At 42.7% G+C, this 430631-nt stretch overlaps 1 protein-coding gene and 1 non-coding gene across 2 annotated transcripts; both read left to right on the forward strand.

Annotated features, from left to right (window-relative positions):
- The first annotated feature begins 19096 nt into the window (after window positions 1–19096).
- On the forward strand, window positions 19097–290356 carry SPON1 (spondin 1). The gene is made up of 16 exons (XM_033151839.1): window positions 19097–19434; window positions 28609–28715; window positions 78155–78288; window positions 107055–107128; window positions 110111–110233; window positions 126002–126150; window positions 240536–240600; window positions 268729–268930; window positions 276632–276772; window positions 279692–279770; window positions 282263–282445; window positions 282555–282725; window positions 282838–283005; window positions 286867–287031; window positions 289009–289272; window positions 290090–290356. Exons 1-16 carry the CDS (start codon window positions 19185–19187, stop codon window positions 290251–290253), a joined length of 2439 nt encoding a protein of 812 aa, XP_033007730.1. The 5' UTR covers window positions 19097–19184; the 3' UTR covers window positions 290254–290356.
- Window positions 290357–388561: 98205 nt separating this feature from the next.
- On the forward strand, window positions 388562–388636 carry TRNAI-GAU. Its single transcript has one exon. It is a non-coding gene; the product is annotated as a tRNA-Ile (tRNA).
- The last annotated feature ends 41995 nt before the right edge of the window (window positions 388637–430631 follow it).

Consider the following 430631-nt stretch of genomic DNA (forward strand, 5'->3'; position numbering starts at 1 on the left):
ATGTTGTTGCTCAGCAACGAGACTACAACAAAGCACAGGTGAGGCCCCTCTTTCTGACTTCCTATCCCAGCACTTTCTGTTTCCTGTCTAGAGCACAAGTTTCTTCATTTAGTTCTGTCATTGTGGTCCTTATCCTACAATGTAATGGGGAAAGCTACTCCTTTTTTGTGTATATTTCTATGAAACTCTTAAGATTTAAAGGTACAAGAGCCCTTGGAGGCTGTCATGTTTGTATCTAGTATCCTTCATTGGTCTGTGTGGATTTGTGCAAAATGTCCTTGTGAAGCTCTATAACTCTCTATTTTTGTTGTTGTTGTTGTTGTTGTTCCTAGAGACCATGAAGCAGATTTTAAATGGTCTACAACTCCCTTTGTGACTGGGAAAATGAGAGTGTCTGGTACGGCCATTTTCCTGCTTCATGTTTATGTGGCTGCACAGGGACAGTAAACATGTCGTTGATTCAAGTCGTTAGACTACAGGAAGCTCCCTTGCGCTGTCTAAAAGTCAATTAAACCTTGAGTGCAAATTACCTTAGGCTTCTGTAACTGAATCTTTTCCTTGGGTTACAGCATTTTGATTTCAGGACAGTTCTGAGCAAAAACAAGCATTTGTGGCATGAATTCAACCTTAGGAACAATAATGTCTCTAGTTCACAGGCCAACAGGAGCAAGAAAAACTTGGCTTGGGGAAATCACATCTGTTTTTAATTTGTTGCTTCTGCTGGATTTGAGTTCTATTTGCAAATAATTATCCACCAATGCTTAGGAACAACAATGGCTGTGCAGACCAGCTCTCCTGGGTGGATTTTCTATCCTAAGAGTCCAATACAAGAGATGCAGGCAAAAGGCTGATTTGCGTTTTCCCAGTATCCTGATGTGCTATCTTGTAGTCCTGGAGGGGGACTTTCTGCCTGAACAGGAAATATTCCTAAATCTGAAGTGGTATTTGCATATAAATGCACTCCTTGATAAATTCTTGTTCTAACATTTATTTCATGGGATAGATAATTTAAGGGGTTTTTAATATTGTTACACACTGTGGAGTTTTAGGATACATGGTTTATTTACACATATATACAACCTGGGCCTTTGGTGGAGGGGCTCACAGCATTAACACCCCAACCAATCTTGCTTCTCCATTAGTCACACAGGTTTGGATCCAGTCTAATCAAGAGTATCTCTTGTCTTTCTGCTCCTCTACCTGCATCCTGCTTTCTCGCTGCTCAACTCGCACACAACTACCCTGGCTGCAGTCCTTCTAACTACTAGCCAGGTGAAGGCAAATAGGGGGAGACCACACACTTGCCTTCTAGCACAGAGCAATTTATTTGGTCATACAGTGGTACCTTGGTTCTCAAATGTAATCCATTCCGGAAGACCGTTCGAGTTCCGAAATGTTCGAAAACCGAGGCGCAAAGGGCCTGTCTGCAAATTCAATTGAGAAAATTGAAAAACATGCAGCGTGTCCGACTCTTTGTGACCCCATGGACCATTTTAATGGCACTACCTATTGCTCAACATCCAAAAACCGAAAGTGTTGCACCAACAAGCACAAAACAATCCCTCTGCAGTGCCACAAATCCAACTCAATGGTGCAACATTGGAAAGTGTTGATGACCTCTCCTACCTGGGCTGTTACCTTTCCACAAGGGCCAGCACTGATGGCAAAATCCACCAAAATCCAGCATCGCCTGAGCTCTGCAGAGTGTTTGAGGACCGGGACATTCACAGGGAAACCAAAATGCTTGTTTACAAAGCTATTATACTATTATACTACTAACCTTACCGTACGCTTTTGAAACATGGACCACTTATAAACGCCATCTCCAACTCCTCAAAAGAGAGAGAGAGAGAGAGAGAGAGAGAGAGAAATAAGTTGAAATAAAACAGGAAAGCTACTTATTTTGTGCAGACATGTCCATTTTAGATACAAACTGCTGATTGCAGATTTTGTTTTGTTGTTTTTCAGTAGCTCAGCTTTTTGAAACAGAATGAATGCAACAATCCTTATATCTTTAGGGAGACAAGAATGTTTATCATTGGAATATAATTACAAAATTGCAAGTTGCAAAGGCTTTTTAGAACTCATGGAAAGCATATTTGAAAAATATTTATAAACCATTGCCTGCAATCCTGGCACTCAAAGATGTATGATAAAGCTGGTCTCCTGTTGAGAGCTAGTGTTGTGTAGTGGTTAGAGTTTCAGACTAGGACCCGGGAGACTAGGGTTCAAATCCCCACTTTGCCATGAAGCTCATAGGGTGACCTTGAGCCTGTCTAACCTACCTCACAGAGCTGTTGTGAGGATTAAATGAGAGGAAAGAGAGGAAAGGCTTTAACAGCTTCAGTTTTTACATAATTTGAATACATTTTTTTTTAGTTACTTGGTCCAGTTTTCTTTAAATACTAAATCATATTTATGTACTTTATTGTGCATTATTTATGAAGATTAAATATCTTAAGAGTATGAAATTCGACCTATATTTGTATGACATATTTCCAATGCGAGTAACTGTTTTGTATAAATTATGCGATTTATGCCCCTTTTAAATTATATTTAATGTTTGTTCTTCTAAGCTAATTTTGGACATGGCTTTCCCCATCCCCCCTGCAACTTGCTATTTTGAATACAATATTTATTTGCTACATTTATATCTCCATTAACTTAGCCCTCTGGTGATAATTGTTATCTTGGGTCAGACTAGGCCAGACAAGTGAATTCAATGTTGCCTCGGTTCTCTTTGTGAATCTGTGTTCCAGAAGGACACAGTCCAAATTTATTGTGACTTATAACCCTCTTCCACCTCCCCAGAGGTAGAGAGGTGCCAATGAAAATGCTATCAGTCCCTAACCATAGGATTGCTGCTTCCAGGAGCCATTGAAATATCTATCTTTTGCAGGACTTCCGGCGGCGACGCCATCGCCGGGTGGTCGAAGGCTGCTTCGGGTCTGAAGCGCCTTGTCCATCCCGGGGGTTAGGAGCCGCGCTACCGCAGCGCGCGGCTCCGGTTGGGGTGCGGGAAGAGCGTCCCGCACCCTGGGCTCCCCGGCTGCGCCCGCGGAGGCTCCGAACCCTTCCCCTGCCCCCCTGTAAAGGGGGAGTGGGGGTGAAGGGACAACGGAGCCGGGCTTACGGGGATATGCCCCAACCGGGATGCAAATGCGGCGGCAAAGCCCGCGGTGAGCGTCTAAGTTCTACCTGTGAAGAATGGAGCTAAAGGAACCCGGTGGTCGTGAGTAAATAATCTTGGCAGAAATCGTGTTTTTGGAACGATCCGGGGGGAAGGAGAAAGGCAGCCTGCCTCCCTCCCTTCGAGCCTAAGAATTTAACCAATTTGAGGGATTGCTGCCACAGAACTGGTTATAAAGTATCTAAAAACGATACATGAGACTGGCAAACTTTTTTCTTGGGAAGCTAACTAGCGGAAAATATCTCTATTTAAAGTTGCGGTGTTTGCGCTCCAGCTTAGGAAAATGGCGACGAACAAAGAGACAGGGGAAGAAATATGATACCCACTTCCTCCTCCTCTGCCAGTATGCTGGGTTTCGTCCTTGAACTGGTATTGAACTCTGGACTAACAGATGAACAAAGGCTCACTGCCTTGAAGGTGGAACTACTCTACAGAAAAGTTAAAGTCTTGTGTGGGGGTCTGAAATGGAACCAACTGCCCACAGAGGAGGCTAACAAAACTTTTGACACTTTGGAAGAAAATCTTGTCAAAGAGCTGAGAGGATGGATGGAAAGATGGGAAGAAATGAATGAGCTACTTCGGAGAAGAAATTCGCTTGTTGGGGGTGGCAGCCCCAAGGCGATGTCAAGATTTGCTATATCCAGTCCCCGAGGTGTGAGCTCGGGGGCCAGGGACAGAGAATTAAGGTATATACAAGAAGAAAAGGAATGCTACAAAGAACCGGAGAAGCTGAGAGAGGGAGAGTTGGATACCTCGGAGCTCGTGGCAAGGAGAGCTTTGGACTGTGCCTGGATCTGTGGACGTTGGGAGAGGGAAGTTGCATGGAAGTTCAGTGCTGATGCCATCAGGAGAAGAAGAATGGACAGAGGGGGTGTGGGGTGAAGTATTAAGTAAAATCTAAAGCAATCTGTTATGGTATTTTGAAATCGGAGGGTGAACACTGTCAACAATAGTTTGTTTTATTATTTGTTTGAACATGAAAAGAGATATTTCAAGTTTCTATGTTATTAGCAGCAGTTCAAAGGATAGAAGAGATAGATTTGCTGAGGACGATTTGTGAGGATTTATGAGGATGTAGTATAAATAAAGTCAATTTAAGTGGTTTAAGTTTATAGATTAAGACGATTAAGATTAAGATGAAGATTAAGATGAATGTTTTATTTTATATATATAATTAAGTTTAATTTTTTAAATGAAGAGGTTAAAAAGTAGATTATGGATATAAACTCGAAGGTGAAAAGGCAGGGGAAGTCAACTGTCAAGATTGGAAAAAGAAATTTTTTTTTGAGATGTCTAATTAAGAAGAAAAATCATGGCAATTTTTGTATTAGATGTGTAATTGTACTTGTTTTGTATGTGTATAAATGTAGGTGTGGTTAAGGTTGTGTGTTGTTATAAGTAAAAATGTCAATAAATTCTTATAAAAAAAAAAAAAATGAAATATCTATCTTTTGCAGTCAGTTTGTTCAAAGGGTCATTCATACATGGAACAATGAGATCTAAGCCAGGCAAGGGGGTAATTTCTGGAAAGCAAAAAACAATTTTCCAAGAAGTAGTAGAAAAGTGATGTGCATGAATGCAGATCAAAATATAGGAGCCTCTGTATAAGCATGAAGGCTGAAACCTCCCCACAAGGAGATTGTAGGGAATCTATTTCAGACCCATTGGCTCAGGAAACATCCTTGTTCAGGAGATGCATAAATACATTCGCCAATGGTGTCAGCCTGTCTCTTTAATTTACATCTTATATCCTCTCATTTCTTGACTCTTTGCTGTTGAAAGCCACACAGATGGCTGAACCATTCATTTCTTCCTATTTTCCCCACTGAATTCTTGAATATTCAATTTTTAATGACTAAGATGTAATCTTGTGTTGCCCTTTTAGTTCCGTGGGAGTGTTGACTAAGTGAAGTTGTTTTCTTCAGGATTGATATGCACTACACCCTTATGTCATGCTTCTTTTTGGTGTTCTGATCCTTCATTATTTCAAGTGCGTGGGGTGGAAAGAGAAACAAAGAGTGGCATACATGGCCAAAGGTAGCAGTCTCTTCCCGTGTCTTGCACAACCATGTCTGGAACATTTGGGTAAAACACCTTGGGGGCAATCTGGGGAGGGATCACGTGCAAGCAGTGGATGAGGACAAAGCCAAAATGGTCATTTCTCCCCACCCTGACTCTCATTGTCCTGGCTCTGCCCCTCTGATGAGGAACTGGAACTCCTTCTTCTGGTTTTTCCAAAGGCTTCTAATCTTCAGATTAGGAACATAGGAAGTGGCCCTATATACCAAGCCAGACCTTTGGTCCATCTAGCTCAGTATTGTCTACACTGACTGGCAGCAGCTCTCCAAGGTTTCAGGTAGGAGTCGCTCCCAACCCAAACTGGAGATGCTGGGGATTAAACCTGGGACCTTCTGCTTGCAAAGGCTCTTTTCACAGGTTGTAAGCATTGGCGGTTCCAAGCGGGATCAGAAGCATAACTAAGCAGGAGTTAAGATGTTGAGCCAACAAGTACGTGCCCCTGTATCTTCCTATCAAAGAGCAGGGCAGGCATGGCATTTAGTGTGACAAGCAGCTGGAGCACTCGGATTGGGCAAACAAATGGGCACCCCTTCTAGAAGGCTGGCTAGGTGGTGTTTGTACAAGTTAGCAATGATGTCTGTGTTTCCAAGGGATACCAGCTTGGCATCAGATTTACTCCCAGCTGCCTCCCCTGTGTAACACAGAAAGGTGTAAGAGGTGGCTCCTCAGCTGCAGAAGCTGGGGGGGGGGCAGATGGGTGGGCAGGTCTGGAAGGAAAGTATCGGGAGGCATTGCTGACAATCTGCCTGAGTCTCCTTTGGGGGGGCAGATCCCCATCCCCTAATCCACTGGGACCCTCCCCAGGAACAGAGGTCTCTTGGGGTTTGGAATTTGCTACCTCCACCCATCAGGGACCCACCCACCAGGGACCCTTCAGATCTGAATTTCCAAGCTCCTTTGACTCTTCAGTGTCCGACCACCCCTTCCCACTCCTTTTCTTTCCCTCTCATCTTTGCCCAGAGGACAGGTCACTGAAAAATATCAGTTTGGATTTCTGGGTTCTGAAATCGGGCTGAAAGACCTGAGTCACCCTGCAGAGGAATGAGGAAGCAATTTTTGCCAAGTCCACCTTCCCTCTTCAGCCTCCTCACAAAAAGCCTCCTGAAATGTTACCCAAGAGAACTGGGAGACCCTCCAGAACAAGGTGAGAGGCTGGATCAGGTGGTTCTGGTGGGAAGGGGGGTTTGCAAAAATGGCCTTGTCCCCTGCCTCCCTCCAATGAGAGCCTCTGCTGAAATAGAACCTTTTCTGTGAACTGATGTAGCCCTTCCATTCACAAAAGGGACATTGGACCAGCTGGTGACCTTCAGAGGTTGTCATCAGCTTCTGCCAGCACCAGGATGGGGAAGGGTGATCTACTGCAATTGTGTTAATGGTTGCCAAGCCATTTTACTGAAATACATGGAGATTAGATTATGAGGATTAAAAAATACTTGTAATTTGAATCTGAGAGGCTGGTTTCTGGCCTTGGCCACAAGTTGCAGCCTGACAACCTATGAAATGTGAACTAGTTTTGCAGTGGAAGATTTGCAAACTTAAAAGCCCTAGGGAGCAGATCAGTTTTGCAAAAGAAAACAATACACTTTTCCTTTAGAGGTAGATGTTTTTTCATGATTCCTTAGATATACTCCTTTCAGTTTGACAAACTGACATATTTTCCAACTACACCACAGCTAGGAGCAAGCAAGCTGAAGATTATATTCCACTTTGTGCATCAGCAACAGAATTGTTTGTTAAATTTCCTCCAGCTGCACCTGCGATAAATCACTGAAAACAATGGGGTTGCATGGGATGTAATTGGAAGACAATGGGATTTCACAGGGAGCCGTCCTGCAAACTTCATTACTGATAGTGATGTGGAAAAGGAAGAAAGCCTTTGCTTATTCTTTTAGCCTGTGTTTGGAGGTCTGGGGTGTACAAGGTGGCAGTTTGCTTGTAAATTCAGGATATTTGGTCCAGGAGCCACTGAGATACAATCTATATAGAAGACCGCAGAGTTATTTCTTTTAATGAAATAATGTTGCTGAATAGAGTTGCCGTCTGATAGAATTTAGCCATAATCCAACTGTTAAATTGAGGGAAATTATTTTATATGTATTCACCAGTGAAAGCCTTTCAGAATCTGAAATCATGTAATTCAGTTCTCCTTTATTTCCTTGTAACTATCCATCAGATCCAGGGGGAATCACTGTCCTTATTTTGTATTCTGGGGTGATTTTTGAAACTTTTGTTGCATATATTGTGTTTTCCATCTGTGCCCCCACTCAGGAGAAGAGAACTCATGTGTGCATGCAGGAAAGCAAATGCAGACTGATAAGATGATACCAGAGCATTTTTGTCTTCCCTCTCCATTTCCCACCCCAATAACTGCCAATCCAGATAGTCAATGGTGCTTTTCTATAATAAATGCAAGACCACCCATTGTGTTAGATCAGTGGTTCCCAAAATTTCTCAGGCCACCACCCCATTGTTTCCACAAACCTTTCCCTGGTGCCCCCTACCCTATAACAGTCTGCATGACCAACTAAGGAAAATAATGCCATAAATTTCAAAACAGTAACAATTAATTGCACGTTTACTCTAAACCCAATTAAAACTATTTGGTTTGATTAATTCGACAAAATTGCCTCTTGGTGCCCCCTAGGTAATCCCACTCCCCCCCCCCCGCGGGGCAGTACCCTTTGGGAACCACTATATTTGATTAAAACATAGAAAGCTGCCTTATAGCAGATCAGATCCATTGGCCCATCTAGTTCAGTACTGTGTAGAGGATAGGCAGTGGCTTTCCAAATGATCTCTCTCAGCGCAACCTGGAAGTATTGAGCCTGGAACCACATGCATGCAAAGCAAATTAATGCTGAGCCATGGTCCTTTCCCAACAGCATTCAGTTAATGCATTTTGTGATTTGGCACTGCTGGAAAAGGACCATGTTACATTGTCAGGAAAATCTTTCTGACTCTCCTTCCTTCTCCTTTCAATCTGAAATTCCTGCATTGCAGGGGTTGGACTAGATGACTCTTGGGGTCCCCTTCCAACTCTGATTCTATGATTCTATGGACAAATCTGCTTCCAAAGAGCCTTCAGAAATGTTTATTGGTTGGTCTTTTGTTCGGATAAGGACAGTGCCCAGGAAATGACCCTCACTGGGGCTGAGAAGAGGAGTTTCAAAGCCTTCCTGCTTCCATTTTCAAAATGCTGGGGGGAAACTTAGTACAGAAAGAGGGAGAGACTTTTTCAAAACAATTGGTGAAGTGCTTGTTAACTACTCCAAGAGTCGTCTTCAGAAGTGCGAAGCTTTCCAAAACCAAAAGACACTAGAAGGCAAAATTCTGCCACAGCTTAATCTCTAAAAAGCCATTCAGAAATAGCTAGTAACTTAATCTCTTTGTACCATGTGTTGCCAAGGGTCGCAGAGACCACAGTCGTCTTGTTTCCTTTCTGCTATCTCAGAGTAGCAGTGAGTGCCGCGAGGTACCAGACTCGCTTCTCCCCAAGCTATACCCAGATGGTAGGCAGGCAGGCACAATTCCCTTCTTTCCCCATGCTCTTCAAGTCCCCCAGACACTTTCCACTGTGTCACAGATCAAATACTCAATAAAACACATAGGGATGGAGGAAGATTTCACTTGGCCTGTATTTTTAAGCAAAACCAACCAAGCCATACCTCTCCAATGCATGAGAAAGGATGGAACTATCCTATGGCCTTTGTTTTGTATTTTGTGGCAGTTCGCTGCTCAAAATGTCCTAAACTTCCAATATTTTAGGATAAAATAAGTTTAGGAAAGCATACATTGAGGTAATTAAATACAAATTTTGTGATTAAACATACTTGCATACAAATGATTGTACAGATTGTTTTGTTTAAAAATAACCGCACATTAATGTGGAAATGGGATAGGAAGGACTTGTGTATGAAAAAATGTAAAACTGACATGGGCTGGAAGTAGACTAATCTGTCCATCCCAAACTATATGCTACAAGCTCAGATCCAGTTTATTACAAGCACACATACCAGCTATCCATTGGAGGGGGATTTGAAATGGTTGCAACTCCTTCCTGAGCTCTTTACATATTGTCCCTGCACTAGTTTTACAGCAGCATAAGGGCTGCCATTCTCGAATCCGAACATTGTGGAACAGTTTCACAACGCTTTCTTCAGCTTGCTTGATAACAGAAGCTTTTGAAATAAATGGGCTTTAAATTAGCTGCTAGCGAGAGGAAAGAAGTATCTACCAGACAGCATAATAATATGTATCGAGAAACAAGAGATTCGTTGGATCAGCAAGGTCATAACTAGCAGAATTGCCATTCAGCACACATCCACAACAACTACTTTTTCAACCAAGCTGGTAAACAATATGGTTGGAGTAGACCCATTAAAATGAATGATCCAAATCAGTCTTTTATGTTAACCTTAATGGGTCTAAGCTGAGTATGACCAGCACTGAATACCACCCAATTTGAATTGACCTTAAACAGTGGTCCTTGTTGTCCACTCTTTCTAGTGCGAAAGAAACTCAACGGTGATAACTAGTGTCCTTTTTTTCAATCTCTCAAGCAATGTCAGATCCAGTGCTGGATTTACGTATAAGCTAAACAAGCTGTAGCTTAGGGCCCCACTCTCTTGGGGGGCCCCCAAAAAAATTAAAGAAAAAACCCCTGGATGTACATTTCAAAAATGTAAGATAAAAAACAAATAAAATAAAACCTACATACAGCAACAGTGTTTTGTAGGCTCCTATGATGTAAGTAATGAGCCCCACCTGCTCCCTAAAATATCACTGGTTTGCTCATTTCTATATATAGGGTTCCTACATTCTGCATAGACTGGTTGCATGGCAACATGTGCAAATCGCTTTAGATACCTACTAAGTCGATAAATTACCATATAGCATATATTCAACACAAAAAACAGCGAGAATTTGTTGTTGACATAGGACAGCTGGACAGAGAAACCTAAATCTGGCCCTGGTCAGATCCATGGTGGAATTCTCAACTTTTCACTAGCTTTTCTTCTGTGTCTTAAACAGAAGTCTGACATACAGAAATGTAACAGATGGGTATGACATAGCTTTATATCTGTGCCAGGATAAGCTGCACCTGGTACATTTCTGTGTGACAGACTGGTATTATTATTATTATTATTATTAATGGATCCAGACAAGAAAAATGGTTTGCAATCTAAACCCACATAATTGCACTTGCCCCTTACCTATTTACCCATACATCATGAGATCCTATACATCATTGCCATACCTAATGGGTGACACATTAAGCCTTACTGAGACTTAGGCGACAGAAAAGAACCAGAAAGATGCTCAGCTTTCTGGGCTGAATCCAGCCATCCGTGGTAAATGTATCAGTTTGCATGTGTCTTAGACTGATGCATCACACCAGACATTTTAGGCAAACAGACTCTAATTGGTAGAACAAATAGAAACCCCTAAGGATGCCTATGCTTAATGACATTGCTGGTATTCTATAATGTCTCTACTACAGAAATTACTCATTTCATGGCTGCAGGCAATGCAAGTTAATTTATTTGTATCAATTGCTAAGTTAAAGTGTGCACTTCTAACAAGATATACTGTACTTTGCCTATCTAGGAATGTTTCTGGCAGCTCGGTTTTTAAACAAGGGAGAGCAATACAGTGAAAGGAGCAGATAAAGGGCAATGGAAATATGAAAAGCGAAATTAACAGATGCAAGTTCACAAGCCTTGCATCTAAGTAAACATGGTTAAGATTGTGCTGCATAACTGTCATTGCCTGAGGCTTTTTATCCAAATCTCAAGTTATCCACTGCAACTGTTGGGTCCCCAGATAGCTTCTTGGCACTGTAATCTGACATGAATAAAAAAATCTTGGGTTCTGATTATCAGAATTCTTTAGATATCCCTCAAGCCTTTCAAATATCTCAGATTGTACTTTATATTCCACCTACTAATATATGCCTGATGAGATACAAGATGCTGGTGAATGAATTCATGTTTAATTAGTTATATTTTGGTCCTTTTGTTAAAAGCAAAGTAGACATTCAGAGATAGGGAAATGTTACAGTTACAAATATTTGTTAAGTAGAACACAAAGTTCTTTCCATGGGTGACGCAACTGTGAAGTAATGGGTCAAATGGCTGATTGGTCTTAAAGACTCATTATTAGTGCAGCTTCCAACTTTGAAGTAAAAGAAGGGAAAATAAAATAGGACATTGTCTTCCAAAGTCTTGTCAGGTTATTCTGTCTTTTCCATAAACAATTGTGTGTAATTAGTTTGCTTTAGATATCAACATGGCCCATTCAAATATGAAAATAGTATTAAGTAATGAAAACATGCTAGTCCCTCTGGATCAGACAAAAGCTCAGTCCAGTTCAGCATTTCTGCTTCCAACAATGAGAAGTTAGATATATAGAGGGAGGAGGATTCCATCTAAAACAGATGTATACATGGAATTTGGCAGCTATGAGCCGAACAGATTTTGCTAACGTTGGGTCACCTTTTTCATCAAGCACCTGCTTATCTCTGAGCCACTGGTGCATTGCCAGGGGTGCTTGAAATAAGGGGGGGGGGAACCTGTCTGGCTAAATATATGCAGAATTATATGTAACAAACAAACAAACAAACAAACAAGTGTGTAATGGGCAGTATTCAAATAACAGTTGTTGATAGGCCATTAATATCTCATATTCTTTTTGAAAGCCATCTAAGTTAGTGACTATCACCACATCTCTCCTCCCCCCCCCCCGTTAAACAATGGGATTCCATAAGCTAATCAAGGATTTACGCAATACTATTTTATTTTACCTGTCCTGATTTTATTGGGTGGCCCCGAGTACAGTTATTATGTATATACTGTGATAAGTGTGCTTGGTTGCAGGCTCCTGCTAAGAGCAGTTCAATTTTGCCTTTTCCTCTTTTGCTGCTATTTTAAGCGTTATTGTTAAGTCTCTTGAGAAGACCTGTTGAGTGAATTGCTTAGGGTGGATGTAATACTGATATGGCTGGCACTGGATGTTGTTAACTGACCTATTGGTACATTTGATGACCATTTGAACTTCAGTTTTGCTTTAAATGGATCTTAATGGCTGAAATGTCAATGATATATGGCAGTGTATCAATCTTGTATTGGTCAGGGCAACTATGCTGTTCCATTTCCATTGTCTGTTCTGTGAATCACTTTGAGCACAATGTATTTGTGGAAAACGTGTTACATAAATAAACCGACTGGGTTGTATCCAGTGCAAGCAGAAAGGGTCACCTTCCTCTCACCCCCTGCAGCCTTCTGCATGCCCTCTAGGTCTTCTCCAGAGGGTTGGGGGACTCAGTGGAGCAGATTTGGGAGGGGGAGGTTGGTACAGGGTCTGCTGTCCCATTGTGAGTGCCCAAGTCCATTCATGTACAGTTACACTCTGCTCTGTGGCTATAGAGTGTATCTTTCTGTTCTTCAGTCCCATTAATAATTTTATGTCCCCCTTTTTTTATAAATTATAAAAGTACATGGAGCACTATCTTGATCAACAGAACCAGGCAAAATTCCAGAGCGTATTAACAAATCATCAGTCTGCGAGAATATAGAAACGGAATGCATTGGTGGCTAGGACCAAGCATGAGTTTATTGAGAATAAATCTTGTGAGACAGATTTAACTCCTTTTTTTTAATAGAGTTAATAGCTTGGTAGGTCATGTGAGAATGCTGTAGACATAGTATACTTTGATTTCATTCTTGTTGATAAGCTCATAAAATGTGGGCTGGATGAGACTGCTGTTAGGTGGTCCACTATCAGTTGAGCAGTTGTATCCTATGAGAGCCTATGCATCAACCTGGGAAAAGGTCTTGAGATATGTACCCCAGGGCTCTGTCCTTGGTGCTGTGATGTTCAGCATTCTTATAAATGATTTAGATGAGTCCACAGGTGAGATGCTTATCAGATTTGTAGATGACGAAAAGTGGAAAGGGTTAGCTAGCCCCATAGAAGATACAATCAAGGTTCAAAGCAATATTGATAGACCGAAACCTGAAATTCGACAGAGACAAATGTAAACACCAGCATTTTGACTCAAATGCATAAATAAAAATAACATAAAAGGAAAGGTTGCAAGAAAAGCATGGGGGAGACCTGGCTTTGCATGTGACCACACACAGAACATGAGCTGGGAATGCGATTCAGAAACTTAAAAGCTATACAGTTGTAAGCTGCCTTAATAAATGTAATAGTTCAGCTGTGTTCTGTACTGATGAGACCACATCTGTGTGTGTGTGGGGGGGGGGGGAATTGTGGTTTTATGCACCAAAACTGCATTGCAAGATCCAGAGAAGTGGGAGTTGCATTCTGATTTACGAGCAAGTCTGGGTGTGTCGGATTCAGTAGATCTGCTGCAAAAAGCAGACTGAACAAATTCTTCCTTCATCCCCAATTTCATTACACTTATGATGGTGATGATATGATTCAACTGTGACAGGTGGAAGGCCCCAAATTGGATAAAGTTTTGTCACTAATACATGGTGATACACTGGGCTGATTACTCTGATCACAGCATATCATAGTGATTCAAGTCCCTGCTATGTTTTTTCTTGGTGGCAGGGGACATTGGATAAAGGAACACTTGATTTCCACGATTTCCTATAGGGTAGTATAAGAAATATAGCATGTATGGGTAGAATAGGTGAGTGATACATTCTGGGTCCTTTATTCATGATAATTGCTAGTGAACTGACTTAACTGTAGAGGCTAATTGTTCAAACATTAACACCAATGAAAGCCAAAACAGTTTGGAGTCTATAGCTCAGTCAAGTTTCATACACTTCTGTCCAATAGAACTTATTGATATAGACTGCCTAGGACCCACTCCTTCCAGGCAAAGGGTTTCCAAAATTTGCTTATTCCCTTGACCCTGGATACAATGGGGAACAGTTGCATCTTAATATCCATTTTGCTTTCCCTGGAATAAAAACTATGAGCCATTGATCTAAAGGCAAAAACAAAACTAGTTATCTAAGTCTTCCCAGAAAATAGGAATTGACTAATTAAGGGTCAATTCAGAAATGTCGCAACTAAGTTGGGGGGGGGGGACTAATTACAGGCAGGAGCCATTTTAAAAGGGCCCAGGAGGAAGCTATTAATTAAAGGCACTGTGGATGCGAAAACTCTTGGTAATAGCTTCCTACTGGACAAGCTGGTGCTGCAGTTGCATTTTAATACTTCTTGTGTGTGCTACAAATCAGGCTTTAATAAAGACAGGAGGATAGATGGAAAACACTGGAAGGCAATGCTGGGCAGCAACATTGTCTGGATTCTTCATAATAATGGAGTGAAAAATTAGGTCTGTTCCAGAGATAACAGCTAGTGTGCAAGCAACATATATTTAGGTCTAGCTCCTGAATGGTAAAAAAAGGGGGGAGATTCTGGCTTTTTGCATGATGGTAGCATATTAGCAGGGACAGATGAAGGTGGCAAAACTCAATTATTTAAAGTGCAGGAGGTTTCCTGGAATCAGTCATTTTAGGCGTTAGCTTATACACCCATGTTCATTCCTGCACACTCTTCTTCCTAATCTACAGGCACAGAATTAAGAAATTTGACCTCAGTAACCTTTCAAATGAATCTTTTCCCTTATCTGACAAGTGAACTCTTGAGTTTTTGCAAAACTCACGATGACTGCTCTTGATCAATGTACTACTAAACTCCTTAAAGCCATCATTCAGCTTGCAACAGCATGCCAGAGCTATCTCTGCCCTGACTCAATCAATCTTTAGGCAGCCTGGTTTACCAGAACCAGACCTTTAGTATGTGGGTACCCATACCATTCGTTGATAATTTTTTATTTGTATGCTGCTTTTCCACAAACAGAATCATGCTCAAAGCAGCTTACAAGAAAGGAAACATGAAAGCATTTCAGAAACGAACAGCACAAAACAGTTTCATAGTAACAAAATAATACAACAGCAAATATAGCAACATACCAAAAAAATAAGAATCGGTACTACAAGATTACATTAACAACATTCAACAGCTTCATCTTGATCCTAGAAACAGCTCTCCCGTGATGTGGCTCACAGTCCCTCTCCTGCAGTCACTTGCAAGGCCTGCCCCCCCCCCCAAAAAAAAACATCATAAGCCTAATAAAAGGTTTTGCATTTTATGCACCAACCTGAGATCCAACATAACGACCCTATTAGTCTTGATAAATATTTTAAAGCATTTTTTAATATGGGCTTGTTGCTCATTTAAAGCACACAAGCACACCCATCCAAAAACAATCCTGGGAACTTTATTCTGTTACGGGTGTTGGGAATTGTTAATCTGTGAGAGTTAAACTAGTTTCCAGGACTCTTGGGGAGGGGCTGTGTGCAGGGTGTATATGCAGCCGGTAGCATGAACTGGAACAATGTGAAATAGAATCATGCTTTTCTACTTATTTAATCACCCATTTTGTGTGCAGAAACTAGGATGAAAGTGCATGATGATGATGATGGTGATTGTATATTTTCTACAGAGTGGAACACTATGTCACACTGTATAACATAGGGCCATAGACTAGAGTACTTTCAAGGAACCTTTCGACATTGAAAAGGAATCTGTGCCATTCCAGCCGCACGAACCTTTCACCTTCAAGAGAAGACTCATTTCATTTAGGCTTACTATGACAATATTACTACAGCACAGCCAATACATTGTGGAAAAGGTCACCCATATTGGTTGTTCACCATGACTGATCTTCTCATTGAGGAATCAGGTGGTCTATTGGGACTCAAAGCTATTGTTGTAGATATGGATCCACTCTCTTTTACCCTCTCAATTCATTCATCTGGCTTCGTTAACCCCTCCTGAATTAACACTTGAAATGGAAGGATAAAATAACCCCTGCATGATTCTTTAAAAATGTACGACAGGGTGTTTCTTAGGTATGAGGAGATAAGGCATTCACTTTAAGGGAAAACGATGAGGGTACAATGAGCAGTCCTTTTCCTTAATCATGTTATCTTCCCTAGTAGCTGCTGTGTATTGACCAGTCCTGTGCTTTTCCTGTAGAGAGGGAGGAAAAAATGCCAGAGATGCATGCCTTGGTGATGATGGCCTGCGAATTGGAAATAGCTAAATGATGCGTCCTGCCTGGTGCCGGTTGATAGTTATCTCTGGCTCTCTCAGGGGTTCAGTATGTCTTGAGTTGGCAGGGGTGCCAACTTCAATAAAATATTGGGAGGACAAGTAAACCCCACCCTAGATAATTGGTCGCAAAATATGGTACACACACACAATTTGAATGGTAATGCCTATCAACTTTGAGGGCCTGCCCCCTCAAATATTTTATTGGGGGGCAGAGGAACCTCAGTCCCTAGGAGTTGGCTTCTAGGGTTGGCAATGTGGACCACCAGCAGCAGCAGTTGGCCACAAATGTGCAAAGTAAGTTAGACTGAAGATGTGAGAGAGCAGAAACTCCAAGAGTCCCTTTTACAGCTTCCTTTACTTATTTCTTTCAAGGGGCTCCTGCTCAGTCCTGACTGACAGTTTTGCAACAGACCAAAAGCATTCTGCAAAGTGAACCCAATTACAAAGGCTTTTGAGCCACTGAAAATATTGCTGCTGGCATGCCTGTTGCTTTTCGTCCCATTTGTGGTGGACCTCAGGCCTGGTGACTGGGCATCTCCCTGGGGAATTGCTCCTTTGCAGGCCACAGCTCTTTCTGGCCTTGCTCTCTTGCTTCCACAAGTGCTTTTTTCCCTGGCTTGTTGTTTTCCTCATAATGTCTCTTGCGGAGCTGAGGGCAGAGAAAGATGTAGATAGGTGTATAGATGCCTTTGACTTCTGTGTGGCTGAAACATAGGGCTTCCCACAGATTGACGTTTGTTCCAATTTAGTAGTAAACAGCGGCTTTTCCTGAGAAAAGTGTTAGGGAAAAAACACAAATCAGACTAGAAATCATGGCACAAACAGAAGAGTGGATAGGTAAGAGTCACAACTGTTGCTTCACCTCCTTTGGCTTCTGTCCCCACCTAATTTTGTTTCTGGTCCTGCCCACCCATGTGGCCCTCGGAAGGTTCCTGACAAGGGAATGTGGCCCTTGGGCTGAAATAGTTTCTCCACTCTGGACCTAGCAGTTGTTCGCTCCAGTCCAGACCTGCCATCAGGTATTTTACCTTTCTGGTCAATATTCTTGCCTTGGATCCATCACCAGGTGTTTTAGTGTAGGAAACATGCTTTGTGCCTGAGGGAGTTGCAGGTTGTTTCCTGTACTCTAATTGGCCAGGTCCCCTGCTGGTAGACCCAGGGCCATGCAAAACACTACTAAAGCCAAGGCTTCAAACCTCCCCGCCACAACTGCACTATCCACCAAAACTAGCAGCTCTCCTGCCTCCAAAGACTCCATCCAGTGGTGCAGTTTGGTAGTTGAAGACTCTGGAATTAATGATATTGTGGAGACCACCTTGAGCTGGCAATGTCCATTATTTGGCTTGCATCAACATGTGGCAAGGCAACTTGTCAAGGAAATAAACAACTATCTGACATTCAGAAGACATCTGAAGGCAGCCCTGTTTAGGGAAGTTTATGTTTGTTGTTTTATTGTGTTTTTAATCTTCTGTTGGGAGCCCCCGAGAGTGGCTGGGGAAACCTAGCCAGATGGGCGGGGTAGAAGTAATAAATATTATTTATTTATTTATTTATTTATTATTATTATTATTATTATTATTACCCTCCTGCCAGCTCCACTTGAGTGGGGTCCCAAGGGCACCACTGACTCCATCCACCAGACAGTCACAAACCACCTGCCTTATTCTATAACAACATCTTTATTTCCAAGTAAGTGTTACTGAATGTATTTATTTAGTCTTACATTATTTATTAAATTTCTATACTTCCCTTCACCCTCGGATAACCAGGCAATTTGTCAGTGGTGTTTTCTTCCAAGTAACCACACATAGGATCGGGCTGCTGTGCCTTATTATTATTATTATTATTATTATTATTATTATTATTGCTTTGGGGGCATCTCTTTCGCTTTGTGCAGCTTTGTAAACCACCTTGCGGTCTTCGAATGAAGGGCGGTCTAGAAATTTAATAAATAAATAATGATAAATAATTAAAATAACAAATGATACTCCCTTCTTCGTGATGCTGCCAAAGTTTGCCCTTTGGAAACTTCAAGCCTTGTGGGAGGCTGGGAGGCAGGGGCAGCTTTGACACGTGTCCGTCTACCTCAGGGGTCCTCTACCCCGGAGTGGCTTTTTAAGCAGGGCATTCCGCCTCGGTGTCCTTTCTTCTCCCGCGGAGTTCCTACAGAGTCGGGCACGGATTTCGGTGATCGGTTCCCCAAAGCCCTCCCGTTCGATCCGCCCAGTGGGGAACACTCCCCACCACACACACACGCACACACGCGCAACACACACGTGTCTTGGCGCCGGCGCCGCGCAGCCACCCACGCACCCTTGCTCCGCTATTTCGCCGACCCCTGCGAAGAGAGCTCGGCTGCCTAAGTAAACATCGCCGAGCTGCTAATCACAAGGTCTGAAACAAAACAGCACTTCACTTCGGATCTGGGCAAGATCAGTCCTCCTCCTCCTCGCATCGGCTAAGGTGGTCCTTGAGATCGAGCCGGTTCCCTCCCTTCTCTCGCTTTCCCCCCGCGCACCGGGGGAGCAGCCGGGGGGTCGGGCACCCATCGCGGGCTGCAGCCGAGCGCAGGCTGCGTTGCTTAGTTCCTGGCTTCGCTTTCTCCGGAGACAAGAAGAGGGGAAGAGAGCGCGGGGAGGGGGGGTGTCTTTTCCCCTTGCCCTCGCTTCCAAGCTGCCCATGCTGCGATTTTTACTTCTCTTTCACCGCCCCAGCCAGACATAACCATTGCCCGTTTGTCGAGTCTGCCCCCCTCCCGGCCACCTCCCGCAAAGTTGCTGTCGTCGTCGGGGTTTTAAAGCGCCCCAGGATGGGGCTTGATCCTGCAGCGCCTCGCCAGTCTCCCGGGTACTGGCGAGCCTTGCCGCTGCTGGCGTGCGCTTTCCCCTTGGTGACATTCGCTTCCTTCCTGGACGAGACCTTAGAGAGAACCCCCAAATCCGAAGGCTACTGCAGCCGGATCCTGCGAGCCCAAGGCACGAGGCGAGAGGGATATAATGAATTTAGCCTCCGCGTGGAAGGAGATCCGGATTTCTACAAGCCCGCAAACAGTTACAGAGGTAAGTGGGGCTGGCCGCTTCCAAAGGGCGCAGCAAGTGTCGGGCAACTAACCGGCATGGCGGGGGGGGGGGGGGGAGGTCTTCCTCTCTGGACGGAGGCAACTTGCTGCGATGCACGACGCTGGCTAGGGGGGTAGGGGGTGGGTTGCTTTGCTACGCAAACAGGGAGCAACACTTGTTCGGTTTTTAAAATCGAGATTGTGTGCGTTGCTATCTCTCCCTCCCCACCCCCTTAATACATGCTAACTTGGGGGGGGGAGGGTAAAAGGAAGCCCTGTTCTACGACGCAGCACCCAGACTTACTCTTTTTACCTTAATTGCCCCTTGCACTTTTCCAGCGTTGCGACTGGAAATTATTTCACTTGGCAGAAGATACTCAATAGGCTGCTAGTGGTCTTGCTGTGAGACAGGAAAAGGAATAGGACTAGAAAACAGATGGGCCAAGAAAAGGCACCAGCTTTCCTCACAGTTTCCACTTAGGTCCCAGGGTAACTAACTACTTGGCCTTTAGGCTACTTGTAATTCCTGCCCTGAGAAAGGCACTCTGCATGCCCTCAGGAGCACTCAGGATGAGCCCTGGCGCTGAAAACAATAGTCCAAGGAGTTTAAAAAAAAAGGCAAGTTGATGGAGGAAAAAGAGTCTCACCTACTCCTGGCAGCAAGAGTCCTGAGGGCGAATCCTCTACAAAATGTTGCTCAGGGGTTTCCTATAGTTTTCTCAGAATCAGAGTGTCTCCTTATAATAGGGGAAATATCTACAAATCACTTTTTTCAGCTTGAACAGCAGATCATTGTTAAGATAATAATATCTAGCTTCCCTAGCAGGGCACTTCATCTCCCCCCCCCCATGATTATTACTTTAAAATATTTTGGGAAAATATTTAAGCCCACCTTGAATGCGCCCTTGAGCAAAAGTGTCAGATCTCATTAACATTGCAAACTCATTAACCTAGTTATCTTAAGGTAGCCCCAACTTTTGGGATAAGCATCTTCCCCCACCCCCACAACCTTTAGCTAAAGTAAGTGAAAGAGCACCCTACTTCTCCCATGAGGCAAACCCAGACAGGATTGTATTCTTAGGAAAGGGAATGTTATCCACTTGTAAATATTTGGGGCTTTTCTTACATTTGGAAGGAAAATGGGTTGAATAAAAGAAATAAAGCTGAATCTACATGTAAAGCAACCACCATACCCTAAATTATTCTCCATTAACATGTGACCAGCTAAACTTTGAGTTTGCAACTCTTTTCCATGCAAATAGTATCTGCCTATTCGGTTTCTTAATGGCCTGTAAATATTCTTGCAAAGGTTTGAAAATTACTCCCAGTGAAAAGTTCTACAGAGCATTGTTTTTAGTTGCCAAGAAGGGTTTTTTGTTTCTTGGATCTGGAGGGGAAAATAGACTTTCAAATAAACTTCCAGGACAAACTTGGGGGAAATATGAAGTTTTTGCCAGCAGAATGCAATCAAGTAATCATTTACACACACGTTTACGAGTGGCAAAAGTTTTCGGATTCTGATCTCTGGCTCATTAGAGGATGTGACACTGGAGATTTAGCACACATTACTTGTAGTTTTCAAAGCTAAATTATTCCAGATCCTCCTAAAACTTAGCCAGATGGGAGGAGCATGAGAAAATGTTGTGAGTATAACTTTCTTTCCTACAGCAGTTTAATGTTGTCACTTAGCTTTATTTTTATTAACTGTCACAAGAATTTAACAAGTCTCTCTCATGCAACATGAAATGACATCACACAGTCTGGGAAAAAATCCTTCCTAGGCTCAGTTTTATATATATATATATATAAAAAATGTAATAACAGTGATCTTAGAAAATATCTGTCTTATCTGAACAAAATCAGTGTAAGAGGCAAAGCTGATTAATTAAGGACAAACTGAGGCTTTGCTGCCTATAAATTACCAGGAAGCTAGAAATTCTGTGCAGAAGATGCTGAGAAAGACAGCTGAGTTAAAGGCAAAGGTTCAGCAAATGATGTTAACAGGGACTGGGAGCATTAGTGGGGGAGAGGGAGAACCTCCTGGTGCCAAATCCTTAATCTATTTCTTATGTGTTTTTGTCACTGTGTGGGGTTTCTAGTAGAAGGGTTTGCCACCTGGAGCTGCTCTTCAAACAGAAAAAGCAAGCATGGTTTTCCTGTTCACAACTGCTACTTCTCTTTGGATGAGCACAGGGTGTGAGGTGGTTTTTAACCATGGGAAGAAGATTCACACTTTTGCAGAGAGAGGAATCAACACATGGCAGAGATGGCAGAGGGAGGTGGCCACTTCAGGCAGATGACTTGTTGGTTATTTAAATGATTATTGTTGGATATGTGCTGCCAGGGAGATGAAGAGGTGCTTGTGGGATTTTGTGCCTCGGGTCCATCTTGTCTTGGCAAAATATCAGGCAGCAAAATATCACGGGATGGCCTGGAACTTACTTGGGACAAGTTGTTTTCCCGCCCAGCAGATGGTTCACACAACTGATTTCCCCTTTGGCCAATAGTTCAATCTCCACGTGGCAGGATGTGTCTGGAAAATGTTCCTGTGGAAGTGTTCACCACACATTTCTCTCTTTACTAGCATATGTTCAGGACATGTTGATAATCTGTGCTGCCTTGTTTGCATTCATGGGCTCAAAAGAGATTCTGTCACATGGAGGGTAGGGAAAATGGCCACATGTGGAAAGATGCAACTTGTAAAACAACTGTCAGTGTTCTGTGGTGCCTTTCGTCCTTTCTGAGGAGGGTGGCCACATGTCCTACTTTACAGAAGACACTCCTTGATTTGAAGGACTTAAAGATAAAGAACCATTAAAGGGGGGGGGGACGACAGACAGACAGGGCCTAGGAATTGCCCATCAATTATGTACATGTAACTGGGAGTGGGTACAATTGAACACAGTGGGACTTATGCTCAAGCAAATTAAATTTGCATATGATTGTGCTGTGAAGTCTGCATTTGGGTCCCTGTTATCCTCTTGCCTGCTGTATCCAAGGTAGCTCTCTCAATTCTTTCAGTTAAGTGGCAGAGGAAGTTGTTGCCAGCTCTTTTGATTTCCCTTTTAGCATCATGAGTGTAGGTGTTTTCCTAACACTCTGCCTGCTAAAACTTTGACACTCTTAGCAATAGTTTAGAAACGCATTTTTCATTTTATGATTGCAGGTAAAAAGCGTTAAAATATGGCTGCAGATTGAACCCTGCCGTCCTGAAACTAGAAGATACATAAGTACCTGTAATAAACCATTCCTGATCTTTGCTTTTTTACATGCTTACAATTTCTGTTCCAGTCCTGTCTCACAGAGCTGCAAAGTTGGCATATACAGTGGTACCTTGGTTCTCGAATGTAATCCGTTCCGGAAGTCCGTTCGACTCCTGAAACCGTTCGAAAACCAAGGCACAGCTTCCGATTGGCTGCAGGAGCTTCCTGCACTCAAACAGAAGCCACTTCGGATGTTCGGCTTCCGGAAAAATGTTTGAAAACCGGAACATTTACTTCCAGGTTTTCGGCATATGGGAGCCAATTTGTTTGTCAGCTAAGCCGTATGAGAACCAAGGTTTGACTGTAAAGACAGTAACAAAGAATAATCCCACAGGATCAGAGCAAAGGCCTATCTAGTCCAGCATCATGTCACCCACAGTGGCCAAAAAGATTATTCTGGGAAATCCATAAGCAAAAGCTCTCTCTTGTTCATGATCTGGTATTCAGTGACATACTGCCTCTGATGCTGGAGATTATATATAGCCCTTATGACTTGTAGCCATTGATAACCTTGTTTTCCATGGATTTATCTACTCCTATCAGCCCCAGCCAGCATGGCTATTGAACAGGGACTGATGGGAATTGGAGTCCAACAACTTCTGGAGAGCCATAGTTTCTGCGCCCCTGGTACCATCCCTTCAGTGTTGGGGCAAAGGATAGGAAAGTAGCATTACACTGTTATGTGTGGCACCCACCATATTATGCTCTTCCTACTGAGATTAAGATGGCTCCAAAGATGGGTGTTTCCATCAAGTGAAAACCCAATGTTTCCTGATGCCCAGTGTCCTAGTTACTGTGCTGTGTTTGAGTCATCAGTTTTAATGGATTTTATATTATTTTAATATATTGAAAACTACTTTGGCATTTTGCTACAAATGAAAATAGGTACATAATTTTTTAAAAATTAAATAACTGTGGGAGTTTTGATTTTCTAGATCTGTGAGCAGCAATTCTGGAACCGAAGCAGAGAGAGGGTCACTAATAGTTTATCCTGACTCCCACCCCTTTAATAGACATGGGACTGTGCCTGAGGGCCCTTTCATATGCAGCAACAATCGTGTGGGGGCCTCCTTCCTATGGTGTGATCTAATGCAGCTGTGGGTTAAAAGGTAAAGGTAAAGGGATGCCTAACCATTAGGTCCAGTCGTGGATGACTCTGGGGTTGCGGCACTCATCTCACTTTATTGGCCAAGGGAGCCAGCGTACAGCTTCCGGGTCATGTGGGCAGCATGACTAAGCCGCTTCTGGCGAAACCAGAGCAGCACACGGAAATGCCGTTTACCTTCCCGCTGGAGTGGTACCTATTTATCTACTTGCACTTTGACGAGCTTTCGAACTGCTAGGTTGGCAGGAGCTGGGACCGAGCAACGGGTTCAAACCGCCGACCTTCCGATCGGCAAGCCCTAGGCTCTGTGATTTGGACCACAGTGCCACCCGCTTCCCATAATGCAGCTAAGGGTTACAATGGGGTTAATTGATCTACATTGGTGGGCTGAATGGCATAGGTCTCTCTGCAAATAGAGGCATCTTGGAAGGGAGAGTGTTGACTGCACAGGAAAAAAATCATTGTGATTTGCTGGGTCCACATGGTTACATGGCGTCATTAGCACATAGCCCCACCTTTAGGTATGTGAGATAGCATCACAGAAAAGCAGCCAGATAACAGTGGCTGTGTAAGAAGGCACAACATTTTGAGCAACCATCCACAACTGTCCATGTCACTATCAAAGGTGGGTAGGGAGCTTTAGTGGAAAGGATCATGTATGAAAATCTCTTTGGCTCAGCAGCTTTATGTTCAGAAACCATTGGATACATCCATATGTCTGAAAGTACTCTCAATTTCAGATTTTAAAAACTCCGTGCATAGATAAGCTGGGACTTTGGCGGGGTCAAAAGTATCTTAGCATGAAAATAGCCCTGCTGGATCCTTGCCACTACCAAGAAGGTCCTCTGCCTAGTTCTGTGTAACTTTGCTTCTCGCAGTGACAGAACCAGCATAAGACCATTGGAGGAGGACTTCAGTATCTGGGCTGAGCCATGGGGGTGGAGACATTCTGTCAGGTATACAGGAATGTCCAGCCTGACAAAGAGTTGTGTACATATCACATGAAGAACGTTGCATTTTGAAAGCATGCTGGTCCTAACAAAAGGGGTCACTTGCCTGTCTTTGTGATTGGATTTTGTTTTGCTTGGATTTGTTTCACAACCTGGTTTGGATCATCAGATATAAATTTGGTCCCAGTCCTACACATTGCTTACCTTTTCTGAAACAAGCAGGTGGGGTCTGATTATTACCTGCATGGGAGATCAGAGAATTGGGTTTCTCATGATAGCCTTTCTCTAAAAGAAGAGCAAGAAATGAATACAGTAAATAAAATACATGATCTGGAAGGTTTGACACATTTTACTTTACATGCATAAATATGTAAGTCACCAAGACAGACACAGAAAATTAATTTAGATTTGCAGTTCACAAGGGGCATGATAAACCTACCTAAGTGTGTGTGTGTGGAGGGGACGGACCAGGAGAGTTGCCTTGCCGAGCACTGGTCAAGCCATCATGCAGGGCTGGTGGGTTATGTACGGCTTAGGCTGCAATCCTATGCATACTTGGCTGGGAGTAAGTTCCACTGAAATGATTAAGATGGGACCTATCCTAGGGGAAAGCACCAATTGGCCTAATTGCCTCAAGTTATAATGTGGGGTTGGGGGTCGTGAGATACAGGCTATTGTAGAAACCCTACTAGAAATAATAGTTGGCAAACTTTTCCCAATTTGGGTGCTGTATCAGTTGCAATGCACTTTTCTCTTGATTACATACTGGCATGATATTATACAAGAGTACATGGATGGAAATAATAATTGCTAGTTTGTAACTGTGAGTCAGCCGTTTAAAAAGAACACAGCATTACTATCAAATGCAGAAACTTTAAAGTATGAATTCACTGTGAGTATTTGTTTGATTTTAGTATTCATGTATTCAGATGTTGCCCTATAACCAGGAGAAGTGGGGAAATGGGACGAGGGGCTAATAACTAGGAGACTCATGTAGTCAAATGACTCTGGAAGGCTGTAGCACTGGCTTCCACAATATGATAAAATTAGGAGGCTTGCCATATAAATCATGAGCACTAGATGCTCACCTACTCATGAAAGAGAATACTAAAATGAGAACACATAAAATTATTCCCATAAGCAGAAAAAAATAGATCGTACTGAAGACTCCCTTTTATTGGTTTATATTAAACTGGAGTAATGCACTAGTTCCATCAGAGTGTTGAACACTGGTTTGAATTCTCCACTGTATACATTCTTTTTAATAGAATAAACTGTGATCTGCAACCAGTTTAGTTAAGCATTATGCAATCAGTGTGCAGGGAATTCCCAAGTAATTTTGTCCATAGAAAATGTTTTAGTTTTATTTCAAAGTGGGTCCTCCCTTGCCTAAAAAGTAGCCAACTCCCCTTTGACAATTTGATGTGACATTTTGGTTTATTGTGGCCTCTTCTGAAAAAGCAATATGAAAACTGAAGTACATTGTTTAGTACAGAGTAGACAAAAAAATATGGGGAGAGCGATCCATTCCCTTCAGCAATGCACTTTTGACATTTTGCCTAGCTTTGCATTAGTCAGTGCTACTGTGGCTTTGTTGTATAAAGGAAGGGAATTAAGCATTTATCTGTGTAGCTGTGATCCCATCACATTTCTCTGTAGGAGGAACAAATGTGAATCCTACTAAGAAGGGATTTATACAAGAAGGGGTGGAAATGGATATTGACCTAATGAACCACTGCCATAACTTACTAATTCTGTTTGCTGAGTTTAACTTCTACTGAGATTGTACTTGTTTTCAGGGGTGATATTCCACTAAGATTTGCTCAAAATAGACCTATTGAAATTAATAGGCATAACTTAGTCAAGCTCATTGATTTTAATGGGTCTACTCTACATTACTTTTATGTGGTGATTCCCCCCCCCACATGCTTTTTCCAACCATCCTGTCAATGAGAAAAGGAACTGCATGTGTAAATTATCAAAGGAGAAAGAAAATTTCAGTGATTTTTTCATAGATGAGGGGTAGGTTTTTTTTTTATTGAGCTTGCCTCTGTTTCAAGGTGACCATGGGGTGTTTGTGAGTGTCCTTTCTTTCATGTCCTCCATGGTCTGCACTTCCTGGGTGACTACCCTTTCTGAAAGCCCCATGACGTCCTCAGCTGGGCTTATTTGTAAGCATGAGGAAGTGTGGAGGCTTCCACTATATGTTATTTTGTTCTAAAGTGAAGTCTTTTTATACCTTTAATGAAATGAAAAGGAAATAAATCCCCCTAAAAACAAAATCACCTGTAGTTTCTGAAGTGGCTGAAACTAAGGAAAGAGGTCAAAGTAGACAGCTGTCTGGAAATATTGATTCTGATCTCTTGTAGTAACGAAAAGAAAATTTAATGGAAGGAATCATTTGGAAAGGAATCAAAACCAGAACTATCAATACAAGTACATACATTTATTGAGAATCCACTTATTTGGAAATTCTCACTGCCTGATAAGACTGCATAGAAATAATGCAGGATTCTGCACAAAGTGTTACTAAAAATAATAAGAACAATTTGACCAAAAGTCAAGTTTGGTAGAAAAGGGCTCTTCGTTCTTCCATGGGAAACTGTGGCATCTCACAAGCAAACTATGTATAACATTGAATACAAATGCATCTTCGCATTTAACATGAATTGTTTGTTTTAATGAAAATAGCAAAATGTTTGCGGAAGGCTGAGGCTAATAATTAATAGGATCAGAGCATGCGCAGAGAGAGCACTTGAACTATAGAATTGTAGAGACCACAAGGACCATCTAGTCCCATCCCCAGCAATGCAAGAATCCTTCACCCAATGTGGGTCTCGAACCCACAAGCCTGAGGTTATGAGTCTCATGCTCTACCAACTGAGCTATCTGCTTTCATCTCCTCCTGAGGTCCTAAATAAAACCCTTCTCATGAAACTGGCATTTGTGGGGGAGGGGAGAGAGAAACCCATTGGCACCAACTGGATACTTAATTCCAAATACATATTTTAAATAAAATGCTCTTGGTGTTGTACAACAGCTCAAGTTCAGCAGTTTGTGTTGCTGGGCTAGTTAAAAGAACAGGGATAAAACTGCAAGTTAAGCATACTTTTTAGAATGTGAAGCCTTGTTCACGAACAGTAGATTCACTCCTTAGTATGCTTGCTTTGCAGGAATGTACATTAGGATTGTTACAAGGAGCAAGAGAGCTGCATTAACTGCTGTATGGAACCACAGTTTTAATTCCACTTCCAGCTCACGGTCAGCCCCAGCACCAACCAGGAAGTTAGCACTTTAAACGTTGCTAGAGTGGCCTTTGGAAAGCCATTCTCAGTTGCCACAGCCCCTATCTGAATTATAGGGATAATAGCGTTGATTGACTTTATGATGTTCTTGTAAAGCTTCCAAGAAAATAATGTACATAAAGTATTTTGAACACTGTAAGGTATATAATATGCATGTATAAAATCATTATGAGGAAGTGGTGGCTGGTCTTCTAACATTAGTAAAAAGTTAGCCCAGTGTTCGCCAAGATCAAGGCTGGCTCCAGGAGGTGGTAGATGTGGACATTTTCCAGGGCCCCAAGTCCAGCAGAGGGGCCTCAAACAGCCCTACCATTTCCACTTTCCACAGAATATCCAAGAAGATCATAAGCAGTCTAAGAGAATTCACTGTTTGCATGCCCTGTTTCCTCCAGGTGAAAGGAACCCACTGGCAGTGCCATGACTGAAGCCTGCCACCACCCACTGCAAAAAAATAAATGGATCCAGAACCAGATGTCTAAATTATCTTGTTAAAAAGCTCTGTAGAAACAAACTCGTTTTAAAAGTCTTATTTTCCTTCCTTTTCGCCCCCAGTAACACTTTCCGCTGCCACTCCAGCTTATTTTCGTGGATTCACACTGATTGCTTTGAAAGAGGGCAAAGAGGGAGAGAAAGAAGAAGACCACGCGGGGACTTTTCAGGTGAGTAGCTGGCTCTTGAACTTCACCTTCAGAGAGTCCGTCTGGATGGTTATTTCACAGCAGGATGGATACTGTACAAAACAACATAATCTATTTGTGTTGATATTAATATCTCTGTAGTTGCAGGCATGGGGATAAGCTTTGCAACTCCAGCTAAAGATCAGATTTCTACAGGAAAAGATTTCAGCATGTGCTGTTAAGTTGGCTGCAGAGTTCAGTGGATTTATACACTTACAGTTCAATCTTAGGCATGTTTACTTGGAAGTAAGCCCCACTGAAGTCAATGGAACCTACTTCCAAGTTAAGTATGCATAGGATTGCAATCTTAAATACTTTGACAGACAAGGTGCAAGAAATCGGAGGTTGACACTGGTATGCAGCTATTCATAACAAATATATAGTCAGCTCCAAATATTTTTGCAATGTTTATTTTGTCCAGCACTTGGTCTCTTTTTGTCCACATTCCTTTTTCCAGACTAGCAGCTATTATTTTAACATGGTGGTATTTTGATAGCTATGTTGTTTAAATCTAGTCATCATTACTTGGAAGTAGGTCCCACTTAGTTCACTGGGGTTTACGCCTAAATAATTATGCATGGGGTGGCAGTTTTGTCTTACTGAAATGTGCTTTAGCGAACTGCAGTCTAGCCTGCTTTGTCCTGGAGCCCTTGAGTTTTCCAAGAAATCATTAATCACATGACTTTCATGTTCCCTAATGGTTCATGAACTGAAAAGCAAATAAAAACAGCAAGTTCAAGTTAGGAGGGAATATTGTTTTTGCATCTGTACTGCTAGAAAGATTATATTTATCAATTACACTGACTTAGTGAGACCACTGTTGCTCTTGTTGACCTCCTCTGAAGGGAGTTTTCTACCTGTAGGAATTTCCTCAGCCAGAGCCGTCTCATCCATAGAGGCCGGTGGCGCGGCGCGCCAGGGCGCTGGGCACCCCAGGGGCGCCCCCGCGAGCCCGCCGGCATACCGGGCTCCCCCTCCCCAACCCGCCCCCGCCTCCACTCCAGCTGGGGCTCTGGGAGGCGAGGGCGGCTGGCTTGCAGCCCGCCGGTGCGCGAGCGCCCGCCCGCCCGCCCCTCATCCTCCGCCCACCGGCGCGTGAGCGCCTGCTCCAACGCCACGCCCCTCACCCCCCGCTCGCCCACCCCCCCTCCCGAGGGGCGGCCAGCGCGGGAGGGAGGCGGGCGGAGAGGCGGCAGGCTGGGGGCGCCGAGGGATCGCTGCGCCAGGGCGGCTGATCCTTCTAAGACGGGCCTGTCCTCAGCACTTCATTCAATTGGTCAACAGCTTCCAGTTTAGACTGCATGAACATATATGTGAAATTAGGATTTATGTGCCCCAACTTTACACTTTCTTACACTGAACTGTATTTGACATTTTACTGCCCATTCACCTAGTTTGGAGAAATCCTTTCAGAGCAACTTGCAATCCCTTTTTGTTTTAACCACCTTGAACAACTGACATCACCAGCAGACTTTACTGCCTCTCTACCTACTCCTAACTCTAAATCATGAATGAAGAAGTTAAAAAAACACAGGTTCCTTGTGGGCTTCACTTTCTACATCTGTACATTGGGGAAACTGTCCATTTATTCCTACCTTCTGCTTCATGTTCCTTAACCAGTTATGCAAGAGCTTACAGAAGTTTTCTTGCAATGTATCATTGATTTGTGCTTCAGAATATCAATACGGAAAATACAGTGGATAAATCCAGTGGGCCATACAAAAGTCTTGGGAATGACCTTGTGTAACCTGTTACACAGTTTGGCTGGCTCAAATTGAGAAACTCTTCTGAATTTGGGATAACTTTTCTCATGCAATGCTCTTTGAAAGGTGGAAGCAGCATTTCTGGGAAGGTAAGAGGCTTTCTGCTAATGGAAGGGTGCCCTTAGGTCCACCCTGGTATCCAGCAAGCACATGGTCCTGCAGGTTCCCTCACTTCCTCCCTGATCATAGCACACCATATTGTCATATTGCTGAATTCTCCACCTCGCCCCCTCCATGACCCCGACTAATAAGTGAAGTGTCAAGGCTCAACTCTATCATTTTAGAGAATGTATGGGGCAACATAAATTCCTCTTTGTCCATTTTCATCTTAATTGTTTGCTCATTGAATAGTTTATAACTTGTGCAATCAATCCAGCAGTTGTGATCCTATAAAATACATAACCTTAACTTTTATTGCTCCTGGGATGGTGTTTTTTTTTTAAAAAAACCCAGATCATTTTCGTACTTCACAGACATCTGTACCGAATCATGCAGCTTATTTTTTGCTGAAACTTTTTCAGCTGAGGATGTTTAAGCAGAAAAATAAGCACTCTCTGCTTGATCGCAATATTATCCACTGTTAATAATATGGAGTTTGCCAAACTAGAATAGGATTATTATTCTTGCAGATTTAGTATTCTTACAGGTTTACCATTCTGTGACATGGGCTTAAGCATTTTAGAAAAACATATCAAACACTTTCTGGAGAGCCACTAGGAAACTGGCAGTGAAAATAAACTCATTGTCCCCTGTTTGTAAGCTCCTTTTCTGCTAATACAGAATTTAGAAACACATGGGGTGCATTGAACATGCTGGTGTTCCTGCCTTCATCTATTTGGTTTTTCATATCTGCAGCCTATATATGTATGTAAGATTAGAACTGCACATAAAAACATATGGGCCTGACCTGACACATGAAAGGGCAGTCCTATGTCACACCCGCCCCTCCCTCTCTGTAACATGTCACCCAACCTACCTTATGTTCTGCCCAGTCTAATGACACCAAGAAGGGAAATAAACTGTAATTCACATTGTGTAGTACAGTGGTACCTCTACTTACGAATGTGATCTGTTTTGGGGTGCCATTCGTACCCCAAAAAGTCCGTAAGTAGAGCGCTGCTACTGTGCCTGAGCAAAGTGCGCAGATCGCTTCTGTGTGTACATGCATGGCAAAACCCAGAAGTAAACACTTTCAGGTTTGCCGCATTCACAACCCGAAAATCCGCAACATAAAGCGAACGCAACCAGAGGTATGACTGTATATGAGAGGAAACTTGATGTGGGGGTGCAGATTCTGGTTTCTAATACCTTCTTAGTCTGCCCTTATTAAGTGCAGCAGCAGAAGGGCTGACACTCTAGAGGGGGCAGATTTGCATCTGGGTGCCAGGCCACCTCCCTGCCTCTCACCTGCTTGCTCACAGTAGCGACACCTCCTTCTCTCTTTGGGGCAGTTTCTTCAGGAAAACAGGAATGTTTTCCATCTCCCCAAACCCTGAGATAGTGCAGCTGCCTTGCAAATCAAAGGTCCCAGGTTCAATCCTTGTCATCTCCAGGTAGGGCTGGAAATGAATGAATGAATCTTTATTTGTGTCAGCCATCGGCCATAGGAATAAAACAACAATATGATATACAAGGACTAGAAATAAAAAAGTCAATTATATAAAATACTTTTTAGGGTGTTGAATCAATAGTCAGTGGATCTTATTCTGATTGCCCCAGCTAAAAACCTTGCAACCTTTGCTGTCACCTCATCTTGATCTGCCCAAGAGAAAGGACACTGTGGCAGTGGTTGGGCAACCCGGAATGGACAATAAAAGAGGGGTGATAATCTCATTCTTCAAGCCTTTATAAAGAGTACAAGCCAGAAGAGCATGTGCCACCAATTCAGTACTGAGGTAGGGCTGGAAAATATTAGGAAATATGGTCCAGCTTGTTCAGCAATACCATTTTTAATATACTGAGGGATTTAGGTCTAACGAGTGGCAAAAGACAAGGAACAACATGGAAATTGTATGAAACAGCAATATTCAAAATTCAAATTGTGAATTTAACAGGCCAGTTTAGGAAGACTAGAAAAAGTTTTGAAGTAGGTCATCACACAAATGTTAGCAAGTACAAATTAGTGTGGATCATTTCCTGTAACTCAATTATAATTTCTCCTTTACAAAAAAGGGGGGTTATTTTCTTCTTTCCACAGTTGGGCGCATTCCCACCATTAATGTCCTATTGTAGCTAATTTCCAATTAACTTTTCAGCACTGACAAGAAAAAGAGATTTTTACAAGGGTCTGGACTCCAGGCCTAACTTTTTCAGCATCAGACCAGCAAGTTAAAAAAAAAAAAAACAACCAGCAAAAACATCCCTTCACTTTGCAGAAGTAGGCAAGAATTTTGAACTTTTGATGAGAGTTGGCAGAAAATTGAATTTTCTAAATATCAGCAAACGCCTCATGGATCTCAGCAGAGGGATAATTATTAAGCTATTTAATTAGTTTTATTATACCGCTTAGAAGCTGAAATCAGCATTTTAATTGGCAGATGAATATTTCAAAAGTTTTTGAATAGCTAAATTCATATTTTTTTGGCATGAAAGAGAACCCATTGTCCTTCCACCTGCAAACACTCTATTAAGTGCTCTTTATAGAGCTAACACCTGCCTGTAATGCCTGCGTTCATTAAAGATTCAAGTATCAGCTTCACTAATGTGTAGCTTTGCATTATAGTTGCCCTGTGTGCCACTAGCTTGTTGAAAAACGAGCGTTCATAAATGCTGCATTAGGATTATGCCAGGCCTCTAGTCATGAGGTGATGCCACTGTTCTGCAAGCGGCTTTTGTACAGGTTTTTTTTAAAACAAAAACAAAAAAAAACTTCCAAGCTGCCCAACTCCCATGGGCAGGTTTTGCTGCAGCAGTGCAAGCAAAGGTTTGTGCCACTGCTGTTGAACTGGCATGCTGAGTGCCTTAAGTCTGACACAGCCATGCAGAGCTGAGGCGGCACCTCATAGGATCAGCTATTCCAGCACTGGTGCAAAGCGCAACTCATTCCTTGCATAGTACCATACAGTGGTGTTTTCGGGGAATGTTGCTTTAAATACAGATTCAAACTAAAGTTTGATATATATTTTTAATGCAGAATGTTTTGAAACTTTGAAATGTCGACTAAAGTCATTGTTGTTATACAGTGCTACCTCTGGTTATGAACTTAATTCGTTCCGGAGGTCCGTTCTTAACCTGAAACCGTTCTTAACCTGAGGTACCACTTCAGCTAATGGGGCCTCCCGCTGCCACCACCGTGTGATTTCTGTCCTCATCCTGAGGTAAAGTTCTTAGCCCGAGGTACTACTTCCGAGTTAGCAGAGTCTGTAACCCGAAGTGTTTGTAACCCGAGGTACCACTGTATAGGGCAATGTTGCATTTATCCAGCATTTCACTCTACTCTCCTAACCAACTTTCATACATTTGTAAAAAGAGCATTCGGAAGGCAAGTGTGCCTACTGAATGTAGAAGCGGGAGAAAGCGAAGTATCTGGTATCTGGATCCTTATGTGAAGGGGGAACATGAGTTGCACTCGCCTCATGAAAGTGAGGTTCTAAAATTGTACCAATGAGTGAGAAGGTGCTGACCAGGGAGGTGTCTAGAGGTGAATATCTGTTTAGAATCACTCACAATTCTCCCAGTAGAGGGCGGGAGGTATGTGAGATCTGGAGCAAGACATGGATGGGGAAGGTGTCATCCAGCAATAGCCTCTTTAACTATCACTTGCAAGGCCGCTCAGGGCCGACTTGAGACATTTTGCTCCCTGAGGCAAAGGGCAAACTTGCACCCTACACTCCACATGCAGGTGCTGACTAGACTGCCGGTTGAAGTTATTAAACACTGGCGATGGGATAGTGTCATGTGTCAAGCTCATGTGAGGGCTGCAGGGTGAAGGATAGGCTGCATGGCGTGCACACAACAGAGGAGAATGCTGACCCTCAGCACCTGCCTCTTGAGGCAGTTGCCTCACACTACCTACTGGCAGGACCAACCCTGCAGCCAGTTCTATTGGAACTTTTTGTGCTGCTGGTGTTGATGTGCAATGTGTATTTGCATGCAAAGGCCCGGGCTGCTCTTTTGAGCCTTCTGAGTGGCTGTGGCATCATCTGATTGCTTTAATGACAGATTCAAGCTTGAACTATTTTGAAATGTAGAACATTTCAAAATTAAAAGCTGTCACTTAATGTTGATTATGTTAGAGATTTCAAAGTGCCTACGTGCAGAAAGTCAGCTATCTACCTTTTGGCAATTAACTGTTGGCTGAAAGCCAAGATCTGCTCTCTCTTCAGACCCTTAGCAACAACTTGTGATTGGTTAAGGAGTTCCTAAAGAATGAGCTCTGTGAGAGAGCTGGGTGTGGTGTGTGTAGTTTTGGTTAATGAAGGTTGAGAGAGAGACAGGAGAGGTTTTACTTTTGTTTCTTTTATTTCCAAAGTCTGTACATAGTAACTTATGGATACTAGTTGCTTCAATAAATACTGTATATAGTTATCCAAGTGAGTTCCTGTGTTGTGCTGTCCAGTCAATGCTCTACAGCAGTGTTTTTCAACCACTGTTCTGCGGCACACTAGTGTGCCGCGAGATGTTGCCTGGTGTGCCGTGGGAAAAATTGAAAAATTACTTTATATATAGTCAATATAGGCACAGAGTTAAATTTTTTTTTAACATTTTCTAATGGTGGTGTGCCTCGTGATTTTTTTCATGAAACAAGTGTGCCTTTGCTCAAAAAAGGTTGAAAAACACTGCTCTACAGCCAGCAGCTTCCAGAAAACCTGTGTTCACTCTGCTGTGTCCAGGACTATGTTATTTCCTGACACTAAATCTTAAGATATTATTATTATTATTATTATTATTATTATTAATTTATTCAATGCTGCAATTGTACAGCATTTCCTCTTAAGCAGTTTTCATACATGCATACACATAGAAGTGGGAGAGAGCGAAGGCCTTGCATCTTGATTTTTATATGAAGGCGATTCATGAGGTGAGCATACCTATGGAGAATATCACCACCAAACTACATCCTCATCACAAGGCTAAATAAGACTGAAAGCATGCTTCCTATCGTCTTTGCCTCATTTCGCAGCCTTCCCATCTAATCAGTGAAATGGGTTGTGTATTTCATGGAGGGAAAGTCTTTCATATAATGTTCCTTAATTTCAGCTCAGGTCTATTTCCAGTGGAGTTTAAGAATCGTTGTTGACTTTATTGACTTACAAGTTGGAGGATCATCAGAATGAAAACATTTTCTTTGTTTTAAAATAGCAAGGTATTGATGCCAGAAAAACACAAGAGCTGCTGAAACAATTGATTAAAAATATTAATTCTATAAAAGATACCAGTGCTTTCTTTTGAAATGCCACACAACCAAAGTGTATCCATGAAACTGATTAAAATAATCTGTATGCTAGCAGTGTAAGAGACCTACAGGAAAAAATGACAAGGGGAAGATCAGAAAATATCCTATTTGTTTTAATTTATGATTCTTTGTACGTGATTACAAATCCTCAAAGATAGAACTCAAATTAATGTTTCCACCTTATTTTTAATGCATAAATAGGTTAATATGATGAGAAAGCCTGCAAATCTAGCAATTTTTCAAGTGTTCTGATCATTTTATATCATCAAGTTGGAGTCTTAGCACTTCGGTATTAGATGACTGGCTTGGGTCTGGTCTATGGGAGTCCATTTGAGCCTCCAAAGGCTTTTTCTTGCTGATTTGGTTTTACATGTTCAGTAACTCAGCAGATCTGGTCAGCCATCATTAATCATAAATCAAGGAGGTCTTGATCTTTTAAATAGCCCAGCTGTTCAAGCATCTGTGTAGACTATGCAGAGGCTGAAAAAAAGAAGTTTACTTCTTCGTTAGCTTTCTCCTTTCTACCAGTGCCATCGTTGTCACAGGATTAAAGGCTCTTTGCTTAAGATAAAGCTCAAAGAGAATTGGAAAGATGAAGCTGCATCCAATGCGGCGGTTGCATTCGCACAACAGACATAAACGCGTGCAATATAAATTCCCTTTCCTCTCCTGCCATGCCTCTTGCAGCCCCCAACCACCACTTCTCAACATCTGCTCCAGAGCACTGGGGGATCTCCAAAGCAGATTGATGGGGGTATTTGGGGTGGGGGGGGGGAAGCTTCACTGCATGAGTGGAAATCTAATATTTTGTCTCCTTGTGAAAAGAAGTGCCATCATTTCAATGAGTTTGAAATTGGATCACTATAAAATAAGAAGGCTTGTAACCATGATCCTGTACCAACGTAGGTCAGATTGGTTCAAGCCAGAGACCCAGTCTAATAATCTTTCCTGGAGGCATAACAGCAGTAGTTTTGCTTTAGGGATTTTTAATCCAGAATCTTTCAAATAATAATAATAATAAATCCTTCCTTTTTGAGCTCCTCTCTTCCCTGAAGATCTCTCAACCCTCTTGATAAACCTCAAGCCACAGGTCCTGCATTTCCCCGAATGCAGCAGCCAACCTCATCACACAGCTGCTTCAGCAGCTCACCTGAGCTGCAATGTATTTATTTTTACAGCACTGTAACAAACTCCTAGGCAAGGCTCTGGATAAGTTACTGAATAACAACCATCCTATTTAGGATTAAGAAGGATTTTCTCTCTGTCTGTTATTTTCCCCAGCTGTGGGCATTGCAGATGGGCACCATTAGAAATCAGCAATGAGAAAACATTCTCTTTGGGAGGCAAAATGGAAAGATTTTGCAGGCATGCTCAGAGATCCCAGTGGCATCTCAGATTGAATTAGATGATTGGTTACTTATCTGACCCTCTGGGAAATGCGACTGAGTTATAGTCAAGTGATTATATTACTGGTTTATGGTCACTCTGTAATCCTCTATGACCTGTGTATTATGCTCTCTCTGTGATCTCAGCTGTTAAGTGATAATGTTTTGTTTGTGCTTAAAAGTGTCTCTGTGTATATACACAAAATAGTCATATTACGATTGCATTTGATTCTGTTCCTGTTTGGAGGGACCATGAAGTTACTCAGTTTGTCCTGCAAAATGTCCTAATCCTTGCATGTGTTAACAAAGTCTCCTATCTTGATGTAATCTGTAGATTTTATCAGCTTGCTCCTATTTCACTCCTCAGTGTCTCTAATGAAATATTGATCAGCACGTCCTACGACTCAACTTTGAGGAGCTGTATTGGCTACTCTTTCCAGTTTGAAAGTTTGCTTTTTAACAGAATGCTTTGGTGTTCTTCCCTTTGACCAGTTCCTTTCCCATTGTATAAATCTGTGCTATGGTTCCAATCCCCCCCCCAATTTTATGAACATTCCAAGCTGAGTTGTATAGAGTCAGCAATAAGATCAATGTAACTGAGTGAGTTGGTTCCAGACTTAGTCATGCTTAGAGTAAACCCATTGAAATAAATGGGAATCAAGTTACTCATTGCTAGCTTAGAATCATAGAATCATAGAGTTGGAAGAGACCACAAGGGCCATCCAGTCCAACCCCCTGCCAAGCAGGAAACACCATCAAAGCATTCCTGACAGATGGCTGTCAAGCCTCCGCTTAAAGACCTCCAAAGAAGGAGACTCCACCACACTCCTTGGCAGCAAATTCCACTGTCGGACAGCTCTTACTGTCAGGAAGTTCTTCCTAATGTTTAGGTGGAATCTTCTTTCTTGTAGTTTGAATCCATTGCCCCGTGTCCGCTTCTCTGGAGCAGCAGAAAACAACCTTTCACCCTCCTCTATATGACACCCTTTGATATATTTGAACATGGCTATCATATCACCCCTTAACCTTCTCTTCTCCAGGCTAAACATACCCAGCTCCCTAAGCCGTTCCTTAATTTCTCTTGATTTCGTGCGGTCTACTCTATGACTAAATCCAGTGCTTTTTCTGGGGGTATGCATAACATTTTGTGAATCTAAGTTTGGCTTCATTGAGGGGCAGTATTTCAATATGAGTAGAAAATGGAGTAGAAAATTGTGGCGTTCATCTTGCTTTACTGGCCAAGGGAGCCGGCGTTTGTCTGCAGATAGCTTTTCCAGGTCATGTGGCCAGCATGACTAAGCCACTTCTGGCACAACGGGACACTGTGACAGAAGCCAGAGCGCAAGGGAATGCCATTTACCTTCTCGCCTGAAAGCAAGATTAGCACCACACCCCCTAGTCAAATTCAACTGGATTTATAACTGTCCAGCAGTCCTTTACCTTTTAATCTTTTTTATCTGCCACCCAATAACTCCCCTACAGTGCACCCAAATTACTAAAATATGTGACATCTAGTGCTAGTCATAAAGTAGAAACGTCAAAACAAATAGACTACATGAAGATGCCAGTGGGAATATCACCCAGCCACTGTTGTGAAGTTAAACGTAGAATCACAACAATATGTTAAACCCATTGGTAGCCAAAATGATGTCCTTCAGTTATTGTAGACTATAGGATAAATTCAAGGTGGCAATAAGGGGATCGCTGTGTCAGCACAAGCCTGACAGAATGATATCCCCTCCACACTGTTCTGGGGCTTCTCCTGTCTCCACTGAGGCAATTTGGAGGGTGGGGTGCGTGGGAGGAGAAAGCCCTGTTGCACTAGGGAAAGTCCTTGTGCAGGTTTTTTCCACTAGTGACCTTTGGCCATGCTATGTACATCATTTCACAAGGTGCGACCATTTCCATTTTGTGGGCTGTGCCTTTCCCTCCACAGGTTGGTTTCAAACAGCACACAGGCCATTGTGACATCAGGTGACTGAAAAGTGGGCAGCCCCATCCGCCTGTCATACTTGGCTTGTGGAGAATGTGAAAGATAAGGATCATAGCGCACCAGTTCCCCATCTCTGATATATATCATTAAGGCTAGTAGTTAAGGCCTTATTGTGATACAAAGGATAGCCACAGGCACCTGCCTCCCTTTATTAGCTTAGAGCACCATGCTCCACAGCCTTCTAGCACATAATAGGGAGGTTGTTCCCACTCTCATGCAGATAGATAAATCTATCTGATTTGCAATGTTTAGCAACACCATGCAAATCACTTTTTCACAAAAGCTAAGTAATTTGATGGCAATTTACACCTGAACTCAACAATCAGGTGCTGATTGACAGTAATTAGCATTAGAACAGTCACTCCACAGGCCAGGGGTTCTGCCTGTTTAAGCAAAGCTCATGGGGCTTTAGCAAACTGATGCATTTAGTTGGTGAATTAATGCTCATTTGTTTCAAGGTAAATGTCCAGTTAAACGCATGTCATTTAACACATCGGGTTCTGAAGTCTTTCAAGTGCGCAACACATTATCATATAAGACAAATGAGCTTATCCATATGTCGGATGCAATGAGGAGAGTGAAGTACATTTTAGAAGAATAGAGTTAAGGTATTTTAAAGCAATTTTGTGGTGTTTGCACACTAGATTTTAGGCAGTTTTTCCATAATTCATTTTGAATCAGACCACAGGCTGAGCTATGGTGACTGTGACTATGATTGTTTATTTAGCCACTTTAGCAAAAAAAAGAAAGAAAAAAAAGACTTGAAGTGATTTAGAAACACAATTGTTGTTGTTCAGTTGTTCAGTCGTGTCCGACTCTTCGTGACCCCATGGACCAGAGCACGCCAGGCACGCCTATCCTTCACTGCCTCTCGCAGTTTGGCCAAACTCATGTTAGTAGCTTCGAGAACACTGTCCAACCATCTCATCCTCTGTCGAAATGCTAAAATCAATCATAATGATCATAGTCAATAAAAAATCTATTTAAAAAGACAACAAACACCAGAGCAGATTTAGATACTCTGGCTTTAACAACCAGATACTAGGGGTACACAGAAGTTTCCCAAAGATTCCCCTGTGCACTTTTGATCCTTTCTGATCATTTTGTGCGTCACTCTTTGCATGCTCCACTTCAGTCTGTAATTCTCAGTCCCTGAGATACTTTGGGTGAAAAGAAGCACTGTGCTCCCCCATTCACTCTAATGGGGCATCTACAATTGGCAATAACTTTTATCCCTTTTAGCCAAAGTGAGTGAAATGTACCGGGGATAGAAGCTGCTCCTGTCAGGATTACGCCTGCCAAATTGCAGACAAATAGGTCCATAATCCTCTGAAGTAGAGTGGGAGGTTATCTTTTGCTGGGTGGGAAGTGCAGAACTTTGACTCGTGTCCTTTTTTTTTTACCTTAAAATAATAAAGAGATGATTGAGCAGTGTGTATTTTTGCTTGCAGATGTTTAAAAGCTTTGCAGCTTCTCACCAGCCTCAATTTCCAGTGCTTTCTGATAGGATTTACAGACTTCGTCCATGTTCTCCAAGTGACTAGAGGCCTCCAAACATAGGCTTTATAACATGGCACTTTCTAGAACACCGGCTGAAGAGCTATGGGATAGGGATTAAAGCAGAGTGATGCAGGATTCTTTTAAAAAGCTCAAATGAAACTTTCATTTTTAAGAAAACCCTCTGTTGCTTTAATGAAATAAACAAATCCCAAGCTCTTCGCTGCTCGGCAGGCATGTTTTAGACAGCCTAACTCCTTGCACAGCCCAGAATTGGAGGGGTTGCCATAGAATCCATGCCACAAAAGACAGAATCAGGATTCAAGATGACCTTGACGGATTGGAAAACTGGGCCCCAACTAGTAAAATGAATTTCAATAGGGGCAAATGTAACATTCTGCACTTAGGAAGAACCGGCTGTACACATATAAGATGAGGGGCATGCGGCTTGCCAGTAGTCCAATTGAATTCAGTTGAATTTACCCACAGGTAAGGGATTAGGACAGCAGTCTTGCTAGCCTTATCCTCCCTTGTTTCCTTCACTGAGGCATCAAAGTAGGACAGTTTAGCGCCTCAGTCATATTTTGCTCTTTGTGTCCTGGACTGCAGGAATTCCTTTGAGACGATCAAACATTTTACAAGGATTCTAATGCCAGGGCCATGCCAGTTATATAAGCCCTTTTTGCAATGCAACTATTTATTTCATAACTGCACCTTTTTATATGCAGGAAATGGTCATGTGTATGCATCTGCTGAAATATGTCTAACAATCCAGCTAACTTACGTTTTATGTGTTTGTAGTAAACATGGGCTGTTGTTGTTGTTTTTGACAGCTGGAAATCCTCAGACTTTAGCTGAGGAGCACAGATTTATTTATACTTTCTAGAAGTGTATCTGTCTTCCCACACTCTGGCATTATGTGTTTGTGATTGCTTAACCACAGCAGCAAAAACAGCGTTGTGTATCACATCCACATTACTATATACAACTGAAGTGCATCATATATTCAGCTTAAATGTGCATCATATTGCCCATTCAAACATACAGGCATCTCTAAGTGATGTGGTGCAGGTTTGAATAATTGCTGCAGACTACAACCACAACTGATTTAGTTGTGCTATAGATGTTGCCTCTGGACACCATTCCCCTCTCTCTGGTTCAGTGTTTAATTTTAATTGAGTTTCCTTTTTGACTCACTTGCCACCCTCCTCCCAGTATCTACACAGTTCGGATATTATAAGGAGAGTATCATAGCATTTCAAACCAGTGTCCATATGGTTGCCACCTCTCTAACTTTTATGTGCATTCATCACAAGGGAAAGAAGGCACACAATTTTGAAGGTGGTCTTCAAAGAGAGGCAGATGCTCTGCGAATTCAAAGAGAGTTACAGTGTATCCAGATCAGAGCGACAGGGATTTTTATTTAGCTAATTCCCAATCAGCAGTTTCCACCAGCAGCAGGATATAAATCAATCTAAGCTGATTGTCTATAGCTATTAAATCCAGGATCCTACCATTATAATTAGTGAAGTGCGTTTGAGATAAAAAGGTTGAAATGTCATGTATGTTGTGGGGTTCTTTGGCAGTTGTGAAATTATTTGAATGAAGCACCTGCTACCACACTGAGTTTAATCTGAAATATATATTGGGTTTTTGTATCACTCCAGAAGTGTGTGCAAGGAGAAAATGGATAGTTAAAGGTGAAAGCCAGTGTAGTGTAATGGTTAAGAGTGGTAGACTTGTAATCTGATGAACCAGGTTCGTGTCTCCGCTCCTCCACTTGCAGCTGCTGGGTGACCTTGGGCTAGTCACACTTCTTTGAAGTCTCTCAGCCCCACTCACCTCACAGAGTGTTTGTTGTGGGGAAGGAAGGGAAAGGAGAATGTTAGCCGCTTTGAGACTCCTTCGGGTAGTGATAAAGCGGGATATCAAATCCAAACTCCTCCTCTTCTTCTAAAAATGTTTAGTCGGAAGTAAAACTCACTGGCCTTCCAGGATTATTTCCTGGTAAATATTCCACACCAAGGGGGAAATGAATAGCACTTTTCATTTTGCAGTGTGGTCCAACTCAGGGCTGATTCATGCATAACATTGAATTCATGCGGATCTTCATTCACATACATGGATATTTAGCTTGTAATGTGAGGACAGCTGAAGTAGTAAACCCGTCCTTACACTGCAGAAATACATACAGGATCATAGGAAGTTGCTGTATACTGAGTCAGACTGTTGCTCCATCAAGATCAGTGTAGGCGCTACATTGATCGGCAATGACTGCATGCTTTTCACCAGAAGTCTTCCATTTGTACCTGGAGATGCCCGATGAAAAAAAAGCGGGGTTTTGTTTCATTTTTTGTATGCAAGTTATACCACAGATCTATGCCACAGATCTGTAGTCCTTCCTGTTTGTCCTATGTGGACAAAATGTCTTGTGGAAATCAGCTCTTAGCTTCTGACAAACATGTCTGGCTTAATTTTGTTACCTAATGTGTTTAGGATAATGAAAACATTTCTGTTCAAATTTATGAGAGAAGACATTTGCATCACCAAAGCAGTGTAACTTTGGACTGTAGACACTATATCACACACCCCTGTCCACCAGTAATGTTACAGAAGCCCTGAGGGCAGCCAAATTGCTTAAAGCCTAACAGGAAGGCCTAGCTGTGCCTTTTTCACTGGCAAAAATCCAATGTTTGCACACTTCATACCACTCAGGTGCCCAATGGCCCCATTGTCACTCACCCATACTGCTGTTGCTGCTGAAGTAGAGTCCTTGCAGCCTCTCAGGTCCTGTACAGGGATGCCCCAAATCAAAAGTGGAGGTGGTCCTGCTGCCATCACTCTCTGCACTCTAAATAAATGGGGGGTGGGAGCACAATACTCAAGCTTCATTGAAAACAATAGGACCCATGTCCTGCACTGCCCATTCATTTCAATGGGGCTTTCACAGATAAATCTCCCAGTGGATCATGTTCCTACTCAGCTTATTGGAATTTATTGGAGCTTAAAAGTATGCCCTCTTGTAGGACTGTTCATCTATATCAAAGGATGGTCTCTGGGCACTGTTTTCAAAGGCCATTCATCATTATTACAGAAGAGAAGAATGCTCTGTATCCTGTTTTCACAATATTGGCTGGATAATAACGTGGCTTAAAAACATGGTGTACCAGATTAATCATAAAGATTTCAGCAGTTGTTCCAAAAGGCTTTAAACTAACTTAATGGCTTTGTGAAGAGATGACTATATGAAAGATGACACATTCCTTATCAGGAACACAAGACAGAATTCAACACAGTAGTTTTTCAAAAAGTCTGTAGAATTTGTCTAACAGGTGCTATATACTACATGAATGGAGAGCCCACTACACATTTATGTGGGAAGAAATCTCACTCAATTCTGTTACTTACTTCCCTCCAAACATGTACAAGATTATTAGACTCAGCAATATTCTGATGTGACCATGACTAATGACCAATCCCAGTATATAACCATTGCATAAGAATCCTAATGTTAATCCAGCCTGTGATCTAGATTGGATATAAGGTCCATAATAAATTGGTTCCACGCTAGAATGGTCATGGAGGTAATGAAATCTTGAACTGCAGCTGACAAGAAGGCCTTAGAATGATGGCTGTTGGAGTTCAACAACATCTGGGGAGCATCATGTTTGCTACCCCTGACTTAGATAATTGGAAGCAAGATTTCCTCTGACGGTTTTCAAGTGGAATAGCCTCAACCCAGGACAGAAGTCCCACAGTTTGAGCATTTTGTAAATTTTTGGGTGGGTGATTCAGTTCTCCATGTTTAGCGTGTGTTAATCAGACAAAAAAAATCAATCTTAATTATGAGGACTCCACATGATGGATAGACGCAATGAAGTCATGGGGCTGTAGGAAGTAATTAAGTGGGTCAGCAAACACAGCCACCTTCATGGGGGAGGAATTTCCTCATATTATTAAATAAACCAAGACTGCTGCTGATTCAGCCATTCATTAAGCCCCCACTTCCTGAGATCCCACAGGTTCAACACACTGAGCATCAATACTTGCAAATATGAAAATAATTCTGATGCTAATAAATATGGAATTGTTTTATTGGAACGCTAAACCGATTTCTGTGCATTGGCTACATGTGGACATCATCACAAACTAAGGCTTATCAGTGGTCCCAACCCACACCAATGCTGCCACAAGGAGATCAGAAGCATTTACATTGGTATTTGACTGATTTCCACCTATTTGTAGCACCAATTTGCAACTTCAGTGTAAACAAATGTGTTCAAAACTCATTTTTAATCTGTGTTAAATTTCAGAGTTAGGGAGGCAATTGGCTTGGGTGGTGAAATCTGTGCTGCCATATTCCAAAAGATTTTTGCCTTTATGCTAGAGCTACATATACATATACGTACACATATACATATACATAGATAAAGGTAAGATAAAAAGATAAAGGTATACATATACAGAGATTGAGAGAGGGAAAGTCTTTTTTGCAATGTTCACATTTCTATTGTAGTTATGTTCATTAATTTCAGTGGGTCTTCTCTGAGTAAATCTTAGTTGAATGCCACCCCATAATACAACAATAATAATCAATATAACAATTTAAGCAACATTTTTTTAAAAAATAGAGGGAGTGCTGGTATTTTATCGATGTGATGGTAGAGCACACTCTCCTAAAATTCAGAAATAGAATATAAGAATAAGATGAGGATAAGCATCTATGGAAACCCAGAGTTCCCTAGAGTGTTTGAAAACCATTCTATAGTAGAGCATTGTACAGATAACACAAATAGAGCATTAGTCTACTTAGCTCAATACTGTGTCCTCCAGCCTTCCACAACCTGGTGCCCTCCAGATACTTTGGACTACCATGCCCATCAGTCTTGGGCAGTGATGGCTGGCACTGATAGGAGTCATAGTTCAAAACATATTGAGAACACCAGATTAGGTTCAGCTAGTTTACTCTGCCTGACAGCATCTTTTTTACATCTTTAAATGCCAGAGACGGAAGCAAGGACTTTATGCAGGCTATATCTTAAAAGTCCTTCCTGGGTGTGTAAGATCAGAATAATCTGGCAAATCTGTGTTTTTTATTGGAACAAAAGGAGTGTATATTCTCTTGCTGCCTTGCTAATTGATATTATTAACAGAATGTCATAAATATATAATCATATGATTTTTTTCAAAAAACAGCATTTTGAGGGTTTGTTACGTCCCCTTCCCTCATAGCTTTGACTGTTGCATACCTTGGATTCTTTTGAAGCAATGTGGCTTAAAATAATAAGAGAACAGCTGCTTTTCCTTCATTCTAACAGTTCATCAGCACCAAAAGAGAAAAGCCTGCCTTTAAATAAATGCTTTAGGTCTATATCTTTTCATACCATTAGGTGTTTATTTGAAGTTAATTTAGATTGTTAGTTACATGCACACATTGCTCAAATGAAGGGTTATGCAATGGTAAATTGTAAAATGTAAACTTAGCGCAATTATTTTAGACATATTTAAATATAGACAATTCTGCCTGAGAGAAGGGAATTCATACCCCTTAACTGCGCAACTGTTTTATAACATTGTGGTTTTAGTTGTGTATACCTGAAGGTAAGCTGTGCATGTTTTGGGCATATATTGAAAGTAATAAATTCAGCTTACTTTTGGAAGACATAATTAGGTCTCTAGGTGATGTATCATATCCATCTTCTCCATTTGCTTAAGAATGCAAAGGGACGGGCCCATGCATGTCTCACCTGTCCCATTTTCAGCTTGTCTTCCTGGATGTCACTGCAAACTGTCTCCCAAATCTAAAGCTACAGCATAAGGGTGAAGGCAACCCAAAATTCATTCTTGTTTAAGGTATCCTTTATATGCTATAGCAGCAATTGAGGGGGTGGAGATTATCTGTGGCTTTGTCCATTAGTTGTGGCCAGTTCTCACCATCACTGCCTCAGATACCAGCTTTGTGAGGATTATGTGAGAAGGACCTGTGCAATTTGCCCTGCCCATGTGCCACTGGACTTTTACATGTTCTGGGTGCATGGTGGAAAAACCCACAGAAGATCAGATCTCACTGCCTTGCTGTTGTACTATAGAGAGAGCACTCCTACCTTGTCTTTTTCCTGGCTACTGTTAGCAACAGAAACATAGTGTCCTGGGTTTCGGGGTGTCATCCAGCATCCCTAGGATCTCATTCAGCACCTTTGCAGTAGTGCAGAAAGATGCTGTGATGTTGGAATCAGTCCCAAATCTCTATGGCGCCGTCTGGTAGTTTTGGTGGTACGTGGTTGGGCTGTCCTTGGTGCATGGAATGCTGGGATTGTTTTCCTCTCTGTGAATCAGGGAGTGATCTCCACAGACAATGAGAATCCTCCACTGTATATGTTCCAGCACAGAACAAGAGAAGACATTCTTGTGCAGATCGTTGTGTGCATTGGGATCCTGCAGAGCTTTTGGTTGTGTTTCAGCTCTTTCAGTAACCAACTGCCCAAGACACATCTATTCATCTCTCTAGGTTTTGCACTTAGCTGGTTGATATTACTGTTACAATTTTTTCCCCATCTGCTCCAGAATTTGCCTACTAGCAGTGGCAGACTCTCATGCTCCTTTCTTACAACAACAACAACAACAATTTATTATATGTACCCCGCCTATCCCCCAAAACAGTACTTCTGTCTTGTCAGGATTCAACCTCAATCTGTTAGCCGCCATCCATCCTCCAACCGCCTCCAGGCACTCACACAGTACCTTCACCGCCTTCACTGGTTCTGATTTGAAAGAGAGGTAGAGCTGGGTTGATGTTGTGTCCCCTGCAGTGGGAGCCCAGTGTGGCTGAACCAGTTGCTTTATCCTAAAACCTACTGGAAGAAACTGACTTAGTTTCCAAACTGACCAGAATGTCACAGTTCGACAGTTTGGTTTGGGAACCTGCGTTTCAACCTCCAGAGAAGGGCTGGTGAGACCTTTCCCTAGTATGTAACTAAACTGACAGGCACATCCATGCATCATCCTTGTAGGAGGTATAACATAATTTTCTTGTTAGCAAATTCAGTAGCTGTAAGGTAATATTAGCAATGTCCAGAATTGCTATATGAATGGAATCCTTTAGCACAATCACAGCATATTTATGTTATGCAGCACGATATAAGAAGAACCAGATGTTCCCTCAAGCACTGTGAACTCTAGTATTTTCCCACTTATCCAGGCCTAATTTCTGTTTGCTATCATTAAAATTTCATCTACGGGGATTATTATTCTCCGTCTTTTCCTCTTTCTGCCTGAAATTATCCAAGTCATTATCTCCTTGAAGAGCTTGATTGACAGCACTCATAGGTGAAGCTAACATTCAATTCAGACGCCAAGCCTCTCAGCAGTGGTGCTGTTTTGCTGCAATATTCCTGAATGTGTGCTTGACAGCAGCATTTTATATCATTGCAGGATAAACAGATCACTTGACACAAATGGCGAAGTATATACTAATATTCTTTTGCATTGTCTAAAACATCTACCAGTAATGGAAAAGCCTAAAGGCTGTTAGCACTTCATATGATACTTTAACGTCTATCAATGTTCAAAAGCTTTCCATAATAATTGGGTGTGCATTATGAGAGGAACCACACTTAAACAACCAGTTTTGTAATAATCTGTTAGGCCTGCATATGAGCTTTAGTAGCAGGAGGAGGGAGCAAAGGTCATCCAAGGATTTACAATGACATGCATGCAACCTTGTGCATGTTTCCTTATAAGTAAGTTTGGAGCACAAGAAAGTGTGCATAGGATTACAACTTTTAAAGATGGTTATGCTCCGCCAGCTTTAATTATTTTTTGCATGGGAGTAAAATTCCTAATTTGAAAACCAATGCAGCCTTACAATATAACAGGGAAGGTGATGTCTTCTGTAAGATGTGCTCTGGCTAATTCTGTTTAGCCTGAAGCTTTCCTTATTTTTTAATTCCGGTTCACGTGTTTCTGTTGCTTAGTATAGAACTAAATAACAGCCCCTTGTCAGCTTGTACCAGCACACTCTGGTACCAGTCAGTGGTGTCGTGTGGGGGGAGGGGGCCCAGCCCCATTTTTTTGAGGGGGCATATCCAGGCATCTCCACAACAGGCTCCCTCATTGAGGCCAGAGCTGTGGGGATGGAAGCTGCACCTGGGTCAGGCCTTCAGGGCTGGAGTGGCGGCAGTGCCTCCTCCTTGTGGCTAGTGAAGGGATGCCCTCATGCACCCCGTCCCTGGGCCAGCCAAATGAGAGGGAGAGGCAGCTGCCGAGGAAGGAGGTTGAGGGCATGACCCAGGGACAGAAGTGGTAGAGAGGCAGTGGCCGCATCGCTGCCGCTCTCCTCTGCTGGGCTTCAGCATGTGAGTGAGCCCTTTGCACCGCTTTGTGAAGCTGGGATCTGACAATCCAATCCCAGCCTCGCAAAGCTTCCAGGGTGGTTTGAGTGCATCCTTCAAATCGGTCTGATCCGGAAGAGAAAGAGTAGGGGGCATGGAAGTGCGCAATGTAACAAGCTTAGGACACAGCATAAGGTGTGCTAGAAGTGTTGCAAACATGCAACTCCTGGGCACCATTGGGGTTGTGAAAGGTTGTTAAATATCCCCTCCAACATATACATATATGATTAGGGAAGCTTTTAATGTTTGATGGATTACTGTATTTTAATATTTTGTTGGAAGCCGCCCATAGTGGCTGGGGTATGTATGTATGTATGTATGTATGAATGAATGAATGAATGAATGAATAAATAAAATAATTATTATTATACAATGCACGAGAGAATGTTTGCTCTTTCTGCTCAGTTGCTGTTCTAACTTTCTGAGCTTGTCCTGCATTGAGCATGCCTACTTAAAGAAACCTACATTGAATTGGTTACCAAGATCGGATTCTCATCCTCCCTTCAGTACAAAGAGACTTTCTCTGTGAGTGAGCATGGTGGTGGCTGATGTGTCTTTTTCCCCACTGATGCAATTGCTGATGGGAAACATGTCTGCACCATTTTGTGGTCTTGTCTCTTTTTCTGCTCTGTTTAATGCCACACACTCCACAACAGCCATTTTTGTGACAGGCACCCGCAACGCTTTCTCAATGTTATAAATGTGAAGGGAAGCTAAATCCTTCCCATGCCCACCATGTACTTCCCTACAGCCTCACCCCAGCTGCAAACTGTGGTGAGGTTTGCTAGGGGTAGGAGAGGGAATTTGTACTATCCACTTGCATGCCTCTTTGTTCTAAAAACCAGACGGCACGCCTCCATTTTCATGTGTGATTAGGCATTTTTGTTGTTGTTTAGTCAATTTAGTCGTGTTCGACTCTCTGTGACCCCATGAACTAGAGCATGCCTTGGAAACTCTCACTTTCTTCTCAAAGCTTCTCCTTTTTTATGTCCATGGAGTTTTCTTGGCAAAATACTGGAGTGGTTTGTCAGTTCCTTCTCCAGGTGGATCACATTTAGTCTAAACTCTTGGCTATGACCTGCCTGTCTTGGGTGGCCCTGCACAGCATAGCTCATAGCTTCTTGGAGTTACTCAAGCCCTTCGTCACGACAAGGCAGTGATCCATGAAGGGATTTTCCTAGAAAAAGAGGTGCCAGAATTCGCCAAGAACCCTCGTTCTCTTAGAATGGCAATGGTGCCCACCTGAGAGGTGCAGGAACTGAGTTCTAGTGAGTTCTGGCTGACAAAAAGCCCTGGGCATACCTGGCTATAAAGAAATGAGGTTGGCCCATCACAACACGTTTGGCACCCCCTGCATAAGAAATCTCATCTTCCAGCATTTCATGCAATGAGAATGTTACACTCTTTCATATGGTTACTGTTACAAACTGAGTTTTACAATCAAGTGTACTTGACAACAGCAATATCCGGTCTTGACTGTGCAATGACTATATTGATACCATGCATGTGTTTCCAAACATGTGTATGTCTCATTCACAATTCACATTTTTAAAATGTACCGGTACATCTCAATCAGCCTTTCCCGATTTGGTGTCCTCCAGATGTTTTGGATTGCAACCATGCTGGGTGTTGCTGTTCAAAACATGTGGAGAGACCAAGTTGGAGAGATCAAAATCTTACTTGAAAAATCTAAAAACTTGGAAGGTATGAACTGCCCTGAGTGAGCCACATGCAGGACAATTCCAACAGGAAGGAGAAACTGTTGCCTGACCCAGTGACCCACCATATGTTGCCTGAATCCAGGAGAGATGATATAGGCATTGTCTCCCACCACCCTTGTAATGTTTCCAGGCCTGTGTGTGCTGCAGTTATTCCCACAAGGAAAAGAGAGTGGGCAGAAAATAATGCCTGGCAGTGGTGGTGGGGGACTGCAAATTCCCTGGGAAGGGACTGCAGCCAGCCCACAGGCCTTATGTTGTGCAGCCCTGGCCCAATGAAAGAAGCAATTCAGTCTTCATATTGCCATCTGTCAAAGCCCAGGCAGCAGATTGTCATGATAACGGATTCAGATGAAAAGTTGTTTAAGATTTTATTACACAATCTCTTGGAAAGTATGTTTGTAGTGGAGTGCTTCCAGAAGAACTCAGCTTTAGCAGATGTGAGATTATACAGAGAATCCCGCTATCAGAGATCACTCAATGTGAGCATTTAACTTATCTTTAAGGAGTGCGGTATGAGTCTCATGGTACTGGGTACTGCATTAAGCCTTGGAACAGAATTATCCTGTTCCCAGGCAGCTTTATTAGCTACCCCCTGCATTAAGACACCAGATTCTATTATAAGAAGAAGGAACAAGCCTGAAGGAATAACTATGTTTTAACCACTAGCATTGCATAAAAAGCATGAGCTGGGTTTTGTTTCATGCTCAGAATTGGAAAATAGTTTCCTTCTGGGCCAGTACAAGTACCAGTTTTTAAGTTTGGGTTTTTTGTTTGGGGTTTGTTTTTTAGGTGCGAGCTATTTTCCCCTGCAACATTGATAGTAGCAATTCATATTCAGTTCTAAATCTGAGCTTTGGGGATGCTATGAATCTCCATGATTTCCACTTCCAGTGCAAAGGCAGCCAGCATGCCCTACTTGATGCATACAAAAGCACCAGGTTTGAAAATACAATTGTCAGAAGGAATTACTTTTTAAGGATGGGAGTGGCACACTGGCATTTATGTTAATACAGATGAGCTCCCGTTGCTATGTCCCAGCTTCTGCCAACCTAGCAGTTCGAAAGCACACCAGTGCAAGTAGATAAATAGGTACTGTTGCAGAGGGAAGGTGAACAGCATTTCTGTGTTCTCTGGTTTCCGTCAAGGTGTTCCGTTGCGCCAGAAGCAGTTTAGTCCTGCTTGCCACATGACCTGGAAAGATGTCTGTGGACAAATGCCGGCTCCCTCGGCCTGAAGCAAGATGAGTGCCGCACCCCATAGCTGCCTTTGACTCAACTTTACCATCCAGTGGTCCTTTACCTTTACCTTTCAATACAGGTATATGAGTTTAAAAATCTGCCTTTCTCTGAAATTGTCTCTGTTCCCAGTGTTGATGTGTTTTGAGATCATGCATTATCTGATGAGGTTCTAGCCTTGAGTTTCATTCTCACAGAGAGACCGCTCCTCATTTTGGGAATAATAGAACAGGACAATCCTAAGCCACGCAAATGGAAAAAGTGGAACACTCAGTAGGGTCTTAAAATCACATATGAAATGGAATGTTAATTGGAACTGCCATGAAAACTGTTTTGGTGCTTAGATCGCTTTGTAGCGGATTAAAAGCAATGGAAACCTCTCTCTTCCTTGCTTTCACTATTTGGTGCTGTTTCTATCTGCTAGGGAAGATTTTGGGATCCAAGAGATTCTCTGCAGCTGTGACAGTTGGGTGACTTGCATTCCCCAGGAATTCCTGTAGCTGTTGTGGAAGGAGTCTTCCCCAGAATTCCAACAAGGAAACCCACATGTCCATTTGTTCAGTTACGGCTGCCAAGCAGCTTATGCCAGTGTGCCGAAAGGGAAATAAAGGGGCGGATTTCACACATTCCAAACTGGAACCCTCCATTCACACAGGACTAACCAGCGAGGTGTATGTTTTCTGTGGATGATCTGTGCTTGTGTCATACCATAATCTTGATCATGTAGGTTAATATATATCAAACAGGGATGGGAAAATCTTCAGATGTTCTTGGACTCCAGTTCCCACTGACCCCAAACAACATGGCCAATGGTCAGGGATGATGGGAATTGGAGTCTAACAACACACAGAGGGCCAGATGTTCTCCAGCCATGATGGAAAAGTCTAATTTGTGGAGGATCTTGGGTTGATGAGCTGTATGCATGTCTTCTGAGCTCATTCCAGTCCTGACATTCTCTTACTTCCTCTTAATCCATAAGACTTTGCTAGGCCAAGGTGTCTAACTGAGTATGGTTTCTTATAGCAACTGCTTACCATGATTTTCCATTTCCACCCCCACCCCCATGTTCTTATTCCTATAATTTCTTGGGCTCTGCTTTCATTGCTAACTTGGCAGCCAACGCTGATGCAAGCTGTAATGCTGAAGATTTGTGAGATCCTCTCAAGAGATAAATGAATGTTTTTTTCAGTTCAACAAAACAAAGTCTGTAATTCAAGTTCAACAGTATTTCTTTCCCAAGGGTGATTTTAGCCATGGATTAATTGTTTCTCTTTTTGTAAACAGTCAACAGAAGTCAAAGGGATCTGCTTGTGCCAGTGGGATGTGAATTTTCTAAACTAAGCCTTTGATGAGAAAGATAAATGTTACATGGGTTATTTATTTATTTATTTATTGCTACTTTTACATCAAAGCTTTTGCCACCAAGCAGGATGGTGATATCATTAAAATAAAATTTAAAAATCCAGTGTTTGTAATCCAGAGCACAATTTTCAGTATTAAAGAAAAAAAGAACATAGAAAATTCAAAAGTAGCTTACAATAGTCACACATAAAACCATACAGTAAAAAAAAAACCCAACAACATTGGGTGGGGGCAGAGATCAGCTTACTGTTATGGAAAGAGTAGAATAGGTTCTAGGAGACATTCAAAGGTTGCAACCAGGGCTGACCATAGATATTTTGATGCCTGAGGCAAATCATAGAATGGTGCTCCTCTTAGGAATTTTAGTTTGTTGAGTGAATACCATGGAATACCAGGCTCAGGGACCAAATGCAGCCCCCCAGGTCTCTCTGTCTGGGATCAGGCTATCCCCTCTCCTGTCCTGTTTTGCACCCTCCTGGAGTGATTTTGACTGGCTGAAATGTATGGAGAAAATGTACTGGGGATGGTGGAAGAGAACTTATCTCACCCCCTTCCTTATTCCCTCTACACGCCCCCCCCCCCCGCCAAAGCCTCCTCTTTCCATTCCACCAAGCAACCTCTCCCACGCCTTTGAGTCATGGCTAACTGGAGATGGAAGACGCTCTCTTGCAAAGCGGGGAGACTGCCTGCCAGGAGGCAGCTAGACATGTGGCATGCTACTTGAGCGAGATTCTGTGGCTTAGTGGTTTGATAGTGGCACAGAGAGGAAGCAAAATGGAGAAGGGGAAAAAATGGGGAGTGGAGATGCCTCCTCTTGCCCGGGGCAGTTCCTTCGTATTTGCACAGCCATTCAGTTAAGTGCTCATTTTCCCGGTTCCCAGAATGCACTCCTACAAGAGGCAGGAATGGCCATCAATGTGGGTGGCTTAAAAAAGAGAGAGGATTGGACAAATTCAGGGAAGGCTACCAGTGCCTGCTAACACTGATGACAATGTTCTATCTCTGCTGGAAATTACAGGAAGGGAGAGTGCTGTTGTGTCTGGGTTCTGCTTGCTGGTTTCCCACAGGTATCTGGTTGGCCACTGTGAGAACAGGGTGCTGATGTTTTCTTTTAGGAGTGGATCAAAGTTTGGCTAGTATATGCCCTCTCCTCTTCATCATAATCATAAATGTTCCTCTTACAAGTCATTTCATTTCCATGCCATTTTATAAGAGAGATCTCAAAGCGTTTTACAACACAGTAAAACATCAAATAAAACAACCCCAGGATAAAACATTACTGAAGAAAGTAAAATGTAAAGCATACATTCAAAGCAACATAATTAAGATTGTTATTTCAGTTTCCTATTAAAGATTTCAAAATAAAACATTGCACAGATCAACTACAGAGCGCACATTTAGTGCAGCCAAGTTAACAAAAAAACACACGTTTTAATAGTTCTAAAGAAAACATCACTAAATGAAGTCAAATATAAAATGCACATTTAAAACAGCATAATTAGCATGAGAATAAAATATTATAATATCTGTGGCTGTTGCTGCCAGTCCAGCTAGTTCATGACTGGCGGCAGCTGAGAAAGCTCCAGCTCGATCACCTGGGTCTGCACTAAGAGTCAACCTTTGTCACTAGAGTCAGTCGTTCTGCCCTCCTAGGCCAGGTAGGAAAAGGCCTGCACAGGACTCATAGCCAAGATTGTCACCATTGAGGTCACAACGGAATGCATTCACCCACTCTATTCTTAAAGTTAAGCTAAAAAGCAAGATAAAATATAAATATTCTAATAAATCCATGTTTAACACTGAACAATAGATTTAAATCTTTATTATTCTGCTGCGCTTGCTCCTAATGGTAAAGTTTATCTTAAGTTTCAAAGAAGTTGAAGTCCTCCAAGGAGCTCCACTTTAATCTAGTAACCCACGGTGCACTGCAAGAATTGTTTTAAATGAGACTTGGCAGCTAATTAAAGATGTTTTAGTTGATTAACCTTCTGCCTTTTAACTGATTAATTGATTAATCAATGAAAATGTTATTTAATTAGTCTACTTATCAAATGCAAAGGGTTTCGTGCCTGCCCATGTACATTTACTTGAAAGTAAGTCCTGCTGAACACAGCTTGCGACTCCAGTTCTGCTTAGAGGAATTGCTTGGCTTTAACATAGCAAACTCCGTTCTTGCCAAATTCCTCTGCTTGCCAAACTGCAAGCGAAGGGGAAACTGCTTGGATCAGAGATCACAGAACCATAGAACTGTAGAGTTGGAAGAGACCACAAGGATCATCTAGTCCAACCCCCTGCAATGCAGGAATCTTTTTGATGAGGTCTTAGATTGCAGAGTGGGCGGCAGCAGGGATAGGACAGACCAGCATTGTAATCAAGTAAGATTTGGTAGGCAAGCAGGCTGACCCACCTCACAGTCAGCTGAGCAAATACAACAGCACAATGTGTTGCTCTTTTGATGGCTTCTCTGTGTTCTGTTGTCACCAGTCTTTCTTGTGGCACAAGCGAAACTCAGCTAACAGGCTCCATACCATGGGAAGTGTATAATTTAACCAGCGGGAATAGAAGGTTCATGGACAAATAGCAGGTTTAAGTGTAGGGTCCCCCCTTCCAATTGCACAGTAATTACAGAGGGGCAGTCTGATACTGAAACTGTTCTGTTGGATGCTAGGCAGGCATTTAGCTAAGCACTATGGGAATTCTCTTGTGAGTACCGATTTGGTTCAGTTCGTATGTGAAGGCAAACTTACTGCCCTAAACAATATGGGGGGGGGAACAATGCCATACTTTGAATTTGCACTTCTCTGAATTTGGAAATGCAGCTCTCCAGCCAAGCAGTGTGTACATAACTACATATGCTGAGGCAAAGTGTGCATTAAAATCCATAAATTAGTGACAATAACATACAAAATGTGTCATTTTAGACAAAATTAATTCGCAAAAAATGTGCATATTAAGCACAACTGCATACCAACAAATGCATACTAGGAAAAATTCACATTGAAATGCTGAATTTTCGTTAGGTTTTTTAAAAAAATATATATAATCTCAAACTTATTTGGAAATGCGGAGAACTGAATTTAAGACTGGAAAAAATGAGGAACTGAAAGAAATGAAAATGGACAGATTTGCCCATCCTTAGTTGTGAGTGAGACAGTTTACGAGTTTGAAAATGACTTTGTCACCCTTCCACAGAATTCACATTTCTGTTTTCTGGTTAAGATAACAGATTCCCTGTGCACTTAATTCTGTGGCCATCAGCTGCAGTCTTGGGCTAATTTTAGGGCTTACTGTTACAGCTATGCAGCCATGGGCTGAGAGGAAGGTTAGAACCAGACTGTGTGAATAGGCTGCAAGCCTCAATCACATGCCTGGGACTTGGCAACAACACTGCAGTTTTTGCATTACTCAGGTTCCCTCCCCCTTAGAACCCCAAACAGGCCACCCGGAATTATTGTAACTGAGAACCACAGGAAATGCACCCACCTGGGCACTAGATGTGCCTGGAATGCTAGAAATAATCACATAAACGCCACAAAAGCAAAGAAAGAAAACCAGGAGAGGAGCCTTCAATGCAAACAGGGATCAAAGACGGCTGCTCTTTGTATGAATCTACAGGGGTTCATTCACTACACTTCAAGTCTTTTATGGGCTGCTCAAAAGATATCGATTATATACAAATGTGGGCACTGAGCAGAACGAATGATTTGCTGTAGTGAGAAATTAATTGAACAAGCCCATTTCAGACGATGGGATTAAGCTCTCAGCAGCAGCCTATTACCAACACCACCAGAACTACCCAGCTGCAATTAAGTTGCGGCGCCTGCCACTCCATCGCATGTTCTGTCACACTTCAACCCAGCAATTAAGGGGGGGGGGGTTGGCCATAGCTTGGTGCGAGTGGTGCATTCCAGAGCCAAGATTGTCCCATAAAGACATTCAGAAATGGAACGGACAGTGGATTTTATTTTGAAAATGTCAAAGCAGTATTGCTATGGCTGTGATAGCAGCACATTTAATTTTCGAAAGGGTTGGGAAAGTGATTTTTTAAAAAAGTATCATAAAATGCCACAATATAAATCAGTGGTGTGACCACACAAAGATTATTGTATATTGACCCCTTAAAAAAAGAGAGAGAGAGAGAGAGAGAGAGGATAGAAATGAACTGGAAAAAGGACAAAATGCGCTTGGGAATGGAGGAGAAGTATTGGGGGCATTTTAGTTTACAAAACGATGACTAATGTAGTTTTCTAGATGCATGAACAATGTAGAGAGAAAGACTCCCCTCCCTCTTTCATAATACCTGGCCCATAGGACACTCAATTAATTCAGGCACTTTTTCACAGTGAAGAATTAATGACATACGGAATTAATGACGTGTGGAATTCACTGCAGTAGGATTTGGTGAGAACTACTAGCTTAGACCATTGGGATGAGAGAAATTCAAAGGGCCCATCAAAGGCCTCTTGTGTGCTTTCAGTGTGAAGCTAGATGTGGGGCTGCACTGAGAAGGGCCTGGTAGTCACATGAAATAAAGGTGATTGACAGTGACAGTCAGATGAAACCTCCATGTACAGGGGCAGTCTACCTCTGAAGAAAAGATACTGGGGATGAACATTAGATTGACTAGCACTTTCATACATTGCTTGTGAGTAGTGGCTCTTGCTGGAAATAGAATGCTAGACTATGTAGACTTTGGTGTGATCCAACAAGATAATTCTTATGTGAACAAAACAAAAGGGTGGGGGAGAAGTATATCTCAGATGTTGGAAAAAGGATAAAGGGGATGGTAATTTGATGATGATCCCTGTTTGGTTTCTTTCTTTCTTTCTTTCCCACAAAGCGAAGACATCCGAGTCTGTTGGCAAGTATATCATTTTGGAGTTTGCTGCAGTTTCCTTAGGAGCTTTGACCTGCAAGGTATCTGAATGTTGACCTGCAGGGATGGCGGGAGGGGCCTGCCTTGCCAGTCTGTTACTTGCCAGGAACATGCTGGTGAAGTAGCACAAAGCTGGATTGAACCCTCCTCTCATTGGCTGATGAATCCTCAATCCTGCTTTATCGGATTGCTTTATCGGGGTGTTACCCTGCTCCCCATCTATCAGCTAATGTCACCCAGTGACATCAGTTGAAGGACTAGTAGGCATGTTTTGGCAGAAATGGCCTTGTGTGCCAACTTGGACCCCCTGGCAAACCAAGATTGACCCATGGATGGGAGGTTTTCCACCCGTGTGCTGTAAGAAATTACAGATTTTAGCCATGAGCATTTTACACGGATGAAAATATGTTCACAGTGGAGGTTCTGTTGAAATAAACTATTGTATTTGGAAACTTTTTACATTAAAAAAAACCTGTGGCTTAGCAAGTGTTATTCTTTTTACAGTAAGCTGAAATATGTAGGGCTAACATAATCATAAGCATTTATCGTTTACAGCGTCTCTTCCTGTAATTGTTTTTACATGCAAACATAACCTGCTGAGTCAAAAATCCAAGTTCCTCCTGCATGTGGGAAATGGCCTTATAAATGTAGATGAGCACTAAGGATCCCTGGCGCGAGTGATTCTGTGTACACGGCAGCTCTTGGTCTCATTCTTTGCTCTTAATATTCACCTCCATTGGCGCTTCTTATTTCATTTTATTTTTCTTTAGCAAATTGACTTTATTTGTCAATTGATTTTACTACCCATTACACTTTAGTTTGCTTTTATTTCCCAAGAGCCATTAGCTTGTGGTATTAAAACCCAGGGAGCGTGGGTAAAGCGGAGGAACAAAAGAAGTTAGAGGAGCTGGATTTGTTTTGCCTAAGGGTTGTGTCAAGAGTTATGGCTCTGGGATGGTGAGGTAATACAGTGCCTCTTTGGATAAATAGGTCTTATCTCCCACAATATGTCACTTGAGTTCCCTGGTGATTTATAAAGCCGGCAACAGTATTATGTTACCGAAGGAACAAATATCAATCACATACAGCATGCAGTTAAAGCAACAGCGCTCATTCAGATTTGTTTTCTTACATCCACACAGCAGTGTATATTCTTGTCGTAATGTTCATTCATAGAGTATGACAGTGTTTCTTTTGTTATGATCTATTAAGCACAATTGCAAGACATTGCTAGAAGAAACGGTGGTGTCTTGAAATTCTGAAAAGAAAAGGATGGCCTAAAATTAATGAAAGGGATATTTCCCTATTCTGTGAATGTACCGGTAGGTTCTACCCCGGAGAAATAACATTCACACAACAGAAATGCAACTATGACATTCTAATGGATGTTTGAGTGAAAGTACTGATAAATCATTGGAGCGAATAAATTTTAGACCCCTGTGCAAGCCCACATTAATTATGGGTCCTTGTCCCACTGCCCTGTTGTAACCAACCTGTTGCTTTAGTTGATGCTATCCTGTCTTGGCCAAACTGCGAGAGGCAGTGAAGGATAGGCGTGCCTGGCGTGCTCTGGTCCATGGGGTCACGAAGAGTCGGACACGACTGAACAACAACAACATCCTGTCTAAACTCCAACATTTTAGGGTTAATGTAGAGTAAGCTTTCCTTTAAATATGAGGTGAAAAAGGGTTTTGCTGCCTCGTCCACCATTGCCACTTCTCCTGCTCCTTTCCTCACCCACCATGCTTCCTTCACAATCAATTTTAACTCATTTTAAAAGGTGATTTTCTAGCTGCCTTTGGCAAAATGGCACAATTCCGAACACAATTCAAAGTGACCTTTAAAGCCCTAAACGGCCTCGGCCCAGTACACCTGAAGCAGCGCCTCCATCCCCATCATTCACCCCAGACACCGAGGACCTCCTCCAAGGGTCTTCTGCTGGTTCTGTCACTGCGAGAAACGAAGTTACAGGGAAACAGGGAGAGGGCCTTCTCAGTAGTGGTGCCCGCCCTGTGGAACCCCCTCCCATCAGATGTCAAGGAAATAAACAGCTATCTGACTTTTAGAAGACACCTGAAGGCAGCCCTGTTTAGGGAAGTTATTAATGTTTGATGTTTTATCATGTTTTTAATATTCTGTTGGGATACGCCCAGAGTGGCTGGGAAAAACCAGCCAGATGGGTGGGGTATAAATATATTATTATTATTATTATTATTATTATTATTATTATTATTAATGTGGGCCACCTTACTCAGGATGCCTTACTCTAAAGAAGGACCGCCTTTCTCAGAGTGAGGGGCAGTGCAGGCTTTTAAGTTCTGTTTTGTGATGTGCATCTACACACGCCTTCCCTGTGCCCCCTGCCTCCTCTCCAGGATGAACAAACTGTTGTCCCCACTGCATACTCAACAGTATAGGCAAACTCAGCTCCACAGGACTATCTGTAATGTGATGTCTACAAAGCCAGCAGGCAAAGTAAGGCTTCATATGTGTCTTATTGCAGGGCTTTTCAGGGACAGGCTTGCTGGTGTTGGAAGAAAAGAAAAAAAGATGAAGAACTGCAGGAAAGCTTCGTATTGAAACCTTGGCCTGGTTGAAAAGAGGAGTTTATTCACTTTTGCATAGCAGGGTAGCTCCAGAAGGAGATAGGGTCAACTGGGGCTAGTTCCCTGATCTGTGCAATGGGAAAAGAGCTGAGCATGTTTTCAGTTTCTTTATCTTTACTATGATAAAAATAAAATAACTACACGATAAGAAGTACTAGCAACAATTTTCTTGGTCAGCTCTCTAATCTTTAACTGGAAATATTTATTTCCAAATAGGAATAAATGTTCATTTCTAGCATAGATTAGTTGTTAGCCCAAAACACCTACAAGGCTTCAGCCCTAAACATACTTACCAGGAAATAAGCCCCACTGATTGTTGAGGGACTCACTTCTCTGACAAAGCATGAATGGGGCTGAACTGCCTTTGTAGTTAAGTGTCAGAACAATCCAAATGCCTTTGCGTTGGTCTGGGTTGTTTTTAGTTTTTTGACACACCTTGCAGAGTCACTTTGTTGGTGCAAACCTCCCCTTTCCATCCACCAAATATGTGGTTGGGAAGAAGTGCTGCTGGCAGGATCTCTGCCAGTGGGAGTCAACGGAAAGACCCGATTCCTGGGGCTGAGGCAGGGCTAAGCCACAACAGGATCCATGCCCCCCCTTGCACCTCCTGTCCTAGCTGCCGTGTGTGGCAGAGGTACGGAAGCAGCAGTGGGCCTTTTGTGCTATAAAGCCCCACTGGGCTGGGCTTAAATTTCATCCTTAAACTATATGTTTACCTGACAAAATTACGAAAGGAATGCATGACAGTGTGAAGCTGTTTAATGGAAATAGAAAGGCTGCAGTCCTACCCACACTTGAAAACAGAGGGATTTACTTCTGCGTAGAGAGGCGTAGGGATCTAAATGAAGTCCACATTGCTACAACCTGTGTAAGCAGCCCGGACACTGAGATCCAGCGCTGAGGGCCTTCTGGCGGTTCCCTCACTGCGACAAGCAAAGCTTCAGGGAACCAGGCAGAGGGCCTTCTCGGTAGTGGCGCCAGCCCTGTGGAACTCCCTCCCTTCAGATGTCAAAGAGATAGACAACTACCAGACATTTAGAGGACATCTGAAGGCAGCCCTGTTTAGGGAAGCTTTTAATGTGTGATATTTTAATGTATTTGATTTTTGTTGGAAGCCGCCCAGAGTGGCTGGGGAAATCCAGCCAGATGGGCGGGGTACAAATAATAATAATAATAATTATTATTATCATTAAATTGGGCTGTAAAGAGCTGTGGGGCAGCATAATGTTTGTGACTGAAAAGTCGCCAAACCTGGGAGCTAGCATTGCCTCGCAATCCATTTTGGTAAACCACAAATAACTGTAGTAGAATCTTGAGATTTGGGGCGATATGGTGAACCCCACTAGTTAACACTTTGCCTCTTCAGCAGACATTTGCCAACACCATTGGGGAATGAAGTGACTGAATGGAGAGAAATGTGTAACAGAAGAAGTGGTGAGAAAGGGAGACATTATGAGAACCTTTGCAACACAACTTGACCGCTCTGGAAAGAACCTATTACCTTAATACGGGGAAAGATGCTAATAGTTGCCTGAGAGCTTGAGAGAGGAAGAATTTAAATTTTCTCCAGCTTTTTCTTCTCTCCTCTTTTTATAACTCTGCCTTGCATAACGTGCAGTACTGCACGATCACAAAAAGAAAGGCTTCAGGACTATGTATTTACTGTTACTTCTTTATTTAAATATGCCTATGCCTTGCCCTTAAGAGGTAATACTTTCCGGCAGTTAACAATAAAACCAATTAAAGCAATCAACATTAATTAAAACAGTAGAAGTAAAAAGACAGCATTTTAAAAGCATTTCATCAGCAGATCTAAATCAAAATCAAAATTATGTTTTCCAAAGCCTGGAGAAAGTAAAATATTTTTCCCCCAGCACAAGATTGACGTACGGGTAGATAAGGGTGAAACTCCCTGAGATGAGTATTCCTTAGGGAGGGGTATTGGTACCCAAAGTATCTCTCGCTGCTTGTAACCTGCCAAAGAGCACTTTGTCCTTGCTTAGGGTGCCATAGTCTACTCCTGTACCCCCTTGGCTTTCCAGTGTGTTGTAGTGGTTAAGAGCGGTAGACTCGTAATCTGGGGAACCGGGTTTGTGTCTCCGCTCCTCCACATGCAGCTGCTGGGTGACCTTGGGCTAGTCACACTTCTTTGAAGTCTCTCAGCCCCACTCACCTCACAGAGTGTTTGTTGTGGGGGAGGAAGGGAAAGGAGAATGTTAGCCACTTTGAGACTCTTTCGGGTAGTGAAAAGCGGGATATCAAATCCAAACTCCTCCTCCTCCTCCTCCTCCTCCTCCTCCTCCTCTTCTTCTTCTTCCTTTTGAAGAGCCATGGAAGTGGCAATGGAATTGGGCAAGCAAGCAGACACTCTTGAGGATCACATAACAGTGGAGGAATGTTCCCCCATCAGCAACCCCCTGCCCATCACTGGAGGGAAAAGGCAACCTACATCAGCCACCACCATGGTTGCTTACAGAGAGTAGCTCTTTGCCCCTCTTTTCTGTGCAGAATGGAAAGGAGGGTGGGTGTCCAATCCCAGCATCAATTGAAAATTGGGCATGTTTAAGAGAGTGTGTCCAATGTAGGATAGGCCGTTCCTTGGAAGTCTAATGGAATCCACTCTGGAAGTCCGTTCGACTTCCAAAATGTTCGGAAACCCAAGCGCAGCTTCTGCAGCCAACCGGAAGCTGCGGAAGCCCCGTCGGATGTTCCAAAAATAGTTCACAAACCGGAACACTCACTTCTGGGTTTGCGACGTTTGGGAGCCAAAACGTTTGAGAACTAAACCATTTGAAAACCAAGGTACAACTGTTTTGGAAATAGGAATTGAGCAGGAAGAAAGAACATCCTCTCATGCCTTATGGATTCTTGGGAAGATATTTATTGAGGGCTTTTGTGGATGCCATCATAGGCATACTACAAAGCAACCTTGCACCTGCATATGCCATGCTGGTAATCCCTAGTTTAATGAGCAGGCTCAAGTTTCAATTGATTTAAGTCAACAAGTATCATTTCAATGGAGAGGAAGAACCTTCAGAGTGTGTGTGTGTGTGTGTGTGTGTATGTGTAAAGGGACCCCTGACCATTAGGTCCAGTCACGGATGACTCTGGGGTTGCGGTGCTCATCTCGCTTTATTGGCCGAGGGAGCCGGTGTACAGCTTCTGGGGTCATGTGGCCAGCATGAGTAAGCCGCTTCTGGTGAACCAGAGCAGTGCACGGAAACACCGTTTACCTTCCCGCCAAAGCGGTACCTATTTATCTACTTGTACTTTGACGTGCTTTCGAACTGCTAGGTTGGCAGGAGCAGGGACCGAGCAACGGGAACTCACCCCGGGGCAGGGATTCAAATCGCCGACCTTCTGATCAGCAAGCCCTGGGGTCTGCGGTTTAACCCACAGCGCCACCCGCATCATATATATGTATATGTACACACACACACACACACACACACCCTTACAAGAAGTCATGTGCCTAATAAAAGTTGTATCACTTGACAATTCTTTGATCAGGCGTTATAATTACATGAGTTCTGAGTTTGAGTACTTCTCATGATGTCCCATGATGATCCAGAACATTGCTCTGGCCAGTTTCTTCATGCTTGCAGCTTAAACCATTTGTTTGTAACTGCTGCATAAAAGCTACAAGTAAGCGTGAAAGTTTAGATCGGAGCCAAGGGGAATCAGCATAAATCTTGTAGATGGGTATTTCCTGCTGCAATCTGCAAAACTAAACACTCTAGGCAAGCCGATTATACTAAAAGAAAAATGAAAAACCATATCAAAATTTTATGTTCAGCAGTGCAGGATTCTGACTAAATTGTGTGTTTATGGTCTTGTTAAATATCTCTTCCCAGCTTACTCCATTCCCAAGGTTGTTTAAATCATTATTTCAACCCCCTAAGAAACTCATACATATACTCTATTTGTGTCTGCACTTTTAAATCTTTATTTTTGTATTCCCATTCCATTGTCCATCTGTAACTTTGATTTTTTTAAAAATGTTGTGAGCAGTCCTTTTGAAAGAGGGTGGTGGTATTTTATATGCTTGTTTATATAGTGCAATGGTCATGACTGGCACCCTCAGACCCACCCACCCTGGCACCTGCTAAGCTCCCCTCCCCATTTTTATTCTTATTTTAGAAATTGAGTGTTTGCCTTTTGTGGTGGTTGGTTGCATGTCGAGGTTACCGTCCCAGCTCCCCCCAGTAATTCAGACATGACACATTAATTTTGGTTTGGGTTTTTGGCATAATTTTGGCCACAACTTTATTTAAATACAGCCAATGTGAGTGGTTGCTTAGGCATTGGAACCGACTACTGTCCCCCCAGCCATGGGACAGCTGACATTCGCTTTTGAGGGCGAAGTCAGAAAAGGGTGAACACCTAAGGCAGAAGCGGAGTCGGGCAACGACCCAGGCCTCTCCCCCAAATGCTCCCTAGGACTCCGCTTGGCCCAAGCCTCCCACCACTGGGTATGGACAAAAGCAGAAAGAGTCCCTGGATTCTTTTAACAGAATACCCTTATTTTCAGGGGTAGGCCCAACCAATTTCCTACCCCTGCCCCGCGCATTCAGAGGTAGGCCCAGCCTATCCATACCTCTGAAGCAGCGTTACTAGGGGCAGGCCCAGCCTATCCTGACCCCTAGTGCAAGCAAATTTATACCAATGCCTAACCGCCAACCTTACAAGTTGTGACGATTTGCTACGTAGTAGGCAAAACCAGTGACAAAAGCCAATCAGCCACCGGATAAATTCCTACCAGGCTCCCGCTTCAAAGCAGACAACCCCATGACAGGCATAGCAAGGTCAAGCAGCAAAAGCGCCGTTCCCAAATTAGGGAGGGCGGGCGGGAGATCCGTTGCACACCGCAAAAGTGAAACCAAAGTTTCACAAACTTAGGTTATAAAGGCAAGAACTGTCAATCAACCAACTAGCAACATGCTAAACTCCCCAGCAACTTGCCTTAACCAATCCTAGCTGTGGCCAGCCCAAAACCCCCTCCCATTAACTTGGAGCTGCTCCTTTAACCCTTCTGCAACCCGTGCTCTCTTCGATGGGAGAACACGCTTTGCATGTCGAGGTTACCGTCCCAGCTCCCCCCAGTAATTCAGACATGACACATTAATTTTGGTTTGGGTTTTTGGCATAATTTTGGCCACAACTTTATTTAAATACAGCCAATGTGAGTGGTTGCTTAGGCATTGGAACCGACTACTGTCCCCCCAGCCATGGGACAGCTGACATTCGCTTTTGAGGGCGAAGTCAGAAAAGGGTGAACACCTAAGGCAGAAGCGGAGTCGGGCAACGACCCAGGCCTCTCCCCCAAATGCTCCCTAGGACTCCGCTTGGCCCAAGCCTCCCACCACTGGGTATGGACAAAAGCAGAAAGAGTCCCTGGATTCTTTTAACAGAATACCCTTATTTTCAGGGGTAGGCCCAACCAATTTCCTACCCCTGCCCCGCGCATTCAGAGGTAGGCCCAGCCTATCCATACCTCTGAAGCAGTGTTACTAGGGGCAGGCCCAGCCTATCCTGACCCCTAGTGCAAGCAAATTTATACCAATGCCTAACCGCCACACGAGCTGCCCCAAGCTCGCCGCCAACCGCTCACCATCCCAATCCAACCTTTCAACCCTCCGCAATATCCTCCAGCAAGATATCACTCCAACGGGAAGAAAGGTGGACTCCATCAGCCCGATAAAGCTGAACTGCCCTGGCAGAAATCCTCAGGTGCCTAATAATGGATCCACCCAGCTCCAGGACTTTAGAGGAAGCAACCAATTAATGCATTTCCTGGAATTTCGGTACCCGCCGGGCGGAGGCTGCCTTGCCATTCCCGCCTCTGCCACCAATGCGATCAGAAAAGCTTAGACCCATGCACCAGCGACATTAATTCCCCCAGATCCCTCTGAATTGTGGAACGTAATGGAAGACAGTCCATGATCGGCAAATCATTTCCCCCCAAGTGCACCACTATTGCCTCAGGCCGACCATCCCAACTCCAGCGGTGCCGAATCAACGGTAAAAGTTCGCCCCACTGCAATCCATGCCTGGCTAACCATGACACCTGCACGTGATGGGGAAAGCCGAGCCCGGCACCAAGCCCAGACTCCAAAGCTCGGGCGCCATCCCAATGGACAATGCTGTGTCCCACAATCCAGATCCGGGTAGCCGCTACACCTGAGGGGTCAAACAGAAAAATATAAGTACCACAATAACGCTTCCTCACATAGCCCTTATAGGCGTCAGAGTTCCACTGCCCCATGTTCCTGATTCTGTCAATCCCCAATGAGCGGCTGTAGATGCCGCCCCAATACGGAAAGATCGGGGGGGCAAAATGGACGCCACGACCCCACAGGCTGTGATCGCCGTACGCATCACCCAGGAAAACAGCTGCCGCGTCAAGGGGAGCCCATTGGCATGGATCAACAAAGGGCTATCGCCTGCAGGTTTAACTGCCAAAAATTTTAGACATGTCCCACGCTGGACGCGGCCCCACTAGCCCGATGGCCGGCAGGGAGACGGCCGTCCCCCTCCTCAGCTGGCCTGTTGCAGAGCTCCACATGGCCAGGGTAACCTCTGAAACAGATAAGTCGACGGCCTGATAAAACAAGCCCCTGGTAAGCCCGGCCTCCGAGGTTTCCAAACCACCTCGCCAATCCGCAGTGCGCCAATGCAACAGGAAAGGCCGCTGAAAAAAGTCTGGCCTCGAAACGTGACCAACAATGGAATGCAACCTAGAACACAGGTTGGTCAGCAGCTCAAAGGAAATGAGCCACCTAGCAGCTGCTTGGGGAGTGCGGAGCCTACCCCAACCTTCCAAAGCCTTGCGAATCGACAGATTCTGCGCAGGATCTGTGTCGAAAAGGGGCCTTACAGAAAAGGAAATGGTGGCCAACTGCAGCTTAAGTGGTCTTGGCAGCCCTCCCCCATTGGAAAAGGTGCGCAAGGTACCGCAGCACCTGGGACAATGGGGATGTAGTTCCACCCCCACAGCCACAGACTCCCGGTGAACTGCCAGGAAGTCTCTCCAGGCTTTATCATAAGACCTAAGGGTGTCCAGCGAAACAGCCACCGCTACTCCCTGCCCAAGTACATGCTGCCAATATTCCACCGGTGCACTGGAAAGGGGTTCCGGGAGAGGCTGAGCGTTCTGGGTAAGACCTGAATTGCTCGATCTGAAAATGGGAAAGGGCGACAGCCACCTCGTTAGTAACCCCCGGCCCAAAGCGAGCCGAAACCAATGTTGAAATGCAAACCGTGGAGCACAAATGGCTGAAGCAGGGCTGATACCCGAGGCGAGCGGGAGGACTGTGTGACCAGAATGGGCACCACCGCCTGGTTGACCGCCCAGAAACACAGACGGCGGTCCTTGAAGTCCTCGACCCAAATATAGACTGCTATAGGGAAAAAACTCCAGAAAATTAATCCTGTGTGCCGGCCTCCCTTTGCTAGGTGTGCGGCCAATGTCGTGCCACCAAAGCCCATTTCAATAGAGGCCGAAGCTTAGCGACCCCGCTGCGTCCGAATGAACTAAAGGCCGATGTGCAGGTTCCCTACGACCTGCCACCATAACCACCAATTGAAATCCTCCAGAAATTGCACCCAAACCTGCAGGTTTGCCTTCCCTCTCTAGGCAGCCGTTGCCCATGGTGCGTGTGCAATGGGAGGAGGTCCTGCATAACCTTCTGCAAGGCAACTAATTTATCTTCAGGCGAACGAGACGTTTGCGATACCATAACCCATTGGATACCCCAGTGAGTTAGCTAGGTGGAAGGGCCCTCCATCTTCCCGCAGCCAGGGAAACGCTCAATTCCTCCGACAGGGCCGTGAAGGCCCACATCAAGGTCAAACAGTCGCCTGTATCGTCTGATGAGACCAGCAGGAAGTCAACGAGATAATGGGTGACCCCCCCATAAGGCCAGTGTAAAAGTGGAGGGCCCAATCAAGGAATGTGCTGAAGCACTCAAAGGCTGCCCAAGCAACCGAGCAGCCCATAGGCATTGCCTTGTCAAAATAATATGGCCCATCAAAGCGGAACCCCAGGAGCCAGAAGTCCTGGGGATGAATGGGCAACAGCCGAAATGCTGACTCAATGTCGCATTTGGCTAACAAAGCCCCCGGGCCAAATCTCCTGATTAATTTTATGGCGTAATCTAAATCGGACGAAGCAGCACTTGCTTCAGAGTAAGTATTACAAGTTAACTTCCTTCAGGCAGACAGCATCTGCATAGGCAAGCGGTATATTTGGGCAACGATATCCATCTGGATCCCTAAATACGTTAAAAGGGAAATAATATGGCCCTCCGACTAATCCGCTGCCACAAGGACGCCCAGCTCCTCAGTGAGGGAATATTTGACATTTGATAAGCTTAATCACCTGAATCCAGGGACTCCTATGTCATGAAATAAAATGCGGGATAGCCTCTGAGTTGCAATTAATTATGTATCATACAGAAATCACATGGGGCTTCCTTAGGGACAATCCCCCATGGAGATAACTGCAAGTCAGGAATAAAGGGGGAATCAAAAGGAGTCCCGCCATAAGTCTCAATGCAAACTCCTACCATCACCCTTTTTACTGGCTACCACAGGTAGCACTCTAACCGACTTTTGAATTGCTGTATTCCGGGCCACCAGCTGGCTGTGGGCCCCCTTCACCACCACAAGATGGGAGGGTGTCTGCCTATACCACAAGCAGCACAAAAAAAAGTGCATCCATTTGCAGGAGGATGGAATTAACGATCAAGAATGGACAAGCAGGGAGGGAGCCTGAGAGTCGTATTGGGCAAACTACCATGAAATGCAACAGTTGGTTCACCATCCCATTAGAACCACGCCAGAGCCTGCTTAGCACTGCAAGCTTGCAAGCATTTTTTTTCTTTTTCTTTTTGCTGCATCACCAAGAGGTGCTCCCATCCTGGCAAACCGCCCCCTGGACACCTCGAGGTACCTGTGAGAGGCCGTTGATGAAGAAGAATCATCGCCTTGACTCCTTATGGTCTACTTTTGGAACGTCTCTTGTGGCAACGCTTTCCGCCTGAAGACGTTCTTGCTGGAACTGACAGGCTGACCTCCACAGAGGACTCAGGCGCAGGATCCTGCCGCAAAGCACCTGGGAGAGGCTGAGGAAAGGAATAGGTGAGATACCAACCCCAGAAGAAAGCCTGTGTAAGAACTGAGAATACCTCCTGGAACGGGAAGGGGCCTTTTGCTGCCCCCTGCTGCTAGCTGCCCGCTGAGCTGATGCTCCCACCACTCGTACTGGGGCCTGTGGAAAGAAAGGAACTGGACTCCGTGAAAATTGGGAATCAGCAATTAAAAACCCCCGATTCCGGGAGCTCCTCCCCTTCCTCGCTGGATGCCGACGTAGCAGGAGATGAAGCCCCAATTGGGGGTGGTGGCCCTGCTTGTGCACTGGTTTGACGGGCGGAGCGTTGAAGGGGACCATCCAACCCGGATGCAAAGCAGGCCAACACTTCTGGATCACCATCCAAACTTGCATGAAGGATTTAAATACGGCCCCCAGCACAACTAGGATTGGGCGAACGAAGTGACTGGGATGGCTCCTTAATAGCCCTCTTTGCTGGGATAGAGGAAACAGGCTGCGCAGAAGCCTTCTTTGGAGCCATTCTAGCTGCATACAGATAAAAGGAATCAGGCAAAACTATCACAGACCAAGCTGCTGAACCATTAAACCCCTGGCAATCAGATCCTGTGTGAAATTGCCTTGTATATTCAAATTTATTTATGGAACAATAAGCCTCTCCCCCAACCACTAAGGCTGTGGTGGTTAAACAGCCCAGTTGATTGCTGTATTCCACTGGACCACTAGGCCTATTAAGGCAAAGCCCTTTTCCAGTGAAATAACAGACGAGAGGTGACCTGCCGCCTGTCTAGGTACCCCTGCATGCCCTTCTTAGAGAGAGGCACCCCCTCGGAACCCATAGTTCTTTCTTTTGGGGGGTGGGGTATCAATAATATCACAAATGGGCTTCCCTCAGGCAGGGGATATAGAAACATGAATAAGCTGCACCAACAGGGTAAAGAACAATTTCTACCCGTGGGCTGAGGGGCTGCTGAATGAAAGACAGCAACATTGCAGCTGACATTAAGGGTTGGAGGTAATATGACAGCACACAGAGTGTGACAGTGACTGGGAGATTGGGGGGAGCAGGGCTCACTCAATCTCACTGTAAACATGTGGTACAGTGACAATAAGTATGTCTATTTCTATTCCACCTACCCCATAATAGAATAGCCCCAGTAAGGAATACCAAGAAAAAATAGACATCTAAAATCGTGAGCGTCACTATCAGGGCAAAACATAACTGAAGGCAATAAACTTGCTCAGAAACAGGATAGCTCAAGAGCATACACAGAATGCTCATAGACATATGAGGCACAGAGTCACTGGCTCCACTCTGTCTGCCTCAGCAATGCATTAGCAACAAGCTACTGAGCCTGCAAACAGATACATTTCTATAGAGGAAATGAGTCACATGTCACAGAGACTCAGCCACATCTGCTAACAGTGGAAGGCTTAGGCTTGATGCAGGCCGAGTAGGCCTCACTGATTCCACTCTAAGGATCTTTGTCATAATGAGGCCCACACAAAATAAAAAAGAAGCAGCCCAAAACAGTGGTAACATCAAAACGCTAGGAAAGCACCCTTGCAATAGCAACAGCTGCAGTATTAAAAGAACCTCACCACAATGTTCCTGCCCAAGGCTAGATAAAATACAGCCAACAGCGCTGCACACCCCCAAATAAAGGCAGCCATCAGGGATACTAATGAAAGTGATTCCAGCCAAATAGGAATAGCCCTGACCAAACCCCACCATTATAAAATGTGGGAAAGGGGGGAAAACATTTTGTGTGAAGGAAAGTCCCAAATGGGGGCTCTCACTATTGGGAAGGATTACGCATGGGCAGCACTCCCAGGGACAGGGAGAATCTTCCAAAGGTGCAGGGGTAAGGGCCCAAACAGGCTCCTAGTGTGGCAAAGCCCCTGCCAGGGGTGGGGTGGGAAATCAAACAGGAAAAAAGGGGGAATTAAAGTAATTAAGGGATTGGGGAGGAGTGGAAGGAAGGGGAAATGAAGAAATTTAACCAGACAATGAGAAGATCACTCCACTGTCCTCCAGGTGGTCCGAGTGTTCTAGGAGATCCGTTGCACACCGCAAAAGTGAAACCAAAGTTTCACAAACTTAGGTTATAAAGGCAAGAACTGTCAATCAACCAACTAGCAACATGCTAAACTCCCCAGCAACTTGCCTTAACCAATCCTAGCTGTGGCCAGCCCAAAACCCCCTCCCATTAACTTGGAGCTGCTCCTTTAACCCTTCTGCAACCCGTGCTCTCTTCGATGGGAGAACACGCTTTGTAGGGTGGTTGGTTGACAGGGAGTGGCCACCGGGAACATATAACACCATTCTAAAGGATCTACACTGCCTCTGTATACCTGAAGGAGCGTCTTCACCCCCATTGTCCAGCTTGGACTCTAAGCTGCAGCTCCGAGGGCCTTCTGGCGGTTTCCTCACTGCGAGAAGTGGGGAACCAGGATGCCCTCACATCAGATGTCAAGGAGGTAAAGAACTACACTACTTTTAGAAGTCATCTGACGGCAGCCCTATATAGGGAAGTTTTAAATGTTTGACATTTTATTATGTTTTCATATGTTTTGTTAGCCGCCCAGGGTGGCTGGGACAACCCAGCCAGATGGACAAAGCATAAATAATAAAACTGTTGTTGTTGTTGCTGCTGCACTTTTTATTTTTTTGAGGGAGCTGGACTCTTTTTAGTCCATGTTTCATTTGTTTGCAGGGAGCACATACAGGTTTTTTGCTTGGCATTTGGGAGGTCCTGACCAATTTCTCTTCTGTAAAATAAGTATTTTGTGGTGCCCATAACAATTCCTTTAGACCAGGGGTCAGCAAACGTTTTCAGCAGGGGGCCGGTCCATTGTCCCTCAGATCTTGTGGGGGGTCTGGACTATATTTTGAAAAAAAAAAATATGAACAGATTCCTATGCCCCACAAATAACCCAGAGATGCATTTTAAATAAAAGGACACATTCTACTCATGTAAAAACACGCTGATTCCCAGACCGTCCGCGGGCCGCGTTTAGAAAGCGATTGGGCCGCATCCGGCCCCCGGGTCTTAGTTTGGGGACCCCTGCTTTACACCTCCAGCATTGCAGGTTGGGGACCCTGATCTATTTTTTTTAACAACAACAACAAATTGTTGTTGTTGTTGTTGTTGTTGTTATACCACCCTTTATCCAAAGATCTCAGGATGTTTCACAGCATAAAAATACAAGATTAAAACACAAAAGACATCTAATTAGTAGGCTGAATCTGGAGAAATGTGCACAAATGACAGCAACAGAAGTTGACTTTCCTGCTTCCTCCTCTCCCTGGCAACCCCAGCAGCCCATGGAAAAGGCTCCTCTCAGGTTTGGAGGACTCTCCTGAATGGGGTGGGCTGTGAGGGAAAGGGGGCTCCCCCAAAATCAGGTGAGCAACCTTTCCCTTACTGACTTAGCCTTTGTGCGTTAAACATACATTGTCTCGGGATGTTCAAATTACTGTACCACATTGCAATAGCTCAGGCTGAGAAAAGTAACTCTAATGGCAAAATGATGAAATAATTCCTTGTATATAAAATTACCCCTTGAATATACAATTAATAACATTTTCCACAATGCTTTGGCAATCAGATGCTCTGTTAAATAAGAATGCTGGATACATTTATGTGTAGTTACAAAGGAAATAGACAGTGATTATGGGTAATCAAAATCTGAATTACCATTCTTTACATAATGAGACTATGTATTAAATAAGTATGGGCATCTAAAGCAGATACAGAACTGCCACAGAATTCAGAAAACTGTACTTTAGGTGCATAATAATTTGAAATGCTTATAGTGTTACCTTGCCTGAATATGTGTTTCTTTGGCATGAAATACTGCATAGAGGGTGTGTGTGTGTGTGTGTGTGTGTGTGTGTGTGTGTATCTAATCTTCATCGATATCTGAATTTTTAAAGTCAGTACAAGTTGTGAACTTTTTTGCAATCTAAAGTCACAGCTCTGTAAGTGGACTTTTGTCATTCACAAATCCCCTTTCAGCAAGAGGGAGAAAAAGCAAAACAAATAATTTTTTTTTTTGTAAGAATCAGTATGGAATCTCAACCTTCTTCGAAGCACTCTAAAATAAATTCTGAGTGGACAAGCACCTGTCCATTAAGCAAAACATTGACTCTGTTTCAGACTTTCATAACCCAGCATTGCATCTTAAAATAACTTGAGAAAATGCATAAAGGAAACAAATCCCCCCCCCCCCTCTGGGAGGCAGTGAGCACTGAGAGGCAGGAACTCATCACCCCAGAACGCAAAGGGCAAAAGAAAATGGGATGAAGCTACCAGGAATGTATTTCCTTTCAGTCAAGTGATATTTAAGAGGCATAAAGTTAGTGTATGAGACTGCACAGGAGCCTTTTAAAAAATGTTCTGGGGGTCATTCCATTAATTTGAACATGTGGCCTTTTTGTTCCTGCAAGCACTTCAGTGTAAACCACGAGTTTTTCCAAAAGAAATTTGCCATGCAGAGACTGAGTATGTGTTTCTACATCAGCCAAAATAGATGGTTTATTGGTCTCTTGGGCTGTCTTATTCTTCCTGAAGAGTAAATCTGTGAAGCTCAAAACTACATCTGTGCCCATCAACATAAAGAAAAAGTATCCATTTTATTTGCAATCCAAGGCAGCTGTTCTGTACAGATACACACACACACACACACACACACACACACACACCAGGGCTGTTGTTGGCAGTGGGAAATGCAATAATATTTCCCATTTTATCTCATAAATAAAGCTTCTTCATGCTATGGAAGCATTGCTTTTCTTCAATTAGGTGAAAGTGAAATAATTAAAATGAAGATTCCACATAGCACGTTACGTGGCACCAGAAATGGTCAGGGGATGGGGTGGGGTAGGGGCTTACCTGAATACCTGTTGCCAGAGTCTCTGCAGGTTAGTGGGAGGGGTGACAGCAGTGAGATTGGTGCACTGCAAAAACACTGGTTGGAGTGCCAGATGGGCTTCCCCACTGCATTTGCTCCATGTCAGTCTCCTCCTTGTACCCCACACTCAAGGGCATCAGCTTGGATGGAACTACACTCCTAAAATTATGAGCAATAAGTGCCAGGAGTCAAGAACAGTCTAGCAACACGCCCCCCTTCCCCCCAAAATACCCACATCCATTTCCCAAGTTTGTTTTTTAATGTTTGCTTTGTTTGCTTCAATACTGTACAGTGGTACCTCGGTTTACGAACTTAATCCGTTCCAGAAGTTGTTCTTAAACTGAAACCATTCTTAAACCGAGGTGCGCTTTCCCTAATGAGGCCTCCCGCCGCCGGTGCCCTTCCACTGTTTGGATTCCATTCTTAGACTGAGGTAAAGTTTGCAACCCGGGACACTACTTCCGGTTTTGAGGAGTTCGTAAACCGAATCATTCGTAAACAGGACTGTTCTTAAACCAAGGTACCACTGTATAATGGACGTGAACAATTGGGAGTGGAAATCTTTGATTGCAGAATTCAATCGCAACCAAGGAACAGAACCAAAGGTTCCGCTCCATATGTCGGAAGTGACTTCCATTCATGGAATGGCTGTTGATATAAATTTATATACCACTTAATTTTTTTTAAAAAACCTCATAAAACAAAACAAAAAAATGCAGCCAAGCCCACTTCCTGATGATGAGTTATACAGGTAAATCACAACTTATGCCCATTTAAATGTTGTGTATTCAGCCTTACACGCTTGGCAAAATGTTTTTAAAAATACAAAGGGGGGCAGCATCCAAGAAAAAAATCCCTTTGGCAATCCCATCCACCACTGTACCCAGGATGTTTTAACTTAATGCGATTTTGGCTTTACACACTATCCCAAGAAGGTAACCCTCATGTTAAGTTGAGAGTCATCTATGGTTGTAAACCTATCTTCAGAGTTTCTAGAAGTCTTGCTTCTTGCATACAGTTATTATCCTCAGCATGAGGGATGGTGAAAGACCCTTGTTGCCAAACTCTGGAACTAATTTCACTTTTGTAACACAACCTGTAACACAGCTAGCTCCAAATGGCCTGAGATGGGCTTACCTGAAGGATGACCTTTTGCAGCATGGTCTTGACTGGCAGTCGGTTCCCCAAGTTGCCCCATCGTCAGAGATTAGGGAGAGGAAGGGCCTTCTCAGAGGTGGCATCCAAATTATGGTCCTCCATCCCTAAGCACAAGGGTGCCATAGATTTGACACCTCCATTGCTATATTTTAGGTGATGTGCAGGATCCATCCTGTTCTCTTGGGCTGTTCTGCAGTGTTTCCTTTTCATTTTTTCAGGATGTATGCTGGGCTCTTTTGTTTCTATCTTTGCACTTGCTCATCTGATTTTCATTGCTTTTAAGTTGCTGCTTGCGGTATTATTATTGCTGTCTTTATTGTAAAATAAACATAAAATGGTTTGATTGATGTTGATTGTTAGTCACCTTGAAACCCATGTCCAACAGTGGGATATAAATATTAGAACCAATAGGCAAATAAAGATAAGTGCATTTCAGACAGCACAGGTGTATTGAAGAAACGTATAGAAATACTTTCTATAGTCCCAGAGTTTCAGAAGCTGAAAATCAAGCTCTCTGTTAGATCTTGTATTCATGGTGAATGTAAGCTGACCTGTTCCTTTGGCTCAAGGTGAGCTAGCCTGGCATTTTTTTTCTTCACTTCTTCCTCTTGTTCCCCCCCCCCCCCCATTCAGCCTTAAGAATGAAGGAGGATTTATATATCTTGACCCAGACACTGATATCTGGAAGACAAGGGTGCCAAGATGGATGATAATATGATTTATCTCTTATTGGTGCTATTATAAGACCTTGAATTTAGTAGAATTTTATGGTGCAGTTTGATGAAATATTACTCCTTTACCATGCTACTATTCTTGCCACATAATAACAGAAGCAATATATATTTTATTATTTTCTTCCTGTAATTATCAAGGTGAACTTAGCCTTAAATCAATGGCACATTAAAGACCAGCTTTTCTGTACCTACCGGTACAATTTATATAGGTGGTGATTGTTTCCCCCCCCCCTTCTCCATACTTGGTTTTATTTTCTCTTCTTTCGCCTAGCACAACTGATATTTGAAAATCACCTGTGATGTAAACAAAACAACTACCCTGTCTAAATCAATATATAGGAGAAAATAAACCTAGTTCTATCTATTATTTGTGTTTCACATAAATGTATACTTGCATAAGTGTAGAAAACCATTTTTTGTCCTATCTTCCCCCAAAATTGCCGTAGATTTTAGGTTTCTTCCACTGGAGTATCAAGGGGAGTAGGTCACTTTGATATGATTCTTTCTCAGTTGGGATGGGGAGTTACCCAAAAGCTGGCCATGGATCAGAAAGAGCACATCATTCTAAAATCCTGGGAGCTCCCCAAAGTCAGGCACTATATGCTGGGCTCAGGAGGTGGAATGCTACTTGTGCCTTTGTGTTCACAGAACAGATTTCATTCCAGTGAACATGCCCACTGATAGCATGTTGGAGTGGTATGCCTCTAAAATACAAGTTTCTGGAAATTTCAGGTGGGGGGACTGCTGCAGCCCTTCAGGTCTGTTTGTGGGCTTCCCATGGACATTTGGTTGGCCAGTGTGAGAGCAAGATGCTGAAATAGATGTGACTTTGCCATGATCCAGTGGGCTCTTCTTAGGTTCTTAAGAGGAAAGCAAAGTTTTTTTCTGATTTCTCTGCTCCTTTCAGGTCCCACTTTTTGTCTTCTTCTATCAGCAGATGTGGTCACTGCATCAAAGCCATCATGTGAGCACAGTGGCATCACTTGGATTCCACCCAGGGTTAACATAGCTCATTTAACTTATGTCAAGGCCTAGAGTCTTTGCAGAGTTTCACAACCCACATGCTGGATTTTCTGTGGCCCTCCTGATTTTAAAAGAAAACCAACTCCTGGAATTTCAAGGGATGAGGTTATACCAAGAATTTTTTAGTGGCTAATATGGCCCATTTCTAATCATTGTATCATATATACATATGGTATAATTTTGTAGAGCATCCAGTCTTTTCCGACACTATGATATGGATGATTGTAATGAAATACATTTTTGTTATGCTTCTTTAGATTATAGATGAAGAAGAGACACAGTTCATGAGTAATTGTCCTGTGGCTGTTACTGAGAGTACACCGAGGAGAAGGACCCGCATTCAGGTCTTTTGGACGGCGCCTCCTTTGGGCACAGGCTGTGTGATTTTGAAGTAAGTAAGTTTGTGGATTAAACATTTAGTTGAAACCTTGCTGAATATAGCGTACTTTATTAAGTTGTGGTGCTTTTTCATGTCTCATGCATATGAGTCAACAGCATGGCAGTGTGTGCAAAGGTGTGTGTATGTGTATAAAATCAGATTTGTCTTTTATTTCTTAAATTATGTATTTTTGGTCATTGCCACTCAAGGTAGCTGACACACCATAAAAACACAGTACAGATTCAAATGACCAAGATTTTTAAACCCGCTGAAGAGTTTGCAGCATTGATGAAATTGCTTGTTCTTGGTGCAACCACAGGAAAGATCTTGGCAGCATGTATTCCAGTTGTTACCAAACAGCTGGGGCTAAATAACAGAAGCCTCTCTGAGCCATAGTCAGTTATTGGGCAGAATTGCAGCATGGGATACCTACTACCAGCTCTCTTGTCTCTGCCATGCACTCCCATAACATAACTAGGCTAAATGTTACACCCATCACAGGGATCAGCACCCACAGGGAGAGTTTTCAATTACCATCAGCCCCAAACATATCACTTAGTTGAACTAAGTGAGTTGGAGACATAACATATTTGACTTTCCTGTCTACCCTTCACACCATTGACAGTTGTCCACAGAAACAGAGAGACTCACTTCATGATGGCCCTGTCTCTTGCAAGGGGTTCTAGGTATGAGGAAATTACCACAGGAAGGTCAGTCACTAGGGTGAGGGTATCGTTGAACCAGGCCTGCTCACGGTACAATTCATCTTTAGGAAAGTCTCTTCCCTTTACTTCCCTTGGCAACTGGACAGCATAATCAGAGACAGAACACACCAGACTAACAATTGTGAGCAGATCTTCAATGATGGACAAGAGGTGGTTCACAAAGCATTTATAAGTGGGGACAGGGGAATGGACAACCACAGATAATATCAGCTATTTACTGTGTAATTAGTTACCTTACATATTGTGAGCTATAGCTCTTCCTTGGGAGCAGAATAAAATTTAGGAAGGGGGAGACAGTCCCAAAACTGACATTGTGTTCCCTGTTCCAGGCAGAGGGATGTTTTCTCACTAAGAATAGTCAACACTGGTGGCATTCACCCACATAACATCTCAGGTGGATGCCATCCATGATCAGTGATTTATCAATTAATGTTGTTCTTGCCTTGGTAGATGATACTTGCCTTGGTAGAAGAACTTCACCACAATCCCATGTTCAGATGATACACTAAGCCAAACCTAGTCTTAGTTGTCATGGAGCCCTGATCTAAAAGCACTGGGTTGGCGGGCGGAGCAAAGTGAGTGAAAGCTGCTTTCTGGGAACCAGCACACTCGTGTTGTCTTGGTAAGCTATAGTTTGGGTTACCGTAACATGAAAATCAGATCAGTGTCTCTGGCTCCCCCTCCCTATCCTCTGTAATTTTCAATGGTTATGTGAAAGGCCCTAAAACTGCTCAACTGATTTGCAGCAGGGTTTCCACAAAGTGTCATTTTAAAGGCAATTGCCTGGAGGCAATATATTGTTTCCTTTATTTTATTTATTATTTATATCCTGCCCTTCACCACTTTGATAATCCCAGGGTGGGTAACAACAATTTTAAAAGCTATTAACAAAATTAAAACAATCTGCAATAAAAGCCCAGTATAAAACAGCAGCCAACAGCTCTGATCAAAGGCTTATACTATCAAAATGCAGCAGCAATTTTCAAAACCTCCACCAACAAATAGCAGCAGCATCGTGTGCTTATAGGAAGCTGCATGTGCTTTATATTCTGGACATAGACATGGGTTATCAATTGCTTTTAAGGGAGAAGACAGAAGGGCCACAGTCTGTAATACCACTGGTGTGTGTGTGTGGGGGGGGGGTCTTAGTTTGGTCTCCGTTATGTTGGTCACCAATGCCTGAGGCGGTGCCTCTTTGTTTTCACAGTCCTCTGTATTTCCACCCTACATTTTTGGATATCCACAGGAAGACCACAGAATGACTGACATAGCCTGCTTTTCCAATCAATTTCCACACATGTAAAATGGATGAGCATTGCATCGTATTGAGAAACCAGCGCTTGCATGCCAACATTTCAGCTGCACAAGATTGCTGGCTGTTTGCACCACTTTTAACATTTTCAGCACTAATTGTGCATTATTTTTTTCCTGGTGTGATGATCAGGAAATATATATATATTGGATGTGCAAATAATTGGAGGCACAAGCTGGGAGAATTTCATTCACTGCAGAGATGGAAACCCTTTTTACGTACATAGTGCAAGGGCTTCTCCAGACTTCCTACAGAGGGGGGGAAATTCATAGAATCAAAGAATTGTAGAGTTGGGGAAGTACCTCATTGCCCTGGACTTCAGCTGATAATTTTATGTTTAATTTTGATTGCTGTTTTACAGGTTATTCTGGTCTCATGCTAATATTTTGATGTATGATTTGGTTGTGAAATGTTTTCTGTTTTATAACTTTTTTTTAATAGTTGGCCACTTTGAATTTCTTCCAAATAAATGAATTGCACATGAAACCACTTCCTCTGAAGAAATCTCAAATTTATTTATTTCTTCTTTCCTTTTTTGCTTCCCTCAAAGTCCCCCAGGCCCAGTTTAGACATGCTGCAAAACAATCAAAAAGGCATTATGCATCTGCTGTTACACATGCATAGCTTCCCTTTTAAATTAGGTCCACTCTGACTATGGATCCCTGTTGTTCTAACCTATGAAGCAACTCAGTTTCAGTTAGATATGCTGGGTGCATATCTAACTGCACAAATACGTAGCTCAGTAGTCTGTGGCATCTCCAGGCAGGCTGGGAAGGACCCTTGCCTGGAATTCTGGAGTTGACAATCCTGAAATAGATGGACTGATGGTCTGACTTGGTGTAAGGCACTTACTTAAATTCCTCATATTGCTCTTGCAGAAGCCTAGTGGCACATTAAAATTGGCCAGTCACCTGAAGAAAAGCCTGCAGATTTGCTTTGAAATTCAATTCACGCAAATTTTCCAAGACAATTGTTGATGGTTTCTTCTCATCAGTTGTCTACAGAGTTTCACAGAAGCTAGGATCACAATACTGGGAGGAGTTTCTTACAGTGGAGCAGGCTGACAACGCCGTAATCTTTCAACATCTTGTGTAATACAAATGTGAAGAAACATAAAGCTGCCCCATAACATTTAAAAATTTGAGTCAGAAGAGAACCGGATGAGCTTTCTTGAGTATAAGTCAAAATACTGAAGCCTGTTGAACGGAAGCAGCTTCCTTCATTGTGACTTGTTAGTGAGAATGATTAGCAGCATAATACAGTGCTAAACTGTTGTGCGGGGGCAGCGCAGTACATAGCAATTATCATTTTTGCTTTTGGCACAAACTTAACACCCTGTACATTTTTTCCCCTACCAGGATGTAAAGCTTTGTGCACATCTAAATTATAGGGTTTACAGTAAGCCCTCCCTCCCCCCCCCGCTCTCCTGTTGCCTCCTCCCACCCACATAAATGCATACAAATGTTGGACACCATTTTCTCAGCTATTGTCACATCTGTGAAAGCTACAATGCTACCATAAAAAACCCGAAGCGCTCAAAACGCCCCACCCACAATCCTGCTATGAAAGCAGTTGTTTCTGAAAGGCGTAGAGAGGAATTCTGCTACCTTAAGCACTCAACAAGCATTGACACCATTAGCTGTTTTTATTGCGGAGGTCTTGCATATTGCAGAAAGTACATGACCATTCAGGTCAGGGTATATGTCCTGTTCAAAGGACACATTGCTGTTGGGAACTTGTTCATTCTCCATCCCCTTTTTGGGAGACAGTCCTCCTTACAGGTAGGGAAGCTGAAAGCAATGATAGGCCAGAAAAGGTAAGAACGTAGGAATCTGCCTTATGCCAAGTCACAATATTCATCTATTGAGCTCAGTACCATCTATATGGACTAGCAGCACCCGTCCAAGGCTTTCCCAGTCCTACCTCCAGATGCCAGGAACTGAACCTGGGATCTTCTGCATGCAAAGGAGATGTTGTATCCTCAACTATGGAAGCAACTCACATCAACCCTGATTGCTCCTATCCCCACTGAAACTCTTCTACTGAAGCTTAGAAGTTATTTGAAAACTGAATGTTAGCTTCAGGCTGAAAGAAAGGCATGATTATGCAAGCATTACAATAATCCAAATTTGCAGAATGGTTGGAAACTTTGCAACAGTTCACTTTCCTTCTCCTATTTGCATCTATTGAGTCCTGACTGTCCATGAAATATGTGACCTGGGTTGCATTTGTTGTTTGGCTAGCAGCGACTTGTTTTCTGTTGAAACTGTCAAATAACTTCATCACAATATGATTTTTGTGTGTGGACGGGGGTAGCTTCTTGTGGTAGAAACTGTGTTCAAGCAGAACTGGCAAGGGAAATGTTTTATTCTTTTTAAGACAAAGCGTGGAATTTGTTATTTTTAAGCATAAATCATTCCCCTTATGGTTTATTCATATGGTTCTTTTTCGATGTGAGCAGCCACCAGAGGGTTTGAGCAACTTGAAAAGGACATAAAGTGTGCCAAATTAGAGATTTGGCAGATTTAGAACATAATTTACATGTTGTTGTTGTTGTTGTTTTTAAAAAAACCATTCGTTTGGAAAATTGTACAGCTGGAAAACTGGCTTTGGTGTTAGCAGAACAGAATCCAGACATCAGGAGTTAGTACCTTGAAGATTTTTGGAGCCCCCTATTTTGTGAGTTTGACATGTGGACCCCAAAGATTATACTTCATTTTGAAGCTTCCTTTTACCTGAAGAGTCTATGGATGTGAAAAGTACATCTTCTGGAGTTGTAAGGATCTCTGGCATTTTAAATGTAAGAGATTCTATATATTCCTTTGTTTTGATTTGGGCTAGTTTACATCTCACTAGCTATCACATTTTGAAAATAACTTTATCCAGCATCCCCCCCAATAGAATCTATGCAGTAGTTTACATAGATACTGTAATCTCTTCATATGGAGATTTTAACCAAAGCACTGTCAGTTTGCATTTCTTAGTGCAGAAAATATTGATCTGATGTGTGTAGAAATCTTTCCTTTTCTAATTAATTCAACAGGGTTCTGGAAGCTTCTCTGTGTGAAAGAAACAAGCAGAAGGTTCATGATGTTTGGGTTATTCATTCAGAGAAGCTGAGTAAAGCTGACTTAAACTGGTTCTGTTATCTCTTTCAGTCAAGGTCATGCTGACTATAAAAGTAGGGCCAGAAGGAGCCTAGGTTTCACTTTATCTTTCTTTCTCTTCTCTTTCTCGTGTGGTGTTCTGTACATAGTATGCTATAGTGTTAAGGTTTAGACTTATTGTAAGTTATTGTGTGTTTAAGCTAAGTCTGCTGCAACTGGATTTCTTATGGACAGTGCCAATCCTGAATGTATTTGATTTGTGACCATTATGCTCGTTTGCCTTCAGCAGCAGTCTTCTTCTTTTCTTTGGCAATCACTCGTAGCCAAGTAAGACTGTCTTCCATAAACACGGTTTTAACAATGAGTCCGTAAGTGACTGTGGAGGCCAATTCTGTATCCACATGTCCTTCCACAGTGGGGACTGGTTTCCGGGCGGGAGTTGATCACTCTGTGGATTTGCCAAGCGTGCCTTCCTCTTAGCACGTTTCTCCCTTGCGTTCTAAGTTCGAGTGTCTTCAAAGCCCATGACACCTTTGGTAAAGGCTGTTCTCCAACTGGAGCACTCACAGGCCAGTGTTTCCCAGTTGTCAGTGTTTATGCTACATTTTTTAAGATTTGCCTTGAGACAGTCTTTAAACCCCTTTTGTTGACCACCAACATTAAGCTTTCCATTTTTAAGTTCAGAATAGCAGTAAAGCACTGCTGGATAAAATTTAATTGCCTCTGGTCTATTTTTGGGGAATCCTGCAACGTGTTTAAGTTTTTACTCTAACTATACATTGGAATCTACTCTGGATCAATATTGAGTTGAATTCCATGACAAGCACTTCACAGGTGCAGCATTCCATAACCCAGAACTGATAGGTATGATGCTGAAGGTAGGGCTGGCCTGCCAATTAACCTTGCTGAAGCTGTCCCCTCAGATGGCAGCACAGCTGGAAGGGGCAACAGAACTGGAAAGAAAGGGGAATCCTCATGCACCTTTGCCACTCCTCCTCTGGCTGAGAATAGGAGCCGCTGCTGCTGCCATCCCAGTCGCCCCTTGGGGGGGGGTCCCCCTCCCACTGCCTTTTCCTCTCCAGCCTCCTTGTTTCTCTCACACCATTTCAGCTTGCTGGGGCTTCACCTCCAGTCATCTCAGGTGGCATCAGTGGCAGCACCATTTTCTGTTTTGCCTCAAGTGGCAAAATGTTTTGGGCCGGCCCTGTTGAGGGGATAGAAAGTAAACTGATGCAATTAGGTTCCCCACCCCTGATCTAATGATTTTGCAGATATCCTTTATGCTCCTTAATAATCCTGTTAAAAAAACTTCTGGTATCCGTGTTCTACTCTCTGATATATTGTGTGCATTTCAGCCACTTCTGAAACATGGCAGCCATACATAGAATTATAGACGTGTTTGAGTTGAAAGAGACCCTGAGGGTCATCTAGTCCAACCCCCTGCAATGCAGGAATCTCAGCCAAAGCATCCATGACAGATGGCCATCCAACCACTGCTTTTAAAATCTCCAAGGAAGGAGAATCCACCACCTCCTGAGTGTGTCCATTAATCACAATTCTGTCGTCTGTGGCATTAGCTACCCCGCTCAGTTTGGGGTCATCTGCAAATTGGATGGGCATCCAAGTTGTTTATAAAGACACGGAACAATAATGGGCCCAGGACAGATCCTTGCGGCATTCCAATTGTCACTTTATTCCAGGATGATGAAGAACCATTTGTGAACACTCTTTGGGTTCGGTCAGTGAAATCCACCTAAGAGTTGCCTCGTCGAACCCACATTTTACCAGCTTCTCTGCAAGAAGGTTATGGGGGACTTTGTCTAAAGCCTTACTGAATCATGAGTGTCAGTCACATAAATATGTCCCAAGATGGACCTCCTTCTATCTCTAAATCCTGTGCTTCATTATAGTGACATCTGTGTAATTATGATTTCACATGCAAGTTGCTGTAATTTTGGAACACAGCTGTTCAGAATCTCTGCACCAAAAAAATAAACCTAGCTGCCAACAACACTAAGAGTCATCTCATTCAAATTCTTGCTGTTTATACTACTGTTCCCACTGATAAATTACCATAAATTATGTGTGTGGAAGAGAAGACAATTACTGTATGATAAAATACACACATCAAGTATATTGAAATCAGTGACAGGGGTTGTTCATCTCTGGAGGAAAGTTACTAATGATTTAAGTTGGAAAATGTTATTTCAAGGAACTGGGATGTTAAAGTTTTTATGACATCTGTTTCCAGTTTTGCAACATACATAATATGATTCAGTTGTTTATATTATACAGATTATGTACAGTATTATACAGCTTTAATTAGATACATTTAAAACACCAACATATTCATGTATGTTGAGGGAGAATAACCTGAGAAATTTATCACAAACAGTGGGATGCCACCCTACTTTTCTTTCATTTGTGGTTTATTGTTACATGTTTGCGGTTTCCCCCCAGAGTTAATTTAACAGATTTTAACTGTTTAGACAGGGATGATATGAGTCTAGTTGATTGAATTAGTGCTGTGGGAAAACCTGTCTCCAATTTGTGAACAGTTTGCTTCCATTTTTCTGCCTCATTTCAAAGCACTTTAGAATTTCTTTAGACGTTCAGTGGGGTTCAGGTTTGAGCTTACGTATCACTATATGTTGACCGAGGGTGGTGTGTGTTTCTTTCCATCATTATTTTTTCTCCAGCCCTCTGAAGCCTCCTCAGTTGCCTGTGCTTCCCGATAGGAAAAAGCCCCATGGAGGAGTCAGCTCATGACGTCTCTCCCTGGCCTTTAAGTGAAATGCTAGAGGACGTTGGGTACTGAGCGCCTGAGATTGGCACGCTCGCTGATTTTGTTTTGAAGAGAAGTTCCTCTGTTTACCCTTCTTTTAAAGGAAAAACAAAATCTACAATTTGGGCATCCACCTAAGGATTTTCAAAGGTGAAAATACTTTGCTTTTTAAAAAATATCAAGCAACAGCTATCCGGCCCATTGTAGGCAGCCTCCCCACATTTCTGTGCATTTATAGGAAAGCCCAGCCCAAGACATGGTGGGGTTTTCAGGTAGCACAGTGACCCAGGAGGCCTGAAGCATGCAAACCACCAAGTACAGGATCTGAGAGCCAGTGTGGTGTAGTGGTTAAGAGCGGCAGACTCGTAATCTGGTGAACCGGGTTTGCGTCTCCGCTCCTCCACATGCAGCTGCTGGGTGACCTTGGGCTAGTCACACCTCTTTGAAGTCTCTCAGCCTCACTCACCTCACAGAGTGTTGTGGGGGAGGAAGGGAAAGGAGACTGTTAGCCGCTTTGAGACTCCTTTGGGTAGTGATAAAGCGGGATATCAAATCCAAATTCTTCTTCTTCTTCTTCTTCTTCTTCTTCTTCTTCTTCTTCTTCTTCTTCTTCTTCTTCTTTAGAATGAAAGAAAAGATGCTCACAAACAGTGCTTTTTTCTGGGGAACACTCAAGGAGACGCAGTCCCGCCACCTTTTTTCCTAGAAGAAAAGCACTGGTTAAAAGTGTGGCTCTTACTGTAACAACTTCATGATGAGTATCAGCTCCTTTTTTTCTAGAAGGAAAGCGCTGCTCACAAACGCCCCCCCCATCCCCCGAGCTAGCTTGAAAGTAAGGTAAGCACAACAAGAAAGAAAAAGGCCTTTCATTAATTAATATTTTACCAAAAATTCCCCCTGCCCTTCAGCAATTTTCAAATTTGCAATTTATTTCCCATTAACTGAGGGGAGAATGGTTGGGGGGAAATGAAGAAGAAATATTTGGCATGGCACTAGGCTGCATACCCATGAATTGTAAGAGTTTGCTGCAGAGTAACCCTTTCAATGTATTAACCAAAGTGTTAATACAGAACTGTAACTTGTTTCTCATCCCGGGGCATATCATTGAATAGAATGAATCACAAGAGTTGTGAGTTTCTTTACTTCCAATAAGGCCATCATTGGCATGGATTGGGAACAAGGGTACAAGCAACATGCTGTTCAGAAGTCACATGGTGAGTTCTACTACATGATGTGGCTGGCTGAGGGTATGTGTGCATGCAAAACTCACCCCAGAGATGCCAAGCCCCATGGATTGGCTTATAAACCAGCTGTTAGGGGGATACCGGTCCCCTTGTTGAGTGTAACTTAAACGGACTCCCTTTATGAGTCTTTTTAATGACAGTAGAAGTTTGAATATTGGAAGCAGCTAAAAGGAGTTTGCTCATGTCCAATACATTTGTAACTTGGACCCTTTAAAATAGGTTGTGAATTATTTCTTTATTAATGGTTGCAGCATAGCATTTTGTGAAAGACTCTTTCAAAATTTCCCTGCGCAAACTTCATTGAAATCAACCAAAGTTGGTCAAAGGCATCACTGTGCTCCTACAAAACTCCTACTCATCTCAGTGGGTGCAGTGGCTCTTATACATTGTCCCCCCCCCCAAAAAAAGATGAAATGCATTACACCCTATAAGTGGGGCTTACACAGATCTTCCATCTATATCGAACTCTTACGTTTGGAAAGCTACGAGGAGCTGTGTTGTATAAGCTACTGCCTAGATAATCTTTTCACACCTAAAAGTAGAAACACATTCTTTCCTGGTGCTTTATTTTTCTTCAACAAATTGACAGATTATTATGATTATTATTATTTTATAAAGAGAAAATGTAAATATGCCAAGAGTTGGACAATTATACTTGCCTCGGTCTTGAAATATACAGAAGAAGGAAAATAACAGGGAGTCAATGTGAAAGAAGAAGATAATTTCCCTGATTTATCAAATACTAAGATCTGATTTATAAACTGAATCCCACGGAAGGGTGTCTTAAGTTGATTTTAATGGAAAAGGCTTTGGCCTTTAAAGATCTGTCCTTTCTGATCCATTATCAAATGAATCCTTCACTCCTCTGCATTGCAAGCAGTGAAAAGGCAAAGGCTGAGAGGGCTCCATCATTTCCTAGTTATTTGCTGTTTGTAAATGAAAATCACCGTTAATTTAGGAGCCTGACAGCTGTGGAACATTTGCCATTCCACCACAGCTGGCAGTGGCATTGTGATTTGTTTTACAAACAGATGTTTAATTCGACTTCAGTGTGGTTGTCAGGGTTTCCCTGCTTCCTTCGCCTTTATTTAAAGGGAAATAATGAGAGGAAGGAGAAAGTGAAATAAAGGGGATGTTCATTGGTTTGTGTCTTTCCAAAGCATAAATCTGGGCAATTAATAATGACATCAGAAATATTTTTGGCTGCAGAAGGATTGAACCTAATAGTTTTTTTTTTGGGGGGGGGACCCACAGTCACAAGTTGAATCCAACCTGACTCATTATTGCAAAATGGATGTTTACTAAATGTTTTCTGGTTATGCAGACAGCTGAAGGGAAAGCACAGAAGGAATATTTTTTCCAACACATGCAAAATCTAAATAAATGTTAACAATATTTGGATTTTGTGTGGAGGGATCAATATTACTTACGAATCTTAAACACCAATAACCTTGTAACCCATGAGGCAATTGCCTAACAAGTAACAACTTAATATGGAGCATTTTTTAAAGCTAATAATAATGAAGATTAGTTATCATAGCACTTATAGTACTTTTCAGTGTGCAGAATGACTTGCAGATCATACTCCATTACAACAAGTGATGTATGTGGTGGAAATGCTTGTGTATTTCAAGGGCTCCTGGTGGATGGGAGTGCATCTTTCTGTCCTGTGCACAAATACCAGGGATATTGGAAAATTCCAACAAAAAAGGAAAAGGAGGCAGAAATTTCTGCAGTTCGTGTATTTGTCTATGATCAGGATCATGTGGGATCTCTGTCACTGCGAGCTGCAGAATGTCAAGGTGGAGGACAACTTTGCCTCCTCAGAGAAATGAGGCCTCTTTTGAATAATAATTAAAAAAATTCCTACTTGTTAAGCCAAAAAGCGACCATATTTATGCCCAAAATGGGGACTTAATGATTAAAATGAAATCAAAGACAAACAATCCTATTTTCCTGTCTCATCAAAGTCAGAAAGTTGTGTAAACATGGATTAAGAGTCTATAGTCTTGGTCCTGTCCTCCCAGGCCTAACAAAACTGAGGTAAAAAAATTAACTGTAACTGGCACCATACCTGCCAATTACTTCTAAGCTAGGGACTTAATTTTACAACTGAACAAGCAACTGAAGAAGAACAGAGAAACAAAAAAGAATTATGTTTGGAACCATGGGCATACCACAGGGCACTGACTGTGTGATACATAGGTCGCTTATTTAAGAATAAGTGTTCCACCTAGCTTTGGGATGTGGCTCAGGTTGCTCCTAGTCCTTTCTATGACCAGCATTTCAACCTTTATGCCATTCCCTGCATAGGCTGCTTGTGGTAGTAAGCTGACATTGTAACAGTGGCCTCTGCCATTGTATTAGCTCCTACCTGAACCCTTCACCATCACTGGAATGCTGGGAACTGGCTTTTAGATACAGTTACCATGGATGTATCTCTGAGCATAGAACTTCCAATATTCATTCTCTCACACAAAAATTGTGAGGTACATTCTTGTAACTCTCATTTCCTTTTGGAGAGCTGAGGATAGTGACATGCATGAAGGCCACCCGAGTGTACCAGTAGCCTTGCTGGGACTATATTCTGCTTCTCTAAACTGCAAGCATGTTGATGTAAGTATTATATCAGCATGCAGATAATGCCTTGTGTACCATCCAGAGGATTGGATTAGAAAGGGTTAAAATAAATCCTTCTTGGACTCCCAAATCTTGAAGCAAGTGTTGTTGTATATGGAAAATTAAACAGATGAAAAAAGTAAAAGCAAATAAAAGCAAGTAATTTATCTTCATTTCAAAACACTATAGAAGTGATACATAGAAAACACAGAACCATTTTTCAATTCTATTTTGCTTGCAATTCCATTGGCTGAGTTGATCTACACAGCTCCATCTAAGTTCACATCTCACTGTACTCAGTTACCAAAAGTGATCAAACCTATACCAAGAAACAGAAAGATCTGCAAGCACCACCACTTTCCTAAAAGCCTCTGTTTCTCAAGAGCAAAGCAGCTGATGATAGATGTTTTCTGCTCAGTATCCAACTCTTTCCAAAGCTATAACTATTTGAATTTGGCTACTTGAAGCTGCCCACAATGTGAGCAACTTGATGAAGAAAAGAAATGAGTGTGTATTTCCATGTGTGTCTCAGCCACATTTCTCAATAAAACCACGTAGACAGGAATTAAAGTATTACTACTGTCTAATCCATTGCCGCTGTAAAAGCTTGACCACATTTTTGATACACAGAGTTCAGTCCAGAACTGAAAGGACTAGGAGCAACCTGAGCCACATCCCAGATCTATCTGAAATGCAGTTATAGACCAGGGAACTGGTATAGTTGAACCAACATCCTTCTCACATATCCATCTCAGCTCTGGGTTGACTCATCCACCATACACAAGCATAGAAGAATAAAGCTGATTGATTTTCACATTGGTACTTTGTGGTGGCCATCACATTGAGTGACATCCAACAGTGTCATCACAACTGCACAACAGGGTTTCTACTAGCTCTCATTCCCCCTGCAACTCCTCATGTGCCTATAAAATCTGCTCCATTAAGTTGAAGAACCTCTGGCGTAGATTTTGGTGGTGTGCAAGTATTTCAAGGGGAAGTAGGGGAAGACCCATTGCACCCACTGGTATCATAGAATCATAGAGTTGGAAGAGACCACAAGGGCCATCCAGTCCAACCCCCGGCCAAGCATGTATGACATAAGACATCATACATTTCACATTATTAGATCATTTGTATGATGGAAATATACCTAATTAGTTTGATTGCATAAAAACAAAAACAATAGGAAAGGAAAATGTATTCTATAATTTGACAACAAGAAAACACAAAATATAAACAGCAATCAGATCAAAAGCCAAAACTTCAGCTTTCAAGTGCTTTGTGGAACAGTAAGGATTCACTTGTCTCTGAAAAGAGGTAAGAGAAACCAACATTCTTAGAGGGAAGGGAAATCATGATTCAGGGACCAGTACAGAAAAAGCCCTACTCATAATTGACTACAATCTTATATCTGTAAATGAAATACTTGGGTGGCATTTTAACTGGGTGACCACAAAGCTTCATCGTAGCCAGGCATTCCCTGAGATGGTCAGGACTCAGACTGCAGAGGAACAGGTCAAAACCAGCACATTGAATTATACCTAGAAAGCAAGCCGTAGCCAATGATGTTGTTTCAAGATAAAAAAAAAAAAAAAGTTGTGTATGTTATCAGGTGCCCGTGTGACTTGTTGTATGTGGGATATACACTTAGACCTATAAAAATTAGAATTTCTGAGCATAGATCTAGAATAAGAAACTGTGTGATGGATGCTCCTCTTGCTGCACACTTTTTAGAAGCATCACACACGGATGAAGATCTTTCCTTTTTTGTTATTTGGACTTATTCTGGCCCGTTAGAATTAGCAAAGACAAGATTATTGCAGAAAGAAGCCAGGTTTATTTTCTTGCTTAATACACTACATCCTGCTGGTCTTAATACAGATATAGATTATAACTGTTTCTTATAATCCAGATCTTGTCTTTCTTCTCCCTCATCATTTTGTGAATCTGATACTTGTTCTATATACACTTCTGGTCTTTAGTTTTGAAATACTTTACATTTGCAACTTAATTAAAACATTTTTTGTGTGTTTGTCCCTTTAAGGGCCTTCCAGAACAATCCGAATTAGTAACACCTGTATCTCTTGGTTGTATACCTATATATAGTCAGCTCTACTTAGTATGTTTGTTCCACCCTCTATACTCTTGTTGTTCTATGTTTGCGCATCTATTTCAAGTGGTATGTATAACAGCATTCATTTGGCGGGTTGATAACATACATTTTGGTTTAAGATACTGATTTTGTATCTCCTTTATATCATATCATACAGCGTATTTGGTGCTGAAGAAATCTATTTTATTCCTGTTGTTCTGTGTTTACGTATTCACTTCGAGTGGTATGTATAACAATGTATTTTATGCGTTGATAGCAGACTTTTGTTGTTGTTGTTTTTTTAAAACTGATTCTGTACTTTTGTATACAGCGTTGTTGCTGATGAAGCCTAATTTAGGCGAAACAAGGCTTAAAACCCGGGTAACCTTGTCCATCCTATTTTGGAGTGGCAATACAGCAAAGTTATTTTTTGTTCAACTTTATCTTCGTGGCAACTTCATCTGCATCTTTTGAATGGCATAACTACAGAACCATCGCTAACCAACACAACCTGCATTATATCCCTCTTGGGACCTTGATCTATAATATGTGTATCCCATGATACTTATGGATACATGTTGAAGGCATATATCTACAGTTGCGTGATTGTACCCATCTATTACTATGTCTAAGATTTATATTATATTTGTTTATATATGCAATTGTTAAGAGTTGAGAATATTTTTCAGCCGGTCACGATTTTTGTGTATTTGTTGTTTCAAGATAGGCAACACATGCCATTGACAAACGGGCAGCTGCATTCTTGAGCCAATTGCCCTACATAAAGCATATTGCAACAATTCATCCTGGTAGTCATCAAGGCATGAATAACAGAAGCTAGAAATCTATATTCCAAAAGTGGGTACATCTGGCACACCAGCTGACGTAGTTAAAAAAGCCATCTCTTGGATATCCAGGATCAATGCTGGTTGAAGGCTCAAAACAGCAAACCTCATCCTTAATTGGCATATGACCCCCTCCTCAGCCAGAACACATATTTATCAAGCTAGCCAATCCTCCGAGTCTCTCAGTGTTATAATCTCTATTTCCCCACAATCCATTGTGAAGCATCCTGCTCATGCAAATTGATTGCTCAAGCAGCATCAAGGTAAAACTCGCTTCATGCAAAATGTTGCAAAAGGAATTGAATTTGTCTGGAGTGAAAATAACGATGAACTCTAGAAGACAAGTTAAGTACAGTATACTGACAAGGAGCAGTGGCTATTGCAGCAACAAACCTTTAACAGTCTGACTCCTTGTTTACCAAAATGTCTGTCTGTCTTGCACTTGAATGAAAAGTGTGTGAATTTGTGTAGATGTGAAAGAGGAGGCTAGCAACAGTTTCACACAAGCTGTCTGCTGAATAAAGCAGATTTCATCTGCAACAAGTGACAAAAACACCTGCAATGCCAGTATATCTGTAAGAATGCCATTAATACCAGAGAACTGTTTGGAAAATTCCCACAGGAGCTTCAATAGAGCCTGACAGACTGGTGTTTGGGACTAGTGATGGGTCCAATATGGGCCAATAATTGAAGCTGAATCCTCATAAGACAGAGGTGTTCAAGAGGGAGACAGATGCTCAGTGGAGGCTCAGGTGGCCTCAGTGGTTTGGAGTGCCTCTTTCTAGCTTAAGCTAGTTCACCAGCTCCAGCCTCTATTGGACAGAGATAAGTTGGTCATTTTACTCATTGCTCTAGTTAACTTCTGGACTGCGGCGTTGCAACACGGTGAAGGTGGATTATGGATAAGTTGGAAGTTTGTTCTGGTTCAGGAAAGCCAGGAGCTATGGCAGGAAGAGAGTCAAGCTGAACTCTCACAGGACTGGAATGAAGCAGTGAGCAGCAGCAAAAGTGAGTTATGTGTCCAGAGATGAAATTTCAGCAGTATCAGAATTTTGGGGAAGAGCCATAGCTCCATGGTTGAACATCAGCTTTGCCTACAGATGGTCCCAGGTTCAATCCTTGGCCTCTCCAGGTAAGGTTGGAAGAGACCACAGCCTGAAACCATGGGGAGTTGCTTCCAGTCAGTGTAGACAATACTGACCTCAATGGAACAATATTTTGACTCAGTGTAAGGCAGCTTCCTATGTTCCTGTGGAGGCTTGGAGCTGAAGAATGGCCCAGGGTGTTTCTCGTTTTCTTGGATATATGCTATCCTTATCTCTCTCTGATGATCAAATGGGAACGTCTGAAAGGGGGGAAGTGCATGTCATCTTTCCTCAGAGAGAGCTGAATAACCTATCCCCATACACAGTGAAGAGAAGCCAATAAAAATCTTTTATGTAAGCAACACTCTCTCCTCTGCTGCCAAGCATTTTAAAAAATATATATTTTGAAATAAAGGGATGTTCGCTGCTTTTCTATCTGCCACAAGCACTTCATAGGAAAGGATATAAATAATATGTGATAAGGAGATGGGGAAAAATCCATACAAGTTTGAACAGTATCTCATAGCAATTGATTTGCTGTTATAAAAGTGGACTGATTTAAGGTTATTGGTGCAATCATACTACCTCTCATATTGGCAACAAATAGGTGAAACATAAATCATTGCACCTTACATAAGCAGAAGAGACTGTATTGTTTTGAGCTACTGATCCTATTGAAGTATACTGCAGAAAGAATTACCTACTTTTCAAATGCACCCACCTTGAGCCTTTATGTTACTTGGAATTCACATACAGTACAACGCAAACCTGCAGCATTTGCTCAACAGTGGTCATTTTGATATATTTTTTTTAATTATCAAGAGCTGGCTTCATCCTAACTTTGGCCGAATGGTTTTTAGGAGATGAAATAGAATAGTCATACAGGGAAAGGAGATGGAAATCAGTATGCCTCTTTAGACCTTCTTAAGTTTACATGGGGCAAGCGGGAAGTGAGCTGCGTCATGGCCCCACCACAAGTAGAACAAATGTCTGGAATAGGGTCTTGATACATGAACAAATCTGTGCATAGGTGATGCATGGAATTGGGATGCCTGTGCAGATCTTCCTGTTCAATGTGGAAAGTACCGGTATGTGGGTGGAGGTAGCATGCATGCAGATGCTGGGGTGGAGTTGGCAAACGTGTGAGTTGTTTCAGTGCAGCTAGGCTATGCTACTGAACGTGACTGTGAATGTGCTAACTGTACATAGCTAACAGATAAGTGATGATTTAGTAGGGTGGGTTACCAGGGAAGCTTGCAGCCATCTGGGGGACGGATTCTATAAGTGGATTAAAAATGTAACTGCTCGGACTTAAGGACATAGGAAGCCCTGCTGGATGGAGCCAAAGCTTCATCTGGTACATCACCCTGTGCTCACAGTGGCTGACCAGGTGCCATGGGTAGCATATGAGCACAACCTGTGCCCAGAGATGGATTTAGGGGAGTGTGACTGGTTTGCCCACACTGGGCGCCGAGCCAAGAGGGTGCCATAGGGGGTGCCACAACAATGACGAACAGTGGAAGGTGAGAGTCTGGGGGCGATTTTTGATGTCACCCAGGGGGCCACGGAAAAGTCCAGAGTATGCCACTGCCATAGTCCTGCATAGCTTCTGTTGCTGGGCCTTCCTTTCCTTTCCTTACAGGGTACATTTGCGTATCAAGGACCCAGGGTTGGAATTAAACCAACATCAAGCTGATAGCATAACAATACGATACTCATGAAAATATAAAAATGAATACTAAAAAGCACACAGCTGGAAGCATGCAATGCAGCTATTTGAAGCCAACCCAAGCAAGTTTTGTCCAGGGGGGGTGGTGAATGTTCTCTGCTGAGAGGACCTGTTGTGACATTTGGATTGGTTTATGCGATGGATTGCACAGTCCGGAGAGTGTGCAGACCCCAAGCCTTTTTGGGCATTGTTGGTGTAGCTTGTGCAGCCTGTTTCTAAGAGACATGCCTGGTCTGCAATAGAAACTATTCTTTCTAGGTGTGGTTCCCTTCAGTGGGAACTAGTTGTGTAGCAAGACCTAGTGGCTGTGCTGAGCTGAGCTGTTGATCTGTTGTTCACCAATAAATATAAATATTGAATTTATCCTGACTCCCACTGCTTCTGGGTATGGCAGCAGACCCCGGCAAGGTTCCTTTCTGCAGTGAATGCCCTTCCCAAACCCACAGGATACAACAGTGATAAAAAAGCGTCATGTATGGTGCATGTGAAGTAATAGAGTGATACGGGAGCACAAGTATAATATGTTTTCATCAGCCTTCTCTGTCAGGAATGTGTAATTAAGGGCAAACCACATAACAAATGAGGTACTTTGTATAGCAGATTAAGCATCTTTTATAGTGTGAGCCCCCTTCATGGATCACTGCCTTGTCGTGGCGAAGGGGCTTGAATTACTCAGGGAAGCTATGGACAGGTCAAGATGGACAGGTCATAGCGGAGAGTTTGGACCAAACGTGATCCACCTGGAGAAGGAACTGGCAAGCCGCTCCAGTATCCCTGCCAAGAAAACTCCATGGACAAAGACAACAGGCATATAAAAGATATGACGCTGGAAGATGAGCCCCTCAGGTCGGAAGGCGTCCAACTTGCTACTGGGGAAGAGCGGAGGACAAGTACAAGTAGATCCAGAGTTGATGAAGCGGCTGGGCCAAAGCCGAAAGGACGCTCAGTTGCGGATATGCCTGGAAGCGAAAGGAAAGTCCAATGCTGTAAAGAAAAGTATTGCATAGGAACCTGGAATGTAAGAACCATGAACCTTGGTAAGCTGGATGTGGTAAAAAATGAGATGGCAAGAATAAACATTGACATCCTAGGCATCAGTGAACTAAAATGGACAGGAATGGGCGAATTCAGTTCGGATGACTATCATATCTACTACTGTGGGCAGGAACCCCGTAAAAAAAAATGGAGTGGCCCTCATAGTCAACCAAAGAGTGGCGAAAGCTGTACTGGGATGCAATTTCAAAAATGATAGAATGATCTCGATACGAATCCAAGGCAGTCCTTTTAACATCACAGTAATCCAAGTTTATGCACCAACTACCAGTGCTGAAGAAACCGAAATTGACCAATTCAATGAAGACTTACAACACCTTATAGAAATGACACCAAAGAAGGATGTTCTTCTCATTATAGGGGATTGGAATGCTAAAGTAGGGAGTCAAGAGATAAAAGGAACAACTGGCAAGTTTGGCCTTGGAGATCAAAATGAAGCAGGGCAAAGGCTAATAGAGTTCTGTCAAGAGAACAAGCTGGTCATCACAAACACTCTTTTCCAACAACACAAGAGACGACTCTACACATGGACATCACCAGATGGGCAACATCGAAACCAGATTGATTATATTCTCTGCAGCCAAAGATGGAGAAGCTCTATACACTCAGCAAAAACAAGACCTGGAGCTGACTGTGGCTCAGATCATCAGCTTCTTATAGCAAAATTCCAGCTTAAACTGAAGAAAGTAGGAAAAACCACTGGGCCAGTAAGATTCAATCTAAATCAAATTCCTTATGAATACACGGTTGAAGTGAAGAACAGGTTCAAGGGTTTAGATTTGGTGGATAGAGTACCTGACGAACTGTGGATGGAGGCTCGTAACATTATACAGGAGACAGCAACGAAAACCATCCCAATGAAAAAGAAATGCAAGAAAGCAAAGTGGCTGTCCAATGAGGCCTTACAAATAGCGGGGGAGAGAAGACAAGCAAAATGCGAAGGAGATCGTGAAAGATACAGGAAATTGAATGCAGATTTCCAAAGAATAGCAAGGAGAGACAAGAGGGCCTTTCTAAATGAGCAATGCAAAGAAATAGAGGAAAATAACAGAATGGGAAAAACCAGAGATTTATTCAAGAAAATTGGAGATATGAAAGGAACATTTCGTACAAAGATTACCACAATTAAGGACAAAAGTGGAAAGGACCTAACAGAAGCAGAAGACATCAAGAAGAGGTGGCAAGAATACACAGGAATTATACCAGAAAGATATGGAGGTCTCATACACCCCAGGTAATGTGGTTGCTGACCTTGAGCCAGACATCCTGGAGAGTGAAGTCAAATGGGCCTTAGAAAGCCTTGCTAACAACAAGGCCAGTGGAAGTGATGATATTCCAGCTGAACTATTTAAAATTTTAAAAGAGGATGCTGTTAAGGTGCTGCACTCAATATGCCAGCAAGTTTGGAAAACTCAGCAGTGGCCAGAGGATTGGAGAAGATCAGTCTACATCCCAATCCCAAAGAAGGGCAGTGCCAAAGAATGCTCCAACTACCGCACAATTGCACTCATTTCACACGCTAGCAAGGTTATGCTTAAAATTCTACAAGGCAGGCTTAAGCAGTATGTGGACCGAGAACTCCCAGAAGTGCAAGCTGGATTTCGAAGGGGCAGAGGAACCAGAGACCAAATTGCAAACATGCGCTGGATTATGGAGAAAGCCAGAGAGTTCCAGAAAAACATCTACTTCTGCTTCATTGATTATGCAAAAGCATTTGACTGTGTCGACCACAGCAAACTATGGCAAGTTCTTAAAGAAATGGGAGTGCCGGATCACCTCATTTGCCTCCTGAGAAATCTCTATGTGGGACAAGAAGCTACAGTTAGAACTGGATATGGAACAACTGATTGGTTCAAAATTGGGAAAGGAGTACGACAAGGCTGTATATTGTCTCCCTGCTTATTTAACTTATATGCAGAATTCATCATGCGAAAGGCTGGACTGAATGAATCCCCAACCGGAATTAAGATTGCCGGAAAAAATATCAACAACCTCAGATATGCTGATGATACTACCTTGATGGCAGAAAGTGAGGAAGAATTAAAGAACCTTTTAATGAGGGTGAAAGAGGAGAGCGCAAAATATGGTCTGAAGCTCAACATCAAAAAAACTAAGATCATGGCCACTGGTCCCATCACCTCCTGGCAAATAGAAGGGGAAGAAATGGAGGCAGTGAGAGATTTCACTTTCTTGGGTTCCATGATCACTGCAGATGGTGACAGCAGTCACGAAATTAGAAGACGCCTGCTTCTTGGGAGAAAAGCAATGACAAACCTAGACAGCATCTTAAAAAGCAAAGACATCACCTTGCCGACAAAGGTCCGTATAGTTAAAGCTATGGTTTTCCCAGTAGTAATGTACGGAAGTGAGAGCTGGACTATAAAGAAGGCTGATCGCCGTAGAATTGATGCTTTTGAATTATGGTGCTGGAGGAGACTCTTGAGAGTCCCATGGACTGCAAGAAGATCAAACCTATCCATTCTCAAAGAAATCAGCCCTGAGTACTCACTAGAAGGACAGATCCTGAAGTTGAGGCTCCAGTACTTTGGCCACCTCATGAGAAGAGAAGACTCCCTAGAAAAGACCCTGATGCTGGGAAAGATGGAGGGCACAAGAAGAAGGGGACGACAGAGGATGAGATGGTTGGACAGTGTTCTCGAAGCTACTAACATGAGTTTGGCCAAACTGCGAGAGGCAGTGAAGGATAGGCGTGCCTGGCGTGCTCTGGTCCATGGGGTCACGAAGAGTCGGACACGACTGAACGACTGAACAACAACAACAACAACAACAACATAGTGTGAGCACAGTGGAAAGAAACTCAGTCAATGCTGGCATGGAGTTGCGATAGTGTGGGAGCTGCTGAGAGCCAGGGGCGTAGGAAGGGGGACAGTGGGGGTATACTGCCCCGTGTGCTCTCACTGAGGGGGGTGACATTCAGCGCACTGGCCAGCCGCGACTTCTAAGCCTACCCCAAGCCATTGGGGTAAGGGGGGAGCTGTGCGCCTTCCCCCTTTCTTTTGACAACTTGGAGGAGGCTTGGGAGTGCATGGTCTGCTGAATGTCCGCCATGGGCAGCTCGCTCTGCCCCCATGGGCAGCTTGCTCCAGCCCCAGCTGCAGGGCACACACACCGCTCTGGGCACCCGAGTTGCTATCCCATGCCTGGGATATCCCGCATATGCTCCACCGATGCTGAGAGCAACACTGCACTTTCCTAGTGTGGGAAGCAGTGCATTGGTGCTATGTTGCCTGACCCATGACAGAAGAAGAAGAAGAAGAAGAGGAGGAGGAGGAGGAGGAGTTTGGATGTGACCCCTAAAGCAAGGGAGAAATGTGTTTGTCAAGCTTTTCCTTCTTCAGCAGGATCCACATCAGCTGCTGTGGTCCCACTACTGGCAAGCCTGTTGCTTCTCAGTAAGCAGCTGGGGGCGGGGTGTTAGGGACAAGTGACTCATGCTTCCTTTCCACAAGTCTGTGCGGGTCCATCGCTTGTCTCTCCATAATTTTTAAATTCCTGCGCAATTCTCCTGAAATGTCTTCTGTGGGTGGCAGAATACTGGTAATAAATGGACCAGTCTCACTGTCCAGGTTTCCAGCACCGATGCTCTCCTTGGTTTTCTCTTTTAGGAACGCGGCAGACTGATTGATTTAAAATTAATATTTATCCTCGTGAACCATCAGATAGAGAACAGAGAGATTTTTTGAGCACAGTACAAATGCAGACACATATTTAATTAGATGTTTTCGAGAAGCTTCTTTGTTTCATTATATATGATGGTCAAGATCCTGCTTTGAAGTGAGTGGAATCACATCTATGACCCATAGCAGAAACCAAACTGGGGCTGATATTCTATGCTGCCCCCCCCCGCTTCCATCTAAAGTTTGCTTGTGCTATTATGGATTATTCAAACTGCCGTGGAGCTTGAGTTCACATCAGGTGCCACAGAATAGGGTTTGGAATGAGACCTCACCAAATGTTTGCATTGTCTCAGCTATACCCAGAAGAGAGTTCTGAAAGACATTCACTCAAATAGTTACTGAAATATTTCCTTCAGCAGTTGACTGAAGCAAGAACCTTTGTCCTGGCCTTTATCACTCATAGCTTTTCTCAAGCAATGTTTGCAAGAATTATGCATTTGCCCAGAGGAATGGTCTGAAACGAGCCTCAACCCTCCCTGACAATGATGCCATGATTTCAGAAAGGAACCATAGTCTGGAATTTTATATAAATAGGATATCATATATATATTGAGCTGGGATAGCTCAGTTGGTAGAGCATGAGACAATCTCAGGGTCGTGGGTTCGAGCCCCATGTTGGGCAAAAGAGTCCTGCATTGCAGGGGGTGGACTAGATGACTCCTGTGGTCTCTTTCAACTCTACAATTCTATGATTCTATGAAACACACTGTGACTACGCTGAAAAAGTTGCACCACCTTAAAGAGTTTCTAATACAACTGAATAAAGCAAGACTTTGTAAGTACAAAATCTTGCTAGGAGAAAGAGAATAGAAATATTGCCATTATTCAACCCCTAATTGCCTCTCCTTGTTTTTTAGATGTCTTAATTGTATTATTTTAGTATTGGCATGGTTGCTGCCTTGGGCTCCTGTGGAGGAAGATGCAACATTATAAATTTAACAAATAAATACAGAAATAAAGCAATCAGTTTCGAGAAATGTAGTGTGGGGAGAGTGTGCCAATTTTGATAAGCAGCTGAAGAAGTTCAATATATTACAAATTTTGCAAAAGTGATCGTGCTTAATGGACATATAACATTTAACTACGTCAGTTGGTATAACTGTTTGCAGTGTTTCTCATCTATTAATTCTTACAACTATTATTATTATTATTATTATTATTATTATTATTATTATTATTATTATTATCAGCAGCACCATATTCGTCCCATAAATATCACAAAATCATTGTAATTGTTGTTTTGTTTTTAGCTGTTGTTAAGGTTGCATTCTAAATCATTGTGGCTTGCCCTGGGACCTTAGTAAATCAAAATGAAAATAACAACACATGAGGCAGCAGGTCGGTGATTGGTAACAGATTGACTTGCCTGAGGGGGTTCATGGCAGAGGTGACATTTGAACTTCAGGTCTTATGGCCCATTGTCTTTAGTACTATGCTATGCTGGCCAGATATTCACAGAATACAAAGCTGAATTTTCACCTCCGGTACCTTCCTTGTATCCAGTGAACTGTAGTCAACAACAGGATTTCTTTTGCAAACATGCTGTGGGATCCCAATCCCCAACAAGGTCGGCATTCAAAATTCCATTGCCTTCACCCTTGACCTCTTCTGCTGACAGCATCTGATTAATTCTAGGTTATTTCTGTAATTACCAACTCCTGACCTTTTCTGCCCATTAAACATTTAAAGTGTAAAGCAGCATCTTTGGGTTTGATGCTTTTCATCAGGAAAGCCTGCTCCTTGCTATGTCATTCTTTCGCACCCATTTCCCCCACAGATCTCTGTCCATGCCTTCGAGATGTAAAACCTAGTCACCTCTTTGTAGCGTGCAGTAAACTCACAGGATGTCAGCAGTGGAGACTAACTCTGTGTATGAAAACAAAATGTGACAAATAAAGTGGTCCTCAGATACATAGCAAAGGGGATACAAACTGAAAGGTTAAAAGCCTGCATCATCTTCTGCCGCAGCTGCCTGAAACGTTAGGAGGAAGACAGTGAAACGTTTAGAGGAGTGGCATTTAGTTTAGTTTAGTTTTTTTAAAAAAAAATAAGCAAGGAAAAGTACATATACTGTCTCCACTTTTAATTCATACAATCTTTTTTGAACAGTTTACTTTCCATATGAGACACTATTGCCATAGACTTTGGGGAGGGGGAGAGAGAAAGGGAGGGAGAGGGTTGGGGGTGGTGATCTTTTAATTCTATTGCATAGTGTTTGTGCAGGATTTTTCTGTCCACGTCTCATGTGTAGGTCCTGTATTTATATAGTTATTTGTTTTTATTGGTGTCGTGAGAGATTGGAGGATCCAGGGTTTGGTTGGATGTGTTTGATTGGTTGCAGTATGGTTTGTTGTATGTCTGGGGTGGGGGGCTGTTGTGTCAGGTTAGCTATATAGTTGCTCTCATTTATTTATTTATTTATTTATTTGTTGCTTTCATGTCTCCAAGGAGCTCAAGATGGTATACATGGTTTCCCCCATCTGAATTAATCCCCACAACAACCCTATTAGGTGGTGGTTGTTGTTCTTGGCTATCTGTCTGTCTCAGGTGACAGTGGAAGAGCACAACTTCAGGGTGAAGTCAAACAGCAGGAGACTTGCAGCACCTGCTGTGGCTGTAGAGATTGGTACAGGAGAGACATGTTTTATTCCAGGTGGGGCATATGAAGGCATCCAGTTTTGCTGCTACAGGTGCGCCATGGCGTTTCTTCTCTCTGCGCTGCTCCCAGTGGTCATTTCTCCTCTGTTCACTGCTGTGGATACACGACCTGACTGTCTGTCTCCAGGCACTGTGATCATCTGCAAGGGATTCCCTTACGCCGGGGTTAAAGTTGCCAGCCTTCATGCCACATTTGTAGACATGATTGTAATGCCATGTTGGTCTGCCAACAAGCCTAATGTCTGAATCCTGCTGCCTTCAGGTCATTGGGGATCCTGCCATCTTCTGTTTTGTGCACATGACCAAACCAGTGTAGATGTCACTAACACAGGAGTGTGAACATGCTGGGAATGTGGGCTTGGGACAGCACATCTGTCTGGCCATGTGATGTCCAAAATCTTTCTGATACAGCACAGACATTGAGGTGTCCCTCCTGGCAGGTGTAAGTTGTTCACGACTCACTTACATAAAGCATCATGCTCAACATGCAAACCTGGTCGACTTTCATCTAGGTATTGGTCATTAGCATCACATTCTCCCAAACCCATTTTGGAGAGGTGAGCCATTGCAATAGCTGCCTTGCCAATATGCTTTTGTCTGATTTCTGTCTGCTGCCTTGCCTACTAAATCCACCAGGTGGCCCCATGTTTAAAAGGGACCTCCTTTCCATAGAAGAGGAGAATGAAGAATCACCAACCCACCACAATCTTGGAATAAAATATACTGGCCACAATCCAATAAAACATTTCATGAATGTGTACAAGCAGATATGTATATAAATACCTTACTTATTTTTAAAATAGTAGCTGCTTCTACTTCCTGGGCTTTCTAACTCCCTTTTTAATTTGCAGGACTTTAAAGAACAGCTTGCAAAGTAATGCCTCTGTGGATTTACCAGCACATTTCTGTGCATTGGGGGCATCGCTATAACCCTGGTACACTTATTTATAACTACATCTCACTGAAGTATCCATATGAGAAACAAACACTGCTTAGGATTGCACCGATTACTTTATGCTTCAAATATTTCATTTCTCTCTCTCTCTCTTGATAATTTGAAGATTAATGGTAATGGTAGAAACAGGCAGCAAAAAGCCAAATGAGAACAGCCCAAGATTGAGTAAGTAAGAGAGAAACAATAACCCCGTAAGCTTCCATGCTGTTATCTGAAAAACATACTTGGCTCTTGTGTGGCCACAGCTATTAAGATTCAGGTCACATTCAGATGATCTTCTTACTGGGCATTCATCCTGATTTGTTTGAACGGAGGTTAGACAACACTAGCTATTTATTGAGCATTCATTCTTCTTTGTTTGCACGACACAGCACCAAGCAAGTATTAACCCACATTTTCCATTTCATTTTCGTATCGTTTTCCTTATTGTACACACACACACACACACACACACACACACAATCTTTGGGGAAAATGGGCTTGTAGCACAAGGCCTTCAAATCAACTTTAATTGTGCAACCTGAATTTGCCAGTATGTGATTGAAAATAGCAACAGTCTCAAAGCACCCTTAGAGCAATATTTCCATGTTGTCTTCACCTGCGGAAACCTTGCTAGTGCAGCAAAAAGGGAAAACCAGGGGTGCCAGAGGAATTGCATGCTGTGGCTTATTTTAATTCTCTCGTGTGCTGCTATGGATTGGGGTGGAGGAATGCAAAATGTACAGATTTCATTTGAATTAGGAAAAAATGAACATTGTACAAGAAGAAAATTACAGCTGCTACATTTTAACAAGTCAACTAACTGTTAGTCAGGAACATTTTAACATTACACTTTTTAAAAAATGAAACATTAGAAGGAAGTCTCACCTGATTTGTTCTAGAGATTTCGTTTTTAGAAGTCCTTCTGTGACCATGTGGTCCTGGCCAGCGTTGGATCAAAACAGCAACTTTGGCATTTGCAATAGAGTACAAAGAGCACTGGTGTCAATGAAATTTTGAAGACCAAGGAGTGACAGGCAGTGCACTTTTGAATCTTTCCTTGCACTTACTTCTTCTGTTCCATTTTTGTGCCTTCTGTATTCTTCAGCTTCAGTGAACTTTGCAAAATGAGTGTCTGATCTTTCTGAGATGCTAGATTCACCAGTTTAAGGCAGCCCAAAGTTAGAGGCAAACACAAAATATAAGAATTCCTTCCAGTAGCACCTTAGAGACCAACCAAGTTTATTATTGCTATGAGCTTTCGTGTGCATGCACACAGCATGCATACGAAAGCTCATACCAATAACAAACTTAGTTGGTCTCTAAGGTGCTACTGGAAGGAATATTTTATTTTGTTTCGACTACGGCAGACCAACATGGCTACCTACCTGTAAACAAAATATAAGCAGTATCTTTTGGCAGATTTTTCTTTCAAAGTTACATAATCCAGGTTTGCAGAACCCCTTTCCTTTCTCTTTTGGGTTCCTTGTTGTCGCTGGTGGTTTTGTTTCATGAACTCCAGCAAGGGCCAGGTAACTTCAGTACCACATAGGGTTTCCAAGTTGGGAACCTGGAAAACTGGTTTTATCTTTCATCATCCCATGTGAGTAGGTGATGTACTCAGTGTGGTTGGATAAGAACTGGTGCTGCTGAGAGGCACTGAGAGTAAAAGGGGCTTTTTAATAGTAGTAGGCAATGAACAGCTGAAGTCAACATAGAACTCCTAAAAAAATCAAATGCGTAAATAATCTCCTCCTTAGAGTTGGGGAGCAGAGGAAGAGTGGCTTTCCTAAGGTCCCCTAGCATGACTTGGGATGAGACCAAGGTACTTTTACTGATTCATTGCTGAACCTCTTACCGAATAGCTAATGCTGTACCAGCTGTGGTTAGACTTTTGTTATCATGATGGATAGGTAGGGCATGAAAAAGTATCTTACAGATTTAGTTGGATTCTGACAGAGGAGGAAGAAGATGAAAAACTGACATCTTGTCTTAGAAATTGCAATCTTAGTATGTTCCAACTGATATTTCCCACTTTTGATATATCTGATGGACTAATTAAATGTATGTTCCTGTGTTTTTTGCTTACTCTAAGCCAGGGGTCGGCAAGGTTTACCGGCCATGGGCCGGATCACTTTCACAGAGATCATCCGTGGGCCAGACTGGTACAGTACGACGCTGGAAATCGTGTCTGCACATGTCCGCGGTGCCGGAAATTGCTTCTGCGCATGTGCAGACACAATTTCCAGTGCCGCTTGGCGAATCCCCATACCGCACTGTGCTGGTTTAGTGCAGCACGTGGGTGACTCGCCAAGCAGGTGTCTCGGTTCCAGGGCAGCTCGTGGGCCAGTAAAATGGTCTTTGTGGGCCACATCCAGCCCATGGGCCGCACATTGCTGACCCCTTCTCTAAGACATGTCATCCCTCAAGAACTTCAACGTGGTGACCTCCAGAAGTTTTTGGACTCCAGTTCTCATCAGCCCCAGCCAACATGGTCAATAGCCAGAGATTATGAGAGCTGAACTCCAACAGTATCTGGAAGGCAGCACATTGTCTCCTTCTGTTCAAGACCATCCAGTGCCTTCATACCAACTGGTGGATTGAGCTATCTCTGACAGTCTCAACCAATAGCATGGCTCATTGAGGGTGGGGGATGCCAGCTCATGAACCTTGTCTCCAGATAAACTTGGTGAGGATCAGAGGTGACTTACTATTATTAATAGGGCTGCCGTACGTCCTGATTATCAGGATTTTTGTTTAAAAAAGCTCAACTACTTTCGGGGTGTCCTGGTTTTTACTTTTTGAAATATGGTAATCCTAGTATTGTGGGAAAATATGTTATCTGCTGTGTCTGCACATTTTATACACACATTGCTTCTGTCTCTCAAACAGGGCAAGCATCGTACAAAAACGAATTATTTATTTTCAAGATGAGGGATCGCTTACCAAGAGGCTGTGTGAACAAGGTATGAGACACATTCATTTGCTTCTCATTTGCTGATTTGATCTTCCAGAGTAACTAATCAAAAACACAAGTCTGGCATATGTTGGCTACCTCTATCTGTTGGTTAGGGTGGGCACAGGTTAGTTGAAATTAAGCTGCTTTAAGTCCTATTGATTTGGAGACTCTCTTTTTGTAATCAGCAAGTAGGCCTCACTTCTCACCTGTGTAGGTTTGGTCTTCCTGGCTATTCATGTGAAAGGTTTACTGAATGCTCACTGAGACAATTTCAAGGTTGTAAACCTAGTCACACTTCCAAATCGTTCATCCACACAATTCAGAACTGAACAGCAAAGACATCCATGCCCACACAAACAAGCACTGTGCTTCACTCAGTCAGTGGGTGCAAATATGTTGGGTTCAAGGTCTGTTAGGCTTAGAACAAAATTCATTTCTAGGATGCCAGCAAAGGAAAACAGGCTAACTTAACAAGACCAGAAGATGGCCCTGAGGCTGAAATTAATTTATAAAGAAAAATGGGACCTGCTTCGGAGTAAACATAATTAAGTTTCGGCTTGAGCAGGCTGATCCTACACGAGTGCCAATGTGGTGCTGGAATAATGTAGTCACATGCATCTCAGCAGAAAAGCAGAGAGCAAAACAAATACCAGTAGAAGTTAGAAATAACATAGAAAAATAAAATAACAGAAACCCCCATCGCACTTGCTGTCACCACCAATCAGTAGCATCATGCATAGACATTATCCCCACATTATCCATGCATGGAAGCCAGCAACATATGACAACCACAGCGATACCATGATAAATGTCCCTAAATGTATTCCTTCTCATACACCGTGGGGCCTTTTGAGCTGATTTTCCACTTTTGCACCTGTCCAGCCAACATTGTTGGCAAGGCCTGAAAGCCATTTGCACCAAATGAAATTGTGTAAAGAAAAGAAAAATATACCAGTAAGTGGTCAAAATACAGGCTGCAATTTTCCATCTAATTATGACATAAATAGCCTGAAGACTGGGCATTCCTGAACTGTTCATCTGCTTATTTTACATGTAGGGAGCTGCTTGATAGTCACATAATACATGCTGCATGCCAGGAAACGGACCAGGCTTTAGCTGCTTCTGGCACCGGCCACCAAGCTGCCGAAGCTTAAGCAGTTTTAAAGGGGCTGTGTAGCCCGACTTTGATCTATGTAGATCCTAAGCATATTCTTGGAAGGAAGACCTGTTGCATTCAGGGTAACCTGCAAATTCAGCGAGCTTAGGATCATTGGCGAATTCACACCAACAGCTTCAACAGAACCCTATCCAACTGCCTCTGGGTACAAGTATCAATTGCAGAATTGTATTATATGGGCTAGTGTCCCACACTAATTTCCAAGATCACACATGAACTCCATGGAGCTGCTACGGTCTCAGACGTTACACAGGAAGCACATGCACGGAATTCCCATTAATGTAATGCCCGTCACCATGTCATCTTTATACACAGGGGTGTATGTGAACCAGTTCAAAGTGGTGCCTGGTGGTATTATCATGCCGGCAATCACCACCTTCTGACATCTATATGTTTGGTGTGCTGTATGTACGGTCGCCATGCAGAATTTCTAAGAAAAGTGTACAGGGGGATATTGGCAGGAAATCTTCCCTTCTTGTCCAAGGATGTACTTTAACAGAAAGTAATGATTTCATCAAACCCTCTTTCATGATGTTTTCAGCTGAGAAGACACCGTGCTTAGAAGTGCTGCAAAATGCTGATCCTTTTGGAGCATAACTTTTTTTAAAAATTACATCCTAGTTGCATAAATTTTATGCAGAAGTCTTCCAGAGAATGATTCCCAGACCTCCTTGGAAAGGAATGGTAATTTCTTGGTGCAGCATTGCAAAGATAACGGCTAGAAGATGATCTTACTCCTGCCCCTTTCATCCCGCCAATTTGGAAGCACCACCACATTTAAGAGAATGCCAAGAGGGCCTGGCCTTCATCTTTTTCCCTAGGACCAAGGATTAGGATAATCTGGCCTTGACTTTGATAGGCTTTTTAAAATTCAAAACAATATACGCTGAAGTATGTGCTGTAAGATGCTTAATTGAATTTTATAAATATGGCATATTTGACACTGGCCAGGCTTTTCACTTTTTTAGTCCATTTAGAAATGCAGATTGCATTCAATTTCAAACAGCTCTTTATGCTGTGAATGGTGAATGCGTTCAATGAAGTCACTGGAGCAGGTTACGTAAATGAAATTGAGACATCTGTTTCGTGTTCTTGAATACAGAAAAATCGAAAAGAGCGTTAAAAGCAAAAAGGGCATGTCAAGAATTTAAAGTACATTCCGGTTGTTTCTGGAATAGAGAAGCTGTTTGCATTTAAACAGGTTGCAGTACTCCTCTTTTACAGCAGTGTTATTAAATATTAGTATATACGCCAAGGCATTTGTTCTATCATTCATTTGTAATACAAGAAAAAGTTGGCAAGTCAATGGGGGTGTTCACACATTACGTTCAGCAGCTGTACCATCTGTACACCTGTGTACAGAGTCTGCACAAATGAACAGGTGTACATTCTTTCACACTTGTATGTCTTTAGAGACAGCTTTTACTTGAGTTAATTGGAACACGTGAACAAACATTCACAGGTTCCAATGAGGGTGCAATGTAACTATTTGATTCAAACAAACGGAAATTATAGCTTCTGTATGTGTTTGGAAATAGTGTGTGAATATTGCACTATCAAGGTACATGATTTTGTATTCCTAGAAATTATGAAATTATGAAAAAACCAAGAAGGCATTATTCAGCAAATGTGACTTTAACTGAAGCTCAAGGTACAGTGCTAACTTTAAGTGCAAAATTCTGGATCTAAAATTCCCAGCCCATTTGCATCTTGTGTTTTGATTTATTTGTAATTTTAATAAAACATATTCAAATGTTGCACCTTCAGAATCTTCCATACAGTAAAATAATCGCCTCTCTTGCTTCCTTTTAGATTCAGCCATGAATGGTGTCACCGATAAACCAATCTTAGACTGTTGTGCCTGTGGAACTGCTAAATATAGGCTTACCTTTTATGGTAACTGGTCGGAGAAGTCGCATCCAAAAGATTACCCACGTGAGTGTGTTGTGTTGTGTTGTGTTGTATTGTATTGTATTGTATTATTTTTCTTACTGTACACCAACCTTCCCCAACCCTCCAAGTATTTTGAGTTGCAACTTTCATCAGCCCCAGCCAAATGGCCAATGGTGAAGCATGATGATATTAGTAGTCAAAAACATATAGAAAGTAACAGGTGGGGGAGGTTTTTGTGGGCCATCCCCTGCTGTCTCTTAGAGGGCTTTCTTTACGTTCAGATATTGCACATGCACAGAGGGCCAGTCTGCAGCGAACATCCCATCCAACATACTAGATTCTTCAACTTTTTCAGTAGATACTGGATCATGATATTTTAGCCATCCTCATCAGTAGTGAAAGTTGTTGTTGGCATCTGTCTGTCTCAAGAGACAATGAAATGCACCTCTGGGGTTGAAGTCAAACCACTGGATTTAGCAGCACTGAAGTGACCTTCCCAAGGCGCAAGCCTAGCCAGTGTGTATGGAGGTCCTGGGCTGTCCAGACGACAAGACCCCCCTTTTGGCCTTGCTGACGTGGTCCAAAGGAAAGCAGAGCAATACATTTGGCACCAGCTTGGCTGCAGCAGTTGCTGGAAGGAGGCAGACAAGGTGCCACCCAAGCATCTTAAAGACTCCAGATTTGTGAAGGGTTTACTCCTTAGGCTTTGCTTCTCTTCAAGGCAGCAGAGGTTTAGGATCAGAGTTTTCCTTCTCCTCGATGGGCTACTTTCCCAGGTTGACGGGCCCCATGTGCCCCACACTTCTCTCAATACCACATGCAGTGGCTGCCTTATTGATCATTGGACCCACTCTTGGTCTTGTCTGTTCAATCCTCCTGAGTGTGGTTTTGCATGCAGGGGAAAGACAAGTCTCTATTTCACCGGTTTGAGACCCATCGGCTACCCTCCCCTCAACTAGCTGGGCAGTCAAAGCCATTTCCCAGAGTGTGGCCATTGTGGCAGGCTGATAGTTGAGAGCGGGGCGCAAGGTGGGGACTAAAGATAGACAAACTAACCCAGAAGGAACATGACATGTCCCCAACCAGTGGTGCTACATATCCCCTAACACCCCATAGGGCAACCCCATAGGAAAAACAGTAAGATTAAATATAGACTCAAACCATGTTGCAAAAAGTTTTGAATTCCTGAATCAGTGCACAAAGTGGATCAAACCCTGATTTGCAGTGATCCAAAATCACCTGGACCTTTGAAGCACCTCTGGATCTCAGCACTGTTCTTTTCAATGCTCATAAATTTCCCACAGATACATTTAACATACACCTGATTCCTGATATTTGGAGAAAAATGGTCAGGTAGTGTTTGCAGTAGGTGGTGGCAGTGGTGGGCAGAGCTGAACTGCTGTTGTGGCTTCCCAGTGATGTGTGTTGCTGCTGGTTACAAGAGGGTGAGGGATAAGGCAGAAGGGAGCTTGGTGTGGTGAGATACAACATCATGGACATTGAATTGGCTCTGCTGCTGCACCCACACTGCACCCAGCTCCCCACTGCCTTGCCCCTCCCTCTCTTGGTAACTGGCAGTGATGTGTGGCATAGGGGAGCCAGGTCAGCAATGCAGCCCTGTTGCCCTCCCCCCTCTGGTTGCTTCTGGCTGTTGCCTGCAGTTCTCTATCTTGGAGTCCCCAGATGCACAGCTGAGTTCTTGGATCCAGGTGAAACCCAGAGCATATCTGAACAAATGCATGTAGATACCAGATTCCTTCCATTTTATAGTTCTTTGCTCAATATATTTGGACTTTCCTTTCAGATCTCACGTTTGATCTTTAAATATTGGCTTCACATCGATGACAATGAAGCCAAGCAAATGACCTGGAAGTTTGAGTCACATTTATTTTCTCTTTAATAAAGATCACACAATGGCCAACATATTACCAAAGTTTAAGGGCTTTGTGTATAATTTTATTTTCTAATATTGCCGTGTCCCTGTGCAGCTAGCTGGCATTGATGCAGCCAGAACTTTGTCAACATATCAATTGTTATTTGATATAGTCTACACTCTACATAGATTTTTGTCTCAACTTTATTAAGTTGAATGCTGCCTAGTTCAGATATAGAACTGTGCACGTTAATAAAGGAGTTTATATTGACATATTAAAATTTGTGGCTTGAATTTGTGGCTGTGAAGCTGAGATTGTGGAACAAATTAAAACGGTTGGCAAGTTTCACAGCTGAGATTCTATAGGATTGTAGACGTAGAAGACATCTGAGACATGGCATTTATCAAGTTTATGGGTCTTTTGGCCTTTGTCAAAGAATTGTATACGTAGATGAAGTTATTTTGCTACTTCATTGGCACTGAGTTCCTTGCTTTGTTTACTCGGTTCTAAGGATAATGAATAAATATGAGTTGTTCTTAAGCATAAAACAGACTAGGCTAGTGTTACAATTGATATTTCAATCTGGCCACCTAACAATCCCTTGGGTAGTGGGTTAAAAGAATGACAGTGAAGTAAAATGCTTGTAATGATGTAATGCATTAAAAATTAAGCAGCTATTAAGCAGCTATTAAAATTGCTTGATGTGAGGACATGTGGTATGCAAGTAGTATTTTTGTTTAATTATGCTTGCCAAGCTACATATTCAAATGAGCATCTCGGACTCTGATCACGTCTTAGTTTCTGGCAGTGCCATTTTTCTTGAAAAAGAACTCACCACGAACACCTTCCCTATTCTCTTAGAACAGCAATGGTGCCCACCTGTGGTGCTGGAACTGAGTTCTGGTGAGTTCCAGCTTGAAAAAAAAGCCCTGATTTCTAGAGAGAAATATATACCAATGAGACTCCACCAACACTTATCCAACGTAGCTGAAAGAAAGTAAATCACCCACATTTTCTTCTTCCTGCAGCCAGCCAATTTGAAAAGTAATTTTCAGTCAGGTGGTCCAGAAGATACAACAAGGTACAAGGTACATCACATTGTGTGTGTGTGCTTTTTAAATTTAGTGAGATATATAGGAAGGCATAGATGAACTGATTGTGAGGCACCGAGAGCTTGAGGGTTGTCATGTCCCAGGAATCAGACTTGATTTGGGGGTGATGGAGGGTACTGGCCCTAGGGGACAATGTCAGCACCCCTGGGTGCCAGAGCCAACAATTTTGGCAAAGGGCGTACATGGGCCCAAGCTTCAAACTGAACTTAAAAAAAAAATTAAGTAGATGTCGTAAATGAAACTTACTTCTAAGTATGGGTACTCATGATCACAACTCAACACCTTGGTCGAAAGGAATTCAATTCAATTGACATGGCCAGAGCTAATGAACTTAGATGTGCGCTTAAATCATAGAATCATAGAATCCTAGAGTTGGAAGAGACCACAAGGGCCATCCAGTCCAACCCCCTGCCAAGCAGGAAACACCATCAAAGCATTCCTGACAGATGGCTGTCAAGCCTCTGCTTAAAGACCTCCAAAGAAGGAGACTCCACCACACTCCTTGGTAGCAAATTCCACTGCCGAACAGCTCTCACTGTCAGGAAGTTCTTCCTAATGTTTAGGTCAGTGATGGCGAACCCGTGGCACGCGTGCCACAGCTGGCACGCAGAGCTCTCTCTGCTGGCACGCCAGGGGCGGGGAAATGGCGCCGCCGCACTGCTCTGCTCATGCGTCCTGCCAGCGCAGGCGCAGCAGCAGACAGCAGCAATTTCCCTCCTTGGCGCCTGTCCCAGTGGTGTTTGGCTGCTGCTGCTGCTGGGGAGGATTCGACGCGAGGCGACGAGGTAACAGCAGCGGGGGCTGGGCCAGGGGCGGCGGGTGAGGGGGAAGCCCTCCTTTTGAGCGCTGCGAGGGGGGGGAGCCGCACGGCCCCTCCGGCAAAGCCATCCCTAAGTAAAACGGCAGTGCTATGCATGTTCGGGTGGAAGGAAGGATAGAAGGAGGCAAATGTGGAGCTCTTTACTCAAACATGTGCACACAGGGTTGGTGCATTGGAGGAGTAGGCGGCCACCTCCGCTTCCATCCGAGCGGTGTTTGGGATGGCGCGAAGAAAAGTCTCGCTAAGACCCAAACCGCCAAGGGGCGCGCGTCCCCGCGCAGGGGTAGGCGGAGCTGTGCAGGAGCTGAGCGGCGTTTGCTTCCCGCCTCGCACTGCCGCGTGGGCTTTTCTTCCCAACCGCCTTCACAGTCCGGGAGGCGCCGTTGCTGTGGTGGTGGCTCTTGCACGTCTTTAGCTACCTACTCCGACTGCCCGAGCGCTCTCCGGTAAGGAGGAAGTCAAACTTCTCGAAGAAAGGGCAGGAGCTGCATTTGGGAAGGTTTGGGATGCAACCGCTATGGTTCCTCCCTTTGCCCAGTTTTTGCAAAACAAAAACAAAACCCCCACACATAAATAATAATAAAAAAACAACAGGTACTACCGGCGGGCGCTACAGATCAGCTGTTCGCCGGATTCTATAACAACAAAAGGCTCTGCGGGGAGCGCAGACTGGCCGGTGTAACAGGGCTCGGGGCGCCCGCAGGAACAGCCTCCCCGCCATCTACCTCACTCCGCCGCCATGGGCGTACCGAGGGGGGGCAGCTGCCCCCCCTAGAAGCCAGCTGCCCCCCCCAGCAAAAATGATTGGCGTCATGCTGAGGAAGAAGCGGGGCGGGAGAGAGGAGCGGAGAAGAAGTGGAGGCGGAGGAGGTTGCTGTCCCCGCCGCCCAAGTTCCTCCCTTTGCCCCCCCCTTGCCCAAGGCAGCTCCTGTCCCAGAGGCGAAGGAGAAGCGCCTGTCGCGCGCTCACAGCAGCGGGCTGCAGTGGAGACGCCGCTGCTCACTGTGCTGCTGCCTGTCAGGCTTCGCTCTTCCCTCTCGCGCCTCCCTGCCTCCCTCCCTCCATCCGCACCCGGCCGTCTCTCTCTCTCTCTGTTGCCCCTCCCTCGGGCACCTTCGCCCCTTCTCGCCCTTTTTCTCTCCCCTCGCTCCTCATATTCCCTTCCTTTTGCGCTGCTGGTCTCCTTCAGCCTCCTCCTGATTCTCGTTCGCTTTCTGTCCCTTTCCCTTCCTCCTTTCCTGCTCCTCTTTGCGTCCTTTCCATTTCTTCCACTCCAGCCCCAGATATATTTCCTTCAGCCTTCTCCACTCCACTTTTTTCTTTTCTTTTCTCCCCTCCGCATTGCATATTCTCCTGATGGGATGTGGGTTTGCATTGTAAAAACATCTCTTCTTGCTGGGGGCAAAAGGGATATTTATGAAGGACACAGCAGGCATGGAGAGGCAATTTAACCATTTCCTCCCATGCTGCAGCCCTAAGGACTGTTGCTCTTCTGAGGTCAATTCCTAATTTGCTTTGGAGAGAGCCTCCCGTGTTAACATTTGGATTTCCTACCAATGCAAATAGCAATTTCAAAGGACCACAACAGGTGTGGAAAGGGTTGAACTCTCCATCTGCTGTGGCCCTGATTATTATCAACTGCCCCAATTGATGCTATTTGCATTTAAAACAATAACAGCAAGCCAGCACACTGGATGCAAAGACACATTTAACATCACATCTTGCTTGCCCCTAGAAATGCTTGTAAGGAAAAAGAAAAAGAAAACCTTTTGGAGCAGCACTATAATCTCTATCTGTTACTGCTATTCAGAGACTGTGCATAAGATGAGTTATTTCCACTATGCTAACACATATATCTGCCTGACCAGCAGCTTAATTTTAGCACATATTCTGTTAAAGTGATCCATTTATTTATTTGATATAAAAATTCTGTCAATGTTCTAACTAAAAACCTCGATATTCAGGTTTAATTGCAGTGTTGGCACTTTGAAATAAAAAAGTTGGTTTTCCGCTGCAGTTTGGGCACTCGGGCTCAAAAAGGTTCGCCATCACTGGTTTAGGTGGAATCTTCTTTCTTGTAGTTTGAATCCATTGCCCTTTCACCCTCCTCTATATGACATCCTTTTTATATATTTGAACATGGCTATCATATCACCCCTTAACCTTCTCTGTAAGAGGGGGCAGCCCAGAGTTCTCCAGCTAGCCTAGATATCACTATCTCACAGCCCACCCTATCCTATAGGATGCTGTGTGGACAGATTGCATAGAATTATATGTCATTTTGTACACTTCGATGCTCTATTGACATGTTAGACCAGTGATGGTGAACCTTTTTGAGCCCGAGTGCCCAAACTGCAGTGGAAAACCAACTTTTTTATTTCAAAGTGCCAACACTGCAATTAAATGGCCTTAAGTTCACTTATTTCACTGGGATTGCTCTGAGGAAATAATATACATACCAGTACAACCCTTCATTTGTTCTTTGAATCTTTCTCAACCTATTATTCATAGCCAGATCGATAGAAGGTTATGGGCAGCAGGTTCAAAGAGTTATTTTATTTTGGGTACACTGAATAAAATTTCGCCCACGACTGTGCTGGTGTGTGTAAATACATAAGCAATCAATCCGCGGAATGTGATACAGGCAAAGCTGCCTTGATGCATGTAATTTACCTTTAAGGAAGTAGAGGGGGGGGGAGGAAGGGAAGAGAAGAGAGAGAAAGACTTTTGAGAGTTAGTTCTCCCTGCATGAACTCCGGTGTTATTCGCTGCCCTCCTCTCCGCATCTGCATACAACTTTGCAGAGGGAGGAGACAGACCGTTCCCAGAAAACGGAACGCAGGAAAGGGCCAGTGGGTTTTTTATTTATTATGTGTGGGGGTTTTGTTTTTGTTTTGCAAAAACTGGGCAAAGGGAGGAACCATAGCGGTTGCATCCCAAACCTTCCCAAATGCAGCTCCTGCCCTTTCTTCGAGGTTTGACTTCCTCCTTACCGGAGAGCGCTCGGGCAGTCGGAGGAGGTAGCTAAAGACATGTGAGAGCGGCCACCACAGCAACGGCGCCTCCCGGACTGTGAAGGCGGTTGGGAAGAAAAGCCCACCCGGCAGTGCGAGGTGGGAAGCAAACGCCGCTCAGCTCCTGCACAGCTCCGCCTACCCCTGCGCGGGGGCGCGCGCCCCTTGGCGGCTTGGGTCTTAGCGAGACTTTTCTTCGCGCCATCCCAAACACCGCTCGGATGGAAGGGGAGGTGGCCGCCTACTCCTCCAATGCACCAACCCTGTGTGCACATGTTTAAGTAAAGAGCTCCACATTTGCCTCCTTCCATCCTTCCTTCCACCCGAACATACATAGCACTGCCGTTTTACTTAGGGATGGCATCGCCGGCGGGGCCGCGCGGCTCCCCCCACCCCCGCTCGCAGCGCTCAAAAGGAGGGCTTCCCCCTCACCCGCCGCCCCTGGCCCAGCCCGCCGCTGCTGTTACCTCGCCGTCGTCGTTGCCTCGCGTCGAATCCTCCGCAGCAGCAGCAGCCAAACACCACAGGCGCCAAGGAGGGAAATTGCTGCTGTCCGCTGCTGCGCCTGCGCTGGCAGGACGCATGAGCAGAGCAGCGCGGCGGCGCCATTTCCCCGCCCCTGGCGTGCCAGCAGAGAGAGCTCTGCGTGCCAGCTGTGGCACGCGTGCCACGGGTTCGCCATCACTGTGTTAGACAATAATTGAAATCAATGTGGCTTACTGTGAAATAAGCATGTGTATAAGCTGGCTGAAAGTCAGCCGAGAGCCTGGCTTTCTGATGGTACAAACATCTGGAATCCTGTGGAGAACAAGGAATAGTTTTTTGGATTCATTTATGGGGAACATGGGTTCCCAAGTATTACCAGCCAGGATGTCCCATTATCATCTGGAATCCTCCCCTTTTGAAAATTGAGTGGTATACAAGCGGCCTACCTCACAGGATAAACAAGCTATCCATTTCCTAGCACTTTGTACACTTAAGAGCAGTCCAGTGATAAATAAGAATGTAGTGATCACGATAATTTTTGCTCAGCTGTCAGGTAATAAGTTAAGGATTAAATATTGTTAAGCTTTATGATAGTGATATAAAACACACCAGAAAGAGCATTCGTTCTTCTTTACTTGCCTGCATTCCTATGCGGCCTCACCTCATAAATATGAACATTTTAAAGTCCTGGTACTTTAGCAGCAAGAATTATTCTCTTTGCTTTATTGTCATCCAGAAATGTGATATTAGCAGCTGATTTTGACACTAATGGAGACAGCACTAACCCCTGCAGAACAACCAACAGCAAATTGTAACTATAAATTCCTGGGAGGCCAGAAAGCTTTTCCACCCACCTACATACCCGGGATTTTAAAAATGAAAAGTACCTGTCAAAATTGCTGTTTATTACGCAGAGGCTCTGAAACTATTAAATGAAACAAAACCTTATTCAATCTGGACTGTGGAGAACTGTAGAGTGTTTGCCATTATGATACGGCAGAAATGTCCATAAATATGTTCCTTGCTGGACAGTTCCTATAAATCTATTAAATTTTAGAATTGTTTATCAAGTTATATTTCACTTGTTATGTTAATTTTAGAGGATTTCTCATACTGAGCATCTGGTAGAACTGTTGGTTAAAAATACTTAATGCTGTCATTTATTAATTTCCAGTCACTCCTTGAAAAGATGGAAGTTGTTAAATCCTTACCATGTAGTTCTGGAGTTTCTAAGGAACAATCTTTTATGCCTATTGAAAATAAGCTTTGACTAAAAGTGCTGGCTTTATTAGATTTCTATGGAAATAAAAAGCTTTAAAGAGAGCTCAGCTTTCCCTTTGCCCTGAGAGCATTAATATTACTAGCTTATAAATAAGATACCAGCACTTAAGCTTGCTGATGATGTCTCCCTCTGAGTTACTTGCAAACTTTTATTTACTAGTTTGTCATCCAAAGTGCACTTTAATCCAGATCTAATTTTTTAAGGTCTGTTCTTGGCAGTATCCAAAACACACTTCTAAACCAAACGCCTGAAAACACTTGAGACTTGAAATAACAAAACACAGCTTTGAGTGCAGCTGAATCATTTATTAGAAGGCATAGATGGCAGCCTGGGGGTGTAGCTTCAGCTCTGGAAAATCTTCCTAATACTGTAGTGTGTTTTGTTTCAGTTGCATTGGTGTTTAGCGGCAAAGCGTTTTAGTACACTATATAAGATTAATATACACTATAAGCTTTAATATACTATATACTGGTCTGGAAATAAGGACTCATGCACACTTCCACGTCCCACCACTTTCCCCTGGGGAAACCCCCTTTTTATCTGCTGTTTACTGCCGAATCATAACAAACATCAACCCGTTTTTCTGCAGATGGATATTTGTTCTGATTCAACTGTAAACAAATGAAAAACAGCTCAGCCCAGTGTTTGCTGGGCATGGGGCAAGTGGAAGTTTGGGAGAGCCCCAAGTCTGATTACATCAATGGGATGTAATAACAAGCAGAAAACAAAGGATTGTGTCTGACTCCTAAGTGTATTTGGTAGAGAGTAGAATCTATTGAACTCAATGGTATTCACTCCAAATGGGTAAACATGCCGTATTCCGTCTGTGTCCGGGAAATTCCAGATGTATGGCAGCCCTAGACTCTTAAGAGAGATTCAAACTAGGCTTTTGTTACTGTTTCTTTATTTCTGTGAGGGAATATTTTGGTTGCTGCATACCTTTTAAAATGCAAATAACATAGTTGGTGTAGAATATTAGTAAAGAGCATGAGTTATGAGCTTGACAGTCATTGCCTTGCATTGATCATATGTGCTCCCAGACAGTGTGAAAAATGGTTGTATTTCAAATATTTCCCCCTTACGTAATATTGCAGTGAAGATATTGGCCTATTTCAGTTGCCTACTGAATGAGCTTCAGTCCAAAGAACTGAGCTGCAAACAGTACAGGTGCATTGAAATGCTACGCCAGTCCTGAATTCATAAAATTTGGTTATTATGTGTGAAACCTGATCTTAAACCGAATACGGCAGTCACAAACAGTGTCGGGGTGGAAATCGCTTTAATTTCATTAAAAACAGCTAAGAAACTAAAAAAAGAAGAAGTTCAACAACAACTTTTGTGTCCGGATTTTCACTTTTTGAAATATGGCAACCCCATAGTCCTATCCATCAGACAACATGAAATATGTTTGTTGTACAACAATGTGTTTTCTTCAGCCACCCTTTGGGCACTTGATAATTGTAACTTACCAGGGTATTGCAGGGCAGGGTGGGGCAAGATCAGGGAAGCCAACTGGTCACTCTCACCTAATATAGCCATCACAGTCATACATCCACTCCTGCTATTCAGCTCCAGAAGGAATCAGGGGTGCTTTGTAGTCATTTTAACAAAGCAGGAGACAAAAAGGCAGGGATGAAAATCTTGAAGTGCTTGGATAATGAAGCCTTTTTGCTTAACAAAGCTTCATTTGCATTTTAGGAGCTGCTTTTTGGGGAGGGCGGCAGGTAGTCTATGCCTACCTTTGTCACTGTCAAATCAACTTGGCTTGGGGTGGCTGAATGTAAACAAGCTTAGCATTCTAATTGTCATGTCTAGCATCTTCTGTGGATTTATGCTAACTGGGCCTATAATTATTAAAATAAACCTCAAATTCTCCTTTTGATGTTTAAAACCTGAACCAACCATAATGCCTATTCAATTTTGCCAAGATTTTACACCTCTAACATTCCATGTGAATTTCATGCCAATATCTCAAAAAAAAAAAAAAAGCTGGTGCCAGGGCAGCAAAGACATTTTTAAATGCTCACAATCCCAAAGTGCCTAGCATACCCCTTGACCCATTTCTCTGAAATTCTCTAGGCTTCATTTTCACAGAAGGAGCTATTTGCAAATTGCATCCAGTTCTGTTAAAAATGTAAATGTTTCAGTTCCACTGTGATATGTCCACTTAAATCTGTAGGGAATGATAGCAAAGCTTCGTTTAAGAAATGAAGTGGGAATGAAATGAAACAACAAGAGGAAACAATTCCCATAGCAAAGCACCAGTTACGAACTTATTCAGCTTACATATGAATATTATGCAACTAAGTTACACTCAAAATAGACCTACACTGGATATCACAGATGTGCTTGTTTGTTAAGTCATGCATCATAGGGGAGGGGTGGCAATCATTTTATTTGCTTGCTATGTATTTTCCAGTAGTTTTTCCTAATGAAGCTTAAAATTGGATCTTCATTTCTTTTCCGATCTATTGGGGCATGTTTTTCTCCTATTTTGCCTCCGTACTGTTGTTCACCTTCAGCTGTTTCAGTTTGCATGCCCTTCATTTGTTCTGCATAAGCATTTCTGTTTTTCTTCTCCATTGTTTCACCCAACGAAGTTATTCTAGTCTGCACAATTTCCACACACCTTCTCCTCCCATAACTCTTTCTGGTTCCTCATTCCAATAGTGAAGGAAACATATTCTGTTCTCTCCATTTATTTCAGATATCCATTTCTCATTTGCCTTCTTCATGCTGAAACTTTTTGGCCCAGTTTTTGAGCGGGTGGAACATTTGTTTCTGGCGCCAGGCCTGCAGGGACCGTAAAACAGCTGCTAAACACTAATAGCACTATGTTGCTTTGTAGCTGCTGCTCCAAGCGGAAGGAGTGAGCAGCTCAGCAACATAAGGCTTACTCCCCAGCCACCTCCAAGCTACTGTGCACAGTCTAGTGACAGGCAAGCAAGGAGGCAGCAAGATGACCTGCAGGGCATCCAAATTCTGAGGGCAAGTTTGTCTAGTCTTATGTTTTCTGGCAAACCATGTACCATATTAGCTTCCCCAAGGCTGGTCCCACGTGTGACCCACAATGCCAAGCACGGTTTTCTAGCTGTGACAGAAGGTAGGGCCTTTTACCTCATAAATTATCATGGATATTCCTTCAGTCAGAACATCAGAAGTCAGTTGCAGAATGTAGAATAGATATTCCGCCACAGCCGCAACCCAAATTTCTCTGCATACAGAACTTCCAGTGAGCTTGAATATACATCAGGTGGTAACCCAAGATAGGACCTTCTGAGAGGGGGCATCCAGATTCTGCCATTCCCTCCCCCTGGAAGTACAGTATCACTGGTGCCAATGCTCTTCTTATGCTGACATTAGACAAAGATTGCTTGTTCATTAATGGGACATGAGGCTCCATGAGTGCTTGTATGGCTGATGAATTTTGTTTATATCCTCTCCTAATTGCTGTTTTATAGGGACGCGGGTGGCGCTGTGGGTTAAACCACAGAGCCTAGGGCTTGCCGATCAGAAGGTCGCCGGTTCGAATCTCCACGACAGGGTGAGCTCCCGTTGCTCGGTCCCTGCTCCTGCCAACCTAGCAGTTCGATAGCACACCAGTGCAAGTAGATAAATAGGTACTGCTCCGGCGGGAAGGTAAACAGCATTTCCATGCGCTGCTCTAGTTCGCCAGAAGCGGCTTAGTCATGCTGGCCACGTGACCCAGAAGCTGTATGCTGGCTCCCTTGGCCAGTAAAGCAAGATGAGCGCCACAACCCCAGAGTCATCCACAACTGGACCTAATAGTCAGGGGTCTCTTTAAAGGTAAAGGTAAAGGGACCCCTGACCATTAGGCCAGTCGTGTCCAACTCTGGGGTTGCGGCGCTCATCTCGCATTACTGGCCGAGGAAGCCGGAGTACAGCTTCCAGATCATGTGGCCGGCATGACTAAGCTGCTTCTGGCGAACCAGAGCAGCGCACAGAAACGCCGTTTACCTTCCCACTGGAGTGGTACCTATTTATCTACTTGTACTTTTGACGTGCTTTCGAACTGCTAGGCGGGCAGGAGCTGGGACTGAGCAACGGGAGCTCACCCCATCGTTGGGGAACCACCAACCTTCTGATCAGCAAGCCCTAGGCCCTGTGGTTTAACCCACAGCGCCACCCGCGTCCCTATAAAGGTCTCGTTACCTTTACCTAATTCCTGTTTTGTTTTTCACACCACAATGTGACCTGCCCTGGTATCATCTAAGAAAGGGGAAACGTTTTAGTATAGATGTATAGATATATATCTTTTAGTATAGATGTAATAAAGAAAGAAAGAATAACCTCTATGCCTGCATCTGAATTAGTTTGGTCTTCTAAAGGCCACCTAATGTTACTTTCATTTTATTTGCATTGATTGTGTTTCACGTTAGTTATTGACAAATTAATTTTAATCTTTGTTTTAGTTTTACCTCATCTTTGTTTTTACATTAATTTCAATGAAGAGCCAGGGCTGCCTGTAACACTGGTGCTTTCCATCCAAATGGCATGCATTTTTTTGCCTTAATTATCATATCTACCATATTTCATATAGATTGGTGAAAGGGTACCCATCTTATAGGCAGTTAAAAAGACACACATCCCATAAGCTTCTCATTGATTTAAGTGGGAGACCCAGTGAAATTTCTCCCGCTTGTAACTATTTCAGTTCAGATGGTGGGAAATTTGTAGGCAATCTGTTACCATCTCTGTGCAACAGGCCTGCCAAACTGTGGACAGATTAGACAAAAGCCTCCCTATTTGATTATTGGAGACTTCTTGCAGACATTGAACCGTCGTTTCTTTGCTTCAGAAGAGACACTTGACATGCTATGTCAGTTTCGCAAGTCTTTCAACTTTATACAGAGAAATGCATCAGTATACAATACACAGCAGTGCCTCTTTTCAACTTTAGGAATGTATCCATTTGTAAAACTGTGCCTCGTAAGTAAAACAAATGCAGGAAACTAAAATGAAGGTGAGAAACTAAAGCAAAGGGACTTGCATTAGTTTCTTACATTGAAACTAATGTGAAACTAGTTACAGGTAGGTAGCCGTGTTGGTCTGCCATAGTAAATAAAAAATAAAAAAAAATAAAAAAAAAATCCTTCCAGTAGCACCTTAGAGACCAACTAAGTTTGTTCTTGGTATGAGCTTTTGGTATCTGAAGAAGTGTGCATGCACACGAAAGCTGATATCAAGAACAAACTTAGTTGGTCTCTAAGGTGCTACTGGAAGGAATTTTTTAATGTAAAAATAATATGAGAACTATATACTAACAGACAATGACAGTTCTCTTTCTCAAGCTCTGGGAGGAAGACCTTTCGTCGCCTACAGACAGCCACCCAATCTTAAACAACTCCACACCCACAATAATACAACAACAGGACTCAACATGGACACTGGTACCAGAGCCTGCAATAAACCCAGATGCCAACTTTGCTGCCACATAAACCCAGACAACACCATTACTGGCCCCAACAACATCAAACATACCATCTCAGGACTATTGAATTGCTCATCTTCTAACATTGTGTATGCAATCAAATGCCAACAGTGCCCTTCAGCTCTTTATATTGGACAAGCAGGCCAAACCCTACACCAAAGGATAAATGGACATAAATCTGATATCAGGAATCACAAGACAGAGAAACCAGTAGGAGAACACTTCCATCTCCCATGACATTCTATACAAGATCTCAAAGTAGCTGTCTTACTACAAAGGAATTTCAAAAATAGACTGGAAAGAGAAGTTGCTGAATTGCAACTCATTACCAAACTCAAAACCAAGGGAGAGACCTGGTCTGAACAAAGACATTGGATTCTTATCTCATTATACATGACAAAGCTATCTTTAGCCATCTCACCCCTTTCTTTTTCCTTTAGGTCTAATTGCAGTTGTTAACAGTCATCAACAGGTTTCCCATACCCATCAGCCAATCACCCATTCCCACCACCCTTCTGAGTAATACCCCTCCTCACTCTCTCACTATATATAAGGGTCTGGTGACTTCTATTTCAGTGTATCTGAAGAAGCATGCATGCACACTTAGTTGGTATCTAAGGTGTTACTGGAAGGATTTTTTTTAATTATTTTTTTTTTTTTTTACTGTGGCAGACCAACACGACTACCTACCTGTATATATTAACAGTAAACTCATTCTCCAAAATGACACAATTGTCATGCAGGGAAGAGGTATCAGCAGACTTGGAGGAATGATGTAGTGTGTAGAAGTAGGGAAAATGCAGTGTTGTGAGTTTAGAGGGGTAATCTGGGTGATATTCTTGGATCCCTTCCCTCTCCATGACTCCTTATCCAGGGGGGATTAGGATGTAGTAGAAGACACTGCTGAACTGGTCACACAAGTTTCCTTGTAAGAAAAATGGCATTACCTGACCACTTGTCTTCTCATCAGCTTATCAAAAAGTGAGCTAAGTTGCAATAGCTACAACTAGGTGATGGTGCTCTCCAGGAAGTTGGGGAGACATTTTCCCACTCCTCTCACCTAGCTGGATGATAATACAGCATCCTAGGACGAAGAACAATAGGCCAAAGGAAGCTGGATATGGGAGAGTTGTGTGAGACAGTTGTACTGATGCTAGAAGTTGGAGGGACAGAGACACGTCTGCTCTGTGCTGGATCCAAAGCTGGATTTGGGGTTCTCCTGGTAAGCAAATGGGGAAGCAAGTTTTGTTGGAGTACTAACACTAGGAGCCCCTCCATGTGATACTCAGTTTGTATATATGTGTAAATAAAACCATATATCCTCCAGACCCAACAGTCTCTGTTGACCTTCATTCCAAGGAAACTGAACCCTGGGTAATGAACTAGAATCTCTTACTGAGATTGAGATAGTGGATTTGAGGGCAGGGGGAGTCCACCAAGGACAGCCCAATGATGACACAACTTGCTTGGTTGGCATGGAATACTAACATACTGTGAGGGAGAAATGGAAAGTTGCGAGGAAGAAGAGAAATGTATTGGAGTATCCTGGAAAGGGCCTGCCTATCTGTCTGGAATACTGAACGCTATAGCTTCAGAAGAGAGCCTTCAGAATGGAGTCCTGTAAATGGAAACGAGACAATAGAAGATAATATTATATGCTTTCTGTGGCTACATCTCACTTTAGCTCCTACAGAAGGCAAGTGGCATTTCATTGTAGGACAATCTTCTCTAAAGCTACTTACTGTATTATTTTATCTTCTTTGGTTAAAGGGCGAGCTAACCACTGGTCTGCAATCATTGGTGGGTCTCATTCAAAGAACTACGTACTTTGGGAATATGGAGGATATGCAAGTGAAGGAGTTAAGCAAGTTGCAGAACTTGGCTCACCAGTAAAAATGGAAGAAGAAATTCGGCAGCAGGTAATTGTCATTTAATTTATTAAAACAAAGAAAATCATTTTAAAATGTATAGTTGCCAGGAGCTGAAAATGTGAATCAGGTTGGAAAGATCTTGCTACTGTTAGGCCTCACTGTTTTAGCAAACCTTAACAAAGTCAATTAGAGTTTTCCTGGCTAATGGTTTTAAGATTTAGCCTTGTGACTGAATATTCAGTAAAGAGTGTCTTCTGATTCACTCTTTTCTTAATGAAAACATTGAACTATTGACTTTACTTATAGCTTTGACTTAGGACTGTTCTGTACATGTGTGCATTTTTCGCAGATCAATGTGCAAATGATCTGCAGCATCTGCATAACATACACAGAGAGAAATAAGTATGGCATGTGAATTACCGGTACTGCACTTTACACTAAGATTACCAGATTTTTTTCAATGAATCTGAGGACACTTCCCAACTTCCTACTAAATAGATGGATTTTCTCAGGGGACTGATTTGTGAATCTGGGGACTGTCCCTGGGAAATAGGGACATCTGGTAACCTTACTTTACACCATCCCAGATTGAAAAAAAAAAAAGGGTCAATTTTCTGGGTGAAAATGAAAAGTGTGGTAGTAGATGGTGTCTGACTTCTGGGAATAGGTGTCAAATAAAGCTAGGCTTATAGAAACTACTGGTAAGGTTTGAAAAATCAGTGGTGCAATCCTGAACTCTAACTTGCCATTTTTGTATAAGTAACAAGTAAAATATTAAGTACAGAAGAGTGGCTGTAATTAAAGACAGCTTATTTGCTAATTGATCTTCTGGGGCCTGTGCATTTAGAAGGGAAATTAGATCCCACCCTTACTGGGATCAGTGTCTCTGCTTGTATTTGTTCCCTTTCCTGAAACTTAACCAGTGACTCTGTTATCTACTGCAAATGTACAGAAAACAGCAGCATGAATGAAGGGACTATGGGACTTGCAGTTGTTTTTTAAGAGAGCACGGTTTGTATCCAGTGCTCCACATGTGTAGTTCCAGTGGCACAACGGGGCTTCTATTTCCTCCCCCCCCCCCCCACATCTGCTCTGCAGGTGTCTCCCAGACAGCAGGAGGGGTGGACTGAAGGGGACAGGGAAGGAAGAAAAAGCACATGGAAGTCCATTGTGGCAATAGAGCTACAGTTTAGGATTTGGCCTCTTATCTCAGTCCCTCAAATATGAAGTCCTAAAGTTTTAATAGAGAAATATTGATGTCACATATAAAGTCCCATGGAGTGGCTGTATCAGGGAAAACACTGGGAAAGGCATTTTTCTTTTTTGAAACTTTTAACACACTGTGCATGTCCTGCTTTTAAAAAATGTTAAATCATGAATATAAGATAGTATAATATAGATTATTGTGATTCTGGAAGTCTCTGCTCTAGTGCCTAATGCATCATTTGAAATGAACCTGGTAAGTTTTTGCTGGCTAAATAGCTTGATATTCATTTTTGCTTCGATATTGGATTGCTGCCTATAATTTCATGGAATTATTGCGAAATAATTAAAATAGGAGTTATGCTCACTCTCATATGAACCTTGATATAGCTAACTTCTCACTTAGAAACCCACTGCACTTGGTCCCTCTAACCTCTTACTGGAGTGTTTTCTAAAAAAGTATCTGGCAACACCGTTAGATATTTGTTCACCTGTTTTATTCCTATCTCCAAAAAATAAAGATTTTTGAAAGAGGCTTAAGAGAAAAGGGTTTTGATTAAGCTAATAGTATTAATATACCTAGCTAACATGATACGATGAACATGTAGCAAAGTTAAGTTTGGAGCCTTAGAGCACTTATATTGGAAGTCACAGGTGGAAAACTCAAGTCTGACCTAAAATCAAGTGACTTATTTATAGAAATTCATTGTTGAGGAAATGCTGACATGTAGGTGATGCATGTCCAAACACTGTAATGTGATAAACTTCCTTTTTCTGAGTTCTTCATTCCAGACGAATGTGTTCAGGCTTAATGGAAGTTACTTGATTTCCCCACTCTCTGTCACAGTTGTGGAAGCCATATTTTTGTGATTTTTCTCACCCTAAAAAGAGTGGAATATAACTTATTTATATAGACCATTTATAGCAGGGGTAGGCAACCTAAGGCCCATGGGCCACAAGCGGCCCACGGGGGGGCATTTAACCAGCCACGAGCCACCCCCAAACTGAGCCACCCGCTCAGTGATTCCCCACGTGCTGCGCTAAACCAGTGCAGCGTGACACAGGGACTCACTTCCATGGCGCTGGAAATCGCGTCTGCGCAGACACAGAGGCCAGAAATCGTGGGCATGCACGCTCATGTGCACGCGCAGACCAGCCCACAGAGGGATCTACGCTGGGGTGAACCGGCCCAGGCGAGGTAAACTTTGCCAAACCCTGATCTATAGCATGCCCTTCATCCAAGGATTTTGGGGTGGGTAACAGCAAAATTCAGCTAAAATACCACATCCATCCATAAGATCATAAAAACCCAAGCCTCCCTAGGGGTTTCCCACATGAATGTGGCTGTCCACTTTGGGAAGAGGATAATGGTCTGGATGGGCCTTTGGTCTGATTCAGCAGGGCTCTTATTCTGTTTTTGTGCTTTTGAAGACAAAATTTCTGACATGGGGTGCCCATGTGTCCTGCTTAAGAGAGGAATAGAATCACAGAATTGTCGAGTTGGAAGGGACCCAAAAGGTCATCTAGTCCAAACTCCTGAAATGCAGGAAACATAGATAAAACATCCTATTTTAAGACATTCTTTATTTTAGGGGTTGCTAATCTTTGGCCTGCCAAATGTTGCTAGACTACATAACTCCCTGGCTCTTCACCATGCTAGCTGGGCCTGATAGGTATTTGAGTCCAACAATATATGGAGGGCCATAGCTTTGCCACTCTTGCTCTGTTTGAAGGACTGCCTTGCGATTCTTCCAAGTCCAGTTCAAAGGCAGAGTTAAAGAACCAAAAGAAGGAAAAACTGGGACCTTGAAGTTTCCCATCAATCTGGATAGCAGACTGAAGAGGCACACAGACCAGACTGAGGGGCTCTTCCCCACTTCAGTGAGATGTATATTTCAGCTTAAATTATACAAATCCTTTATAAATTTATCTCTGTATCTATAATTAGCATATGCAACTTCTGGCAAATCAGCCGTACTCTTCTGTCATTTTTATTTGGTGATTCTTTTTGACAATGTGTTTGTAAGTGGCCATCCCAGAGATCACATGTCAAGCTGGGTTTTGTACCGTGCAATGGCCCCTCAATTACAAAACATGAAGATTTCCCCATCTATAAAGTAACCCACCTTCAGAATGACTTTATTCTCCATTTTATGACATGGGTAAAAGAAGATATCAAGAAAATTATTTGCTGGGCTGCACATAAATAAATAAATAAATAAATAAATAAATAAATAAATAAATAAATAAAGGCTCAGGAATCTGCATCATGGAATGGCGGAATAAGGAGCTACATATGGCAATTGAAGGCAGTGGCTGACCCTCAGGGCTAAATTCGAGTATTTGATATGCATAGGTGGCTCTTGTTATCTTCAAGGAGAGCTCCTGTCTGTGATTCAAGCAGGAGAAATTTGTACCCAGGAGTCTTCCCTCAGGCTATAGTAAGGTTTTGTTCTAAATGCGTCCTGAGCTAATACTTCCAGGCTTGAATTTAAATGGGGACTCGTTTTCAATATATCAAATGTGAAATGAATGAATAATTGAATTCCCCTGGTCTCACCCAGGTCTGCTTAGCTAAGCAAGAAAAGTGTGTATGCCCATAAGGTAAAGCTTGGCCATTAGAGTGAAATACTGTGCTTCTAATGTGACTTATTTCATTTCCCATAGGTGCATAATGGGTGCTGCTTAGGGGATAACTAGAAAATGCAGAGGATGTGTGTCTGCACTCAAAATAGCAGCCTTTGTGTTTTCCCTCTTCTCTCCTTTTGCTCCCAGTGATGTCTAATAATGCACAGTTTGTGATGTGACAGTATCAGTTGCAGAGCTTTTCCTGCTTTTGCTTCACTTCATTGGTCATCTCTTTGGGGATGAAGAAAACAGAGCATGGGTGTTTGGGTATAAATCCGCATGCTTCGTATTTCTAGATATTTTTGAGAGACAGCAATGCATTCATGACTACTAGTGAGAATATCATAGGCAGGATGCCTCTTAATGCTGATTACTGGGGAACAAAAGTGTGAGACTGTATATTTCTTTCCAGGTTTTAGTTTAGTTTTTAAGAACCACCTACAATTGTGACTATATAGGCTGTTTCAGATGGGGGTTATTTCTAGCCTCCCATCTGGAGATGCCAGGGATTGAACCCGAGACCTTCTACATGCAAGGCAGATGTTCTAGCTCTGAATATCCATTCAATGCAGCAGAAGGTACAATATTAAATTTAGGACTTGTGCATTAAGGTATTTTGTTTTTGTTTTTTTCTGCAACACTTTACCCAAAGTTTGAAGAAGTTACAAATACATCAATATATCTTCAGAAAAATCCTAAGAGGTCAAAGTTAAGTGCAAGATTATTTTTTGCTTTCTTTCTTTCTTTTTAAATGTTACCACATGTACAGCGTGACATTTGGACAAGGTTGCTGGTGCAGGTGATGTTTTTATATGCCAGGCATCATGTTTAACTAGGTTGTGTTAATACATGCCAAGGGTACATGACTGGATTAGATGAAGACCCCTCCATGAACTGTATGGCTGAGCTGTGATTTAAAGGATTACCTGCACCCCAGACCTAGCATGTTTATGAACCCCTACTAATTATGCAACAAAGGAGAAGAAAAGCAGTTTTCTGAATGCTGAAATGTGTTAAGTTTCCTCAGAGTCAGTGCATAGGGTTGGGTATAGAAATTGATTAGTGTGGTGCTGGGGAGAGGAGTCTGGCAAGAGCTAGTGAATGACATTGTATGGTACTCTGCAAGAGAGTGTGGAAGACTGGGTGTTAGTGTCATTTGGAGGCCTTGGGCAAGAAGTTTTGCAATGCTTCTGGATCTGACCCGTAATGTGTTGTTATCCTTACATGAGGCGACAATGAGGTCATGTGATATGCTTGACAGCCACTATATACTAAAGTGTTATATGTTGCTTGCATTCAGAAGTACAGATTACTATTATTATATTAAACTATGCAAATTTCCATCCGTTTGATAAACATTAAAATGTTCTTTATGTAAGTGCCACTGAATACTGCAGGTGTGCTTGGTTTTTTGTTTTGTTTTGTTTTGTTTTGTTTTGCATATGCATATGCATATGCATGTAAATAGCCGATGTAGAATTGGCTCATCTGTATTGGGACGTTATAATTTTACCTTCTTGGGTGAAAAATCGCCACCTGACTGCTTGTTGTTGGTTAAAGTTAAATGCCTTGTAAGATAAATTCAATAACTCAAGGTTGCTTTACCCTTTGATTGCAACAACTATTGATTGCTATATGAGCTTTGTTTGCACTTGGTCCAATAAGCGAACTGAGGAAGTCAGCTTCTAGGAATTAATAGTCTGCATGTTGCATAGCCAGTAAATAACTATTACAGGAACCTGTTTTGTGTAATGGACTTTTCCTTGAAAACTCTGGGACAGTAACAGATTATGACTGTTTTTTAAACACCTGCTGCAAGATCCCAATTAGCACCTATGGAAGTTTTCTCTCCCTCCTGCCATGCATCTGTATTGTTGAATAACCACACCTTTCCAGTATAATTAATGTTAAAAGTCTACACAGAGTAGATGAGCAGGTTTCAGGGTTGCAGAATGAATTTTGTGTTTTTTGCACATGATTTTCCTACTCTCTCTCTCTCTCTCTCTCTCTCTTTACATTGTGCTCATTTTTAGCCCAGAAAGTTGTTTTCAGCACCAGAACAGAGGTCATAGTCATTTCGTATGTAAAACTCCTCCTGGTTTTCCCCCAAACGGACTTTTTTCCAGCAGCCTAATTTAGAAGAGAAGGAAGACTTTTTTTGTTGTTTTTCCTAAATGTGAGTTTATAAACTGCAAATTACTCTTGTTAGTCTATTGTGAATTATCCAGTGATCTTCCAGTAGATCCCAATCTAATCTTCTGCCTGCCCTGACCAGCCCATACTTTATGGTACTGCACCAGGTTGTTTTATCAAGGTCTGGACCTACACATCACTAGCATAGACCCCATCTGCACCATAGATTGAGAGCAGTATCATACAACTTTATAAACAGTCATGGCTTTCCCCAGAGAATCCTGGCATGTGTAGTTTGCAAAGGGTGCTGAGCGTTGTTAGGAGACCCATCTGCCCCTTCCACTGAGAAGAGTGATTGAGTGTGAAACTAACTCTGAGAAGGGCTATGATGAGGTGAATCTAATGGTGGCTTGGCTTTGCTGGAAAATGTTTCCTCTTGTGCTTGGTGGGGCATCCAGTTTTTGCTAATTTGTTGTTGTTCAGTCGTTCAGTCGTGTCCGACTCTTCGTGACCCCATGGACCAGAGCACGCCAGGCACGCCTATCCTTCAGTGCCTCTCGCAGTTTGGCCAAACTCATGTTAGTAGCTTCGAGAACACTGTCCAACCATCTCATCCTCTGTCGTCCCCTTCTCCTTGTGCCCTCCATCTTTCCCAACATCAGGGTCTTTTCTAGAGAGTCTTCTCTTCTCATGAGGTGGCCAAAGTACTGGAGCCTCAACTTTTGCTAATTACCCCTCTCCTTACTGCAGCCCTCCATGATATACTGTTTTAGAGGGTCCTTCTCCCTTCTACGGACATAAGGAGCAGGTTTCATAGAGAGCAGTGGGCTGCAGTTGGTGGGATGAATCAGCAAATACCACAACCCTTGCAGAAAGCAAAGTCACAACTGGTTTTCATCCAGAGTAGAGTGGAGCATAATTCTTCCCCAAATGTGCCAACACATTTTTAGGTGGTAAACTGGAGGGTGTTTAGCATGTTTTCAGGACTCCTCTCAGCAGCCATAATAGTAGTAGTAGTAATAATAATAATAATAATAATAATAATAATAATAATAATAATAATAATTGGGCGGCTTCCAAAAAATATTAAAATACAATAGACCATCAAACATTAAAAGCTTCCCTAAACAGGGCTTCCTTCAGATGTCTCCTAAAACTCTGGTAGTTGTTTTTTCCTTTGACATCTGGTGGGAGGGTGTTCCACAGGGTGGGTGCCACTACTGAGAAGGCCCTCTGCCTGGTTCCCTGTAACTTCACTTCTTGCAGGGAGGGAACCGCCAGAAGGTCCTCGGTGCTTGAACTCAGTGTCTGGGCAGAACGATGGGGTTGGAGACGCTCCTTCAGGTATACTGGGCCGAGGCCATTTAGGGCTTTAAAGGTCAGCACCAACACTTTGAATTGTACTCGGAAACGTACCGGGAGCCAATGTAGGTCTTTCAAGACTGGTGTTAAGTGATCTCGGTGGCCGCTCCCAGTCACCAGTCTAGCTGCCGCATTCTGGATTAGTTGCAGTTTCCGGGTCATCTTCACGTAGAGCGCATTGTAGTAGTTCAAGCAGGAGATAACTAGAGCATGCACTAATCTGGTGAGACAGTTCGCGGGCAGGTAGGGTTTCAGCCTGCGTACCAGATGGAGCTGGTAAACAGCTGCCCTGGACACAGAATTGACCTGCGCCTCCATGGACAGCTGAGAGTCCAAAATGACTCCCAGGCTGTGCACTTGGTCCTTCAGGGGCACAGTTACGCCAATCAGGACCAGGGACCATAACTGTGTGTGTGTGTTGGCTGCTGTCCCCCCCAATGCCAAGAACAATACATTGTCTGGAGAAAGTGGTTGCTTGTAACTGGTGGTGATGGAGAATAGCTCTGTTTTTTAAAAAAAACAAAAAAACAAAAACCCACCACTCCTATCTTGAGTTGACAGTTCTCATTTGAGAGCTCTCAGATTAGCTTTAGTGGTCACCGTGCATGTGATCTGTGTCCTCTTTCTCCCTACTTTAACTCCCTAATTTATGTGAAAGCAATCCAGAATGCTTGAAAGGGCCCTAAGCTGCAAGTTTTAGGCATCTAAAATGCATCGTATTGTAGAAAAGCTCAAGTGTCAGAACAGAAGGTAGAGATGTTGCAGTTCAAAATGCTCTCTCGCATTGAAAAATCTGTATTCTATGGAGCTGCTCCTTCTATTTTTGGATAGCATTCTCAGAGTAACAGGTGCAACAGTGACATTTAGGAGAACTCTCATTGGTTTGCCTTGTGGAACTGTTGATTACGGCATGGACTATATTTACGAAATATAGCACAGCACTGCTGCAAAGAATTTGCAGAGATTTAAATCCATCTGTAGCTGGATGGTGGCCAGATGTTTCGAAATTAGAAACTCTTTGCATGTATAGATCTACATTTGCCCAAGTACTTTCTGAGCTATTTCTGGCCAATTAAGGTAAATGGTTAACTCTCAGTAATACTTACTTATTAGTGTCTGTATTTAGCTTCCATAAATTACCAGTTTTAACAAAAAATGAAGTTTATTTTAGGAATGTATAGCAGCAATACTTTAAATTATTACTATTGGGAAGAAATCACTTCAGATTTATACAATTTAAATGAAAATCCCGGTTTGTCCTAAGATTACATTCCTCAATTAACCACCTTAGACACTCTTCTTGACACTTTAGAACAGGAGTCAGCAAAGTTTTTGTGGCTTGGGCCGGTTCACGGTCACGCAGACGCAGTGGGCTGGAGTGCATGCATGCACACGCATGCGCAAACACTATTTCTGGTGCTCCTTCCAGCACGGAGGAGGCGTGTGTAGCTTCCCATTGGCTGCAGGAGCTTCCTGCAGCCAATGGGAAGCTGGCCAGCATTGCGGAAGGTGGTCCCCGCTCTGCTCCACGCCGATTTAGTGCAGTGCACGGGGGCTGCTTGTGGCCCATGGGCCTTAGGTTGCCGACCCCTGCTTTAGAGGTTCCCCAACACCTCCCAAATATATATACCAGTGTGTGTGTGTGTGTGTGTGTGTGTATATATATACACACACACACACCGGTATATATATATATAGAGAGAGAGAGAGATTTTGAATTGAAGGGTTGCCTTAAGAACAGGTGTATAAATTATAAAATGGCTTGCCAATGCTGAAAAAGCCTCATTCTGTTTAGTGTGTTTACTCCCAAGTAAGTGGGTAAAGAATTGCAGCCCCAGGCTGAAATTTAGAGTATTTTTCTTTCTTTTTATAATCTTAAAATCAGTGTGTAAGTGTGTTTTGACATGAAGCAAGTACAGTGGTGCCCCGCTAGACGAAAATAATTCGTTCTGCGAAAATTTTCGTCTAGCGGGTTTTTCTTCTTGCGGAGCGGCAATGACAGCCGCACTCCGCAAAACGAAAAAAAAAAGATGAAAATTTTTCGTCTTGCGAGGCAGCCCCATAGACTTTTTCGTCTAGCGGGGCAGCCTTTCGCTAGACGAATGCCTTCGTCTAGTGAGTTTTTCGTCTAGCGAGGCATTCGTCTAGCGGGGCACCACTGTAATTCATAGGCGGTTGTCCGAGTCAGGTGCCTGGGCTTAGGCTTGTGGAAATTGTATGTGTGTCTGCCTTTGTATTCACTTAGGTGTGCTAGCAGCATGTTCTTTTAAGTGATCAGCAAAGTTGTGTCCCTTCTGTAAATTTGCCCCCCTTCTTCCCTCCCCAAAGAGGCCACTTTTGTTGTATTCTCATTTTGGGGTGTGTGGAGAAACCCAGTTTCATATACTAAGCTGGCTCCATACATATTACAACTGCGACACTTCTGCAAACCAAATTGCATCTCATATTTTGAGGACAGGTCTTCTGTAAGTGTGACAGCTGCTATTCTTGTTTTTAATTAGCTGTAAATCAGTGTGTGAGAGGCTGAGGTGAGGGGTTCATGGTTATGTTTTGACTAAAGTCCCATGGGATCTGAAATGCAGCAAACTGAAATGCTGATCACTAACTTTTCTCATTGACAATTTGGCACATGAGAGTTTTTTCACACTGTCATTCCACCCTCCCTCCCCATCAGTCCTGTGCACTGTGAGCTGGGCTCCATGCAGCGTGGTTTTATTCAGGAGGAGTCAAAAGTCTCAAGTCTCATTTCTCATTAAACTTTTCCTGGCACCTCTAGCTGGAGGCCACAGCACTAAGAAAGTTCAGTTAAGCAAACCTTTAGATTTATGATACCTCATATTAGGTTAATTAATGTGCTCCAGCTCTGTGGTTATAACTTATAAATAAGCAAAAGCTTGAAAGCAAGTATATCTTGACACTTCCCATCCCCAGAACCTCTTCATTTGTTTTACCTTTTGTTTTCAGGCAAGTCTGAATTATTTAAAATTAATTGGAAGCAAAATCGATTTGGCAGAAAGCAGCTGCGAAATTTGAGATGGAATATTTTGTGCATAATTTATAATCATGCCATAAGAATGGGAGGTGATGTGGATTTAAAATACCTTCACATCTGCATTTTAAAATGTGACATGTTCCTAAAGTGATCTCGTTTTCACACCTGAGACCTTTAATAATGGAGCTTGTGCCTTCTGATTTAGAGAGAAGATGTGTTGATTGCTAATGTTTGCCTTATTTTTTTGCCCACAATGTAAGGGGCCATTTGGAAAAGGTCTACCAAGTGTGGGCAAATACCCAATTATTATGAGGGGTAGAAAGCTGGCAATGCTGGACAAGGTGGATGGTGTGAAATGGACAGACAAAGGCATCCAGCTGAGAAACTGCTTTATACCAGCTATTCCAGCAGGCAGCAGTTCTTCTCTGCCTTACAACTCCTCTTGTTCAGAAATTCAACTCTATTCTTAGCTGTACAGAAACTATGTAATCCCACTTGCTTATGGCTCTTCTTATAAAGAACCAAATCGAGAAACCCTAGTGTGGCTATGGAGTGGTTGAACCTAAGGAGAAAGGGACATCGTCTACCAGGCTAATGGAGAAAACAAAATATATTGTTTTGACCTCACCGGAGCACATAGAGACTCCCTCTTGCTGAGTGGGAGCTCTATATTCTAATGAGACTGGCTGCTGAAGTGATTGATTTCTCCCACTGCCTCCACACTTTCCCATTTGCAATAATTAATTAAATAATGCCCTTTTCTTTTCAACTCACATAGGATACAGCCACTGTAGGAAAATATTAGGAAATTCAGAAGGGCACTATATTCCAGGAGCAGGAATTGATCTCGGCTTTCAGCTTCATACTGTACCCCTCCAGACCTCTGGCCTGCTAGGTCAGCGGACTCATTTCACAGCAGACAGGAGGCTGCTTTCTGTTTCCCATTTTTTGTAACTCCAGTGCCAGATTTAGGGTGGTGCAGATGGCTCTGCTACACAGAGCACCAAGCCAAGGGGTCACAGAATCGAGAAGATCCATAATTGAGAAGATCCATTTGGGGTCACCAAATTTTGGGCTTGCACTGGGTGCCATATTATTAAAGATTACCAAAGTCTGCCCCTAGTAACTCTCGCTGGCCGTAGTATGGAAGGGAGGGAATGAATAGGAATGATTTAACTTGTTAGTAGTGCAAGAGTAAAGCCTAGTAATTGGTGCACTTGTGAGGAAGCTGGCCAGGAATGACATTATGGTAAAGCCAGTGTTTTTGTGTCACTGCTAAATCAACAAACACACATACAGTGCACAGCTCTGCAAGAAAAGCTGCAATGTTGTTCATCTTTGCTGGACCATCTGACAAGTGCCACACAATTTTATTTCATTTATTCTCATGGCAACATGAATTAGAGAAGCCCACTCTCCCTTGATTACATGATGCACCTTTCAGGTGAGTGAAAATGGCTTGGTTGAGACCATTTACAAAATAGCTGCCATATTCAATTCATCATGACCTGGTATTCTTCATGACTGTCTCTACATGGCAAACCATTCATGCGTATTGTGGCTGACTCTGTGCCTAAGGGAATTTTCTCAATATAAGTTTCCACATGTAAATTGCTACTTGAGAACTGTTGAGGAACCCAAATGGCAGCAATTTCAAATGTACCAGCTCTCAATCCCTGGTTGATAACTGCTACTATGAATCCTAAATTCCAGTGAAGTGGAAGTCCTTGTCTTGTTTTCACATCTGGGGCTTAAATTGGATTGTTCTTACATCAGTCTGTTATGTGATTAATTTTCTTCGGTGGTCTATTTGCACATAGTACAAATAATGAAATAGTGTGATAGAAGCTCAAAGGCGTATTTTAGCATCTTGTGCTGAAGTAGCCTTAGTTGCAGACTTCTTTAGACAGGTGTATCTGTGACTATTTTTACTGGTTCTATCTAATTCAGCTGTTGTACAATGGGACCTACCTGCATCTCACCTCCTACAAGACTCCCAGGCATCCTGGGAGTCTTGTAGGAGGTGCTACAGACTCTGCTACAGACAGTTGAGGGTCCCTCTGGAGCATGTTTTATGGGCACATGGGGGAATATGAGAAAGCAGAAGTCCCATTGCATAAGTGGAAGTCAACTTGCACCATTAAGTACAACTCACTGATTCCCAGTAAGTCCCCCCCCCCTTGTATGCTTTTTCTAACACTCTTTTTCAAATCTGCTTTCTCTTCCACTTCCTGCTATCCTTCCCTCCCTTATTGTTCATTGCCACGTTCTGTGGTTTCCTCTTCCTGATTACATTCTAAAATATTAGTACAGTGGAACCTTGGGTTGCGGATGTAATCCGTGACGGAGGCATGTCCGCAACCTTTAGTGTTCACATCTTGAAGTGCCGCGTCTGTGCAGGTGCTGGCGCGATTTAGCACTTCTGCGCATACACAAGTGGCGAAACCCGGAAGTAACCCGTTCCGGTACTTCCGGGTTTTCCGCAACCCGAAAACACGTAACCTGAAGCATCCGTAACATGAGGTATGACTGCACAGAGATTAAACTTACAAGATAAACACTGTTTGGAGCACTGGATATACTTTCAGTTTCTTAGGGAAGTACTGTGGCAAGTAAAATGGAAACCCAGCATTCATTTTGAATAAAAGTTTTCTTCTGAAACAAAAATAAATAAAATAAAATCCTTCATTGCAATAACATCTGGCATTTCCTCTTGTGTACCATTTTATCTGATACCTTTTCTGCAAAGGGTAAAACTCTCTTCTTTATTTATTAATCTAGTGCCAGTAAGAGAGAGCATAAAATTGTGTTCCGGGCAAACCCTGTTCTTATATGAATAAGGAAAAACAAAAGAGATTAACCTTTGTGTTCTGTGTCAAGCAGAGCAATTGCATATTCCAATCAATGAACTAAAATTGGTTCAATGGTTACTGCAGTCTTTCCAATTAGGTATGTCTGAATAAATTCCCCATGTTTGTGAAACTGGGGAGAGTCTGTGTTCTGGCTGGGAAAACAGCTAATCATTTGGAATCCCGCCTTGTGAAAGTCTGGATGTTTTGCATTGTTATTGCAAATGAAAGGATGGTGGATAAAGGCTAGCGCTGACATTTGACATAGGAAATGCTGTTCCTTTTTTTTTTGCCAAGAGATAAGGTTTGTTAGGCTAAATGTATCTTCTTGATATGTTCAAATCCCAGCAGCTGAAAAACAAAAACTTCTGTCAAAACCAACGGTAGTTAATGTCACTATATATTATTAAAAACTTGGATAATTTTTTTACCATATATGGTGCAAGCCATATCACAGAAAAGCTATAGATGAGATTCATAGATTCATAGCTGAAAGGAATCATAACAAGGAACAGAGAGAATTAAGGAGGCAGGTGGCGTCTTCACATCAGTGGGAGGAATTGTTTTAGCAAGATGTGAGAAGGAGAGAACTGTAAGAAGGGAAGTCCACAAGGAGTTGATTAACAAGGATTAGGTAGGGTTTAGAGAAAACTGGGAGCCTTGTACACAGGTATATCAATGAAGTCACTTGTATTTTAGTTGTTGTAGTTGGCTATCTTACACTGCACAGGAAAGCGTATGCACACACGTTCCACATTTGTTCAACTGCAAATACAAAGTCATATATTCTCAATCGGTCATCAAAGAGTTTATATGTTGAGCCTTCGTAATATAGGGACCTTGACCTTGCATTCTCAATCCACCACTTCAAGAGATTAATGAAACATAGAGTTTCTGAAAAGTGGCCCCGGCCACTGGACTGCATGTGAGAGTGTGTCTATGTGTGACTCCACAAACACACAGACCGTGAACCTTTTGAGAAGAGATATAAGCTGTGCTTCTCCTAGAGAAACTGCTCTTAATATATCGCCATTCTAACACATATTTTTGGGCGCTCAAGCAAAATTTTACCTTTTAGTTGTATTAATTTTATCTCGGTTGCATTTGGCAACACTACTGAGATGTTATTTCCAGAAAACATAGAGAAGTCTAGACTCCCTGGAAGTACTGCCTGAGCTTGTCAAAATATTTGTAAACCTTAATAAGCACTTGGCCCACACAGGTCTTCTGGATGTACAACAAAAATGAAGTCAATTTCTTTCAAGCAGTGAGTACATTGCTTTCATTTGTTACTCTGCCCAAAAGTGTGCCAAGCAGGCATTTGTCACATTGTTGAGCATCTTAGGAACATCTTTGATGAAATGCATAATGAGTTTCTGCACATAAGGGATGTTAGGGGGTGTATCAAATTATGTAGCACTCTATTGAGTATACTTTTGCTGTGTTGGGCTGGTTTTAAATAAGACAGCACTGAATAGTCAGGGCTAACAATTCTAGGGATGAACAAGGGGCTTTTGGTCCCCCCCACCCAGTGTTCCCAAAGTGTGTGTGTGTGTGTGTGTGTGTGTGTGTGTGTTACCGGTTACCTACTGTTCACTGCTCCAGTTTGCTGCATCTTTGGAACGTAGTGTGTCACATGCTTTGAGCCTAGTGTCAGTTTATTCATCTCATAGCCCTCTGACGCACATCTGGATGCAGATGTAGTCCAGCAATGCAGCATTTAATGGGTGTGCATTTGGATTTGGTGAGAATGAAGCTGCTTGTGAAACTTTGAATCTGCAGAAATAAATACAGTCTTGGTTCATTACGCCCACTCAAAGGTTTTGATCTGGGGAACTGGTACTGTTGACAGTTGCCACATAATACCCATTCCAGATTTATAAGAAATGGATACTTTAGTGTGGCAGTGCCTACACTTCGAAACTCCCTGTCTGTCGATAGCAGGCAGGTGTGTTTGCTTTCCCATGCCTGCTTAAAACAGTTTTGTTTAAGCAAGCCTATCTAAGATATCTAGAGGTAAAAGCAGTTTTATCTCCTTTTTTAAAGCTAGTGTTGATCTTAATCATCCTTTGAATGGTTTTTAATATTTTTAACTGTTTTTTTCTGAAAATGTTAATGTTTTATATCATTGTAAAGCATGTAGAGGTTTTTTCCTGCAATCAAGTGATATATAGGTAAAGATAAAGGAACCCCTGACCATTAGGTCCAGTCGCGAACGACACTGGGGTTGAGGCGCTCATCTCGCTTTACTGGCCGAGGGAGCTGGCATACAGCTTCCGGGTCATGTGGCCAGCATGACTAAGCCACTTCTGGTGAGCCATTTACCTTCCCGCTGGAGCGGTACCTACCTTTATTTACCTGCTTGCACTTTGACGTGCTTTCAAACTGCTAGGTTGGCAGGAGCAGGGACTGAGCAACGGGAGCTAACCCCGCCGCGGGGATTCGAACTGCCAACCTTCTGACCGGCAAGCCCTAGGCTCGGTGGTTTAGACCACAGCGCCACCCACGTCCCAAGTGATATATACATTTTGTTAAATAAAGAAATCATTAACTAACAGAGCCACTAGCAGTGAAGTAGGCATTTTGGATAGATTTGGGAAGAGAAGTAAATTTTACTTCGATTTCATTAAAAAAAAAATCAAAAGTTTGCCTCTAAATGAGAAAAGGCTGTGCATCTTGGAATTTAAACAGATTAGCATGTGACCGTATGATTAGCAATTGCAGATGAGGGACTAAATGTGTTTGTTCATCCCTCCATATGCAAAGCACCCTGCACTAAGGAAATAAGGAATATTGGATGCAATGTTCCCCAGCTAGCCTGCAGGACAGTCTATTGATCCTATAATTGATATAAAGTACAAACCATATTCATTTCATGCAAATAGCTTCAGGTACATGGCCAGTTGAGACGACTTTTTATGGCTAACCCAACACAATTCATGATTGCCACTCACCATATCTTGGATATGTGATCCTTGGGTGAAGGGTGGTATATAAATTTAATAAATAAAAATATACTTGCAAATTTCCACCAAAGGGGGTAAGGGCTAGGAAATAAGGCATTAGGATTTTGCACCAGCAAATTTTCTGCCAAGCCTAAAGTGTCACATTATGGTGCTATTGCCACATTTAAGTGCCTAATGAAGGATGGCTGTGTTCCCTTTTGATCATTTGTTCTTTGCAGCAGCCTGAAATTCCCTGATAGTCTGTGTTCAGATGTAAAATAGAGTTTTATTATTATTAATCAATGTATGTAAAACATTTCTATCCTGCTTTTCACTTCACAAAATCTTCTAAGTCGACTTGCATATTAAGAATACTAACGACAAGCAATATAAAAAATGAAATCTACCAAATCTTTATTTACAAGGCCCAGCCAGAAAAATAAAGACCTAATTGCTAAATAACAGATAAGTATGTATAGAACTGCAGTTCCTTATCTAGGAGCAAGTCACATTACATTTATTGGACATGCACAGGATTGCACTGTGCGAAATGAGCCTTCCTGGGGGAGCATTCCGTAAAGGGACCCCACAACTCAAATGTCCCTTTCATGGGTTGCTCCACCTCTTCTGATCTTTAACGGCGCAACCAGGAAGCAGGTGCCTTGCTTGCAGAGAAAGTTTGGCAAAGTTCTACAAAAGATATAAATTCTCCTGTTTTGAAGATCCCATTCAAAATGACAGTCTTCTTAACACAAATACACTAGAGACATGTTAATTACAACATAGTCATTTGTCTTTATTTTGCAAACAAGCTTATTTGGACAGCAGCACGCCATAACAGTACCATGAGCCATGAACACAATAATCAATTTTTATCAAGACCACATGAATAGAGTACTAACACTCCTTTACTAATGGAAATATTTCTCTTTTTATTATCGCCTTGCTTCATCATTTCCTGCTGTTGGGTTTCATCACATAACTGCCATTTTTCAATAGACTCCCACAGTGGGAGAGATCTGGCCACAGTAATTGCTAAAATACTAGTGTTTTTCCCATCTGATAATACTTCAGAATTGAACTTTTAAAATGTGTGTGGGTCGTTTTGAGCAGCTATGATTGAAGCATGGATTCCACGAGTGATGATAGCTCTTTAAGCTGTATCCTCTGGTATGACATTTTGTCACAGAAGTAAATTGGTGGATTTAGAGAGAATCTGTAGTTTTCAGCATCACTGCTGTAATTTGCAAGGGTCAATACATACATTAGCAAATTTCACTTCCTTATTCATTTGGCAAGACAGGAGCCAAGGAGGAATTTTGGGGCTGTTCTTCTATTGGTCTGGAGAACAAGTTATTTGCTTATTCTATACTGTGCAATGGTTGGGAATGGGAGGAACCTTGATTTGGTTCTCTCACCCCCGAAACAGAGTATGTTGGGGAGGGTATTGTTCCCTTAGGTAAGCAGAAATGTTTGCACTTACAGAATGATTGTCATAGTGTTACAGTGAATTCCTCCTTGGCTCCTGTCTTGCCAATTGCAAGGTGGTTCTTTTAAAATGAGATTCAGAAGTAATACAAAACACAAGTGAGTGAGAAGATTAAAGACTTTATTCTAAACAGAAAACAATATATACATACCAAGCAAGCACCTCAAACTACCACATGAAAGCCCTCAAGAAGTGGCGAAGTGACCCCCCCCCGGTAGCCTCAGTTTGCACGGCCCCGTGGACATCAGTCCGTGCACGAGCTTCTCTCGAACACTCTGCCCACAAACATCCGATTTATAGATAGCTAACCTGTGTGGCTTGCCTGACTAGCTACATGCGGCCATACATTACTGGCTAGTGCAAATTATTCATTCGTCACCCTCTCCCAATCTCTCACATTCTCCAATGTCCAGCATCAAAGAAGATACTCTTCACTGTTGCTTCCTTCCAACAGATTAGGACATTAAAGGCTGTTCTCAGCCTTCAAAGAGCTTGACAAGAGATAGGCAAAAGGAAGGAACAGGGGGCAGGAAAGATAACCATGTTAGACCACTAATTCCTCAAAATACAAATATCTTCCTAATAGATTGCCCATACAGTTCCCATCTACAGTAACTGGTGAGACCCATGTCAATGCTGGCTTCACATTACCCCATGTCAATGCTGCAGTGTGCTCATATCTTGCATTGCTTTACTCCTTTGAGGAAGATGGGCAAACCTGCCCCTGCTCAAACATGGAGGAGCAAGAATGGGGCACGCCTGCAGCGTGGATGGGATTTCCAGCAATAAGGGTGATGGATGACTGAGGAAAGCTTCAGGCAACTTGAATGAGGATTCAGGATGCAAATTGTTTAGGAGTCTCATCCTTTTGTACCTGGGACAAAGAAGGGGGAAGTTCTGCTAAATCGCAGGACTCCTGGAATACAGTGTGCACAGCTCAGTCAAAGAATTTCTCCTTGAATATACCTGTTTTGTAATTTGAAGGAATATCAGGAGGCTGTCAGATGCGTAATATTCTGCCTAAGCCTTCCAACATCCTTATGCAACGTCTTCTAAATCCCCTTCAATCTAGGCTTTGTATATTGTGCGTAATGAATCCATTGGCACATATTCTAATACTGTTTGGGGAGAGTATTCATCATTGTTTAATTTCATTTTTAATTTAATTTTCCAGGAGTGCTTTTCCAGTCTTTAATGGGAAAGGCTATAATGTGACATTGGTGGAACATAATCAGGATTATTTCATTTGAAATGTTTTTTTGTGTTTTTTTTTTACTCTTGTTGAATAAAGATCATTTCTGAAAAGAGTATTGCGCTTGCAGGTTTCATGCTTTTTTTATAAAATTCACCACTCCGCCACTGAAATAAAATAAGGTGTGAATGAGTTTGGGAGAAGTTATTTGCCTGAAGGATTAAAACAGATATAGAAATGAATACAGGATATTGTAATGTAAATGGATGAAGCATTTTCATTAACTTCTGAATGTAATCTTATTGGATTTCCTTTGAAATGTATTAAAGGCTGTTCTATCTGTAGGCTATCTTGTTCACACCTGGATGGTTTTATTCCAGAACTTCTGGTTTCAGCTTCTAGGATCACTGAGGCTGCAACTCACAAACTACTTAAATTGAGTGCGAATCTATGGGATTAAGCAATTTCTGGATTGCACTGACAGCAAAGGTTATTACAATAAGGGTTTTGCTTTCAGAATTCCATATACCATAACTGACGGGAGACTAATAGCTTCTGAAACATGCAATGTTGCAAGAAATGGAATAGTCTGAAAAACTTCTGTGCCTCCCTTTTAGGTTAGATTTGAGGATTTGGGCCATTTTTGTTGCCCAGGTTTGATAGACTGTAGCGGCTGCCCTCATAAGTAAGACGTAAATTTACCTCTGAGCATCACCTGTGCCATTTATACAAAGGTGTGATAACTGTATAATGCAGAAGAGAGGAAAATACAAATGAACATTGCCAACACACAATGGAAGAAGCTTGAGGGACAAGAGTAAGGGCGGAAAGGTCACATTTATTCAAATAGGGCAATAGACTAACCAAACAAGAACCAAATTTTGTAAGTATGGGCAGGTGGGTTTGAATTGACACATATGGCTCCCCAGACAGGGATTGGGAGAACATTCTCCTTCCCTGCGAAATGAACCTTGGGTATGTGAACCAAACATGTGTACCCAGGCTCCTCTGTCACTTGTTCATCAAGGTGTGCATATAAAGTTTCAATGGTAGCACCAAAGGCATTCCCTCCCAAGCCATAGGCTGTGGTAGATGACACAAGACTGCCTTTAAACCCTTAATGCCTCGGGGTGCCTGTCAATTGAGTTACTAAGCCCCCTTACCAGCCTGTACTGAATGTTACAAGAGGTGAACAGGTTCTGCTAGTTTGCCTCCACCCAAACACATATAAGAGCTCACCTAGCAATGCCTCATTGGAAGGGCACTAGCTCATCGTATCCAGAGGCAGAGCTAGCTGCTCTGGTACCCGGAGCAGCGCACATGTGCCAGCATCCCACAGGGTGGGGTGGTGAGCACTGGGGCGGTGCCACCCACAGCGAGCATCCCATGGGGCAGCGCCGCCTGCGGTGAGTTTCCCAGGGGGTGCCGTGATGAGTGGTGAGTGTCCCAAAGGTGTGCCATGGCGATGTCACCCCCCTCAGGGATGACACGCAGTCGGACCTCACACACACACACACACACACACACACCGCAGCCCCTTCCTCTGCCAGTAATCGTATCACATCATTATTGGTAGTATTTATTAAATTTCTATACTGCTCTTTATCCAAAGATCACAGGGTGGTTTACAATATAAAAGCACAAAAATCATGTCCTTCCACAGAGACATTGTGGTGGGAGGAAGGGGCGGCCCTGGAGCAGCAAAAACAAAAGCTCTAAGGGGTGGGAATTAAAAGGCAGAATGATGCCTCTGCTATCCTGAATCTTTTCTTTTGCCGTTATACCCTTGAAACTGGCGGGAAGTCCTTCCCCACTTTTGCAGCAAGAAAATAGGATTGTGAAGTGACGGCCTTTCAGCCCCACTCTCGTTTTTACATTTGCGCGTCACAAACCAATCAAAGAAAGGGAAACCTTAAGCCTCAAAAATACACTCTGCATATTTTTGAGAATTTCATGACTAGCATTTCTTAAAACCAGGTGCAATGACCAACAAGCAGACTTTATTCTGATATGTTATGCTGAAAGTGTGTTAAGGAAGCCTATCATTTCCTAACCCCCCAGAGTACAAAACTGCAGAGTGAATGATAATATATTCTAATGGTTTTTTAATATATATATATATATATATATATATATATATATATATATATATATAGGAATTCTTTTTTCACAAATTACTTTACAAATTGGCCTGATGTTGCCTCTAAGGCTGATATGATCATCAAAACATGGCTACCCATTTTTCACTTCTCCAGATATTGAGAAGTCAGCTTTGTCAGTTAATGCATCAAAATACACATTTAAATATGTATTTTGAGAGAAAATAACTTTGTAACATTTGGGTTTTTATAGAAAATAACACATTTAAATAGTCTTTTGATAGGATTAAAAAAGTCATGCAGATTAATGCAGAAATGGAATGTAATGGAATCATGAATAAAAACATGCCTTTCGCATGATGTATTCTGCATATAAGTTAAATAAGCAGGGAGACAATATACAGCCTTGTCGTACTCCTTTCCCAATTTTGAACCAATCAGTTGTTCCATATCCAGTTCTAACTGTAGCTTCTTGTCCCACATAGAGATTTCTCAGGAGGCAAATGAGGTGATCCGGCACTCCCATTTCTTTAAGAACTTGCCATAGTTTGCTGTGGTCGACACAGTCAAATGCTTTTGCATAATCAATGAAGCAGAAGTAGATGTTTTTCTGGAACTCTCTGGCTTTCTCCATAATCCAGCGCATGTTTGCAATTTGGTCTCTGGTTCCTCTGCCCCTTCGAAATCCAGCTTGCACTTCTGGGAGTTCTCGGTCCACATACTGCTTAAGCCTGCCTTGTAGAATTTTAAGCATAACCTTGCTAGCGTGTGAAATGAGTGCAATTGTGCGGTAGTTGGAGCATTCTTTGGCACTGCCCTTCTTTGGGATTGGGATGTAGACTGATCTTCTCCAATCCTCTGGCCACTGCTGAGTTTTCCAAACTTGCTGGCATATTGAGTGCAGCACCTTAACAGCATCCTCTTTTAAAATTTTAAATAGTTCAGCTGGAATATCATCACTTCCACTGGCCTTGTTGTTGGCAAGGCTTTCTAAGGCCCATTTGACTTCACTCTCCAGGATGTCTGGCTCAAGGTCAGCAACCACATTTCCTGGGGTGTATGAGACCTCCATATCTTTCTAGTATAATTCCTCTGTGTATTCTTGCCACCTCTTCTTGATGTCTTCTGCTTCTGTTAGGTCCTTTCCACTTTTGTCCTTAATTATGGTAATCTTTGTACGAAATGTTCCTTTCATATCTCCAATTTTCTTGAATAAAACTCTGGTTTTTCCCATTCTGTTATTTTCCTCTATTTCTTTGCATTGCTCGTTTAGAAAGGCCCTCTTGTCTCTCCTTGCTATTCTTTGGAAATCTGCATTCAATTTCCCGTATCTTTCACGATCTCCTTCGCATTTTGCTTGTCTTCTCTCCCCCGCTATTTGTAAGGCCTCATTGGTCAGCCACTTTGCTTTCTTGCATTTCTTTTTCATTGGGATGGTTTTCGTTGCTGTCTCCTGTATAATGTTACGAGCCTCCATCCACAGTTCTTCAGGTACTCTATCCACCAAATCTAAATCCTTGAACCTGTTCTTCACTTCAACTGTGTATTCATAAGGAATTTGATTTAGATTGAATCTTACTGGCCCAGTGGTTTTTCCTACTTTCTTCAGTTTAAGCTGGAATTTTGCTATAAGAAGCTGATGATCTGAGCCACAGTCAGCTCCAGGTCTTGTTTTTGCTGAGTGTATAGAGCTTCTCCATCTTTGGCTGCAGAGAATATAATCAATCTGATTTCGATGTTGCCCATCTGGTGATATCCATGTGTAGAGTCGTCTCTTGTGTTGTTGGAAAAGAGTGTTTGTGATGACCAGCTTGTTCTCTTGACAGAACTCTATTAGCCTTTGCCCTGCTTCATTTTGATCTCCAAGGCCAAACTTGCCAGTTGTTCCTTTTATCTCTTGACTTCCTACTTTAGCATTCCAATCCCCTATAATGAGAAGAACATCCTTCTTTGGTGTCATTTCTATAAGGTGTTGTAAGTCTTCATAGAATTGATCAATTTCGGTTTCTTCAGCACTGGTAGTTGGTGCATAAACTTGGATTACTGTGATGTTAAAAGGACTGCCTTGGATTCGTATCGAGATCATTCTATCATTTTTGAAGTTGCATCCCAGTACAGCTTTCGCCACTCTTTTGTTGACTATGAGGGCCACTCCATTTCTTTTACGGGATTCCTGCCCACAGTAGTAGATATGATAGTCATCCGAACTGAATTCGCCCATTCCTGTCCATTTTAGTTCACTGATGCCTAGGATGTCAATGTTTATTCTTGCCATCTCATTTTTTACCACTTCCAGCTTACCAAGGTTCATGGTTCTTACATTCCAGGTTCCTATGCAATACTTTTCTTTACAGCATTGGACTTTCCTTTCGCTTCCAGGCATATCCGCAACTGAGCGTCCTTTCGGCTTTGGCCCAGCCGCTTCATCAGCTCTGGATCTACTTGTACTTGTCCTCCGCTCTTCCCCAGTAGCAAGTTGGACGCCTTCCGACCTGAGGGGCTCATCTTCCAGCATCATATCTTTTATATGCCTGTTGTCTTTGCCCATGGAGTTTTCTTGGCAGGGATACTGGAGCGGCTTGCCAGTTCCTTCTCCAGGTGGATCACGTTTGGTCCAAACTCTCCGCTATGACCTGTCCATCTTGACCTGTCCATAGCTTGCCTGAGTAATTCAAGCCCCTTCGCCACGACAAGGCAGTGATCCATGAAGGGGAACAACAACGTACCTGGGCTTAAAAATAAAAATAAAAAAAAAATCTTGCACATTCTCCATTTATGGAAACAGCAATACCTTCCTTTCAGGACAAAGGCCAGTTCCTTGAAAGACAACCTTTCCGAGAAACCTTGAAATGTCACTGATGAAACTCCTTTGACTCCTCTGGGCATTCTATTGCTGTAACTGGGCCTTAGGATCGCAAGGTGCCTCTGGTCACCACTGCGCTTATTTCCAGGCTCTTTAAGTTGATGATTAGGACTGGATACCTAAAAGACTGCATGCCTCCATATGTTCAACATAGCCTCTTCTTCAGCTATTCCCACCCTCTGAAGTGTGGCGGGTGGTGGCTACAAGATAAAGTGCCTCCTCAGTGGTGGTACCTTTACCATGGAACATTGTTTCCAGGGAAACTTGCCATCCCTTAATGTCATTGTATCACAAGGCAAAGACGTCCCCCCCCTCACTTTTTACTGCTTGTTACATTGGCTTTCATGTTGCATAATAATATTTTTTTGTAAAAATAAATAAATCTGCTCACTGCTTTTATATTGTTCTTTTATATTGTGGTGGTTCAATGTCCTTGTTTTAATATTCTCGATTTAATCGGTTTTATTATGGTTTTAACTTTCTCCCCAAGTGATCTTGGGATCCTGTTGAATAGCAGGGTATAACTACAAATACAAACATAATTATGATTTTATGAAAGCTTTCAGATTCATTTTAAGCACCACCCTCTTTCACAATTCTCCTCTTCTTGGATATAGTGGCCCATATATCAATCCAACATTCCACAGGGAATGAAAAGGAGAAGGGGAGTGAAGAAAGCCTTTGTTCAGTATTAGGTCCATGCTTCAAGCATTCCCTGGCATAGATAAATGATAAGTACACCTCTCTATCTCAAATATGCTTATTATTCCATTTATCATTCTTGCGCTGTTCTGAGTTTCAAATGATCATCCTGCGCAGGGAGAAGGAGGAGGAGGAGGAGAAATGAGAAAGAAAGGAGACAAAGTGCCATCATTCTGTTTGTCTTTCATTCAGTAAGAAGAGCATTCTTCTTAAGCCATTCTTGAGAGCCTTTTCAGCTGAAAAGCAGGGTAAACAAATGCTCTAAATACCCCTACCCCGCAATCACAAATCGGGCAAACCAATACAGTATTAATTGAATGTCACCAGAGAGCCTTGACCTTTCTCCTTCTGAGGGGTAAAAATGTGTTAGTTCCTCATAAAGATTTAGGACATGACTTAAAGCTGCACACACACACACACACGGATTTAGGATACGACTTAAAGCCATAGTCACCAGGGCTGTCTTAAGCATATCCGGCGCCGTGGTTCAAAGATCCCTCCAGTGCCCCCCCTTCCCAGAGTTGTCAACCTTTCCCCAAGCCTCAGCAGGAATCACTCTCCTCCCGCGGAGGCTTGGGAAGGAAGCTGCACGTCCACCAGCCATATAGTTGGCAGGGTGCAGCTTCCATCCTAAGCCTCTATGGGGATCGCTCCCCTCCCGCAGAGGCTTGGGAAGGAAGTTGCATGCCTGCCAGCCATATAGTGGCGGGTGTGCAGGGAAAGGGGAGGCCGCCGGCAAAGCCGCGTAGCTCCCCCACTTGCTGGGGCACCCCTGAGAGGCCAGTGCCCTGGTGCAATGCACCACTAAGCCCTATGGGAAAGATGGCTCTGATAGTCACATATGCCCAGACTTAAGATATGAGTTAAAGTGATACACACAGGAACATAAGACACAATTTAAACCATGCATAAACAGGCTTTTCCTACCCAATTCTTGTAGATGACAGTGCTCCATAAATGCAGAAGCATTCCCCTGTTCTATTTCCTTGCTTATAGCAGGCAGCAATGAATGCTTATGTTTAATTGACTCTTTTAGCCATTCCTTTTATTCAGCTCTTTCTAGTTGTCCTTGTTTGCCTGTGGTTTTTTTGGGTGGAGGGGTGGGAGTGGGGAATGTTTGTTTTCATCATATTTTTAAAACTAGTTCATCTTACCTTGCACCCAGCCCTATTGAAAGGTGGGCTGCAAATCTTTTAAACAGAAATAAATCAATAAAACATCGTTCTCTGATCACACACCCAATATTCAATCTCCCCAAGCAACTTAATATATGGACGGCCTGGGGGGGTGTTCTTTATTGTTTTCAAGGTAGAAACATTTTATTTGAGGGTTATTTTTTTTTAAAAAGAAAAAATGCCAACAGCAGCCAGCTATTCATAGGAGAGAAAAATTACTGGCAGGCTTTTTGCCGACTGCCAGTCTGGCTGCTCTTCATACAAAAGAATCATAGAGTGCTTAAAACAAGAATAGTTTATTCATGAGAGAACAAAGGTCTTACATGAAACTTTTCCTGAGGAAGCAATAAAATTGTATGAATAATCTCCAACAATATGTCATTAGTATCCTTCAATCCAAAAATTTAACCTAGGCAATTACATAGCACAATACATCAAAATCGTATTAGCATTTCCCATCTACTATCGTATAATAGCATTATAATATCTGAGTCATGTTTGCTAACTGGGTCTTTAGGCATGCCAGTCACAATGAAATACTTATACAGTTGCAGCCGGTATTAACACTCTTGTACAAATACTTTGGATCAGATTTGAAAAGATGATTAAGACTGAGCACAATGGAAGGTAATGCAATGGGAACGGAACTACTCAGGAAAGGCACCTAAGACCGCCAAGTAAGGAGAAAATGAGAATGCGCTGGTCTGCAGTACTGTTTGAAAGCAGTTCGCAAAGCAAAATTATTAAGTAGAAATATAATAATAATAATAATAATAATAATAATAATAATAATAATAATACAGTGGTAGCTCGGTTCTTGAACCTAATCCATTCCAGAAGGCCCTTCGAGTTCCAAAATGTTCGAAAACCAAGGTGCCAAAGGCTGCCTGCAAATTCAATTGAGAAAATTGCAAAACACGCAGCAGAAGCCGTTTGACTTCCGAGGCGCGTTCAAAAATGGAAGCATTTACTTCCGGGTTTTCAGCCTTCAGGTCCCGAAACGTTTGTCAACGGAGATATTTGAGAACCGAGGCACCACTGTAATATTGTTTTAAATTATATCCCTCCCATCTTGCTGGGTTTCCCCAGTCACTCTGGGCAGCTTACAGCATAATATGGCCTCTCCTATGTATGGAAGTGCTCTGATGCATACACAGAACACGTGAGAAAAGTGTGTGTGTGTGTGAACAGAACATTTCCAAACACTGAATTGAATGAAGAACCTCTTCTTACATAAGTTATTTATTTAAGTCTCTGGCTCGTATAAAAGACTACATGATTTGGTTGCTTTATTGAGGCAAGGTTGGGACTGGTGTTGCTGCCTTATCATCACAGCATCAGAATCAGTGGTGGGCCAGTTGTGGGCACCAACAGTGCTTTTTTGGGCGGGCGTACTCAAAGGTATGCAGTACTGGCACCCTTTTTTTTCCTAGAAGAAAAGCACTGAGCACCAGTCTTAGGTAAGCCAGGAACCAGGAGCTGTGGGACAAGCCTGCAGTTAGGATTAGTTAAAATCAATTAGAAACAAAGGAGAGAAGCAGGAGGTGAGACTGAAGACAAAACTGACACCAGAACTAAAGAATAACCAAGGGTGCTGGCTCTCATTAAAACTGTGTTGCTTGAGCAAGGCTCAGCTGGGGCAGGAACGCTTTTGTACACCTACCTGCCCAGAAGGATACAAAGCCCAGCCTGAGTAGGAACAGTCAGGGTCTAACACAGGGTTTCCCAAACTTGGGTCTCCAGATGTTTTTGGACTACAGTTCCCATCATCCTTGATCATCCTCCTAGCTAGGGGTGATGGGAGTTGTAGTCCAACAACAGCTGGAGACCCAAGTTAGGGACACCCTGATCTAACAAGTCCCATCAGTGCAAGGTTGACGACTTGTGCAGTAGGACTTTCCATCCCTCTCCTTCTCTCTGGAGGAGATATTTAGGAGTTCGGGAATCAGACTTCCAGGAGAAGAGCAGCTTGAGTGAAATGGCCCACCACCACCACTTTAGTGAGCAGGAACATTCTGTGAGTGAAACTATACTCCTGAGATATCTGGCTAAGGTCTGAGAAACCCCAGAACAGATTTACGGTAGATTTATATGAAACTAGATTTACGAGAAAACAAAAACTCATAGCAGATCAAATATGTTTCTGTGCTCAGAATCTAAGAGGCAAGCAGGCAGGAGCTGTCCAGCTCCTGTTTGCTGGCCTATTTTTAACATGAACTGTTTAATCTCATGACACTTCCACCCCTAGGAAACTAACAATGGTATCGCTATTATAGCATTTCTATCTGTAGTGCTTTTGAAAACAATAATTTTCAATCTCAATACTGTAGCAATTATGTATGAAAAGGTAGCTGAGAAAAATTGATATCACTGAACAAAACCTCATGAAAACCCCATTATGTTCTTTAGCTGTGCATCAGCTTTAAACGTGTCCCTTTGAAAAGTTAATGATGTGATTGGTACATTACTTTAAAGATGAAGTGAGAATATGTATAATGACAAGTTTCTAATGCAGTGACCTTTTTTAAAGAAAAAAAAGCTCTTTTTAAACTTTCCCTTTGGCTATTGGATGCTTATTGAGCTTGTCACATAGAGTAGATTACTGATCTTTTTAAATACTTTCCTTGCTTTCAGTAATTGATGTAGTACCATTTCCCCACAGGATATTTTCTTGTAAAATACATTCATCTTTTCTCTATTAAGATTAAACAGAATGGTCATTATATCAAAAAGAAATAATATTCACTTCTCTACTTACTGCAAAAAAAATGCAGCTATTATCTGTCAAATACACAGATTAACGTTGCCTTCAGGTAGGATTTTAATGGCCCTTTAAATATAGTGCAGATTTCTGCAACATGCAATAACACAGGAGAGGTTTTCTTCATTAGGGGAAATTATATCTTAATTATATGTGAACCCTAAGGGTTTTGTTGTTGTTCGATTCATGCTTTCAGCAAAGAAATATTTATATATTCATCCCACTACAAATTTATGATGTCGTTCACAATGTAGGCTAAAAGTTCAGGCTAAAAGTCTGTATAGACTCTTTCCTTTTAAAAATTTGGATATAAAGTTTCTAGTAGTGTTTAGAATGACAGCAAATAAGTTTATATTTTGAAATTATACTCATATGAACTAACAAGGAAGAGTCTTGCCGAGGCCAAAAATAACACGGAGTGGTTTGATTTATAAGTAAAAACTGAATTTGAATAAAACTTGTAGTCAGCTTGCCCTAATACATCTAGATAGTTGTTATAACAGCTGTAGCATTATTCATTGCTGAAGAGGAAAGCCTCTTTTAAATAGAACAGAGGCTTGTCTCCTTGCTAGAAGAAAGATGGGGCAGAAATTAAGTAAATAAATAAAATGGTCAAGCATAGGTCTGTATCAAGACCTGTGCTAATACTGCCATATGCAAGTTGCTGTGCCTGCATGTTGCTAATCTGTCTCCATAATAACTTATATTTCTTGTAATTAAAAATGTACTAAAGATCATTTGCCTATTTTTATTTTCATCTTCATAATCTTTACGTTCTCTGCGCTGAGAACTTATTGTGCCATTTCCAATAAATTTTGTCCAGACAAGCCAAGATCTGTTGAAAGACAAATGACATTTTATAGAGTTGCTAAATAAAAGCCTATTCACATAATTTTTTTCCTTAAACTATCTTGTCTGTTAAGACACAAACTAAATTACCTCTCCAATCTTCTGCCCCAAAGTCTTAAAGATTTTGAATGATGTGTGTAAACACTAGTCAATTTAATTCAGTGTTCGTTTGTTCTTATATGCCCCCAGGGCCTTCCCATTTCCTGAATTTTAGATGCCTTGCTTTTTGTAGAAGTCATTAAAATGCCTTGTGTAAAAACTTCATTCAAAGGCAAGCATGGTGGATTCTATAGGCCCAATGCTGGTTGGGCTGTTTACATGCATAAAGAAGCACTAGACCAACCATTTTCTTAATTGTTGCTGTCAAAGAAAGGACCTGAAATAACATTTTGACCTATACGTTAGTTATGTTGTGTATCTGGCAACTTGGTGCTTTCCTTGATGCTCTGCCACTCTGCCAGGCTAGAACCACTCTCTGCAGGTGTCAACAATCTGTTCCATTGAATATTTTATGGCTCCTTCGAAAAGAGAACTTGTCACTTAAAACAGGGATGTGAAACATGTGGGTCTTTGGATGTTGCTTGACTCCAGCTCCCATCAGCCCCAGACAGTATGGCCAGGGAGTTGTAGGCCAATAACATCAGGTAGCCCACAGTTTCCCCATCCTGGACTTTAGAAGATGACCAGAAGTCAGAAGTGTGCACATTCCTTGCTTCTGCTCTGTGTGTTTGGTAAGACATCTCAGGCATTTTTGCTTTGACTTTATATTTGCACACTGGTGTAATAACAAGTTTAAATTGTTTTATCATTCCTGTCATTCGATAATAGAACTTTCAGATATATCAGAATCATTCACAGATGGATCCTGAGCATTTGGTAGCTGTTTTAAGATTAATGTACAAATGTATGGCATGACAAGCACTTGGAATACTGGGTACTGTTCACATTCCTATACCTCCAATTATCAGAGGGCTAGGACAACTGCCCAGTGGCAAAAGTCTTCAGTATTTGGGGCTTTTTAGTTTAGAAAAAGGCGAGTAAGGAGGGAACATGATAGAGCTGTATAAGATTATGCTAAAGTGGTTAGAGAGAAGTCCCACTGTAATACTAGAAATTGGAGTAATCCATTGAAGCTGTATATTGGAAGATTCAGGAATTACTTCTTCACAGAGCACATAGTTAAACTGTGGAATTTGCTACCGCTAGATCTGGTAATCATCACAAACATGGATGGCTTTAAAGGGAGATGAGACTAATTCATGGAGGATAAGGCTATCAGGAGCTACTTGCCACAACAGCTATGTTCTACCTCCACTATCAAAGGCAGTGGAATCACAGGTGGGGAGAACACTCCTAGCTCAAGTCCTGCTTGCAGGCTCCCCATAGACATCTGGTTGGCCACTGTGAGAAAAGGACATTGGATTAGATGGGCCTTTGGTCTCATCCAGCAGGGCTCTTACATTCTTCTCTTGTATGAATGAATGGTGCAGCAGCAGTCTTCTCTTCTCATTGTTCTGTTATAAACTGGAATAATTTGTATCTTGAACAAGGTCCCTGCACAGATTCAGGAATACATACTGTCAGAAGAGACTGTAATAAAGTATCAATCTATCTTCTCAAGAAAATATGCAAACGTTTGAACTGACCACTCTTGACTACCAAAATGTAATGCCAATTAGTACAGTATGCAGAAGGGATGATTCTAATGGGGCTGATTTTGATCAGAGAAGCGGTAAAGGTGGAAGGAATCACTATTTCCCATATTTGTAAATTGAAACAAGGAAAAACACCAAGGAGTTAAGCAGAATGGCTTTCACTGGTTTATTCTTCAAGGACTCTGGCAGGAGCAATGCTGGCTCGATCTTTGTGAGAGCTCAAAAACAGCTGATGATAGTGATAATGTCTTTTATTTCTCTGAGTTTTGTGAGGCGTGAGAAAATAAGATGGGTTCTAAGCAATAGGACAATTCTGTTTTCCTCTCAGTACATGGGAAGATAAGGCTGCCATGTGTTGATGAGATCAGCTCTTTAATAGCAGTAATTTATCTGACTGCACTCTGGAGGTAAACATAACATTCCGGTTTAAAGTTAAAAGCATAATGTAGTTTAGGTGTTTCCTTAATTCTGTTATCATAATGAGATTGTTGATCTATTGGCATATTTTAAATAAAAATGTCTGACTCTTCTCTGAACAGTATGCAGTAACACTTACTTCACTATTGCTTTTACTATTTAACATTAAATTTAGCAGCAGCTGCCTGCTAGGTATGCACTGTACAGAACAAAGCTTGTGGCCAAAGTTAGTCCTACTAAGAGTAGACCCATTGAAATTAATAGAAATGGCTATCTCACAGCTATTAATTTCAGTGGTTCTATTCTGAGTAAAAGTTAGTTGGCTATAACCCATAGAAGTGGAGGTGTTCCTGCCCAAGGAAGCTTATCAGGAAAGGGAATAGAAACTGATAATGTGCAGGTGGACATGGGGTAAAATCGAGGTGCTCCATATTTTGTTGAGAGCACATTTCAAAGCAAAGGAACTGGAAATTGACCTCATGTAATACTGACCTATTGGTGTTTATTTGCCAAAGCGAGACTAAATGCATTTCATTTGGAAGTGCTAAATGGTAGACTGAGAGGCATCCCTTATCAGAATAGGCTTTGTTTATGTTCCCAGGACGTCAATTGCATGAAGCATATCTTACTGCATTGTGGGCAGTACGAGCAAGCAAGGGACCAACTGGTCAAACCCCTACTGGCAAATCTGCTGGGAAAATCTGAAGCCTCCCATATTAAATACCTTTCGGATGACAGGTCTAATGATATTACACTGACATGGAAAAGTTTCTTTCGGAAGTCAAAAGAAACAAAGATCATCGAGCTCGAGACAAAACAAAATGGCCACCTCGGTTCCTCTCTCTTTTGTGGTTGGCTGTCTTAACTGTATTTTGTTCTGAAATTGTTCTATGGGTCTTTGGACCGCAATAAAGTTTTATTATTACTGACATCAGAATGCAGTTATTCTTCAGTTTTCATACGTCAAGGAATTTTTACGATTTGTTGTTTTTCAGTCGTTCAGTCGTGTCCGACTCTTCGTGACCCCATGGACCAGAGCACGCCAAGCACGCCTATCCTTCACTGCCTCTCGCAATTTGGCCAAATGCATGTTAGTAGCTTCGAGAACACTGTCCAACCATCTCATCCTCTGTCGTCCCCTTCTCCTTGTGCCCTCCATCTTTCCCAGCATCAGGGTCTTTTCCAGGGAGTCTTCTCTTCTCATGAGGTGGCCAAAGTACTGGAGCCTCAACTTCAGGATCTGTCCTTCTAGTGAGCACTCAGGGCTGATTTCTTTGAGAATGGATAGGTTTGATCTTCTTGCAGTCCATGGGACTCTCAAGAGTCTCCTCCAGCACCATAGTTCAAAAGCATCAATTCTTAGGCGATCAGCCTTCTTTATGGTCCAGCTCTCACTTCCGTACATTACTACTGGGAAAACCATAGCTTTAACTATATGGACCTTTGTCGGCAAGGTAATGTCTTTGCTTTTAAGATGCTGTCTATTTTTACGATACAGTTCTTAAATTAGAAAAAAAGCAAAATGCATATAAAATGCAGGCTGTGTCATAAAATGTGTACATAAGCAATGCGAGTTTTTATGCATAAAAATATGCAGACTGAGGCAGAAAATAGATGAAAGTGACTAATGAAGGAACAAATGCAACGTGTTATGGACAGGCATACTATAAATAGGAGCCATCCATCCAAAGAATGAAAACAGGAATGGAAACTTAGGCAGTAGATAACATGGGTCAGCACTGGCTTTGTCAAAGAGGTTGATCTGAAGGCTGAGAGGGAAGATATTGGATAGAATCAAGTAGGGAAGCTGTTTTAGGAATAGGGAGGCCTATGGTTAAATGAATGCAGTTGGGAACAGAAGGAGATGGCGTTGGAAAGACTGGATCAGTTTGAAAGAAAGAGCAGTAAGAACTGGGGAGATTTTAAAACAAGGACGGGAAACTTGAAATAAAACAAGAAGGCAAATGTGAACAAAATGGCTCCCATTATATGTGGTTGCATCATTTAATAAAATAGTCTGCATGGTCTTCAGTAGATGAGGCAAGCAACACACTGCAGAGGTGAGGCATTGGTGACCTAGTGGAGATGGGAGATTCTGAACCATCACGACATTCATCTTATTGCTTGGCTTTCCTTTTATTCTCAACTCTTAAGATGATATGTTCCTTCCATATGCCAGAGCACTGCCTATCTTTCTTCTCAATTTCAAAACCAAGAAAGCACCACAGACAGGAAAGAAGAAATCACATTGGGGGGGGGGGAGATTTCTTTCAGGCCCGACGCTTTTCGGAATAATCCTTTTGTCTGGTGTACTATAAATACAAGAAATGACTATGCGCCTAGGAAATGGGATAGCAAAAGTTTGTGGGTCAGAAGGTTATAGTGAGGTATAATACAATCCCAATAAAAAGAAGACCAATGTATCAAATTATATACTATAACCCCCCCCCCCCCGAAAGAACAACCCTATAAAATATATAGACATGCATGACAGGAACAAAAGAATACCTAGACAAACCAAGTTAACAACAGAACAATTGTCTAACAGTAAAACAACTCCTATAACAAGAACAAACAAATTTAATATGGCTCAAGATGCAGCCTAAACAGATTTCTTTCATTCTATTCTCCAATTACTCAGTAGGAAATTATTATACAGTACACTACTTGCCATATATGCACATTTCTTATATTTATAGTTCTCCCAAAGGGGAAAAAAAATATGCTGGGCCTGAAAAGAATCTTTCTTCTAACACCTGGAGCTCCTTCCTCTCTTTTAAAAAATTCTTTTTCATTGGCCTTAGCTTACAGTTTTCACATAGATGCACAAATGGTGGGGATCCTCTCCAAATATAGGAGATCTATATTTTCTTCTTATTGCAGTTCTCGGATGCTTTCTAAATCCCAAAATGTAATGCCAGTTGGGGGCATTCTTATGTTCCTAAACTAGCTATTAAATTCATTCTTAACACACTTTCCTTAAAAGCACACACACAAAAATGATGGGAACAGTGGGTTTGGTTTATTTTCTCGATTTACTTTTAATAGGTGTTCTGTTGGCAAATCGGGTTCTACCCTGAGTAAGAGCACGTGTTGCGGTCGGGGCCTGGCAAGACACTAAATTGACCTGTAGGGAGTGGCTGGACGCTGGCCTTAGTCAGGATTGGTCAGGCAGAGTTACTGGGCAAAGTGAGATGTAGCAATTTGTGATGGACAGGTCAGCGTCCTTTATAATCCTCTGCACGCAGGGTGATCCCTCTCTTGGCTTCGAGCTTCGGATCAGATCACCAGGCTGTGAACACGGTTGTATTAACCTTATTTATCCCTTATTTATCCCTTGAACCTTTGGCCTTGTACCTTTTGTTCTTAATTTACCTTGGTTAACTTTAAGACCCACCACCCTCGTTTTAAGAATTCCCTTGTGATAATGCCCCATTTTTGCAGGCCCATGCCGCTTCCTCACGAGGAGGCCCCCTGATTGCCTTTCCACGCACACATCTCCCGCCATTTGGGTGGCCTGTCGGGGTCCTTTTGTACAGTAGTTGGATAAATTACATTTATTTCTGGCATAGGGCATCTTTATTGCCAGCTATTCTGTGTCCACGCAGCCTAAGAGGGTGGCAAATCATTCTGTAGCCCCAGGGCTTTGGTGTGTATTTCTCAAATATTTGATAATAATAATAGCAGATACCAGTAATAATAATAACAGCAGGGGGTTGCTTTTTCCTGTTTGATTTCCCACCCCACCCCTGGCGGGGGCTTTGCCACACCAGAGGCCTGTTTGGGCTCTTCCCCCTGCTCTTTGGGAAGATTCTCCCTGTGCCCATGAGCTCTGCCCATGCATAATCCTCCTGGCTTGCTTTTCCTAATAGTGAGAGCCCCCATTAGGGGCTTTCCTCACACAAAAGGTTTTCCCCCATTTCTCCCTTTTATAATAGTGGGGTTAGTCAGGGCCGTTCCTAGATTGAGGAATCACTTTCATTAGTATTCCTGCAGGCTGCCTTTAATTTGGGGGTGTGCAGCACTGTTGGCTGTTTTTTAATCTAGCCATGGGCAGGAGCACTATTGTGAGGTTCTTTTAATTCTGCAGCTGTTGCTATTGTGAGCGTGCTTTCCTAGCTGTTGATGTGAGCACTGTTTTGGGCTGCTTCTTTTTTTTTTTTTTTTTTTTCATTTTGTGTGGGCCTCATCATGACAAAGATCCCTAAGAGCAGAATCATTGAGGCCTATACGGCCTGCTCAAACCATTGAAGCCTAAGCCTCCTACTGTTAACAGAAAATGGCTGAGTCTGTGACATGTGACTCTTTCTCCCTATACAATTGTATCAGTCTCCTTGCAGGCTTAGCAGCTCTGTGTGGGTGTGACTGCCTGAATGTCTGTACTGTTATTGCTGATGCATCTCTGAGGCAGACAGGGTGGAGCCGGTTGCTCCTGGGGTCTCTAATACTGGGGCACTCTGTGTATGCTCTTTAGCTTTGCTGTTTCCTGAATAAGCCTATTTTTCTTCAAGTATATTCTGCCCTGTTAGTCTCTCCCAGGTACCTTGCTGCAGGATCCTGCGCCTGAGTCCTCTGCTGAGGTCAGCCTGCCAGTGCCATTACAAGTATCTTCGGGCGGATGTGCCGCCACAAAGACATTCCAGAAAGCCGGCAATATAGGAGACGGGGAGTCTCTCCTTTTGTCAACGACCTCTTCCAGGTACCTCGGCCCAAGGGGCGATTCGCCATGATGGAAGCACCTCTTGGCGGGGCAGCAACATAGGTGCTGGCATGCTTGCAATGCTAAGCAGGCCCTTACGCGGTTTAAATTGGTTGGGATTCACCTGTTGCGATCCATGGAAGTTGGCCAATATGACCCTTAGGGCCACACTCACTTTGTCAGTTACTTGATTCCACGACACCTCTCGCTATTGGGTGCACAACTTTTCGCTACTTGCTGCCAGACAGTCGCACCCCCCTGTTGGGGGGGAAGGGGCTCAGCAGCAGCTCATCAGGTCCACTGCCAAGTGGGAATGGGTTCGACAAGCAATAAAACCTTACCATTTGCACTTACTCCTGTAAGTTTATCTCTATCAAAATCTGGCAATAGGTTTTTACGGTTTAATTAGCTTCTTCGTACTTGTGGGAAGGGTCTCCCCACTATTTCTAGGATTCCTAGGGCTTTCAGCCTTGGGTCAGTAACACAGCAATTTAAATTTGGTAGCAAGCTACCTGCAGTAGCCTGGGGGAGGGGCGAGCTAGGACACTGCACTGAGTTGCACGGCGGGTCCCATTCCGATTCTCCTTGTGTACCTGACTTGCATTCACCCACATTGGGGTTTCGTCCTTAAGCAAGTCTCATGTGATTTCTGTCTGATCCATATCCTGGCATCTACATGCTCCCAGTGAACGACGCTATCCCGTCGGTACCTTATTCCAGTGTTTTTCAACCTTTTTTGGGCAAAGGCACACTTGTTTCATGAGGAAAAAATAATAATAATAATAATAATCACGCGGCACACCACCATTAGAAAATGTTTAAAAAAAAAAAAAAAAAACTGTGCCTATATTGACTATAATATAAAGTAATTCTCTTGAATAGGAATCAAATAAACAATTTTTCCCACGGCACACTAGGCAACATCTCGCGGCACACTAGTGTGCCGCGGGACTGTGGTTGAAAAACACTGCCTTATTCCATATAATACGTGTCTTGGATCAGGCAGTTAAGTTTATCAAAGCTTACCAACAACCAATTAAGCAAACGGGCAAAATGGCCCTTGTGGTCAAAATCCGCCTTAAGGTTATTGCCAGTTCGCCCGCAACTTTTAAGGAATATTAATGTTGTTAATTAATAATAATAATCATTATTGTTTATACTCTGCCCATCTGGCTGAGTCTCCCGGCCATTGTGGGCGCTTCCGTCAGCACTTTAAGATCCAATAACCCTTTCATCACAGAAGTAGTTGGGCTCTCTTGCGGAAGGAGCCTATCTTATTGATAAGGAGTCGCCTTGGACCGCAAATAGCCTGTGCAGCATTCGAGACCTTTAGTACCTTCTTTGATTGGTCTTGGAGAGGGAGTCTGGTTAACCTTGTGCACCCGGGTAACCTGTTAATATGATTATTATTCTTGCGGGATCATGGGACAACACGGCTTAGTTATTGGGCACCTTTATTCCTTCATTGAGGAGCCGTGTGTCCTGTTGACGGGTCATCTAATTACTTTTGCAGGCAAAGCAGTTGCATAGGTGTTTCCCCGTCTCGCTTCCAAGTAAGCCGCAGACGGAGCTTAGTCGGAGGTTACAACCTCCAGGCGACTGCATGAGTGTTCAACATGGCAGGATTCATGAACCTGCACATTGTCTCAGGCGCATTCTGACGCTACCGGAATTGCTTAGGGTTTTAATTCAGGGGCGGTAGCTGTTCAATGCCATGGCCCCGAGTCCAGTAGCTAGGCTTGGTATGGCGACCAGGCAGTGGGGACCCTTGGCAAATGGCCCTCACATTCCAGTAGAGTTTTGCCCACCTTTTTACACATTGTCAGCTGCACTGCTTAAGGTTTAAATGGTGTTTGCTGTTCATGTTCTCACGGGTTCATCTGAGGTGTCGATGTTGCCCTCTCCCATATTTCAGATGGGGACCTTCAGGTCCCGGGCTCTGGTTGCCTAGTTGGAGCCAGAATTTTCTGGAACTCTTGAGGGAATTTAGCGGCAACTATTTATTATGAGAAGTAGCTCCCATTCCCTCTGCCACTTTGGGCTTTGAGCAGGTCCAGAGTGACTTCTTAACCTTTTGCTGGCAGTTTTGCCTAGTTGGAGGGACTTGCAGCTATCCTCCGAGCGGGCGTTGCAGTCCTTGGATCGCCTGCTCCGGTTCGGACAGGCCCTAATATCATCCAGACTCAGTCCACTGCAATTCCCATTATAGTTCCAGGCCCTATCGTCTGGTGCGTTGAGGGTAGGTGAAGTTGTCTCGGAAGCCACACCAGCTGGTCATAGGGGTTTGGCACTGCTTGACGTATCTCTTTCGCCAACCGAGGTAGTCATTTCCATCAGATATTCTATGACTGACCAGCTGCATAGGGGGGACCCTCGTTCGCTTGCCTGCAATGGGGGCACCCAGGCCCCTGCCCAGTCTGTGATACGTGTAAGTACCTGGCGTTTCGGCCGTTGGGGGATGGCCCATTCTTGGTGCATGCCAATTCCCTTCCTCTCACCAGACATCAGTTCGCTGGGGTCATGCGCAAGGCCGTTGCTGCCTGCGGCGTCCCGGCCAACAATTACACCCCTCATTCGTTTTGAATTGGTGCAACGACCACGGCAGCTCATTGGGGTTTGTCGGCAGACAGAATTAAAGAAATCGGAAGGTGGAGGTCCGCAGCCTTTAAGGGGTATGCGAGACCTCGGCCCTGATGTTGAATTGATACTGCTTGTATTCTGTTTCCAGGTCCCGTTCCCATCCGTGTCTGGATTGTTGGATGCAGCATCGTGCACTGGGCCAGCACAAGGGCATGGGAGTCGGGGCTTTTTCATCATCTTGGACTCTCTCCCCAGGTCCGGGTAACTTGGTTGGGCAAGCGGGGTATGCTATGGAATGAGCTCATTCCCCTGGTTGAGAATAGGGTGTTTTGGTTGGGTCCCCCCGATGTTCTGCTCTTGCAATTGGGAGGGAATGATTTGCCCAGGATGGATTGCCGCACCTTGCGCTGGCTCATCCACAACAACTTGTGGACCCTGGGGGCTTGCCTGCCCGACACTATTTTGGTGTGGTCGCACCTTTTGCAACGTTTTTTCTGGCGGGGAGCTCGATCCCCGGCAGCGGTTGAGAGGGCACGCAAGCGGGTCAATGGTTTAGCGGTCCAAATGGTCCGTGCCCTGGGAAGTTGGGACATTCTGCACCCTGGTATCACCATTCAGTCTGCCTCCCTGTTTCGGAGGGATGGCGTCCACCTTTCCCCTGAGGGGAACGATTTGTGTTGGCGGCAATAGTTGAGGGCCTTAAGGTTGGGCTTGGTTTGTGAGTGGTTTTGGCGGGAGCCGGTGGCTCTGTGGCGGTTAGGCATTGGTTATGTTTTGGATTGCTCGGATGGTGAGGCCCCACCTCCACAATCATGTTTATGTTGGTACAGGGAATTCCGTTAAAGGAATCCGGCGGCTCTTTTGCTTTGTCCGAACCCCAGGTCTGGGGCTAGGGCCATAGGCAGAGCCCCCGGGACCGCTGGTGAGGGGGAGGTTTCGTCCCCAGCCTCCTTAACTCTCCCCAGCTGCATTCTCCCGACGCTGACTGAAGTCAGCAGCTGTCCCGTTTGGACAGATAGTCTGAACCAATGCCTACGCAACCACTCACCAAATTTGTATTTTAATAAAGTTGTGGCCCTAAATTATTTGCCAAAAACCCAAACAAAAATTATGTCTCTGTGTTTAATTCTTGGGGGGTGGCTTGAGGACCTCGACGCGCAAATCGGGTTCTACCCTGAGTAAGAGCACGTGTTGCGGTCGGGGCCTGGCAAGACACTAAATTGACCTGTAGGGAGTGGCTGGACGCTGGCCTTAGTCAGGATTGGTCAGGCAGAGTTACTGGGCAAAGTGAGATGTAGCAATTTGTGATGGACAGGTCAGCGTCCTTTATAATCCTCTGCACGCAGGGTGATCCCTCTCTTGGCTTCGAGCTTCGGATCACCCACCCGCCCCCCCATTGTTTTCTTAGGCCTCTGCTTTGACCTTGCAACTGCCTGTCATGGGGTCGTCTGCTTTGTAGCAGGGGCCCAGTAGGAATTTTCCATCTGGCTGATTAGTGGTTGCCTTATGGTTTTTGCCTACTGCAGTAGCAACTTGTCACAACTTGTAAGGTTGGCGGTTAGGCATTGGTTATGTTTTGGATTGCTCGGATGGTGAGGCCCCACCTCCACAATCATGTTTATGTTGGTACAGGGAATTCCGTTAAAGGAATCCGGCGGCTCTTTTGCTTTGTCCGAACCCCAGGTCTGGGGCTAGGGCCATAGGCAGAGCCCCCGGGACCGCTGGTGAGGGGGAGGTTTCGTCCCCAGCCTCCTTAACTCTCCCCAGCTGCATTCTCCCGACGCTGACTGAAGTCAGCAGCTGTCCCGTTTGGACAGATAGTCTGAACCAATGCCTACGCAACCACTCACCAAATTTGTATTTTAATAAAGTTGTGGCCCTAAATTATTTGCCAAAAACCCAAACAAAAATTATGTCTCTGTGTTTAATTCTTGGGGGGTGGCTTGAGGACCTCGACGCGCAATGTTTACTGAGTATTGTATCCATAAAATGTTTAACTTTTTTAAAAGTTACTGTTAAATAGATAAAATTCTCTCTTTGGCATAATAACCTCATTAATTATAGGGGGGCGTCTATAAATTTTGACATTTATTTGAGATGAAATACTGAGTGCAATAATGGTCAAGAAGGCAGTGCCGAGGTGAGGCTGGGGGAGTATAAGCCAGCTTTGAGGAGAGATGTATTGATTTAATTAAATTTCTGTCATCTGCCTGGGGCGAAAAATGGCAAATTGGAGTCCACTATATTGGTCAGATACTTCAGATTTGACACAAATGAGGTCTTTATTAATTCTTTGCCTGAGCCCATCACTTGTAGTCACTGCGTTACACAGTTATTTTTGAGATGTGTTGCATTTTGCACCCAGTATAAGAAATTGCCTGCTGGTGCAAGAACGTTTGTCTGTAATGACAGATCAGCCAAGGTGTTCCTACCCAACAGGTATCTGAAATATTGTAGGTAAAATGGCACTGCTTAAATAAATGATATTCTCTGTCTTCAATGCATGGAATGAACAAATTTGATGAAAGAGATATAAACGGGACAAACTTCATAAATTTGATGGAGGTGTAGTACCAAAAGCATGGACCAAACCTAAAAAAGCACAATCTCCCACAATGATCTGCCTTTACCTTGAGGTCTAGGGCAATACCCAGTGAAGTAGACTCACTAATGCAAAGACTTTTGGCTTTCCTCTCCTGCTCCTCTGCCCATGCATACACCCATACCCTGAGATACTCTCAAATCAGTGCTGGAAGGCTGGAGGAATCCACCAAACAGATTTTAAGGATGCTGCAAGCACACCAAGGGGTGGGGAGCTCAAAACTCCTTGCACTAGTGGATCTACTTAGTTGGCTACTGCCCCTACATTAGAAATGGCTCTTCTCCATATATCCCCACCAGTTAAAGGATTGGTGGGTTGCGAATGGGCAAAGAGCCTTTTCAGTAGTGGTGCCCCCGTTATGGGCGCCCAGGCAGCTCACCTGGAGCCAAGCTTGATGAACTTTAAGAAGCCTTTATTTCCCCAGCCATTCAATTGATTTTAGATGTTGCTTTATTTCCCCATTGTTCCTGCTGTCTGTTTTTACTCACTGTTCATTCTGCATCGCTTTCGTCTGCTTCGACTGTCGTCTTCACTGCTGCATAGTTTTTGTAAGCCACTTTGAGAAATCTTGGTTTGAAAATGGCTTAGCAGTAATCTCAATAAATAATGTAAGATAAATCAATGTTAACCATAGCCTACCCATGGAGGCATTGAGGGAGAGAATGTGAGAAGAGTGCTCTGTTTTTGAAATAGATGCTGAACTCTGGCCCTTGCAGCTGTACACACTCAGGGTTTACTTGGAAGACGCCGAGTTGACGTGCCCAACAATTTATTTCTCCTCTTCACAGAGAACTCATTTTCAGACTTGATAGCTGGGAGTCCCCCAAGCAAGCCTTTGGAATTACAGTGGATCATACTCTTTCAGGGTATTAGCTTTCTCCCAATCAAAGCTAATGGAATACCATTTTTCTTTCTCCGTGTGCAGCTTTCTTTTTTCTTTCTTTCTTTCTCGTGGCCAATATGTCCACTCGAAATCACAAGTTTCATACCCAGGAGAAAACAGTGCAAAATGAATTTCATAAAAACCACAGAACCCAAGTTACTCCTAACAAACCTCGACTAGTTCGGGTCAAGCTGAATAGCTTTCCCAGTGCCATTCTCTATTTTAAATTAAGGCAGCAGGAACCATCAATATCTCCTTTTGTTTGAGCCACGAACGGCGGAGATTCTCAGCCCAATTGCCCTTGCCAATTTCGAACCTGCTAGGCTTGTACAATAGAAAAGCGGTTTGATTTCCCCTATTGCTATTGCATTGCTGCACTGAGCTTCGGTGCTATGCAAGATCTTCTGCTCCTCTTTCATCAAATGTCAACACTTCCTTCAGCTTGCATATAGGGAGCTTTCTGATGTTTCTAGCCTTTGGAAGGAGACATTTGGAAACAAAGAGGGATAGCAACTGTGAAGTTCATAGCTGGCATGGATGAGCTTATACTATGACACGTCAAGTAACCCTTAATGATGCTGTCTCAAAACAACTGTGAACAGGGGTAGGACTTGTCCTGTGTCACTTTCTTGAAACGAAGACCATGTGAAGTCATGAAGAATGGCAATTCCCAGACAGTAGCTGTGGTCCTGAGTAAATTGGAACTTTTGGCAAGCACTTTAGGGAATGTAAGAATGCATGTATACTTGTACTAGAGGTGAATGAGTTATCTGTAGCAAGCTCTGGATTAAGTCAGAAAGATCTGAGAACATCTGTAACTAACTGGAGGCTGAAAAATGGAAGAGTTCGGGGGGGCGGGGCGCTCTCCCCTTCCCATCTTATTTTCCTTCAAGTTGTGTTAGGGATCCCAGAAGAACTCCCCTCCCCGCCATTGCCCCAATGGCCCATCATGCTGCCTGACAGCATTCTGCCATGCTTGAGACATTTAGAGCACATGGCTTTCCTGAAAGGATCATGGGGACTGTGGTTTACCCATAATAGAGCTGTAATTCCCAGCACACTTAATGAGTGACAGTTCCTAATATTCTTTGAGGAAAGCCATGTGATTTAAATGTGCTTCAGTTGCATGGTGTGGGTGTGACTGAGGAGACATGTAACACTTCCAAGAACCTCTGTAATAGTTTCTGAGGCTAGGCTAGCCAGCATCCCCAATAGGAGAAATACTTTTGTTAGATAGAGTAAAATGGCAGCAGTTCTATGGGTGGGTCAGTAGTGGAGTCAGTCTAGAAAGACAGGGGAGACTGTAAAAAGGTAAAGGTAAAGGAACCCCTGACAGTTAAGTCCAGTTGCGAACGATTCTGGGGTTGCGGCACTCATCTCACTTTACTGGCCGAGGGAGCCAGCGTTTGTCCGCAGACAGTTTCTGGGTCATGTGGCCAGCATGACTAAGCCGCTTCTGACGAACCAGAGCAGTGCACAGAAATGCCGTTTGCCTTCCCGCCGGAGCAGTACCTATTTATCTACTTGCACTGTGTGCTTTTGAACTGCTAGGTTGGCAGGAGCTGGGACAAAGCAACGGGAGCTCACCCCATCGCGGGGAATCGAACTGCCCACCTTCTAATTGGCAAGTCCAAGCGGCACAGTGGTTTAAACCACAGCACCACCCGCGTCCCAAGGGGAGACTGTACTAGCTGTTTATTCAGGGCAAATATGCCATCATTGTAAGTGCAGGTTTTTCAACTTTTCAAAGTGAAGGAAGTCTGTGGAGTTTCACTTGCTTGTTCCAAGGCCATATTTATCCTTCAATTTCTTCACTCTTTGTGGGAAATTAGACCTTTGATGGTGTTTTAATGCACTTTAAATGGTTTAATTTCTTTGGATCTGGCACTATGAAAAGATGTTGATTTCAAATCCAATATCATGTCAATAGAGTGGAAACATTTAATAGGCTTAAATAGCTCATTGGAGTTAAATTAGTTTGTTGAAACCGGCTCAGGCATTAAGGTGGTTGTTTTGAATGCATATCAACAAGAGTACAAATTTAGTAATATTGAGTGAGGAATATATCATTTTTACAGGCATCAGTTCACAAGCTAATTTATGCATCTCCTGTTTGCATCCTTTGTTTCTACCACACCAACAGCGCTGATGTGCAGTATAAAAATGAAGCTGTAAAAATGTAATCTGACAAAGACATTTGCATCTTTATGCATTTCTTGTTACTATGAAACAACAGAATTCTCGGAACTAGCAAGACATCATTGTATCTAGAAACACAGAATTTTTTTAAAAAATTAAGTCTCTCTCTCTCTCTCTCTCTCTCTCTCTCTCACACACACACACACACACACACAATGTATATCTACCTATCTATCTGTCTATCATCTATATCTCTATCATCCGTCGATCTATCTAAATTCAAATTCAAACTTTATTTGCGTAGCCGACTGGCCATAGCATCTAAAAGACAAACACCAACAAAAATACAACAAATATGGCTACCAATAAAACCTTATAACCTATTAAAACTCAGGATAATAGCTCCTTGGACCTTAACATAAATAGTAAAATAATACTAATAATGATAATAATAAAATCCTATGCTGGGATGTACACGAGATGCACACAGAAGTCTGTGGTCCAAAGCAGTGCATCAAAAACTACTCACATGTGGCCTCCAAGCACAACACCTACTTAAAATGGGTCTTCCCAAGGCAAAAATCCTTATTGACCAGCGCCTGAAGGATATTGAACTGCAGAATAATCTGGCCTCTATCAAGAAATTTAGTGCTTGGTACGCTTATCTGCCCCCCTCCCACTTCGAATCTCGGGCACCATACTTGTCCAACCTAACCATCCCAAAATTTAGGCGGGCCTTTACACTGGCCAGGCTAAATATGTTACCCTCAGCTGTTCTTGAAGGTAGATACCAAAAAATTCCAATCGAGATCCGGCTATGCCCCTGTGGATCCGGCTATGTAGAGACTGTGTCGTCGATCTATCTATCATCTGTCAATCTATCTATCTATCTATCTATCATCATCATCTGGTACTTCAAAAAGTATTCATTTTCTGTTGTGCTGACACTTCCCATATAAAATTTGAATACTGCCCTTCACCTGCAAATCTCAGGGCAGTTCACAACATAAAATTACAACATAAAAGCACAAAATACATGATATAAACAAGAACAACCCCCCCCCCCAGCAAACCAGTAACTCCACTACCCACCACCCTCTCCCACTAATATGGTGAAGTTGTTCACTGCTGCTTCTTTTTCTTTTCTTTTCTTTTCTTTTCTTTCTTTTTTTTACAAAGGTTTAGATAAATCATAGAAAACAGAAAAAGAAATGAATATCACTTTCCCCTATTTTTGCTGAATATATCATGGATACTCATGAGATACAAGTATCTCATCTTCTCAAAGCTTTAGAACAGGTATAGGCAAACTCCGGCCCTCCAGATGTTTGGGGGTACAATTCCCATCATCCCTGACCACTGGTCCTGTTAGCTAGGGATGATGGGAATTTTAGTCCCAAACATCTGGAGGGCCGGAGTTTGCCTATGCCTGCTTTAGAATGCTGGGAGTTGTGGGGAAGTTATATAGTGGATATCTTCCTGTATCCTTCTGAACTGTGAGCATGCTGTTGTAACCCTTAAGGTGATTGTTGCCAGGGGTCCAATCTGTTATCTCACCCTCCACCACAATTAAAGCTGACTCAGATCCTCTGCTGGAGGTAGCTGACTCCACTTGCCCAATGGTAGGGCTACCTGTGCCTACCCACTCACATAAGCAGTGACTACACTCAACTACACCTTCTGCTACAGCCTGGCTGTCTTTGTTACCTGCAGAATTATGCGGTTGAGGCTGACTTTCTCATGAGCCAGCCCTTCATTCAGAGCACTCATCTTGGATAACAAGGCTCTCAGCACAGCATCTTCTGATTTCGTCTTGTGTATGGAGAGCTCAGGGTTAGCATTGGTGGCTTTAACCTGAGGAAGAAATTGAGATACTGAATTTCACCTCCTACTCCAGGCTGCTTCCCCTTCAAGGTGTAGCAATGGTGCCTCAGATGAGAAGCTCTGCTTTAGTGAACAGAGATCCATAAACTCTTGCCTAATTAACTTTATGGGGGAATCCAGATTTAATGATAGATAGGCAGTCTTTTTTGTGGAAGAAATGGGTCACTTGTTGAATTTATATATCAAATCAGCTGGACAGCATTTTTGTTGTCACCTTCTATATTGCTGTTTAAATGTCATTTACTGAGTGCTGAATGGCAGCATCTTCAATTACATCGGTTGGTGTCTATTTGTGAACTGTGTGCTTTGGGTGCTCCTAAATTGTTAGATCGGATTATTGGATCTTCCCAGAAAGCTAAATCCAGGAATGCTGCTTATAAATGCACCTCAGTCTATGCATGGTTTATGCTCTCATATCCCACTCAATGTTGTGGACACAATTTAATGTGCTGCTCTAAAAGACTGATCTTCAATACACCATGGGTTACATACAAGGCTAGTTTAGGACCTACTGAAGTCAAATCGACTTAAGTAATGAACAACATGTCCAGCTGACTTCAGGGGGAACTAAGTTCAACCAACTGAGCTTGGCTTTAACCAGAAATGTTTGCATTTGTGAAGCTTCAAAGCAGGCGTGGACCACCCACCCACGAGGCAAGGTGGGACAATTACCTCATGCAGCAGGATTCATGGGGCAGCAGATCTGGCCTGCAAGGTATGCATTGTCTGCCGCCACAATGCCAGTGATGACTGCAACATGCTGGATCTGCCACCTGCACAGCTGCCCCCCCAATGCTTCCTCTGTAGTGGCTTCTTGGTGTTTGGGGGGTGCTTTTCCTCCCCCTCCCCCGGCCGCTGCTGCAATGGCCTTTGATTCCCACTTCAATCATTGGGTAAGGTTGATTTGATTCCCCACCTCTCCTGTTCCTGATATAGATCTTCACTTCTTCCCTTTTTCCTGATGTAGATCTTCACTCACCCCTTCTTCCCTGGCTGGAGAAGGAACCATTTTTGTGGTTTGCCTCAGGTGTCAAAATGTCATGGGCCAGCCCTGCTGCAGAGCTGAGTAAGAAATACCAAGCCACAGGTTTAAAATGTGATGAAAATGCTTGTCAAGAATTTCTGCAGAACCCTTTTGAATCAAACGTATCAAAAGTACAAGCTCTGGCTCTCAGGATACAAATCTTCCCCCTGAGCCTGCTGATAATGGTTTTTAAGCCGCTTGCCCGGTAGCTTCACTGCATTCGTACTCCTAACACCGTTCTAAGAAATGTTTATGGACTAAACATTTAAATCCAGCATTAAAGAAGCTGTTTTGCCTTCTTTCAGAAGCACTTTCCCAACTGCTTGCATCATTACTGCTGGCCTTCCTGGTGTGGCTAGAATTAAGTTTAGGCAGCTTTCCCCATCATTAACCTCTCTTTTCAAGAGGTTATAAACATGGTCATTAACGTTTACTATGAATCAAAACTTGGTGTGTACAGTTTCAACCCAGGAGTTTATGCTTTTTACTATGTAAAAATATTGAGTATAACTCTGAAACTTTGAGATTAACTGCTGTCAAGTTTCTGCTGAAATATGAATAAAACATGGGGTTAAAATTGGGGAGCAAATCCCAAATGTGGTTTGTACACACAATATAATTGCATTATTTTTCTGTATACTATGTACAGTTAGCTTTAAGAACTGAAAAATAATTATTGGGTGTTTCCTAATTAAAGCCTGTTAGTCGAGGTGAGGCATTGCTCTTTCACAATGAGCCAGAGGCGGAATTGCACCTGTGATTCTGCATTATATCTAATAAGATGCTTCATTTTCATTGCAATCTCAGTATACTCCCATCTGCACAGAAGAGGGGGGGGGGAATAGGATGGCTCTTTAATGAAGTTCCACCAGCCTGCCCACTTGCTTCTTTCGAGGCTGGGGAACCTATTTCTCCTCCAGATGATGGATTCAAACTCTCATTATGGAATTGGCCCAGCTAGCATGACCAGTGGCCAGAGATGATGGGAGCTGATGTCTAGCAACACCTGGAGGACCACAACTTGCTCACCTCTGCTTCAATTGCTTGTTTCCGTAGCATGTCTTTTAAAACTGTTTATACATAGTTTTAAAAGACATGCTACGGAAACAAGCAATTGTTTGTGCCTACATTTGTACCTAGCCCCCTCTCCCTTTTCCAATGTTGGCAGGAGGTCACCAGCTCCTCCTTCAACCCCCACTCACCCACTTTCCTTCCCAAAGTTGGAGCGGGAAAAATGTACGGTGTTGTGTTTGGGGGCTTGGGAAGATAAATGTCCTTCATCCAAAGTTGTCAAATACACACGTGCTTGGAAGAAATATGAAAAGAGTGCTTGGCTGCTGACTTACGCAGGGAGCGGGTCAGATTGTTTCCGTTTTGGCCTTTGTTTGAAATTATGATCAGCCAGGCTCAGAGTGTGAAGAGACTTGTTTTTTTTTTTTAAAACAGAATTTATTAACATTTTCAAAATATAACACAAACCCAACCCCACACCTACAGATACAAAAACAAATACAAATACACATAATGTCAGGATTCTTCTTCTTATTTATATACCTTACAAAAAAAAATTTCTAGTTCTAAATCTTGACGTTTGACTTCCCCCGCCTATTCACCTTCGGTTTTAAATCAATATACTATTTCCTTAACAACTTTTCTCTATAAAAAAATTTAACTTTACTTAAAAAAAAGATAACATACTTATCTTAATCTTTGCATTATAACCTAAGTCATAACCAAATATTCTTATAGCTAAACTTATTTCTTCTATCCTTTATCATGCTGCTTTTAACTTAAAATTCAATATCTCCTTACTTATTTAAAATAAACTTGTAGTTAACAGACTTCACACTCCAATTTCAGATACCATGGCAGACCATTTGGATTATACATTTAGTACTTCAACCCACTCCCCCTCTGTCCATTGTCTTTTTCTGTCTTTCACCGGAACCAAATCTCCAATTGTCTTCCTGTCCACAGGTCCAGGCAACATCCACAACAAACCCCGCATCAAGCCTCAGGGTCTTCATCACTTCCATGGGCTCCTCCGTTTCTTTTTCTTCTTCTTCTTGTAGAAATCTCAATTCTATGTCCCTTGCCCCTGAGCTGCCACCTCGGAGTCTGGATATTGTAAATTTTCCCGTTCCGGGACTGCCACCCCCAGAAATCGGCTCCTCCTCCTTTCGGAGTTGCCCAACCATTTCAAACCATCCTTCCAGCGCCCCTCCCAGCTCTTTGCCAAGGTTTGATTCCATTGTGTAGAACTTTTGAAAAGCCTCCTCTGTGGAAAATAAGTCCTTTTTATTTATAATTCCACTCAAAACTTGTAGTTTTCGATTAAGCAGTTCCAGCTGCAAGACAGTGAGCCTTTCCTCATCCTTTAAGCTAGAGTTCGATACCAATACGAGCACAAAGTCCAGCATTTTAGGAGAGAGGGTGAGTATCAGATTTCAGTTCCTGTCTCTTCCTTCCTTTGTTTCAGTTTTTTCCCACGACAAGCCAAGTCGTCGCCATTTCTCCGAAGCCGGAGTATAAAGACCAAAACTTCAAATGGAGATATTTTTTCCCCAGTTAACCCCCGAGGGGAAATCTCAACAGTCTCAGTTTTCAGATTCCAAATACTTTCTATCGATTGTTGTAGCAGCAGTCACTTAAAGAGTTAATTTCTTTCACCACCCGAAGGGAGGGAGGCGGGCTGCCTTTCTTCTTTCCCCCAGATCGTTCCAGGAATTACAAAGAGTCAATCAATTACTCACAGCCTCTGGGTTCTTATCAGCTCCTTAAAGACAGGTAGAACTTAGACGCTCATCACAGGCTTTGTCGCCGCATTTACATCCCGGTTGGGGCATGTCCCCTATAGCCCGGCTCCGTCGTCCCTTCACCCCCACTCCCCCTTTACAGGGGGAGCGGGGGAAGGGTTCGGAGCCACAACGGGCACAGCCGGGGAGCCCAGGGTGCGGGACGCTCTTCCCGCACCCCAACCGGAGCCCCGCTATGCGGCTGCAGGGCTCCTAACCCCCGGGATGAACTGGGTGCTTCGCAGCCGAAGCATCCCACGACCACCCGTAATGGCGTCAGCCGCCGGAAGTCAGAGTGTGAAGAGACTTGTGTCCTCCAGTTCCTCCCCCTGCCCTTGGCACCTACACAGCACAGATCCAGGGTTCTGACTGACTGATGGGCTCCTCACTGTCCTCCTTCCTGTGGTTTTCATAAATTTATTTACCCCCATTTCCTCATTTTCCCCACCGCCCCCCCCATTTTTTGCAATGAAACAGGAGGGATGCCAGATGGACAGCTATCCCCTTTCTACTTTATGACGTCCATTGCAATCATCCATCCAAAATGTCCTGTCCCCCCAACACACATGTCCTCTGCACCCTGAACCAGCCATGGGAGCTCCTGCAAGCAGAGAGTATGCTGGGGTGGGGAGGCTCAGCTGATCTTCAGAGCCGGGGAGTCAGTGACGTCTATTCAGCCCCATTCTTTCAGCCTGTCTGGATTGTCACTTTCTGAAAACATTTTGGAATGGCACTTGGCAGTAACTGGAAAGAATAATGGAAAAGGCAAGCTTAGGAAGAAAGTAAAGAGGAACACACATCAAAGCCACTCCACTAAAAAAAAGATGGAAGAGCAGCACTGAGTGGTGCTTTCCCTTCCTTTCAGAAAGGGCAAATTTTCTGAGTCCCCTCCCCACCCGCCAAAATTGAAGCATCATAGAGATAACACAGAGTGAGGATTATACACTGAAGATGCTCCATAAATAACAAGTGAACAAAAGCATGGCTTTTCCAGAGTAATCACCTTGTCCAAAAGTGCCCATTATTATTATTATTTTCCTGCTTAGAATCTACTTTTAAACAAGTCCCCACATCCATCTCCTAATATTGCACATTTCAAACAGTCATAAAATTCACATTCATATACTATTTCTAAGGAACTGTTAACACACTATTGTGCCGCTACTCAAGTATTTGTGTGCTTAAAAACTTAATAGAGAGGAAATTGACATAAAGCCAAGGAAATGACAAGAAGCAGCATTAAAACAGTGTTAAAGTAGGTGATAAAATCTAACACTCAAAAAATGAATGCTACTTATTGAACTCATTATGATTAGTGATGGGTGAACTCTCCTCAGCTCAATTCAGAATTAGTGTGGTATGTATGAGCTTCCTCTCCAAAACAAGTTGACTGTTTTTCTTAGCTTTCTCTTCTGGCTCATAAGGTCTGTATGGAGCACAGCTCATACATTTTGAAAAGTATTATTATAGCCTACCTAAAATTCTAAAGCACCCCATCTGAATGCAACAGTGCTGAGAACAAGAGAACTTAATGGTAGGGACAGCAATCATGTAAAATATTTGCACAGAAAAATCTAGAAAACCATCACCAAAACACACACACACACACACACAAACAAAGGCTCCTTGGTTGCCTCCCAGGTTACATTGTCTGCTCCTCCTCCAAAGTAGACATTATCACCTCTGCTACTCCTTCCATATTATCTCCTTGCCTCTAAACTGGTAACTGGGTTAGTCACTAAGGGGCTAAATTTGGGATCAGTTGGTGATCCCTAGTCTAGATAGACCCTTGGTTTTATTCATCAATGCATTCTAGTGATGCTACAAAACTGGAATTGTCATAAGAGTTTCATAGTTTGCTGCCAACCGTCTGTAGGCTGAAATGTGTGAGTTCAGGGATTATTCCTGTAACGGTAAGAAAATCTGGCATGAACCTGGTTTTGCACTCTAATATAAATTCTGCAAGGTAGTTAAGTTCACTTCGGGATACAAAAATTTGAATCATTTTAGATCATCCAGAAACTAAGGGTGAGAAACTGTTGGAATCAGTGTTATTGAAAATGCAAATACTCCTTCTCAAACAAAAGTGGCCCCAATTTGAGAGAGCACAACCAGCACCCAAGCCAACCCTCTTGAACAGGGACTTGCACGCACCTCTTCCACTGCCTGATCTATCTGTCTGTCCCCTCATACCCCATCAGTGGAATCTGATGCATGATGTGTTTTCCTGTTGGGAATCCTGAAGCTTGTTTACAAGCCCCAGAAACCCCAAAAGGAGATGATACTCTATATGTCACTTGCTTTCAAAACGATGCCCAGGACATCATTTCCTGCCAGAGATTCCTTGGGTTGTAGTAAAACATCAGAATCCTTGATGGAAAACAACAGCCTTTGTTTCAGTTTCCGCTGTTGAGAGTGCCCTCTACCATTGCTGTATCTTGCTACCTCCTTCCCCTTTCTTCAAGGTAAAGAAGAATAGCAAGGGACTGAGACCAACAGCTAAATGAAGATTTTTAAGAAATGTTCCAGTAGGACCCTTGGATATCTATGGTTCATTTTCAGAACAAGCCAAAGGAGAATCACTCATCCCTGCCCATAATTATCAGGGTTTGGGCTTTCTTCTCTTTCTGCTTCTTGCACTCCAATTCAAAGAGTTGTAGCTCAGCTGCAGAGTATGTGTATGCATGCACAAATCTTACCATTCCTAGAGTAGAAGTGGATTCAGGAGCACCCTCAAGTTTTGAATGAGCTCCTTCAAAAGGAACATAAGCAATGTCCAAGCACTCTGAACACCAACACCTGGATCAACCTCAATATCAACCACAAAGTTCTTCCATCTTGTCTCGATTAAAAGCTGATTCAGATTTACTTGCAACCATCACGTGATTACCACATTGTGTGCAAAAGCCAACACAATCTATCGTGGACAGACTACACGCAATTGCTGATCTTTCTTAAACTAAGAACTCGATAACCACCACGAAAAGTGATTGTGTGAATTTTCTGGATTTCTTGTCCTTTCCTTTCTCCTCCTGCTTCCCATCAGCTCCCATTTTCAAGCCCATCTGTACTTGTTGGGGCTCTCTCTCTGTTTTTCGGATCATTCCATTGCCACTAAATTAATGTTAAATAGTAGTAGGGCATTTGCTGCATCACTGACTTTATCCCTAGTTTTCAGGTATCTATCACAAAGGACTCGTTTTCCAAATTAACGTAGTCACACTACCAGCAATCACCTCTAATCTCTCTCTGTAGTCATGTCTCCACATTGCCCAGATGTTCACCATAAGTTTGCTTAATTACCCAGGCATCTCAGCTACCAAGTCACAGCCACAAATGCCTTGCTACCTCCCCGTTAACGCTGGAACCAGCCATCAGATTCTTTTTTATGACTCAAATTAAACTCAGTTTAAATAACTTTGTTGACATTTCTTGCAGCTGCTTTGCTCAATTCTGTCTGCTTTATGCCATTATCGTTTTAGGCTTTATCTGTCATAATTCAAAGCAAACAAATAAAGCACTTTGCCAAAATCTTTACCAATCATCTGCCCCATCTGCTGTTCAGTCCCAACCTAATCTCTCTCTCTCTCTTCATCACTGTGTTGCCAAGAAAAGCATATCTACAAAATGTTTAATTATTGTTGAGGGATTATTATTATTATTGGCTCAGTTCAGTACTGTGAATATCCTCCTGTTTCTGTTACAAACTGCTGATATTACAGAAAACATTTGCAGTTCTGAACTAGAGCTTTGGCCCATGTCATTAACCACACAGGGCCTGATTCCCTTGTGTTGCCTCCAGTCCATCACTTAGGTCCTTCCAGGTTGCTGAAGATGTTGCCAAGCGATAGCAGCCAGAAATGACAGTACCTTGGTTTTCGAACAGCTTAGTTCTCAAACATTTTGGCTCCCGAATGTCGCAAACCCAGAAGTGACAGTTCCGGTTTGTGAACTATTTTTGGAAGCCAAACATCCAACAGGGTTTCTGCGGCTTCTGATTGGCTGCAGGAGCTTCCGTGCTTTGGTTTTTGAACATTTTGGAAGTCAAACAGACTTCTGGAATGGATTCCGTTCAACTTCCAAGGTATATGGGGAAAGGGGAAGAGCCACTAATTCTGGTTTCATTACCTCACACTGGGTTGCATCTTAGCAGCGACAGTAGCACACATCACGACACACCCCTCTCCAGTTTAAGACAACTGCTGTAGACTTTGTTAATGATGGTTAGGTCTCCCTAGGAAGCATCCCACCAAAACTCAATAGATTCAATGTGTTTGATATTTTAAAAGAGTGCTTTTAGACCAATGTCCATTGAAATATATGCAAGAAAGAGCAATGGGTGGGCTCACCCCATCAGAAATCCATAATTTAGCTTGCCAAGTTACGAATGCCACATTACAAGTTTGGGTGAAAGTTCTCTGTTAATTTCAGATCTTGTACTATATACAGTACATTAATGTTTGATATTTTATCGTGTTTTTAATATTCTGATGGGAGTCGCCCAGAGTGGCTGGGGAAACCCAGCAAGATGGGTAGGGTTTAAATTAGGGTCCATCAGCAAGAACAACTTGGGAAAGCACTGTTTACAGTATGGCATCACAATATCACAATATGCATTCCTGTGTGACATCATTGCTTTCCTTTCTCTGCTTCATTGTTTTCTACAGTGGGTTTGACAGGCACCGAGTTGCACCCTACCCCTGGTAGGGGGGCTGCCGCCATCCACATGATGCACAGCACATGCACATGATGTCACTCCACCCTCGATGTGACATTTTCCTGCCAGGCTGTACTGGTCCGTGCAGCATCACCCAAAGCTGTGTGGGCTGGGGTGACTTCTCTCCAAGCAGCAAAGTGTTGGGAGATGCTGCATGGCATGGGGCGACATTCCCTATGCAGCATGGTGTGACATCTGCCTCCTCTGTCCCTTCAAGATTGGGGGGGGGGGGGCTGAGCCCTGTCCCAGTGTACACTGGGGGGGTTGTAGAGGCCTTAGCCCCATAGCATTGGTGTTGCTTAAGTCTGAAGGAGTAGAATGGGCAAGCTGAAAGAGCTGAATGGGCAGCAATAGCCAGCAGCAAGATGTCTAGCAGGAATCACACAACCCCTCCTCTAGGTGGGATTGGTTGTTGAAGGACTTCAGATCCAAACTTTGCAACAGATTGGATTGGTAAAGGGTAACTGAAGGGTTAAAGTAAAATCCTGCCATGAGAAAGCGGATTAATCAATGTTTGAATCATTCGAAATTTCATGTTTAGGGTTGGAATCCTGTGCCTAGCTGCATACAATTGTGCTTAGTATGCATACAATCCGTTGAAGTCCATGTTATCTAACTGTAAGACTGTGTTTCCGAATGAACGCAATCAAATAGGATTTTACTGTTGGCTGCATTAGCATAAGTAATCCAAGCTAAATACTTATCTTTACATAACAATTGATTTCTTAAAACAGGCTATTTTTAATTTCTTTGTTCAAATTAGCTTTCATATTCAATTCTCCTTGATATAGTTATTCCTTTACGATATTCCTTCTTTTTAATTGACAAACAAAATAATGATGGTAAACATCTTTGCTTTAGATCACAATTGCACCAGCCTTATTTTCCTGTTTAATGGCTGCTGTCTGTGCAGAGATTATAAAATACTCCATTACTACCATAGCCACCGTTTTACAAGCGATAACCATTTTGGACAGTCGTTTCATAGGTCAGTAATCCCCAGGAAGTCTATAATAGTCTCTGTCACCAGACTGTTCAATAAAAATACCTTACACTATTTTTCTTGAGTGTGTTTTTCAAAGTCATTTATTTTCAGATCCCTTCCCCCAAATAATATCAATAGACCTCCACTTTTGAGTGTGCATTCTTTACTGATATTGTTTGAAAAAATGTATTATATCTACTTAGATTTCGGTTAAATTAAGTTCGTTTCACAAACTTTCATAAGAAGGCCTTCTTCTTATCACAAAGTCAGATTACCTGCATGACCATACCAAATGGGAGCATTCATTAACACACCCTGGTGTGACTGGCAGCTGGCAAGAACATGGGCAGAACTCTGTACTAATCAGATTTTGGCATATTGAGGCTCACACACTGAATTTTGCAGGAAACTAACCCATACAGAGTTTTAAACATATGATCGGCAGCCAAAGGCCCCACCACCACTACTCAGCACCTAGATGAGAGCAGGGCTGGGAAGCAATCAATTGAGCAGCCGAAACAAATAATTTATCATTATTTTGGGTGGGATTGCACTGCCCCTGAAGCAGCAAGTAGAGATGAGGAGAAATTCAATGTAGTTCACATTTAAGGGGGGGGGGCTGTCTTAATTTACACGCTGAGAAGCAAAACATAGCCATGCTTTGAAATAGGCATTTCTCTACATTATGCAGTGCTATTCTCCAGCCAAGTAATGTATATAAGTAAAAAATATGTGCATGTATTGGGATATAATTGGATAGCTATTCTGTTTGGAGGCAGAGCAGTAGCCATCATGACTCTTAGTGGCCTAATGCAACTGCAAAGGCCCTTTCCCTGGTCCTTTCTCACATCATTCAGTGACGGGTGCCTGGAGCAGGCAGGGCCTCCACAGAGGACCTTGAGAAATGTGAGAAAGCATTTTTCTGTTTAAAAGGTTAAAACTAGCACTTCAGACTGGCCTAGAAAACAGTGCAGCTAACAAAGCACAAGAATTTTTTTTTTTACCTGCCCCATTCTGGTTAATGCAGTTTCACATACCTTCCAAGTGTCCCTGTTTTTCAGGGATAGTCTCCAAATTATGAAAGCCATCCCAGCTTCTGATTTGATACTGGAATGTCCCATATTTCCCCCCACCAGTGCTGCCACTGCCGAGCTTGGGGAGTAGGATGAGCCAGTGGTTTTCCCAAGCAGCTGCTGAGGAGGTCGTGGCTGTGAGGAGGCATCCTGTTGCCTCTCCATGGTAACCAGTGCCAGCCTCCTCCCTTGGGCAGCTTGTAGCAGCTGCTGGAGAGCAGATGAGGAGGAGGATAGGCTGCAGGCACTGAGGCCCAGCTCCACATGATGTGCTGGCTTTAAGGGGGCAGGCAGAGGGCAGGGCCACCCTCGGTGGGAAGAAAGTGGGAGCGGAACACAAGGAGTCTTGGTTTTTTTTATTATTATTTTTAAAAAATGCTTTGTGCATCCACATCTAATCTTGCCCCTTTCTAAAATTTATTTATTGGGGTGTGTTTTTCTTTTTGTAAATTTACTAAAGATTAAAATAAAAATAAAATCAGGATTAAGGGGGTTAGTCAGGACTGTGGAGGATGTGTGCGCTGTGTCCTGCCTGTGTGGTAGTGGTGGCACACCCCCTTCTTCTGATAGGAAATGCTCTGTGGGTGGGTGGGGACAAAAAAAATGGGGGATTGAGGAGGGTCAGTTGTAGGGGAGTAAGAAATGTCCCTATTATCACCTGGGAAATGTTGGAGGGCATGGCTTCATCCTTCAAAAGTCTGGTAAGTTTTTGAGGTGAACCTGTGGGTGGGGTCCTTACATAAGTAGCTTTCAGAGGTGTGGGGGTCTGCAATTGATGGGGGAGCAGTTGCCACATTTCCCACAGGAACTCCTACAACAGGATCTTTATATCCAAGCACACACGTGTGTGTGTGTGTGTGTGTGTGTGTGTGTGTGTGTGTGTGTGATTTACAGTGGTAGGGAACCCAATCTGTTAATGTCTTATTACATTAAACTTGGAGCACCTCAGGAATTGCTATATAAAATTCAATCAAATATCTCCCTGGCCATGGTGTGCCTCAACTTTGATATCATTGCTAAGCAGTAAGCAAGGAATCAATGCAAGTTTATTGAATGTGGCAGGAGATGTGTTTGAAAGTGTGGGCATTGATTTTTCTGTATTATAAACAAACAAATATTGATAAAACTTTGCACATGGAAAATATATCTTGCCTTTACTGTAATGAACAACAGAAATTTTAACAGGAAAAGCTGCTCAGAGCTGCACCTGTAATAGCTTATGAAGTAGATGTTTTATTATGCTAATATCGGTGACATTAAATTAATATATTTTGGGCCTCCAGCAGAAATTGCTAAGGTACCATTTCCATTTATTTCAATATTGAATTTAATAGCTGTATACTTAATGAAGAATTTAATGAAAAGAGATAATGGAAATTTGATGTATGGAAAATGCAAAGAAGATGTGCATGTAGGGGTCTGGTGTTCTGGTCTACTTCACTTTCTTGTGGTTATTAAGCTTTGCAATGCAAAACACACACACACACACACACACACACACACACACACACACCAAGAGAGAGGGGGGGAGGGAGGGAGAGGGGTAAATTCCTTCATCTGCAGTAATGTTTTGGAAGTCCTAGATTCATCCAAGTAATCAATCTTTTGTTTCTCGGAGGCCAAGAAATGCATCACATATTGAATACTTACGATTGAATCTATCTATTTGAAAAGCAGTGCAGGGCTGGATTTGCCCTTGCAGGACACTAGTATGTGGCTAATAGAGATATATAGGGGACATCTTTTTCACTACCAGGAAAAAGAAGCATAGAGCGTGAATTTGGGCAGAAGGTAGCACAAATGGGAATGGTATGGAGCAAGTGGACAGAGAATAGTTTTTCTTGCTCTCTCTAAACACTAGAACTCAAGGACATCCAGGGAAGCTTGCTGCTGGAAGAGTCGGCAGATGAAGCAAAGCATTTCTTCACACTGCACCTAGTTAATCAATTGAACTTGGTCCCACAAGAGGCAGTGATGGCCACTAACTTGAATGGATTGAAAAGCTAATTAGACAAATTCATGGAGGACAAGGCTATCAGTGGCTACCAACCGTGATGGCTACTTTCCACCTCCACTGTCTGAAGCAGTATGCTTCTTAATACCAGTTGTTGGGAATTGCAAGTGGACAGAGTGCAGTTGTGCCCAGGTGAGCTTCCCATAGACATCTGGTTTGCTGCTGTGAGAACAGGATACCAAACTAGATTGGCCACTGGCCTGTTCCAGCACACTCTTCCTGTGTTAAGAAAGGGAGGTATAAATAACCCTGCACCAGTCCTCTGCTCCTGATTTCAGTCTCCTGTGGCTGCTGTCTGGGGGAAGGAAGGATCACAGAGCTGCCCATCACATGTATTTGGGCCACGAGTCCCTGGATTTCCCAGTACAGTGGAACCCCGGGTTACGCATTCCAAGTTGCCGTGCATGATGCAGGCATGTGTAACTCGAACGCACGTAAAAAAAACCACCCGAAAACCCATAAGTCGCACGATTTGAGCGCTTCTGCACATGCGCAAAGTGCACAGAAGCATTCTGTGCATCCGGTGCTCGCGCACGCTCCGGAACACACTTCCGGGGCGGAAGTGTGTATCCCAAACATATGCAACACGGAGCGTATGCAACATGAGGTATGACTGTAACTTATATTTTTAAGTCACAATGGATTCGGTCAACCAGAAGCATGCTGTAACTGCTTAGTTCTGACCCTACTTCCATAGAATGAATTCAGCATTGAATGCAGCAAGTATCACTTCTGGGTAAACATGCCTATTAGGGAATGCAACATCAAGGTTTTGCAATGGGAAGGGAGCTATTTTGGGGGCTCTGTTTTGGTGGAGGAATAATGAAAACTGAAATGGGAAACGTCAAAACCTACAGCCCATGAAAACCTGCCCTCTTTGGCCCTTTGTAGTGGTTGAAGCACCACTGGGGAGAAGGAAAGAGCAGCATTAGTATCTTAAACTGTGTATACATACAGAAGCCTGGCAAAACTAATTAAAGTGTGTTAAATGTATGTTTAAAAAATAGTTCCTCTCCATCTTCATTTGAAAGCGGAAGCTGAAAGTATCAAACAATATAAGCAGAGGCAGTCGCAAGCCTGTGCGAGGAGGGGAATAAGTATCCCCATTGATTTGGCACAATGGCTTCTTGATGCATTAGGTATAATTACAGGCTCCAAACCCCCGCTCACCTGGAGTTGCTGCCCTTTGAAATGGGCACATGCTTTTGTATTCATCTCGAGCTTCATGTACCACTCTGTGGGTTTTACCTGTAACTGCACCAGCGGGGTGTTTTCTCACGACAAAGATGAATGCAGCTTTTTGTCCCATCCCAGCATGATTTGTCCTATTTTCTCATGCCATTATCAAGAAAGGGTAGCATGCATCTATTATAAATATTTGAAACTCGAGCCTACTGTGACAGGTGCTTGCTTGAGCGGGGAAGAAGCTTGAGCTTACGCAAGGATACCTTAGGAAGCAAGGGCATTCAGGGAACTCTTAAAAGCCATCAGAGCAGATAAAAGTTTGAGTCCCCCCACACTTTCATTCTTTCCCCCCTTCTTCTCTGAGTTTTTTTTAACTCTTTGCAAAACAGCCAGATGCCAATGTTGCCAGAATCAGCACCGCTATCGTATAGGATTAGAAGTCTCTCACAGTTGCATAGCACTGTTAGAGGGGAAAGAACTCTATGGTCAACCACACCAAACATACTTTCTTAATATTTTTCCTGGCCCTAACACCATTAGAAGAATCTTCTAAATATAACTATTTTTTTTTTATTTAGCAAGATTTATATATGCTAAATATATATGGTGTAGTGGTTAAGAGCAGTAGACTCGTAATCTGGTGAACCGGGTTCGCGTCTCCGCTCCTCCACATGCAGCTGCTGGGTGACCTTGGGCTAGTCACACTTCTTTGAAGTCTCTCGGCCCCACTCACCTCACAGAGTGTTTGTTGTGGGGGAGGAAGGGAAAGGAGAATGTTAGCCGCTTTGAGACTCCTTCAGGTAGTGATAAAGTGGGATATCAAATCGAAACTCCTCCTCCTCCTCCTCCTCCTCCTCCTCCTCTTCCTCCTCACACACCCAAAATATGTAATCACTTTACATAAAATAGCCTATTTTACTAACTAGGTAAAGAATGCTATAAAAATGAGTGGCCAGTCCATGCCAGCCTGTGCAAGGAGGGGTGGCATGTCAGAATATTGAGGGGTGGGGTGGAAATAGCAGGAGGAGAGAAACAGGGATGGTAGAAGGCATCGCTTTCCACTCTGCCCTGTATTTGTTGCGTGAGCACCATTTCCATTCTTGTTGTTCAGTCATGTCCGACTCTTTGTGACCCCATGGACCAGAGCACGCCAGGCACTCCTGTCTTCCACTGCCTCCCACAGTTTGGTCAGACTCATGTTGGTCACATTGAGGACACTGTCTAACCATCTCATCCTCTGTCGTCCCCTTCTCCTTGTGCCCTCCATCTTTCCCAACATCAGGGTCTTTTCTAGGGAGTCTTCTCTTCTCATGAGGTGGCCAAAGTAACATTCTACTGCCACATTATTTGTCAATGTCTGAAATTGCATAACTTATGCCATTAATTATGTAAATTATATAAATTACATGTTACATTGCATTACATTATTTCACCCCATTGATTTCAGAGCACACAGTGCAAAACAGGGCAGGGGGTGGGTAATCAATAGTGTATTCTTTGTGGACTGAAAGCAACAACAACCGTGAGTATTGATTGTATTCCCTGAATTGATTTCCATTCTGAACATGGGGTAAATAAGCAAACTCCAGCAATTTCTTCTCATGTTTCGGTTTTCACTGGAATTCTCCGACATCTATATGGAGAGATAAATGTCAGCTGGGAAGAAACTTTCTGAATAATGAACCAAATGCCATAAAATTTCCCCAGGTAGCGGTTTCAAGTTATAAAGCATTTTGCAACTATAACTAGAATAGTTAGACTGGTCTGCATTGAACTGGGTGGAGTACAATCAAAGATGGGTTGGTCAATAGCTACTGGCCATGGTGAGTTGAGTCTCCATGTGGAGAGGCACTGTACAACTGGAGCCCAAGTGCTGGCAGTGGGGGTGGGGCATTGGCAGAAGGAAAAGTGAGCTCATTCCTTTGCAGAAGCTAGTTAGGCAGTGCTGGACTCAGATTGCCAGGCTGGATGTTAGCTCTGCCCAAAGCACAGTATTTCTGATGCTCTTAGCAAAGAGGGTGAGGAAGAAGAAAAGAGACCTTGTGCAGAAGCCATCAAAGGCAAAGGGCAAGAAGTTAATGCAATGCGGCGCTAGTGGTCTCACAGAAGTGCTTGTGTGTATGTGTGTCCCTCATAAGAAGGAGAGGGAGGAGATAGCAATCAGATCATAGTTGTTGGTTTATTTACCGTTAGGCGGCACATTTTCCTCCTTAGAAGAGGACTTGTTGACAGAACCATGTGTTTTCTAGCAAAGGGGTGGAAAAGGAGAGGAGAAGAAACCACACATCAAAATGCAGCCAGCCAGAAGCAGGGGAGGAGTTTCCAAAGCGAAACTGGGCATGATCAAAGCCAGGAATTTCTGGGTACAATATTTATTGTTTCCTCCTCCACCACCACCACCCCTTTTACACATATACTGAGAAAGAGGCCCTCACCCATCAGAACAATTGGAGATAAACAAAGTCCTAAAGGGGTGCAAGCCCAAATGTTGAAATCAAAATCTTCCTAGAGAATCAGTGCCCTCCTCCTCATACAAACTTCGTTTTCCAGATCTCTCTCTCTCTCTCTCTCTCTCTCTCTCTCTCTCTCTCTCTCTCCCTCCCTCCCTCCCTCCCTCCCTCCATCCTGCCCCTCTGAAGGGACTGCCGCTTACCAGCTCCCAGATCAGAAGGGAAGGAAAGCACACTTTCAGACACCCCCCTCCCTGCTTCTGCTCCAAACCTCTGCAGACCACGCTGAATTGTAAAAATAAGAGAGGCTTTCAAGTTTGTCCTTCCAGGGGCACGTCTTCCCTTGGGTTTCATGCAGGTATTTTGTTGCCTTGCTGAATGGTAGCAACTTCACAAGATACACAAGGGGAAGTGGTAACTGTTGAATAAACTCACAATAAGAAGACAAACTTATGAAAAAGGGAAAAATGTGTTGAAATTTACATAAACTTTACCTCTTTTTAGGGGTCTGAATATCTGTAACAAATTATTCAGCTGCACAATAACCAGTCAATTTCACAGTACACATTTTCTGCTACTTTCTAGCAAAGTTTTCAGTTAGGAAAGTTTGTAGTATGTTGACTGGGGAGTTGCTTTCAGTAAATAAGATCTCTGGGGAATACGGGAGGGAAAACAGAGATTTATAGTGTTGGTTGTTTAGCAGACAAACTTTCAGCCACAGATAGACAGTGGAAATTGGAACAGAGTTTGAGAATTAATTTTCCCCACAATGCCCATATACCTTTGTTGAATTGTGTTCAGTGTGCTCGGGATCAAGATGGGAGCATAATCACCTTTTCACTTACAGTTAAACCCTTTCTTACTCTCTATGGCACTTTTGAGCCTTGAATTTGAACACATAGGAGTCTCAGGATTCTGAGAAATCAGGCCCAGAAATCAGGTACAAGGTGCCATTGGCATCTGCTTTCAACTTCCTGTGGCCACACATGTCATTACACCAATTGGCCTATTGCACACTGGGTCTTTGTGCAGGAAAACACATTTCAACACAGATATGCACCCACATCCTAGGTACGTGGAAGGTTCCATGGACAGATCACAAGCAGTCTGAATGTAGCAACATGACTGGAGGGTAGGGATGCTGGTTGGGTGCTGAGAAAACAGAGTTTCCAGTGCACCTACAGAGTCTCAGCCCAACAGATGGAAACAGATTACGGTACCCTTTTGCTGCTCACAATCTTAAGGAAATCAAGGGAAGTTGTCTACTCTCTTTTTTTAGAGTTGACAGTAGCAGTAGTGCATCATATTTCTTTTTCTCTAAGGCGTGTATTTTATTTGTTTGTTTGTTTGTGTGTGTGTGTGTGTGTGTGTGTGTGTGTGTTTGTGTATCTGTGTCATGGCAGCAGAGATAACAGTGTTGGTAGCCTGACCATCATCTCACAAACCCCACAATGCCCTGGGCCTAGCATTGTTCCAGGGCATTGTGGGACGGAAGTGGTGATTGCCATAAAAACAGTGGAAAACTTTCAGAGAAAATTCTGCAGAGTGGTTCTTTTTCTTGGGGGGGGGGAGAAAATCTCAGCTATAGTATTAGAAAGAATTGTTTGCTTTTGACTTCCTTTCTTGAGTACTGTGGTGTTTAATGTATTTTCTTTCTATAGTTTCTTTTACATATATGACACAATTGTGGTGTTTAAACCACAGGATGTGTGAAATTATGCATTTCTATAATATTTGAGCTTTCACTCTCACACACACTTTATTTATTTTTATTTTTTGTCAGAAACGGCCATTTCTTCTGTCAATACTATCTTGGTAATAAACTGTATAATACAGGAAAGGACACTGCTGCTATACAGATAATAATTCTGGTTCAGACTTGTCCTCCATCACCAAGCATGTCTCATACAAAATCTTATACACCTCAAAAATATTTCTCGCTAATACTTAGGTATGATGGACAAGGATATTAAAGCAAAAGATAGGCTTATAATTATGTACGTGACCGTTTCAGCAAGGTTATTAATAGCTAAAAATTGGAAATCGCAAAGGGTACCAGACAAAGAGGATTGGCATTTTAAAATGTTGACATATTACAATTTGGCATCTAAATATGAGGAGTTAAAAGGGATAAGCGAGGTAGAGAGAGAGGAGAATTGGAAATCATTTAAAGAATATATGAAATTGTATGTTGAGAAGGCCGACCTCTTGGTAGAATGTTAAAGACCCAAATAATTGACGTAAAGGAATACGACAGATATAAGGAACAAAAGAGCATGTAGATAGACTAAAGATAGATACTAATGCAGTAATGGGAAGGTTGAGAAGTAACAGGGGGAAGGGGGGAGGGAAATCAGGGAGGGTGGGGTAAGGGCAGGGAATGTAATTGTGATATAGGATTTATGTTTTGTTTAAGTTATGTTCGTTTATGTAATTTTTATGTATTTTCTTTGAAAATGTAAATGTGGAATTTAAATAAAGTTTATTTAAAATAAAAAAAATTCTCGCTAATAAACTAACTCTTCGGTGGAAGGAAGGGAACTGACAGTCAAGGGCTTATGATGTTACTCCTTACCTTTAGGTAGCAAGATCCATGATTTTCCCAAGGGCTCTCCATCTATTTCAGTTTCTGAATCTCATGCCCGAGGCTGAAGCTTACAAACATAGATCTCTTCTGACCCACCTACCTTTGGCAGCCGAGCATTCATAACTTTATCTGCGCTCACTGAGGAAGTAAACTTTAACTGCATTTCAAAATCTCCCCAAAGATTTCAATAAAGTCTGGCCAATCCTTGACATTCTGCACTGATAGAAGTTTCATTGGAATAAATGTGGAACTGATTGCTTTGAGTCCCAAAGCTGCAATATTGATCTTCAGCGAACTGTCTTCTATTGCTGAGGTTCTTAACAACAGCTATTATATCAGCTTTGTTGTTATGCTGCTCTTTTATACATTTAAGACTAAAGAAGAAGAAAAATGCTGGAAAGGGGGGAAATGCAGTACGCAGCTCCTGCACAAGCTAGTTGGCCTGTTTTCCTTTTTCCTATGATGTTGGTGGCCTCAGGGTCATCTATAATACTGGTTTCTTAGACTATCAAAGCATGCATGGACATGGTGATGTTTTCTTTATGGGCATTCTTTTTCCATTTCTAGACTCAATCTTTTAGTTGTACTGGTGTTTTTTTACTGCATTAGTTTGTTTTTCAGATGTAAGGTCACTTCACTCAGATTTTTAAATGTGTATGAATGTGTGGGTGTGGAAAAAAAAAAACACGCTTCATGAGAAAACCGCAATTGCCTTCAGTTCTTTTACATCTACACTTAGGGACAAATATCTATCTCTTGCTCTGCAGTGTGTGAAATAGCCCTCTTTTATCTATCTTCAGTCCAAGGTGATGCAACATGATAAAGTGACTTAGAACATCTTATAAAATAGTAGTTAAAAATCTGGTTTTAGTCCCAACAAACCATGATCTGTAGGCATGGTTTACATCCAAAAGGATCTTGTCACTTCTGCCTAATAAGCCTGATTGTAAGAAGAGGGCAGGTCAGTCAATAGCATTAGAAGATACAAGGTAGACACAGAGGTCAACATCTGAAGAGGACATGCTGCTTTCGACAATAATGCAGTTAAGGGTGATACCAAGCTATGTCATACTCAGAGTAGTCCCATGGAAATCAGAGAACTTAAGTTGTTTAAGTCCCTTTATTTCAACAAGTCTCCCCTGACTGTGACTAAAAAAGGATACCTCCTGATGAGTTTGTCTTTCATTGTTATATTACAGTCCACCTCCCAAATTTTGCTGTGCTCCTTCTTACCTAATTCTCATAGTCAGCTGTCACTGAAAATAACTGGTTTTCTGTTAAAACAAAATAAAAATTTCTTTCCAGTAGCACGTTAGAGACCAACAAAGTTTGTTCATGGTATGAGCTTTCGTGTGCATGCACACTTCTTCAGATACACTGAAACAGAAGTGTTTTCTGTTTTCTGTGTATAAAATCGCTTGGCTCTTAAAAACAAAGTTTCTCTAAGACACAAAATATAAAGTATGTGAATAAATTTTTGCAATAGCAGGAGAAAAAATGTGATATATATATATTTCCTTCTCTCTCTCTATATATATACATACATACACACAAGAGGTATTGTCTTGCTAAATTGTGAATATAATTTTGTAATATGATGTTCTTTTGTTTCAAGATGACATGTCTAGTAATTTGATGAGAAAATTACCATGGCAAATATGTTTTCTTTGAACAACAAAATAAATAGCTACATAAAATTCATGCTGCCTAGTGACTAGTTAATGTTACTCAAGGGCTGTAGTAATTCATATCACTCCTTCGTGAAGAGTTCCTAAGTTTGTTTATTTTCTTTCCTTTGTTTAATTTTATGTGTGTGAGAATGAGCTGCATCTCTTCTCCAAATGTTTCCTGAACCTAGACACTTCAAGTCCCTGGAGCAAGCATGTGTGGCTAATTTATAACAATATCGGATAGAGTTTGGCAGCTATATTTGTTGCTGAGGCACACTGGGAAATTAAAGATAATCAGAAAGATGTGGCAAAAAGTCAAAGTGTGGACTCACATATTTTTTCTCTCACCTCACAAGCAGTGTATTGACCAAAGACTTTGTCTTTATTAGTGCTTTGTTTTGAGCAATAACTGGAGAAGGCTAGAATTGATGCTTTTGAATTATGGTGCTGGAGGAGACTCTTGATCAAACCTGGCCATTCTGAAGGAAATCAGCCCCGAGTGCTCACTGGAAGGACAGATCCTGAAGCTGAGGCTCCAATACTTTGGCCACCACATGATAAGAGAAGACTCCCTGGAAAAGACCATGATGTTGAGAAAGATTGAGGGCACAAGGAGAAGGGGACGACAGAGGATGAGATGGTTGGACAGTGTCCTTGAAGCTACCAACATGAGTCTGACCAAACTGCGGGAGGCAGTGGAAGACAGGAGTGCCTGGCGTGCTATGGTCCATGGGGTCAAGAAGAGTTGGAAATGGTTGTTGTTTAGTCGTTTCGTCGTTCAGTCATTTCCAACCTTTCAAATTTGAATTTGAAATTTGAAAGGTTGGAAATGACTGAACGACTAAACGACTAAACAACAACCATGATATAAACTATTCCCTAGAAATTCTTACCAAAAATTCTATTCATGGCAGCTGCTGTACTCAGTGTGGTGGTTAGGCATTGGTTTTGGGAAATGTGGGGAGGGGAGGTGCGCCCTCACCTGCCTCTCCAATTGATAGGGTATCCCATTAAAGGAATCCGTGGTGTCTGGATTTCGTCCAAAGCCCGGGGAGGGGCTAGGGCCAAGCCAGGAACCCCAGGGGTGAGCACCAGTCTATAACCATTGATGGAGCTCCCCCTGCTGGTTGTTTACCCTTCGGAGGCTCCCTGCAGCATAGGCAGGAGCCAGATATAGTCTTGATACCAATGCCAAACCAATAGCAGTCACACTTGTGTAATCATTAAAGTTGTGGCCTAAATTTTCCCAATAACCTTTAAACTTAATTCTGTCTCCACTGTGTCTTTATTTCCATGGGGTGGGTTTTGGGGATGGACGCGCAATCACAGGTCTATATACTAGAGCCTAATTAGTTCCCAGAACGTCTAGCACAAGAAATGCATGTAGAAACCCTTATTTAGCATTAATTAACTTAAAAAAAATTATTTGGCATTAATTAACTCTTAAAAGTAGGGACGCAGGTGGCGCTGTGGTTTAAACCACAGAGCCTAGGGCTTGCCAATCAGAAGATCAGTGGTTTGAATCCCCATGACGAGGTGAGCTCCCATTGCTCAGTCCCTGCTCCTGCCCACCTAGCAGTTCGAAACCACGTCAAAGTGCAAGTAGATAAATAGGTACCGCTCCGGCGGGAAGGTAAACGGCATTTCTGTGCGCTGCTCTGGTTTGCCAGAAGTGGCTTAGTCATGCTGGCCACATGACCCGGAAGCTGTTTTCTGGCTCCCTCGGCCAGTAAAGCGAGATGAGCGCCATAACCCCAGAGTCGTTCGCGACTGGACCTAATGGTCAGGGGTCCCTTTACCTTTACTAACTCTAAAAAGTAATGAATGCAAGTACCAACAACCCCTTGCTCCATAATTGCCTTGTCTAAATTTACATTTCTAGGAAACCTCACCACCTTTCCCATCAAAATACAGTGGTACCTCGACTTACGAATTACTCGACATACGAATTTTTCGACTTACGAATGAAAAAAGTGCCAAACTCTTTGACTGCGTCTGTCACCCTTATTGACTGGCTCTGGGACTGGCATCATCATGTTTTGATTGGTGGGCCTCAGTAATTTTCAGGGCATCTCAGGTGGGCCCTGGAGATAGAAAATCTGAGAATCCCTGCTCTGATAAGTACTATTAGATGCACTGTGGGATTAAGGATAAACTTTAATGCAGTGTTCACTAACACAAGCTGCTTCAGAAACCTTTGCATGCTAGGCTATTGAACAACATGTATGAAAACCGTCCTTGATGTGAGAGGCATGGTGCTGCAAACACACAAAAGCTTCCACTCTTTTCCTCTTCTTCTTTTTCATCTGCAAAAAGTTGGGAGGGTATGGGTTCTGACAACACAAAACTTCATTTTTCTGTATTGGCATTCAAATGCAGATTCTTGTCTTTGTAGCCAAAATGCTAGAGAGCTTTGAAGAAATGCTAATAGAAAATCCCTGTGATAAGGCACCATTCCTTAGACTTACCTTCCTTTCTTGTAGAACAGTTCTTTGAAATCTAGGCTGAAAAGAAATAAATAAACCATTTCCCTCTTATCAGTATTGCTTTAATGTGCTCAGAAGAGTGAATCCTTATAATGCCAGGAAACCTGATGGGTGATAACAAGCTTTTCATTTACTGTACTGATTGTCTGTTGCTTTTCTGTTTCCTGAACACAGAAGGAGGATTCCAAGAGAAAAGGCATTTTGTTGCTCATTTCTTTCCCTTTGTGACTTAGCGCTTCACAGTGCAATTTTAACTGAAATGACATACCACTTTAGGCATGTGATTTAGGCACATTGATGAAGCCTATTTCGTGTGTGTATGTGTCTGCGTGCAGTCTAACTTCTAACTACTGAAAATTGCAGCACCTTTTATGGTTAAATAAAAAACACTACCTTGAGAGAAAGGGCTAGCAAAGTAGCTTGGATTCCTTTTGGAAGAATTATTTTGCGACCTTTTATTCTCTGCAAAGCATAGGTTTGGTTTTTTTTTATAGAGATCTTAAGGACACTAACAGGTTCTATGCAGTTTATGGCAATTCATTACAATATCTAACAATACAAATGAATGAAAGAAAGAATGAAAGAAAATTTCACAAATAAAGCTAGTCCCAAGATTCTGGGACATCTCTGATGATGATGATGATTTATTGAAATTATATACCGCCCTATACCCAGAGGTCTCAGAGTCTTTCCAATATTTTAAATAGCTTTAAGGTAAAGCCAATTCTTTAATAACTTTATTATTGTCACTTAGAAGCAATTAAAGTTAAACTGCTTTTACCTGCATTTGGTGTCAGTTTTTCTTATGGGCCCATTAGAGTAAAATTAGAGGTATTTGTGTAAGATAGCTCAGTCATTCGAAATTACTTTCCTGTCTCATGTTCAAGCTTTTGATAGCGTACTTTGCGTTTGAATTCAATTTTGGAGAGACACTAGGCATGCTAATTAGATTCTCTTTGTGTTCTTTGTAGGCTAAGAGGAAGAAAAAGGGAATTGATATTTTTAACACTTACTGCAGGACTTAGGCTCTATGTGCAGATATTTAGAGCAATGTACTGGTAGTAAATGTGAATTTGTAGTTAAACATTTGGTCTTACGTACATTGATCTATTAAAAATATAATTAGGGCTTTTATTATTTTGGAATCTTACTGATTGTTGATATATTTCTAGGCCTTTAAAGAGATGGAAACTTAGCAGTTCTAATTTAGCAAGGTCAAAATGTTTTAATTTCTGTACGTCTGGTCAACGTGAATGGGCATCACACCAGGATGTAAGGCACACCAAGATTAGCGTTTCAGTTTTTATATGTGCCCTGTTGAACTGACTAGGATCACATTTGCACTGTATGTTTTAGCACAATAATGCCACTTTAAACTGCCATGGCTCCCCCCCAAAGAATTCTGGGAAATGTAGCTTGTTAAGGGTGCTCATAATTGTTAGGAGATTCCTATTCCATTTACAGAACTACAAGTCCCGAGGTTAATTTAAACCACTAATTCACAAAGAAAATATCACAGAGATTCTCAAAACTGTACCTAAAACTATACAGTAAAAGCCATATAACAACTTAAAATCAGAATCAGATAAGTTCTATTGAAAGATGTATTCTTAATTGCCTGCATAAGACTGATAGAATAGAAAAGTCTTCAACAAGTGTGTAAAAATGGAAACAGAAGGCACCTGCTGAATCGCTATTGTCTTAGACCGAGGTAAAGTTCGCAACCCGGGACACTACTTCCGGTTTTGCGGAGTTCGTAAACCGAATCCTTTGTAAACAGGGCTGTTCTTAAACCGAGGTACCACTGTACTGAGCTGATGACACTAAAGGCTCAGTTCCTTGTTGTCAGATGAACCTCATCAACTTGGGAAATGACCAATGATTTCTGGGCAAGGCTGGATTAAGGCCCTTAGTGGCCCCAAGTCCTTAAAAGATTTTGGTGCCTCCATATATATCTAATTAAAAATATAAACAATAATAATCCACAAAATAAAATAAAAAACATTTTTTTAAATGAAACAAAACCTACAGCAAGATGGGAAAGAATGATTATTTTTCTATACTTCCACTTTATTTATATTTGAAAAGAAAATATCCTACTTTTTCCAATTGCAAAGTCTTTGATCAGATCCTCAAAACTAATCTTACATAACACATCCGTTTCTATACTTAGTAGAGATAAAGCATCGTTCCTGCCTTGTTGCCTAGTTGTTCTATTGGATTTTTAATATATTGCAACTGAGAAAATGAATGCTCAGCTGAGCAATTTGTGACCATTAATGTTAACAATCTGTAAATGGAACATTTCTGTGGTGCCCCTCTTCCCTTGATGCCCTAAGCAAGTGCTTACCGGTAATTTGCTTTGTGGTTAATCCAGCCCTCTGTTCGGCCAGATTATCTTAGTGATCAAGATGGAATATAAGGGCTCAGGCAGTCCCTTCAGGCAGTTCAGGGATTTGTAAATTAATACAAGAACATTGAACCTAAAGTTCCCCTAGGAAGAGGGGTTGATTGTTAAACTACTCTGGGAAATGTAGATCAGGGGGGAGAAAGGGGGTCTCCAAACAAGTTGGAGACACGAAAGCTCATACCAGGAACAAACTCAGTTGGTCTCTAAGGTGCTACTGGAAAGAATTTTTGATTTTGTTTTGACTATGGCAGACCAACACGGCTACCCACCTGTAACTGGCACTAAGTTAAAGTCACTTAGTGGTATACTTGTTCCACTGGTGGAATGTTTTGTGGGTATTGCTGGTATTTCTGTTGCATCAATAGATTGCACCATCCGTTGTGCAACAATTTTCCACTAGCACAACGTTTGTGTTGGCTTCCTCTGTCGGGCAACATTAAAACTCACTTATCTGTTAGTGCAAGAGCTAGCAGACGGAGAACATTGCATACAGCCCAGAACAAACACCCCTAAAAACAATAAAACCATTTTACAATCACACAATTAAAACTCCATAAAGTATCTGGGTCATGCTTCAGGGAAAGCCTTTTCAAACGAAAAGTAGCCACCTAATCCGTAATTGGCTACTTGAGCATACTCAGGATGAGATGGAGGAATAATCCAAGGCTCCCAGGACCATGACTTGTAGATACAACTGTCCTACTTTTCTACAGGGAAAAAGTATTCATTTCTGTGATGGTGCAGTTTTGTTTTTCAGAGTTAATGATCGGTGTGAAATGGAGCATACATCTGAATCTTTCTGTGGTTATTCATAATACTGTATCTCAAAGAGTAAAATTCAGCAGCTTTGAACAACAAAAGCATCCTTTGGATAGAATGAGTCAGAGATCCTATACTAGTACACTAGCAGTAGAGAGAATATAGACACACACACACCAAGCTTTTCTTGCAGGAAATATTTTGTGTGTGTCAAAAGCTCATTGGTTGTTTAACAATTATGGCAGCTCCAAATTCAGAGTGCCAGACAGAATGCACAATAACAAAGAAAAGTGGGGTGATCTCTTTAATAAGAACTGTGGCTGGAGACAATAGAAGAGAGAGAGAGACGTGTGGCAACATTAACATTCATTTTCTTTAAAAAAAATTGCTGTAGTTGATAGGACTACAGGACTCGTGTCAGCCTTATGTCGGTGATCACACTACATACCATTATAGTCTGCAATAATGAAACTGTAGATCAAAATGATGCACAACATACAGTGATACTGGGAATATTCTCTGTGGCGTAGTGAGAACAGCAGCATTCTGCCTCTGGATAATCATTGAGTTCATACATAACATGCTCATCATTCCATCATTCATCCAGAAGAGCAAGTGTAACTTGCGTGTTTTAAACAACAAAAGAGATTAAACCTGGCAGAGCTTTCATATCACCTGAACACCTCAAATAGGAACACTGGTGATAGATACTTCAGCTGCAATTCATAGAGGCTGAAATGATGAACTATTGAGTCCGAGTTTCAGCTTCTCGGTCAGCAATTATTGCACAGGAAGTTCTTAATTTGCACCAGAAAGGAAGATAGTTAACTTGTCACTGAAAGGAAAGGAACAGATTTGGTAGTTAAGGCAAGACTAAGCAGTAGTGACACATAGAAAAATGCAACCTTACATAAGGGACAGAAATGAGGTTAATGAAAACCAGATGGGTATTACATGCAGGAGAGAGGAATGAAATGATTTCAGGACCTTAAAAGCAAGGATAAATGGTGATAGAAGGAGGGGCACTTTAATATTTAAAGAGTGCTGGAATGAAAAGTGAAGTATGGAAAGAGTGATGGAACAGACTTTTTCAAAAAAAACTGTAAGAAAGCAAGATGCGAAAGGCATTATTACTACTACTACTACTATTACTATTCCGCCCACCTGACTGGGTTGCCCCAGCCACTCTGGGTGGCTTCCAACAAATTAAAACACGGTAAGACATCAAACTTTAATTACTTCCCTATACACTTCTTCATATTTAGGAAACAATTGTTCTTAAGATGTAATAGAACTCATTGCCCATGACTTCTTAGTTCTTTCATTTTAAGAAGGATTCAAAATCTACATTAAGAAGATGTTCTGAACACCATTTTGAACAAATCAAAATGACCATGGCACATTCGTAACTAATTTGGAGAGTAACTGCAACTTTAAAGAACAGTACGGAGAAGGAGTGAATATTTTAGCAGCTGTTGCATAATGGTCTGTGCAGCAAAGAACACAGTGTGCCTTCTTGGAGACAGAGATTGTGCCTTCACAATATTAGACATGCTTTAAATAAAGGGGCGGGGGGAGAGACAGTATTTTAGGAGTTTTTGTGACTGGGAAAGTCACCAACTGCTATTTCATCTGAGCGTTGTCTTGGATAAATTCAGCTTTATATTCATTTTAAACAAATGCAATAGGTAGCTTCTAGAAATCTGCATTGCACATTGGGATGATAGCTTTTAACAGAGAAATGAGCAACCTTTGCCCCCTTGAGAGTCACATATGCTGGTGGGTGGGCAATAAGCAGCTGTATGCCCCTCTGGATGTGGCTAGAGTCAGTAGTTGATGGGTAGTGGATGGAGATATGTAGATAAATGCACATATTCATTCTCATATACACAGAACTCTTTGATGAGCCCAAGCGAGTTGGGGAGGACAGCAGATGGGGTTGGAGGAGATATCGGAGAGGAAATAAAATTTGATGGGAGGGACAGCTAGAGGACCTGATAGGGATCACATGCAGTTCATAGGCCATGAGTTTCTTGCATGCGCTTTTGCAAACTTCTCATACTATTCACAGAATTCTGCAGTTTATATTTAGAGCTACTTCACACCTTACAGTGCAGTGAGCTCAGGTTTTTCACAAAGCAACCATTCCCAGATTTGTATGATACAAACTTAGTCAAATGACTTCTTTCACAAGCCTGCAATAAAAAACAACCGTTATCTAAACTTGAATTTGTTTGTACAAAATTAAAAATGGATATCCTCCTAATCTGATTCATTCATATTCTAAAAATCTGAATGTGTTTGAATTTCTGGGGCTTAAGAAAAAGAAAAAAGGTATAAACGGATTACATTTGTCAACTTTACCTAATGTTAATATAGCTTAGTTTAGCTGGAATAACAGCACCGAAAAGGAGAGAATAAGAATGAAAAGAGAGAAAGAAGTAATTGTCTTCAACAAAGGTGTTGGGTGGAGAAGGGGGGAAAATCTATGAAAGGGCAGCTTCATTCTTGTTATGTGTGATAAGATTTAACATGAAGGTAGAATGTATTTGCTATTTTAAAAAAGAAAGAAAGAAAGCATGGTCTGTCTTACTTCAATTGCAATTTTTTAATGGGAAATGAACCCAGTTATGCCCTGAAATATCAAGTTGCAAATAGCAGGGCACTTCCTATCAGGATTGAATTGTACGAGTTCATTGTCATACATGACAGGCAGAGAGGGTGGAATTGAGTTCTTTTATTAAATGGAGATTCAATTTCCTGATTGTTTGGGGACATGAAGAGGATTTTGTGTCATGTCACAATATTTCAAATCAATTTGATATTGCTGACTAAAAAGTCGGGGGTTTGAAGTATGCCCTAAAAAGGGTTGGGTCGTTCTTTATCGAGCAGCCCATCAGTCATTTTCTATGGCAATAGTTGTATAATATTTTTTAGCTGTTTGGGTTATGTTTTATCCATCATCTTGGGACATATGTGAAAGGTGAATGATGATTATGATGACGATGACACATAGTCATGTGCATGTTGACTCAGAAGTAAATTGTATTATATTTCATGGGGATTATTTCCAATTATATGTGGATAGGAGTGAAGTCTTAGTTTTAACGGGTTTCCTTACTGACTTTGGAATACTTATTTAACTGCCTAGAACAAAGCTCTCCAGGCTCTCTTTGACATCAGAATATCTAACCCAATAGCAGCTAGAAAGATGGCTCCATCTCTGCCTGCCTGTTCTGTCCCACTTTCATGCCAGAGTTAACCACCAGTGGGACTTAGCAAGCAGGAGAAGGTAATGAGATTAATATTGAAAATGACTGCAAGAGGGAAGAGATTGAAGGTCAAAAGTACATGACTGTTGGGAAAGGTACCATATGTGCTCATGCATGTCTCTGCATGGTATTGTATTATATAATGGCCATTTATTATCTCTGCTTACAAAAAAAAATACAGACAACAATCACAGTTGTGTACTGCTGTAATGATGGTTGTGGGACAGTGAAGGAAATTTCCAAAGTTGCACAACCCAAAAATGAGTAAGCCATAACAGGGCATTCGTCTAAATGTGGAGGATGAAATGGCAGATTTATAAATGCAGATCCACCTTTAATCGTAGGTGATGGAGGGAGACCTTGAGTACCACAATCCAGGGACCAAGATCCAGTTAAACACCTGTGTGTAATAGGAGGAGAAAGTGTTTCATGCTGCACTAGTATGAACCTCTTCTGCATACAAGGCTCTGGGTTGCAGCACTGGATATATTTTCAGTGGCTTTGGGGGAAATAAAATAAAACCTCTCTGTCAACATCAAAGAAGGGGGGGAAAGGCAAACTCCACTTTCTGTTAAATCAATTCCTGTAGAAAAGGCGACCACCTGAGGAAATTATTTACATATGGAGCAAGTATTTGCACAAGTCTCAATATTCAAATTAATCACAGCCCAAGCATATATTACTAATTCCTTTTTTTCTTTTTTGGTTTTAAAATGGCCACTGTTATGTTGGTTGTTGGCAAATAGCAGGAAAATTTATTCTTTCCCAGGAAAGGTACAAGGCTAAGGCAGGTGGGAAAGATCGCTCATCTCTATTCGTGGCTAGAGATACAGGGCATATGTCAAGATGACTTTGTTTTAGGGGCTTAAATGTGCTCTTGCAGAACCAGTGGGTGGGCCGAACTGTCCGTCTGTGATTAAAAGAGATTAACATGGTGGAGCGTCTAACTGAAATCATCAGCTTCAGAAAATGTAGGATTAAAAGACCAACATTGTGCCCTTTGAAACAAAACTATAGCTGGAATTCAATGGCTGAGTCAGGACTTGCCCATCACCTGCTATCGGGATGGTTTCCAGTTATGGTTCTTTTGCCTTCTATACCTAACAAAGCACATTTTAGCTATATATTTATAGAACTAGTCCAGGGGTAAGTGATTAAGCCAAAGTTGCACTATAAACAGAAACAAACACAGTATGGCCAAATGTGGCCCTCCAGGGATCTCTATCTGACTCTTGGGACTTTGCCCAGCCCTCCCCCTCTACCAGCTGCACCCCTCATGGGGCCTGTGTTGCATCTTCCTTGAGTGTTTTTGTCCACTGGGATTCCCATCCAATCTGACTTGTGGGATTCCTCCCAACCATATGTATGTTAATGAATTAAAACCTGGATTTGAAACACCAAGGTTCCCCATGACAAAATGAGTAGTATTCAGTTATGTTTTACTTAGAGTAGACTCACTGAAATTGATGAGCATGGTTAAAATTAGGTCCCCACAATGTTATTGCGGCACAATCCTAGTGTTCGCCATTCCTCCACACTGCATTTCCCCATGAAGCGAGAAATCATGGGACAAGGAAACATGACTAGGATTCCTTTGGATGAGAAAAAACCCCACTACAGATTAAAATGCCCACACAATAATATACATACCCCACTAAAAGGTGAGCACCAGAAGAGGCCAGTTTAGTTACCAAAGGTCTCAGTGAATATAAAGGTCTTAGCCTGGTGCCTAAAAACAGATGATGATGGAGTCAGGGGTCTTCCCCTTAAGATGTGGGGGTGGGAGACACCACTGAAAAGATCCATTCTCATGTGGTAGGAAGACCAGGCCTGCCTGTATGTCAGAGAGTGCTAAGGAGATAATGCAGTGGGGATTTAAATTTCATATACTGATTTTATCAAACCAGCTAGTCGTTTTGCTGCAGGGCCCAAGTCTATGTAACCACATTTGCTATTCAAATTTATATTCTATGAATTACTGAACTGTGCCTGACACTTAGCAGCCCCTACTAAGTAGCCCCACTTGCCTTTATACTGCTGTACACACCATTGCTTTACAACAACCAAATAATTTGGAAAATAGGTACCCCACTTATACAGTATAAACAATTTTGGCCAGATTGCCAATTTCCAACATTATTTTTCAAACTGATGTTCAGATGCAGCCAAGACATGGCCACAGACAAGGGGCTCTGCAACATCCAAATAGGCAGATGTGAGTCTAAGGCATGTCTAATGCGCCAGCTTCAGAGACTTTGGCCAGTTGTGTGTGTCAAGTTCATGTCTGACTATTAGGCAGTGTGTGTCCCTGTTTGTTTGTTTTCCTTCCCACCTGCTCCCCACATGCTTTGCAAGTGCTTGACTAGATTCACATAAATAAAAGAGCACCACATAACTAAAGTTTGGGGGAAGAAGTTTCTGCAGTACTTCCATTTGAGAGAACCATTTTGCCGATACCAGAAAAGAACAGTTTGTGAAGTAGCAGTAAAAGTGACTTGCCCTCAGTTTTTGCCAGATATTCTATTTCCCCTCAAATCCAAACATGTTCTGCTCAAGTAACTCTTGGAACAGCAGAAAGTTTTGCATAAATACATGATGGCTGAGGCAGATGTTGCTCTGATAGCTTCTCAGTGGAAACAGATTCTTCATTTGGCTCCCTGTCTCTGCCCGTTTGATAATAATCACAGTAAAAGTGACACCCTATTAAGTTTTATACTACTGCACATGGGGGCACTTAATATCCTGACACTTTAAAAAAAAAAGCACAACTTTAAAAAGCCATAAACGGAGTACAAAAACAGAAACAGACCTGCTTTGAAACGCGTGGAGAAACAGAGTAGGCCTTTTTGCATAATTCCCAATTAGTCGAATAGGTCATAAAGAAAAATGACACTTTACTGTATGACTAATTCCTTTAAAAAGAACTGATGTGGCACACCGCAATACATTTCTGAGTTGCTTAACCAGAGATAGCTAAATCATATTCATGAGGAAATCTGACAGTTTCTCCTTCAGTGGTACAAATGCTCACAGGGCCAACTTTAGGCAGATTTGTGGCCAAGGTGAAAATTTTAAACCCACAGGGTAGACAACATGTTTCCTCAACCAGATGTTGTGGACTACAACTCCTATAATTCCTGACCATTGGACCATACTGACAGGGGTTGATGTGAATTGTGGTCCAAAACATTGGCTACTTCTACTCAAGATCCTGGACCTGGAAGACTGTCTCCATCTAGCCATCCTGTCATGTACAGGTGAACCCCCCCTTATTTTAGTCTCACAACTGCTATGAGGTAGGTTAGGGTGAAGGACCTGAGATCACCCAGCAATGCTGTGGCAGAGGAGGGATTTGAATCCAGGTTCCTGCTTCTAAACACAACACTCTACTCCCTACATCAAACTTACTCTCATGCTCCCCAGAACTCACTCTGTTACGGGAGTTTCAGTTTGCATTTCTTAGTGCAGAAAGTATTGATTTGATGTGTAGAGATCTTTCCTATTCTAATTAATTCAAGATGGTTCTGGAAGCTTCTCTGTGTGAAAGAAACAAGCAGAAGGTTCATGATGTTTGGGTTATTCCTTCAGAGAAGCTGAGTACAGCTGGCTTAAACTGGTTCTGTTATCTCTTCACTCAAGGTCATGCTGACTATAATAAGAGGCCAGAAGGAGCCTGGTTTTCTCTTTCTCTTTCTCTTTCTCTTTCTGTCTCTCTTTTCCTTCTGGTGTGGTGTTCTGTACATAGTATGCTTAGTGTTAGGTTTAGACTTATTAGAAGTTATTGTAAGTTTAAGTCTGCTGCAACTGGATTTCTTATGGACAGTGCCAATCCTGAATGTATTGGATTTGTAACCATTATGCTCATTTGCTTTCAGTAGTGGTAAAGCTCTGCTGGATGAAATATTAATTGATTCTGGTCTATTTTTTTGGGAATCCTGCAACGTTGTTACTCTGCTAACTATACATTGAGTAGAATTCCATGACAGGGAGTCCCTGACTTTTCACCTTGTTGCATCACAGGACCCTCTGATCTCTGAGACCCAATGCACTATTGGCACGTGCCAATCTATATCACACATCCAAATTTTCCCACTGCTGCTGTTCTCCTTCTCACCCAGAGACACCTTGATTATGTCAACTCCAACCTGGAGAGAGGCAAAGAAAGATGTATCTGCTTCCAGAAGGATCTCCAGCCGTTTAGTTTCTGTAGCAATGCATCACCTGTGCATGGCCATCTTTTATGCAAAAGCCAATCTGTCAATTAAGCTTGCCCACCCAGTTTTATACCTTTCTGTAACTGTAGCCACTGGGGTGGGAGGCCCCCCCCAAAAAAAATCCATTTAGTCCAACCCTAATCTCATAACAATATCAAAGGAAGATGTTTGACTTGCACCCTCAGAGGCTTTGCTTCAGCTCAGCATCTAATAGGGTCTGGATTTAAGGCAGTAAGATCTGCACTGCTGGGGAAGGCGGGGGCTTTCAGGGAAGGCTTTGGGGGCTACCGGATGGGCCCACTGCCATAGACGGTGTGGGATGCTTTGGAGCTATCCTTAGTCTGGCAGTAGCAGGACTAGACAATGATCTGCTGGGTCTTAAGCTGGCCCATTTGCTGAAGAGAAGCCTGATCTAGGCCCCTATTTTGCACCAACCTTGGCATGGTGCAACAAAAAAAAAAGAAGAAAAAGAAAAAAGGAACAGAAAGTAGTAGTAAAAAACCACCCACCCACACCTTTAGCATTGACCAGCAGGAGCCAGCAAAATTTCAGATGCAACAGTGGCTCCACCTTTTTGAGCCGGGCAAGGCAGAGTGAGGATTTGTCTGCCGTTTCTCATCTACCGTTCTTACTGGAGGTGAACCAGAAATCCAGGCATGCTTTGGGATGGGTTTCTGAAACACTGACTTTCTCCTAAACCCATGATCGTGTACTATAGAGCTCTTTTCTCACAATCATATGCCTCAAAGAACATACTTTGCCCCTAAGAGGCAAATTGCAGACCTTGCACCTCAAGTCTCTGGGAAGCACTGAATCAGTGTAGTCTTCTATTCCAGCAGATCTGTCAAAACAGCAAATCTCAGCACCAGGTGGGGAATTGTGTGCTACTTTATTTTACATTGTAAGGTAACTAGGCCTAAAGAGGCTCTTATCTATTGAAACTGCAAAATATTCCATTAGAGGAGACAGTATTGTGCTCCAAAATAAAGAAGAAGAAACAACAACAGAAGCATACAGAATATGGAATTTCTCAGCCGGTGGAATAGATTTTAGAAGCAAAATACATAGTGGAGTAATTTTTTTACATTTTTTTAATACTGATGGAAAGAGAAAGAAAATTAAGTTCTAAAACATCTCTGGACTGCAAAGTGGGAATCTCTGTGTGGAATTTTAACAAGGGAATTTTCATGTCAGACAAGACTTCTGGGGATTCAAAATACATTTATTGCAGAGCACTGGGAGATATTAATGCTTGCCTGTGTTTGATCAGTTTGTTTAGCATTACGCTGCAAGCAAATTAAAGGATAGGCAGCAGAAATTGCCTGTGTCTTGTAGAGATTTGTTCTGTCATTTCGTTTTTGTAATTTAAAGTTGTATAGGATTAGTTTTCTGAATTACACACCATCAAAATTCAATATCAAAAGTCTTGGTGGAAGTTTGAGGGGTAGATTTGCTTAATCGATTAGGCAGTGGCCTGGAAGACAATTCGAGAAGGAACAAACAAGGGCTGGGTGGCCTCTCACTTACCACCTCCTTTGCTGCTGCTTCAGCAGTGAATTGAAAGTGCTGTGGTGTCGTGGCACAACTGAGCCAGTGCTTGCCACTAAACAACCTTCATTTTACCCTTAGCACCAAAGATCCGATGCACACCATTGGGCCCATGTAAGAGATCAAATGTCTCTTGGGTGTTGTGCATAAGAGCAGCAGAAAAGCCCTACAGGATCAGGTTAAAGGCCCATCTTGTCCAGCATCCTGTTCTCACAGCAGCCAACTGGATGCTCAAAAACAGGGCATCAGTGCAACAGAACTCTGCTCCCTTGTCATTCCCAGAAACTTGTGTTCTGCCTCCAGCAGTGGAGGTAGAACATAAGCATCATGGATAGACCTTACACTCCATGACTTTGCCAAATCCTCTTCCAAAGCCATCCAAGTTGGCCAAGTCCCACCTTCAGTGGGAGCAAATTCCATAGCTTTACTAGGCACTGTGTGGAGAAGTACTTATTTTTGGTCAGTCTTCCAACATGCAGCTTCATAGGATGGCCCCGAGTCCTACTATTATCAGATCAGGAGAAAAACATTTCTCTGTCCACTTCCTCCACACCATGCATAAATTTATATACCTCTATCATGTCCTCCTTTACTCACCTTTTTTAATATACAGTCGTGCCTTCGACATCGAATGGAATCCATTCCAGAAGTCTGGTTGACTTCCAAACATTCGGAAACCAAAGCGCGGCTTCTGATTGGCTGCAGGAGCTTCCTGCAATCGGAAACCATGGAAGCCCCATTGGACGTTCGGCTTCCAAAAATAGTTCACAAACCAGAACTGTCACTTCTGGGTTGGTGACATTTGGGAGCCACAATCTTTGGGATCTAAGCTGTTCGACTTCCAAGGTACGACTGTACTAAAGCATACCACATGTTGTAACCTTTCCTCATAGGAGAGTGGCTCCAATTCCTTGGTCATTTTGGTTGTCCTTTTCTACACCTTCTCTAGCTCCACAATAGCTCTATAATATTCTGGTTCCACCTTCCTCTCTACCCCAACTCGCCCCTGACTCAGAAAAGTGCATTTGTACAGCAGCCCTTGTTTGCCCTGCTTGTGGTGTAATGTCAATGGGTAATATACAGGGAGCCCATTCAGTGTGATCTCCTCACCTGTCCATTATGACTACATCATCATCTGCCATTGCTGCACTTCCATTCATTCACATTCATTCAAGAGACCAAGACAACAGCAAAGAGGATGTATGCTGGACAGGAACTAATAAAGTGTCAATTCCATGCTTTGCTGATAAGGATCTGCACAAGATGCTTTCTAAGGGCAGTGGGCCTCAATTTAGCATCTCAGGGAAATCTGAATATGATTGGATTTCTCTTGAAGGTTGAAACAGAGCTCAGAGGTCAGAATCAAAGTCAGATCTTAGGAAGATTTGTGGAAATTTAAAAGAGAGTGGCAAGGTGTGTAGTCAAGGGCTGGCATGTGGTCCAGTGTGATTAAACAATCAAGAAGAAAGGAGGCATCAGAATACAGAGGCAGGCAGAGTCAAAGGAATCAGAATCTGAGGATGGAGCAGCTTCAGGGGAAAACAGCTTCAAATAAAACTGTATAGCGGCTCGAAGAAGAAAGAGAAAGAACATGCAACATCGTCCCAGCAAATGCCAGCTGCCACTTAATAATATTTTAAAGGTGGAGTTATATGAGAGGAAATTATGGTACTGGTTGGTAGCTACTATGCTCTTTAGTGGTGCTTCCAAACTTATTTTCCCACCCCAGATTCTGGATCTCCAAACTATCTTATTTCTGACGTGGAGCTGGTGAATTCAGAAATTTTCTTTTTGCATTTCCACCCCTCTGCACCCTATCTCTCAGCTCCCCCTTCTGTTTCTTCAGTCTCTCTATTTTTTATTTCAGTTTCTCAACGCATACAGATGCTGCCCACCCCCATCCCTCCTCACTGAATTTGGTGGCAAACCTTTCATTTACCCAGTAATTCATACCTGGGAAGGAGATTCAGCCACAGGTTGGCCACGCAGCACAACTGACTGGTTGCAACAAGCTGAAAAAGCTGGGCCCACCTCCACCACACGACTTTGGGAAATGGAGGTGGAGCTGAGAGTGTGCCTCCACTTCAGACAAAGACCATACCAAAGTGAGCCACTTCAGAGTTATTTGGACCTTCTCCAAAACCGGATCTAAAGTTACCGGGGCCATTTCAACTCAAAGCTTTGGAGCTTCACAGGAAATAAAGGCATCTGTTAAAACTCTGATACATGCCTGCAGAGGTGTCCCTGCTCACACAGCTGAAAATGCAGGCATTGATGCTTGGGCAGCTGCCCTGATAATACACTCCTTCAGAGCACGGTCTCCATTGACTTTTATCTTGGAGAGACTTACAAAGCCTTGGAAAAGCAAAGCAAAGGAAGTCTTCCTCAAAGTTGGCCAGAAGCAGCCCCCTAGCCACAGTGGGTTCCAAAGGGATTCTAACACCCCCTGTAGACGTGCCTTCAAGTGAGATATTATCCCATCCTATCTCACCTTGAATGAGCTTGGGTGGGCGTTAGCTGTTCCTACAGACATTTGGGAAAGGGCAATAAATTGTCTTAAGATAATTAACTGCACAATTAACAGAATGGGTCCATAGGCTCACAAAGTTGTAAACACTATATTTGGAGTTTTGAAATGTGTATCATTCCCCCCCCCCCGCCGCCCCCATCTTCTGCCTGCTTTTCTGCTTTTCTGCTTGGAGCTTTGTCCTATATCAATTCTATGAGTAAAGCTAGGATGCACAGATGGACCATGCATGCTGTGTAGTGTTCAGTTGACTGGTGTACCAATCTCCCCAAGGCCTTAATAAAAAATACATTAAATTGCTCTTTTTGCAGATAGTTTATATTGTTTTTTAATCAAAGATATGAGAATCCCCTCTGGCCTGGTCTGAGGATTTATGACTATCAGAATACATTTGGGGTTTGCTGGATAAAAGCCAAGGTCTAAATGCCCATTTTACAAGCCTTCATTAAGTTTTCGTTATCAGCTTTTAGCCATTTTATAAGCTTTTAGTTGAAGTAGCCCATGAATACCAGCTCCAGAGATTTTGTTTTAAACAGCAATAATCTAAAGTATGCTGATTCCCCTTTCATAAATTATGACGATATTAAATATTGAAACTTCATACCGATGAAGCAAGTTTATCACTTTTAAGCTCTAAGAGGAATACAATGAGGAAAAACTTGCAGATAGCTAGTGTTCCAAATGTGGCAGCTTCACCTGCTAGCAATGTGAGCTGATTAAATGAGGAATTAACATACTTGGGTATGGTGGCATATTTGCATATATAAGAGACACTTTTTTTGCTCGATAAAACCTATTATGCAATGAACCACAGAAGATTATGCATGCAGTACAGCAGATTTTCATGGGAAACCTTTTGTGCTCATTGAAAAGAGGACTAAGTTTTCCTTTAAAAAAAACCCAAACAGAACCAAAACACTGAATCCAGAGATAATCAGGTGAAACAAGTTGTTGGCCATTGCTAATGACATGTGTGGGGAAACAGCTCACAGTGGCATTATTTACAATATGTGGGTGCATATTTCTGTACCCAATGAGACACCTGAAAACAGTAACCAGACAATTGCTTTTATATTTTTGATATTTTTATACCTTGAATTTAAGCAATCTTCATAACCAATAACACAATCATATCAATTTAATTTATCCATCTGCAATAACATCCAGTCAATCTATACTGCATCGTAAGGTGAAGTTGCTCCTTTAAAAAAACAAGCAAACAAAAACTACCCTGGAACCGGTGGTATGTGGTAACTACCAGTCATTTACACTACTATGGGATGGTAGTGGTGGGGAATATCGTGTGGCAGAGCAGCTGCAAGTGTGTTCCTGAACAACCCTGATTATCTAGATCCACTTCAATCTGGGTTCAGGACTAAATCAGCCTTGGTCACCCTGATGGATGAACCTTATCAAGAGAGGGATGGGGATTGTGATTGTTTGGGATGGGTATTGAAGATACTGTATTACAATGGTTTCATTCCTAACTACAGTTGAGCCCAGAGAGTAACATTGGGAGAATGTTCTTCAGCCCCTGTGCACTATTTTTGCCCCAGTGCTATTTCACTTCTACATTAAACCATTGGCAGTGGTCATTCAGGGACCAGAGCAGTGTCATCCATACACTGATGACACACTGCTCTATTTTTTCCATAACACCTGAATCAGAAAAGGCCATGCAAACCCTGGACAAGTGCCTAAATGCTGTGGTGGACTGAATTAGGGCCAATAAGCTGAATTTTAATATTGGGAAGATGGAGGCTTTGCGGGTAGGGGGTTCCTGTGTCCAGAAGATAGGCCCTTTCAGGACTAGGTTGCTCTCACTCTGAAGGAAAAGGTATGTAGCTTGGGGGCACTCCTGGATGCATCTTTGTAACCAAGTGACCTCTGTGGCTAGGGATCACTTTTACAAAATTTGCGGGGTACACCAGCTCTGGCTGTATCTGGATCAGGAAAGCCTGGCTGCTGTAGTGGGTTTCCCTTAGGCTTTCTAGTGCAGAATGGAGTTGCTAGGTTGTCAATGGTGCCAGTTGGCTGATGGCATGCAGCACCTCTGCTAAACATCTGCACTGGCTGTTCGTATGCTACTGATCAGGTTCAAGTTTATCTTATTAATCTACAAAGCCTTGAACAACTTGGGTCCAGTATACATTAAAGACCTTCTGAGTCCTTATTCTGAATTGCTTTTAGGGTGTTTTATGCTTGCAAATTTTTATAGGAGAGGCAGTCCATAAATGAATGAGTGAATGAATGAATGAATGAATGTCATCCTCCCTCAGCCTGGTACCAAAACAACTGGAGGGCACTAAGTTATGGATGGTTGTCCTGTATACACAGAATGACATGGAACAGTTATTTCACATGGTCAAACAGGTTATGAGTCTGTAGTGTTTCTTTCTAACTGAAAATAAATAGTTTCAGGACGCTGAGATTCATTCACTTCCCATTTTATATTTAAAATGTTTTAATTAAAAAAGATTAAGGGAGCAAATGGAGGCAGAATCCATTCAACTCACATGTTCCATAGAAATGTGAAGGCAGTTGCCTGTGTGTTCACTCAGGATAATTAATTGAGGTATTTACATACTAATATTACCTAATTAGCACATTGACAGGATAATTAAATTACAGTCTACATTTGGCCAAGAACCACAGAATACACAAATATTGCCAGTGGCTTTCACTTAGCTATGTCTTTCCTGTCACACAGAATCCAAGCAGCTGCTGTCCTTAAGAATTCTTTGAGAAGGACCTAGTCACTTTGGAAAGGCTACGTTATATTCCTTCCTTTGAAGGAATGGCAGGAAGGAAGGTACAGGACAGGCCCCCCACAAAAATGATAATCAGTATGTGGCAAGCTGTTCTTATCCAGAGAATGCTTTGTACAAGACATTTAGTCTGGTAAATTATCCATCAGAAGTGGCCACAGAGAGTTCGTGGCAGATGTTCAATTCAAAATTCATGCTCTTTTTAAAATATGCAAGACGGCAGAATTACCCCGTCTGATGTTTGTATGCGAGAGTCTCTTTTGTATAAAGAAGAGAAAATACATTTTTAAAAAATTAATCAGGTGGGTTTGGTTTGACTGAGAAATTTTAGATCAATTATACTGGACTTCTATATCGGCAAAGAAATGGGCAGAGTCAGGCACTAGCCTTTTGTAGCAATACCATGAATTGTACTGTGCTTCTGGTTACATCCCTTCGACGGCCATGAGGAAAAGCCTAACCACTGAGCAAATCTGAACTTGTTTGGATCCGTCCACTGAATTTGAAGGGATCTGTTTCTGGGGCCACATTTTGGCGTTAGCCTGAAAAGACTTTCAGCCTTGCTGCACCACTTCCGTTCCATGCCATACATTGCTTGTGGCTTTGCTACCCGAGATGGCTCTGTGAAAGTGGTGGTGGTGAGAACAGCAGGGATGTTGTATTGTGCACTGGGGGAGATTCAGCAAAGCTTGGATGGGTCTAAGCCAGCCCAGATGCAATCCTGATAACATAACAGGCCTCACAGCAGGCTATGGCCCTCCTAGAAACCTCTATGCTACCTCAGTACACTTTTAATAACTTACTGGTACATATGTGACTGCTTTTGAATTATGTGAGTGCTTATGTGAGTGCTTTGGAATTGATGCTTTTGAATTATGGTCCTGAAGGAGACTCTTGAGAGTCCCATGGACTGCAAAAAGATCAAACTTATCCATCCTTAAAGAAATCAGTCCTGAGTGCTCACTGGAAGGACAGATACTGAAGTTGAGGCTCCAGTACTTTGGCCACCTCATGAGAAGAGAAGACTTCCTGGAAAAGACCCTGATGTTGGGAAAGATGGAGGGCACAAGGAGAAGGGGACGACAGAGGATGAGATGGTTGGACAGTGTTCTCGAAGCAACTAGCATGAGTTTGGCCAAACTGCGGGAGGCAGTGAAAGATAGGCGTGCCTGGTGTGCTCTGGTCCATGGGGTCACGAAGAGTCGGACACAACTGAACGACTGAACAACAACAACATATGTGAGTATGGCAGAGGGGTTCCCATTGCAGCCAGGAGGCAGGACATAAGCTAAGAAAAGCTTTGAGGATTATCGGATTTATTTCCTATGATAGATTTGTATGTAGCACTTGCTACATAGGATATCCATGATTCCTTTTGGAATTCTGTGTGAATATTAAACATTTTGTTGGATGAAGTTTTTAATTATCATAGAATCATCAAGGTGGACAGCAGTCCCTTATGGGGATCAAATCTATGGATTTTTTTTAATGAATGTCTTAAACATAAAGCACAATTAAAAACAATACAGATAATAATTAAAGTGAATGCTAAACTAAAAATTAAACAGCTACGAGGGCTTGTCGGCAAAACAGTCCTCAAGAGACAAAAGATATTGATGAGAATGTTCTTGTTTATTAACAAATAATGAATTTGGTGTGGTTGTTTTTGAAATGTTGTTTGATTAACCAGGGGCATCTTTTTAGTTGATTGAAAGCTTTTTAATTAATCAATCTAAGCAATTAATTAACCAATTAACTCAAAGTTGCAGCCCTGTTTATAAGATATCTGAGTAAATTGTGGTAACATAGAAGACTAATCAACTGTTATCAGAATGATATAAGGGGTACCTGAAACCTTATCTCAATCATTACCAAAGTAATGACAGGCAATTATGTATAAATTTCAGAATAAAACCAGTTAAGTTATATTCAAATAATCTACCAAGCAATATTGTGCAGTACCATCAAAGATGCATAGTCACATAGAGCGCAGCCCTTTGTATATCTACTTGAAAGTAAGCCCCACTGACTTCAGTGGGAGTTACACCTAGGTAAGTCTTCATAGGAGTAAATTCCATTGAATTCAATAGGATTTACTTCTGGTTATAATGCATGGAATTGCACTACTAGACACAATTCAGCAAAAAATGTAATGTTATTAAAATGCATGGTATCAGAAAATGTCCCCAAATCCTTGAACTCAGTCATGTTAAGATTTTTAGTCTCAAAGATGTGCAGAGAGAAGAAGAAACAAAACTGAGTTATGAGGCAACTTACGGGCATGCTCCCCACTGGGATCGCTAGTCATCTAACTTGAGGAAAATAGAATAGAAATAGAATATCACCAAGATCTCCCCAAGGGAATTTGTCTGAGTGCCGTTTCTCTCTAGCCAAGATCCAGTCTCTAGCTGTGATGTCCTTTAGATCCCAAAGGAAATGGTAAGAACATTACCACAAGACCATAAGGGAAACCTCTCAGGTACTTCAGAGTAGGAGGCAGGGAAATTAACTCAGCTGAGGGAAAGCTGTTTCTCTTTCTGACAATGCATAGCCTATAGTGAGCTGCATTTTCATTGGGCTTCTTTGGAAGGGAGGGAGGGATATAAATGTAATAATTAACTTAACTAATTAACTTCTTTCTGGCACCCGTCCCAATCTTACTTGACGGTGGCACTTGCCGCTGTGAGACTTTGCTTCACAGATTCCAAAATGTGCTTCAGGCATGCTGTTTTTTCAGCCCGCTGTTTTGAAAGTTTGCCTCGGCACTTCAAATCACAAATTTGTATTGCAAAGTTTCCTCAGCACATTCAGGGAAATCCTAACTAGAGGCTGAGAACTGACCCAAGATGAGAGCTGACCCTTTGTCTCTGTCAGTATCACACCCTCCCACCACCCTCAAGTACTAGAAAACTTCCCTTTGGTTTGTTTGTTTGTTTACTTATTTATCACCTTGATTGACATTTACATGCCAAAAGTGCAAATACTCAGTCATCTGGGGTTCTTCTTTTTCTCGGCTTTTGTTGGGATTTTTAACAATATAAATAGATATCCAGAACTGATAAACTGACATAACGATACTTGGGATTTGCTTTCAATTCTTCCGCTGGTGCTGGTGCATGCAGAGTGACTAACAGTGCCTGACAGTTTCAGTTTTACTGTAGTTATTGCTTTGACACCTCTTGACTTCCTGCCAACGCAGCTGGCATAAGGCCTGTATCCCTTTTGCCCCATTGGCTGTCTAGAGACCATAGTGAGTTTTTTCATGTTATCCTTGCTGTTTTCCAAACTGCAGCTCTTCCCCCCGCCCCTCAGATATTTCAAAGGTTTCTGCCATCCATTGCTCTTTGTCCATCCTCTAGGCCCTGGTACAGGATATATATATATTTTCCCCTAGAGAAGAGGAGAGTTGTTTGCTCTGTGTGTGTGCTGAATTAAAATCACTCAGATTCTGAGGAATAAACCAGAAGAGAACTGCACATAATCAACCTTTCTTCCCCCCCACCCGAAGGTTTGCATTGTTTCTTCCCTTTTTATAAGGATTCTCTCCTTTGCTTTGTTTCATGGTTTCAGTGTGTTGCATTCAGAATCAAACCTCTTGTACCTGGAAAAATCACTGCCCCTATTTTGATCTATGGGAGATGCCTTGGTAAAACATTGTTAATGGGAGTGTGCAGAATCATAGCACTGGAAGGTGTCGCAGTGGTCATGTGGTCTACCCCTGCTATGAGCATAGGCGGGATTTTTGCTAGGAGGCAGGCTTTTGGGGGCCCAGAACCTCATATTTGTATTGATTTGTATTAATTTAGGGGGGCAGCTGCCCCCCTGGCTACACCCACAACCCCCCTGATGCAGGGGAACTGTCATTCTTTAGAGTTCAATTCTCTTCTCAGGTTCTCTTGAAGTTCCACCTCTTGGTGGAGAATTTTCGTGAACGCACATGTAGCTCACAAAGGCAAAAGGCAGTGGTACAACCTGCCATTTCACATGTACTGCAGTTGCCGTGGTATGCCTTGAATGGATGTATGTTGTAGGGCAATTATATTTTTCAAGCATATTTTAACTAAAAGAAGAACCCTCCTCTTAGTGTTTAACAGACTGTTGCAGAATAAGTATATACAAGCACATGATGGGTCTTAAATAATGTGTGCTAATGGAGGGGGTTGGCTTAATGAAGAGATCCTTGGGTATTCCAGCTTGCCCCTGTTTTAATTTTGGATAATTTTGCTGGCACATAGAAGACCCAAACTATCAACACATTTTTAGTAAACCCAACAAGAGAAAAAGACCGAGGGAACATGGGAAGTAAAATAAATTCTAAGTTCAGTCTAAATTTAGCAAAAAGTGGAAGAGTTCAGAATCCCTCTTGTTACATCCTATCAATGTGATGGGTAAGTGACTGGAAACTGTTCTGAGCCTATGCTGAATGTACTGTTGAGGGTGGGGCTTCACATTCGCCCTGCTCTCCAAACAACCCAAGAACAAACTTAGTTGGTCTCTAAGGTGCTACTGGAAGGAATTTTTTATTTTATTTTGTTTTGACTATGGCAGACCAACACGGCTACCTACCTGTAACTGAATCCTTCTTCCAGGCATCCTTTAATAATAATGCACAAGATATTTGCACATGGGCCTTTCTCTTACTCCTGAACTCTTCATCACGGCACACAGGAAAAGTACCACCAGATAGCTGAGAAGGGGTGGGAAACTGGTAGTTGTGTTTGAGCTCTTGAATGGAAAAAAGGTCTCAAAATGCTTCATTCCTCCAGGAGTGCTGTTATAAAAACAAATCCTCAGTGAAGGACAGTTGTGACTGACACCCTCATCTGTTAAACCAATCCAGTCTCTCTTCTCTGTGCAAAGCTGATTAAATACAGTTAATAAAACAGCAATAGAGATCCTAACATCTCAGAAGCACAGCTATACAGTGATACCTCAGGTTATGTACTTAATTGGTTCCGGGTCGCTGTACGTAACCTGAAACGTACGTAATCTGAAAAATGCACTTTGTGCATGCACAAAGCGCGCAGAACGCTTATGCACATGCACAGACCATGCAGAATGCTTCTGTGCATGCATGGATTGTGCGCACGGCGGGTCACACTTCCGGGTTATGGGAATTCGTAACCCGAAAAGTACGCAACCCGAAGCATGCATAACCCGAGGTACAACTGTAGGGTAATAAGATATACCTGTAGGCTGCAACCCTAAGCATGTAAGTCCTATTGGACACAGTGGGACGTACATCTAAGTAAACATACATACATAGGTTTGCACTACACATCTGAAGAACACATAGAGAGTATTAGAAAACTGGATGATTAGTATAGACAATCATTTGTATGCAACATTCTTCAATAGGACTTCTCCATCCATTATTGTTTATCTATGGTGCATTGTAAAAGATGTGAGTGAGTACTATAATTTCCAACCATGCATTAACTGCCTGGGGAGTATCTATCAGCAGGAGCAACATTCCCTGCAGTTTAAACCCTTTTCAGCACCTCTTTTCATATGCTAAAATATTGTGCTTTAGATATTATCTACCTGCAGTGAATGAAATATTAGCATTGTTAATGAACCTGGTAGATAAGTAAACTGGGTTTTAATGTGCTGTAATTCCTTTGAACTTTTTTATTATTATTTCTGCATGGAAGGAATAAGAACTGCTACAACACTTGCTCAGCAGGACAATTTGCACAAATGTCACACCCACAGCAACCTCAATTTGAGAACTGTTTTGCTTGCTCAATGAAATATATCAAATGTGAATGCACACCCTTTATCCAAGAACATACTTACTCTCAATGTTCTTTGCCACAGGGACTGAATCATAGAATTGTAGAGTTGGGGCGGACCATGAGGGTCGCCCTATCCAACTCCCTGCAATGCAGGAATCTTTTGCCCAATGTGGGGCTCAACCTCATGACCCTGAGATCAAGAGCCTCATGCTGTACTGACTGAGGCTGTGCACTGGATTAGGCCAAGCCCTGAATCAAACTTGATCTATTTGGATAAATTTGCACATCAGTCAATTCAGGTTGAGACAGCCAGGGATTGCTCCATTTTGGGTTTGGTGGCCTAGAGAGATCCAGGGCTTTCAGGGGGCAGGAAAGAGAGGCAGACATCAGGCAGAAAGAAACCCTACCCTACCCCAGTGCCACCAGCCTCTTCTTTCTGCCCTGCCTTACAGGATCAGTGACTCCACACAACAGTGATCCTGAGAATATAGATGATGCTTACCTTATTCAACATTAGTGTCACCCTAGGGCTAGTTCAGAAATGGATCCCTGGGTTGACTCGGGGTGAGTCAGTCTGACTGGAGACCCCAGGATCAGAGTCACACAGCAGGTTGGGGACGCTGTGCACAGCTCTGTTGTTTTCTGTTGTTGCCAACAGGGCTGCTTCTATTCAAGTGGGTGTGTCTGGGATTCTGCACCAACATACATGGTACCCTAGGTACTTAAAGGTAAAGGTAAAGGGACCCCTGAACATTAGGTCCAGTCACGGACGACTCTGGGGTTGCGGCGCTCATCTCGCTCTATAGGCCAAGGGAGCTGGCGTATAGCTTCCAAGTCATGTGGCCAACATGACTAAGCCACTTTTGGCGAATAAAAGCAGTGCACGGAAATGCCATTTACCTTCCCGCCGGAGAGATACCTATTTATCTACTTGCACTTTGACATGCTTTCGAACGACTAGGTTGGCAGGAGCAGGGACTGAACAATGGGAGATCACCCCGTCACGGGGATTCGAACCACCGACCTTCTGATCAGCAAGCCCTAGGCTCTGTGGTTTAGACCACAGCGCTACCCGCATCCCTAGGTACTTACTTGGTGTCTATTTTTCCTCAATCCTGCAGATTAATTGGCTTGGCAGCTGGGGCAGAAGGAGCATTTACAAGCTCCAAAAATACAGCAGCTTCTTTCTAGCTTTAGTGGAGAGCATGTGGCCACAGCTGTTTCATTTTCATGGGTATACATTGTATACTATATTTTCCATACTGTTGCCCCTGTATATTGCTTCAGGACTCCTTCAGGCAGTGTGAAGCAGTGCATAAATGGAATACATGGAACTGAATTGAATTAAGGGGAAGAAGAAGGTGAAAGAGGTAAGGGCTGAAGCCGCTGAAGGGCAACTGTAGGTAATATGATCAAGTCAACCTGCAATGTCAACAGTGCAAACATTTTGCAGGAATGTATTGGTCTTCCCCCAGGCAAAGGCTTGTGTACAGAGCAATTGTGTGTTTAAATGGTTAAAGATTGATGCATCACAAAAAAGAAGCAAAATGTCTGATGGTTTTAGTGGTGATATTGAGAATGCCACTCAAGCTATTTGAGTAGTCGGCAACTCTTTCAATATTGTGCTGACCTTGTCTCAGCTAAAATTCCCTATTGGCAGTTAGGTTAGTGGCTGTATAAACACAATTGTGCCATCCATTTGATTTTTTTTTCTGGGATTCATTTACAGACCTAAATGCAGAATATTGAATAATTTCATGGTAAAAAAAACCTGCTGATCCCACTCACATTTTTAAAATTCTTAAAATATCCCTTGAGGACTTAAAATGAAAATAACACTCTTGGAATATATATGAGTACAGAAAAGAGTCCATGAAAATAATCCACCCCCTCCTACAAAAAAACGGCCATGGCATGATGCTGCAGAAAACAAAACTTTTAGAAAGGCAACCAACTATTAGATAATACTCACAGGGGGGAAATGTTAAGATTTTATGAGGAAGTAGAATCATAGAATTGTAGAGTTGGAAGGGACCCTGAGCGTCATCTAGTCCAACCCCTGGCAATGCAGGAATCTCAGTTAAAGCATCCATGACAGATGGCCATCCAACCTCTGCTTATAAACCTCCAAGAAAGGACTGTCCACAACCTCCTAAGGGAGACTGTTCCACTGTCAAACAGCTCTTACTGTCAGAAGAACTAAGGAATTACAGTAGTTCTTCACACAGTGGTGTAGGAAGGGGGAAAAGGGGGCGGTGTGACCCAGGTTCCAGGCTGGAGGGGTGACACTCTGGGTGCCCCCCCCGGCACGACACCCAAGCCGAGCCCTGCGGACGCCAGAAAAAAGCCACGCTCGACGGCACTGCAGGGCTCGCAAATCTGCTTTGCTATTTCCGGCTCAGGCGCCCCTGGGTGGCGAAGTGGCTTCCTCCGCCCCTGTCTTCACAGATGCCCATAATGTTGTGGGTCCAATTATATTTATATTATCTTAAAAGATACATTTCTTTCTATGGTGATTTGTTTTAAAAAATGCTGCCATCATAACAAAGCGAAAAGAAAACAGCTGACCTAATGTGCTAGGCACCCTCAGTCCAGGAAGGCACACGTCCAATAGTTCATTATTTATTGAAGAAAACAGGCACTTACAGAAACTCCCACAGTGCCCTGGATGCACACCTACAAATGCTTCTAGCCTCTAGGCAGCTGTGCCCTGCAGTTCCCATGCCCCCCTCCCCCAGCTTATGTAGTCTCATCTGATGGGGTGTGCACACACAACCTGTGGCTTCTCCTACATGGAAGCGGTGTGCATACCCTTCAACTGCCTGGGGACATCACATTTTGGAGGGCAATGCTCTCACACGAGAGCATGGCACCCAAACACATGTGAGGTCCTGGAAAATGGGTGTCCTGGTTTTCTGCTGCAACATGTTGGAGGGTGTGTGTGTGTGCATTTAAAGAACCTTGTTAAAGCAAGGGATCCAAATCTTGTTCAACTCAGTTTCAGCTGCTTTTCTGGAAGCTCAAATAGAATCATAAGAATTTGCAGGAATCACTAGGCTCAACCAATCTTCTAATCATAGTTAACATTCATGGAAGATAAGGCTACCAGTGGCTACCTTCACTGTCAGAGGCACAATTCTTCTGAGAAGTACAGGGTGGGAGAGTGCTGTGGGGTTCAGGTTCCAATTGTGGGTTTCCAATGGACATCTGTTTGGTCACTGTGAGAACAGGATGCTGGGCAAGGTGGAGCAGCAGGTCTTTTCTTATATTATTAGGTTCTTAGTAAGTAGATCCACAGGTCTGAAGGATCATGGCTGGACTCATTCACGCAGTTCTTATTTCAGCAGCGAAGAGTTTTATTTCAGAGCATTCTAGATAAATGAAGTTCTTCAGCCTCTGCTCCTTCTCCCACCCGGTCCTGTCGCCTTGCCTTAGCGCAAACCGCTGATAAGTATCACTGATGGTCTGATGCAGGATAACCAGATGTAGGCATGTCCATAAGGTACTGCTTTTTCTCCAAGATATTTCCAGTAATGTGGTCATATACTGTACCACACTGCCAGACCCAGCATGCCATTTAGAAGGCACCATCTGGATGAGGATTCGGTACCACTAGAGACTCAGCAAGCTCTCAGCACACATTACTGTGGGTAGAAGGAACTTTCACTGTTGCATACAGGGTTCAATAGATTGACACAGCCATCAGCAAATTAACTGTGGTTAACTTGGCTTTAATTGAGTTCCTACAGATTTTTAATGAGATCAACATCTTGATCACAGAGGTCTATCTTTTTCCTCATAATGTTTCTTTTGTTTTCATAGGAAGCTCATTTATTTTTGCCCTTCCATAAATGGATTTTAACATTTCCTGTTTATCTGGGGAGAGATAATACTTCTAAAATATCCATGAATCTCAACCAACTTCTCTTTTAGAGTGAGATATTTTCCCCTCCCCTGTTCATTTGCATTTTTCTTGCACACTCTCAACTGATTCCAATCCCCCCCCCCCTCATTGATATTGGCAAATCTGATTTATTATGTAGTGTTGTGATGCCATCCCATATATTATGTGACTACTGAAAGCCTGGAATCAAACATATAACTGATAAAGGAATTATTCCTTTCACTCTGAATTGATTTTGTTCACTTTCAGTGAACATCTTGCAGCCAAATTTAACTGGCTACGGTCTGAGGTATCAATGTCCCTACTTTGAGGGGGGAAGTCAGAGTGAAAGAGATGGAAAGACAGTGTTCTGTGAATCACAAGTTTCCAAGTTTTGCCTTGCCAATTTCTGGCAAGGCAAACGTGGAAATTTGTGATACACAGAATAGTCAAGTCCCACATTGCCTGGAGAAGCTACTCCTTGATTTCTATCAGAACACAGGTTGTCTTCCCATTTGAGGACATAACTACACAGCCTTCTTGCAAGAACCAAATCAATATGGAGGTTTACTAGAAGAGAACAGCAAAGGGAGTAAGGAAGGTGGAAAGAGAAAGCCTATTATTTGTAACAAATCATTTGTCTCAGTGCTCTCAGCTCTGTATAAATTTGTACTTAGCAGGTTGTTTGCTGCTGTTTAGGTCACTTATGGCCATATAAAATGGCAGCATGGCTGCATGCCCATCCTGAAGTCTTTGTGCTTCTAGCAATACATTACATTACAATGAAATCAGAGCATACTTTAGTGTGAATTAGAAAACCTGTCTGAAGTCTAAAGCAAGAAATCAGGCTTCATTCTGGATCTCAGCACATTTTCCAAAGTGAAGGGCCTTTGCTATGGCTTCTCTAAATGAGACATTGGGAATCAATGCAGTGTAATTTGAGAAAGACTCACTTTTCAGGTACAGAAACAATTATAGTTGTGATAACCACTACATTTTCCCTGCCTCTCAAGCCTCCCAGGTCATATCCACTTCTATCAGAACACCAGCATTTCTATTTTTCTTTGATCAGTGCCAGGGAGAATTTCCCGCAGCTGAAAATTGCTGTTTTTACTTTGCACCAGAATAATAACAGGTGCATTTTGTTAATATTCGTCAGCCAGATAAGCCTTATACATTTGAAGTATTTGTTTCTCTTTCTAAGTTTATGGGCCAATTTAGCTTTGCATTCCAAATGTAGAACAAAGTTATTTTGTTCTTGGTGAATTGATTGCTGAAGTGTTTACCAAGGAAGCTCTTATACAAAGTGATGTGAATGTAGATCGACACAAACCTGTCCTCTTTGTGGAGCAGCTCACTGACCATTTGATCATGAGAAGAACGTCAACTTTAACTGTTTCATCCTACATCCTGACATCCTACATAAAAACTTCAATATAGGCTCAGGGATGTAGGAAGGGGGGCAGAGGGGGGTGGAGCGCCCCGGGTGCCACTCTGGGAGGGGCGACAAGATGGCCTCTGCCTCCCCCCAGATGTAGAGCAGCCGAGGGTGGCGCGTCTGCTGCTCGTGCGCATATGCGGCATCCCATACGGTTGCCAGAAAACCCACATTTCCCCCTCAGAGCTACAGTTTTAGAGTGGTTTAACCATCAATTCCTCTCTACAGGAAACTCTGGAAATTGTAGATCTGTGAGGCAAATGGGGGTTAACCCTTAACAAACTACAGCTCCCAGAATTCTTTGGGGGAAACTATGACAATTTAAAGTGGTATCATAGTGCTTTAAATATGTGGTGTGAGTGTGGTCCATATGCATCTGATTCAACCTTTAAAGAAAGATGCTTCTCCAATCTTTTAACAAAAATAGCCGTTTTTCTTTAGCTCCTCCCCTTGATTTTAGAGAAATCTATTTCCCACCCCACCCCCGGATTCTAACTAAATGTTCCTTTCTGTGTTTGCCACTGCTGCTTTTTATCTTGTCATCAGTGGACATAGTGAGTCGCTCTTGTCCCTCTTTTTTAGTTACATTTAAATATTTGAAAAGTGACAACACTGTCCCACGCTCACACTCTAATCTCCCTTTCTTTTAGCTAAACAGACCAATTTCATTCATTCTGTCAAAATGGAATTCAATATGATTTATCATCTTCCTAGGTCTTTGTGGAAGCTTTTGCAGCTTGTCAACATCTTTATATAACTGTGATAGAAGACAAAGTTTCAAAGGAGGCATTGCTAGTACTAAGCAGAACCCCAGTGCTAAGCCTGGGAACTAATATTTCTGTTAATACAACTGCCCTTTCTTTGTTGCCTCAATCTATCCTGGACAATAACTCAAGAAGAATATAGGTTTACTGTCAAAGCAAAATCCTGTGTTTTCTTTATGTGTTTTGTGTAACGAAAGCAGGGAACCTGTGACATGCTAAATGTTGTTGGGCTCGAAGTCCCACCCATCCCAGCCAACATGGCCATTGGTCAGCGATGGTGGAAGTTTCAGGTCAAAAGCAACTGCTGCACTACAGGTTCCACATCCCTGCTTTAAACATTAGTCAATTGAATGACTTTCAGGTTGCTCTAATATATACCCCTAGTGATGTTTAGAGCTAAAGTACAGCAGACTGGTGTTTGAACTGGCATGGCAGGAAGTATGCCTCTGTAGAAGTAAAGCATATTGACTGACTTATAAACAGAGATGTTAGATAGTAGTAAAATATGGCCAAATTGTGTTCAAATCATGTTCACTATCTACAACAACCTCTAAATCAAACTTAGAAAGCAACAGGGGTGGAGGGATCCACAGCAGAGCATCTATGGCCCTGCTGGCTCACAGAAGTCAGGGCAGGAGTTGGAGGACGGATTTTTTTGCTTGCCTTTCCCTCTCCCCATGGGGAAACCAATAGGAGGGACGTTAACTATGTCAGCTTCAGGCTGGTGTAGTTAAGGGGTGCTGCTGGGCCACCTCTGAGATGCCTCTAGCACACCTCACTGGCAGCATTCCCATGCCAGGAGGCATTCCAAAGGTACGCTGGAGGTTTTCAGGGTGCCTTACTGTTGAAGAGGCACAAACATCTCAACCAGCCTTCAGCAGTGATTAAGATTGCTCTCTTTGACACTCCGGTTTTTTTTTAATCCTTCCTTTAGATCAAGGGTAGCCAACATGCTGCCCTGCAGGTATTGATGGACTCCAACTCCCATCAACCCCAGCCATCATAGCAAAAGACCAGGAATGATGGAAGTTGTAGTCCAGCAGCATCAGGAGGTCACCATGCTGACTCTTCCTGGTTTAGTTACAGGTCATTCTTCCACCATTGTTCCAAAGTGAACCAACCTTGCATTTGCTAAAATTGTTGCCTTCCCCCCCCTTTGGTTATTAGAACTTTTCTGCTTACAGTAACTCCCAGTATAACCGCAATTGGTCTTCCTCATTGTTTACACACAATTTCAGTTTTTTCCAATTCTTAAATCTTATTAACAAGATTTAATATTATCACTAGGAGTTGATTATGGAAACGCTGAGTAAGATATGGGCTAATAATTAGTCCCTTCAGGACCCTGCTAGAAACATTTGTTTGTACTGATGTCTCAACATGAGCAATTACACTTTGAGGTGTTTAGTTAAGTCAAGTTGACAGTCCACCCAAAATGTGAGCCCTGCTTTTTTATTTTAACAAAGGTTTGGTTAGAAACAGTGCAATATAGCGCTGAGTCACATTTCTTCATATAACCAAGCCATGATTGCTTTTCTCAAACCAATAGTTAGTTTATTTGACATGCCCTCTTTTGTAAGAAAAAAGTGCAGGCTGGTGTAAATTCACGCATAATAGAGTTCTGTGAATATAGTCATACCTTGGATCCTGAACGCCTTGTGAATCGAATGGTTTGGCTCCTGAAGACCACAAACCCAGAAGTGAGTGTTTTGGTTTACGAACGTTCTTTGGAACCCAAACGTCTGACAGGGCTTCCACGGATTCCGATTGGCTGTAGGAGCTTCCTGCATTGGAAGCCATGCCTTGGTTCCCGAACATTTTGGAAGTCAAACAGACTTCTGGAACGGATTCTGTTTGACATCCAAGGTACCACTGTACAGTGCAAAGCAGACCAGCTTGGCAGTGTGATGGCACCCTCTTGTTTGTCCTTGGTGCTGAGTCATGTGAAGTGGTTTTCTGCTTCCAGTTGGAGTATCAGCAGAAATAAGTTGGTGGAGTTACAATTTGCTAGTCTGATAGGGATCAGCGGGTGTCGGGGTTAGCAAGAAGTAGGGGCAGGGACTGTATGACTGTAAGGGAGCAGGTTTCACAACTGGCTCTGGACTACCAGGCATGCTGTGGAGCAACGTCACATCAAAGCCGTCAGAGAGTCAAACATCTGTTTTGCAACATGTAGAGTAACTTTTGGAAACAAGTTATATCAGATAAAAAGAACTTCTTGAAAAAATAACATGCTCCTAACTTTAAATAATTGCTTTTATTCTGTATGATCATCTGATTGTGAACAGTGAAAGGAAATACAAAGGGGTTTATGAATTATTTTAAATTGGTTAGTACTCATCAGAACAAACCAAGATTCTGAATGGCCTTCATTGTAGTAAAATTCTTTTTAAAAATGTTGCCACAGGTATCATAATTGCAGCAGGTCTTTACAGTAAAAAGTAATGTTTAAAATGTTATTTAAAAGTAAAATTATGAATATATTTGGAACACAAAATTATTACATATGTCTATTTCATTGAAATAACTTTTGCCTTCAGAGTGTGACAGCAAGTTAAGATTTAAATTAGCTTTAAACTAAAGCAGCTTTTATATATTGAGTATTATTCTTCAAATGAAGCAGAAATCTATATAATTGTCATTTATAGAACTCTTCATTTTTATTATCTATTATCTTCTAGACTTTAGTTGCACATTCAGAAATTAAAATGTCATTACCGGATAGAGGTTGTGGAGATTTTTTAATGGTGTGGGAGGAGAAATTCTGTCATTTTAGATTTAAACAATGCAAAAATTATTCCGAGGAAAAATTGTTATAGACTCTATAAGACATTGTTTCAAGTTACTGAAGTAGATTTGAGCAGAGCTGCCAATGATTGTCCGAAGATCTTATCAGGGACCCTAGCGTAGCCTGCAGCTCCTGTGTCACACATATTGCTGAATTATCTCTGTTCTTCATGGCTAAGAGAAGCATATGGTGCATAAATATATCTGCTATCCATGATGGAGCTCACCTTTTCAATTATTGCCCTTTTGTGTATTTTTACTTCTTGTGTTGTGCTTCTGAAGCAGTTGTAGCTTGGATTGTATTAGCCTGAAGACTGCAAGGCATTCCAAGGTTCAATGGCCCATGGAGGCATCTCAGACAGATAATATGTGTTATTAAATATTTGAAATTTCTCATTTCTCGGTGAACAATAGGATTTAGGTCCACTGATGTAGTATTAAACACCCTGAATTGGCAATTATGGGTTTGCTGGCAAACCACGAGCTAAGCTACATTTCCCATGTTCCATCGTTCATCCAGTCACTCCATTCCTCATGTTGTTTTGGTACAGTCTGAACACAGGGATTTCTGTCCAGTGTATAAATTGAATAACTGTGAGGCCTCCCTTAATACCCAGCCAGGATTCATCTCCAGAAGTCAAAGTGTCTGCCCACATCTAAAGTGCAGAACATCATGTTCTTGCTAAGTGTTATTTAGCAATGTAACATCCAATAACCTGAATGGCATCCAAAATTACTTTTTTGAAAGGAAAGCCCGGACTCCTATGTGCAATCTTGGCAGCAAGTGTTCTCTTTGGGGCTTAACTTTATATTAGATTCCTAAAGAGTGAGCATAGGTGTGATATCCATCTACTAAAATGTTGTCTGGATCTTCATTTGAGAATATAAAGCTTTTGCAAGCAGGAGTCCACAGTCATAAGGAAAAGTTTTGAGGGAGACTTTTAGAAATTGTCAATTAACTGAAATTGTCAAGTTTTCTCCTTAAATGCTGAGATTTCATTTATTTGGAAACTGCCTTTAACTTGGTCATTAACAAAACAATAGGGCTCCCCCTACAAAATAAAATAATTTAAACTAAATAACTGCTGACACTGAAGTGTATTTAAAATTAGCTGCAGTCAATAAGGCTGTATGGTTTCATTTCAGCAAACTTAAGGCATAGAGCCACATGGGGCCAATGAGGTTGGCTGATTTATAAGGGGAAGGAGAAAAATGTGCAGGACAAATCAGCAAAAATAAAAGAATGGGAATTATGTCACTGAAGGCCTAATGGGGAGTAAAACACCACAAAAATACTGAAAGATTTGAAAGCTTCCTCTGAGCCATGGGAACCAGTGACAAAAGTTCAAATCTTCTCTTAAAAGTACTGGTCCAGCTTGATTAGGTTAAGGTAAAAGGTAAAGGACCCCTGGACAGTTAAATCCAGTCAAATTCAACTACCATATGGGGTACAGTGCTAATCTCCACTGTTAGCTTTCCAGCATGACTAAACCGCTTCTGGCGCAACAGAGCAGCGTAATGGAAGCCAGAGTGCATGGAAACGCCATTTACCTTTCTACCACAGTAGTACCTATTTATCTACTTGTGCTGGTATGCTTTCGAACTGCTAGGTTGGCAGGAGCTTGAACAATGCAACAGGAGCTCACCCCGGCGTGCAGATTTGAACTGCTGACCTTGCGATCAGCAAGCTCAAGATGCTCAGTAGTTTAGACCACAGCACCATCCGTGTCCCTTCAGCTTGATTAGGTACCCTATCAGTTTGATTAGGTACCCTATCAAGATGCAAAAATCCTGCCCCACAAAATACTTGATCTGTAGCTGATTGTAGCAAGTAGAAAATGTATACACTTAAGCCATATAGGATGAACTAAGGTCTGAGTGAAGAATCCTTGTCTAAAGAGAATTAAACAGATTCATAGAGGATGTGACTATCCATGGCTACTAGCCATGATGGCTAATACAACCCCCAGGCTTGGAGGTAGTACCTTTCTGAATACCACTTAAGGGGAATCTTAAGTGGGGAGAGTGTTGTCGCACCTAGGTCTTGTTTTCAGGTGTCCCATGCACATCTGGTTGACCACTGTGAGAATATGATGCTGGGCTAGATAGGCCTTCGGCTTGACCCACCAGAGTTCTTCTGTTCTTTTGATGAAGAGCAGTGGAATGAGTTTGGCTCAGATAGTCTTCCAAGGTTATCTGTTAAATATTGTCCAGGTTTTCATGTGCTCTGCAGTTTGAAGGACTTTTATGTCTCTGAAAGCCAGCCCACATCTCTGTGTGTCAACATCTGGATTAGCCGTAAAACAAATCAGTACACTGCACAAATTGGGCACCAGTTACAACACATATTTTGGGGAGGTTGTGGAGGCAATGAACCACTCACTAGTAGCTGGAAACTGCAGGAGCAGAGAGTGCTGTTGCACAAAGTCCTCTGCACAGGTTTCCTACAGGTATCTGGTTGGCCATTGTGAGAACAGGATTCTGGACTAGATGGGCCACTGGCCTGATCCAGCAGGCTCTTTTTATATTCTTAACATCAGTTGTTGCCTTTGGATGTTGCCATTTTTAGCTTAAGGACTAGGTTTAAATTATTATTATTCGCAAGTAGAAAATTGCAACTGTACATGTGGCAAGCTGATTCTTGGGAGCAGGATGTTCAAATCATTTGAGGGGTAGGAAATCCACCAATCCCTTATAGCTCCAATCAGTACACATATTCTACACTTTCTCCTAGGTTTCTGTAAGGTGTACACATTATGAAATAAATCAAAACTGGGGGGAAAACGAATTAGGCTTAAAATACTGAATCTGAGGGAATGCAAGTGTATGAAAGTATTTTTAAAGTATGTGAATACAAATGAAACAGTGATTCATAAGATAGTGTCATCTTCCACAGTACATATGATTTTGTTTTGCACTTCCTTCACTGCCCTGAGGTAGGAGTGTCACAAACAGAATTTCAACCTTTTAATGAAAAAAAATTCTTCAGCCATGGAGACAGTCACATATGCAATCTCTCATCTGACATCTAAGCTCAAAGCTTGGATGCCCTTATATTCCTATATTATTAAGCAAAGTGGTTAGCATTAGAGAGAAAAAGAGAGACCCCCCCCCCTCCTAGATGTAAAGGCATAAAAATGAAACTGCCTAAAGTTAATATATACACATCCTGATCTAGGGAACTGTGAGCAAAGGAGAGGTCTCAACGTGTTTCTAAAGGAAAACAATTAGGGAAAGGAGCCAAATAAACACTGCAAGAATTCTGGCAGCATTAGTAGAGAGAGGGACTGGGTATGGAAGCCGAGCCCCTGTTCCTACATTCACAAGGGCTGTAGCTCAGTGGTGGAGGATCAGAAGGTCCCCAATTCAACCCCTGGCATCTCCAGGTAGTGTTGAAAGAGGCCTTGGAGAGCCTCTGCCTATCACTGTAGACATTATTGAACTAGACAGACCAATCAACTGACTGAATACAAGGCAGCTCAACATAAAGCTTCAAGAGACCGAATAGTATGCCGGAGGAAAAAGACAAGTCCATTCACACCTACTGTGCAAGTAACCTTTGTGAGAGTCTCAGCATGAGCATTCAGTCTCACAGAGAAACTGCCTATTGGATGGGTCACCAGTTCTCCAGTCTCTCATGATTCTTCACCATTAGCCATGTTGGCTGAGGGTTATGGGGGCTGGGGTAAAAAAACATTTGAAGTGCAGCAGGTTGGACAAGGCCAGTTTATCAGATCAAAAATGGGGAAATAAGTCAAATAAGTGGGGTCTCCAAGCAATTGCCTATTTTTATGAGGAACCCAGAGAATGGGGGTGGGGTGGGTGGGCTGCTCCTCTACTATGGTATGATACCTTCTGTATTGATCTTTCTCATTTCACAGGTGGACAGCACAAACCACCTGCTGATTGATACAAGTGATGGCATTACCAGCCTCCTAACAAAGTGGGTCTCACTTACCAAGAAGGGAGGGGCAAGCACAGGCAGCTTGGCCTGGTTCAGTGCTCCACACACCTTCCTCTCCTCTCTCCCTCTCAGTAAGCGCTAGCAACTTGCTGTGTCAGGAAGCAAGAGAGAAGCAATATCCTCTGGATATTGCCGATACACAGGTGCTGTGGGAACACTGTGCATGCATCTCAGGCACAGAAGTGCAGGGTTCTCCTCTTCCTCGGCCATCAGAGGCTGTTAGTTATGTTGAGCAGCCCTGTTTTGGTGCCTGCCCTGTGGAAAACCCTCCCATCAGATGTCAAGGAAATAAGCAACTATCTGACTTTTAGAAGATATCTGAAGGCAGCCCTGTTTAGGGAAGTTTTTAATGTTTGATGTTTTATCGTGTTTTTAATATTCTGTTGGGAGCCACCCAGAGCGGCTGGGGAAACCCAGCCAGATGGACGGGGTATAAATAAATTATTATTATTATTATTATTATTATTATTATTATTATTATTATTACAATATGTTGCTTTCAGCTTCAAGTGTTTTGCTGAGCAGCAATAGCAGAAGATGGCTGTTTTGTTCTGCTTTTGGGCCTCCCAAGTGGCAGCTGGTTGGCCATTTGGAGAAATGGGAAGCTGGATTAGATAGAGCTTTGATCGGATCCAGCAGGACTCTTCTTCTTAGAGGTATTCTGCATGCACAGCAGAGCTCAACCAAATGTGGAAATCTTTTCCCATATATTAACGCCTGCACAACTTATGATTTGCAAAACTGAATACAGCCTGGCGGCCATGTGTAACAGGTTACCAGGGGCTTGATAAAGCTTTTGGTGCACTTTGGGATTGCAAAAAAATTGGAAGCTAAGTGATGAAGTACCTGACAGATGATAGTAACATGACTGATGGGATTTAATAAAATAAAAATCTGGTGAAACAGAAGTTGTGCACTGGTTATGCAGATCAGTTTTTTTTTCCAGACTCAACATCATCTGAAGTCTCTTTGACTTTGACACGTTTGACGAGATGTGTTAAATGTTACAATCTGTTTACTTGACAGCTCTTTGTTGTTCTTGTTCCATGCTGTCATTAAAAGTATTGATTAAATCACGCAGGTATAAACGCAGACTAAAAGGCTGTGCGTGCCCCTGCAAAATTTACTGATCAGAAAGAACAATATAATATATGCAGAACAAGCAGCCTTCCTTTCCACATGGTATATGCCAGGAAAACCACTTTTTCTTGTTCCTGTAAGTAGCCACAACTGGGAAATAAAGTACATGTCAAAACTTATTGCAAACGTTTTATGGTGCTCCTGGAATGAATAATGGTGGTGAACTCATTTCAGTGTAGTAGAATAAATGCTTCCCTTTACAGTGTAACACTACTACATGTATCTTCAAATTCAGATCCCTCATGAAATAATGAAATAAATGCTGTGCTCAGCAATTGTGTCCTGTCACTCCGTTCCCCCTTCTTCCCACTTTTGGGGAAATGTTTAGGGTATTGTTGACAGATGCTATTGAAAAGCACAAAAGGTTGCGTTAAAATGAGATCTTGGATTATTAGCACCATGGAGTGGTGAACATTACAAAAGACATTTTCAGCCACTAATAGCTTCATCTTAAAGCCAGCTTCTAATAGTCATTTTTGACTATTAGAACTTTTCTCCCCCTCCCATACTATCCTCAGATTTGTTCCATGAGGTTGAGGGAACCCCCAGAAGGGGTACACTCCCATTGTGCACACTCCCATTGTGCAATGAGAAATCCTTGCACTGCTGGAAGCAGTGACTTAATGCTATGTCAAATACAACCCCCAATAGCCATCTTCAAATATTTAAAGAAATGTCTCACAGAAGATGGAATGGACTTGTTCTCTGAAAATTGCAGAAAGGCAGATTTCGGGTGTACATTAAGAGAAATGTCTTAATGACATGAGCTGTCCAACAGTGGAAAATAGTGCCTCTGGAGGTGGTGGGCTCTGAAGGTATTTAAGGAGAGGATGTGCAGCTGTCTGTCAGGGATAATGTATTCTGCATTACATATGCTGCAACAAGGAGGGGCTGGGGCTGGGGCTGGATGGTGTTCAGAGACCCTTCCCATTCTTTATGTCTTACATAATGAAATATTTGCAGGGTAAACTATTTCTCTTTGCAGAAGAAATTGTGTGGTTTGTGGAGACTAGAATGCTAACAAGTTTACAATGAATTGCATTATAATAGCTGAATATTTTGTGTGTGTGTGTGTGTGTGTGTGTGTTTAAAAAACCATGCTCCTTTGGGAAATTTACTTAATAGTTCAGATTGTTCTTATTTAGTTCTTTAATTTTTGTCAATGGATGTTCCGTGGAGTTTTGTCTAGTTGAAATTTTAAAGCATGGTGCTTATGGTTCAGAGAATTGAAATAGTTGCAATTACCTGTGCACAGCAGCTGATGCCCATTTAGAATATTTATGCTGTAAATGCCAGTTTGAAAATAACACTGTTAAGCTGATTTGTCACAAAAGCTTTGAAAGCCTGGAGAATGGCCACCTGCTCACAGAATGTAGAACAGTAAAGTGGTATTAATTAAAGTGGTTGGATTTAAATGCAGTTAGTGTTTCCACCAGTAGCAGGGCTTCCAATGTTGTGGCTCCTTTAAGGCCACTTGAGATAAGATGGTTCCCCAACAATCTACTCTTTCAGAAGCATGCGTCAGACATTTTTATCTACCCAAACCTGTTCTGAATTCCCAGCAACTGCATTCAGAGTTAGGGAAGTAACAAGGCACCATTTTCTGTTCTGCCCTATATTAATCACACGTAGCACTGCTTCTGTTCTGCTGCAGTTCGTCTTCTGCCACATAGTACGTTATTTGCCTCACTTTCCACTGTAGCAAAATTACATAACTTACATATTTTACATAATTAATTACATAAATGACATTATCACTACATTATTCTACTTCATTCATTTCAGTGCTGAGGAGATGCAATACAAGTGAGGAGGGAGGGGAAAGTAATCAATTAGCTTAGCACTTCAGCTGTGTTTCTTTGAAGGTTGTATACACGTTGGACATTTTGCATTCCTATAGTGTGCTTTTTCCCATTGTTCGTGTTAGACAGTTGCAAATGCCATTAACCCCAGAGGTAATATACGCTGTGGTTTAAACCACTGAGCCTCTTGGGCTTGCTGATCAGAAGGTCGGCGGTTCAAATCCCCGCAACGGGGTGAGTTCCTGTTGCTCAATCCTAGCTCCTGCCAACCTAGCAGTTCGAAAGCACACCAGTGCAAGTAGATAAATAGGTACCGCTCCAGTGGGAAGGTAAACGCTGTTTCCATGCACTGCTCTGGTTTCGGTGTTCCATTGCACCAGAAGCGGCTTAGTCATGCTGGCCACATGAACCGGAAAAACTGTCTGCGGGCAAACGCCGACTCCCTCGGCCTGTAAAGTGAGATGAGTGCTGCAACCCCAGAGTCGTCTGTGACTGGACTTAACTGTCAGGGATCCTTTACCTTTACTTTTTTTAACTTTTTTATAATAACATCTCACAGAGCTACAATTCCCAGTGTTCCCTCAGAAGAGGGATTTATTATTAAACCCCTCTGGTTTCGCAATTCCCAGAGTGATTTAACAATCAATCCCTTCTCCCAGGGAGCTCAACCAGTGAGCTTGAGATCAATACCAGAAAAGGTTCTAGAACATATTATTAAACAGTTGGTCTGTGAGCACTTAGAATAGGATGCTGCGATTGCTAAGACCCAGCATGGGTTTTTCAAAAGTCATGCCAGACAAATCTCTCTCTTTTTTTTTTTTTTTTGAGTTACAAGATTGCTGAATCAGGGGGCTACAACCGTGGAACAGACTCCCACAAGAGGTGGTGGACTCTCCTTCCTTGGAGGTTTTAAGGAGAGGTTGGATGGCCATCTGTCATATATGATCTACTGCAGCTGAGATTCCTGCATTGCAGGGTGTTGATGGTACTCAGAATACCTTCCAACTCTAGAATTCTAGGATTCTGGAAACTGTAGCTCTGTGCGAGGACTAGGCGTCTCCTAACCAATCTCAGAACCCTTAACAAACTACAAGTCATGCTTTAAATGTATGCTGTGGATATGGCCTAAATGCTTCTTTAAAAATACTAATCAGATATTAATCCCCACTGCCACATGCACACACACACCTTCTTTGTGTTCCTGAATCAAAGGAGTTCTTATACTTGTCATACAGGCATTAGGACACTGTTTACCGAGTCCACACATCTTTAAAAAGGCAGAAATAGATTTAAGGGGCTTTGGTATCTTCGGTGAAATGAAAAAGTAGTTTATGTAGTGTCTGTCAAGGGGAAATTGATTCCCTATTTATAGGGGAAAGAAATGCAAAAACTTGTACGTTCGAAATGATTGAGTTGCTGAGGAGGTAATTCCATCTCTGTCCATAGACGTCACTATATAACTATTGATTTCACTCCAAGCACATCTATAATCTTCATTTATGATGAAGGGTGGTTTTTCAAGTGCCACCATTTTCCAAATGTCAGGTTATAAGAGCATCCCCATTCTGCCTGAGGAAATCATTGTCATATAAATGAAGTTGTATGGAGAGTCAAATGGGCAAAAACCAGCCTATGTAAACTTTCCAATAGAAACGTACTTGCAGCTGTTTACTCTGTGGAAGATTGGAATTAGGCCAGTGTCACATGCATAGAGGGCAAGATTGCAATCCACACCCCATCTGAGCTAAACAACAACAATAACAACAACAACAACAAGCAGAAGGCCCACATGATGTGTCTCTGCATGATTTCAGATTTCAGGTGGGGGATTGAAATCATGTCAAGACCAGTGGCAGAGGAAGGGGGACGGTCCACCCCGGGTGCCATCTCTGAGGGGGATAAGAAGAAGGCATCCCACTGCCGCAAGCGGAGAACTGCGCCACCACCGCTGCAGCTGCGAACGGAGGATCTCGCTGCCATCCATATGGCGCTCGAGCAGTATCAGTATTGTCAGTATTGGCACTACATGTGTGCCGTATGTAACGGCACCATGTATGCGCCGCCGAGTGGTTTGCCCCGCCCTTCGACACCCCACACCAGGTGCCAGAGAGCCTTCCTTTGCCCCTGGTCAAGGTCTCACATAAAATGCTCCCTAGAGCATGTTAGGTGAAAAACTAGCCTACAGTCTGCTTCCTGATGTGCTGATTTTGTAGCTGATCAGATCTTTGTGTATTCACTCCATGCTGTCTGGAATGGTACAGCGCAGGAACAGGGTCCTCACGTGTGGTTTCAGTTGAAATCAAATATTTGCAATGAAACTAAGGGAACTAGGCATCATCTAGTTCAGTGCATGGTAATGTTCATACAGCAGTAGTCAAAATTCACATTATTTATTTTTAAACACCATAAGACAAAGAGCAGAATAAACCATTCAAAGTTTTGTTGAGAAACCTTAGGGCAGGAGAAGCGAAAGACAAGCAACAAAACACACACACCCCACTAGGGACTAGGGGAGAAATTAGATTCACTTCTTCATTAAAGGTGAATTTGCAGTTTATGAAACTATATGCAAACCAAAACACAGCCACCCTTCAAAATTCACATTTCTCTGCTTTCAGGTCTACTGCAAATACTGGGGTAAAGGTGCATATGTTGTAGGTAATAACATACAGAAATGTAAAGTGCTCTACAAAAATGTATATATTAGGCAAAATTGCACACAAACACATGCATATTAGGAGAAATTTGGACTATAAGAAATATTCACAGACTGATGCGGAAATGTGGAGAACTGAACTTGGAAGACAGAGCAATTGAGAGAACCCAAAATGCACTGATCCATCCATCCCTAACCTCCACACACACCCCTCCTCTTCCTTAGCTGACTGAACACTAGTGGCTAGACAAGTGGCAACACAGTTGGAAATGAGTTTTTTGCCCTTTCCACCCAACTTCTGCCTTGGCACACTGGTGTGCTGAAACACAGTGTGTCCACACACTCAGGCCTGGTGATTATTGGAAATGGAGTCCTTCTGAGGTCTACAGCAGTGGCATTGCATGAGTCACTTGGTCCATTGTGCACACAGACAGGCTTAAGCCCAGGATGCCAGGTAAGATGCTCAAGAGCATTCCTCTCTCTAGGCCTGCCATTGCTGCTCCACACCTCCCTGCCAGACTTGTGAGGAAGATGGATAAAGAGGCGACTGGCAGCCTTACAGGGGAGTTGGGGAAGGCATTTGGGGAGTCATTGATTGGCATGGAGGGTGCTTTGAAAAATGCAGGCTGCTGCGCATGCTTTTGGTTGGGAATTAAAAGATCATATTTTGTTTGAGTTGGATCCTCTGAGCGTCACACAGAAGACGAACCTCTCCAGCATCCCTACTGCTTGATCACTGATGATGTAGGGCCACAATCAGAAGAAATTTTTTCCACATATTTACCAGCTCGTGGGGCCTTCTGTGCCATTTTCTGCACCTAGTCTTTTGCTTTGATGTGAAAGGAGGCTTTGTCTGGTGCCAAAAGAAAAAGGGCTCAGTGCACAGAAACAGGGGACTGGGCTGGCTTGTCACATATGAGCTGCCATCTATTGTTTTCACCATCATGTAATGCTTACTAAACAACACTGTACCTGCTATACCTTTTATATATGTTGGAAGCCGCCCAGAAAGGCTGGGGCAACCTAGTCAGATGGGTGGAGTACAAATAAATTATTATTATTATTATTATTAACTTGCTTTGCATATGTGAACTGATCACTTGATCAGGCAAAAGCCTTTCTGAAGCAACTACCTGAAAACTATATTCTCTCGTTGATATAATTAGCACCGTCTTCTGAATCTACAGAGCCAGATTTTCAACAGAATAGGATAGAATGCTGTATCATCATTGATTCTGGATGCCCCGATTCCCCCCCTCCCCCCATCTCTTCATTTTAACTCTCCTCAGCTGGGAACTTGTTTAGCTTGCCTTAATGAAAGCAGCATATTAACTCGGCATCAAAAATTAATTATTTCAAGCTGGCGTTTTAGGATGAGTAGAGCAAATCCCAAACACCAGGAGGAGCCAGAGAAGTTTCACAAGCTTTTAGCGCCACACGTTTGCTTTCCCCCCCTTCTTGGCGAGGGAGCGAGAGAGAGGAAAGTAATGACAATAGCAAAAGCGGCCTGTGCAAAATTGATTTCCCTAAACTGGGGCATATGTGGATTAGAGCTAGCCTGAGGTAGCAGAGTCATTTCTGTCAAGCAGGGGATGGCAAGATTATCACTAACCTGAAAGGACAGCTCAGTAGGAGCTGCCAATTACACGCAATGTATGGTGTGTGGGTTTTTCCTTTAATTGGGGAATCGCTTAAAAAAAAAAAGACAACAGAGAAATCATAGGAATGAGTAGTGAACATCATATCCCCTTCAACAATCTATGGGAGAGAGTCCTGCAGGAGACTGTGGGTAGGGACAGGAACTTGAAAGATATTTCTTTGTACACCAAAGCCTCATTAAAACTGATCCTCTGGTTTTGTTTTGAGCTTTATTACACAACACACAATTTCAGAATTGCTGTATCAGGAATTCTTATAAGCTTCAAGGAAGTGGGGGAGGAGGGGCACCTTTATTCACTCCTCAGCCCCACACAGGTGCGATATATTCTCATTGCTTTTATGAGATTGAGTCAGCTGACAAGGAATGAGGATAAAATCGCTCTCTTTTCTTCTATTTAAGAGAAGCAGCAATGTGTCTTTTATTGATTATGTTTTCATAGAAATGGTCCCTTGGAATTTAGAAAGAATCCTTCATGCCGTTTCCAGTTCTGTTGGCAAAAATAATAATATTGGCATATAAGTTTGAAATCCCTGAAACTAATCATTGTGTAGAATTCCCCTGTGCTCGCTCGCTTGCTCTCTCACACACACTTCCACAATATAGCTTTATTGTCTAATGCCCCTGACTAGTTGGTGTGCACAGAGCAATATCTTTTGTTAATCAAAGGTAACAGTTACTCCAACATTTGGGCTCTAAAGGTATAGGGCATGGGAGACCCAGGTTGAAACCTCCACTTAGCTATCAAGCTCACTGGAGTCACTACCTCAGCCTCACCTACCTCACAGGGTTGTTGTGAGGATGACGAATGGGGGGAAACCATATATACAATTTTCAGGTCACATATAAATAAACACGAATGTGTTCATCTATGCAAATATACTCTATACAACAGACCACATGGCATTTTCCCTATTTACCAAACTGATTTACTGTTATATAGTGTGGCAGATCCCCTAAAGAGACGTGTGGCAGGAGCCAAAACGGTGGACAGGCTTTTAAAATACTTGCAAAATTGTACCTTGTTTGTACAGCACCACTTTGCACACTTCTGGTTACATGGTAAACCAATGGGACAGGAAAACAGAGAGAGCAGAGCAGTAGTTCCTTTTTGTGAATGCCATCATTTTACATGAGGCTGGTTTATTTGCGAAGAAAAGAATTCTTGTTTAGAGAAGGGTAACATTAGCCTACATCATCATCATTATTAAATCATGTAAAATGGTCCAGTTTTTTCCATTCTTGAAACAGGTACCTGAGTTTCCCTATCATGCACATCCACAACCCTCTGATAGCTTCATATTTTTTTACTTTTTTTTTAAGACATGAGGAACAGGCAACAGAGCAATGACAATGGCTGCCCTGCAGCCTTTATATCCTGTGTTGATTGTACTCTGTTCTGGGTTATCCTTCGGAGCTCATGGGCTAAGATGGGGAACCTGTGGCCCACCAGGACTCCAACTCTCATCAGTCCCAGCCAGCATGACCAATGATTAAGGATGAAGGGAATTAAAATCCAGCAACATCTGAAGGGCCTCAGGTTTCCCGTCCCTCACGTAAGCTTTTAAACAATGTCAGCACCACCTACATGTAGAAAACGCAATAATGTGGAAGAAGAAAAAAACTTCCTCTTCAGTTGCACCCTTGAACAGAACCCAGCAAGAAGTCTGGAACCTGCTCATGGGAAGACCATCCTTGGGGAAAGCTGTAAAGTTACATGGAGTGCCAATGCTAATGTAATTTTCCCATGAGTATGTGCCTACCGCAGGATCCATTCAAAAAGTTACCCTCGCATGTAATGAACATTAGAATCATCCCTCTGTGTCACACAAAGGAGGAAATGCACTTCCAGAATAGGAAATGCAATGATGAGCTATAGCTGCCTTCGCAGGAATTATGAGGAGCAATTTGAATTCAAGTGCCTTTTCCGCCGGTTACAAATCACTGCAGAGTGTTATTCACCATAATGCTGTCCAAACATCATTTTATTTATTGATGTTTATTGCTTCTCTTTTGCAGAGTGATGAGGTTTTGACTGTCATCAAAGCAAAAGCACAATGGCCTGCCTGGCAACCGCTAAACATGTAAGTAGGCAGAGAATTAAACCTCCCAAAAGATTTCCTTCTCCGCTGTCCTCTGAGTGAATGCTCTGAATGCCTTGCCTTCCACCAAAGTTTATCACTTTCAAAGAGCAACAGAAAAAAATCCAGTTGATTAATGAGTTTCTTTTTTATGCCATTATGTCTCTTTCCATTTATCTCTCTAACAAGGGGTGTGTTTGTTTGTTTGTTTGTTTGTTTGTGTGTGTGTGTGTGTGTGTGTTTGGAGGAGGTGAGTACTAGATTAGGAGTTTGTTTTACTTACAAGGCACTATGGACAGATCTTTGAATCCTCTTGTGCTCTCCCTTTTCTGAGCAGTGAGGATATATCTGCACTATAGACTAATACCCCGGTCTTATGCAGGCTTACTTTGAAGGAAGTCCAAATGAGTTCAATGGAACATGTCCCCATATGAATGTGTAGAGAATTGCAGCCATAAAATAGGTTAACAAAGGCAGCCTTTGTCTATTTTAAAACAAAAAAAGCAAAAAACATAGGCAGCCTTGGGAAATCCAAATCTGTGAAGATTGTGGAATCTCTAACAGGAAATTTCTAGTTTCCTTAAAAAGCTAAAATTCCCAGTTTTGGGCGTAGGGGGGAGTCCAGGTTAATTTGTGACATAACAAATGCAAGCTTGTGTTTTAGAATATGACCTATTCTGGAGGAATAATAATAATAGACTCTGACAACATCACAAAAAGTGATAGAGCAACAAACATCTGCCAATTGCCCCATCAGCTCTCCACATCAAAGATTTCCCTGGCTCCTTTGATTCTGTGCCTACTTTTGGATCTAACTCTCTGAAGCTTCCTTGGTGGTTGAGTGGGTGGAAAACTACTCTTTAGGATATGGAAGGCAACGTTGGTCAATTCAAACATGAACACAGCTTTAATTAATGAACATATGAAATAGTCATACTGTTAGTGTGCAACCCTCTCTTCTTTTCCCCCTAGTCTTCGTTTCCTGTAAAAGCCATCTCCCTTTCAAATACCAAACACACTTTCCAGAGTATAACCCTAGAAAGGACACTACAGGGTTAGGCCCCATGCTTACATGACTGGATCATTTCCTAATGTTCTTATCTTCTAGCCCATTTTCATCTCCTTCCTTCGTCACGAAATATGTTGCTTTATTCCACAGTCTTCCTCTAGTCTCAAGAGATTCTGTTTGGCTGTGTCTTTTGTGCAGTTTTCTTGTCCAAACTGGCACATTTCTAATGCCTTTTCATCAACACACTTATGCTTGATTTCGTCAGCTCTGGGGGCTGTGTACTTTGGCATTTCATGCTCCCAAGACTTTTCCTTAACTGTACAGCATCCCCCCCCCACCTTAAATTGTTCTGTGGACCAGTGGAAAATTGCCTTTTCTAAGGTTGTCATTCCAATGTTTTTCTAAAACAGCATTTAAAATAATAATAATAATAATAATAATAATAATAATAATAATAATAATAATAATAATGTAAAATCCAATCACAACCCCTCTGGTCTTATTTACTAGGATGTTTTAGAAGTGAATAATTTTAAAAGAATGCATCTCTAACCTTTTACTCACACACTTATTTAAACATTTCCTAAGTGTATTAGCTAATTCTTATGCTTTTGACACCCTCGATGTTTATAGAATTACTTACTTCAATTGCCATGTAATTACATTTCCTATCAGTGCAAACAATGTCCAACAAGAAATGATCCAAATTTTAGTCATTTAAAACTTTATACCAAGTTTTACTCGCTACAGTCAGGACATATCTGCATATTGCTCATTTTGGGAATTGGATGCGCTCACAAAGCAGATCTTATCTCTGACACTCCTCACACACAGAGGGCCTTCAGAACCGCAATTGCAAATCCACCTGGGCTCAACCTGCTTTGAGTACAACCAGCTTTCTCTTTTGGCAAAATTTAAGTGCCCATCTCATGACAGTAGTACCCTGTAGTACCCAAGTGGCTATATGTTGTGTCTGGAAAGTGTCCTATTCCTCCCCCTTGTTTATGTCTAGATTAGATAGTCCCTTTCAAAATGTCTGCTCAGGACTAAATTTCCAAATGTGGTTGTTGAGAATGGGAAAGGGAAAGGTTGCTGGAGGAGAATTTCAAAGGCTGCACAAAATGTATGTGTGTTAATCCTTCTTAAATCTACAAAACTCTGGGTAATCTTTCTGTATGTAGGCTACCCACTGGCCCTGATCCAGACACTTACACAGGAACAGCAAGCGGTTGTAGATCTGCTGCTGTAGTTGTGGGTAAACACAGCTTAGTGCACAAGGCTGACTTAGGAGATTCCATATAGGGCAAGGCATGGAGTTACTAGGGTTGTTGAAAGCACCTCCAATTTGGTTCAGGGCCCAATTTGGTGATCTTGGCCAGGTCTCAATCTGACCAGCACTAAACCAAAAACTCTTGCCTGCATTGACTCCCCCCCCCCTCCATCCAATGCATGTTTATGTCATGGAATTGTACTCAAAAATGATCCAGAGCAGATTCCAGTGTATAGTTAACAGAGTAAAAACTCAAACACATTGCAAGATTCCCAAAAAATAGACCAGAGGCAATTAATATTTCATCCAGCAGAGCTTTACTGCTACTGAAGGCAAATAAGCATAATGGTTACAAATCCCATACATTCAGGATTGGCACTGTCCATAAGAAATCCAGTTGCAGAAGACTTAACTTAAACTTACAATAACTTATAATAAGTCTAAACCTAACACTAAGAATACTATTTACAGAACACCACACCAGAAGGAAAGAGATAGAAAGTGAAACCCAGGCTCCTTCTGGCCTCTTATTATAGTCAGCATGATCTTGAAGAAGAGATAACAGTACAGTACCAGTTTAATCCAGTTGTACTCAGCTTCTCTGAAGGAATAACCCAAACATCATGAACCTTCTGCTTGTTTCTTTCACACAGAGAAGCTTCCAGAACCCTCTTGAATTAATTAGAATAGGAAAGATCTCTGCACATCAGATCAATAGGCTACTTTCTGCACTAAGAAATGCAAACTGACAGTTTAATCCAGGTCTAAACTTGTGGTTGGCAGCAAGAAGAGGGTGGAAGAAGGAGACATGCAGGCAGAGACTTTCACCAGCATCTTCTTCTTCTTCTTTTTCTTCTCCCCTTCTCTCTTTGCCTCCTGACCACATCCCTTTTTGACAGCCACAGACCTCCCTAATCTAGACAGACCCAACCAAGAATGATCTAGGGCTGCCTTGACCTAGTCTGGACAAATCCCAGATCTACTCAGATCAGTTTGGAATGCAGGATTTGTCTTGACCAGATGTGCAGACCTATTAATTAACCTATTTCCATGTCTGGTCTTGTTTCCCCACTCCTGTACAATAGGCTTCTACACACCTGTCTCAGGAGATCCATCTGCTTGTAGAAATCTCAGCACACCACCCACCATCCCATCTTGTAAAAAACCCAGTCAAAACTCATTACAAGAAACAAATCAGGCCACAACTTTCATTGATTACAGATGGAAGAGGTTTGGCACATGCATTGGGTATAACCATTGACTTTCCAGAAGTACCAGTAATCCATTTTAGGGTCAACATGGAAGCAGGGGAGGCCTATGACATACATCAAATAGGTCGGAGGCAGGCCATCTTATATTCCCCAGGAGTGGACCCAAGTGAAGCCCACAGGCTCAGTTGGGCGCCTCCCCCACAGGCCAGCCCCTCAGCCTCCCCGCAGTTGGCCAATTTGCAGTCAGGCTTGTATCCACAGCCCTGGTTCGTGGTAGGCAAGGCGATGCCAGCTCGCAATGTCACCACACCAAAGATGGTAAGCAGACATCTGCAAACTTTGCTAGGAAAAATTGTTGTATTTCAATATATGCAGCTGTGCTTCCAGCTGTCTAAAAAACAGGGAACTTTACAAACAATTATAATTTCTACAGTCAACTTTTCCATTTTGCCTTAGATGATTTAGCAATGATTGAAATGTTGCCTCTGGATAAAATAAAATTAGTCCATTATTATGCATTACATAACAAACTAGTTGTGGCAATATGTGTTGCTAATTTTCCACTGACTAATATGTATGGATAATGTTCTTAAGAATAATCACTAAGCCTGCACCAGGAAACAAATTTGCCAACGCATGGTTTTGCACAATATATAACTATGTCAAAATGGATCACTATACGTTCAGCAAGATATTACTGCCTGGGAATTATGCTGGATTGTGATGCATAAAATATTTTCACCCACTGTTTGTAGTCTCCAGTGATCATAAAGTTACACTACAGTTGTCAAAAGAAATTGCTGCCCTAATGTTTCAGTTTTTAAGATATCACTGTTCAGAATAAGGAAACATTTTCTCCTGTGATGAAATATGACTAATAATTGTTCCAGTAGCTATCATTGAAGTGTCAGTGTTTGCCTGAAGTTAAACTTGTCACTGGTGTCTGGAAAACTGTGAATGCATTGCTGGATTATTATTATTTTTATACGTTGCTTAAAGATTAAGCATCATCTGTTGTTATACATATGTCATCATTCTAAAAAGGTTATTACGCTTGTCACTCCTAACATTAAAATAATAATAATAATAATGCAGCAGTGGTGTCAATCTGTTTTTAACTAATCTGACATATGGGAACAAATATGGCTGATTAATAACCCATTTTTATTTTGCACAAGTTGAACTGAACTGAAAGACAAAAAGCACAAATCCTGATGATCACATACAGCACAGTCATCTACTGTTGCTATATATCATAAACAGAAAGAGGTTGCTATCCAGAGGGTCTTCAACATTAAAAAAGTTGCATTTCTCTGTTCAAAGATTGCAAGCCTTGCACAAGGAATTGTCCAGTTTGAGATGTAGTGCCTCTTATTTAAACTCTTCTGGCTTCCTTTGACACTCCAGTCATTTCATCCGAGGAGAAACTTTCAGGTTTGCTTTAGGCAAAAACTCTGGATGACCTAGGGTTGTAACTTGTGAAGAACACCATGGGAAATTTAACTAGTTTTACTGAAGCTTTCTTTGACATCTCTAAGAATTCATTGGACATTTTGCCTGAGGGGTGGGGGGAATCAAATCCACTTCTGATTTCATGTTAGGTGAAATTTCTGTGAGATGCATAGGAGGATAATTAACTGTGCAAAACAGCTGCAGTTTGCAAAACGAAGTATGTGTAAGTTGAATGAACTCTGGAATAGGGCTTTGCCAATCAGAGGACACATCGTTATTTGTCTTACTTATATGCCAGTGCCTTATAACTGAAAATTTATAAGGCGGCTTCACTGTGTAAGCAACTTCTCTATGTTATGGACATAGGTTGTTACTATAACATAGTCAAACTGTGACAGGTATTAATGAGTTTAAATGGTAGGCATGGTTCTCATGTAACTTTTTAATGTGGTAAAGTCACCATGAGGTGATTTAACTATGTAGAATTAACATGCTGAATCTTTTATTTTAATGCAGCCTTAAATAGTGTGAGAGAAATGCTATTTGCCTAGTCCAGTATACCGTAGATTTTTCTCAGTTTGGAAATAATAGTTTCTCACTATATGAGAATGTCCTGTGCTCTTGAGTAGGGTCCCCAGATTTTGTTCGACTACAGCTTAGCCAGCGGTGAGGGATGGTGGGACCCAAGGTGAAGAGCACTTCTCTAATTTATTCAAAATCACTAAAGATGTGTGTGGTACAATCACATCAGGTTACCATACTATGTCAAGAAGTAATGTGGGTCTTAGACTGAATGTCCGATTGCTTCACCTAATGCTTTGCTTGAACAAGAATGCCGGTGTTCATCATCATCATCATCATAATGTGGAAGGATGCCACCCATTGAGACATGTCTCTACTTACCAAGTAACTGATGTAGCAGTTTACTTTAGCAAAAAACTATGGGCCATTATAGGGAAAATGGGAGGGGGAGCCAATGGCACAGAGGAACTTGCATCCGTTATAGAGAGATCTTAGGAACTGACTTATAGTGCAGTAAATGAGTATGAAATTCATAAGGCACAGAAATATGGTCTGCACTTTTCTTATTTTCACAGCTGCATACGGCCTGCCTTTGGGGCCTTTATACTTGGATAAAAGGGTTATCATTTGATTCGTTACATCTTTGATGCAACATCATGTTCTTAGCTACAGAATTGTTCATATATATATATATATATAGTCAATCTGGAATCTTTTTGCAAAACTGACCAAAGATAAGCAAGGCGTATCCTTCTAAAAGATAACCCTCAGCTGTCTCAAAAGATATGTATGCCCTGAGAGCATCTTAACAGATGGTCACTAATATGTGCCGATGTAGGGCGGTCTGCTTGTTCTTTTTTCAGAAGTACACCAGGCAACTATTCTGAATGGCACTCTGCTTTAAGACTTGCAGTCCTGTTCCTATAACCTTAGATACCGTAGAAATTATCACGACTGAACAATGTATAAAAAGAGGAGACTTGCCGAACGGCTATATACTTACGGTAGATGATACACATGGTGGGCATTCGACATACCAAATAGGTTAGAAATCCTGTGATTTAGCTTGGGTATCTGAATATGGCATTAGTCCCACGTGGGTCCCCATCTCAATATAATCTTCCAAAAGCATTACTTAATTGTCTCCTCCATCAGTGCACACAGAGTTTGTCCACCCAAACCTGGATTCCAACTAATTTTGATGGAGTTGATGGCCACATTTTCATGGGGTGCAAGAATCGATTCTCTCAAATGAAATTAGTTGGAGCATGTGAGGTGTATGATCAGGGCACAGATTGACAGGCATTCAGCTAAACCTTCAGTTGTGGTTACCCACAACAAAATTTAAAAATTCCTTGAGCCATTCAGATAAATAAGAGTTAATTGATGCATTTCATATTTTATCTTTACAGCATTGTCGCTTCTAATAACAAAGGATCCCCCCCCTTCCATGTTGATAGACAAAGTACTTCCCATGTTAGAATTAGTAGCACCAATGGAGGGAGGACTCTAACATAGGCAAAATTGCATGGGTGCAGCCTTATCATATAGAGAGGGGGGTGAAATTTTGGGGGAAGTATTTTTATTATTATTATTTATTACTTATACCCCATCCATCTGGCCGGGTCTCCCCAGCCACTCTGGGCGGCTCCCAGCAGAATATTAAAAACATGATAAAACATCAAACATTAAAAACTCCCCTAAACAGGGCTGCCTTCAGGTGTCTTCTAAAAGTCAGATAGTTGTTTCTTTCCTTGACGTCTGATGGGAGGGCGTTCCACAGGGCGCGTGCCACTACCGAGAAGCCCCCCTGCCTGGTTCCCTGTAATCTCACTTCTCGCAGCGAGGGAATTGCCAGAAGGCCCTCAGCGCTGGATCTCAGTGTCTGGGCTGAACGATGGGGGTGGAGACGCTCCTTCAGGTATACAGGACCAAGGCTGTTTAGGACTTTAAAGTTCAGCACCAACACTGAATTGTGCTCAGAAATGTACTGGGAGTAACATGAAAGTAACATTAATTTTGCAAACGTAGCATCAATCAAGTCAAGTTTTGTAGTGTACTCCATAAAGCAACCTATTTCCTTCTGAAAAAAGTTAGAGGAAACCTATAGTCATTTCATTGATGAACGTATTTATTGTGCTTAATAGTCATTTAAAGGATTTTTAAAATAAAAACAACAACAACAAACAACAACAACCACAGTTTTGCTTTTAAGCTGACCATACTGTTCTTCTGCTGTGTGAACAATGAAAAGAACCGAGAGCAGGATTACTTTGCATTTCTGAACAATATAGTTTTTGGAATGGTTACATGCCTCACAGTGTTGATGTTTAATCTGTCGTTTTAGTGAGGGACACCTGAATGTATGTGAATATTTTTAAAGACCGAATGGAGCAGTGGTTGAATTTTTCTTTACTGTTTCAGAAACAACACTCGCGGAACATCTGAGCCAATGTGGCTGGCAGCGTTATTCAACTTTGCTGCTGTCCTTCACAAAAACTCTGAGTGAAATAAATTGACACCTCAATTCCCTGCCCTGTTCACTGTTGTTAATAACAGTGATGACCCTAACCTGTAGCAGCTGTTTTCATATTCCAGGCTATACAACCCACCTATGGCCATTCCTAAGGGACTCCCACAGGGAAGCAGCCAGGCTTAATAACAGAACAGCTTGACAGCCAGAGCACAAAAATGAGGAGCACTTTGAAAAGTGTCCTTAATTAATCAACACATGTCCAGCTGAGGTAATTAACAATACCCTCCATGTTGTTCCTGTTACATCTCACACTTAGGCTCAGCGTGAAGCTTTATTTGCCAAGTGTAATTTTTGTTGAGATTGTAACTCTCCAGAATCCTGGGGCATACATAGTTTCCAAATGAAGCTACAAATCCATCCAGGGCAACTCATAATACCTAAACCACTTGGTCAGGAGGGATCAAGGCCATTGTGATACAAGAAGAAGATGAAGAAGAGTTTGGATTTGATATCCTGCTTTATCACTACACGAAGGAGTCTCAAAGCAGCTCACATTCTACTTTTCCTTCCTCCCCACAACAAACACTCTGTGAGGTGGCTGGGGCTGAGAGACTTCAAAGAAGTATGACTAGCCCAAGGTCACCCAGCAGCTGCATTTGGAGGAGCGGAGACGCGAACCCGGTTCACCAGATTATGAGTCTACCGCTCTTAACCACTACACCACACTGGCTTCTTTCGGGTGATCTCATGCCATGCCGCACCAGTAACAGTGGCCACAGGGCCACAGTAAAGCTCCCAAATGGTCAATACTTTTCAGACACAGAATTCAATCATGTACAGTCATACCTTGGATCCCAAGCGCCTTGCGAGTCGAACATTTTGGCTCCCAAACACTGCAAACCCGGAAGTGAGTGTTACGATTTGTGAATGTTCTTTGGAACCTGAAGGACCAACGTGACTCCTGTGGCTTCCAATTGGCTACAGGAGCTTCCTGCAGCCATTCGGAAGCCATGCCTTGGTTTCCAAACGTTTTGGAAGTACCAGAACGAGTTACTTCTGCGTTCGACGCTTCACACATGTGCAGAAGCGCCGAATCGCAACCCGCGCATGCGCAGAAGCGGCACTGCGGGTTGCGAACATGCCTCCTGCACGGATCACATTTGCAACCCGAGCGTCCACTGTATAGTTATTTATCTCCTTGGCTTGGGGATGTGTCACATAACTCCATACCCTCCAACATTCCTCCGATGAAAATAGGGATGTCCTAAGGAAAAGTGGGACATTCCAGGATGAAATAAGAAACTGGGACAGCTTCTGTAAATCAGGGAGTTTCCCTGGAAAATAGGGACACTTGGAGTGTCTGGTCTGAGTGAATGACAGAACAGAAGGAAAAGAAATGAGAGTTGCAGGTGGTGTAAAAAGCAATGAAATGTGAGCAAGTACAGCTGCAACTACCATTGTCCTTGAAGATGAGGATCGGAAGGTTAGGCAAGGGTTTCATGGAGAAAGGATGCTTTGAAGTTTTTAAATAGTCACCTGAATAAGAGGGTCTTGTATTTCTTCAGGAGTATACTCTGACTCTGGCTTAGCTGGATCTCTGGGGTAGGGAGAACTCCAGAAACAGGGGAAGGAGCATGGAGAAGGCCTCTTTCCATGTCTCTGTGGTGTGAACTTGCCACAAAATGGGCATTGCCAAGCTATGTTGTCCCTTGATGGTTGCAATCACAATGGGGGCAAAGAGAAGAAGGTGGCCTCTCCTACTATTTCTGCTCCCTGCCCACTCATGGGTATCTGTGGGGTGTTTTCAGCATCTTTTCCTACTTAAAGCGCAACTGTTGGCAAAGATGTTGCTCTTCTTGGCTGCTTTCCCACTCACTTCTCTTCTCTGGAGGCAACTCCAGCGGCTACAGCGAGAGTGGGAGACGTCGTGCAGATGGATGGGCCAGGAGTCTTCAAAGAGGTTCTGCCAGCTGCTTTTTATCAGCTCTCTTGCAGCAGAAAGAATTCCCCATCGTCTAGTTGGAGAATTAGCCTCTTTCTCTAAACCGTTGGCCCTTTTCCCACCCACCCACCTTGTGTGTTCCATGCTGCTTCTTCCTATGGCCCACACAAGTCAAGAGAAAGGGGAGGTTTCTTCTGCAGAACTGCTCCCGGTGACCAAGCTGACAACTTGTTTTTTGTGCTCCCTGATCCCAGTAAATAAAATAAACGCCAGGAAAGCACCTTAATGCTGGAAGCCAAGTCAGGCATGCACTTGCTCAGTGAATCTGAGCGCATTAGGTACTGCTCTGTAGCCGTCTGAATAGTCTTTTTTGTTGTTGTTATAAAATAGATGCTTAGGCATAAATGCAGTTTGATCAACATCAAAAGGGAAAGAAAACAAACATTGTGGACCATGCCTCCTTCTCTCTCCTTCTCTTTCTCTATTTGAATGATGTTAGACTGTAAATTATATGAAGAAAGCTGGCTTTTTTTGTGCAGCAGGACCTGTGGGGAAAATAGAATTAACAGGAAAGTAAATGAGCCATTTCTGAGTAAAGGGACTGCCTCTCAATGCATCCCCTGTGCTGTTCTGCAGGCGACTCTGAATGCTATTGGTCCAGAAATAACATCGCCACCTCTTGTAATTTTAACACACAGTTTGCCATGGCTGATGCTGTGATTCTTAACTCCCAAGTTGCTGGAGTTTATAATAACTTCCAGGGTTTACTGGCTTCATTAAATAGTTTAATGTGTGTATTTGTAACTTGCAACAGTTATAAAAGGAAAACAGGACCCAAGCTAGCTCTGGGGACTGAGGTTATATAAAGACAGGTCATAAGAATCAAACTGTTACATAGCTTTTAATTACCACATGATAGCAAAGCCAGTCTCACTATAGGGAAAGAAAGGGTACTTGAGTCCTGATATTTTGATGTTCCACTGCTATTTTGTGCAGTGTGGGGATAACCAGCTTCTGGGATAACCAGTAATCCTGGAGAGCCTGCTCCCACTGGTTATGATGGGTCCGCTGGTTATGAGGTTATCCTGAAGGTCGTGAGAAGTTTTCAGGAGTTCTGGAGGTTGTTACGAAGGTTTCCGAAGAGGAAAGGATAGGCAGCGAAAAGAATAGCAAAAGGTGCGACTGAAAGCAGGAAAGCGGCCAAATAAAAATAAGAAATAAGAGACTGCAGTCAATTGTTGGGGTGCGCTCTCCCAACTACTCTCTGTGCGTGTTCATTCTTTGGTTTCTCTTTCATTTCTCTCTGTGCTTGTCTCACGTTCTCTCTCTTGTGTTTCTCTGCGCACTCTGCACACCGCTACAGAGAGCAGGGGCCATTTATTAACAAACTGAACAGTGTCATAACATTAGCATAAACCAATCAGAGCATTACAATAACCAGTGTTTCCGGGCGGGAAACAAGTTGTGACCGTTACTGAGAAGCTTCCTGGCGCACTTTCTTGCAAGCGCGGAGTGATCCAGGCAGCAATCACTAGCCGGATCTCATTTCTTCCGTGCATTAGCGCGGAAGGTTTTTGTGAAGCGGCAAAGCGCGGGAAGTCCCAAAAACGTATTCCCACAGTGCAGTCCTGAAAATAATGATTAATAATTCCAAGGCAATGATAATCTGTGGCTTGAGCTTTGAGCAGGAGAGGAGTGGCCGAACTGTGGTCCTGCAGATGTTGCTGATCTACAACTCCCATTATCCCTGGTCATTGACCATAATAGGTAGGGATTATGGGAGTTGTAGTTCATCAATATCTGAACAGTCACAGGTTAACCACCCCTAATATAGAACAGTGGACAGAGGGGATCAGTAGACCATGTTGCATGATATATTGACTTCAGAAAAGAAGATGAATTATTTCGTGTTATTTATGTTGTTGGGCTTATTTTCTGAGCAAATCCAACATGAGCCAGAGAAGTGGCAATGAATGTAATGAACTCAAGTTTAAAATGCATGGCGCAAGCTTTTGAGTCTCCCTATTCTCTTCATGCTCACAGGATAAACAGAAAGCCCTCAATGTTTATCTGTTTTCTCCATGCCTGTAGAATAGAAGATGAGTTGGGGCAGACATTAAATGAGATTACCATTAGGCCATGCAGTTAAGTGTTCAAGTTACTCAAAGTCCCCACCAGGGACAGAGCAGTAAATGAAAAGCTTGGGAACACATAAGTATCCAGATAATTCACTGACAACCTTAAATTCTACTGTGTTTGCTGACTGCGATTCTCTACTAGATCTATACTAAACCTGCATTAATCAGCACTGACAAAGGAAGATTCAAATCAATGAGCTTCACTGTTTTGATAAATGAAAGGATTTAGATAAATATTAATGAAATCCCCAAAGCATCAACCCCAGGGATCTAGCAACAAGTCTAAGTCAGTATTGTCAATTAGTCTTCCAAGAACATCCTTATTAACAATGCATCAAGACATTTTCTAGTAATACATTGAGTTCCCAATGCATACAAAGTTGAATTAACACAAGAGTATCTAAGCTGTTTAATTTTATAAGAAAAATAACCTCTAGTTTCACCTGTTTGCATTGTAATTTATTATTTCTCCTTCTTAAAATATCAGGAATAAGAGGATATTTGTTAGCATCCTCCTCTTAAGATATAAAAAGCCATGCTTGTTTTTTTCTAAACTGTAACCCTAGTAGGACATAAAGTGGGAAGTTTTATGTTTAGACTTAGATGCTCTGTTAATTGGACTGCTCAGCTCACCTTTTCTATTACAACATAGGGATTAGGGATGTCTTGGTGTTCAGTCATCAATATTTTGCACTTCACAGTACCAATTTCTGAAAATGTAAATCATGACTGAACAAATTGGCATTGGAATTATTGTTTTGCTCAATTAATCATGTTCTTCATCTATCCAGCTGAGAAGTACAATTAGGGAAAATATGTATTTTGAATACACAAATATGAAAACTTCAAAGAGTATGCTCTGAATGTGGCTAATAACTAGAGTTTTGAATTGTAAGATTCAGACTTATTTTGAACTCTAATTAATACTTATGTTCCTGTTTTAATTTTTATTTGTTATCTCCTTTAAAATAGAAATGAAAGCTGGTATATTATAGTTATTTAATGAAGTATCCACTGTATATAATTAGCATTTTATTATACTAATTTCTTTTTTAAAGTATTCCCTTTCATAATTTGAAAATGAAATCATGCATACCTAATTTCACCTATGGTCAACATGCATCAGCCAAAAGTTACATAATAATGCAACAAATCTCTCCCCCAGAGAGCTGCCACTGGCCTTGTTGCTCAGAAATATATTTTAGCTTTTCCACTAATAAGAAACCCAGTGCTATTTTTCTAGAAAAAGAGGTGCCATAACTCACCATCAACACCTCCCTTGTTCTCTTATAATGGCAATGGCACCCACCTGAGAGGTGCCATAACTGAGTTCTGGCAAGTCCCAGCTGAAAAAATGCCTCCAAGAAACCCACTATTCACATCTGCTTCACCTAGGTCAGCTGGTCCCTATAGATTTTCCACATGAAGAGAGGAGGGGAGCTGCCACCACAAGACCCACTGCCCCCCATTATCATGTAGCATTACTTTTGAGTAATGCTCAGCCAGCGACGCAAGTCAGTTGTACATGAATTCAAATAGTGACCACACGCTGGAGGTGGTAGACAATTTTGTCCACCAGGGTTTCACCATAACCTGCAATCTCTCCATCAATGCTGAGCTAGATAAGTGTATTGGCAAGGCAGCTATGGCAATGGCTCACCTCTCCAAAAGAGTATGAGAGAATGTGATGCTAACAACGAATACCAAGTTGAAGGTCTACCAAGCTTGTGTGTTGAAGATGCTGCTTTATGGAAATGAGTCGTGGGCAACCAACAACAATCAGGAGCGGTGCCTCAATGCCTTCCATATGTGCTACGTCAGGAAGATTTTGGGCATCACATGGTAGGACAACATTCCAAACAAAGACGTGCTCTCCCAAGCCCACATTCCCAGCATGCTCGAATTCCTGTCTCACCGACATCTATGCTGGTTGGTCATGTCACAGAATGGAAGTTGGCAGGATCTCAGAGGACATGCTGTATGGGAGCTGGCTTCAGGCACAGGGCCAATTGCCAGACCAACTCTGCGTTACGAAGATATCTGCAAATATGGCACGAAAGTTGGCGACAACAGCCATGCCATGTGGAAATCCCTTGCAGACAACCACAGAGCCTGGGGACGATCTGTCAGGTTGTGTGTCCACAGCAGTGACCAGAGGAGGAATGGCCACTGGGAGGAGCACAGAAAGAAGAAATGCCATGGTGCATCTGCAGCAGCACAACGGGATGACTTCCTCTGCTCCAGCTGGAACAAAACATGTCTCTCCCGCATTGGTCTCCACAGCCACAGCAAGCACTGCAGCCGTCCAACAGCTTGACCTCACTCCTCCACTGTCTCCCAAGACAGATAGATAGCAACAACTTCATTGTAGGCAGCAACAACAACAGCCAAGCACTCTGATCAGCACTTTTGGGAGCTGAGGGTGCCCCTTGCTCCACCACACACCACAATTCATGAAGCCTGCTGGGCTGCCCAATTCCTGCAGCCCAGGCACAAGGAAGGGAAAAATATCAAGGAAGTGGAGCAATATGTAGCAATGTGGTGGGGAAGAGACGATGCCTGGCATTGGGGAGTGGCAGGGACCTTACACTGGGCTGCATTGGAAAAGGACAATACAGTTGTACCTTGGAAGTCGAACAGCCTAGTTCTCGAACGTTTTGGCTCCCAAATGATCGAAACCCAGAAGTGAGTGTTTTCAAACGTTCTTTTGGAAGCTGAAAGTCCACCGGGGCTTCCAATTGGCTGCAGGAGGTTCCTGCAGCCAATCGGAAGCCGTGCTTTGGTTTTCAAAGGTTTTGGGAGTCAAATAGGCTTCCGGAACGACTTCCGTTCAGCTTCCAAGGTACGACTGTATTTAGGACAAAATGTATTTTTAAAAGCCATTTCTGAAATGCCATGGTCATGACTCAGATGCCCCCACCCCAACCCACGGCTGCTACTTGCTTTTTAAAAATCCCAAACCAAGCAATGCCTAATAGCGTGTATGCTAGTTATGGGTGATCACGTTAAAAGGAAAAAAGCTTGTAGTGCTGGGCTTGTTGCTGGCTACTAGCTAGGATGGCCCTGCCTCCACAGTCAGAAGCAGCAATGCTTCTGAATACCAGTTGCTGGAAGCCACAGGAGGGGAGAGAGCTCTTGTGCTCAACTTCTGTTCACAGGTTTTCTACAAGCATCTGGTTGGCCACTGTGAGAAGAGGATGCTAGACTAGGTGGGCCATTGGCCTGATCCAGCAGGTTCTTCTTAGCTTCTTGTCCATGGAGTTGATTTTGCTGCTGGGCTTCTGCTGCATTCATTGTATCTGTTGTGTTACATTTTGGCTGTGCTGGCTTCGAGCAGAGTTTTATTATGTTTTGAAATGTTTAACTATTTTTTGCTGATAGCATTATGGTTTTTATAATTATTGCACACTGTTTTGGATGCTACTGCTGTGCAAGAGAACATAGCATTTTGTTTAGGTTTTCTAAAAAAGAAATGAATGCAATAAAAATCCATCCTTTTTATCTATGTCCCCCCCCCTCCAATTTTTACTATGGATACTGTAGTTCTTTGTTAAGAGCCCAGTGCTGTCAAACTAGTCTGAATGCACTAACATTTTACCCCCAGAAAATAAAATAAATAAAATAAAATAAAATAAACTAAGGGGGAAAGTACATGGCATGGCAGTAAAGAAATATTTTCTCAATTTGGGAATTATAGAAAAGAAAGAAGACAAGACAGCCCCTTGTCTCTATGGCAACAGGCTAGTGTGCCTAGCTCAGCTGTTTTTCTCCTTTTAAAAAATCATTTTATAACCAGTGTACATCTAGCACGGAAGCATTTCTTTAATGTCAAGAATGGAAGAGTGTGAAACAGTGACACATAATGAAAAACACATCTAAAGAATTAAAAGGGAGAGAAAGGAAAACTTATGTACTGTAACTTGCAACTACAAAAGCCAACTTTGTGAACCCTGTGTTTGACTAAGAAGGTGGTTGTTGAATTATATGGTTGCCCACTTAAGCTAGGTATGAACGGATTTCCCCAGTTCTATTTCATTATTCTTTGGCAGGTTGACTCTCTTCATTTTGCTCTGTCTGTCTTCCAGCTTTAATTAATTTCAGAATTGGCACATGAGCAGTTTGCCTCCATTTGTTCATGTTAATAGATTGTTGCATTAGAGTGCCATGTCGAATCGTAGTATTGGGGTTGGATGGACAAGCTGTGGACGACTCTGGCTGTGTCCACCTGGGCTTTTGATATATCATTATTGAACACAGGCTCAGGGGTCGAGGAGAAGGAAGTGCCCCGTGGAAAGTTGGCTTAGCCAGGAGAACTGGATAGAGGGACGCGTCTAAACAAACCAAAAGCTGTAAACCAAGAACAAACCTGGAGTGAGACAAACCATGAGCCAGGGTAAAGATGACAAGCTAAACCAAACCATACATTAGCTCAGAGAAGCATAGCAGCATCAGCACTGGAAAAGAAGGCAATCAGCCACAATATCCTCTCCAGGAGTATGCATGCTTGCACATTCATGCTAATATATGATTTGTCTTAGCATTATATACAAACTGTGTTGGGAGTTTATGAGGTTTTATATTATATATCTCCACCTGGCCCCAAATGATGGGCCGGTTAGAAATATGATATCTCCCAGAGAGGAGACTTGCTCATTCAGGGTGCTTAATGTTGTAATTGGGATGTGGGTGGTGCTGTGGTCTAAACCACTGAGCCTCTTAGGCTTGCTGATCAGAAGGTCGGCAGTTCGAATCCCCGCAACGGGGTGAGCTCCCCTTGCTTGGTCACAGCTCCTGCTCACCTAGCAGTTCGAAAGCACATCAAAGTGCAAGTAGATAAATAGGTACCACTCCAGTGGGAAGGTAAATGGCGTTTCCATGCGCTGCTGTGGTTGGCCAGAAGTGGCTTAGTCATGCTGGCCACATGACCCAGAAGCTGTATGCCGGCTCCCTCGGCCAGTAATGCGAGATGAGCGCCGCAACCCCAGAGTCAGCCACGACTAGACCTAATGGTCAGGGGCCACTTTACTTTTTAATGTTGTAATTGGGTCATTGGCCAGATTTAAAACAAACAAACAAACAAATTTATTGGATTCCCACTAGAAAAGGTAAATCTGGATTATATGCAGGGAAACTATGGGTTGGCATTTAAATGCCAATTGTGTGTGGAAGCTGTGAAAGTTATTGTTTTAAGAACCATGAATAATGCTCAGAAATTAAATTCATGGGCAGCAGTATGAATCTGTTTTGTTCTTTATTTGTTCAGATGGTGCATCCATCAACAGTAAAATAAATAAAAAGGAGATTCCATCACACAAAAGATTAAGGAAGATTGTGTTACATGCCAAGGGGAAAAGGGGGGGGGGATCCTATCTGTTATAAGTTTCCACAGCAAAGATGAAGTTGGCTTCATGTGATTAAATTTCTATTTAAAATGCAATGTCAATAAGGAGGAAAAATGATCACAATTACACACTGAAGGCTATATTAGATTTCTCACTTAAATGTTTAAATCCCCACCATGCCAACATCCTGCACCATATGAACTTGATTCAATTGACTATTGAAAGCAATGGCCAGCTGATTGTAAAACAAAGTTTTAATTGTACCAACCTGTCTTTATTTTCTTTCCTCCTCTGTCACATTTATGGCTGCAGTTTTGAGGTTGTTTTCAGACCATCTGTTACCCATCCTTTGGCCAAAACATCCTTCAGTCTGGTTCCTACTAATGTGTGCACTTTCTCCATCTGATTTCTTTACAAATCTGTTTGCGATTCTGTCAGCACTTATGTAAATGCTTGTAAAGCAAGTAGTGCAAAATGTAATGGAACTTGCTAAAATTTAAATTAGTTTTCTGTTCTACATCCAGCTCTCAGCCAGGTAAAAACCCATGCATGTTAGAAGTTATGAAAGGCTCAGAAAAAGTGCTTGATGCTGAAAGAGGTGAGGTGTTTTAAGTCTTAATAAAGGCGCCATGATGTCTGACATCTTTTGAGATTACACAGGGAGTGAAAATACAATTGCAGGCTTGTCGCTGCTTATAAAATAGATTGTCCTTCAGATGGAAGGATGCTATATTGTTCTGGCAAAAGCTTCAGGGCTGGCTTCTGCTATCTCTTACTTTTCAGATATTATAGCCAGTTGCACAGCTCTAAAGAAAATGAAGTTAGGGCACACTGTTTAAGTGTTTTTAGTTAAGAAATTGAGATGTGTGGGCTGGTTCACCTCGGGGTGGAGCTACCTGCCCCAGCACCTGAAGCGGCATGAGAGGGGGGTAGCTGGCCAACAGGGGCGGGGCTAGCCACCCACATGGCAAGCGGGGATGCCGCTAACCGCCTGTGGAAGCATCGTCCCTAGCAGCCTGTCACCCACGCAGCGAGCATGGGGTGGGGTTGGGGTGGCACGCCGATGTCACCCGCCCTCATGGCTGACACCCGGTGTGCACCGCACCCCCCGCACCCGCCTTTCTCTGCCAGTGGTTCACCTGTATCCGTATAATATTCATAATCCCATGGACAGTGTGGTCCACCTTGCTCTCAGTCTCTTTTTGTTGGTTGAGCTGACTATGATCAAGTGTCGACATGTAGTGTAAAATAGTATGTGACCCCTTTTCTGCTACTGCTGTCCTAAATGACTTCTTGAGCTCCCTCTCTTAATATGCTTTATGATATGTTCCGGCAGCAACAAGATTTTAGAACACTTAGACTTTGAATTCAGTTTTGGGGCCCCTTTGCTTTCTCTTTTTTCCCATTGAATATCAGGGGGGACTTCTGCCCCTGAGATTTAGCGAATAAACTGTTGGGTGGGGGGGCAGAGGGGTGGGCACTGTAAAACTTGACAAATCAAGATTACTGTGCAAGATCTACTTCAGTTCCCAGAACAGCCCTTATAATAGCAATAAATGAATAAATAAAACCAGCACACTAGTCTATTAGCACAGAATGGCTCTTTTGCTTAATTAGCATGGCTGCAATTAGTCATGCACTTGGCTAAGTAGCATTCGCTCCAGGTGAGTGACGGTCCCTCCTGACAACCACTACAACCTTGGAGCACTACTGTGCGGGTACGTATGGTGTGTGGGTAAAGAGCCTAAGCTGGAAGGAGTGTCACAGTGCTCTGGGAAGTGCAGATAGCAGCACTTGAGGGCACACCAAGCCCTCTCTGTTCAGCAGACGCCTTTATGATAGCACTGGAGTATACTTTTCCAGGCACCTGGGGGGGGGGGTAAGATAAACAGAAAACAGAAGAAACTGCAAACAGTGAATGGAAGTGGAATTAGTTGTAAATGCGTGTGTGTGTGTGTGTGTGTGTGTGTGTGTGTGTTATTAGCTTCATTGTGATGCATGCAATAGAGTCAAGTAGACAGATGTCACACTGGGTATATTGCCTTCAAATTTCTCCCGAGTCAAGCTCAGAAAAGAATGTTTAGGGCTTGTAAAAGTCAACTTCAAATGAAAACCCCTTCAATCAAAGCCGGAGAAACAGGAGCAACTGGCATGGTGAAGTAGTCCTGCACCGCTACCCTCCTGACAGCAGTGCCATTGACGTTCATGGGGACTGTGTTGAAGTGGCAGCAAGGTTGGGATTTCAGAGGTGCATTAACAGAGCCAATCCAACACTCGCACTAGTGCACCTGCACAGCCCTGATCTTGAAGCCGTCATCTCCTGCCCCAGACCACCCGGGTATATGTCATTGACACTGCTGTTGGGAGGGCGGCAGCGCAGCGCTATTCCACTGTGCTTGGGAGAAGCCTACGCATTCACTTAGGAAGAAAAGAATCAACACTACATGTTGTGCCTGAGCACATCATGTGATCCATGACTTATGGGCACTGGCTGCTAAATGGTGCAAACTTCACTGTGAATCCAGAGCCCTTATGATTACAGCTCACTTTACCTTTGATGTCTGGATTACTATCAGGAAAATCAAATGGTCCCTGAGACTTTGGTTCGCCTTGCTATAAAGTGTATCAAACAAGCCCAGCAAATGCTTGTGAAGTGCACTATTTTTTTTGCTTTACCAGTTAGCCTTGAATGCAGCCAAGGGTGGGCCTGTGAATCCCTCCCACTCAGCGTGATTGAAATCTGAAATGGCATCCCAGGATGTCTGGCACTGTGTTTTCCTTTGTGCATTATAAATTATGTGGGGGAATGAGCTCTGTTCATGCCGGCAGAAGAATTCCACCACTTTAACTCTTTCCTTGACCTCTGCCTTACAGCGAGAAAGGAAAGATGGACGAAGAAAAATTATTTATTGCTACAGCTCCCGAGCCTTACATTTCTATTGTTGGAGAGGTGCAGCGGGCCAGGAGAGAGTCACATGCTAATAGACTTTTCACATATCCCTAGGATTAGCTCAGGGGAAATTGCCTGACCTGTCTGTACCTCCATAAAATAGAGAGCCTTAGCTAAAAGGCACTATATTTTTGTTGACTGAATGTGAGGTTGGAAGACCTCTATATATAATACTGGCATTCAGTATGATTACTTTGAGTGCAAAATATAAGCCCTTTCTTGTATTTTGTGGTCATCACATTCAATACTCCTCATCCCAAACTCCATTTTCCTTCACATTCTCTGTCAAATGTAAAGCGAGCAATTGCTCCCGGTCTGTGGATCTGCAGTGCTGTCTTACAAGGCTTTGATTCTACCACAGACTTTTCTATTTTCCTTCCCCCAGGTTCAGAGGACCCAAAGTCATCAATGTGCAGGGATTTTTTTAAATATGAAATGGAAACATGGGAGAAATGCCCACACACATTCTCATAGAAGAGCCTGGGAAAGTCCCATAAGCATGTGGTTCTAGATGACTCCCCCCCTCTCATATTTATAATTTATAAAATTGGTGCAGCAAAAATGTTGTGCTTTAAATAACCTCACAGGGTTGTGAGAATTAAATGAGGGAGGGGGAGAACCAACCCAGTCAGATGGGTGTGGTATAAATAATGGAATTATTATTATTATTATTATTATTATTATTATTATTATTATTACAATGTATGCCACCTTGAGCTCCTAGTGAAAAAGGCATTATATAAATGCAATAAATAAATAAACCATTGACCAACTGTGGTCTGCAAGCTTCATCCAGGTGGTCCACAGTGTCTCTGTGGACTTATGGTTGAAGATGGGAAAATGAACACCCATTAAAGATTCATATTGATTTTTATTTGTATTGCTTCTTTCATATTGTATGTTATTGTTCAAAATCTATGGAATTCAAATCATAGTACAATAAAATACAACATATAAAAAAATAAAATAAACAACAAAACATACATCATATAAGTCAGCTCATCACAGTTGCTAGAACAGGCAGAAAACAACCATTTAGTAGTCCACTAAGACACACAGCTTTTTTTCAAGTCTCCTGAGCATGAGGCATTTGGGGACCACTGTTGTTTTATTTTGTTCTGTTAATACTGTGTATACAAATTCAGTACACTGATGAATACTTGGGAGCCCCTTTGTTGAAAGAGGTAGCTCATGCTTGTTGTCAGCCTGTTCCCAACCTCTAAAATAGGGATAATAATCTCACAGCTTTTTGTGTGACCATAAGACAAGGAATTAAATAGATGCTGCCTTGTTTTGGCATGGTGGTCAAAGATGTATCCCATCCTTCTTGCAGCACCACTGTTCCAGCATTAAGGGAAATGCTTGTGTAAGAGCCCTGTGGAAAATAAGGGGGGGGGTATTAAAGAAGTGAAGTCTGTAGGAAGTCTGTCAAAACAGGCACATAATCCCATTGGCCAAGTAAAAATGTTCAGTAAGAATGCTCAGAGTCTGAGGTTCTGTTTATTTTTTAATGGCAAGTGAGGTAGAGTTCTGCGATTCAACCTTACTTGTTTAGCCTAAGATGCCCTAGGCTTGGCTTCCCTGAGGTAGTTCAGCATACTCTCTGTTGTGCTAAAGAGCCAGAATATTTAATCGATGTTAGCAGCAGCCGTATGTACAGTCATCTATATATCTAACTGATGACACCACAGAGGTTGGCCATCTGGCCGAGGGCGTCTTCTTCAGTCCCAAAATATTGTAAGATGAAATTTTAAACTGTACAAGTCTCTTCTTGTACAACAGATATGGCATGAGCATAAGATCAGGCAACCAACTGCTATATAGATGATGAGCAAAATAAATATAATTAATGTTAGCGGCATATTGCTACATAGTTAAAACTCCCTGAGGGAGCCACATTTTATGACGTGCAACTTCATTTCCTTGAAACAACTTAAAGTGGTTGGTTTCTCTTCTTCTTTTTATTCAACAAGACACACATCAGCCTGAAATGTGTAATTCTGTCCCCATTTTCCTTCCATCTGCCACTTTCAGAATACATAATTAATGGAAGGGTTTTTTTAGTGTTAAAACCATGGCAGCTTGATTATTCTTACTGTGAAACAGTACATTTAAATTATATTACAGGATGTGATAAGACCTTGTCTTGATGATTTTATCTTCCATCTAAAAATAACAGTGCCATACTCGTGAAACGCAATGACATGGAGTTAGCTGATGTGAAGTGAGTTATTGCCTGGTTCTTTATATTTCTGGAGAGAAATGCACATCCGGTTGTATTAATAAATTGAATAATTTTTATCATTGAAACTGAGACGGAGTATATTTTCTCACATTGTTATGGTTTTATTACTGGCACCAGCATAATGCAGAGAAGTGACGAGGCCAGCCTTGTAGAATAAATTGATTATGATTAGTTGGTATGAAGTCCATTACTATGTTCCCTGTGGCAAGTGCCCTTTGCTGTTTCGTGATGCCAGCCCTGAATCTGTATACAGCCAGATACGCTTTTTAATGTGGCACAGATTTTATGGGATTGCGATACATTAAAAAAACTATGGGAGAGTGGAGAGCAATGCCCCCATACCTTCATAGTGTCATTTTGTCTTTTTGCTTCAGGTGCAAATAAGACACCTCTCCCCATTAATGTATTAATGTGACAATTGTGACATAAAGAACCAGTGTATCTGAAGAAGTGTGCATGCACACGAAAGCTCATACCAGGAACAAACTCAGTTGGTCTCTAAGGTGCTACTAGAAAGAATTTTCGATTTTGTTTTGACTATGGCAGACCAACACGGCTACCCACCTGTAACTGTATAAAGAACCAGTGTTTGCATATCATGTATCTTGACTATACCATGAAACTGTGTCAAAAAAAGTCGTGCTGCTATTCTTTTATATTATTGAATTTTAATATATGTTATTATTTTTTGTTTGTGAGCTGCCAGGATAGCACTGTTGTTGGATGTCCTAAATACTGTAAATGCTAAAATAAAAATAAAATAAGTGTTTTAAATAAAAATGAAGGCTCAGGGTAGGGAACTGCCACATCTCCAGAAACTGCTGACAGAAATGGCTGCTTAATGTCGCTTCTTGGCAAAGCTGGTGCTGGGAAAAATTCTTGAGGTGTATGCATGTCCAAAAACAGAAAAAGTAAATAATAATACTACTGCTGAAAACTTGTCTCTATTAGTGATTTTTCTTTAATAGGAATAAGCATGATGATGATGATGATGATGATGATGATTTAGAGGGAGGCGTTTTAAATAAAAGCCTTGATAAAAGGTTGTGGTGGAGTAGCTGAGAAGGAAATCCCTGTCAAATACTCATCCACTTGACATTCCTAGCGTTGTATTTCCCCACCCCCACCCCATACTGGACCCAGCCACTACCCATTTATTTCAGAAGACTATTCCAGAAAAAGCAACATGCAAACTGCAGTGCTGTGAAGATCCTAGTGCAAACGCTATTGATTTCAGCAGAGTTTGCTCCATCACAACAATTCTAAAAACCAATCTGTGCAGCCGAAAATCCCGAACCTGCTACATCATTCGAAAATCTTTGTATTCAGTTCAATTGGTACTCTTCCATCCATCAAAGTGAAGAGACATGTTTGTTCACGGGAAGCAACAACTGAACGCTAATGGCTTGAGACATTAGAATTAAAGTGGCTGAAACACTTCAAAGAAAAGAGCAATCTTATCATAGCTGCCAGGTGATGGATGAGATGACATCAGAAGTCTTTTCATCTGTAGCAGGTATGGTGACCTATCCATCTTGCAAGTCTTGCTGCCCGGTATTGGTCACATTTTCTCCTTGGAGGCCTCTAATGAAGACACAAACAGAATTTGAACTAAGGCTATACTAGCATGCTTGACAGGGACAAAATCCAAGTTCTGTGAAGTTTTCTTCAAAAAGCTTACAGTACATATTTCTCAAAAAGCGAAAATATACTTGTTTGTTGCAGAGAAGCATGTGGTCAGAATTTTTATTACCTTCCTTGTTCTTTTTACCATTTTTTTTAAAAAAATTAAGGGTGTAATCCAAGCTGAAGAACCAAAAGAAATAGTATAAGTATCACTACAAATGATGGAAATGGAGGCATATTGACAAGATGACACTTGTCACAAGTTTGACAGAAAGCTCCATCATGGTAGTAGATGTCAAATCTGTGAGATTCTGCTGGTGTAGCAGGGGAAAGCAGTGTGTGGCGAGGGCAGGTGTCAATAGTGGATACACCATAGCGAAAGCATATTTCTTTCCTCAACTTGCCCACCAAAATGGTGTGACCCTGTGCCAGCCCTGAGGCGGGCGTTAGTTTCGGATGAAAGAAGATAGAAGAAAAGACCACTCCCATCTCCTGCCCCAAACACAATGAAAAGGCAGCTCAATGGATGTATTGGTTGATCAGCCAGTGGATCTCTGAGAGAGAGAATGTAAACGTATAGTAAGATTTACCTGTTCGGTTCCCAATACAATGTTAAAAATGGACACAAAGAGTTTTATTATTTACAAAAGCTAGAAAAACTTTGAAAACTCTTAACTGTCCAGTGAGACCATTCCACTGCAGAACAGAAGTATGTCTGAGTGTATGGTATGTCCATACATTAGACTGCTAACATTATCATAAATTCTTCTTTTCTTAAAACTGATTTTTTTAAAAAAAAATAAAATATTTCAGTGATATTATTATTATTATTATTATTATTATTATTATTATTATTATTATTAAATACACCACTTATATGCCAAAATCACTTCTACTATATTTTAGGACTAAATGTCTCTTTTTCAGTGATGGCGAACTTTATTAACAATGGCCTCAAATTCTACTATTAATCTCAAGCTGGCCTACTCAAAAATGTTGCATGAATGCTGAATGTTTTGTTATTCCGTGAACTGAATTATGATCTACAGGTAAATGTGAATGTCTTACTGTAAGTTTCCTTAGTGCAGCAGTTAGTTGAACAATATACTCAATAAATATTTTAAGTAATATATATATTAGACCACTCAAACATTTGCACACCTGTTGTCAAAATCTATTCTCCAATTTCTTAACTTTTCTTCCTCTGTGAAAGAGACTTCCATATTTCTGCCTCATTTGAAGGGCACTTGAGAATTCCTCTAGACTTTTGAACTTACCTAATCATTGTGAGGTAGTCAAGGGTAGTGCCTATGTTGCTGGTTTCCCCCCAGTAAGCATTTTTCCAGCACTCTGCAAAATCACTGACTGACCACACTTTCTGAAATGAAAAAAACCATGGTGGTGGACCTACCTATTCGGGGCCCTGAAGCTTGACCTGTTCTGGCGGTCCCTTCGCAACCAGCTGTGAGGTCTGGGTAACCACTGTTATCTTCTTCAATGGGGTTGTTCCATGACAGATCACCACATGTTTCCAACATCTGTCCTACTGACTCTCAAACTTCGGGATTGTTGAAATATATACAACAACAAAAATAATCAGTCTGTGTCGTGCCACTCAAGTTGGCTCTAGTAGACCCAAGATTTTGAAGCAATCTGGACTAAAGTCACTTCTGGGGCCCTTCCAGGTTTAGGGGCCCTGAAGCTTAAACTTCATTAGTTCCATTGTAGATCTGCCCCGATTCCATGCAGAGTGCAGACCATTAGTGAAATGTTTGAGAGAATGAAAGAAAGGACACTCGCAAACATCCCTCGGCAAGGTTGCATTGAATGTAGGACTAAGGAGAGCACTCTCTTAGCAGAAGTATTTCTGCTTGCCCAATGAACCAATCTCCCCTCCCCTCCCCTCTTGTTCTGGGCGTTTCCCTGACCCTCCAGATCAGATTTGGGCAGGGTGCAGCAGAGCACGGGATGGGGGAAGGAATCACTTTGCCGACTTTCACTGATGCAGTAATTTAGTTGAATATGCCCCTAAGGTAGGTGCAATAAAAAGCTGCACCCCACATATGAGCATATCACTGAAATTTCACTCTCCCCTTTAATAACTTTTGAGAAATTGTCAGCCCAGCACTGGTTCATATCTTATAATATGTATTGTATTCATGGGAGGTTTTGTAATAAAGTAGAGATTTAGCTACGAGATTTCTTTTTATTTTCTCGTGGCTTTCTAGGAATAAAGGATGCTGGATTAGAAAAGCCTTTGGTGTGATCTGTAGGGACTCTTCTCAGGCTTTGCGGAGAGCAACAGAGTTGCTGCTTTGTTCCAGGTGTCTTTCAAACTTGGAAACATATGGCAGTTCCTGTACTCCAACATCAATAGGAGAAGTGCTGAGGAGGCAACAGAGCTCCACTCCGCTGTCCTCTCTTTATTTCACGGCTGCCAAGAATTTCTACCAAGAAATGGGAAATTGGCCTAGCATCTTAGGTCAATGGTGGGCCCTCTGCAAGGTTCTAGGCCTCAGTGGATGCCCTAGCATGCCAACTCTTTATGTCTGCCCAATCTGTCTCCAACACCATATGGTAGAACACTTGCCACATGTCGAGAGATGGTTGCAAAAGGGTAGGAAGATATCTGATGGCATAGCTATACTCCTTCCTTGAACCCTTTTGGGCTTAGTGGTTCTTGTGAGGCTGGCACAATCCTGCGTTGGCTTCAGATAACAGCACATTTTGCCTGACAGATAAGGCAGATGCCAGTTGTCACTGTTATGTTTGGCAAGAAAAGGATTATACAGCAGCACAAACCCCGTGGGATCAGACACTGCTTATGCACATGTTAATATGGAGAAATAGTTGTAATAGTTTTGTGCCTAGCAAGGATAGTTCATATACTGCAGGGGTCAGCAAACTTACCGTGCCTCGGGCCGGTGTCTCCAGCGCCAATCATGCGGCGGGCCGGAGGGCAGGGGAGTGTGCGCCCATACACGTGCGCATACACTATTTTCAGTGCACACTGGAAATAATGTTTGCTCATGTGCACAAGCTATTTCCGGTGCTCCTCCAACCTGGAAGTGGGCAGCGCAGCGCCGGTAAGAGCGGGCAGCGGCAGCAGGCGGCAGGGGTCGCTGCAGCCCGGATAAACAAGTCCCTCAGGCCTTATCCAGCCCGCGGCCCTTAGTTTGGGGACCCCTGATCTACTGGATAGTTGAACTGCCAATCACTGAAGACCTTTGGATGTTGTTACTGAAACAACCTGATTGATTCCATATGCAACATATCCTCTACTTAAGGGAATCCTTGGCAAGACCTCAAGAATTCAGGTGTGCTGCTTATCACTATGAATGTACTTTGGCAGAAACTTGCACAATTCTTGGCTACAACATTTACAAGCTAATGCTATAAATCTCACACAGGCTTGAGCATTAAAATCTAACTATTTACTTTTGAAAATGTTGCCAGTCTGAATGCTTTTGTTAAATCCCAGCTAAAACTGTGGTGAGAATATATGTCTTTAGAAACTACCTGCAGTTTAAACCAACATTTTGCCGCAATTAAAATAAGCCATCCCTTTGTCTCCTTTGCAAGTGACTTAAAGCACCCATAAAAGAATTCCTGGAATGAAATAAAAGCCATTTCATTAAATGCATGCAGTTGTTTTGCTGTTGAAAAGGATATAGTATACAAAACAACAGCATTATCAAGCAGTTTGCCTTATCAATCTTTTATTGCTAGTTTTCAGGTACAGTAAGGAATTCTGCTACCTGTCACTGATCCTAAAAGCACTTTGTGGGAAGTGCTGTGTCAACTTTGGTCTGACTCTTCTCCTGGAAATGTTTTATGGCTTACAGCGCAACTCTCTCTTGCTATACTCTCACTCCATTTGGCATGCAAGCTGATGTCGTCTCAAGCAGCAATGTTTAGTTGAGCCATTTCCCTCTTTTTCATTTGCAGAAGAGCTGCTCCCTCTGCTGAATTTTCTGTGGACAGAACACGTCATCTGATGTCTTTCCTTACCATGCTAGGCCCCAGTCCTGACTGGAATGTAGGGCTTTCAGCTGAAGATCTCTGCACCAAAGACTGTGGATGGGTCCAGAGAGTAATTCAAGATCTGATACCATGGGATGCTGGCACTGACAGTGGTGTTACCTATGAGGTATCATAAATATTGATGCTACTCGCTTAGAATGTGCACTGTTTAATAGAATAGAAACATGCAGGGGCTTGTGAGAGATGTCTGCTCTAAAGGACATGGTACAAATATCTAAGATAAATCAATTAAATGTGCATGCTCGCTGTTTCTGGTCAAGTGTTGCAGCACCAGTTAGAAGCAGGGAAAGGTGGAGTGGCAGCTTCTTCTTTTCTTTTGAAAGGGGGCCTCTAGAAAAGATTAATGTGGGTTGTTATGTAATGTGTTGCCATGTCACCCGTCAGTCAAAAGTGCTAGATATCCTTGTAGGAGACTAATCAAGAAAGTATCTTGCTGTGGGCAACATTGATGAGCCCTGATATTAGAATTTCATCTCAAAGCAAATGCTGAATACCCTCCAACATTGGCTGCTGATGAATAACTGCTACTCTTACTACAGTGGTACCTCGGGTTACATATGCTTCAGGTGACAGACTCCGCTAACCCAGAAATAACGCTTCAGGTTAAGAACTTTGCTTCAGGATAAGAACAGAAATCGTGCTTTGGTGGCGCAGTGGCAGCGGGAGGTCCCATTAGCTAAAGTGGTGCTTCAGGTTAAGAACAGTTTCAGTTTAAGAACGGACCTCCGGAACGAATTAAGTACGTAATCAGAGGTACCACTGTATTTCTGTTTTCCACATGCAGAAATAAGTTTTGCATGGAAATTAATTGTTTCTAAGATGGGTTCCTAGACCAGAACTTCAAATAGTTGTATAACTCATGGTATTGTTCCTGTGAAGTTCTGCCATTCTGAAATGTTTGTTTATTACACTTTATCCTGTCCTTCTTCCACGCAGTTCAGGGTGACCTCTGTGGTCTTCCTGTTAACATCACAGCAGCCCTGAGAGGTAGGGTCAGTCCAGTCCAGATAGGTCAATCCAAGGCTGTTTTGTTCCTATGGATTAACTTTGGCAGTCATGGTTTTCCCACAGAACCCCCTTTCCCAATGATTGCTTGCATCAGCTTCCATAGGTCCTCCATCTCTCAAGTGCCTATCAGGAACCAGAAGGCACTCTGTGTCCTCACACACCATGCTTTTTCTGGATTGACCTAACCACCACTTGTACACTGCCGCTCGGAAACAGTAATGATAGTATGCAGCTGCTGGTTGCATCCCCTCCAGTGCCGGCTGTGAATGTACAGTCCTTATGCCAGAGTATTTGAGTGTGGGGAAATTTAAATGCAGGACTTTAACAGAAGCAGTGTTTTAGCATAACATAAGGCAAAGAGTATCCCCTGAGTAGTGCAGGTATAATAGCTTCTGTGTAAGTAAATACATTGTAATTAAACATTGGGCAGGCTCTTGTGGAGAGAGGGAGAAAGTAGGGTCTCAAATCAATACCCTGAAATTTTAGGTGAAGAATTTCTTATTCATTAGATCAGCCTTGAGAGAATAAACATCCTATGTCCTTATCACTAAAGGAAAAGATTCCTCCTTAATTTCCTTCTTTAGGGGGGAAATGGACAATATGCTTGGTCTATTGGATGCTTGGATGCTTCCTGGTGTGTTTATTAAGTATCATTATTCTTATCCAATATGGGTACATGCTGACTCTCTGCTGTGCATACAGAAGAGTGGAAGCAGGGCATCTCATTCTTTACAATGTAGGGGGAATCTTCCATGTATAAAAATGCCACAAAAATTGTTGTACATATATATTGATCCTCAAAAAGATATTCTGTTTCCTATAACTTTTCCAGCTACACAAATTAGAAACCAGGGGTCTTTTTTAATTTTAACACAAAGAATATGTTCAAAGAGCAGTAAGGGACTCTAATATTCCATTGACAGAATCAAGCGATTTTGAATGCAGTCTGTTGAGAATGCACTGAAAATAATTTGTTCCAATTTATGTACATCCTTGCTGAGATAACTAGTGCCATGTGCTGTTTTCTACCCAAGGCTTCTCCAGAACAGTGTAGACTTTATTTCCATGACTCACCACAGGAACTCTGCTATCTTACTGTTCTGTCATTGTATTGCTCTGTGTGGTCTTATCAAACTTCCTGCCTACTATCATTTTGTGCTGTTTAGTGGAATTATTGTTTTTCAAGCATGCTATTGCCTTCCCACTGAATGTTGTTGTTCAAGATTCCACCCACCCACCCCTTCTTCCCTGCACGTTTTTCTCATTTTATGGTTTACTATCCTGCCTCCTTTCTGAGTCCATTTACTACCACAGGTCAACAACTCCCAATTTACAATCACCTGAATTACATAAGGCATTGTTTACTTTCTTTCACGGTCATTAATGAAGATGTCAGTAGAAACCAGAACCAGCACACTTGTGAACTAGCATAACAGTTTGTCATTACCCTTTAAAACAGGCTCTTGGGTCAAAAATAATGAGGATGGGCCAATCTGGAAATTCATCAAAAAATAAATAAATACAGTCGTACCTTGGTTCTCGAATGAAATCCATTCCAGAAGTCTATTCGACATCCGAAAACGTTCAAAAGCCAAGGTGTGGCTTCTGATTGGCTGCAGGAGCTTCCTGCACTCAATTGGAAGCTGTGTCAGATGTTCAGCTTCCCAAAAACGTTTGCAAACCGGAACACTTACTTCTGGGTTTGCGGCGTTCAGGAGCCAAAACATTCGAGTCACAAGGCGTTCGAGAACCAAGGTACGACTGTAGATGCATTTTCCTATCTTAACATATCTTACATTGATGCTGGAAGCCTATTGCTCTCTAACTAATTGACTTGTTTGTATTGACTTTTGACACTGAAACAAAGTTATCATTACACAAATTGTTGAGTTGGGTTTGCTGGCCGAGTCCTATGGATTGGTTGTATTTGCAGCAGGGGACCACATCCAGAGAGATACATCTGTATTTGTTATCACTCTACTTAACCAATCTCTGTTAGTTCTGATTGATGAGCATTTGCCAGGGTGGGGTAGCGGAAGTGTCAATCAGATTGAATTTGCTTAAAGAGGTATGTGTGTTGTGGGGGGGGGGGGAATGCAACCGTATTTTATTTTATCTTTAATCAAGTAGAATGCTTCCAGGAATCAATTTGGGCTTCATATAGGAGATAAATTTTAGAAATAAGAAGTTGATACAGTGGAATTTGCTGCCAAGAAGTGTGGTGGAGTCTCCTTCTTTGGAGGTCTTTAAGCAGAGGCTTGACAGCCATCTGTCAGGAATACTTTGATGGTGTTTCCTGCTTGGCAGGGGGTTGGACTGAATGGCCCTTGTGGTCTCGTCCAACTCTATGATTCTATGATACAGAACCCATTTTATTATTAACAGACCATGGTGGCTGAAGGCTCTTTTTCCACTTCAGACTTTTAAACACCCCACTTGCAATCACGTGAGACTCTCCTTACTGGGAATTGAAGAATCTGACCATTTCTATCTGTTTTTAATTTTTCCGATCTTAAATTTTTGCAACAATTTCCTAAGAAGAAACCTATGGAAATTCTTCAACATTTTTGTGTGACTTTTTCCTGTTTAATGCATTTTTGTATGCAGTTTTCACTAATGAGCACATTTTTAAAGTTGATTTCTCCCAGTATAGTGCATTTGTGTGTGTTACTTTCACTACTATATTCATTTTCATGCACTTTTGCCTCTAATATATGCATTCCTGTGACATTGTTTGGTGGAAGAACGGCATCACAAAATTCAGAAAAGTGTGGATTTCAAAGGAGGGCTGTGTTTCTATTATCATATTGTTAAGGAAATTCAGGGTGTTCCCCCACCCCACCCCACAACCCTAATATGGAAAGTGGGGATTAAATGGGAACTGAATCAAATTTCTTCCCCTTCCCTACTTCAAATACAGACTTCAAGTCTCACATCACTTTCCAGAATGTCCATGTATGTGGCCACATGACACAATGGGCATTCTAGGAAGTGCTGTCAGGATGGAAGATTTTGCAAAAAGAGTTCTGCCCTCCTGCAAGTGCAAGCGACGGTCTTTGAGGTATTACCTAATGAGTTAAGAGCAACCACCCTGCCCCACAAAATTTCACAAAAATTATCCCATTCTCCATGAAAGGGGCCAGGGTTGGGATACCTCTTCTGTAAGGAGCAAAGAGTTTCATGAGAATAACAGGTGCAGTTCAGCACAGTTTTAGTCTAGAGCTGGTTATTGCCTATATAATGCTGAAATACAGTACTGATATTCTTCTGTTGTTCTTTTTTATTCCACAATGTAAATCAGTCCACTTGCTTATCCTCCCAGTTTCTTAAAATAAAATCCAGCTGTATATTGCTTGTCTTCTAACAATTCTGTGGAGTGGGGTGTTTTCTTTTGTTTTCTTTTGTTTTTTAAAAAAGCAACTGACTGCTGAACTAATAAAAACAGTAAAAATTATCTGTCATAGAAACAAAAAGCCCAATGCAGGTTCCTAATGGATGAGTCTGAGCTGATCGTGGCAGCAAAGCCTTTAGCAAGATATTTCTCATAGTTTCCTAAACAAAGCAAAGGGTCCCTGTTCTTTATGTGCTTCTCCTGCCACCTGCCTGCATGCTATGGTCATGCTCCAAAAGAGGCTTTTTAAAAAAAGCTTGCAATGCCAAACATCTGGTGTTATAGAATGAGCAGAAGCTAACTGATAAAAGTCAATTTATAGTATATATTCGGGTGGATCTCCCCACCCCCCATTGTGCTTTAAAGTTGTGTTTTTTTGTTTTTTTAATGGCTATGGTTTTTAAGCAGGGGTGGGAAATTGTGGCACACACAGCTTCTCTGTTCAGTTTTCTGCCCTCTGTTCTCAAACCTCACTCCCATTAGCTTTGCCTCCACGGTACCATTTCCTGTGGCCGTTACCTTCTCCCCCCCCCCCCAGCCTCACCAACGCTGGAAACTGGAGCATGGCAAAAATAAGGGGGCCCGTGAGACACCCAAAAGGGAAGAATTGCACTGGAATTTCTTCAAACACCAAGGCTCCTTTTAAAGACAATGCTAATGCTATTATACGGGGGGATCTGGGATGGTTCTTTTTTGGAGGGGGAGGAATGGAGAATGAGGAAGAGAATGAATGGATGAATACTGTATGTGTCTGCATGTGTACAGGTGGGTGGGTGGGTGTATTAGCATGAATGAAGTATGTATGTGGCTTTGGCCCCACCTACTTCTGGTTTGGCCACTACTGGCACAGAGGCTTGAGAAAGTTTCCAAGGGGATGTAGCTCTTTAGCCAACAAAAATGTTTCCCTAGACTACCTGCACATTTCATCCACTTCTGTTGAAAGGGAGGGGGATATAACCATTATTTTATTTCCCAGTACTGAAGGCAGGGGTAGTGAATGGAGCAGACTCAGATGAACCCCGATCTGAATCAGGCAGCCTATGAAGCACAAAGACCAAGGAAGGTTGTTCTTGCTGAAGAGCTAAGTTGGGGTTTGAAATGAATCTTGTGGTCAGTGCACGCCCCTACTATTTGGACCACGGATCTGGCTCAGTATAAGCAGCTTCCTACATTATTTCTAATTCAGAAAACACTGAATAGACAACAATATCACCTAGAGTCTTTGCTTAAATGAAGAAGAAATGAGTGAACAAATCTGGGTGGGAGAGAGGTTGAATCTGGGTGGGAGACAGGTTGTTGAGTATCTGATATATGAGTGGTGGGTTGCACTCAGCTTGAGCTGTACTAAAAGACGAGCAATAATCTGTTTGCTGTGGATCAGAATTTAAAAGATACACATGTTGTGGCGTTTGCTTATTATTTTGTTTAAAATTGCACCCTGACTGTGAAAGCTATTACCAGGGAGGGGATCCTGGTTGGTGGCAGCGAAGCACCGTGGTGGCACAGGGATCAATAGTCCGTTAAACGACTGGGGACCCTGTGTGATCGCCACAAATGTGAACAAGGAACACCTAGGTTTGGATTGACAGACTCCTCCCCAAATCTGGATGCTTTATGGGCAAAAAGTCCAAGCTATTCAAGAATCCAATTTAGTCTAGTTGGTTATCATTTTTACAGGAGTTTGTATGGGTGTCCTGATCTTACGAGTGTGCCTTAGAATAAAAAGTAGGGTTCCTGCCTAATATTATGTTTATTCAGCCAATAACATACAGTTGAAACACCTTCTCTGTTGTATTTTCAGTGTTGTGTTTATTTAGGATGGTGTATTTAAAACTTTAGGGACGCGGGTGGCGCTGTGGGTTAAACCACTGAGCCTAGGGCTTGCTGATCAGAAGGTCGGCGGTTCGAATCCCCATGGCGGGGTGAGCTCCCGTTGCTCGGTCCCTGCTCCTGCCCACCTAGCAGTTCGAAAGCAGGTCAAAGTGCAAGTAGATAAATAGGTACCGCTCCAGCGGGAAGGTTAATGGCGTTTCCGTGCACTGCTCTGGTTCGCCAGAAGCAGCTTAGTCATGCTGGCTACATGACCCGGAAGCTGTACACCGGCTCCCTCAGCCAGTAACGCGAGATGAGCGCCGCAACCCCACCCAGAGTCGGACACGACTGGATCTAATGGTCAGGGGTCATTTAAAACTTTAGGACATCCATACTAAGTTTTCATTGCTGACTTTTCCAGGAGCCACAAAGGAAGGGCAAAAGTCTCAAGAGGGATAGGTGGGAGAACTGAAATTGGGATGGCAAATGAAAGCTCTTTCTCTGTTTGAACTTTGCCTTTTATGTCAAAGTGGAAGCTAGAACAAGCAAGCAAGATTATTATTTTTTTAAGTACAGTGCAACAACTTGCTTTAGTCTGTAGATCAGTCAACCCGAAGTCATTGTGTAAACTGGAAATGATTTATGAGTACTGGCAGACAGAGTTCATGGACACTCGCTAGGAGTCAACACAACGTTTTATGTGATATTCAATTTTTATATTAAATATTTACCTTCCTGAATATGTATGAGAGCAGTTAATGAGAAATGTGCAAGTGTAGACAAAGTTAGGATTTGAATAGACTGCCCTGTTTATTTTCTGGCTATATTGATTTTTTATTTTCAGTTAAGGTGCTAGGGTCGCACAACCTTTCGTGCAGTTGATGTCTTGAAATAGTTGAGCGCAGCAATATTTGTTAGGGAATACGGACATCCAATATGTATTTATGCTCAAATTTTGAAGTGTGTTTTGATTTTTACAGAAATGTGGAAAAGGAAGATGGGGTGGGTTTGTAGAAGTCAACCATGTTTTCTAATTGAATTCGTAGGTTTTATAAGACAATGCCTATTACAATTCTGGTGGTTTTTCTGTTTTAAATTTTTTGTTCTGGTATTGCTGCTGTCAAATTAGTTCATATTGTAATTTGATTTGATTCCATTTTTTTATAGAGTATTTGCTGTGAGTGACTCTTACTTTAGGGCTGAAGAGAACAAAATGTATAAATTAATGTGCTCCCAGTTTGTCTTCATTTTAGCTTCAGGCCGTTGTTTTTAATTTATTAATTGTCTTTTATACAGTTTTCAAGAGACAATGTACAAGAAAAACTGCCAGAAAACCCAGTTTTTAAGAAGCAGCACGGGCATTTTAAAAAAAAGAAACCTAAAACCATAAAAAATAGACAGTCATGGCAAATATATACTCATGATAAAGAGTTCAGAATCTGAGGTCAGTTGTAATGGAAGTAGTGTACAACTGAAAACTTTTCAGAGTACTTCTTGATTCTAGTGCTATGATATTTTGTGCTGAGTGCCCACTATTCACTGTGACATTTTTTTTTCTGTGACATTTTCTTCTATATCTTTATCTTTCTGCTGCAGTCACCCAACAAACCAACAGTACCTCAAGAGAAGATAAGGCCTCTCACCAGCCTCGACCACCCCCAGAGTCCCTTTTATGACCCAGAAGGAGGATCCATTAAGTCAGTAGCCAGAGTTGTCATTGAGAGGATTGCACGGAAGGTACCAGTATGGCATTCCTGACAGCAATACAAATTGAAGGGGGGGAATCTAATAATAAAGCTGGAACATAGAGCTAATTTGTTCATTACTAGAAGCATCAAAAAGAAGCTATGAATTGATCTTTCTGTCTATGTTGGGTCAGTGGAGACATGAGGGTCCCAATCTCTTAATCATGGTTAAGTGACTGAGAGGGAGCTACGAGTTCATGCAGTGCCTCTCCAGAGTGCCCAGCTGAGCAAATTCACTACCTTTCACTTTAATCACAGTTAAGGGATGCACTGGCCCCAATCGGTTTGCTTGAGAGGATGACCACTTCGTGCCAATACATAAGAGTACTAATGGAACCCCTCGTAGAGGCTCATTTTTTTTCAAGGACCCACCTAAGGTTAGCAGCACTGGGTATAAGAAAACCAGAGAATTGGATTACTCTTTATTTCCTATGCAGATGATTTCAGGGTGTGCATAACTGCTTACGACTGTGATCTGTAGTCAACTAACTCATTGAGCTAGCAGAAGCCAGCACAGGGATTCCTGCAAGCACAAAATGACTTCCCCCCCTCCCCCTGCACCCTCTCCAAATCTGCCCCAGAGCATTTGGAGAACCCTCAGAACAGCATAGGGAGATGAGAGGGGAGATCATTCCATCAGGCAAACAGAAAGGCAAGTACAACCCCATAATTCCCCACATGCACTCCCAATAACATCTAGCATTATGACTAATGAGATCATCATGTTGGAGATTTTCCCACCTTGCCGGCGTTTTAAACCACACTTTCCTTTTACAAAATTCTCGTTTGCATCTTAGCTTGCCATTTCTGACTCCTATTTGAAAACTTCTCCAGAGAGAAGTTTCAGCAGTTCTCATTCTTCAGAAGAGAGGCCTGAGTACCCTTGAGGCTTTAGCTTCCTGGGCTATTTCACAAGACTTAAATTTTATTTTATTTTTAAAATTATTTTTATTAAACAAATTTAACAGAACAAATTACCACTCAATATATCCAATTACATTTGCCTCCCCTTTCCCCCCCTCCCATACCTCCCTCTCCCACTCTCCAAAGACTTCCCTCAGCTCCCCTTTCTGGTTTGCTTATACATATTATTCTCTGCATGTTATAAAGTTGTATATATCATTGTCTTATCTATCATATGTCCTATTTCTAAATTTGTGGATGTTTATTCAAAACCTGCCAAGGAGTCCAAATCCCTTTGTTGTCTTTTTAATAGTTTGTAAAAAGTTCCCATTCTTCCTTAAATTCATGGTTGTCCTTCTCACGTAATTTATGTGTTGACTTTGCCATCTCCGCATAGCTCATCAGTCTTTCTTGCGATTGTTCTTTTGTTGCGGTTTCCTCATTCTTCCATCCTTGTGCTAACAAGACTTGCCACTGTTGTAACATACACGAATAAGTTCTTTGTTTTCCTTGGCAGGTCTTTTCCTAAAATCCCTAACAAGAAAGCTTCTGGCTTGTTTTGTTTTTTTACAAATGTCATTTTGAACATTTTTTTTCAATTCATTATATATCATCTCCCAATTTTTTTTAACTTCTCTACATTCCCACCACATACGATACAAAGTACCTTCTTTTTCTTTACATTTCCAACATGTATTTAACCCAGTTTTGTACATTTTAGCCATTTTTACTGGTGTAATATACCATCTGTACATCATTTTCATATTCGTTGTTGTTCAGTCGTTCAGTCGTGTCCGACTCTTCGTGACCCCATGGACCAGAGCATGCCAGGCACGACTATCCTTCACTGCCTCTCGCAGTTTGGCCAAACTCATGTTAGTAGCTTCGAGAACACTGTCCAACCATCTCATCCTCTGTCGTCTCCTTCTCCTTGTGCCCTCCATCTTTCCCAACATCAGGGTCTTTTCCAGGGAGTCTTCCCTTCTCATGAAGTGGCCAAAGTATTGGAGCCTCAACTTCAGGATCTGTCCTTCTAGTGAGCACTCAGGGCTGATTTCTTTGAGAATGGATAGGTTTGATCTTCTTGCAGTCCATGGGACTCTCAAGAGTCTCCTCCAGCACCATAATTCAAAAGCATCAACTCTTCGGCGATCAGCCTTCTTTATGGTCCAGCTCTCACTTTCATACATTACTACTGGGAAAACCATAGCTTTGACTATACGGACCTTTGTCAGCAAGGTGATGTCTTTGCTTTTTAAGATGCTGTCTAGGTTTGTCATTGCTTTTCTCCCAAGAAGCAGGCGTCTTCTAATTTCGTGACTGCTGTCACCATCTGCAGTGATCATGGAACCCAAGAAAGTGAAATCTCTCACTGCCTCTATTTCTTCCCCTTCTATTTGCCAGGAGGTGATGGGACCAGTAGCCATGATCTTAGTTTTTTTGATGTTGAGCTTCAGACCATATTTTGCGCTTTCCTCTTTCACCCTCATTAAAAGGTTCTTTAATTCCTCCTCACTTTCTGCCATCAAGGTTGTGTCATCAGCATATCTGAGGTTGTTGATATTTTTTCTGGCAATCTTAATTCTGGAATTAATTTTCATATAGTTTTAATTTTCATATAGTTTTCCTTTAATTTTCATATGATTTTCCTTTAGAAGAGAGCAGTCTGTAAATTTCAAATCTGCCTTCCACAGTTTCCCCCAGTCCTCAAATTGTATATTATGTCCTATATCTTGGTCCCATTTAATCATAACTGATTTGACCTCCTCGTCTTTCATTTCCCATTCTAGCAGAATGCTATATGCTTTCTTCAATAGCTTCATGTCTTCTTCTATACAAGACTTAAATTTTAAAAAGGACCTCATGACTTCACTAGGCCTTCACTAGGTTATACTCCAGGAACACAGATCTTGTTTGTGTATATTCAGGCAGCTGATTTTCCATCCCAGCGCCTGCAACTGCATGGTTTCCTCTGCTAATTTAAACACTTGGAAATGTTTCTTTGCAGGGAGAGCAGTGCAATATTGTCCCCGATAACGTTGATGACATTGTTGCAGATCTTGCCGCAGAAGCTCCGGAAGATGAAGGTACTTTTTAATTATGTTCTATTTGCACAAGTTTGTGTTTTGCTTCATCCTCCAGTGCTGCTACTCTATATTTCACGCCTACTGCATTATTATTAGGACAGTATTAAAAACAGGAAGGGGGAAAAACAATTTGCTTACCCATTTGGGGTTGGAGCCAGCATCATTACTTAATAAACACCCACAGTGATGGTGTCAGCAGGCAGAATTTTTTGGAATTGAAAGCAGCACTATACTAATTTAGAAGAAGCCTAATCCCACTGACTTCATTATCCTGCGCTGGGTTGGTCTTCGTCAGGCTCTACTATTTTCCTCATCTAACTGCTCTTCTTTATTAATGATTGTGTTTGTCTGTGAGGGCAGGCTGCCCTTGTAAGCCTATAATATGTGTAGAATTCAAATGAGAGCAGGAATGATTCAGCCATATGCACTAGTATCTTAAATTGAGTATCGTAGAGATTATGGAGTTTGTTTTCAAAAGTAAAAAAGGGTGTTATCTCTTAAATTCAAAAGTTAATTGCCTCATTGTCATTTGCGCCTTTTTTCTCCTTTTGTCTAGGATGCAGGGAATTTCTGTGGGTTCTTGTCCTTTGAAAACTCATTAGAATTGCACATTTACAAGCCTATATTTCAGGATTGCTTGTAGAGCAGGTTGCCTTTAAAAAAGAATTAAATATCTGAATGACTTTGGCCATCGTCTGACTGTGTGACTTCTCAGTACTGCCCTTTATATCTGGTCCAGAAGCTTCAACTAGTGCAAAATGTAGTGACCAGACTGCTTAGAGGAGCAGGTTGCTGGCAACATGTTATTCCAGTGCTGAGAGAATTGCACTAGTTGCCAATTTGATACTAGGCCAGGTAGGACGCGGGTGGCGCTGTGGTCTAAACCTCCGAGCCTCTTGGGCTTGCCAATTAGAAGGTTGGCAGTTCGAATCCCCATGACGGGGTGAGCTCTTATTGCTCTGTCCCAGCTCCTGCCAACCTAGCAGTTCAAAAGCATGCCTGTGCAAGTAGATAAATAGGTACCACTGCGGCAGGAAGGTAAATGGCATTTCCATGCACTCTGGCTTCCATCAAGGTGTTCCATTGTGCCAGAAGTGGTTTAGTCATGCTGGCCCCATGGCCTGGAAAGCTGTCTTTGGACAAAAACCGGCTCCGTTGGCCTGAAAGCGAGATGAGCACCACTACCCCATAGTCACCTTTGACTGGACTTAACAGTCCAGGGGTTCTTTACCTTTACTAAGCAAGGTTCCAAGTTTTAGTGTTAATCCACGAAGCCCTAAACAACTTGAACCCAAAATGTCTTAAGGACCATCTGACCCCTACCTTGATCACTGAGATCTTCTGCTGGGGCACTTCTGGTGGTTCCTCACACACTACTGAAGTTCAGTTGGCTTTTCCTATGGGATTGAGTTTGTAGTGTGGCAGCCCCTGTGCTACAGAACTCGTTGCCATGTAGAAGCTGCAGCAGGAATCATCTCGACCATTTTTCAGACAACATCTGAAAACTGTATTGTAAAGACTAGCCTTGGGAATCTGATTTTCTTTCTCAATCAACTGATGTTCCTAATCATATTTTCACTGGTGCTTTTACTGAATTTATTATAATCTTGCACACTGCCTTGTTATACTTTTTGTGAAAGTGTGGATTATAAACACTTCAATCAATAATGAAATGAAATTCTGGCCCTCCCATCTTCTTTAGCACCATGCTTCAACTGCTAACTTGTCCTGTACTGTTTGGAGTATGGAGCAGCATAGCAGGAAATAGCAGCTGAAAGGCAGACTAAACAGGAAGATTTTTCATTAAATTCTACTGGAAAATGTTCCGGCTTATCCATTACTGTGGAATAGCCACTTAATATGCCTCTGCATGCAATCTTCTAGATATCTTCAAAGCTGTGAACTGACACTCAGAATAAGTGAGCAACATGTCACACCAGGCAACTCAAAAACTGGTAGAAAAGAGCATGGCTGTCATTCCATATGGAAGGATGCTTTGTAGAGATGCACCTCATGTTCTTCCTGCAGAAAGTACCAGCTTCAATCCCTGGCATACCCAGTGAAATATTATCACACTAGGAGGCATGTAGAAGAGTTTTGGTTTTGGTTTTGGTTTTAAAACCCCTTGACCTATTTGAGCAGGATAGTTTGATTGGCTGGCAATGTTACACTGAAAACATGTGTGTGTTTGCGTGCAAAATAATTTGAGCGGCTAGTCTAAGATGCTCTGTGAGCACCTGTGTACATAGCTGACAATGCCAGATAGCCTATGGCAAGAAGTGTTCATAAATGAACGAGATGTGAGAAGATGAAGAAAACAGAAAGCACAATAGATAAACGGGGGCATCTGTGAAATTCATCCCTAGGCTTCATCCTTTGGAAATTCATCCTTTGGAAAGTCTGTCTTAATATCCTGTGGCAGTGAGTTCCATAGGGTAATTATTAGGCACCATGTGAATAACTGTTCCTTTTTGCTTTTTGCTTTTCTTCAGACGACACTCCAGAAACCTGCATCTATTCCAACTGGTCCCCATGGTCAGCCTGTAGCTCTTCCACGTGTGAAAAGGGCAAGCGGATGAGGCAGAGGATGCTCAAAGCTCAACTTGACCTCAGTGTGCCTTGCCCAGAAACTCAAGACTTTCAGCCATGCATGGGCCCAGGCTGCAGTGATGAAGGTAGGAAAGAGAAGAAGGGCAATTTAGATAAAGGTATACTTCTCTTCCCTCCCACCCCACATCCAGGTGAGACTTAGAAAAGAAATGGCAATTGTATTCTATATTTTAGATGGCTCCACATGTATGATGTCCGAGTGGATAACGTGGTCCCCGTGCAGCGTCTCCTGTGGCATTGGAATGCGGTCGAGAGAAAGATATGTGAAGCAGTTCCCCGACGATGGCTCTATATGCAAAGTACCCACAGAAGAGACAGAGAAGTGCATTGTGAATGAGGAGTGCTGTAAGTATTTGATTTAGCCTACCTCGCTGAATCAGCATAAGAGCTGCCTGTGATCCCGCTATTAAACGAGTGCCAGTAGACTGATCTTCTTTCTGCCTATTGTTATCCATAGCTCCTAGTACCTGCCTGGTGACGGAATGGGGGGAGTGGGACGAATGCAGTGCCAGCTGTGGAATGGGAATGAAGAAACGGCACCGGATGATCAAGATGACCCCAGCAGACGGATCCATGTGCAAGGCAGAAACCACAGAAGCCGAGAAATGCATGATGCCCGAATGCCGTAAGTCTCCGAGATTCACCCAACAATCCCTGTGTGGGAAAGTGGCATGTCTCTCCCCCACCCCCACCCCCTTGAGATGTGGCTCAATCACAGCTTGTTATACTCAGAGACAAGCAAATTTGCAGGTGGAAGAAAGAATGCACCCTCACTGGGCAGGCAACTGAGTTGATGCTTCTTGTGTAGCCATGTTGCATAGAGCATGTGGTCTAAAGTTAGATGAACTGGCCTGTTTTGGGTACATTGATCTTCAATATTAAAAAAAAATCATCTCATACTACATATTAAAAATTATTAAAACGGTTCTCTTAAAACGTATGTGTTTAAATTGTGACACACACCCTGCCTTCAAATTATGTATTAAATGCATACTATGTCACAATATTCAGAGAGGTTCAGACTCAGCAGATGGCTAAAATCTGCCCTACATGTTAGTCCAGGTCCTTTTGCATAAGGATTTGCAAAGACTTCTGCATCCTAAGCTGCCTTGGCTTTGGGGATGTGCTTTCTCTTTTCTCTAAAGTCTAAACTACTTTAAATAGCTATTGCAACATCCTACAAAATTCCTTTGTCTTTTGATGATTAATCCCATTTGTTTGGCAGCTTTAAAGCTTCAAATGCAAAACCTTCCATTATTGACTTCTCTCTTTTCTTGGTTGCACAAAAGAGCACTTGTTTCGGTTGGAAAGTTATGTGATTCATTTCAGCAAAGCCACCTTTAATAGTATTAGCAGGGAGGTTGCATATGATTATAGAATGCACTTTATAGATACTATAGAATATACTGCTTTAACTCAGATTTGAAGTCAAGTCTGTAACATGACGTATGCTGGATGTTCTTAATCTAGGCGTTCTTTTTCTACATCACTATCTTCAGATGTAGGGACGCGGGTGGCGCTGTGGTCTAAACCACTGAGTCTAGGGCTTGCCGATCAGAAGGTCGGCGGTTCGAATCCCCGTGGCGGGGTGAGCTCCCATTGCTCGGTCCCAGCTCCTGCCAACCTAGCAGTTCGAAAGTACATCAAAGTGCAAGTAGATAAATAGGTACCACTCTGGCGGGAAGGTAAACGGTGTTTCCGTGCGCTGTTCTGGTTTCACCAGAAGCGGCTTAGTCATGCTGGCCACATGACCTGGAAACTGTGCGGACAAACGTCAGCTCCCTCGGCCAGTAAAGTGAAATGAGCGCTGCAACCCCAGAGTCATTTGTGACTGGACTTAACTGCCAGGGGTCCTTTACCTTTATCTTCAGATAATTTCCTTGGTCAGGAAGATTATGGGCTGTAGTTTGATTGCTTCAGCTGGAGCCAGCAACACCAGGGTGTTTGACCCATAGTGCCACCTGTTGATCCTGAAATGGTGTAGCCAACTCCACTACCCCATTCTGTTGCATTTTTATACCTGCCCTCTAATCCTAGACTAGGGCAGGGCAGGCAGAAGGGTCAAAGACCTTTATAATGAAGAAGTCAGGCCCAGGGCAACAGGGCTGAAATATGGAGGGATCCAGAGAAATGAGGGCAAGGGGAACTGGTCAGAAGGATGAGACCGATACGCAAAAATAACCCCCAGAATCCCATGAAACAGGTAAGGAATAGGCTGAACAGATGAGGAGGTTCACATGAGCAGGTTCTGCAGGAGTAAGGTACTGATTTGAAATGGGCTTCCAGATCTCTATTTTGGAAAATTATTTGCCTCTGATTGCTTCTGCAGCCAAAATTATTCACTTTTTAGAATTAATATTCATCTCAGTTATGTTTATCTGACCACGGTATGGGGGGGGGGGAAGCATCAGCTATACATATATAGGACTGCTCCTGCCTGTTTTATTGGTCTTGGCTGGCTCTCGTGCATATATTAATGTGACCATAAATCAGTTCACTGTAGTTCGCAAGATACAAAATCGCATTTCGTCATGTATGGACCATTTCATCCAAGATTGGCCTGAAAACTCAAGTCAAAAGGAGAGCTCCACACAGAACAAGCATGTATTAAACATATGCTGCAGAATACAGTCGTACCTCGGGTTACATACTGTCAGGGAACTGTCCCCGGCTCAGTGCAGGGTGGTGGATGCTACAGAGAGTCTCAGCACCACCTGACCAGTAGCACCTCCTCGTCCAGCGGAGGGAGCAGCGAGGTCTCCAGTGGGGAGGAGTAGGCAGCTCAGGAGCTGGAGAGCCAAGGCTCTGGGGATGTTGGAGAGACCCTGCACTCCTCTCACTCAGCTGGCAAGGAGGGAGACATGCTATTTCCGTCGCCCCAAGTACGCAAAGGGGTGAAATGAAAACCGGGGAGGCGGAGATTTCATATCCCGAAACTCTTATGTTGGGGTCAGATCCGGAAGGGGCCACTCCTGGATTCTGCAGACGGTTGATACAGACATGAACTTCTAAGCTCTGCACTGTACATAGTATGCACAATAAAACTACTAAAGGAACGGCTGGAGTTTTGCCTAGTTATTCATGAGCAACCATCCAAGGACCTTACACGTACGCTTCGGCTTACGTATTTTCGGGTTACGTACTCCGGTACCCCGGAAGTGTTTTCGGTGCGCGGACGCTTCTGCACAAAATGGACGCTCAGGGTACGTACTTTTCAGGGTGTGAACGGCACCCTGGAACGGATCGGGTATGTAACCCGAGGTACCACTGTATAGGCTTCAAATTCTTATTCTTAAGTATGTACAGGCACATGCTAATATGTAATGTACAAAATGGCGCAGGGCTAACATTAATTAGTATCTCTCATGCCTCTCCTGTCACTGTGATATATGTACTCAGTCCAGTGAACCTTTGCATGTTATGAAATCACCCATAAATCAGTCTAATGTGAGGTCTCAATGCATTGACTTCAAGTCTTGTAAAAGAATAAACAGCACCATTGGATGGCTGGAGGACATAAAAATCATCAGGGAGTGCAAGCAGCTGTGTGCCACCCCCCATCATGCCACTCACCCTTGTTTATTGTTTTTACACATCATGAAACCAGCCCCAGGAAACTGTAGTGGTGTGAACTGATGCTGACCTGACTTTACGAGGTGTGAAAATATCCATTGTCTCAGGCTTCATTCCCTGCCTAGCCAATGTCAGTTTAACTCTGGACTTTGTTCTCCCCAGTTCACTCTCTTGACTGAAGTATTCCTGGATTTCCCTCACCCCGCTCTCTTGGTAATCTTGGGGCCCCTGAATCAATGTATATGTATCTGCAATGTATCTTGCTTCATCTCCTCCTTACTGAAGCTGCATTGGAGAGTAAACATACCATGCTGTGCCAGTTTGCACACCATAGTCATTCAACCACTGGATGTAAATGTGTCCAGAGTTTTCCAGTGCTGTATGATCTCTAACCACTTTAGTGGAAGCCACTAGGGCTTACAATGATACTTGAACTGTAGCTTTCTCTGACTCCTTACAATGGTGATGTACTCATTGCTCAAAGCTATGTTAAAGTAAACTCATTTTCTCAGGGCACATGTAGAGCTCCAGTTGAACTGAGCTTCTTAGCAAAAGCAGCTGCCATTTAAATTGGAGAAATGGCACAGGGGAGATGGGTTAACTCTGTCCCCTCGTAGCCCTAAGCCAATTCAGAGAGAGGACAGACTGCTCCCAAGATGGAAAAAAGGGACTGGGAGAATCTCATTTGCCCCACAAGTGAGAAGGATGGGGTGATGGGCTCACTAGTGTTTGCACCCTGGTAGTTAATATGGATTTGAGCCAACAAGGGTCCTCCTCCATTGCAAGATCCTCCCACAGTACCAGTCCTGTCTTTACCAAGTGCCCCTGTCCTCCAGCTTTTTCCAAATGGCTAGACAACACTTTGAAATTAAGCTATGGCTGTGAGTTAGTCAATATTTCTCCTTTGCACTAGATACCATTCCCTGTATGCTGTCTCCTTGGTCTGAATGGAGTGACTGCAGCGTAACATGTGGGAAGGGGATGAGGACCCGACAGAGAATGCTGAAATCTGCAGCAGAGCTTGGAGACTGCAATGAGGAGCTGGAGCAAGTGGAAAAGTGCATGCTGCCCGAGTGCCGTAAGTACAGACGTCTGGAGTCTGAAGGCCAGTTTGCCATTTCCCTTCCCCTTCTTTCCTATTCAGCATGCTGCTTGGCCAGAAATGTGGTCATTCTGCTTGCTCTGACGAAGTGCTACTCCTAACCTGATCATAGGCTTGAGTCAAGAGGAGTGATGCACAGCTACACAGGCATTGCCAGAGCACCATTTCCACACAAGCTGTCAGGGCAGGGTCATAGACAAGCAGACTGACATGGGCAAGGAAGTGGGAATATAGAACTCTGGGACAAAGATGTAAGTCAGGGCCAAAGGACAAATGAGAAGGCAGAATGAAGGAGCAAAGCAGAAATCAGTACCAAATAACAAGAGCTAGAGAGCTCAAGAAGACCTTGTTGATTGAGTAAGGCTTGGCTGGGTGGGCAGTCCAAGGCTTGTATATACTTTGCTTATAAGCTGTCACTTGGGAAGTGTGTATCTGAAGAAGTGTGCATGCACATGAAAGCTCATACCAAGAACAAACTTAGTTGGTCTCTAAGGTGCTACTGGAAGGAATTTTTTTAATTTTTTATTTTGTTTCGACGATGGCAGACCAACACGACTACCTACCTGTAACTTTGGAAGCTGTCACCACACAGGGCACAGATATCAGCAGCTCCTGACACAAGGGTAGAATGTCTAATTCTATTGCAGAGATCACAAATAGAGAATGATTTCTTCTGTGTCAATGTTGGAGAGCCTATGGCCTTCATTGCTCCTGAAAAATGTTGGCAATGGTGATGCAGAACTATTGCTAGTTCTATCACACACCTGATGCCTGCAGAAAGCAGGCTTCAGTTCTGCTGCCCACCTGCTGATCAACAGTAGAAATGAAGCTTTCTGGATCAGCTGCACCTGGTGTTTTGACATCCCAAATTCAAGGCTTCAAAAGTGCCCAAGCCCCTGACTCATTCTGATGTCAGATGATTGACAGATGGGTAGCTCCACCCCCTATCAGATTTGGCCCATGGAGCCAAAAAGATTCCCCACCCTGAACTAGAGACTTCCAACCTTGCTCCCACTTCTGGTCTCCTAACTCTGCCCACCCACCAGAGTGTTCCATTATAGAGCCAAGTGCCACTTAAATTCTTTGAAAAGATTTTGCCCTTCCAAAGATTCGGGTTATTCTCACTAAGCATCCAAGTAGCCTGCATGCTGGGGCTCTGAGGAGGAGTGGTGCCGCTGGGTTCAGCCATGGGAGGCATGAATGAGTTCCTGTTCAAGGTAACAGGTTGGTTCATTATAGTGGGAAGTAGAGGAAAAGAGAGGGGGGGGGAGAGAATAACAGTGCCCTGTTGGGAATCCCTGTGATTCTCAGGCATCTCTGTGTCTGTGAAAGGAACAGAATGTGACTGTTGTCTGCAGTGGTGCAAAAACAGCCTCTGGGTCTGTGTGCCCTAAAGACGAGCATTTCACCACTTCCATATTCATTTCTGCCTGGCCAGTGAAAGGCCACCATGAATGGAGAGTAAGTCCCTAGTGGAGTAGTGTGAGCTTATTCTCAAAACATCATAATAATAATAATAATAATAATAATAATAATAATAATAATAATAATAATAATAATTTATTTGTACCCCGCCCATCTGGCTGGGTCTCCCCAGCCACTCTGGGCGGCTTCCACTAAACATTAAAATACATTTAAAATATCACAGTTTAAAAACTTCCCTAAACAGGGCTGCCTTCAGAAGATGATCTAGATTCTGTGTTGCTGCAAAACAGCCTTCCCCAAGTTGGTGCTCCTAAACTAGCATGACCAGGGATGATGGGAGTTGTAGTCCACTGGCATCTGTAAGGCACCAGTGCAGAGAGCTGCTATAAAATTTGCTCTGAGGCCATCAGGGAATTTTCCTGCTTTTCGGTGCCACTATCGGAGCATATTGACATTGTTCTTTAATTTCATTTGGTTGAGTACGGTAGTTTGATGCTCATGGCAGTCTTTCTTGTTCTGTCTGTGTAGCCATTGACTGTGAGTTAACAGAGTGGTCTCAGTGGTCAGAATGCAACAAATCTTGTGGGAAAGGTCATATGATCAGGACAAGGATGATCAAAATGGAACCCCAGTTTGGAGGAGCTTCATGCCCGGAAACTGTACAGCGTAAAAAATGCCGGATAAGGAAATGCTTGAGAAATCCCAATATTGAGAAACGGCGGTGGAAAGAGCCTCGTGAAAAAAGGAGAAGTGAGCAGGCAAAAGAAGATGTAGATGGTGAGCAATTTCCAGGTATGTGTTGTTGACGTTGCTTGGAACTGTTGTCCCACCAAAAACTGGTTAAAAGAGGATCAAACAGGCACACAACCCTAAACTACAATGCTAGTTTGTTTATTTATTCCTGAGTCATTTATAGATTCTGAACTGGTCCCCATAGGTCACAGGAATGGTTAACACACACAAAAAACCCCAAAATTATAAAGAAAATACAACATTATTTAAACCAATTTCAGAATAAACACAAAACAGAATAAATAAAACACATACTATGCTTCAGACATCCAATTTTGAAACTTTGGGTTTTATCCCACTTCAGGCATACTCAGAAAGATCCATTAATTTTTCATACTTGGGACCATTAATTTTGAAGGGTCTACTCTGAATAAAACTTAGTTGGCTACAAGCACCTTTTCCAAAATGTGGAATGGGAGCACATTCCATAGCCTCGATCCTCTGCTTCTGTTTGTCATTCGTCTTATCTATTTAATAGAAGGGGCCCAGTGAATGTACTAGGTTGGGCTACTGCAGTCCCTTGTGCATTTGGAAGAGCAGCCTATTCACATGGGCAACATCTGCCACTCAGAAGATGCATTGTGTGGATGTGGCAGTTGGGATAGACTCATGAGCCACAGATTATTCATGAGGAATTTCTAAAAGTACAAAGTGTTTCTCAAGGTAACATGCCCAGTGACCTGTGGAATTATTTATATATCTAACCATGATATTTTAAAAGCTTGAAGTTAAAAACAGAAATCAAAACAAGTGAATAGAAGAGAGAATTTTCACGCAAAGTATTGACCTTCATGCTTTTATTTTATTTTAATTTTAGGTTGTAAGATGAAACCATGGACTGCTTGGTCAGAATGTACCAAACTCTGTGGGGGTGGAATCCAGGAGAGGTTCATGACAGTCAAGAAGAGATTCAAAAGCACTCAGTTTACTAGTTGCAAAGACAAGAAGGAATTAAGAGCCTGCAATGTTCATCCCTGTTAGCAAAACCTGAGTCTTTCAAATAATGCACTCTGAGCTAAATGTAAAATCAACCTTGATTTGATTTTTTTTAAAAGAAGATATAAATTGTGTATATTAGTTTTCATTTTTGCAGTGTGGTTTGCTTATTAGTCTTGCTGGTGCAAGAGATATATTTTATAAATATTTCCTCACAAATGTATGCTGAGAGTGGCTCCTTGATGCTCCAGCTAGCCCTTAATGCATAAAAATAGTGAAGTCATTGTGAACTCCTAATAACTTTGAAATTATAGACATCTCTGTGTGGACATACCATAATCATAGAAATATTACCTGTAAATACACAGGATGCATGCATAAATTACATTGCAAACATAAATATCTATTTGGATCCAGTTTCAAAATACTCAAAGCAGTGCCTCTGTGATTACACAACTGTGCCAAGGAATTTCTTCAATAATGCTGGTTCAATAATACTTCAGGTGCATAGTTATCTTTTTAAATTTGTATTTATAGCAATCCTGTGAGACATTTCTTTTTTCCTTCGGTAGGGACCGCTACAAAATAAAGCATATTTTCTTCCCCACTTTCAGAAGGGAAAGCAAATTTAAACTGTTCAAATGTGAATAGAACAAATGGTAACACTTTCTGTCTGAAGGCCACAAATTAACTGTTGGGCTGCATCTAAGTAAGAAAACTATTCACGTTTGCCATGTCAGATGTTACGTCAGGACATCCTTGTGACCACCAGACAGGAACCTGTGACTGCCAGAAGTTGTGGGACTACAGCTCTGATCATCCCTCAGCTTTGGTCATTCTGGCTAGGGGGTTGATGGGAGTTGGAGTCCAGCAGCATCTGAAAGGCCACAAGTGCTAAGTGGTAAGATACAGGGATGGGGAACCTGTGGCACTCCAGATGTTGCTGCACTCCATCAGTCCCAGCCAGCCTAGCTCATCTCTGATTTGGTGTTGTTCAGATGCCTGTTGCAGAGGTGAGGATCCTCAGCATCAGAGCTTCAAACCTTGTTCTACCAAGTAATTCCAAGAAGGAAGAAGGGGAAGAAGCTTCTCCACATCACTCCCAAAGCTGCTTTTGCTGGTTTCAGTCACAAAGCTTCCATTTTTGTCTCCCCATCACCTGTCAGAGGTATTGTTACCCTGATGTAATTGTCACAGGCAGCATACAGGTGAAACTCTAAAAATTGTTGTTGTTGTTCAGTCGTTCAGTCGTGTCCGACTCTTCGTGACCCCATGGACCAGAGTACGCCAGGCACGCCTATCCTTCACTGCCTCTCGCAGTTTGGCCAAACTCATGTTAGTAGCTTCAAGAACACTGTCCAACCATCTCATCCTCCGTCGTCCCCTTCTCCTTGTGCCCTCCATCTTTCCCAACATCAGGGTCTTTTCTAGGGATTCTTCTCTTCTCATGAGGTGGCCAAAGTACTGGAGCCTCAACTTCAGGATCTGTCCTTCTAGTGAGTACTCAGGGCTGATTTCTTTGAGAATGGATAGGTTTGATCTTCTTGCAGTCCACGGGACTCTCAAGAGTCTCCTCCAGCACCATAATTCAAAAGCATCAATTCTACGGCGATCAGCCTTCTTTATGGTCCAGCTCTCACTTCCGTACATTACTACTGGGAAAACCATAGCTTTAACTATACGGACCTTTGTCGGCAAGGTGATGTCTTTGCTTTTTAAGATGCTGTCTAGGTTTGTCATTGCTTTTCTTCCAAGAAGCAGGCGTCTTCTGATTTCGTGACTGCTGTCACCATCTGCAGTGATCATGGAACCCAAGAAAGTGAAATCTCTCACTGCCTCCATTTCTTCCCCTTCTATTTGCCAGGAGGTGATGGGACCAGTGGCCATGATCTTAGTTTTTTTGATGTTGAGCTTCAGACCATATTTTGCGCTCTCTTCTTTCACCCTCATTAAAAGGTTCTTCAATTCTTCCTCACTTTCTGCCATCAAGGTAGTATCATCAGCATATCTGAGGTTGTTGATATTTTTTCCGGCAATCTTAATTCCGGTTGGGGATTCATCCAGTCCAGCCTTTCGCATGATGTATTCTGCATATAAGTTAAATAAGCAGGGAGACAATATACAGCCTTGTCGTACTCCTTTCCCAATTTTGAACCAATCAGTTGTTCCATATCCAGTTCTAACTGTAGCTTCTTGTCCCACATAGAGATTTCTCAGGAGGCAAATGAGGTGATCCGGCACTCCCATTTCTTTAAGAACTTGCCATAGTTTGCTGTGGTCGACACAGTCAAATGCTTTTGCATAATCAATGAAGCAGAAGTAGATGTTTTTCTGGAACTCTCTGGCTTTCTCCATAATCCAGCGCATGTTTGCAATTTGGTCTCTGGTTCCTCTGCCCCTTCGAAATCCAGCTTGCACTTCTGGGAGTTCTCGGTCCACATACTGCTTAAGCCTGCCTTGTAGAATTTTAAGCATAACCTTGCTAGCGTGTGAAATGAGTGCAATTGTGCGGTAGTTGGAGCATTCTTTGGCACTGCCCTTCTTTGGGATTGGGATGTAGACTGATCTTCTCCAATCCTCTGGCCACTGCTGAGTTTTCCAAACTTGCTGGCATATTGAGTGCAGCACCTTAACAGCATCCTCTTTTAAAATTTTAAATAGTTCAGCTGGAATATCATCACTTCCACTGGCCTTGTTGTTAGCAAGGCTTTCTAAGGCCCATTTGACTTCACTCTCCAGGATGTCTGGCTCAAGGTCAGCAACCACATTTCTTGGGGTGTATGAGTCCTCCATATCTTTCTGGTATAATTCCTCTGTGTATTCTTGCCACCTCTTCTTGATGTCTTCTGCTTCTGTTAGGTCCTTTCCACTTTTGTCCTTAATTGTGGTAATCTTTAAAAATTAGTCAAAACAAAATAAAAAATAAAAAAATCCTTCCAGTAGCACCTTAGAGACCAACTAAGTTTGCTCTTGGTATGAGCTTTCGTGTGCATGCACACTTCTTCAGATACCAAGAACAAACTTAGTTGGTCTCTAAGGTGCTACTGAAAGGATTTTTTTATTTTTTATTTTGTTTTGACTATGGCAGACCAACACAGCTACCTACCTGTAACTGGAAAAATTAGAATATGGTGGAAAAGTCCATTTATGTAAGCAATTGTTTTCATTAGCTACTGGAGTTTAATATATGAGATAGACTCATGACATGCAAAGCGAGATATGACAAGCCTTTATTTGTTATAATTGTGATGATTATGGTGTACAGCTAATGAAAACCCCAAAGCTGAAATTGTTAATTTGGGGTTCTCATCAGCTGTATGCCATAATCATCACAATTATAACAAATAAAGGCTTGACATATCTCGCTTTGCATGTCATGAGTCTATCTCATATATTAAACTCCAGTAGCTAATGAAAACAATTGCTTACATGCATGGTCTTTTCCACGATATTCTAATTTTTCGAGTTTCACCTGTATATCATATGTTTTGTTTCTCCTCATTCTCCTACTAGCTTTCCAGTAATGGCTGCCATATTTCTGACATATATTTTCAGAAGAAAGTAACTGTCTTGAGAGACAGTTGTGGTGGTGCTGGTATTATATACTAGTATAAAAACAAAAAGTACAGCTTCAATAGGAAGTTGAACAGTGGAGTAAGTACCATTGAAAGGGGGCTGGGGTCAGTAAGTGGATCCTAAGGGATACCCATGGATGAAGCATAAAGCTCCTGCATTTCTGTCTAAATTGTGGGACTGCATTACAGACACCACTATGGCATACTGTAACAGGCAAGGCAAATGCCTTCACCATCTCTCTCATAAAACCCAATATTGGCTGACGTGTGCCATGGCAGGAAAGCAGGGAAGGGCTGAACTTTTACGAGCCAGGGTGTAGCTGCAACCTGGGCCCGAAGGATAGGGATTCAGTTACCTGCCCCTAATACAGCTAGTATAATTGTGGAGAACACAACTTGTGTTCAGTGTGCAAAAATCCAAACTAGAAAAAAATGCTGAAAATGCCAGTAATTCTCTACATACCTTTACAGAAATACTTTGTATGTTCATGTGTTTCTGCTTTCACTTGCCAAAGCTTCAGAAAGATACAACAATGAAGAAGGCAACAAAAAACTCTAGAGGTTATATAAATATTTTTAAGGAGCAAGCTCAAGTCTACCACAATAATGAAGAAGTGCATGGATTATTAGTAACATTTTGGTGTATTGGGCAAATGACTCCCAGTATTAACAATCTCTGTATGCATCTTGCGTGCAGAGGAATGTGGGATTAGTGTAGGAGAGGGCAGAAGCATGCATGCAAATGTCATTTTGCCAAAGTGGCTCATCAGGTCATGAGGCTGTAAACATTTCCGAAGGATAAGGCATCAGTGAGTTTCCCTGGAATGTCAAGAGGTGTAGAGAAAGATTCAGGTAATATATTAGAGTGTTCTGTAAATCATCAGCAGTTAAAAACCACAGTGTAAAAAGGAGGGCATCTTTCTGCTTTCTCTTCAGTTCTCTGTGCCAAACGTAATCCTGTACAAGGACAGAGTCCAAAAGGGACTGAGTCAAATTAGAGAGTCCCCCAAACTATAATGATATTGTTGCATGCAATGGTCTCAGAATGAAATAACGTTCAGGGTGATGCCACCAACCTTCTAGAGGTAAGGGACCTCCAACTATTACTGAAAAGGAATGAATTCTGCACAGAGCTCCAAAATTCCACAAGGTTTTCATTTTCAATTTGTCATGTAGTTGCTGACATTAATCATCTTGTACCCCTTTCAGAGCTGCAGCATTTATAAACAGCGGCACAGTGTTGGCACCCTAAGGGGGAAAAGAAACAGTTTTCTTGGTTTTGACACATAGAGATTCACCTAAGACTGGCCACTGAGCTGTGGGAAAATGTAAACACCTCTTCCAACATAATATTTGGTGCACTCGGGGTGTCTTTTTGAAAGGGTACCATGGGCACATTATACATGGAATCTTAAAAAGTCTCATTTGTAAATATTCCAGAAAGGATTCACCTCAGAAGACATGTGTGTTCAGCTAGAAATAACATCACTTTTCTATGTATAATCCAAACATTGTTTCAGAATCAACTCTACTTTTAACTCATCAGCCTGTCTGCCATTTGGGTGCCTGTGGGGTTGCTAACCAAGCAGAAATCTGAGGAGCTAGGCTCTTAGCTTTTTTACCATAGTCACCATAGCCACTTTGAAAGAGGTCCTTTATTCAAGATGAATATATGTCCTTTCATTGAATACCTCATCAGAAAAGTTAAGGTAATCTCAAAAGGTTGGCAGTGTTCTTTTTCTGGAGCTAAAGTGCACCTCGCCTCCCAAATCCTCGTTATATTCCTTCTCATAAACCTTCTCCATCCCTGTCTCTATACTCAAGACCCAGAGACACACCATCTTCACAGTTAGTTCATTGTGGTGGCGAGTGTCTTCTCATGTACCATTTGCACTGAGTAGCCAGTCACTTCCAGTGCAAAGCCACCCAAAGCAATTGAGGGCCAATGGGCAAGGAAGGGAAGGACCAGGGGAAATTCAGGAGGTCCTTCAGCACAGGCGCAGAGCAGAAATGTCTTGAAAGGACAAGCACACTTATGAGTTAATGCACGAGATGCACGAGATTAGGCTGGTGCTAATTTTTGTGTCTCTGGTTTTCAGATATCTAAGATTCAATTATGTTTTGCTTCAATGAATTATGCATTAACTTCCTCACATTATATACTTACTCAGTCAAAATATGCATGAAATATGTAACCACTGGAATATGCCCAGTTGCATTTACTTGCAAAAAAACAAAACAAAACACCCTGCATTAAAATGTTTTTGATTCTTCTACGCTGTGCTTGTATTAAATGCTAGTAATTGTCCCAGAAAGAGTGCTGGCTCTGAGGACTAAGCAAGAATTTCCATGAACTTAATGATTTGACTTTCACCGTCCCCAGTACTTGATTGACACAGCAGCTGCTCTGTGTAGTTGCTTGCAATTTCTTTAATATCTAATAGTATTATGCTTGGTTGGCTGACTTTTCAAAGGATTGTGATTCGAAAGCATGAAAGAGCTTGCAGCTGAAGACAATTTGGTTGTTCCATCAACTGATAACATAGCTGTCCCAGTCCACGTTGACAAATTTCTTCTAATTTGGTCCAAATAGTGGTGGGAATCATTACTTTTTGTAATAATGATAATGGTTTTTTTTAAAAAAAAAATGACACAAAAAATGAATGAAAAACAGAACAGCCCCAATCCAGCTAATCACTTTTAGTGGAAATTTAATTATGACTACCTTGTTCCATTGGTTTTAATGGGACTAAGACTGCAATGCTATACGCACTTAACCCGGGAGTAAGTCCACTGAAGTCATGAGACTTACTTCTGGGTAGAGATGTGTATGATCGTGCTGTTAATCACACCTGATTTTAGCTTGATAGAGTCTCTTAAGGTTGATTTTTCTATTAAAGAAATGAATCCCAAAGTGACACGGAATGCATAGCATTATTGCAAAGTTACCGTAAACCTTCTAGTAGTGTAATATTTGTTGCAAATCAGCCAATAATAGACCACACTTCTTATCTTGTACAATAATTCATGCCTGTTGCACACTCTGGAACCAAAAGCACAGGTATAGGAATTTTATACACCTCACTTACCATTTATTAACATTCTCTGTATTTTATTTTCTTACATAATCTGTAGAAACTTTACAAGCAATGAAACAGAAATGTTAGGGGGCTTATATGTACAATAGGTTTTAATAAAAGCAACTTGGTTTTTTAAAACAAAAAACAAAAAAGGCCTTTTTGTTTTTATGTTTTCTTTGTTGTTGTTTTTTTGGTTCACTATGGAATTTCTGAGAAAGCTGTCATGGATATATTTCTTACCAAAGTCTTGTGTAGATGTTTTGTATGTAGTTGTCTGGCTAACACATTATTATTTTGGAATAAAGACATCTTTACTATGAAAACAATATCACTTGTTTGTTTGAGTTTAATGGTACAAGTACATAAATGTCGTTGACATCCATCTGCCTTCAGAAACAATGGACTGTGCCTCCAGGGGTCAAACCACTGCATTGTTGTTGTTGTTCAGTCGTTCAGTCGTGTCCGACTCTTTGTGACCCCATGGACCAGAGCACGCCAGGCATGCCTATCCTTCACTGCCTCTCGCAGTTTGGCCAAACTCATGTTAGTAGCTTCGAGAATACTGTCCAACCATCTCATCCTCTGTCGTCCCCTTCTCCTTGTGCCCTCCATCTTTCCCAACATCAGGGTCTTTTCTAGGGAGTCTTCTCTTCTCATGAGGTGGCCAAAGTACTGGAGCCTCAACTTCAGGATCTGTCCTTCTAGTGAGCACTACTGCATTAGCAGTATCAAAGTGACCTACCCAGGGTGCAAGCCTGGGCAGTGTGTATGGAGGTCCTGGGCTGCCCAGACAACAATAGCCCCCCTCTCGGCCTCATTGATGTGGCCCAAAGGAAATCAGAGCAACACGTTTGGCACCAGCTTGGCTGCACGAAGAAAGCTTACAAGGTACCACCCAACCTTCTTAGGGATTTCACTCTGGATTTAGCCTTTTATTCTCCTAAAGATATCCCACAGAGCAGTGAGAGTTTAGGACCAGAGTTTTCCTTATCCTAAATGTGTTACCTTCCCAGGTTCACAAGCTCCATCTGCCCCTCACTTTCCCCCTCTGTACATGAAAAAAATGGCTTCTTGACTGTTGGACCCACTATTGGTCTCATCCACTCAACTGCTGGAGCCTGTCTTTGCATGCAGGGGGAGTCCCTAACTCACTGAGGGTTTGAGACCTATTGGCTATCATCACCTGGTTAAAGCCATAAAGACACTGGCCACTGTCTCATGCTGACAGCTTCTAGGAGCCACAAGAACAGGCACAAGTTGGGGGGCTGATGATCAGAAACTCAGAACAGAGAGGAAGAAACTGTTTTTGAAGGCACACACAAACTTGGGTAAGTACTCATGTATAAGGATAAAAAGTTAAAAAGTGTTGATGAAGACATCACAAAAGAATGAGGTGGTTCTGGAAGGATGCTTTCCAGACACACAAAGGAAAGACCAGCTCTGTATTTAGGACAGTGTGGGAGGTTTCCCCCACTCAGGGTGCCAAAATAAGGGGGTGCAAAATTGAGAAGATCCATAATGAGAAGATCCATTGGGGGGGGGGAACCAATTTTGACCTCATATAGGGCACCATATAACAAAGATTAACAAAGTCCACCCCAGGAAAGAAATTATCTTGGGCTTGTCTAACAAAAAATGTGGTCCCTTGTTTCATTGACTTTCAAAGTAGGGCTTATGGTACTTCTAATATAGCATTCATCAATTTTTGAAAAGATTGAAACCATAGGGAATAAAGAGCACTTTCTGGTCACCTGAAGATGTCAGTTACTGGGGCCATTCTATTGTCTATGTCAGGAAGTGAGGTTTTGGTGGGTATACTTACACTTAATTTTGATTTTGGACTGTGCAGCCAAGTATCTGCTTTTCAGGCCCTACAAAACGGAAATGGTTGGGGAAAAGGTGCTAGGAAACAGTCATCAAACATAGTAGAACTTGCTTTCCTGGGCTTAGGAAGAAGTGTGTTTGAATCAGTGGGTAACATTTCCAAAGAGATGAGCTCCAGCAACACTTTTCTAGAAATAAAGCAGTGGTCCCTGTATGATAGTATGAGGAATAGCTCAGAAAAGAAAGAAACCCTGTCAGTGTCACATGCAATGGGGGGGGAGGAGAGAGAGAGAGTTAACTTATGCCAATTTAATTCCCTTGACCTTTGATGAGTGTTCAGATAATGCCATCACATTTCCACTTTAATAACTGCTGAGAGCAAATGTACACTTTCATTTTTCCTCCTTGGAAGAAGCTGCGTTATTGCAGCCTAAAGACTTCACCAGCAAAATGGACTGCGCTAAAGATCCTTCTAAGAGGTATTCCAAGCACCTGTCATTCTTCACTCGGCATGCAAACTCATTTAAGGTCTTTATTGCTAGGCTTTCAATATCCAACCTTTACTTCCTGTTGTTTTTTGCAACGTTCTCTGAAACAAAGGCAATTACAGCCCACCTGAATGATATTTAAGCATCCTCTCCTCCTTTTTGTAAGAGCCAGAATGGTTTGCACATTAACTGATGCACACCATTAACTGCTCAGTAGGCAAAAAGCAAGAGTATTCCTTACACTTTCTTATTGGCACCACAGATCTTGTACTGTTGAATTTGCAGTCTCTCACAGCTCTTGGGAGACTGGCTACTTTGATAATGGAAGACCCAGAGAGTAAACTTCAAAAAGGAAAGGATATCTAGGGAAATGTATATTGCACCCGTTAGCAGAGACACATCAATAATGCAGCTGCAATCCAGAGTGAAAATCCTGATAAAGTTTTGCTGAAAAAAACTGAACAAAACAGGAACTGAGAACTAATGGAAAATGAAGTTCTAGACCTAATAGACAAAATAAAGACAGGCAAATCACTGTATCTGGACGGCATCTACCTGAGAGTTGTCAAATAACTCAAAAGCGAAATGGCTGGTTTTCTAACATAAATATGTAATCTTCAGATACCTGAGGACTGGAAAGTACCCAATGTAGCACCAATTTTTTTAAAGGGATGCAGAGCGGATCGTGGGAATTACAGGTCAGTTGGCTTAACACCTGTCATGGTGAAGCTGGTGTAGTTAAAAATAAAATAAGCAAGCATATAAAAGAACAAGCCTTGCTGAAGCAGAGCCAGCATGGCTTCTCCAAGGGCAGGTGCTACCTCATACACCTATTAGAGTAGAAAAATATAGATAGAGGTGATGCAGCTGACACAGTGTACTTGGACTTTCAAAAGGTTTTCAGCAAGGTACTTAAGTAATTGCAGCATTGCCTCTGGTTGAACATATGAACCAAAGTGTTTAGGATTTTAGGATGTTTGAAGGAAGGCAGCTGGAATGTGGCCTCACTATACCTCAAAGAAGGCCGAACTTCCTTAGCACTAAGTTTGTCTCTATCTTTCAACCACCTTTTGTAGGCCAGAATTGCCTAGGATAACCACAAAGGAAGACAACAAATCCTCTCTATGTATGCCACCTTGAAAATATGTGAGGACTGAATACGATTAAGCAGTATTATCAGTTTGTAACATTTAGAACATAAGACGAGTCCTGCTGCATCAGACTGAAGGCCTATGTAGTCATGAGAACAAAAGAGGAGCCTCATGGCTCAGGCCAGTGGCCCATCTCCTCCAACATTATGCCCTCACATTGGCCAACCAAAAGCTTATAGGAATCCGGGGGGGGGGGGGGGGAATTCATGCAACAAGCAATTTCCCATTTTCCAGCAACTAGTAACCAAAGGCACATCGCCTCTGCAAGTGGAGGTAATACATAGCCATAATGACTAGTAGCCATTGAACATATGTTAACCTGCTTGGAATTTAAGACGCAATACAAAACTTATCCTATCCTACTTCCTTTAGCCCCAGGAGTGCAAAGAGGGAGGATGCTGGAAGTTAAAGCAGCGGTCTTAAGCCTGGCTAGTAATGCAGAGTGTGACTCCTGGCAGGTAACCCCTTTTCTACCTTTCTATAAGTGCAGTTGGCTGTCCTGTATAATGCTTCAACTGCTTGTTCCGATATTCTACTCAATGTTCTTGCGTTGTATGGTTATTATGTTGCTTATTACCTGGCATTTTGGCAACATTAAGGGCAGTGCATAAGGAGGTGGATAGCTCAGTTGGTTAGAGCGTGGTTGCAGGTTCGATTCCTGTAAAGGACAGAGCGCATATTCTTGCATTTATGATTCTGTGAGATTAATTTCCTAGCCTGGTCATGGGCTTCAGGCTTATGTACTCCCTCCCCTCACTCTTTCTCTGCTTCCTTCAGTGTCGTAAAAGGCAACCACTAGATTACCTAGAAAAACCTCAAATTCAAATACATGGTGGGGCCTCCCAGCTCAATATTTACCTTCTACACTTGGTGGGTGGAATAAGTTGGACTGCTTCCATTCTCACCCTAGATATAATCCCAAATGCTGAATAAATCTGAGGAGGTCCCAAAGTAGCGTCACCAAGGATATTGGTGCAGGGAGCGGGGGTTTGCCACCATCCCACACCTGTTCTTCCCAGGACACAGGACACACCAGGCAAGGGACTTTTGTATCAGATCCTAGCAGCTATGTAATGGTGTAGTCCTGACTTGTAACTTATTTGCTTGTTTTTGTTAATTTGTGTCCTTGGCAAGGTGGAAGAATAGGGGGAAGAACACTGATCATGCCAGAAAATATAAATAAAATACCACTAGATGGTGCTAAAAGCACAGTTATTATTTATATAGTACAGTATGTGTTTTGTGGTTTGAAAGACTTGACTATGCAACTGGAGACTATTAAAGAGTTACAGTGCAGGAGGGTTTTCATCTCATTTTAGGAATGTGGAATAAGCTGCTCAGTAGCAGAAACTATCTTATTAAAACACTGCTTCTAAAAAGTGATTGTCTAATCGGAAAACCTTCCAAGCAGGGGTTCACATTCACAAGGGCTGACCCATCTCTGGCCTAACTACCATTAATACTTCAAATCCACACGCAAAGGGTCCTAGGGTATGCCTGTGTGCTGTTTCTGGGGCAAAGACTCACTGAAGGTTCCCATCTGTTCACATAAACTGAGGAATAAGTTGTGATAAGTTCTTCGCTTTAGCTTTGCCAGCTCCCTCCCCCACCCAACTGTGCCTGCACCGCCTTAGTGGGGAACATTTTTAAGCCCAAGGGCCATGTGCCCTTCTAAACAGCCTTGCAGGAGCCACATACCAGTAGGGGGTGGGACCATAGGCAGAAGTTGACAGCACAACAAATGTGGACTTTACATTTGTACCCATCAACTAGCTTCTACACGCACTGCTGCCCTCTATTCTCCATCCAGGCAAGAAAGAGGCACCCTCAGAATTCAAGGACACAGTCTAGCTAGGCAAAACTACTCAGCAGGCTTGTCATTACCTCAGCAACACACAATGAACCTAGCAACTAGCTTATCCTCTCAGTTGCGAATGAATTTAGCTGCAACTGCAAACTCTCTTCATCTCTTAACAGTGTAACATAATACCTGTATACACTGTAGCTATGAGAAACATGAAGATGAATTTCCACATTATTTTCAGGAACAAAGACAGACCTGGACCACCCATGCAGTGGGGTGAAGCAGCAGCAGAAAAAGAAGAAGAAGAAGAAGAAGAAGAAGAAGAAGAAGAGGAGTTTGGATTTGATATCCCGCTTTATCACTACCCAAAGGAGTCTCAAAGCGGCTCACATTCTCCTTTCCCTTCCTCCCCCACAACAAACACTCTGTGAGGTGAGTGGGGCTGAGAGACGTCAAAGAAGTGTGACTAGCCCAAGGTCACTCAGCAGCTGCATGTGGAGGAGCGGAGACACGAACCCGGTTCCCCAGATTACGAGTCTACCACTCTTAACCACTACACCACACTGGCTCTCAGGGGCGTCGCTGGGGAGGGGCGGTTGGGTCGGTATGCCCCCAGTGACAGAGTGACAAGCAGCGGGTGGGGGTGACAAGCGGCGGCCCCTCCCGCCACTCCCACGCGCCGCAGCTCCCTCTGCCACCCCGGGAGCAGCAGCACTGCATGGACGGGGTGCTCGCTCAGCCGAGCGAGCACCCCGCTGCTCCTCCCGGGGTGGAGCACAAGCGCTGCTCCTCCCGGGGTGACCGGTGGTGTGTGGAGAGTGGTGGGAGGGGCCGCCGCTTGTCACCCCCACGCACCGCCGCTCGCTCTGTCGCCGTGGGAGCAGCAGCGCACAGTGTGTGCGGTGCTGCTGCTCCCGGGGCGACAGAACGAACAGCGGCAAAAGGGAAAGGGGGGGAGCAAACGGGTGACTTATCAATGTAAACAGTAACAAACAATGCACCTGACATGTTAATGGTGACTCCCCAAAGGTTATGTTTTTATGTCAAACCCTTCTTCAAGGCTTGTGACTGACAAAATTTATTGTTGCACAAGCTTCTGTCTGAGGGCAACTAACCTATTACTTCATGTCTATCAGGAGACATATTACACTAGCTGACAGGAAAAGCCTTCTTAAAATGTTTCCCAAGACATCCTGAGCTCTACATAACCTGTCACCTCCAAAATTGTTATACTTGCTTTTAACCTATAAATATCAAATCCTAACTCTTTCCTAGGAAACAGCTGAGTTAAGAAATCTTTCATTTTTAAAACAGGGTAGTGATCTCTAAGCAGAACTTTCAGCTCAATTCTCATGTGCTTGGCAAGGTAAGGGTATTCTCGTCCCCTCAAGAGCTCATAAGATTAGGCTCTGATTGAATTAAAACGAGCTTGTCCCCATTTCTCAGTTCATGTAAAGGAGGAACAAAAGAAGTGTGTGGGGTTTAGAGGTGTTCAGTGCATGGAGGTACCTTTTCATGGTGCAACAGCAAGGCTCTGAAAGCAAAATTTCACTATGCCATTCTCACTTCATGCCTGTAGAGGGGAGTAGATAGCTATTTTATGATGCACCATCGTTCTACTTTTAGCTAATGAATCCTTGCCTTCCATTGTAAAGCCTGAACTAAGGTCATTTACACAGGTGATGTTCAAATCCATTTTTCCCTACCTCTGAATGTCCACATCTATAATTTGCAAATAATTCCTGCTTCCTGTCTCTCTTTAACAGCACCAAAAGGTGACCTGTTTCATATTTGGAGAGCCAGCACGCCAGAAGGAGAAAGTTTTTTTTTGTCCACCATCTAGGCCAGAGAATGTTTCACTCTGTTCCTCCAACAGCTGGTCCTCCCTCCCTTTGCAGTCCTTTAAAGGGGCTCCTTTTACTGCTGAGGCTTTGTGACTTTCCAAACGAATGCACAAAAAATGAACATCCAAGTTACACACATTTTAATGCACTTTGCACACATTCTTCCAATAAAATACACTTTGTTTCAATGCCCTAAAATATATACACGTATGCATTTACTAACACAAAATATGTTTCTGGTGTGTACATTATGGGATCTAAACTGCACCACAAACTGGAGAAGTACCGGTACATAACTGAACTGATAGTGTGTTCCAGTCTGCAAGCACATGCAGGGGCACTGAATCAGGTTGGCTCACTGTGGATCAAACAAATTTCTCCCCCATCCCTAGCAGAAATAAAACTGCATGATGGGGAAGGAACCAGCCTCCTCCCCACCCCTGTTATTATTTTGCTTCAAATTGTCGCATCAGCAGCTACAAATCTGAAATGAAAAAGAATCTCCAAACTATGCAAAACCTAAGAGATTTTTGGCTTTAAGATGCTAGAGCCAGGATCTCTTACTCGAAAGCAGCCTCACCAGTTTGTGAAGATGTGATTTTTGGCCTCTGTTTTCCCCTTTCCCCCCACTGCCACGAAGCCAGCAAAAATAGGACACAATTTCTTCTGTCCCAAACCACAATCACAAGCCAGCTTGGAATGTAAATATTTTACAAACTGTGTGGACCTGCTTTAGGATCTCAGAAATAAATAAAGGGCAATGAGATGAATATCTCTATCTATCTATATCTATATGTTTATTTTCAAATGCAGGTTTGGGAATAGCTATCCGCATGCCTTTCCTCGCTCTAAGCCAAACACCCCTGGTAATGATGAGAGTGTGTTGAATCTCACTCTTAATGGCATACTCTTCAAATCATTCAACCTGTACAGTATACTTAAATTACCAATTAACCCTCACAAAATAAGGTCAGGTCAGGTCAACTGAAAAGATCAAGGCTGTCTGGTCACTTCCATTACCACCATGAAGCAATCAGGAATAAACCGACTGGCAGTTTGTGACCTCTGCCCCCAAACAAAGGTCCCGTGCTTTGTGATTAATGGTTGTATGGTTCACCTTTTGTTCCCTGACAAGCAGCACTTAACCAGCTTTCATTTCATTTCATTCCATTTCTTTTTTGCATTCTGCTGATCAAGAACCTTCAAAAATGTGCCTTCCTGAGAACAGGCGCTAGGAAAGAAAAATAAAATAAAAACAATTTCAGAAATTGGGTTAAGAAAGAAAGAAAGAAAGAAAGAAAGAAAGAAAGAAAGAAAGAAAGAAAGAAAGAAAAGTTCCAGAACTATGGGGGCTCTGGCTCATGATCTTGTCATCAGTTGCATTTCATACAAAGACCACAGATGAATCAGACTACAGGTCTGTTTAATCCAACAGTCTGTTCCCAACCGTGGCCAGTCTGCTGCCTATGGACAGTCTAAAAGCCAGGCTCATGCAGAAGCCATCTACTGGTTGTGATTCATAGCAAGTGATATTCATATAGCCATCATGACTATAGCCTCCCCCAACCCCCCCCCCCTTTAAAGCCATTTAAACTAGAATCATAGAATCATAGAATCATAGAGTTGGAAGAGACCACAAGGGTCATCCAGTCCAACCCCCTGCCAAGCAGGAAACACCACCAAAGCATTCCTGACAGATGGCTGTCAAGCCTCTCCTTAAAGACCTCCAAAGAAGGAGACTCCACCACACTCCTTGGTAGCAAATTCCACTGCCGAACAGCTCTCACTGTCAGGAAGTTCTTCCTAATGTTTAGGTGTTCCTAATGTTCCTAATGTTTAACTAGCAGCCATCACCAAAATCCATTAATTAAGGCTGCAATTCTACACAGATTTATTTGGGAATAAGTCTCATTGAACACAGTGGGGCTTACTTATAGATAAACACGCGTAGGATTGTGGTGTGGTTATAAATTAATTGTGCTATCAGGATTTATAGCTGTAGTGTTAAAAATTTCAATGACTTTGCATTTTGGTCATAGGCACATTTCACATGGCCATCTCTGCACACCGTTGGTTTTCCAATGTATTTTAATATTTGTTGGAAGTCGCCCAGAGTGGCCGGTGAAACCCAGCCAGATGGGCGGGGTACAAATAATAAATTATTATTATTATTATTATTGAAAGATGAGGAGAGAAAGATGGCAATGCACTGTGTATTATCCTCAACCTGAAGAAAATGGAGGGGGACACACTATGTGAGTGTATTGACCAAAGCATGGAAATCTGTGATTTATGGCAGCATATATATTTTTTAAAGGCATCAACTTCTTTAATTGATCATCATACTTGTTAACAATGATCAAGATGCATGCTTGACCAAATAACATATTGATTCATAAAAAAATGTGTATTAAGAATCTAAAACTGTCTTTAACTGACACAAATATTTATTTAGCATTGAGCAACAGCTATATATAACATCCAGATTAGTTGATATGGAAATTTTGTGATCTGAAGTGTTTTTAGAACCTCAACCATCATAGTGATTATGCAGTGCTAAGTCACAATGTCTTGCCTGAGAATGATAGCTGTTAATTGCTTTCATGAATATGGATCTGAAAACTTGCCTACAACAGAAAGGTGCCATGCACTTAAAAATGTAGATTAGCCATGGGAGCAAGAGTAAATAATTCCCCACTGGCATATTACTCTCTGAAGTAACAAACATGTTTTATTAAGGGCAGCACAATTAATTGGAAGCCAAATATTACTGGGAATTTGACATTTTGATGTGAATATTCATTGGTATCAGATTCAATATATGGCTATAAACTCCTCCCTGGCTGATTCCAATTTTGAGCCCATTTGACTCCAAGCCTATTTTTCATTTTTCCTTAGTAGTCAAGGGCTGAGAGGTGTCAAAGAACCATTATCATTTTTGCAGGAGGGTCCATGTCTCCATCATCCTACCAGCCACCCAATCAACATGAAATGGGAGCTTTTTAGCACCAGGGCAGTCTTTACCATTTGAAGCAGGGGGTCAAAAACGTGCTCCCCTGGGGTTGTTGTCGATGTTCTTTTTGACAAGCAGTTTGAAAAATAGGGGTCATGAGGGAGGTGTCCCTGGACAAAAAAAAAGCACACCAAATTTCAGACAAACATGTCCAGGGACAATTGTGCTTGTTTATTTTAACTTCATTATAGAAAAATGGAAAAGTCACACATTTCTCGTTCTCCCCTCCCCCTTTCCTGAAAGTGTTCTCTGTGAAGAAAAAGAGAGTGCTTTGGGGGTTCACTGACATAGCTTATTAATGGCGCAAAAAGGCTCAGAGATATGAAAGCTTGTTCCAAATCAGCTGATTCACCTCATTCTGGGTATTTACAGAAGATGGACAGAAAAAGGAAGCATGGAAAATATATGTAACAATTGATTTGAGTACCACAATGGCAACTGCTTCATTTATTTTCATTTTTATTTTAAAGAAAATATCTGCTGTTGGGAAATTTGAAGTATTTTCCTTTCACTCCAGTTAGCTGTTGCCAGCGACTACTACACATTCACTACACAAACACCGGTTTTGTATTCTGACTAACAACAAAAGACGACAGGAGCAAATCCACCAGTGCTATTTGGACTTGCAAACCATGAATAAGCATAGAGAACATGGTCATTCAACTGACATTTTCTACAGACCCTGGTGAATCGGGTTGCTGCAACACATATGCTTGCTAAGGTTCATCTATTCGGGATTTCAAGGCTATTCTTTGTCTCTTGATGACGTTTTACACTGTGATTTCCTCAATAGAGATACGTTTATCATAGGATTTTGATGAGAAAAGACCTGTCTGTTTTTTACACACACACACACACACACACACACACACATACACACCCCATGCCAATTTCTTTTATTTCTTCTAGCAGTGATGCTAAAGAGCTAAAGCATTGGAATGCCGTTTTTATCATGAGTAAATGACATGTTACTTACAGATGCTTATACTGAAGTCTTGGTGATTTTTAAAATGAAAAGCAGCCTGGGATTCAGAAACACAGGAGAGGGGGTGGGGTGCTTAACTCTTTTCTCATCAGTCATTTTTCTGTTAAAAATCACTCCTCTGGCTTGTTCCCCACCACCACCATCTACAAGAGTCCCAGTATATGTTAACAGGTGATTGATTTATATAAGCTCACTACTCTAGGTTCCTATTTTTTTTAATCATGTCTATGAGAACAGTGGCTTATACGATGACTTCATCACATATCAGAAAGGTTATGATGACAAACAGAATTCTCTCTACTATAATAGCCCTCAGAGAGCTATAGTGAGTCAGGAGAGAGTACGTGCTCCCAGAAGTACCATAAAGGTTCACAGGCGGAATTCAGCTAAACAACTGTGTGAGAAGAATGATGTCCACTTATGCAATGGGACTTTCCCACCCTAGAACAGATTTAGGGCGGAGGAGAGGGGGAGAGCAGTCTTCCCACAGAGTAGAACGAGATGCTCATATCTAGTGCTAAAACAAAGTACAGTACAGTCGTACCTCAGGTTACAGACACTTCAGGTTACAGACGCTTCAGGTTACAGACTCCACTAACCCAGAAATAGTACCTCTGGTTAAGAACTTTACTTCAGGATGAGAACAGAAATTGTGTGGCGGCGGCACAGCAGCAGCAGCAGCAGGAGGCCCCATTAGCTAAAGTGGTACCTCAGGTTAAGAACAGTTTCAGGTTAAGAACAGACCTTCAGAACGAATTAAGTTCTTAACCCGAGGTACCACTGTACCTAATATGCTGTATTCTGCTGTAACAAATGTTGCTATGGGGGGCAGGGGCAGAGAAAAGGGGTTTGGTAGGGGCGGGCCACCCCGGGTGTCACCACTGAGGGGTGGTGACAAAATACCGGGGGGGGGCACTCACTGCAAGGCCTGCAGCGTGCCTGAGCCACACATCTCTCCTGTGAGTGACGCAGTGGCTTGGGTTCCCGCAGACTCCACGATGCCCCAAATGGTCCACCCGCTGCCTCCCCCTCAGCTGAAAGGCAGCTGATTGAGAGGAGGTAGGCAGACTCCTCGGAGGCCCCGCGGAGCGTCCTGCCCCGATTGGCCCTGCCCCCGGTTGCAGGGCATGCATGCCGCCCCAGACGCCCAATTGGTTTGCTCTTTGGGGAGGTCTAATCCAGCACCAGGAGTAGGATGTGGGGTCTCTTGCACCATGTTTTTGCTACCAAGTAAGGCCTGCTAGCTTGGCTGGTGCCAAGTGCTCCATTCTCTTCTCTTCTCTTCTCAGTAGGTGATTAGCAGTGAGGATCTCTCTCTTCTCTGCAGAGAGAGTATTGCTATTCATCACTTTCCACAAGAAGAGGTCTCAAAGCGACTTACAAATCCATAAAATTCAAAACACATTGATAATCAATTAAAAGCCAAATCCATAGAAAAAGATACAATAGAACCCCCCCAAAAAAAGTGTTCATCCAGCAATAACAATAAAAAGGATGACTCCTACCCCACCCCATTCTGACGGACAACAAAAGATGACGGGAGCAAATCCACCAGTGCTATTTGGACTTGCAAACCATGGATAAGCATAGAGAACATTGTCATTCAGCTGACATTTTCTACAGACCCCGGCGAATCGGGTAACTGCTAAGTGATGAACGCCACAAACTAGGCTAGACATCACAACAAAGTCTTACCCATGTTGTTGTTGTTGTTGTTGTTGTTGTTGTTGTTGTTGTTTTGAAGTATTTTTATTAAAGATTTCTTGATTTACAGAAGTATGTAAAATGTCTCTCTCTCGTATTTTTTACATGTATCATTTTTACAATTGAGTTTCATTTGTTGAGACATTAAGAAGAGGGGGAGAGAGGTGGATGGGGCAAGGAAAAGAGTCTTAGCCTGACACCTGCAAACTGACACTTATGCTATGTTTCCTTCAGAAGAAAACTGCACAAACTCAGGTGTAGATATACCTGTTTGTAGCACATATCTATATTGGGTTCAATGGCTTTTTAAGTGCCTGAAGCCTCAGGATAGAGCCTTCCAGTCTATCAGTTTTGTTCTGCAGTCCATCATATTGACTGAATTGTAGCTTCAGAAGCTAGTGACCATGCCTGCTCTATATAGCATGCAGAGAGCTTAGAAGAACATGGGGAGGGGGTCCAATTAGAGAGTGCTAATTGCTCTCCTCTTATGCACCTGCACAAAAGTATAGGCATAAGAGCTGCCACAAAAGTTGCTGTAAGAGCTACAAATTGGTTTTTAATGCAGTACTTTCAGAAGATGAATACAGTCTGGTATTTCCTGGTCCAGCCTCTCATCTCTCCTACCTGGTATGATGCTGTCATCCTTTAGCGCTGATGATGGTGTGAGCGTGTCATAAAGGGGTGTCTGTTGCACACTCCTTTCATATTCAGTATCAAAGACAGTTTGGTCGTGACAAAACAGGTTTCCCATTCTGCCTTGAACAGCAGGCGGAGGAGGCGGGGGGAAAGATGTGTGAAGATAGGATTTGTTATCACAACTACTTAATCTGAATATTTTTAGGAAAAGCAAAAGATTTGTCAAAACCCAAGCTTAAGCCCCAACCTGTCTAGAGCATTCTGGAAGTCTAGACAGTCCCATATCGGGATGTAGCAGGTCCAATCTCTACTTCACTACCCCCATCTCACCATAATCAACTCTGGAATACATTGTCACCAGCTAAGACAAGGCCAGTTGCTCAGGTGCTTCTTTGTGTTGTCTCCTGTTCTTTCTTAAATTCAGAATTGTTGTGCATATATTCACTGCAGGGTTTTTGTTTTTAAGGCAGTTCAGCTTTAGAAGCTTCTTCTTCTTCTTCATTTATCTACAGTCATATAAAGTACACACACACACGGCATAGTGTGAAATGCTTTAGGACAGTGGCTCGAATCCTATGAACACTTCCCTGGGAACACAATGGGAGTTGCTTCTTATATATGCATATTGTTGCACTGTTATCACAGAACAATAAATGCTATGCGCAACGCCAATTGTCAACTTTGAATTTAATTTTGGAGGCATCACCCTCTTTTGTGACTTCTATAGATAGAATGAACCTATGTTTAATATTCAGGGAGAAGGGTGTGATAATATTGCAATCTAGCAGCCAACAAATGAGGAAGCCGAATTATAAACATGCCCTTTGCCTTTTCATAGGTAGGCAAGACAAATTCACTATTTGCCCTATAGCCTTTAAAAGATCTAAATTGTTGAATATGGGAACTCTATATCCCGAGATGGGCTTACTCTGTATCCCAAGATGCACAGGGTTTGATTTAATAATCCAAAATTGCTCCCAGGCCCAGAGCCTGCAATAGCATCGTTAACCTTAGCTCCAGAATTAGAGCTTCTACTTCACTTCTAAAGTTCCATTAGCCCAGAGGCTATTTTCATCTTTCTGCCATGTACCCATGCGATTAGTGCTGAAACGGGGCATGTAAAAGTTGACACGGAGTCTGCATTTATTTCTGCATGCCTTTTTGTTCACTGGAAATCCTCAGCTGACCTGAGACAAGGTTCATGCACACAAATGAGAGATGATCACAAAGTAAGGCTCTTCACATACATTAAGAGCACAGTCCTACGCATGTTTACTTAGGAGTAAGTCCCACTGAGGTCTATGGGATACGTCTAGGTAAGTGCCCTTACCTGGATGAAAGGAGGGTATCTTGATTGGGAAAACAGCACTTCTACTAACATGTTCACAGGATGATTTGACCACAATCTCATTCTCTCTCCATGAACAAGCTATTAACTTGTTAAAATCTTAGATTGCTTTGCTTTTTGCTTCTTTCTGCTTTTTTCACCTTTCTTTGAGATTTGATATTTGATTTTCCATGCTAGTCTCTTCCCCTAATACTCCTTCTCTGCTGCTCTGTCTCTGTTCTAATATCTCTACATCAATGTTTCATTGCTGGTGAAACATAGCCTATTTAAGGGAGGGGGGAAAGCATATTATATAATCACAGAAAAGTAATATAAGCGCACAAAAGGTTTATTGGCAAGCTGCAAGGATGAGACTCGTTCCAGGAAAACATTCCAGGAAACATTACTCTAAAGGCATGTCCCTATCTCTAAATCTCTGTTGTCTTTGGAATGATTAGAGATGTCTAAAGCAGAGCCTGTATTAATTCAATGGCAAGATCAGGTCATCATATTATAGTTTAGTTTTAATGTCCCTAGTTTCTAAAGATGGCTATCATGAATGCACATTCACCCTCCCTAGTGCAAATTGAGGATTTCTTTTTCTGTAGGCTCTTCAGACCCTCATCATCGGAGGAAGAAAAAAGAGCAAGTTCCTACTTTTCACTTGATAGTGACGAAAATTATGTTAAAAAAAATAATACACACACACAAACAGCAATAACTGTCCATTAATAATTTCACTGTTTGCCTTAAAACCCCCCACTCCGATTTAATTCTGACATCTTTTTTTTAAATGTGCTGTTATTTTGGGTGTGATTTGCAGAGTTAACATTGTCTTGTCTTGTTATTTTGTAGACAATATTACAAGGAGCTGAAGCTGACATACTGGCATAACCTCACTGGCTAAATACACACCAGGGATAGATCTACCCCATTGTGTTCCGAAAAGAAATTGTAAGACAAAGACAATAATGTATTTTACACACACTCCTCTGAGCCCAATTGCTATATGTGGAAATATAGAATGCAAAAATAGACTGCAAAAGAAGGATTCACTTCCATTTAATTATTCCTGGTAACTCACTAAGAGGAAGCACAACATCTGGCTTCTCTATCTATGTTTTCAGAAGATTGATTAGTACCAATGAAAGGCAGTTCTTCTTCAGATGTATTAAGAACTATAAATAGAAAGTGCATGTCTTAGACCCAGTTCAACAGGCCAATATGGACATAGTAAGCAACTGAGAGGGACATAGGACAGAACATGTTTTAGTGCAGTGGGCCATGTTAAGACAGTTAGCATGAGTCACCTCCAATGTAATATTTTCCATTCTTCAGCCATAGTTAAGGAGTTAACTAGGCCATAGTTAAGGATTTCCACTTCATGGGCAAATTTCCCCTTGCCGTCAAGCACTGGTATGTGTGCACATGGAGGGTGAAAGGTGATATATTTATTGCCTCAGTGGAAAGTTATTCCCTGGTAGTGCACAGATGCCGTCAGCTTCAGTGCCCCCTTTGCAATTCTTGATGGAGTTTCTAATGCGGTCTGCAGGGGTTATCTCCACAGCATGAAATCACAGGTGGACAGATCAACCATCAGGCAGGCAAAATGGTGCACTCCAACTCTTGTTGGCTTCCAGCTTCCATCATCATGGTCAGGGATCATGAAAGCTTTAGTCAAACAACATATGGGCACCAGATTGGCTTTTCTGACCCAAGATTCAAAAAGCAATGATATTGTTATTATCATTTTTAAAAACAGCACAGGGCAGAGACCAGCTAGCAAGAAAGTGGTTCCATTTGCTCCATGGTGGGCTGATTCTGGGCCAGTTATGTAACATGCAATTAGATCCTGAAGTTGAGGCTCCAGTACTTTGGCCACCTCATGAGAAGAGAAGACTCCCTAGAAAAGACCCTGATGTTGGGAAAGATGGAGGGCACAAGGAGAAGGGGACGACAGAGCATGAGATGGTTGGACAGTGTTCTCGAAGCTACTAACATGAGTTTGGCCAAACTGCGAGAGGCAGTGAAGGATAGGCGTGCCTGGCGTGCTCTGGTCCATGGGGTCACGAAGAGTCGGACACGACTGAACGACTGAACAACAACAACAACAATTAGTACAATTTCAAAGGGTCAGGTTTTTTTGTCTTAAAAGTTGCTTGCTGTCATACACCAGTTCGCACCAAGTTATAATCATAAATGTGGAATAATGCTTCATGCAGTTTTCAGGAGGAGGCAATTGTTATTTCCCCCCCCCCCTCAGTTGAGAAATGCCATGACAATAACCCTGTAATGCTTTAGAATAGCAATCTGATAAGCAGATTAGTTTTCAGAAATGTATTCAGGCAGTAGTTAAGTTCTTTTTATTTATTTATTTCAGCTGTCTCCACTGGAGATTTATTTTTAAATAAATGAACACACATCATGTACTAATAGTTCTGGCTTTGCAGAGTACATCAACCATTATGGGAAGGATCATAAGTAATGCTTTCCCATAAGATCTAAGCGATAGAGTTGGCTGGAGTAATCATCTGTTATTGTAAACATTTCCTCTTCAACATGTGCACGTACCAAATCACAAAGCCTTTAATACAAGAAAGCAGTGGAATTAAATATGCTTGCTTAATGCTTCTGGTGCCTTTTATCTTTTGAGATGCGGTGGTAGTTAAAGCCATTCGTGCTAGATTCAAAAAGAATGGAGAGTCAATTACATAAAATTCTATGGTTTGCTGCAATCCTTTGCCCAATTACAGATTCTTAAACCCTTTTATTTTATTGGAACTGGAGGTGCATAATTATTATTTTTTTCAAGTTGCTTTTTGACAAAGGTATTCAAAGATAAGTGCAGTACTAAAAACAAATTGCATGCCAATAAAAATTAAACAGTGAAAAGAAAACATTTATCAATTGCCAAAAAAAAGCAGCAAGTGGTCAGTAAAGCAGCAGGCAAAACCAAAAAGCTATTAAAGCAGTAAAAACATCAGAGCAATATTCTAGAAGTCTTCGATAAAGTTTTAACCTGGCCACTACATATAATTAATGAAGCATCTTCCATAGTTCTCTGCCCTTGACCAATGAAATGCTGGCACATAGCACTGTGTGGTCCATAGGGATGCAACTTCCATCCTTCACTACTTACTCTCCTGTCCACAATTGCCTTCTAAGCTTTCAGGTCAAAGCACTCCATCTCCTTACTCCTAGCAAAGAAGAATGGAGTTAAGTATCTCCAGCACATTAGTAACCAAGAGAGCAATCCAAACCTCCTTTGCAGCAACAGCAGCTCTTAGTGAGCACATGGGGGGTCTAGCCCATGTGACCCACCCTCCTCATATAACATCTAAACAGGGCTATGGATTGTAGCATTTGAGGCTAACAAACCCTTCAAGTGTCCCTACATTCCAGGAACAGTCCTGGATTTACAGATGCCATCTTGGTTTCCGATTTGATCCCCGAATGTCCCGCTTTCCCTCAGTTGTTGTTGTTGTTGTTTATTCATGTCCGACTCTTCATGACCCCATGGACCAGAGCACACCAGGCACTCCTGTCTTCCACTGCCTCCTGCAGTTTGGTCAGACCCATGTTGGTAGCTTCGAGAACACTGTCCAACCATCTCGTCCTCTGTCATCCCCTTCTCCTTGTGACCTCCATCTTTCCCAACATCAGGGTCTTTTCCAGGGAGTCTTCTCTTCTCATGAGGTGTCCAAAGTATTGGAGCCTCAGCTTCAGTAGGACACCCTATTTTCATTGGAGAAATGTTGGAGAGGATTGTCTAAAGATATGTGCAGTTAACATTTGAATGTTCCCCCATAACAAAACAAAAACAAAAAACCCCACCCCGATCATTTGACTGAGCATGGTGCTTCTTAAGAACACCCCCTGGCCTTCCTTAAACTGAAAAGCAAATGGTCGTTGTGCTGGGATCAATAGAGTTGTGTATATTATCACTCAGCCCACCCCTGAAAGTATTCTTCTGTTCAAATCCTTCTGTAATTAGCAGCAGTACTCTGAGCTAAAAGGCAGATCGCCCCTCAATTAAATTTATGAAAATCTAATTCCTTTTGGTATCTATATTGAACAGCAGCAGTACCATTTCCCTTTCAGGCAAGGGAAGCCATTTCAGAGGAGGGGACAAAAATGAAACAAGAGCACAACTTGATTATTGCTCAGATGAGTGCAGATATCATATAATAGTACAGGAAACAAAAACATTGGCGTTCTTGATTGAAGTCCCAGACTTTCAGATTGAGACAGTAAGTTGTTATCACCAAGCTAAATGGGCTTTTCCCCTTAAGGCCTTATGGCCCTTGTTGCTGTGCTGCCAAAGTACAGGAGTTCATCTGGTCCAGAATTCATTCCTAGCTAGGCCGGCTATTGCATGACATTGCCCTTTATGTCAAAAGAACTCCAGCATGCAAGTGCCAACCTTTGAAATGGAGGCAAACTGGGCAGTATGGCTGTTGGAAAAGGTTTGCAAACACTGTCAGATCTACTTGGCTGCCTCAGGGCACATTGACATGAAGAGAGCTGTTTGGAATTGGAACAACCTGCTGCTGACTAGTCCTGCTCCTGTCTCTAATACATTATCCATGTTTTAGGGCAGATATAAACAGCACACTAACACAATCCACTGGTCCCAGTCTCAACCCCATATGTGCTGAGCATCTTTAAAGTTGGTGTAAAGTTTGTGTGATTATTCCGGATTGAACTAGAGATGGGCAAATCCCAAGTAATCTCACTTCAGAATAGACTGGGACTTTCCAAGCATTTTTGGAGAATTCTAATAAAGTTCAGCTTTTTATTAACAAGAAGAAGGAGGAAGAGGAGAAGGAGGAGGAGGAGGAGGAGGAGGAGGAGGAGGAGGAGGAGGAGGAGGAGGAGGAGGAAATAGTTGGTGCTGCCCAGGAATTCAAGGAAAAAGATGTGATTTTAAAAAAATTGAATAGTGTAATTTGAGAGGTTTAGGGCTGTGTGTATGCACACCCACACATATGCACACTAACCCAGGAACACCTGAACCCTTCCCGAAACAAATTCTGTCTGTAAAGGGGGAGAACTAATGTTTAATTGGGGTTAATTTGGCCTGCCTTCTTGATGTACAGCATCCAAACACAAAGTCTTGCTCCTCCACTCTTGGGAACCCTTGTGCTGAGTTGGACAATAGTATCCTCAGTGGCATCCAAACTGACTCAGGTTGGAACCATCCCACCAAACTGGGCAGCGATACCTTCAGAGCCATTCTGATTGGGGCAGTTTCAGCTCCTCATGCCAAAAAGTGGGGAAACACACCACAGTCACATTTTAGTCTGCCCTCTCATTTCAAAATGGTGCATGGAATCTAAATGTAGATGACAACTGCCATCTCCCCCTCAGGAACCCTCTTGCCGAATTGGGTGACAATATCTTCTGTGGCATCAATAGACATTAGTCAAGTAGTAGATCAGTATGAAGCCTTGATTCCAAAGACTATATAACTCCGATGGGGGAAAACAACAGGTAATAACTACCACCATCAACCAGAGATAGCTATTGTCATGCCTTTGAGTTTCCCAAGGGCACATTACTGACCACTTCTGGTGCTATGTGGACCTTTCATCTGATCTAGCATATTATGAATAATAGCAAATGGGAAACAATATTGTAGGGCAGGAATGAGGAACCTGTGGCATTCTAGGTGTTGTTGGAGTCCAATTCCCATCATTTCTTAAAGTTGGGGGTGCTGGTTAGGACTGATGGGAGTTGGAGTCCAACAGCATTGGGCTCCTTTGGGAAGAACAATGGCTCAGTGGTAGAGCCTCTACTTTGTATACAGAAGATCAGTCACTAGCATCTTCACTTGGGACTAGGAAACAACTCTGCCTGAACCCCTAGAAAGTCACTGCCAGTCAGCATGGAGACAATACTAAGCTAGATGGATGAATGGTCTGACTTGGTGAAAAGCAGTTTTATAACATCTCTGCTGTAGATGTTTGCTAGATGTTACAACAAATATGGAGCTACCACCAGAGTCCATGCCTCTTTCTCACTTGTCCTTATTATGATCTAGGTAAGCACTATGCATGATGTGATATGTTTATGTTGTGCATTGCCTGTTGGCCACATAGATGGGACAATGTGCAGCTTAATGGCATCAAGTCATGTTTCTGTTTTACAAGGATGTGGGGACAAAAAGATACCATAGTGGCAGCTGAACTATATGTTCTTTAATGCTCTTGCTTGAACGTTAAATACACAAAATTGCTTGCTCAATGCTCATCTTGACAAAGCACCAGTTGTTCTATCGTCCATTTTCCCATTTTTGATATGAGGAACTGGGGACTAAAAGCTGGCAGTTTTTGCAACTGGGGGGATTTCAGCTAAGGTTAATGTTCAGTACCCTGCCCACTATGTCACACTAACTCTCATGCATAGCACAGCATAGGGACTCGGTCTTTTTTTAAAATAATAATAATAATAATAAATTAAAAATCAGGATTGAGCTTTAGCAAGCATTTATGGAATTCAAGCTGACCTGGATCAAATATTAATTAAGATGCAAATATTTAAAATAATAGATTTTGGCTTTAAATGAAAAGCTGCGAAATCAGACCTTATGTAGAGTAGTGAAATGTGATTCTGGCATTTGTAAGCACCAACTGTAAGCATCATCAAGGGGGAAAGGACTGCGTTCATTTTCATCAGCAAGATTAAATTGCAGTTGTGGAGCTTTCATAAATGAAGCACAGAGGCATTAGAATGTTGGGCTTAATTACGTCTTCTGAGCACTATCCAAATACTAATATTTACCTTTGAGTCTACAACTAAATTGCATGTTTTCCAAACCCACAGAAGGCACTTTTTGAAGTCAATATGCAGATTGCTTTGGGGGATGCATCTAATAATTATGCCACTGATTGGAAGTTTCTTCATTAATTTACACAGGAAGCAATGCTGTTAAGTTACATTTTTAAAACCAGCAAATCTGTTTGTTGACTGGGTTAATAATCAGGCTCTGAGAATACTCTTCATTTTTCTTCTTCTTTAAAATCTATTTATTCCGAGTAAGAGGTCTTTAACTATGGAAGAGGTCACTGCTTTAAAGATAAATCCATCTTAGATTCTAGGCAAAAGGGGGAAAAAAATCTTATACATTACAGGAAAGCCAAATTCTTTTTCTGATCCTCAGAAAGGTACTGTCAGGGATTGCAAGGCTCCTCATGAGAAGAGGGCGAGGGGAGGTCCTACTTGGGAGGAGAGCTGGGGCAAAGGTATTCCTTGTGAGGAGCGAGGGGAGAGAGATCCTCCTCTCGAGGAGGAGGGGGACAGGAGGACTACTCAAGAGGAAGGGCTGGTTGGAGGTCCTGCTCAGGAGGAGGGCAGGGAAAGAAGTCCTCCTCGGGAGGAGGACTGGGAGAGCAGCTCTTCGGAAATGAGGGCTCTCTACGTTATAGGGAACCCCAGCTGCTTCTGTTGACGGACTCCTCCTCCTCTAGCCTGTGTCGCCTGAGCTCTCTCCAAGGGAGGAGGAGCTGCAGAGGCTGGGAGACCCAGCACCACCAGCCAGAGAGGATCTGAGGGAGAACTGCCACTTCTGGCACCAGCATAGCATCGGGGGGGGGGGGGGTCAGGAGGCACTGCAGACATCATTTAAGGGTGCTGAGACTTTGATGTTGGGCAGGAAACTGGAGAGGGGCACTTCCAGATTCTGCAAGTGACTGAGTGGTCATGTTTTGAACTAGCTCTACACTGTAAATAGTAATGCACAATAAATAGTCTTAGCTACTGAAGGCTCTGTCGTTTACCCATGAGCAACACATGGGAAGATCCTGACAGGTACCTTATTCAAGAAGGAAACATTCCAGTTCTAATTAATTAATTAATTAATATGCCTATTTGGATGCCATCTTACCAGTTACTCAGTTTCTGGTGCTACTTGAGAATTCAGAGTTTATGGGCAATCTATCCGGAAGATATTTGTATTTCAAGAAGTTTAGTGATCTAACTTGGTTGCCCTCTTCCTTCCAACCTGTTCCTTCCTTTCCCCCCTCTCTAAGCTCTTTGATGGCTGAAGAACAGCCTTTAAAAAGAAATAAACAACTATCTGATGTTTAGAAGACACCTGAAGGCAGTCCTGTTTAGGGAAGTTTTTGATGACTGATGTTTTAATATATTTTTAATCTTTTGTTGGAAGCCACAACAAATATATTATAAATATAATATATAAACATATTATATATTATAAATATTATTATTATTATTATTATTATTATTATTATTATTATTATTCCTAGTTCTTATCAGTTGGTTGTAAGTGATAGCGCTTGGTACCTTCACCTTCTTTGATCTTAGACACTGTTTGAAGAAAGTAAGGCATTGGGAGAGGTGGCTCAAGAATAATCTGCATGCTTCATGGGAGAAAAGCAATGACAAACCTAGACAGCATCTTAAAAAGCAGAGACATCACCTTGCCGACAAAGGTCCATATAGTTAAAGCTATGGTTTTCCCAGTAGTGATGTATGGAAGTGAGAGCTGGACCATAAAGAAGGCTGATCGCTGAAGAATTGATGCTTTTGAATTATGGTGCTGGAGGAGATTCTTGAGAGTCCCATGGACTGCAAAAAGATCAAACCTATCCATTATGAAGGAAATCAGTCCTGAGTGCTCACTGGAAGGACAGATCCTGAAGCTGAGGCTCCAATACTTTGGCCACCTCATTAGAAGAGAAGACTTGCTGGAAAAGACCCTGATGTTGGGAAAGATTGAGGGCACAAGGAGAAGGGGACAAAAGAGGACGAGTGTTCTTGAAGCGACCAACATGAGTCTGACCAAACTCTGGGAGGAAGTGGAAGACAGGAGTGCCTGGTGTGCTCTGGTCCATGGGGTCACGAAGAATCAGACACAACTAAAGGACTAAACAACAACAACAAGTTAGTAGCATGTAGGCAAGGTTAGCTATCTATAAATCAGATGGTGCTGGACCAAGTTCTGAGAAGCTCGTGCATGGACTGATGGCTGCAGGGCCGTGCAACCTGAGGCTACCTGGGGGATCACTTTGCCACTTCCTGAGGGCTTCCAGGTAGCAGATTGAAGTGCTTGCTTGGTAATGTATATAACGCTTGCTGTTTAGAATAAAATATTTACCGGTAATCTTCTCACTCACTTGTGTTTGTATTGCCTCTGAATCTCATTTTAAAAGAACCACCTTGGAATAAGAGTTTTCTCTTATTCCGGATCATCATCCCAGTCTCAGTGAACATAATGAATGTCTATTAATTGCAAATCTCACAATTCCGTGGATAGTAATGGATGTACCTTGCCTCACACATAACAGCAATTAAGTGTACTGATTGTTGATCAAGTAAGACAAGTCTTTCTTATTCTGAAATATCTAACACCCATTAGAAAATATAAGGCTTGAGTCATACAGAGAGTAAAAGTACAATTGCATTATTTTTTCCCATTGAAAAAATTGCCATTAGTGCTGAAATTGTGACATACTTATTTTTCTTATTTCCCACCCCCCATGTTCCATCACTCACTATTTTTAGAATCGTGCATCTAGATGTCGGCACCACTGACAGTTTTTTTTTCACCTTTGCTTCTCAGTCTGTTCAGAGGAAAGGCAGACAGAATAAGGCCATGGACTGATGCTATCTTAGGATAAAGTAAGGCTGTGTTAATTCTTTAGCACAATGAATTGCTAATGATAAATCAGGTGGTCTAGTCCTTGAACACCAAGCGCTTCTAGCACATGGAATAAAAGACGTTGCATGACTGGGGTGTTTCTTACATCAAAATGCTGAATTAGGTCTTTTTTTAAAAAAAAAAGTTGAAATAATAATAATAATAATAATAATAATAATAATAATAATAATTTATTATTTGTACCCCACCCATCTGACTGGGTTTCCACAGCCACTCTGGGCAGCTTCCAACAAAGATTAAAAAATACATTAAAATATCACACATTAAAAACTTCCTTAAATTGTGGTCCTTGTTGTGGGCAGACTTTGAATATGGTCCTTTGTGTGTCTGTCAAATTTCTATTATGAATAGAGTGAGCAGAACTACTGTGTGCTGGGAAGGTTGTAAGGCTAAGATTGATTGGTGTGCATGCATGTGTGTGTAATTTATTATTTAATGAAAAGAAATAGATTAAGTATCAATTGATCCGTCTCTTACAAAAGGAGAGCATACATTCTAACTGAGTAAGTAATAGATCAATTAGTTAAAAGAAGAATAGTTAATCCACCAAAAAGAAATTTAAAAGTTTGACTGTGTTCCCTTTTCTAAAGCAGGAATTCTCATCAATACAGCATTGTACAAAGCCCTTAATGAAATGAAGAGACAATACAGTAACTGTTTGAAAACCATAGTTTTCTTTCAAACCCATCTTTATCCAACTGAGCATAGTCTACAATGAATAGTAAAAGAAACAACTGGAAACAAGGTTAGGAACTGCAATCCCAGGTTGATATTCCCAAAGACGACAATCTGATTTGAAAATGGGGGAAGGCAGACTATAGCAAGGAAGAGACAGTCAGAAAGCAGGAAACATTCATCACTGTTTAATCTGGGTACAGAAAACAGGTATCTTCAACCCATGTAAAGTGTAGCAATAGATGTGCAAGAACTTCCCCCAGATGTGGTCCTTCAAAACCTGCCAAATCTTGGCATATCAATAAATCAAAGGATCTGCCAGCTCCATAGCCAAAAGGAAATGTCAATCTGTGCTCTTGTCCTAAAACATTCCAGCTGCTGCCAGCAGGAAACAATTCTATTTGTTGCTGCAGCTCACACAGTTACCTCAGGCTGTCAGTGAAATGGAGTCAAAGGAAATGTTCCTCAGAGGCCGGGTAGAAAGTGATGCAAAGGAGTCAAATGGGCATGCAACTTTGAGTCAGGAAAGTGTGGAAATGTAGGAGGTATGTCACTTAATGATGTCTGAAATTCATTACACTGCTCCATTACTTCACAGATGCCCTGCAGTTCCTATGTTGTAACAAACCAGCGCTTGTGTCCACACACATGGAACTGCTTGATGGAGGGGGAAGCAGATTAGCAGGCAAAGTTTAGTGGGAAAACAGCAAGCAGATAAAATTTACCACCTTCACCCATCATGCCTCTACCAAAAATAGCATCTTCCTAAGAGTGGCTTCAGTTAAACAACAACCAGAAGCTCTGTTGCAACTTTGCTATGCTCACTCACATGTAACACCTCCTTTGCCCCTGACATCCTTTGAAACCAAGGTCAGAAGGCTCTGCAAACATAGTTTCACCCTAAGATTTCTCCTTATTTATCAGACTCTCTTCTTCTCCCATGCTGGAAAATCTTAGGTGAACATGACCCAGCAAGTGTAGGTAATACAGGAATTTCAAACGGCAGTATACGTTTTCAGAGATATAAATAATCCTTTTCTGTGAAACCCATCATCCACAACACTGACATGCAGCCTGTACAAAAGGAAACAGTATTTAATACTTTGAAACCCAACCAACCAAATGTACAGTTGGTTTAATTTTTTTTAAGCGAAAGATGGAAATATGCCAGGATTTCAGACACGAGGCATCTACAGTGGCAGGTCATGTATGATTCATAAAGAGCCCTTCTCTTTAGGGATGCTTTGTTTGTGCTGTATCTTCCACATAATTTCAGCCAGAAAAGGGGCCATATGGCCAGAAAGGAGCATTGTCAGCTGGCAATAGGTAGAGCGCTGAAAAGTTTAGCAGCTTGGCCAGCTGATCATTATTTAAATTCAACATGTCACCCTGTTGCATTTCATTAGACAATAACAGGATGGAGCTTAACAACACGCAGAAGCTATTCCTGCTGGAAGCTTATAGCTAAGATGCAAATATCTCCTCTCACCGAAAAGAAAAAAAAATAGCATTTGGACAGTAATCCACAACCTCCTTGGGAATAAGTTGAATTACATTCACTGGGGTCACAACCACACCATAAAGTGCTCTTATGCCATGGAAAAAGTAATGGCTTCTGCTGAAGAATTTTGGGAACCGTAGTTTGTATAGAGCACTGAGAGTTCGTAGGAGACCCTTGACAAACTACAGATCTCAAGATTTGGGGGAGGCATCATGACCAGCTGCAGCTAGAAATAGCAGTGGAGGAAGCCACTCGGGCGCCTGGGGCAGGGTGCCCAGGGGCGGGGCGAGCCACCCATAGGGGCGAGGTGAGGGCAGGGCGAGCACCGTGGGGCCTCCGGCATCTGCCTGCCTCCTCCCACTCAGCCGTGTTACAGTTGGGGGGAGGCAGCGGGCAGACTGTTTGGGCAGCGTGGAGCCTGCGCACGCCCAAGCTACCGCTTCTCTCCCAGGAGAAGCTAGAAATAGGTACTCCAAGCCATGAATCAAGGAGTACCTCCAAACTATGTACCTGATCCTTCAGGGGGACTGAAAGCCCAACATAGCCCATTCTCCTAATTCCTGACATCTGTGCCTCCTTCTTCTCACAATTCACCTTGAGTTTATATATACAGTGGACCCTTATCCATCCCATTACTGCCCCCATTAGGTATTTGGACATCTTTACCCAACTCTGATGGAAAGGACATATGATACCGAGTCTAGACCAGGGGTTGTCAACCTGGTCGCTACCACCCACTAGTGGGCATTTCAGGATTCTAGGTGGACGGTAGGGGGTTCTACGGCACAAGCTGAATTCTCCTTTCATCGGGCACTGGTGGTCGGTAAGGAAATTTTACCATCAAGAAAGATGCATTAGTGGGCGGTAGGTATAAAAAGGTTGATTACCCCTTGTCTAGATTCTCACATTTGTAAAACTGTTATGCCATACCATGCAATGCTTTCCTCGATCACCTTTTCATATGGTGCTACCATCATACCATGGGGAAGGGGCATAGCTTAATGGTATAGCATCTGCTTTGCATGCAGAAGGTCCCAGCTTCAGTCCTCAGCATCTTGAGGTACAGTAGGACTGGGAGAGAACCTGGTCTGAAATCCTGGAGAAAGCTGCTGCCAATCTGTGTAGACCATATTCAGCTAGATGAACCATAGTATAACACAACACAAGGCAACTTCCTGTGTTTTAACCACATTCTGGACCTTCTGGTGCTATAGTGTGACAATTAAACCAGTTCCCTCACATGTCAATGACTAGGGAAAGCAAATGCTTCAGATTTCCACAGGAAACTCAGGATGTAAGCAGAAACCTGCTTGCAAACCAATCTTTGGAAAGTTCTCACAAAATTTAGACAGGCTCTTAAAACCCGATAAAACGAGCCAGATGAGAGTTGGCATTACAGTATGAGTTGGCATCTCAGAAGTCTGCCTCATTTGAAAAGAAATGTCCAAAGTCTGGAATACAAAAAAACTGCATCATTTCAGTATTTAAAACCATGGACATATGGCGCATTGGCATTTTGTGCCTGTGAGCTGGACTTGCGAGAGAATTATAAATCACAGTAAGGAATACGTGGTTAAATATTAGCATTCAGAACAAATTGCTTGCAATTTTTCCCCCTTCAAAATCTGGATTTTATTCTCATGCTGCTGAGGCAACCTCGAAGCAGGGTGATGCTTAATGTCACCTCTGAGGCACTGCAGTACTAACATCTAAATCTGCTACATCAAGATAAAGAGCTCAACCCCGTACAAATTAAAGCATTAATAAAATATTCAGTGTTCTATACTAAATACTAGTTCTCAGCCACTGAGATCTCGATGAGATCACTTTGAAGAGTACAAATTGTTTGGAGAGGCAAGATATAAATTTAATAAATGCAGAGATTAAAGGATAAGGTGGGCTATACATTCTTAAAATAAAGAAATGAAATGCACTTATTTGTCATATGTCACTTCTTAGCTTTGCAATCATAGGCCTACTTTAAAAGGCATGGCTAGTGTTAAAGCTGCATCTTCTTTGTATGATGGAATTTCATTATTTTAATCAAGGTATGCTAAACCAATTTTCTTGATGAGATAATTAGAAAATGAATGGGTGTGATACATAGCTTGATTAAGAGCAGTCAACTTGATTTTGCAGGGGTAGAAATGGAGGACCATCCTTGAATGTAGGAAAAATTATTCTGGGAACATCCAATTTCAGTGAAGTACTGTACTGTATACTGTATACAACCCAGTCAGATGGGTGGGGTACAAATGTTAAATTAATATCATCATCATCATCATCATCATCATCATCATCATGTAATGAAGGGGATCCATGCTGCTCTACTGTAATATTTGGTTCCCAACCCTTTGCAAAAGGAGAATGGCAATCACAAACATCTCTAGATAACATAAATTGCAGTAGATAACAGACGCAACAGATAAACTCCAAAGGTCAACTGAAAGCTGAAACAAAGCTACTATACCAGTGGCTCTGTCAGCACAACTGATTCTGCTGCACTAGGCACTGAGCCTAGGGGGCACCACAGGGCATCACAGCTATGGCATCATGAGTGGAGCAGAACAGAAGGTGGGGGGTGGCACCACATTTTGGCCTTGCATAGGATGCAGCTGAAATTTGAAAGTCCTCCCCTGCTTGGATGCACAAATGGAGCTCCCCCATACTTTGTAATTCTCCATTCTCTTCGATGGAGGAGTCAGAATCAAATGGAATCACATACCCGGGGGTGGTACCATCCACTTTGGGAAGCACTGCTCTAGACCCACCCGAAATCACTGGAATACCCCTCAAGGCCCTCTTCAAATGAATGAACTCCACTCCCAGGCCCTGATAAAATCTGGAATGTTTGCTGCAAGCATTGGCAACCCAAGTGGAGAAGCTTCTTAGGAGTTAAAATAAAATATCTGATATTGTGAATAACTTATGAGGATGAGCTATATGAGCAATTACACCAGAATTCAGGAAATTGTCTCTTAAAATATTGATCTAAATGACCTAGCAAAATTCCCTCAATTTCAGTGGAGCCAAATAAACTTGCAACAGATGAAGATCTGTTCTCCCAAAGGTACGTTTATGACGAGTGGATTGTGATGAGAAGGGAAAAGTGAAAACTGCTAGAAGCAATGGCTATGACTAGCGCGAAGTGCGTGTGTCAGAATTTGTGTGTGTCAGAATTTATGCTTGGAGTGGGAAGAGTTTCCTTCTCTTTTAGCACAGTAGACCCACGACATCACCACAACATGGTTTTGAAAAGTCCAACCATCTCAGTATGACCACTCGCTGTGGTTACAGAATTAAACAAGTGGACTTAAACCTGGATGTGTTGGACAGCACTGTGGTTTACAACATCCTATTTGTGCTAGAAAAGTTAGTTGATTAAAAATACCTGTCTCTGCTGCCCAGAAAGGGTTTTTGGAGAAATAGGTAGTCGTAAACTGGGACATGAGAGACAAAGAATTGAGACAGGCAGTGTCAAAGTCTGGACTGAGGGACACAGGTGGTGCTGTGGTCTAAACCACTGAGCCTCTTGGCAAGGTTGGTGGTTCAAATCCCCATGACGGGGTGAGTTCCCATTGCTCTGTCCCAGCTCCTGCCAACCTAGCAGTTCAAAAGCATGCCAGTGCAAGTAGATAAATAGGTACCACTGCGGCAGGAAGGTAAACACTGTTTCTGTCACAGTGTTCTGTTGCATCAGAAGCTGTTTAGTTATGCTGGCCACATGAACCAGAAAGCTATCTATGGACAAACACCAGTTCTCTAGGCCTGAAGCAAGATGAGTGCCACAACCCCATAGCCACCTTTGACTGGACTTAACTGTCCAGGCGTCCTCTACCTTTTTTTTTTTTTTTTTACCTAAAGTCTGGACTAGGGGTGGGAAGTGAGAGTGGGTGGGTAGCAGGATGCTGGTTTGATCACATGCTCAAGGTCTCAGCCAGACTTCCTTTTGTGCTGCATTTCTAGGCACAGGTCTGGCCTTTAGAGCAAAGTGTCTGAGCATGCTCCCCACCCCCAGCTTTCCCCAGGAAAACTTACATTTTACCACTGAATCAGTGGTAAACAGCAACAGGGTAGGGAGTTCCTGGCTAAATATACCCAACTCCCTCAACTGTTCCTCATAAGGCTTGGTTTCTAGATCCTTGATCGTCTTGGTCACCCACCTTTGCACTGCCCCTGGTATGAATTGCTTAATGGCACTGTAAACAACCCAACATTTAAAAACACCAGCACCCACTTCTATTTAAATATCTATGATTTGACAAGCCTATTTGTGGACATCACAGTGCGAGAAGTGACAATCCAGAATGGGACGTTCTGGGATACATCACTCTCTGCATTTCAAATTCGTCTGGTACACAGATTTCAGGTCAAATGCTGCCAGTTCTGGGTCTGAATTGCTGTTCTTCACAGGGGCTAAATTCATCTTTATTGTGAAATTGCAGCACTCTGGGCTTGAGTTTCATGGAACGCAAGTCTGACACTAATTTCAACAAGCTTCATCAAGCAGCATTTTTCAGGCACCATGTAAGTATAAATATAAAACAGATTATCATTGCTTTCATAAAAAATGTTGGTCTATTGCAGTGCATCAAGACTGTTAAGCATCAGGAGTCTTAATTAAAAAAGGGGGGATCACAAGCTAAGGAGACTGACTGCCACAAACCTATATTCCTATACATATGCAAAAGAAGGAAAGAAAACCCTCAGCACAAATTAAGTTGCAAATGTCCTGTATGATGGAAGCTAATTGCCTGCAAGGCATCCTACAGTTCTTCTGCAAGAGCAGTTCACTCGTAATAGTGTATATGGCTCCATATAGAAACTGCTTTACCCCTTTTTCATCCAACGCCTACATGAAACAAATACAAAGTGGATAAATCTGCCAATCGTTAAAGCTTTGATAGAAAATCACTGTTTATGAGAGGCAAATTATAACTAAAACTTTCTGCAGCTCTCTTGGCAAAAGCACTATGACTACACCAGAACTGACTGACGGTGGATTCCCATAATGACCTTGTAGAAGACAGGCAATGAACCTTGCTATAAAGGGAGGGGGGAGAAAAGAACACATACAACACATGCAAGTTTTGGAATTCATGCCCACTGTCATTGTGGTGATGCTGGCGGCAATGTCGGCTTATTTAACACCACAGAGTTCACATTAGGAAATTATTGATGTGGGTGATGGGGCAGCACAGAGACTTAGGGTGGGGTGGGGGCAGTGGCATAATGGGGAGGCAGGGGGACATGGCCCCGGCACAAATTTCTGAGGGAGTGCAACCAGGCGCCCCAACAACAGGCTCCCTCATCGAGGCTGGAGCCGTGGGGAGGCAAGCTGCACCGGGGCCAGGCCTTCAAGGCTGGTCCAGTGGCCCGTCCTTCTCCTCATGGCCGGCAAAGATTGGCCCTCACACTCCCTGCCCTGGGCCAGTTGAGATGGAGAGCAGCAGCAGCACCCAACAAGGAGGAAGGGAAGAAAGGCAATCAGGAAAGCACTTCAGGAGCCATGTGCATTGCCCAAAGTGCCTCGCTGGAAGGATAGGAGGGCGAGGTGACACAGCAACGCTCCTGGCTTCACATTTCTCTGCCTTATCTCTTCTCCCAGGTTGGGGCTAGTTTGCAAGGAGAGGCTCCCTTGAGTAGACAATGGTCGGCGAAGGGGCTGACCACTGGCCAGTCCACCAGGGGGGCACAACACTTGTCCCGCCCCAGGTACCAGCAACCCATGCTACGCCCCTGGGTCGGGGATGCCTGTCCTTTGAATAGCTGTAGGGGAGGCAGCTGACTGGCAGGTGTGCTTTCTTTCATTATAGTGTTAAGAGTACATTTTGCTGCAGCATCTGTAACAAGCATTTCTGTAGGTACAAGATTCCCCCTTTCATATACCTGGATTCCCAGGATACTGGGCTGGTGCTGAAACATGCAGGCCATTTACTGCTGCCACTCTCAGTGGAAGGGCTTATATGACATTTCCTCGAGCACACAAAGTCTGCAGAGAAATTTCTTAAACACACACACAGCCTCCATAAGTCATTGGGGAAAACATCTGAATCTTTAAAGGGAAGGGAAATGGTTGTTATATATTGATTTCCATCCACTTCAAGCACTTTCCTAAGCAATGGCAATGTGCCATTATCCCCATTATAGAGCTCAATGTGAAAGTGCAAAGAGAGGAAACGGTTTGCCTAAGGTCACACTTACACAGGTTCTGAGTACAGCAGGAACAAGAGACACATCTCCTGAGTCCCATTCTAGCATGCTACTTAGTGGGAAATCACAGTGCGAGTTTGGCATTTGCTTCTGCCCTGGGATGGCCCGCTATATCTGATTTCAGGTTTTTGCAGCAAAAATTGGCACGTCGCTTTATTTAACTTTAATAGGCAAAACAGAAATAGTGAGGGTACACTAGCTCGGGGCAGTGCAAGAATCATCTCAATGTGTGAATGTTGAAGAAAGCCATGCTAAAAGCAACATGGATCAAAATAGAATGTGGTAATGCAACATAATTTAGCAGGCTTCCATTCGGAGCTGTAAAAACCCTACAGTCATAATAGTGGAGAGCTAGAATGGGCCTTAAACATTGCAAGGTAGTAATATTTAGATTAAACACTTCAAAATGCTGAAGGTGCTTGACCTGCTCTTTCTTGTAATCTTTACAACAACCTATAAGGTAAATGCTACCTACATGAGTCTGACAAACTACGGGAGGCAGTGGAAGTGCTCTGGTCATGAGGTCACAAAGAGTTGGACACGACTAAACAACTAAACAACAACAAAAATAAGGTAAATAAAACAATACAGGTGGTATGTTTTTCCTCTTAGCTTTAATCTATGTGGAGCTTATTGTCTAGTTGTAAATTGTTTTGGGTTGCCTGGGCAAGATTAAAGCTATTGACAATTTAAAATTCTAAAAAGTGATTGTTGTTGTTATTCCCCTCCAATGTGGAAGGAGGCACTCCTGCCAGTAGTTTGGCTCCAAGTCAACTTTAGGCGTTGCAGGTTTAACATGAACACATTTAACTGGGCTTGGACATGGTATAGCAGTAGAGTTTGCTCAGGACTGGTGCCATTTGGGTCCATCTCCACCACCATACTGGTTTACATCCTGGCTACTACATTCTCCACAGTTGTAACCTTGAGGTGGGATGCCCCACATAGAGTGCATCAAGCAATCCAATCTGGAGCTTAGCAAGCAGAGGTAAGTGTGGCAAGAGAATCTCAGATGTTATTAGACTCCTACCAGCCCCAGCAGGCAAGCAGAAACCAGCATCCCGAGCATGTGGGGAAACTTCCTCTACTTCTCACCCACCCCCACTTCCCCCCACCCCGCTAACCCAGGCATGGGGCAAAAGAGGCACCTGCCACCTGCCTGAGTGTGCACCCCACCACCCCTTCCTTCTCTCCCCAGACTTTTTTTTTAAAAAAAAGGCAGGACCTACCATGAGCTCCACTTGGCTGGGCAGGCAGCAATGGCCTGAGCATGCAGGGATAGTCACACTGCTTGACTCTTTTCAGAAGCCCCTGCACAGGTCAAAGGAAGCACCTACCACCAGCTCCATGTGCCTGGTGGGCAACAGTGGCACGGTAAAGGTGCTGGCACAGTACTCTGTAACAGAGCATTCCTGCAGGGGAAAGAAACACTACTTGGAACTACATCATAGCAGTGGTGATTGTATCTATGTATGTGCATCTGTTCATGTAGTGCAGGGGTAGCTGGCGTGGTTGCCCTCCAGATGTGATGGACTGCAACTTCCATAAGCCCCAACCAATATGGTCAAGGATGATGGAAGTTGTAGTTCAACGGGCTCCAGAGGGCACCACTTTGGCTACCCTCTGAAGTAGGCCATAAGTTGAGTATATCTCCTAATGTGCTGTTGTAACCCAATTTGTGACCCAATCTACCCTTGATGTAATATTCTCTCCTCTTTCCTCATTTCTTTGGCACGTTACTGAGCTCTGGGAAACTGCTTTAGTGCAGCCTTTGGGTTCTATTGTCATTCCCCTCCAGACAAAATGGAAAAGAAGTGGGAAAGCGTGTTCTCCCATTGAAGAGAGCACGGGTTGCAGAAGGGTTAAAGGAGCAGCTCCAAGTTGATGGGAGGGGGTTTTGTGCTGGCCACAGCTAGGATTGGTTAAGGCAAGTTGCTGGGGAGTTTAGCATGTTGCTAGTTGTTTGATTGACAGCTCTTGCCTTTATAACCTAAGTTTGTGAAACTTTGGTTTCACTTTTGCGGTGTGCAACGGATCTCCCGCCCGCCCTCCCTAATTGGGAACGGCGCTTTGCTGCTTGACCTTGCTATGCCTGTCACGGGGTTGTCCTGCTTGGAGCAGGAGCCTGGTAGGAATTTATCCGGTGGCTGATTGGCTTTTGTCACTGGTTTTGCCTACTGCGTAGCAAATCGTCACAACTTGTAAGGTTGGCGGTTAGGCATTGGTTATAAATTTGCTTGCACTAGGGGCCAGGATAGGCTGTGCCTGCCCCTAGTATCGCTTCAGAGGTATGGTTAGGCTGTGCCTGCCTCTGAATGCGCGGGGCAGGGGTAGGAAATTGGATGGGCCTACCCCTGAAAATAAGGGTATTCTGTTAAAAGAATCCAGGGACTCTTTCTGCTTTTGTCCATACCCACCTCAAGTGGTGGGAGGCTTGGGCCAAGCGGAGTCCTAGGGAGCATTTGGGGGAGAGGCCTGGGTCGTTGCCCGACTCCGCTTCTTCCTTAGGTGTTTACCCTTTTCTGACTTTGCCCTCAAAAGCGAATGTCAGCTGTCCCATGGCTGGGGGGACAGTAGTCGCATTCCAATGCCTAAGCAACCACTCACATTGGCTGTATTTAAATAAAGTTGTGGCCAAATTATGCCAAAAAACCCAAACCCCAACAAATAACGTGTCTGACTGAATTACTGGGGGGGAGCTTGGACGGTAACCTCGACATGCAAATTTAACCCGAAGAGACAGAGAGATTTCCCTTCCACTCCTTCCAAGTAGAACAATTAGTACAGGTAGTAAGAACCAAGATGTAGTTTCATAAACCCAGCAATAATGAAAGCTGATGTGACAGATGGAAGAACGTGCACTGGGAATTGGAAATTAACTGTGCACTTCTTACATAGGCAACCCTCTCATCAGTGTTTCTTCCATAGTTCTACAGACTTTTTTTACTTTTTAGATTTTGCTGACCCTGACATTTTGCCACCCATAGGTCAGCATACTTCAGATAAATGATGTAGTAGTGTTTGAGATCATTTCCCAACTGGGTACTTACACTTGACCCCGGTGGGCGAGATGAATGAACAGTTTACACCGCAGCTCATCTGCCATCAGATTGCAAGCAATATTTTAAAATCTATTGACTCAAGCAATTGCACAGGCTGTTATCATTAAGAAATGTACCAAATGGAGCAGACATATGAATAAAACCTTCAGGATTAAAGAGAGGGCAAGGGAATAAATTTACTGCCTGCTGCGCATTGAAAGAAAAACATTATGAAAATGATGTATAGGTGGTATATAACATCAGCGAAATTAGCTAAAATGTATAAAACAGATAATAAATGTTGGAAATGTAAAGAAAGAGGGTACCTTTACCATATGTGGTGGGAAGTAAGAAAGTGAAGGGCTCTGGGAAATTATTATAATGAGAGAAAAATGTTGAAATACCGGTATACATTTGTTAAAAAACCAGAAGCCCTTCAATTGGGTATTGTGGGTACAGAAATTCATAAGAGTGATAAAAAATGTTTTATATGCAATAATTGCAGCAAGGATATTATTAGCTCAAAGATGGAAACAAGAGAAATACCAACTAAAGAAGAGTGGCAAGAGAAACTGATGAACTCTGTTCAGATGGAGAGACTAACAGGGAAAATTTGAAACCAGCAGGACCAGACTTTCCTAAAGGAATGGAAGAAGTTTTTGATATATCTGGAAAGCAATTGTACTCAATTGACATCGCTTATAGGGTTAAAAGAAGTTTTGTAAGGAGTAATTATAAATTATTGTGAAAGAATTAAGAATAGATGTATTGGAAATTTGAGTTTATAGCAATAATATAGTAACAAACGCATAATTGGAAGACTTTAGAAACCAACAGTCGAGGTTGAAGGAAGTATTAGGCTGTGATAGCCAAAAATTTCGAAATGATGTTTAAAAGGAGGTTTGTGCTGAAAAATATGTTAAAAACAATAAAAAATTATTAAAAATAAAACAAGAGGGCAGGGGAATGGATTCTGAAACATCTAGGTATGGGTCGCTCCAAACAAACAAAAAATAAAATGTGTGCTCAACTTCTTTGTTCTCAGGATTCATGTGTGAGGAAGATCTCTGACCCCACATCCTTGAGGTGCTAACCTTAGTGCAGCAGACTAATCCGCACCGTCTAAAAAAAAAAAGGTTTCATAACTCCACTGGCAGCACCTGCGCCTGCCATAACCATAGTGAGCACCACCAGTGAGGTGACCAGGGTGCATATGACCACCACAGAGCGCACTGCATGGTGGGGGAAGTGCATCACAAGCTGTGCCACCCCTCTCTCACTCCTTGTGGACCAGAACTTGTTCCTTCCATCCAGTCCTTTGGGGCAGCAGCGGTGGCCAGTCCCCGGTAGTGCTTCGTTCATGCCACAGCTCCCATGTACCTGAGCACTCCAGGGTGAGGGGGAAGGTGCTGGTACTGTGTCCTGGTGAGTAGTACCAAGTGTATCAGAAACTAAAGCAACTTAATGACCACCTGATACAAATGGAATGCAAATATCAGAGAATCCATAATTCCCCTCCATCATAGGGTGAAGATGTTATGAGTTTTGATGTAGAAAGCCTTGTCTTTAAAGTGTTTTTTGCTCCCCAGAAAGATAGAAATTATTTTGTTCTTCGCTTGAGTTTGTAAAATGGAATACGTACAAAGATGCGCTTGGCACAGACCAACAAGGTGGCTGTCACTTCTACCCACTATTGAATGTATACATTGCCATCTTGAGGGCATCTTGCCAGAGGAGAATGTGTGGTGATTGTGTGGCAGCACTCAGTGAGAAAGAACACAAATCTCTCTGTTATACCTACTTTCTTCACAACCTGACGGTGATCTTTTAGGATGCTGCGAAAAACCTTAATTGTACAATGCCAGCTGCACATTGTGTCGTGGAACGCCTCCATTAAAAACTGAAGACAGAAGGAGGACAAATTCTGTGGAAGATCAGCCTAAGTCATTTTGGGAAATGTCTTTCCAGCTGACAACGGAAAATTCAGAGAGGAAGCAAGTAGATATGGATGTGGCGAAACACCTGAAGAAACTGTATGATGTTGAAACACCACTTTTCTTCATGGAAGGGCCTGTCTCCTAAATGCAGCCTTCACTTATACGAGACAATATTCTGGAGGCTGCCCACTAGATTTCCCTAGTAGTACTCTGCCATTTTCCTCATCCTGCCAGTTTTTTCTCCTGAGCAACTATCCAAGTGGCCCACTGCAAATGCACATAAAACTCTCCCTCACCTGCTAGTTGTACCCTGAAAACCGATACTGCTGCTTAGAGGTTTCCAGGCAGTCCTCCAAGAATCTAATGTTACTCTGGAGTTGTTCTTTCCTTCTCTGTCAGGGGGGGGGGGAGAGAGAGAGAGAGAGAGAGAGAGAGAGATGGGAAACGGTTGCAGAGCTCGGCAGGACCTTGGCCAGTTAGGACCAGGAGGCCTTATGAGGATCAGCAGAGCTGCCGCCAGCCTCAGCTTCAGGAGGAGGATGGTCCTGCTTGGATCTCTCATGGCCTTCTTGAATTAACTTACAGAAGTGCAGAGAGAATGGAAGACAGTTTCTAGTATTTGCAATATGGAAACACAATCTGCCGTGTATGCAAGGGGTCCCAGGTTCAATCCCCAGCATCTCCAGGTAGGGCTAGGGAGAGACTTCTGCCTGGAGAGCTGCTGCCGGACAGTGTAGACAATACTGAACTAGCTGGACCAATGGTATGAGGCAGCTTCCTACATTCCTACGTGAGTGTGACGAAGCTGATTATAGTCAACAGATGCATATACCATCATAAATTTGTTACTTGCCACAAGACCCTTTGCTGCTTTCGTCATAAGTAGCTTCTCAGAGCGGTCAAGAGAAAAGACTGGCTTTCTTTGGTCCTTTTCCATGGCTTCCTGACTCTACTTTCACATTAATCTCACAATAGTCAGGACCCGCTGTGGCCTTAATGAATTTTCTAGGAAATTTTCTAGGTGGTTTCCTTTAACCGCTGCATAATGGTAGCCGATATCAAATGTATTAGTTGCAAGGGAGTTTGAAATGTATTAGAGATTTAAAGTAATGAATGTAGCCTGCTGTCAGTAATTCCAGGAATAGGAAAACTGACTCCTTTTTAAAAAGCTTTATGCTTTGTGGCTTAATGCTGGAAATAAGTTTACTGTTGTTTTAGGGCTTTCTTGTGAGAGATTGTTCGATATAATTATTTCTGGAGTTGTCTTTTTACATTATGTCATTTTCTATCCTTTCAGTATGTATTTTGTATTGTTTTCTACAGATTCCCTTGATAAGAGTCTATCTCGACACACTTCATGGAATCAAATCCCACATTCAGCTGTACGTTTCTCCTTATTGTTTGACATTCCACTCGGCCCCTTCGTTGGGGAATGCACCTGAAGCTTGCTGTGGTGCACTCATTTCTAAATATTTGTCAATCCAGAACTAAACATCATGTGGTCAAGACATATTTCCAAGCCATGATTGTCAGGGTTTTTTAGGGGTGGGCAGCATCAGGAGGAGGTAAAGATCCTGAAGACAGTTCTGGTAGGTCTTCCCCCAAGGCCAGAGCCAGAGCCTTGTTGTCCCTCAGAGTCCTCTGTTGCATAGCATGTGATGTCTGGATCATGACACCCCTTGCTTGCTGCTTTTCTCTGCATTTCAAATATTCATAGGCTGACTTTATAAGTACAATTCACTCATGCAAAGTGTTCTATCTAAATGCTTCTTTGTGTAGCAGAGAGGCATTTAGAGTTGGAAATGTGTTTAGCCAGCCAACCATATCATACTAGCCTTAGCTATGATCAATTTAGAGCAGTCCATGTGTTCCTTTTTGAAGTATGTTGGAAGTGGTTGTCTTGAATATTTTGTAAACTGCCAGTTACAGGAACTGGAAGCAGTTCTGTACCCCAGTTGTTCCTTAAGGAGCAGTCCCAAGTCCCAGACGGGGAGCAATGAGGCGAAAATAAGAGGTACACCTGAGACCCTACCACTCCCACTGTCTGGGGGAAGAGGATTTCTTTCTTTTAAAAAATGTTTGCTGGATGCTGGACTGGCTTAAAATCCAGCCAACCCCTTGGCCAGTCCTGCCCCTCCCCATTCCACCTCATTTTGGGGCCTTATACTTGTCATTGAAAATCTACTCAGTATTCATCCAGAGCAGATGCCAATGTATAGTTAGCGGAGTAAAAACTTAAACATGTTGCAGGATTCCCAAAAATAGACCAGAGGCAATTAAATTTCATCCAACAGAGCTTTACTGCTACTGAAGACAAATGAGCATAATGGTCACAAATCCAATACATTCAGATTGGCACTGTCCATAAGAAATCCGTTGCAGCAGACTTAACTTAAACTTACAATAACTTACAATAAATCTATACCTTAACATTAAGCATAATATGTACAGAACACCACACAGAAGGAAGGGAGACAGTAAGAGAAAGTGAAACCCAGGCTCCTTCTGGCCCTACTTTTATAGTCAGATGACCTTGACTGAAGAGATAACAGAACCAGTTTAAGCCAGCTGTACTCAGCTTCTCTGAAGGAATAACCCAAACATCATGAACCTTCTGCTTGTTTTTTTTCACACAGAGAAGCTTCCAGAACCCTGTTGAATTAATTGGAATAGGAAAGCTCTCTATACATCAGATCAATACTTTCTGCACTAAGATATGCAAACTGACAATACGATCTACCGCTAACATGAGTGGCACCTTATCAACAGATTGCACTCTCAGCAGGTGCAACCGAGCCCCAAGCCATGGCTGGTGGAGACCAGCAGAGGGAACCTGTACCCCTCCTCGGCAGCCTGGGTCAGGGGTTAGGCTTGCTCTCATGCATTTTGCAGCAGTTGTGGGGCCTAAGATGAGAATCTAGATGCAGAACAAATGTTTTAACAAATGAAGGTAATAATGTGCTGGTTTGTCTCTGAATACACCCTGGAGCAGTCCTCCTTTACCCTTCAGTGTAGTCCAGAGATGGGCAGTTTGTGATTAACTAGGGGAGCTGTAAAATACTGGCTTGGAACAAGGAATTGGTTTTTCTCACTGCTTAAGAAACACACCTGGACTGGTTGTTAATCTTTTGTAATTATGTTTGCCTACAAGTTTGCCTCCATTCTGAATCTGCTCTCAAATCTTTACAATTATGGCCCTCTCTTTGTTTATCCTATGGATTGTTACCTATTGTTTCAACAACACTCCTAAAGAAATTCTTATTTATCCTATGGATTGTTACCTATTGTTTCAACAACACTCCTAAAGAAATTCTGGAAGGGTGGGTTGAGAATCAAAGGAGTTATTTTATGCAAAATTAGTTAATCCCATATAGTTGCATGATTACAACTCCCATCATCCCTAGCTAACAGAACCAGTGGTCAGGGATGATGGGAATCATAGTCCCAAAACATCTGGAGGGCCGTGTTTGGGGATGTCTGTACTATATGATCCACTAGAGTGGATGGAAACATGAGGGTAAATTTTGAAGGCATAAAAACGGAAAGAACGGGTGGACAAAGGTGCACAAATGAGTACATAGAAATTGTGACCCACATACACATTGACACCCTAGCGTGGACACAGCTTCTGTGTCTCTTCCAGTCCCTTTTCTGAATTTCATCACCAGCTTGGTAACATCATCCCACAGAGGGAGAGGGAAACTCTGGGAAGAAAGGCATGCTGTCTTCCAGAAGGCCATGCAAAGGTGTTGGGCCCATCAGCACCAATCCTCTCAACAAAAGGGAATCTGCCAGGCTGCACTTGCCCAATCATTTTGACCCACTCTAGACGTCTCTTTTTACAACCAAAGTAACCTTCGTGGGGATTACAAAAAATATTATCCCGTGAAATGATGAAAACAATACCAGTGTCATTTGTTATATGGACTCTGTTCTGAACCATATGCCATCAGTGCTCCCAGCTACGTATGTGACACCACAGATTTTCTGAGAAAAATACAATCTTTGAATAACCTTCCTAACAATACTATTCTAGTCACTATGGATGTGGAATCTCTGTATACCAACATCCCACACAACGATGGTTTACAAGCTATAAGGAACACCATTTCAGATAAAACCACAGCAGACTTTGCTACGAAACTCTGTCATTTTGTCCTTACCCACAACAACTTCAAATTTGGTGAGGACCTGTTCCTTCAGATCAACGGCACAGCAATGGGCACCCGCATGGCCCCACAGTATGCCAACATCTTCATGGCAGATTTAGAACAACGTTTCCTAAACTCCTACCCACTCAAACCTCTCTTGTACCTGCGTTACATTGATGATATTTTTATTATCTGGACACATGGTCAACAGACCCTGGACACCTTCCACAAGACATTCAATGACTTTCACCCCACCATCAACCTAACTATGAACCAATCTATGCAAGAAATACACTTTTTGGACACTACTATAAAAATACAGGATGGACACATAGACACCACCTTATACCGTAAACCAACTGACCGACAAACATATCTACATGCTTCTAGCTACCATCCCAAACATACCAAACAATCCATTGTATATAGCCAGGCCCTACGTTACAGCCGCATCTGTTCCAACTCTACAGACAGAGACTCTCACCTAAGAGATCTACAGCAAACCTTTTAGAACTAAATATCCACCTGATGAAGTTAAACAACAGATCGACAGAGCCAGACTGATACCCAGAGAGAACTTGCTGCAAGACAGACCCAAAAAAGAAAATAACAGAACACCACTAGTCATCACATACAGCTCCCAAGTTAAAACAGTACAACGCATCATCAGAGATCTACAACCTCTCCTAGACAATGACAGTTCTCTTTCTCAAGCTCTGGGAGGAAGACCCTTCATCGCATACAAACAGCCACCCAATCTCAAACAGCTCCTCACCCACAATAATACAAAAACAGGACTCAACATGGACACTGGTACCAGAGCCTGCAATAAACCCAGATGCCAACTTTGCTGCCACATAAACCCGGATAACACCATTACTGGTCCAACAACATCAAACACACCATCTCAGGACTATTTAATTGCTCATATTCCAACATTGTGTATGCAATCAAATGCCAACAGTGCCCTTCAGCTCTATATTGGACAAACAGGCCAAACCCTACGCCAAAGGATAAATGGACATAAATCTGATATCAGGAATCACAAGACAGAGAAACCAGTAGGAGAACACTTCAATCTCCCAGGACATTCTATAAAAGATCTCAAAGTAGCTGTCTTAATACAAAGAAATTTCAGAAATAGACTGGAAAGAGAAGTGGCTGAATTGCAACTAATCACCAAACTTAAAACCATGGAGAAACCTGGTTTGAACAAAGACATTGGATTCTTATCTCATTATACATAACAAAGCCATCTTTAGCCATCTCACCCCTTGCCTTTCCCTGCAAGACTAATTGCAGCCGTTTAGAGTCGTCAACAGGTTTTCCACACTTATCAGCCTATCACCCATTCCCACCACCCTTCTGAGTAATACCCCTCCCCACTCCCCCACTATATTTAAGGATCTGGTGACTTCTGTTTCAGTGTATCTGAAGAAGTGTGCATGCACACGAAAGCTCATACCAGGAACAAACTCAGTTGGTCTCTAAGGTGCTACTAGAAAGAATTTTCGATTTTGATTTAAATGGCTAGATATACAAACCAGGAAAATATTGTGCTATTTGTGGAGAGTGGTCTGGAGAAAGATGAGCAGATGCTTATGAGTTGATTTGCATGAATATCAAGGAGCTTTGCATAATGGTTCTGTTCTTCCACTGGCATAATCTCTTTCAAGTTAGTGAAATCTCTCAAATTCATATTGGCTGAGCATCTGATATCACTGGCTTAGCATATCTACTTTCCCCTCTACCTTCCTAATCATTTCATGTTATCATACACCTACCTTTCTTAGACAAGAATACATATTCCTTCATAGCCATGGATAAACAATCCAAAATGAGAAATGTAAGAGATCAATGCTGAAAAGCTAGGAAAAGTCTCTGAAAATTCACCCTCTCTCTTCAAAACCATCTCCATGGCATTAGGATTTGTTTCTTCTCACTACCTCTTTTGTTTATTCATCTTTCTGATAAAATGCAGCTGAAGGCAGAACACTGCAAACAGACAAGAAGTGAATGAGCAAATTCTTGTAACTATTTTTTATTAGATCACTCTATTAGATTTTAGAAACTGAAAGAGTAAATACTGATGTTTGAGGCATTTAGAAAATGCTTCAGGATACACCAATGCATTTCTTTTCTCTTTTTTTTGGAAATGATTTTTATTTGATTTTACAAGCATGGAGCTATAACAGTGCCAGTAAATATGCACATTTAGAGATTTCTCTGAATCTCAGACTTCCCACCATCCCCTCCATGGGTCTTATTGCCAACATTTTTCAACTGCATATTATTTCATAATCCATATTTGTATCTGTCCTAGTGATTGTTACATTACAAGTGTTATTAAAATCCTGCCATTGTTTTCATCTGCTTGCAGTGGTAGGATACACCAATGCATTTCTACACTGCATAATGTCCAAAGTCTGTTTTGGGAGCCTAATCTGGCCCGCTGGTCGGTTTAATCCAGCCCCTGTGGCAGTTTATTTCCTGGGGTAAAATCCCAAAAAAAAAAACCCTCAACAACTTCAATCCTAAAAAAAGCTCAAGAACTTCAATCCTAATAAAAGTTCAACAACTTTGGTCGGCCCTCACAGCCCTTCACTTCATCAAATCTGGCCCTCTTTGAAAAAAGTCTGACACCCTGGAGCAGCAAGGGGTTAGAAGGTTTGCTCACATACACAACTTTAAGGTTCTTTCAGACCTTTCAAAAGCAAGTGTTGAATTCTCTATTATTTAATTACAGAAATTATGGGGAAACCTGGAAGAAAGACTGAAAGGTAGTATGTAGCCATTGTCAAATGTTGGAAGAGCTGAATAATAATCCTTCCATGAGGATCCTTCAGAATGTGACCACTGCCTCTAAGGAAGAAGCCAGATGCCTGTCAAGTGTAGAGTTCAGTTTACTTATAGTACAATCCTAGGAAAATCTGTTCAGAAGACAAGCCTACTGATTACAATGGCACCCTACTCCCAGGTAAGTTTATACAGGATAGCAACCTTACATCACAATTTTATACAGGTCAATTCAGAACTCTCATTGCCTGCAATGCAGATTACTTCCAGGTAGGTGTGTATAGGATTGCAGCCCAAAGCTCTATTGATCTTGATGGGACTTGAGTGTACGTAATTCAGTACTAGATGTACTCAGGTGCTACAGAACACAAAAACAAACAAAAACCATACCATTTTCATCACTGACAAAAGCAGATAATATTAGGGCTTTGCCTCGCATTTTCTTTGCTTTCTTGGTAGACTGAAAGACAGTTTTGACAAGGGAAAACTGCAACCTGACAAGGAAAAGAATCTGTAATGCTGGCAATCTGTCAAAATTCTCTTTCAAAAATAGTGGAAATTCTCTCTAGAACAAGTACTAATTTGCCCACTACAAGTCACAGTTGGAACTTTGTTTTCCTGCCGAAATGGTGTCACTGGTCAAATTTCCTTGAAAACTCAAGAGAAAGCACCTTTGAAACCAAAGGAGCTGTGCCCTCTCCCAGTTGCCTGGGCCAAATACATCTTTTGTCTTAGCCTTGGACTTGAGAACCTTTTACAATGGAAACAAAGAATCCCTGTGGGAACCAAGCGGGAACCATGGTTGCTTGACATGAATTCACTTGTGACATCTTTTTTCCTACTCTCCTTGACCATGTTGGTGGGGCTGACCTAGTTGTAGGCCACATCTGGAGGCAACCACAGAGGCCATCTCAGATTTAGTGTATAAGAAAGATCCTTGGATCTTATATCAAGCAGCAGACTTGGTGTAGGGACCTGGGTTCAGCACTTCCATAGCTGAGACTGCTGGTCCTCTTGATGCATCTAGGTCTGTCCTCTGTGTCAGTGATGGGGCTGACTCAAATAGGACCAGAACCACTGTAAAGGGGTACCACCCACTCCCAACTTATACAACTGCTTCATAACCATAAAATTCAGATCTGTACTTACTTCCACTAAGTAGGCATGCACCTCTTATGCCTGTTGTTCAGTTGGCAGCCATGTCTTGATCGGGGGGCTTTGCTGAAAGGTATCCTCAGAGTGTTGTCTGAAAGTGAGGAAGGACAGCAGGTGGATGAGAGGGACACAACAGCTCCTAAAACCAACAGGGCTGCTGTTTCTGAAAGTCTAATTAAAATGGATGTTGATTATGTCTTGCGATAAAAGGAAAGGGTCAGGAAGCAAACACTGAGGTGATGGATAATTAATGGCCAGGGAAAGATGCTGGGAAAGCAAGGAAGGAAATTAGTATGATAGATGCATTTGCTTTGAGAGGGTGTGAACAAGGCAATTATCCATTTGCCATGTGCATAGCCACAAGTAACAGCGAGGCACAAAACACCCTGGGTGGAAACTCAAGTCTCACTAAACTATTTTCACATGGGAAGAAGGATTAGAAGAAAGGAGAAATATACCAGTGGTGCCCATCTCTAACATGCTGTACATGTAATTAACACATGCTGTGCATGGGAAATATATAAGGAGTGCAACAGGCCCACTGCAGTGTTCTTTGTTCAGACATGCTTGATCAGAACAACGCCTTGGTTCTATATGAAGTTGTTTTTAGAATAATATATATATATTTAAGTTGTCTTTTCCTTTTCTGAGCTAAGGTTCAATTCAGACTTTGCAGTGGCCTGCTCTTTTTCCCCCCGGCACTATCATCCAAAATCTTCATTCAGGTGACTAAGGATATATGACTCTGTCAATCTTGGTTTCTCTCTGTTTCCTAGTTTCCAATCTTAAATTTGATCCAACCAATTTCTGCCTACATTTGCAGTCTTCTTTTTTCAAAGTCGGCATGAAATTTGTATGCATTTTCATTGGCATCTCTCCTAATATACACATATTTCTATACCATTTTGCCTAGTACAGTGGTGCCTCGCTAGACGAAAATAATTCGTTCTGCGAGTATTTCCGTCTAGCGATTTTTTTCGTCTAGTGAAGCACCAATGTAAATCGCGGTTTTCGCTAGACGAAAAAAAAATTCGTCTTGTGAGGCAGCCCCCATTGACAAATTCGTCTTGCGGGGCAGCCTTCCACTAGACGAATGCCTTCGTCTAACGAGTTTTTCGTCTAGCGAGGCATTCGTCTAGCAGGGCACCACTGTACTATATATGAATTTTTGCAGGCAAGTTTTTTTTTCTAATGGTATATTATTTTGGTACATTATTTACACTAATTCAGTTAGTTCACATTGAAATGTGAGCCTTATTAAAAACAACCTGTTAACAGAGCAAATGTCTCTCCCTGTCTCTAGTATGTGCCCCCAAAGGCTATGGATTTGACTTTGTAAACACATATTACGGATGTTTATTTTACTAGAGGCCTAACTGAATCTGAAGCTACTGCTAACCCCAGATAACAAAACTTTTCAGTGGCTGCTGAAGGAGTGTTTGAAGCAAACAGATGTTTTATAAATCTGTTTCTGCACTGTACTCTTAAGGGTAACATCAATCAAAGCAATGGCAGGTTGAGAAAGAAGCTTTTGTATTTGCCTGCCTTGGGAAATATCCCTTACAATTCAGTAACAACCTGAAAACTTAAAGCTTTAGATATCATACAAGAAGCCCAGTCTGTGTTTTAACTATTAAGCAGAATCCCTGGAGCTTTCATAAATTTCATAAATTATAGATTGTACCTACGGCTCTCTTAGGGGTATGGAATGCAGAGAGATTTACTCAGTTTTTAATGCAAACCTACTTAACTTGCACTTCTTGAAGGTATATAGGAGCCAAAACATGGCTTCCCTTCACAATTCACACTTCTCCATATTTTGCAATGCAGTTCTCCAGCCAAAAATGTATTTGTGTGTGGGGGGGGGGAGAGAGAGAGAGAGAGAGAACCTGAGACTGAATCACCTTGGGGTGTTGGCCCCTCAATGGTGTTGTGGAATAATCAATGTGGAATTATCTAACACTGCATATCATAGAAGGGTGGTCTAGAAATATGCAAAATTAATTAAATATAACAAAATGCATGCACATCACATTTTATTTTGATAAGGAGGGGGGAAATGAAGGATGCACTTAACTTTCCCATGAAATAACATAGCCCTGCAAAGTGCTTCACAATGGCTGAACCATGGCCAGAAGCAATAGCAAGGCAAGTATAACCCAACCCAGCACTGGAAATTGTAGTCCAGAACATTGAACGAAGGAACTGAGGGGATGCTCATCAAATTGCAGATGACACCTACGGTAATCAGTCATTCACCAGAGCCCTCAAGGGCTTAAAGTAAGTGTGTGTGTGTGTGTGTGTGTGTGTGTGTGAGAGAGAGAGAGAGAGAGAGAGAGAGAGAGAGAGAGAGAGAGGGAGAGGTGAGACACAAACATGCAGACTGAGTACATAAAGATCTGAGATGGAGCCTCTCAAGAGGATTTTAAGTGTGCAAGGATCTGGTCAGCAGGAAGCTAATGACTTGCCTGGTGGTCATATTGTTAACTCAGCTGTTATTTTTTTTACATCTGGAAACTAGGACAATGGCACCTAGCTCTGCTCTGCTTTCCTGCTTTCCTGTATATGTTTTCTAAAAGTCCTTACTCCAAAGGTTTGCTGTTACAGTCTTGTTCCTGTCCTTGTGGAACAAGGCTTCTGGATAGACTTGGGCCCAAATGGCGAGAGGCAGGTCCACTTCATTCTCTGCTTGTGGTCAAAACAACAATCTGGCTCCTTTGGAGTGGTTGTTAGTTATGGTGCCACCAGAGAAAGGGAGGGTACTAAATTATAGTGCCCAACACAGTCCAAGTGCAGGAGTTTAATTTAAGGAGAGTTTTAATTGGTACCAGAAGTTTGATCTGGGAGTTTCTACAACCTGGAAGTATCCTCACCCCACGTTCTGTTGTAACAATTGCTTTCTCAAAATTTATCTTCTGTACCATGAAAATAAATAAAAACATTATTTTAAAAAATGTGACAGCAACTGTACCTAGGTGTTTACTCCCCATTTCTTTGTGTGAACTATGTGTTAAGATATAAGCTCCCCTCCCATCTTCTCCTCAATTTATATGCCTAAGCTTGCAGCATCCTGGAATTTTATATCTGCTCCACTGCTTTGGTCCTGGCTGGAGCAGCTTACCATGTATGAGTGAGAAAAGCTACACATGCTTATTTCTACACACCTCTTAAAGAGACAGGTGGAGAGCAATGGCTGTGCATACACCATGCATTTAAAGCACATTTAAAGCACACCCCACCCCACCCAAATAATTCTGGGAACTGTAGTTCAGCTCCCTCACAGAGCTACAATTCCCAGCACCCTCAGCAAGCTACAGATCCCAGGATGTGGTGTGTGTGTGTGTGTGTGTAATTGCGTATCGAGGACCTCAAGCCACCCCCCCCCCCATGACTTGACACAGGAGACATAATTTTTGTTTGGGTTTTTGGCAATAATTTAGGCCACAACTTTATTTAAATACAAATTCAGTGAGTGGTTGCGTAGGCATTGATTCAGACTACTGTCCTACCGGGACAGAGGCTGGCTTAAAACCAGCGATTGGGAGAATGCCGCTGAGGAGAGTTAAGGAGTGGGGGGGGGGGACAACGCTTCCCTCTCCCCATGGTCCCGGGGACTCGGCCACAGCCCTAACCCCTACCGGGGGCTTCGGACAAAGCATAAGAGTCGCCGGATTCCTTTAGCGGAATTCCCAGCATCATCATGATTCTGGATGGGAACCACCCAATCCAGCAATCCACACAGGAACCAATGCCTAACCGCCAACCTTACAAGTTGTGACTAGTTGCTACTGCAGTAGGCAAAACCAAATGGCAACAGCCAATCAGCCAGATGGACAAATTCCTACTGGGCCCCTGCCCCAAAGCAGATGACCCCATGACAGGCAGTTGCAAGGTCAGCGCAGAGGCCTAAGAAAAAAGAGGGGGGGCGGGATGGTGATCAGAAGCCGAAGCCAAGAGAAGGATCACCCTGCGTGCATAGGAATATATAGGACGCTAAGCTGTCCATCACAAGTTGCAACATTTACTTTTGCCCAGTAACTCCTCTCTGCCCTATAGCTGCTATGGCCGGCTACCGGCCCCACCCCCACAGGAAGGGATGTGTCTTGCCAGGTCCCGATCGCAACACGTGCTCTTACTCATGGTAGAACCCGATTTGTGGTTTTAATGTATGGTGCGTACGTCCCTTTTCTCCTTTGCATGTACAGTGGTACCTCGGGTTACATACACTTCAGGTTACAACTCCGCTAACCCAGAAATAACGCTTCAGGTTAAGAACTTTGCTTCAGGATAACAACAGAAATTGTGCTCTGGCAGCGGGAGGTCCATTAGCTGAAGTGGTGCTTCAGGTTAAGAACAGTTGCAGGTTAAGAACGGACCTCTGGAACGAATTAAGTACTTAACCCGAGGGTACCACTGCACTAGCTTGTGAGATTGTTTTCAAGGCACCTGTAAAATCTCACTGAACGTGTGGTATTAGTAATATAAGCGCACGGGCCAGTAGGTGGCCGTGTGCAGAGAGGTCAGAGGCTGTGGGTAGGAAAAGACTGTTCCTTGAGTGCATTAAATTTAAAGAAGACCTGTTTGCATTTGAGAATGGAAAAGAGAGGTCATGTGTTCCTCTGAATCCCTTTTCATAACACATTCAATTTAAATCAGTCAATTGTTTCCATGTAAACAATGGAAAGAAGCAAAAGTCCCAGCTAAAGGTAAAGGGACCCCTGACTGTTAAGTCCAGTCGCGGATGACTCTGGGGTTGCAACGCTCATCTCGCTTTACTGGCCGAGGGTCAGTAAAGGTAGAATGGATCCCAAAACTTATGGAATATGCAGAGACAGTGAAACTTACAGGAAGAATAAGAATCAAGATAACAAACATTTTATAAAAAGAATGGAAATGGTTTTGTTGAATATTTACAGATAAATTGTAAACAGATAAAAAACATTAGCAGTATTATTGTAACAACCTGTAGTTTTATAAGAGTTATATTTACAGATAATTAATGAGCAAGTTAAATTAATTTGGATATGCAGAAGATATTAAAAAAAATTAAGGGACCACAGAAAGAGGGGGAAGAAAGTCAAATTCTGAGATGTTAAATTGATTGTAAAACTAATGAAAATGTATAAATTTGACAAGTATAAATAAAAAAACTAGGGGAAAAAGGTTCCATGTAAACACCAAAAGCTTCAAACTAGCCATTTATCAGCCTAGTGTTTCTGAATAAAGAAATGGTCGGTTGACTCCGCCACTTAATTTCCTCCGGATTGTGGCTGTGGCATCAGTCCCATTAATATTCAGCAACACAAGGATCTCTCCAATATTTCTGGGGCCAATGGTCCATGATCAAAATTGAAGTTTAAAATGAACCTGTCCGAAGGATCTCCACTGGTTATAAAATTACAGTTCGGCCCTTAACTGTAACTTGGAGATGAATCTCAAGGCATTTCGGGCTATTTTTAGACCCATTTAATACCAACTTATTCCCCTGACATGAGCGTAGCCATCTGTCAGATTCCTTCTGGAGCTCAGAAATCAAATGTATAGCTAATTTAGAAATTGCAGGCTACATTATGACCTCTGTATAATGACATGCCACATCTCTGGTAACTCATTTAAAAGTAACATCCTGTTGATATTACATAATAGCATTAATCCCCCCCCCAAAAAAAATATGTGAGGGTAGGGAAGTGAAGCTTTGAGTCAGAATCCACAGAGCTGCTTAGACCCATGGAACAGTGCCCACCCTAGACACTTTGCTGCCTGAAGCAGAGCCCTACTCCCATCTAGGACAAACACTTTAAAATGTGCTTTTCCAAGGTGACGCCCGTGGGCACCAGTATGACCACCAATAGCTCCCATGGCACGCACCAAAAGGTCTCAATAAGTATTTCCTCAGAAATCTACAAGACACAAGAGACTGCTTGTTCTTTCTGCTCAGTTCCTGTTTTCATTGGCTCAGCCTCTCCTCCATTGAACACCTAATTCCTTAAGCATGCCCACATTTCATTAGAAGTCCACCCTTGCAGTTGGAAAATATCTAAAATATGAAGGGATTGATACTACAGATAACAGAACTATGACAGTGGTGATTGCCTCATTTATTTCAGAAGAAGCAACCAAATCCACCTAGAATCATAGGGTTGGAAAGGGCCACAAGAGTCATCTATTCCTGCCGAAATGCAGGAATCTTTTGCCCAACATGGGGCTTGAACCCACAACCCTGAGATTAAGAGTCTCGTGACATGATTTACCCACTGAGCTATCTGGAGCTATACATCTATGCTTTACAATTTCCCAGGTCAAGAGAGGTTAAGAACAGGGGGACGCTTCTCATTCATAGTTTTGCCCTGTGAAATGACTATTCCACTTTCATTGATTTTTCAGCAGGGTTGCAAGAAGGAGCAAAACTGTTCGCAGACTACGTCATAATCAGAGTGGATGCATTAAAAGCAACATAGTTCAGCGGGCCACATCCATTGATTTCCTTGGGTCTACTCAGAGTAGCACTTAGTTGGGTGACTAAATTTGCATCTCATCTTTCCTCTAAGGAGCTCAGGGTGGTATATATTATTGGTGGGGCTGGGGGACAGTTTTTAAAAACCCAAAACAATAGCTTGAGGCCATTATACAGTCATACCTTGAAAGCCAAACGCCTTGACACTCATACGTCTTGGCTCCTGAATGCTGCAAACCTGGAAGTGAGTGTTCTGGTTTGTGAATGTTCTTTGGAAGCCGAACGTCCGGCATGATTTCCGCAGCTTCCGATTGGCTGCTTGGTTTCCGAACATTTTGGAAGTCAAACAGAGTTCTGGAACAGCTCCTGTTCGGCTTCCAAGGTACAGCTGTAATTATTATTGGGATTTATAACTGTCCCATCACTAAGAATGGTCCCACAACATATGTAATCCAACTGCTGCAGCACTAACTGTCAGGAGCCGAAGTGAAGCATAGGTCAGCAATAAAAACACACGATGTCAGTCAAGTTAACTCTTTATTCAAAGCAACCAAAACAGTGCAGGCACAGTAATCCCAGCAACTTTCCCCAGTAGATCTTGCCCCAATGAGGCAGTTGTGAGGGCTGAAGGTCCTCACCTTCCTACAGCTGCCTATCTCCTCTCCAATGTTTGACCCAAGCCATTGTAGACTGCATTTGCACACAACCAATCTCTGCTGTGCTCTTTTCATTCCTCCACATGTTCTTAGGAAAACAGGGTGAAGGGGAGCTTGTCGCTGCAGGAGTGGGAGACTCCCTGGCTTCTTCAGCAGCCTGCCTCATCTCTGCCTTTTGACCTTCCTCCTCTCTAGAAGTAAGCTCCATTGAACAACGAAGACATGCATAGGCTTGTACCAAGGGCACCAACTTGAGAGGGAAATGGGGGGATGTGACGTTGTGTTTGTGATGTCACACATGCAACGTCACATCACAATGGCAGGACATTGGGAGGAGCCAAGGGGTGGAGCCAAACGTGGCCATGGTGCAGCTTCAATCACCGGCGTCTCCTTTCCTCTGATCGTTATCCTCTTCCTCCTCCTGCCACTGCCACCAGCCAAGAGCTGCTTTCCCACTCCTTCCCCTCTGCAGCAGGAAGAGGAGGAGGAGGAGCCAGCCACTGAAGCCATACCACGCTTGGCTCCATGCTCAGCCTCCTCCGCCCCCTGATTCTTTTGTACATTGGGGGTCCTGGACCCCCCCAGAAGTATTGGGGGGGCAAAAGAGTTGTGCCCCTAGGAGTTGGCACCCCTGGCTTGTACTGTTTAGGGAGAAGCAGAAGCCAGCAGGCTCTGCAGAGGAAAAGAAACTCCTCGAGAGCCGCAAAGAAACGACAGAGCACAGCACTTCTAAATAAAGTATTATTCAATCAATAGTGATGGGCAGTAGGGTCAACCCACCCTCATGTAAGAATGACATTCCCGAATTGGATCATATCAGTCTGCCATAGGTAGTGACAGGACCCTTTGTTGAGGCCCACCCTAAGCGCTTATTTGCTGACACCCTGGGTTGCAGTTTCAGGCCTCAGGAGCATTTTGCAGTGCAGCCGGTGTTTGAGGCTTGACCATTTAATTATTCCATTTAGCAGGAGTTGAATCTGGCAGGATGCTTTTGATAGCTGCACCACTCAAGGGGCAGTGTGTTCTTGCCTGTGGCGCCGCTTGAAGTCCATACTTTTTCTTGTGCCTGAAACAGCTATGTTGAGTGTTGCATCTTTTCAAAATGAAATTCATTCAAAGAGTGCCGTAGTTCAATCAAGGTGCCCATCCTTTTCAGCCAATGTACATTCTGCTTCTCTTACAAAGGCTTCTCATATCAGAATCCTTGATTTCCTTCCCCCACTCAAAAAAAACACACCAAAAAAACCCCTAAGCGGAGTATAGTAGAAATCTGACAGATAATGTACAGAAAACGAATTGCTGAGTCTTTTGTGAATTATACAATGGAATCCCAGAGACATGTCTTCAGAAGCTCTTGACACCATGGGAGGCCTTGAAAGACTAGACTCGAAGGACTTTTATATTTTGGAAATACTTTCCTCTGTTCTGTGTCTTTTTTTCCTTATACATAGCAGGGCTTGAAAACGGAAAGTAAATACTCCTGTAACTGAATGATCAAGACTCCCAGCCCAGAAGTAGCAGATCAGGTTTTGATTATTATGAAGCATTCTGTCGATATGAAACATTTTCTTCACTTTATTTGTCTGCATTTGGGAGCTGGTTCTGCTGCTTTGGGGCACTCCCTTTGAAGGCCCCATCTGGGCAATACATTTAAAGCAGTATCATACCACTTTAAACAGCAATGGCTTTCCCCAAAGAGTCCTGGGAACTGTAGTTTGATAAGGGTGCTGAGACTCATTAGGAGACCCGTATTCCCCTATTCTGGGACGCGGGTGGCGCTGTGGGTTAAACCACAGAGCCTAGGGCTTGCCAATCGGAAGGTTGGCGGTTCGAATCCCCGCGACGGGGTGAGCTCCCGTTGCTCGGTCCCAGCTCCTGCCAACCTAGCAATTTGAAAGCACACAGTGCAAGTAGATAAATAGGTACCGCTCTGGCGGGAAGGTAAATGGCGTTTCCGTGTGCTGCTCTGGTTCGCCAGAAGCAGATTAGTCATGCTGGCCACATGACCCAGAAGCTGTACACCCGCTCCCTCGGCCAATAAAGCGAGATGAGCGCCGCAACCCAAGAGTCGTCCCATGACTGGACCTAATGGTCAGGGGTCCTTTTACCTTTATTCCCCACATAGAGCTACAGTTTTCAGAGTGGTTTAAAAGCCCAACCCTGTTCCCGGGGAACTCTGGAAATTGTCTCGGGGTGTGTGTATTCTTAACAACTTTCAGTGCCTTTAACAAACTATAGTTCCCAGGATTCTTTGAGGGAAGCCACGACTGTTTAAAGTGGTATGATTCCACTTTAAATGTATAATACAGATGGGTCCTGAGATCCTATATCAAAAGGATCAGGTTAAAGTATTCTTTATTTACATATTTGATGTGTGTGTGTATTTTGAGCTAGACAATGAGAAAATTATTGTTTAGCCTTTGGCTTGCTTTTCATATTCTAAAGAGCTAAGAGTGGATTTATTAAATTCCTTTGCTCCATTTGGTGAAGATGTTTTTCAGGAAGGGGCAGGATCATGTACAGAGTCAGTTCAAATGTATATTTTATTGTAATGGATGGTGCTGGTTTTGTTTTATTGCTGTTTGCTGATATTTTGTTAATATTCGTTTGGAATACTGCATATGAAGTGAATTCATGAATTTTGTAAAATTTGTTTATCTTTCGTTACTGCAATGCACACTAGGTGGGACTATCCCTGAGGCTGCAGCTGCTGCAGAACATAGCTGCTAGGTTGCTTGTGGGGACAAACTACTGCCAGCATATAACACTTTATTCATTGGATTTGCACCGACTGATAGTCTGCTACTGGACAAAATTCAAGGTGTTGGTACTAGCCTATACTAGCCTATAATGCCCTATGCAGCTCTGGACCAGGTTACTTGAGAGACTGCCTTGTCCCTTATATACCCAATAGGTCCCGGCTGTCTGTGGGAGAGTTTCTCCTGCAAGTTTCAAAGATATCAGAAGCCTGTTCTACAGGAACTTGGAGCAGGGCTTTTACTGTGGCTTCCCCTGTTCTGTGCAACAAGAGGCACCCACTTTCTGCACTGTCTGGAAACGACTGAAGCCGTTTCTGTTCTGATAAGCTTTCTCAACTGGATAAATGAGTATTTACTTCGAGTGTCCACTTTGTTAGGGTTTCAGTCTTGCTTTTAGTGTATTTGCTGTGTTTGTGTTCTTTGTTTTATCATGTCTCTGCCACAGGTGCCTATTTCGTATTGTTTCTCAATTTATCTGATTGTTTGGTTTTTTTGTATTGCTTTTGGTTGTTTTCATTTATCTAGGCCAGCATTTTCTACACTGGCTGGCAGCAGCTTTTCAACTCTCATCCAGAGAGCGTTCCAAGACATTGCCAACAGGAAATGACCAGGACTGATAAATTGGTGAACTTTTGATGTGAATGCATGTGTTCAACCACCTACCTACGATTCCTCACACAAAGACACAGGGAAATGGCCTGGCTTGCCACCAGCACACCACACTGACTGTGTGGGTCTTCTTGCATAGCAAGTTTAGAGAGAGAAGATGAAAGAGGGCAAACTTTTGACGGATGTCGCAAACTGTCTCTAAGGAGATTCAGTTTCAAGCCTTTCATGTCATTTTACAATGGGGAAAAGATGTTATTTCAGAAACGTTATGTAATCCATTTATTGTCTCCATTGTTCGGGTAGCAGTACTGGAGTGTTATTACTTTTTAGAACATGTTTTCAAGAGTGGTGCTATCAATTCCAAATGACAAAGCTGGAAGTCTATCACAATCTGCATTCAAAGGCTGCGTGGAACAAGTATTGTGAGGGGCAGACCAAGCTCAGAAGCCAGAGAAATTCAATCTAATTCTCAGCTATGTTCTCCATCACCATCTTCGTGGGAAAATTGAGGCACCAAACCACTTTTCTCATGGCACTACTAAGAATAATAAGCATCTGGATGCTTCATGGCACTAGCACAAGGGATGCAGTTGCAAATGTAGAAACCTCATTTGCAGAGCGCTGCAACACCAGCACCCACAGAACAGAAATTTACAAACCTACGTGTGGCTTTTCAGAAGTAGATCTCATAGATTTCAACGAGGCTTACTCCCAATTTAAGATGGTATAGGATTGCAGCCAGGGATTTTGAGAGGGGAACAAGTAGCGGCAATGGCTAATCACTAAGGCCAAAGTGGGTAACACCACTTTGAACAGTCATGGCTTCTGCCAAAGAATTTGAAGAGCTGAGGTTTATTAAGGATGCTGAGAGTTGACAGGAGACCCCTATACCCCTCCCAGATCTACAATTCCCAGAATCGTTCAACAGCCAATCCCTCTTCACAAGGAACTCTGCAGATTGTAAGAAGAAAGAGATAATATAAACAAAATGCTAGAAAAAAATTATATAAAGATATAGTTTAGAGCCAAATAAGCGTTTACAATGTACAAATCTGTATGAGAAAGTATTATGCCAACGAGATAGATGTATGCTTTCTTTATCTTGAGAAATATTAGTGAAATCATGCTCTTGATGTGTTCATAATCTAATGTAGGTAGGAACGATCAAATGTATTTGTTTACACTCTCGTTATAATATCACCTCAAGGGTGATGCTTACTCTTGTAATTATCAATGGTTTTTATTTGTTTGTTTTGATATTTATTTATTTATGTGTTATTTAATTTATATACCGCCCTATACCTGGAGGTCTCGGGGCAGTTCACAGAACAAAATCAGAATATAAAACCACAAAATATATAATCAAAATGAAAACAACAACCCAATAAGCTCCCCATGTAGAAATATTCTGTTCTGACAATAATAAATAAAAGTTTTAAAAACTTTTTTTAAAGTGTAAAATAAGTGGAATTAAAATGCAAACTGAATTTATTTCTCTCCTATCAATACCATTAGCTGAAAGACACTGTTGGATACAATGCCTACAATTGTAATCTGTCACAGTGTAGTACTCCTATCCACTGTGAGGTAAACATGATGCCATACTTAACTTATTCATGCCTCAGATGCTCAGGTGTTTAAAGAGAAGTAGGGGTTTCCCCCCCTTCTTTTTCCCCCCCTTCTGGGAAGGAAGGACCCTTAAATTTAACAGATACCTGCTTTCTGTGGATCTTATACTGAATCACAGAAGGAGCTTCTACAGAAATTAAGACACTCAAAGTGATCATTGCAGTTCTACAATTTACCACAGAATACACTAAGGAACTGGGAGAGGCAGCTATAATAAAGAAGCTGGATATTGCACTCCAATTTAAATCAAAACAATAATCTCTAAGCTTCTAAAACAGAGTTTCCATAGTAACATGTCTTCAAGTATGGGAATATGCATCCATAAATAAGTCATTTTAAGAATTTTCAGTCTCTTTTTTTCATTCAGCGAAGCATCCATATTCAGGTTCTAATTCACAGCTCAAGTAGCCCCACAGCTCAAGTGGTGTGGAACTGACACTCACAGCATTGTCTGTTAGCACAGTCTTTATTCACAAAACACTGCACTCTTCCCTCAGATACTTTAATTTATTCAAATAAACAATATAAGCAGCTTTTGAAATTCTGTAGCATGTTGATACAAATTTTCAGGACCTTTACAACCTTTCAATAAATCTAAGGGCTTGTTATGAAGGTATGAAGTTACGAAAATATAATTTGACAAGGGACGCAGGAGGAGGAGGCAGGAGGAAGTCCCACTATGATGTGAGGAAAGAATAATAGTTATAAGAAATATGTATGTTGTTGTGTTTATTTTTTATGTAGTTATGTTGTGTTGATGTGTATTTTGTCTTTTTTGTTGTTAATAATAAATATTATTTAAAAAATAAATAAATGTAAGGGCTGTGGGAAGTTTTACATATTTGGGTAAAGGTAAAGGTACCCCTGACTGTTAGGTCCAGTCGCAGATGACTCTGGGGTTGCAGCACTCATCTCGCTCTATAGGCCAAGAGAGCCAGTGTTTGTCCACAGACAGCTTCCAGGTCATGTGGCCAGCATTACTAAGCAGCTTCTGGCAAAACAGAGCAGCACATGGAAATGCCGTTTACCTTCCCGCCAGAGCGGTACCTATTTATCTACTTGCACTTTGAGGTGCTTTCGAACTGCTAGGTTGGCAGGAGCTGGGACCGAGCAATGGGAGCTCACCACGTTGTGGGGATTCGAACCGCCAACCTTCTGATCAGCAAGCCCTAGGCTCTGTGGTTTAGACCACAGCGCCACCCACGTCCCACATATTTGGGTAGGCTTGTCTAAACAAAAATGTTTTTTAGCAGGCAGTGAAAAGGGTACAGTGAAGGAACCTGCCTGAGATCAATAGGCAGGGAGTTCAAAGGTGTAGGTGCTGCCACACTAAAATATCTATTTCTTATAAATGCAGAATGCGTATGATGTGGCAGCTGTAACAGTGGCGGTTCTGCAGCTTGAAGCGGTCAAGTGGGCATGTGCACCAATACGCTTATAAAATTATGCTTCAGAAATTCAGTACAACGTGGTGTTCACATATTACGTCCATTTAGCTCACGCAGTTTCAACCATATTCCATTGAGGGTTGGCTGGCTGAAGTTCTGCAAGTTAAGTGTAAGCAAAGCAGAGAGCTTAAAAGCTCTTTTTGCACTGGGCTTTCAGGGCACAAAAAGAGCTTTAGAGTTCTCTGCCTTGCTTGGGAAACAAAGCCCTCTTGGCACACCGGTTCTGGGATGTTCTTCCGTGATTTCACTGGGCTGCCTGAGTTCCCACAAAATCTTGCACAAGCATCCCTAGTCTTCTGGAACCAGCACACCAAGAGGGCCTTACACCCCCCCCCCCCCCAAACAAGGCAGAGTGCTTAAAAGTTCTTTCTACGCTGGGTCTGCTTGGGTTACCAAATATCTTTGGCCCCAAATATCTGAAGAAATGCCTGCTTCCATCACAACCTATCCAAATGCAAAGAGGCGCCATTAGTGGCATGCATAATAAGGGCTTCTGTGCAATGGCCCCTAGATCACAAAATATTCTACCTTCTGCAGCGCATCTTACACCATCATAAAAGACTAGAGCAGTTTTGCTGTGGTCTTTTTATCTCTTCAGGAAATGACACTTGAAAGGGGGAGTCAAAACTCAAATATCCGAAGAACAGGGGTGTGGGGAGAGCGGTGAATAGAAATTCCCCCTGAAAGAAATACACAGCTACTTTTTTTCCTTTCCTTTTCTTTTTGCCTCTCTGTTGCCTTTCGAATAATGCCCACAGAGTTAGAGGTCTCCTAACTTGAGAAGATTTCTGTGTATATATTATTGGCAGCAAGACCTCTCCAAGGATAAGAGCATATTTTACTTTCCACAAAGCAAGCGACAAAGGAGGAAAGGCATAATTAGAAGGAAAGCCTATAAAACAGATACAGCCATGTAACAACTTTTGCCTTCCTTGTTTCAACAGACTGTAAATGAGATGGTGACAGACAAATGCTCCCAGCAAAATGCAATCTGTAAGGTTCAATGTTTTTAACTTCCTGAGTCTGCAACCAAGGATGAAATCTTGCCCTTATTAAAGACAACAGAGAGAAGAAAAGGTAATATTGGATGCAGTGAAGTGAAAACTTCCATTTATCCCCCCCCCCCCCAATAAGTTGTATTTAATGTCCAGAAAGGATGAAAAGGAGTTTCCCTGTTTCCCTTTTTGGTTGTTTCCCTTCTTCCAGAACTGCTTTTCCTGCTCTGCATAGGATAATTGTGGTTGTTTCTGCATTTCATACATTAGGCTAAAAGTGACAAATCGGGTTCTACCATGAGTAAGAGCACGTGTTGCGATCGGGACCTGGCAAGGCACATTCCCTTCCTGTGGGGGTGGGGCCGGTAGCCGGCCTGAGTAGCTAATGGTCAGTTAGGAGTTGCTGGGCAAAAAGTAATGTTGCAACTTGTGATGGACAGCTTAGCGTCCTATTTAAGCCTCCGCACGTGGGTGTCCCTTTCTCTTGGCTTCGGCTGCTGATCACATCAGACTGCTTCGCTGAGACTGCTGCACGGTTGTATTGTTCCCGGCCTACTTATCCTCTTTCCTACCAGTCCTTCCTTAATTATTCTTATTACTTAATTCCCTCCTCGTATTTCCGTCCTTTCCTCCCCCTGCCCTATACCTCCCACCCCCTCCCCCGCCCCTGTAGAGGGCCCTGCTGGCTATCGGCGTTTGCCGCTTTTGACCGTAGGGCTCGCTCCCGGGTGACTATAGCAGGCTGGTTAGGGAGGCTCGGATCCTCCGCCGGCGGCGGGCCGCCCCGGCGGCCTCCTCACGAGGAGACCTATTGAGTAGGCCTCCGCCTTGCACCCGCCCGGTTCCCCTCCACATTGAGACCGCGGGGCCCGTGTTCTTTCCCCGGCGGACCCGGCCTTGTAGCTGTGACTCTAGCCGTTCAGACGGGAGATTGGGGTCGCTCCGCACGGCGCGGCGGCTCTCGCCGGTGCGGCGGCCCTTATAATTTGTGCTGCCTGCTCAGGCCTCACAGGGCCTTTAAGTAAGGGGAAGCTCCGAGGTTGCCTTGGCAGCCGCCGGCGCTGCGGCATCCGCGCGCCTTAGCCCCCCCCTCTGGCCTGAGTCCCGCGGCGGCCAGCAGGCCTTGCCGCGTTCGCCCAGCGCGCCGCCCGTCCGCGGCCCTTCCGAGGCCCCTTACCTGAGCGGGCGGAGGTTTCCGCTGCAGCGCTCCTTGCCCCGGCTGCACACAACGCGGCGACGGTGCCCAGGCAGCCGTTGCGCGCCGCAGCTGATTCGCGGCCCCCGGCTCTCTCCGTAGCTCCGGGGCCGCTGTTTTCGCTGCCCGGGAGGCCTACGAGCCCACCCTGTGCCGCGGAGTGGGCATTCCCAGCCGGTTGCGGCCCGCGTCGGCTGATCCTGGGCCGCTTCAATCAGGGCGAGCGCCATTTTGGGAGTGCGATCTCCCTGTGTGTGTGTGTGTGTGTTTTTTTTTTTTTTTTTGGTCACTCCTGCGGCCTCTAGTGGCTGTTGCTGTTACTGCAACAGAAAGGAATTTTCTTTTCTTTGCCGGTCTCAGCAATATTGCAGTACACTGCCACCTAGTGGTGGCAAGTGGTACGGCGGGCTAAATTCATTGAGTTATTAAATTGAGTTGTACTAGTGTTAGTTTATTTTCCAGCAACCAACCAGATTTCTTGTTAGGCTTCTGCTAACCATTTGGACAGTTTATTAAGCGCGTTTGCCTCTCTACAGTTCAGGATGGCGGAAAAAGACGTGGAGGCAAAAAGAATAATTCGGGGCCCATCGCAAGCTTTGCGCACACGCACGGACAGTGGGACGCTGGGCCGTGTGGAAGCTTTTATGGCTTCCTTGGCCAGTGATCCAGCGGCCTTGGCCCGTTTCGAGACAGGCATGGAGGGGCTCATGCGCAGCTCAACCCCGCAGAGCACCTCCCAGGCTGAAATAACCCAGCCTGATAGGGAATTATCCCTTTCTGCCTCCTCGTCGGCTGAGGGTGACGATGATTTTGTTCCCCCTTCAGGGGTTCTGTCATCTGCCGTGCTGGCCCCGCAACTTACGGCCACGGCTGTGGCCTCGACGCCTTTCCCAGATCAGGAGGCTGCGGAGCAAGGGACCGCGGTGCCCAGCCGCTCCGTGGCCAAGGGCACAAAACAGCCACGCAAGCCCAAAAAGCGTGGTGGAGCGGCTGCTTCCTCACAACTCTCTTTTACTCCAGTTGCTGTAGATCCGGCTCTCCAAGACCAAGCAGCCGCCGCCCAGACAGCAGCCTTGAGTTTTTCCCAGCCTGGCGTCCCAGCTCCCAGAAAGTGCCAACGGAAGTCGGTCACGGGCAGACGTAGAGGTCAGAGGAAGGGCGCCCAGCCAGGCCCGAGTGCGAGTGTCGCCGCCGCTGCAGCCTTCGTCCCTGCACCACCGGCTCCAGTGGTTGTGCAGCAAGAGCCGGTTTCGGACTCCTCACCCGATGACAGCCTACCCATTCGTTCCAAGCCGCCTTCGGGAGGGAAGCGTCGTCGCAAGCGGTGCTGCGGGCATCACGCCAAGAAAGGGCGCCATGCAGATTCCTCCTCTACGTCAGGTACTTCCTCTTCCAGTTCTGATGAGGATGGGGGGAGCAAGATGAGGCTCTATTGGGGTTTTGGTGAGACGGCCTCGGGCCTCCCCAGCTGGGCACTGCAGCGGAGGGCCAACTCCCACAGGGCCAGGTATGGGGCCCCGTTAGAATATCAAGGGGGCTTCCCGGTCCCGGATCCTGTCGGCTCGACTAACAAGGCCAAAGACATCATCCCAGGGTGCCACCTTTCCTCCAGAATGAGGAATAGGATTCTTGAAGGTCGCTTTGTCGACATATTCAAGCTGGCCCCACCGGATGATGGTCGCCCGGATCTCGAGGGATCAGCTGCTTCTTCAAAGAAGCGGGCGGGCGCAGGAAAAACCGAGCAGACTTTCGAGCGTTGGCTCGATTGTTTTCAGGTATTTGCCAGCGTGATTTCTGCTGCTTATCCCCGTAGAGCCCTTCATCTTTGGGTTTACCAGTCCATCGTTCGGATGGCATACGCAATGGCTGGCGAGGCGGCAGCCATTGCGTACGATAAAAAATTCAGGACCAGGGCTCATAGGATCACTTCGGCCCGATGGGACCGTATGGACATCAATGTGTGGTCCACTTACGTGGCACCGCATATCCAGAGGAAGGCCACAGAGCAACAAAGGTATAAGCAATCCACCCAAAAAGTGGCCCGCAGGTTCTGCTCTTGGAACTTCAACAAAGGAACCTGCCAACGTTCCCCCTGCCAGTATCCTCACATATGTGAGAAGTGCGGGGGGCCACACACGGCACCGTCTTGCTTTCGACCGGGGCGGCCCTTTAAAGGGGGAAAGGGTGGCGCCCAGCAGTCCACAAAATCCACCCCCCAACCTTCAACCAGTTCCGCCAAGTGATGCGCTTGGTGAATTGGCCCCTACCCCGGTTCGCCTCCAGCCCCTGTTGAAATGGTTATCCCTTTATCCTAATAAAGAGGCAGCGGCTTACTTGCGGGAAGGTTTTTCCCATGGGTTCCGGATTCCTGTATCCTCCGACCCAGTGGCTCGCAATTCTGCGACCCAGAAGTCGGTGAAGGAGCTGTCTGATGTAGCAAGGAGGAAAATTGGGAAAGAGATTGCGCTGGGCCGCATGGCCGGCCCCTTTGCGGTTTCCCCATTTCCTAAGCTGCACCTTTCCCCATTGGGAATAATTCCTAAAAAGGCCCCAGGCGAATTTCGCCTGATTCATAATCTTTCGTATCCTAGGGGCACATCTGTTAACAACATGATTCCTTCGGAACTATGCACGGTAAAATACGCGTCACTTGACCACGCCATCAAGTTGATTAGGAAATTTGGCCCAGGGGCCCTGTTGGCGAAATGCGACATTGAGTCTGCATTTCGCCTTTTGCCTATTCACCCTCAGGACTTTTGGCTCCTAGGGTTTCAATTCGAAGGTGCCTTTTACGTAGATAAGGCCATGCCCATGGGCTGCTCTGTAGCCTGTGCGGCATTTGAGGCGTTCAGCACCTTTTTGGACTGGGCGCTGCGCTCCAAGACGGGCCTCCCGGGTGTGACCCATTACCTGGATGACTTTCTTCTGTCATCAGGGCCAGATACGGGCGACTGCGCGGCTCTCTTACGAGCCTTTGCGTCGCTCACTGAGGAACTGGGCGTCCCGTTGGCAGCGGCAAAGACTGAGGGCCCGACTACCCGGCTGGTCTATTTGGGTATCCTGCTAGACACAGTCGCCCAGATGTCTAGCCTGCCAGCCGATAAACTCGCCTCCCTCAAAGAGGTGATAGAAGGAGTTCTTCCTCTTAACAAACTGACTTTGAGGCAGCTCCAGTCCCTTTTAGGTCACCTGAACTTTGCCTGTCGCGTGGTGTCCCCTGGACGCCCCTTTTGTTCCCGGTTGGCGAGACTTACGGCAAGGGCGAAGGCCCCACATCATTTCATTCGTCTCCCCCAGGAGGTGAAGGAGGACCTTAGGAATTGGTTGATATTCCTTCAGGAATACAACGGGATATCCTTGTGGCAGGAAATCTTGAACCTACGCAACGATTTCCAGGTCCATTCAGATGCTGCGGGTTCTCTGGGCTTTGGTGTATACTGGAATGGCCGTTGGTGCGCGCAGCGCTGGCCGGAGGGCTGGTTGGGGGAGAGCATCACGCGGGACTTGACGTTTCTCGAGTTTTTTCCCATAGCCGTGGCTGTACACATATGGGTTCAGGAATTCAGAGATCGGCGAGTCTGTTTCTGGACCGATAACCAGGCGGTGGTGAGCGTGCTGGCAAAGCAGTCGTCGCGTTCCCCCAGGGTTTCCGCCCTCCTTAGGGTTTTTGTATTGCATTGCCTTCGGAACAATATAGTTTTTTCAGCCCGATTCGTTCCGGGCATTTCAAATGACATTGCCGACGCTCTGTCCCGTTTTCAGGTGGAACGGTTCAGATCCTTGGCCCCGGAGGCGCGGGAGCTTCCGGACTGTTTTCCAGACCGTCTGTGGAGCTTTGGCAGCACGTAGTCCTGCAGGGCGTAGCGGCGTCGGTTGCCCCCTCTACTCTCAGGTCGTACAAGAAGGCCTGGGCCGATTTTGTTGCTTTTTTAGGCCAAGCAGGGTCGCCTTTGCAGGAGTCACCTCCCACGGCGGCCCAAGTTTTGGAGTACCTGGCTATGCTCTTCCAGCAGGGCCGTGCTCCAAGAACTCTCAGGATTCAGGCTGCTGCCATTTCCTTTTTTGGAAAAACCCTCTTTAATACTGACCCCTGTGCGTCCTTTTTGGTTCGTCAGGCGATGAAGGGTTGGGGCCGGTTGGGCCCGCCTCGGGTCCCGACGAGGCTCCCCATTTCTTTTGACCTGCTGACCAGAATGCGCTCGCAATTGAGACGCATTTGTTGGTCGAAGCAGGAAGCCCGGTTGTTCACGGTAGCTTTTTCCCTGTCTTATTTTGGCGCCTTAAGGGTGGGGGAGGTGGTCTTTGAGTCCACTCAGTCTGGCCCCAGGGGCTTGTTGATGTCTGATGTGACACTGTCGACATCAGAAGTCACCCTCAAAATTAGGTATTCTAAGACTGACCAGTTGGGTAGGGGGACCCTCATTCGTTTGCCAGCCACAGGGCATCATGGCCCTTGCCCTGTGCGAGATACACGTAAGTATTTGGCAACCCGGCCATCCGGGGAGGGCCCATTCTTGGTGCACGATGGGGCCCTTCCGTTGACCAGGCACCAATTCACCAGGGTGATGCGCAAGGCCATTGCGGCCTGTGGGCACCAGCCAGATGCATACGCCCCTCATTCCTTCCGCATAGGCGCAGCCACGACAGCAGCACACTGGGGTTTGTCAGCAGATAGGATTAAGGAAATAGGGAGATGGAGGTCCACTGCTTACAAGGGATATGTGAGACCTCAGCCATGACGTTCCTTGATGCTGCCTGTTTTTTGTTTGCAGGTCCCGTACCCATCCGAGTGTGGATCGTCGGGCACAGCATTGCGCACTGGGCCGGCGCCAGGGCTTGGGAAACGGGGCTTGCTGTTAATCTTGGACTTTCCCAAAATTTACGTGTTACGTGGTTGGGTAAGAGGGGCATGCTCTGGGATGAGCTTGTCCCACTGGTTAGAAACCGAGTTTTTTGGGTGGGTCCCCCGGATATCCTGGTGATCCAATTGGGGGAGAATGACTTACCCCGAACAGGTTGCCGTGCTATGCGCTTCCTGATTCGCAGAGATTTAAAAATTTTGGGGGCCAGCCTGCCCGACACGGTGTTGATCTGGTGACATTTGCTGCAGCGAGCTGCCTGGCGGGGAGCTCGCTCCTTAGCAGCGGTTAATAATGCACGGAGACGAATCAATAGCGTTGCGGTGAATACAGTGCGAGCCTTGGGGGGTACTGATATTCCGCACCCCGGCATCACCTTCCGGGCCACCTCCCTGTTTCGAGGGGATGGGGTTCACTTGTCCCCTGAGGGGAATGACTTATGGCTGGGGGCGATAGCTCGTGGTATTAGGGTTTGGCTTGAAGGGTGAGTGGTTTTGGCGGGAGCCAGTTGGCTCTGGTGGCGGTTAGGCATTGGTTCCTGTGTGGATTGCTGGATTGGGCGCTGCCCATCCAGAATCATGTGATGCTGGGAATTCCGCTAAAGGAATCCGGCGACTCTTATGCTTTGTCCGATGCCCCCGGTAGGGGTTAGGGCCATAAGCCGAGTCCCCGGGACCATTGAGGAAGAGGGACGCGTTGCTGTCCCCCCGTCCTTAACTCTCCTCAGCGGCATTCTCCCAATCGCTGGTTTTAGGCCAGCCTCTGTCCCGGTGTGACAGTAGTCTGAACCAATGCCTACGCAACCACTCACCGAATTTGTATTTAAATAAAGTTGTGGCCCTAAATTATTTGCCAAAAACCCAAACCAAAAATCTGTCTCCTGTGTCAAGTCAATGGGGGGTGGATTGAGGTCCTCGATACGCAAATCGGGTTCTACCATGAGTAAGAGCACGTGTTGCGATCGGGACCTGGCAAGGCACATTCCCTTCCTGTGGGGGTGGGGCCGGTAGCCGGCCTGAGTAGCTAATGGTCAGTTAGGAGTTGCTGGGCAAAAAGTAATGTTGCAACTTGTGATGGACAGCTTAGCGTCCTATTTAAGCCTCCGCACGTGGGTGTCCCTTTCTCTTGGCTTCGGCTGCTGATCACCCGTCCCGCCCCCCCTTTTTTCTTAGGCCTCTGCGTTGACTTTGCTCTGCCTGTCATGGGGTCGTCTGCTTTGCAGGGGCCCAGTAGGAATTTGTCCATCTGGCCGATTGGCTGTGCCTTATGGTTTTGCCTACTGCAGTAGCAACTTGTCACAACTTGTAAGGTTGGCGGTTAGGCATTGGTTCCTGTGTGGATTGCTGGATTGGGCGCTGCCCATCCAGAATCATGTGATGCTGGGAATTCCGCTAAAGGAATCCGGCGACTCTTATGCTTTGTCCGATGCCCCCGGTAGGGGTTAGGGCCATAAGCCGAGTCCCCGGGACCATTGAGGAAGAGGGACGCGTTGCTGTCCCCCCGTCCTTAACTCTCCTCAGCGGCATTCTCCCAATCGCTGGTTTTAGGCCAGCCTCTGTCCCGGTGTGACAGTAGTCTGAACCAATGCCTACGCAACCACTCACCGAATTTGTATTTAAATAAAGTTGTGGCCCTAAATTATTTGCCAAAAACCCAAACCAAAAATCTGTCTCCTGTGTCAAGTCAATGGGGGGTGGATTGAGGTCCTCGATACGCAATGAAAAGAGATTGTTTTTGGCCTATCCTTCATGGGAGACCCTGTCTGATGGGGAAACTCTTGTCTTCTGACTAATGCAGACCTTGAGGCCAGAGAACAGAGCTATAGTGCATGAATCCAGACAACCTAGCATCATTCACAGCAGATTGGCCAAGTGAGATCACACTGCAGTTTGATTTCTGACGTTCTTCTGGTGTTGGTTTTTTTTAGTAGAGGAACATAGAATCCGTCCTTGTTATAGGATTGCAAGAGGGGTACTTTTGTTTTTTGGTTTTTTTTTTAAAGAAGTTTCGTTTTATTTTTAAAATGCATTTTTTTATTTGTGTACGCTATAGATTTGTAAATCGCTTTGAGGCTTTTTTTGTGGAAAGCCATGAATAAATAAATAATAACTATTGGGCTTGAATTGCTGTTCCTCTTTCAAAACAGACAACAGCTAACAAATGTATTTTGTGGCAGACTCATCTGTGTCTGGGTTGATCCTTCTCCCATTCAAACATTACTCCAGGCTGTTGTTTCATTGCTTTTCTCCATCCCAACCCAACAAAACTGTTGCTTGGTCCTAACCTCTCATCACAAATGGTATATGCAATTTAGCTGCAAGAATAAAAAATAAAAATAAAAATCACTGATATTCACTATTTCTGTCTCTATTACATGGCCTTTGAAGATGGCCACAGATCAAGTGCTCAGCACTTACATATTAAGATGTGTGGTTGTTTTCTTTTGACAGAAGGCTCATCATTTGTGCCCAAATTTGTATCACATCGCACAACACACACAGTCGTGTTTGGGAAAGAATACATTGGAATTCTTAGCATAAATAACTCAAGAGGGAAAATCTAGGGCATGATCTAGTGAAAAATGAGTAGACTTAAATCTGCTGGTTGCAATGGGAGAGATTTAAGTGCGTGCTGAGGTCTCCCTCTGAAATCTATGGCACCGCTCGGAGTCTGGTTTTGGTTAGAGCCTGACTTCATAATTAAATCCTTTTGCGGATTATTTGGGCTAGCCTTTGATGTACTCTCGGTGGAAGAGCAGCTTCCATACAAATAAAAATGGATGGCGCCAGAGGCATAGTTTAAGTAGTGCAACTTGAAGCAGCTCTTAGATTAGAAAGGTACGCATTCTTGCTTCACTTGGTTTTACAGGGTTTTGCTTTCATGAAAACTCCTTGAGTGGTGTTGCAGTGAGTGCTTCTCCTGCGCCCTGCAAGCCACAGCGGATACATAAAATTCTCCAGCAACATCACAGACATTTATTTTAAAGAAGGAGCAGCTTTTGTCCATTTATTTCCTCTTTCTCCTGCCTGATAGAACTGGCATGCCAATGATGTGCTAAGCTTTTATATTGTGTCCAAGTAGCTGCAATTCAGTATCTGGCCAGCTACAAAATGCCATTGCCTCCATTTTTTTTCCCAGTTTGCACCAATATGAATAAAAAATCAGAAAGAAAGGGAAGAGCATTCGGAAAGAAACATTTCCCACATTCTGCCTTCTCACAGGAAGCTTTTAACCTGCTTCCCCCCGCCCCCACCCGAGAGCAACCTCTTTTCATTGCATAACTATTTTCGCAATTCTGGGACACGGCTGAACTGCAGCTTTTCATGTTCCCTGGAGGCATAGGAAGCAACGGTCCCAATTCTAGGCTACATCAACAGAAGTATAGCATCCAGATCAAGGGAAGTACGGTAACTGTGCCACCCTATTTTGCCTTGATCAGATCCCACCTGGAGTACCGTGTCCGGCTCTGGGCACCTCAATTTAATAAGCAGTGTGACAAGTTGGAATGTGTGCAGAGGAGAGTGATAAAGGATCTAGATACAAAGGCTTATAAGGAACAGTTGAGGAAACTGGGTATGTTTAGCTTGGAGAAGGAAGGACTGAGGGGTTATATGACAGGGCTGTCACATGGAAGATGAAGCAAGCTTGTTTTCTGCTGCTCCAGAGAGTAGGACCCAAACCAATGAATTCAAGTCACAAGAAAGGTGATTCTGACTAAACATCAGGGAGAACTTTCTGATGGTAAGAGCTGTTTAACAGTGGAACAAACTACTTCATAGGGTGATGGAGTCTCCTTCATTGGAGGTTTTTAAACAGAGCCCTCATTGAAAGGGCTTGGTCCCACCAGCCCACTCACACAGAAAACCAAAGATCACCACAGCCAACCACAAATGAACAATCACACCCTACGCCAATCCCGCGCTCTCTCATTGCCAAAGAAACACAAGCAAACAACAGAGAACCTACACAATCAACGCTGACACCAAACCCTACATATATCAAGGAAAATAGAAACATCGTCACCCCACCTTACCCATCCCACCCACCTCCTTTACCCCTTCCCTCCCTAATGTCTCAACAACCAAATCTGATTTGTAAAAATGTTACATGGAAAAAACACGAGAGAGACATTGCACACACTTCTGTAAATCAAGAAAATCTTTAATAAAAAAAATTGAAAGGGCTCGGACTAGATAATCCTTGGGGTCCCTTCAAACTCTACAATGCTATGATTCTATGAAAGGAAGGCACTTCCCTTCATCCCAGGATACCATGGTAAAAAGCTAGTCATCTGGGTGGCACATGATTGACTCCCATTGGCTGGAAGGTCTAGAGATGAATTGTTTGTTTGTTTGTTTTGAGAATCTTAGTAGTAGAATCATGAGGGTCATCAAATCCCACAGCCTTCAATGCAGGAATTTTTTTGCCCAATGTGGGGCTCAAACCCACAACCCTGAGATTAAGTGTCACACTCTACCAACTGAGCTATCAGAGACTACTATTGAAGTTATCCACTCAGATCCTCACCCCCAATTTCCAACTTGTTCCTTGATAACCATGAGAGGCTTACCATCTTTTTATTGTTTCCACTGAAAGTATGGACAATTTTCACTTTACTATAATAAACATATTATAGTCATATACCCTCCAGGTTCCTAAAGTAACCAGTGCAAGAACAAATACATATTAAAATACATATAACTATTTGCATGACTGTATTTGCATAAATGCAAATACTTCTGCATCCATACTTATAAAATGATGCTGCAGAACTATTATTAGTATTATAGATAAAATTTGTATACTGCCCTCTGTCTGGAAATCTCAGGGTGGTTCACAACATAAAAAGACAAGATAAAAATTGCAAAATTCATCATATAAACAAGAACAAAAGCAAAGCAATAACGCCCCTCCCCCCTCCCAACAACACGTTTAAAAGGCATGCCCATATAAATGCTTCTACAGTGGTACCTCAGGTTACATACGCTTCAGGTTACAGACACTTCAGGTTGCAGATTCCGCTAACCCAGAAATAACGCTTCAGGTTCAGAACTTTGCTTCAGGATAAGAACAGAAATCGTGCTCTGGCGGCGCAGCAGCAGCAGGAAGCCCCATTATCTGAAGTGGTGCTTCAGGTTAAGAACAGTTTCAGGTTAAGAACGGACCTCCGGAATGAATTAAGTACGTAATCAGGGGTACCACTGTATCCATTTTGTTCTTGACAGGTAGCTCAGTCAGTAGAACATGAGACTCTTAATCTCAGGGTTGTGGGTTTGATTCCTGCATTGTAGGGGGCTGGACTACATGACCATCATGGCCCCTTCCAACTCTACAATTCTATGATTCTTCAGCGATTATTCCATCACAGAAGGACTCTAGGCCAGATCTCTTAAGGCGTTGTGCCTTGTTACATAATTGTGTGATTACAACTGCATGAGGTGGAAAGCAGGGCTTCAGTCACTGGCCTGACCCAAAGCCCTCTGCCAGGCCTCTTCTCCTCCATCCATGTGTTGAGGTGGAAAGTCCAAGAAAGGAAGCATGCTGCACATGTCTAGGGATCTCCATACGGTTCAGAACCCTCTAAATAGCACAGGGAGTATATGCACATAAAGCATGCTACTCTCTTCAGACTCCACACACCCCCCCCCAAAATGTAGGGGCCTGGCAACAGGGTGTGGCAACAGGGATGAGGCCAGCGCAGGTTCTGTTCCACATGTGATTGTAAGCATCAAGGCATAATGCCTGAACAAGGCCAAATCTGACAAATCTGCCATCTGACAATTACATTGTTTCGGGCTGTTTTATGGGAAGCAATTCATAAATGAAGTGAATAAATAAAGTGGCAATGGTGTTTGGGTCATTTTGCAGAAAATAAATCTTGCAACCAAATATTTATACAATATAAAAAGAAATATAATAATTACCAGGATGTGATGAAAGCAAAACAAGAGTCACTCTTTTTAAACCAGCGCTTCTATTTTAAACTATTCCACTTCCACCACCCCACCACCCCTTTCTGCTCTATGTTTTGGAGTGAAAACATTCATTTGAGAAATGCTTCTAAACAGCTTTTCTGGTTAACACTATCCCTGGTCTTTTAAAAATAAACACTTTCACAAAATTATTTCAGCACACACAAGCAGCCTATTCTGTGACAAATATGACATTAACTGCAAAGTCCTACTGTGTATTTATTTACTGCAAGTTTCCTGATGATACTTGATAAGATACGGTAGTTCTTTTAAATAGATGTACTGTGCAGATTGAAAATGCCTCTCAGTTTAAAACAACCTGGCAATGATTTATCTTTCTGTAAAAAGCAGAGCTTATTTAGAAACAATCACTCTTTAAAAGACCTGGGGCACTTCCACTTGACCTGTTTATTGATCCTTCATCCTGGTTTGCTTGCAGGGAGATTAGACAACACTGGCTATTTAATGAGCCTTCATTCTGATTTCTTTTAAGGAAAGGTTGATGTTTTGTAAATGCAAGTGTAAATGCCCACGCTTTCCAGTACATTTTCACATCACTTTCCTTATTGCAAAAAGTCTGATCTTTTGGAGAACCCAATGGCTTTACACTGAATGACTATATGCATTTCAAGGCCACGAGTCTCTTTTTGTAAAAAGAGTGATTGTTGCATGATGCTATAATTTTATTTCAAGGTATTGGAGCTGGTGTCAGAGGTTGGCAGAGTTGGGTCCATGCCAAGGCCCACACCTCATTAAGTATAATTGTTTAATTGCACACTGAAATGGAGAGTGCCTGTATGCAGGTTGTAAAAGGTTTAACACTGGAAAATTCCATTTGAGCATACTAAGCTAGAAAGAGCACTCTCTAAGCTTCTGAGTTGATAATTAACTGTCGGTGTTCTCTGCTAGCCTTCATGTGAGTGTTTAACCTTAGATCATGTGATTAAGGTATTCAATTGCAAATCTCCATCTAGAAGAGAGTTGCAAGTTAGTCTTTCCCTGGACACCACAGAGAGCAAAAGGATGTGATCATGGCTCTCCAGGAGCTGCATGCAAGCTATGGGGGAGACACAGCACATCTGACGACCACGGTCCCTAACCTTGCTGGTGCCTCTCTTGCAATTTCTGCCTTTATACCTATGATCTCCCTCTAGCCGAGAGAGTGAGAGTGAGTAACTGGGTGAATGAGTGAGTGGTGCAAGGAGAAGGAACAACTGCTTTTGCTCACTTTCACACTTGTTCTTTTATCCCCAAGGCAGAGGGAGAATAAATGGGAGCATCTTGCTCTAGGTCAGTTTCAAACGCTGGCTATGAGCTGTATGCATGGGCTTTATGTAGAGCTTCACAAACAAGATCTCTGAACACTGCACTTTCTTAAAGAACAATAAACAAAAATATATAAATTGAAGATAAAGTTGATTATTCAATGGAGCTGAGGACTTTAAAAGCTATCCTGCTATGTTTCCTAGCAACCAAGGCATTTAATCCCTTTCTTAATACTGTCTCAAGCATTTATGTCTCGACTGCATTTTTTGGTAAAGCGTGTTCTCCTTCCTAGAGAGCACGTGTTGCGGTTGGGGCCTAGCAAGACACCCTGCTGAAGTTTTGGGGAGGGATCTAATCTGTTAGCTAGGGTACTGATAGGGGCCGATGCAGCTGTTGGGGAGTTTAGCATGTTGCAAAATGTTGATGGACAGGTCAGGGGTTATATATACTGGGCGTTCTTAGTAACTGCCCCTCTTTGCTGCGTGCATCGGATCTCCCATCCCCCCCCCTTGGTATAGGCGTGCGCTTTGACCTTGCTATTGCCTGTCATGGGGTCGTCTGCTTTGACAGGGGCCTAGTAGGAATTTTCCCAATTGGCAGATTGGTTTTGGCCATTGGGCTTTCGCCTACTACATAGCAATTAGTCACAACTGTAAGGTTGGCGGTTAGGCATTGGTTATTCAATTGGTTGGTGGAGGGGAAGTGGTTGGCCGTGCCTGCCCCTCCATTGCTGCTGCTGCGCAGGGAATTCCGTTAAAGGAATCCAGGGGCTCTCCATGCTTGTCCGTCCCTGGTCATGGGTTAGGGCCACGCAAGGGCCCCTGGGAGCATTAAGGGAGAGGGAGGGTCTTGGTCGCCCCGTCCCCCAAATACTCTCCCCAAAGTGTTTTCCCTCTTGCTGTCTTCCACCAAGCGGTTGGAAGTCAGCCTGTCCCCTAGATGGGACATAGTCAAACCAATGCCTAAGCAACCACTCACATGTTGTAATTTAATAAAACGGTTGTGGCCAAATTTTTATGCCATTAACCTTAACAAAATTTCTGTGTCTGGTGTGAATTACTTGGGGGTGGACTTGAGGACCTCTACACGCAACTATTTAAGAATCTTCTGTATCAGTGTGTCTGAAGAAGTGTGCATGCACACAAAAGCTCATACCAAGAACAAACTTAGTTGGTCTCTAAGGTGCTACTGGAAGGATATTATTATTATTATTATTATTATTTTGTTTTGCCTATGACAGACCAACACGGCTACCTATCTATTTAAGAATCTCTTTGACTTTTAAGGTTGTTTCGCTGAGGGAGCTGATAGCCTATAGACTGCTCAAATAAATTTTCTTTGGCATTCAGTCCAAGTGAATTATTTGGTTTTACACAAGAGTAAGGTAAACTTGAAAAAACAAAATTAATGAAAGTGGTTTGTTGTTTTTTAACAGCTCCCATGCTTGGGCTCACTCACTCAGCTAACACTTATGCAGAGAAGCACAAGGACATCTCATTAAAAGGTGTAGTTCACAGTTAATTTAGCGTACATGAATTCAACCCAGCAAGGATGTATTGAAAAATCCATTCAAGTTCTCTACTAAGTCAATTTTATACACTCGCTGAACACAATAACCTATTGCAGGCTCTATTTTCATCATTATTCCACTACAACAGGGGAGCCATTGTCACCTTTTTAAAATGAAGTTACCTGACACATAATTCAGCTGAGACTTACATAACTGTTCCTATAACTAAATGCGGTCCAATTTAAAAATGTAGGACAGTTCAGTAACATAAACATCTGGGGGGCGGGGCGGGGGGAGCTGGAAATTGCCTAGAAGTAACAGTGTTTGTGTGGTAGTGGGGCACTGACGTCATGCCCTATTTCCGGTCTTCCCCCAAAGCATTGGTAACTTCAAGATTTGATTATTGTAATGGGCTTTATATGGAGATGTCCTTGTATCTGATCTGGAAGCTGCAACTGGTGCAGAATGCAACACCCATCGTCCTCACAAAAGCAGGTTACTGGAAACGTGTTCCTCTGCTGCTGAGAGGGGGGAAAGTGCCTGAAGCTGGTTATTAACCACCTATTCAAGGACAGTGCCCGAGAAGGGGGCATTCATGAACAGGTAGTTATTAAAATTTTCTGGATCCAGGGAATATTTCTTAAGGAATGGCCTTGCCACCGCAACCTTAAGGCATTCAGGGACCATTCTCTCTCTCACCCAGGGGTAGGCAACCTAAGGCCAGTGGGCCGGATCTGGCCCAATAGCCTTCTAAATCCGGCGTGCAGGCGGTCCAGGAATCAGCGTGTTTTTACATGATTAGAATATTTCCTTTTATTTAAAATGCATCTCTGGGTTATTTGTGGGGCATAGGAATTCGTTCATTTCCCCCCCCAAAATATACTCCAGCCCACCACACGGTCTGAGGGACGGTGGACCGGCCCATGGCTGAAAAAGGTTGCTGACCCCTGCTAGTCTCTCCTAATGAAGCATTAATCACCTCCCTGGTCCAGCTACCTGGAGATACAGCTACCAGAAGTTCTGTTCAAGGCTGACTATTGAAGTGAAGCAGTAATAAATAGTTGATTGCCCACTAAACATGAATTGTAAACTAGTCAAAAGACATATATTGTAGGAAATTAATTGGGTTCAGTAGTGCTGTGCTCATCTGCTACATTGACTTTCTTTAAATAGAACTGAGAGTCCAGGTGACAGCTCTCCATTCATAGCATCTGCAATTAGTATATTTACACTCTGGGATTTACTTTGGAGAACAGGCTAAATAGCCAGCTGATGCGCATAATTGGTGCATAGCTAACTTAGACTATGAGGCCACCACAGGCTATCTTTTTCTTTCCTTAATTCCAGGGCAGAATAGAACATGAATCTGCTTGGGTTTTTTAAAGTCCTGTACCAAAACAAGTGGTGACAAATAGCATTAGACGAGGGAGCGATTTCAAACACAAGATTCTGAAACTCACAAGACCATTGCATTTTAAATTTAAAACTGAATTAGGCATTAGAGCCAGTTATGGGTATAAAGCAGGCTTCCTCAACCTCGACCCTCCAGATGTTTTGAGACTACAATTCTCATCATCCCTGACCACTGGTCCTGCTAGCTAGGGATCATGGGAGTTGTAGGCCAAGAACATCTGGAGGGCCGAGGATGAGGAAGCCTGGTATAAAGTAAGGATATGCAAACCCATAATTTCCTTCTTGCAGGCACTCAGACACATTGCACATTCAGAACCAGGACTTTAGCGTATGCAAGTTATAGGAAAAGTAAGAATATAAAAGGTTTCTCTAGTCATACCAGATGACTATGGTAAGCCAGCAAGCAGGAGGGCAGTAGACCTCTCCCAAGGTTACTCTTCAACAACTGATACTCATGACACTTCCTGTAGGTACTATATTTTTATTATTAATTAATTAAATTTCTATGCCTCCCTTCTTCTGTAGATCACAGGGTGGTTTACAAAATAAAAACACAAAAATATATATTACAATAACCAGCGAAAACAATACCCCCGGTTTAGAAGGCCATAGATTATTTAATTAGTCAAAGGCCTAAGGAGAAGAGGAATGTTTTTGCCTGGTGCCTAAAGATACGCAATGATAGATAGTAAGTTTGTACATCCAATTCAGACAAATGCTGATGCTTCAAAAGGGTTTTTGACTTGCCCGAGGTGAAATGGGATCTGTATGAGGTTGCAGTAGTTGAAGCAGGGCTACCCTGAATTACTCCAGGCCAGCTTGATGGTTCAGACTGTCATGAAGTAGTGATCCTGTGAGCAAGTATCGCTGGATGAGGCCCCTCAGGCAGGTGGTAACCATTAGTTCCCAAAGTGGGAACAGGTGATGGGACTACCAGCAGTCTTCAGCCCCTATAAATCTTTGAGTTAAACTGCCGAGGGAGGGGAGAACGTGCTGTAGATTAGGCTGTTGTTTGATGTCTGTAGCTGGTGCCAGAGAAGGTGCTAATAAAGCTTGATAACCTGTTCATTGATTACGTGTGAGTTATTCAAAGCTTGGAGGGAAGACTCAGGAAAGTGACCTCCTCCTTCACACAGACATTTTAAAAAAATGCTACAGACAAGCATCTGTTAAAGCAAAATTCTGACCAAACTATAAGGCTTGCCCTTGCAGGAAAACCAATGGAGCTATCCCTCAGAAGGAGCCAACCTGCCTGCAAACACAAGTTTTAAAGTCAGATACATTGGGACAAATTCAGCATAGCGCTGTAGCAATCATTCCATTAGCGCAAGCATTCCTGCTTGCCAGACAAAACAATCCCTCTTCTCCTTCCCCATCAGCTATTCTGGGGCTTCTGCTGATACAGCACCCTGAGCCAATCTGAGGGGGCATGTGGGGAGGGAGAAGAGGAGAAGAGGAAAGCTCCACCTTTGATATCAGCTGTACTTGCATGAGCTTCCACTAGTGGGACTCTTGGGTTGAATCTGACCCATTTCCTTGTACCACAGCCCTGGCAAGCACCCCCAATTAGAAAGCTGTTACTATTGGATCTGGGATGGAAACTGCAATTTTCACCAGGGAAAAAGCTTAAATCCCCTTTCTACTTGCCCTGTTTAGGGAAGTTTTTAATGTTTGATGCTTTATTCTGTTTTTAAGCTGTTGGGAGCAACCCAGAGTGGCTGGGGAAACCCAACTGGATGGGTGGAGAATAATAATAATAATAATAATAATAATAATAATAATAATAATAATAATAATAATAATAATAATAATATAATAATAATAATAATAATAATAATAATAATAATTTAATTACTACTACTGCTGCTACTGCTACTACTACTACTACTACTACTACAGCAGGATCAATCTGAATCAGGGCCTCATGCAACTGCTATTAAAACAAAACCCAAATGAAAATGCAGAAATGCATTTAACAATCATGTTGTTTAGCCCGGGGACAATACTCCCTAGCAAGATTTCTGCAAATATATTCATTTGGCATCGAAATTTTATACTTTCCCAGCAAATATGCATATCTTTCTGCAGCCTTTTCCAGATGAATCGTGCCTTAAGGCATTATCTACCAACGCATAAAAGCTGCATAAATGCATTTATCACAAATCCCCCCAAAATTGCAGTTTTAATCTATCAGCAGGCTCCTACACAATGATAACTACAGAAATTCCAGCTTTAACTACACACACACACACACACACACACACACTACAATTTACATCATAGTTACCATTTAAAGAAACTGAAAGTGCAAACCCAGTGTTTCTCTTGAGACATCATTACTTTTTAAATTATGCTTGGTATTTTTGGAATTCGACATGGGTTTGCAAGTGCTGAGTCAAAATGGGAGCGAATGATTCCCTAGGACTACCGGGTATCTCCTGCTTTCCATAGCTCCACATCAGCAGGGTATATCCAATGCACATTTTCCACATGGAACCTTCAAAACTGGGTCTTTGAAAAATGTCAAAACTTTCCCCCTCTAGCTTAGGGTTATTATTATTTTTAATTCATGACAGAGGATTTCCCTTTTTGTTTCCATGGCTATCCTGATCTGGCTTTCTTCCTTTTAGAATGACAGGTTGTTTTTCTCACCCCATCTGAGCAGCATTTGTTTTATTTCACTATAGTGTGTGCTTGTTGTTTGGCAGATATACATTTTCTCAGCTGGCTGAGACAGGTACAGGCATACAAGTGCCCTTCAGAGGCCCATCATCCCTGACTCTTGGACATGCTGGCCTTGTCTGGTGTTAGCTGGAGTCCACTAGCTTGCCTAGCCTGGGCTAAGGCACATCTCTGACATGCAGTCTTCCTCGGGTGTAAAATTCATTGAGCTCAGTGACATGTATTTTGACTGCATTTTTATATGTTTAAATTGGATAAAAGTTGTTTGTTCTTTTCCTATAATATTTAAATACCTACCTACTAGAACTAGATGCAAAGCAGTGGCTTGGGGGGGGTGGATATTACAGATCAAGATACCTCTTAACAGATCTTCATTTCAGAAAATTGGTTTTCACTATTAGATACAGATATTTTTTCCTCACACAAATCCATTCCCTCCCCATCTTTATTTAGGAGAAACACACACACACATACTTCTTGTTTTTAGTGCTGAATGGTTAGAAGTAAGGTGACCTTGTTCACTGATCTACTATAAACCACTCAGAGATCTACCAGAAGCCTCGACTCTACCTTCCTCCACCACCCCATTTTCATGCAAGAATCATGGTGCAATTACAGCTCCTTCTGCGTCACATATACACTTTCCCTTTTGGTGTCAACTTAATCTTCATGCTTTTCCTCTCCGCCTCTCTGTTTCTAACCCTTTTGATGTTCTTTCATTTCCCATATTCAATTCACTCTCCTTCAAACCTCCATGCATTTTCCAGACATCACAAGTATACAAAATGTGAAAACAGCAAAGAGTCTTGTGGCGCCTTAAAGACTCTTGGTTGTTTTAGCTTCAAGCAGCACACTCATACAGCTACACCCACACCCACACCCGGGAGTTGTGAGCAACACACAGCTTTCCAAAACCAAATGTTTTGGGGTATTACTGTTAAGTGACATGAGAAGTAGCACTCCTCAAATCCCCTCTTCTAGATGACAAATTTTAAGAAGGAGCGGAGTCCTCTTTTCCTTTGCATATCGTCACTCTGTCATATAGGAATGGTTGCTTAAACCATAGAAGATGACATTTGTATCAAATCATATTTGTGTGAAACAAGAAAAGCTGAAATATAAATACGTTTAAATTTATGAACTGGCTTTTTAATTACTTATCAGAGCATACAGTTTAAAATAGATGGTATAGAAGAAAACATTCTAGCTTATTTATTTATTTTTTAAAGGTGACTGCAGTGCTATCCATTGAATGGCACTGCCATAGAATTTACTTCCAAGCAGACATGCCTAAGACATGCACTGTAGGACTACCATTCTGTGTGCTCATTCTTCGAAGTAAATCCTTCAAATTTAGCTGAATTCATTTCCACATGTCTCTAGAGTATCTTACATTAACATAACCAATTTGCAGAGAACATTAAGAAAAAAAGAGATTCTGAGAGAAAATGGGACTGACAGATTAGTCCATCCCACTGAGCCTAGGGATTGCCGATCAGAAGGTCGGCGGTTCAAATTCCCGCAACGGGGTGAGCTCCCATTGTTCGGTCCCAGCTCCTGCCAACCTAGCAGTTCGAAAGCACATCAAAGTGCAAGTAGATAAATAGGTACCGCTCCGGTGAGAAGGTAAATGGCGTTTCCGTGCGCTGCTCTGGTTTCGCCAGAAGCGGCTTAGTCATGCTGGCCACATGACCTGCAAAAAAACTGTCTGTGGACAAACGTCGGCTCCCTCGGCCAGTAAAGCGAGATGAGTGCTGCAACCCCAGAGTCGTTCGCGACTGGATTTAACTGTCAGGGGTCCTTTACCTTTTTTTTTTAAAAAAAAACACAACAACTTTTGAGTAGCGTTGCCTAGGACTGTGCTATAAGGCTTGTAATCCTGTACACATTTACCTGTGAGCAAGTCCCATTGAGGTCAAAGGGATTAACATCGGAGCAGACATGTTTAATATAGCATGGTTAACCTCTGATAAGCACGTTTGTGAACAGGCTGTAAAACAAGCAAGTAATCATTTGGGTGACATGTTATTCTTTTGTTTCTGGTGGTGGACTCAGTCCAGACTTTACTGTCTGGATGCCAAATGGAACAGTTCATTAAAAGTTCTTCCTTTCATTATTCTTCTGTCATTTAATGAGGTATTGATCTTTGATTAAGTGATGCTTAGAGGATACCAGTCACAAAATGAACAGCTAGTTACACTTTAAAATCCATCAGCCTATCAACTAAGATATTTAAATGTGAAGCTTTATTCTGAGTCCTTACTAGGTCTGTGCCCATATAATAATTTTTGATGTAGTTGATTTTTTAAGCGTGATCCCAATATCTGCTTCCTGAGGCACATTGGAATGAAGTGTTAGGCCAGTGGTGCTCTCAAGTGTTAGTTACCTCATGTTCACATTTCAGCAGTGTTGCAATGACATCATTTTCTGGACCATGGTGACATTGCTCCAGGCAGTTAAGGAATAATCTAGGTATGGTCACCTAGTAAAGGACCCCTGGATGGTAAAGTCCAGTCAGAGGCGACTATGGGGTTGTGGTGCTTTCTGGCCAGCATGACTAAACCGCTTCTGGCGCAACGGAACACCTTGATGGAAGCCAGAGTGCACAGAAATACCATTGAGCTTCCCACTGCAGCGGTACCTATTTATCTACCTGCACTGGCATGCTTTCGAACTGCTAGGTTGGCAGGAGCTGGGACAAAGTAACAGGAGCTCACTCCATCACGAGGATTCAAACCGCCGACCTTCTGATTGGCAAGCCCAAGAGGCTCAGTGGTTTAGACCACAGCACCACCCACATCCCAGGTCACCTAGTAAATATGCATGGTTCTATTGGTTGGGTATTACATTATATGCAGGGAGGAATTATTATTATTTTTTATTATGTTATGTACATTGTGTTTATATGTTGTAAACCAATCTTTGGATGAAGGGCGGTATATAATTTCAATTAATTAATTAATTAATAAGATGGTTCATAAAAAGAAGTTGGCAGCAACTCTCTGAAAAGCGAGTCAAGCTGTCAAGAAACCTGCTTAGTGAAAAAATACCCCCCTCCAAAAAAATGGCAAATTTCTTTATCGTTCTCTTCTGTGCCTTCCCCTTTTCTAGTTCTGCTCAATAGTGGACCTCAATGGACAGAGTGAGAGAGAGAGAAAAGAGAAGATTGTCCCTTAGTTAACCTGAACCTGGGCCATATAAGTCTTTGAGTGTGTGTGTATAAACAGCATTTAAAAACTGTCTCACTAACAAATTAGTTTTCAGTGAAACTCCAACATGAGCAACTAACCTGCCCGTTACCTTCTGAACCAATGGAAGCTTTTCATGATGTCTTCAAGCATGGCACCAGCAAATGCACAAGTCAAGAGGTTGCTAGAGCATGCACAGAGTTCCAAGGGCACTCTTCTCCAAGAAGGGTGCTGCTGGTGTCTTAGGCAAAGCTCACAAAATATTCTTCCAGCCATAGCTCACACCCAAGAATCCAGAAGAAAGGCCATATCCACCAGCAAATATGAACATTACTAAATTTGACAGCCCCTCAAATGTGGGATAACTGTAAAATGTTGACCTCTCTTGCATGTCAGCTAGCCGATACTGCAAAATGGCAACTGTGCACGTCAGATACTATATCAAATGCTGACGGCAACTGCATGTCACTTTTCAAATATCGGTAAGTACTGGCTGCTGCATGTCTGATGCTGCCAAATACTGACTGCTACTGCATGTCAGCTGTCAGATCCAATCAAATGCTAGCTACAACGATATATGTCAGTTGTCACATATTGTCAGATGTTAGCAGCTGCATGTGAAATGGCTCTGTTAGTACTGGACCACTCTTATATTTCAGCTCTCAGATGTTGAATGCTCCGGCAAAATCTTTCATTGTCAAATGCTGGTGTTGAATATACTTTATTCACCGAGTATCTGGAGAATGCTCACATATACAGGAGATATGCACCAGAGAAAATTTTTGGTGGGGGGAGATGGTTTCAGATAACACAACAAGAAGTAACAGTGGCCCAATGCAGCACGGGGAATGTGACCTATATGTCTTCCAACCATTAAAAATCTAGTCAGAAGTCTGAAAATCTAGGTGATGATGAGAGCACTGCAGTTAGGAATTAATCGTTCCCTGACAAAAATGTCAAAAAGGAGGTGGCAGGGAGAGAAGAAAGGTGGTTACAGAAAGAGATAGAAGTGTGTTGCAGAGAGAGAAAGATGGAAAATGGGAGCTTTGCCCACTTTTTAATCTGACCCCCACCCATCACTGGCTTTGGCCTCACCTGCTGCCTGCCTGCAGTCCTTGACAGACTACCCACAAGGGAACCTGTGCCTTCAGGGATGGTGGGGTATTAGTATATGAGAGAAAATAACTAGCATGCTGAGAAGCTTCACTTTCTTTCAGAATTTTGACTAATGTCTCCTGATCTCTCGTGCCACTGCTTAACTTAATTCTACCTCCATACACTGCATTGTGTCGCTTAACTTTACTCCTAAATGCAATGTGAAGGCTTGCTGCTTCATTTCGTCTCATGAGCGGCCTGCAATTTGTGCGATTTAATATCATATGCCTATACCCATCTATCTCCTGCAATTGTGGAGAAGCTCTGAGGCATGTTTTCATTTGTGCAGAACCAGGCCAAATTGGAGACATCTCCTTACAGCCCAGAATTCCCACGAAACAGAACCAGGGACTTTGAGTGTATTCTCACTTTGGTGGACTCATAAACTAATCTGTGCCTTAGCACAGTCGATTTTGTTTATTCATTAATTTACTCTATACGGTTTATAAGCCACCGTCTACAGGAGTACTCTGGGAAGCTTACAGGAATAAACAGGGTACATTAAAAGTAGCATTTTCTATGGAATAAACTTAATCTCATACAGGAACTAGTCTGGCTCATTACTCTTACTGGGTGAGATATAGAAGGGGGGGGGGACCTAGAGATATAGTAGGCACCACACAAAGAATAAACCCTCAGTCCAAAGGAGCCTCATTTTTTATCTACTAAATCAAAGAGAAATTCTTTGCAGAGCTTTGATCTGCAATTACATTGGACAAGTCCGAAGTAGGATAGTGTGTCAGAATCGCTCAATTAGCCTGGCCATTATTGTACTCCATGAGAAGGTGTGTTTGCATCAGCAGGGGACAGAAAATCATTAGGGATGGTTGATGCCTTGGTTGGTTTCTGGATAGAAACCTGTGGGAAGTATAAAAGGGTTGATACCAGAGTACAGTCAACAGATAGAACCTGAATCATTTTTTTTTTAATCATTTTAGTTTCCATGGATACCATTGCCCTGCATATGCTTCGCCTAAGAAGTATGTCAAAGTCAAATCGCACTGCTTAAAGCTAAATAAACTGTGGAGTAGTGACGTAGCCCAACACTTTGTTAGCATGGAGGTCGCTCATCCAATTTGCCAGTTCAGGTACTTAATACTGGTTGCCTGCAAAAGTTGGCAGGAAGAATTCTATGGGAAAACTTCTGTAGTAAATTTCAATAGGTTCTATTTGTGCTGTCCCACTTTCAGTGTCTACTGAATTTTTGGTGTGTGTTCAAGCATATATTTGTTGATAAAGGTTCAATGCATCATGGGTTAGATCAATGGTTCCCAAAGTACTGTCCTGTGGAGGATTACTGGGGAAAGGCAGTAGGGGGCTCTAGAGGTGTCATTGACTATCACTGGATCGAGTTCATCAATTTTCTTGAATTAATTAATCTACAGTGGTACCTTGGTTCTCAAACATAATCCGTTCCGGAAGTCCATTCCAAAACCAAAGCATTCCAAAACCAAGGCGCGCTTTCCCATAGAAAGTACAGTGGTACCTCGGTTTAAGAACAGCCCTGTTAACGAACTATTCAGTATATGAACTCCGCAAAACCGGAAGTAGTGTTCTGGTTAGAGAACTTTACCTCGCTCTGCGAACGGAAGCCGAACAGTGGAAGGGCACCAGCAGCGGGAGGCCTCATTAGGGAAAGCGCGCCTCAGTTTAAGAACGGCTTCGGTTTAAGAACGGACTTCTGGAAAGGATTAAGTTTGTAAACCGAGGTACCACTGTAATGCAAAATGGATTCATCTGTTCCAGACTTTTAAAAACAACCCCTAAAACAGCAATTTAACATGAATTTTACTATCTAACAAGACCATTGATCCATAAAATGATAGCAATAATCAATGTACTGTGCTATAAAATAAATAAGACAGTATTGTAGATGATAAAAATTAAAATATTTCTTTTCTTGCCTGCACTGATGGTAGTCATTGTTTGGATGGTGGGCTTTTATCCATTTCTGCAGTCACATAATCAATCAATGAGTAGCTGAACTGGGTTCCACACAGTCACAAAAACAAATGAACTGAAAAAGCCTCAAAAACAAAAATGCAGAATAAATAGCAAAAATAAAAGCACCAAACTTAATCTGTTCCCGAAGTCCACTTGACTTCCGAAATGTTTGAAACCAAGGAACAGCTTCTGATTGGTGTAGGTGCTCCGGAAACAATAGCCGACAGCCGCATCTGACGTTCAGCTTCCAAAAAACATTCAAAAACCAGGACACTTACTTCCGGGTTTTCGGAGTTTGAGTACCAAGGTACTACTGTAAATAGCTTTAATTGGATTTTGAGTAAATGTGCAATTAATTGTTACTATTTGTATTGTATTGTGCTGCCTTCCTTAGTGGGACGCGGGTGGCGCTGTGGGTTAAACCACAGAGCCTAGGGCTTGCTGATCAGAAGGTCAGCGGTTCGAATCCCCGCGGTGGGGTGAGCTCCCATTGCTCGGTCCCAGCTCCTGCCCACCTAGCAGTTCGAAAGCACCTCAAAGTGCAAGTAGATAAATACCTTCCGGCGGGAAGGTAAACGGCGTTTCCTTGCGCTGCTCTGGTTCGCCAGAAGCGGCTTTGACATGTTGGCCACATGACCCGGAAGCTGTACGCCGGCTCCCTTGGCCAGTAAAGCGAGATGAGCGCCGCAACCCCAGAGTTGGACATGACTGGACCTAATGGTCAGGGGTCCCTTTACCTTTACCTTTACTTTCCTTAGTGGGTTGTGCAAACTACTATTCTGAATTATTATTTTTCATAGGGTAGGGTAGGGCGCACTGTGGATCAGTTTATGGCACCAAGCGGGCAGTAACCCCAAAAAGTTTGGAAAGATAGGTATTTGTCTTCAGTTGCACCATATAACAGACGTACCATCTTAAATCTACATAAATATTTCACTGTTCTTGCTCGCTCATATTTGATACTTCACTGTAGATCATATCCAACATCACAGGATTGTTAAATGATGTCAAGATTCTAATGTTGTAAAGGAGAACATTAGCCGACAGTGTTGCTGTCCCACTAATGGGTGGTTGCTGTGTCTGGAACCATGGTATGGTCAACTTCATAAATGCTCACGTTCCTAGAAGATACACTTTTATTTTTAGCATCCACACAGGCCTCTTAAACTCCCAGGACAAGGAGCGGGTGGGGCCAACCACCCTCAAGCAGGAAGTTCTGAAGGGGGTTTCTAAAAAAAAAGTGTGAGTGGACTTATTTAGAATCCTCCGCATGAAAGGCAACTTTGCACAATCAAGGTTCCCATTCATGGGGACAAATTCTAAGTGTTTTCATCCAAATGCAAGCAGTTTCACATTGCTCCCTAAAAAACACCTGAAAACAGGGTTTAGAGGAGACATGTTGACTGATCACAAAGGGCTTCCAAATAGGCCTGTCTTGCTCCTTCCATCCTCCAGAAACCAGAGGTGGATCATTCCACACATCTATCAAAATAGGCCTGTGGAGGGGTGGGGAGGATAAGGATGCTGTTTCCAGTCTGCCCCCCTCCCCCTGTAGCTAACCAACTAGAGACATTTTCTGTGTGTGACTGTACTCTTTATTTTCTCCAGTACGTCTGGTCCAAGTTATCCCTCATGATGAATTACTGTCAAGTACACAATTTTGTCTGTGGAGCAAACTGGCACCTGGGACAAACCACAGTCTATGGGTTCGCCTTGCTTCCTCCTATGAGGCCAGGAACACTTAGCACTTTATGTAGTGTTATTTTATCCTTCTCACTCAATAACACATTTATGTCCCAATAACTTTCCTGGCGCAGGTAGAGACAATAAAGTACAATTACTAAACAGTCATTTTGTTTCAAAAGAAGACTTAAAGAAACAGTGAACGTTGTAATAAATGTGGTGACTCACATAAACCTGCAGAGAGGATTTAAATAGTAGTCTCACACAGCAATAGGAGTGGGGGGCAGAATTTGTTCAGTTTGCATTTTAATAGGAACCTCCTTAATTCATACTTCCAAAAGCCAACGTGAGAGCAGAAACATTGCTATCCTTTGAAATGTGTACTTCTCCACATTTGCAATCCAGTTCTCTAACCAAAAATGTATACAAAAACACGCATCTTAGGAAAAGTGCGCACAAAAATACATGTTAGTGAAAAGAACATAATCAAAAATACATTATACTAAGTTAAATAGCTTGCTAAAATACGAAGACTGGGAGGAAATTGCACGAAAATGTGTATATTAGGAGAAGTGCAGTAAAAAAATGCATATAATTTTTCATGAATACTTTTTTAAAAAAGAAAATCACAGACTGATGTAGATACAGGCAAACTGAATTTAAGACTGGAACACTGAGAAAACAAAACTGACATATCGTCCATGCGTCTTAGTGAATGAAAGAAGAAGAAAAGAGGAAAAATATAAACAAAATAGTGCAGCTGTTAGGGAGCTTTTTAATTTCATAATTATTACTTTTCTTTGCTAAATGTGCAACTCAGTGTCCCTTTAGAAAACATATTCCCAGTGTCTTCTGCAGGGCTGCTACACCAGTGCAAAGGGTTTGTGAATTTTCGCCTGTTGTTGGCAGCCTTTGCTAAAGTTAGATGTGAACATTGCAATATAGGTCAGCAACACCTGATTCAAAGACAGCTTTATTGCAGGCATGTGACGGGCTAAGATAAGAACAGCACTGGTCACTGAAATCCTTTCCCTGGCCATGTCAAACTCCCTCAACTGATTGTCAGATTGTGGGCAACCATTCCATTCCCTGGGTGGCCTTCAACTAAATCACTGTGGTAACGGAAGCTGGCACAGCGATTCCCACTAGTGTAGTGGGACCTCCTCCACCATAAGCCTCCCACCCCACCCAAATTTGCTCTGGAAGGTCAGGAGAATTCCCCTCAAACAATGAATGGGGGAAGAAGAGGGAAGATTGTTCCAATGGGCAAGCCAAAATGCTTGAATGCAAGAGAGCCAGTGTGGTGTAGTGTTTAAGAGTGGTAGACTCGTAATCTGGTGAACCGGGTTCGCGTCTCCTCTCCTCCACATGCAGCTGCTGGGTGACCTTGGGCTAGTCACACTTCTCGGAAGTCTCTCAGCCCCACTCACCTCACAGAGTGTTTGTTGTGGGGGAGGAAGGGAAAGGAGAATGTTAGCCACTTTGAGACTCCTTTGGGTAGTGATAAAGTGGGATATCAAATCCAAACTCTTCTTCTCTTCTTCTTCTCTTGAGTCTGGCCCACCCCAGACAGCCAGTTTTCTATCGTTTGGTTTCTTGGTCATCTGAAGGAGCCTCTTGTCCCAAAATAGCCAAACAATAAACAGGAGAGGGAGAGAGAGGGAGAGAGAGGAGGAGAGAGAGAGAGAGAGAGAGAGAGAGAGAGAGAGAGAGAGCACCCTGATGTGAAATGTCTTCCTGGGGACAAAACCAAGCATTTAAGCTTTCATCAGTCCCTGCACCAGGGTGATTTAACAGGGAAATAGTATGCAGATTCACCTGGAAATAATATTGATTCATTCAGGCTTGTTCCCAGGTAAGTTTGCATGGTATTTCAGCCTTAATAATTAGTAACTGGGTGGGGGAAGGGGTAAGATAGAAAGAGATGGGTAAGAGGCAGGGCAGAAGCAATATGCAATTTGGGAGGGGACTGGAACTTTCAAGTATCTTTCAAGTATCTTCCATGTTCATTATATCCTGGGGATGAAGTTATCCTCATGCAAACTCATCTGAGTTTAGGATCAGTATCTGATGCCTTGCTCTCAGACCTTCTGGTAAGAACTTTAAGATTAGTGTCTACCAGGGATAGGGACTTTCGAGTGGTGGCCCCATATCTTTGGGGTACCCTCCCTAGGTATGTACATACAATCTCATCACTGCCAGATTTTAAGAGAGCATTGAAGATGTTTTTGTTTCAGTGATGACTTCAAGCTGTGCTTGAAAGTTTAGCAGCTGCTGGTTTTAATTAAATGATTGTGAACTGTAGGCTGTTGTATTTATTATGCTTCCCAAGTTTTATTTATTCATTTCAAATTTATTTTTGTGAACCACCCCATAAGGGGCGATGTGCCTTGAAAGGTGGGTTGGAAATTCATTAGAGAAATACAGTTTGACAGCTAAATGAAACCTAAATTGATGGGAGGAAATTTTAGAATTGGTTTCAGTCAAGCAAAAAAAAGGGGGGAATTGCAGGTACTTTTGGGGAGAGGAGGGGAGGGAAGGGGGGACACTCCTAGAACTTTATTATCTTTAGAAGATGCTGAAATGATGTCACATATGAATGTGCATCTTCTACCTGGGAAGAAAATACAAAGTCTTTTGTAATGCTTATTTGAGTATTGATCATATCTGGGGTGCATTTCTAGAGAACAATTCCATAGGGGGTGCTGCTGCTTCATTAATCAATATAGTTAGTCTATATCTAAAAGAGCAGTAAGAAAATGAAAATAAAGCACACAGATAAGAACAGCCGGCTTTGAAGCAAACAGTGTCTGTTTGCCTATTCATGTCTTTATGTTGTGATTAATGCTCTCAAACAATTGAATGGCAGCTGACTTCAACACAAATGCATTTTTCTCAGTTTCCTGCATTACGTCAAAAAATACAGCACAACGCATGCAAAAGGGGATCTTTGAGGACAGCGGTAAGTTATTGTTACTCCTAAATATTAATCATGTGCATATTTGCTTAGATGAATGAAACCCAAGCAGACAGATGTATCCAAGCAGCATTGCTTTAATTGCATACAACATGTGCTGCTGTTTCGCTCATATATTCCAGGCAGCTTTCACACTATTATGTAATTAGAAGTATGAAATTAAGGGTAGAAAAGGAAAGCCTCTCCAACCATTTCGGAAAGTGAATAAGCTTGTCTTGAAAGGAATGACTAAACAAGTTATGTTTGAAATGTCATTGAATTATTCAAGTTGTTCAGTATGAACATCAAAGCTTCTGATCTGATGTTAAACTGTTCCAGACAGGGCTTGTGTAACAGCCCTGCAAGTCTCCTGCTCCAACAAAACTTACGAGTGTATTCTCCCCCTCTCCGATTAACAGCTTTACACTGTGCTAATATTTGTCTGACAAGGGTTTCCTTCACAGAGGGCCTATTCATTCATATAAAGGTTCCAAGAGAACACTTGCAAAAATTACAGAGGTGACAAGCCATTTGACCGAACAGACATAGGATGTAGAGCCGGAACATTGCTTCAACCAGCTCTGTATTGTCTGCAGACTGACTGGCAGTGGTTCTCCAGGATTTTAGACAACAGTCTCCCCCATCTCTATATGGAGATGCCAGAGATTAATTCTGGAACCTTCTGCCTGGAGAACAGATGCTCTATTCACTGAGTTAGGGCTCAGCATTGTTGCCAACTGACCAGGAAAATAAATAGTCTTTAATAGTGGCTTGATCACCAGAAATCAGCTAGTAAAGCTTTTCACAGTATGAAGACTAAGCAGGTCAAGCTGGCATAGACCTTCTTTTTCCGCCCTCCAAGCACACACAGTTATTAATCCTATGAGGTTGAGTGCCTAAAGGGATCTCTGCTGAAGCAAATCTGGGGTTAACTCCTTTGTTATGGCGAGGAAAAATTCACTCCTCTCGCTCTAGATACAAAGAAAATGTCCATATACAGCCTGAAGCATTAAGCCGCACCATCATTTTTTAATTCCTGGAATCTCTTATCTTAAAGCTGAGTGAAGTGAGTGATAAGCACTGTAAAATCCATAACTGAACTTTGAAACTTTCCAGAAACTCATTAAAATCTTATAATAATTACCAACAATAGTATAATGTGCCTTAAAATTATGGGAGGCACAGAATGGGCAGAGATTATGTCCTCTTTTTAAAGTTGTAAACCTTCAAACTAATGGGACAAAACAATGCTTAGATTAATCTCTCATTATAAAACAGTGTTTACTAATGAAGATTTTGTAGATTCGCTGAATAAATGTGCAAATTTTGCAGATTATATTCATGAATTAATTATTAAAATGGGTTGGGTGCATTTAGATAAGAATCTTCCTGCAGCAAAGCGCAGTTAGCTCAGTTGGTTAGAGTGTGGTGCTGATAACACCAAGATCATGGGTTCGATTCCCATACAGGCTGCCAGCATATTCCTGCATTGCAGGAGGTTGGACTAGATGACCATTGGGATCCCTTCCAACTCTGCAATATTATGGTTCTATGATTGAAAATCTGTTGGACATCTCTGCTGTTCTGTGTTTAGATCAGGGTAAGTGTATAGCGTGCCTGGCGTGCTCTGGTCCATGGGGTCACGAAGAGTCGGACACGACTGAACGACTGAACAACAACAACAACAACAACAACAAGTGAATAGCTCACCTGGCCTCAGTATGTGAATGTATTCAAAAATGAAAAGGGAGAACTATTGAACCCATTTTAAAATTAATTCTTATATGGTTCCTTAAAAGATTTTTAAATTTTTAATGAAAGGGCTATATCCAAAGCCTGTAATCCTATGCCAAGTTAGCTAAGTGTCCCACAGAAACCAGTGGGACTTATTTCTGAAAAGATATGTATGTGATTGTGCAGTACAGTCATACCTTGGTTGTCAAACAACTTGGTACTCGTACATTTCTGCTCCCGAACAATCAAAACCTAGAAGTGAGTGTTCCGATTTTAGAACTTTTTTTGGAAGCCAAAAATCCTTTGCGGCTTCCACTATTGTTTTCAGTGCGCCAGCGCAATCAGAAGCCAATCAGAAGCTGCGCCTTGATTTCTGAACATTTCAGAAGTCGTACGGACTTCCGGAATGCATTATGTTTGAAAACCAAGGTCCGGCTGTATGTCTCAAAGGCAACCCACCCATTTACCTTCATCTGGAAGGAAAACAGTGCTCAGAATATTTCTTTTTATGTATTTATATTTAAACACACACACATTTCTACTGAACCAGCCACTTCAGCAATAACCTTCATGGACAGGAGATAAGAGCTATGTATCTTGCTTATCAAATTCCTGTAAAGAAAGGATTGGCCACATACCACTCAATGAGCAGAAGTACCTGTGCTGAACAGAAAATCAGTGACGTATTTTGCAATGAAGGCAGGTGATATGATATGATAGCCATGGGGAATGGTGTAAGCTCATGGAGGCTCATACACAGCCTTCTTCCTGCAGGAAAGGGACATAATTAAGGGCCTGAGAGAAAGCCTTTGAAGAGTTTCATTGCCTTCAGTGGATTTTAAAGCAAACCCTGGGAGAGCAGCCACACGTTCTCTACGTAGCTAGAGCATCTGAGAGGAAGGAAAAGGAAGAACAAAGCATACAGTACAAGAATTTTGAAAGAATGCATTCAAAGGATATTAGGGAGAAAATACAGAGGCGGAGGGCGAATCAAGCAATGAAAAGCATTACAGATCAAGTAGAACATTATCTTCAAGAAAGCCAGAGATGAAAGAAGGGATCTGTCAACAGGAGATTGCAACACAAGCTAGCTAAAATTTCCTGTTTAAAATTATAAAGTAGTAGGCGTTGTTGTTATTAACCACATGCAATCTATAATGGTACCTTTCACCAGAGGTGTATGTAAATGTCTGTGATTTTTTTCTTCTTCATTGTGGACATAGAAACACAGTGCTTTTTTTCTGAGCAGACGCATACCTCTAAACATTTTGTGAATCTTTGTACTTCTGTCCATTTACTATATTTATTTCTCCCAATCTGAACTATAAAATGGAGGTTTTCTTGAGTCAAAATGTGAGTACCCCTCATCATATATATATATATGTGTGTATATATATATATATATATATATATGTATATATATGTGTATATATATATATATATATATATATATATATATATATATATATATATATAGCACTGTAGAAACATATCCAATCTCAGTTGAAAACATTTGATTTCTCCATGTAGGGGATGAGGGAGGTAAAAGTCCTCCAGTAGCACCCTGGGATACTCAGTTGCAGGGTTGTATAATCCTGTATTTATGCAGTTTCCAGTAAACGTACCTATGGCTGGGCCCATAACCACATGCGGATATCAGAAGACAACATTTGGCTTTCTGGATCAGATCACAACTTCTTCTTCACTATTGTATTTCTAGCAATGCTGTGCCAGATGTAAACATCATTCATCTCCCGAGTCTGGTGTTCAGAAGTATTTTGTCTCTGGGCAAAACTAGGCTCAAGGTTTCTCTCATAGTTCAGCCTTGCACATCTGATTTCTGTTTAGCGGAGAGCTTGTGTGGGACCACAAACTGAATTGTCTGTGGCCTGGGTGTGCTTTAACCCTTTTACGTCCATTGCTGACCCAATTGGAATGGTCACTATGTTCACAGTGGGAGAAAAGCTCCCATGAATGGTATTGGGTGGGTGGAGAGAATTCTGGTCAAAGGGTTAAAGTGGTGCTTTTTTCTGGGGGGACACAGGGGTACGCATACCCCTAAACATTTTGTGAATCTAATGGGAAAAGGAACTATTTTTTTTTTTTTTAAAAAAAATAGTTTCTTCTCTAGCACGGTGAATCGTCAGTTCCATTGCTACCCCCAATGGCGGCCTCATTTCCTGTCACAGTGTTTCCTGAATCTCAGACAGAATGAGAGTACTCCAAAACAAACAAACAAAAATGGCGGGGGGGGGGGAGCACAGGGTTAAAGCATCCCCACTCCACAGTTCTGGTCTAGCACTGGTTATTTTTTAAACAAAAAGCAGCTATGCAAGGCCAAATCATCTGACAAACACCGTGTTTAACTTTGCCATCTGTATATACTGCCGCTAGGCCAGACTTCCATGACTTTCTCAAATCCTTTCTTAAAGTAATCTAAACTAGTGGCTATAATTGCTTTGATTGTTATGTAATCATACCTGGGTGTGATTTTTTTACACAAGCAAGCTGCAAGAAATTTAGGAACAAAGGGAAGAGCATAAACCCCCTCCAAAATGGTTGGCAATTACATTAGCAAATATTCGCACAGTAGAAGAGAATTGCCAGTAATCTCAGGATGCTGTGAATGCATTAATATGATTGATGAATTCATTTGCACAGGAAGCAAGTCAAGAGCAAATTAGCTTTAATTTGACTAAATCAGGTTAATGGTTATGGCTAGATCCCTCATGCTTTTGTAAAGTTGATAATAGCAAAAATATATTATAAAGATCTGGCTGTTCCCTGAAAATGTTTTCTAGTGCTTAGTAATGGGTACTGGTTTGGGAGATGGGGAGAAAGCAGGTAAAACTGAATATAGTATAAAAAGCTAAATTAAAAATAATAATTTTAAATCTTCAATATAATTCTCATTTACTATAACTATGTCAAATTTCTGTTTCTTTACTTGTTCATCTTTGGATAAAAGTGAGACCTCTTTTTACTATTTTATTATTACTATTTTTGTAAAATAGTATGATAGTTCATCCAGTACATAACACAGTACACTTAGTAGATTCATATTACATTTTGGTATGTCGTGTCCTCCCTCAAAGAGGGCACGTGTTGTGGTGAGACCTGGAGACTGATCTCCTGTGTTGTGGGTGGGTAAGATTGGTCAGCCACAACACCCGATTAATAGGTCCCTCAATGCAGGGTTCAATCTGGCAAATGGGGCGCAGTCCAAATGGATCGAGGGACCTATATATACCCATGCACGTGTCCCAGAGCTTCTTCTTTCAGCATGTGCATCGGAACACCCACCCACCTCTCCCTACTTTTTGGGCTTTTGTGCTTGACCTTGTGTCGTCTGTCGTTGGGACAGGGGCACAGCAGGAATTTTCCCCACTTGGCTGATTGGCTGTTGCCATTTGGGTTTCGCCTGCCGCGTAGCAGATCGTCACAATTTGTAAGGTTGCGGATAGGCTCTGGTTCAGGTGATAGGGATGGGAGAATGCTCTCGCCATCCCTATGTGAAGGGTATTCCGTTAAAGGAATCCAGGGACTCAATGGTTTGGTCAATCCCTGAGAGGGTGGCGGGTAGAGCATGTCCCCGGCTTTCCGCTTATCCAGGTGTTCACCCTTGGTGACCTATTCTGGAACCCTGGGTCAGCGCTACCTGCAAGGGTGCAGGGAGCTAGTCAAACCAGAGCCTATGCAACCATTCACAGTCTGTAATCAATAAAGTTGTGGCCTAAATTCTGCCAAAAACCAATCTAAAATTTGAGTCAAGTGTGGATTTATTTAGGGGGGAGGTCTCTAGGTCAGAACACACAAAATGTGTTCTATATAACGTTGCTGCCCTTTAGGCAAAAGTTTTTCTTCTGTTTTGCCTTCCTGGTCATATAGATAGCCATGTTTGCTGGCAGAAATGTGAGGCATTTTAGGCTCCATTCATATAGAGCATTTATGTGTTTGCTATGGTGTGGCTTTGGGGCTAATTCCGCAGTCCTGGAAAGTTTCTTGCCCTCAAAGAGGCAAAGTGAACCACATTCATCCTTGATGGGGAAAGTAAGGGTAAACAAGAACCCCAGTATGCTGTGAGTGATTTTTCTATTTTATTTGTTATATTGTCCTGTATTGTCCTGTGTTTATTAGTATTTTTAAATTATGTGGAATGCCTTATCTGAGTTGATATAGCAACCGAGGAATTTCATTGTTCCCACAATAGATTTATTCTATTCTATTCTATTCTATTCTATTCTATTCTATTCTATTCTATTCTATTCTATTCTATTCCATTTCTGTTTCAGAGCACAATGGCTCATATCATCATGCAAACTTGTATAAGAAAAAAATCATCAACAATTAATAAAAATTATAATTATACCCCGCCCATCTGGCTGGGTTTCCCCAGCCACTCTGGGCAGCTCCCAACAGAATATTAAAATCACAATAAAACATCAAACATTAAAAACCTCCCTAAACATTAACATGACTCTTCAGAGCTCTTCATATTGGGGATGGGTTCTTTTCCAAAAGAGAAAACAGAAGCTTCCATAGGACCAGTGTGCTAAGAGGGAATATTATTATACCCCATAAGCTGCTTATGAGCTCACTATTCTGTTGTCTCCTGTGCTCTGTTGTCACTTTCTACCACTAGTAGAGTTTCCCCATCGCCACTCACGAACTGGGCATCAAAGTTCTCATAATCTGGCACACTTTACAATGTTCACTTCTATAAATCAAGTCACTTGCACACAGGGCCGGATTCAGGTCTGATGAGGCACTAAGCTACTGAAGGTGATGGTCAGGGGTCCTTTACCTTAAGTGTGACATGAATGAGTCTAGCTTCTTCCTAGGTTCATACCTCCTCCTGTGTTTTCCTGCTATGTAGTCAAGAGGAGAAGCTTATGCAATGTCTCCCTTGAAGAGCTATGCCTGATTTCTGTCTCAGGCTCAGGTTGTATATATATGTAAATAAACCACTGATCCAAAAGACAAAAAAAAAGGGAAAGTGGGTGGGCACAGTTTCATGGTCAAACTGAAGGTCCACCCTCTGCCCATTTTAAGAAGAGGCTCACTCTGTCTAAGGGTGTGGCTGTCCCTGCCTAGATAGCTAAGGGTTTGGGAATGGGAATTTGCATCTCACAGAAAGCAAAGGGCAACATCTGAATTAGGTATACTTGTAGTTCCAAAAAAATTGGCTATCTAAAGGCACTTGATGGCAATTTCATGAATATCTATGGGGCAGCAAAGCAGAAAAATCCATGGAAAACAAAGGGACATTTTCCACATATCTTTAGATAGAGGTGGGGATTGAACTTTAGTGCTGTCAGAGCTGGTCAAGTTGTTTCCATTTAGAAGGCCCTGGTAATAATGCCAGGTGCCAGTTTGCCATGGAGACTGGTTCTCCATAGAGGCACTTAGTGGCTTTTATTCTAAAAAGCACAAAACCAAATAATAAAAGCATCTAATTATAGAGTTGCAGGAGACACGAAGTTCTTATAGCACTGCCTCCTGCTGTAAAACAGGATAATTCTCATGTCAAACCTACCCCCCACCATACTTCACAAATAAAAACCGCTTCCCCTGGAATTGCCATGCAAAAAGCAAAAGGTTCACAAGGTGCCTCAGGGCAGGTGAGTAGGCAAAGAATCGTTTTGTGAAACAATACTTAAGAGCCACTTCGTATGGTATTTCCCCCTTGTAAAGCAATAATTCTAGGATAGAAAAAGGACAGCAATGCTGGGCTCCCCTCAACTTACCACCCACCTGGTGTTATCCACAGTTCTTCTTGTTCCACTGCTTTCCCCTGGGGAAAATAACTCTTTAGTGCTCAATCAGAGCAAACGGCAGATTGCCATTTGTTCTGATCAATCACTAAAGAGGGGGCTTTCCCTTGGAAAGGAGTGAGGCAAGGGGAAAACCACTCAGACCCATGCTTTATAGGTACAGCACAGTAGAAATGTGGACGAGCCCTTTGATACACATATGGAACAGCCACAATAGCTAATTTCTCTGGAAAGGAAATCCATGAAGCAGCCCAGAGCTAAATCAAATGCTAAGATTGTCAATTTTATGCAAGCACAGGTGCCCCTAGGTTCCCTTGCACCATTGACAAGCATATGTATCGGAGCTCCTGCCCCTTGCACCCTTGCCAGAGGTGCATCTTGTCTGGCTGCCCAGAGCAGCACAGGAGTGACCTGGGTAGCGTGCAGACAGACGGGCTGCTGGCCACTCCAAGCCACAGTGGAAAGGTGTAATTTTGTGGGGGGGCCCCCAGGCCTGTGCCCAAGGCAGGGGCTACCTTGACCAGGTACACCCCTGAGTGCAAGCTCTGCAGAGTGATTCTATGGTTCGAGAGAGGAGTGTGGCCAGAGGCACCACAGCAACTTAATGCCAAAGAAGACCAGAATCAATACACTTTCACCACCACCCATGCCATCCTCCCAGCCCTTCTTCCCAGCATCTTCCACATGCACAGTTGTAGCATCAGGAATCCAGCTGAGGCTGCCTGTGGTAGCGGCAGGAATATTGGTATGGGGTGGTGTACCCCAGCCTACCATTCAGGTGCCACTTCAGAGCTCTTACACCACTAGACCTTTCTGCTGTTAGCACCACTTTTGTCTAGATGAAAATGTTACTTTCAGCTATTCTGTAATTATAAACAGATTTTGTAGTCTATCTATTGAGCGCTTTATCAATGCTTTACCTCTAAGAGCTTGAATGTAGAGTTTCATGTCATTATGTGGTTTGGCACTGGGACCCTGTCACTTTGCATGTTAGCATTGCTGGGATTCTAGGAACAACCACCAGCAACTAAAAATGTCAACCCAAAGAAGCAAGTCAACTTTCCTTTTCAAATCATCATGCACAGCAGCAGAGTTCATTTATTCCTGTAACGTTCTGGGATTTGCTTAAACCGAAACAAAGAAAGACGTCTTTGTTAGTGCCTCTGCTGAGAAAGGAGGTGCCCAAGGCTGTCAGACAGGGGGGGGGGGAACATAATCTCAGCAGGTGCCTTGGTAAATCACCGCTTATACTAATTCAGTATATTCATGGAGTGCCAAATCTCACATTGCTTCCCCACTGTCGGTTAGAAGACCAGCTGCAGCAAGAGGGTCAACCTTCTCTCCAACTCGCAGAGACAAGCAAGTCTTGACAGAGGGCAAGATGGCAGGCTGTTCTTTTGCATGTATTTCCTTCCCATGGGGGTGGCCATGGTTAATTTTAGAATTTCAGTAAAGACCTTTATATTTTTAAAATGTTGGCTGAACTACACAGTTTGCAGTTTCTGTTTCCACAAATGAAGGCACTTGGTGTCCCAATGCTAAGTGTACAGTATTATTGACATAAGTCAACTACCCAAAGAGGCCAGCTATGCATTTGCAACGAAGCAGAGCATTCTGAGCACAATCCAGCCAAAGTGAAGCATTTTTCAGTCTCATTGATTCCAATGGGTCCATATGAAGGACATGTTTGATTCTCCTGTTGAATCCTATGAGTATGTTTGTTGGATTGTGCCCTTTTGTTGGTTGCCACCGATCCTAAGAATCAAAGTGCTACACCTACACCCACAGACACACAAAACAAAATAGACATGTGCATCAATAAATGTCAAAAAATTAAAAGAAACAAAAACAGAGGCCACTAAAAGCCAGTCTAAACTGAGAAGTTTGTTTATTTAGTTCATAATATTTATACACCTCAGAGTGGTCTGGAACACATCAAGACCAATGTTCAACAAAGGAAGTGGATTCCAAATCAAGATGTTGGTTCTGTTGAGTTAAAATTCCTCCTCACGTGCCCTTGACATTGCCGAAGGACCATCCTTTGTAGATCTCAAGAGAAAGCAGCCAGGGAGGCAGCAGTAGACAGAGTGAACAATGGCACCGAACAGGACTGGGAAAAGCCAAAAAATTCTGGAAGCATTTCCACCCTGCTGAAATTGCTGGGTTCAACCAAAATACTGAAAATTGAGAACATTTTACACAGTCTCAAGGGATGATTGGTTAACCCACCCAAAACAACAAAATAAATCACCTGCAACCCCAAGTGGAGCAGTTTTGAGCTCAATTTCCCAGGTTACCTTCATATCAGGTAAATCCAAATCTATAGGGGGAAAGTATCAGGACTGGCAAGGGACACGGGTGGCGCTGTGGTCTAAACCACAGAGCCTAGGACTTGCCGATCAGAAGGTCGGCGGTTCGAATCCCTGTGATGGGGTGAGCTCCCGTTGCTCGATCCCTGCTCCTGCCAACCTAGCAGTTTGAAAGCACGTCAAAGTGCAAGTAGATAAATAGGTACCACTCCGGCGGGAAGGTAAACGGGATTTCCGTGCACTGCTCTGGTTCACCAGAAGCGGCTTAGTCATGCTGGCCACATGACCCAGAAGCTGTACGCCGGCTCCCTCGGCCAGTAAAGTGAGATGAGCGCTGCAGCCCCAGAGTCATCCGTGACGGGACCTAACAGTCAGGGGTCCCTTTACTATCAGGACTGGCATTGTTTTAGGGTAATGTCATGTTATACAGGTTACACAAATTAAAAGTAAACAGCTGCAAATGTATGGTAAACTCTGTGGTGTGGACTAGCTCCAAGAAATACACCCAACAAGACTTGATGGATCTTCTCTGACATTCACATGCCTCACCAAATACCCACATTATGGCAGCTCACAATAGGTGAGGAAGTTCCGTACATGCAAGATGCAACTGAGGCGTAAAGAGAAGTGAGATCGCTCTGCCTTAAGACAGTGATGAGGAGCAGGCAGGCTCAGAAAATCAAGTACAGTAATACCACAGGAAAAAAGCTCTCCAAGGGTGCATGTTTTCCTGAGAGAGTAACATTCACAACAGCAACATTCACAACAGATAAGAAGAGGAAAGTAATAACAACAACAATAACAACAACAACAACAACAACAACAACAACAACAACAACAGAAGTAAAGATGGACTCTGAGAGAGAGAGAGAGAGAGAGAGAGAGAGAGAGAAAGCTTTTTACCCAGATTTTATTGACTTTGATTGCATTTTCCTAAATGTAGCATCAGGTGGCAAAAACAGCCTATCTGGAGGAGCTGTAGCACCTTGAGACATCTAGTCCCCTCTGGTAACAAGATGATGGGCACAGGAATCAAAAGAGGGGAAATGAATCAGCTGTAAATGGTTTGTGGGAAACAAACCTGGCACCTGGAATGCTCAGTTGTGTGATTAAAAAAGATGACATGTTTTCAGGCTGTGCCATTTTATATCTTCCTTGGAACACTTTGTTGTAATCCTGTCTCTTTGTCTTGGGCTACAAAGGGTTTCTCTTGGATCCATGTCAGTTTGGATGACAGGTAGAAGAGGATGAGGTGGGGGAGTCACAAGAAGAGCAAAGAAGAAGAAGTAGTAGCCTGTTTTCTTAAAATTGAAGATTAAACTGCAGGGAGGGGAAAGCACAGCCCAATGTATTTGGAAGCACTTTGATGCCTGATCATAACCAGAGTGTGGCTGCTTTTGCGTAATGATAATGTATAACAGTGTAGGAAGGGAAAGTCATTCCCCGCTTTTGAGCCTCCCTAGGTAGCACCCAATCCCGTGCTTGAATTGCTGGTTTATTATTTTAGCTGCAAGCAAAATTCAAGTTGGCTTTTTTGGGGGGTAGAATTGGTTCCAATCCACTTACTTTCTTTACGTTAGTCTTTTTTCGGAATCATTTCCGGAAATATTTCTTAGTCTAAATGATGGAATATTTGCTATCAAATAAATACATTCCAAATGCAGCAGCAGGGCTTTTAGGGATGGTTTGCAGTATTTAAGTAATTTGGATGTAGTTGCCTTTGCCCAACGCAAGACAAAACAGTCTACGGTTGTATAAGGACATGCTGTGTTGGAGTTGCCTAGCTATCATTCACCAAGCAGAACCCCGCAATGCTGTTTAACTAATTCTGACACACAAGCAGATTACAGGGCTCCCATGGAGGAAAACCTATGAAAGCTGCACTGCTTATGGTTCTGAAAATGGATGCACGGTATTATGTTGGGAAACCTGAAAGGATGTTAATGGATGGCACCTGCTTCAATGCAATAGAACGCTTTAAAAGGGGGGGGGGGAGAGAAAGAAAAGTAGCAAACAAGCCAAACTCAAAAGCCGATTTATTTCTAGCATCCCTGAAGCATTGCATCCAACAATTATTCAATGGGTTGACAAAGTTTATTAACGGGCGAATGAAAGGCCACAGTGTGTTAAGCAACTGGTTTTGGAATGGAAATGTAGAAAATCCGAGGTTCCTCACTGCACCCAAAAAAAATACTTGGCGTCACAGCAGATCTGTGCTGAGTTCAAGGTGTCTTTAATGGTTAATGAATCATCTCTATATGAAATAACCCAACTTCCAGTGATTTATTGGAAATATGCTGAACTCCTCTATCCATTTACCTCAGAATAAATCCTATTAAACTCTGTCTGACTTTGTGTGACTCTGGGTAGGCATCCATAGACTTGCACTGCTAGAATTATACTTGGCTTCTAAAAATTTCTGTCCTAGAAGAGTAGTTACGTTACAGTATCATCCTAGGGCAAGGAATATTCAGACTCAGGGTCCAACTAGATGTGATGTTCAATTCATCTCATGTAGGTTTCTAAAGATGCTAATAGCATCAGTTGGAAGGGGCAGTAATAACTGGGATCTTATCAGATGGGAAGGGGAGGGTTTTTTTACCATTTCCTTCCCTGTTACTGTCCTGAGGGGGATCACTTCTCTTATGCTAACATTTGCATTGGGGGAAATTACTTGCTGATGCCAATTGGGGGATTTCCCCCACAGCAAATACTAAGAGATTTTGCCCAGTACTGCAAACCATTCTCTCTCTCTCTCTCTCTCTCTCTCTCTCTCTCTCTCTCTCACACACACACACACACACACACACTGCTATCACAGCACTGATCCATTTGGTGGAGAAGAACAGAGAGTGACTGACCACTTCCCTAGACCAAGCTAATAAATTGCCGCCCATGCACTACACTAAACATCAGAGCAGGACATCAGTTTTCAGAACAAAAACCAATGCAGTTTTCATAGGTGTGCTCCACAGGAATCACTATTTTGCCATGCTGGCTGAAGCTGATGGGAGTTGTGGTCCTAAAAATCTGGATGGTATCACGTTGGGGAAAGTTGCACCAGAGCATTCTGTTTATGTGTATCATCACTTTCAGAGACACAATTAGTTGAGACTGAAGACAGGACATTTTCTATTGTGGCAGTCAGGCTGTGGAATTTCCTGCTTAGATGGCTTGTTTGTCCCCCTGTGTTTTAAGCCTCAGGAGAGCAAATTAAGGCTTTAAGTGCATTCACTGACTTTTAGTCTTGGCTGAAGTTTGTCTCTCCTACTTTTATGCTTGCTTTCCCCTTTCTTTCTCTTTGAATCTACTCTTAGCTTTATAGTATGTTGTGGATTTTAGTAGCTTTGAATATTTTTAACCAAACTCTGCTTTTATTGAAAAGAATACCATTTATATGCACTGTTACAGGAAATAAAAAGGGCATACAAAAATATAACTGAAACGTGGTAGAGAAGATACAGCCACTATCTTGCTATATTTGATAGTTTTTATGTGTTCTTGCATTTGGTGTGTGAATGTATGCTGTAAGGCACCTTTAGGGTCAGCAGCGGAAGCCCTGAATTGGCCTTGGCAGATGCCTAACAATATGATACAGTACCTGACTTGGCTCCTGAGTAAAAGGCAGAGCTTCACTTCCACCATTTTTATCTCTCTCTGTTCCAGCTGTTTCCCCTTAGTGTATGGAAAATACTGTATGGTTACAGTAAAGTCAGAGCCTTATTATAGAGAGACTTAATGCTCCTACAGTATGTTCCATGATGTATGAGCAGACATTGCAAGGAACACGTCATTAACCACTTCTACCTTGCTGCTTCAGATTGTGGGTGCAGGTGGGGTTTTAAAAGCAGTTTGAAGGATTAGTTGAAAAGTTCCCCTCAACTTAAAGGGAATAAACTGTCATAAAGACTGTAATAATCACCTTTCCATCTTAAAAGCAATCTCTTGCAGACCTGTGATATAAGAGATTTTTAAGACTCCTTGTTATCCTTCTCAAATTATATCACAACAGACACATACCACTGGGTTCTGGGTGACTGATGGATTTATTTATTTTTTAAAGGAACTCCTGAGTTCTTGGTGGTTCTGCATCCAGTCTGTGCTAAGCAGCTCATGGTAAAATGCTGCGTACCTTAAAATAGGTCAAGTAGATGTGGCACATACTGAAGACTATTCCCGACTTAGGCACAGAAACATTCTCCATTTGTATAAAAAGCTGTTTGTATCTCCATTCCTAAACCAAAAGGGGTTTGTTTAATGTTGTAAAATATGAGGCTTTTTCCTTCCAACAGTCAGAAGCGGCAGTCTGCACATGCATTATTTATAGAAAATAATTGCAAAACAATTAGTTGAGCGACTGTAATGATTTTTGAATGGGAGTAGGTAGTGAGACATAGAAAACATATGGCATTTCACCAACTGTTTATAAATATTATAGCAGAATTGTGCAGAAGAACGGCCTCTTCCTCTACAAGAATCAACAAGGAAGATCTCCTTTAATTGCTGACTACCCATGGTGTTAGTATCATCCTGACATTTTATCCTCTCTGTGTGTGTTTCCCACACATAAACTCATACACTTTCTCCTCTGACTCCCTCCCAGGTTTTCTATTTCTACCATGGTTGTGCTGTTCTGAACAATACCTAGGCAGAATTGAGTTTTCAGCCATTCCTTACTACCCCAAATCAGGTATCACAAGGTATATATATAGTATATCCTAGGAAGTCACAGCCACCCTAACAGCCTAGCAGTTCTGCATAGGAGATGGGGGACATCTCTGGATTTAAAAGGTCTACATGAGAAAATCTTACATGTACAACTCTCATTTCTTTCCTTCTCATACTGGGCCCTCTTCCTGAGCTTTGTGCCAAATTGCTAAACCAGAAACACAAGGTTGCATGAAGAGTTGCCCACATGAGCACCTTTCTCTTGCTCAGCCATTGTATAGAAAGAAAAAAGAGGCAGCTGAAGAACTACTGGCTGCCAGGCTTGGCCCCGAATTAGTGTTAGAACTTCCAGCTTGAAGGACAAATGTCACCTACCAGGCTTCCTTCCCCATGGTGCTGTTCTCCAAACCTGGCCCCCATTTGCCTCACATCTGATGTGATAAGTAGCATCATGTGCAGGGCAGGTAGAGACTGACATGGTTAGATCCTGCTGCAGAAAAGCAGAATTGAACTCCCTGCCTGTCAGCTGATGCGCAGAGAATTCAGTTCTGCTCCTTTGGGTGTCCCAGCAAGTTCTCCACTGGGAGCAAAATGTTGTCATTTGGAGTGCTCCTGTTTAAGGTTCCTGCCAGCTATGTCCTCTGCCAAGATACCCCATTTTACCCTCTGTGGCTCCTACTTGACTGTTTGTAAACATTGTTTTTATTCCATACTTCTGAAAATATTGAGGTTGCCCTGAGTAGGCTGCTATATCCCTCTTGGTTTTTAGTGGCCCTGGTTTGGCCACAGACAGCTCTTAGTACTCAGCAGCTGAGTTGCTATTAGAAGAACTGAGGATTGTTACAATTTTAATGTGCTTCTTGCCGTCTCTTTTATTTATATCATGCTCTGAACACTCCGTCAAAAGTGGAAAGGCAAACTATAAATTGGGGAAATAAATAAATGTACTGTGCCTCCATGATGTGACCCAACGTAACCTGAAAATACATAGTATTACTTAGCAGTATGTATGTACCTTGCGTGTGGAGCTACTTCATGCTATTTCACAAAATGGGGGGGGGCACTAGCAGGTGATAAGATTCCTCTGGGGACACCAGCTGGTACTTTAAAGTAAGGATTAGCAGGTATACGTGTGCAGTTGAACCAGTTGGAAAATACTGACCCTATTTTGATCAAATGAAAAACAACCCCGTGTGTGGCAGATTTTGTCTGTTTCAGGCCCTCCCACACTTAGCAAAACGAAACACAAAAATGTTCAGTGGAGGATTTCTCACTTCTCTATAGCTTGCGAGTGCATGCCTGGGAAACACAGAACCACCATTTAAAAAGTGGTTGATGAAAAAAACGGGCGAGAGGCTTTGTATGGCTTGATCTTTCACTGGAATAAAAAAGAAGGAAGAGAAGCATTTTGGTTCCCATTCTCTGGAAAAATTGTGGTGCTTCCCACTCACAATAGCCTGCAGGGCCCAGTACGTGGGGAAATGGAGAGGCCCAGAAACCAAAGCCTGTGCATTGTACACTGAGGGAAGGAAAGCTGTGTTGCCAAAAGGAAACTTTTTATGAGAGAATTGTTTTTAAAAGCACCAAGATTAGGAATCAGCTTTGTTTTATTTGCCTCAAGAAAACAGCACTTTCTCTTCACGTGGCTCCCCAAGTACTTGAGGAGAATTCCACACGCAGGGCAGCCATTGAGTTGCGCTGCTCTGCTCCACGTGTGTGTTTGGAACGTCAGGTCTCCGGGGAAATGTTGTTCCAGAAAAAGAAAGGTGGGGAAAGAAATGCGATAGCTGACAATCTTTGGGAAGGGGAGACACGGGGAAACGCCGAGCTCGCCTCAGCCTGGGCGCTGAGAGGAAGGAGGCGCCTTCCCTATTGGCGCCGGGCTGCTGCAGTGAGGCTCGCGGCCGCCAGGGAGAGCCGTTCGGGCGCCGCCTGGAGCCGAGCGAGGCGCGGCTGGCTGGGAGCCTGGCTTTGCGCGCAACTGGTGGCGGGGTCCTCCTTCTCCTCCTCGTCCGGGCGGGGTAGTAGTCACGCCCGGCGGTGGCGGCTCCTGCACAGTGCCGAGGCCGGCCAGGCGAAGTTGGGCAGCGGCGAGGAGGGGCGGCGTTGCTGCTGCTGCTGCTCCCTCTTCCCAGTATGCCGGCGTCTCCCCAGTTGCCTCGGCGGCGGCGGCAAGCGGGAGGCAGGCAGCGGCAGCCGAAGAAGCGCGTGTGAGCGACCGGAGAGCTCCTCTCCACTCACAAGGATGCTGGGGGGCGATGCCTGGCGGCAGGGAGGACGAGATTTGCCAGAAAGCGCTGAAGCTGCTGGTCGAGCTCTGCTCCGACGGGACGGTGGAGAACGACCGCTGCCTCGAGTTCAACTACTACCTGTGGGACAGCGGCAGACCCCGGCCCACAGACTCCGGTAAGCGCCGCGATCCTGGGTGCCAGGGTGGTGGGTGGCCGGGAAGGAACTTCAGTGGGACAAGGGGCTTCAGTTTCCCTCGTCGGAAATCTATAGGCGTCCATCGCTGGCTGGGTTTGGAGAGGTGGCGCGTCAGTGATCGCCCGATCCCATCCCTCCATTTTTTAGAAATCCCCCTCCGCCCCGATTTTGAGGCGACCAGGACTTTACTCCCAAATGGTGAGGCCGGGGTTGATGTTCCCGCCCGGTCTGTGCAGCGAGAGAGCACGCCGCCCTCCTGGACGCAGCGCCCAACCCTGTCACATCCAGGCGCCAAACCCATTGGTTTCAATGGAATCTTACATGCTGATTTGAATGGATGCAGAAATGGATCCTGTTGATTTTCACAGAACTTAACTCTTAAGCATGGCTTAAGGATCATGGGTTTGCATCCTGATATTGGACGTGCTCACTCAGAGGGAAGTCCCTGGGAGTTGAGTGAGAGTTGCTCCCATGTAACACGTGTGTGTGTGTGTGTACAGCGTTTTGGACATGGTCATGGGGCAGAGTTAAGGTACCATCTCTGAACTATTTTTAGATCCTGTGAATTTCTATTGCTGCTGTAAGACCAGCACGTATGCAGGACTGTACCAATAAACACATCTCCAGGAACCAAATCATGGCTGTGGCTCTGGTTGAACTCAGAGTGGGACCAAAGGTGTGTTCAAAAGGCATCACATGCTGGGTAGCTCTTAGGCTATTCAGATCTTACAGGAATTGTTTCTTTGCCTTGCTTACACGCGCACGTGCACAACAATCAAATAAAATGTGACAGAGCGTTAAATTGCTCTTCTATATCTCCTACAAGTAATATAAGCATTTTACAATATAACAAATCTCTGTATCTTTGGTTTCGTTATGAAAATCAGCTGGCAGCAGACCTTGTTTTCTTTAAAACATGTGGGGGGGGGCTGATTGTATTGGGACTAATGGAGCAAAGGAATTCTACCACCGTTTAATTAGTTGTAATCCTTTCACTGGATAGCTTAGAAGTTGCTTGCTTCCTGAGCTATTTGAAAGCTAGCAGCTAACTTTGGTAAGTTCATTTGACCAGGATCAGGATTTAAGCAAGGTGGGCATGCTGAATTGTTAAACTGATAGCTGCTTCTGTTCTGTCTTGAAATGACTACTGAGCTCTGATCCTGATTCCTGAGCATACTTGTTTGGAAATAAGTCCTACTGAAATCACAGAGGATTGACTTATGTATAAACGCACTTAAGATGTTGCAGGGTGGGAGGTAGAGGCAGGATGTTATACTTTGCAGCAGATGGGTTTTTACATTATTGCTTTTCTTGGAAACAATCCTATACTATGCCCCACGGTAGCATTTTTTATTCACTGACAAGCTTGTTGAGTCCCCCCCCCCTCTTGTTTCCTACCAGAGAGACTGCATACCAGCCTTTTGGGCTGATTATGGGATTTATGTTGGATTACCGGTATGTCTTTAGTGCAGTGCCTTTGGTTTCCTTTTGATAAACGTTCTGATTTACCGGTAAATGCTTCTTTCTTAAAGAAGCACCTCCAGCTGCTTTGTTGGATTCTTGCTTTCTGCAAGAATGTTGACCCATTCTGTGGCTGCTGAAGAAGATCAGAGATCTTCCTGATACAAATACGCACATGTATTTCCCAGATAAATCACCAAAGGCCTAAGCTGAATCTGCGTTGTTTCGGCGTGTGAAATTTTATCTAGTGCACATGCAGCTCCTAAGCGCAAGTCTTTAGTCCGTATTGCTCTTCAACCCATTTGCACTGGAAGCATAACTGTTCGCAGGGCTAGCGTAGATCATGAACCTAACACAATACAGTATGATGCACATGAAGTGCTCTCATTGTATGTCATACCTGCCTCGGCTTTTCTGATGATTACTTTACCACTAAGTTGTGAGTATGGGAAGCTACAAAGAAGTGTCTCCTTAGTGGCATTTATACTGTATTCTTCTGAAACTGTGGGTTACTAACTACAAAGTTAATTCTGCTGAACTTAGCGGGACTTCAAGGGAAATAATTTTTGGATCACGCTACTTAAGTCATCCGATTTACTTACAAATGGAGCCCTGCAACAAAATGTTACAGTGTGCCACAGGTATTACCAGGGCCTGTATTTGGGGGGGGGGGGAGTTAACATTGAATACAGGAGTCCCACCCTGTTGTAACTTGGAACTTGATTCATGTATGTTTTATTTATATTGTTAGTGCTTGGACATTTAAAGGGGAATGCAAGTCAATTAAACGGATGGATTTGGCCTGGAATGAGGTTCTAGAGGGAAACGTAAGGAACTGGATTTTTATTGCAACCTGAGATGTATGGGGTATTTTTGACTGGAAATCCAAAGCTCTGCCCAGCAATGTTAACAGAAGACTACTGTGCCCCATAAGTTTGTAGTGAGGATGCAATACTGAACTGCACTGCATATTTCTCAAGCCAACCAGCAATGTGGGAATAAGAGCAATGGATAATACCGCAGCAGCGCTGTTGAAAACTGCTCACTTAGCTTGAATCCAACCTTTGATTGGGGTCTGATACTTCTGGACATCACTGAAGAGTTGTTGTAGATCACTCAGAGCCTAAGCTGCAGTATTTCACGTGAACTACACTGCAGGCCTGTCATAAACCTAGAATCATAGAATCATAGAGTTGGAAGAGACCACAAGGGCCATCCAGTCCAACCCCCTGCCAAGCAGGAAACACCATCAAAGCATTCCTGACAGATGGCTGTCAAGCCTCTGCTTAAAGACCTCCAAAGAAAGAGACTCCACCACACTCCTTGGCAGCAAATTCCACACATCCACAGCCTTTCCAACTTGCAATATGGTGACAATGAATTGCATTTGGGGAAGGTGGGGTGTGGTGGCTACACTGGTGTCCAATCCTGGTTACATGGAAATCTTGGATTTCTCCATTGGCTTCTTTGGGAAGCTCTCACTTCTTCTGTTCCTAACAACATTTAAAAATAGTTTCTCAGTGTGAACCAGCAAATGAATTCTCTTTAGACTATAAGAAGATTCTCTCTATACTTCTTGTATCTGTGTCTGTTTTTCCTCATACCTTTTAGAGGATGAAGGAGAAAGTGACAAATAGACTGAAGGGCAATGGAGGAAAAGACCTACTGATATTACTGTGTACCTTCTACTCTCTCCTTTAATCTTCTTCCCTTGTTTCTCAGCTAGCTGATCAGCAGTTCTTGAAGCTGAGCAGCCATGTCCATTTTCTTTTCCAATTTTCTGTGGCTGTTGAGCATACTTGTTCCCTGTTGGGTTGTTCTTGGGTTCCCTGTCTGCCCTGAGGGTGCTTTTCTTCTAAACATTTTTTGTACATCTGTGAACCTTGAGGTTTCCTTAAGCCTGCTGATACCTTCTCTTGTGTGTGGATGCCCCCATTTTAGCTAAATAAGAATCGACACTGAACCCTGAATCTTGGAAACAAAGTAAATAATTTTCTTAATGGGGAGTCAGAAGCAAATTAGGTTCCACTGATTTTACTGTACAGTTGTGCCCATAGTTTATCATCTGATGTTGAATGGCTGCTACATTATACAAATTCTTCACTATATTGTAATCCATTGGTATTCAGCTGCTGAGTTGAGATCCACACTGGGTAGTGGACTGACCTTGGGTGGGTTGCAACAGCAACATTTGTTGTTGCTGTCGTTCAGTCATTCAGTCGTGTCCGACTCTTCGTGACCCCATGGACCAGAGCACGCCAGGCACCCCTATCCTCCACTGCCTCCCGCAGTTTAGCCAAACTCATGCCAGTCACTTCAAGAACACTGTCCAACCATCTCATCTTCTGTCATCCCCTTCTCCTTGTGCCCTCAATCTTTCCCAACATCAGGGTCTTTTCCAGGGAGTCTTCTCTTCTCATAAGGTGGCCAAAATACTGGAGCCTCAACTTCAGGATCTGTCCTTCCAGGGAGCACTCAGGGCTGATTTCTTTAAGGAACATTACCACTGTACAAGTATATAGTGTAGAATTAAAAATTGGTTCTTTTTGCATCTTTGGGCTAAAGGTGGATCCTTGTTCTCAAAAGGTTCAGGACCATTTGATTTAGTGAATACAGCCTGTGACTATGCATGCAAAAGTGATCAATCCATGGAGATGTTTTCTAGATCACCAGTGCATGCACACTTGTGCATTTGTGGCACATTGACAACATAACAAGAACTAACTTTTCTCCATTTTAGCCAAACTTCCTTGCCTGGTCATCCGGAAGCAACAGTTATTTGCCATAAGCAGTCAGTTAATTGGTTATTCACAAACCAAGCTTATTTTGTTGAGCCATTTCTTGCATCAAATTTTATGTAGAATAAGTTAAGTTTTAGTGGGGTTTACACAACCTTTTATTTGAAATAATATTAAGCATTTCAAGTAAGAACACTTAAACAAAAAGTTAAACCTAAAGTGGCAGGTGTAAAACAAATTGAGCATGGGCTTCACAAGTTAAACTATTTAGTTTGTACTTGGTGTGATTGATAGAAATCTGTCAAAAGGAATTCATAGAAATACCATTTCACTTGTTCTTTGTCATGCTCCTGAGTTCCAAGTGACATTTCTGAGATGTCCAGGATGCTTTTCACTTGGACTGTACTGAAAGGCTTTCTCTGCAGTCCACAGTGCTCTTGTACATACAGCTTTAGCCATATCCTAGTGAGAATTCTGGAATTGCTTCAGCCAGCTGCAGTATAAGTTAGCTGAGTTTTAAAACCGTTGATAGCTTGTAGTTGCAGGCAAGAGGACCCCATCGATAATGTAAGGTGGGGTATAGATGTAATGTGGGGTATAGATTTTACAAATAATGAGGTGGTTATTTGAGAACAAATAATGAGGTGGTGTCTCACAAGTAGCATGTGGTTAATAATGGCTCCCAGTGCCCCAGCATGCCCCATCTGCAACAGAAAAAGGATGCACAAGTCCACCCACATTCATGTGTTTATGATTATAACCTGTTAATAGTACTGCTAGTTTAAGAGGGAGGAAAGGGTCAATCCAATTCCTCTCACCAGCAAATATTTCAATATCACAGTATATTGCCAGCTAAACATTGCAATGCCTCAATATATCACAATGTCTGAAATAAGGCTGGAGCTTATAATAATATGGGGAAATATTTTTTTTAAAAAAAATCTAAATTTGATGCGTATAATTAAATGAAAATTTACTCAGTGATAGCATGCTTAACTAAACCATTAAAGATTTCTGGAGAACATATTAATGTTCTGTTAAGGGTTTTATATACCCATAGTAATACCTTGAACTTGGCCCTGTAACAGATTTGGAACTGGTGTAGATCAGTGCTAGAAAGCCAGGTCTAGGTGCCACATGTCGCCTGAAAACTAGGTTACAGATGGCCATCCAACCTCTGCTTAAAAACCTCCAAGGTATCGCCCACTAAGGGAGTGCTTTCCACTGCCGAACAGCTCTTCCTGTTGTTTAGACAGAATCTCCTTTCTTGTCATTTGAAACCATTCATTCGGGTCCTGACGCCTCTAGAGCAGGAGAAAACATGCTGCCTTCATCTTCCATGTGACACCCCCTCAGATATTTGAAGGTGGCTACTCTATCTCCTCTCAATCTCCTCTTTTCTAGGCTAAACACCCAGCTCCCTCAACCATTCCTCACAAGGCTGGGTTTACAAGACCCATGATCATCTTGGTTACCCTCCTCTGCACGTGTTCCAGCTTGTTAATATCCTTCTTAAATTGTGGCCCCCAGAACTGGACACAGTACTCCAGGTGTGATCTGACCAAGGCAAAATAGAGTGGGGCTCTGACACTATATTTCTGTTGATGCAGCCTAGAATAGCATTAGCTTTTTTGCTGCTGCATCACACTGTTCGCTCATGTTGAGCCTGTGGTCTACTAAGACCCCTAGATCCTTTTCAGAACAGAAGCTGGAGCCAAGCTACACTGATCTTAAAATGAAGAACGGAATCTCCTCCCACAGCACTGTTGAGGAATTGCAATAAGCAAACCAAGTTTCTTTATCTGCAAATAAGCTCCACGGGGCATTAAGGCGCACACTGTGCCTCTTGCTAGGCAGAGTAGAGACCCTGATACCATGCTTAGCTGGATATCGTGCTGGGTCTCTATTCAGCCTAGCAAGAGGCAAAGTGTGTGCCTCAAAGCAACGTGAATCTTATGGGGAGAAAAGAAACTTTGTTTGCTAATCAAAATCTCCCTGCCTCAACAGGGAAGCCTATTGCTATGCTGGGTCTGTCTCTAGCAAGAGGCATGGGGCTTGCACCTTGCAGATTGTGCAGACAGAAAGCAGCTTTTACGGCAGGTGGGCTTGCCAATCAGAAGGTTGGTGGTTTGAATCCCCGTGATGGGGGTGAGCTCCCGTTGCTCGGTCCCAGCTCCTGCCCACCTAACAGTTCGAAATCACGTCAAAGTGCAAGTAGATAAATAGGTACCGCTCTGGCGGGAAGGTAAACGTGTGTTTCCGTGCGCTGCTCTGGTTCGCCAGAAGCGGCTTAGTCATGCTGGCTACATGACCCAGAAGCTGTACGCCGGCTCCCTTGGCCAGTAAAGCGAGATGAGCGCCGCAACCCCAGAGTCGTCCACAACTGGACCTAATGGTCAGGGGTCCCTTTACCTTTAAAGACCTTTAGGCAGCTGAGAAGTGGCAGGGACTTCTGCTTTACAGATGGGCAGGCAGGAAATGGCCATTTACTTTGCAGTAAAGGCTTTACTTTGCAGTAAAGTGCTGCTTCCTGGCTGTCTCAATATATTACAGAGTGAAAAAATATGAAACCTTTATTGTGGTCTGGAGTTCATACCGATAAGAGACAAGATATTGATATATCGCCCACCCTAACTTTCCTGTGACAGCCCTTAAGATGTTGAAGATGGCTATCACATCTCCTCTCAGTCTCCTCTTCTCCAAGCTAAATGTACCTGTGTTAACTGTGTTTGGTGCTGTTTTGGCTGGCTTATATATTGGGGGTTGTACACACAGTCCTCATAGAGTGTGAACATTCAGCTAAGAGCCCTATGTACAAAAGACCCCGTTGCATCTTCCGGTACAGAAATATGCACAGGTCTTGTTTGCTGTGGGTGCTGGGGCTTAATAAAACCATGTATACCATAAATACAACCTTCTTGAGTGGTTCTTGACACGTTGCTTTCCTACATAATGAGATACACTTCTGTGCTTTCAAGGTAAAATCTATGCCTTCACATGGCTTTATAGTTGTTGCTGTACAGGAAGTGATATGTACATATGTTTTAGGACTTCGTATTTAACTCACTTTTCAGTGGTTGAAATATCACTGTGTGAAGAACGCATTAAAAGAAATCCCCGTGCTGTGTGCTTTTCTGGCCATGAAGTTGAATGTCTCATCCTAGTTGGAAAACAATATATTGAGTTTACAAAAAGAAAAAAAGGAAGGTAGTGCTCTCTGTAGCTCGGCAGAAACCCATCAATAGTAGACAGGCCAAAGACAGCTTGATTTATTCAGACAAGCCGTCTCATTGAGTTAGTAGAAGGCAATTAATGGGCTCTGAAGAATGTCTCTTCAGGTTTTCGAGGACTGGAAGAATGGTGGCAACAGCATGGAGCCAACTGAGAAAAAAATACCTTTCTAATTAGTAGCTTGACTCCAACATCATTAATATTTTAGCTTAATTCAGGTAAAAAAATGTTTGCATTAGGGGATTTCATCATTATAGGGAAGGTTGCTAAGAAATATATAAGATAGTTGATGTTTTAGATGAATAAAAGATATGAAGAGCAAGCATTTTTGCTACTCTTTTACATACTGCACATAGTGAGTACTCAGTTAAATCAATACTTCCTTTAAAGCCCATGGTTTCCTGAGTGAGATGAGCCTCCCTACAAGCGAGTGCCCCTGCCTAGGAATGTGCTTCCATATGTACGGCATGTTTCAATTCCACATGCCCTTACAGTCTTTCATTGTGCAGAAAATGTGTATCCATAGCTTAATGCTGTGCTTTTTTCCTGGGGTGGGGGGGGGGAGATGCTAGAGATGTAAAATTTCTGGAAATTGTGAAGCTCGGGGAAAAACCCAGTTTCTCCCCCGGGTTTTTTCAGGGGGAAATGGACATTTTCGGAAAAATTGAAAAAAAGCTACATTAGCACTTCTTTTTTCTTTTCCAGATTGAAAGTCATTCTGTTACTTTAGAAACATAAAATATAACTATGGACAATTTTAATGGCCATAAAATTATCACAACTAGCATATTAAAAATATAGTGTATCCAAACAATCATTACAAACAGAATTGACTTTTAAAATAATATTTATTTGTATTTGTAACAAATGGAGCAACAATCTCCTGAACTGTTTACTAGTTTATGTGGAACAAAAAAAACAACTCCACAAAATATTTTTTTAAAATCCAGAAGTAACAATTATTCATATTTCCTCTCCACAGTATTTTTTTTTTAAATGAATGAATGGGCATGAAATTTAATCAGAGTCATTTTCTGAGCTGTAATGATCAGTATCAGTTTCAGTCTCTGCTTCTGCATCTACTCTGTTGTGTCTGTCATTATCACAGTTATTATGGACTTCTAAAAACTGGATGTTTGCTCAGATTGAAACAAGCTTCTCTATCCTTTCACATGTCAGTTTATTTCTTGATTTAGTGCGAGTGTTTCCAAACATAGATCAGATTATTTCACATGCTGCAGAAGATGGAGGAATCTGAAGAAGGTATGAAGCAAGAGCAGTCAGGCTGTGTTGTACAAAGACCTTGCCACCATGTTGCAGGAGGAATATGTTTGGCAGAATCCCAGATTGCATTCCTGGACCAAATCCCTGAAGATGTTCTATATTCCGCAACATGTGAAAGTACCTTCCCAACATCAAGTCCTAAATGTGATGCTTGTTTTGTAATCCAGTCAAATGCAGTAACAGTACTATTATCACTTATATGGTCACCTTTGAATCTTGGATCCAGCAGATTTGCAGCAGCATGAATCATAGAATCATAGAGTTGGAAGAGACCACAAGGGCCATCCAGTCCAACCCCCTGCATGAATTGGATGGCAACAAAATTCTTCCCTTTTTAAATAAAATCTTTCACTTTACTTTCTTCTATAGTTGTAAGTGGAGTGTAAGTGCAAGCTGCAAATATGCTGGATATACTGAGTTGTTCAAAAACAGTTGTTTTTATCTTTGTCATTAGATAAGGAATTTCTGACAAAAGTGCACTATCTGATTCAGATGCAGTGATTGCTGCAGCAATTGGCTTTAGAATCTTCAGGGAATTTTGCAGCTGAACCCAGAAGACTTCCTGATTAAAAAAAAAATGTGTTTATTACACTCCTGGGTACTTTAAGATCTTCAACTATTACTGTTTCTTGAAGAGCTTCCTTGTTTTTTAGTAAACTTTCGAAGGAGATCACCACTCCAGCCCACCGAGTTTTAGGCTACTACAGAGCTTCAGTGTCACTATTTTAGTCTTTTGCTTGTCTATAGATCCTTTGAAGGGTGTCCAGTTTCATAATATTATTAAGAAGCAAGTTTAGCCCATGAGATGCATATCCTATTGCAGTAATATGTGGATACTTATCCATTATGATCTCCCATGCTGCTTTCATATTGCTGGCATTGTCAGTCAGCAAAGCAAATACTTTACCACTCCCAATTTTCTGTAAGACATCACATATTTTACAGCTGATATACTCTGCAGCATGTCTATTCTCTCCTGTTTCAATGCTTTTGTAAAAAACAACAACTGGTTGAGGTGTTGTTATAACAAAATTTATAATTCCTTCTCCTCTCACATTTGTCCATCCATCTGTAAGTAGTGCAAGACACAGTGCTTCATTAATTTTTCCTTGCACAGATTCCATTACACGTTCATATTCCGACTCCAAAAGAGGCTTGCTCAAATAATGTCTGCTGGGCAAATGGTATGATGGTCTAGTGGACGCAGGGGTTTGCATACCCCTAAACATTTTGTGAATCTAAGTTTGGCCTCATTGAGGGGCAGTATTTCAATATGAGTAGGGAAAGGAGTGTACACCTAAACATTTTTTTTTTTAGAAATAAAAAAGTACTGGCTTAATGCAATTTATTTGATTCGTTATATTTCTTTGATTAGTGTATATATTTCTCATTCAAATGAATCCCAATAAATCCCAGTTTACAAACAAGGAATAACAGTAACATGATGGAACGTAATCAAACATTACAAATACAGCATAAATCATATAGCATAATTAACAGATCATCGGTGAAACAGTTACTCTCTATAAAACACTGTTAACAAAGCAACACCTAAAAGAATAAGCCAAACATCACAATTAAAGCAAATGTCATATTATGCGATTAGCAAATCAATACAGCATTTATCATCTATAAAACAATATTAACAACATTAACAATATAGCAGCCAAAAAATAAAGCACTGTTAAGTTCATACACACACTCTCTGCACTCTCTGACTCATAAACGTTCACTCTATTTATCTCATTAAACACATCCACGTGATGCCTGTGGCAGCAACTTCCTTCTGAAGGTTCTTCAGGCTGGAGGTGGGGCAGCACAAGTGAAACTGCCCACCTGCTGATGGCAAACAAGGGTATCTTTCCCTTCACAGTTCTTCCTCTGGAAACAGCTCCCTAATGAAGGCTCCCGGGGCTGGAGAATAGGCAAGGCAGGTAGGAAAAGCCATTACCTGCTGGCCAACACAGAGTCACATAGTCCTACAGCATGTGACCCTAGCAGCAGGCAGCACTATGGCAATGCACTGCTGTTAAGCTGTCATTTCCCTTGTAAATATTGACCAGCTACTGTCTGAAATATGATGAGTATAGATTCAGCCTAACTGATCTTGAAGCATCAGTTTGTTTTTACAGAAATGAAGAAATGTGGCACTGTCATTGAGCTGGTTTCAGCATATAGTTTATCATGATGGGAATGAGTTGCACTGAGCCTCAGTCTCATGTTTAGGATTAGCCACAACTTGTCATTTTGTCCGAACCCAATAAACTGTAGTTAATCAAAACTATGGTTTGTTTGAAATAAGCCAATTTTAAAGGTATTGGCTGGTTAAGGAAAAGTCTCAGGTAATTTATCTGTTATTTTCTTGCATTTATATCCTCTCTCTTTTTCCATCATGGAGCCCAAGGCAGTGTACATGTGGTTCCCAGGAAGTTTCCCAGTGACCAAATCCAACCCTGCTTAGCTTCAGCAAGGTGGTAATCTCATGTGCACCTTCGCACCATGCCCTGGGATGTTGTGTGTTTATCCCTCTAAGGTAATTGCATCAGCATAAGAGCTCAGTAGAAGCTTCTATCCTATCAGCTTTTTAAATGATCAGAGTCCATAGCGCCATGTCGAATGTGCCCCTTGTGGAAGACGAGGGCTGCCTTCTATGTGGGGAAGCTTCTAGGAGTTGCATGACAGTGCTGCTGGGGGGGGGGAGGCAAATTTGGTGGAACGGCAGATATGACTTACTTTTACATACAGCCATGGAAAAGTCAGGTGATTACACACACACACACACACACACACAGAGAGAGAGAGAGAGAGAGAGAGAGAGCCCTCCATGCAGGCAAGCAAGAGACATTTTCAAAGAGTACACTTCAGTCAAGGAAAGGTACTCAAGAGAGTGTGGAACAGCAGTTGGTAAGGAGCGTAGCTGTCAGGGACTGGCTGGATGCGGAAGAGTGGTGGGAACCAAAATAGTTCTTGGGAATTGGACTGCAAAACATCTGGATAACTCCAGGTTGGGGGAAGGTTGCATATTCTCTGTTTTTAAGAGCCAAGCATTGCTATTGCTATCGTTATTATCTACCTGGGCTTTTGGACCTTAATTTTCTGCTTATTTTTTTAGTTGGGGTGGAGTTGAGTTGGATCTACTCATAGTGTGTGTGTGTGTGTGTGTGTGTTATTGATGAGCATTTTGTAAATTGTCTAATTAGTAACATTTAAGGGTTATGCATGCCTATCTTCCTGCAAGTATCCTCAGCCCCACCCGCCCAACAAATTCCAGGGACATGGAGCCAGTGAAGGAACATTGAGTATGCAGTGACTGCATTCAGTGCAGTCCCACTCTTTTTCTTGTGGCAGAAATAACAAGGCACATATCAACCTGGAGTTAACCAGATGTTTTTCACTCCAATTCCCATCAGATAATTCGGACTACTGTGAGTGTTTTCTCTAGTAATGCTAGGGTAGCACCTGTTAACATTGGTGGGCATGCATGACCTGGGCCAAAGGTGTGACCTAAGATTGTCAGTCATAAAAATGGTTTTTAGCAACTGCTGTGCTCCATGCTCTTCACTCTGAACGGGTCTCCTCCTTGAGAAACTAGTAAGGATCTGACCCTAAGAACTTTCCATTAAAAATTCATAAAGGTCATAGGAGACTGTGGTGAAGCCCCAGAATAGGATGAAAAGAGAGATCAGGAAATACTTATGCAGATAAGGATGATAAATAGAAAGGCCAGGCCATTAATCATGTTGAATTTCATTAATGCCACACTGAGTGGAAGAATGAGACTACCAAAACCAAATAAAGCTTTCTCTTCCTTATTGCCATGCTGGGCTGCATATTTTTGAAGCCCAGAAAACAAGCCAGTGGGCCCGCTGCTACTTATTTATATTAAAAACAGCTTCTGACAAATTACAGTGTAAATAGATGCTGTTGGTTTAACAGGGGATATAGGATTTTTGGAGCTTATGAGCAAAAGGAATGAAAAGTCACATTTGATCATTTATTCAAGTTAGGAGCAGATGCTTAGATCTAGGAAATTAAAAACCCCACAAAGTCAAGGATGTCAGATAGGCTCTGAATGAACTGTGCGAGACATTTTTATGCCAGTGGAATCAGGGTCTTGTCATTAATATTTTACTTGTATATGTGTGCTCTTATTTCTGCATAAAGGGCGGGCGGGGGAATAACTTAGCAGGCAGCATAAATTATCAACAGGAAAACTAAAAGTGAAAACACCCTGTATAGCATGTATTTGGAATGTTCTCTTGTTTGTACAGCCTCCTACTGTATGTGTACCATATGTGCACAAAATAACTAATTCAGTTTTGCTTTGCATTATGCTTGATGAAGCTAGTGGGTGGGGTGTGTTTTGCTTGATCTGTCATAGAGCGGAATATTTCCAGCAGAGAAGCCTCCGCTCCCTGTTCTTGACTAGCCTTATAAGTGGGGAAGAAGCATATTTCTGTGCAGCATGTGACTTTGCTATTACTGTAGTTAGTTGGTTCCTGAATTATTTTCTCAGTGTGCTGTTTGAATAGTGCAGGCTCACTTTAGGCATCTTGCTTGGTCCTGGTCCTGACTTGAGGCATATATTGCAATTCGGATGACACTAGTTGCTCCGGGGCTGTCCGTTGTGTTAGTACCATTATGTAACACTAGGGCTTTCACATTTAAATTTCAGTAAACTGGCACTCCATATTCTGGAACAGGAGAACAACTAGGGTGGAATCTGCTGGATCATGGTTGCTGAGACTGGGAAGGTGGGTCAATAGTGAAAAGAAAAGAAAGGAGGAGAAAGAAGAAAAGAGAAGAGAAAAGCTTAGTTCAGCTAGGTCTGAAATTTACTGGCATATCAAAGACAGTTTTACTGTCAGGACCATTAAAATAATGACTGTTAAGCATCCATTGATTCTGTGATATTTGTAAAAAAAAGAGACTGGGGTTTTCAAACAGGGCTTAAGTAAGGATAACCGTGTAACCTTACGCTCCAATGCCTCCCTTTTGGCAATCTGAGGGATGGGTAGCACACAGGGGCAAAAATATTTGCAGCTGCTGCCTCTGCCCTCTTTAGTTAGTGTCTTTCCAAGAGAGGATGAGGGATCACACTTTAGATTGTCCCCTTTTAATGTAGCAGTCTTTGCCACTTTGAAAGAAAATTGTGCTGGGGTGGGGCATGTACAGGCAGGGGCGTCGCTAGGGGAGTGCGGTGGGGGCGGTACACCCCCGGGCGACAGGGGCCACAAGCGGCGGGTGGGGGCGACAAGCGGCGGGTGGGGGCGACAAGCGGCGCCCCTCCCGCCACTCCCCAGGCAACGGCGGTCACCCCGGGAGCAGCAGCGCTGCACGGATGGGGTGCTCCCTCGGCCGTGCGCTGTTGCTCCCGGGCGACCGGAGCGAGCAGCGGCGCATGGGGGTGACAAGCGGCAGCCCCTCCCGCCATTCCCAAGCGCTGCCGCTCCCTCCGTCACCCCAGGAGCAACAGCGCACGGCCGAGGGAGCACCCCGTCCGTGCAGCGCTGCTGCTCCCGGGGTGACCGGCAGCGTGGGGAGTGGCAGGAGGGGCCGGCGCTTGTCAGCCCCACGCGCTGCCGCTGGCTCCGTCCCCCCGGGAGCAGCAGCGCACGGTGTGTGCGGTGCTGCTGCTCCTGGGGCAACGGAGCGAACGGCGGCACGTGGGGGGGACAAGAGGCAGCCCCTCCCACCATTCCCGCGCTGCCGCGCCCCCCGCCCCCGGGGGCGCGGCCGCGCACGGCCCGACGACGGAGTGCGCCTGCACGCGCAGGCGCACTCTGTCATCGGATCGCCGCTTCCACAGCCTCCTTTTGAGCCGGAGAGCTTAAAAGCGAGCTCTTCGGCTTAAAAGAGGGCTGCAGAAGCGGCGGCGGCACCCCCGGAAACGCCCTGGGGGCGGAGCGTCATGACATCACAATGTGATGTCACAACGCCCCGCCCCCGGGGCTTTTCCTTTGCCGCCCCGGGTACCGCGGAGCCTTACTCCGCCACTGTGTACAGGAATTGGCTAGGACAGCTCTAGGCCACAGGGATCTAATTTGGCCCACAAGTCCATTCTCTGCAAAGCACATCCATTGGCTCCATGTGACCTGTGGGGCAGGTCAAGATGTAGCTTCAAGGGAACAATTGGAAAGTTAAAGGGCACCTCCTAGTTGTTCCTTAGCAAGTGGGAATCACTGATAGTGCCTAGAGATGTAAAATTTCCAGAAATTTTGAAGCTTGGGAAAAAACCCGTTTTTTTCAGGGGAAACGGAAATGTTCGGAAAAATTGAAAAAAAGCTACATTAGCACTTCTTTTTTCTTTTCCAGATGGAAAGTCATTCTGTTACTTTAGAAACATAAAATACTTTGGACAATTTTAATGGGCATAAAATTATCACAACTAGCATACTAAAATATAGTGTATCCAAACAATTATTACAAACAGAATTTACTTTTAAAATAATATTTATTTGTATTTGTAACAAATGGAGCAACAATCTCCTGAACTGTTTACTAGTTTATGTGGAACAAAAAAAAAAACTCCACAAAACATTTTTTAAAAATCCAGAAGTAACAATTATTCATATTTCCTCTCCACAGTATTTAAAAAAAACATTCTCATAAATAGAACTGAAGAAGGAAGTGGGACTAAGTTTCAATGAATGGGCATGAAATTTAATCACAATCATTTTCTGAGCTGTAATTAAGTATATACTTTCAGGCCCTTTTTGTTACTCTGTATTTTCTTCCAGTGCTTTGAGGTCTAGTGAAGAGCAACAGAACCAATGCATACCACACGCATGCAAAACCAGAACCAAAACCTTTTTCTTTTCTGGTGACAACAGCACCTCCTAAAGGAAGAAATGTATCTTGTTCTTGCATTGGAGAGTTCAGTTTGTAACCTAGGACTTGCTTGTCCTCACAGAAATTAGAATAATCTGATACCATACATATTTTTTAAGAAATGATTTATTAAATATTTGAACCCCTTATCTTAAAATATTCATCATGTTAAAATAACATAATCTATTTTTTATTTTTTCAATTTTTCCATTATTTTGGAAAAAAACCAAAAAGGTTTAAGGAAAAAAATGGGGTTTTTTCCGATTTTTTTTCCGGGGGTTTTCCGGGCCTTCACATCTCTAATAGTGCCCATCAGCTGATCGGCACCACCAGTGAGCCCATTTGAAGTTGTCCATTTGCAAGTTTGGTTTGAATTCAGTCTGCACATGCAAACAGACATCCTTCATCTGCAGATTTGCAGTCAGCTAGCTTGCCATGTAGCACAATGTAGTTGTAAAGAGCGTACAAGATACCACTTTAAAGGAAGAAAGTTACAGTATCTGAAGAAGTGTGCATGCACACGAAAGCTCATACCAATAACAAACTTAGTTGGTCTCTAAGGTGCTCTGGGAGGAATTTTTTTTAATTTTGTTTCCACTTTAAAGGAGGCAGCCTGTGCCACTTAAGACCCTCACCTCAATTTTCAGGAGGTTTGGCAGCTCAGAGGGGCATTACGTTCCTGATTAAAGTCACCAGTCCAAGAGGAATTGCTCTCAATATAATATTTTCCCTCTGTTATGTTACCTCGCCCTCCATGCCTATTGACTGGCTGAGATGAAGTAGAGATTAGAGGAATTAAATAATGCTGGAACAGCATAGGGAATAATGGCTGTAAATAGTGCTGGAGTAAAAAGGATTTAGGAAAATGTTTGGGGAATAAATGCCCACAATGCCCTGAAATTGTTCCCTTGCAAACATTTGGTACAGGCTATTTCACTTCCTTCATAGGTCTTCGTTTAATTTGAAGAATCCTTAACTGGGGTTAAATCATTAGCAAATGTGAAGCTGAAATAAGCTAAAAGAAATAACCTTTTCTTTTAAAAGATGCCTTACATTTTTAAAGAAGGAATATATATAATATTTTATGCTTGAATAACTCAAAAGCGATTCAACTGATTTTGGTCAAACATTTTCATAACGGCATGAGCTCTTAAAGATTAATTTAAGCATGACAAATTTCAGCCGAAGGGGAAGAACATTTATAAAGTCGAGATAGCGTGGAATTGTGGATTTATAGGTGGAGTAACTCTTTCAAGCTGAGGCTTAGGATGTAGTAAGTTAGCTGTGATGGGACTCAATTAGGGGCACACTTACCAACATTTTGACACCTCTATAAAAGTGCAAATGGACTCTATAAATGGCACAGACATCCTGGTTTGGTAGAGTTTTATCCGTGTTGCGCACAATTATAAAGAATTCAATGAAGTGCAGGATGGCAGCAATTTGAGCATTCTGGCAAAGCTTGCAAATGAGCCAGTAGCTCTAAAATGCCATACACAAATGTCTCAAATGGCTACACAAATTGTATAAAACTCTCCTCTCCAACCTGTTCCACTTAATACTGCATGATGTATTCGTCCTTCCTTCACTTTAATCTGAAGCTTTTATTAATGACGTTGTGGTCAGACTCAAATGAAAATAAATGGGTGGGGGAGGGGAGGACAAAACACTGTACACTGAAAATATATAAGATCTAAGTTGATGCAGCAGTGAAGGTGTTAAAACATAAAACATTTTCAAAATGTGCATTTCTGGGAGATTTGAGTTGAAAGGAAGCGACCCATTATACATACAGAAACTAACGGGGGAGATAATTAAAGACCCCAAATACTATAGCTGTACCCCCTATTCTATAAAACATTTAATACAGTTTTATTGTTTTACATTGGTAAATTGGAATGGTCCTTTTAAAACTATAATTAAATTGGGACATTTTTGACCCAGATATTGCATTAATCAGTGCTTTTTCCTGGAGGTATTTCAAGCAGTACCAGTACTTTTTTATAGAAAAAAGCACTGGCGTTAATAATAAGTAGTTTACAAGGGGAGGAGAGTTTAAAGCATGCCCCCAAACATGGTTCCGTCATCTTTTTTTTTTTTTTTTTGAGGCATTTAAAAGAGATATCTGCAACTTGTCTTTAAAATTGTACTTGAATTAATTGGCTACAGTGAACGTTAATAGTAAAGGGACAGGCTCTTAACCTAATTAGTGTCAGTGGCTAATGTTTAAGTACTCTGGTTACAAGGCAGAAAAAGCAGTAACTGCCAAATATCTTTGGAGACACTGGCTAAAAGATATCTGTTAATGGGGTCTTCCGGCTTCCTGCAAGCAAGGTTGGGTCCTTCTAATTGCTGTTTTACATAACTGTGACAATGTGGATTTTAATGGTATTTGTGGCTTCTACCCACCAGCAGGCCCATAACTTTCGAACAATACCATTTAACTGAGAAATGGGGAAAGCTTTGTCCTGATACTTGTGAGGAACTCTGTTTCTGTGTGTGTGTGTGTGTGTGTGTGTGTGTGTGATGTCTTTTCACTTCTCTGTGTCAATGTTGTTTTTAAAAATAAATCGTGTGGCAGCTGTGCTATGCCCTTACAGGGTTGGCTGAGGCACTTGTCAGTCTGCCTCAGTTCCCCTCATCTGTCCCATGGAAGGTGGTAACAAGAGCCTAGCTTACAGGTAATGCAAGTAACTAGCTTTAAGCATTTAGGGGGAATATCATTTGAAAAGGAATTGCTTCTGTAATTAAAATAGATGCCAAGGATGGGTGAAAGGACTAGTGGCAGCTTCAAGGTCGGATCCAGAACAGGGCAGTACCCACCTCTCACCCACAGTCCTCCTTATGTGGTCATGTGAGTAGCAAGAAAAGGAGGAGGAAGCAGGTATTCAGGGATTGTTCTGGATCCCCATACCCGCCAATATTCTGCAGATGAAAATAGGGAGATTTCTCACTGCCCCCCCCAACTGAACCTTATTTGTGTCCTCCCCCACAAGCAGAAGAAGGGCAAGTGCTACCACAACCACAACCACGCCAACAGCACACACACCTTCTACTGTCCTGAGAAAACCCCTTAATCCTGATTCTATTTTATTCTTTGCTAGATTTACAAAAAGAAAAACACACCCAATAAATACATTTTAGAAAGAGGCAAGATTAGATGCGGGCGCACAAAGCACTTAATAAGCGCTCCACTGTTGGGTGATAACGCTGAGGCTGGTGCCTCCCCCCAACGCAGTGTTGCCCGGGATTCATCACTCCGGTCTCCCTCACTGATGTGGCCCATATCAGGGACATGAGCACCGATTAGGTAAAGGTAAAGGGACCCCTGCCATTAGGCCAGTTGTGTCCGACTCTGGGGTTTGCGGTGCTCATCTTGCGTCACTGGCCGAGGGAGCCAGCGTACAGCTTTCCAGGTCATGGGCCAGCATGACAAAGCCTTCTGGTGAACCAGAGCAGCGCACGGAAACGCCATTTACCTTCCCGCCGGAGAGGTACCTGTTTATCTACTTGCACTTTGACGTGCTTTCGAACTGCCAGGTGGCAGGAGCTGGGACCGAGCAATGGGAGCTCACCCCTTATTATTATTTATTTCATAATTCCAGACTGTCCCTGGAAAATTGGAACATTTGGAGGGTATGGATCCTCTCTCCTAAATTGGCCAGAAGACAAGCCTGAGGCTGACTTTTGTCTACCATTTCCTGAAGAATAAGAATAAAATTGTATACCTCCCTTCCTTCACCTGTAAATCTCAGATTGGTTCACCACATAAAAATACAAGATTAAAAAACCACAAAATACATAATAAAAACAAGAATTAAGACAAAGTGAATGAAGGTCATGATTTACCTACCTTCCACCTGACACCAGAGAAGCGGACACGGGGCAATGGATTCAAACTACAAGAAAGAAGATTCCACCTAAACATTAGGAAGAACTTCCTGACAGTAAGAGCTGTTCGACAGTGGAATTTGCTGCCAAGGAGTGTGGTGGAGTCTCCTTCTTTGGAGGTCTTTAAGCAGAGGCTTGACAGGCATCTGTCAGCAATGCTTTGATGGTGTTTCCTGCTTGGCAGGGGGTTGGACTGGATGGCCCTTGTGGTCTCTTCCAACTCGATGATTCTATTCTATGATCACATATTGTCAGGAAGGGGCAAGTGGGTGTGGTTTGGGGAAAACCCAAATGAATTAGGCCCGCAGAGTGGATATTCCCAAACTCTGAACTAGTTGGACTAATAGTCTGACTTGTATAAGGCAACTTCCTATATTCCTATAAGTATTAAGTTTCCAAGAGGCAAACAATATTATTTGCATGCCTTTATGTCATTCGCAGGTGACCTTTGCCTTGACCAATGGTGCATTTCAGTGTAGCCCTAAGTGGGGCCCGCACTGCCCTTTGATCACACCATGGGAGGCCCAGTTGAATCAGACAGACCCTGTTGCAAAGCACAACTTTAATGTTCTCCCGCAGCCTCAGTACAGCAACTGCTATTGGAGCATTTGCCAGCATTGTTGTAAGAACAGGCAAAGAAGATTTACAAGCACTTTGCACATTTACATTACACAGGTGCTTATGTATTAGGTGAAATATGCTGCGCTTAAATTACTGACCCTCCATAAGGGTGATACTGCCAGAGTCTCTCCCAAGTCCTGCCCTGCCCTGCTGTTCCCACCTGCCCTTTAATGCTATCTTCAGAATAAAAGGCAACATGTTGCACAAGCCTGTGGTTCCTTTGAAAACATTTGAGTCCCAAAGAGGACATCTGGGATAAATGAATTGTAAATGCTCCCATTAATTATTCATCTTAAAAACCAAAGCAAATGTCACAAGAAAATAATAATAGGAGTCAAACTGCAGGTCACAGTTGTTTTCAGTATTTCTGTAGGCATGTTTGACTCAGGCTAGGCATTAGAGTATAAAATCAATCAATTTATTTTTTAACCAGTATCAACCAAATGTAAAAACTTACCACCAAAACAAAAGAAACCCAAACTAAATAGATCTCAGATTTATCATTTTCAGACCGAGTTATTAGTAAAGACAACCAGTTCAGAAAAGCTGCTGACTTTCAGTTTCATCTTTTTAAGAGAGATGTCAGGGAGAAATGCCAGCCTTTAAGCCTAACCCATTGCAGTTGTGATTGTTATCTTTGGCTGAAATCCTGTACTTACTTACCTGGAATCCACCCCATTGAATTTCACAGAACTTACTTCTGAGTAGACATGTAGAGAGTCACACTGGTAATTGCAATTTCCTCTCCTAAAAATAAAAATTAATTATGGCAGGGTCTTCTTTTCAGATGAGGGAGAAGGGAAGGACTATTCAAGAGTAAACTGCACACCAACCAATCATGTCCTCCTCCCAGAGAGCATGTGTTGTGGTGAGATCATCAGGACTGACCTCACTGCTGTTGTGGGTGGGAGCCATTGGATAGCCACAAAAACCCGATTGGTGGTGGTCCCTTGGTTGCATTCGCCACCAAAGCAAGTAAATCATGTTTCTCATCTCAGTGGTTTATGCTTAGTGGTGAAGAGGGTCTATACTAAGACCAACTTTGAGGAAATAGGACCTATACGCTCCAATTGTGAATACAGACAGATCTCTGCTTTAAAATGTGAGCTGTTTTGTGAATAAACATTTTTTCTTTTACTGTTTATGTGTTAAAAGTATAATAGCAACATAGTTATCAATGAAGATATATACATTACACCTTTAACATATGTTTTGAAAGACCGACAAATTATTCTGTGCAAGCAAACATAGTAGAAAATTGAATTGTGTGTTGGGCTTTCCTTCTGGTGTTTTTGGCTACTTACGATCTTCTACTTGCCTCCTGTGACCTCATGAAGAGGACTCCCACACATTGTAATAATTACTGTTTTTACCCCCCATTTAATCATGCTGTTCCATTGTTTCTTTGTTATTTTATACATACCCTTTAGAGACTTTTAAATATTAAGTTTCTTAGAAATGTTTTGAAAACTATAAATAGGCAATAAATTGGGTTGGAAAGAAGCTTCATTTTGTTAAACTGGTGGTTTGTGGGAAGCTGCATTCAGTAAAATCTGTGACACCCAAATGCTAGTGAGGATGAAAACGGGCCATTGCATCTTTTGTTGCTATATTTCCAAAGGGAATATATATTTATCATTTCCTGCTGATCCTGGAAAGTCTTTTAGTACTTGAATCATCTCAGTTAGGGCACTTCTATAGTCTAACATTGAACTGACTCCTGCTTCAACTTTGTATTTTTGTAATGCCCCCTATCCCACTCGTTCCAATCAGAGATCTGTTTTATTAGCCTGTTTTGCGCTTGCTTAGTACAGAGCTGTATTTCAAAACTTGCTGTATTGTGGATTTCAGCTGCATTTTTGGCATTAGTTTAAGCTGTTTTGCAGCTTTATTTGTTTTGGGGAAACAAAGAGATTATTTCAGTTTAAAGCTGTATTTTGCTTTTGATGTGCATCTTGTGACATGTCTGTTTTCAAATTGATAGAAAAACAAATGAGTGAATCTGCATGACTGCTGCATAAATTCACTTGGTTTTTGCTGTGGGTTTTTGTTTTACTTTGGATTACTCCCACCCACCCCCACCCACGCACTCCCAAAATGTTTTTCCAACTACATAATTTATTTTCATATATATTATTACCTCTATGATTGGAAGTTTATTTTGTTGCTCTTATATCTCCAGTAAAAAAGAAAAGTGAGATACTCTTGCATAACAGTTAGTACTTTATATACTTAATATTGCTACTACACTGAAACTATTGGATTGATCGTGATGGTTACCAGTCTTGGCACATAGCCATGATATGCCCACTGAGTAGGGTCAGTTTTGCTTTCTTCTCTAACCACTTACAAAACTAGAATTCAGAGGAAACAATACATAGGGACATGCCTGCAGTGTATTGTTCAATGCTGGATTAGGTCTGTTGCCACATTTTAGGTATTTTGAATAATAAATAAAGATTAAGAAATAAAGAAAATTTGTTGCTTGATTTACTGGTCTATTAATGAAGAAAAAGGTTCCTTGCTTTTAGAGGACACCTGGTTTATTTCCTTTTATTTATTAAACTTATACCCTACCCTTCCTGCAAAAGGAACAGCTAATAATAATATATATTTATTTATTTATTTATTTATTTATTTATTTATTTATTTATATATACAAAACCCACCCATCTGGCTGGGTTTTCCCAGCCACTCTGGGAAGTTTCCAACAGAACATTAAAATGCAAGAATCTATTAAACATTAAAAGCCTCCCTAAACAGGGCTGCCTTCAGATGTCTTCTAAAAGTCTGGTAGTTGTTTTTCTCTTTGACATCTGGTTGGAGGGCGTTCCACAGGGCGGGTGCCACTACCGAGAAGGCCCTCTGCCTGGTTCCCTGTAACTTGGCTTCTCGTAGTGAGGGAACTGCCAGAAGGCCCTCAGTGTCTGGGCAGAACGATAGGGGTGGAGACGCTCCTTCAAGTATACTGGACCGAGGCTGTTTTGGGTTTTAAAGGTCAGCACCAACACTTTGAATTGTTCTCCAAAATGTACTGGGAGCCAATGTAGATCTTTCAAGACCGGTGTTATGTGGTCTCTGCGGCCACTCCCAGTCACCAGTCTAGCTGCCACATTCTGGATTAGTTGTAGTTTCCGGGTAGCCCCACATAGAGCACATTGCAGTATTCCAAGCGAGAGATAACTAGAGCATGCACCACTCTGGCAAGACAGTCCACGGGCAGGTAGGGTCTCAGCCTGCGTACCAGATGGAGCTGGTAGACAGCTGCCCTGGACACAGAATTAACCTGCGCCTCCATGGACAGCTGTGAGTCCAAAATGACTCCCAGGCTGCGCACCTGGTCCTTCAGGGCACAGTTACCCCATTCAGGACCAGGAAGTCCTCCACACCTGCCCACATCCTGTCCCCCCAAAACAGTATTTCTGTCTTGTCAGGATTCAGCCTCTATCTGTTAGCCACCATCCATCCTCCAACCGCCACGTTGGAAGCATTTCCTTGTTGTTGTTCAGTCGTTCAGTCGTGTCCGACTCTTCGTGACCCCATGGACCAGAGCATGAAGAATAAGAATATTCCTGAAGAATAAGAATAAGAATTGTATACCTCCCTTCCTTCACCTGTAAATCTCAGATTGGTTCACCACATAAAAATACAAGATTAAAAAACCACAAAATACATAATAAAAACAAGAATTAAGACAAAGTGAATGAAGGTCATGATTTTACCTACCTTCCACCTGACACCAGAGAAGCGGACACGGGGCAATGGATTCAAACTACAAGAAAGAAGATTCCACCTAAACATTAGGAAGAACTTCCTGACAGTAAGAGCTGTTCGACAGTGGAATTTGCTGCCAAGGAGTGTGGTGGAGTCTCCTTCTTTGGAGGTCTTTAAGCAGAGGCTTGACAGGCATCTGTCAGCAATGCTTTGATGGTGTTTCCTGCTTGGCAGGGGGTTGGACTGGATGGCCCTTGTGGTCTCTTCCAACTCGATGATTCTATGATTCTATGATCACATATGATGTCAGGAAGGGGCAAGTGGGTGTGGTTTGGGGAAAACCCAAATGAATTAGGCCCGCAGAGTGGATATTCCCAAACTCTGAACTAGTTGGACTAATAGTCTGACTTGTATAAGGCAACTTCCTATATTCCTATAAGTATTAAGTTTCCAAGAGGCAAACAATATTATTTGCATGCCTTTATGTCATTCGCAGGTGACCTTTGCCTTGACCAATGGTGCATTTCAGTGTAGCCCTAAGTGGGGCCCGCACTGCCCTTTGATCACACCATGGGAGGCCCAGTTGAATCAGACAGACCCTGTTGCAAAGCACAACTTTAATGTTCTCCCGCAGCCTCAGTACAGCAACTGCTATTGGAGCATTTGCCAGCATTGTTGTAAGAACAGGCAAAGAGATTTACAAGCACTTTGCACATTTACATTACACAGGTGCTTATGTATTAGGTGAAATATGCTGCGCTTAAATTACTGACCCTCCATAAGGGTGATACTGCCAGAGTCTCTCCCAAGTCCTGCCCTGCCCCTGCTGTTCCCAACCTGCCCTTTAATGCTATCTTCAGAATAAAAGGAACATGTTGCACAAGCCTGTGGTTCCTTTGAAAACATTTGAGTCCCAAAGAGGACATCTGGGATAAATGAATTGTAAATGCTCCCATTAATTATCATCTTAAAAACCAAAGCAAATGTCACAAGAAAATAAATAGGAGTCAAACTGCAGGTCACAGTTGTTTTCAGTATTTCTGAGGCATGTTTGACTCAGGCTAGGCATTAGAGTATAAAATCAATCAATTTATTTTTTAACCAGTATCAACCAAATGTAAAAACTTACCACCAAAACAAAAGAAACCCAAACTAATAGATCTCAGATTTATCATTTCAGACCGAGTTATTAGTAAAGACACCAGTTCAGAAAAGCTGCTGACTTTCAGTTTCATCTTTTTAAGAGAGATGTCAGGGAGAAATGCCAGCCTTTAAGCCTAACCCATTGCAGTTGTGATTGTTATCTTTGGCTGAAATCCTGTACTTACTTACCTGGAATCCACCCCATTGAATTTCACAGAACTTACTTCTGAGTAGACATGTAGAGAGTCACACTGGTAATTGCAATTTCCTCTCCTAAAAATAAAAATTAATTATGGCAGGGTCTTCTTTTCAGATGAGGGAGAAGGGAAGGACTATTCAAGAGTAAACTGCACACCAACCAATCATGTCCTCCTCCCAGAGAGCATGTGTTGTGGTGAGATCATCAGGACTGACCTCACTGCTGTTGTGGGTGGGAGCCATTGGATAGCCACAAAAACCCGATTGGTGGTGGTCCCTTGGTTGCATTCGCCACCAAAGCAAGTAAATCATGTTTCTCATCTCAGTGGTTTATGCTTAGTGGTGAAGAGGGTCTATACTAAGACCAACTTTGAGGAAATAGGACCTATACGCTCCAATTGTGAATACAGACAGATCTCTGCTTTAAAATGTGAGCTGTTTTGTGAATAAACATTTTTTCTTTTACTGTTTATGTGTTAAAAGTATAATAGCAACATAGTTATCAATGAAGATATACATTACACCTTTAACATATGTTTTGAAAGACCGACAAATTATTCTGTGCAAGCAAACATAGTAGAAAATTGAATTGTGTGTTGGGCTTTCCTTCTGGTGTTTTTGGCTACTTACGATCTTCTACTTGCCTCCTGTGACCTCATGAAGAGGACTCCCACACATTGTAATAATTACTGTTTTTACCCCCCATTTAATCATGCTGTTCCATTGTTTCTTTGTTATTTATACATACCCTTTAGAGACTTTTAAATATTAAGTTTCTTAGAAATGTTTTGAAAACTATAAATAGGCAATAAATTGGGTTGGAAAGAAGCTTCATTTTGTTAAACTGGTGGTTTGTGGGAAGCTGCATTCAGTAAAATCTGTGACACCCAAATGCTAGTGAGGATGAAAACGGGCCATTGCATCTTTTGTTGCTATATTTCCAAAGGGAATATATATTTATCATTTCCTGCTGATCCTGGAAAGTCTTTTAGTACTTGAATCATCTCAGTTAGGGCACTTCTATAGTCTAACATTGAACTGACTCCTGCTTCAACTTTGTATTTTTGTAATGCCCCCTATCCCACTCCTTCCAATCAGAGATCTGTTTTATTAGCCTGTTTTGCGCTTGCTTAGTACAAGCTGTATTTCAAAACTTGCTGTATTGTTGTGGATTTCAGCTGCATTTTTGGCATTAGTTTAAGCTGTTTTGCAGCTTTATTTGTTTTGGGGAAACAAAGAGATTATTTCAGTTTAAAGCTGTATTTTGCTTTTGATGTGCATCTTGTGACATGTCTGTTTTCAAATTGATAGAAAAACAAATGAGTGAATCTGCATGACTGCTGCATAAATTCACTTGGTTTTTGCTGTGGGTTTTTGTTTTACTTTGGATTACTCCCACCCACCCCCACCCACGCACTCCCAAAATGTTTTTCCAACTACATAA

The sequence above is a fragment of the Lacerta agilis genome, chromosome 1 (genome assembly GCF_009819535.1).
Source record: "Lacerta agilis isolate rLacAgi1 chromosome 1, rLacAgi1.pri, whole genome shotgun sequence".
NCBI lineage: Eukaryota > Metazoa > Chordata > Lepidosauria > Squamata > Lacertidae > Lacerta > Lacerta agilis.

Coding starts and splice junctions, on each gene's coding strand:
- SPON1 (XM_033151839.1), top strand. CDS start 19,185: ATGGGGCTTGATCCTGCAGCGCCTCGCCAGTCTCCCGGGTACTGGCGA. Junction 78,289..107,054: donor ACAGGCTGTGTGATTTTGAA/GTAAGTAAGTTT, acceptor TCTCTCAAACAG/GGCAAGCATCGTACAAAAAC. Junction 282,446..282,554: donor CCCAGGCTGCAGTGATGAAG/GTAGGAAAGAGA, acceptor TCTATATTTTAG/ATGGCTCCACATGTATGATG.